The sequence below is a fragment of the Dendrobates tinctorius genome, unplaced genomic scaffold (assembly GCF_039654945.1).
Source record: "Dendrobates tinctorius isolate UK_male_01 unplaced genomic scaffold, ASM3965494v1 ptg000083l, whole genome shotgun sequence".
Classification (NCBI taxonomy): Eukaryota; Metazoa; Chordata; class Amphibia; order Anura; family Dendrobatidae; genus Dendrobates; species Dendrobates tinctorius.
In genome coordinates this window covers 2,626,793-3,203,508 of record NW_027361751.1, presented here as the reverse complement: position 1 = coordinate 3,203,508, position 576,716 = coordinate 2,626,793, and the positions used below count along the sequence as shown (strand labels likewise).

At 46.7% G+C, this 576,716-nt stretch overlaps 4 protein-coding genes across 9 annotated transcripts; all 4 read right to left on the bottom strand.

Annotated features, from left to right (window-relative positions):
• Nucleotides 1-38,434: 38,434 nt before the first annotated feature.
• Nucleotides 38,435-56,296, bottom strand: TMEM174 (transmembrane protein 174). 2 transcript variants are annotated; one of them, XM_073584063.1, is made up of 3 exons: nucleotides 55,620-56,296; nucleotides 45,416-45,523; nucleotides 38,435-39,944 (listed from the first exon to the last, which is right to left on the bottom strand). In XM_073584063.1, exons 1-2 carry the CDS (start codon nucleotides 56,237-56,239, stop codon nucleotides 45,424-45,426), a joined length of 720 nt encoding a protein of 239 aa, XP_073440164.1. In that variant the 5' UTR covers nucleotides 56,240-56,296; the 3' UTR covers nucleotides 38,435-39,944; nucleotides 45,416-45,423. The 2 variants fall into 2 exon arrangements, with proteins under 2 accessions (XP_073440164.1, XP_073440163.1); XM_073584062.1 differs by having other exon boundaries at nucleotides 38,435-39,947; nucleotides 55,620-56,295.
• A 60,907-nt stretch (nucleotides 56,297-117,203) lies between these two features.
• On the bottom strand, nucleotides 117,204-163,607 carry TMEM171 (transmembrane protein 171). Of its 2 annotated transcripts, none has more exons than XM_073584060.1 (4): nucleotides 163,548-163,607; nucleotides 159,775-160,438; nucleotides 133,167-133,302; nucleotides 117,204-117,968 (listed from the first exon to the last, which is right to left on the bottom strand). In XM_073584060.1, the coding sequence occupies exons 2-4, from the start codon at nucleotides 160,400-160,402 to the stop codon at nucleotides 117,755-117,757; spliced, it is 978 nt and encodes a 325-aa protein (XP_073440161.1). In that variant the 5' UTR covers nucleotides 160,403-160,438; nucleotides 163,548-163,607; the 3' UTR covers nucleotides 117,204-117,754. The 2 variants fall into 2 exon arrangements, with proteins under 2 accessions (XP_073440161.1, XP_073440162.1); XM_073584061.1 differs by lacking the exon at nucleotides 163,548-163,607 and adding an exon at nucleotides 160,547-160,658.
• Nucleotides 133,167-374,158, bottom strand: FCHO2 (FCH and mu domain containing endocytic adaptor 2). Of its 4 annotated transcripts, XM_073584057.1 has the most exons (27): nucleotides 373,862-374,158; nucleotides 316,436-316,527; nucleotides 310,237-310,311; nucleotides 309,984-310,125; nucleotides 309,740-309,892; nucleotides 304,531-304,635; nucleotides 290,308-290,406; nucleotides 288,908-289,004; nucleotides 269,540-269,584; nucleotides 269,369-269,447; nucleotides 268,360-268,384; nucleotides 254,624-254,681; nucleotides 252,468-252,646; nucleotides 251,228-251,239; nucleotides 250,856-250,880; nucleotides 250,724-250,763; nucleotides 248,797-248,882; nucleotides 227,526-227,641; nucleotides 227,264-227,393; nucleotides 226,422-226,533; nucleotides 219,725-219,880; nucleotides 218,732-218,864; nucleotides 210,965-211,164; nucleotides 207,935-207,999; nucleotides 207,061-207,225; nucleotides 205,144-205,243; nucleotides 133,167-133,302 (listed from the first exon to the last, which is right to left on the bottom strand). In XM_073584057.1, exons 1-26 carry the CDS (start codon nucleotides 374,126-374,128, stop codon nucleotides 205,176-205,178), a joined length of 2,724 nt encoding a protein of 907 aa, XP_073440158.1. In that variant the 5' UTR covers nucleotides 374,129-374,158; the 3' UTR covers nucleotides 133,167-133,302; nucleotides 205,144-205,175. The 4 variants fall into 4 exon arrangements, with proteins under 4 accessions (XP_073440158.1, XP_073440159.1, XP_073440157.1 ...); XM_073584058.1 differs by lacking the exon at nucleotides 133,167-133,302 and having other exon boundaries at nucleotides 200,869-206,138; XM_073584056.1 differs by lacking the exon at nucleotides 133,167-133,302 and having other exon boundaries at nucleotides 200,869-205,243.
• A 61,033-nt stretch (nucleotides 374,159-435,191) lies between these two features.
• On the bottom strand, nucleotides 435,192-515,640 carry TNPO1 (transportin 1). Its single transcript, XM_073584055.1, has 24 exons — nucleotides 515,299-515,640; nucleotides 507,329-507,404; nucleotides 483,963-484,112; nucleotides 483,752-483,858; nucleotides 481,102-481,235; nucleotides 474,203-474,284; nucleotides 469,610-469,732; nucleotides 469,280-469,398; nucleotides 468,964-469,024; nucleotides 468,707-468,875; nucleotides 468,257-468,409; nucleotides 466,857-467,082; nucleotides 466,260-466,431; nucleotides 466,063-466,149; nucleotides 464,833-464,940; nucleotides 462,589-462,747; nucleotides 453,790-453,877; nucleotides 453,599-453,697; nucleotides 451,310-451,405; nucleotides 443,033-443,108; nucleotides 442,087-442,186; nucleotides 441,201-441,275; nucleotides 440,628-440,771; nucleotides 435,192-440,165 (listed from the first exon to the last, which is right to left on the bottom strand). Exons 1-23 carry the CDS (start codon nucleotides 515,401-515,403, stop codon nucleotides 440,664-440,666), a joined length of 2,673 nt encoding a protein of 890 aa, XP_073440156.1. The 5' UTR covers nucleotides 515,404-515,640; the 3' UTR covers nucleotides 435,192-440,165; nucleotides 440,628-440,663.
• Nucleotides 515,641-576,716: the final 61,076 nt, after the last annotated feature.

The window sequence follows — 576,716 nt, the reverse complement described above, 5'->3', positions numbered from 1 at the left end:
TCAAAAATCTTCTTCCGGTAAACTCGTCACGTGCGGCTTCTTTTCCAAGTCCTTTTCCACCTCAGAGCGGAATTATTCCATAGGGGACCGAGAACTGCTGGCCATCAAGTTAGCTCTAGAAGAGTGGAGATACTTATTGGAGGGCGCCGCCCTCCCTTCACAATCTTCACAGATCATAAGAATCTAGCTTACCTTCGGTCTGCGCAGAGACTCAACCCACGCCAGGCCAGGTGGTCTCTGTTCTTCGCTCGATTCGATTTTGATCTACATTTTCGCCCAGGCAACAAGAACCTCAAAGCTGACGCCTTGTCCAGGTCCTTCCTTCCCGCAGATGTCGAAGAAGAACCCACGCATATCTTGGATCCATCCCGGCTCATCACGGTGGCACCACTCTCTCTTCTCTCACCTCCACCTGGCAAGACTTTTGTGCCGGAGAAGGACCGAGGACGAATCCTTCACTGGGGACATGCTTCCAAGCTGGCTGGCCATCTCGGGATTAAGAAGACACTTCACCTGGTATCCCGCTACTACTGGTGGCCGACTCTTCCCCAGGATGTCCGGGATTTCGTCGCCTCCTGTCTCTCCTGTGCCAAGATCAAGGTGCCTAGGCAGCTGCCTTCTGGGCTTCTACACCCGCTTCCTATACCCTCGTCCCCCTGGCAACACATTGCCATGGACTTTATTACGGACCTACCCCACTCTGCCAACTGTACAGTCGTCCTAGTGGTGGTTGATAGGTTTTCTAAGATGGCACACTTCGTTCCCCTTTCCGGCTTACCATCAGCCCCAGCCTTGGCGAAGATCTTTGTTCAGCACATCTTCCGTCTTCATGGACTGCCCCAACATATTGTTTCTGACAGAGGAGTCCAATTTACCTCTCGCTTCTGGAGAGCCCTATGCAGATCAATGGATGTCACTCTCGACTTCTCCTCATCTTACCACCCCCAGTCCAACGGTCAGGCCGAACGGACAAATCAGTGCTTGGTGAACTACCTCCGGCATTTTTCCAATGTCCACCAGAACGACTGGGCTGAACTTCTCCCGTGGGCTGAGTTCGCCTATAATAACCACGCCAGCGAGTCTTCAGGCAAGTCCCCTTTCTTTATCGTCTATGGACAACATCCTGGTGTACCTCTACCGGTTCCTCCTGCCTCGGGTGTACCGGTGGCTGACCTTCTGACCGGGGAATTCTCCAGGATCTGGCAGGAGACCAAGGCCGCTCTCGAGTTGGTACGTAACAGAGTTAAGAGACACGCCGACAAAAGACGCCTGGATGCTCCGCCATATCACCCTGGTGATAAAGTTTGGCTGGCCTCCAAGTTTATTCGCCTCAAGGTCCCTTCCCATAAACTGGGTCCCCGTTATATTGGACCTTTTGAGATCTTGTCCCGTATTAATGATGTCTCCTATAAACTACGGCTTCCTGCCTCTCTCCGTATCCCTAATGCCTTTCATGTGTCCTTGCTAAAACCAGTCATCTTCAATCGTTTCCTTTCTAAGGCCCCTCACTCACCTCCGCCTGTCTCCGCAGACGATGTATTTGAGGTTAAAGATATTTTGGCCATGAGGAAGCAAAAGGGGAGAACCTTTTTCTTGGTTGATTGGAAGGGCTTTGGTCCCGAGGAGAGGTCCTGGGAGCCCCAAGAGAACATCCAGGCCCCTCGAATCTTGGCCAAATTCTTTTCCGGACTGCGGAGGGGGGCGCGTAAGGAGGGGGGTACTGTCACGCGGCGGCTGCCGCGCGCTCCTCTCTCTGCCTCCTCCCGGCCGCAGCTTACCCTTCCTCCGGCATCCTGCTTCCCTCTGCGCCGGCGTCCTCGGTCCTCCCCGGCTCCTCTTCTCTGTCCGGCGGTCCCCTTCGTCCGGTCTTCCGGACCGCGCCGGGTGCACGCCCCGCCCCTCCTGCTCGGCGGGCGCGCGCACATACTGTGCCTGGGCACGCGCGCTCCTCCTCCTCCTCCTCCTCCTGAGGACGCGCGCCTGCTCCTCCTCCACTTTAGGTCACGACCCGGAAGTCCTCATACTAGCCCCTATATCTGGCCGCCTCTTCCTGCCAGCGGTGCCTGAGTATCACTGCTTTTCCCTAGTGATTCTGGCCGCCCTCTATGCACGCTATCGCGTCCTGTCCATCCGTTGTTCGTTCACCTCTCCATTTTTCCTCTCTCCTAGGTCCTGTGTCTCCCTGCCGTGCCCACCTGTCCTGTGTCTCCCAGCCGTGCCCGCCTGTCCTGTGTCTCCAAGCCGTGCCCGCCTGTCCTGTGTCTCCCAGCCGTGCCCACCTGTCCTGTGTCTCCCAGCCGTGCCCGCCTGTCCTGTGTCTCCCAGCCGTGCCCGCCTGTCCTGTGTCTCCAGGCCGGTACCGTCAGTCCTGTACCCCCAACTCGGCTCTAGCTGTCTGTCTGTCGTTACTCTCCAGGGTACCAGCTGCCGTGGTAATAGTTACCCGCGGGCTTGCCCCAAACGCTCCCTGTATAGGGGGTGGTCCACCTGGTCAGCTCGCCCCCGGGAGGTTCGTTGCCACGGTCTAGCGGGTCCACCCCAGGTGTACCTTACACGTGCGTCTCTTGCGCCCATAATAGGTCCTCTCGGCAGCGGCCCGCTGGGCTTCTTTTTCCTCTGCCAGTAGCGGACAGGCCCTGGGAGATGGTCGGTATGGATTTTGTGGTGGGGCTACCCAAGTCCAGTGGCAGCACGGTCATTTGGGTTGTCACCGACCATTTCTCAAAGATGGTGCACCTGGTACCTTTCGCGCGGGGTCTGTCAGTGTTGTTCATTAAGCACGTTTTTTGCCTGCATGGCATGCCGGACAAGATTGTCAGTGACCGGGGTCCTCAGTTTGCGTCCCGGTTTTGGAGAGAGCTTTGTTCCCTGCTCAGCATTGAGCTGAATCTCTCCTCGGCCTATCATCCCGAGACGAACTGGTTGGTAGAGAGCCAACCAGACCCTGATCACATATCTTCGACATTTTTGTCTCGGCCAGGCAGGACGACTGGGCATCCTTGCTGCCATGGGCAGAGTTCACTTTGAACAATGCTGTGGCCGACTCCACCGGTCAGACCCCATTCCTCCTAAATTACGGCCAGCATCCACGCATCCCTGTGCCCATGCCCGTGTCATCCACTGACTCCAGGGTGGCAGACTGGGCGGTGGAGGCATGCGACATTTGGGATCGCACCCAGGATGCTATCCAGGATTCCAAGGAGAGAATGAGGACCTCCGCTGATGCACACCGGTGCCCTGCTCCGACTTTTGCCCCTGGCGACTTGGTGTGGCTCTCTGCCTGAAACATCAGGCTGTGGGTAGAGTCCGCTAAGTTTGCACTGTGCTACATTGGTCCCTTCAAGGTCCTTGAGCAGATCAGCTCTGTGGTCTAACCGTCTGGCCCTTCCACCACACTTGGCTATCTCTGATACATTCCACGTGTCCCTCCTTAAGCCTGTTCACTTGTCCCGGTTCTCCGAGTCATCTGCCGGGACATCAGACTTGTCTTCGGATGAGTTTGAGGTCTATGCCATCGTGGGATGCAAGGTGATGCGGGGCAAAAAGTTTTATTTGGTGGATTGGAAGGGTCATGGTCCAGAGGCTCAGACCCGGGAGCCAGTGGAGAACATCCACGCTCCGCTCCTCTTTGCGGCGTTTGAGGCTCAGGGGGGGATGGGGCCCTAGGAGGGGGGGTAATGTTAGGCGTCGGGTTCCTGCCACTGCACAGCAGGAAGCCAAAGCCTTGCACTCAGCGGTCTCCCATTTTTTTCGGCCGCAGTGGAGCCTGCTCAGCAGATTCATCGGTCCCGCCGCTCTGTCCAGGCCAACTCCATGGGTTTGCTTGCTGCTGCCAACTCTGGCACAGCTATGACAATGCTTGCTGCTCAGCAGCGAGATTCTCCAGGGACTAAGTCCTCATGTCGGGCCACTGAGCATGCCCGTGGAGTGATCTCCCATTGGAGAACGAGGGTCACGTGCTCAGGTCCTGCTCGTGTTCGGATTGGCCCATCCGAGAAGCCAGGAAGGTCCCGGAAGCCCGTGGCTATAAAAGGTTCACATGGCCGCTCGCCCATGTGCTAGTATAGACTGTATTTACAGACTATGTGGAGTGAGTGATGTATGCACGTATGAATGTCTCTGGTGATTGACTCATTAAGAAACCCCTACCCTTGGTACGTATGTGTTGTGCAGCCTAGCCTGCTAGCGCCCAGGCTTAGGCGTAGGTAGGTCTGAGGTTGAGTCAGGCATCTGGCCTCACCAGGGACTCGGCACGCCTCAGTGCACGTGCTCCATAGCCAGCGTCTATAGCAGCGCTCGCAGCAGCGACACCACACATTCAGTGGACCTAGAAGAACACTAACCCCGTGTCCTTGGGGTAGAGTTCTGTGGTCATACACTGTGCGCTCTTTTGGCCGAGCTCTGTGAGTTAACAGGCTCCGGCATCTACTTTCAGCGGTGGTGCGGCTCTGTGCAGTAACGGAGTTCGCCCTGTTCACATTGGGTGACGTAACCCACGTGTGACTGGTTTCACACCGCTTAATTCTTCCGCCATGACTTAGCAGCAGTGTACCACCTCTGCACGGTGGACCCCGGGCTGCGAACGCACCTACTATTATTTTATAATTTGGTGCGTTCCGCCAGCCCAAACATTGGTTCTTTTCTCTCCTTCGTGATATTTAAAGGAAGGTGTGAGTGATTACCAACCAACATTAGCTGACCATCCTAAAATAATCTGCAAGCAATGGACTGACAATAACTCTTGCTGGACCAAAAGGAAAAAACAACATTTAAGTTACAGCAGAACCAGAGCTGCCATGATTCCTATAATGAATCGTGACAGCATTACATTACATGCAGTACCATGGGGAGAACATTATATTATATGGGGGACCATGAGGAGAGCATTATATGATATAGAGGACCACAGAGCATTATATTCTATGGAGGACCACGGGGAGCGCATTATACTGTGTGGAAGACTATGAGGAGTGAACAACACTATATGGAGGATCATGAGGGCACATTATACTATAAGGAGGATTATATGGGGCCCATTATACTATATGGAAGGCTATGTTGGGTCTTTATAATATTTGGAGGGCTATGTCTGGACATTCATACTGTATGCAAGCAATTATACATTGTGAAGGTTTGTATGGGGTCCATCATACTGTGTGGAGGGCTGTGTGAGTTCCATTGGGGAGGACATTATAATCTATGGAGGACCATGAGGAGTGCATTATAATCTATGGAAAGCCATGGGGAGTGCATTATAATCTATGGAGGATCATGGAGGGGGCATTATATTCTATGAAGGACCATGGGGGAGTGCATCATATTCTGTAGAGTACCATGGAGAGTGCACTATATTATATGCAGAACCATGGGGAAGACAGTATGTCATATTGAGGACCATGGGGAGCGTATTATAATATATGCAGAACCATTGGGGAGAACAGTATATTATATTGAGGACGATGGGGAAAGCATTATATGGAGGACCATTAGGAGAGTATTAAATTAAATGCAGGATCATGGGGAGCATATTATATTCTATGGAAGTCATGGGAAGTGCATTATATTATATGGAGAACGATGGAGAGTGCATTATATTTTATGGAGGACCATGGGGAGTGCATTATATTATATTCAGGACCATGGCGAGAACCTTATATTATATGTAGGGCCACAGGAAGATCATTATATTATATGGAGGACCATGGGGAGTGCATTATATTATATTCAGGACCATGGCGAGAACCTTATATTATATGTAGGGCCACAGGAAGATCATTATACCATATGGAGGACCATTGGGTGTGCATTATAGCATTTGGAGGACCATAGGGAGCGCATTATGCCTTATGGAGGACTAAGGGGAGTGCATTATACCATATGGAGGACTATGGGAGGACTATATAGAGGACTATGGATGCACATTATACTATAGGGAGGACTATATGGGTCCCATTATACTATATGGAAGGCTATGTGGGGACATTATAATATTTGGAGAGCTATATGGTGGCATATATATTGTATGCAAGCAATTATACAGGGTGGAGCTTTGTGTGGGGTCCATAATACTGTGTGGAGGGCTGTGTAGGTGCCATTAGACAGTGTGTAGAGGCCATTATACTATATGCAGGTCTGTTATACTGCATGTAGGGCTGTGTAGGGGTCATATTTGGGGAATCATACTGTGTTGGGGGTCACCATATTTTGCCTTGGGAATTGAAGCGGGTACAGTAGGGTCATTATACTATGCATGTTAAAGTGGAGTAATTCACCATGGAGGTATCATAATGTGTTTGGGGGGCACTTTTGTTGGCATTATACTCTATGAAGGCAATGAAAGAGGAATCTAGGACTTCAGCAGGAGTAAAATTACTTTGTCGCGGCTGCAAAGTTATGAGATATGCTCTTCTGTGACCCTGACAAATATGTGTATTTTTTTGTGTGGGGGGGGCAATTAGAACCAGAAGTTTTGCTATGCGGCCTCATGTTTGCTATTTATGCCCCTGCACTCTAATATATACAGAAGACTTATAGGAGCAATAGTAGAGGTTAATATCAGTATTAGATTATCTCATCGGGGAAAAGATGACTGGATCATAAATCTGAATAACATTACAAATACAAGTAAAAGCAACAGCATGAAGGGTAGCAATGTTTTGCAGTGTATCTAACTAAGGGCTACTTTCACACATCAGGTTTTCGGCGTCAGGCGCGATCCGGCGTCGTGCCGGAACGCCGGATCCGGCAAATGTTTAGTAAAACCGGATGTGACGGATCCGGTTTTCTGCCGGATCCGTCTTTTTCTTGACAGACAAAACCGGATCCGTCTCATCCGGTTCATCCGTTTTTCTATCCGTTTTTCGACGGATTATGCCGGATCCGGTTTTTAAAATTGAGCCTTGTGGCCTTCCGAACGGGATTGGCTACTGGAAAACTATATATAGAGTGTTCCTACAGCCCTTCTTTGACAGGTTGTCGAGGAGAAAGTGCAGGTTGGAGAGAAGAGCAAGTTACTGGCGAAGATGGATGTTGTCATTGGAAATATTTTGAAGAATTTGGCGGATTTTATAGCGGAGGCGAATCGTTTGAGGGTGATTGTTCTGGAGAAGGAGAGAGCGAGACAGCAGCGTATCAGGCATCGTAGACGACGTTTGTGGATCCACCCCATCACAGCCAAGAGAATGACGCGTGGGGTCTATTCTACACTCTGCATGGACCTTCGACGAAACCCGGATAAATTTTTTGGATATGTTAGGATGAAAATGGAGAATTTTGATTACTTGGTGGAGCGCATTGCACACCTCATAAGAAAAGCGGACACCTATTGCCGCTTCTCTGTTTCACCCGCAGAGCGTCTGATGGTGACTTTAAGGTAAGCCACATTTATTGGATGTGATCGCATCAGAGCACACTTTCACTGCAATCTTGTTGGTGGTAGTTTGTATCTCCAAGTGTTATAGCTCAGTTTTGGTATGTAATGCTGTGATTTAAAACTAATTTATTGTTTTTTAATTCCCCACAGATTTCTTGCAACTGGAGAATCCCTTTCGTCACTGCATTTCCAGTACAGACTCGGGATTTCCACCATATCTGGAATTGTGAAGTACACATGCCGTGCACTGTGGGACTCCTTAGCTGAAGAGTTTTTACCAGAGCCCACAACAGAGAGGTGGATTGAAATTGCTGACAAGTTTCAACAGATATGTCAGTTTCCCAACTGCTTGGGCGCTGTGGACGGGAAACATATCCGCATTGTAAAGCCAGCTGGATCGGGATCGGAATATTTCAATTACAAGAAATATTTTTCAATTGTCCTCATGGCCATCGCTGACGCGGAATACAAATTTATTGCGGTTGATATTGGGGCCTATGGCCGCTCCAATGACTCTCAAGTTTGCAAACTGTCTGCCATGGGGCGTAAACTGTATGGAAACACCTTCCAGTTCCCACCACCTAGACCGCTGCCGCAAACATCTGGTCCACCTATGCCATTTGTCTGTGTAGGGGATGAAGCCTTCCAGCTGTCAGAACACCTTTTGAAACCGTACTCTAGCAGAGGATTGACAAGACCAAAACGCATTTTTAATTACAGCCTCACAAGAGCAAGAAGAATGGTTGAATGTACCTTTGGTATTCTGACAGCCAAATGGCGGGTCCTATTGACTGCGATCAACCTCAAGACAGAAACTGTGGACGAGGTGATCAAAGCGTGCGTGGTACTCCACAATTTTGTTATCTGCAAGGAACCCATTTCCATTGAGGACACCTCTGAAGAAACCACTTTGCAAGATTACCATGACATTACCACTAGAAGTTCTGTGACGGTTTCAGTAATGAGGGACAATTTTGCACTATACTTTATGTCACCTCAAGGCAGAGTACACTGGCAGGATGACAGAGTGTGAAAGATTTGTGCCCTAACCAAACTTGTGTACCTTCTGGACCAACAGTATATACCTTTGCCAACCAAAGTTGGCTATCTTGTCATGGTCTCTATTTTTAGCTTTAGGCCACAGGTGTGTACCTGGTTGTGTTTTATGCAAAGTATTTCACCTTTTAACAAAAGTTGTGTACATTGTTAGGAAATCACCAACAATAAACACAACTTTTTAGGTGAAATACTTTGCTTCAAACACAACCAGGAACACAACTGTGGCAAAAAGCTAAAATTTACCCACAGTTATATACCTAGTTTTGAATACCATTTCACCTTTTAAATACCCTGTATTTAACCTTTTTCGCCGCAGAAAGAAATGACAGACAACCAGTGTAAAATAATTTAACTTTTATTGAAAAATGTTTTTTTTAGTAAACTTTTTTAAAATTTTAATAAACTTGTTTAATAAAGCTTTGAAACCATAAAACTGGTCATTTTTATTTAAATACACACATTATAAATCTGTGTAGTGTGTGGTGGAAATACTGCTGGAGGGGCTGCGGGACACTTCGACACTGGGAGTGTGGAGAGAGGACTGGGATCGTGGTGGGGAAGGAACAGTTAGAGGTGAAGGTGTGGAAAAAACTACAGAATGGGTGGACATGTGTGAAGCAGAAGAGGTGGTGGGTGGTGGAGTGGAGGGTTGGGCAGGGACTGTAGGAGCAGATGATGTTGATGGCAAGTTGTATGGGGAAGGAGTTTGGTACGGGGCAGGTTGCTGGAAGTGGGGAGATGTCTGGTACGGGGCAGGTTGCTGGAAGTGGGGAGATGTCTGGTACTGGGGAGGTTGCTGGTACTGGGGAGTTTGCAGGTACTGGGGAGGTTGCTGGTACTGGGGAGGTTGCTGGTACTGGGGAGGTTGCTGGTGCTGGGGAGGTTGCTGGTACTGGGGAGGTTGCTGGTGCTGGGGAGGTTGCTGGTGCTGGGGAGGTGGATGGTATGTAATAGGAGGGGGAGGATGGAAAGTGGCTGGAGGGGGTGTAGATGTAATAGGAGGGGGAGGATGGAAAGTGGCTGGAGGGGGTGTAGATGTAATAGGAGGGGGAGGATGGAAAGTGGCTGGAGGGGGTGCAGGTGGAGGAACTACTGTGGTGGGAGGAGGAGGTTGGGAGGTAACTTGCTGGAGAGCAGCGTGGCATGAATGCATTACATGCATCTGCTGGGCAGGAGAGAGCGTTTCCATGCGCTCCACAACAGACCTGAAAAAGGTGTGGTTTGGCGAAGATCTTGCTTCTGAATGCATGGTTTGCAGAAGTGTCTTCACCTCCAGAATGCTGGAGTTGATCTGCTGATAGCCTGCGGAGATTTGCTCTGACAAGACTTTTAGACAGTTCTGGAAAGATGCATTCAGATGCAAGAACTCTGGCGCATAAGTCTTTTCCTGACCCCTCTGCCGCTGCCGCCCAGTACCCGCAGGTGTACTAGAGGTGGCAGGGGCAGAAGGGTGGGGTAAAGGGAAAGCGATCTCCTCACCAGCAGCTTCATGTAATGTAGGCGGCCACGATGCTCCTGTGCTGGTGGATGGGACAGATGGGTCGAATGTGTGGGAAGGCTGGGAAGGTGCAGATGTACCGGGGCGGTCGAAGTGTCCCTCGGTGCCGGTCTCCTCAGGGATCGCCTCAGAAGGGTCCAATCGTGCAGGCTCCCGAGTGCTGCTCACCGTGCTGTGGAATAAAGAGAAAAAAAAACAATTAAAATAGTGACCTGGTATGGCCCTGGCTGAAAAAAAAAAGTTACATCTAAACATTTTTTTGTCACATGTGGTGTGTAATATTTACCTTCTGGTGAGCATTGTCTCCCGGAGGAACGACAGGGCTCGTGCGTACTTGTACTTGCTCCTGCGTCCTCCAGATCCACTCGGGGCCCGCATCTCTTTATTGAACTCCTTCTTGAAACGATCCCTCACAGACCGCCACCGCTTCACAATTCTCTCCCCTGAAACGAGAAAGGACAAAGTGGTTAGTATACAACATCAGTGTTTCCCAAACTCCAGTCCTCATGGTCCCCAGGGGTCATGTTTTCAGGATTTCCAAAGTAAATAGAAATCCTGAACACATGATCCGTGGGGACCACGAGGACTGGAGTTCGGGAAACACTGGTTTAAATCAAGCAACCGGTACTGTATATACTTACGCTCTTTAATCTGGGCCCGAGCTTCGAGGTCCTCCCAGCGGTCCACAAGGAGCGAACAGATTTCCTCCCAGAGTCGTCGGGTAACGATCAGGTCAGCGTGGCAGCGGTCAGCCATATTCCAGAGCGGCTCCCTTTCTCTGACGAGATCAATGAGGCGGTCCACATCAATCCCTCCATCCTCACCGTCAGAGTCGGGAGCACGCTGTGAAGGCTGTTAAAGAAAAAGACAAAAATAACATAATTAGCCTCCACAAAAGAAATGAAATAAAAAGTGCAAAAAAAAACAAAGCAAAAATATTTATACTTACACGCTGGTGACCGCCGCGTTGCTGTCGCCGACGACCCTGGGAGGCACTGCGAGGACCTCTTGGCCGAGCACCAGATTGGGAAGACTAGAGAAGAAAACAAAAAATGTTATGTCTTTGGATGTAGGCATTTGTTTGCTGTGTGTGGTCTGCAGAACATTGTTTTCTATGTGTTGTGTGTAGTGTGATGTTGTGTTTCTGCGTTTGATGCAAAAAACTTACCAATTGTGAGCCCACTCCAAGTGTCTGTCCACCCCTTCCTTCTTCTTCTGGGAGCTCCTCTTCATCTTGTGATTCCTGTTTTGAAATAAAAGGCAATGAATAGACATATATTACAGAGATGATGGATTTTGGAAATAAAAACTTACCGTCAAACGCTGACGATGCGAGGGAGGGCTCCCAGAAGATGTGCTGTCTTCCTCATGGCCAGACTCCATGGCTGTGGGTGGTGTTTCTGCTGCTGCCATTGCTGCTGCTGCTGCTGCTGCATCTATTGGGCGGCTGTTGAATAAAGAGAAACAAAGGGCCAATGAATATCTTGATATTCCATAGCCCTAGTTTGGAGGAATGGGGGATTTGATAATTACCGTCTCTCATCTGCTGCTGGACTCCCCTCTCGTTGTTCAGCATGCTGCTCCATTTGGGGTGGTGCTGATGGTGCTGCTGCTGCAGATGTCTGCTGCCTTCTCCTGCTCCTGGTTCTTGGCTTGGGTGGCATGTTGGGTGTGGCTGAGGGTCCCATTGTCTTGCTTTTATATATGTCCTGTGGGCAGAGCTACTGAGCATGCTCAGACCAAAGAAACCGGATCCGGCGCATTGCGGCGCTCATAGGCTTTCATTGTATGAAAAAGCCGGACACGCCGGATCCGGCGTGTCCGGCTTTTTCGCCGGAGACAAAAAACGTTACAGTAGCCGTTTTTTCCAGACGCCGGATCGCGTCACATTGCCGGATCCGGCGAAAATCGGATGAAACGCATGGCCATCCGGCTCGATCCGGCTCTAATGCAAGTCAATGGGGGGGAAACCGGATCGGCATTGCATTTCGCCGGATCCGGTTTTAGTCAAAAGCGCCGGATCGCGCCTGACGCCGAAAACCTGATGTGTGAAAGAGGCCTAAAGCAGTGATGGACTGGTGTAGAAGCCCAGCTGCACTCTCTTTGGTATATACAGTGTGTGTGTGTCTATATATATATATATATATATATGTAAAATAATCAATTTTTTCAATTTTCTGCATTGCAGAAAAAAAGTGCATTGGTGCTCAAAAAAAATGTTTTTGCAGTGCTTTTTTTTATTTGTATGGCCACATCACAACACAACAGGTTCTTGCAAAATTAGTTGGGGATTTGCTGCAAATAGGTGCAAAATGGCTGCACGATCTTACAGGTAAACAGCGGTGTTACCCAACACTGGTAACAATCAATTTGAAAAACAGACTTGTGGTAAAACTCCATGTTGACCATCCAATTGCCTCTCAGCTATACACTCACAAAAAAAGTGTCAAATTCATATAGAAAGCAGCAGCTGTCCGATTACACTACACGTTAGAACAATAAGTAGGTTGCATGGCCCGTACCAGATTTTCTGTGTTCCTCAATGGTTGTATAAATGGCCACGTGATTAAGGACAGTTGTAACATTTACCAAAGTGCATGCACCCTGTTGGAAATATTAGCGATACATCATGAACTGGTGTAAGCCCGAGGATGCTGACATGTCCGGTGAGTAGAAACAAATCTTGCCATTTTAAAAACTTTTTTCTCTTATAAAAATGATGCACTTTAAGATAAAATTGGTAAATTGTTCCACTGTTTTTACTTTGGTCTTCTTTTCTTTTCACTCTATAAAAACACCCTGTCCTTCCATTTCCTTTTAAAACCAAGTAAACAATTCTTGCTGTAACTAAAGTTAATTCCTCCCACCAGGTGGTGATGCTACAAGAACAGCAGGACAGCGCCATCTTGTGCACAATTTAGATATTACAGAAATTTTTTTTAATTTCTAGGGTTTCAGCAAATTTGTGCCATATTTTAGTGATCTCTTCCAATTTTTTTTTTCACATTCCTATTATTCATCATTTAGATTTTAAGGCATGTTAAAATATGTAAAATATGACTCTTATCCTCTAAAAAACACAAACAAATCACAATGCATCGATTTTAAATTTTCTGAACATGTTCAATGTTGACGTATAAATTCACCAAAAAAAAGCTGAAGAAAGAGAATTCATCCAAAAAGCAACAACATAAAGTAGCATAACTGACAAAAGAAGGATAGATGAGATCAAATATTAAAGTAAATATATATAGATATAGGGCTGTAAAGTAGAGAGGAAGCTGGGGAACGATGTCACAGTGCTCTCCTGGCATTAGTGTGAGAAAGCTCAACGCTATAGAGGCTGAAGATACGAATCCAGGTTGGGGGATCCGACATGCAGGTGTGCTGCGCTGCTGGTCGGCAAGAAATAAGAAATACCTGTGACGTGATAAAAGTTTTATTCTTAACGCATTTCAAAGTTTGCATGACTTCTATAACTTCTTCATTAGGAGAAACCACAGGAAAAAAAAAAGAAGCTTTTATGTGGTTTCTACTAATGAAGAAGTTATAGATACTTTGAAATGCGCTGAAAATAACAATGCAATCATTTCACAAATACCCTGAACTCTGTGGATATTTCTTACTCCATACCGGACAGCAGCGCAGCACACCGACATCTCTTACTATTGAAGCCTCAAAAGGAAACTCTTATGCCATAGCCACATGCAAACGTAGTAGCACCATCAATAGACGCCATAGATGATTTTAGCAGACACCTACTTGGTATCTGTGTGCCGGACAACAATGTAAATAGCGTATAGGACTCTGATCATATCTTGGCATTTCCGGTGGAATATTTCTGTATGTAACAATTCATATATAACTTTTTTTCTGGCATCAAAAATAACACCATACATTGCACAAACTGCATTTTTGTTAAAATAATGGTGTAAACCCCAAAACATCAATTTAATTGATGATTTTTACAAATATTTTACGCCAATGGCATTTAGTTGTTAGGTTGTATTTCATCATTTGTTTAATAAAGTCATATAACCAACGTATTTCGTGTAGCTGTTATCACTATTCTGGTCCGAAATACAGTTGTTTACATTATTAGGCCTTTTCAGTCACATAGTTGCCGTTTTCTACAATGTATCAGTCTAGACAAATCCATGAAAACTAGAAAGTGTCAGCACAAATCTCTCTACTAAAAACGTCTACCTATACTGCAGGCTGATCATTTTATCTACACTTATACATTAAATACAAAGTAACAAATTTTAAGCTGTGTGAAAACAGGACTAACGTTCATAGGTTCTTTTTTCTTTTTACGTGAGTCATGATGATGACCGATATGACAAATTAATTGTTTTATAATATCCATTATTAAAATACCAACAGAAACCTAGTGGAAAAGAATTAACATAAGGCTGGAAAGTAACTCAAGGTAGCACTCCATTTTTTTTATTAATTTATTGCAGTGTATTATTGAGCTAGTATTACCTTATTTAGTTGTTCTTTTCCATTTGAAACATTGAGCATTGTCTAATCAATTAGGTCATGTGATCCAATGATGACCCCCCACCTTGGAACTACATGTCCCTATTTTCTCCAGAAGGGCTCATAGCCTTAGTCACCAGAACTTTTGATATGATGAGATTGCATGGATTAGGGCATATAAACTTATATCACAGTTGATGATTATGATTAGACAGCTTCTGTCACACAGTTAAAATTTAAAAGATTATAATTCAGCCTCCTTGAGTGTGTAAGGAGGTGGCAGGGAACCTCACGTGCCTCCTCTCCCTTGGACACTGTTCACATGATTACCTGTTTGTGAAATATCCACAATCAATGATGGTTTGGGGAGCCATGTCATCTGCTGGTGTAGATCCACTGTGTTTTATCAAGACCAAAGTCAGCACAGCCATCTACCAGGAAATTTTAGAGCACTTCATGCTTCCCTCTGTCGACAAGCTTTTTGGAGATGGAAATTTCATTCTCCAGTAGGACTTGGCACCTGTCCACACTGCCAAAAGTACCAATACCTGGTTTATAACAACAGTATCACTGTGCTTGATTGGCCAGCAAACTCGCCTGACCTTAACCCCATAGAGAATCTATGGGGTATTGTCAAGAGAAAGATGAGACACCAGACCCCACAATGCAGACAAGCTGAAGGCTGCTATCAAAGCAACCTGAGCTTCCATAACACCTCAGCAGTGCCACAGGCTGATCGCCTCCATGCCACGCCGCATTGATGCAGTAATTGATGCAATAGGAGCCCTGACCAAGTATTGAGTGCATTTACTGAACATACATTTCAGTAGGCCAACAGTTCAGATTTTAAAATCATTTTATCAAGCTGGAGTTTTAAAGTATTCTAATTTACTGAGATAATGACTTTTGTTTTTTCATTGGCTGTAAACCATAATCATCAATATTACCAGAAATAAACACTTGAAATAGATCACTCTGTTTGTAATGACTCTATATAATATATGAGTTTCACTTTCTGTATTGAAGAACTGAAATAAATAAACTTTTTGATGATATTCTAATTTTGTGAGAAGCACCTGTATATAAACATTGCCAAATACCAGGAAGTATCAAAAACAAAACAGCTTTATTTAAAACATGGCACACCAAAAAAAGACAAAAACAGCAGCATCAAAAACACTATAAAAACGTATGTTAAAAAAATGCACACAAAAACCCAATAAATAATGTAAGTCAACTAATTCAAATATCAGGTGCAGAAATGGTACAGGAATTCTGCAACATCAAAAACTCACCAAAAGCTCATCGTTGAAATGTTGCCTTAGTCGCGGTGACAAAGGGAAATTATAGCCCAGTGCACTTGGTCCCGGGTTCCAATAAAAGGGCATCGGACTCTTAGGTTGTTTGCACACGCTCCTGATTCTGCTGGGGATCCACAGCGGTTTTGGCCCTGCGGATCCGCAGCAGTTTCTGCTGCGTTGTACAGTACCATTAAAATCAATGAAAAACAAAAACTGCAGTGCACATGCTGCGGAGTTTTCCGCGCGGACTTGCTGCGGTTTGAAATCCACAGCATGTCAATTCTTTGTGTGGAATCCGCAGCGGTTTTACACCTGCTCCATTGTACAGGTGTCAAACCGCTGGGCAAAACCGCAGGCTAATCCGCAGATAAACCACAGGTCTTTTGACCTGCGGATTTACCTGTGGATTTTGCCAAATCCGCGTGGAAAAATCTGCAGCACAATCCGCAACTAGTGTTGAGCGATACCATCCGATATCGTGAAATATCGGATCGGACCGATACCAAAAAAGTATCGGGTATCGCCGATTCCGATACCGGAAGCCCCATTCAAGTCAATGGGACAGAAATATCGGAATTAAAAAAACCCCTTTCTTTCCTTGTAGGTTAATTCTACATGAAGAAAAACAACTAAGAATAATGTAGAATGTATTGGGGGAGGTGGAGGAGACATTAAAAGCATAATCAAATGGAATAGCAGGAATAAATTTTTATTTTAAAGATGTTCGGAGTTACAAAGATATTGACAATGTTAACCTTTTTTATATTTTGTCAGATATGTATGTTTCACTACTTCCATGCTCTTCAACTTCTTTTTTACTTCTCCCACACTTTCTCCTTCATCATCCTCAGCAGCAGCATCTTTTTCATCAACTTCTTTTTCACCTTATTCATCTTCTTCTTCACCTTCTTCCTAATCTTTTTTTTTACATTCTTCATATTCTTCTTATTTAACGATTATTCTTCTTCATATTCTACTTCTTCATCTTCTTCCTATTCTTCTTCTTCATCATATTCTTATTTTCTTATTTGTGACAGGCATTCCTGTAGTTGTTAGCTAGAAAAGTTTGAAGATTACACCTTCCGTTCTGCCTGTCACAAAAGATTTACAACAGGATTTGTCCGCGTTCAGTTTGGCCTGCAGCAGCAGGCATTTTCCAGGGGCACCATGAGGAGGAATGGACTCACCCCCATACACTGCTTAGTCTTCTTCTGCTTATAATTTAGATAATATCTTTTGCTCTGATTTTTAGTCTTATGCTTAATGTTCTTCTGCTTTTGGATCTTCTGATTTTTGTTCTTCTGCTTCTTGGTCTTCTGTCTCTTGTTGTTCTGCATCTTGGTGGTTCTCTTCATGTTCTTTGTCCTCTTGGTCATCTTCTTCAGGGTCGTCTTTTTGGTCTTCTTCGGTGTGGTCTTTTGGGTCATCGTCTTCAGGGTCGTCGTCAGGGTGATCCAGAGTGAGAACCAAAAACCATTTCCACAAGCTTGAACTTGGAAAAGTAGCAGAAGGTACAAGAAGGCTGAGGAACTGCCGAGAACCAGCTGACGGTACTGGTATCTGGATGGGTAGCAGAAGCTGCAAGAGCAAATGGAACTAGCGAGGATCAGCTGACGGTGCTGGAACCCGGAGGGGCAGCAGAAGGAACAAGAGCCAATGGCACAACCGTGGACCAGCTGACGGTGCTGGAACACGGTTACTAAGCAGGAGATACCTGTGCTTGAAAGCACTACCAAGGACCAGCAGACATTGCTGGAACTCGGATACCGAGAAGGAGGCACTTAAGCCAAAGGCATTGCCGAGAACCAGCTGACGGTGCTGGAACCCGGATGGGTAGCAGAAGCTGCAAGAGCCAATGGCACTACCGAGGACCAGCTGACGGTGCTGGAACCCGGAGGGGCAGCAGAAGGAACAAGAGCCAATGGCACAACCGTGGACCAGCTGACGGTGCTGGAACACGGTTACTAAGGAGGTACCTGTGCTAGAAAGCACTACCAAGGACCAGCAGACGTTGCTGGAACTCGGATACCGAGAAGGAGGCACCTCAGCCAAAGACACTGCCGAGAACCAGCTGACGGTACTGGAACCCGGATGGGTAGCAGAAGAAACAAGAGCAAATGGAACTGCCGAGGACCAGCTGACAGTGCTGGAACCCGGTTACTAAGCAGGAGGTACCTGTGCTAGAAAGCACTACCAAGGACCAGCAGATGTTGCTGGAACTAGGATACCGAGAAGGAGGCACCTAAGCCAAAGGCACTGCCGAGAACGAGCTGATGGTACTGGAAGCCAGAGGGGTAGCAGAAACTACCCCTGGAAAACAACATTGCGAGGCCGCGAGCCGGCCGCAGTTACCGAAACCCACAGTCCTACAGGGGGTGCTTGTCCTATTGGCACTACGGAACCAGCCTTTATTACCAGAACCCGCAGCCCACACCATACATTGCCCAAACTGCAGTAACGTCAGCTGATCCCCTGATGTGTGTCTGGCAATGTCTCCTGCTCTGTCCACATTCCCACTGCTAGTAGTGGGAATGTGGACAGAGCAGAAGACATTGCCGGACACACATCAGGGGATCAACTGACGTTACAGAACCCCAGTAACACAGGAACAAGTGTTGATTGTGCAGACCGCACTTTTGAGCAGCAACTGGCGGTGTTGGAGGCCAGGGTAAATACTAGAGACACTGGAGCCAGAGGCCTAATTGGAGCACGGTTAAAAATCAGTAGTAGTCTGAATGTGGAGGGAGCAGGAGACTTTGCCGTACACACAGCAGGGGAGCAGCAGGCGTTACTGCACCCCACTAACACTGGAGCATGTGTTTTTCTCTGTGTACACGGCACTTTTGAGCAACAACGGGCTGTGTTGAAGCCCAGGGTGAATCATGGTGTAGGCTGAGGCCTACTTGGAGCAAATTGAAAAGCTGATGTAGTGTGATTTTGGAGGGAGCAGGAGACTTTGCCATACACACAGCAGGGGAGCAGCAGGCGTTAGTACACCCCACTAACACTGAAGCATGTGTTTTTCTCTGTATACACGGTACTTCTGAGCAACAACTGGCTGTGTTGAAGCCCAGGGTGAATCATGGTGTAGGCTGAGGCCTAAATTCATCAAGTTTAATATCTGTTGTAGACTACTACTGATTTTAAACGTGATCCAATTAGGCCTCTGGCTCCACTCTGTCTCTAGTTTTTCCCCAGGCCTCCAACACCACCAGTTGCTGCTCAGAAGTGGCATCTGCACAATCAACACTTGTTCCTGTGTTAGTGGGGTTCAGTAACGTCAGCTGATCCCCCTGATGTGTGTCCGGCAATGTCTCCTGCTCTGTCCACATTCCCACTACTATTAGTGGGAACCTTACTAACAGGAACAAGTGTTGATTGTGCAGATGCCACTTCTGAGCAGCAACTGGCGGTGTTGGAGGCCTGGGGAAATACTAGAGACAGAGAGGAGCCAAGTTGGAGCAAGTTTTAAATCAGTAGTAGTGTGAATGTGGAGGCAGCAGTAGACATTGCCATCCACACAGCAGGGAAGCAGCTGGCGTTACTGAACCCCACTTACACAGGAGCTAGTGTTTTTCTCTGTGCGGACGGCACTTCCGAGCAACAACTGGCGATGTTGGAGCCCAGGATCAATCATGGAGCAGGCTGAGGCCTACTTGGAGCAAGTTGAAAAGATTAACTATTTTGAATGTGGAGGCAGCAGGAAATATTGCCATCCACACAGCAGGGGAGCAGCTGGCGTTACTGAACCCCACTAACACAGGAGCTAGTGTTTTTCTCCGTGCGGACGGCACTTCCGAGCAACAACTAGCGATGTTGGAGCCCAGGATCAATCATGGAGCAGTCTGAGGCCTACTTGGAGCAAGTTGAAAAGATGATCTATTTTGAATGTGAAGGCAGCATTACACATTGCTGTCCACACAGCATGGGAGCAGCTGGCATTACTGAACCCCAATAACACAGGAGCTAGTGTTTTCTCTGTGCGGACGGCACTTCCGAGCAACAACTGGCGATGTTGGAGCCCAGGATCAATCATGGAGCAGGCTGAGGCCTAAATTCATCAAGTTTAATATGTGTTATAGACTACTACTGATTTTAAACGTGATCCAATTAGGCCTCTGGCTCCACTCTGTCTCTAGTATTTCCCCAGGCCTCCAACACCGCCAGTTGCTGCTCAGAAGTGGCGTCTGCACAATCAACACTTGTTCCTGTGTTAGTGGGGTTCATTAACGTGAGCTGATCCCCTGATGTGTGTCCGGCAATGTCTCCTGCTCTGTCCACATTCCCACTACTATTAGTGGGAAAGTGGACAGAGCAGGAGACATTGCCGGACACACATCAGGGGATTAGCTGACGTTACTGAACCCCACTAACACAGGAACAAGTGTTGATTGTGCAGACGCCACTTTTGAGCAGCAACTGGTGGTGTTGGAGGCCAGGGGAAATACTAAAGACAGGATGGAGCCAGAGGCCTAGTTGGAGCAAGTTTGAAATCAGTAGTACTGTGAATGTGGAGGCAGCAGTAGACATTGCCGTCCACACAGCAGGGGAGCAGCTGGCGTTACTGAACCCCACTTACACACAAACTAGTGTTTGTCTCTGTGCAGATGGCACTTCTGAGCAACAACTGGCTGTGTTGAAGCCCAGGGATTACAGTTCAGGTGGTAGAAACATGAACACAACAGGAGACCTGGATACTGTTGCCAACCAATTATTTATTCTGGAAGAGGACTGCCAAATTCTGGCGAGATCCAGGCCTTGTTCATTTTCAGAAAAGTAAGCTGTCAACGTTATCGGAGGATAGTCGCGTGCGAAGGTCTGTTAGTACACCACCTGCAGCACTAAAGACGCGCTTCGATAATACACTGGCAGCAGGGCAAGCCAGCACCTCCAATGCATACTGGCTAAGCTCTGGCCATGTATCCAGCTTAGAGACCCAAAACTTGAAGGGGGAAGAGCCATCTGGGAGTACACTGACAGAGCAAGACATGTAGTCTGTCACCATCTGACGGAAACGTTGCCTCCTGCTGACTGGAGCCGTCTGTGATGGTGTAGACATTTGTGGCGGGCACACAAAACTTTGCCACATTTGGGCCATACTGGTCTTGCCTTGTGCTGAGGCACTGCCTCTGCTCCCTCTTTGTGCAGAGCTTCCTCCACTACCTCGATGCACAGAGCCCGCTTTGTAAAGCACTAGCAGCACTGCCCTTGGGTGGAATGGAGAAATGATGGACTGCACCAGTGTCTCTTGGTACTCCCGCATTTTACGCTCCCGGTTCAATGTTGCTATGAGGCTTTGTAAGTTGTCCCGGTAGCGAGGATCTAGGAGGGTGTACACTAGGGTGACCGCAAAAAATCGATGTCGGAATTTTGTCCGTCTGGACCCCACAAAACGATTCCCATTTCCAGATATTGAGATAGCCAAAATTTGAGCTCGATCAAACGACGTTAACCCGTGCCGCTCGTCGCTCAAAGTTTGAAAAAATCCAAATTGAGGTATTTTAAGATTTCGGTATTTTGCATAGTCTGTTAGACTATAAAGAATGTGACAACAACATTGCAGAAATAGCCATGACCAAATTTTCGAACCATTTGTGGTATTTGAATGCAGAGTTGGTGGGATTATCGTTTTTTGATCCCACCATTACAGACAATGAAAAGTTGTTAATGGCTAATAAATTGCTCAGTAGCACAGATGAACCATCAGAGCACGCTAGGGTTGAAAATCCAAAAGTTAGGAAAGAAAAATTAAAAGAGGTAGGAAGTAACCGACTTTAACGACCTTCTGACAAAAGATGAAGAACAAAAGCAATATGTCCTGCAAGTTGTAAGCAAATGCCGAGCATTATATTCTGACGTTTCAAAAACTACTTTAACAAAAGCTCTAGAATAGATTAGATAACTATGTAAAATTATCAACTCATGTAGTTTAGCGTGCTCTGATGGTTCATCTGTGCTACTGAGCAATTTATTAGCCATTAACAACTTTTCATTGTCTGTAATGGTGGGATCAAAAAACGATAATCCCACCAACTCTGCATTCAAATACCACAAATGGTTCGAAAATTTGGTCAGGGCTATTTCTGCAATGTTGTTGTCACATTCTTTATAGTCTAACAGACTATGCAAAATGCCTAAATCTTAAAATACCTCAATTTGGATTTTTTCAAACTTTGAGCGACGAGCGGCACGGGTTAACGTCGTTTGATCGAGCTCAAATTTTGGCTATCTCAATATCTGGAAAGGGGAATCGTTTTGTGGGGTCCAGACGGACAAGATTCTGACATTTTTTCCCCCCCATATGAGATCCGGTCACCCTAGTGTACACCCAATAATCAGCCGTGTTGAGAATGTGGGCGATGTAGCGGTAGTTTCTCATGCACTGCAGCATGAAATCAACCATGTGCTGCAGACTTCCAACTGCCAAGAAACGCTGTCCCCTGCTTGAGGCATCATCTCTGCCTCCTCTGCATCACCCCACCCTCGCTGTACATACTGACTAGGGCATTGTGTACCTCCCTGATCTGGAGAGATGTCTTCCTCCTCCATTGACTCCTCCTCGTTCTCCTCACAAAGTGTCCCCTGCCTAGGCCTTTGTGAGGAACCACGTAGCGCAGACTGTCCAGAAGCAGATGGCATTTGTGACTCCTCATCCTCCACCTCTTCCAAAACCTCCTCCCTTAGTGCTTGCAGTGTTTACTGAAGCAGGCAGATAAGGGGGACAGTCATGCTGACTAGTGCATCATCTGCACTCGCCATCCACGTGGAATCATCGAAGGCACGCAAAGCGTGGCAGATGTCCTTCATAGAGGCCCACTCAGTGGTGCTGAAGTGCGACCGGCGCACAGTGCGACTTGCTTGCGCCTGATGCAGCTGGTTCTCCATTACTGCTGCCTGCTGCTCACACAACCGCTCCAACATATGTAGCGTTGAATTCTACCTGGTGGGTAGGTCACATATGATGCGATGTTCCGGAAGGCGTAATCGGCGCTGCAGAGCTGCAATGTGCAATCTTGCCGTGCTGGAACACCGCAAGTGAGCGCACTCTATGCGGACCTTGTGCAGCAGTGCATCAAGATCCGAATAGTCCCTCAGAAAGCTCTGCACGACAAAGTTGAGCACATGTGCCAGACATGGGATGTGAGTGAGTTTGCCTAGGCCCAGAGCTGCCACCAGATTTCGGCCATTGTCACACACTACCAAGCCTGGCTGGAGATTCGCTAGCACAAACCACACGTCGCTCTCCTGCTTGATGGCATTCCAGAGCACCTGTGCTGTGTGGCTTCGATTCCACAAAGAAATTAATTTCAGTACGGCCTGTTGACGTTTGGTCACGACTGTGCTCATATCGGTCGTAACAGGCTCCTGCAGCGCTGATTCTGAGGAACTGGAGTATGAGGAGGAGTCAATGTGTACAGACTGGATTCCTGCAATCCTTGGAGTTGGCATAACACGTACAGCGCCATCCTCAAGATCTGTACCCAGCTCCACAACATTGACCCAATGGGCAGTGAGGGAAAGGTATCATCCCTGTCCATGGGTACTGGTCCACGCATCGGTGGTCAGGTGGACCTTGCTACTGACGGCGTTTAGTAGTGCATGTTTAATTTTTGCCTCCACATGCTTTTGCAGGGCAGGGACAGCTTGCCTGCGGAAATAAAAGTGGCTGGGCACGGTGTATTGTGGGACTGCCAATGCCATGAAGTTCCTGAAGGTGTCAGTCTCCACCAGTCTGAATGAGAGCATTTCAAGGGCCAGTAACTTTGCAATGCCAGCATTCAGAGCCTGTGCTCGGGGATGGTTTGCCAAGTATGGTTGCCTTTTCTCCCATGCTTGTGCTACCGATGGCTGTAGAGAGGCCTGGGAGTGTGAGGATGAACGGGAATGTGGTGCTGTGGGTGGAATGTCACTGGGTCTCTGGACAACAGTGCCAGAGGTTCTTCCATGGCGATCCTGTGAGGAAGTCGAACCAGCTGTGTGTGAGCTGGAGGAAGAGGCTACAACACGAGCTGAAGAGGTGGTAGGTGGTGCTGTATGTTGGCCTATGTCCTCAGTGTGTCTTTGTAACTCCACCACATGCTTGGTCCGCACATGTTTCCACATATTTGTGGTATTGAGGTTGCTGACACTTTTCCCTCTTTTGACTTTCTGATGACACAGCTTGCATTTGACAAAGCAAATGTCATCTGCAACTGTGTCAAAAAAGGACCACGCACTGCAAGTCTTGGGAGCGCCTGTTTTGGCTTTTGGAAGAGGAATGCTCCTAACGGGTGCCGAAGTGGAGGCTACAGGCAACCAAGTCTGCCCCCTCCCTCTCCCTCCTGTTTTGCCCGTTCGGGGAATCTCTTCCTCAGAGCTGCTCCCACGACCTTCCTGTTCCTCACGCCATGATGGGTCAAGGACCTCATCATCTACACTCCCCTCTTCAAACACCTGCTTCTCCTGGGTAGTCTCGCCAGCACCGTACGCACCAGAAAGTGGCACCTGAGTCTCATCATCATCTGATGCGTACTGAGGTGTGCTGACCATAGGCACTGGCCCACCCGCCTCTTCAGATTCAGAGGGTCAAAGCAGTTGCGCATCACTGCATACTCCCTCTTCTTAACATTCTTGCCAACAGATTCAGAGAACAGAAGTAGAGACTGTGATGGCTCCTGTACAGGGCTCTCTGACTGCCTGGGCAATTTGGCAGGTGGTGAAGAGACAGATGGTTGCTCTTCAGTGCTCTGGCCCTGAGAGGATGTGCAAGTCATTGAAGTCGATGCGTTAGCTGCCATCCATCCGACAACGGCTTCAATTTGTTCGTCATGCAGCAGTGGGGTACGGCGAGGTCCTACAAAGCTACGCATAAAGGACTGTTGCCTGGTAAAACTGGGGGATGCTGACTCACTGGTGCCCACAGCAGGCACAGAATCCCCACGTCCTCTCCCTGCTGAATCCCCACATCCTCTCCCTGCTGCAACTCCACGCCCACAACCATGTGCCTTACTCCCTGTCTTCTTCATCTTGGTAGTCTGATAAAGATAGGCAGAAAAGTAGAAAGGGGGGCTTAGTGTGCTTATTCTTGAACAGCTGCTAACAGGTATAAGAAACACTCATTTTATAAAGTGTGTGGACTACACTTTAATATGAGCTAATGTGGCCTACACAACTGTCAAGTGGAGTGTTTGGTGAACTTTATTTTGTTTTTTTGCTTTTTTTTTCAAAAAAATAAAAAGGATGTGACAAAAGATTTGAAAGCGATAGTATCACAAACTTTTTGGAGCTATTACAATGCAGAAAAGTAACCTACAATACAAAGAAATAAGGCTCCAAAAAATAGGGTAATACTAATCTGGCTGCGCCTGCAGGGCACAAGCCAGCAAAAAGGCTCCTCTAGCTACTCCTATATAGTGTTTGCAACCAACCAATGTAGATGGATACGGATGGATGCACACTAATAGGAGAATTAATGAAAAATGAGCTGCAATAAAAGAAAAATATGTATGAGGCAGTGACGCACGCTGAGCAGCCTACAACCAGACGTGGCTGCAGGACACACTACAGCGTGAGCTGCACTCACACAGAGAGACCTCTCAGACAGTCGTGAACAGTGCAGAGAATTGGGCACTAGCACTGAAAGGCTGCAGAAAGGCTCCGCTGTGCATCCATCCGCTACGGATGGATGCACAATTGCACACTAATAGGAGAATTAAAAATGAGCAGCAATATAAGAAAAATATGTATGAGGCCTACAAGCAGACGTGCCTGCAGGACACACTACAGCGTGAGCTGCACTCACACAGACCTTGCAGACAGCTGTGAACAGCGCTGCTGCAAGGCAAAAGAAAGCTACACTTATTGAGAATGTAGCCTGGGTAAAGCACAATGTTATTTGGAAAATCGCTATCTCTAACTGTCCCTCAGAGTCTTGAACAGCAGCCTGTCCCTAACTGAATTCACAGCAGAGTGAACCTTAAATGGCGGTGGCAGCGGCTTTTATAGTGCATCATTTCAGCAGCCAATCACAGCCATGCCAGTAGTTAACATGCCTATATGCCTAACAGGATGTGCCCACACTTCAGAGGATTGTCATTGGCTGAATCAAATCAAACTGGCTCATAGCATTATGGGAACTTCCAATTCCGGTATTCGATATCGTAAAAGTATCGGAACTCAGTATCGGAATTCCGATACCGTGAATATCGGCCGATACCCGATACTTGCGGTATCGGAATGCTCAACACTATCCGCAACGTGTGCACACAGCCTTAGAGGGCATGGACAGTTGAGGCAGCACAAGCATTGGTGATAAAGTCGGTAGCTGACTGTAGTCTACTATGCCCTGTGTTTGCTGTATTTTCTTTATGTAAGTACCCTAATCTTCTACACACTAGCAAATAAAAATAGTAGCCCCCAGAAGATGAAGAAATAAATAATTAAAAAAAGTATTGCAACAGATAATTTTAAACAGTTATAACTAAACTTTTTTTACAGAAATACAAAACATTTAAAAAAAATTGTGATACATTTTCTTTAAGGAAAAACTGAAATGTGGCATCGAATATGTTGCCTTGGGAATCTAACTTTACTGCGAACTATGGTTAATTGTAATATAGGAAGCGAGGATAATATGTACAGTATATATCAAAATGTGAGTTCAGAGTGTAGCACACAGAATAAATATACAGGGGCCAATTTTGTAAAATACTTTGTATAGTAGTGTGGAGTTTCACAACAATTTTGCATGTTTTGACATTTTTATGCCAGTTTTTAGCAGTTCCACCAAAATTAGTGGAGCTGAGAAATGGCAAGCGTGGCTACTCCTGCCTGTCAAATTTATGGAATGTGATGGTGTTTTTAAAGTCAGAAATGTTACTGCAGACTGCGACTGCAGTATCATTTTTGGTGAAGTGCACAGAGGCGCACCCCACTAATGAGATGAGCCAAATTTATTAAGTGACGTGTGCTGCTTAAGGAATTCAGCCCATCTTACTCCTGTATGCCCCTCATTAAGACTGGTATACAATACTACAGTCTTAATGAATTATGGCCTTAATCTATGATACTGGGTGAAGTATAGTAGCCATTTTTTAGATCCATTCCTTCATTAAAAAAAGGTGCAAGCATAAATATTGCTAAAAAACTAAAGTGATCAATTAGAACGATGTCCTCAAGGGTGATCGTGTCCAACCCCCTGCTCAATGCAGGATTCACTAAACCATCTCAGACAGATATCTGTCCAGCCTCTGTTTGAAGACTTCCATTGAAGGAGAACTCACCACCTCTCGTGGCAGCCTGTTCCACTTATTGATCACCCTGTCAAAAAGTTTTTTCTAATATCTAATCTGTACCTTCTCCCTTTCAGTTTAATTCCATTGCTTCTTGTGTTTCCAAGTGCAAATGAGAATAATGAGGATCTCTCTACACTGTGACAGCCCTTCAGATATTTGTAGACATCATCTTTGCAAGATAAACATTCCCAGATCCTTTAACCGTTCCTTGTCGGACATACTTTGCAGTCGGCTCACCATCCTGGTAGCTCTTCTCTGAACTTGCTCCAGTTTTTCAATGTCTTTTTTAAAATGTGGTGCTCAGAACTGGACACAGTATTCCAGATGAGGTCTGACCAAGGAAGAGCAAAGAGGGATAATTATTTCACGTGATCTAGACTCTATGCTTCTCTTAATGCATCCTAGAACAGTGTTTACATTTTTTGCTGCTTCATCACACTGTTGACTCACGTGCAGTCTGTGATCTAATAGAGAAATCTTCAAAATTATCTGGCCTTATGTCTTCAAACACTATGTACATAATGTAAGGAATATTCTTCGATGACATTATTCCTGTGTTTTTTAGACAACCTCTCAAGGGTTAGATGGTACATCCTATATACTTGAGTCCACATGAACATTCTAGGAGATAGATGATAAAATCTGACCTACGGTATAAGAATGTCACTATATCATATGTCTGCTTAGTTGCACGAGATATGAATTCTTTTCACCTATGAGAGATGGAAAGACAGCAATTTCTTATATTTGCATATAAAGGTACCCAATGTCTCAGAGTTGACACCTACGGACTATGGTCATCTGGCTACAGGATTGCAAATCAGACAAGCAGTCTGAATCCAAAGTCATGCAGCAGTCACTTCTGCTTTTTGATGACTTCACTCCAGAGACAGACAGGTTTAAAAAAGTGATTATGGTGGCTGTCCTGTTAGGAGGAAGAGGAGGAACCGTGTTCACAGCAGGGTGGCACTCAAAGCAGCTCACAGGCAACACTGGAGCATAGCTGGGGTGGATAAAGAGGACCTAGCCAATACACCTCCCTGCTCAGGCCATGTGTCCAATTTAGAGACCCAGAAGTTAAATGGGGCAGACCCATCACTCATGTGGAATCATGTGCGCACACACACTATTCCACCATGTTGTTGTAACGCTGGCTCCTGCTAATATGGACCCTAATATGGACCCAGGTGCGCCGAACGTCTGTGGAGAAAATCCAATCTACACGAAGATTTCATCCATTTTAAGTTTATGCTTAGAACATACAACACTGCCCTTCACCTCTCCAAACAAACCTATTTCAACACCCTCATCACCTCACTGTCCAACAACCCGAAACGTCTCTTTAACACTTTTCATTCTCTACTCAATCCAAGAGTACAGGCCCCAACCACGGAGCTCCGAGCTGACGATCTGGCCAATTACTTCAAAGAAAAAATTGACCAGATCCGACAGGAAATTATCTCCAAATCCCCTCATACCATGCACTGTCCTCCCTCCCCCACTGCATCTAACTCACTCTCTGATTTTGAACCAGTCACAGAAGAAGAAGTAAGCAGGCTCCTTGCATCTTCTCGCCCAACTACTTGCACCAGTGACCCATTTCCGTCACATCTCCTCCAGTCCCTTTCCCCTGCTGTCACCCCTCACCTAACTAAAATATTTAATCTCTCTCTCTCTTCTGGTATTTTTCCCTCCTCATTTAAGCATGCCATCATACATCCACTACTTAAAAAACCATCCCTCGACCAAAACTGTGCCGCTAACTATAGACCTGTCTCTAATCTTCCCTTCATCTCTAAACTCCTGGAACGCCTGGTCCACTCCCGTCTTATCCGCTATCTCTCAGAAAACTCTGTTCTCGACCCTCTCCAATCCGGTTTCCGCTCTTTACACTCCACCGAAACTGCCCTCACTAAAGTCTCTAATGATCTGCTAACAGCTAAATCAAATGGTCATTACTCCATGCTAATTCTCTTGGATCTCTCTGCAGCATTCGACACTGTGGATCATCAGCTCCTCCTCACTATGCTCCATTCCATTGGCCTCAAGGACACCGTTCTCTCCTGGTTCTCCTCCTATCTCTCCGACCGCTCCTTTACTGTTTCTTTTGCCGGTTCCTTCTCCTCTCACCTTCCCCTTACTGTTGGGGTTCCTCAAGGATCGGTTCTAGGCCCCCTCCTCTTCTCTTTGTACACTGCCCCTATTGGTCAAACAATCAGTAGATTTGGTTTCCAGTACCATCTCTATGCTGATGACACCCAATTATACGCTTCTTCTCCTGACATCACGCCAGCCTTTCTAGAAAACACTGGCGATTGTCTAAACGCTGTGTCTAATATCATGTCCTCACTATATCTGAAACTGAACCTGTCAAAGACTGAACTCCTGGTGTTTCCTCCCGCTACTAATGTACCTATACCCGACATTGCTATTTCTGTGTGTGGTTCCACTATTACTCCCCAGCAACATGCCCGCTGTCTTGGGGTCATACTTGATTCCGAGCTTTCCTTTGCCCCCCACATTCGATCACTGGCTCGCTCTTGTCATCTGCACCTCAAAAACATTTCTAGAATTCGACCTTTTCTTACTTTTGACTCTGCAAAAACTCTTACTGTTTCTCTTATTCATTCTCGTCTCGACTATTGTAACTCTCTTCTAATCGGTCTCCCTCTTACCAAACTCTCCCCTCTCCAATCTGCCTTGAATGCTGCAGCCAGGATCATATTCCTCACCAATCGTTACACCGATGCCTCTACCTTGTGCCAGTCATTACACTGGCTACCCATCCACTCCAGAATCCAGTATAAACTTATTACCCTCACCCACAAAGCCCTCCATGGCTCAGCACCACCCTACATCTCCTCCCTTGTTTCAGCATACCACCCTACCCGCGCCCTCCGTTCTGCTGATGACCTGAGGTTAGTATCCTCAATAGTCAGAACCTCCCACTCCCGTCTCCAAGACTTTACACGTGCCGTGCCAATTCTTTGGAATGCACTTCCCAGGTCAATACGATTAGTCCCCAATCCCCACAATTTTAAGCGTGTCCTGAAAACGCATTTATTCAGACTGGCCTATCGCCTCAACACATTAACCTAACCTATCCCTGTGTGGCAGAGCCAAAAGTTTTACCATTACCAGGTTCCCAGCATCATGTTCCCACATGCTTTATGCATCCATTAGCCCTCTGTGTCTGTACTGTTACACACTTAACATTATGGCTGGTCCATACAATCAGAGCAACTGTTACCACCCACCTTTCGTGTCTACCTCTTTCCTCATAGACTGTAAGCTTGCGAGCAGAGCCCTCACTCCTCTTGTTATTTGTTATAATCTACTGTATGTGATTATTGTTATGCTGTAATGTCTATTGTCTGTACAAATCCCCTCTGAAATGTAAAGTGCTGCGGAATATGTCGGCGCTATAAAAATAAAATTTATTATTATTATTATATTACATGGTGGTGCTGTATGTTTTGGCGTGCTCATACAGTTTTGACACATTTCAGCCATGCTAACCCTGCCTTTCAAGGTGCTGATGGTACCCCAGCTGCGTTGGTGACTTCCTCCTCAGCCTCTGACTTGTTCTTCCACTGAGCCCCCTGCTGTCAGGTGGGAAAACCATCAGTAGTTTCTCTACCAGCATCTGCTTTTATTCCCGCATTTGGTGCTCCTGCACCATTGACAGAAGTAATGATGGTCCTTGTAGCACTGATCCAGCAGGGTAGCCACCCAGTAATATGCACTGGTAGTGGGTCGCCCTCCCAGGGTTGCGGGGTTACTCGGTACCGGGCCGGTGTCAGCGGGATGTGTCACAGCAGCGGTGACCTGGTCCGTGGCCCTGGGTTCCCAAGTAATGGTGGGGAATGCAATTAAATGAATAGTTCGTGATGCCACCTGTGGTGCTCGGCAAGTGAGGTGTTAGACCGACGCTGCAGACAGGTCCTCTGGGACAGATAGTGTGGTGCAGCAATGATGGTATAGCCCTCCACAGGCAGGGCTGTTGTCCCAGGGCAGTGTAGGTGAAGTGACACTTAGATGGTGTAGCGTCCGGCGTAGGGGATGTAGCAGTGCCAGGCTGGCGGACACAGGAAGGAATGGAGGACACCAGGGCATGTAGTTCCAAAGCTTTACTCACAGTCTGTAGTGCCCGCTTCCGTACCGTGTCCTCCGGGTGAGGGACCCAGTCAACCTCCAGGCAAGATGGAATGCTCCCTTCCAACACTCCGCCAACTTATGTGCCTTTTCTGAACGTCTCCTCTATAACGCCTTTAAGTGTGAAGATCTCCTAGTACGGAGTTACACTGGAGTTCCTCCTATCAGATGTTCCCAAGAACTCTACTTGCACGGCAGACAGCTGTAGCCTGCTTCGGAGACTCCTTAATCCTGAGTCCTGGCTCTCTATCTGTGTTGCTGTTGTGCCCCCAAGTCTTAGATGGGAGTAGTGCATTTACAGCCCACTACTCCACCGGTGTCTGCTGCAGAACCATTAGTGTCCATACAACCTCGGGGACCGGGCCCCGGCCTTGCGCTTAGAACTTCTAGGCAGGGTTCTCTCCTAACCCACGTCCTCTCTGTTCTCTTTCTCCTTCGTTCCGTACTAATCTCTCTTTCTTATGGAAGTTCAGGTTTCAGTTCTACATCTTTCTCCTTCTTTCCTTTCCTGTGCCAGCAGACCTGGGTCACTCAGGCCTGCTGCAGCACTCCTTCCTCCATCCCTCTTCCAGGGATCCCCACTCCTCTCCGAGTGGCTTCTTTCCTCAGACTCTCCGACTGACTGACTGACCGACCTCTAATCCTAAACCTTCCCACTCTTTTATGTATCATCAACTCCACCCACCTCCCAGCACGTTTAGTGTTCCAAGCAGGGAACTACCAAAGGTGCTCTGCCTCTCTCTAAGCAAGGAGCCACAATGTGGTTTTGCTGAACTACTCTATTGTGTGGGGTGCGAGTGTTGGAGCGTGGTCAGAAGTTCCCACCTTACCCGGATGGTGGGGCACCACACCTTAGGAGAAGGTGCAGTACGTCTGTAGCGACTGAGCCTCAGGGGCGCCACAGTAGCAATACGGGCAACTCGGCGGTCATTGAGCAGGCACTGCAGCATGTATTAACACGTCTTTGCCAGGCTGCCCAGAGGCAGCAGCAAGCTGTGGTCGGTGGGAGGTATATCATCTGGGTACTCTGTATCCCCCTAGTCATGCTCCAGTGATGCCCATGAGCAGATCTGAGTGCCACCCTGCTCTGAACACTGTTGTTCCTTCTCCTTCTCTTCATCATCATCTTCATCCTCCCAACCTGTCCCCTGGCTTTACAGTTGGGCACCTGGCCATACAGTAACCCACCCTTCGAGCCATGTGTGGATGAAAGGCCTGATAACGGTGTGAATTGGTCCTGCTCCTCTTCCTCCAGTGCCACCTCATTCATCATGTTTTTAATTGTTTTTTATAGCAGGCAAATAAGTGGTATAGTAACGCTAATGATGGCGTGATCAGAGCTAGCCATATTAGTGGAATATTTGAAGTAGCGGAAGACAGCACACACATCCTGCATGGAGGCCCGCTCAGTGGTGGTGAAGTGTTGTTGTTCTGCAGAGCGACCCAGCCGTGTGTGCTGCAGTCTCTCCAGCATATGCAAGGTGGAGTATCACCTTGTGGGTACGTTGCATAGGAGACGGTGAGTGGGAAGTCAGTAGTGACACTGCAGCGTTGAAAGTGCTCACTCGCTGCCTGCACTTTCAGCAGCTCTGACATGTGTGATTAGTTTTTCAGGAAGCTCTGTACCACCAAGTTCAGCACATGTGCTAGGCAAGGGATGTGCGTCACACCAGCTAGGCCCAGAGCTGCTACGAGATTTCACCCATTATCGCACACTACGCGGCCGGGCTTTATGTGTGGTGCAAGTCTTACTGTGACTAGATGAAGAGGCAGTGAAGAAAGCAAAAAAGAAGGAGGAGGCAACCTGAACATAAAAATGTCTGACAATCCTCGGTGGTGGTAACACATGACCTACAACGCCTTCCTCTTCTGTCCCAGCCGTCGCTACATTTACTCGGTGGGCAGTTAGGGAGATGTAACGTCCCTGGCTGTGTTTACTGGTCCACATATCGGTGGTTATGTGGACCTTGCAACTGATGGAGTTGCACAGTACACACCTGATTTGGTCCGCAACATGTTTGTGCAGGGCAGGGATAACCCGCATGTAAAAGTTGTGGCGTCTGGAAACAACATACTGCAGTTTTTTAAAACTATCCCTCTCCACCCACCGGAATGGCAGCATTTCAAAGGTCAGTAATTTGGAAAAGCTACAAAAATGTTTAAACACAAATTTTAATGTAACAAAATAGGTAAAAAGTCAAGGGGGTGAATTCTCTCACAAGTCATGGTATACTGTATGTTGTTTTTTGGAGACTGTTAACCTTGATGTAAAATATATTATTTCTCCTCTTTTGCAATGAACCATGGACTATCTTTCTTGGTAAGGAACATGAAAATACAGAGCAGATGTTGGCTTTTAATTCTGAGGCAGGTCACACAATCACCTTTGATATATTTATTCACAAACATAGCATTGTTCACAACTGCATATAAATAAACCTGGCCCACAGGTCTGATTTGTGCTGTAGATCCATCTACGCAGGGATAATTAGAGCTTTATTTACTACAAGCCATTTAGTTTGTGTAAAAGTTTCATCTGGAGCACAAGTATAATGGCGCTCCATAATGAGGCAATGTGAATGTGCCCTCTGGAGAAATGTTACAAAATATGCAATACATAACATGCCATTTATTATCACTCCATATTGTTTTCGAGGCTGGATCACAATTATCCTTAATGTGTTTTATAGATAACTGAGCATACATATATTGGGCTGTAATTGCCCCTCTGTTATTTACATTTACTGAAATCAAATAGCATCAATCTAAAGTACAGATATAAGAAAGAAACGTGTGTGATCCCAGTGACAATAGAGAAAAAAGTCACCATTATCTTTATACCTCATGATCATATACTGCATAGGAAATAAATGCCATTATCTCAGCAGAGTTGTCGACTATTTACTGATAATTATAAAATTATGATGTTAACAATCATAATAGGTGGTTGGGTTGTGGCGTGCCGCTTTAAAGATATATAGATAAAGTACTGTGCAAGTGTTTTAGGAAAGCAATCTCCTCTGCAATCTCCTCTGCAGTAGACAAAGAGCAGGAGACTGCAGAATGTGAGGGTCTTGATTCCTGCATAGCAAGGGCAGAAATCTGACTCCTAACATTACCCCCCTCCTAGGGCCCCCCCCTCCCTGAACCTTCCGACCCACTAGCCTGTGCCCGACAGTGGCATAGGTCCCAGACTCGTCCAAAGGCGAGCCTGATGTCCTGTAGGTGATACAGACAATCGGGACACACGGAAGGCATCAGAGGAGGTGAGGTCACCAGGTTTCAGAAGGGACACCCGGGAGATGATGGGAGCGGGAGTTACAGTGGAACGCCGGCGTGTATCGGAGGCCGTCGCCACACTCCATCTGGGAATGCTATCCCGCGCACAAAAGGTGCATGCCCGAATGAATCTTTTAACGTCCCGAGCCCTGTGCGGCCACCAATACGACCCGGCCAGAAGTTTTGTGGTTTGCATATAGCCAAGGTGGCCGTCCGCATTGGACGCGGGTGCCCACACGAGAATCTTAGGTCTAAGATGAGGAGGAACAAAGGTCTCATCGAGCGGCGCAGACTCCGACCATTGCGGAACGCTGTCCTCCTGAGAGGCAGTGTGTAAACGGTGACAACCGCAAATGGAATCTTGAGCCAGGCGTGTCTCAAAATTGGCGCAAGACACCTCCATGGGCTCTGGGGGTTGAACCTCTGGCTCGGGCAGCTCTAGAGGCTCAAAAAAGTTGGGAGCCGGAGTAAGTCTCCGTTTGGAGTGAGCACGCTCCATACCGCGCTCCGAAAAACGGAGGTCAATACGGGTAGAAATGGCAATTAGCTCTTCCAAACTGGCAGGAATCTCTCTAGTAGAGAGAGCATCCTTAACGTGCTCCGCTAGACCTCTCCAGAACACAGGAATAAGGGCCTTATTGGACCACTTCAACTCGGAAGCCAGTGTCCGAAAACGGACAGCATACTGACTAACCGAGAGGGATCCCTGGGACAAAGCAAGCAGCTGAAGAGAGGTTTCGTGTGTGACCCGTGGACCGAGGAAGACTTGCTTGATGGCTGCTAGCAAGTGAGCAGCGGTCCGAATCTCGGGGTCACCACGCTCCCATAAAGGCGTAGCCCATTCCAACGCCTTGCCCGACAGTAGGGAAACAATAAATGCCACCTTGGCCCATTCCATAGGGAATTGCTCAGCCAGCAGCTCCAGCTGAATTGAGCACTGGCTGATGAAACCCCTACAGGAGGAGCCATCACCAGAAAATTTATCAGGCAACGGGAGGCGGGTAACTGTCGGCGCAAGGGAGGACATGGACATACGGGCTACCGCGTCAGTAAGTGCTTTTACAGCAGCATCAGTGGCTTGCACAGCTGAGAGAGCCCTCTCAAGAGTGGCCATGCGACCCTCTAGCTGGCGAATGCACTGTAGGAGTTGCTGCTGTTCTGCCATCACTAACCAGACCCTGGCGCTAGTATAATGTTAAGGAATGGAGGAATGCACTAAATAAAAAATGTAAATAAAGTGCGTTCGCCGCTCGGGGTCCACCGTGCAGTAGGTGCAGAAACCGCTGCTAGATGGTGGCAGAGCAATAAGGTGGTAATGTGCACAGGGTTGGAGGTCACCCAGGTGCACCAAGCAATCTCTGTTGGACTCACAGAGCTGCACAAACAAAAGGAAAATATAATGACGCTGAATCGGTTAGTGACACAGGAACTCAGCAACACACACGGGGTAAAAGGTCATGTGAGTAGCCCTAGACAAGGCACTACATCCGAACAGACCTACCGTAGATAACCGTGCGTATGGCGTCGCAACTGCGGACGCACAATAATACTGCAACTGCAGCGCGGCGAGAACAGTGCCACGGAGAAACACCGCTATAACGCTGGCACGATGTAGGACGCTAGCAAGTGTGTTTGTGGAGCATAAGCGCGCTGACGCTGGCGCAGAAGCTGGCTAGAACTCAATCCCTCACACATTCATATTATCCAAGGAATGGGGTTTCAAATGAGTCATTCACCAGATCATGCATCCATCAACATACACACAGCAGCAAGTATGACTATACTAGCGCATGGCGTAACAGCCATGCGCGCTTTTTATAGCAAACGGGACCTTCCGGAAGTCTCCAGATCTCTGAGCTGAGCCAATGGAATCTGGAGCAGGACCTGAGCACCTGACTCCCGAACTCCAATGGGAGATCGTCCCATGAGCATGCTCAGAGGATGGAACAAAGGACATAGCCTCAGGAGAGAGTTGCTGCAAAGCAATCTCCTCTGCAATCTCCTCTGCAGTAGACAAAGAGCAGGAGACTGCAGAATGTGAGGGTCTTGATTCCTGCATAGAAAGGGCAGAAATCTGACTCCTAACAGGAACTATGTCCATGATAATTTTCTATTTTAATCATTAACTTAGTAGCTTTTTGTTATCAATTAAAAAATACAAACACTTCTATTTTTGAAACATTCTTAGTTTGCAGCAGTTTTCCATATATAAATATGGTGCAAAGTAAGAATGCTTTCACCCATACTATAGTCATGATGGTACCGCGGCAGACGTGTCAGGAAAAACTGGGGACAATGTCAGAGGGGCAGACGGGAAGTAAAGTTGGTGTCTTTATTTTTGCCCAGACCAAATCAAACAATTACCAAACAACTGAAAGGTGGAAAACGATTTTAATATAGCTGACTAAAAACACAATACAAATAGGGCTAGGTTTTTGGACAAAGCAAGAGGTTTATAAACTGGTGTACAGCTCATAATTAGCACCACAATGTACATTACTGTTCTATAAATGTTACCTAAATGAAATTGCAAAATTTGTGTTCTTTATTCTCAACTTACAGGAAAATATAAGTGCATTATGTATGGTGTGCAAAGTAGTTTTATATACATGTTATCACACAATGGATCTGCCATTAAAAAAAACATAAACTCCATAAGAGTCAGTAGAGAACAGCAAACAGGATGCAATAAAAACAATATTCAGATACAAACATTGAATATATAACATGGTTAGTTCCTATTGAAATAAATGGGATCTGATCTGCAGGATCCTGCATAGTATGAGGAGTCGTGCTGATCCAGCTCTGTACACTGTTTACATTTGTGGCCAGAGATAAAAGGTGATTGGTGGGGGTGATGGGTGTTGGACCCCCACTGATCTGAATTGATGACCTATTTCACAGGGTGGGCCATTTATATGGATACACCTAAATTACATGGGAATGATTGATGATATCAACTTCCTGCTTGTGTCACATTAGTATATGGGAGGGGGAAACTTTTCAAGATGGGTGGGGACCATGGTGGCCATTTTGAAGTTGGCCATTTTGGATCCAACTTTATTTTTTCCAATGGGAAGAGGATCATGTGACACTTTAAACTTATTGAGAATTTCACAAGAAAAACAATGGTGGGCTTGGTTTTAATGTAACTTTATTCTTTCAAGAGTTATATACAAGTTTATGACCACTTATAAAATGTGTTCAAAGTGCTTCCCATTGTGTTGAATTGTCAATGCAACCCTCTTCTCCCACTCTTGACACACTGATAGCAACACCGCAGAAGAAATGCTAGTTTAAGGGGGTCAGATTCCTTGTAGGAATGCTCGGACCTGACATCCATAATGTGTTGGTGCACCATCTTGCTGGAAAAACTCAGGGAACGTGCCATCTTCAGTGCCTAAAGAGGGCAACACATCATCATGTAGCAATTTCAGATATCCAGTGGCATTGAGGTTTGCATTGATGAAGAATGGTCCCACTATCTTTCTACCCCATATACCACACCATACCATCAATTATGGGTGTCAGGTCCGAGCATTCCTACATGAACAGTTTCCTGGAAAGTGGATTGGTTGTCGTGGGCCAGTTGAATGGCCACCAAGGTCTCCCAATCTGACCCCCTTAGACTTATCTTTGGGGTCATCTGAAGGCAATTGTCTATGCTGTGAAGATACGAGATGTGCAGCATCTGAAACAACGGATATACTGGAATCCTGTGTAAGCATTTCTTCTGCAGTGTTGCTATCAGTGTGTCAAGAGTGGGAGAAGAGGGTTGCATTGACAATCCAGCACAATCGGAAGCATTTTGAACACATTTTATAAGTGGTCATAAACTTGTAAATAACTCATGAAAGAATAAAGTTATGTTAAAACCAAGCACACCATTGATTTTCTTGTGAAATTCTCAATAAGTGTGATGTGTCACATGACCCTCTTCCCATTGAAAAAACTAAAGTTGGATTCAAAATGGCCACAATGGTCACCACATATCTTGAAAAGTTTCCTCCTCTCTATACTAATGTGCCACAAACAGTAAGTTGATATCACCAACCATTCCCATTTTATTTAGGTGTATACATATAAATGGCCCACCCTGCAGGTATATGCATCAGCACACTGCGATTAAGGCATAAAAAAGTGAGGTGCTTAGTTAACATTTTCTTATTAAAAATCATAAAAGCCATCCAACCACGCCAACATGACCTCAATTTGGATGGTCTCTATCTCTAATGACACCTTTCTATGTGCTCAGCCCAGTTTCCAATGAAACTCGGAATGACATAGGAACCAGGCTTAGCTCGTAATGAAACCTTTTTGGGTAAGATGGGTCCACACCATTCAATGCAAACTGCAAAGAAAAAGGCCAGCACACCAGGTATGCCATTTTTGTTTTTCTATTCTAGGAATATGTCTTCAATATCCCAATAGGGACTTAACTAGGATGCTAACATCTATATGCAAGTAATTACAATATTAATCTATTCACTGTGAAGTGATGTACTGTATAAGAAATGCACAGATACACACAGTTGGATTGTTTTTAACAGTGAATACTTGAATTCCTTTTAGGAATATGAACAAACCTAAAATGCATCATCAAACAATAAAGGGTTACGTGTATTACAACGTCCATCTTTAAAATGTTTTGTTCTCCTAGAACAACTTGGTTTATTATTTTAATCCTTCTACTTTTACTAAATATTACGCCTGTTCTTACCGAAAATAAAAATAAATAAAAGTAAGCAAATAATGCTAACCAAGAGCTGCTGGATTTCTGTAAGATTTAGTTGGGTGATTTAAATAAGTGGCATATGCCATTAATATTACGTTTCACCGAGAGGACACTGCAGTTAAAAAGTGAGGCGTACTACAATTTTCCACAAGAGGATTAAATATTTGCTGGGGATTTAAGAAGCCAAACTCTCAGCAGTCAGCTGATCACTGGTTACACCCATCACTAGTTCATCAGAGCAGGTGCCCAAGGACCTCAGATGGACGACAGGTCCACCCTCTAATGTTTGGTGTCTACGACTGACATTACAGAACCATTCAATGAAATGCATACATTAGGCAATTAAATAGAAGTGACAATTATTTTACATACTATACTATATACATTAGGTAACATCACAACTTCATCTTGTATACCATATGATAAAATAAAAGGGAGGAGAGAGTACCGCTGATGAAGGCTGGGTAACACCGAAATGTATTGGGATTTTTAATACATTTTTATCCATTTTTTTGCCTTGAGAGTGCCTGGATTGTTTCCTCCTAACTTCATCTTGTAAAATGCCACATAATACCATTGCGAAATGTACCGGATTTTCTTTCTGACCCACCGGGAGGGAAGAGATTAATTTTTTTGAAGAAAGAAAGCTGGATCTTCCACAGGAGATGACGCCATTTACAACCTTGCCCGGACATGTGGAATAGACGCCCATGTAATTCTTAGTTCATATTTCATCCCATGTGCAGATTTGATGAGCAGCAGTCTGCAGAGTTATGAGCTATGATTCCTACTATGGACATCAATGGCACATGAAAAAGAGGAATAGAAAAAAATGAAATATTTACACTATATTATGGTTATTAAACTTTTTAAGGATCTAGTTTAATGGACTTTGATGAAGATAACATTTCCATTCAAAGAAATTGTCCACTATTCAGACAACCCCTTCTTAAATACAGCCATAGCAGAAGTAGTTTCACCACCCACCCCACCCCACCTTAAGCCACTTTATAGAAGCCACAATTCTTAAAAGCTGTGTACAACCCTGTCCTCTCTTATTTGATGTCCTCTATATGATATCATAAATGTCAGAACACTGACAAATACTACATACTGTTTCTATACATAGGAGGCAAGTTGTGGCTGGAGGTCCTCTTTAAAGAGGTTGTCCACTACTTTGGCAATCCCTTCATAAACACTATATTCTGCAGTGTAAAATAAAAATAGCTGTGTTTTGGGTCAGAATTTGGTCACTGTGTCAGTTTTTACCATCAGTGTTTCACCAGTGATTTTCCTATATGAAAAAAAAATAAAAATTGCAATTGCTGGATGTAGCAGACTCAATTGATAAAGGTGAAGGCAACACGGATGTAAAATACTGATAAAACAACCACTCACACATCTACCAATTCATGAAGGGGACCGTCACCTAGTGTTAGAATTGCACATGGATAAGGCTTGTATATGGCACTAGTCACACAAATAAGTGATGTGCACAGTATCTGGTTTATAGCCTATTAGTGATGCCCATACTATTAGATCAGGTGGGCTTCACGGTAATCTATAAGTGCACTCCACTGGGACATTGATGGGCTTGGCTTCATCCTGCACAGCAATGAAAAATGTGCAGGAAATTATAAATCATATGAATAAGTTATTGGTCAATATTTTGACCAATATACATAAGCTCGCAACCCACATCAAGGGTCCTCATTGTTTTGCGAGTCTCTACACTGTTGGCCTTGTAAACCAGGATACCTGTCACTGCGGGGTGCACTTATATGTTTCCAGTGATTCTGAGATTGTTTTTTTTTCATGACACACTGTAATTTATGTTAGTGGTAAATTTAGATCAATATGTATTGCATTTCTTATGAAAAAATATGAACTTCTTATAAAAAAATTTTGAAAAATTTTCAATTTTCAAACTTTGCATATACGATACACAAACCAGATAATCATACCATACAAACTAATTAATAAACAACATTTCCCATATGTCTACTTTATGGTAACACTATTTTTCAAATGTCCTTTTATTAAGATGTTAGAAGGGTTAAAATTTAGGAGCAATTTTTTATTATTTCAAGTTTACAAATCCTATTTTTTATGGATATATTCAGTTTTCAAGAGACTTTGAGCGGCCTATATATTGGAAACCCCCCCAAAATTAATACTATTTAAACTCTGCCTCTCAAATTATTCAAAACTCGTTTTAGGAAATGTCTAAATGATTATGGCAAAGTGGAAATTAAAAAATGAAAACTTAAATTTTTTCCATGTAAAATATCGATATAGCCTCAAATTTTTCATTTTTACAATGGGTAATAGGAGAAAATTACCTCCATATTTTGCTATGAAACCTCTCCCAAATGTGGCAATATTCCACATGTGATAAAAAACTACTGGTTGGGCACATGGCAGTGAACGGAAGGGAAGAAGTGTTATTACATTTTTGGAATGCAAATTTCCCTTAAATAAATTGTGGATGTCATGTCGCACTTGCAGAAACTTCCTACAACAGACCCCATTTTGAAAAAATAGTCTCCTCATTCAAAATTCATATAGGAGTGTGGTGAGCATTTTGAAGCTACAGGTGCTTCACAAAACTTTTTAACATTGGGACCTTAAAACAAAAAATTGTTTTTTTTCCAGTAAAATGTAGTTTTAGCTCTAAATTTGTCATCTTCAAAAGTTGTAATAGAAGACAATGAATCCCACAATTTATTATGCAATTTTTCCTGAACACAGTACTACCCCATTTGTGATTGAAATCTACTGTTAGAGTGCACAAAAGGGCTCAGAAAGGAAGCAATGCAATTCGATTTTTGGACCACATGTTCAGCTAGAATAGATTGGGGGTGCGATGTCACAATTGCAGAGCCACTGAGGTGCCAAAAAAACCAGAAACCTCCTACAAATGACCTCATTTTGGAAAACAAACCCCTCAAGGAATTCAAACAGAGGTGTAGAAAGCATTTTTAACCCACAAGTGCTTCAAAGAATTTATAAGACTGCTTGTGAAAACTAAAAATTTACTTTTTGTTTCGTTCAAATAAAAATTTCTGAAATGAAATTTCTACAAATCACAATCTCATTTGTAGTTTACACTAGTGTTTGGGCACATGGCAGGGCAGGGCTCTGAAAGAAAAAAGAATCATTTGGTCTTAGGATTGTAAATTTTGTTTGAATAGAATGTTGATGACATTTATGAAGTCACTGAGTTGTCACATCAGAAAAAAAAACAGAAGAAACCTCACAGAAACTACACAGCTCAATCAATTCATCTAGGGATGCAGTGAGTTTCTTTAACCCACAGGTGCCGCTCAAACTTTTGTAAGATTGTTTTATTTGCTTTTTTTGTGTGTGTGTTTACTCCATTTAGTATTTTCAGCCCAATATTACAAAATTCTGTCAGGCACCTGTGGGTTCAAAATGCTTACTAAGCTCCTAGATGAAATCCTTGAGCAATGTAGTTTCCATGAGGGTTTTTGTGGGGTTTTTTTGCTGAACCTACAATATCATCAAACAAAATCTGAACACCAAAAGCCAAATGGTACTCCTTCCCTTCCTAGCCCAGCTGTGTGCCCAGAGGTGTGCAACCACATACAAGATATCACCACATTTGGGAGAAATTGCATAGTTTTGGGGTTTTTTTAAACTAAAAATCTGTAGCTAATATAACATTTTAGTGATTCCCCAACTGTCATTAGATATAACTGTTTGGCCACACAGAATCATTCACTCAATCACTTCTATAACGCAATAATAATGGGCGTTATTTCTAGAGCATCTTAGTGCCCTAATAGCAAGATAAAGAACAAAAGTGACCCATGCGATGACACAGCATTTGTTCTTAATTATGCCAGATATATATTTAGTAGGCCTAGGGACATAGGCCGTTGTACATATGAGCCTAAACGTTGACTCTCGAATTGATTATTGTGTTAATATCTTTGGAGGACAAGAGCGCAGAGTCATTGAACAATCAATGTTTTCTAATATGTTGATTACCCATTGTATACAGTTCATGTACCTTGTTGACCTGCAAACAGTGAAGGACAAACTGTGCAGATTGATTAAATACTCAAACAATTAAAGTTGACCTCATCCCACCTTTCCCCTGCCCTGTGAATAATGACTGAAGGACAGATATGGGTATAAAAAGGGACCTTTATCTTTCTGCAAACAGACTCTACAGAACAGCAGCCAGGGCACAATGGCTCCAACCTGAGGGATACAGATTTGAGATATTCTACAATATGCCAGCTTAGGGGACCATGGCCCTAGCTGGAGGAATACAGATGTGCTTCATTGACCGTCACTGAACCCATAAAAAACGTTTGGAGAATCCAGGTTGGGACATTCAGGTCATCTGACCACCTAAATCACTGCACTCGCTCATCTTCCTAAGTTTGCCGCAATCTCCTCTCTGTGGGTGCCAACTAAAAGCGGAGTGCTAGTGATTGGGGTAGTAGGCTCTGGATGCCCCGAAGTCACAACTGCTCAAATACCTGCGAGCCAGTGGAAGCATGAGACTCCTCAATTTGCACCATCTTATATACTTACTGGGACTGTACTCTATGTTATTGTCTGTTGGTGGTTCAATAAAGTATTGCCACATTGGTTTACCCTCACCCTGTGTTGTCTGAGTAGCATTATGCCCACGGTGAAGGATAGCGGGCGATCAGAGGGATGAGCCCTGGTCCCTGCGTGTCTACACAACCCTATTTTGGAAACTACATCCCTCAATGAATTTATCTTCGGTTGCAAAAGAGATTTTGGCTCAATAGGTGTTTTCCAGAAAGAAAAAAAATGCAATGGATGTGTCAAAGTGAAAACTGGAAATATTCCAGCTTAGTAGCCATTACATTGTGCCCAGCTTGTACTTCTGGAGACACACATACTCTAAATTGTTAATTGGACTCTCACCCACTACAGTAATCTCACACAAGTGGACAATAGCTGCAGTCTAGGACACTATGGGGTTCAGCAGACATTTGAATTTAGGAGCACAAATTTCACTGGATTTTTTAGGGAGCCAACTCGCTTTTCCAAAGCCTGTGAGCTACCAGTAAAGTGAAAATTCCCTATGTATTTCCATTGGCAGATATTGGACCTGAGTGGTTGCTTGTATTTTGTGGAGTGAGTTAAAGTTTTTATTGGAATCATTTTGGGATACATCATGTTGATTGTTATTAAGGCTCAGTTAACTTTTACGACTCAGTGTCCATCTTTTTTGGTATGCACAAATTTTTGGCTAACCACAGTTTTATGCACTAGAAAAATGTCTAAAAAGCTGGATACCACCAGATTAGCATCTAATCTGACTCCATCTACCTCATTATAGTGAATGGTCCCAGTTTTATATGAATCACAGTTTTGAAGGATTTAGATGGAAACCGATGTAAGTGTCTGGAAAAAATGTGAAACAAGGCTTTGACTGATTTTGGAACTTTTGAACACTAAAAATATTATTTTACAAAATATAATTTGTTTTTGCAGGGCCATAATATCAGAGCTATAACATTTTATTTTTTTACTTTTTTGCCTAGAGAGCCAAATAAAGGATTGCTTTCTGCGGGATGAGTTAATGTCAATGATACTATTTTCTTTTTACATATGACCTTTGATAGTTTTTTATTCCATTTTTTTGCTGGTCAGTATGATGAAAAAAAATACATTTTTGGCTTGTATTTTTATTTTTTTAAAGTGCTTGCCATGCAGAATAAATAATGCAACTGCTCTAAAGTTGCAGTTGTTCCGGATGTGGAAATACCAATTATGTGTATGTATTTTTGTTTTTACATAAAACGTACTTTGGAGTGGAGAAAAAGATTTTCATTATTTTTTGTGTGTTTTTTTTAACATTTTTCCAAATTTTATTGCAATTTTTTTTACAATTCAAATCTTGAATATTTTACACTTTGATAACTGATCTCATGCACTGTAATACTCATGTACTGCAATGCATGAGACCTGTCAATTTTGAACTGACAGCCTGTTAGACCCTGCTTAACCAGGAGTGCAATGGCAACTATCAGGACCCTGTCCTCACTCCTGTCCTACTATTTTTTCTTCCCTATAACAGTTATACCTCCTGGCACCCATGAAAACCTATATGAATACAGAAATAAAGAGTATTATCTAAAGCAATGCTCTTTATGTCTGTAGTCCACTTATTAAGACATATATACAAATATACTGCCCTCAATAAAATGGTTAGGCTTATTTGTTTGTAAAGACAAAAAACTATACCTTATATATTACTTCATTCCAGGATACAGGTCCTCATATAATGGTGGGGATCCACTGAGCCAGTGGACATTTATAGTATGATCATGATGCTGACTGGAGACAGGAGATCTGAAAAGTAAAAGAAATCAACAAGACAAAGATCCCAACTCATAGGGCTGATGTCTGTAAAGCGCTGTGGAATGAATGGCGCAATAAAAGCGACAATAATAAAGAAATAATGGCCGATTTAGTAAGATCGGTGTTGTGTACAATGAAGGGCTCGCTGGAGTACGATGCATAAGAGCCACTTTATGAATTTGACCCATCTCAGTGGCATGGGTCTCCATGCACCTCACCACATATACCATTTCTGGAGTAAAAAATATCGGCACTTTTGTTGAATTTGATGGGTGCCCTATCCCGCCCAACCACAGCCCTGGCTTCACCCACCTTGGCGGATTTGCTTCAAACTGACTTGAAAAATTTTTGCACAACTCCACTTTACAAAAATAAATTATCAACTTTTGATATCGATTTAACATAGTTTTCAGGCAAAAACACTTTTATAAATTGCCTCTATAGTGCGACATAATGCTCCTGTTTTTATGATTCACAAGTACAAAAAAAAAACAGGAGATGGTAGAAACAAAGAGAAGTGGCCAAAACAACATGTTATATAAAGATTCTGTCTCCACAACGGGGAGAAAGCTTCAGAAGGGTCCAAATGAAAACCGCAACAACGTTTTAATTCAGATTGACCACAGATTACTCATTTATTTCTCATTTATTGTTAAAATCTACAGCCTAAATTGACCTGCTACAGTTTTAAAATCTACACCATGGGTCCGTTACCACTGCATTTTTTTCTTGCAGTGTTATGGTAGAATCTCACTTTGCATCTACTTTAAAGGGCTGGTCGAAAAGTATACCCAATATTTTCCTAAATGCCTATCTATTTAATGGAATAATCTAATTACTGTATCTAACAAATACTTTTAATTAATGATTCCCTTTTTTAAATACAGGTGCTTCTCACAAAATTAGAATATCATCAAAAAGCTAATTTATTTCAGTTCTTCAATACAAAAAGTGAAACTCATTTTATATAGAGTCATTATAAACAGAGTGATCTATTTCAAGTGTTTATTTCTGTTAGTGTTGATGATTATGGCTTACAGCCAATGAAAACCCAAAAGTCATTATCTCAGCAAATTAGAATACTTTATAACACCAGCTTGAAAAATGATTTTAAAATACGAAATGTTGGCCTACTGAAATGTATGTTCAGTAAATGCACTCAATACTTGGTCGGGGCTCCTTTGGCAGAAATTACTGCATCAATGCAGCGTGGCATGGAGGAGATCAGCCTGAGGCACTGCTGAGGTGTTATGGAAGCCCAGGTTGCTTTGATAGCAGCCTTCAGATCGTCTGCATTGTTGGGTCTGGTGTCTCTCATCTTCCTCTTGACAACAACCCATAGATTTTCTATGGGGTTAAGGTCAGGCGAGTTTGCTGGCCAATCAAGCACAGTGATAATGTTGTTTTTAAACCAGGTATTGGTACTTTTGGCAGTGTGGACAGGTGCCAAGTCCTGCTGGAGAATTACATTTCCATCTCCAAAAGGCTTGTCGGCAGAGGGAAGCATGACGTGCTCTAAAATTTCCTGGTAGATGGCTGCGCTGACTTTGATCTTGATAAAACACAGTGGACCTATGTAGTGTCGGTGGTGGGGTGCCGAGCTGGGGGGGGTGGTCCTACTTTTGTACCGCGCAGAGATGATAACAGAGACTCGATGAGGCAGATTCTGGGTGCAACAGGTCCAAGTTTATTTCATTACTTGCCGTCCGCCTGACGGCCTCCGCAGCACACCGCACGTTTCTTCACTTATCGGCCCTCCGTTTCCAGAGCCGTTTACACACCGTACTTTTACAATAGGGACGTACATATGCGTACTGTCCCTCCTTCACTTGTTCGACGCTCCTGACAGGTCCGCCACTGTGGCCGCCCTAGGCCCAATAACCAACAGCGCTTTCACTGGTCAGTCGTCGTGTCAAATACGGTATATGGCACTCACTGCCTCGTCTCTTCTGCGGTATCTTTCTGTCAGGACCACCCCCTGACGTTTCCTCTCCTCAGTCCCCTTGGTCGGATTCTCCTCAGGGCACACAGACTGGCGAAGTCCTCCTGTCACCTGGGCTCCCCCTGGGGACTGGAACCTTCTGGAACCCTCCCTCAGAATTTATATCTTCCCCGGTTCCTTGAAACTGTCACTAACTGTCACCACGCCCCCATGACCAACGGTTTCTAAAGCCCTAAGCTGCTGTAAAGTCCTTTACTCACACTCCACCCTGCCATCTAATGGTCATCCCAAGGTACTGCACGTCCACTACACTTTTCTAGTTGTTTCCCACTGTAATCACTGTCTCCTACCTACACTGTGCAAACCTATCTTTCTTCACTCTGACTAGTCCGTCCGTCCGTCAGGTCACCTTCCCTACACTCCCCCTTCCTTTGTCCATTGTCGTCCTCGACAATCGTCATCCCTGCCTTCGTCGTTCTGAATCTACACCTACATTCTGTTGTCGGACCAGAAGTTGAGCCAAACCCACTATCTGCGGGGGCCGAACCATACTGGGAGCACTATGCTCTGAGCAGCCTACTGCTACTCACCAGCGCGCACGCCACATGACAACGTCTTTCAAATTGGGCAAGGTACACCCGTATTCTCTCTACGGCGTGTATCTTTCCCCTACTCTCCCCTACTGTTACCTTTCACTATCCGGTACGCCATGATCGAGGCCACTCACCTACCAGATCATTGCCGGCGCCCGCCTTTCCTTCTTCAGGGGTGTCCGTGGTGTTGGGGACCTGACCTAGGACGGCTGTCTTTCTCACGTCTTCCCATTCATTTTCCTTTCTTTCAATAACATGTCATGGTCGGCGTCCCGGTCTCCCAGACCTCAACTCTTAGATCCCTACCGGATCTCACACTTTCCTTTGGTCCCGCAGACCTTCCCTTAACCCGGACCTGTTGCATTTTACTTTGCATATTATACATCATACAACTTTATAATAGCACAAGTACCCATTTTTTTATAATTTTTTTTTTTTCATTTTCTCTTACTTTTAAAACCAAAATATAACATAACATTGCATTTCCTCTTTCTTCCTCCCCCCCTTCCTTGGACCTGGACACTCCTCCACTTTTCCGTATCCCCGTTCTGTCAGGTAAACATATTTTCGTATATAAAGAACATAGAAAGAAGAAAGAAAGAGAGAGAAAATAGTTGCATCAGTTAAACAACAACAAAACTTTTTTCTAAATGCAACTGTCCTTATAATCTGCACAACGGTGCATCGAACTCCTGACAGTCTATACCACTCTCAATGGACAGAGGTGAGGGCTCCACGGGGATACTGAGGGTGTCCATTCAAGTCCTCTTCTTTTCCATGACGGCCTCTCCTTGAGTGTGGAGCAGGTTCCACACTTCCTGCTCCCGGGCCTTTTTCTTCCTGATCACCTCCGCTTCCCACACGGAGGGAACAGCACGGGCCCTGGAGTCCGGTGGGCGGGACTCCGCTGAAAAAGACCGCAAGACAGAAACGGCCGAAGATTTCTGCGGCCCAGCAGCCGCTGGGGTCAGGTGGCAAATGGGGAGAACCGGGTCCTCGGGGGCTGGAATCACAGGGCCCGCTAAATCGGTCGCAGCCAACTCCAGCAGCGGCATAACCGCGGCCTCAGGACAGGCCGCATCCACTACTTCCAACGGAGTCGGAGTAACGGCCGATTTCAACAATGCAGCTGCTATTAGCAGGGAAAGCGCAGCAGCATCTTCTTTGGGTGAGCTCTGCACTGGTGACTCCGGGCGGGGTAGTTCGGGGACATGAGCGGGGACCTCGCTCAGCTCTGCATACACCACGGGGCCCGTGGTAACTAGGCCTTCCGGTGCGCAGGGGGCCGCGTGCTGCAGCAGAATGGTGGGGGCCGCTTGCGGAGGCACTGGTAGGGCCGGGGGTACTCTCACCTTCCCTGGCGCTGCGGCCTCCGTTCCATCATCACGCGGTTTCCCCCGCAGCCTCCGTTCCTTGCTCCACTGTCCTGCGGGCCTTCCCTCCGGACTCGGGGGCTCCGCTGAGAAGTCCTCTGCCGGTATTGGTGGCAGCCGTTCTCGCTGACTCCCCTCAGGCTCCGCTCCCCGGCTCAGCATCCCGCTGCCTGCCCGTAAATCTGAAGATGACTTCTGGTGCAGCTCCATCTCCTGCCACCATTGCCACTCTAGGCAGCCAATGCCCCGACACCCGCAGCATCTCATACCGTTGGTTGGGCAGCACTCGAATGGCGTCAGACAGCCGCAGCCAAGTTTTTCTTTTGTGCCACTCCCTCTGTGAGGTGGGGTGTCGGCAGGCCTCTCCACCCACCTGTCAGGGTCCAATATAGGGAAGCGTCGATCTCCAGGCACATACTGCTTCTTTTTGGGGTACGTTGGAGGGGGTCCCAGTCCATTCTGAACAACTGCAAACACCCGGACCTCTCCTCTGCGCTGAAGCAATACCGTCATACTGCACAGTACCTGGTACCGCCCCGGATCCTCTGCTGGCCACACAGATCCGACACAGCGCTCCCAATTCATATTCCACAGGTAAGTCATTTGTAATCCACAGGTGTTTATAATCCATGCAGCATAGTCCAAGTCCTTTTCCATTACTTGAGGCAGGTCTGCCGCAGAAGATGAGGTATTAGCGGCGGCCATCCTGCCGACTACGCCAAATGTAGTGTCGGTGGTGGGGTGCCGAGCTGGGGGGGGTGGTCCTACTTTTGTACCGCGCAGAGATGATAACAGAGACTCGATGAGGCAGATTCTGGGTGCAACAGGTCCAAGTTTATTTCATTACTTGCCGTCCGCCTGACGGCCTCCGCAGCACACCGCACGTTTCTTCACTTATCGGCCCTCCGTTTCCAGAGCCGTTTACACACCGTACTTTTACAATAGGGACGTACATATGCGTACTGTCCCTCCTTCACTTGTTCGACGCTCCTGACAGGTCCGCCACTGTGGCCGCCCTAGGCCCAATAACCAACAGCGCTTTCACTGGTCAGTCGTCGTGTCAAATACGGTATATGGCACTCACTGCCTCGTCTCTTCTGCGGTATCTTTCTGTCAGGACCACCCCCTGACGTTTCCTCTCCTCAGTCCCCTTGGTCGGATTCTCCTCAGGGCACACAGACTGGCGAAGTCCTCCTGTCACCTGGGCTCCCCCTGGGGACTGGAACCTTCTGGAACCCTCCCTCAGAATTTATATCTTCCCCGGTTCCTTGAAACTGTCACTAACTGTCACCACGCCCCCCATGACCAACGGTTTCTAAAGCCCTAAGCTGCTGTAAAGTCCTTTACTCACACTCCACCCTGCCATCTAATGGTCATCCCAAGGTACTGCACGTCCACTACACTTTTCTAGTTGTTTCCCCACTGTAATCACTGTCTCCTACCTACACTGTGCAAACCTATCTTTCTTCACTCTGACTAGTCCGTCCGTCCGTCAGGTCACCTTCCCTACACCTACACCAGCAGATGACATGGCTCCCCAAACCATCATTGATTGTGGAAACTTCGCACTAGAACTCAAGCAGCTTGGATTGTCGCCTCCACTCTTCCTCTAGACTCTGAGACCTTGATCTCCAAATGAAATGCAAAATTTACTTTAATCTGAAAACAACACCTTGTACCACTGAGCAACAGTCCAGTTCTTTTTCTTGGCCCAGGTAAGAGGCTTCAGACGTTGTCTATTGGTCATGAGTGGCTTGACACAAGGAATGCGATACTTGTAGCCCATGTCCTGGATACGTCTGTGTGTGGTGGCTCTTGAAGCAATGACTCCAGCAGCAGCCCACTCCTTGTGAATCTCCCCCAAATTTTTCAATGAGAAAATGGAAAATGGTCTTAGGAGCGCAGGAAAGAGACTCAGACAAGAGATGGGTTTAAACCACAACGTGTTTTGACGGAGGATCCGTCTTCATCAGGTGGTAGTTAACTTCCACCTGATGAAGATGGATCCCCCGTCGAAACGCATTGTGGTTTAAACCCATCTCTTGTCTGAGTCTCTTTCCTGTGCTCCTAAGACTGTTTTCCATTTTCTCATTGCTCCTATCCTCCATCGGAGGTTTTCGGCTGGAGCTGCGGTGGAGACCTGACATCCTTGTCTGCCCCTGGGTTGCTTCCTAAGGGCTCCTTTATGACCGCTTATCACTGACTCTTACCCAAATTTTTCAATGGCCTTTTCTTAACAATCCTTTAAAGGCTGCGGTTATCCCAGTTGCTTGTGCACCTTTTTCCACCACACTTTTTCCTTCCACTCAACTCTCCATTAATATGCTTGGATACAGCACTCTGTGAACATCCATCTTCTTTAGCAATGACCTTTTGTGGCTTACCCTCCTTGTGGAGTGTGTCAATGACTGCCTTATGGACACCTGTCAAGTCTGCAGTCTTCTCCATGATTGTGGAGCCTACTGAAACAGACTAAAGAACCTTTATAAACACTTAGGAAGCCATTGCAGGTGTTTTTGCTAATTATTCTAATTTACTGAGATAATGACATTTGAGTTTTCATTGGCTGTAAGCCATAATCATCAACATTAACAGAAATAAACACTTGAAATAAATCATTCTACTTGTAATGATTCTATATAATATATGAGTTTCACTTTTTTGTATTGAAGAACTGAAATAAATTAAATTTTTGATGATATTGTAATTTTGTGAGATGCACCTGTACTTCCTCTTTGATGATGCTTTGTTTGAAAGTACTATAAAAATATTCCAACAATCACACTCAGATATTGAATATACCATTGGATTACACCAGACAGGGCTTGTATTTTTGGAACGAGTGCTCGCCATTAAAAAATTGGATCTCACTCAGACCAATGTTATTCAATGGATCAGTTCAAATGAGCAAGTTTTTTCACTGACTGATTCTGTGTGTGAAAAAAAATGCAGGATGTGCAGTTTTACTATGGAAATCAGATGAGATTCACCCATTTAAGTCTATCGGTACGAGAAAAAAAAAATCGGAGCCACTGCACAGCTTCCAATATTTACAGATGCATTACAGTTCTGTAACACTGGAAACTGTAAATGGTCCTGTAAATGATTAATAGCTGCTGTAAAAACAGATTATATACGGATGACAAGTAAGAAAAAAGCATCCCATTTTTCTGGATGAAATGCTGAACTATTTTTTAAGGTAGGCTCGCACGACATTGTGAAAAATCATTCAGAGCTTCATCCAGAAAAACATATCAGTAAATATGGTATGCTATACTGTGGCATCTGATTTTTTTAACGGATAGCACTCAGACCAAAATAACGGTCGTGTGCACGAGCCCATACACAGAATAACTACACAGTAGGTATAGTTCATAGCAGCGGTATTATTCATGTTGTCAAAAAATATGAACACTATTTGTGGGATTTTTTATATCTACTTAAAGACATGTATTGAGTTAAAATAATTTTGCATTTGGGCTTCATTAAAGGGAATCTGTCAGCACAATATGTGTGTTCATGCTTCTCTGCGAAAGATATCATCTACACCTTTACTGAAGGACTCTATTGCCCCCTGTCAGTCAAGTAAAGGAAGTAGGTGTTGGGGGGGAAATAGAACCAAGGAGGCAGAAGCTTGGAAAGTGTTCTGATACACCCTGTAACGCTTACTGTAACGTTTCCTAGAGCGGACCCTCAGTTTCACAGTACCCAGATCCTCCTGGGCGAGCTGATCTAGTGAGACCATGGAGATACATGGAGCGTGAGGAGCAAGCCCAGGGGGTCTGACACCATGAATGCTGGAACCAATGGAACCAAGGGTCGGCTCTTAGGAGAAGGGAACAGGGACAGAGCAATACAGGAAAATGGGAAGAGATGCAGAAATGATAGGCCAAGGACCAGGGACCGTGGAAGAACAGGGAGCGGAGATGGCCTGGAGTCCAGGGATCCGAGAACTGCAGAGAGACAGAACAAAGTACGGTGAGGTAAAGACACAGAGGCAGCACCCTGAGGAATGCAAGAGGACCTGAGGTAGCCCTAGTACAGAGGAACCTAAGGAAGGCACCAGGGTCGGCACAACAATAATCAGGCGCTTCCTCTAACAGGAAGTGGCCTGATATACCCGGTAGCCGCTGCCCAAAGTGGGCAGTGCTTCCGGGACCAAACAACCGGACATTATTAAATTCCCGGGATAGCGCGCGCCCGTGACCTAAGTGGGATGGTGCGCCTGCGTGGAGCCCGAGATCCCCAGCGCGACTGAGGACCCAGAAGTGCCGGCAGGACGTGGCAGGGGACCCGGTCAGCGGGAGAAGCGAGGTGAATATCGCGGCCAACTACTTTAGTAACACGCCCAAAGCACTTAAGCTTAATTTGTGATGAATTAAAAAAGGGAGCAACAGACTGCATCAGTAAAGTTGTTGATGACATTATCGCTCAGAGAGCAATATGACTATGTAGACAGGTTTATTTCTGGAGAGGACAATGTGATTCGTGCTTACAGATTCCCTTTAAACATTTTGTACCATTTGGGGTTTTTAGGCTCTTTGTTTCCTTGCACATTGCTGACTTCAGAATGAGTGAGGTCATTTTGATAGGAGTTGGAACTGTTTTTTATGGATTTTTCTGAGCGCCTCTCAACTAATTTATGACCATATCAAAGTTCATCTCAATCGTTGTGGTCTGTGGCATACATCAGTATAAAGGAATTCTAAAAAAAACAGCACAGATAAGAGTTACAAACTCTTCTTCCGTACAGGCTCGCAGATGGATTCCCAATTATTCTTATTCTGCAGTCAGCAATGGGACCAGAAACAAAGAGCCTGTAAAAGACAAATGGTCCAAAATTTGCACTAAAACCTAATTGGAATTTTTGCATATTTGTTTAGCTCAAAATATCTGCATTTAAGTACAAAAAAGTCGCTAAAGGTGTCAATTTTCTTAAACTTTCCACACTTTCGCAGTGGTTTCATGTTGCTGTCTTAAAGATGACTTTGCTTATTTTTTTAGTAATTGCTTGATAAATCATTACGTGAAATGAAGCATTTCAGTGAATTAATAATTGACAGCTCTATGGTAGTCTGTTAGCGTTATCACATTATATCTTGTTTTCTTGTATGGATTGCAGTGTATGAGGTATGCTAGAGTTCAGACAGTAGATATCAAATGTAAGACTACGTAAGGGGACATAAAATATGTCCTGTTAACCTGAAATGTCATAAAAGCCAGATTAGTTGGTGCCTGACTAATATCCTAGGTGAAATCAACATGAACCGCAAAACCTATGAGTGCCAGATTTCCACAACGTCAGCGGAGACGTGTGACAACTTATCTCTGAGATTGGGAGCAAGGACCTGCTCATTCTCAGGACTATTTAGGATCCTAGCTCTGGGTCCTCATGTGGTCTTGCTTTAATAACCATTAATAACTGCTTGGCACCTCATGAAAGATGAATTATGGGACAACCTATATATATAGTTTACAGTTACTGCTGTAAAATGCTGACTACAACTATTTATATCCAATTAAACCTTTTTGGCACAACCAAAGGAGATGGAGGTGATGTTCACAAAGAACATTTGCCAGTATCTATAACATACGGTGGAACTAAAAATCTGCCACAGAAAATTTGGTCTGATGGGTGGTCTAAGGTGTTCTTTTCCTTGCATATATAACACTGAATAAATGCAAACCCATAGATAAAAGAACAAAATGAGCAAATACCATGTAGTAAGTAAAAAGTAATAGTGCACGTAAATAGCATAAACTACTTCGATAACATTGTTTTGATCAAAAACTTAAAAACATCCCACCTCAACATGATGGACCCCAATTGGGATGGTTTCTAACTCTTGTAGTTTACCTGACCACGTTTCAACAGACATCAAAATATATAAGAGCAGAGTAGGACCTGGGTCCTAACTGTTCAGACACCTGCCTGTGAAAAGCTATAGAAACAAAATGAACAGCCCAAAAAAGGTGAAGTACAAAAAAGTAAACCACAACCAAAAAAATTGAGCCAGAGCATATGTCCGTATAAGTGGAATGCATAAGTGTGCATTTACAGTGTGGCTATTTTTCATATATATGTTATATATGAGGATATAAACACTGAATAAAGGCAGAAAAGTTAAAAAAAAAATCAATATTTTGTGTCATAGCAACCAAATGGACATGGTACACACCTCTCATGGTCTGGAGATGATGAAGACTCTTCATCTTCTATAAATGCTGGATTTTCCAAGGGGTAGATACTACAATACTGAGGTGGATGTATTGGTGGGATTATCCCATTAACCACACTAGCACTTTGATTACTGGAGATAGGAGGAGAAGCATTTGGACTTGCTGGTAGGACATCATGAGTGGTGTAAGGAGGAGGAATATACTGTACCACAGTAGCACCATGAAAAGTGATTGGCTGATTAATTCCAGTGAAGACAAAGGACTGTCCAGATGAGGATTGTTCTGGCTCCACAGTCGTTTCATTAGTTCTCCTACAAAACTTACAAGTAAATATCTTAAATCTACATACAGAAATCAATGCAAAGGTCACACCGACTGATAGAAGAATAGGACCCAACAGTTGACTCCACTCAAAACCTTGATTCCCGTCACGTCGTATCCATCCCATTACCGTAAAGGTGATTCCAACCAGTCCTAAAAAAAGTCCAGAAAACAGTAAAGTTGCTCCGGCTTTATCCCTTTCATTAACCTGCACATCAGGTTGACTGTTGACTGGATATGGAGGAAGTGAAAACACATTGAGGGAGAAATCATCCACTGGAGGATTGTTCTGTTCCATTATGAAAAGCCAGCTGCCTCTTCTTCCATCCAGGCTAGAAAGAAATCTTTTGCAGCCTGCAGGGGTAAAAGTTCAGACGGAATCCTACGAGCCTTTGCTCACATGATTACAGCACGTAAAGGATAGACTTTGATAGCAAAGTATAAAGGTCTGAGCAGTGGAGCTTAAATATAGCAGATAAATATATATTCCGCAGATAGACTGAAGAGAGTGCAATTGCTCATTGCACACAATGCATGTAAATTCTGCATGTTGTAAGGAGGCTAATGGCCATATAATTGATGGGAGGTATGTGTCGCAGAGATGGTTACTCCCTACTAAAGTATTTTGCCTTAATGCACGTGAGCATTAAGATATCATTTAGTGCACCTGGTTCTGGGTTGCGGGTAGCTATGAGAGATGGGCGGGTCAGGCTACCCATATACCTCACATGTGGGTGTGGTTACAGCCTACATAAGGAGGCTGCTGTTTGGCACATGGTCTGTGACTGGAGGTGTGGAGACCTCCATTATCTGTGTGCAGAGAGGCAGGGGAGGGCTGGGCCGGGTGGCAGAGAGGCATTTGCCCCCCGGGCCAGTTAATCAGTGTCAGACAGGGCCACGCCGCTCACCCGCCCGCCCCGCAACCACAGCATGTACATTACATGATAGAAAACATAACCGCGGCCACGCCGGTGTGGCCCGAGGTAGTGGAGAGGAGAGTGAGCAGCCGGCCACACATAGAGCAGACACAGCGTGAGGCGGGACTCAGTCACTGCTCTGACTGCAGGCTAAGACCATGTTACCATGGCAGCCGGAGGCGCACTGGAATTGGTCACATGATGAGGGCCTTCAGTGTATGCAGGACTCTGCTGTGCTGCTTTTCATTGTGCTGGATGAGGTGAAGTTTCTGTGTGGGGTCAGGAGGGGTTTACAGGGTGGATGTAGCAGAGCCGTGTGTGTACGAGGTGTACTGAGCAGAGCCGTGTGTGTACGAGGTGTACAGAACGGAGTCGTGTGTGTACGAGGTGTACGGAGCGGAGCCATATGTGTACGAGGTGTACGGAGCGGAGCCATGTGTGTACGAGGTGTACGGAGCGGAGCTGTGTGTGTATGAGATGTACGGAGCGGAGCCATATGTGTACGAGGTGTACGGAGCACAGCCGTGTGTGTTTGAGGTGTACGGAGCGGAGCCTCATGTGTACGAGGTGTACTGAGCGGAGCTGCGTGTGTATAAGGTGTACAGAGTGGAGCCGCGTGTGTACGAGGTGTACAGAGCTGAGCCGCGTGTGTACGAGGTGTATGGAGCGGAGCCATTTGTGTACAGAGCGAAGCAGAGCCTTGTGTGAATGGGGTGTACTGAGCGAAGCTGCGTGTGTACGAAGTGTACGGAGCAGAGCCGTGTGTGTACAGGGTGTATGGAGTGGAGCCGCGTGTGTGGGGTGTACGGAGCGGAGCCATGTGTACGAGGTGTACGGAGCGGAGCTGCGTGTGTACGAGGTGTACGGAGCGGAGCCGCATGTGTACGAGGTGTACGGAGCAGAGCCGCATGTGTAAGAGGTGTACGAAGTGGAGCCATGTGTACGAGGTGTACGGAGTGGAGCCATGTGTACGAGGAGTATGGAGTGGAGACGTGTGTGTACGGAGCAGAGATGCATTTGTACGAAGTGTATTGGGTGGAGCCCTGTGTGTACAAAGTGTACGGAGCAGAGCTGTGCGCGTATGGGGTGTACGGAGCGGAGCCGTGTGTATGGGTTGTACGGAGCAGAGCCACGTGTGTACGTGGTGTACGAAATGGAGCCATGTGTGTACGGAGCTGAGCCGTGTGTGTGCGGAGCGGAGCAGAGCCATGTGTGTACGGGGTGGAGCCGCGTGTGTATGGAGCAGAGCCGCCTGTGTACGAGGTGTATGGAACAAAGCCGCATATGTACAAGGTTTACGGAGTGGAGCCATGTGTGTACGAAGTGTACAGAGCATGGCCGCATGTGTACAAGGTGTACGGAGCAGAGCCGCATGTGTATGAGGTTTACGGAGTGAAGCCATGTGTGTACTGAGTGGAGCCGTGTGTGTGCGAGGTGTACGGAGCAGAGCCGTTTGTGTACGAGGCAAAGAAAGCGGAACCATGTGTGTATGAGGTGTGCAGAGCCGTGTGTGTACGAGGTGTATGGTGGGGAGCATTTATACCTATAAATCAGGATACAAATCCAGCTCACCAGACATAGCATTCCAACATCGGAGCACAAGACCGCTGTGTCAAAGCGCACAATCCAAGGCAATGAGAAAAAACTTTGTCCAGCTCCACGATGTAGTGAAAAATATTCTTTATTCACTCAATAGAAATGAGGTTTAAAAGCCAGCATGAGTTACAAGGCATGCAATCGATCTACGCGTTTCGAGTGGCTAAGCACTCTTAATCATGATTTTATAGGGCCTCATCATGATTAAGAGTGCTTAGCCACTCGAAACGCGTAGATCGATCGCATTCCTTGTAACTCATGCTGGCTTTTAAACCTCATTTCTATTGAGTGAATAAAGAATATTTTTCACTACATCGTGGAGCTGGACAAAGTTTTTTCTCATTGCCTAGCATTTATACCTCCCAACCGTCCCAGATCCAGCGGGACAGTCCCGATTTTGAGAGACTTTTCCCAAGGACACAGGAGTACATGGCGGAGCACTTTAAAATTTGCACATGATGTTCCGCTGGAAATGACGTGCTAGAAGCTGACCAGAAATGAGGTAATTTCGGAAGGAGATTGTAACGGAACCATGGAGGCACTTCAGGGAACGCTTCAGATCCATCCCTGTGTCCTCCGACGGCAGCGCAGACAGCAGGATCGCCTTGGATTCGGGGATGTTGGCCATGATATGACCTGCATAGGGAGGCTCAGGTGGGCATTACAATGGCAGCCGGGCTGCTATAGTATCTTTACAGAATCTCTCTTTTTCTCTCTGTTTCTTTCTCTCTCTGTTCTTTCTTTCTCTCTCTGATCTTTCTTTTTTTCTTTCTCGCTCTCTGTTCTTTCTCTCTGTTCTTTCTTTCTTTCCCTTCTTCCTTTTTCTCTCTCTGTTCTTTTTCCCCTCTATCTTTCCCTCTCTAATCTTTCTTTCTCTCTCTGTTTCTTTCTTTCTCTCTGTTTCTTTCTTTCTCTATATGTTTCTATCTCTTTGTTCTTTCTTTCTCTCTCTCTATTCTTTCTTTTTTCTTTCTCTCTCTGTTCTTTCTTTCTCACTCTCTATTCTTTCTTTCTTTCCCCTCTTCCTTTCTCTTGCTCTCTGTTCTTTCTTACGCTCTGTTCTTTCTTTCCTCTCTTTCTTTCTCTCTCTAATCTTTCTTTCTCTCTCTGTTCTTTCTTTCTCTCTCTGTTCTCTTTCTTTCCCCTCTTTCTTTCTTTATCTCTGTTCTTTCTTTCTCTCTCTGTTCTTTCCTTCTTTTCTCTCCTTCTCTGTTCCTTCTTTCTTTATCTGTTCTTTCTCTCTCCACATTTTAAAGGGCCACATTCCTATTACAGAGGGTCACATCCCCATTACACAGGTTCACATCCAAATTTTAGAGAGTAACATCCACACTTTAGAGGGTTGCATCCACATTTTAGAGGGCCTCATCCATATTTTAGAGGACCACATCCACATTTTAGAGGACCACATCCACATTTTAGAGGGTCACATCCACATTGTAGAGAGTCCCATCCACATTTTAGAGGGTCACATCATGTGACCCTCTAAAATGTAGATGGGACTCTCTACAATGTGGATGTGACCATTTATAATGTTTGTGACCCTCTATATTGTGGATGTGATGCTCTATAATGTTTGTGACCCTCTATAATGTGGATATGACCCACTGTAATGTGGATGTGAGCCTCTGTAATGTGGTTGTGACCCTCTATAACAGGGGTGAGCAATTAATTTTCCCGAGGGGCCACATGAGAGACCATGACTGTCATGGAAGGCTGAACCAATAGGCCAAAATTAATTCTCCTCAATATTAATATTGATATTTTATAATTATTATATTATTGATAATTTTATTAATATTAATTGTATCAGAATTGTATATTGAGCAGAATTATGAATGCCGACACCCCCCCATATATCCTTTGAACCCAAGCACAGCCCCTTCAGTATATTGTAAGAGCCCCCCAACAGCCCCTTATATGCCACATGAGACCCACACAGCCTCCCTATATACAGCATAAGCCCCACACAACCTCCCTATATACAGCATGAGCCCCCCACAGCCACCCTATATACTGCATGAGACCCACACAGCCTCCATATATACAGCATGAGCCGCACACAGCCTCCCTATATACTGCATGAGACCACACAGCCTCCATATATACAGCATGAGCCCCACACAGCCTCCCTATATACTGCATAAGCCCCACACAGCCTCCCCATATACTGCATGAGCCCCACACAGCCTCCCTATAAACTGCATGAACCCCACACAGCCTACCTATATACACCATGTGCAGCAGCACCATATCACCCCCTCATGTCACCTCAGGTGTGCAGCACAATTTCATCACCCACCCCACCCCAGGTGTGAGGCACCATGTCATCACCCACTCCAGGTGTGCAGCACCATGTCGTCAGTCACCCACTCCAGGTGTGCAGCACCATGTCGTCACCCACTTCAGGTGTGCAGCACTATGTTGTCACCCACCGCAGGTGTTCAGCACCATGTTGTCACCTGCTGCACAGAGCTCCCCGATGAGTTAGGCTTCAAGGCAAGAAATAGTTTACAATTATTCTTAAAATTCAAAAATTTAGACCGATCCCCAGAACACATCAGGAGTAGGGATTTTTGGTTCAACAGCAGATGATTGAGCGAGATAGGTGCAAATTCCCCGCACTTCAGCAGCGAGCTGCTCAACACGATCAGACAATTGCTTAATCTCCATTACAGAAAAAAAAAATCCTCCTACAGCCCCAGAGAAAAAGAGAAAAAAATAAATAAAAAAAAAATTCTGACACTGTTTTTTTTTTTTACAATTCTCTCCTGCTTTTGAGTACCCTAGAATCTGCAGTTTAGGCTGGTGATTCTGTTATGATTGGGTCACCGAGGAGGAAAGCAAGACCAAGCTAAGCCACAGAAAAACAGAGAGGTTGGTAACTAAGCGGATTACACACGCCTGATCCTATCCACACAACTAGCAGTAGCCGTGGAGCGTGCCTACGATGATCCTAGACACCTCGAGACAGCCGGAGAACTAAATAAGCCTAAAGCAAGAAAGGGGAAATCTAAACTGCCCCAGAGCAGACCCCAAAGGAATAGATAGCCCCCAAACATATATTGTCGATGAGACAAGATGAAAACACAAATGCAGGCAGGAAAACAGACTGAGCAAACGATGGGGCCCACACTAACTAGACAGGACAGGAAAGGAAAGACTCTGTCTGCAATCACGCAAAAAACCCTGGTTCAAAAAATGCCCAACACGTCTGATAGAAAAATACTGAATTCACTAGACTTCGCCCACTATATCAGCACTTTGGTATATTCTGAAAGCAGAGCAAAAAGAGGCCAATCTAATAAGGGACAAAAACAAACTGGCACAAGCAGTAACATAAGGATGGAAATTCAGCACAGCCCCAGTCGGAGCTGGCTGAACACACAAAACTGAAATAGACAAAACCAGATCAAATGTGAACAATAGCAAAAGAACACTTAGCTGAGCATGCAGGGACTGAGCTGGAAACTAAGACCTCAGCAGGCAGGAAAAACTCACCAGCAGGGATAGAGGGAGTTGGCTGTCTTAAATCCAGTCAGAAACTCCAGATCTCCAGTCATCCTCCTCATTATCAGGTGGCAGGCCTCTGTTAATTAGATCAGCTCCACTACCTCCAGTAACTACCAGAGGGAGCCCGGAAAGAGAACTCGCGACCCCTCTGTCAATACAACCAGCTCCACTACCTTCACTAGTAACCAGAGGTAGGCCAGAAAGCGAATTCACAACACGGGTCAGAACCATATAAGCAAGCTAGAAGACAATCAGAAGGCACAGGCACACAGGAGTCACCACACTCGGTCAAAGGCAAAAGTATAACTGACAGGGATTGGTGTTTCTCAGGGCTATAAGAAGCTCTCCTTGAACCAAAGAGAGGCCACAATAATTAATCCCAGGCGTGCAGGTCAAAGCCTGCACTGGGCTCAAGACATTAACCCCTGACGTGCAGGTCAAAACCTGCACTGGGATCATGACAGCACCCCCTCTCAACGGTGGGCCTCTGGACCCCCAGGCTTCCCCGGGTATTTGGCATGGAAAGCCCGAACCAGGCGATCTGCATGTACAGAGTGAGCAGGGATGCATGAGCGATCCTCTGGTACATATCCCTTCCATGGACCAGGTACTGCAAGGAGCGGTGCACCCACCGAGAGTCCACAATATTGTATGTCCGACCTCATACTCCAAGTGACCCTCCACCAACACTGGAGGAACAACAGACTCGGAGTCCTCCCTGACAGACCCCACGGGTTTCAACAGAGAATTATGGAACACATTGGATATTTTTTAAGGAGGCGGGGAGACGCAACCTATATGCCACTGGGTTGACTATCTCCATAATCTCGTACAGACCAATGAACTTTGGTCCCAATTTAGCTGATGGTACCTTCAAGTTGATGTTACGTGTGGAAAGCCAAACCTTCTCCCCCACCTGAAACATGTGTCCCGCGGCTCTTTTTTTGTCAGCAAAATATTTGTACCTCCCCTGGGCCCGAGAGATATTACGCTGGACTTCAGCCCAGAGGTTTTTTAACCATTGAACGGAACCCTCTGCCCCTGGACAACTGGAATCCACCCGTGAAAACTCCCCAAAATGAGGATTAAACCCATAACTAATCAGGAATGGAGACAGGTTGGTGGACTGACTCACCCGGTTGTTAAAAGCGAATTCCGCCAACGGTAACGCATCACACCAATCCTCCTGTCTGGCGGAGGTCAGACACCTGAGAATTTGTTCCAGGGATTAATTGGTGCGTTTCGTCTGACCATTACACTCTGGGAGATATGCCGATGAGAAGGAGAGTGAGATGCCCAATTTCATACAGAATGCCCTCCAAAATTTGGCCACAAACTGCACACCACTGTCAGACACCACATTCAGGGGTACCCCATGTAATCGGACCACATGCTGCACAAACAACCTTGACAATGTTTCTGCTGAGGGTAACGCTGCCAAGGGAATGAAATGGGCCTGTTTTGAAAACCTATCCACCACCACCCAGATCACGGTATTGCCCCTGGAAGGTGGAAGACCAGTAATAAAGTCCATGGAGAGATGAGTCCATGGCCTATCAGGAACCGGTAAAGGTATGAGTTCCCCAGCCGGCTGGTTATGCGAGCTTTTGCAATGGGCACACACACCACAAGCAGAAATGAATTTCTTGACATCCCCCAGTGAAGGCCACCAAAAAACCCTGGCTACTGCCTCTCTAGTGGCCGTGATACCGGGATGAGCACTCAGCCTAGACTCATGAAACTCCTGCAGAAGTCTAGGCCGCAACAAATCTGGAACAAGCAATTTATCTCCTGGCCTGGCCGCTGTAGCTAGGAACTGGGCCCTCAAAATTTCTTGTTCCAACTCTGACGAGACCCCCACCAATACCACCCCCGGGCGAAGAATGGAGGATGGCGGCTCGGGGGGAGACACCGAGTCAAAACTTCTGGACAGCGCATCCGCTTTAACATTTTTGGACCCTGGTCGAAAAGTAATGGAGAACTGAAAGCGTGAAAAAAAAAGTGACCAACGGGCATGTCTAGGAGTAAGCCTCTTGGCAGAGTCAAGGTATGCCAAATTTTTGTGATCAGTGATAACAGTGATAGGGTGAGCCGCCCCTTCCAAAAAGTGCCTCCATTCTTCGAATGCCAGCTTGACCGCAAGAAGTTCTCTATTGCCTACATCATAGTTTCTCTCGGCAGATGAGAACTTCTTGGAGAAGAAGGCACAGGGTTTGAGATTAGTAAGGGTGTCCAGACCCTGGGACAACACTGCCCCCACCCCTACTTCAGAAGCATCCACCTCCACAATAAATGGTTTGGATGGGTCTGGCTCAGCCAACACCGAGGCAGACATGAAACATTTCTTAAGAGCTGAGAAGGACTCCTTAGCGAGTTCTGACCAATTTTTTACATTAGCCCCCTTCCGGGTAAGATCCGTGAGTGGTTTAACCACTTGAGAGAAACTTTTAATGAATCTCCGGTAATAGTTCGCAAATCCCAAGAAGCGCTGGAGCCCCTTGAGATTACGAGGCTGAACCCAGTCTGCGATCGCCAGCACCTTCTTAGGATCCATACGAAACCCCTCACAAGACACAATCAGCCCCAAAAAGACAGTTCCTGTATGAAAAACGAACATTTTTCCAATTTAGCAAACAAGTGGTTCTCCCTGAGTCTCTGGAGAACTGTCTGTAGATGTTGCAAGTGAGACTGAGTGTCCGGGGAATATACCAAAATGTCATCCAAATAAATGATAACAAAATGGCTTATCAGGTCAGAAAACACAACATTGATAAAGTTCTGGAAAATAGCGGGGGCATTAGTTAACCCAAACGGCATAACCAGGTTTTCAAAGAGTCCCTCTGATGTGAGGAACGCAGTTTTCCACTTGTCCCCTTCCCGAACCCTTATCAGGTTGTAGGCCCCCCGGAGATCTAATTTGGAGAACCATTGGGCCCCAGATAACTGGTTACATAAGTCTGGGATGAGGGGAAGTGGATAAGTGTTCCTAACCGTTATCTTGTTAAGTTCCTGAAACTCAAGGCACATCCGCAAACCACCATCTTTCTTCTTCACAAAGAAGAATCCTGCTGCCATGGGTGACACAGAAGGCCTGATATGCCCTTTGCGGAGACTCTCAGCTATGTAGTCCTTCATGGCTTGGCGCTCAGGCCCGGACAAATTGAACAATCGAGCCTTAGGTAACTTGGCTCCGGGTACTAAATCAATGGCACAATTTTAGGGTCTATGTGGTGGCAGCGCCTCAGCCTCGCTTTTGGAAAATACATCTTCGAAATCCTTCAGGTACTCCAGAATACCTTTCAGACTGACAGACGACACAGATACGGTTTTACGGAGTTAGCAAGAGGCCCCAGGTTACAACATTTATCTTTGCATCCCCATTGAGTGATCTCCCCCCCGTCACCCAATCAATGGTAGGATTATGGCGTTGTAGCCAAGGCATCCCCAGTACCAGTCCTGCAGGCAAGTTATCTAACAAAAGACAAGTTTATTTTTCCACATGAGTGGGACACACTTTTAGAGAAAAAAGTTCAGACCTGAAACAGATACCGTCCCGGGTAAGAGAGGACAAGTCAATTGCCACAAGTTTAACAGGATCCTGAAGCCTGACTGTCCCTATCTTATTAAGAGTAGAGATGAGCGACTTTGCCTTTTTTCGGGTCGAGTCGGGTTTCATGAAACTCGACTTTCGCAAAAGTCGGGTCGAACGAAATCGGCCGACTATAGGGAAAAGTCGGAGGCCGACTGAAACACGAAACCCAATGCAAGTCAATGGGGAAGCAAAGTCGTCAGGGAGTGGAGGACAGTAAACACACCTAGAGTGCCCATTTCAATGCCAAAAACATCAATTCTTATAACTGAAGCTTGTCAACCTTAATTTACTACCTAATAATAGTTACGGATTGAAAACTGGGGGTTATTTGGCTAAAGTTGTGGGGGGGTTGGGCTGGCTCCAGGTTTTCCAGTGTATCATGGGCTCCAATAATGCTCCATATAAAATGGGCCCCATTTGTAATGCTCCAGTGTATAATGTGCCCCTTAGATGCTGCTCCAGTGTCTGATCTGCCCCATTTACATTGCTCCAGTACATGATGTGCCTCATGGATGATGCTCCAGTGTATGATGGGCTCTAATAATGCTCCATATATAATGGGCCCCATTTGTAATGCTCCAGTGTACAATGTGCCCCTTAGATGCTGCTCCAGTGTGTGATCTGCCCCATTTACATTGCTCAAGTACATGATGGGCCCTATTTTTAATTAACCCAGGCATGGTATGTGAAAAGAGCTCCATGGAGTAATCTGAGGTGTGTGCTTCCACATCCTTCACTTTTGGTGTGGGTGAAGGACACAAGGAAAGGGGTTGCTCCTGACCAGAAGCCTGCAGTCACGATTCAGTGCTTGCATTTTTTACAACTTCAGAAAAGGAGGCGATAGAGCTGGAGACTGTTTCAGCAATGTAAGCCACAAACAGTTCCTGATACTCTGGCTGTAAAAGCAGTCTACTTATTCCCAGAAAAGGGAGCCTTACAGGCCTTCCAGAGTTACACCATGATGCTGGCTCACACCTCCTGCCTTAGCTGCTATTGTGTTTTTGGCACTACCAGCAGATGCACCAACCACCAACCTCAGTACCAGGTGGCCCTCCACGCCCACATCTGCGTCCTCTTCCACCATACTTCCTCATGTTTTTGAAAATGGGCCCAAAATACCAGCAGATATATGGTACTGTATCATAAACGTACAGCTCTATACAGTCTATGGATAATAGTAAATCTCCGTATTTATTTCATGAGGCATACACAGACGCTCACAGGCTCAGTATGGATTGCCCAATAAAATAACAAGTTGAAAAAAGGTACAGTATCACCAGATAAAACGTATATATAGTATAGTGTAAACATTCTGATTCTCCGTATACATTTCAGGAGGCAGACACAAACGCTCTCAGGCCCAGTATGGATTACACAAGAATATGAAAAGCTGTAAATGGGTTATGTGACACAAGTGTACAGCTGTATACAGTGTTGGGGTAATCTTAAAGTTCCAAATATATTGCCTGAGTAACAGACAGACGTTTACAGGCTCATTATGGATTACACCAGAATCTAAATAGCTAAAAAGGTTACTGTATCAGAAGCGTTCTGCTGTATACAGTGTTGGCCAAATTGAAAATATCGGTATATATTTCCGTAGTCACCCTCAGACGCTCACTCAGTTTGGTTTTGACCATAATAAAAAATGTTGTAAAAAAAGTTCCTGGATAACAAGATAGCAAGTATATATTTTTTAGGGGACAATTGAAATCTCCGTATAAATAGTCTCGTAGTCACTCTCAGACGCCTACACAGTATGGATTGGACCGTAATGCTAAATGTAGAACAAAGGTACTGTATAACAAGATGCAAGTTGTATGGAGTATAGTGTAAAAATTTGTTTCTCCGATTCACCGTATATATAGAAGGCGTACCCCACACACGCTCACTCACTATGGATGATGTAGGGAAGGTGGACTGACAGACAAACCAGCCTGTAGTGAGAAGCAGAGGTGTAGCACAGTGTAGGTGTGAAACCGCTAAGATAAAGAGAAAGGGTGCAGTGTTTTAGCTTGCCCATTGGAGGGCAAAGGAGAGTGTAGGAGTGGGACTGAATAACTGCCATTGGTCAGAGAAACTGTTAGGTGATGGTGGGCGGAGTTACCAGAACTGGAAGTATAAAAGGCTGAGGGAAGGTTCTGGAAGAGTCAGTCAGCAAAGGGAGCACTGAAAAGATGAAGTTCTTCTGAGGAAATAGAGACAGTGGAAAGGCTCCAGAGAGGACTGACAGTTGAGGCGGTCACGGGGGGTGGGCCAGAGGATGGTAGCTGCAGACGAAGACGGCCTGGGGCTATCATACGGACGGTGTGCCAGCCACAGTGGAAGAGCCACAGAGGATGCCACGATTATAGTTACAAAGGAAGTGAAGGTACCGGGGCCTGTGTACAGAGAAATGTGAAACGGCTGTGGTGAATTGCTGTTGTTGACAGAAGGATGGACACTAAAAACGGACCTGTTCAATACAAACTCTGTCTCAGTCTCGTGTTTGTCTGCAGCAAGAAGAGGGTCCCCCCCACACAGTTGGTTATCCTACAGATGATACCTTAATACAAATTTTTGAAACAAGGTACTGTATCAGCACATACCAGGTGTGTCCAGTCTAGGGTTAAATTTCCGTCTATACTTCCGGAGTCAGACACAGACACTCACAGGCTCACTATGTATTACACCAGAATTAAAAAAGTAGAAAAAGGGAAAGGTATTCATAGCGTGCATCAGTATACAGTGTTGTGGTACTTTTAAATCTTCGTATACATTTCAATCTCAGTAAGCCAGTCAAGAATCTCCGCTACTGGAAACTATATGGATACAAGTATAGACGCAAAGTCGAGTGTTAGCCGAAATTTTGGAATTACTCATCGTGGGGAAACCTCCCGGTATATGTTGCAGAGGCGATGCAGACCCTCAATTACTGTGTCTGTGGAGAAAGCGAAAAAGGTTCTTTGTGAAGAAAGGATTGCTTTATCGCAGTAGCGTGGATCACATCACCGTTACTCATCTCCATCAAATTGTGATCACAGGGAGAGATGTACCCATGGTCCTCACTGCCTATCATGATGTGTCTGGTCATTTTGGAGTGCAAAAGACAGAAGCCACAGGCCGTAGGTGATTCTATTGGATTGGCATGAGAGGAGACATTGAAAAATGGTGGCAGGAATGTCACACGTCTGTGACTATCACAACTGTGAAAGGTGATCATAAACCACCACTGCATCCGCTTGTAAGTTGACGTCCATTTCAAATGGTAGCCATTGATCATCTGAAGGTAGAGGCCAGCAGGACAGGCTATAGCTACATCTTAACCATCATTGATCAATACACCAAATTTCGAGTGGCCCTCCCTGTGAAGGATTTAACTGCCCAGAATACACAGCGGTGGAGCAGGGAGAGGTAAGTGTCTGACGGCGAGTGGGCCCTCCCACCATCTGAGACACTGTATTTTACTATGAGGGGCCCTGTGCCATTGCCGGTGGCCATCAGTGGGCCCATCCACCTGTTCAGAGCAACGGCACTTGCCAGGGTGCGCCAGGTCTTGACCCCAGCCGTTGGGGGAGGGGTGGGCAGCCCAGTTAGGGAGGTTTAAAAATTGGCATATGTAGATGTGTTGGCTGGACATTCAGCTGCTGCAAAGGGCATAATTGGGCAAGTCCGAGGAAGAGGAGGAAGAGGAGGTGTGCTTAATGGTGGCGGTGGGTCTTACAGTGCGGGTAGCGATGGAGCGTTGTTGGCTACCTTCAGTCGGAGCAGGTGCACATGTGCTACCTGAGGTTTTGTAGTGCGTCCACGTTTGCAAGTGCATGTTGATTAAATGTCTAAGCATGCAATTGGTATTCAAATTTCTGAGTTGTTTACCTCGGCTAAAGGTCCTTCCGCACTTCTTACAGGTAATCTTTGCCTCATCAGTAGGATTTTGGACAAAGAAGTGCCACAATGCACTCTTCCTACTATGGTAAACATTTTCTGGCCTTGCACGCTGTGCTAAGTTGACCGTCTGGTCAAGCTGTCCTGCAACTCTTTTAGTTTTTGTTCCACGTTTTAGGACAGCTACGGGCCTGCTAGATAACCGCTGCTGCGATGTCAATGCCTGCTGCGGATCCTTCTCCTTATCTGAACTATTGCCAGCACCACCCTCCTCTCCCAATGGATGCCAATCCGGGTCTAGAAATGGGTCATCCATCACCTCCTCTTCAAAGTCATCTGCACCTTCCTCTATACCTTCCTCTGTGTCACCGTGTAAGGTGGTATGGTATGCGGGAAGGGGCACCTGGGTTTCATCAGGGTCAGATTCTGGCACAATAGACTGCGAGGGCAATGTAGTGCTGTGGGTCAATGTACCAGCAGAATCATCTAGCAGTGGCTGTGCATCAGTGCAGTCCATGTAAGATTCATCTTGGACTGGGGAATTCAGGATTTGACTGGATAACCCAGGCATGGTATGTGAAAAGAGCTCCATAGAGTAATCTGCAGTGTGGGCTGCCTCATCCTTAACTTTTGGTGGGGGTGAAGGACACAAGGAAAGGGGTTTTTTATGACCAGAACCCTGCACTGACGACTCCGTGCTTGCAGGTTTCGACCGTTCAGAAGAGGAGGCAATAGAGCTGGTGGCTGTTTCGGCAATGTACGCCAAAACCTGTTCCTGATGCTCCGGCTTTAAAAGCGTTTTTCCTACTCCAAGAAAAGGCAACCTTACAGGCCTTCTTGGGCCAGAGGATGACACAGGATCAGCACCTCCTGCCTTAGCCGCTATTGTGCTTTTGCCAGAACCAGCCGATGCACCACCACCATCAGTACCAGCCGCGCCCCCCTGCCCACGTCTGCGGCCTGTTCCACCATACTTCCTCATGTTTGGGAAAATGTAGCCAAAATACCAGCAGAGAGATGATACTGTATGAGGAGCGTCCAGCTGTGTAAGGTGTATTAAACAAATTAAATCAACATATATATTATATTAGTCACAGACGCTCTCACAGTATGTATTGGACCGTAATCCAACAAGCAGATATACGGAACTGTTTGAAAAACGGACACAACTCTAAGGTGTAGGTGTGGAAAAATGGACAAACTCCTCGGTTTTTTTTCCAGAGTCACACACAGGTAGCTTCTATTTGTCCGTGCTAGAAGGCGGTACACGGTAGTGTGTGAGGAGCGTACACCGCTGTACGGTGTGTGTATGTAAAATTGTCAAGCTCCGTGTATTTGTATACGGACTGACACACGCTGTCTCTGTCTAGTTTTTACCGTAGTCAAACAGCAGATATACCAAACTGTTTGAAAAACGGACACGACTCTAACGTGTAGGTCTGGAAAAACGGAAAAACTCCTCGGTTTTTTTTCCAGAGTCACAAACAGGTAGCATCTATTTGTCCGTGCTAGAAGGCGGTACATGGTAGTGTGTGAGGAGCGTACACCGCTGTACGGTGTGTGTATGTAAGATTGTCAAGCTCCGTGTATATGCATACGGACTGACACACGCTGTCTCTGTCTAGTTTTGACTGTAATCAAACAGCAGATATACGAAACTGTTTGAAAAACGGACACAACTCTAAGGTGTAGATCTGGAAAAACAGACAAACTTCTCGGCTTTTTCTTCCAGAGTCACACCCAGATAGCTTCTATTTTTCCGTGATACCAGCCGGAATACACGGTAGTGTGTGAGGAGCATACACCGCTAGACGATGTTTGAAAAAAATGAACGCTCAGTAACTCACCAGGACAAAATAATAAAATTTGGAGTGCTTTCAAAAAAGCAGTTTGAACAGCAGTGTGCAAACAGCAATGCAGCTAGCAGGTAGCCTTAAAAGGCAGCCTAATCACCACCAGCGCTGCTGCACACAACAAAAATCCTCCCCTTTCACTGAACACTAACTGTACAGTGAAAAGCGCTATCAGCAGAAGCAGTTTTTTTTTCTTCTTCCCTGCCTAATGCTCTCCCTGTTCAGAATCAGCAGCAGCACCTCTCCCTATTGTAAGATCGGCAGAAGGAAGATGGCGGTCGGCGTTCACAGCCTTTTATACCCCCCTGTGACGCAACATAAAGCCAATCACTTCAATGCCCTTTTCTAAGATGGTGCTGGCCGCTGCCTATGTCATCGCATTGCCCACAGTGTGTGTCCTCCATCATTGGCTGAAAAAAGGCGCTGAAAGCATCATTTGAAACGCGACTTTGGCGCTCGGGTCGCCGACATCATGGCTGACCTCAAGCTATGGTCGGGTTTCATTTCATGAAACCCGACTTTGGCGAAAGTCCGCGATTTTTGAAATTGACCGACCTGTTTCGCTCAACTCTAATTAAGAGTCATAATCCGGGCATCAATCAGGTTAACAGCAGAGCCACAGTCAACAAAGGCGGTAGTCTGAACAGGACCATCACCAAGTTCCAGTTCCACCCGAAGCACAATTTTTGCAAGTGAGGAAAAAGGTACCTGAAGGTCTGGGTAGCCTCCTTGACTACTACCCAGACCTAGTCGTTTCCCGCCACCTTGGAAGATGACGGACAGGAGGGGCAGTCCTTCTTCCAATGTCCAGATTCCCCACAATAGAAGCACAACTGCTTCTCCTGGCGGCGTCTTCTTTCCTTCTCCTCACAGGTGACAGCGGTCACCTCCATAGCCTCAGGAGGAGTTCGGGTCTCACCTCCACATGAGAATAAAGATGTTTTGAGTTGCATAACACTTCTTGCCTGCAGTCTGTGATACATGCAAACCGCTTGGGTCATGGCATCCTCCAGGGAGTCAGGTGGAGGATGGAGTGCCAGGGCATCCTTCAAACGTTCACACATGCCTCTACGGAACAACCCCCGAAGGGCGGCATCACTCCAAGAAGTCTCAGCTGCCCAACGCCTAAATTCAGAACAGAAACACTCGGCCAAGTGCTTCCCCTGACAGACACTCATCACCTTGTCCTCAGCCAAACACACTCTACCCGGCTCATCGTAAATATGCCCTAAGTCCTCATAAAAATGCATCCACAGTCATTCTCTCCGGGGCAGAAGAGGAAAGAGAAAATGCCTAGGCTTGCGGGGCCCCCCTAAGCAGGGACATTACTACCCCCACTCTGTTTCTCATCCCCAGAGGAGCGGGGTCTCAAGGAGAAAAAGAGCTTACAGCCCTCCTTAAACGCTCTAAATTCATTTTTGTTACCAGCAAACGTATCTGGTAACTTAACTGGGGATTCGGGTGAGAGTAAAATGACATCTCTAGTCCCCAACTGCTGAAACACAGTGGAAAGCACCCCCTGAACCGAGTCCGCAACCTGCCGTTGGGACTGGCCCAGAGTTTGGTGTTCTAAACTTAGCTTCTGCAGCATCTGAGTCAAGTGGGTCGCCCTCCCAGGGCTGTGGGGTACTCGGTACCGGGCCGGTGTCAGCGGGATGTGTCACAGCGGCGGTGACCCGGTCCATGGCCCTGGGCGCCCAAGTAATGGGGGGAATTCGTATTGTAGTTAGTTTGAATGAATAGTTCGTGACACCACCTGTGGTGTTCGGCAAGTGAGGTGTTAAGCCGATGCTGCTTGCAGATCCTCTGGGGCTGGTGGTGTGTGGCAGCCAAGATAGTGAGGCTCCCCACAGGTGAGCTGTAGCCCCAGGGCAGTGTAGGTGTAATGGATGAGGAGAAGCGCAGGCAGTGTAGGGGCTGATACCCAGATGTAGTGGTGCTGAGGATGTAGGCGCGATAATGAATGGAGGACACCGGGGCTTGTAGTTCCAAAGCTTTACTCACAGTCTGTAGTGCACACAGGTGCCTGCCTCCGGGCCGTGACCTCCAGGTTAGAGACTCAGTCAACCTCCAGGCAAGATGGTAGGCTCCTCTCCAACACTCCGCCAACATGTGCCTTTCTGAACGTCTCCTCTATTGCGCCTTTAAGTGTGAAGATCTTCTAGCACTAAGTTACGCTGGAGTTCCTCCTTACAGATGTTCCTGTGTTCTCTATTCATATGGCAGACAGCTGTAGCCTGCTTCGGGGACTCCCTTCTCCTGAGTCTTGGCTCTCTATACAGATGCTGTTGTGCCCTAAGTCTTAGATGGGAGTAGTGCATTTACAGCCAACTACTCCACCGGTGTTTGCTGCAGAACCATAAGTGTCCATACAACCTCGGGGACCGGGCCCCGGCCTTCCGCTTAGAACCTATAGGCAGGGTGCTTCCTTCCAACCCACATCCTCTCTGTTCTATTCTCCTTCGTTCCGTACTATTCTCTCTTTCTTATGGATGCTTAGGTTACAGATCAGTGTCCTTCTTCTTTCCTTCCTTTCCCGTGCCAGCTGGCTCAGGTCACTGAGGCAGCTGCAGCACTCCTTCCTCCATCCCTTCTTCCAGGGATCCCCACTCCTCTCCGAGTGGCTTCCTTCTCCTACTTTCCTAGGGGACTGCTCTCGCAGACTGCCCCCGCAGACTGACCTCTAATTCTAAACCTTCCCAGTCTTTTATGTATTCTAACTCCACCCACCTCCCAGCATGTCCAGTGTTCCAAGCAGGGAACCACCAAAGGTGCTCTGCTACTCTCTAAGCACTGAGCCGCAATGTGGTTGTGCAGAACTACCCTGGTATGTGGGGTGCGAGTGTTGGAGCGTGGAAAGGAGTTCCCACCTTACCTGGATGGCGGGCCACCACACTTTAGGAGAAGGTGCAGTACCTCTGTGGCGACTGAGCCTCAGGGGCACCACATACCCCCCGTTAAACACAGCACGTCCGCAGGCTGCAAGGTAAACAAAGTTGACAGTACAGGAACAAACAAAAATTTTATAATGCTAAATAAATATTTCTTATACTAAACTTGCCAATATGAGAGGCACTGTCCTTAAACTTTGCAAACAATTCTTAATTAACTATCTAGCTAAATCAAAGGTGCAATTCTTCTCACAATACTTAATTCAAAGTGTTATCATCTGTTACTCACTATCACTTCAGTACTCATCTCTAATGCACATTCTCTACTCTTCTCTTTTACTCTGAGTGACAATCATCATTTGCATTTCCAACTCTTTATTCAAATCTCTCATTTCTTCCTTAAAGCATTCCTAATTCTATGTAAAAGCTATTATAAGACACATTATCAAATACTTCACAATAAAACATTCAAAAATTCTTGTAAGTGCTGAACACTGCTCCCAGCCGGGATTTCTTGCAGTGTCCCTTGAGGTAGACATCATCTTCGCAAAGTGTCCTAATGTAAAACACCTTATCTTCGCAAAGTGTCTTTATGTAAAACCAAGAGAGGGCACCTTAAGAGGCGCAACTATTCACAACAAAGTTTTTGGAACACTCCAAGTTCATGATCGCTCAGTTCAAATGTAAAGGCTGCCAGTAAAACAGGGCAACTCTAAGAAAAACAAAACCATGATGCAAGCAAAAAGGCACAACGGTGCAAAATACCCTCCTGGGTAACGAGATTGTTAGTGCTGATCTCCTCTTGGGGTTCTGGAAGCTGTACTGGAACTGCTACCAGATGTGGTACTGGGAATGTCCTCATCCTGTTGCTGGTTACTTGCCATAGGATACTGGAGCTGTAGCAAAGGGAACCCATGATGCATCTCAATGCCCATCAACTGTTCCTCCTCAATAGGTGGTTCCGCTGCTCTAGAACGAGGCCTAGCACCAAGGGATGCCTCAACTTGTCGGCGCTGATAGGCGACCACATGGGGACTTGGCAGCCAAGGGATCCCGAGATCACTGTCCCAAAACGACCTGGACTCCTCTATTCCTCGAAGGTGTCGAATTGTACGCACCTGTTCCAGCCATACCCTTCTCAGAAGGGACCTCCTCCACCTTCACATCTCCGACTCACTAGCGCCCCCAGTTTACTCTTCCAACTGCCCATTTCGAGTTGCCGCAAACCAGCCTCCGACAACGTAAATTCAGAGGGTAACCCATTAGGGGGACTGGGGTATATACCTGGTACCTCCCGCTGGTGTGGTCTCTGCTCCGGTGCAGGCCTGGTGACAGTGGGTGCCGCTCGGTGCATCACCGGGGACGATGGTGGAACTAATGGCGGCTTCGGTTCTGCAGGGGTCTCTGTAGGGACCTGCGCAGCCGTGTCAGGTCCGGACGGGGGCTTCTCCTCCTCCGCTTCAGCTCCCTGTGCTGTGTATAACTCCTCGGGTAGTAGCGGCAGCGAGAGAACAAGGTACGCTACCGATGGCATGGCAGCGGTTGCAGGCTCCGCAGGGTCTGCCTGGAAGAGGTCCGGTGCAGCAGCGGTGGGTACCGGTGTCGCGGGTACCGCAGGTGTAGGCCCCTCCTGGGCGCGCTGCAGATTCAATGTCCTTAGCGCTTCCTGCCTCAGTTGCAGGCGGCACATTAGCTGGGCAATCTCATCCTCCAGCTGCTGGCGGTTCATCTCAGAGATGTGGTCGGAGCCTTCAGCCATGGCGCCGGGGAGATCCGACTCAACCTCCGCATGCTCTCCAGGTCTCCTTCATTCTCTCTCCAAAATGGCGTTCTGGGGTTCTTCTTCCTGCCACGGCCCCTTTTCCGCCACTGGCTTCTTCTGCCCCTTCTTCCGGGGGGGCGGCGTCTTCTTCCAGCACCTCCATACCAAGCCAGTATACGAACCCCTCGGGGGGTGGGCCATGTTGCTGTCACATAGTAATTCAGGCAGGGGAGGCCCAAGACTCTTCGCGGTCTTTTCTTAGGACCTCCCATCTCTTCACGCCCTTCTTCTCCGCGCCGGCGGCCATTTCTAATGTCCATTATATAGTCTATCAAATCAGATCGTCTGCACATTTTCAAAAGTGTAAAGTCCAACAAATTTCAGGCACACAGAACCCGATGGCATCGGGTCTCGTCATCCTGTTAATGACGCCAAATTGGGTCGCCCTCCCAGGGGTTTTGGGTTCTCGGTACCGGGCCGGTGTCAGCGGGATGTGTCACAGCGGCGGTGACCCGGTCCGTGGCCCTGGGCACCCAAGTAATGGGAGAAATTTGTATTGTAGTTAGTTTGAATGACTAGTTCGTGACGCCACCTGTGGTGTTCGGCAAGTGAGGTGTTAAGCCGACGCTGCTTGCAGATCCTCTGGGGCTGGTGGTGTGTGGCAGCCAAGATGGTGAGGCTCCCCACAGGTGGAGCTGTAGCCCCAGGGCAGTGTAGGTGTAATGGATGAGGAGAAGCGCAGGCAGTGTAGGGGCTGATACCCAGATGTAGTGGTGCTGAGGATGTAGGCGCGATAATGAATGGAGGACACCGCGGCTTGTAGTTCCAAGGCTTTACTCACAGTCTGTAGTGCACACAGGTGCCTGCCTCCGGGCCGTGTCCTTCGGGTCAGAGACTCAGTCAACCTCCAGGCAAAATGGTAGGCTCCTCTCCAATATTCCGCCAACATGTGCCTTTCTGAACGTCTCCTCTATTGCGCCTTTAAGTGTGAAGCTCTCCTAGCACTAAGTTACGCTGGAGTTCCTCCATACAGATGTTCCTGTGTTCTCTACTCGTATGGCAGCTGTAGCCTGCTTCGGGGACTCCCTTCTCCTGAGTCTTGGCTCTCTATACAGATGCTGTTGTACCCCAAGTCTTAGATGGGAGTAGTTCATTTACAGCCAACTACTCCACCGGTGTCTGCTGCAGAACCATAAGTGTCCATACAACCTCGGGGACCGGGCCCCAGCCTTGCGCTTAGAACCTATAGGTAGGGTGCTTCCTTCCAACCCACATCCTCTCTGTTCTATTCTCCTTCGTTCCGTACTATTCTCTCTTTCTTATGGATGCTTAGGTTACAGATCAGTGTCCTTCTTCTTTCCTTCCTTTCCCATGCAAGCTGGCTCAGGTCACTGAGGCAGCTGCAGCACTCCTTCCTCCATCCCTTCTTCCAGGGATCCCCACTCCTCTCCGAGTGGCTTCCTTCTCCTACTTTCCTAGGGGACTGCTCTCGCAGACTGCCCCCGCAGACTGACCTCTAATTCTAAACCTTCCCAGTCTTTTATGTATTCTAACTCCACCCACTTCCCAGCATGTCCAGTGTTCCAAGCAGGGAACCACCAAAGGTGCTCTGCTACTCTCTAAGCACTGAGCCGCAAAGTGGTTGTGCAGAACTACTCTGGTATGTGGGGTGCGAGTGTTGGAGCGTGGAAAGGAATTCCCACCTTACCTGGATGGCGGGGCACCACACCTTAGGAGAAGGTGCAGTACCTCTGTGGCGACTGAGCCTCAGGGGTGCCATACAAGCATTTCACCTGCTCAGATAAAGCATGCATTGGGTCCATGCTGCAGAAGTGAGAAAAAAAAAAGTTCACGGTCAGTTATAATGTCATGAACACCGCACTGCACTACTTGCTCACTGAGCCAGTGCGTGTGTCCTGAGTAAGAGAAACTGTGCTCTAAGATACCTGTGGAGCGGGCAGCAGCAGTGAAGATGCGTGCTAGACCAACAGGACCTGAGGCACGTAACTGTTGGGGGTGTGGCCTAAACTCCAGAGAGCTAGGAGCTGCAGGAAAACTACTAGAAGGGTAACTACGGGATGAAGTTACCAAGGGGCATAGACAGAGACGTAAACAGAACATGCCAGGGTCAAAGCACGAGATAGCACAACAGTACCAAAGGGCAAGACAGAACAGATAGTCAGGACGTAGCCAAGAAGTCAGAAACCAGAGAAGCAGATACACAGTATCAAAATATGCTGGAATCGATAGTGGACACCATATCATGTCGCATTTCAGAGCTCCTGATGTGCCTAAACAAGTGAAATGCCATAAGTGACCCCATTTAGGAAACTAGACCACTCAAGGAATTTATATAGAAGTATGGTGTGCACCTTAAATTCACAGGTGTTTCACAGAATTATATAATGAAACCCCCCCACACATGACACTATATTGAAATTGATAAAGTGTTTTCCTGGTATGTGAATTTTATAATGTGGTGGCATATGTGAGTTGTGTAGTGTAAGTCAGGCTGGCATATGTAAGTTGTGTAGAGTGTATCAGGTTGGCATATGTGATGTCATGATCCAGACCGGGTTTTGAGTCCTGTCTTTCCATGTTCCTGGTCTGGTCATTTAAGGGGTTAACTTTTCTCAGCCTCAGTCTGGTCTCAGGTTTGCTATTTAGCTCCACTGCATCCTGCAGGCAGTGTCAGCTATAGTTCGACCTTCGGCTTGTGTATCTTACTCTGGTATATCCTGATTAGTCCTGCTGTGATCCCTGACTTGCCTTGTGTCTGTTTATTCCCTCTGTCTGTCCTGAGTCAGTGTTTCCCTGTAAGTTTGTTGACTCCCTGGTTTTGACTTGACTTGCATTTGGACTTGCTTCTGTCTTCTGTCTTTGTCTTATGCACTTCCAACCATTGCTGACCCCCTGGCTTGTTTCTGACCACGTGTACTGCTGTGACCTCTGGTACTCTGCTCCTGACTGTTTCTGACTCGGCTTGTCTGACCACTTGGTGCTTTTGCTGCTGCTCAGTATTGCTACGCTGTGTATGCAACCTCTCTTCCCTCACCAGTACCCCTTGGTGGAAGTTGGACTATACTGCATTGCAGTAGCATGACATGTGAGTTGTGTAGAGTATATCAAGTTGGTATAGCAGAGTTGTGGGTCACCCTCCCAGGGCTGTGGGATACTCGGTACCGGGCCGGCCTCTCAGAGGGGATTGTCACAGCAGCGGTGACCCGGTCCGTTGCCCTGGGTGCCCATGTAAAAGGGGTTGAGTGATGAAATAAAGTTTATAAGTGATTCGTGACGCCACCTGTGGTGTTCGGCAATGAAGATGTTAAGCTAACGCTGCAGACAGATCCTCTGGGACAGATGGTGTAGTGCAGCAAAGATGTTGTAGCCCTCCACAGGCAGGGCTGTTGGTCCTAGGGAAGTGTAGATAGGTGTTGGGGAACAGGGTGCAGTGTCTGGTACAGAGATGTAGCAGTGCTGAAGAAGTTGTAGGAAGAAGGCAAGGACACAGCGGAATGTAGTTTCTTTACCTTTACTTGTAAGTGCAGTCCAGGGTCCAGATTACAGATGGCACAGGAGATGATTAGCCTGGAAGCAACTTAGGAATCTCTCTGTCAGAGCGGTTATGTAGTCTGCTCTCTAGCGCTTACTTGAGGTACATGCAGTACAGTGTTACACTGACGTTCCTCCTTCTTCTTCCCTTGTGGATCTACCTCATATGGCAGACAACTGTAGCCTTTTATCTCTCTTGGCTCACCCTTCGCCGTTTTGCCTCCGAGTCTTAGTTGGGAATAGAGCATTTACAGCTTCCTATTCCTCTGGTTTCTGTTGTAGGACCTTCAGTATCCATACAACCGTGGAGACCAGGCTCCAGATCATGCGCTATCACTGGGAGGGAGCTCTCTATACTCAGCTCAACCTCCAGCTTCTCTCCACACGTCTACACTCTTTGCCCTCCTCACACTAACTACTCATTTCCCTTCCTGGCCCTCAGAGAGCAATCCTCCCCCAATTCTGGTTCAGAGCTCCCTCTGTTGGCCCGGAGTGGGAACTGTGTTCCATGATATGGTTAACTGGTAGAGAGACCCTTCATTGCCTCCAAGCCTGACATCACCCTCCCTGGAGGAAGGCAATGCCATAGTGGTGACCATACTCCTGGGGGCGCCACATTCTCCCCTAGTGCAAGTCAGTACTCCTGGACTTACAAAAGAAAATATGAAAAACATATAAACAGTATGAAGGTTACAAGATTTAAGAAAAAATGAAAAATTTACAAAGACCAAAAGCTCCAAAAATAGTCCTCTGATGATAAGTCCAAGCATCAATGTCCATGGTCCATTCCTGGGTAATTGGTGAACTAAGTACAAAGTTAGTGACCACACACAGTCCTGAGGCCAAAATGTCCATAAAACAAAACTGGAAAAATTCTAAAAGGAGAATTTTTACAGAATATCTGTAGGCACAAACTTGAACAGTTACATATATACATGTTAACACTTACATTGCTTTAACTTATTCATATGCAGAATCTGAGGGGTGGTATACCTTGAGTAGTACGGGTAGATCTACATAACACTAGCGTGGTTGAGGATCTTACTGGTTGCCTGATGCTAACTACTGGTGTAGTGTGTGATGTACTGGGTACACTACTGGTGGTTCTGCGTAGCACAAGGATACTAGATTTCCGAGGACCACTTCTACTCACTGTGGGCATGACAGATTCACCACTGGCAGGGTGAGGGTTCTCTGGCTCCACTGCTGGTGTGGCATCTGCTGCCTGATTTTCCTGATTTTCAGGATTTTCTTAAGTCACTTCTTCTTGTACTACCGGTTGGGGAAATGTCAACACTGGCATCACTATGGCATCATTTACTTTAGTCCAATTTGCAGGGAATTCTCCAAGTATAGTGCTGACCTTTTCTTCTTCCATGGGTTGGATGTTATTTTGTTCTTCCATTCTTTCCTTTAGCTGGTTAGGGCATAATTTTAAATGATCCCTTGAAATTGCTGCTGAGGTTTCTCCTCCATCTTTACTAATAAGGCACACCTTGGTATTGTCAAAGTTCGAGGATAGAATGGTGTAGGTTCAGCTTCCCAATGGTCATCCAATTTATGCATCCTTCTTTTCCTCTTTAGGACTTGTTCTCCTGGTGACAAGGGAACTGCAGGTGCATGTTGACTGTAGTTCCTCTTTTGTTTTTGTCTTGCCTGAGCTAGACTCTTTTCCACACACTCTTGTACTCTTCTGTACTGTTGCTGCCTCTCTGTATCCCAGTCAGCATCTGGTGATGTCACTTCAGGTGTCAGGACTCCCATATCCAAAACAATAGGCAACTTACCAGGCCTTGCTCTCATGAGGTAGGCTGGAGTGCAGTTGGTGGAATTCACAGGAATGTGGTTGTAGAGGTCAACCAGATCTGGCAACTTTTCTGGCCACAGATTCCTCTCTTCCAAAGGCAAGGTCTTCAGCAGGTCGATCACCACCTGGTTCATCTTTTCACACATGCCATTGGTCTGTGGATGGTACGGTGTTGTCGTGATCTTCTTGCAACCGTACAAGTTACAGAATTCCTGGAACACTTCTGCCTCAAAAGCTGGACCTTGATCTGTAAGCACTCGCTCAGGATATCCATGTGGTCTACAGAAGTGCTGTTGAAAGGCTCCGGCTGCTGTCTTGGCTGTTTGATCTTTGACAGGCACAACTACCAGGAATCTTGAGTAGTGGAACACGATGGTAAGAGCATAGATGTAGCCTGAGCGGCTTGGGACCAGTTTCACATGGTCTAGGGCGACCAACTCAAGTGGTTGTTAGGTTATTATTGGCTGTAGAGGAGCTATCTGGCTGTTTCGATCCTTTCTGCACAGGTTACATTGTCCACACTCTCAGCACCACTTTTCAATGGCTTTCCTCATACCAGCCCAGTAGAATCTCTCCTGAAGCAATGCTTCCAACTTCTTCCATCCGAAGTGGCCAGCTCCATTGTGGTATGCTTCCAAGACCAGTGATGCCTCTCTCTTTGGGACTACCACCTGCCAGACCAGCTCATGAGTGCAGGCATTGATACTCCTCCGACACAGCTTTCCTACATAAATGAACAGCCGGCCTCTCTCCTCCCATAACTGCTGGGTTTCTTCAGAAGCATCCGGCTCTGGGCGTGATTCAGCTTGTGACAGCAGCTCCTTCACCATGCGGACTGCGGGGTCTCTGTCCTGCATTTCTGCCCAATCGTGATGGGGAAATGGATTTAGGGTGACCTCTTTCAAGCCAGACTGCCTGTTTCTCACTCCTTGAGCACGTTGGGCCGCAATTGGCCGGTGGAAGGGAGGTAACTCTATGTCTTCAAGAACCTCAGTGTCTTCTCCTGCATCTGGCAGATTAGGCATTCTGGACAGCGCATCAGCATTGGCATTCTTGTGCCCTGCTCGGTACTTGATGGTAAACTCATAGTTAGACAGCCGAGCCATCCATCGCTGCTCCAGTGCATCTAGTTTTGCAGTTTCCAAGTGAGTCAACGGGTTGTTGTCCGTGAAGATGGTAAACTTGGCTGAAGCTAGGTAATGCCTGAATCTTTCAGTCACAGCCCAGACTATGGCGAGGAACTCCAGCTTGAAGGAACTGTAGTTGTCAGAGTTCCTTTCGGTGGGACGAAGCTTTCTGCTGGCGTAGGAGATCACTCTTTCTTTGCCATTCTGTACCTGTGACAGTACTGCTCCCAGTCCAACATTGCTGGCATCAGTATACAACACAAAGGGCTGGTCATAATCTGGGTAGGCCAGTACTTCATCTCCTGTGAGAGCCATCTTCAGTCGGGTGAAGGATCTCTCCAACTCCTCAGTCCATTCAAAGGTGGAACTTTTCTGTTTGGCCTTCTTGGACTGTCCCACCAGAAGATTTTGCATAGGAGTGGCTATTTCAGTGAAGCCCTTGATGAACCTTCGGTAGCAGCCTACCAACCCGAGGAATTGGCGTACTTCATGGAGGTTGCTGGGCTTCGGCCAGTTCCGGATGACTGTGACTTTGTCAGGATCTGGTGCCAGACCTTCTGCACTCACTACATGACCGAGGTACTGTACCTTGGGCTTCAGGAGGTGTCATTTGGAAGGCTTCACCTTCAGGCCAAAGTTGGACAAGGCTTCAAACACCTCAGCCAGGTGCTTCAAATGGTCTTCGTAAGTCTTGGAGAAAACAATGACATCATCATGGTACAACAGGACCATCTCGAAGTTCTTGTGTCCCAGGCAGCACTCCATCAGCCGTTGAAATGTCCTGGGGCGGTGCAGAGCCCGAATGGCATATAGTTGAACTCACAGAGACCCATTGGGGTGGGAAATGCTGTTTTCTCCTTGTCTGCCTCTGTCACGGGAACCTGCCAATACCCACTAGTGAGATCCAAGGTGGAAAAGTAGTTAGCAGTTTTAAGTGCAGCTAAGGACTCCTCAATTCTATGTAATGGGTAGGCATCTTTATGTGTACTGCTGTTAATTTTTCTGTAATCAACACACATTCTCATGGTACCATCCTTTTTCTTTACAAAAACTATTGGAGCTGCCCAGGGGCTACAACTGTCTCTGATAACCCCAGCTTCCTTCATCTCTCTCAACATACCTTTAGCACATTGGTATTGTGTTGGGGGTATAGGCTGGTACCTTTCTTTAATGGGTGGATGATCTCCAGTGGAGATATGGTGTTGAACCCCTTTTGCCTTCCCAATATCTAGGGGGTGTTTACTGAATACCCGCTCATATTCCTAGGTCACTCTGTAAACCCCATTTTTCTGGTATGAAGGTGTGGAGTCAGTTCCCACCTGCAGTTGCTGGAACCACTCCCCCAGCTGCTTGACAGAGCCATTGTCCTCCACCTGGTCGGATGAGACCAAGGGCTCTGCTGCCTGCATTGCATTGTTACTGACAGTGAGCAGCTTAGCAACTGTGGCATACCGAGGTATTGTGGCCTCCTCCCCACAATTCAAAAGGCGCGCAGGTACTCTCCCTTTTCGTACATCAACTACCCCTCTGGCTGTCAGGACACTGGGCCTGCTATCATAGTATACTGGCTCTACCAATGCCTGGCAATCTTTTCCTCTGAGGCCTATGGCTGCCCGACACCAAATCAACATTTCACATGTGGGGGGTATTGCAATGGGGAAAGCATCACTCACTCTGACGCTGCCAATTTCTCCGCCAGAGAGTTCTACCTGCTGTCTTTGCATCAGGGCCTTGATCTCCTTCTGCAGGACTCGTTGTTCACTGGAACCATTAGTCTTAGCCACCTGTTGCAACAAGACAATAACCTTGGAAAGACAATTTTCAATTACATTTGTACCAAGAGTCATCATGGGATTACATTCTCGTCGATCAATATCCACAACTATCAGACATTGAGATTTTAACTCCACCCTCCCCACTTTAACAGTAATTTCTTTACATCCCACTTGCGGTAAAGACTGACCATTACTGGCAACTACTGTTAGTTCATCACTTGGGCCACGGGTGAGTTCAGAGTCAGCCCAATACCGCTTGTAGAGGATATAGGGCATAGTGGTCACCTGGGAGCCAGTATCCAGCAAAGCGTTCATGGGGATGCCGTCCATGACCCCTGGAAGGATCGGTCTCCCTCCAACATACTCGCCAGTTCCTTGGGCCTTGTGGTCCTACTCCTGGGGGTTGGCCCTCTGCCCCAGGGGTTGCTCGTTTAAATAACAGAATCTTGCAAGGAGGCCTGCCTTGTGGCAGTGACGACAGATGGAACGTCCGTCCTGGTCATAGCGATCGTTGTTTCTCCCTCGGAGTGGCGGGGTTCTCCTCTTCCGGAGCCACGGGACATCCTCTGGACTGGAAGCAAGCTGGATCTTCTCCTTGGAGTACACCTGCAGGGACTGCACGGTTTTAGTAAGTGCAGCCATCCCTTTGGTCAATTCCTGGACCTGAAGATGCAGCTCTTCTGTTGGATCTTTATCCAGAGTCTGTGCATCAGCCTCCACAGGGATGGAAGGGAAAGATGTTGCTTCCTGGTGGTAGGTGATCGCTTGGCACCTAGGGGGCGCTGGACGGCTGACATTTGGTTCATGCAGCACCCGGATAGCCCTGTCTTTGAAATCAGCAAAGCCTAGATCAGGGTTCTGTAGGGCTATAATGCGCAGCTGTGCTCTGTGGGTGCTTGATAAGAGTCCTTCAATAAACTGCTAGTTTAACAGTCCATCTCCATCTTTCACACTGTCTGGGTCAATCTGCTTGACAGCTCGTAGCGCCTCCTGCAGGTTAAGAGCATAGTCCCGTATACTGTCCTGCGCTTTCTGTTTACATCCAAAGAATCTCATCTTGATTTCAGCGGCAGTGCGGGTGTCAAAGGTGCTCCTTAGCTTAGCCAGGATCTTTTTAACAGTCTCTTTATCAGTGTCCTGCCAGGCTTTTACTTCTCTCTGTGCTGCACTTGTTAGCTGCCCAATCAGGATGTTCACCTTCTGGCTTTCAGATAGAGGATACACCTCAAACAAACTGCACAGTCTCTCTTTAAATTCACTCAGGGTATGTGACTCCCCTGAATACTGCGGTAGCCAGGCCGCTCCCGGGATGTAAGGCATAGACAGCGGCATTATGGGGACCGCTGCGGTGGGCGCTATTTCTTGCGGTGCCCTGGAAGCAACACTGGCTGCTGGATTCAGCGGCACTGTGGGGTCTGTGGGGGTGTCCACCGCTGCATTGGCGTAGTCCTCAGACATTTTCTCTCCCCCCTAGTTAACGTGGGCCAGGCCGCGGGGTTGCGCTGGCTTACTGGATGCTGCTCCTCGGCTGGATCCGAGGACACCGGAACTGCAGGCCTCAGCTTTTCACTTCCCGCACGCTCTTCTCCTTTCGCGCTTCTCGGCTGGCTCCGCCCAAGAAGGCCTGCCCCCTTTTCTTCCCGCGCGCACCAATCAGCGGAATAATGGCGGCAATGGCGCCAATTTCGCACACAGTTATATAGCACCAAGCACAGTCTCTGGCACACAGGACCCGGGGATACTGGGCTCCGTAATCCTGTTCATGATGCCAAAATGGGTTGCCCTCCCAGGGCTGTGGGGTACTCGGTACCGGGCCGGCCTCTCAGAGGGGATTGTCACAGCAGCGGTGACCCAGTCCGTTGGCCTGTGCGCCCATGTAAAAGGGGTTGAGTGATGAAATAAAGTTTATAAGTGATTTGTGACGCCACCTGTGGTGTTCGGCAATGAAGGTGTTAAGCCGACGCTGCAGACAGATCCTCTGGGACAGATGGTGTAGTGCAGCAAAGATGTTGTAGCCCTCCACAGGCAGGGCTGTTGGTCCCAGGGCAGTGCAGATAGGTGTTGGGGAACAGGGTGCAGTGTCTGGCACAGAGATGTAGCAGTGCTGAAGAAGTTGTAGGAAGAAGGCAAGGACACAGCAGAATGTAGTTTCTTTACCTTTACTTGTAAGTGCAGTCCAGGGTCCAGATTACAGATGGCACAGGAGATGATTAGCCTGGAAGCAACTTAGGAATCTCTCTGTCAGAGCGGTTGTGTAGTCTCCTCTCTAGCGCTTACTTGAGGTACATGCAGTACAGTGTTACACTGACGTCCCTCCTTCTTCCCTTTTGGATCTACCTCGTATGGCAGACAGCTGTAGCCTTTTATCTCTCTTGGCTCACCCTTCGCCATTGTGCCTCCGAGTCTTAGTTGGGAATAGAGCATTTACAGCTTCCTATTCCTCTGGTTTCTGTTGTAGGACCTTCAGTATCCATACAACCGTGGAGACCAGGCTCCAGATCATGCGCTATCACTGGGAGGGAGCTCTCTATCCTCAGCTCAACCTCCAGCTTCTCTCCACACGTCTACACTCTTTGTCCTCCTCACACTAACTACTCATTTCTCTTCCTGGCCCTCAGAGAGCACTCCTCCCCCAATTCTGGTTCAGAGCTCCCTCTGCTGGCCCGGAGTGGGAACTGTGTTGCATGATATGGTTAACCGGTAGAGAGACCCTTCATTGCCTCCAAGCCTGACATCACCCTCCCTGGAGGAAGGCAATGCCATTGTGGTGACCATACTCCTGGGGGTGCCACATTTGCATAGAGTACATTAGGTTAGCATACGTAAGTTGTATAGAGTACATCAGGTTGGCATACATAAGTTGCATAAGGCAGACCATGCTTACCATGCCTGTACGGGCTTGTACCCCTCTAGAAGGAATTGAGATCCAGATCGAACCAGCTACTACAGAACAAATACTCCCAGGGCTCCTTGTGGTGCGAACGCTAGCCATTGTACATGACGGGACTGTTCTGGTACGCTGTTTCAATTTAGGGGATGGTAACATCACACTATCTCCCAGAAATGAAGTGGCTCAAATTATGGGCATGCCAGAAGAAATGATACCACCTCAGGCCGTGCAGTTGACGGTGAAGCAGGGAGACCCTTGGACCGTGGCTGTGGATACATCTCTGACACCGGAAACTCAGCTTATCCGGGAAGGGCATTGTATATTGGAGCAGATGCGGGCTAAGCTGACAGACTTTACTCCGCTACAGATCCAGCAGGTGGAAGCTCTACTGGGGCGATATCAGGACATGTTCGCATGCCATGAGGATGACTTCAGCTGCACTACGGCAATCACACACGAGATACCGACTGGGAATGCCGCACCCATAAGAGAGCGGTATCGACAAATTCCGCCACAACTATATCAAGAGGTAAAGGTATGCTAACTCAGATGCTGCAGAAAGGTGTCATAAGGGAGAGTCAAAGTCCGTGGGTCGCCCCTATTGTGCTAGTGCGGAAAAAGGAAGCACACACCGTTTTTGTGTAGAGTATCGTAAACTCAATGCCTGCACTGTACGAGATTCCTATCAGTTACCCAGGATTGAGGAATCCTTGTCTGCACTAGTAAATGCCAAAATCTTTTCATTGTTGGATCTAGCCAGCGGCTACTGGCAAGTGCCGATTTCAGAGCAGGACCGGGCAAAGACAGCATTTATACTTCTTATGGGACTGTATGAATTCAATCGGATGCCGTTCGGTTTAACCAACGCCCCTGGAACGTTTCAACGGTGCATGGAAAGGTGTTTGTTTAGGTGATTTAAATTTTTGAAGCCACGCTCATCTATTTAGATGACATCATAGCTTATGCTGCTTCATTTGAGGACATCTACAAAGACTGGAACAGGTGTTCAGAGACACAGTCTAAAAGTGAAGCCTCAGAAATGTCATCTGTTTGCACTCAAATCGAATACCTGGGTCACGTCGTTTCTGCTGAAGGGGTGAAGCTGTCCCAGGAGAAAATTGCTGCAGTGCAGGATTGGTCTACCTTGACGATGGTGAAAGATGTCCGAGTGTTCTTGGGGCTTACCGGATATTACTGGCATTTCGTGAAGAATTTTACCAACATAGTGAACCCTCTGCTAGAACTTTTAAAGGGAGTACCCTTAGGCACCAAGAACCAGACTATGCGATGGGAAGAAAGGCAGGAAAAGGCATTTCAAGATCTAAAGAAGGTCTTGACGGAAGCATCTGTGTGCGGACTTCTCTCAACCATTCATTCTCCACACCAACATAAGCTTACATGGACTTGGGGCGGTGTTGTTGCAGATGCAGGATGGGAGAAAGAAGGTGATCGCTTATGCGAGCCGGTCCCTTCATGATTCTGAATGAAATCCTGACAATTACAGTTCCTTCAAGCTAGAGCTGCTGGCGTTGGTGTGGGCTATGACAGAGAAGTTCGCGGAATACCCCCCAATCGATACAATCAGGACCAATTTGTTTGGCAGCAAACTGTCCAGGAAAAAGAAGATGGCCAACACGTTTTACAATAACACTCGCCCATGGAATGGCGAGCAAAAGGAGAGGGGGAGTGTAGGAAGATGGACCAGGCTGGTGGTACCGCTCTCGGTTCTGGAACTATAGGGCCTATCACCATTGTTGCCGGGGGAAAGCTTTCTGACCTGGATGGACCTTTGCACTCGACTGTAGGGGGCGTGACAGAAATAAAAGGATCGGTGCCCAGGGAAGTGAGTGACTTGGCGGGAAGACAACTCTTGCTCTGCCTCCTGCTCTTCACTACATTCCGCGTACCTGTGATTCCTACAGCTACATTGGAGTCTGCTCTCACTTTTCTGAGCCACTGCCCAATTAGCAATGAGAAAATGGAAAATAGTCTTAGGAGCGCAGGAAAGAGACTCACACGAGAGATGGGGTTAGGCCACAACACGTTTCGACCATTTTCCATTTTCTCATTGCTCCTATCCTCCATCGGAGGCTGGAGCTGTGGTGGAGACCTGACATTCTAATCTGCCCCTGGGTTGCTTCCTAAGCGCTCCTCTATGACCGCTCATTACTGACTCTAACTGCCCAATTAGCATCCTGTTGAGTCCGCTCTGGTTTTTATGCACAGTCCCCATGCTGCAGTAGCTCTGGCAGAGAAGAATTTGAAATTGAATAGTGGGCTGCTGGTGAAAAAGTAACCGTTTTCCAGCAGTGGGTTCAACAATTCCCACATGATTCTCCCACTCACTCCCAGGACAGTGGGGGACATTCAAGGGGTTGAATCCAGGTGTCCCTCCCTTCATAAACCATAAATCTGTGGGTGTAATCTGAGGTAATCTCACACAGCTCATATATTTTAATTCCATACCTGGCTCTTTCACTGGGCAGGTTTTGCCAGAATTTAAAGCGAACCTGTCAGCAAACGATATAAGATGCGGCCACTGCCTTTCAGGGCTTATCTACAGCATTCTGTAATGCTGTAGATAAACCCCCGGTCCGACCTGAAAGATAAGAAAAATAAGCTTTATTACACTCACCCGAGGGCAGTCCTGTCTGATGGATGTCGCAGGTCAAGGTCTGGAGCCTCCCATCTTCTTGCGATGCCACCCTACTGCTTGCTTCATCGCTCCCCGGCATCACGCTCCTGCACAAGCGTACTTATCTTCCCTGTTGATGGCAGCGCAAAGTGCTGCAGTGCACAGGCTCTGGGAAAGGTCAGAGAGGCCCAGTGCCTGCGCACTGCAGTACTTTAAACTGCCCTCAACAGGGCAGATAAGTGCGCTTGTGCAGATGCATGATGTTGGGAGCAATGAAGCAACAGGAGGGCGGTATCGCAAGACGATGGGAGGCGCTGGACCAGGACCGGCGACACCCATCGGACTGGACCTCACCAGACTGCCCCCCCGGGTGAGTATAATAAAACTTATTTTTCTTATTTTGCAGGTTGGATCGGGGATTATCTACAGCATTTTAGAATGCTGTAGACAAGGCCTGAAAGGCAGTGGCTGTATCTTATATTGGCCAAAACTGCTGACAGGTTCCCTTTAAACCTCCCCTTGAAGTGTATAAGGAACTCATCTATGCAGTTGTCCCTTTGGGAAATGTACACCTCAGCAAATTTGTTGCTGAAGTCATCAATGACTGGCTGAATTTTGAAAAGTTGGTTCAAATTGGAGTCATATTGAGGTGGACAACGGTCATCATTGTTGTAAGGCAAAGATTTGTGGATGGCCTCAAAGCGTGTCTGGGAAAAAGTCATGTGGCAAACTGGAGAACATTAGCACTCCAATATTGCTGTCCTTTTAGCTTTATCACTATCCCCATGTGAAGGAGAACGTCACAAAACGTCATCATTTCTACTGTGTCTACAGGCGTCCAATTAGCATATGACGAAGTGAGGTATTGAGCAGGAAATTGTTGGGCATACAAATTTGTCTGAACTACCATGAGGTTTACGAAATTCTCAGAGAAAAAGACTTTGAAACATTTGATTTCTTTGATGACAGCAGTGTCAAATTGGATTTCCGATTCTGCCACAAAATCAGGAATCTGAGGTTCATAATTTTCCAGAGGTGAGGTCCATAGGGTGTAACTAACGGTGGGCACTGGCTCATTTCCTGTCTTGGGATATCTGCGTGGTTTTTCATTATCACAGGAGAAAGATGAAGATGAGGAGGAAAAATAGAGGATGGCGGCATCCTCTCCCTCACCAGTGTCGAGGCAAGGATGACGTATGACTCCTCTGCTGAATACAGTCTTTGGGATGAGTGGGACATTTTATTTTTCACGTGTGCGGTGTGTGTTTAAAATGACCAAATTCAATTTGGGTGTGTGTGTGTTTGGTGTAAACCTTTTTATTTATTAATTTATTAGAATAGAAGAAAGAAAAAAATAATACAACAAAAGAATCAAGAAATAAAAAGATAAAAAGAAAAAGAATATAAAAATTTGGTAAAATAAAAAACAAACTTACTAAACGGACAGCAGTAAAATTAGTTACTGATACCCGATGTGTACGTTAGTTGCCAGAGAGTTACAGGTGCCGCCGCCACCTCACGCTGGGGACCAGGAGCCCGAGGAGCGTGTACCTTAAGTTTGCTGCCGCCGCACGCTGGGGACCAGGAGGCAGCAGGACGCCGCCAGGAGAGGCCGGGGATGCAGGCGCGCCCTCTGCTGGTGGAGGACTGGAACAGCAGGCACACTTGTCCGCTGCTCCCGGGCTCGCTCCTCACCTCGGCGTGCTGATCGCTGGTGAAACTGTCTGTGTGACAGCTCACCAGCGATCACATAGCGACTTACCAGCGATCCTGACACGATAATATTGTTGTCGGGATCGCTGGTAAGTCGCTATGTGTGACTCCAGCTTAAGAGGCAGACTTCAAAGCTGTGCAAATTGTGATGGAAATCAGTTTGAACACCTGCGTTGATAAAATTTAAGGGCTTTTGTATTATTGTTCAGAATAAAATTTAATTGTCAATGTTATGCTTGTGTTAGTAAATATAATTTTATATATAAATCAAAATAAATGTTATTATTTTCTGTACACCTACTTTTGGACCACCCTGTATATGCGAACACCAAATCTATCATAATTGCTGAGTAAACTGTAATAAAAAGTAAAAAAAAATTTAAAAAATTACTTACAGAAGTTAAGGTTCTTAGCCCATAAATTGGCCAATTCATGTGAGCCAATCAACCGTGACATTTCTCTGATGGGCTCTATCATCTAATAAATGCCTCTCTTGTGCTATCAGAGAAGTGTCGCCTTGTCGCCGTTGATGGGCTCATATGAATTGGCTAATTAATGCGCTAAGAACCTTCACTTTTGTAAGTCTTTTTTTTTAATTTTACTTTTTATTACAGTTTACTCAGCAATTACGATAGATTTTGTGTTTGCATATATATTGGTCTCTTCAGAGTGCTGCTGCGTTCCTCCTTTTTGCAAGTTATGTATTCATTGCAGTAGGCACCTGTTCATATTATATTGAGGTGCTGGTTGGGTTTTTTGTTATTTGCAGTTATCCATTGGAGGTTGTTACCTCCTCCTTTCTGACTCTGCACTCCACCCATCAGCCCAAAAGTGTTTATAATCAACTCTGGCTCCTACCAGCTTACTTTAATGTGCAATTTTGTAACCCAGGAGAGGCATGTTTGCCCATTCACACTGTATACTTTTATAGAACAAGCGAGGTATTTATTAGATGATAGGACCCATCAGAGAAGTGTCACCTTGTCACAGTTGATGGGCTCACGTGAATTGTCCAATTTATGCGCTAAGAACCTTCACTTTTGTAAGTAATTTTTTAAAAACTTTTTTTACTTTTTATCACAGTTTACTCAGCAATTATGATAGATTTTGTGTTCGCATATATATTGGTTTCTACAGAGTGCTGCTGCCTTCCTCCTTATTGCAAGTTATGCATTCATTGCAGTAGACACCTGTTCATACTATATGGAGGTGCTGGTCAGGTTTTTTGTTATATACATTATTCTATGTAGAAGAAAAAAACTGTAGTATAAATTGTATAAGATATTTCCACTAAAAATCTGAAACTACATTTACTAAAAGGATGTCAGTAAAGAAATTACTGAGCTCCCGCAACTATCTGATGCTAATTTCAATTCTATAAATTAGTAGAAAAAAAACTGAAATATAAGTAGCAGAAGAATTTTCCACTAAAATTCTGAAACTACAATTGCTAAAAGGAGGTCAGTAAAAATAAATTGCTGAGTGACCTCAACTATCTGACGCTAATTCTGATTATATTTTAGAAAAACTGAGCGCCCGCAACTATCTGATGCTAATTGTGATTATATTTCAGAAAAAAATATTGTAGTAGAAGCAAATTACTACTGTATAGTTTTACTTTAGATTACAATGTCCCTAATCTAGCTCTATCAACTAATCTAAACTATTATTTTTATTTGATTTTTTTACACTTTACTTTATGATGCTAATCCTGATTATATTTTAGAAAAAAATACTGTAGTATAAACTGATTACTACAGTATATTTTTTTCTGTTGCTAAACTAGCCCTATCAACTAATCCAAATGTATTTTTATTTGATTCTTTTTACCGGATGCCGATCAGGGATATGTGTCACTGATCAGCGCTCAGTGACTGCAGGACACACGCACAGAGGTGGTGCAAGATGGAGGGGGGAATGGACAAAGGAAAAAAAAATGGGGCGATTGTATCAACACTTTCTGAGGCCCATAATATCTTTGCTTTTCCATCGACTGAGCTGGGTCAGTGCTTGTTTTTGTGTGACAAGCTGATTGCTGCTATTTTGATTATTTTTTTATTGTTCCAGCATTTGCTAACCAAGTTAATTAACTTTATATTTTGATAGATAAGACATTTATGAATGTGGAGATACCAAATATATTTTTTTATTTTTTAATTTCTTTAGGTTCATTGGGTAAAATGGGGAGTGATTTGAATCTGTATTTTTCATTTATATTTTTAAAAACATTTTAGTTCCCTTAGGCAACTTAGGCAGTTTTGTAATATATAGTGTAAATCTTGGTCTCATATACCTGCACTTCAGATAAGTATCATAATGGTGTTGAAGGGGGTCTTCAGCAGGACCACGGTTGAAATAGTAAACTATCAGCTCCAGAGGGCACTCATGGGAGTCGGTAACGCAAGTAGTGGCACGTATTCCATTTAAAATGCCACTGTCAGAGATTGGCACAGTGGCTAACACTATAGCCTTGCAGCGCTCGGGTCCTGGGTTCAAATCTCACCCAGGACACAATCCAGGGCCGAACTGGGACTAAAATTCAGCCGTGGCATTTGAAGTTACACAGGCCCACTAGTCACATGGTGACTATATAATATCTTTGTACTCTTGTAGGTTACAAGAAGTGAGAGGAGATTAACATTACTATATAACATGTAGTCAGAGCTGCGCCCAGTATTTCAGCTCAGTCCTATTTATTGCTTTTAGGTACAGTACTCCTCCCAAAGCTCTATCCCCTTTTGTACGCATGGTGACAGAATTCCTGGCAGAACTGCTATCCATTGGGCAACCAGACCCCCTAGTCATAGCTGCCCCTATCATACCTCCCAACTTTTGAAGAAGGGAAAGAGGGACAAAGACTGCGGTGCGCACAGCGCGCCGCTGCAAATTTTAGGCCACGCCCGGCCACACCCATTTCGCAACTAGTCACACCCATGTCCACGCCTAATCGCACCCATTTAGCACTGCTGATCACACTGACTGGTACTGAGGGCACAGTGGCTGGCATTATGGGCACACTGACTGGCACTAAGGAAGAGAGAAAACAGAGGGAGAGAAAAAAGAAAAAAGAGAGAGAACGAAAGGAGAGAGAAAGAAAGAACAGAGAGAGAAAGAAGAACAGAGAGAGAAAGAAGAAAGAAGTAAAGAAAAGAAAGAAAGAACAGAGAGAAAGAAAGAGGAAAGAAGGGGAAAGAAAGAACAGAGAGAGAGAGAAAGAAAATAGAAAGATTAGAGAGAGAAAGAAAGAACAGAGAGAGAGAAAGAAAATGAGTGAAAGAAAGAACAGAGAAAGAAAGAAAAAGAGAGAAAGAAATAAAGAAAGATTCTCTCAAGATACTATAGCAGCCCAGCTCCCATTGCCCACCTGAGCCTCCCGATGCAGGACATATCATGATCCGCTCACATGGCCGGCATCCCCGATTCCAAGGCGATCCTGCTGTCTGCGCTGTCGGAGGAGGACACGGTGATGGATCTGAAGCATTCCTGGTTCCGTCACAATCTCCTCAAGAAATTATCTCATTTCCGGTAAGCTTCCAGCACATCACTTCAGGTGGAACGTCATGTGTGAGTTTTAAAATGCTCCTTGGGGCTCCGCCATGTACTCCTGTGTCTGTGGGAAAAGCCCGCTTTGTATGCTTTGTACACACTTGGCTCCGATCCGTACACCTCATACACACACGGCTCCGCTCCGTACATTCCGTACACACACGGCTCCACTCACCCCATACACACATGGCTCCGCTCCGTACATCCCGTACACATATGGCTCCACCTCGTACACACATGGCTCCGCTCCGTACACCTCATACACACGCGGCTCCGCTCCGTACAACTCGTACACACACGGCTCCGCTCCGTTCACCTCGTACACACACGGCTCCACTCCGTACACCTCGTACACACACGGCTCCACTCCGTACACCTCATACACAAACAGCTCTGCTACATCTACCCTGTAAACCCCTCCTGACCCCACACATACGATGCTTACCTCATCCAGCACCATGGCAACAGCACAGCAGAGTCTTGCAGACACCAAGAGGCAAGGCTGAGCGCACAGGACCTGTGATGAGGTCACAGGAGGGGCGGAGTCAGGGGTCACATGATCAGGGGTCTGGACAAAGGCTCCTGATTATGTGACCCCCTGACTCCTCCCCTCCTGTGACCTCATCACAGGTCCTATGAACAGAGAAGAGAGCAGGCAAGCGACGCTGTGAGTGGCTGTGGGGGGGAGGTCTCATGCTACGGCAAGGATGGGGTGCGTGGGGGGGCGTGGCGGCTTATCTCCCTGCAGTGCGGGAGGGTTGGAAACTATAACCACCGTGCCCACAGAGGGCCGGCGGCAGGAGCAACAGCCAGGCCAGTGGCCGCATCAGCTGGCAAGTAGCCAGATGATCGGGCGCTGCCGCCCGCGGCCCACATGACAGCAGCCCAGCGGGAAAATGCCCGGTTGGTTATATTACCAATCCGGGCCTGACACAATCTGTAAGTAATATTGTTTGCATGGGATTCCTCCCACACTCCAAAACACATAGTAATGCTGAATTTAGATTGTGTGCCTTAATGTGGATAGTGATGATAATATCTCTAAAGCAGTGTGTAAATTAATGGCACTGTATTTGAGCAAAATAAATAAATACCGCTAGTATGCTATCCCTGCTTGCTCCTGTGCTACTTTCATTGTGCCCTCCCAGATCTAAAGACAAATAATGAGTTGGCAAGAGAGCGCCTTCTTTCCAATGCACTGCCTTACACTTAGTAGGAGGAGAGGATCATCACCGTGCTGCCGCAAGAAGATTTCCAGGAATAGTAAAAATTCAACGTGGTTTATTCAACGCGTTTCAGGGTTCAGGCGACCCCCTTCATCAGGACATACCACTTCTAACCTAGACATGCTGCACTGCCTTGGAAGAGGAGGAGCAGCAGAGGAAAAAAAATGTTTGGTAGGGAAAGAAGGAAGGAGTTAGCTGGCCACAGGGATGTGTGTGCGCTACTCCACTACAGGCTGCAGAGAGCCTGATATTTCGGAGCAGAGGTATAGAGTAAGTATAGATTCCCCCCCCCATGAGAGCCATTCTCAGATCGCAAGCGGCTCTCACTGGGGTGCCGGGTCCCATCATTCATTGAAGGGAGCCAGCTCTTTGTGCGATATCAGTCACTAATGACCCCATCAATACTGACAGCCCAGCAGCAAAATGTGTGCAGAAAGGAGACCATCCTGGAGCTGTGCCACATCTGCAGACCAGCCAGATTACCAGGAGATGTCCACAGTCTGCTGCCCTACCCCAGAAGAGGATTCTGCCCCCATTCCATGTTCTCCCGAATATCTGAATGCTGCAGCAACAAGCTGGATCCTGGGGTGACAGAGTTGCTGCATCAAGGAGTAGACATTGCTGTGACTTGCAGCTCTACTGATTAGGAATTGATGAGAAACCAATGGTTTCTATAAGCGGGTCAACGTCCATGGCCAATGATCCCTATCATTTGACTGTGCTCATGACCTGCTAGAGGTGTGTGCTTGCCATCACTTGCTGTGTTATTGTCACCATCCTGAACTGTGAGCCAGAATTGTGTTACTGTGCAACAATCCATTGTCCATATGGCCCGATTACATCTCACCCCAGGGATTATTCCTCATTAACCCCTAGCCAAGCCTGGTATAAAGCACGTCCCTTACCTCTAGGGGTATTGCCTATGCCTGCTGTGTTACATGTGTGGCGCCCCTGAGGGTTCAGTCGCCACAGAGGTACTGCACCTCCTCCTGAGGTGTGGTACCCCACTATCCAGGTAAGGTGGAGACACCTGACCACACTCCAACACTTACATCCCACACGTACACCAGTAGTGTAGCAGAGCAACCTTTGTGGCTCCCTGCTTGGAACACGAAGAGTGCTGGGAGGTGGGTGGAGCTTAGACTGCACAAGAGAGAGGGAGAATATTAGGAAAAGGTCAGTCTGTGAGAGAAGATCACCTGAGAGGGATGGAGTGAAGGAAGTGCTGCAGCAGACTCCTGTGACCTGGAGCTGCTGGCACAGGAAAGAGCCATAGAAAGCCTGATTCTTCAGAGGGAAGATAGTTTAGTACGGAATGTAAGGAGAAGAAGAGAACTAAGGACTAGGGTCAGAGCAGAGCCCTTCCTCAAGTTTGAAGCTCCGGGATCCAGTCCCCGAGGTTGTATGGATACTGATGTTCCTGCAGCAGAAACCGGAGGAATAGAAGTCGTCACCACTTTATTCCCATCACAGACTTGGGGGCACAACAGCAACGTGGGTGAGCCGGGACATGATAGCAAGGACTCCCCAAAGCAGGCTACAGCTGTCTGCCGTACAAGTAGAGTTCTAAGTAACATCAAGAAGGAGGAACTTGAGTTTAATACGCAACTACAAGTGCTCCAGATTAGGCGCTAGTGTGGAGACGTTCAGAGAAGGCACATGTTGGAGGAGTGCTGGAAAGGTGTACTTTACCTTGCCTGGTAGTTGGCTGAGCCCCTGACCTGGAGGACATGGCACTGAAGCGGGCATCTGTGTGCACCAGACTGTGAGTAAAGCCTTGGAACTACATGCCCTTGTGTCCTCCACTTATTCTTGCGCCTTACACCCGGCTCTGCTACATCTACTTCTTTACACCATCTCCCCACTTGCCAACCTCATCTACACTGCCCTTAGACTACAGCTCCACCTGTGGGGAGCTTCAACATCATTGCTGCACCACACCATCTGTCCCAGAGAAGCAACCCTGCAGCGCTGGTCAAACTGACCAAAAACCATAGGTGGCGTCACAAATCATCTCAACAACTTTATCCCCATCACTCTACCCCTTTTACATTGACCGCCTGAGGCCACGGACCGGGTCACTGCCACTGTGACATCTCCCATTGTAATCAACGGGCCCGGCACCGAGTACCCCACGGCCTCTGGGGGCAAGTCACATGATTTATTTTTCATTTCTGGATTTTTCATCATGCAATAAACCTGTTAGGTTTTTTGTTGTCTGTTCTTGTGAGTGTGTAGCTTGGGCTGGAGTTTTCTGAATGGACATGTGGTAGAAGATGAAGACCCTCCTACAACCTACAGAGCTCCCAGCAAGATTCGGATGGCGGCACTGTGGAATAGTGAGGTGAGAACTATTAGACACCTGGCCTACAGAGAAGTCAACTTAAAGGGAACCTGTCACCCTCCCCAGGTGTTTTTAAGTAAAAGAGCCACCTTGTGCAGCACTAATGCTGCATTCTGTCAAGGTGGCTCTTTCATTTAGCGTCCCTTCCACCGCAGAAATAATCGTTTATAAAATTGGTCAGACATACCAGAATCTTGACCGGGGGCAGGTCTTTCCCCCCCTCTGACACCGACGCCTCACATCCATCACTCATTTCGTCGTTATGTCTTTGCTCCGCCTCCTCTGTGTTCAATTTCAAATGCTGGCGCCTGGCCTGTAATATATTTTCTTGGGCATGCGCAGTTAGCGCTGCCCGTTCTCACATCACTTCATGGCCTGGCTGTCGCGCCTCCGTGGATGCGCTGCCAGAGATCCCACCCCGCTGTCGCTTATGATTTATTCACACTGCGGGGCTGGGAACCTTGGGCATGCGCAGTAGTTCTCTGCGGCTCTCATGCCCAAGATGCACCGGGCCATAGTCATGGCCGAACTCTCCAAAACAGTTGTGCCCGGGCCTTCCATCACAGGAAAAAGGTGTTTCATATTCTGCAAGGCATGATCGATACTCACAGTGCTGGCAAGTTCCTCTCTCAGTTGTTCAGTGTTCCCTTGGGTCACTCGCATACAAATAAAGACAGAGTCCAAGCTTAACTCACACTGTAGAACTTTACTGACGTCTCTTTGCAGCTCATCCAGATTACAATCATTATTGACAATAGAATCTTCTTTACATTCCATAGCAGATTTCCCTTCTTGACTTTCCCTCCTTCGCAGATCGAGGTCGGATTGTACCCACTTGTACGTATTACCGGTGTCCCTTCTGTCCGTACTCATTATCACTGGTGCTTTCCTCTGCCGTTTCGCCCCAGCTCCTAGAGAATGCACCCAGGCTGCGAGTCGCCACATACTGAAACATTTGCCCGTCTGTCTGCCCTCCTCTCACTCCATTCACTGGGGAACTCTATCCCCCTGATGTTGCTGCTGTACTTGTTCCTCTTTCCTCTTCCTGGACAGCTGGGCACTAAACTTGAACGTTGCAAGAAACTGTGTAGGGTCCTGAGCACTTAAGCTCGTGTCAAGAGTGGGTTTTTCAACCCGGGCAACTAAGCCCGTCCACAGGGATAGAACGCCCCTGCCCTAACTACAACTAGGAAGTCCCCCTCTATTCCTATATAGCTAATGCCTCCTATTGTTAACCCCTATATCTCCATCTACATTGTAACAAACTCTATACCCCCATCTAGTGGCCATAACACTAACTACACGGACACTATTATGTACATGGTGCTATGGCAAACAGCATATTATACATAGATCAATCAGCAGCATACTATATACACGTTCTAATGATATTATGCAACAATGATATACATCTATACATACATATAAAGTAGCGGCATGGGGGCTTAAAGTGGCAGATTTATTACATACCCCTACACATACATGTAAGGAGGAAGACCGGGCTGTGGGTACATACATCATGTCGGGTCTGGAACTGTCGAGGCTGCGTCCAGTGTTGCTGGGGGGAAAGAATAGGGTACGGGGCAGGTCCCATGACCTGGAGAGAGGGGGCATGGCTAAGCCAAGGAGAGAACAGGAACCGCGGGAAAAAGCAGTGAGTTTCCTGCCGGCAGTGAAAGCGGAGGCAGGTGTGCGGCGCGCTCGGCAGCGTGAGAACATTCGTGCCCCAGAAGAGTTCACGTGGATGCTCTAATAAAACAGTGAGTATGCAGAGCATCGCGTGCCTGGGTGAGGAGAGTGTTGTGTCTGCCCAGAGGAGAGGGTGTCGCGTGCAGGACCCTGCAGTGCGTCCCCCGTTACTGAGAGACGCACAGCAGCACAAGTGTTGGACAGAGACTCCTGCAGCTCTCCCCAATTCGACTGCACAGATTTATGGATTATGGCACTGATGGCGAACCTATGGCACGCATGCCAGAGAGGGCACGCAGAGCCCTCTCAGCTAGCACGTGGCATCGCCTCATCCTAGTTCTGGAGCTGTAGCTTCCTGCCTCACACATTGAGCAGCGCGGCCGTGGCTGGATGACATCATGATGGGGAGAGAGCCAATGATGGTGGTGATGGGGAGAGGGCCAATTATGGGACTGATGGGGAGAGGGTAACAGAGGTGGTGGGGGAGAGGTCAATGATGGGGTGATGGGGAGGAGGAAATGATGGAGGTGGTAGAATGGGCAATTCTACATTTCTACATGAAGGGGATCATGATGGGGCATGTTTCTACATGAATGTGACCATGATGGGGCATATTTCTGCATGAAGGGGATCATTATGGGGCATATTACTACAAAAAGGGATCATGATGGGGCATATAACTACGACAAGGGGATCATGATGGGGCATATTTCTACATGAAGGGGATCATGATGGGGCATATTTCTGTATGAAGGGGATCATGATGGGGCATTTCTACATGAAGGGGATCATGATGGGGCATATTACTACAAGAAGGGGATCATGATGGGGCATATTACTACATGAAGGGGATCATGATGGGGCATATTTCTGCATGAAGGGAATCATGATGGGGCATTTCTAAATGAATGGGATCATGATTGGGCATATTACTACAAGAAGGGGATCATGATGGGGCATTTGGCACGTGTTGGCACTTCGTCATAAATAAATGGGTTTTAGGTTGCAGTTTGGACACTCGGTCTCAGAAAGGTTCGCCCTCACTGGACTAGGGGCTCAGCTGGCAAAAGTGGTGACCGCCCGTTGCTGCCAGAAGCTGGACAGTGATTTGTGGATTTCACCTGAGGACACCGCGCCAACCGCTGTCGGTACTCCAACTCCCATCGGACTATATGTGGATGAGGACCAGAGAAGACCACGATAAGTGCCATTTACATATCTGACTGTCACATTAACCCTTTGTTTACTCCCCTTGCTACTATTCATTGTTTAATGTTACTAGCTCCCTGCGAGACCATTGCTATCCTTTTTCTTGTTAACTAATTAAACAACCTTGTTATACAGCCTTGTTCTGCATTCTCTGTGTAGTACTCGCAGGTACGGGGGATGCAGTGACGAGATGTGAGATGGTTTGGGCTTTAAGGTGTAACTTTTATTTCTATAGATGCCTTTGGGGCTGTCTTGAGCAACCAAGAAACAAGCTAACAATAATTGTCCTCACTGGGACCAATCACAAAAATACACTGATAATGCGAACATGACTAACCCGGCAAAGGCCAGTCACTATAGGGCCGCGATATGGCTGACTACGGGTCCTTAGTTCCAATGTGTCACTTATCTTTCTGATGTCCGGCGGAGTGCTGTTCGGCGATGCTCTGGTGTTGCAGCCGCTGGGCCCAGCCGGCGAGGATCCCCCAACCGGTGAGGATCTGGTGAAGTCTTCTGGCGTTCCTACACCCAGGCGAGGTGGGGGCGCAACAGGCCCTAGGCAAGTCCTTTGGCGGAGCAACCCCCGGGGGTTCAGCCTGCTGGCGGGATGAAGGAGGCCGCAGCCCCCGGGCAGGGGCGAGCCGCGGTTGTGCGGAGTGGCTGCTGGTAGGCCGCGGGCACAGCCTGGGGCTGTGCGGAGCGTCCCACTGAGGGCGAGGGGCAGGCCCCAGCTGTGGGCTACAGCGGGGAGGTGGCGGCTGCTGGCGGCAACAGAGAGGCCACAGCTGTGGGCTGGAGTGGAGCTGCAATGGCTGCGGGCAGCAGCAGAGAGGCCGCACCTGCAGGGTGGAGTCGGGTGGCGGTTGCCACGGATGGGAGTGGACAGGCTGCACCCGCGGGGTGGAGTCAGGCGGCGGCTGCCGCGGGCGGGAGCAGACAGCCACACCCGCAGGGCGGAGCCGGGTGTTGTCTCTCTGTTGGACGGCTCGGTGCGTTCTCCCTGCAGTCCACGGTGAGTCTCCCTGCAGTCTCTCTGGTCGCTGCTCTCCCCGCTCTGTTCTGGCTTTTGCTCTGGCTCTCTGGCGCTTCTTGGCTTCTTTCCTCCTCCTCTCCCATTCTGCTGACTCACTCCTCCTGGCGCTGGCGACCTCAGTCCTTTTTATACTGGCCCCTCCCCAACCTCTCCGGAACTCTCTAGGTCCCGTCTTCTAATTCTGTCCCCTGGAAACAGTTTCCCTAGGAACCTTGGTGACAGCCCCCTTGGTTCCGGCCCGGGCACACAGCAGGGACGGCTCCTCCTACATCTGCATTACTGCATTTCCGCACCTGCTTACTTTCACACGTGGTCAAAATTGTTGGCATCCCTCGTTTAATGACAGAAAAAAACACAATGGTGACAGAAATAACTTGAATCTGACAAAAGTAATAATAACTAAAAAAAACTATGAAGATGAACAAATGAAAGTCAGACATTGCTTTTCAACTATGCTTCCACATAACTAAAAATAAATAAATAAAAAAACTCAAGAAATATGTCTGGACAGAATTGATGGCACCCTTAACTTAATATTTTGTTGCACAACCTTTTGAGGCAATCACTGCAATCAAACGATTCCTGTAACTGTCAATGAGACTTCTGCACCTCTCAACAGGTATTTTGGCCCACTCCTCAAGAGCAAACTGCTCCAGTTGTCTCGTGTTTGAAGGTTGTCTTTTCCAGATGGCATGTTTCAGCTCTTTCCAAAGATGCTCAATAGGATTTAGGTCAGGGCACATAGAAGGCCACTTCAGAATAGTCCAATGTTTTCCTCTGCCATTCTTGGGTGTTTTTAGCTCTGTGTTTTGGGTCATTATCCTGTTGCAAGACCCATGACCTGCAACTGAGATCATGCTTTCTGACACTGGGCGGCACATTTCTCTCGAGAATCCCTTGATAGTCTTGAGATTTCATTGTACCCTGCACAGATTCTAGACACCCTGTGCCAGATGCAGCAAAGCAGCCCCAGAACATAACAGAGCCTCCTCCATGTTTCACAGTAGAGTCAGTGTTCTTTTCTTGATATACTTCATTTTTCCATCTGTGAACAAAGAACTAATGTGCCTTGCCAAAAAGTTCCATTTTTGTCTCATCTATCTATAGGACATTCTCCCAGAAGCTTTGTGGCTTGTCAACATGTAGTTTGGCAAATTCCAGTCTGGCTTTTTTATGATTTTTTTTCAACAATGGTGTCCTCCTTGGTCGTTTCCCATGAAGTTCACTTTGGGTCATACAACGACTGATGGTGCGATCTGACACTGATGTTCCTTGAGCTTGCAGTTCACCTTTAATCTGTTTAGAAGTTTTTCTGGGCTCTTTTGTTGCCATTTGTATTATCCGTCTCTTTGATTTGTCATCAATTTTCCTCCTGTGGCCATGTCCAGGGAGGTTGGTTACAGTCCCATGGAGCTTAAATTTCTGAATAATTTGTGCAAATGTAGTCAAAGGAACATCAAGCTGCTTGGAGATGGTCTTATAACTTTTACCTTTAACTTGCACTCTGGATGAACTCTTTATGCATCAAATGGCCAAGTTCTCCAAAAAATATGACATAGTTGTCATGGGAGATTAACTATCCAGACAGTTGTTGGGAATCTCTCTCAGGCAGATTTTAAGGGATTCAGAAAGAGAATTGGAGGGATCCAATGGCTGGATATCCTTAAAGACAAAAATCTCCAGGAAGGATGGGAAATCTTGAAAAATGAAATTCTCAAAGCACAATTGTTAACAATTCCGAAAAGAGGGAAGAATAGGAAGCATTTAAGGAAACCAGGATGGATGAACACAGAACTTAAGCACATGCTAAAAAGGAAGAAAGAAATGTTTATAAAATGGAAAGAGGGAGGCATATCTAAAGAAGAATATAATGCTGTCTGCAGAACCTGCAGGGCACAAATCAGATTATCTAAAGCTGACAATGAATTGAGGCTTGCAAGAGATGTCAAAAGCAATAATAAAGGATTTTGGGGATATGTCAAAAGTAAAAGAAAAGTTAAAGATGCTATAGGATTTTTACAGGATGAAAATGCTGAAATGGTAAGACAGGATGTTGAGAAGGCCGAACTTTTAAATTCGTATTTTGCATCTGTTTTCTCTCAGAAAGGAAATGTAACATCAGCTGTTCTTCACTGTCCTATTAAGGGAATAGAAGAATCCAGGATATCTATAAACAGAAAGATAGTGAGGAAACACTTAACTAACCTAAATGAATTCAAGTCTCCAGGTCCAGATGAATTACACCCCAGAGTTCTGAAGGAGATAGCAGAAGAAATGTTTAAACCCCTCTCAATAATCTTTGAAAATTCTAGGAGAACAGGAGAAGTCCCAGAAGACTGGAGAAGAGCAAATGTTGTTCCTATCTTCAAAAAGGGGAAGAAGGTGGACCCAGGCAACTATAAACCGGTGAGTCTGACTTTTATACCAGGAAAGATCTTAGAACAAATAATTAAGCAACATGTATGTCAGTACCTGAATAAGAATGAAGTGATTAATCAGAGTCAGCACGGGTTTGTAACTAATAAGTCATGTCAGACTAACTTAATTTCCTTCTATGATGGAATCACTGATTGGGTGGATCAGGGAAATGCTGTAGATATAGTATAGTACAATCCTTATTGAAAAAATGACTAGGTATGGAATGGACAAGGCAACTGTTGATTCATAACTGGCTTAGTGATCGGACCCAAAGAGTGGTCGTAAATGGCTGCACATCCAGTTGGAAGAATGTCTCAAGTGGGGTATCACAGGGCTCTGTCCTGGGCCCTGTATTGTTCAATATCTTTATCAACGATTTAGATGAAGGAATTGAGGGTAAACTGATTAAATTTGCTGATGACACAAAGCTAGGAGGGATAGCTAATAATAGAGAAGAGAGAGAGAATATTCAAAAAGATATACATAAACTGGAGCAGTGGGCAGCAACTGACATAATGGTTTTTAACAGGGAAAAATGCAAAAGTACTACATCTGGGCAATAAAAATGAAAAAAGCATATACAGAATGGGAGGAATAGGGCTAAGCAACAGCACATGTGAAAAAGACTTGGGTATACTAATAGATCACAGACTGAATATGAGTCAACAGTGTGATGCAGCAGCAAAAAGGGTAAATGCAATTTTAGTATGTATTAACAGAAGCATACAGTCTAGATCACGTGAAGTCATTATTGCCCTCTACTCCTCTTTGGTCAGACCTCATCTGGAATACTGTGTCCAGTTTTGGGCGCCACATTTTAAAAAAGACATCAACAAACTGGAGCAAGTTCAGAAAAGAGCGACCAGAATGGTGACCAGTCTGCAAACCCTGTCTTATGAGGAAAGGTTGCAGGATTTGGGAATGTTTAGCTTGCAAATAGAAGACTGAGAAGTGACTTAATAGCTGTCTACAAATATCTCAAGGGTTGTCACATTGTAGGAGGATCATCTTTATTCTCATTTGCACAGGGAAAGACTAGAAGCAATGGGATGAAACTGAATGGGAGGAGACACAGATTAGATATTAGAAAAAACTTTTTGACAGCTAGAGAGATCAATGAGTGGAACAGGCTGCCACGAGAAGTGGTGAGTTCTCCTTCAATGGAAGTCTTCAAACAGAGGCTGGACAGACATCTGTCTGGGATAATTTAGCGAATCCTGCTTTGAGCAGGGGGTTGGACCGGATGGCCCAGGAGGTCCCTTCCAACTCTACGATTCTATAGTTCTATGTTTGTCTATAATTTTCTTTCTAATCTCCTGAGACAACTCTTTCCTCCGCTTCCTCTTGTCCATGTTGAGTATGATACACACTATGTCAGCCTTAGCCTTATATACAGGCCCACTCACTGATTCCAAGATTGTAGACACCTGTGATGCTAATTAGTGGAAACACTTTGATTTAACATGTCCCTTTTGTCACATTATTTTCAGGGGTACCATCAATTCTGTCCAGGCCTATTTCATGACTTTTTTATTTTTTAAAAATTCTGTGGAAGCATGGTTGAAAAGCAATGTCTGACTTTCATTTGTTTATTATCATAGAATTTTTAGTTATTATTACTTTTGTCAGATTCAAGTTATTTCTGTGACCATTGTGGGTTTTTCTGTCATTAAATGAAGGGTAATAACAATTTTTAGACCACGTGTGTAGGTCACAGCATTAGCACAAAATTCCAAGTAGGGGGTGTCCTGTATAATAAAAAAATCTTTCATCTTAAAGAGGTCCACAGAGAGCCACATTCATCTTGGCCCCGGCCTCATTAAACCCAAGCCTGCCATCCTGCTGGTATAAATAATATGACATTTCTAATTACCATAAAATATTGTAGCATTTAGATGGAGTTTAAACATTTGTGAAAAGATAATTTATTATCTCTGCTATCAGTCCATACCGCTGCTTGTTTTTCTTGTGTTTTTCACATTATGGTCATGATTTTTAATGTTTTCAAGCCTCTAGTTTATAATTTGTTTACTGCCTCGGCCCCTATCTATCATCTTTAGTTCATTTTGCCAAATGTCACTTATTTTTAGCCCATTGATCATATTTGTAAAACAAAATGTAGGGTCAATTTGATAAAATATCAGCATGTAAAATGGTGTAAAGCTCTGCTAACTTATAGGAGTGATGGTGGCCCTAAGGGCTCGTGCAGACGACCATTTTAATCAGACGAGTGCTGTGTGCAGTTTTGACAGACAGCATTCCTACTCATGTTAGTCTACGCGGTCATGCACATGTCCAATTTTTTTCCTCAGACCAAGTGGTCCAAGGAAACAAAAAATAAAAAAACATTGCAGCATCAAGGATTTGCTTCCGAAATTTGGATGGCACTCTCCTATTCATGTCTATGAGACCATGAAAAAAAATCAGACTTGCATAATGGAGAAGATGGAAAAAAATTTTTTCTCTCCACCGCTGAGAAAATCTGATCCCACTCCGATCAAACTCTGATCAACATGTGATTAGCATAATCGGATTGATTTTCCCTGATGACAGACAATGGTTTTCTGCACTAGCCAAAATATAGATGTAGGTATGGATGGATTGGGAGTGAAATTCAGCTCTGACATTTGAAAGCAGATAGGCCCATGTTGTTCCTCCCCCTGATGCTCCGTCTCAACCGCACCTTGATGATGCTGATACTTTTAACAGCATAGCAGAATATGGAGCCCACAACTGGACCAGCCCATCTGGCATTTACCAGAATTGCCAGATGGCCAGTCCGGCTCTGGATGGGGGTATCAACACGGTTGTGGAGCCGGTAAAAGTGAAGACTCCAGGAAAAGCGGATACCGTGTTATGACTAGTTCAGGACATGACATGGAGGCACAACCCAATTTGTATAGTTTCGTCTGGGAAGTGTTCCTCTAGGACTTGGTCTGAGGCGTTATTCACACATCAGTATTTTGATCAGTATTTAAATGTCAAAACCAGGAGTGTCTCCAAAACATAGAACAGGGGTCAGTCTTTCAATTATAGTTTTTCGCTGTTCGTTCCACTCCTCATTTTGGCATATAAACAGGGATACATAATACTAACCAAACACTGATGAGTGTATGATCCCCGAAACTGTATTTCTCACAAATGCTTTATATGTTATTTGTGGAATAGACATTGTCCCTGATTAAAAACTACTTATACATACATCAGGGATGTAAGAAACCGATAAAAGCCCCATTTATTTATAGCAGCAACTTATAGTGATCTGATGACCTCTAGCTCGCCGAGCAATTACTGTTTATGAGCTGCCTTCAAGGTTCATTTTCACAAGGTTTACACAGCAAACACTGAGCGAACATCAAAGATCAGCATGGAATTCTTATTTGTTTTATGTTCTGTAAAACTTTATTATACAAACTTGCAAAGAGTGTAGAGCTTATTATAAGCTTTGCCACAGTTTTTAGAGATATGGATTGGGAACATTACCATATGGTATAAATATACCTAATTTATACAAATCTGACTTTTCATTATTGAATATACAGTGAGGAAAATAAGTATTTTGACACTGCCACTTATTCAAATTTTTCCACCTACAAAAAATGATTGCTGGCAGCACATCTTATTTAATCGGAGCTGTGCTGCAGACTCTATGCAAAATATATTTAGACCAAATTATTGTTTTACTTAGGCCGGGATCACACATGCAAGAAACTCGGACGAGTCTCGTATCTTAACCCCTTAATCATCGGAGCTTTTTTCAGTTTTGCATTTTCATTTTTTGCTCACCTTCTTACCAGAGCCATAACTGTTTTATTTTTCCCTCAATATGGCCATGTGAGGGCTTATTTTTTGCGGGATGAGTTGTACTTTTGAGCGACACCATTGGTTTTACCATGTCGTGTACTCAAAATCGGGAAAAAATTCCAAGTGCGGTGAAATTGCAAAAAAAAAGTGCAATCCCACACTTGTTTTTTGTTTTGGCTTTTTTGCTAGATTCAATAAATGCTAAAACTGACCTGCCATTATGATTCTCCAGGTCATTACGAGTCCATAGACATCAAACATGTCTAGGTTCTTTTTTATGTAAGTGGTGAAAAAATATTCCAAAATTTGCTAAAAAAGAAAAAATTGCGCAATTTTCCGAGACCCGAAGCGTTTCCGTTTTTTTGTGATCACGGGTTGGGTGAGGGCTTATTTTTTGCATGCGGAGCTGACGTTTTTAATGATACCACATTTGTGTGGATACGTTCTTTTGATCGCCCGTTATTGCATCTTAATGCAATGTTGCTGCAACCATAAAAACGTAATTGTGGCGTTTTGATTTTTTTCTCGCTACACCGTTTAGTGATCAGGTTAATCCATTTTTTATTGATGGATCGGGCGATTCTGAATGCAGCGATACCAAATATGTGTATGTTTGATTTTTAAAAAAAATTTTTATTTTGAATGGGGCGAAAGGGGGGTGATTTGAACTTTAGGGGGTTTTTTTTAATATTTTTTAAAACTTTTTCTTTATTTTTTGCATGCTCCAATAGCCTCCATGGGAGGCTAGAAGCTGCCATAACTCGATCGCCTCTGCTACATAGAGGTGATACTCAGATCACCTCTATGTAGCAGAATGACAGCATTGCTATGAGCGCCGACCACAGGGTAGCGCTCATAGCAATCCAGCATAAACAACCATAGAGGTCTCAAGGAGACCTCAGGTTGTCATGCCAACGCACCGATGACCCCCGATCTCGTGACGGAGTCAGTGGTGCACGTATTTCTGGCCTATACCATCATCTGGCAGAAAGGGGTTAATACCCGGCACTGCCACCGGCACTCGGGAGCGGAGCGTGTGGCTGCATAAAAATACATGCAGCCGCACGCTCAGCTCCCGAGTGACGGCGGCAGTGTTGGGTATTGATAAGCGAGTTTCTGCCATCACACTCGCAAGTGTGACCCTGGCCTTATCGTGAGTCCCCATACAGTTCGCATCAGCCATGTGAATGGACAATTATACAGGCGCTGATTGACTTGTGATCTCATCATTGTTCACTGTGGCCATAAATATATAACACTAGCTGAAGAGCCTGGCGCTGCCCGGGCATAATAACTACGGTTAGTTATATCTAATTATAATGATTATATCTAAATATATAAAGCTGAGTGTATAGCCCCGCCCACTCCGCATAGCCACATTCACTAAAATATCCCACATCATCCCGTCACAGCCACCGGACTACTACCCCTAATATCCCACATCATCCCGTCAGCCAGAGCCACCAAACTACTACCCCTAATATCCCACAGCATCCGGTCAGCCAGAGCCACCAGACTACTAACCCTAAAATCCCACATCATCCCATCAGCCAGAGCCACCGGACTACTACCACTAATATCCCACATCATTCCGTCCGAGCCACCGGACAACTACCACTAGTATCCCACATCATCCCGTCACAGCCACCGGACTACTACCCCTAATATCCCACATCATTCTGTCAGAGCCACCGGCCTACTACCCCTAATATCCCACATCATCCCATCACACCCGCCCGACTACTACCCCCAATATCCCAAGTCAGCCAGAGCGACCGGACTACTACCCCTAATATCCCACATCATCCCATCAGCCTGGGGTCAGAACCAGAGTGCTGAGTGGAACGGTCCTAACTTCCATACCAGGGATCCCTTTAAGAGAGGCCTAGCATCAGAACCAGAGCGCTGAGTGGATTTGCCCTGACTTCCATACCAGAGATCTCTTTAAGAGAGGCTTGGGGTCAGTACCAAAGCGCAGAGTGGATTTGCCCTCACTTCCATACCGGGGATCCCTTTAAGAGGGGCCTGGGATCAAAACCAGAGCGCTGAATGGAATTGCCCTAACTTCCATGCCAATGATCCCTTTAAGAGAGACTGGGGTCAGAACCAGAGTGCTGAGTGGAACGGTCTTAACTTCCATACCGGGGATCCCTTTAAGAGAGGCCTGGCATCAGAACCAGAGCGCTGAGTGGATTTGCCCTGACTTCCATACCAATGATCCCTTTAGTAGAAGGCTGGGGTGAGAATCAGAGCGCTGAGGGATTTACCCTAACTTCCATACCAGAGATCTCTTTAAGAGAGGCTTGGGGTCAGTACCAAAGCGCAGAGTGGATTTGCCCTCACTTCCATACCGGGGATCCCTTTAAGAGGGGCCTGGGATCAAAACCAGAGCGCTGAATGGAATTGCCCTAACTTCCATGCCAATGATCCCTTTAAGAGAGACTGGGGTCAGAACCAGAGCGCTGAGTGGATTTGCCCTGACTTGCATACCAATGATCCCTTTAATAGAATCCTGGGGTCAGAACCACAGCGCTGAGTGGAACGGTCCTAACTTCAATACTGGGGATCCCTTTAAGAGAGCCTGGGGTCAGAACCAAAGTGCTGGATGGATTTGCCCTGACTTCCATACCAATGATCCCTTTAAGAGACCCTGGGGTCAGAACCACAGCGCTGAGTGGAATGGTCCTAATTCCTGACCTGGGATCCCTTTAAGACAGGCATGGGGTCAAAACCAAAGCGCTGGATGGATTTGCCCTAACTTCCATACCGGAGATCATGTTAAGAGGGAAGATGTGCCTATGGATGGAGAATGTGTGATGAGTATATGGGCACAGGAGGGGGTGATTCATTTCTGTCATGTGCTCTCTGCTCCTTTCTGGGGGGCAGACAATGGCTGGGAGCTTATGTTCCCGGGGATGCTAGATTTCTCATACCATGTCAGTGTCTGCTGAGGTGTTGCCGAGTGAGAAAACTGTTGCTAATAGCAACCAATCACAGCTCAGCTTCTTTTAAACAGTTCTGGTGAAACGAAAGATGCTTAGTGATTGGTTGCAAGGAAAACTGCTGCTCATAGCAACCAATCACAGCGCAGCTTCTTTTAAACAGCTCTGGTGAAATGAAAGATGTTTCGTGATTGGTTGGTGATACACACATACACACACACACACATACACTACCGTTCAAAAGTTTAGGGTCACTTAGAAATGTCCTTATTTTTTAAAGAAAAGCACAGTTTTTTCCAATGAAGCTAACATTAAATGATTCAGAAATACACTCTATACATTGTTAATGTGGTAAATGACTATTCTAGCTGGAAACTTCTGGTTTTTAATGCAATATCTTCATAGGTGTATAGAGGCCCATTTCCAACAACCATCACTCCAGTGTTCTTATGGTACTTTGTGGTTGCTAACTGTGTAAGAAGGCTAATGGATGGTTAGAATACCCTTGAAAACCCTTGTGCAAGTATGTTAGCACAGCTGAAAACAGTTTGACTGATTAGGCTACTTTCACACATCAGTTTTTTGCCGTCAGGCAGGATCCGGCTATTTTTAGAAAAAACGGATCCGGCATAAATTTTGGAGAACTGTAGAAACGGATCCGTTTTTTTGCTGGATCCGTCTCTGTTCCTGGGGGCTGGCCAATTGGATCTGAGCATGCGCAGACTTAAAAAAACCGGATCCGGTGGCTGGATCCGTCTTTTTCTGGATCCGGCGCATTCCGGCGCCCATAGACTTTCATTGTAGCAAAAAGCTGGAAGCGCTGGATCCGGCGCTTCCGGCTTTTTCGCCGGAGACAAAAAACGTTACAGTAGCCGTTTTTTCCAGGCGCCGGAATGAGACAAGTTGCCGGATCCGGCAAAAAACGGATGAAACGCAATGCCATCCGGCACGATCCGGCGCTCATGCAAGTCAATGGGGAAAAACTGGATCCGGCATTGCATTTTGCCGGATCCGGTTTTACAAAAAAAAGCCGGATCGCGCCTGAAGGCAAAAAACTGATGTGTGAAAGAGGCCTTAGGCTAGTTTCACACTTGCTTTTTTTTGCAGCGCGTTTTTCCCGCAAAAAAACGCATTGAAAAAACGCATACAAAAGCATACAACTGCTGCGTTTTTTTCAAGCATTTTTATGAGCATGCATGAAAAAAACGCAGCGTTTTTATGCGTTTGTATGCGTTTTTAGTGCGTTTTTACCGCGTTTGCGTTTTTTTCCAACATTTTTAGGTGGCCCCTCACACTACCCAAACCATGACTTTACTAACCCTAACCCTGACCCTAACCCTAACCCTAACCCTGACCCTAACCCTAACCCTGACCCTAACCCTTAACCAAACCATACTTAACCCTAATCCTGACCCTAACCCTGACCCTAATCCTTAACAAAACCATACTTAACCCTAACCCTGACCCTAACCCTAACCCTGACCCTAACCCTAACCCTAACCCTGACCCTAACCCTAACCCTGACCCTAACCCTTAACCAAACCATACTTAACCCTAATCCTGACCCTAACCCTGACCCTAACCCTTAACCAAACCATACTTAACCCTAATCCTGACCCTAACCCTGACCCTAACCCTAACCCTGACCCTAACCCTTAACAAAACCATACTTAACCCTAATCCTGACCCTAACCCTGACCCTAACCCTTAACAAAACCATACTTAACCCTAACCCTGACCCTAACCCTAACCCTGACCCTAACCCTAACCCTGACCCTAACCCTTAACAAAACCATACTTAACCCTAATCCTGACCCTAACCCTGACCCTAACCCTTAACCAAACCATACTTAACCCTAACCCTGACCCAAACCCCAACCCTAACCCTGACCCTGACCCTAACCCTAAACCCCCTTAACTAACCCTAACTCTAACCCAAACCCCTAAATTCCTTGTTTAAAAAAAAGCGCATATGCAAAAAAACGCATACATGAGCATGCCAGTGCGCACATATGCGCATCCATAGGCTATAATGGCCATTTTTAGCGCAAAACGTGCGCATATGTGCGCATGCGCTTTTTTGCAGGGCCAAAAAATGCAACATGCTGCGTCTGGAAAATACAAACGCACACCCCAAAAAAACGCAGCGCATGAAAATCGCATACATGCGCTTACAAGCGCGCAGGTATGCGCACCCATGTTAAATATAGGGGAAAAAACGCATGCGCACATGTGCGTTTTTTTCCAGAGCTAAAAAACGCAAATGTGAAACCAGCCTTAGAGAACCTATAAACCTGACCTTCCTTTGAGCTAGTTGAGAATCTGGAGCATTACATTTGTTGGTTCCATTAAACTCAAAATGGCCAGAAAAAAAGAACTTTCATGTGAAACTCAACAGTCTATTCTTGTTCTTAGTAATGAAGGCTATTCCATGCGAGAAATTGCCAAGATACTGAAGATTTCCTACAACAGTGTGTACTACGCCCTTCAGATGAGAGCACAAACAGGCTCTAACCAGAGTAGAAAGAGAAGTGGGAGGCCCCGCTGCACAACTGAGCAACAATACATGTACATTAGAGTCTGTAGTTTGAGAAATCGACGCCTCACAGGTACTCAACTGGCAGCTTCATTAAATAGTACATGTAAAACGGCAGTGTCAAAGTCTACAGTGAAGAGGCGATTCCGGGATGCTGGCCTTCAGGGCAGAGAGGCAAAGGAATAGTCATATCTGAGACTGGCTAATAAAAGGAAAAGATTAATATGGGCAAAAGAGCACAGACATTGGACAGAGGAAGTTTGGAAAAAAGTGTTATGGACAGACAAATCCAAGTATGAGGTGTTTGGATCAATAGAAGAACATTTGTGAGACGCAGAACAACTGAAAAGATGCCGGAAGAGTGCCTGATGCCATCTGACAAGCATGGTGGGAGTAATGTGATGGTCTGGGGTTGCTTTGGTGCTGGTAAAGTGGGAGATTTGTACAAAGTAAAAGGGATTTTGAAGAAGGAAGGCTATCACTCCATTTTGCAACACCATGCCATACCCTGTGGACAGCGCTTGATTGGAGCCAATTTCATCCTACAACAGGACAATGACCCACAGCACACCTCCAAATTATGCAAGAACTATTTAGGAAAGAAGCAGGTAGCTGGTATTCTATCTGTAATGGAGTGTCCAGCGCAGTCACCAGATCTCAACCCCATTGAGCTGTTGTGGGAGCAGCTTGACCGTATGGTATGCAAAAAGAGCCCATTAAGTCAAACCAACTTGCGGGAGGGGCTTCTGGAAGCATGGGGTGAAATTTCTCCAGATTACCTCAGCAAATTAACTGCTAGAATGCCAAAGGTCTGCAATGGTGTAATTGCTGCAAAGGGAGCATTCTTTGACGAAACAAAAGTTTGAAGGAGAAAATTATTATTTAAAATAAAAATCTTTTTTTTTAACCTTGTCAATGTCTGCAATAGATTTTAAATTCATTTGGCAACTCATTTGATTAATAAAAGTTTGAGTTTTCATGGAAAACACAAAATTGTCTGGGTGACCCCAAACTTTTGAACGGTAGTGTACATTCAACTTTATACACAGAGATTACACACTTTACGCAATCAAATACAGCTTTTCACATACATTCATAAGTCTGCTTTATTTTAATAGTTTTTAGCATTTTTTAACATCTATTTGTTCAATAAATAGCTGCACATGAATAAGAATATAGAATTGATAAAATTAATTAAAAAAAGGCACAAACATATTTTGAAAGGTGCTATGTCCTGACTTTGCTGAAAATGACGCTACATTGAGGAATCTAATATAATTTATGAGCAGATCCTGCAGTACTTTTCAGAGAAGACATTATTAATGTTCTGACTGAAATCAAAGCTTTTAATTAATTTACTTTCCACAAAGACAGCGTCCAGATACTGGACATAAAAATACACAGGAGACAAGGGGGGTTAATGTGGCCGCCTACATCCTATTGCTCATATAGGACACTGGACTTGAACAAGTTTATCTGATTGTTTGTAGAAACCAAAAGTGTACACATTGTGTTGGGGACTATTCACACCCTGCAGGCTGATTGCTTCAATTCATCCTAATAAGTTGTTAAGCAGGCAAGCACATGGAGATCTACAAGCCCCATGTAGACGAATAGGCAGAAATTCTGTGGTAAATCTGCTATGCAGAAATGTAATGTACTCTTACGACTAGCTCAGGGTCTGAGCGGGCAGTGGATGGCAAATTATCTCTCCTCCAGGAAGGAGCAAGATGGCCTTTTAGACCATGTTCACACTAGGTGTTTTTGCTATTTTTTTTTTAACAAATATTTAGTGCTAAAATATGCAGCGTATTACAGTAGCAGCATAATGAACAACATTTCCGAAATCTCATGCACACGCTGGGGTTCTTTCCAATGAGTAGTTTAAGCCCTGCTACATTTTTTTCCAAGATGCAGCATGTCAATTCTTTTAGCGTTTTCGCAACACTTAAAATGGGTTAAAAATGAAAGTAAAAGTATAGATAAAAATATGCGTATTGTACACAGTGCTTTTCTTCCCACAAATTTGGTTTATCAAGAAGGTTCTTCAAAAGGAAAAAAGAAACCCATCTGCAGATAGCTGTGTGTAGTTTTTGCCCCTCATCAGTGCAGAGCAAGCCACTTGTTTCCTGGGCAAGAGGCTTTGCAAGAGTCCTAGAGGTACTATTTTTCCTTGTTAAGTCTGCCACATTGCATAGGTATTTTTTTTTTAGGCCAGGGAATGCTCCCACGAAGAAACCAGGCTCTCTAGTGCCACCTATCGAAGGTAGGTTCTAAAGACTAAATTTCCAGCTCTAAAATGATATTTGTCAAACCAGTATCTCTTCCATAAGGAAAATGCATTCATCCATTAAATATTTTAAGTAATATGGTAATGCTCATTAAAGGGTCATCCATTGACTGAGAGGGCAGTTTTTCCGATAGGCGGCACTAGAGAGCCAGATTTATTCCTCCTGGAGGAGAGCTGATATGAATGTATTTTCTCCAAAATTATCCCCTGGCCTGCAAACCAGACCAAGAAGACACGTCACTCCGAAATTTATGTCGAAGGGATGCACAGAAAGGGATACCAGTCCCGATAATATATAGAAAAAAATCCGGAACTCCCTTTTGCAGGAAAAAAGAAATTCTTTATTCACAAATGGAGAAATTCACAAGGTTTATATCAAAATGTAACGTTTCGGTCACTATCTGGACCTTCTTCAGACCATATAAACCTTTAACGCTGCCCCGTGTGTCCCCTCGTACAAAGAATTAGTGAGACCGCCTGTTTTGGCACATATGCCTATGAAGACCGGGGTATTTGTGCTGTCTGCGCCAAACAGAAATGTGGGTAATCCGCTGTGGAGAAGGGTGCGGATTACCCACATTTCTGTTTGGCGCAGACAGCACAAATACCCCGGTCTTCATAGGCATATGTGTCGAAACAGGCGGTCTCACTTATTCTTGTACGAGGGGACACACGGGGCAGCGTTAAAGGTTTATATGGTCTGAAGAAGATCCAGATAGTGACCGAAACGTTACATTTTTATATAAACCTTGTGGATTTCTCCATTTGTGAATAAAGAATTCCGTTTTTCCTGCAAAAGGGAGTGCCAGATTTTTTTCTCTGCAAACTAGCAGCCTCCACAGTACCCTCTAGACTTCAGTTATTCTATGAACATCAATGAAGTTTGGCACTGGCGTCTAGACTAGGCATTGCAAATTTATTTCATTTTTCCTAGCGTGTCCCTCTAAGGCCTCATGAACCTGGAGACTTCATGATGGCATACCATGTTCCCGTTGAAGTTTTTTCACTCTGTGTGACGCCACGTTATTAGCTTCAGATCACACCATTTTACAGACTTCTCTTTTAGGAAGCAAATTTTCCTAATACTCTTCAAAAAGTTTCATGGATCAATATGAGATTTCCACTTCATGTAACGCCAGTCTAGCTGAAACATATAGCCCATGATTTGCCACACTGCAGACTACTGAAGCCTATTAAACGGATGTGACCGCTACAAGGGGGTCATAAATGGATGTTATTAACACATCCTGGCAGTTATATTTCTTCCGATAAGAATTTACTGTTTTCTCCTAGATGTCGTCTTGTGCAGGGTTGGATGAAGATTCTGTAGGGTCCGTCGGGGCAATGGGTGATGTGGAGGCTTCAGGTAAAGCAGAATCTTTCTCTTCATATTTTGGTGGTGGCTCAGATGCAAAATATACATTGGAAAAAGATTCATTGGAGTAACTCGGTAATGGAATTGTGTATACTGTACATTCTTGGCCTCCATCATTTGGATATGTCCTGCGGAAAGAAAAATAAAAAAAGTTATTTCCTTTACAAGACATTTGGCTCCTTTGCTAAACAAGAAAATGTATAAATGTAAAATAAATGTATTTTAATCAACTAGGCATTAAAGGGGCGGTCTCACACTATCTTCAAGAGCACAACATGCTCCTCCCACCTCTTGCCGAGGATGGTGCACCCCCTACAATTGACAGTTTGCACCTTGGTTGTGCAACTGGCCTAAATTATGCAGCATTGGAGCAACGAGGGACTTGGAAGTGCTAAGGTACTTAGGAGACAAGCCACTTCTGATAGACTGCAGAGATGGCCAGTAACAGACAGCAAGCAGTAAAGTATAGAGAGAAAAAAAAAATCTTTTTTCTTAAGAACAAGGAGGATTTTTAATACAGAATAAATTGCAATTTTTCAAAGTTCAGAATAGGTAACAACCCCTTTTAGTGCAAGAAATGCACCAGGATACCGCTGCTGCATATTTTGGAACTAATATCCTAGTTATTCTAATAACTAATACCCTGTTAAATGGCACATGGTCACCAAATTCTATGTTCTAGATTTGACTACAGCATTTGCATTCCCTAAACCTAAGCCACTGATGTGAGATGAAAAATGGAGACGAGGGATTGGGTGACACCACGTTCCAAAATATTATGCAAATTGGATTTAAGTGTCAAACATGTAATTTTTTGTTATTCTAATAAACTCATGGATGGTATTGTGTCTCACTGTTCTTTGGATTACTGAAATCAATCTCAAACACTTGTGATAATTAGTTTGCCAGGTGGGCCCAACTAAAGGAAAACTACTTAAGAAGGATGTTCTACATTATTAAGCAGGTCACAAGTTTGAAGCAATGTGGGAAAGAAAAGTGATCTCCCTGGTGCCAAAAAGCATCAAATAGTGCAATACCTTAGTCAAGGTATGAAAACATTAGATATTTTGCAAAAATATAAACGTGATCATCGCACTGTGAAGAGATTTGTGGCTGATACCGAACACAGACTGATTTGTGCAGATAAAGGCATAATGAGGAAGGTTTCTGCCAGACACATTCATCAGATTAAGACAGCAGCTTCTAAAACACCATTACAAATCAGCAAACAGATATCTGAAGCTGCTGGTGCCTCTGGAGTCACACAAACTTCAAGGTGTAGAATCCTCTAGGGACTTGAAATTGTACATAAACCTACTATTCGTCCACCCCTAAAAGTGCCTCCAAGCAGAAGTCATTGCAGTGGGACCAGACATACATGAAGATTAATTTAAAACATTCTTGTTTAATGATGAGTAGTGTACAAACCTGGATGGAGCAGTGGATGTGTGGCGCCCCTGCGGGTCCAGTCGCCACAGAGGTACTGCATCTCATCCAGAGGTGTGATATCTCACGACCAGGTAAGATGGGGGCACCTCACCACACTCTTTACACTGCACTCAACACACACACACTAGCTAGTCAGGGCACTTGGGCGTACCCTACAGGAGGAGGGCCTCATCCCAGACTGGCTAGGAAAGGGTGTTGGGAGCTAGAGGGGAAGGTATGTAATGGGGAGGAGCTTCAAAAGTGGAGTGATGTAGAGTAGCTAATGGGAACAGCGAGTGGGCGGAGCTTAGAGAAAGAGTGGGAGGAGCTGCCGGACAGATTGGCTGGGATGGAAAGCTCCCGGGAGGAAAGAGAGGAATTTCTAGAGTCCCACGCTGATTGCTATCAGGTGGGAGAAGAAATCAGGTCGCAGAAGGGTCTCAGCCCCTAGCCTAGCGAAGTAAACAGCGAACTTAACTAGCAAGCTGACAGTTGTGGTTGCTGTATGGGCCACAGCGAATCCCACAGTCATCTTCCCAGAAAGGCAGCCACATAGGATCATGGAACCGCCTGAGTGACGAATTCTGATAGGATCCATGGCAGCTAGCCTGGGATACTGACTGTGAAGGTGCTGGAAAGGGAGAAAGGAGAGGGAACCAGTACAGTGAGACAGCCTGGGAAGGAACATACTGAAAGGGAGTGTTGGAGGAGTGTACTCATCTACCTGGAAGTTTACTGGACCCCTGACCTGGAGGACTCAGCACTGAAGCGGGCATCTGTACTGCAGACAGACTGTGAGTAAAGCCCATTGAACTACATGCAATTGTGTCCTCCATTTTATTCCTGCACCACCCCTCCACTCCACACCACAACCCTACCAACAACTTCATCTATTCTGCCCTGGGACTACAGCCCTACCTGTGGAGGGCTACAACATCATAGCTGCGCCCAACATCCATTCCAGAGAAGCAACACTGCAGCGCTGGTCACCTCTGACCAGAATGCTACAGATGGCATCATGTATAGTGTTGAGCGATACCATCCGATACTGAGAAATATCGGATCGGATTGGATCGGCCCAATACCCAAAAAGTATCGGATATCGCCGATTACGATACCGGAAGTACCATACAAGTCAATGGGACAGAAATATCGGAATTAAAAAAAACCTTTCTTTCCTTGCACATCCATTTCGGGAGGGGGGAAGAGTGTGGGTGGTGCGTGGGCGGACAGTGTGCGTGTCTGTGTGTGCCGGCGGGGTCTGTGCGGGCCTGCCGGGGGTCTGTGCCGGCTGTCAGGGTTCTGTACGGGCCTGCTGGGGGCCTGTGCCGGCTGTCGGGGGTCTGTACGGGCCTGCCGGGGGCCTGTGCCAGCTGCCGGGGGTCTGTACGTGCCTGCCGGGGGTCTGTGCGGGCCTGCTGGGGGTCTTGTGTGTGTGCAGGCATCATCCGATAGGACTACAAGTCCCATCGGGCAATGCCTGCTACAATGACAGTGACTGACACATTAGCCAATGATGGGACAGTAGTAGTCCCATCATCCGGCTAATGTGTTGAATGTAAAAAAAAAAAAAAAAATACATACTACATATATACTACATTCATACAACATACATACATACTACATACATACTTCATATATACTACATTCATACAACTTAGGCTGGTTTCACATTAGCGCTTTTTAAGCGCACGCACGGCCGGGGGTAGCTCCGCCCCCGAGCCGGCTCTCTGCCCGGCGTGCCCGCCCCTTGCTTGTAGCGCCGCCTCCTAGCGCACAGCGGCGCCTGCGATCGGCGCACCCTATCTTTAGCATAGGGTGCGCAGATCGTGCGCAGGCCGTGCGTTAGTTGCGCTTTGACCTGCGCTGCGCACTTTTGACGGTGCGCCGTGCGCGCCAAAATCAAACTTTTCGGATTTTGGCGCGCACGGCGCACCGTCAAAAGTGCGCAGCGCAGGTCAAAGCGCAACTAGCGCACGGCCTGCGCACGATCTGCGCACCCTATGCTAAAGATAGGGTGCGCCGATCGCAGGCGCCGCTGTGCGCTAGGAGGCGGCGCTACAAGCAAGGGGCGGGCACGCCGGGCAGAGAGCCGGCTCGGGGGCGGAGCTACCCCCGGCCGTGCGTGCGCTTAAAAAGCGCTAATGTGAAACCAGCCATACATACATACTGCATACATACTTCATATATACTACATTCATACAACATACATACATACTACATACATATTTCATATATACTACATTCATACAACATACATACTTCATATATGCTACATTCATACAACATACATACTTCATATATACTACATTCATACAACATACATACATACATACTACATTGATACATAAATAGTACACACTACAAACATACAACATGCTACAGACATACAACATACATACTACATACATACTACATACAATACATACAACATACATACTACATATATACTACATACATATATACTACATTCATACAACATACATAATATACATAGTACATACTACATACATACTACATACATACAACATACATACAACATGCTACAGACATACAACATACATACTACATGCCTGCACACACACAAGACCCCCGGCAGGCCCGCATAGACCCCCGAGAGGCCCGTACAGGCCCCGGCAGGCCCACACAGGGCCCCAGCAGGCCCGCATAGATCCCCGAGAGGCCCGTACAGGCCCCCGACAGCCGGCACAGGCCCCCGGCAGGCCCGCATAGACCCCCGAGAGGCCCGTACAGGCCCCCGACAGCCGGCACAGGCCCCCGGCAGGCCCGTTCAGACCCCGCATCATGATGCGCACAGACCGCGCATCATAATGACATCATTTCAGCAGCCAATCACAGCCACAACAGTGGCTCATTGCATTATGGGGACTTCCGATTCCGGTATCCGATATTGAAAAAATATCGGTACTCGGTATCGGAATTCCGATACAGCGAATATCGGCCGATATTTGCAGTATCGGAATGCTCAACACTAGTCACGTATCCAACCATAAACTTTATTCCCATCTCAGTAAATACCACACAAACTATTGCCATTGACTGTCTGGGGCCACAGACCAGGTCCCAGCCGCCGTGACACAGTCCCCCATTGAAGTCGACGAGCCCGGCTCCGAGTACCCCGCGGCCCCTGGGGTGCTCCATTTTGGCGTCACGACGAACAGGATCATCGAGCTCAGCAAAGCTGGGTACTTGGAGCTCGGCAAAGATGGGTGCCTAGAGCCTAGCAAAGCTGAGTACTGTGTGCCAGAGACTGTAACATACCGATTGCAAGTGGGTCGCCCTCCCAGGGCTGTTGGGTACTCGGTACCGGGATGTGTCACAGCAGCGGTGACCCGGTCCGTGGCCCTGGGCACCCAAGTCAATGGCGGATGATATTTGTAATGTAGTTTATATGGATAGTTCGTGACGCCACTTGTGGTGTTTGGCAAGTAAGATGTTAAGCCAACGCTGCTTGCAGATCCACTGGGACTGATGGGGTAATGCAGCAAAGATGGTGTAGCTCCCCACAGGTGGAGCTGTAGTCCCAGGGCAGTGTAGGTGCAATGGCTGAGGAGAGGCACAGAATGGTGCGGATGCTGATACCCAGATGTAGCGGCGCTGATGCGAGAATGAATGGAGGACACCAGAGCTTGCAGTTTCAAAGCTTTACTCACAGTTCGTAGTGCACACAGGTGCCTGCTTCAGTACCGTGTCCTCCGGGGCAGAGGCCCAGCCAACCTCCAGGCGAGATAGTACTTTCCCTGCCAACACTCCGCCAACATGTGCCTTTCTGAACAACTCTGCCAATGCGCCTTTAATGGTGAAGCACTCCAGTACTTAGTTACCCTGGAATACCTCCTTATAGATGTTCCTAGAACTCTCACTTGTATGGCAGACAGCTGTAGCCTGCTCGGGGATGCTCCTGGATCCCGGCTCTCTATCAGTTTGCTGTTGTGTCCCAAGTCTTGGATGGGAGTAGTGCATTTACAGCCAACTACTCCACCGGTATCTGCTGCAGAACCATAAGTGTCCATACAACCTCGGGGACCGGGCCCTGGCGCTGTGGACCTATAGGCAGGGTTCCTATCCAACCCACTCCTCCTCTCTGTTCTCTCTCCTTCTTCGTTCCGTACTTGTCTTTCTCTCTCTTATGGAAATGCAGGTTACAGTTCTACATCTTTCTCCTTCTCCTTCCTTTCCCGTGCCAGCTGGCTCAGATCACTGAGGCAGCTGCAGCACTCCTTCTTCTATTCCTTTCCTCGGGAGCTCTCCACTAAGACCAGTCCTAAGCCTCTCCTGACTGACTGTCTTTCCTCCGCCTGACCTCCCGGCAGGCTGACCTCCTGTCAGCCTGCTCTCTCACTCTCCAGTGAGACTGACTGCACTGAACTCAAGATCCTATCTTTCCCTTTCTTTTATACTAACTCCACCCACCTCCCAGCACATCTTGTGTTACGAAGCAAGGATCCACGAAAGGAGCTCTGCTACCCACTAAGCATTGAGCTGCAATCTGGTCCTCTGCTGAACTATCCTGTGTGTGGGATGCAGGTGTCGGAGTGTGGCAAGGAGTTCCCACCTTACCTGGATGGTGGGGCACTACACCTTAGGAGAAGGTGCAGTACCTCTGTTGCGACTGAGCCTCAGGGGCGCCACACAAGAAGCTTTCATGTATAGTGTGCCAGAAATGTACTATACTGTGTAAAAGAGATTTTGTAGTGTTGCTAAAAGAATTATCTGTATTGAGTAATAGTGAGTTTGTAAGGCTGTTAAATCATCGCCTAACGGTGCCATTGTTTACTGGATCACTGTTACTGAGTGCTGGTTAAATAGCTGCGTCACAGGTTGTGTGGGCTTAACAAATTACAGCCAGCAGGAGCTGAGAGGAATATGAGCTGCGGTGGGCGGGGCCAGAGAGTGAGTGCAAAGATGATGCCCACTCACCACCAACATCAGCATGTGATGCAAAGGTGTCTGTCAGGAGGAAAGACCCACCTCCTGTATTACTTTGATAGGCATAAAGAGCTGAGGAAAGCCAGCCCCTGGAAAATGTCAGGGGTGAGCAGGAAGAACACAGGAGACAGAGCAATAAACATGGCAGCAGCAAGGTATGCAGAAAGAGGCAATAGCCTGAGTGCAGAGAATAAAACCATCTACAGTCATGGCCAAAAGTTTTGAGAATGACACAAATATTAATTTTTACAAAGTCTACTGCTTCATTTTTTCTAATGGCAATTTTCATATACTCCAGAATGTTATAAAGAGTGATCAGCTTAACAGCAATTACTTGCAAAGTCAATATTTGCCTAGAAAATGAACTGTATCCCCTAAAACACATTTCAACATCATTGCAGCCCTGCCTTAAAAGGACCAGCTAACATCGTTTCAGTGATTGCTCCATTAACACAGGTGTGGGTGTTGATGAGGACAGGGCTGGAGATCAATCTGTCATGATTAAGTAAGAATGACACCACTGGACACTTTAAAAGGAGGCTGGTGCTTGGCATCATTGTTTCTCTTCTGTTAACCATGGTTATCTCTAAAGAAACACGTGCAGTCATCATTGCACTGCACAAAAATGGCCTAACAGGGAAGAGTATCGCAGCTAGAAAGATTGCACCTCAGTCAACAATCTATCGCATCATCAAGAACTTCAAGGAGAGAGGTTCCCTTGTTGCCAAAAAGGCTCCAGGGCGCCCAAATAAGACCAGCAAGCGCCAGGACCGTCTCTTAAAAGTGTTTCAGCTGCGGGATCGGGCTACCAGCAGTGCAGAGCTTGCTCAGGAATGGCAGCAGGCAGGTGTGAGTGCATCTGCACGCGCTGTGAGGCGGAGACTCTTGGAGCAAGGCCTGGTCTCAAGGAGGGCAGCAAAGAAGACACTTCTCTCCAGGAAAAACATCATGGACAGACTGATATTCTGCAAGAGGTACAGGGAGTGGACTGCTGAGGACTGGGGTAAAGTCATTTTCTCTGATGAATCCCCTTTTCGATTGTTTGGGACATCTGGAAAACGGCTTATTCGGAGAAGACCAGGTGAGCGCTACCACCAGTCTTGTCTCATGCCAACTGTCAAGCATCCTGAAACCATTCATGTGTGGGGTGGCTTCTCAGCCAAGGGAATTGGCTCTCTCTCAGTCTTGCCTAAAAACACAGCCATGAATAAAGAATGGTACCAGAATGTCCTCCAAGAGCAACTTCTCCCAACCGTCCAAGAGCAGTTTGGCGATCAACAATGCCTTTTTCAACATGATGGAGCACCTTGCCATAAAGCAAAGGTGATAACTAAATGGCTCAGCGAACAAAACATAGAGATTTTGGGACCATGGACTGGAAACTCCCCAGATCTTAATCCCATTGAGAACTTGTGGTCAATCATCAAGAGACGGGTGGACAAACAAAAACCTTCAAATTCAGACAAAATAAAAGCATTGATTTTGCAAGAATGGACTGCTATCAGTCAGGATTTAATCCAGAAGTTGATTGAGAGCATGTCAGGGAGAATTGCTGAGGTCCTGAAGAAGAAGGGTCAACACTGCAAATATTGACTTGCTGCATTAACTCATTCTGTCAATATAACCTTTTGCTAGTCATAATATGATTGCAATTATATTTCTGTATGTGATAAAAACATCTGACAAACACACATAAAAACCAGAGGCCAGCAGATCATGTGAAAATATAATATTTGTGTCATTCTCAAAACTTTTGGCCATGACTGTATGCAGAGCTGAGTAGCCAGCTCCAGGATCTGTCTCTGACCATAGTAGGAGGATAGGAGTCAGAGCAGGTCAAACCGCCAAATGCAGCTGTGGCTGACTCAGTCATCGGGTCTGAGAATGCCCTGATAGGTCCCCTTCCTGTCCCCGCAGCCCCTACACCTGGATGAGCACATTATAATATAGTGTGTGATCGGGCTACCCAAACCTCGGTGGTACACCCGAAACAGCTAGTGATCACTGGTGTAGTTCTCCATACAGAACTGTCCCAGCCAGGGAGGAGTGAATGTCAGGGGCTACCCGGGAAGAAGAAGTCAGAGTAAAAATGTGAAATAAATGCTTAAAGTTTACCTGGTTAGGACGGTGTTATAGTTCATTGAATAAATAATGTGTTTACCTGGTTAGGTTTGTTTTATGGTTCTTTAGAAAGACTGTGAGGTTATGAACGGTGAATAATCCAAAACTTTTATTGTAAAAAGTTTGCACTTCTTAAGGTGCTCCATTTTGGTTTTACGTCAGGCCTCTGAATGTGCCTTAATAGGCCACAGAAGAAAAATCCGTTTGGCGTGGCCGAAAACATGGTCCAAAGTAAAGGTCAACTATGCCTTGTAGCCCGCCCAAGGCCTACATTGGGGGTTTACGGACGGGTCCCCCGCATCGCACCAAAGGATGAACTGAACTTTAATAGAATAATGTTCTATGAAAATGAGCTACATAAATGTTTATATTTGAATGTTGAATCTTTGACATTTGATACAAGTATTTATATTGAAAAGATGGTATTTTATTAACTTGAATCTACAAGGTATCTACAAGAATAGTTATTTGCAACGTTTAAGAAAGTGTGCCTCCCATAAAGGGAAGTTGTGTTATTGAATTTACCTGTTGACATGCATGTTCAAAATTTTGCATGTTTCTGATAAAATCTGTTTTTGCTCTGTTCCAGCCCGTGGATGTGCTGTGTTTAACAAGGGAAGTATGTGGTGCCCCTGAGGGTCTGGTCACCACAGAGGTACTGCACCTCATCCAGAGGTGTGGTATCCCACCCTCAGGTAAGGAGGGATCACCACCCAGGAATCCTAACACTGCACTCAACACACACACTAGCTAGTCAAGGCACCTGGGCGTACACTTCGGGAGGATGGCCTCATCCCCGACTGGCTAGGAAAGGGTGTGGGGGGTTAGTGTAGAAGGGTAGGTAGAGTGGGAGGAGCTTAGGTAGTGGAGTAATAGTTGGGCATACAATCAGATTGAGAAAGGTGACAGATGGCGGGAGAAGCTAGTTCTGAGGTAAAGAGAGCCTTCCAGAAACTAGTCAGTCGGTGACAGGACAGTGGAGGAGCAGGACTGACATAGTGAGAGTCCGAGTCAGTGAGAGAAACATCTAGAAGAAGCTCCTAGAAGAGAAGGGGTCCTTGGGGCACAGGTAGTGCAATAAGCCACCCATGGGACCCGTATCCCGGAAAGGAAGGATCTGGCTGAAGTGGGGGAGCCGGCCCCTGAAACTAGTGGAGGATTATAGGACTCAGCTAGGAAGCCGGAGGCTGATGTAACTTTAAGTGCCTCAGCCACAAACACCCTCCAAAAGGCAGCGGTATGAGTAACGGACCTCGGGGCTTGACCCACGTCGCCTGAGAAGATCCGTGGCTACCAGCTGGGGGCACTACTTGTGAAGGCGCAGGGCAGGGAAAGTAAGGAGAATTCAGTGCAGAGACACGGCCTTCAGAGAAGACACAAGGAGGAGTCCTGAAAGGTGTACCCAACCTGCCTGGGAGTTTGCCAGACCCCTCCCTCGGAGGACGCAGAACTAAGTGGACTAATGTGTACACGAAACTTGTGAGTAAAAACCCAGAAACTGCACCTAACTGTGTCCTTGGAGTTACTTTACAACTGCCTGCCTCACACTGCAAACACCATCACCGTCACCGGCTCAAATGCCCTGGGACACAGTTCTACCTGTGGAGAGCTTTACCATCCCCGCTGCCCTAACACCATCCCAGAGGTTCTGCAGAGCAGCGTCAGCTTAACACCTGTATTGCCGAATACCACAGGTGGCATCACGAATCCCCTTTTCCCCTATTAATAATCCTACCATCTTTTCCCTTCATCTGAACTTCCATCATTTACATTGGACACCCAGGGCCACGGACCGGGTCACTATCACCACTGTAACACACTTCCCCTGTAAGAGAGCCTGACCGGCCCAGTACCGAGAACCCCCGGCCCTGGGGGGCGTTCCAGATGTTTGGTGGCTGGCCACCATGTCCCATCAAGGCTGCAACACCAGAAAGGAGGTGGTAGAGTCATGTTTTGGGCTTATCCTGTATACTTGAGCAGTGAACACTATCACTTCTGTTATCCCATATATAAGCATATACAGTGGGGAAAAAAAGTATTTAGTCAGTCAGCAATAGTGCAAGTTCCACCACTTAAAAAGATGAGAGGCGTCTGTAATTTACATCATAGGTAGACCTCAACTATGGGAGACAAACTGAGAAAAAAAAATCCAGAAAATCACATTGCCTGTTTTTTTTTCATTTTATTTGCATATTATGGTGGAAAATAAGTATTTGGTCAGAAACAAGCAATCAAGATTTCTGGCTCTCACAGACCTGTAACTTCTTTTTTAAGAGTCTCCTCTTTCCTCCACTCATTACCTGTAGTAAAGGCACCTGTTTAAACTTGTTATCAGTATAAAAAGACACCTGTGCACACCCTCAAACAGTCTGACTCCAAACTCCACTATGGTGAAGACCAAAGAGCTGTCAAAGGACACCAGAAACAAAATTGTAGCCCTGCACCAGGCTGGGAAGACTGAATCTGCAATAGCCAACCAGCTTGAAGTGAAGAAATCAACTGTGGGAGCAATAATTAGAAAATGGAAGACATACAAGACCACTGATAATCTCCCTCGATCTGGTGCTCCATGCAAAATCCCACCCCGTGGGGTCAGAATGATCACAAGAACGGTGAGCAAAAATCCCAGAACCACGCGGGGGGGACCTAGTGAATGAACTGCAGAGAACTGGGACCAATGTAACAAGGCCTACCATAAGTAACACACTACGCCACCATGGACTCAGATCCTGCAGTGCCAGACGCGTCCCACTGCTTAAGCCTGTACATGTCCGGGCCCGTCTGAAGTTTGCTAGAGAGCATTTGGATGATCCAGAGGCGTTTTGGGAGAATTTCCTATGGTCTGATGAAACCAAACTGGAACTGTTTGGTCGAAACACAACTTGTCGTGTTTGGAGGAAAAAGAATACTGAGTTGCATCCATCAAACACCATACCTACTGTAAAGCATGGTGGTGGAAACATCATGCTTTGGGGCTGTTTCTCTGCAAAGGGGCCAGGACGACTGATCCGGGTACATGAAAGAATGAATGGGGCCATGTATCGTGAGATTTTGAGTGCAAACCTCCTTCCATCAGCAAGGGCATTGAAGATGAAACGTGACTGGGTCTTTCAACATGACAATGATCCAAAGCACACCGCCAGGGCACTGAAGGAGTGGCTTCGTAAGAAGCATTTCAAGGTCCTGGAGTGGCCTAGCCAGTCTCCAGATCTCAACCCTATAGAAAACCTTTGGAGGGAGTTGAAAGTCCGTGTTGCCAAGCGAAAAGCCAAAAACATCACTGCTCTAGAGGAGATCTGCATGGAGGAATGGGCCAACATACCAACAACAGTGTGTGGCAAACTTGTGAAGACTTACAGAAAACGTTTGACCTCTGTCATTGCCAACAAAGGATATATCACAAAGTATTGAGATGAAATTTTGTTTCTGACCAAATACTTATTTTCCACCATAATATGCAAATAAAATGAAAAAAAACAGACAATGTGATTTTCTGGATTTTTTTTTCTCAGTTTGTCTTCTATAGTTGAGGTCTACCTATGATGTAAATTACAGACGCCTCTCATCTTTTTAAGTGGTGGAACTTGCACTATTGCTGACTGACTAAATACTTTTTTTCCCCACTGTATATGTAAGAGTGGTGGACTGTACTGTTACTTTCCTTCCCAAAAAGACAACAATTGCGTTATGTGAATGATGTCATGTGTATATATACAGTGGGGAAAATAATACACTCCTGATTTTGCACGTTTTCCCACCTACAAAGAATGAAGATGTCTGTAATTTTTATTATAAGTACACTTCACCTGTGAGAGACTGAATCTCTCACACAAAAAAAAGAAAATCACATTGTATGATTTTACATAATTAAATTGCATTTTATTGCATGAAATAAGTATTTGATCACCTACCAACCAGCAAGAATTCTGGCTCACACAGACCTGTTAGTTTTTCTTTAAGAAACCCTCCTACTCTGCACTCATTACCTGTATTAATTGCACCTGTCTGAACTTGTTACCTGTATAAAAGACACCTGTCCACAAACTCAATCACACTCCAACTTTTCCACCATGGCCAAGACCAAAGAGCTGTCTAAGGACACTAGGGGCAAAATTGTAGACCTGCACAAGGCTGGGATGTGCTACAGGACAAGAGGCAAGCAGCTTGGTGAGAAGGCAACAACTGTTGGCACAATAATTAGGAAATGTAAGAAAAACATCCTTGGTCTGTGGCTCTATGTAAGATCTCGCCTCGCAGGGTAAGGATGATTTTGAAACAGGTCAGGAATCAGCCCAGAACTACATGGGAGGACTTGGTCAATGACCTGAAGAGAGCTGGAACCAGAGGATGGATGGGGTCATATATTGCGAGCTTTTAGCCAACAACCAACTTCCCTCAGTAAGAGCATTGAAGATGGGTCATGGCTGGGTCTTCCAGCATGACAATGACCTAAAACCCACATCCAGGGCAATGAAGAAGGCTCCATAAAAGTGGCTCTGCATGGAGGAGTGAGCAAAAATCCATGCTGCAGTGTGTGCAAAATTGGTCAAGAACTACAGGAGGAAACAACTGACTTCTTCAATTGCAAGCAAAGGTTTCTGTACAAAATATTAAGTACTGTTTTTCGATTGTAACAAACACTTATTTCATGTAATAAAATGCAAATTAATTATGTAAAATTCATACAATGTGATTTTCTGGATTTTTGGAATTAAAGACAAAATTAGAAAAATTACAGACCTCTTCATTCTTTGTAGGTGGGAAAACTTGCAAAATCATCGGTGTATCAAATACTTATTTTCCCCACTGTATATTGCAATCATTAAAGCAGATCTGCTTAAAGATTGCACAATACAAATGACATATATTATTAAATAGATCTTATACCTGATGAGATTGGTAAATTTACTCAGAAAAGCTATATGAAAAGGCGGTATATTCCTGATAATATATATATATATATATATATATATTCCTGATACTAAGATGAGAATTTTAGGTGTCCACATATAAAATAATATAGCTCATGATTCCATGTGTATTTAAACTTTGCCTGCCTGGGCTGACTGACAGCTGCAGCTTGTACTAAGCAGAGTGAGATCTCAGCATTTTGGAGCTTGGTCTCACCGCAGGTCTGAACCAAGACCCTCCCATGCTATCACATAGGCAGATTTGCCTTGCTTTATGGGAGAAGTGCAGGGGACTGAAGCTGGCAGGATCCCTCAAACCAGCCAGGTCCAGATTGATGTGAGCAGGCTGAAAAGCATAGAGCCCGCTTGTGTTGCACACTCCTTGCCTAGATAACTGGTCACACTGAAACTGCAGGGTGGCTGGTAACCCTGGAAACAAACGATAAATTGCAAAGTTGTTTGTAAAATGGAATACTTTGCAATTTTACCCATTTTTAATCTTGAGAAGACCATTTTAATCCGTAAGCTGACTATCTCTGTTTATACTGCAGCTAATCCTGTTAGCGAGGACCCGTCACCTGGTCCAAAGTGGTCAGATTTTCCTCTTATGTTATTCCTTCTGCTCCCCTGAAGGTCAAGTTTTTATTAGATGTATTTTATTTACCGTAATATTATGGCCCATCACATGTGACTATATTCTGTGAAGCACAATTTTGTTAACTCGTGTTCCCAATCATGGGCACCTGTAAACACATCTGTTTGGTTAATGTATTTAAATGTAATGTATAATATTTGTGTAGGCGATATGCACAACAACATGCAGTAGGCACAGACATAGTAAAAGTTTGGGACTAGCCCATTGTGGGAGGAGGAAGCCCCACTGAAAAGGGACCACTTACTGTTAGATGGGCAGAGAGGGAAGTACAGTATTCAAGGTCGAGTTCAAGTTGCAGTGGGCAAGCATCTATCATTCAGGGTAGTAGGAAGCCTTATTGGAATCCCTTGTGGACATTCCTGCAACGTCTGGAACTGAAGGCTCGGTACAGGTACTCCGAAGACTGCCTTATCATCTGGAGTACAGGGGATGATGGATGCGGAACTGCATGAATGGAAGGTAATGGACCCTGAGTGTACTGCAGAACTGGATGGGAAATCCCTGGGGCTGACAGGAACAGTAAATATAGGGATAGTCTAGGAGGAATAGTAATGCTGAAGACGCACTGTATTAAGGAAACAGCAACTAAGAAGTGTTGTGCCCAATTATGTGTGTTACAATCTGATGAACTTGAACTTTCCAGTAAACTTTTGCTTGTTGAAACAAACTGCGTGTCTCCCGAGTTATGTGCGGTGGCTCCTAAAGATGGAGGCCTGAAGCCTACAAGGGAGTGTGATGGCGCCCCACACTCTGGTAGCACATTGGGACTGGGCAGTCACTTTACATTTATTATATACAGTATATGCATATACAATGCAGTACCACTTCTCCCACCCTGTCTGGTATCTGTATTTATTATGGGGTATAATCTGTTATTCAGTGGCCTTATTTATTTTGGTAACTGTACTTCTTTTAAGTTCTGAGTCTACATTTAAACTGGGGATTGGTGTTGGGTCTATTCTCACATTGGTGTGAGATAAGGTAGCCATATTCACAACGTGTGATTAAAGTAGCAGTAGGGAACATGTCCTATATACATAGACAGACATACGGTAATATATTGTGTGCTTAAGAACGATATGTGGCAGCCTTGGTGCATTTTTTTTACGGCTGTTTTTCAAAATCATGGCAAAACCACGTAAATCTTACAGTGACCGTACACGTGTTCCTGACTGTACTTGTAACAGGACCCAAACACTCAGCTCCTGCCAGCTTAACTGCAGACCAGCTATTGAGGGTCCAGACTGAGTAATATGCCATACCTTAAATTAAAAATACTGTTGTAAGCGGGTGGATTATCACGTCTTGATAATGATGTCCCATCTGTACCAGCTGCTGGTGATAAAGGATCCTCAAAATAGGGAGGTGGTGGTGATGGGAATATTATAACCGTGTCGCCTGTTAAAGAGAAATACAATTAAAAAATAAATAAAATGCACTAATATGATTAAAAATGCATTTTATACAAGCCAAATACTAAACCTTATTAGGATAGGCTTATTTTGTTTTCTGTTTTTTAGTTTATTCATTGTTAAATTCCAGATTCCAAGAGCCATTAATTCATTATTATTTCACCATACAGCCATTGTTTATTTTATTTTGATGACTTGCATTTGTCAGTGACACCATTGAGAGGTACTTGTTGAATGAAAAATCTAGACATTTTGCAAGTGTTTTATGTCTATTTCTTTATTCTTTGTTATTCTTATTCTTTATTCTTAGTTTAATTCTTTTTTTTTGCCTTTAACCATGCAGCATAAATAACAGGTTACTTTTATTCTCAGGGTCAGAACTATTCTGGTGATGCCAAATCTATAAAAGGTGCTTTTGATTTTTTTTATTGCTTTTGCACAAAAAAAATACTTTTCAAAATGTTTTTGGCCCCAAATCATCAAAGCTTTTAGGGCAAAAAAAACGCTATAAAAAGTATTAAAAAGTTTTTGAGCAATTAGAGGCTGCACAAAAATTTAGCACGCCCTATTGGGCTATCCAAGTCACAGCTGTGGGAAGAGATCCCAGTCACTTTGTTGTAGCCCGCAGCGTATGGTGTGGGCTTTCTTTTCTCCTGTCATTTGTCATTGCACACACTGCTCAGTGCGTGTGATGACAGGAGCACACCTGCACCTCTTAATGAATGAGAAAACTCACACTCTGCTCCAACTTTGTATTGCCATATGCTGATAAAAATAATTATGGATTTTTTTTATCTAAAATTTACGTTTTTCATTATGAATAACAAGCTGTAGTTTCTATAGGCACCATTTTGTGGAATATAGAACTTTCATTTTCATTTTTTTACTTGTTGGGAGGCAGCTTAAACATAACGGAAGCAATTACTGGAGGAAAATAAAAAAAATTAAAATATATATATGCATGTAAAAGTTTGGCCACCCCTGGTCAAAATTGCTGTTATTGTGAACAGTTAATCAAGTTGAAGATGAAATGATCTCTAAAATGGCTAAAGTTTTACAAGATGCAAAAGTTTGGGTATCCTGCATGGTTAGTATACCCTTTTGAAGTATCACAGCTTGTAAACTATTTTTGTAGCCAGCCAAGAGTCTTTCAATTCTTGTTTGAGGGATTTTCATCCATTCTTCCTTGAAAAATTCTTCCAGTTCTGTGAGATTCCTGGGTCGTCTTGCATCCACTGCTATTTTGAGGTCTTCCCACAGATTTTCAATAATGTTCAGATCAGGGGACTGTGAGGGCCATTGTAAAACCTTCAGCTTGTGTCTTTTGAGGTCTGTTGTGGATTTTGACAAGTGTTTAAGATCATTATCCATTTGTAGAAGCCGTCCTCTTTCCAACTTCAGATTTCTGGTGAAATTTCATTGAATTCATTCTGCCCTCTTCCTGTCAAATCTTCCCCGTGCTATTGGCTGCAAGACAAACCCAAAGCATGATTGATCTCACCAATCATTATGCATGGAGGTGGATGTTCTTCTTCCTAAAATTCTTTGTCTTTTTTTCTCCACACATACGTTTGATCATTGTGGTCAAAGAGTTCTATTTTAACCTGATCGGTCCAAAATGCATCAGGCTTGTTTAGATGTTCTTTTACATACTTCTGAATCTGAATTTTCTGGTGAGGATGCAGGAGAGGTTTCTTTTGAAGAGTCTTCCATGAAGGCCATATTTGTGCATGTATAGCACAAGCGATCAAATTACAACAGCTTCAAGTTTACTAAGGGGACTATTAAAAATAGTGAAAAGTAAAAAAAAAAAGAAGTTTTTAAAACATCAAAAAAAAATTAAAAAAACACACAAGTTCAAATCAACCTACTGAAAATAAAACAAGAAAACAATAATGATACACATATTTGGTGTTGCAGCTTTCAGAAATCTCTGATCTATCAAAATACAAAATGAATCCAATTGGTAACAGATGTAGTGAGAAAAAAAATTGAAAACACCAGAATTACGTTTTTGGTCCGCCGCAACATTGCAATAAAATGAAATTAGAGGCAATCAAAACATTGTATCTAGTCCAAATAGTATAACTAGTCCAAATAGTATAAGTAAAAACATCAGCTTAGGACTAATAGTCACCCAGCCCCAAATCCCAAAAAATGAATACGTTACTGGTCACGGAAAATGTTGACAAAAGTAAAATGTTTTGCTTGTTTGTTTGTTTTTACAGGGCCTGATGACTGAGTATTTTTGACAAGGAGAGAAAAGTTTTTTGGCCAAGCAATACCTGGCATACCAAACCAACATACTCCCTGAGGCTGAGTGCAGACGTACTTTTTGGCCCTGCGGATTTTTCCGCGCAGAATGGAAGAAATCCGCAGGTCAAATGACCTGCATTTTTCCTGCGGATTTCTTCCATTTTTCATGCGGTTTTCATGCAGTTTTTGTGCGGTTTTCCATCGCGGTTTTCCCCCTGCGGATTTGGTGACAGGTGAGATGGAAAACCGCACAAAAGAAGTAACATGCTGCGGATTTTGTACCGCGGGAAAACCGCGCGGAAAAATCCGCAGCGTCTGCACAGCGTTTTTTTTTTACATTGATTTTAAGGCTACTGTACATCACAATGCAGAAATGCAACGTTTCTGCACGGTAAAATCCGCTGCGGAACCGCTGCAAATCTGCATCGTGTGCACACAGCCTAAATTTGCTGCGACTTTCAACTACTGAGTATGAAAGCTGGACACCTGGCAAGAGGGCAAGAGCTTTCCCTCTTTGCCTTGGAGGTGTTGAGCTGTCCTGCTGCTAGTGTCTTGTCTGAGCAGGTTTTTAATGCCACTGGGGAGGGGGGTCATAACAGACAGGCGCTTTCACCTGTCTACAGAGAATGCAGACAGGCTCACTTTCATTAAAATGAACACAGCCTGGATTAGCCCACACCACCAGATAACAGCGGCACATAAAGTGTTTGCAATATTCAATATTTTAACGAGGCCCGCAAGTTGTTTCCTTGCAGGTGTCTATGTATGACCCTCTTCATAATTTTTGTCTGGCTTTGCACTTTCTGCAAAGCCTTTATTACTGTATAAGTGCATCAACTAGGCATCTAGACACTCACACACTCTCTGACTGTATCCTACCACTGTCCTCCATATCTTCACTCCATGACACAGACACTGCCACTAGTTTCTACAATGCCACTCTTGCATCAGCCATCGACTCAGTCGCCCCTGTCATGCATAACAGAGTGCGACGAATCAATAGACAACCCTGGCACAATAGCACCACTAAAAAGCTTCAGCAAGCATCCAGAATTGCTGAACGGCGCTCGAAGAAAACGCATTCCCAAGACGACTTCACTGCACTCAAACAAGCAACACTTGCATTCAAATCAGCTCTCACCTCTGCTAAACAGGCCTACTTTACATCAGTTATATCTTCCTTATCCCAGAACCCCAAACAATTGTTCAATACTTTTAACTCCCTCCTCCGCCCACCACTGGCCCCTCCAGCTTCCCTAATCTCTGCTGAGGACTTTGCCACGCAATTCAAAAACAAGATAGACCAAACACGGCAAGTCTTTATTATTCAACCACCACAACCCCTTTGTATACCAGACCAATGCCCAAACCCCATAACCTCCTTATCCAACATCACTGAAGGGGAGCTTGCTCATCTTCTCTCCAAATCAGACCTCACCGCTTGTGCACTCGACCCCATCCCATCCCACCTCCTCCCCAACCTCACCACCACTCTTATCCCATCTCTAACAAACCTCTTCAACCTATCACTAACTTCCAGTACCTTCCCTTCTGCTTTCAAACATGCCACAATCACTCCTACCCTCAAAAAGCCAACCCTCGACCCAACCGCTATGTCCAGCTATCGCCCAATATCACTGCTCCCATTCGCTTCCAAACTCCTGGAGCAGCACGTCCACGCTGAACTTTCCTCCAATCTCTCATCTAATCTGCTCTTTGACAATCTGGTTTCCGCCCCCATCACTCCACTGAGACAGCCCTGACCAAAATTACTAACGACCTATTTACAGCCAAAGCAAACGGACAATACTCTATAATCTTCCTTCTAGACCTGTCCTGTGCCTTTGACACAGTTGACCACTGTCTCCTACTACAGATCCTCTCTTCCTTTGGCATTAAAGACCTCGCCCTATCCTGGATCTCCTCATACCTCTCCAACCACACATTCAGCGTCTCCCACTCCCACACTACCTCCTCATCCCACCCTCTCTCTGTTGGAGTCCCCCAAAGCTCTGTTCTAGGACCCTTACTCTTCTCAATCTATACACTTGGCCCGGGGCAACTCATAAAGTCGCATGGATTCCAGTACCACCTTTATGCTGATGATACTCAGATCTACCTCTCTGGCCCAGATGTCACCTCTCTGCTCTCCAAAATCCCGGTGTGTCTATCATCCATATCCTCCTTCTCCTTCCGCTTCCTCAAACTGAATGTGGACAAATCTGAACTGATCATCTTTCCCCCATCTCACAGATCTTCCTTACCTGACCTATCTATAACAATTGACGACATCATGCTTTCCCCCGTACTAGAGGTCCGCTGCCTCGGGCTCTGCCTTGTCCTTCAAACCGCACATCCAAGCTCTCTCCACCTTCTGCCGCCTCCAGCTCAAAAATATTTCTAGAATCCGTCCTTTCCTCAACCCTCACTCTACTAAAATGCTTGTGCATGCCCTTATCATTTGCCGTCTTGACTACTGCAGCATCCTTTTCTGTGGCCTCCCTGCTAACACCCTCGCACCTCTCCAGTCCATCCTTAACTCTGCTGCTCGACTAATTCACCTCTCTCCTCGCTACTCCTCCGCTTCTCTCCTCTGCAAATCTCTTCACTGGCTCCCACTCCCTCAGTTTATCCAATTCAAATTACTAATACTGACCTACAAGGCCATCTATAACCTGTCTCCTACATATATCTCTGAACTAATCTCCCGATATCTTCCCTCACGTAATCTCCGATCCTCCCAAGACCTCCTTCTCTCCTCCACACTTATTCACTCCTCTCCCAACCGCCTCCAAGACTTCTCCTGAATAGCCCCCATCCTCTGGAATTCTTTGCCCCAACACGTCCGACTAGCAACCACATTCGGATCCTTCAGACGGGACCTGAGAACACACCTCTTCAAGAAAGTCTATAGCCTGCAATGACCCCACTACCTCCTCACCACTACCGGAGCTACCGCCTCACCAACACTGGAGCTGCCGCAACCCCCCAACCTACTGTCTCCTTCCCCACCATCCTGTAGAATGTCAGCCCGAAGGGAGGGTCAGCTCCCCTCTGTATGAGTCTGTGATTGTTAGTTTGTTTACAGTAAGTGATATCTGTAATTTGTATGTAACCCCCTCTCATGTACAGCACCATGGAATCAATGGCGCTATATAAATAAATATTAATAATCAAATACACTTTCAAAATATTTTCGTTCAAAATTTTATAATGGATTCAATGACTCATCCATACAGTTTAACATGGTTATTATGGTTATTGTTGCATTATGGTGGTATGCAAAACTTACAAAAAGCATAGAAAAAAATAGTTCAGGATTAGATTACTCATCTATACAGAATCACATGCTTTCTGTCACATTTTGGTGGTATATAGCAGTAGAAAAAAATGAGTTTGAAAATTTAGCTTTTTCTTCACATTTCTTACCCTTAGGGTGTGCGCACACGTTGCGGATTCTGCTGTGGAATTTTCCGCGCAGATTTGTCTAAATCCGCAGGTCAAAAGACCTGCTGTTTATCTGCGGATTTGCCTGCGGTTTGACACCTGTCATGGAGCAGGTGCCAAACCGCTGCGGAATCCGCACAAAGAATTGACATGCTGCGGTTTTAAATCCACAGCAAATCCGAGAGGAAAATTCTGCACCGTGGGCACTGCGTTTTTGTATTTACATAGACTAAAAGGGTACTGTACAACACAGCAGAAACTGCTGCGGATCCGCAGCAGAATCCGCAACGTGCGCACACACCCTTACACTCTTCCTTGTTCTGGGATACATTTTGTGATATATAAACACACACAAAAAAAAATTAAAAATATTGCTGGGTAACATTTTTCAGCCTCGCAGTATTACATGTTCTTGGGTACATTTAGTTGGTATATAACAATCAAAAAGCTTGTTCAAAATGTTATCATAGGCTATTTCGTGATCTGGAGTACATTTAGTTGTTATAGAAGCCTCAAAAAACTTGTTAAAAAATTTAGGCTGTATGAACACGTTGCACATTTGATGCATTTGTCGCATTTTTTCTGCGTGGATTTGTGACAAAACCTGCTGCCAGCAAAGTGAATGAGATTCCTGGCGTGTACGTATTATGCACATTTTGCGTACTCTTGACTTGCAGATTTGGTGCAGAACATATTCTGCTGTTCGTCAATTCTCTGCGTTTTTGCCTGTTTTTCACTATTGACTTCACTCCAATCATTCAAAAACGCAGGCAAAAAAGCATAAAAAATGTGGCAAATATGTACCAAAAACGCGCATTTTTGAGCTGCATTTTTCTTGCTAAGAGATGCAGAAATGGTGCAGAAATTTTACTCAACGTGTATACATACCCTTATCGGTATTATATTGCTCACCCATAAACTATTCCATGGTCTGGAGTACATTTACTTGATCTGTAATCCTCAAAAGTGCATAGCCTTTATGAATCTAGGGGACCAATACTTGATAATTTAAACAGTGCTATTCTCCTTCCATTCTGCACTTTTCCCATCCATTTGAACATTTTCAATGCCCCCTCTTTGCTTGGTCTGCCTGAAAAAAGCTCAGCTTTTCCATTGACTCTCGTTATTCAAACTCGTTATTCAAAATGAGCATGTATAGGAGTATAGGAATTGCTCGGTTCAAGCAATGAGCACCCGAGCATTTTAGTGCTCGCTGATCTCTAGTAGATATGCATTTTACATTATATTAGCAGATTTTCCCCATAAACTGGATGATATGAGGAATTACTGCAGAAAAATGCATGTGACCGTATCCATGATGTTTTATTAAAGTCAAGTAATAGGAAGTTTCCAAAACAAGAAAATTTTATTTGAAAAATGAAGGCACATCATACCAACAGTAAAATATGGTTGAGGTAGTGTGATGGTCTGGGCCTGTTTTGCTGCTTCAGGACCTGGAAAACTTGCTGTAGAAAATGGAACCATAAATTCTGCTGTCTAACAAAAAATCCTGAAGGAGAATGTCTGGCCATCTGTTCGTGACGTCAGGCTCAAGCGCACTTGGGTTATGCAGCAGAACAATGATCCAAAACACACCAGCAAGTACACCTCTGAATGGCTTAAGAGAAACAAACTGTCACAACGGCGGCTGCGCCCACCGCCGTTCCTTCAGCGGCACGGCCCGCCGCCGTTTTCACTCACCGGGTCGCGTCCTGCCGTGCCGTCTCCCTCCGCTGTGTGCCCCTGCCTGTCACCTCCTTGCTTCCTTCCTCCCTCTCTCGCGCAGTCCCACGCGCGCATCCTGCAGGACTTTTAACCCTGCAGCGGCCATTCTGAGGCCAGGGCTGGCCAATCATCTGCTGGTGCAGGGTATATCTGGTGTCTCCTCCCTATTGGAGGCGCTTGATTATCATGTGCCCTGCCAGCGCTAATCCTGGCCGCCTGTGTTCTTCCCTAGCCTGTGCTCCGTTTTGCCTTGTGTCCCGTGTCCTAGTTCCTGCTCCGTCCTGTGCGCCGTGTCCTAGTCCCTGCTCCGTCCTGTGCTTTGTGCTCCATGTCCTAGTTCCTGCCCCCTCCTGTGCTCCATGCCCTAGTGTTATGAATGGGTCACCGAGGAGAAAAAGGCAAAACAAGCTAAGTCACAGAAAACCAGAGAGGTTGGTAACTATGCAGATTGCAGATCCCTGATCTTACCGCACAACTAGCAGTAGCCGTGGAGCGTGTCTACGATGTTCCTAGACACCTCGTCACGGCCGGAGGACTAAATAAGCCTAAAGCAAGAAAAGGGAAAACTAACTGCCCCAGAGCAGACCCCAAAGGAATAGATAGCCCCCACACATGTATTGACGGCGAAACAAGATGAAGGCACAAACACAGGCAGGAAAATAGGCTGAGCAAATGATGGGGCCCAAACTAACTAGACAGGAAAGGAAAGACACTGACTGCAACCTGCAAAAAACCCTACAAAAATCATGTCCAACACTTCTGATAGCAAAATTAAACCTGAAGTCACTAGACTTCTCCCACTATATCAGCACTCTGAAATATTCTGAGACAGAGCAAAAAGAGACCGAACTAGTAAGGGACAAAAAGCCAATTGGCAAAATACTGATAAATAAGAGTGGAAATTCAGCACAGCCCCCAGCAGGGGCTGGCTGACCACACCAAAAAACTGAATAGACCAACAAAATCAAGTGTGAAAATTAACAGAAAAACTTAGCTTTAGATGACTGGAACAGAGCTGAAAACCAAGAGCTGACAAGCCAGAAGGAATCACCAGCAACTGAATAGGGCGTCGACTGTCTTAAATCCAATCTGAGACTCCTGAGATCCAATCGTCATCCTCATTCTCAGGTGGCAAATCTCCACCGATCAAATCAGCCTCTCTACCTCCTGTTACCACCAGAGGGAGTCTGGAAGGAGAACCCACAACTGGTAAACCAGAGAAAGAACTCACAACACCTAGTTCCTCTGCCCCGTGCTCTGTCCTGCTCCGTGTGTCCTAGTTCCTGCTCCGTCCCGTGCTCCGTTCCACTCCTGTCCTGGTTCTTTGTGCTCGTCCTACTCCTGGTCCTGTACCCGTGCCCCTTCCTGTGCCTTTTATCCGGTGCTGGATCCACCACCCGGTACCTGCTTCGTCCATCTCCTGCGGTCTGGTATCCAGCATCCCGTTCTCCGTCCAGTACATCCCGCTCCAGTACGCTGTTGTGCTCGGTCCTACACTCTATCCTGCCTGAGGTACACCCCAGTCCCTTGAGCTGTCCCTCTTGGTTCCAGCTGTCACGGTGTCTGACTCCTGCAGGCCTGCCCCTAACGGTCCCTGTATAGGGGTCAATTCCACCTGGTGCACTCGCTCTCGGGGGCTTCAGTTCTGTGACCCAGAGGGTCCACTCTCGGATGCTACATTTCCCAGAAGTGTCACAGTATAATCAGGCCATGGACCCCGCTGGTGCCGCGGCGGCTACACAGAAAGAATTACTCTTTTTGTGGGAAAACCAGACTTGAATAATGGCCTTTATGAAGTCCATGGACACCCAGCTTTCCGCTCTTCTGACCACCGACCCAGGAAATTCCCCCCTGCTAGCAGGCCTCCAGCAGTAGCTTGCGCAGCAGCATGATGCACAGTCCCACATCCTGAGCTACATGGCGTCCATTGATGATCGACTACTTTCCCTACAGTCCTCTGCTGCTGCCTCGGCTCTGCCCCGGGACCCAGTATCTCACCCGCTGCCACGTTTGGGGAAGCCCCCTAGGTATAGTGGAGACCCCAACCTGTGCCGAGGGTTTTTGAACCAGTGTCGTTTGCACTTCGAGCTCCTGCCCCAGCAATACCCCTCCGACCGGGCCAAAGTAGCGTTTATTGTGTCCCACCTAGAGGGGGAGGCTTTAGCTTGGGTAAATCCATTGTGGGAGAGGGATGATCCCATGGTATCTAGCATACAAAATTTCCTGGATACCTTTCGTAGGGTTTTTGATGAGCCTGGACGGTTGGCCTCTAGTACTGAGGATCTTTTTAATCTCTGTCAGGGTTCCCTTACTGTAGGACAGTACGCCATCCGCTTCCGTACACTTTCCTCAGAGTTAGGGTGGAATAATTAGGCTTTGGTTGGGGCCTTTTGGAATGGGCTTTCTGGCAAAATAAAAGATGAGCTTGCCGGCCGGGACACTCTCAACACCCTGGAGGACCTCATATCCCTAGCCAGCCATATAGATTTACGGTTCCTAGAGCACTCTTGCGAGGCTGTTAGAGAGAGGAGACCCTTTAGGCTATACCAGGCTCCCATTCCTCATTCCCCCACGCTGCCTACCAGTGCCACTCCTGAGCTCATGCAGGTGGACCGGGTAAGATTGTCCGAACAGCGGAGGAGGGAGAGAATGACGCAGGGTTTGTGTCTTTATTGCGGGGATCCAATCATTTTTTGCGTACTTGCCCAGAGAGACCGGAGAGACCGGGAAACGCCTCCACCTAGGCCAGGTAAGAAAGGCCTCCCTAAGTGACCCCGATTCCTCTCTGCCCCTTACCATTTCAGCTTTAATTATTCTAGGTCAGGAGAGTAGATCTGTGGAGGCGTATGTGGACTCGGCTGCGGCTAGTAATTTCATTCGGCTCGAAGAGGTGGACAAGTTCCGAATTCCGGTGGTTACCCTTGAAAACCCAAGTGCGATCGCCTCTGTGGACGGCAAACCGTTACCTGAGCCCATCACCATGGTTACCGCCGAAGTGCAGCTGCAAGTTGGAGCACTTCATCTGGAAAGAATAGCCTTTTACGTCCTGCCCAACTTATCTCACGCCGTACTCCTTGGCCTACCCTGGCTCAGGTCGCATGAGCCAGTTATAGATTGGCGTTCAGGGGAGATTCTGCCCTGGGTCCACTCCTGCCATGAACGCAGTCTGCTGTCGATTGCCCGTCCCAGACCGCTACAAGTTCCTGTCGATATTCCTGGGCTTCCCCCAGCTTACCACTTGTGCGCCGATGTCTTCAGTAAAAAGGAGGTGGAGTCCCTACCGCCGCATCGGTCCTACGATTGCCCAATCGACCTGATTCCAGGGGCTACCCCTCCCAGGGGGAGAATTTATCCACGGTCTCCAGCAGAAACCTCGGCCATGTCAGAGTACATTTGGTAAAACTTGGCCAAGGTTTCATTCGGAAATCCTCTTCTCCTGCGGGTGCTGGTTTTTTCTTTGTCTGGAAGAAAGATGGATCCCTTCGGCCATGTATTGACTACCGAGGCTTGAACAATATCACAGTCAAGAATAGGTATCCCCTTCTGCTAATCCCTGAACTCTTTGACCGCCTGAGGGGGGCCCGGGTCTTTACCAAGTTGGACCTGCGGGGGGCCTATAACTTGATCCGAATCCGTGCTGGGGACGAGTAGAAAACTGCCTTCAATACACGGGATGGTCATTATGAATATTTGGTCATGCTGTTTGGACTCTGCAATGCCCCGGCAGTCTTCCAGGAGTTCGTTAATGAAATCTTCCGGGACTTACTGTACTCATGTGTCGTGGTATATTTAGATGACATCCTCATCTTCTCACCTGACTTATCCTCCCATAGGAAGAGTGATCGTCTGGTCCTGCAATGCCTACAGGTGAATCGACTCTACGTGAAGCTAGAGAAATGCCTGTTTGAGCAAACTTTGTTGCCCTTCTTGGGGTATATTATCACGGACTCCGGGTTGAAGATGGATACCGAGAAGCTGTCTGCCGTACTCAAATGGCCACGTCCAGTTGGAGTAAAAGCAATCCAGCGGTTTCTAGGCTTCGCAAATTATTATAGGCAGTTCGTCCCCCACTTCTCCTCGGTGACCAAGCCCATCACTGCTCTGACCCGGTAAGGGACAAGATCTAACGTTTGGCCTTCTGAGGCGGAAGACGCCTTTCTTGCCCTGAAGCGGTCTTTTGCATCAGCTTCGATCCTACACCGCCCAGCAGCCAGCAGGCCCTTCGTCCTAGAGGTGGATGCCTCCTCCACCGGAGCCAGGGCGGTCCTCTCCCAGCGGACGCCTGCGGGGCGTTTGGTTCCCTGTGGGTTCTTTTCTAAATCATTCTCCCCCGCCGAATGCAACTATTCAATTGGAGATCGAGAGTTGCTGGCCATAAAAATAGCTCTGGAGGAGTGGCGATATCTTCTGGAGGGGGCGGTTCATCCCTTTACAATCTTCACGGACCACAAGAACTTAGCTTATCTTCAGTCAGCTCAATGACTCAATTCCAGGCAAGCCAGATAGTCTTTATATTCTTCTCACTTTGACTTCAAACTCCATTTTCGGCCTTGGACTAGGAATACCAAAGCGGATGCTCTTTCCAGGTCTTTGCAATCTCCTGAGGCGGAGGAGGTCCCTTCGCATATCATCGAGCCTGCCAAAGTTATCACCGTGGCTCCCGTGAGTCTTTCCCCTATCCCACCGGGCAAAACCTTCATTCCACAGAGCAAAAGACTGGAGGTGCTACGCTGGGGGCACTCCTCCAAGATTGGAGGACACGTCGGGACCAAGAAGAACCTCACTCTTCTCTCCCGCTATTATTGGTGGCCTTCCCTTCGCCAGGATGTGACGGAGTTCGTAGCCTCCTCTACGACCTGTGCTCAGAACAAGGTGCCTAGAAGCCTCCCTTCCGGTCTTCTTCATCCTCTGCCTCTTCCCGAGGCTCCTTGGCAGCAAATCGCCATGGATATCATCACTGATTTACCTTGCTCCTACGGATGTACTACTATCCTCGTAGAGGTAGATCGCTTCTCGAAGATGGCACATTTCGTTCCATTGCCCGGCTTTCCCTCAGCACCTGAGTTAGCTAAGATCTTCATCCATCAGATCTTCAAACTGCATGGCCTACCTCAACGAATTGTGTCTGATCGAGGAGTTCAGTTTACCTCCCGATTCTGGAGAGCTCTCAGTAAACTCATGGGTATATCTCTGGACTTTTCCTCCGTCTATCATCCTCAGACCAACGGGCAAGTAGAACGGATTAATCAAGTATTGATGTCCTACCTGCGTCACTTTACTAACACCCATCAAGACAACTGGGCTTCTCTTCTTCCTTGGGCGGAGTTCGCCCATAACAACCATCCTGATAAATCCACCACCAAGTCACCGTTCTTTTTGGTCTCAGGCCGGAACCCTGGTGTTCCGCTACCCATTTCCATATCTTCTGGGTTCCCCGCAGCTTGGAATTCCTTGGAATTTTCCCAAGTCTGGCAGGAGACCAGAGAGGCTCTTGCAAACTCCAGCGCCCGGATAAAGAGACACGTGGACAAGAGACAGATGGATCTCCCACCATACCATCCTGGTGACAAAGTCTGGCTTTCGACCAAGCATATCCGCCTGAAAGTCCCTTCGTACAAGTTGAGTCCCCGGTACATCGGTCCCTTTAAGGCACTTGGATGCATCAACATGGCATACAAATTGAGGTTACTGGCTTCACTCCGGGTCACTAACGCCTTCCATGTCTCGCTCCTTAAACCTCTCGTTCTTAATTGTTTTCACTCTGCAGCTCTTCCGTCCCCTCAGCCAATTGGGGCTGATAATACCTTTGAAGTAAAAGACATTCTAGCCATGAAGAGAGTTAGGGGAAAAGCCTTCTTCCTTATCAATTGGAAAGGATGGTCCTGAGGAAAGGTCCTGGGAATCTCGGGAGAATGTTAACGCCCCACGTATTCTGAAAAATTTTTTGGCCAATCTCAGAAGGGGGAGACTTAAGGAGGGGGGTACTGTCACAGCGGCGGCTGTGCCAGCCGCCGTTCCTTCAGCGGCACTGCCCGCTGCCGCTTTCACTCACCGGGTCGCGTCCCGCTGTGCCGCCTCCCTCCGCCGCGCACCCCCCGCCTGTCACCTCCTTGCTTCCTTCCTCCCTCACTCGTGTGGTCCCATGCATGAGCCTTAGGCCACGGGCGCACGCCCTGCAGGACTTTTAACCCTGCAGCAGCCATTCTGAGGCCAGGGCTGGCCAATCATCTGCTGGCACAGGGTATGTCAGGTGTCTCCTTCCTGTTGGAGGCACCTGATTATCATGTGCCCTGCCTGCGCTAATCCTGGCCGCCTTACTGTGATCTTCCCTACCGTGTGCTCCGTTCTGCCTTGTGCCCCATGTCCTAGTTTCTGCTCCGTCCTGTGCTCTGTGTCGTTGTCCCTGCTCCGTGTCCTAGTTCCTGCCCCATCCTGTGCTCCGTGCCCTAGTTCATCTGCCCCGTGCTCTGTCCTGCTCCATGTCCTAATTCCTGCTCCGTCCCATGCTCCGTTCCACTCCAGTCCTGGTTCCCTGTGCTCGTCCTGGTTCCCTGTGCTCGTCCTACTCCTGGTCCTGTAGTCCTGTACCCGTGCCCCTTCCTATGCCTTTTGCCCTGTGCTGGGTGCTGCATCCACCACTCAGTACCCGCTTCGTCCATCTCCTGCGGTCTGGTATCCAGCATCCCGCTCTCTGTCCGGTACATCCCGCTCCAGAATGCTGTGCTCAGTCCTGCACTCTATCCTGCCTAAGGTACACCCCAGTCCCTTGAGCCGTCCCTCTTGGTTCCAGCTGTCGCGGTGTCTGACTCCCGCGACCCTGCCCCTTACAGTCCCTGTATAGGGGGTCGATTCCACCTGGTGCACTCGTTCTCGGGGGCTTCAGTTCCGTGACCCAGAGGGTCTACTCTGGGATGCTACGTTTCCCAGAAGCGTCACACAAACTTAAGACTTGTAGTGGCCTAGACACAGTCCTGACCTTAATCCAATTGAGATGCTGTGGCATGACCTCAAAAAGGTGTATCATGCTAGCAAACCCTCCAATGTGGCAAATTTACAGCAATTCTGCAAAGATGAATGGTCCAAAATTCCTCCAGTGTTGTAAAATATTCATTGCCAGTTATCACAAATGCTGAATTGCAGTTATTGCTTCTAAGGGTGGCCCAACCAGTTATTACGTTTAGGGGGCGATCATTTTTTCACACAGGGCCCTGTAGGTTTGCATTTGTTTTTCCCTTAATAAAAAGACCTTCATTTAAAAACTGCAATCTTTGATTATTTGTGTTATCTTTGCCTAATATTTTAATTTGTTTGGTGATCTGAAACATTTAAGTGTGACAAACATGCAAAAGAATAGGAAATTAGGAAGGGGGCGAACATTTCCACACCACTTTACTTGGTAATTATAAAGCAATTCACAGAAACTCACCTGAAAGCCACTGTGCACACTGTACACTCAAATGAGACACTACTTCTGGTCAGACTTGATGCCTGGCATGATGGGGCTTTTGCACAACACTGCAGACCACTTCCAGTGCAATGTTACCAATCACTTTGATATCTAATATTACTACTTCTACCAGTCACTCAACAAAAGCCACATATAATAAATACCTAAGATTATATCATATCAAGGATTTGAGGTTTCTCATGGACATTACCAATTACACTGCCTCATATATGAGATTCAATCCCATCAAGGATCGAATAAGAAGCATTTGGGAATGGTTTTCCTGATCTTTGATGTTGGGATTCTTAGCAGTAAAGTTTTCCATGCTATTCATACATTTTTACAGCTACTCTAGGTGACCGCAGGTTGCTGAATCACAGTTTGCACTATGCACAGTGTCAGGATTCACCTCTGCTGACATCTCGAGTACTATAGAAATCCAAAAAAGGGAAGCTCAACACAACATAAAGTTAGTAGAAAAGATATTTTATTAGATACAATCTAAAATAGCCCCCTATGGAAGAAGCGATCTAGCGAAACGCGCGTCGGGGTTCTTCTCCTCCATGCCATCTAGTTGACAGGTATATACTTTGGATTTTGCTTCTAAGCCTATGGCTAGTTTACTACCTGGTATCCCTATTACATACATCTTATCACCCTATATGCCTCTTACTAGCAATTTAGCTTGACATATGTTTCACTTGGGATGGATTTTGGAACCTGTTTAATACTAAAACCTTTGGCGAGTTTATTATTCGGTATTCCTTTTTTATCCCCTTATACACGCCCCATTTGCAACTTAGCTTTATATGTGTGACACTTGGGATAAACCTTGTATTTTGGAACTTGTATAGCACTATGCACTTTTTTATAGACCATGAATTATAATCTATATTGCATGATGCACTTTATATAATATACTGCGGTTCATGGATACGAATTGACACCTAATGTATTCCACTCAGCCTATTAATATCTTAACCCATTTGGATGCTTTACATATGTATTTATAGGGTTGAAAAATAGAGTGCAATTTATTAGTGCCTTCCTGTGTGTTTATACCGCTCACGTATTTTTCATTGATTGCATGGAGCACTCTCTGCCATGTTTTGAAAGATTTTGTATCTATTTTAGATTCTATCTAATAAAATATCTTTTCTACTAATTTTATGTTGTGTTGAGCTTCCCTTTTTTGGATTTCTATAGTGCTTTTTGGAAGTTAACAATTATATTGGTCATTTCCTCTTGGGTTTTCTGACATCTCGAGCAGTCATCACATATGCAATTTCCATAGTTGTGTTCATGTGCTATCTAACTTTTCCTACTCCTCTCAGTTCTCAAATGGCCTACTTACTGTCACATGGCGACACATCGTGCTGGCATTAGAGGGGAATCCGGACGGTGGCAAATACTGACAGTGTGCAATCATACGTAGTTGCAGAAATGTATGTTCAGCCCAGAAAACCCTTTTAAATAAGCAGTCCACATGTGGAGCCATGCCTCGTATACTCATGTACATGAATCGGAATTCAAGTAATAAATCCCTTTCTATTCTCTTTGCTTTCCAAATCTCAGCAGAAATCAAATAATTTCATAGAACGCAAACCTCCTACATTGTGTATTAAACCATTTTATAGATTAACCCAATGTGCACCACAACAGTCCACATTGTGAGAGGTTTTTTTTTTTTTAAAAACCTATTCCTCACTGTGCAGTGTATAAACCCAATACAAGGTCGTTACATCTGCGCTTACCTGTGTATAGTCTCCACGATACGGTTCAGGGGTATCACATATTTACACTAAACATTATGACCAGGGATACATTGTGTACAACACAGCTAAGAACGTCAGCAACAGAGAGCGATACTGTGCAGATATGTGGATATCCGGAATAAGAACCTGCTGCAAAACAGGTAACGCAAATCAGGGAAAACACTTTCCAGTGTATCCAGGATAGACAGGTAAGAACTGGCTGTCAGAAACCTCCCCGCATAACACAGAGGAGCGGTGTTATCGATTTCGGACATCTGCTACTTTAGTATCACATCATGTAACTGTGGACAAAGGAGCGACAACACGTACAGAGATACTAAGGAATGACAAACACTGGGGTCAGATTTGAAGGCAGAGAGTAAAGGGGGACGATTAGATTAGAAGACCCTCACAATCTGTTCACATGTGCAAGAGAACAACTTCTAAACTTGTGTTCACATGTAGCAGATTTTTTACTGTCACTTTTGGTAGAAGGTTTGTAAAAATCTAGGCACATGATGCATAAACCATCCTAGGCTGCAGATGTATGGTATAGATTGTCAGGCACAGAAATTTCTGCAACATATTTGCCACATGCAAACATACAACAAATAGGGTAAGTGGACTGTGATAGAGGCTTCTGAGCTGGACATGACCCAATACATATTGTAAGGATTCCGGACTTTCCATTGTGCATGTTTGCCCTTATTCAAGATGGAGTCTTGTATCTCGCCCTGTCATGGAACTTCCTGTCTGTTTTGTGATTTAAGTCCGGGTCGTGTGTTCCTCTTTGCCTGAGTATTTTGTTGCTGTTGGCTCTTGAGCTCCTGCCTGTCTACTGATGGACTCCCTGCTGCTGCTGCTCGTTACTCGGCTCTCCGCCTCTCCATGCTCTGTTGCCTACAGTCCTCTGTGCATATCCCCGATAACTGCTATCTGGACTTCTAGTGAGGAGCTGTTCGTCTCTGAAACTGGTGTGGCCAGTAAGGAATCCTGACGTCACCATCTTCTCTTGGTCTGTATTTATGTGGGCTGCTGTGCCAGACTTTCAGCCCAAAAGGTACGTGTGGTGACCTTCCCCTGTTAATGCTACTCCTGGGTATTGCTGGACTTCTACGTCTAGGTGCTGTGTGCATTTTCACCTATATGATCGCTGGACTTCTACACGTTAGTGCGGTGCGCGTGCTCATCCATAGTATTGGACTTCCTTATTAAGGGCCGTGTGCTTCCTCTTGTATATACTGCTGTACTCCTATGTTTAGTGCCTAGTGCACACCTGCATCATATTACAGTTGGACTGGTTCGTATTAGCGGCCGTGCCCCGCTCTTCAGTTTCACTGGACATTACTATATTGCAGCATGCTACAATTTGCAGAGCAAATTGGATGCCACTGACCATTCAAGTCTATGGGGGGGGGATCAGTGGTCTGCAGTCTGATGACATCTGAGTGCAGTCTGATTTCCACAGACTGACGCAATGGAGAAGATGGAGAAATTTTATTCTCCATATTCTCCTCACCTGTGCTATGGTTCTTTTATCCGAGAGAATTGGATCACACTAGGCTCAGATCAGAATGTCATTACCATAATCAGATTCTCTTGGATGAGAGAATGTATGACACCGATGCTGGTTGGATCAAGTGATTCTTCCAGCTGTAACCTATAGGATTAAAAATATGTCCATTTTTGAAAACAGAGGATTTTTAATGAGCTAAATAGCATAGTTGCTTTCTTATACAAGCACTTTGCAATTTTACATATTTTTTAAAGAGACAACCCCTGTAAGATAAAACTCTGCCACCGCTAAGTACAAACAAGCCTGTTATGTAACTGATTAGATGCGTAATGGTCTAGATATGTCACCCAACAACAATTAGAAGTAATTATAGGTGCTGGGTGTAATTACAACATGTATCCATAACAAGATAATCATTTTTATTTTTTTTTATCAGTTTTCTGTACCGGGCACTTGTAAAGTCTAAGGGTCAAATGGAGGAGTCATTAATTATTTTTCCGATTGTTACATGGAGATCTGAGTCAACAAAGAGGCAAGAGCCAGACAAATAAGCCTAAAAGAAACCGCGTCAATATTACTTTTTCAAATTTTTGCTAAAAGTATCAGGTAAATATATACAGTACACCTAAACATGTATCCGACAAAAGCTATAAAGCGTTTAAATAATAGAGTGACACAATGGCGCTAGTCCACTTGGCCGAGAAGAAAAAATTGGGTGTTCCCAGATGCTGCTGGTGATTGACAGGTTCTGTGCTAATACCTGCTAAAAAGAGACAAGCTTAAAATAGTAATTACACGGCGCTATACTGGGAAAGACAAGGGTTAATATTAGACTACTCACTTGATAATGTATAGAAAAAACAAGATGTCCTGGAGGCTATAAAGCATAGCAAAGTGCATACTCCAAGAAGAAAACACTTTAAGCAAGATATATACATATATATATATATATATATATATATATATATATATATATATATATATATATATAATCTCTATATATAAAGCTGAATGTGTGTGTGTATCACCAACCAATCACGAAGCATCTTTCATTTCAACAGCTGTTCAAAAGAAGCTGAGCTATGATTGGTTGCTATGAGCAACAGTTTTCCTTGCAACCAATCACTAAGCATCTCTCATTTCACCAGAGCTGGTTAAAAGAAGCTGCGCTGTGATTGGTTGCTATGAGCAAGTTTTCCCACTTGACAACACCTCAGCAGACACTGACATGGTGGGAGAAATCTAGCACCCCTGGAAACATAAGCTCCCAGCCATTGTCTGCCCCCCAAAACGGAGCACAGAGCACATGAGAGAAATGAATCCCCCCTCCTGTGCCCATATACAAATCACACATCCTTCATCCCGTAGGCACATCTTCCTTCTTAAAGGGATCATTGATATTGAAATCAGAGCAAATCCATCCAGCACTTTGATTTTGACCCCAGGCCTCTCTTAAAGGGATCCCCGGTATGGAAGTTAGGACCGTTCCACTTAGCTCTTTGGTTCTGACCCCAGTTTCTCTTAAAGGGATCATTGGTATGGAATTTAGGGCAAATCCTCTCTACGCTTTGGTACTGACCCCAGGCTCTCTTAAAGGGATCTCCTGTATGGAAGTTAGGGCAAATCCCTCAGCGCTTTGATTCTGACCTCAGGGTTCTATTAAAGGGATCATTGGTATGCAAGTCAGGGCATATCCACTCGGCGCTCTGGTTCTGATCCCAGGTTCTCTTAAAGGGATCCTCGGTATGAAAGTTGGGGCAAATCCACTCAGCACTGTGGTTCTAACCCGAGGCCCCTCTTAAAGGGATCCTCTGTATGGAAGTGAGGGCAAATCCACTCTACGCTTTGGTACTGACCCCAGGCCTCTCTTAAAGGGATCTATGGTATGGAAGTTATGGTAAATCCATCAGCGCTCTGATTCTCACCCCAGGCTTCTATTAAAGGGATCATTGGTATGGAAGTCAGGGCAAATCCACTCAGAGCTCTGGTTCTGATCCCAGGCTTTCTTAAAGGGATCCCCGGTATGGAAGTTAGGGCAAATCCACTCAGCGCTCTGGTTCTGACCCAAGGCCCCTCTTAAAGGGATCTTCGGTATGTAAGTGATGGCAAATCCACTCTACGCTTTGGTACTGACCCCAGGCCTCTCTTAAAGGGATCTCCGGTATGGAAGTTAAGGTAAATCCCCAGGCTTCTATTAAAGGGATCATTGGTATGGAAGTCAGGGCAAATCCACTCAGCGCTCTGGTTCTGACACCAGGCCTCCCTTAAAGGGATCCCCAGTATGGAAGTTAGGACCGTTCCACTTATCGCTCTGGTTCTGACCCCAGGCTGACGGGATGATGTGGGATATTAGTGGTAGTTGTCCGGTGGCTCTGGCTGATGGAATGATGTGGGATATTAGGGGTAGTAGTCCGGTGGCTCTGGCTGACGGGATAATGTGGGATATTAGGGGTAGTAGTCCGGTGGCTCTGGCTGACGGGATAATGTGGGATATTAGGGGTAGTATTCCGGTGGCTCTGGCTGACGGGATAATGTGGGATATTAGGGGTAGTAGTCCGGTGGCTCTGGCTGATGGGACGATGCGGGATATTAGGAGTAGTAGTCCGGTGGCTCTGGCTGATGGTACGATGTGGGATATTGGAGGTAGTGTCACGCTCACCTCCTCCCCGGCACCTGGCACGCTCACCTTCCCAGCTCTGTCCCGTTCTGCGGTGTCTGTCCCGACCGCCGCTATCCCTGCTACCTCAGCCCGGGTTCTGGTCACTGCCGCTCCGTCTGCCTAAGCCGCGACTCCTCCGCTTGCGGCGCCTCCGGTCCTCGCCACCTCCCGTGCCTCCACACCGCCAGGGGCCCTCCGGTGTGTCCGGTCCTCTCGCTCCGCCCCCTCAGCTGGCACCTGGCAATCATCCTTCCTGCGGCCGGCCCCCGCTCCTTCACACAAGCGTACAGCTGTATACACCCCCTAGACCTGGTGTCCTATCTCCTAGTCCCATGGTACAGTTGCACTCTCACCCGGAAGTTCACCAGCGTGCCCTATATCAGGCAGTCCCTCCCTATGCTCGCTGCCTATCATTTGTGGTATCGGGTCCACGCGCTCCTGCGTTCCTCTTTGTCTCTGCGCTGCGTACCACTCCGTGGCCTCCACTGTTCTCCCTGGTTGTGACTTTCCTGTGTTCCTTCCTAGATCCTGTCCGTTCCTGACTCCGTCTTCCTGCTCCTGCGTCTCGCCCTGTACCGGTTCCTGCCTTCCTCTATTGCCAGTCTCGTCTGCCGTCCACCTCCGTTCCCGCAGTCTCTGCAGCCATCCCTGTGGCTGTCACCATCTCCCATCTGGTCGCCTGCATTTCCCTGTCTGCATACTCTCCCAGCTGTTCCTGGGTATCAGCTTCCGCGGCGATGGTCTGCCCCTAACGCTCCCTGTATAGGGGGTGGTCCACCTGGTCAGCTCGCCCAAGGGAAGTTCATCGTCACGGTCCTGAGGGTTCACTCCGGAGGTCCCCAGTCTCACAGGTAGTAGTTCGGTGGCTCTGGCTGACAGGATGATGTGGGATATTAGGGGTAGTAGTCCAGTGGCTCTGACTGATGGGATAATGTGGGATATTAGGGGTAGTAGTCCGGTGGCTCTGGCTGACGGGACGATGTGGGATATTAGGAGTAGTAGTCCGGTGGCTCTGGCTGACGGGATGATGTGGGATATTAGGGGTTGTTGTCCGATAGCTCTGGCTGACGGGATGATGTGGGATATTATAGTGAATGTGGGCGGGGCTCTACACTCGCGCTATATATATATCATTATAATTTGTTATAACTAACCGTAGTTAGTTACTATGCCCGGGCAGCGCTGGGCTCTTCAGCTAGTATATATATATGCAATGTTTTATTAAACATACAAAGTATAAAACATATCAGTAAATAGATTAAAAAGTGAGAAACCACAGAAAGGACAAATTGTGGGAAAATCGGATACTAATATATATGTATATATCTATATACATAATTGCCTTAAATTGTCTGTCATCCACTTCTGTCTGGATGTCCCCGAATCCCACAATCCACTGCGCTGCACCATAAGTACACCGACAGCCATTATGGTACACCCAAGTGATGCCGCCCGGATCCTGGACGCAACTGCGATCCCAACCGCCCCTGGGATCCCAGCTGCTGCTCGGATCCAGGCCACTGCTGCAATCCCAACCGCCCTGGGATCCCAGCTGCCGCTCGGATCCAGGCCGCCGCTGCGATCATGAGGCTGTGAAAGGGGTGTAACGAGGGGGTATAACAAGAGGGGTGTAATAAAGGGGGTATAATGAGAGGGTGTAATGAGGGGAGAGTTAGGAGAGGGATGCCGCCGCCAGCCCCCCGCCAGGACCCACTGCCTGACTACATCCCGCCGCTACCTGCCCACCCACCTCCATGCAGTCACAGCCGACAGGAAAGACCGCGGCTTGAGGCCTGTGCTGGAGATTAGGTGCGGCCATCCTCTGGTGGCACCAGCACAGACCGCAAAACACCGTCTTTTCTGCCGGTTGTGACTGCACGGAAGTGGGTGGGCCACCACCCCCAGCGCCACAAAGCTGCCCCCATCGTGATGTTACTGCCCTCCCGATGCGATAGCATCGGGCACACCTAGTATAGTAATAAGATTGTTAATAAGGTAATAACTCCATTGACCTAGTCAGAAAGTTCTAAATGTGCATAAGTAAATATACAATTGATACATATTTTCAAGATACATGCGAATCAACTGTGCAATAAAAAGGATCAGGCACAATGACCCTGCAAATTTGTTGAAAAATTCATTAATTATAACTACACTTTATACATATACATCATTAGTGCACACATTGATTATAAGGCTATATCTTAAAATACTGTAGGTGTGTGTGTGTGTGTGTGTGTGTGTGTGTGTGTGTGTGTGTGTGTGTGTGTATATATGCGGTGATAGAAAAGGCAAGCATTAGAAACAAACAGGTGTAATATCACTGTATAGGTAAGAATGTTGGCAGTCTGTTCAATAGGCAGGTCTTTGTTTACGTACTAACAAAATATAACACATTTAGTAAGTAAAAAGTATCCAGAAGCCCACCACACATTTTGCCAATAAATGCTTTGTCTAGAGGTTGAACCCCTAGAGGAAGCATTTCTTGCAAAACGTGCGTCAGGTGTGGTGGGCTTCTGGATATTTTTAAGATAAACATGTGGTTTAGTTACTAGTAGAGATGAGCGAATTTGTTTGGATTTTGGCCCTGAATCTGATTTTGACATATTCGGGCCATATTCAAACACTATTCGTGATGAATGTATGTCTTATGATCGGTTCCGAGCATATTTGGTAATTTCTACTCCCATTGACTCTAATGACATTCAGCTGTGTTTGACGAATATTGCAAAAACAGTATTCGAAACCGATCGTATTCGGAACCGAATCCGAACAAATTCACTCATCTCTACTTACTAGATTGACCACTAGACAAAGAATTTCTTGACAAATCTAAATGTGTTAGCTTTTGTCTGATTACATACTAAGACGTGTGCCTATTGAATAGTCTGTACTTGATATGCATCTGTGCCTCTGCCAATACTGTTACCTATACAGTGATATTATACCTGTTTGTTTCTAATACCTTATTTATCAATATATGAATATATATACACACACACCTATTTTAAGATATGGCCTTATAATCAATGTGCACACTAATGAGATGGGTATGGAAAGTATTCAGACCCCTTTAAATTTTTCATTCTTTGCTTCATTGCAGCCATTTGGTAAATTAAAAAAAAAATCATTTTTCTCATTAATGTACTCTCTGCACTCCATCTTGACTGAAAAAAAACTGAAATGTAGAAATTTTTGTAAATTTATTAAAAAAGACAAACTGAAATATCACATGGTCATAAGTATTCAGACCCTTTGCTCAGTATTGAGTAGAAGCACCCTTTTGAGCTAGTACAGCCATGAGTCTTCTTGGGAATGATGCAACAAGTTTTTCACACCTGGATTTGGGGATCCTCTCCAGTTCCATCAGGTTGGATGGTGAACATTGGTGGACAGCCATTTTCAGGTCTCTCCAGAGATGCTCAATTGGGTTTAGGTCAGGGCTCTGGCTGGGGCCATCAAGAATGGTCACAGAGTTGTTCTGAAGCCACTCCTTTGTTATTTTAGCCGTGTGCTTAGGGTCATTGTCTTGTAGGAAGGTGAACCTTCGACCAAGTCTGAGATCCAGAGCACTCTGGAAAAGGTTTTCATCCAGGATATCTCTGTACTTGGCTGCATTCATGTTTCCTTCAATGGCAACCAGTCGTCCTGTCCCTGCAGCTGAAAAACACCCTGTTGGGATTGTATTGGGCAGGTGATGAGCAGTGCCTGGTTTTCTTCACACATACCGCTTGGAATTATCACCATCAGACCAGAGAATCTTATTTCTCATAGTCTGGGAGTCCTTGATGTGTTTTTAGCTAACTCTATGCGGGCTTTCATATGTCTTGCACTGAGGAGAGGCTTCCGTAGGGCCACTCTGCCATAAAGGCCCGACTGGTGGAGGGCTGCCGTGATAGTTGACTTTGTGGAACTTTCTCCCATCTCCCTACTGCATCTGTGGAGCTCAGCCACATTGATCTTGGGGTTCTTCTTTACCTCTCTCACCAAGGCTCTTCTCCCACGATTGCTCAGTTTGGCTGGACGGCCAGGTCTAGGAAGACTTCTGATGGTCCAAACTTCATCTATTTAAGGATTATGGAGACCACTGTGCTCTTAGGAACTTTGAGTACTGCAGAAATTCTTTTGTAACCTTGGCTAGATGTGTGCCTTGCCACAATTCTGTCTCTGAGCTCCTTGGCCAATTCCTTTGACCTCATGATTCTCATTTGGTCTGACATGCACTGTGAGGTCTTATATAGACAGGTGTGCGCCTTTACAAATCAAGTCCTATCAGTTTAATTAAACACAATTGAACTCCAATGAAAGAGTATAACCATCTGAAGGAGGATCACAAGGAAATGGACAGCATGTGACTTATATATGAGTGCTGGAGCAAAGGGTCTGAATACTTATGACCATGTCATATTTCATTTTTTCTTTTTTAATAAATTTGCAAACATTTCTGGGGGGTTTTGGTCAAGATGGGGTGCAGAGTCTACATTAATGACAAAAAAAATGAACTTTTTTGAATTTACCAAATGGCTGCATTGAAACAAAGAGTGGAAAATTTAAAAGGTCTGAATACTTTCCGTACCCACTGTATATATGTATAGTTGTAATTAATGATTCTAAAACACATTTGCAGACATATTACCTGACCTTTTTATTGCACAGTTGAATCGCATGTACCTTACTCAGACGCACTAGAATATATTTATATATCAATTATTTACTTATGCACATTTAGAACTTTCTGACTAGGTCATTGGAGTAATTACCTTATTAACAATCTTATTACTACATATACTGCTCAAAAAAATAAAGGGAACACTTAAACATCAGAATATAACTCCAAGTAAATCAAACTTCTGTGAAATCAAACTGTCCACTTAGGAAGCAACACTGGTTGACAATCAATTTCACATGCTGTTGTGCAAATGAAATAGTCAACAGCTAGAAATTGTCAATTATCAAGACACCCTCAATAAATGAGTGGTTCTGCAGGTTGGGACCACAGACCACATCTCAGTACCAATGCTTTTTGGCTGATGTTTTGGTCACTTGTGAATGTTGGTTGTGCTTTCCCACTTGTGGTAGCATGAGAAGGGACTCTACAACCCACATAAGTGGCTCAGGTAGTGCAGCTCATCCAGGATGGTAAATCAATGCGTGCTGTGGCAAGAAGGTTTGCTGTGTCTGTCAACGTAGTGTCCAGAGGCTGGAGGCGCTACCAGGAGACAGACCAGTACACCAGGAGACGTGGAGGGGGCCGTAGTAGGGAAACAACCCAGCAGCAGGACCACTACCAAATGAAATAGTCAACAGATGGAAATTGGCAATTATCAAGACACCCTCAATAAAGGAGTGGTTCTGCAGGTTGGGACCACAGACCACATCTCAGTACCAATGCTTTCTGGCTGATGTTTTGGTCACTTGTGAATGTTGCCTTTGTGCAAGGATGAACAGGAGGAGCACTGCCAGAGCCCTGTAAAATGACCTCCAGCAGGCCACAAATGTACATGTGTCTGCACAAATGGTTAGAAACCAACTCCATGAGGATGGTCTGAGTGCCCGACGTCCACAGATGGGGGTTGTGCTCAATTTCTGCAAGATTAGAGGACACTACTACGCATTCAAGATTTTATTTCCATTAAATTTTAGAAATTACTCACCAACAGTAACGTGAAATTGTCCGTCTGATTGCGTCGGAGGTTCTTCTTCATTAACCAGATCATCATGGTTGTGACGACGAGTTTTCTTTTTTATATGACCCATCACGAAAGAACCCAATCCAATCAGAATAATCACAGGTCCCAAAATCTGAAGAGACAGGAGTCCACATGTTCTAGTGTGTGAGATTGGGCCGGTAACATTTAGATCTGGAAAAGATTCTTTACAACCAGGTATCCAGGCACCCAAAATACTGACAAGTATTCCACAAGTCACCAACAAAAAGCCAAATATTAAACACTGAAAAAATTGGCGACTTTCTCCAAAGAGGAAAAACCGGTCCGGATCAGTTTCTCCATCCGGTAACGGCCTTCTAGAGGCCTCAAACCTTGCTCTAGATTTTGCCAACACAACAGAAGCCAGTCCCAAAACAGAAAGTGAAGGTCCCACTATTTTAAAAGTTGTGGAGCAGTAATTTAGGACACCAACTTTGCACGCCTGGAACACATAGAGCGATAAAAGTAATCCAGCACAAAAGAGGGTCCCTCCAAATATATACATAAAGAATATAAGTCTGCTGATCGCGGCAGAACTGCTTGTCCCATGCCTGAAGCAGTGTGAGGTTTCCATTTCACGTTTGCTCACCTTCCTCCAAAGAGAAGGGATCTGTTGGAAAAATGATTAGAAAGAAATTAAAAATTGAGGGTCCCATAATTACAACTATAGGATAGGTAATAGGTTTTTGATCTGTGGGTGTCCCACTGCTTGGCTTACCACCAATCAAGAGAATAGGGTCCTTTATGCCCCATTTGAATAGAGCACATGCTCAGTGCAGCTCCAATTATTGTCTATGGGACTGATGGAGATCTACAAGTACAGCTCTTACTACCAATGATGGATTTCCCAGCGATCAGGTACATATCATCGATCCTGTGAGTAAGTGAAAAGGTGAAATTGTACGACACACCTGTAATAGTTGTTTCATACAATTAAAAGGTTATTCCCCAAATCACCAGTTATCTGCTATCCACAGGATAGGAAATAAGTTGCTGATCTCTGAAGTTAGACTTCTGGGACCCCCAGTGACTCTGAGATCAGGGTCTGAAATCCCCAAGAATGGGGCTCTGCAGCCTCATCTTGAATGGAACAGTGACATGCATGCTCAATCTCTGCTTTATTCATTGCCTATGGGATGTCTGAGAAAGCAGAGCACAATCCCACTGAAAATGAATGGTGCCGATGCTAAGTATGCGCACCCCCACACTACTCAAGACACAGGGTTCCAGAGATCTGATCACTGGAATGTCACATTGCCTGAAAATTCTTCCCCATACATATCTAAAGTCCTCCATATTTAACAGCATGCTAAAATCCAAAATCAGAGAGAGCTGTACATGAACTGAATTTCCAGGACAAAAAGGTTTAGAATTTGTGGATTTTAGTTTATGAGCTGCTCGATACCATGAATCTAGGTGGCGGTTGCTACATCGGGAGCTGATGAAATTGTAATGTAAGGGTATATAGCATTGACATATGTAACAAAGGTAGCAAGTCACTCACAATTACACCTGGATTCCTGGATTATGTAAGTGTAATGGGGACGACCAGACCGCAGATACCTCCGAGCCGGGTCCGGAACCGATAAGGCTGCATCCCCTGTTTCCTAGGGGAAGCAATAGCGAGCCCGACCAACCTCCTGACCGTGAGGGTGGGGGTATATAAAGGAAAAAGCGTGCGCAGCAGAGGGGAGGTTGGTGCCAACCCGGGGCAGCGCGCAGTCAGGTGAGCGGCGCACCCTGTTCTCCATAAAGAGTACCGGCACCGCGACAGGCCGCATTGAGAGGGTCCCCCACTGTCTGCAGAGGGACCGCTGTGCTGAGCAGCCAGGGAGAGAAGTGTTCTGTCCTGGGAAAACCAGCATCGTGCAGGCCAGTGTTAGCCGTCTCCCGCAGCCACAGCGGAGACCAGGGAGAGGGAAGTGCAGTGTGTGCCCAGTGACTACAGAGAGAGAGGGACGTGCAGTGTGTGCCCGGGGACTACCAGAGAGAAAGGCGCCGTACGCTATGTGTCCGTGAGCACAGAGCACATGCCACCATAAGAGGGACCGGGTACGGGACAGACACTTGCGCCTTGACTTTGCCAGTATATATTTGCGGAGCCACTTTGGGCTCGTACAGGACTGTGGCCCGCTCCCTTGTCAGCCATTGCAGCATATGGACTAGGGGCAGCGGAAGGTACTGGAGACCAACCGAAGAGGCATTGTTGTCTACAGGAGCCCACTGGAAAAGACATTGCGCCTGCCGTTGTCTTGCCATTGCTGACATCGGCACTATTGATTGACCTCATAGTCTGAGGGACTACCGACTTGTTAACCGTATTCACCGGAGCCGCCGTTACCTGATCCTTTATTCTTGAACGCTGCATATCCTTTTGCAATTAGACTGTTTATTCCCGTGTTTAACCCATTACCTCCCTGCATGGAGTATTCCCTGTTCATTAAAAATTGATAACCCTTGCTCTGCCTCCTGTCCGTCACTGCATCCCGCAACCTGCTCACAAATACAATGTAGCAAAAGCAGCTTAATGTACAAATCTATTTCCTGCAGGAATGTAATGTAACACTAACAACAGAGATGATACAATACCAATGCTCCGAGGTACAGCAATACAACTACATACGGACAATGGCCTCCATAGATCTAGCCCTCCACAGCAACGTCACTGCCATTTCCTATATATCACACGTCAGTATTTGGTCATTATTCTGCATCAGTGTTTGTATGCCAAAACCAGGCGTGCAACTTGAGGAGAAAACTTTTAATGAAAGATTGACTCCTGTTCTGTGTTTTGCAGACACTACTGGTTTTGGCATAGAAATACTAATGGAATGCTGATCAAAAATACTTGTGCATGAATAAAGTCTTTGCGACACAGACGTAAAAGTATTTTTAATGGGTTAACTTAATATTGTGTCGCATTGTTAAGAAACCAAAAATCTCCTAAATCCTTTGATTTATTAAAATATTTTTCTGTCTATTGAATAGACCACGAAAGGTAGAAGGGATTGGGGTCCGCTACAGTTCTACATACTGCTCAGCACCAGAGCTGGGCTATGCTTTCGTTTTATAATTCGTTCTCAGAATATGGCTGTTTCAGGCATTTATTATATGGCCGAAAAATCCAAATTCCTCTGGTTGTACCTGATCACCAAAGTACCTGATGGTAAGGTGGAACCACAGGTAATCGGTGCATCATGGGGGTAAATACTAACCCTAAAATGAGGCTTTTTTTATGCCCGTGGGAAACTTTATGTATCTGCAATTTTTCAGAAAGAAACTGTTGTTCTGATAAAAACTTTAAGCCTTAATAATAATAATCCAAGGCACCAAATACTGCAGCGTCCCATGTAATTTATTCTCCATACATCGAGAGATTCCGAATACTTGTCACAAAGTTATAAGAGGAGCCCTCTGACCCCCTAGCTAATACACAGTTCTAGTACAATCACATGTAATATTTGGCTGCAGAATTCAACATTCAATAAGATATCGGAGACAGACAGCACAGTATACCTGTGTCGCAGCATGGCACAGGGTAAAGGGCACATATCAAGTGAAGTTTTGCCAAACTACTGGCTTTTGTTTTTCCTCTGCAAACAGTAAATGGTTCCTGGTTCAGGAAAGACATTATATCCCAGGACTTCTGCTGTGCTGAAATGAACCAGGTGTTGATCATTAAACAGGAACCAAGTAGAAAATGTGTGATCCCCTCTTACCTGAGCTGAACGCTCCGCACCCTGCAGTAGAGGTGGGCAGTGACATCTGATCACAGCAGAACTGCTGCACACGGAGTGTGAAGGGCGCTCACCACCCACAGACCAATAGCACAGCCAGGTGCACCTGACTCACCTGTCACCTGGGTGGTGCAAGCAGTACAATAAAGCCAGTGTAAGCTGTCATAACGCATCCATCAGCCATAAAGGAGACAAGTGACATGCAAGAGCCTGAATGCAAGGCTTACGTGCTGTAGCTATTCGTGGCCAAGCCTGTGTGTTATATAGGAGAGAAGGAAATATGGTCTATCGTGCAATGTCATCCAGGATTACAGTTTGACTAGTGATTTCCGTTCCCATATTGCCTACAATGGGTCACGTTCACATGTTCAGTATTTGGTGATTTTTTTTTTTACCCCTGTATTTGTAAGCCAAAACCAGGAGTGTGTGATAAATACAGAAGTGGTGACGTGTCTCTATTATACTTTTCCTCTGATTGTTCCTCTAATGGTTCTGGCTTATAAATACTGAGGTAAAATACTGACCAAATACTGAACGTGTGACCGTGACCTTAGTGGTGTACATATTATTCAAGGCTGCTGTATTTCACCATGGAGTTCTGACCTAGGCCACTTCCTGTACAATTTATGACTCTATGGTGTCATAAGCCACCATACTAAACCACCATGATGTCATAAGCCACCATACTATAAACCAGCATGATGTCATAAGCCACCACACTAAGCCACCAATGTGACATAGGCCACGATACTAAACCACCATAGTGTCAAAGCCACCATACTAAAACACCATGATGTCATAAGCCACCATGATATCATAAGCCACCATACTAAACCACCATGATGTCATAAGCCACCATACTATAAACCAGCATGATGTTATAAGCCACCACACTAAGCCACCAATGTGACAAAGGCCACCATACTAAACCACCATGGGGTCATAGGACACCATACTATACAGAAGTACGAGTCATTCCGCTGACCAGTAGGGTGCCAACCTCCGCTGACAGGAAGGCATACAGTTATAGGGGACAGATAGTGAGATACTCTAATGCACTTGTCACTTTATGTCTTGTCTTTTTTGCACTATTTTTGCACTTTTTCTCTTTGTTGCCTATTGAGCTTCCTATCTGGCAACCCCTATACACTCCTTTTCTGAATAATTGGTTGACCAAATGTGGCACATATTCAGGGCTATTTAGGAGTTTTAGGGTTCAGCCATCGTGGAATGGGGGCGCCAATCTCGATTGTGTTTAGGGTGCCAACCTCCGTTGTTAGGCAGCTTTCATATCAGTACCCCATAGTAGGGTATAATAGGTGACAGGGTTGCTTGTTGTTTATGTGGCTGTTTGGTCTACCATTTAGGCTTCATTAAAGGTTGTTTTTATGCACATCTGTATCTAGAAGTTGTTGTAAGGGTCCTTGGTTTACTTAAGTTAAGTTGTTTGACCTAACTATATTATATATATACTATACTATATATATACTATAATATATATATTATATATTTATATATATTTATACTATAATATATATATTATATATTTATATGGATCTAATCCTTATAAACAGGGAGGAAATGGTTGAGGAGGTAAAAGTGGCTGGGACCCTAGGAGGTAGCGACCATGCTATTTTAGAATTTTGGATTACTAGAGGTGGAAGACCTGTGAAGACTCAGACGTCAAGGTTAGATTTCAGAAAGGCAGATTTTAAGGGATTCAGAAAGAGAATTGGAGGGATCCAATGGCTGGATATCCTTAAAGACAAAAATGTCCAGGAAGGATGGGAAATCTTGAAAAATGAAATTCTCAAAGCACAGTTGTTAACAATTCCGAAAAGAGGGAAGAATAGGAAGCATTTAAGGAAACCAGGATGGATGAACACAGAACTTAAGCACATGCTAAAAAGAAAAAAATGTTTATAAAATGGAAAGAGGGAGGCATATCTAAAGAAGAATATAATGCTGTCTGCAGAACCTGCAGGGCACAAATCAGATTAGCTAAAGCTGAAAATGAACTGAGGCTTGCAAGAGATGTCAAAAGCAATAATAAAGGATTTTGGGGATATGTCAAAAGTAAAAGAAAAGTCAAAGATGCTATAGGATTTTTACAGGATGAAAATGATGAAATGGTAAGACAGGATGTTGAGAAGGCTGAACTTTTAAATTCCTATTTTGCATCTGTTTTCTCTCAGAAAGGAAATGCAACATCAACTGTTATTCACTGTCCTATTAAGGGAATAGAAGAATCCAGGATATCTATAAACAGAAAGATAGTGAGGAAACACTTAGCTAACCTAAATGAATTCAAGTCTCCAGGTCCAGATGAATTACACCCCAGAGTACTGAAGGAGATAGCAGAAGAAATTTTTGAACCCCTCTCCATAATCTTTGAAAATTCTTGGAGAACAGGAGAAGTGCCATAAGACTGGAGAAGAGCAAATGTTGTTCCTATCTTCAAAAAAGGGAAGAAGGTGGACCCAGGCAACTATAGGCCGGTGAGTCTGACTTCTATACCAGGAAAGATCTTTGAACAAATTATTAAACAACATGTATGTCAATACCTGGATAAGAATGAAGTGATTAAACAGAGTCAGCATGGGTTTCTAACTAATAAGTCATGTCAGACTAACTTAATTTCCTTCTATGACGGTATCACTGATTGGGTGGATCAAGGAAATGCTGTAGATATAGTATATCTTGACTTCAGCAAAGCATTTGACAAAGTCTCTCATACAATCCTTATTGAAAAAATGACTAAGTATGGAATGGACAAGGCAACTGTTAGGTGGATTCATAACTGGCTTAGTGATCGGACCCAAAGAGTGGTCGTAAATGGCTGTACATCCAGTTGGAAGAATGTCTCAAGTGGGGTACCACAGGGCTCTGTCCTGGGCCCTGTATTGTTCAACATCTTTATCAACGATTTAGATGAAGGAATTGAGGGTAAACTGATTAAATTTGCTGATGACACAAAGCTAGGAGGGATAGCTAATACTAGAGAAGAGAGAGAGAGGATTCAAAAAGATTTAAATAAACTGGAGAAGTGGGCAGCAACTAACAGAATGGTTTTTAACAGGGAGAAATGCAAAGTACTACATCTGGGCAATAAAAATGAAAAAAGCATATATAGAATGGGAGGAATAGGGCTAAGTGACAGCACATGTGAAAAAGACTTGGGTATACTAATAGATCACAGACTGAATATGAGTCAACAGTGTGATGCAGCAGCAAAAAAGGCAAATGCAATTCTAGGATGTATTAACAGAAGCATACAGTCTAGATCACGTGAAGTCATTATTTCCCTCTACTCCTCTTTGGTCAGACCTCATCTGGAATATTGTGTCCAGTTTTGGGCACCACATTTTAAAAAAGACATCAACAAACTGGAGCAAGTTCAGAAAAGAGCGACCAGAATGGTGACCGGTCTGCAAACCCTGTCTTATGAGGAAAGGTTGCAGGATTTGGGAATGTTTAGTTTGCAAAAGAGAAGACTGAGAGGAGACTTAATAGCTGTCTACAAATATCTAAAGGGCTGTCACATTGTAGAAGGATCAACTTTATTCTCATTTGCACAAGGAAAGACTAGAAGCAATGGGATGAAACTGAATGGGAAGAGACACAGATTAGATATTAGAAAAAACTTTTTGACAGTTAGAGTGATCAATGAGTGGAACAGGCTGCCACGAGAAGTGGTGAGTTCTCCTTCAATGGAAGTCTTCAAACAGAGGCTGGACAGACATCTGACTGGGATGATTTAGCGAATCCTGCTTTGAGCAGGGGGTTGGACCAGATGGCCCAGGAGGTCCCTTCCAACTCTACGATTCTATGATTCTATATATATATATATATATATATATATATATATATATATACACAAATTTAGCTTTCAAAACTTTCACAAAGGATTACTGTATATAGTTGTTCTGACATGGATTTTCATAGTACATAAACCCGTCTCATCAGGTCTAAGAGACCTATGTTATAATCTATACAATTTATATTGGTGACCAGTAAAGATGAGTGAATCTCCCAGAATTCAAATTGGACAATTTACTTAAGTTTAGCTAACAGCTTTGCCTTGGTCCAAATTGAAACTGCCCTGATTGCCGAGAGGTGATGGAAGGGGTTAAAAAAGTATACTCTCTTGTTCTTACCTTGCCTCCGCAGCTCACTGGTCTTCTTTGTCGGTCTTCTGTTATTCCATCTCTCCAATCCAGTACTCAGCCCAATCATTGACTTCAGTATCAGAATGGTGCACCAGAAGAAGGGAGAACAGTGGTGGAGGACTAGGGAGCTGCCAAGGTAGGGTAAAAACAGCTGAGGAAATGTTTTTTCTCTTAACCCTTTCCATCACACAAAATAATCCATCAAGTGGCTGCGATTTTATGGGATTTTTAAAAATTAAATCCCAATAAATTAGGACTCTGGCAAATCTGAGTTTTTCAGGAAATTTCGAACAAATTCAAAGAAATAGTAAAACAACAAAATACTGCTTTTTGCAAAAAAAAAACTTTTTTGCCAAAAAATGGCCTTTTCTTAACAATCCTTTCAAGGCTGCGGTTATCCCGGTTGCTTGAGCACCTTTTTCTACCACACTTTTTCCTTCCACTCAACTCTCCGTTATTATGCTTGGATAAAACACTCTGTGATCAGCCAGCTTCTTTAGCAATGACCTTTTGTGGCTTATCCTCCTTGTGGAGTGTGTCAAGTCAGCAGTCTTCCCCATGATTGTGGACTTAAAACCTTTTTAAACGCTTAGGAAGCCTTTACAGGTGTTTTTTTTTTATTAATTATTCTAATTTACTGAGATGCTCCATCTGCAATAAGCTTCATGTGATTCATGACCTCTTTCTCTCTCGCAATCTTGCCTTTCTCGGCCTCACAGAAACCTGGCTGACACCCTCTGACACCGTCTCCCCTGCCGCGCTGTTACGGCGGCCTCCACTTCACCCACACTCCTCGCCCTGGCAACAGACATGGTGGAGTGGGCCTTCTCCTTTCTTCCAACTGCACCTTCAACCCAATCCTACCTCTTCCCTCCCTAATCCTCCCTTCTTTTGAAGTCCACTCTGTCCGCATCTATTCTCCCTCCAACTACCAAGTGGCCATCATATAACGACCTCCAGGCCCGACCACTGCCTTCATTGACCAATTCTCTACCTGGCTTCTTCACTTTCTTTCAACTGACATCCCCACCATCATCATGGGTGACTTCACCATCCCCCATTGATACCCTTCAGTCAGCAGCCTCAAAACTCCTGTCCCTTACTTCATCCTTTGGACTTACTCAGTGGTCCTCCTCAGCCACCCACACAGATGGACATACATTAGACCTGGTCTTCACCTGCCTCTGCTCTCTTTCTAACTTCACCACCTCCCCTCTCCCTCTATCTGACCACCATCTACTCACTTTCTCATCCCTGTCCTCCTCTCCTGGCACCCATGCCCAGCAACATGCACACCCCCGCAGAAACCTTGCACACCTAGACACCCACGCGCTCTCTGACTCTATTCTACCACTGAGAAAATGAAAACGGTCTTAGGAGTGCAGGAAAGAGAGTCAGACAAGAGATGGGGTTAAACCACAATGCGTTTCGACGGAGAATCCGTCTTCATCTGGTGGAAGTTCCACCTGATGAAGACGGATTCTCCGTCGAAACGCGTTGTGGTTTAACCCCATCTCTTGTCTGAGTCTCTTTCCTGCGCTCCTAAGAGCGTTTTCATTTTCTCATTGCTCCTATCCTCCATTGGAGGTTTTCGGCTGGAGCTGCGGTGGAGACCTGACATTTTTGTCTGCCCCTTGGTTGCTCCCTAAGCGCTCCTCTATGACTGCTTATCACTGACTCTCTATTCTACCACTGGCATCCATACCCTCACTCCAAGACACAGACAGTGCCACTGCTTTCTACAATGCCACTCTTGCATCAGCTATTGACACAGTTGCCCCTCTCGTTCATGGCAGAATGCGACATGCCAACAGACAACCCTAGCACAATAACACCACTAAAAAGCTCCGGCAAGTGTCCAGGGCTGCTGAGCGGCATAGGAAGAAAACAAATTCGCAAGACGACTTCACTGCATTCAAACAGGCAACACTCGCTTTCAAATCTGCCCTCACCTCTGCTAAACAGGCCTACTTCACAAACCTTGTATCGTCCCTATCCTACAATCCCAAACAGTTATTCAAAACTTTCAACTCCCTCCTCCACCCACCACTGCCCCCTCCAACCTCCCTCATCTCTGCCGAGGACTTTGCCACACACTTCAAAAATAAGATCGACCAAACAAGGCAAGTCTTCATTGTTCAACCACCACAACCCCTTTGTATACCAGACCAATGCCCAAACTCCATAACCTCCCTTTCCAACATCACTGAAGGGGAGCTTAATCGCCTCTTCTCCAAATCGCACGTCACAACCTGTGCACTTGACCCCATCCCATCCCACCTCCTCCCCAACCTCACCACCACACTTTTCCCATTCCTAACCCACCTCTTCAAGCTATCGCTAACGTCCAGTACCTTCCCTTCTGCTTTTAAACATGCCACAATCACGCCTATCCTTAAAAAGCCAACCCTCGACCCAACCGCTATGTCCAGCTATCACCCAATATCACTGCTCCCATTCGCCGCCAAACTCCTGGAGCAGCACGTCCACGCTGAACTTTCCTCCCACCTCTCATCTAACTTGCTTTTGACAATCTACAATCTGGTTTCCGGCCCCATCACTCCACTGAGACAGCCCTGACCAAAATTACTAAAGACCTACTTACAGCCAAAGCAAACAGACAATACTCTATACTCCTGCTTCTAGACCTGTCCTCTGCATTCGACACAGTTGACCACTGCCTCCTACTACAGATCCTCTCCTCCTTTGGCATCAAAGACCTCGCCCTATCCTGGATCTCCTCATACCTCTCAAACCGCACATTCAGCGTCTCCCACTCCCACACTACCTCCTCATCCCACCCTCTCTCTGTTGGAGTCCCCCAAGGCTCTGTTCTAGAACCCCTACTCTTCTCAATTTATACCCTTGGCCTGGGTCAACTCATAAAGTCCCATGGATTCCAGTACTACCTTTATGCTGACGACACTCAGATCTACCTCTCTGGCCCAGACATCACCTCTCTGCTGACCAGAATCCCGGAGTGTCTATCAGCCATATTCTCCTTCTTCTCCTCTCGCTTCCTCAAGCTTAATGTGGACAAATCCGAACTCATCATCTTTCCTCCATCTCACAGAGCTTCCTTACCAGACATATCTATCACAATTAATGACATCACGCTTTCCCCAGTACCGGAAGTCTGCTGCCTCAGAGTAACCCTGTCCTTCAAACCACACAACCAAGCTCTTTCTACCTCCTGTTGCCTCCAGCTCAAAAATATTTCCAGAATCCGTCCTTTCCTCAGCCCTCAATCTACTAAAATGCTTGTGCACGCCCTTATCTCCCACCTCGACTACTGCAACATCCTTTTCTGTGGTCTCTGCTGCCCGACTAATCCATCTCTCTCCTCGCTACTCCTCCGCAAATCTCTTCACTGGCTTCCATTCCCTCAGCGTATCCAGTTCAAATTACTAATACTGACCTACAAGGCCATCTATAACCTGTCTCCCCCATATGTCTCTGAACTAATCTCCCGATACCTTCCCTCACGTAATCTCCGATCCTCCCAAGACCTCCTCTCCTCCACACTTATTCGCTCCTCACCCAACCGCCTCCAAGACTTCTCCCGAATAGCCCCCATCCTCTGGAATTCTTTGCCTCAACATGTCCGACTAACAACCACATTCGGATCCTTCAGACGGAACCTGAAAACCCACCTCTTCAAGAAAGTCTACAGCCTGCAATGACCCCACTACCTCCTCACCACTTCTGGAGATATCACCTCAACCAACACCGGAACTGCTGCAACCCCCCTACCTACTGTCTCCTTCCCCACCATCCTGTAGCATGTAAGCCCGAAAGGGCAGGGTCCTCTCCCCTCCGTATCAGTCTGTCATTGTAAGTTTGTTTACTGTAAGTGGTATCTGTAATTTGAATGTAACCCCTTCTTATGTACAGCACCATGGAATCAATGGTGCTATATAAATAATAATAATAATGACTTTTGGGTTTTCATTGGCTGTAAGCCATAATCATCAACACTAACAGAAATAAACATTTGAAATAGATCACTCTGTTTGTAATATATGAGTTTCACTTTTTGTATTGAAGAACTGAAATTAACTTTTTGATGATATTCTCATTTTGTGAGAAGCACTTGAATATTCTGGGGTCTCTGTTACGGTCTTGATTTCAAAGTTACCTACTTTTTGTATTACCTACATGGAGTTTCTGTGACTTATTTGCTTGCACTTTGCTTTCCAGATGATGCTGTCTGCTATTAGTAATGCACCAGATTCCTGAATATAAATGTGGAGGGCCGATTACAGGCAGGAAACGTGTGAGCTGTCAGGAGCAGGGCTAGACGAGCATCACGTCACATACTCGGCACACCCTGACCTTGACAGAGGAAGTTTGCATTCAAGTATCAAGGGCAAATTCACAATTGAAAAGGGACGGGTGCCATAGTCCTCGGTGCTGTACCTGCTACCTGCAAGGTTCTGTAGCCTTGCAATTTGAGAGCTGTCAAAACAACCTCAGCTTCCCAGAACATCTTACCTCCAAATATTACTCCTGTTATTTGGGATCATCTGCATTAACAGATCATCAGTATTAAGCTTACACCTATTTTATTTTTTTTTACATTTCTTGTGGAAAAAAGCAAATTTAAAAAAATAATTAAAAGCTATTTTTACTACATTGTGAAATCCTGTTAAAGGAAGTCTGTTCGGTAGAGATGCATTACAAATGCACATGAGCCCCGCTGAAAAGCCACCGGCACCGGAGGGGAGTATAGCTGTTTTTATGTTAATGAAGGCAAATATGAGGAATTAGAACATTTTTTAGGTTTTTCATTTATTTATTTTTTTTAACACATGCAGAAAATGTTACAGTGGGGAAAAAAGTATTTAATCAGCCACCAATTGTGCAAGTTCTCCCAGTTAAAAAGATGAGAGAGGCCTGTAACTGACATCATAGGTAGACCACAACTATGAGAGTCAAACTGAGAAAACAAATCCAGAACATTACCTTGTCTGATTTGGCGAGATTTATTTTTTAAATTATGGTGGAAAATAAGTACAATATTTTTCGGACTATAAGACGCATCGGACCATAAGACGAACCTAGGTTGTGGAGGAGGAAATTAGAAAAAAAAATGTAGCCAAAAAGTGTGGTCAATTCTGTACTTAATATCCCCTATCCTGGTAAATATGGTCCCCTCATCCCCATCCTGATACACATGGCTCCCTCATCCCTATCCTGGTATGCATGGCTCCCTCATCCCTATCTTGGTATGCATGGCCCACTCATCCCCATCCTGATACACATGGCTCCCTCATCCCTATCCTGGTATGCATGGCCCCCTTATCCCTATCCTGATATGCATGGCCCTCATCCCCATCCTGCTATGCATGCCTCCTCATCCCTAGCCTGATATGCATGGCCCCCTCATCCCTATCCTGCTAGGATGGTAGAAACGGTCCCCCTCATCCTTATCCTGGCAGGAATGATCGTCCTCATCCCTAGTATCCACTAGTATGCAGGGTCCCCATCTCGTCCAAGTAAGCATGGCCCCATCCTTATCCTGGTATGCATGGCCCCATCCTTTTTCTAGTATGATTGGCCTCATCCAGTCCTGGTATGCATGGTCCCATCCTTATCCTGGTATGATTGGCCCCATCCCAGTCCTGGTATGCATGGCCCCATCCTTATCCTGGTATGATTGGCCCCATCCCAGTCCTGGTATGTATGGTCCCATCCTTATTCTGGTATGATTGGCCCCATCCCGGTCATGGTATGTATGACCCCATCCTTATCCTGGTATGATTGGCCCCATTCCAGCCTGGTATGCATGGTCCCATCCTTATCCTGGTATGATTGGCCCCATCCTGGTATGCATGGTCCCATCCTTATCCTGGTATGATTGGCCCCCACCCCGGTCCTAGTATGCATGGCCCCATCCTTATCCTTTATGATTGGCCCCATTCTGGTCCGAGTATGCATGGTTCCATCCTTAATCTGGTATGATTGACCCCATCCCAGTCCTGGTATGCATGGTCCCATCCTTATTCTGTTATGATTGGCCCCATCCCCATCCTGGTATGTATGGTCCCATCAGAAAAGATTAAAAGAAACAAACCATTACACTTGCCTTCCTCTGCACACTCGCAATGTCCTGCTCCGGTGCCCGCAGCTGCTTAATGCACGTAAGCAGCGCATGTCAGGGACGTTATGAGCTGATCATAAGCAGAGCACAGCTGCGGAATACTCACCGGGACTGTTCATCGCAGAGAGCAGTGAGTATTCATTGCTCTTCATTAGCACGCAGTGTCAGCTGGAGCCTTCCTGCTGCTGCTGGCGGTGACGTGTGCCGCTACTTAAGAGAAGTGAATATTAATTTCCTCTTAAATATCGGCACACGTGACCGCCGGTAGCAGCATGAAGCAAGTGCGCTACTGAAGAGCAATGAATACTCACTGCCCTCTGCAATGAACAGTCCCGGTGAGTATTCTGGCAGCTGTGCTCTGCTTGTGAGCAGCGCATGACGTCCCTGCCATGCGCTGCTTACAAACATTAAGCAGCTGCTGGCACTGGAGCAGGATGCTGCGAGGTAGCGGAGGAAGGTAAGTGTAATGGTTTGATTTTTTTTATTCTTTTCTGATGGGGCCAATCATACCAGGAATGGGATGGGGACAATCATACCAGGATAATAATAATAATCTTTAATGGGCATGAAATGCAGTGAATATTCATTTCTCTTTAGCAGCGGGCACAGGACTTAGCCGGAGCCACCAGCTCCTGCCTCTGTGACCCACTGCTCCACCGAAACTGCTCCCCCACCTCCCTACCACAGCCAGACTATACATTCGGACTATAAGATGCACCCCCCATTTTCCTCCACATTTTGGGAGGAAAAAGTGTGTCTTATAGTCCGAAAAATACGGTATTTGGTCACCTAAAGACATGCTAGATTTCTGGCTCTAACAGACCTGTAACTTCTTTTTTAAGAGGCTCCTCTGTCCTCCACTCATTACCTGTAGTAATGGCACGTGTTTGAACTTGTTATTAGTATAAAAGACACCTGTCCACAACGTCAAACAGTCACACTCCAAATTCCACTATGGTGAAGACCAAAGAGCTGTCGAAGGACACCAGAAACAAAATTGCAGCCTTGCACCAGGCTGGGAAGAGTGAACCTGCAATAGGCAAGCAGCTTGGTGTGATGAAATCAACTGTACGAGCAATAATAAGAAAATGGAAGACATACAAGGTCACTGATAATCTCCCTCGATCTGGAGCTCCACGCAAGATCTCACCCTGTGAGGTCAAAATGATCACAAGAACGGTGATCAAAAATCCCAGAACCACATGGGGGATCTAGTGAATGACCTGCATAGAGCTGGGACCACCGTAACAAAGGCAACATAAGTAACACACTACGTCACCAAGGACTCAGATCCTGCAGTGTCAGATGTGTCCCCCTGCTTAAGCCAGTACGTGTTCGGGCCCGTCTGAAGTTTGCTAGAGAGCATTTGGATTATGCAGAAGAGTATTGGGAGAATGTCATATGGTCTGATGAAACCAAAGTAGAACTATTTGGTAGAAAAAAAACTTGTCCTGTTTCGAGGAGACAGAATGCTTAGTTGCATCCAAAGAACACCATACCTACTGTGAAGCATGGGGGTGGCAACATCATGCTTTGGGGCTGTTTCTCTGCAAAGGCACCAGGACTACTGATCCATGTACATGAAAGAATGAATGAGGCCATGTATCCTGAGATTTTGAGTGCAAACCTCCTTCCATCAGCAAGGGCATTGAAGATGAAACATGGATGGGTCTTTCAGCATAATAATGATCCCAAGGGCAATGAAGGAGTGGCTTCATAAGAAGCATATGAAGGTCCTGGAGTGTCTTAGCCAGTCTCCAGATCTCAACCCCATAGAAAACCTTTGGAGGGATTTGAAAGTCTGTGTTGCCCAGCAACAGGCCCAAAAGATCACTGCTCTAGAGGAGATCTGCATGGAGGAATGGGTCAACATACCACCAACCTTGTGAAGACTTACAGAAAACGTTTGATCTCTGTCATTCACAACAAAGGATATATAACAAAATATTGAGATGAACTTTTGTTAATGACCAAATACTTATTTTCCACCTTAATTTGCAAAATAAATGTTGCCAAATCAGACAAGGTGATTTTCTGGATTTGTTTTCTCATTTTGACTCTCATAGTTGTGGTCTACCCATGATGGCAATTACATGCTTCTCTCACCTTTTTAAGTGGGAAAACTTGCGCAATAAAAATGCTTTTTTATCCCACTGTATGTTTTGCAATTCAAGCAAAGTGGATGTGAATGCCTAAAACTCAGCACTTTTTTTTTTTTTTTCTCTATAGGATTTTATGAGCATCTGAAATGCATATGGTAAATTGCAATTTTAGTGCTTTTTAGTGTTTTTTTTTTTTTTACTCAGTATAAACTGACCTGAATCTGCACCGTTAATTTCTCTTGCGGGTACAATGAATTTTATGGGCAGGTTATCCCCACAGAATTGCATTAGATGCAGAACATCCACAGGTAAAAACAAAAAGTACGTGAATTTTTAGTGCATTTCTACAACGGAAATACATCAAAACCACATGAACTCTGCACATGATTTTATCAATTACATTCTGTCAAAGCCAGATACTAGGAAGTATAAAAAAAAAAAAAAAAAAACACACAACATCAAAAACACAATAGAAATGCATGTAAAACAAACGCAATGAAAAACCGCAGGTAACCTAATTTACTTAATAAGTGGAGAGAATCTAGATCAAAACTGACTGAAAGACCATAGTGGGAACGCAACCTAAAAACACTCTGCATTATTTAAAAAAAAAAAAAAGAAACATGGAAACATTTTTCCCTTAGCATACTGAATAAAAATTACTAGTAGAAAACATATCTCTGAGCTCCGTGTTATCTCTTACTGTATATGCTACATGGTCCTCAGATAGTGTACTATTGGAAACTTGGCAGAGCCATTTTATGCAAAAACTAAAAACCTGAATTACAGTCATATGTCTTTCTGGTATATTTATACAGAGGTTTTTGATGTGGAGAAGTAGTCAAATTTTGAGCATTTATTTATTTCAAGCAGAAAATCCTCAATGACCTACATGTTGCTTCTTTTTCTATATGGAAAAAAACCCCAGAATCATCTACATTTTAGGTCTGTTTCCAATTTAAATGAACAGAAAGCTTATTCAAAGAATATTTGAAGCTATTTTTTACTGAAATTTTTGGAACATAGTCTTCTTCAGAATTCATGTAAAAAAATGCGTGCACTGCAGCAGGGACGGACTGGGGCTAAAATTCAGCCCTGGCATTTGAAATCACACAGGCCCATGCTGTCCCTGTCCCCAAGCACCAGATGGGGATGTATTACTAATATTACCCTGGATAGGGGAAAGCAAAATTTACTACAAGACCAATATTTCTATTGATACCCGTGGCCTACTGAGGGTAAGTTCACAACTCTTAACAGTATAGGTGTCTTGAAAACACAGATTCTGGTAACAACGTAGCAGACAAGGCAGCCCGCGACCAGACAGGCTCTTCTGGCTTTTGCCAGAATTGCCAGATGGCCAGTCCGGCCCTGCACTGCAGGCTGCAGGTCCTGGAAATCAATAACTGGTCCCCATCAGCAATGTCAATCACATGCTGCTATAGATTAGGAGTGAAGGGTTACTGTGATTTTCTGCATGTTCTCTCCATGCGATTTGAAAAGCTCTGTAGAAGGGCAGAGAAAAAGTCAACACATGATGGCACCTGAGACAGTTTATCGTCATTTGTGCTTGAGTATCTCAGTAGGTCTAAGGCAGTGTTTCTCAAACTCAAGCCCTCACGCCCCCCAACAGATCATGATTTCAGGATTTCCTAAGTATCAAGACAGAAGAAATTGCCACAGGATCTCTGACCTATGCAATACTAAGGAAATCCTGAAAACAAGATCTGTTGGGGGCCGTGAGGACTGGAGTTTGGGAAACACTGCTCTATAGTATCTCACTATAATTGCTCTGTTTCTCCTGTTTGCATGCCAGAGTGTTGGTTTTAGAGTGTGGCCTTTGGCCCTAAATGTTGTACCTGTACCCCACTTAAGAAAAAAACAGAACACAGGGACTCAGCTGGTAATAACAGATTTTGCTAATTTTCAAGCAACCAAGCACAGCAGAGGACATAATCTTTATGGTTCCACACGGAATAGTGGCACAGAGCTTGATGGTTACATACTACAGTAAATATGACCCTTGGATTCGCGGTGGATACTGCGTCCACTTGTTATATAGAACCACATGGGACGGCCGCAGGTGCCTCCTTGCAGTATTGGTGTCTCCCTTAAAGCCCAGTCACTAAGAGCTCACAGTACAACTTATTGTACATTGATGAAGGTCCTAGACCGAAACGTCTGTATGTATGTACTGCAATTCATTAAAACCACCTTTCTGCATCAGAATCTTTTTGGTGTGTGCCAAGTCTATATAAATTGACATACTACAGTAAAGACTAGAGATGAGAGAACCAGTTAGTGTCCGATGCTAAAGGCCAAACATGGACTTCTCCTGGAAATCCGCTGTGAAGTTCGGAATTCCAGGAGAAGTTGGAGAGGAGAGAGAACATTGTGAGGCTGGGAAGACTCCAAGGGTGAACCCACAGGACCGCGACGACGAACCTGCCCCCGGTCAAGCAGGCCAGGTGTACCACCCCCTATACAGGGAGCGTTAGGGGCAGGCCCGGAGGAGACTATCGCCGCAGAAGCTGATACCTGGGGACAACTGGAGGAGTGAACAGGAGGACACCGGGCTGGAAGGTAGACAGGGAAGACTGGTGGACACAGGAGGGGCTGATGCAGGTCTGGATGGAGAGAAGGGCAGGAGGCACAGCAGCGGACAGGAACGGTTAGGGACGGCACACACAGGCGAAGACAGGAATAGACTGGAATGGCGGAGTCTGAAAGGAAAATACAAAGGGGGTGAGAGGTCAGCTGTAGAGGCAAGACAGGTAACAGGCACAGGGCAGAGCGCTAGGCAGGAGAAACGTAGGAGAAGGTGGACCCGAGAATCAGTCGTGGGACACAATAGATAATCAGGCAGCGATCAGGAGGCGAAGCTACCTTATATAGGACTTAGAGGAGCAGGACTTCCCGGTCAGGAACCTCCAGGGTCACGGGGGCTTTGAGATGGGACGGTCCAGCCTGTGCTGCAATCTGGGGTGCGAGGTGCGCATGCGCAATGAGGCTGACCGCGGGGCAGGTTGCAGGAGTGCAGGCGGGCGCGCGCCTGCTGCAGGAGCATGCCTGGAGCAGTGGGTGCTCCAGGAGGTGGCAGGCAGCGCATGCCCATGAATAGAGGCAGCGGCAGGAGCCGCGAGCGCGGTGGAGGTGGTGGGAGCGGGACCGGTAAGCGTGGCGGTGGAGGCGGCGTGACCGGTAAGCGTGACAGTACCCCCCTTCTTACGCCCCCTCTTCTTAAGACCGGAAAGGAACTTTGCCAAAATCTGAGGGGCTTGAATGTTCTCCCGGGGCTCCCAAGATCTTTCCTCTGGGCCAAAATCTTTCCAATCAATTAAGAAAAGGGCTTTACCTCTAGATCTTTTCATGGCAAGAATGTCCTTAACTTCAAAGACATCCTGTGCGGAAACGGGTGCAGGAGAGCAGCCAGCAGAAGCGTGGAACTGGTTAAGTACGACCGGTTTCAAGAAGGAAACGTGGAACGCATTAGCAATCCGTAGCGAGGCGGGGAGTTTTAACTTCTAGGCAACATCATTGATACGAGCTAAAATCTCAAAAGGTCTGATGTACCGGGTACCCAGTTTATACGAGGGGACTTTGAGACGGACAAATTTTGAGGATAGCCAAACTTTATCCATAGGGTGGTACAATGGGGAATCCAGGCGTCTCTTATCGGCATGTCTCTTGAACCTGTCATGTGCTCGTTCAAGTGCGGTTTTGGTCTCCTGCCAGACCCTGGAGAACTGGTCAGAAGATCGGCCGCCGGCACACCCGAGGCTGGGAGTACCGGCAGAGGTACACCAGGATGTTGCCCGTAGACAATGAAGAAGGGTGACTTGGCGGAGGATTCGCGGATATGATTATTGTAGGCGAATTCAGCCCAAGGGAGCAAGCTGGACCAATCGTTCTGGTGGGCCGTTGGAAAAATGTCGGAGGTATGTTACGAGAATTTGATTTGTATGTTCCGCTTGACCGTTGGATTGAGGGTGATAGGCGGAAGAAAAGCCCAACGTTACTTCCATCAGCTTGCATAGGGCCCTCCAGAATCGAGAGGTGAACTGAACCCCTCTGTCCAAGACAATGTGCTTGGGGAAGCCATGAATCCGAAAGACATGAGAGATGAAGATTCTCGCCAGCTCGGGGGCAGAAGGTAATCCGGGCAGAGAGATGAAATGGGCCATCTTTGAGAAGCGATCCACGACCACCAAAATGACTGTGTGACCCGAGGACCGAGGCAGATCCGTAATAAAGTCCATCGCTATATGCTGCCACGGGGCCGAAGGGACCGGAAGTGGATGCAAGAGGCCGGAGGGTTGGTGCCGAGGGACTTTGTTCTTGGCACAAGATGGACAGGAGGCGATGAAGCTTCGGACATCTTGAGGGAGAGAGGGCCACCAATAAAAATGAGAGATGATGGAAAGAGTTTTTCTTGAGGCCAACATGGTCTGCTAGCTTGGAGGCATGACCCCAGTGTAGAACTCGTTTCCTGTCGTTGTCTCGATCAAAAGTCTTACCGGGGGTAAGGAAGTCAGGTTAGCAGGAGCGACTATGATGACCTTGCTAGGCTCCACTATGTGTGCCGGTTCCTCCTCGGTATCGGTGACCAGAAAAGACCGAGATAAGGCATCCGCTTTGAGGTTCTTATCACCAGGACAGAAATGAAGCTCAAAATCGAACCGGGTAAAGAACAGTGACCACCTGGCTTGCCGAGGGTTAAGCCTTTGTGCAGACTGGATATATGCCAGGTTCTTGTGGTCGGTGTAGATCTGGAGTGGATGTACAGCGCCTTCCAGAAGATACCGCCACTCCTCCAAGGCTAGTTTGATGGCGAGCAGCTCTCTGTCTCCGATGGTATAGTTTCTCACTGAGAGGGAGAACGTTTTGGAGAAGAAGCCGACCAGTCGTCCGGAGGAGGATCTCAGAGAGGACTGCACCGGCCCCGGTGGCGGAGGCGTCCACTTCAAGAGTGAATGGCTTGTTAGCCTCTGGACGGTGAAGTATGGGAGCTGTGGTAAAGGCTTGCCTCAAGGTTCGAAAGGCGTTCTCGGCTTCAGGAGACCAGTAGTGAGGGTTGGCTCCCTTGCGAATCAAAGCGGAGATAGGAGCGGTCAAAGAGGAAAAGTGTGGAACTGCCGGTAATAATTGGCGAATCCCAGGAACCGCTGGATTGCCTTAATTCCCTGGGGACGAGGCCAGTTGAGTACAGCGGACACTTTTCCCGGGTTCATGCGCAAGCCAGAATCGGAAATGATGTAACCCAAGAACGGCAGTGACGACTGTTCGAAGGCGCATTTTTCAAGTTTGGCGTAAAGACGATGTTTTCTCAGACAAAGTAAGACTTGGCGAATGTCTTTTCTGTGCGTAGGCAGATCCGGGGAAAACACCAGGATGTCGTCCAAGTATACCACCACAAAGGAGTACAGTAGATCTCGGAATATGTCATTGACAAACTCCTGGAACACTGCGGGGGCATTGCACAAGCCGAAGGACATGACCAGGTACTCATAGTGGCCGTCACGGGTGTTGAAAGAGGTCTTCCATTCATCACCAGAGCGGATCCAGACCAGATTATAGGCTCCTCGAAGATCTAATTTTGTGAAGATCTGTGCTCCCCGTAGACAGTCAAATAGCTCCGGAATGAAAGGAAGGGGGTATTTGTTCTTAATGGTGATATCGTTGAGACCTCTGTAGTCAATACAGGGACGAAGGGACCCATCCTTCTTCTTGACAAAAAAAGAACCCTGCCCCTGCGGGTGAGGATGACTTGCGAATAAAACCTCTGGCCAGATTCTTCTGAACATATTCGGTCATAGCCTGAGTCTCGTAAGGCGACAGCGGATAGATCCGACCTCGGGGCGGAGTGGAGCCGGAGACAAGGTCGATGGGGCAATCATATGGACGATGCGGTGGCAGGCTCTCTGCCTCCTTTTTGTCAAGGACATCCAAAAAAGCCCAATAGGCGGAAGGTAACTCTGTTGACGTCAACGTTGAACGTCAGGGATTCTGCGGCTGGACGGTGAGCAGACACTTGTCTTGGCAATGCTGGCCCCAACGCAGAATGTCCCCAGAGTGCCAGTCTAGAGTAGCCTTGTGTGTTCTTAACCAAGGAAGCCCCAAAAGGATGGTATGGGATAATGAAGGCAGCACGTAGAATACTATCCTCTCCCGGTGTAAGGCTCCAATCTGAAGTTCCACCTCTTCGGTGACCTGAGAAACGGACTCCCGCAGGGGTTGGCCGTCGACCGACGCAATCTGCCGAGGGGTTTCCAGGGATCTGACAGGAATCAGGAGTCTCCTAACCGCCTCGAGTTTAATAAAGTTTCCAGCCGCCCCAGAATCAATATAGGCCCATTCAGAAAAACGTTTAGAATCTAGGTGCAAAAGGACGGACAGAGTCAAGGGCAGAGAGGAGTCACAATTACCTAGGGAGGCCTCTCTTACCTGTCCTAGGCGGAGGCATTTCCCGGACGTATAAGACAGGAACGAAGGAAGTGGTATGCACTCCCACAATAGAAGCAGAGCCTCTGTTCGACCCTCTCTCTCCGGTGCTCCTCTACCGGCTTGAGACGATCCACTTGCATGGGTTCCGGTACCAGAGCCGCAGAGGCCGACACTGGGCGGGAACGGGGCAGACTACGAGCCGCCGGGGGAACGCGATAAGTTCTTCTCTCTCTGGCGGCCTCTCGGGACTGTTCCTGAAAGTGTGGGTCGATGCGAGTGGCCAAAGAGATCAGATCCTCCAGGGAGGTTGGAGTCTCGACCCGCCAACTCATCCTTGATTCGACCAGAGAGACCCCGCCAAAAGGCTCCCACCAAGGCCTCATTGTTCCAACCCAACTCTGAGGACAGGGTGCGGAACCGAATGGCGTACTGGCCTACCGAGAGCGTGCCCTGGTGAAGGTTGAACAGAGATTTGGTGGTAGAGGCCAGGCGGCCCAGCTCATCAAACACCTTATGGAAGGTGTCCAGGAAAAAGTAGAGTTGGGTTACTAAGGGGTCATCTCGTTCCCAGAGAGGGTTAACCGAAGCTAGAGCTTCTCCCTCCAAATTGGACACGATAAAGGCCACCTTGGCTCGGTCGGTGGGACACTGTTGTGGCAGTAACTCAAAGAGTAGCTGGCAATGATTTAAAAACCATCTACATGATTTGGGGTCGCCACTGTATCGCGGGGGGCTTCACCAACTGAGGTGATGGATGCGAGGACGCAGCCTGAGCCGGGGCTGCGGTCTGGAGGGCTAGCAGGCGGTTATCTACCGAGGCCATGTAATTCAAAATATGGGCCTGAGTGTCGCGCTGCTGGGCGAGCTCTTGCTGGAGACAGGCGATCTGGGAGGCACTCCCCGGATCCGAGGCATGCAAAGACGACAGACGGGACTCCATGGATTTGAGGAAAAACACAATCCTCGCCTGGTTTTCCAGTAGGAACAAAAGTTCCTTTTGGGTCGGGGTCGGGATACCAGCGGGGTCCATGGCCTGATTATTCTGTGAGGCTGGGAAGACTCCAAGGGTGAACCCACAGGACCGTGACGACGAACCTGCCCCTGGCGAGCGGGCCAGGTGTACCACCCCCTATACAGGGAGCGTTAGGGGCAGGCCCGGAGGAGACTATCGCTGCGGAAGCTGATACCTGGGGACAACTGGAGGAGTGAACAGGAGGACATCGGGCTGGAAGATAGACAAGGAAAACTGGTGGACACAGGAGGGGCTGATGCAAGACTGGACGGAGAGAAGGGCAGGAGGCACAGCAGCGGACAGGAACGGTTAGGGACGGCACACACGGGCGAAGACAGGAACAGACTGGAACGGCGGACTCTGAAAGGAAAATACAAAGGGGGTGAGAGGTCAGCTGGAGAGGCAAGACAGGTGACAGGCACAGGGCAGAGCGCTAGGCAGGAGAAATGTAGGAGAAGATGGACCCGAGAATCAGTCATGGGACACAATAGATAATCAGGCAGCGATCAGGAGGCGAAGCTACCTTATATAGGACTTAGAGGAGCAGGACTTCCGGGTCAGGAACCTCCAGGGTCACAGGGGAGGTGAGATGGGACGGTCCAGCCTGTGCTGCAATCTGGGGTGCGAGGTGCGCATGCGCACTGAGGCTGACCGCGGGACAGGAAGCAGGAGTGCAGGTGGGCGCGCGCCTGCTGCATGAGCACGCCGGGAGCTGTGGGTGCGCCAGGAGGTGGCAGGCAGTGCATGCCCACGAATAGAGGCAGCGGCAGGAACCGCGAGCGCGGTGGACGCGGCGGGAGCGGGAGCGGGACCGGTAAGCATGACAAGCATGTCCAGATTAAAAGTTCGAGTCACCATTGTTTTCAATGTGTTTCGTGTTCTGGTTCAAGTTCAGGCACAGTTCTGGGACCTTAACCGAACTTTGAAATAAAGTTTGGGTCTGGTACCAAAGCCTGAACTTTCACGGGTCCACTCATCCCTAGTAGAGACACAAAGCTTGGTACTTTCTTTTAGCAATATAATTCACAGCAGGGAATTGTAAGAGGTACAACTCCACAATATAGAAGTCACGAGATCCACTTGTCCCAACTGACAGCACCGTGTTCTTAGTACAGTCCTCTATATTACTCACCTGTGCAGGTCCTTGTATATTTCACTACAAGCGGTTGAAGGACGACAGGCAGGCTACATCAGCACTTGCAGGTCAGTTCACAGGAAGTTTCTTGCCATACTAGCACAAAGGGTCAAAAACTTTGTCTATGTCTCTCATGGTCCTGACCCAGATTGTGTTGCACTTTTTACTAGGGCATCTCTTCATTTACAAGGCAATCAATGCTGAATCAATGTCCAGGGAAAATCCACAACCACTTACAGAATTCAGGGCCGCCTTTCCTTTGGCACTCTTTTCAGCAAACCCAATATACACAGGAGTCCAAAACAGGTCTTGGAGTGTAGAGAGTGATCCATAACCTGCTTTACCGAGGTCGATGCGCCCCTGAGGATTGACAGTTCAGACCAGCGGCATGGTTGTACAATTTCTACAAACTGTACTCTCTGCCATTTTTTTTTAGCTTCTGTTTTTACTAGGCATGTGTCATCCTATTTTTTCATATGCAAAAAATAAAATGATACAGGGTGACCAACTTCTCCTAGCGCTCAGTTTTTTTTTAAATTTCCAGATTATTAAATCACATGAAGATAACTTCAACCAAATACAATGAATATGCTGTAATCTTTGGCAACATGAAATATAATAAAACAGCATTCATACAAATAGCCAGAACGTACATATATGGAGTATTATTATTCTGACATTGGGATCATTATTCAATAGTAAGACATTATGTAGAGTATAAAATCAAGATCAATAAAGGAGAAAAGAGAGAAAGAGAAAAGAGTGGATAAGACACAGGAGGAGGAGGGTTGGAAGGGGAAACATGTTAACCAAAGTAAGAGGTCCCACTTCAGTTTTCCTCAATATAGGCCCTGTTTTCGGCCGAACACCTAAATTCCAACAAATAAAATCAGGTTTTGTAATAGCAGTCATAAGAGTTATTAACTGTAGAAGTCAATTCCTTCATCAACATCACTTAATTTATTTTAGAGAACCAGAGGGAGATCTTCGGAGCGGAGTCTCTTTTGCAGAGCAGGGGTATGCACGCTCGCTCGCATGCTAACACGCACCGCCACAATTAAGTGTCTCAGGATGGAATACATATATATTTTTAGATGATGTTGCAATGATGGAGAAGGACGAGAGTAGGGTTCAGATCAGACACAAGATCTGTGATTTTTCGCATTACTAATTGCACTTTTCCCCCCCCAAAAAGTATGATTCTAGCACTCAGTTATTGAATAATGAACAGCAGTAGGATGCAACATAGATGGTATCCATGCGCTCTCCATTTTGTTTTTGGACCTATTCACTTTACTGGTCGCATCCTGTTGGTAAATAAGACTAAAGTAAAGTAGGGCAAGTCTCCTTTTTTTAAGCATTGGCAATAAGTTACCTGCAGATAAGTAATACTTTCAAGGGTGACAGGTTGCCTTTAGCCCCTTCACCCCGAAGCCTGTTTTCACCTTCCTGACCAGGCCAATTTTTCCAATTTTGACCACTGTCACTTTATGAGGTAATAACTCTTGAACGCTTCAACAGATCCCAGTGATTCTGAGACTGTTTTCTCATGACATACTGTACTTTATGATAGTGGTAAAATTTATTTGATATGACGCGTTTATTTGTGAAAAAAAATGGAAATTTGGCAAAAATTTTGAAAATTTTGCAATTTTCAAACTTTAAATTTTTATGAGCTTAAATTAGAGAGTCATATCTCACAAAGTAGTTTATAAATAACATTTCCCACATGTTTACAGCAACATTTTGTAGGAAGTTATAAGGGTTAAAAGTTGACCAGTGATTTCTCATTTTTACAACAAAATATACAAAACCATTTTTTTTTTTTAGGAACCACCTCACATTTGAAGTCACTTAGAAGAGCCTATATGACAGAAAATGCCCCAAAATGACACCATTCTAAAAACTGCACCCCTCAAGTTACTCAAAACCACATTCAAGAAGTTTATTAACCCTTCAGATGCTTCACATGAATTTATGGAATGTGGAAGGAAAAAAAACATTTACTTTTGTTTCACAAAAATTTTCCTTTAGATCTATTTTTCTTTACTTTCGCAAGGGTAGCAGGAGAAAATGGACAATATATTTTGTTGTGCAATTTCTCCTGAGCATGTCGATACCCCAGGGAAAGTCTACTGTTTGGGCACACGGAAGGGCTTGGAAGGGAAGGAGCGCCATTTCACTTTTTCAATGTAAAATTTGCTGGCATAATTAGCGGACTCCATGTCATGTTTGGCGAGCCACTGATGTACCTAAACAATGGAAACCCCCAACAAGTGACTCCATTTTGGAAATTAGATCCCTTAGGGAACTTATCTAGATGTGTGATGAGCACCTTGAAACCCCAGGTGCTTCACAGAAGTTTATAACGTAGAGCCGAGAAAATAAACAAAATCTAATTTTTCCTAAATAAATCTTTTTTCGCTCCATATTTTGCATTTTCATAAGGGTAACAAGAGAAAATGCTCCATACAATTTGTTCTGTAATTTCAATTGAGTACGCCGGTACCCCGTATGAGGGGGAATACTACTGTGTGGACGCATGGAGGGCTTGGAAGTGAAGGAGCGCCATTGACTTTTTGAATGCAAAATTTGATGGAATAATCAGCAGATGCCATGTCACCTCTGAAGAGCCCTTAATGTGCCTAAACAGTGGAAACTCCCACAAATGACACCATTTTGGAAATTAGTCCCATTTGGAACCTTATCTAGATGTGTATTGAGCACCTTGAACCCCCAGGTGCTTCACAGAAGTTTGTAACGTTAAAGTGAAAAAAAAAAAAATCACATTTTTCCCACATAAATCTTTTTTTAGCTACAAATTTTGTATTTTCACAAGGGCAAAAGGAGAAAATGGACCCCAAAGTTTGTTATGCAATTTCTCCTGAGTTCACCGATTCCTCATATATAGTCGAAAACTATTTTTGAGGTACAGTGCAAAGCTAAGAAGGGAAGGAGCGCCATATTACAGTGCAGATTTTTCTGCACCTGCTTGAGGGTGCCATGATACATTGGCAGAACCCCTGAGGTGCCAGAACAGCAGAACCATAAGTGACCCCATTTTACCAATTAAACCTCTCAATGAATTCATCTAGGAGTGAAAGTCTTAGTTACTCACCGGTTAACGGTATTTTTCGGAGTCCATGACAGCACCACCTGAGAGAGGGGATCCGCCCTTTAGGAACAGGAAACCTACAGATACAAAAGGGTGGCACCTCTCCCACGCATCAGTTGGATTACAGAGCACAAGAGGACTTCCAAGGTTAATGCATGATTTATGTACAGTATTCTTTACAATTATAACTTTTATCACCAGTGGGTATATACAAGAAAAAAGACGTGCACACCCCAATTAAACTAAAGGGAGGGAATATACGGGTGCTGTCATGGACTCCGAAAAATACCGTTAACCGGTGAGTAACTAAGACTTTATTCGGTCGTCCATGACAGCACCACCTGAGAGATTTACAGAGAGTAATATCAGTTTTAGGGAGGGACTACAGCCTGCAGCACCCTTATACCAAAAGAGAGGTCTGTGGAAGCACCTAGGTCTAGCCTATAATGACTATAAAAGGTGCTCGGAGAGGACCAAGTAGCCGCCTTACATATCTGGTCGATGGAGACTTCTGATCTTCCGGCCCAGGAGGTTGCCATTGCCCTGGTGGAATGCGCCCTCAGCTTTCCGGGTGGCGACCTGCCCTTTGATGTGTATGCTATTGCAATCGCCTCTCTAATCCATCTGGCTAGTGTATTTTTTGATGCTCTACAACCTTTTCTGGGGCCTTGATGAGAGATAAATAGGGCATTATCTTTCTTCCAGGGATCAGTGACTGACAGATATTCTATGAGGCCTCTCCTGACATCCAGGGTGTGTAGTTTCCTTTCCTTCTCATTAGTTGGATTAGGGAGGAAGGATGGCAGAACTATCTCCTGCGTCCTATGGAAACTAGAAACTACCTTTGGCAAGTACGCTGGATCAGGTCTGAGTATTACCCTATCCTCTTTAAACTGTAAATAAGGAGGACACCTAGATAAGGCCTGAATATCGCTTATTCTGCGAGCTGATGTCAGAGCTACCAGGAAGGCTACCTTGAGGGACAGGATTTTTAGGGAAGCCGACGAGATAGGTTCGAATGGAGTCTCTGTCATAGCAGTGAGGACTAGGTTCAAGTCCCACGGCATAAACCTATCCTTCATTATTGGCCTGGATCTACCTGCTGCCTTAATGAATCTGCTTATCCAATAATTACCAGCAATGTTGCAGCTAAACAGAGCCCCCAAGGCTGACACTTGTACTTTAAGGGTACTGGTAGAGAGTCCCATGTCTAGACCTTTTTGTAGGAACTCTAATATCTGCATTATAGGTGCTGAATCCCCAGCGATTACTTCTGAGTTTTGAAGGAATTTTTTCCAAATCCTGACATAAATTTTTGTGGTAATGATTTTCCTACTTTTAAGAAGGGTGTTAATTAGGTCTGTGGAGAAACCCTTTTCTTCTAATAATGACCGTTCAAACTCCACGCCATCAGATGAAGGCCAGCCACCTGAGGATGGAAGACTGGGCCCTGGGACAGGAGATCCGGGATGTCCGGCAGAACCCAAGGATCGGACACCGACATGGTCCTGAGGCATGAGAACCATGCTCTCCTGGGCCAAAACGGAGCGATAACTATCACCCTTGCTCTGTCTTTCCTGATTTTCCTCATCACTAGGGGTAGAAGAGATAGGGGAGGGAAGGCGTAGGCTAGTTTGAAGTCCCAGTTTATCAGGAAGGCATCTACCGCCAGAGGATTTTCTCTGGGATTCAGGGAGCAGAATTGTTCCAATTGAGTGTTGTCTCTGGTGGCGAATAGGTCTACCTCTGGATATCCCCACTTTTGAACAATCAGTTTGAATATGGAGGTGTTTAAAGACCATTCCCCTTGCTTTAGCCGATTGCGGCTTAAAAAGTCTGCCGTGATGTTGTCTTTTCCTTTTATATGCAATGCTGTTAAAGATAGGAAGTATTGTTCTGCTAGATGGAACAACCGTTCTGCTACCAACATCAGGGGTCTGGAACGAGTCCCGCCTTGGTGATTGATGTATGCCACGGTGACCTGATTGTCGGAGAACACTCGTACATGATGGCCCTGTAGATACACAAGGAGCTTTTTAGCCGCCTGTTCTACTGCCGTTAATTCTTTTAGGTTAGATGACATTCCTAACTGATGATGTTGCCATCGGTCCTGGACTAAAATTTCACCCATATGAGCTCCCCAACCGTAAGGACTAGCATCCGTGGTGACTATGCGGGTTACGTTATACTCCCAGGGCACCCCTTTTAATAAGTTATCCTTGTGTAACCACCACTCTAGGGACTCCCTTGTGTTACGGGATAAGGTTAGCTGACCCTCCAAGTAACCTCCAAGGACTTTTTGATGTAATAAGACCTCGCTCTGTAGTTTCCTTGCATGAAACTGGGCCCACTGGACTGCCGGGATACAGGCCGAGAGAGAGCCTAGAAGGGACATGGCTTTTCTGAGGGACATGGTGGGGTTATTGGAGGCGTTCAGGATCTGATAATGGAGGCGAACGAGCTTGTCCGGAGGCAGACGGCATTCCTGTTTTTCAGAATCCAGGGTTAGGCCCAAAAATTGTTGGACTTTCATTGGCTGCAACCGGGACTTTTTGACGTTCAGCAACCATCCTAACTGTTCTAGGGCAGACATTGCCTTTTGTAGCTGTTGTAAACAATGGTTTGCCGTTTTACCTACAATAAGAAAATCGTCCAGGTAGGGGATCACCAGAATGTTTGATTCACGTAGATGGGCCATGACCTCCGCTATCACCTTAGTAAACACTCGGGGAGCGACTGCCACTCCAAAAGGGAGGGCCGCATATTGGAAATGTCGAATTGACCCATCCAAATGAACCGCCACTCTGAAGAACCGCTGATGGCCTGCATGGATGGGTATATGGTAGTATGCGTCTTTTAAATCTAACACCACCATGAAGCAATTTTTGAACAGCAATTTTATTGCAGATTTAATCGTTTCCATCTTAAAGGGACGTATGACCAAAAATTTGTTGAGGGCTTTAAGGTTAATTATTGTCCTAAAGGAGCTGTCCGGTTTGCGGACCAGGAACAGAGGGGAGTAGAATCCCTTCCCCCATTCTTCCTCCGGAACCTCTATCAGGACTTCCTTAGCGCACAGGATATGAACCTCGGCTTCCAGGGCAGCTTGTTCTGCCGCAGATGACCTGAGAGGGGTGATTTTAAATTGATCAAGGGGAACCCTAGAAAACTCTAGTCGTAGTCCCACGGCTATTATCCCCAATATCCAGCTGCTATTGGAGATCAGAGACCAGGATGGGTAGAAGGCAGCTAGTCTCCCTCCTACCGGGGCAACTAGTCATTGGGGCGGCTTTTTCGTATCCCGAGCTGGACCTTCCTGGCGCCCTCCCCCAAACATGAATCCTGTACCTTTCCTTTTTTTATCATCCCATCTGCCCTGATCTCTGGACGGCCTTCTCCGGAAAACCCCTTTCCTGGCGAAGGGACGTCTGTACGAGGGGTTCGGGAGACTGGGAAATTTCTTTTTGTCATCTCCAGCTTTCTCCAACAATTCGTCCAAGACGGGACCGAATAGGTACTCCCCTTCGCAGGGAATGGAACAGAGACGGGACCGGGTTTGAATATCTCCTGGCCAGCATTTTAACCAGAGCGCTCTTCGCGCTGCATTAGACAGACCTGCGGCTTTTGCCGCCATTCTTGCAGAGTCTGCAGAAGCATCGGCTAAAAACGCTGCGGCATTCTGAATGATGGGTAAATTTTTCCGAATAGATGATCTTGATGCTCCATCTCTTAGTTCGGAATCTAGCTGATCTAGCCAGACCATCATGGATCTGGCTGTACAGGTGGCAGCTACCGCTGGTCTTAACGCGCCTGCTGACATCTCCCATGTCCCTTTAAGGAAAGAATCCGCTTTCTTATCTAACGGATCTTTCAGGGAGGCCATATCGTCAAATGGTATGGCGGATTTTTTAGATGCTTTGGCTACTGCAGCATCTAGTTTCGGGGCTTTATCCCATCTATTTACTACCGGGTCCTCGAAGGGGTATCTCCGCTTAAAGGCTGGTGGCATGGAACCCCTTTTTTCCGGTCTCTTCCATTCTCTATCAATTAGGCTCTGAACCTTTTCGTTTAATGGAAAGGCTTTACGTTTTTTGGGGTCCAACCCCCCGAACATAATGTCCTGTGCTGAGAGTTCCTGTTTTTTGTCCGCTACCCCCATGGTGGACCGTATAGCTTTCACTAATTTGTCCATCTGGTCTAAGGGGAAGCAGAACCGGCTAGAGTCTTCATCCGAGGAAGACGACGAGGAGGCCGAGGAATTGTCCCCCTTCCCAGGGGCGACTGAGGCCTCCGAGCCTGAACCACTAGCCTCTCTTCTCCTAGAAGGTTCTCTTTGAGGTAAAGCTTTCATTTCTGCCCTGATCATGTCTCTCAGGTTTGAAGTGAAGTCAGGTGTCTCTTCCGCTACCTGCATAAACGGGGGAGAGTATAAGGGCCTGACAATCTACCCCTGGACTCCCTGTCCTTAATAACTCCTACCGTCTGCCGTATGCATGGCTGGCATAATTTTTTAGGGTGGCCATCTGGAAGGGGAGAACTACAGAGGGCACATTCCCTGTGTTTCTGTTTTCCCGTAACCTTCTTCCCCTGAAAAAAAGCATAAAGGAACACTGCATCAGGGTACATTCACGGAGATCTCTTACTCTTGCAGATGAGGCAGGTACCGGATCACGGAGGGAGGCAGGGGGGTCCTTTCTGGAGGAACTTTCGCGGCTCTGGTCGCTGGTTCGTTTCTGTCTCTTCTGCTGGCCACTCGCCCGTTTCTGCGGGTGTTCCTGCGTCTCGTCCTGCTGGACTAAGGGGGCTTCCGACGTCTCCATTGCTGGGGCCTTCAGAAGCACCCCAGCGGCGTCCCCATCTGCCTTATATGGCCTCCTGTCCGGGTTAGCAGGCATACTGTCCTAGCACCACCCCCCGGCATTTGCGTTCCCTCCCCCATGCTCCGGCCCCCCTCGCCTTCGTCGGGTCGCCGCGCGACCCCCGGACCGGCATGCACCCGCAGCGCGCGCCGGAGGCCGCCGGCACCCGACTTCCGGTATCGGCGCCATCGCTCCGCCCCTTCCGCCGCGTCACTTCCGCCGCTCACAGAGCCCTGCGGGAGTGCGCGCGAAGGAGCCGCGCAGGCCCGCCCGGAGTGCCAGCACCCCCCGCGCCCGCCGCCATGAGCCCGGCCAGGAGACAGCACTGACCCGGAGGACCGGGCCTGGGGAAGCGCACCGGGGTATACCTACCAGGTGCTGGCTCTGGAGACGGCATCCACCGGACCCTTGCTCCACCTGCTTCGTCCACTGCCGTGGTGACCTACCCGGCCCCACCGTGGCGCTTCCAGGGACCCCGCACTGACCGAGGTAGGAGACCCCCTCGCTACCTGGGTCGGTCAGCCGGCCTGGGTATTCCATGATGATTCTGACGGGCGATCTGTAGAGAGTCCTGTCCTCTAGGAACAGGAAACCAACTGATGCGTGGGAGAGGTGCCACCCTTTTGTATCTGTAGGTTTCCTGTTCCTAAAGGGCGGATCCCCTCTCTCAGGTGGTGCTGTCATGGACGACCGAATAAATGATTATATTGACACCACAGGTGTGTCACAGACTTTTATACCATTGGGCAGTGAAGAAAAAATAATTTACATTTTTACCACCAAGGTTGTGTTTTAGCCAAGTTTTACATTTTCACACTGGGAAATGGGTAAAAATGGCACCAAAATGTGTCCAGCAATTTCTGTTGAATGTAGAAATACCCCAAATGTGGATGTACAGTACTACTTTGCCATATGGAGAGACTCGGGAGGGACTGAGCGCTATTTGCCTCCTAGAGAGCAGATTTTCCTAGAATAGTTTGCGGATTCCATATAAAGAGCCCCCGAGTGCTAAATAAGCATTATCCCCCCTTAAGTGACCACATTTTGGAAATTATATCCCATTGGGAATTTATCTACAGATGTAATGATGATTTTGACTCCATGGGTGTTTCACAGAAACAGGCAGCAGTGGATGTTGCTGAGTGAAAACTGCAAACTGCCATTATGTTATGCCCAGCCTGTCCTTCTGGAGACACGCACCTGTAAATTAGGCAGGTTCTCATCACTACAGAAATGCCACACATGTAGGTGCTAAATGTGGTTTAGACACACTGGGGTTCGGAAGAGAGCGGGACATTTGGATTTGGGAGCGGACAATTTGCTGAATTTCTTTTGGGGAGTGAGGAGCCATTTAGTTTTTCCAGAGCCTTTGTGTTACCTACCAGTAACATAGAAGCCCCCTATATTTCAGTTAACAGATGACAGATCTGCGTGGGTATTTGCTTTTTTTTTTTTTTGTGGATTGAGTTGAAGCTTTTATTGGGAATATTTCACATAATATTTAAGATCACATTTATCTGGCGCTTTACGCTGAGCACTTACTTTGGGGTTTTCATCTAAATCTCTAGCTGTCGTGATTCAAATGAACCCCCGAGGGATCCATTCACTATAATGAGACAGCAGAGTCACTCTGGACTCCGATTGGCCTCTGTTAAATGGGGTCCTTTTCAGAAATGCACAAAACTGTGGCAAAAGGCATTTTTATGCAACCCTAAAAAGATGGCCACCGCCGGATCACAGGTCCTATGGTGTCCACAGTGCCTCCATTTGCCTCATTATAGGGAATTTTCCACAGGGGGTCTGTCTGAATCACGTATTTCAGAGATTTATATGGAAACCCAGATGTAGGTGCTCAGCGCAGAGCGCAGGATAAATGTGCGCTGAGCCTTACTATGGTCTTCGGGAGGCAGAATGAATAAATCAACAACAGGTGAAGAATTGGTTTTATTTATTGTTTATGTCATTCCTTGTGTGATATAAGTGATTAGGCGTCTTTATCCTTTGGGTTGGTGCGATTACAGCGATACCAGATTTATATCATGTTTTTATGTTTAGCTGCTGTCACACACACTAAAAGATGCTTTTACTGAGAAATCTAGTTTTTGCATCACCACATTTTGAGAGCTATAATTTTTCCATATTTTGGTCCAGAGTCATATTATGGCTTGTTTTTGCAGGACGAGCTGACATTTTTATTAGCACCATTTTCGGGCACATGACATTTTTTAATCGCTTTCTATTTTGATTTTTGGGAGACAGAATTAACAAAAAAAAACAACAATTCATGAATTGCTTTTTGTTTTTTTGACACCGTTCCGCGTGCGATAAAATCGCTTTATTCTTCAGGTCACTACGATTACAGCGATACCTCATTTATATCTTTTTTATGTTTTGGCGCTTTTATACAATAAAAACTATTTTATAGGAAAAATAATTTTGCATCGCTTTATTCTGAGCGCTAACACCTTTTTATTTTTCTGCTGATGGAGCTGTATGGCGGCTTGTTTTTTGCGGGACAAGATGACATTTTCAGCGGTACCATTTTTGTTTACATCCATGTTTTTGATCGCGCTTTTTGTTCAGAGATATGATGATAAAGCGTTTTTTTTTGCCTTTTTTTACGGTGTTCACTGAAGGGGTTAACTAGTTTGACAGTTTTATAGAGCGGGTCATTATGGACTTGGCGATACCAAATATGTTTACTTTTTTTGTTTATTTACATAAATATATTTTTTGGAAAAATATTTCTTTTATTTTCTTTATTTAGGGATTTAAAAAAAAATATTTTTACACTTTAACTATTTTTTTTTTAACTTTTTTTACATTCTCAGGATGGGACATTACTGTATTACATCAGATCACTGATCTGACACTCTGCGCTGCAGATTGTCACATACAGCTGACACCCGCACCTGATTGTCGCAGCGCTCAGCGTGAGGCCACGCAATCGGTGCGCCGTACTAGTACCGCTGTTTGTAGGAACGCAGCTCCCACAGAGCGGTGCCAGTACGGCACATGTCGGGAGGGAATAAAAGGGACTCTGTCAACACAGAATGACTGTTCAAACTACGGTACCGAAGTTCGGTGATTCACGGCAGGGTCAATCATTTATATGCACCTTCCCACCTACAAGTTTTCCCTGTCCACCACCTTCCGCTTTGATTGGCAGATCTGACTTCATAGGTCCAGAGAAGGGTGGAGATAAATGAAAACCAAGCAGGTGGGATTGTTTATAGAAAGGTTTGGCCCCACCGTGAAGCACCGAGAGCCTGTACTTGGTTTGAACAGTCATTCTGTGCTGACAGAGCCCCTAGCTGTTGAGAGCTGCACGGCCTTTGTGGTCCATACAGGCTTCATTGGGCAGTATGTGCAAACATCTTGAAGAAATAAAACTTGGCACAATTTTTTTTTTCAGTAGAATTAACATAGCAGCCGCCTGGATGGATAGCATGTATTGTCATCTTTTGGAGGGAGTACACACAGATACTAATGGGAGTTAGGGAAGTGACTATTTTGCTATTTTATAACATTCTAAGCATTTTTTGTCATTAATAAAACGCCACATTACACGCATTCTACTGTTCAAAGCAAACATGAGGTACAGAAATCTCACTGTTAAAATGTAGGACCACGATGCGCACCACATAGGTGGGTAGCCTCCTGACTGCCTGGGTCAGGTTTTGGTACATAACCTTCTCCCCTCCCTCACTGTACACTCCTCCTGGCTAGAGAGCGCTAATGCTCTGCTATTAGTGTTGATCCTCCTAGCGGTCAATAAATGAGATCCTTTGCAGGCGGACTTGCACCACTGGGAAGCCAGAGGTTGGCATTTGTCTTCACGTCCAGTTGATGTGTTGGTTGCATTCTGGTTGGTTCTGGATAATGGAATTAATACTGATAAATGGGATTAAATCCAATAAAGCTGTGACTGATCTAAAGATTGTGTGTCCTGTCTGATAATTAAAAGGGAACAATGGGGAGGGGGGGATGTTCACATTCTGGATGTGCTGAAGCTCTCCACAGTCTTATCATCTAAAGGTATGAGGAAAGGTATGAAGTGTAATCGCACGGCTCAAATATTTCACTTATCTAGAAAATGGTTTCACCAGTAACCTGCTTGAACAACCAGTTTTCTAACATAAAACGTGACCACTACTGTGTGCAAAACCCAGTCATAAGAATGCAGAACTAAATAACAATCTCATGTATAACCATCAAAATGGAAATCTGTTGCCAGTTTTCTGCTACCCCATCTGAGAGCAGCAAGAAGGGGCACAGACCGTTTCTAGCGATGTATCACTTACTGAGCTGCTTGCTGTATTTTGATAAAATCACTGATTTGACTGCTGTAGATCTACCAGTTCTCTAAATACTGAGCTCTGTATAACCCTGACCACAACACTGATTGGCAGCCTTCTGTGCCCACTGTGCATAGGCAGCAAGCTATCATTCAGCATTGGGGGAAGGATTATACAGGGCTCATGAATATGAAGGACTACATGGCAGCAGGTTTACTAGTCCTCTAGAGAAAAAAATAAATCGCTTTTTCATCAGTGGATTATCAAAACTACAACAAGCAGCCTAGTAAGTGACATCTCAGAAACTGGGGTCTCTGCCTCTACATCATGCTGCTCTCATACAAGGTGGCAAAAACCTGGTGAGAGATTCCCTTTATGTGTAAATATTGTAAGGTGGCCGTCACACTTGGTGATTGGGAGATAAACTTGAAGTAATGCCTTAAGGGGGTTTTACACATAGCGATATCGCTATAACGTCACCGATTTTGTGACGTTATAGCGATATCGCTATGTGTGATACTTACCAGCGACCGGCTCCCCCGCTGTCCATCGCTGATCGCGCGAGAATGTCCGGCTCCATTTCTTGTCGTCGGCTTCCTGCTGTGTGAGACGAGCGACGCGTGGAGGCGGGCGGAAGGACGTCAGGATCGCTGTGTGTGAAAGGTGAGTATCGTGCGCTGCGTCGCTGCTGCATCGCTGTGAGATCTGCCTGCGTGACAGCTCACTAGCGATCATTTAGCGATGCACCAGCGATCCTGACCGGGTCGGATCGCTAAATGTAAAAGGGCCTTTAGTGTATATATAGGAATAAAAGGGGTTAATTAGCCATGACAGATTGATTGCGAAAGAGCTTTAAGTTTTCCTGTGATGTGGTTTATGAGGACTGAAATAAACCAATAGGACTTTTAGGCTGTGTGCCCACGTTGCGTTTTTTATGCATTTCCGCCATAGTGGAAAAGCTTAAAAATCGCTAATAAAACGCACCTCCATGCAATCCTATGGGATTCCGCAGTTCTGTGCCCATGCTGCAGATTTTACCGCTGCAGAATTGCATAGCGGTGAAATCCGCAGCATGTCCATTATTTCTGCGGAATCACGGCCATTCCGCCGCCATAGGATTGCATTGAAACGCTCACTTTACGCATGTGGCTATGCCTACCATGCGCGGATGGTACCCTGGGTCTGTAGGAGGGGAGACTCTCCTCCAGGCCCTGGGTACCATATTCCTGTAAAAAATAGAATTAAAATAAAAAAAATAGAGATATACTCACCTTCTGTCGGCCCCCAGAGTCGTCCCGCCTCTCAGCCACGCTGCCAGCATCTTCCATTCCCAGGGATGCATTGTGCGAATGACCTCTGATGACGTAGCGGTCTCGCGTGATACTATGTCATCAGAGGTCGTTGTCGCAAGGCATTCCTGGGAACGGAAGATGCTTGCAGCGCTAATGAGGGGCGGGACGACTCTGGAGGCCGACAGAGGGCAAGTATATCCCAATTTTTTATTTTTTTAATTATTTTTCACATTCTTTTACTACTGATGCTGCATAGGCAGCATCAATAGTAAAAAGTTGGTCACACTTGTCAAGCACTATGCTTCACAAGTGTGACCAACCTGTCAATCACTTTTCCAAGCGATGCTTCAAATCGCATGGAAAAGCGCAAGCATTCTGCAAGCTCAAAACGCTTGTGCTTTGCGGGAAAACGCATGCAAATTCTGTACGCGTTTTACAAGCGGCAGGGTGTTGCGGAGATGCTGCGGACATTTCCACAGCCTTTCTGCAATGTGGGCACATAGCCTTAAATCGAAATAGTTTATGTGATCCCTCATATTGTACCCGAGTAGCATTTTTACACTGTATATAGAAAAATATTTTGAATTGAGAGTCCTCAGTGGTTGATACCATTTAATGGCTAACTGAGAAGATGGTAACAAATTGCAAGCTTTCAAGAATAGGTGTTGATTAAAAAAAAAAAATATAGACAAAAGTGGAATCTTTCGTATATATTATCTACCCTATGCTTTGGGTGGTGCATACAATAAGATTTTTCTTTTTAACTCCATTTTCACATAAAGAATAGATTGCATTTTGTAAGAGATGTATACTTGACAACAGTATATACTTACAGGTAATTACAGAAAATCGGATGTTTGACTCCTGATTGATCTAATCAATCATTTCAGCAGTCTGGTGACCAAAGAATGGAACATCACCATGTCCCCTGACAACTGGTCAGTGATAAATGTTGGGCAGGAACAAGCATTCTCAGAATACAGTGTGGAGGACAAGTGGGCTCTGTAAGACAAGAGCACCAGGTCTCACCAACCTTTGCAAAGATTGTTTGAAGGTGCTAAAATGATGCGGCCACCTTGTCCTTTTTTCATTTACCGCTTCATTTACCTAGAAATTAATATGTAAAACATTGGGCCACAATGTAAAATTTATGTTGCAAAACCAGCACATTTTGTACTCGACTTCTGTGTAGATATTGACCCTTAAAGAAGTTAACCAAGGCCAGTTTCCGTTCGGCATATTATGAAGGCGTCAGAATAATTACTGATGTAATTTCCAGCCACGAGCTAAGGACCTGATTGGATTCATAGAAATTACAATGTCAGTTTATGTCCTTAGATCTGGCCAGGTGGAAGCTTGAGCCGGTTCATCTGACATAGACAAGTTATTTAAAACTGCTCTTCATTTCACCAGTGAAAAACTATTTTCCATCCAAGCGGAAACCGTTTTGTGCCTGCATGTGTTCCATTTCTCACAGCTGCTTTGACTTTGAATATTAAAGACTCATCAAGATTACCAACAGTCTAGAAATTACAGAACAGCCCGTAAATTTAGGGAACTTTTTTTTTTGCTCTGTCTGCAAGAAAAATTTGAGGAGTTCGAGATTTTTTTGAAGCTGAAGAAACTTATGCAGATTATTTTTACTAATTATCCTTTAAGGCTGTGTGCACACGCTGCGGATTCCGCTGCGTTTCCGCAGCGGTTTTGGCCGCTGCGGACACGCAGCAGTTTTAGCTGCGGTGTACAGTACCATTCATTTGAATGGAAAAACAAAAAACGCTGTGCCGAAGCTGCGGAAAAAACCGCGCGGATTTGCTGCGGTTTTGAATCCGCAGAAAGAATTGCATGTCAATTCTTTCTGCGGAAACCGCTGCGGGTTCCTATCTCCACCATTGTGGAGATAGTGAATCCGCAGGACCAAACCGCAGATAATCCGCAGGTCTTTGGACCTGCGGATTATCTGCGGTTTTTGCAAAATCCGTGCGGATTAATCCGCAGCGGAATCCGCAGCGTGTGCACACAGTCTTACAGTGAATGCAGCCGGTGTCTCATCTCAGAATTATGGGCTGTAGACAACTACCACTTATAATCATAATGATTTATTTCTTCCAGTGTGTCCGTAAAAAATATTGTTATCTGATAAGAAAAATGTAAAAAGTCAAGTTGGCAACAGAGACTCATCTGAAAGTCGGAAAAAAATAGGCCATGTCTGGATTTTCTCTGCATGCACCAATTGTCCGCTTAGAAAATCAGTGTGAATTGGCCCATTAAGTTTAATAGATCAGTATTCAGCCCACGAGCTGTTCCATCCACGCTGAGCACTTGCTCGTGAACGTGTGTGTGAATTGGCCCTTAAGATGTGTATCTGATATGACTTGACTCAATGGGGCCCAATTCAATAAAATTTTTTGCCAGAACTGTACCCTAAAACGATGCAAAAGTTTGCTGCAAAAATTTTGACTATTGGTAGTTTTATGCCAGTCCTGGACAAATCTATTAACTTTTTGATAAGCGAGCGAAGTTTAGACAGAATGGGTGTGATTGAGTACAATTGGCAAAGACATCGTAATATCCACCGCAAAAGTGGATTAAATTGTGACCGAAATGTTCTCATGTCTCTGACCGGTGTACATTTTTTGCAGTGGCGCATGACGGTAGAAATATGCACCAAATTCATTAAGTGGCGCGTGCCTGCTAATGAAGTTGGAGCATCGTACTCCAGTCTTGATGAGTCGGTGGGCATAAAGATAAAAAAAAAAAAAGCCACAACAGCGTAGGTTTCGTAAATTATGCATATATTACATATTTATTACAGATGCAACATAATTTTTAAAATTTACATTATGAAAAAAAACAAACAAAATATTTACATTTTTTGTTGTAAGATAAACTTTTGTTTTGCTTTTTTTTTTTTTTTTTTTTTTTTTTAAATTTACAATCAAAAGTAAGAACATTCCATAAAAAGTCAGGAGTACTTTAGCTTCAGTGTTTACAAAGTCATCTACACAAGAGGCAGCTAAAAGGATAAGAAAGGTGTACAAAAGCAAGAGCCAGCTCGCTACACACAACATTGGGCAGATACCAGCATCGACCTGTAGAGTAAAGTAATTTCATTCACCATCGAAAGAGTCCCATATAAATCTGTATGGCTTCAGTATTGTAACCTGCTCTTACAACGAGTACATTTCTGATTACGTAAGTGCTATAATGTATACATACGACTAGGTTTACATACTTCTGCTTTGTATTCTTGCAGAAAAGGAAAAAAAAAAAAAATATATTAATCCAGATAGTTACTGGTCAGAATGAAAAACAGATTACAATAGAGAGAACCAGAAGTGTCATGTATTAGCTTCCCGATCTGTAGCGTAAAAAGCCCTAATATCACACCAGTATTGCTTGGTATATTGCTAAGAACGCATTGATAGTGTATAATGGTAAGCACGGTTATTGCTTCTAGTAGGCGTCGTATCGGTAACCTACGTACGTAGGTGTTATAGGGCAGCTTTGGTTAAACATCTGCAGCTACATGTAACAGAGGACTGTACGGTATTAATGTATAACAAGGAGGATTCTTTACAAGACAAGGGTTTACTTCGATTTTAAGATTTTGTATAAAGGCATCCATTAGACATCCAATTAAAGTACTGTCAGCACAAAATGACTGTTCATACCAAGACTTGATGCACTCAGGCTGAAAACAAGCCCCTTTCCACCTACTCGTTTTCCATCTATTTGTGCCTGCTCTTCCTCGATTGACAACTCGGTCACCCAACCACTGGCTCCTGTAAAGCCTGATGAAAAAACACACAAGTAGGAGGGAAAGTGTACATAGCTGTTCAGTGATGCTAAGGGTGCACTGCGCGCCTGCGTTTGGTATGAACAGTCATTTTGTGCTGACAGATTCCCTTTAATGTGTTTATTTAGAGTCATGTACAGCTCAGGCTTTTTTTTATTCTTGAACACTTATTTAAAAAAAAAACAAACAAAAAAAACACTCCAGGCAAAATGTATACGCCGTGTTACATCTAGTGCAGAGTATACTCGTAACATGCACTGCCCCCTTACAGAACAGTATATGTGCCTGCTGTGCAATAAAGACATTAGTGTCTCTGGATTACTGACCTGCCTCCCATATACTGTGAATACGGATGGGCTTACTTTCTATTATTGCAGAGCAGCATGAACAGAAAATTCCCGGCTGCTACTTTTTGGCAGCCCGGATTCTGTCTGGTGGCTTTCTCACGGCTGCCATGTATGTACTACAGCATATCCAGCACCAACAGCGCTCACAGATTTGAGGAATTGTTCTTCTCGTTCCTCCTTATGATGCTGACCTCCATTATGTAAAGTGGCTCTAAGCCACCATCAGTTATATGTACGCGTCTGCGAGGTCAACATTTTATAGCAATATGACTGGTATAGCGCAGAAATGGCTATAAAAAAATGTGGTGACATTTTTTTCATGCTGTTGCATTTACAAGGTTAATCCTGTTCCACTCACTTCTACACTGAGAGGCGAGGGGTACAGGTGATGCCATATCTGCGGATACATGGCGGGGTATGTGTGTGATTGGCAGGTATTTTGCACCTGTCCCATTGTAATGGATACCTGACAATCGTGCACGTCCAATGGATATCAGTAGACATGACGTAATCTGCCCCACAACAATCGATGCGGGAGTGAGGGTAGCAGGTCTAACCCTTTAATGCACATACTTGTCCGTGAAGTATTTGACCTTAGTAAAATTCCTTCTTATACAAAGGACCCCTGACAATATACAGCATTTCCAGATATTGGGACATGCAACAATCAACTGTATTCGGTGAAGGAACCCGGCAGAAAATGTCATGTTCCACTGTAGCCACACCCCATGCGAAAAGAGGCATTACACTGTGCCCATGTAAATCAATGCACTGCCCACTTAATGCAGAAAAGATCTTCTGTCCTCCAAACTGGAAGACATAATTTGTGTTGCAGTTATTCACCCAGACAATAATTGATGGCGGTCCCAAACTAGAGACCTTTCTCTCTTCATTCAGATTCCTCGTTTGACAATGTGTTTTGCAGCTTGGAACCCATTAAACCCTACTACCTAATGGTCACCTCAGCCTGTATAGCAACGGATCAGCATCTAAGCTGAGGTTACACTGTGAGGCTTTAGGTCGTATTGCAAATATCTCTTGGGCGACCTCCAGTTATGGAGGAAGACAAGGAACTGCAGCCATGTCTGCAAATACTCTATTAGTGTTTTATATATGTGATCATTCCCGAAGTACACAGGTTGAAAACAAATTAAGATTAGTGGTAATTGAATAGCTGTTCCAAGACAGCCTTTCAATATAGGCATACATCGAATCAAAATATAACCCAACTCTAAACCTGAAAATTTAGGACCAACCTTAAGAGGGGCCAGCCAGCTTAGATAAGGGAACCTTTTTATCAGGGCCTTCACTCTTGAATTCAGCTACAATTATCTATTCTGTCCACCACCAGTATGAGGACCCAGCTGAACAACTACTGCATTGTAAGTAAACTTAGGCTGTAAGAGGAACTGTCCACTTCATCATTGGATGTGTTTCCAACAGATCTTCACATATGAGGTTCCAGCAGCTTCACCTCTGGTTTGTGCTCAATAAAGGAAAGTGTCCCCCTGAGGAAGCTACTTGCAGCCATACACAGCCATCCGTGTAATGATCTCTACCTCTACCCATCTCCCTGGGCCATTATGTACTCTGGATTCATGTTGGATATCACATTATATTGGTTTTTTTTTCCACTTTCTTTGTATATTAGAATCCACATTGTTCTTTTGCACCATAGTCCTTGCACTTTAACAATTTCAATATTCATTACAAGGGCGCACTTTGCCGGGCATACCCTATTATGGGAGAGTGTTACACCATTTCTGTGGTCTCTGACATATGTGGCATTTGTATTTTATACATGTGTGAGTAAACAGATTTTTCTTTGGATATTTATTGTATGGTGTGCAGAATTTGTGTGTCTTCACTTGTTTCATCGTTTTTATGCTCTCTGCTTTGCACACATAGAACACCCTTCATCTCCATATTGCTGGCCACCATTGTTCTTGGTTTTTAATTGTTTACTGTGTTGGTCTGCCATCCGTGCTGTGTGTGAAGGGGCTGACGGATGGGTTCATTTTGGTGGCTATCATGTTTTGTCATTAGCTATGACAGAAGATACCCACTGCTACTGAAGAGTGTCAGTCAGCTGCCCCTTTCACAAGCAGCACTGACGGCGTGCTGATCCAGAAAACACTCTACTCTGTTGTACGCAAGGCGAAAGATGATCTGCCAAAACTTGGAACTGTGTTGGTATCTGAAGACCCGTTGCAACTATGGCAATAACGGCAGATAAAGAAGTCATTTGAAGTGGATCCATCACCACTTTTCACAATACAAGCTGTATAAAACATTATATTAAATACATCTCTTAGATCTGATGAGGCGGTTCTCTTAGATCTGATGAGGCGGTTGTACTTATTTTGAAAATCAAAGTCCGAAGAGCGGTATAATCCTATATGAAAGTTGTCAAGTCTGATATTAAATTCAGAATTTTAAGAGTCCAGGTGTATGTTTTTACTAATATCTGGATTATTCAGCCACAGTGGGATGGATTTTTAAAGTAAGTACACCAATTTCTCAAGGTCTAAAATGTCTATGTAATAATCTAGGAACTTTGTATTGTGAAATCTAGTCACAGATGTGCTTTAAAGATAATTCTTCTAAACCTTTTTAGCGTATACGATAAAACTGAGTGGGTAAAATAAAATGTGACATCATTGCAGTGCTAAATTCTTGTCCTGGAAATAACACGTGGCAGATTGGGAATAACAAAGACATTTTTGGATAAAACATCACAAGTTTCCTTGCCTTCCCCTCCTCCTTCTGGGCCATGCATTAATATACATGTTAGTTATCCTGTTTACAGCATAGAACAATCGTACTGGTTGAATAGGATGTGCCAAGTGGCCGGGCACACAGGCTCACTGAGGTCTGTACGTGGCATTTACAAGTTTGCATACCTGACAATAGACTAGCCCTTATAGTTGTCACATCACAACAGCTGGAGAGCCGCAGGTTGTCGACCAGTGCAACCAGAAATAATGACAAGGGTAATAGATCCTGATAGGAAAGGCACAGATGTTAATGCATATAAAAAGAACGTTGCCTTCATCATCGTTGATACGAAAAGTCACTTTGTACTATTCCATTTCCAGTAATTGCACTTTCAGAGAAATTAAAATATGATATTGGTTATTAAAAGTGTAATATGTCAATCGGCAAATTTGTCTTGAGTTGTCTTCTCTGGGCAATTAGGGCACAGGGGCTAAATAACATTTTCTATGGATGAGACACCCACAATGAAAACAGACACTTTTACATCAAGTTTCGTAGCGAATTAATTGGCCGCCATTTACACATACGAAGACTAGTCAACAAACTGGCTGCGTCCTTTACACATACGAAGACGAGTCAACAAACTGGCTCCGTCCTATGTGGGTCCCGCGGCGGGATAACTATACCCTGAACTGGAGAGTTGGGATAAATAATTCTACTGGCCTATTTACATGGGTATAAAACACTGTATGATGAGGTCTGATTGCTCTTGCAATTTTTTGAGTTTGTTACAAAATGTAATCTTACATACTTCTCTGATACAAAATAATGGCTTGTTACAAAGGAAAGTGTGGTCTTTACACAAATACACAGAAATTGCCTTTTTTTTTTTTCTTGACAGCGGACCTTCAACCATGACGGCCGAAAACTTCAGTGCTACAACAGTGTCCAAAAGATATTACACAAAATGACTCATAAAAAGTGCATTTTTATGCTTTGCAGTTGGCAGCAATATAGAAATACCTTCTAAACAATTAAAAATATATATAAATCTATAATTAAAACAGCATGTGGAAGATTTCCGATAAATTAACAGGAAAGCAGTTTCCTTATATCCCATGATTTAAAAAAAAAAAAAAAAAAAAATTAAATTAAAATCAATAGTCGGCCATGTATTTTCCTGTAAGAAAAAAAAAAGAAAAAATTACTAATTGTTTATGACAAATAAGAATGCACATGTGCAATGAATCACAGACCTTCAATTTACCATAAGGTCATTCGCACACTGACTTCTAGAAAATCCATGACAGAAATCTAAAGCTGAAACTTGGATTTCTGCTGCAGATTAGACGACAGATCTGGATTTTGCCCAGTAGTAATCCAATGGAGCTAGTCGGCACCATCAGAGTATGTGCATGTGGTGTCTTTTGGCAGAATATTTGGACCCAAAAAGGAGCCAAAAAGTTTTTGAGAAGAGTTTTTGAGAGAGTTTCCGCTCAGTTTCTGGTCCAAAAACATCTTTAAAAAAATAAAAAAAACCCTCAGTGTGCACATACCCTTAGAGTTCTTTAACACATGGCGTAATTGCAGTATTTTTGCTGCACATCTGAACACTGTGCATAAAGTATACAGTGTTATATAATACCTGAAAAATGAATGAGATCTCTAAAATCTCGCTTTTTTTTCCCCCGGTGTGTATTTTAACCATCAAAGCACTTTTTTCAAATCTGTGGCCTGTCAATTCTTTCTAAAGTTTTGCAGTATTTTTCACCCATGAAGAAAATGCAAGTAAAATCCCTGAAAAAACACATATATACAAGCCAAAAAAGTGTGTATTGTACGCAGCATTTTTCCTGCCAACACTCGGTTTTCGGTGTAGAAAAATTAGGCTCAATTACGCCAAGTGTAAACATAAACTTACAGCGCAGTATAGGTAGCAATAATCCATAATCTTAACCTGTACCTAAATTTTGTCTGGATCCTGAATATGTCCTACTAGTACAATGACCTAATTATTTGTAAAGTAATTATTCTCATAAAGAAAAGAGACAGAAAAATATGTAAAATTGTTACGCAAGTTTCAAAAACAAAGAGAATTGTACCTGTGCCAAACCTCCTCTTCACTAAAGACAGACGATAGCCCGTTCCCACAAGCTCTACGTCCACTCCAGACAAGGTCCCACCATCACTCATGAATTGCACAGCCAGCGTGCTCGGGTTACTAGGACCCTCCGAGACATCAAATTTTGCTCTGAGCGATCCTGATCCTACAATATTACACAAGATTAAATGCAGTACCCACAAACCCCACACCGACTACAGCAAAAGGTGGGGGTGTCTCATTATATACACACTATATAATGTATTCTTATATCAAACTATATAGAGGGAAGGAAGCAAACCTCCTGAACTGGGTGTAGCTTCAATAACTTGCTGTTCTTATAAGTCAGAATGCACAACCCACCAAACCCAAACACATGTATAAAAGATGGCAAGTGCGAGCACAGAAACATGGTTACAACCTTTAGTTATTGTGTAACGAGTAGAGTTGCGCGAAACGGGTCGGTCAAATTCAAAAGAGAGAGGGGGAGAGAGAGAGAGAGAGAGAGAAAGGGGGAGGGAGAGAGAGAGAGAGTGTGTGTGTGTGTGTGTGTGAGTTTTCGTGCACTTTAAAAAAGCGGTCCGGCAAGTAGGTGTGTAGGTGTGTTGACTGTCCTCCACTCCCTCCCGACTTTGCTTCCCCATTGACTTGCATTGGGTTTCATGTTTCAGTCGGACCTTCGACTTTTCACGATAGTCGGCCGATTTCGTACGACTCGACTTTTGAGAAAGTCGGGTTTCATGAAACCCGACTCGACCCTAAAAAAGGCAAGGTCGCTCATCTCTAGTAAAGAGTACAGCACGGGTCATTTGTCTCCACTATTACGTGACCCTTAGTAATATAATGCCCACCCCGTCCGAGGATTCTGTACTCACCTCCATTTTCAGACTTTTCTGAAATCACAGACACTTTCCAAAAGGCTTTCATTTGTTCTGCATTCCTAGAAGAGAAGTAACTTCCGTCATCAATGCCAAAAATTTGAATATAAAAGAGGTGACAAAAGCACTTTACGGTGTCTAAGCAGCGGGCAGCATGAATCGCCGCTACAGGGGATATACCCACTTACACGTCAGGGAGAGACCTGTCAGCCACCTACAGTGGAGCTGGGAAGAGCCGGCCGGTGGCAGCACCATACTAGTCTGGTCTCCAGCCGAATCTGTAAAGTATACCTTCACTGAAGTACTGGGAAGTTTCAGAGAATAATATAATTACAATCATTTAGCCAGGCTGCAATTCAAAATACCCTTAGTTTGGGTAGCATGAATTACCTGTCCGGTTCCCTGTAATTTCTGATCTGGTAATGCACTTGGCACTGCCATAGATGCTGGGTTATATTTGTAATCTACCTGACCTTTTACCTGTTTATAAAGGTTTTTTTTTTTTTTTAGCTAAATAGATAAAGGTCCCAAAAAGACACACAAGAGAAAGCGTTAAGAACCAAGCCCACTTGGTTCTAGAGACTAGATTAATATACAGGGAAGAGTTGGCCATATTTCAGGAATGGAGAGGCGTAAAAACAGAAGAAACTAACACAAGATTTAGGAGAACAGTAGCATTTACACCAGGTAAGAACAATTAGTTCTTTATGGTAGTGACAGGTTCTCTTTAAAGTATATAGGGAGCCAGCGGCACTAAATTGTCAAATATCCCATGTTGGTTAGCTCAAGAGACTAAAGGCCCCGTTACACATAACGATGTCCCAGCGATCCCACCAACGATCCGACATGGATGGGATCGCTGGGACATCGTTAGACAGCTCCTCCAGCGATCAGGACCAGCGAGCAAGCTGGTTTCTAATGTACACATCGGGTATCCAGGAGCCGCGGCTCCTGGATACCTGATGTTTACCATGGAAACCGGAGTACACGCTGGTTTCCAAGGTAAACATTGGGTATCCAAGAGCTCCTGGATACCCGCTGTTTACCTTGGAAACCAGCGTGTACGCCGGTTTCCAAGGTAAACAGCAGGTATCCAAGAGCCGCGGCTATTAGATACCCGCTGTTTACATTAGAAACCAGCGTTGACGATCGCTGGTCTCTCGCTGCCACACGCAGGGATGCGTGCTGGCCAGCGGGAGACCAGCGATCAAAAAATGGCCCAGGCCGATCGAGAACGATCAGCGATACCCGGCAGGGGGGCCGGTCGCTGATCCCCGTCACACAAAGCGATCTCGCTTTCTATCCATAGAGAATGAAAGGTGAGGGAGTATATCACAGCGATACACGACACTAGGCACAAAATCACAAAAGGAGCCATTTCTTGCACATAATTATCCAAGTCTATAATTAACCATAGATGACAAGATAAAACAGTCGCTTGCAGTGAAGTCCTAGTTTGATGTCAGATTTAACAAATTACCACACAAGTGTTTAGACCATTTAATTTGTATAACATTGGTTACTTGTACTAATTCCCTGTGCATCATAAGACACTTTGAAAACAAAATAGATTGGAAGACTTCAATTATATCACAAAGTATGGAAAAGTTTGAATCTCTCTCAATATTGAATCCAATTAGATCCACGACATTCAGAGGCTTCTTTGACACACAATATATATTTGAAAATGTAATGAATTAAAGGGAACCTGTCACCATGTTTGGCCGACATGAGATATCACCACCTTTCCGGCCTTATATACTGCATTCTATAATGCTCTATATGTGCCTCCAACCAGACCTGTAAGAGAAAAAAAAAAGCTTTTATTATATTCATCTGTGGGGCGGTCTGCTCCGTGAGATGTCGATCTTCTAGATTTGGAGCCTCCCATCTTCTTAAGATCGCCGTCCTCCTTCTTGCTTCATGTGGATGACACGTCTGTAAATCATTCACGCAGTCTACCTGGGATCATGCTCTTGCGCAGGCGTATTTCTCTGCCATGACAGTACTGCAGTGCGCACGCGCCGGGCCTCTCTGACCTTTCCCGGCACCTGCACACTGCAGTACTTTGCTCTGCCCTCATCAGAGCAGAAAAGTACGCCTGTGCAGGAGTGCGATGCCGGGGAGACTGTGTGGATAACATAGGGACGTGTCATCCACAAGAAGCAAGATGGCATCACAAGAAGAAGGATGGCGCTGGACCAAGTCAGCAACAGCCCCCAACTGGACCAGTCCACACATGAATACAATAAAATCTCTTTTTTTATCCTCTTTCAGTTTGGGTTGGGGCCAGATTATAAAATGCAGTATATCAGTGGTGGAGGTCTTATCTCATATGAGCCAAACCTGGTGACAGGTTCCCTTTAAGGTAAGTATACAGATGGTAAAATATATGGGAGGAGATAATGACCCATAAGGTATGTCTCTAGCATATCTGGCAATGGAAATTCAATATTTCCACGCAATATAGATATCAACACCATCCATCGACATATCTGTGATCGGGGAACATAATTTATTCTGTTTGTTCAAGCGCCAGGAGTTTTGTCCATGGGAAACCATAAAAATGTAATACCATCCCAAATTATGGATATCAGTCGTTTTTGGTGCGTACAGGATGGTGAAACAAGGCGGCCATATTATTTCATTAGGAGGTTCCTGTGAGAAAATGTGTCATAAATTAGCATTATGAATTTGTATCAATGTCCTCTTGTATTATCCATCCTCCTCCTCTCACCAGAGCAGAGGGAGAGTTGAGGGGTGTGGATGAGAACCCTATATAATACCCAGTACAGAAAAAAATTATTGCCAGAGACAACGTGAATCATAGTCACATGTGCAGCAAGAGGGTAGTGTTCATGAATGGATCAGATAGGGCAATGATTTCTACATTTTCCTTATTCCTGATATTTTCCCCTTTTCCTTTTTCCTAGTTGTAATCTTTATGTATGTTTACAAATGTAAATAAACATTACAGACATAAAATGCATTAAATAATGATAATATTGGGACACAGAAAATCCTTACCATACTGCGGTGGGAATAGACTGCATGTTTGTAACGGCGCCATCCACAGGAACCATGACCTGGATGTTTGATAACGCACTGGGCACTGCCATAGACTCTGGGTTATATTTGTAATCTAGTCTCACATCAGTAGTGTTAGAGTTACACTTCCAGTATGTGGCCAGGTTGAGGGGAGTGGACTGGATGCCATTCGATGACACCTAGAATGAGAAGACACAGTTTCTTTTCCAAACTATTTTATTAACATTTTATAACAGAGCATACATAAATGTAATATCATGAGGCATTCAAGACACATGAAAGAAAAAATAAAAAAACACAACCAGACTATAAATAATAATAAGAACTCATGGAAACATTTCCAGCCAGCGGGACCATTTCTTTATAAAGGAAGGAAGACAGCCATTCAGCAACGCCAATTTTTGCTCATATGACTTGTGTAAAGTCAGCTTTGCAATAATATCGAGTGAAGAGGGCACTCGAGTGGATTTCCAATAAAACGCAATTTCATTTTTAGAAACCAAAAGTAAATGAATAACCAATTTCCTAACAGAAGGATTCAAACGACTTGCATCCAACGAGAGCAGGGCGAACTGAGGAGTCAGTGAAAAATCTGATTGATTTAAAATATGAGAAATAAGAGAGGAGATGTCGTCCCAAAAATGCCGAAGACGTGGACAAAAACAAAATAAATGGGAAAGGCTACCATGATGCCCGCAATCCCTCCAACAGAGAGGGGAGGTGGAAGGGTTGATAAAAGCTAGACGAGATGGCGACAAGTACCATCTCGATATGATTTTAAAGTAGGACTCATGGAGAGCCATAGACATGGTAGCAGAATAGGTTAGAGACATGTCAGTTCCCAAACATCTGGGGTAACAGAAAAATTCAAAGCCGATTCCCATTTTTTCATATATGGGGATTTTATAAATGCAGAATCGTTGTTGAAACACTGGTAGATATAACGAGTGGACCAAAAAATATTATGGCCTGAGTTGCATAAAATATTGATCGCTGGCTCCAATAGCAGAGGGCAGCGAGTCACCAGTGGAGTCAAAAATTCTTTCAACATAGTAAAGTGTAGAAAAGCAGAGGAGGGAACCCCAAACCTATTCTTAAGATGAGAAAAAGATACAAATTTATGACCATCAAAGATGTCATTTAATTTAGAAATACCCCAGTCAGCCCAAGTAGAATGCAAATCGAATGAATAAACAGAGGCCAGAAAAGAGAGAGGAAGCCTCAACAGGAGTTGAATCCTAGAAAAAACACTCTTAAATTTAAAAAACTTCCTCCAAGCCACAATAGCAGCCATAAAAATTGGATGATTAGACTGAGATAAATGCTTAGATGTCATTAGATTCAAAATAAGAGAACAAGGAGGGGAATTTTTATTAAAATAAAATTCCAAGTCCGCCCATGAAGGTATATGGCCAGTTGACCACCAACAAAGACTTTGTTTAATAAGATTAGAGTAATAATAAGCTGAGATGTTAGGCAGTCCCATACCTCCACGTAGCTTATGTTTGTATAACTGATTTGAAGCAATACGGGCCTTTTTATTTCCCCAAATAAATAAATTAAGGCGTGTCTGCAGACTAGTTAACCCCTTCCTGACATCAGACGTACTATCCCGTCCATGGGACCCGGGCCCCTATGCCCATGGACGGGATAGTACGTCTACCGCGATCAGTGGCGCCCACGTGGTGAGCGCCGCTGATCGCGGCCGGGTGTCAGCTGATTATCACAGCTGACACCCGGCACAATGTGTCAGGGGCGGTCACGGACCGCCCCCGACACGTTAACCCCTTGCACACCGCGATCAAACACGATCTTGGTGTACCGGGGGTTAAAGGGAAGCATCGGCAGGGAGGGGGCTCCCTCCGTGCTTCCCTGAGCCCCCCACGGCAGCGCAATGTGCAGCGCTGCTGCGGGGAGCTCCTTTCCTGCAGGCCCCCGAATCCAAGATGGCGACGGGGGCCTTCGGGGGCCTGTAGGAAGCTGGCTTCCTCAGTGCCTGCAAAGCGCAGGCATGAGGAAGCCTTCGGCGCTGATCTGTCACAGTGATCTGTGATGTGAAAGATCAGCGATCTGTCACAGGACAGTGATGTCCCACCTGGGACTATTTAATAAAGTTAAAAAAAAATAAAAAAAAAGTGTTAAAATAATTAAAAAAAAAAAAAAAAAATCGCCAAATAAATTAGAAAAAAAAAAATATATTCCCCCAAATAAATCCATTTTTTGGAAATAAAAAAAACAAAAAAAAACAATAAAAGTACACATAATAGGTATCGCCGCGTCCATAACGACCCGCCCTATAAAACTGTCCCATTAGTTAACCCCTTTAGCGAACCACTTAAAAAATAAAAAACGAAGCAAAAAATAATGATTTATCATACCGCCAAACGAAAAGTGTAATAACGCGCGATCAAAAAGACGCATATAAATATCCATGGTACCGCTGAAAACGTCATCTTGTCCCGCAATAAACGAGCCGCCACACAGCGTCATCAGCGAAAAAATAAAAAAGTTATAGCTCGCAGAATAAAGCGATGCAAAAATAATTATTTTTTATATAAAATAATTTTCATTGCATAAAACAGACAAAACATAAAAAAACGACCTAAATGAGGTATCGCTGTAACCGTACTGACCCGAAGAATAAAACCACTTTATCAATTTTACCGCACGCGGAACGGTGTAAACGCACTCCCACAAAAGAAATTCATGAAACGCTGGTTTTTGTTCATTCTGCTTCCCAAAAATCGGAATAAAAAGCGATCAAAAAATGTCACATGCCCGAAAATGGTACCAATAAAAACGTCAACTCGTCCTGCAAAAAATAAGACCTCACATGACTCGGTGGGTCAAAATACGGAAAAATTATAGCTCTCAATATGTGGTGATGCAAAAACTATTTTTACAATAAAAAGCGTCTTTTAGCGTGCGACAGCTGCCAACCAAAAAAAACGCCATAAATAGTAAATCAAACCCCCCGTTATCACCCCCTTAGTTAGGGAAAAATAATAAAATAAAAAAAATGTATTTATTTCCATTTTTCCATTAGGGTTAGGGCTAGGGTTAGGGCTGAGATTAGGGATAGGGGTGTGTTGGGGTTCGAGTTGGAGTTAGAATTGGGGGTTTCCACTGTTTGGGCACATCAGGGGCTCTCCAAATGCAACATGGCGTCTGATCTCAATTCCAGCCAATTCTGAGCTGAAAAAGTCAAATGGAGCTCCTTCCCTTCCAAGCTCTGCCATGCGCCCAAACAGTGTTTTACCCCCACATGTAGGGTATCAGCCTACTCAGGACAAATTGCAAAACAATTTTCGGGGTCCAATTTCTCCTGTTACCCTTAGGAAAATAAAAAATTGGGGGCAAAAATATCATTTTTGTGGAAAAAAATGATTTTTTTTTATTTTCACGTCCGAGCGTTATAAACTTCTGTGAAGCACTTGGGGGTTCAAAGTGCTCACCACACATCTAGATAAGTTCCGTGGGGGGTTTAGTGTCCAAAATGGGGTCACTTGTGGGGAGTTTCAATAGTTTAGGTACATCAGGGGCTCTCCAAACGCACATGACACCCGCAAACCATTCCATCAAAGTCTGCATTCCAAAACGTCACTGCTTCCCTTCCGAGCCCCGACGTGTGTCCATACAGTAGTTTTCTCCCACATATAGGGTGTCAGCGTACTCATGACAAATTGGACAACAACTTTTGGGGTCCAATTTCTCCTGTTACCCTTGGGAAAATGAAAAAATTGGGGACTAATTGATCATGTTTGTGGAAAAAATACGATTATTTTTTATTTTCATGCCCTGGCATTATAAACTTCTGTGAAGCCCTTGGGGGTTCAAAGTGCTCACCTCACATCTAGATAAGTTCCTTAGGGGGTCTAGTTTTCAAAATGGGGTCATTTGTGGGGGGTTTCCACTGTTTAGGTACATTAGGGGCTCTCCAAAGGCAACATGACACCCACAGACCATTCCATCAATGTCTGCATTCCAAAACGTCACTACTTCCCTTCCGAGCCCTGACGTGTGTCCATACAGTAGTTTTCTCCCACATATGGGGTGTCAGCGTACTCAGGACAAATTGGACAACAACTTTTGGGGTTCAATTTCTCCTGTTACCCTTGGGAAAATAAAAAAATGGTGACTAAAAGATCATGTTTGTGGAAAAAATACGAATTTTTTATTTTCACGCCCGGGCGTTATAAACTTCTGTGAAGCACTGGGGGGTTCAAAGTGCTCACCACACATCTAAATAAGTTCCTTGGGGGGTCTAGTTTACAAAATGGTGTCATTTGTGGGGGGTTTCCACTGTTTAGGTACATCGGGGGTTTTGAAATCGCGACATGGTGTCCGATCTCAATTCCAGCCAAAAACGTCAAATGGCGCTGCTTCCCTTCCGAGCTCTGCCATGCGCCCAAATAGTGGTTTACCCCCACATGTGGGGTATCAGCGTACTCAGGACAAATTACACAATAACTTTTAGGGTGCTGTTACCCTTGGAAAAATAAGAATTGAGGGTGAAAAGATCATTTTTGTGGAAAAAGTATGATTTTTTAATTGTACGGCTGTATGTTATATACTTCTGTAAAGCCCTTGTGGGTTCAAAGTTCTCACCACATATCTAGATAAGTTCCTTGGGGGGTCTAGTTTCCAAAATGGGGTCACTTTGGGCACAACCTTTAGCCAAAATAACTGCGACCAACCGCTTCCGGTAACCATCAATGAGTTTCTTACAATGCTCTGCTGGGATTTTAGACCATTCTTCTTTGGCAAACTGCTCCAGGTCCCTGATATTTGAAGGGTGCCTTCTCCAAACTGCCATTTTTAGATCTCTCCACAGGTGTTCTATGGGATTCAGGTCTGGACTCATTGCTGGCCACCTTAGAAGTCTCCAGTGCTTTCTCTCAAACCATTTTCTAGTGCTTTTTGAAGTGTGTTTTGGGTCATTGTCCTGCTGGAAGACCCATGACCTCTGAGGGAAACCCAGCTTTCTCACACTGGGCCCTACATTATGCTGCAAAATTTGTTGGTAGTCTTCTGACTTCATAATGCCATGCACACAGTCAAGCAGTCCAGTGCCAGAGGCAGCAAAGGAACCCCAAAACATCAGGGAACCTACGTCATATTTGACTGTAGGGACCGTGTTCTTTTCTTTGAATGCCTCTTTTTTTTCTCCTGTAAACTCTATGTCGATGCCTTTGCCCAAAAAGCTCTACTTTTGTCTCATCTGACCAGAGAACATTCTTCCAAAACGTTATAGGCTTTTTCAGGTAAGTTTTGGCAAACTCCAGCCTGGCTTTTTTAGGTCTCGGGGAAAGAAGTGGGGTCTTCCTGTGTCTCCTACCATACAGTCCCTTTTCATTCAGACGCCGACAGATAGTACAGGTTGACACTGTTGTACCCTCGGACTGCAGGGCAGCTTGAACTTGTTTGGATGTTAGTCGAGGTTCTTTAGCCAACATCCGCACGATCTTGCATTGAAATCTCTTGCCAATTTTTCTTTTTCGTCCACATCTAGGGAGGTTAGCCAAAGTGCCATGGGCTTTAAACTTCTTGACGACACTGCGCACGGTAGACACAGGAACAATCAGGTCTTTGGAGATGGACTTGTAGCCTTGAGATTGCTCATGCTTCCTCATAATTTGGTTTCTCAAGTCATCAGACAGTTCTTTGGTCTTCTTTCTTTTCTCCATGCTCAATGTGGTACACACAAGGACACAGGACAGAGGTTGAGTCAACTTTAATCCATGTCAACTGGCTGCAAGTGTGATTTAGTTATTGCCAACACCTGTTAGGTGCCACAGGTAAGTTACAGGTGCTGTTAATTACACAAATTAGAGAAGCATCACATGATTTTTCGAACAGTGCCAATACTTTTGTCCACCCTCTTTTTTATGTTTGGTGTGGAATCATATCCAATTTGGCTTTAGGACAATTCTTTTTGTGTTTTTTAATTTAAGACAAGCTAAATGAAGATAATGCCAAAGAATTTGTGTTTGCAATCATTTTCAGGAAGAAACTGAGTATTATCTGACAGAATTGCAGGGGTGTGAATACTTTTGACCACAACTGTATATCCCTCCTCTAAGAAAAATTTCCTAGATCTGCCAAATGAACCTCCAAATGAGAGAAAACCATTGAGGTAACTGGCTAGGATGTCAGAACATAATTTATAACATGGAACATATAAAACATCATCCTTTATATGAAGTGTACATTATGCAGTGGCATCAGCTGAATATTAATACAAGACATAGGGAAAAGATCTGTATCAGTTGCTGCACACAGACTTATGCATAAATACTACATAATCCATGGAAAATTAAATGTGTTAACTAATATTAATAAGTCATTGGACTCTGATCTTACACAAACAACACTGTTATACCACCAGGAACCATCAGTCCTCTTTCGCCAACTATATTTTATGCATAAACTCAGAGGAATCTAGTATCAACATAAAAACAAGATGAGTGAATATTCCTATTGCCCATCGAATTACCTGCTGGCGACTCGTGTCCCGGTATCATGCATGTGACTATGAATACAAGGCTTTAAAAACCCCATTACATAAAATGCCAGTGACACTGAGAAATGCTCTCCTCTATAAGGCGTAAATGCCATTTCAAGGAGAAGTGATTTCAATAGCTGATTACCAAGTCTGTCTGATGTATGGCTGCAATTGGCCTGAAAAATAGTATGAAATAACTACTGCATTTTTTCCCCCCATAAATCAAAAGTGAAACGAAAAAAACTTTGTAACATATCTTATTTGAGAAACATGCTTTCGCCTCTACTTGTCAGTCACTTTTTTTGTCTCCTGCACTGATCATTCACTTCTTTCAAAAACTGCTCACATCTGTCTACAAATCTGTCTGCAGTGAGGAATCAAATTACATCTGCTGCCTATAAAAGTCTATGGAAAGGGTTGGGTGGGGGGTCAGAAGAAGAAAGGCTCAAGGAAAAACTGCTAAGGTTTATTAGTTCACAAAACTAGTAAAAATGCAGGAAACAAGTAATAAAATGTGGAGGCACATGTCCCAGCACCCACATCAATCAGCTACTTTCATCACCGGCTGAATGTAAACACTGACTCAAGCCGAACATCACAACTCCATATGCTGTGCCGTGGCTGATCTCTGGTACTACAGCTCTACTGCCATTCACTTCAATAGGAATTGAGCGGCACAGCGTTTGGTGTCAAACCCCCATCAACCTGATATTACATATCTAGGATAGCGTGATCACTAAGCCTTGAAAACCCCCTTTAAAGAAGTACTCAAAAATTGTTTTTCTTCAATAACTGCACTCTACAGCTGATTGATTGTGACACTCTGCACTTCTTTTACACATGGCGTACTTATTTTCAGTGAAATTCAGCCTGCATCTCGATCCCTAGATTTCATCCTTCATGTTATTGCTCTATGCTCTGCTATCAATCTCATGGTGAATCAGTCTAATACGCGTCGGCAAGGCACGTGTCGGCACAGGACACTTTGTATATTCTCCAAAATAATTCAGCAGATTATCAGTATACAGTCCAGAGAATGAACTATAATCTCTGACATTATAACTGTTTGTCCGGATGCAAGTCCCAGCGGGACGACTTAGTGTGGGGATTGTTGCAATGCCCTAGAAGGCTGGTTAGTCATAAAATATTGCCAAAATGTCCAGGGTCACAAGGTTCTCCAGAAAGCACTCCCACATTGCATGCTCATTAGATGGTATGTGTGCAACTCTCCAGTTCTCTACCTGGTATTTCAAGATGTCTACATTATAATAGGAGGCAGACGGGTTTTGCTCAGAAGACTTCTTGAGGTAGGCAGTAACTGCTTGCATATTCATCCAGAAGTCTTTGCAGTTGTTGTCACTTTGTGATGGATCGCTGTAAAGAAGATATATATTTCGTCAGGAGGGTACCCAGAAGAAAGCATTTAATGCATGGTGGGAGATGTAAAGCAAGCCTCGGTCACCAAGTGTGGCCATATTTCTGGACCACATTGCCGCTGCTGTAGGTTATTATATTCGAGGCGTTCTGTATGTGGGACACCCTTCATATCATCATCACTGCAGAGGTCACCATCATGCCCTACTAAACCCTGATACCAAATCACTAATATGTAGCAATTACATAAGGATTGATTTGGGTAGCTGTAGTTTTTCCCAGGGATTGCTGTCTGATGCCCCTCTGCCTGCCATACACTGGGACACAAATCACAGGGTTGGACATCCTCCCTGAGAAATAATATCCAGATTACTGGCAATCATGTATAATGAAGATCCAGGGATATAACATGGGTGTTTTTTACCTTTCTCAGGATAAAAAGGGCTTTGTGGTTTTAAAATGTGAAGTGTAAGGGACTAATTCAGAGTTTGGTCATGCACACTGCAGTTTGTATGGCAGGGCCACCGATGACTGAGATGCCTGGAGGCATACCTAAGAGCGCAGCTGGTCAGTGGGCACTTTGTAGTAGGGACACATATTAACCAAGGCTCACACACACCCCCAGCAATGCACACTTCTGTCATCTTATAAAGACATGCCTGAAGTCTGACATAGGTGGATGGTTACGTTAAACAGATGTTCAGATAGCAATCTGTAGAGTGACTACTACAATATATTCTATCATCTGGTTATGCAGAAGTGACACTACGGCTACAACACGTTCTGCAGAGTATAAAGGCACTGGACGCGGTTATGAGAAGACAAAGGCCGCGAGCTTACTAGGATTTGCAGCGCCATACCTGTATAGCAGTTGTGTATTTGGTAGAATCTGCTCCAGCTTGCTGGTGTTTTTCAGCCTGAAGCAGAGCACGGCCGGAGATGGATTGCTTGTGAACACTTTAATGATCCCACTTGGAAATGACACTGTCATATCTCCAGTTATCTTCACAATACACCTAGGAGGTCACACAGAGGAAACAAATCATCTTAAAAAGAGGAATTCTCATATTAAAAACTGGAACTGCAGACAGCATGACAATAAGCAAGTTTGTAATAGACTTGCTTTTTCTTTCTGCTGTGGGTCACCTGACATGAGAACTTTTTTGTGTTACATTGTTTACAGCTGTTTCCAAAAAGATAGACCACCAGAGAAGGGCATGTGCAGTTGTTACATTCAAGGCGTCAGTTCTCAATATAGCTGCTCATCTCACCCTTCGCTGTCAGCTTCTGACTCAGAGCTGATATCAGTCCTGCAAAATCACAATCACTTAGATCCACCATCAGCATTTTCCAGAGCAGTTCTCCTAACGAACACTCACTTTAGCCCTGTTTTTAATTATTGCTCAATTGAACTCTGTCTTGAACCTTGTTCAAAGGCCCTGTTATCTCTATATGCATATAATGTAAAGTGATAACACTGCACACTGCAGAAAAAGGACTGACAGACAGATAATCTGCCACAATAGAATCAGAAGCTCAGCAGAAATCCAAAGCTACTGGACCAAAACTGTCACTCAAAGAGAATTGGCCGCACCCAGCAAGAAGGAAGTGAAAGACTGTGGAGCAGTGTGCTGCAAAAGACACATGATGAGAATAACACTGCACATTTCATTAAGTAAAAAAAAAAGAAAGATTTAAAGAGTAAATAATTCACTAAACATAAATGCAGAAGACATACGATCACATATACACGGAGATGTGAAAGCAGTATAAAACAGCTACGACCACGTCTGCCTAATAACTGTCCGTGTATTATGTTAGAACACTTACCCATGTGAAACATACTGTATGAGTTTGGGCCACACTGTAGTCTCACATTTGTTTGTCACCAATAGCAGAAGTCGGAAAAACAAGTCATGGTAGACAAGAGATAGCAAAAAGGTTTTCACTCACTAATAATGATTTATTGATGTGAGAGATGCAATGCTCAAATCAATCCTGCTCTTCTATAAGGGCACAAGGTAAATCCAAGCCCGTTACAAAAGTCTGACTCTAGTGAACAGATCTGTATCATTCATCATTATCTTTTCCATTCAAAGTCTGAAACACATGATGTGGCACTGGCCACATTTGCATCATCAGATTATTTTCTAACCTGTCCAGACAGTGAAGCAGCAGGTTTCAATCTTTGTGTTATCAAGCATTAGGCAGGCTTTGCTGTAGTTTGCCCGGTATAATTTAGCCAACCTCCATAAGCTGCCATTTAGCCGGTCAAATAATTGGCAAAATAAGAATGATGATTCCCAATTATCAGTCCATCTAAAACAGGCAAGCAACCCCTGAGAAAAAAGTAAAATGCCTGTTTGTCAAGTGCCAAAATTTTTAAGCTGCCTTAGAAATCACAGTTATCAACAGCACACCGCCTTCAGTAAACCGGACATGTGCTGCAGATAACATGATAGTCAATGAGCACTGAACGATCGAACTGACAATCATTCTGTGCTCAGGCTATTAAACAACTACCAATCGGCGTGCATGTAACCGATTGGTGGTCATTTAATGGCCGCTATTCTGACATGTAAACCCTGCACAGATCTCTAAGGCTAAGTGCAGACGGACTTTTTAGCCCTGCGGATTTTTCCGCGCAGAACTGAAGAAATCCGCAGGTCAAATGACCTGCATTTTTCCTGCGGATTTCTTCCTGTTTTCTTGCGGTTTTCCCCTGCGGATTTGGAGAATGGAGCAGGTGGAAAACCGCACAAAAGAAGTGACATGCTGCATATTTTGAACCACAAGAAAACCACGTGGAAAATCCGCAGCGTCTGCACAGCGTTTTTTTTTTTTTTCAATTGACTAACATGCTACTGTTCATCACAATGCGGATATGCAACGTTTCTGCGCGGTAAAATCCGCTGCGTATCCGCTGGAAATCTGCATCGTGTGCACATGGCCTAAAAGCCCTCATACAGACTAGATGAAAGTTGGCAAGCTCTGATGTGTATCGGAGCTTCCAGACTTTCCCTGGACAGATGATGTCACAGGACAGAAGCACTGACCATTTGAAATTTAATTGCCCAGTCCTTTCATGATACATATGCCACGGCCGGACATGTCTATCAGCGGCTTTTCCCTACTCTACGAGCTGAAAATACACAGCTCAAAAACTAAAGGGAACACTTAAACAACACAATGTAACTCCAAGTCAACTTCTGTGACATCAACCTGTCCAGTTATGAAACAAGACTGATGGTGAATCAATTTCTCCTGCTGCAAATGGAACAGACAACAGGTAGAAATGATAGGCAATTAGCAAGACAACCACTATAAAGGAGTGGTTTTGCAGGGGGGGGACCACAGACCACTTAGGAACTTTTGCATTTTCTCATTGCTCACACCAATAGAGGTACTGTACAGTAGCGTGAGGCGGCATCTACCGTATAACCTACAGAAGTAGCTCAGGTAGTGCAGCTCATCCAGGATGACACATCAATGCGAGCTGTGGCAAGAAGGGTAGCTGTGTCTGTTAGCACAGCGTCCAGATCATGAAGCAGATACCAGGAGACAGGCCAGTACACCAGCAAGATTTGGAGGGGGCTGTAGGAGGGCAACAACTCAGCAGCAGGACCACTACCTCTTCCTTTGTGCAAGGAGGAACAGGAGGAGAACTGCCAGAGCCCTGCAAAATACCCTGCAGCAGGCCACTAACATCCATGTGTCTGCTCAAACTGTCAGAAACAGACTCCAGGAGAGTGGTATGAGGGCCCGACATCCACAAGTAGGTGTTGTGCTTACAGGCCAACACCATGCAGGGCGGTTGGCATTTGCCAGAAAACACCAAGATTGGCGCCCTGTGCTCTTCACGGATGACAGCAAGTTCACACCAGGGCTGTGGAGTCGGAGTCGGTGCTCATTTTGGTGGAGTCGGAATAAAATGAACCAACTCCGACTCCTAGACTATATAATAAATTGGGTACAGTAATTCAATGCAGAATGTGCTGAATATTTTTTCATAGGAATTTGGGAAAGATATGAAATGTCCTATAAATGGCTGTTCTATTCCTGATCTAAGGCTACATTCACACACAGCGTTTTTCCTGCGTTTTTTGAGGATACGTTTTTCAGCTGCAAAAGCAGATCAGCTTTTTAAAAAACCGCATCACATTAAAGGTTTTTGAGCTCATAGATAATGTTTTCAACAGCAAAAGCAGATTAGAAATCTGCTCTATCTATCCATTTAGGTAGGTGAACATGCAAATCCCCTTAAAAGGCATACAATTTATTACAAAAATTTGTTAAAAAACACCTTCCCAGTGCAAAAAACTGGCAAATGCCAAAATAAAAAAAAAGACCTGGTCTAAAGTGCTGCACAGCCCTATACTAAGGCCTAACTGATACCTTCCTAGCCGTGGAGGTTGGCACCCTAGCAGTACGATATTGGCGCCCCCACTCAACGAGGACTATCCCTCACTTCCCTATTAGTCCCTGATATCACAGGAAGGAAAACAATTTCCAAATAGTGCAGAGATGAAAACAACAGAATGCCCTAGGACTGGTGCAGACCAAAGTATAATGATAAAAATACATATACCCATATCATGATATCATGTGACATAAATATCCTCACATGGCAAGGTACATAGTTACTCCCACTCAGGGGTATATAGGCAATCAGATATACTGCAAAAATTGGTCACTTATGTCTATGGAGAACCCTCATGATAAAAATACATAAACCCATATCATGATATCATGTGACACATATATATACACACACACACACACACACACACACACACATACACAGTACAGACCAAAAGTTGGACACACCTTCTCATTCAAAGAGTTTTCTTTATTTTCATGACTATATGAATTAACATATGTGGAATTATATAATTACCAAAAAAAGTGTTAAAAAACTGAAAATATGTCATATTCCAGGGTTCTTCAAAGTAGCCACCTTTTGCTTTGATTACTGCTTGGCACACTCTTGGCATTCTCTTGATGAGCTTCAAGAGGTAGTCACCTCTTGAAGCTCATCCGGTTTGCGTTTAGTTGGACCATCATTTATTTTTCAACAGGACAAACACACCTCCAGGCTGTGTAAGGGCTATTTGACCAAGAAGGAGAGTGATGGGGTGCTACGCCAGATGACCTGGCCTTCACAGTCACCAGACCTGAACCCAAGCGAGATGGTTTGGGGGTGATCTGGACCGCAGAGTGAAGGCAAAAGGGCCAACAAGTGCTAAGCATCTCTGGGAACTCCTTCAAGACTGTTGGAAGACCATTTCCGGTGACTACCTCTTGAAGCTCATCAAGAGAATGCCAAGAGTGTGCAAAGCAGTAATCAAAGCAAAAGGTGGCTACTTTGAAGAACCTAGAATATAAGACATATTTTCAGTTGTTTCACACTTTTTTGTTAATTATATAATTCCACATGTGTTATTTCATAGTTTTGATGCCTTCAGAGTGAATCAACAATTTTCATAGTCATGAAAACTTTGAATTAGAAGGTGTGTCCAAACTTTTGGTCCGTACTGTAAATATGTAATCGATATTACATAGTGTATTACATATTTACAATTTATTACAGTTTTTTGTGTTCTAAAGTTGTATTCCAAAAAAAATATATTATGTTCTACCTAAATATCTTGATTATTGGATCATAGAAATGATTAAATGTCTGATGTTCACATTGTACTACAATACATTTTTCACTTAAATATAAGCAATATGTGTGGGAGTCGGAGTCGGTGTAAGAAAAATTGAGGAGTCGGAGTCGCAGGTTTGGCTTACCGACTCCACAGCCCTGGTTCACACTGAGCACGTGACAGACATGACAGAGTCTGGAGACGAATGTTCTGCTGCCTGCAAAATCCTCCAGCATCACCGCTTTGGCAGTTGGTCAGTAATGGTGTGGGTGGTGGGGGCATTTCTTTAGAGGGTCACACAGCCCTCCATGTGCTAGCCAGAAGTACCGACTGTCATTTGGTACCGAGATGAGATCCTCAGACCCATTGTGAGACCATATGCAGGTGCAGTGGGCCCTGGTTTCCTTCTGACGCATGGCAGTGCTAGGCCTCATGTGGCTGAAGTGTGTCAGCAGTGCCTACATGATTAAGGCATGGATACCATGGACTGTCCTGCCCGTTCCCCAGACCTGAATCCAATCAAGCACATCTGGGACATCATGTCTCATTCCATCCACCAACACCATGATGCACCACAGACTGTCCAGGAGTTAACTTATGCTTTAAGGTCTGGGAACAGATCACTCAGGAGAATGCCGCCTCATCAAGAGCAAGGCCAGGGATTGTAGGGAGGTCGTACAGGCACGTGGAGGCCACACACACTACTGAGCATCAATTCCTTGTCTTGAGACATTTCCACTGATGTCAGATCAGCTTGTAATTTGATTTTCCACTTTGATTTTGAGTATCATTCTAAATCCAGACATCCATGGGATATTAAAAAAGATCAATGTAAATCAAAATGATGTTTTATTGTCCTTATGGCATTCCACTATATAATGAATAAAGATTTGCAACTGGAATATTTCATTCAGTGATATCTAGGATGTGGTATTTTAGTGTTCCCTTTATTTTTTTTGAGCAGTGTACAGAACTCTCGGCTGAGCCGATTGTTCATTCGTATGGGGACGTCGAGAGACAAATCCGTCTACCAAAAGACTTATTTCCTGTGTATGGTCAACTTATCATAATAATCATTTTCGTTTTACAGGTTGGAGGATGCAGCAGGTGCTCTTTAAGGGTTAATAATGGTGCAGAAACGGGTCAAACACCAACCAGATAGATATTTGCACAATTCAAAGCACATGAACAAATGTGTAAAACTAAAATACCATCTCTTTTGCTTGTCTATTTTCAGGATGGATAGCAGTAACATCAGTTGTATAAGGGAATTACAGAACAGAACAAACATGAATGACTACATTCTTCTCATAAAACAGGATGTGGCTAATCCCCAGATGTCAACATTAATATATTATGGTAAAATGACTGATCATAGCTGTTGATAACTTTTACACTGCTTGATGTTGGTTTATAGCTAAAGAGAAAGGCATCAGATTAGGTTTAGGTACCCAGCAAAGGGGTACACCTTGACACTGGCTGTTGGGCTCACATGTATTGGCCATTTTGTGCACTAAGTACCTTCATTTTTGTTTTACATTTTCAACAGCAATAAAGCAATTCCAATTTCATATATTCAATGTACACATTATAGCGCTTCATAGTCAGCTGTAATTTTTTGGTAACTACAGCACTGTTCACTATTTAGCCAAATCTGCAAACACAAACACATTTTCGATTAGAAACTTTGGTTGCAAATTGACTCCCCTTTTAGAGACGGAAATGGGTTCTTACAGGCAGTAACAAAAGGAAAGATAAATATGAAAAGTATTTGTCTCTCAAAAGGGAGCAATAGTGAGATAAATATCTATATAATAAAGCTCACCAGCGCTACCTATAGTAACAATGACATTTTGATCTTCTTTATAGACCATCTCTGCTACTCCAGATTTTGCATCCAGTCACTTACTTTGCTGGGTCAGCACCTTTGAAGTATGCATTAACAGATTCAGAAAGCGCAACAGCAACCGGTAGTGTGTCTTGACTTCCTAAGGTAACAGGGCTGGGTCCACGGGATATACCTAGAAGTCAATCAGAAGCACGTAGCTTATATCATGGCACCATTAAACAGTAGAGATGAGCGAAATCTATTTTGGATTACAATTTTTTTAAGGATAAACAATCAATAGGTTATTGGAAATGTTTCACCTGTTTAATAGAGATGAGGAAATCGATTTGCAAGACCCTAGTCCAGTGGCCACATCAGTTGTCCATGGCCTTGGGATGGGAGCGCAGCAAACCGCCTCTTACCTGCCTGATTCCCTGGCGCATCTACTAATTAATAAGCCAGGCGCAATGTCATGAGTTCATCATGCCGAAATAATGACATCACGCCTACAAATCATAAGTAGTGCTGGGGATTCCAGAAATTAAGTGGTGGTGCACAGGGATACCGTCCGGTAGCCATGATTTACCGACGTGGTGGCTGGACCAGAGTCCTGCAAATTGATCTACTCATCTCTATTAAACAGTTTATTATTGTTACGGAAATTATGGAAATTTTGTTCCAAGATACTAGGAAAAAGTGGCAAGGACATACAAGAATTGAGCTAAAAGATACACAGGACCCAATCCAGAGGCCATGGCTGTACATTGTGCAGGCTTGTTAATCAGAAGACACATTTAGGATGTTGCAGGCAGTAAGACGTTTGCAGGGCTCTGGACCTGCGACCATAGACAATGTAGGATCTGGACCAGACTCTTGCAAATCTTTTTGCTTAATTCCACATAAAAGGTACACACAGCACTTACCAAAGGTAGGAGTATTCGCTGCACTAATTGAAGTGGACGAGGATATAGACGATGAGCTTTCGGCTCGAGGTAAAGAAGCAGAAGGAGGTGGACTAGTGTTAGATGTGACTGGAGGGCTGAAGGGCCGCGGCTTGTAAGAAACATACGAGAAGAATTTAGCAAGTCATGATATAATTCAATAATCGTACAATATATAAAGAACATACCAAAAACAGTCAAGTCTACCTACTGTAAGCTGCATTAGATTTACAATATTACTTACCACTTCATTGATGCCGCTTAGCTTGCTAGTAGAAAGCTTTGGTCTTGACGGAGGTCTTGGTGGCGGTACTATTGTGCCCACAGAATGTGGTGTACTGGGGCGTGCAGGGGGTGACACTGGTAAAACAAGAATAGAATTTCTGAATTACTTCACGTCATATGCTACAAACACAAAATAACATTTCCAGATGAGCTGGAGTTGAGGTATTAAAAGGGTTTCCAAAGGGTTACGGAACTTGCTACTATGGTTCATTTCTTCATCTACAAGCTCTGGTCATGGCAGGTCTTCTGGTTTGTGCTCGAGACAAGACAGCATTTCTTTATATAAAGGGGGTGACTGCCTGCTCTTTCAATAGCTACACCACCCCTTCTTATTTTATGCATAGATCGTCACAGAAAAGGAGGGTGGCTTAGCGATTAAAATAAGCAGACAACCCCTTTTACACATTGCCCGGTCACATGCCAACATAATAAATGCAGTCGCAGTCCTGTGCTGTGAAAAAGCAGAAGAGGACCTGCAGGAACCTGGGACTAAACATCGGGGCAAGTTGCACTGTATGTAAAACATGGATTTTTGTGAGTACTCACCGTAAAATCCTTTTCTCCGAGACGCTCATTGGGGGACACAGAGACTGTGGGTGTGTGCTTCTGCCGTCTGGAGGCCGACACTAAGTGTACAAAAAAAGAGTTAGCTCCTCCTCCGCCGCATACACCCTCGCCCCTAGGCCGGGCGTAACTCAGTTTAGTGCATAAGCAGTAGGAGAACGCGCCTTAAACTCAGGCAAGAAATTATATGTCTGAAAAAGGGGGCCACCCTAAACCTTGTACAAGGATTTGTAAAACTCAAAATAAGTAAATGCCAACTGGCTGATAGGGTGGGTGCTGTGTCCCCCAATGAGCGTCTCGGAGAAAAGGATTTTACGGTGAGTACTCACAAAAATCCATGTTTCTCCTTCGTCTCATTGGGGGACACAGAGACTGTGGGACGTCCTAAAGCAGTCCTCTGGGCGGGATCTTAGCTCACCCAATCCATGCTAATTTGCGCCCCTGATTAGAGGTGCGCAACTGCTGCCTGGAGAATCTTTCTTCCCAGGCTTGCATCCGAGGATGCCTGGGTATGTACGTTATAATGTTTGACAAACGTATGTAAACTGGACCAGGTAGCTGCTTTGCATACCTGCTCCGCTGAAGCCTGGTGTCGTAGTGCCCATGAGGCCCCCACTGCCCGTGCCGAGTGAGCCTTGATCCCTGCCGGAACCGGCGTGCCACTGATTTGATAAGCTTCTTGGACCGTCAGGCGAACCCATCTGGCCAAAGTCGCTCTGGACGCCGCGAGCCCCTTCCGCCGTCCCTCTGGAACCACGAATAGAGAGTCTGTCCGGCGGAATGGCGCCGTCCTCGTCACATACCTCCTAAGGGCTCTTACCAGATCCAGGGTGTGCAAAGCCTTCTCTACCCTGTGCACCGGTGCCGGGCAAAACGAGGGTAAGACGATGTCTTCGTTGATATGAAATGCAGACACAACCTTCGGCAAGAAGGGGGGAGCTGGCCTTAAAACTACCTTATCCTTATAAAAGGTTAGGAACGGTGGTTTACAAGATAAGGCCGCCAATTCCGAAACCCGCCTAATAGACGTTATGGCTACTAGAAAAACGACCTTTCTGGACAGGTAAGGCAAGGGGACCTCTTGCAATGGTTCGAAAGGGGCCTCCTGAAGGGCTCTGAGCACCAAGTTCAGGTCCCATGATTCCGTCGGCGCCTTATAGGGGGGTACTAAATGTGCGACCCCCTGCATAAACGTCCTAACCTGCCAGACGGAAGCGACTTTTCGTTGGAAAAGTACCGACAGGGCCGAGATTTGCGTTCTGAGGGAACTCGGGGCCAACCCTGCGTCCAGCCCTGCCTGTAGAAAAGCCAGTACGTTGGGGATCGAAAAAACCAGAGGAGCCACTTCACGATCCCTACACCAACGGAAAAAAACTTCCCAAGTTCGATGATACACCCTCGCCGAGGAAGGCTTTCGGGCACTCACCATCGTGGCCGCCACATCGCGCCTGAATCCTGCCTATGTTAACAGCCAAGATTCAATGGCCACGCCGTCAAACACAGGGCCCCTAAGTTCGGATGGTAGATCGGCCCTTGGGACAGTAAGTCCGGCCGATTTGGAAGACGCCAGGGTACGTCCACCACTAGTTGGACCAGATCTGCGTACCAGGCCCGCCGGGGCCAGTCTGGGGCCAGCAGAATTGCTGGAACCTTTTCTCTCCTTATTTTCCTGATAACTCTTGGAAGCAGCGGCAGCGGGGGGAACAAGTACGGGAGACGAAACTGGCTCCACGGGAGCACCAGCGCGTCTGCTGCGATCGCCTGCGGATCGAGGGATCGAGCGACAAACCTTAGTACTTTGGCATTCTCTCTGGATGCCATAAGGTCCACGTCTGGCGTCCCCCACCGTTGGCAGATCTGCTGAAAGATATCGGGGTGCAGGGACCATTCCCCTGCCGCGATCCCCTGTCGGCTGAGGAAATCTGCCGCCCAGTTTTCGACTCCTGGACTGTGCACCGCTGAAATTACCACGCGGTTCTTCTCCGCCCAACGTAGTACCAGTCCGACCTCGCGCATGGCTGCCTGGCTGCGCGTGCCCCCTTGATGGTTGACATATGCTACCGCTGTAGCATTGTCCGTCTGGATGCGCACCGGCCGGTGTCTCAGGAAACACTGGAAATGTTGTAAGGCCAATCGTATTGCCCGTATCTCCAGAATGTTGATCGGGAGAACTATCTCCTGAACGGACCACCGCCCCTGGGCTATGTGACTCTGGAAAAACTGCTCCCCAACCTTGCAGGCTTGCATCGGTCGTCACCACCAACCATTGTTCCGGGGGAAAGGGTTTCCCCTGGACCAGAGACGAGTCGCGAGTCCACCACCGGAGTGAACCCCGTACCAGCGGAGACAACTTGCACCGATGACTGAGAGACAGCAGCCTCCGGTCCCATGCTGTCAAGAGCGCATGCTGAAGCGGACGGAGATGGAACTGGGCAAACGGGATTGCTTCTATCGCCGCCACCATTCTGCCCAACACACTCATGCCATACCGGATGGATCTGGAGCCCGGCTGTAGAAGGTTCCGTATCCCTTGCTTGATTTTCTGCGCCTTGTCCCGAGGGAGGATCACCAGCCCCCGGGAGGTGTCGAAAATCATGCCTAGGAACACGATCTTTTGGGCTGGAACCAAGGACGACTTGCTCCAATTGATCAGCCAGCCCAGACGGGCCAGGGTATCCAGAGTAATACCGACATTGTCCTGGCACTCCTGAAACGACGGCCCCTTTACCAAAAGGTCGTCCAGGTAAGGTAACACCGTTATGCCCCGTGCATGCAGGATGGCCATGACCACCGCCATTATTTTTGTAAAGACTCTGGGGGCAGTGGCCAGACCGAAGGGCAGAGCCACGAATTGGAAGTGACGTCCTCCGATCGCGAATCGCAGGAACCTCTGGTGTGGGGGGAATATCGGAATATGCAGATATGCATCCTGCACATCGATTGAGGCCAGGAATTCCCCTGGATCCATGGCTGCAATGACCGAGCGGAGAGATTCCATCCGGAATCGCCTGACCCTGATGAATCTGTTTAGGATCTTTAGATCCAGAACCGGCCTCACAGTCCCGTCTTTTTTGGGGACCGAAAAAAGATTGGAGTAAAACCCCTGCGACTCTTCGCCCTGCGGCACTGGGGCGATGACCCCCTTGTGCTGTAGCGACGTTACAGCCTGTAACAAACTCTCCGCCTGCGAATCTGTTTTGGAAAGTCGCGAACGGAAGAATCGCTGTGGTGGCCGTCCGACAAACTCTATCTTGTACCCGGACGATACAAGTTCTGCCACCCAAGTGTCGCGTGTCACTGCGACCCAAACGTGGCTGAACCTTAGTAGGCGTCCGCCCACTCTGTCGTCCGTAGGTACGAAGTGCCTCGAGTCATTTAGCTGGAGGTTTTTGGGGCTTGGCCCCCCTCGCTCTGGGTAAATGGCCTCGGCCTCTACCCAGCGGATTGGCCCTGTAAGAGACTTGTTTCTCCCTACTCTGGCCATCGTTTGCGGAGGGGTATGCCCTGGCCGAAGTCCCCCCCCAGGGGCTACGAAAGGGTCGAAAACGCCTTTGCGTTTGCCTGAATGCCGGGCAACTTCTCTGCTGCGGAAGGAAACTACTTTTCCCCCCTGTGGCTTCTGAGATAAGCCTATCCAGCTTCTCACCGAATAGTCGACTGCCCTGAAACGGCAATGAGGTTAAGGATTTTTTAGAGATAGAATCCGCTTTCCACAGCCTCAGCCATAATGCACGCCTAATGGCGATCGCATTCGCCGCCGCCACCGCCGAACACTCGGCCGCGTCCAGTGAGGCGCTGACAAGATAATCACTTGCTCCTGACATCTGATTTGCCACTTCTAAGACCTCCGCGGGCAGATCCCTGTCCTGGAGGGCCTTATACAAAGCGTCCCCCCACGAAACCATGGCCTTAGCCACCCAAGTCGCCGCAAAGGAGGGGGCCAGAGCCGACCCTGCTGCCTCATATACCGAGCGGGCAAGTCCGTCCATGAGGCGATCAGTTGGGTCCTTTATAGAGGAAACACTGGGTATTGACAATAGCGATCTTGATGCTAAACGTGATACCGGAGGGTCCACTACTGGCGACTCTACCCAAGCCTTATGGAGCTCAGGAGGAAACGGATACTTTGCCTGCAGCGCTTTTTGCATTGCAAAACGCTTATCCGGATGATCTCTATGTTTCTGGACTAGCTCCTCAAACTCCGGATGCGTGGCAAATCTTCTATGTGGTCGCCTGGATTTCTTAAAAGAGACCTTGTGACCTGAGACTGTGGGCACATCGTCCTCGATCTCTAATGTCTGGTTGACTGCCTCAATAAGACTGTCCACCGAATCCTGGAACCCCAGACTTTCTAGATTCCAGGCCTCTTCCTCCTCTCCTTCATCCTGATCGCTCCCAGCGCTCAGTGACGGGGAACGGGATGCCCTACTACCCGCCGCCGAAGCCCCGGAGGGTCCGGCCGACGGGGAACGAACTCTCTTGATATGAGCCTGCCTGGTACTGGAGCGACCTCTAATGGTTGGAGGGTCCTGAGACGAGGACGAGCTCTCTTCCGCCGGCAGACCCCCCTCCCTGTTCCTGCCCGGGCCCTGAAGGGATTCAATTGCCCTTGTAAGGGACAGCATAGACTGCGATAAGGACACCGCCCATTCCGGGGGGTCCTGACCCCTGGGTTCAGAAACAGTGGGGGGCTCCTGGGCGCGCTCCGACTGACAGGCTTCACAAAATTTACCCGCCTGTGCCTTTGGCAGCCTGACCCCACAGGACACGCAAACCGCGTAAAGGAAAGAATGAGCTTTCCCTTTGGCAGACATACTTGCACAGGCTGAAGGCAGAGTAGAAGGAGGAGGAGGGTAACCTCTTCCCTGACAAGCAGCGCGGTTCTCCAAACGGAGTTCACTCACCCACCGGCTCCTGTCTGCAGTACCCCTGCGTGGATGCGAGGTGTTAGGGCGGAAGTCTCTCCGGGATCTGTGCGCCCGCCGTTTCTCTGACCTCCTGCCCTATATCGCGCGTCTCCGCATCCCACCGCCGCGTCAGCGGGCGGGATTTCCGGCTACCACCGGAAGTCAGCCTACCACCGGAAGTCGGCGCGCGATCTCGCGGCCTCCTGCTGCAGCGGGGCCGCGGCCGCCGGCGGGCTTCCGGCCGCGCTCCGATACACGCGGCGTGCGGAGCCCGGGTGCAACGCCCTGGCTACCGCTACTCACCAGCGCCAACTTGCGGTGCGCTCCAGGAGCGGCTCCCCCATATATTAAAAGGTGAGCAGGACCATCCGCCGTGCAGGCGAGGGGGGGGGGGGGGGGGTCTCTGTCGCCCCTGTACCGGATCCCCCGCTCCTGGGCGCGCTCTCACCTGCGCCTCCGATTCAGCCCCCTGGACTCACAACCAAGGGGTGGACGGGACCTCCATACACTGCTGTTGTAGGAGAGGAACAACGTGGAGGCTGACCACTGGTTCTGCTCACGCGTGCTCGCCTGATGAAGTTGTGGGGAAACCGAGTCCTCTAATCAGGACGCGTTGCCCCTCTTTCGTTAAAAAATAGATGTCTGGAAAAAAGTCCCAGATGTGTCCCTCGGTGCGGGAGAGGACACGTGGAGGGTTACTCACACGTGGTCGCCCGTTGGTGATTTGGGGAGATCGGATCCTCTCTATAGGATCCGTCGCCCCTGTCTTATCTTCATAGAAAAGAAAAAAAAAAAAAAAAACCTAGTCTGGAACTCCAGACTGCGTGTGCCTCCATCAGACACTAAGCAAAAACTGAGTTACGCCCGGCCTAGGGGCGAGGGTGTATGCGGCGGAGGAGGAGCTAACTCTTTTTTTGTACACTTAGTGTCGGCCTCCAGACGGCAGAAGCACACACCCACAGTCTCTGTGTCCCCCAATGAGACGAAGGAGAAATAATAATATATATTCGGTGGCAGCCAACTCCTGACCCCACTGATTTGATATACTGATGACCTATTCTAAATAGAGGCAGATCTCTGGTCTGGTCATAAATGATCGATGTAGCCTCTGGGCCAGGGTCCAGGTGAACTTTTTGCTTAATTCTACAGAAAAGGTGTACACAGCACTTACCAAAGGTAGGAGTATTTGGTGTCCAAACTGGTGTGGCTAAACAGCTCAGTGCACCGCTCCGACCACTAGTTTGGCATGTCCCTGCTTCCATCACTGGTGATTGACATCACTGGCTGGCATATGTTCTCTCCACAGAAAGTGCTTGTGCCAGACAAACCGGTGCTCAATGGCAATCACCAGCGATGGAGGCGAAAGCATGTAAAATCTTCAGGTACTGAGCTGTTTAGCCACTCCAATGGGACGCGGAGCTCCCTAATTGACATATCTGATTAAATTCCAATTTCTGCAGAACAGAGACGGCATTGAGAACACTATAGGTGTGATTGTTGGGCCATATCCCCTAAAAGACTATGTCCTTGGTATGTACTGTCAGAGAGTCCCTTTAATCAGGGGTATTTGCTGCACTAATGGAGGTGGATGAGGATGTAGAAGTTGAGCTTTCAGGCTTTTTGGTCAACTCTATATAATGTAAGAAAAGGTCATCAATAGCATAAGGACAGACAACGCTTAAGTAGGTTTGAGGAGATTTTTTGTTACCAGGAAAATTCCTTTACATTTCTTAATCAGCTATTCTGCCCGTCATTATCTTGTCAAATGAAATGTATCAGGCTGCAATGATAACTGTTGTCCATTTGTATAGCTGTGTGGATTAATACTTACAGCGCTATAGAGGTAAAAAGCAAGTTAATGAAAAATGTGTACAAATTACTGTTGTTGTCGTACCATGCACATAAATACATGCAATTCCAGGGCAGAGTAAAAACCTTCAAAACATATAAAATACATCAATGAAATCTACTACACATAAAAACACACAAACTGTATGCAAAAACAAACCACACTGACAATGGGGGAAAAAAATGCAGATATGATCCACATATCAGGCTGTTTGAAAACCACGAAATATGAAAATTAATTTAATTTTATAAAAGAAAAGGATGCAGCAAAAATGTAAAAAAAACATGTAAAAACATTCATATTTCTTGTAGGACGCACAAAATGGGTGCTCTTTTTGGCACTACAAGGCACAAGAAAGCAACACACCGCATGCTCGTCATACCATTATTCATGTGAACTGTGGACGGGCTACAGGTGAACGTTGCAGACTTTGAGGCATTTGAGTTCTCTTCAATGAATACATCATCGAGGCAATAGTTGGCATTTGACAAGCCTATACTTTCTTCCAGCATATAGCTCCTTAAAGTCCTCTCAGACAAAAAGTAGCGTATGTTGTCGACCTTCTCAAATGCACTATGAAATCTTTGAAGTTTCTTCCGACTTGTGTTATTGCACTTGCTGCTTTCATGCAAGGATGCCCTTGGCCTTAGAGGAGGTGGACAGATTGGCTGGGGGTTGTCTACCTGAGATTTCATTGTGCCAAAGTTATGAATAAGGTTGGCACCAAATTCAGATTGTGTGGCATCTCCAGGATCAGATACCGGAAAGTCAAATGTGAATTGAGACAAACTATTGGAGGACAAAGGTCGGGGAGAAAAAAAGGAACTCCCAAACGGGTCCTGCACCACAGCTGAGGGAAAATGAGGGAATACAAATGGAAAATTGTCTTAAACATGGCAAAAAAAAAAAAAAAAAAAATTCACACAAATCACTGTCTGTAACATAGCCTGTATTTCTCAGATGGCAAAAAGCTGATTTTTTTAATATGAGTTATATAATACACAGAGAGAAGAAAGTCTCCAATCTGCTCTACAAACAGCAATGATCCCAACATGGAAAATATGGCAGACGCCTTTGGGAATCTCTTTAACCCCTTCACCCCCAAGGGTGGTTTGCACGTTCATGACCGGGCCAATTTTTACAATTCTGACCACTGTCCCTTTATGAGGTAATAACTCTGAAACGCTTCCATGGATCCCTGTGATTCTGACACTGTTTTCTCGTGACATATTGTACTTCATGTTAGTGGTAAAATTTCATTCATATAACTTGCGTTTATTTGTGAAAAATCGGAAATTTGGTGAAAATTTTGAAAATTTCGCAATTTTCCAACTTTGAATTTTTATGCCCTTAAATCACAGAGATACCGCACACAAAAAACTTAATAAGTAACATTTCCCACATGTTTACTTTACATCACCACAATTTTGGAAACAAAATTTTTGTTTGTTAGGAAGTTACAAGGGTTAAAAGTTGACCAGCGATTTCTCATTTTTACAACACCATTTTATTTTTACGGACCACATCACATTTGAAGCCACTTTGAGGGGTCTATATGATAGAAAATACCCAAAAGTGACACCATTCTAAAAACTGCACCCCTCAAGGTGCTCAAAACCACATTCAAGAAGTTTATTAACACTTCAGGTGCTTCACAGGAATTTTTTGAATATTTAAAAAAAAAAAAAAAAAAATGAATATTTAACTTTTTTTTTTTTTACCAAGGGTAAAAGGAGAAATTGGACTGGAAAAGTTATTGTGCAATTTTTCCTGAGTACGTTGATACCTGATATGTGGGGGGGAACCACTGTTTCGGCGCATGGCAGAGCTCAGAAGGGAAGGAGCGCCGTTTGATTTTTTCAATGCAAAATTGGCTGGAATTCTGATCGGACGCCATGTCACGTTTGGAGAGTCCCTGATGTACCTAAACAGTGGAAACCCCCCACAAGTTACTCCATTTTGGAAACTAGACCCCCCAAGGAACTTATCTAGATATGTGGTGAGAACTTTGAACCCACAAGGGCTTCACAGAAGTTTATAACGTACAGCGGTACAATTAAAAAATCATTTTTTTCACAAAAATGATCTTTTCACCCCCAATTTTTACTTTCCCAAGGGTAACAGGACCCTAAAAGTTATTGTGCAATTTGTCCTGAGTACGCTGATACCCCACATGTGGGGGTAAACCACTAATTGGGCGCATGGCAGAGCTCGGAAAGGAAACAGCGCCATTTGACTTTTTTGGCTGGAATTGAGACCGGACACCATGTCGCGTTTGGAAAGCCCCTGATGTACCAAAACAGTGGAATCCCCCACAAATGACCCCATTTTGGAAACTAGACCCCCTAAGGAACTTATCTAGATGTGTGGTGAGAACTTTGAACTCCCCCAGTGCTTCACAAAAGTTTATGATGCCCGGGCGTGAAAATAAAAAAATCGTATTTTTTCCACAAACATGGTCATTTAGTCTCCAATTTTTTTATTTTCCCAAGGGTACCAGGAGAAAATGGACCCAAAAAGTTGTTGTCCAATTTGTCCTGAGTACCTTGATACCCCATATGTGGGAGAAAACTACTGTACGGGCCCACGTCGGGACTCGGAAGGGAAGTAGTGACGTTTTGGAATGCAGACTTTGATGGAATGCTCTGCGGGTGTCATGTTGCCTTTGGAGAGCCCCTAATGTACCTAAACAGTGGAAACTCCCCACAAGTGACCCCATTTTGGAAACTAGACCCCCCCACGGAACTTATCTAGATGTGTGGTGAGCACTTTGAACCCCCAAGGGCTTCACAGAAGTTTATAACGTCGGTCGTGAAAATAAAAAAATCATTTTTTTCCCCCACAAAAATAATATTTTTGCCCCCAATTTTTTATTTTCCTAAGGGCAACAGGAGAAATAGGACCCCAAAAGTTGTTTTGCAATTTGTCCTGAGTAGGCTGACACCCCATATGTGGGGGTAAACCACTGTTTGGGCGCATGGCAGAGCTGGAAGGGAAGGAGCACCATTTGACTTTTTCAACGCAGAATTGGCTGGAATTGAGATCAGACGCCATGTTGCGTTTGGAGAGCACCTGATGTGCACCTGATGTGCCCAAATAGTGGAAACCCCCCAATTCTAACGCCAACCCTAACCCCAACACACCCCTAACCCTAATCTCAGCCCTAACCCTAGCCCTAACCCTAATGGGAAAATGGAAATAAATACATTTTTTTAATTTTATTATTTTTCCCTAACTAAGGGGGTGATAACGGGGGGTTTGATTTACTATTTATGGCGGTTTTTATTTTTGGCAGCTGTCACGCTAAAAGACGCTTTTTATTGTAAAAATAGTTTTTGCATCACCACATATTGAGAGCTATAATTTTTCCGTATTTTGACCCACCGAGTCATGTGAGGTCTTATTTTTTGCGGGACGAGTTGACGTTTTTATTGGTATCATGTTCGGGCACGTGACATTTTTTGATCGCTTTTTATTCTGATTTTTGGGACGCAGAATGAACAAAAACCAGCGTTTCATGAATTTCTTTTGGGGGGGTGCGTTTACCCCGTTCCGCGTGCGGTAAAATTGATAAAGCGGTTTTATTCTTCGGGTCAGTACAGTTACAGCGATACCTCATTTATGTCATTTTTTAATGTTTTGGCGCTTTTATGCAATAAAAACAATTTTATATAAAAAATAATTATTTTTGCATCGCTTTATTCTGCGAGCTATAACTTTTCATTTTTTCGCTGATGACGCTGTATGGCGGCTCGTTTTTTGCGGGACAAGATGACGTTTTCAGCGGTACCATGCATATTTATATGCGTCTTTTTGATCGCGCGTTATTGCACTTTTTGTTCGGCGGTATGATAATAAATTATTTTTTGCTTCGTTTTTTTATTTTCATTTTTTAAGGGGTTCGCTAAAGGGGTTAACTAATGGACAGTTTTATAGGGCAGGTCGTTACGGACGCGGCGATACCAAATTTGTGTACTTTTATTGTTTTGGTTTTTTTTTATTTCCAAAAAATGAATTTATTAGGGAATATATATATTTTTTTATTTATTTAGCGATTTTTGTAAAATTATTTTTACCCTTTTTTTTATTTTTTAAACTTTATTAGGTTGTCCCAGGGGGGACATCACTGTCCTGTGACAGATCGCTGATCTGTCACATCACTGTGACAGATCAGCAATCTGTCACAGGCAGTGCAGAAGGCTTCCTCATGCCTGCGCTTTGCAGGCACTGAGGAAGCCAGCTCCCTGCAGGCCCCCAAAGGTCCCTGTCGCCATCTTGGATCCGGGGGCCTGCAGGGAAAGAGCCCCCCGCAGCAGCGCTGCACATTGCGCTGCTGTGGGGGGCTCAGGGAAGCACGGAGGGAGCCCCCTCCCTGCCGATGCTTCCCTTTAACTCCCGGTACACCGCAATCGTGTTTGATCGCGGTGTCCAAGGGGTCAACGTGTCGGGGGCGGTCCGTGACCGCCCGACACATAGTCGTGATAATCAGCTGACACCCGGCCGCGATCAGCGGCGCTCACCACGTGGGCGCCGCTGATCGCGTTAGACGTACTATCTCATCCATGGGCATAGGGGCCCGGTCCCATGGATGGGATAGTACGTCTGATGTCAGAAAAGGGTTAAGGATGGGATGTTAAAATTGAACAAGCTAGATCATTGTTTGCTCCACACATCATCTGTTGGAGAAGATATGGGAGACCCTAATAAACATTCGACAGTTTTTTAACCCCCTGAGTGACCGAGCCAATTTAAACATTAATGACCAGGTCAAATTTTTTAAATCTGACCACTGTCACTTTATGTGGTAGTAACTCAGGAACTCTTCAATGGATCCCACTGATTCGGAGATAGATTTTTTTTTTTCTGGATCAGATTGTTCTTCATGATAGTGGTAAAATTTGTTCTATATGATCTGATTTTATTTGTGAAAATATTGGAAATTTGGCGAAAATGTGGAACGTTTTGTAATTTTCAAACTTTTGAAAATTTTGTCATTTTTAAACTTTTAATTCTTATTCCTCTAAACCATAGTTATATATCACAAAATCTAATATATAAAGCTCAAAGTGTGTATGTATGTGTGTGTGTGTGTGTATGTGTGTATGTCCGGGATAGGCATCCGCACCGTCGCAGCTACAGCTACAAAATTTGGCATAGTCGCACGTCTAGACCCCGAGAGCGTCCTAAGCTATGTTGTGAGGCGAAATTTTAACCCCGCGCGTTCCAATTCACCAAACAATTTTGCTCCTATCTACATACTTGGGAAAAAGTGTGTGCGCGTCAAGCCCCGCCCCTCATTATGTCACAATGGTTGCCATGGCGACACTGATGTCATCATAGGTTGCAAGCCCCGCCGCTCATTATGATGTCATAATGGTTGACTATGGGATGGAGGATATGTATGACGGGTATATGGGCATGGGACTATGGGATGGAGGATGTGTATGAAGGGTATATGGGCATGGGACTATGGGATGGAGGATGTGTGATGGGTATATGGGCACTGGACTATGGGATGGAGGATATGTATGATGGGTATATGGGCATGGGACTATGGGATGGAGGATGTGTGATGGGTATATGGGCACTGGACTATGGGATGGAGGATATGTATGATGGGTATATGGGCACTGGACTATGGGATGGAAGATATGTATGACGGGTATATGGGCATGGGACTATAGGATGGAGGATATGTATGAAGGGTATATGGGCATGGGACTATGGGATGGAGGATGTGTGATGGGTATATGGGCACTGGACTACGGGATGGAAGATATGTATGACGGGTATATGGGCATGGGACTATAGGATGGAGGATATGTATGAAGGGTATATGGGCATGGGACTATGGGACGGAGGATGTGTGATGGGTATATGGGCACTCGACTATGGGATGGAGGATATGTATGATGGTTTTATGGGCACGGGCCTATGGGATGGAGGATGTATGATGGGTATATGGGCACGGGCCTATGGAATGGTGGATATGTATGATGGGTATATGGGCACGGGCCTATGGGATGGTGGATATGTATGATGGGTATATGGGCACGGGCCTATGGGATCGTGGATATGTATGATGGGTATATGGGCACGGGACTATGGGATGGAGGATAATTATAATTTGTTATAACTAACCACAGTTAGTTACTATGCCCGGGCAGCGCCGGGCTCTTCAGCTAGTAGTTAATAAATAACAATCCCCACATGTCTACTTTACATCTGCGTCATTTTTTTTTTTTTTAAGTATAATTTTTTTTCCATTAGGACATTATAAGGGTTAAAAGTTGAACAGGAATTTCTAACTTTTCCAACAAAATGTACAAAACCATTTTTTTTGCACCCCTCAAAGTCCTCAAAACCACATTCAAGAAGTGCATTAACCATTCAGGTGCTTCACAGGAACTAAAGCAACATGAAGAGAAAAAATTAAACATTTATTTTTCACAAAATTTTTACTTTAGCGCCAAATGTTTAATTTTACAAGGGCAACATGAGAAAATGAACCCTAAAACTTGAGCAAATTCTCCTGCATAGGCCGATACCCCATATGTGCGGGGGGGGGGGGTTTGGGGGGGCTACTGTCTGGGTACATTTGATTTTTTGAACACAAAAATGGCTGGAATCAAGAGCGGACGCCGTGTCGCGTTTGGAGAGTACCTGATCTGAATAAACAGTAGAAACCCTAAAAGTTACCCCCATTTTGGAAAACAGACCCTTCTAGGAATGTATCTACTGTAGATGTGTGATGAGCACCTTGAACCCACAGGTGCTTCTCAGAAGTTTATAGACTAGAGCCATGACAATAAAAAAAGGAAATAGCTGACAACTGCTGTGGACAATCATGTATAGCTGACACCTGTGGGAATTTCAGCCATTACAAAGCGGTGCTGAGGAACAAGGACCCTCAACAGCTGCCATTAAAATGCGTATCGGACATCATTAAAGGGTTGAACCAGGAATCGATCCAATGTGTTTGACCCCCTGCTCATCAGTAGTATTTGGTTAGACTGCTGCTAAGTTAATATTAAGTTAATATTAAAGCAAACATGTCACTTTTGGTGACTTTTCAGAAAAAGCAGTCGTGTGTGTGTACATGAAGAATAACCCTATTTTTGGCCATTACATGACCTATATTTCCTGCATTTTTCACTTTGCAAGTTCTGGCTCTAATTTCCAGGATCTCTCCGATCTAGTGGGTACAGAATAGCTGCTGTGATGTCTCCTATACATATAAAATGGGAATCCTGCTCATTTTTCTCTGTTTAAAACATGTTCAGAAAAAGCAGCAGCATAAAAAAAAAAAAGATACAGCATACATACAGTCGTACTGTGCAGTGTAGCTGTTAATCCAGCTTTGTGAAAAGCGAAATCACTCACTAACACAGCAGGACAATCTGCCCGTGTCTGCTTGTTTAAGCTCCCTCTCCGAGGAGTAACCCTCACAGTTTACCGAGCTGGCAGTGTGTCTTGCTTTAACTAACACAGTTTTGAACAGGTTTTTTTTTTTTTTTTTTTTGTTTACCAGAGTGGATGGTGACTTCAGGAGGCTCGTAAGTGGAGAAAGTCTTAGTTACTCACCGGTTAACGGTATTTTTTGGAGTCCATGACAGCACCACCTGAGAGAGGGGATCCGCCCTTTAGGAACAGGAAACCTACAGATACAAAAAGGGTGGCACCTCTCCCACGCATCAGTTGGATTACAGAGCACAAGAGGACTTCCAAGGTTAATGCATGATTTATGTACAGTATTCTTTACAATTATAACTTTTATCACCAGTGAGTATATACAAGAAAAAAGACGTGCACACCCCAATTAAACTAAAGGGAGGGAATATACGGGTGCTGTCATGGACTCCGAAAAATACCGTTAACTGGTGAGTAACTAAGACTTTATTCGGTCGTCCATGACAGCACCACCTGAGAGATTTACAGAGAGTAATATCAGTTTTAGGGAGGGACTACAGCCTGCAGCACCCTTATACCAAAAGAGAGGTCTGTGGAAGCACCTAGGTCTAGCCTATAATGACTATAAAAGGTGCTCGGAGAGGACCAAGTAGCCGCCTTACATATCTGGTCGATGGAGACTTCTGATCTTTCGGCCCATGAGGTTGCCATTGCCCTGGTGGAATGCGCCCTCAGCTTTCCGGGTGGCGACCTGCCCTTTGATGTGTATGCTATTGCAATCGCCTCTCTAATCCATCTGGCTAGTGTATTTTTTGATGCTCTACAACCTTTTCTGGGGCCTTGATGAGAGATAAATAGGGCATTATCTTTCTTCCAGGGATCAGTGACTGACAGATATTCTATGAGGCCTCTCCTGACATCCAGGGTGTGTAGTTTCCTTTCCTTCTCATTAGTTGGATTAGGGAGGAAGGATGGCAGAACTATCTCCTGCGTCCTATGGAAACTAGAAACTACCTTTGGCAAGTACGCTGGATCAGGTCTGAGTATTACCCTATCCTCTTTAAACTGTAAATAAGGAGGACACCTAGATAAAGCCTGAATATCGCTTATTCTGCGAGCTGATGTCAGAGCTACCAGGAAGGCTACCTTGAGGGACAGGATTTTTAGGGAAGCCGACGAGATAGGTTCGAATGGAGTCTCTGTCATAGCAGTGAGGACTAGGTGCAAGTCCCACGGCATAAACCTATCCTTCATTATTGGCCTGGATCTACCTGCTGCCTTAATGAATCTGCTTATCCAATAATTACAAGCAATGTTGCAGCTAAACAGAGCCCCCAAGGCTGACACTTGTACTTTAAGGGTACTGGTAGAGAGTCCCATGTCTAGACCTTTTTGTAGGAACTCTAATATCTGCATTATAGGTGCTGAATCCCCAGCGATTACTTCTGAGTTTTGAAGGAATTTTTTCCAAATCCTGACGTAAATTTTTGTGGTAATGATTTTCCTACTTTTAAGAAGGGTGTTAATTAGGTCTGTGGAGAAACCCTTTTCTTCTAATAATGACCGTTCAAACTCCACGCCGTCAGATGAAGGCCAGCCACCTGAGGATGGAAGACTGGGCCCTGGGACAGGAGATCCGGGATGTCCGGCAGAACCCAAGGATCGGACACCGACATGGTCCTGAGGCATGAGAACCATGCTCTCCTGGGCCAAAACGGAGCGATAACTATCACCCTTGCTCTGTCTTTCCTGATTTTCCTCATCACTAGGGGTAGAAGAGATAGGGGAGGGAAGGCGTAGGCTAGTTTGAAGTCCCAGTTTATCAGGAAGGCATCTACCGCCAGAGGATTTTCTCTGGGATTCAGGGAGCAGAATTGTTCCAATTGAGTGTTGTCTCTGGTGGCGAATAGGTCTACCTCTGGATATCCCCACTTTTGAACAATCAGTTTGAATATGGAGGTGTTTAAAGACCATTCCCCTTGCTTTAGCCGATTGCGGCTTAAAAAGTCTACCGTGATGTTGTCTTTTCCTTTTATATGCAATGCTGTTAAAGATAGGAAGTATTGTTCTGCTAGATGGAACAACCGTTCTGCTACCAACATCAGGGGTCTGGAACGAGTCCCACCTTGGCGATTGATGTATGCCACGGTGACCTGATTGTCGGAGAACACTCGCACATGATGGCCCTGTAGATACACAAGGAGCTTTTTAGCCGCCTGTTCTACTGCCGTTAATTCTTTTAGGTTAGATGACATTCCTAACTGATGATGTTGCCATCGGTCCTGGACTAAAATTTCACCCATATGAGCTCCCCAACCGTAAGGACTAGCATCCGTGGTGACTATGTGGGTTACGTTATACTCCCAGGGCACCCCTTTTAATAAGTTATCCTTGTGTAACCACCACTCTAGGGACTCCCTTGTGTTACGGGATAAGGTTAGCTGACCCTCCAAGTAACCTCCAAGGACTTTTTGATGTAATAAGACCTCGCTCTGTAGTTTCCTTGCATGAAACTGGGCCCACTGGACTGCCGGGATACAGGCCGAGAGAGAGCCTAGATTGACATGGCTTTTCTGAGGGACATGGTGGGGTTATTGGAGGCGTTCAGGATCTGATAATGGAGGCGAACAAGCTTGTCCGGAGGCAGACGGCATTCCTGTTTTTCAGAATCCAGGGTTAGGCCCAAAAATTGTTGGACTTTCATTGGCTGCAACCGGGACTTTTTGACGTTCAGCAACCATCCTAACCGTTCTAGGGCAGACATTGCCTTTTGTAGCTGTTGTAAACAATGGTTCGCCGTTTTACCTACAATAAGAAAATCGTCCAGGTAGGCGATCACCAGAATGTTTGATTCACGTAGATGGGCCATGACCTCCGCTATCACCTTAGTAAACACTCGGGGAGCGACTGCCACTCCAAAAGGGAGGGCCGCATATTGGAAATGTCGAATTGACCCATCCAAATGAACCGCCACTCTGAGGAACCGCTGATGGCCTGCATGGATGGGTATATGGTAGTATGCGTCTTTTAAATCTAACACCACCATGAAGCAATTTTGGAACAGCAATTTTATTGCAGATTTAATAGTTTCCATCTTAAAGGGACGTATGACCAAAAATTTGTTGAGGGCTTTAAGGTTAATTATTGTCCTAAAGGAGCTGTCCGGTTTGCGGACCAGGAACAGAGGGGAGTAGAATCCCTTCCCCCATTCTTCCTCTGGAACCTCTATCAGGACTTTCTTAGCGCACAGGATATGAACCTCGGCTTCCAGGGCAGCTTGTTCTGCCGCAGATGACCTGAGTGGGGTGATTTTAAATTGATCAAGGGGAACCCTAGAAAACTCTAGTCGTAGTCCCACGGCTATTATCCCCAATATCCAGCTGCTATTGGAGATCAGAGACCAGGATGGGTAGAAGGCAGCTAGTCTCCCTCCTACCGGGGCCACTAGTCATTGGGGTGGCTTTTTCGTGTCCCGAGCTGGACCTTCCTGGCGCCCTCCCCCAAACATGAATCCTGTACCTTTCCTTTTTTTATCATCCCATCTGCCCTGATCTCTGGACGGCCTTCTCCGGAAAACCCCTTTCCTGGCGAAGGGACGTCTGTACGAGGGGTTCGGGAGACTGGGAAATTTCTTTTTGTCATCTCCAGCTTTCTCCAACAATTCGTCCAAGACGGGACCGAATAGGTACTCCCCCTCGCAGGGAATGGAACAGAGACGGGACCGGGTTTGAATATCTCCTGGCCAGCATTTTAACCAGAGCGCTCTTCGCGCTGCATTAGACAGACCTGCGGCTTTTGCCGCCATTCTTGCAGAGTCTGCAGAAGCATCGGCTAAAAACGCTGCGGCATTCTGAATGATGGGTAAATTTTTCCGAATAGATGATCTTGAAGCTCCATCTCTTAGTTCGGAATCTAGCTGATCTAGCCAGACCATCATGGACCTGGCTGTACAGGTGGCAGCTACCGCTGGTCTTAACGCGCCTGCTGACATCTCCCATGTCCCTTTAAGGAAAGAATCCGCTTTCTTATCTAACGGATCTTTCAGGGAGGCCATATCGTCAAATGGTATGGCGGATTTTTTAGATGCTTTGGCTACTGCAGCATCTAGTTTCGGGGCTTTATCCCATCTATTTACTACCGGGTCCTCGAAGGGGTATCTCCGCTTAAAGGCTGGTGGCATGGAGCCCCTTTTTTCCGGTCTCTTCCATTCTCTATCAATTAAGCTCTGAACCTTTTCGTTTAATGGAAAGGCTTTACGTTTTTTGGGGTCCAACCCCCGAACATAATGTCCTGTGCTGAGAGTTCCCGTTTTTTGTCCGCTACCCCCATGGTGGACCGTATAGCTTTCACTAATTTGTCCATCTGGTCTAAGGGGAAGCAGAACCGGCTAGAGTCTTCATCCGAGGAAGACGACGAGGAGGCCGAGGAGTCCGAGGAATTGTCGCCCTTCCCAGGGGCGACTGAGGCCTCCGAGCCTGAACCACTAGCCTCTCTTCTCCTAGAAGGTTCTCTTTGAGGTAAAGCTTTCATTTCTGCCCTGATCATGTCTCTCAGGTTTGAAGTGAAGTCAGGTGTCTCTTCTGCTACCTGCATAAACGGGGGAGAGTATAAGGGCCTGACAATCTACCCCTGGACTCCCTGTCCTTAATAACTCCTACCGTCTGCCGTATGCATGGCTGGCATAATTTTTTAGGGTGGCCATCTGGTAGGGTGGAACTACAGAGGGCACATTCCCTGTGTTTCTGTTTTCCCGTAACCTTCTTCCCCTGAAAAAAAACATAAAGGAACACTGCATCAGGGTACATTCACGGAGATCTCTTACCCATGCAGATGAGGCAGGTACCGGATCACGGAGGGAGGCAGGGGGGTCCTTTCTGGAGGAACTTTCGCGGCTCTGGTCGCTGGTTCGTTTCTGTTTCTTCTGCTGGCCACTCGCCTGTTTCTGCGGGTGTTCCTGCGTCTCGTCCTGCTGGACTAAGGGGGCTTCCGACGTCTCCATTGCTGGGGCCTTCAGAAGCACCCCAGCGGCGTCCCCATCTGCCTTATATGGCCTCCTGTCCGGGTCAGCAGGCATACTGTCCTAGCACCACCCCCCGGCATTTGCGTTCCCTCCCCCATGCTCCGGCCCCCCTCGCCTTTGCCGGGTCGCCGCGCGACCCCCGGACCGGCATGCACCCGCGGCGCGCGCCGGAGGCCGCCGGCACCCGACTTCCGGTATCGGCGCTATCGCTCCGCCCCTTCCGCCGCGTCACTTCCGCCGCTCACAGAGCCCTGCGGGAGCGCGCGCGAAGGAGCCGCGCAGGCCCGCCCGGAGTGCCAGCACCCCCCTTGCCCGCCGCCATGAGCCCGGCCAGGAGACAGCACTGACCCGGAGGACCGGGCCTGGGGAAGCGCACCGGGGCATACCTACCAGGTGCTGGCTCTGGAGACGGCATCCACCGGACCCTTGCTCCACCTGCTTCGTCCACTGCCGTGGTGACCTACCCGGCCCCACCGTGGCGCTTCCAGGGACCCCGCACTGACCGAGGTAGGAGACCCCCTCGCTACCTGGGTCGGTCAGCCGGCCTGGGTATTCCATGATGATTCTGACGGACGATCTGTAGAGTGTCCTGTCCTCTAGGAACAGGAAACCAACTGATGCGTGGGAGAGGTGCCACCCTTTTTGTATCTGTAGGTTTCCTGTTCCTAAAGGGCGGATCCCCTCTCTCAGGTGGTGCTGTCATGGACGACCGAATAAAGAAGCAGCATTCTCTGTTTAGGTGTATTACAAAGTTTCTTACATTTGTTTGCACTATTCATTTATGCAAAGTTTGTTGACCCAACTGTTCCCATAGTCCTAAGAAATTACCTTCACAAAATGGTTGTATAAGAAACAGTGATATTACTGAACTTATTAAACTATTTCAAGAAGACTCATGTTACTATTCTGGGACAGCGGATTTTTCTTAAATTATATGAAACATATTCATGAATGCCAAAATTCTGACTTTTACCAAATTCACTATATGCCAGATTCATCAAAGCTTTTACGTCAGAATTTTGAAGGAAAAAGCTTTGAAATGTTGCAAAATTTTGGCATAACTCTAAAACCGTGCCTTTTGGCGGTTTCACACCACTTTTGCCTAACTCTGACAAAGTGGGTGAAGGGTGGCAGAAGGGTGGCGTGGTGACAGCTACCCATCAAATTCATGATGAGTGGCTGCGTTCGATACATCCCAAATCTTACTCCAGCAGGGACTTAAGTAAGATTTGTGGTGAGGTGCACACCATTTGTCAGACGTTCTTGAATCATTAAGGGGTGTGCACCTCTTGCTCAATAAGAAGCCTCAAACTCCAGCGCACCAAGATCACCAGTCTTGATAAATTAGGGCCTACATGCACATAATATTCTCTTAAAACACAAGACCAGAAAAAGGTATAAAGATCCAAGACAAACAAGTTTTTATATTAAGAGGGGAAATAAATCAGTATATTCCTATTTGAAAATAAATAATAATTACCTGTAGAACTGGAGGAGGATATGGAGGATGTCTCTACTGAACTGCCAAACAATGGATCCCAGGCTAAAAGATCATTGTTGACTCTGCTGTAAAATTTAAGTGTAAAAATTGTTAAACTGTAGTCTGAAGACGTGCAGATATTCTGGTTTGTATATAGCGATCATGTGATTTGCCTTTGTGTTAAGTGACAGTAGCAATTTATGGTTGCTAAGAACATAGGAGACTGTTAGAAGGAAGCATGTAAGGTTACTGGTGAGCGGCATACAGCCGTCCAGTTGAGCGGCATATAGTGTCCTTTGGTGAGTGGCATATAGTGGCAAAAAACAAAAACAAAAAAAACAGTGAACACTTATAAAGCGGCACATAGTGTCCACTGGTGTGCTGACAGTAAGGGCCCCGTCATACATAATGATGCACCAGCAATCCCGACAACGATATGACCTCGTCAGGATCGCTGGTGTGTTGCTACATGATCGCTGGTGAGCTGCCAAACAGGCAGATCTCAGCAGCAATCAGGACAGCGACAAGTGGGTAACAAGCAACGCACATCGCTCAGTTACCCGCAGTGTATGTTAGAAACCAGCGCGCGGGTGCAGTGAGCTCGTAACCAAGGTAAACATCAGGTTTCTAAGCAGCGCGCGGCACTTAGAAACCAGATGTGTACCTTGGTTACCAGCTCCATGCACCAGCGTTCTGGTTTCTAACGTACACATCGGGTTTCTAAGTGCCGCACGGCGCTTAGAAACGCGATGTTTACCTTGGTTACCAGCTCGCTGATTGCTGGTCTCCCGTCTGCCACACGCAGTGATGCGTGATGGCCAGCGGGAGACCAACGATCAAAAAAATGTCCTGGCCATTCGAGCACGATCAGCGATACCCGGCAGGGGGGACCGGTCGCTGATAAGTATCACACACAGCGATCTCGCTGGTGAGATCGCCGTTGCGTCACAAAACTTGTGACTCAGCAGCGATCTCACTAGCGAGATCGCTGTGGGTGACGGGGGTTTAAGTTGCTCTTTTAGTGGAGCACAGAAAAAGGAGGAAACTAATTTCTAAGTGTTGTGTCACTAAATGCTGTAACACTGATCACACTGATACCTTTGTTGAAGAAATTTGCTTTGTTGTTGTTCTTTAAACACCTTTTGAAGTTTTCTGCTAATTAAATATCAGTGCACAGGGGCCGGATTGGGCACTGGGTCTTCTCCTCCGTCTGTGATTGCCAAGCCCCTCTGCCTGCCTCCGGTCTTTGAATGACAGGTCACTGCTTTTCCAGTGACTCGCGCCAGCACAGTCATTTCCATAGGCGGCACAAGCGCAGATTTGAGCTCTTGACACAACAATGTCTTTTAGAGATTATGGCGCATGCGCAGCTCACAGCAATGACAAATTCATTTTATTGTAGACTAGCCGGGAACTCAGTCTGCACATGCGCTGCTCACGGCAATGATGGTGCGATAGTTTAAGGCTATGTGCACACAGTGTGGATTCTGCTGCGGTCATTTTACCTGCGGATTCAGCAAAATCTGCGCAGAAAAATCTGCAGGAGAATCCGCACTGTGTGCACTCAGCCTAAGGCAGGTCTCTAGAAAAAGCAGTGACCTGTCATTCAAAGACTGGAGGCAGGCGGAGGGGCCAGAGAACCACAGACAGGAAGAAGACAACAGTGCATAGTCCGGCCCCTGTGCACCAAAATCTAAACAGAAGAAAACTTCACATGTTGTTTAAAAAAAGAATAACAGAAAATTTCTTCACCAAAGGCATCACTATGATCTGTATTACAACCATCTCTACTTTAAATTACAATATTTTCCTGACAGGTTGCCTTTAATCCAAATGACAGAACCATGACTGACTAATGATTTTGTGCTTCTTTAGTCAAACTTTATAATTCTTGCTTTTAGTATATAAGGTCTTTCTTTTCACTTACTCCAAAGTTCCTGGCATTCTTAATTTTGTCACCTCTTCACCTAAATAAGAAAAAGAAAATACAAATAGCTGCATACTCAAAAGGTGGGAAAAAATGTACAAGAAGTAGAACAGCTAAAGAAATCCAACTTACTTGATGTATTCCTTGTCATTTGTGCCTAGAAATTAGAAGACGAAAAAAATAAGAACACAAAATCTGCAGAAAGCGTCACGTCTTACGAAATTGACACTGAGCTTTAATATAATTAGGAAATTAGTAACTGGACTGGAAATAAATATAATAAAATAGAGAAATAATATATTGCATATGTCCCCCCCAAAAAAATTATAATAAAACAGTGCATAACAATCTGTACACTAAAATATACAGGCAATTCTGATCGTATCTTTATTAGACCTTCATTCATAGAAATCTATAAAAACACAAAAAATATATATGAAAAAAAGATAAAGCAAATTAAAGTAAAAATTACTTTGTGTGGGCATTTTTTTAGTGCATACTCACCGGACTTTGTCGCTGATGTCAATATTTTAAGGGGGGATAAAAAGCAAATTACTTGTTAGTTATTAATAGCAAATTATACATTTTGCACAATTAAATGAAGATTTTAGTAGGCAGAATACGGCTATGTACACACAGGGGTTTTTTTTGTGGCGGTTAAAAACAAGACATTTTTTAGGGTAAACTGTCTCAGGAAACACTCCTTTGAGTAGTTGTTGGGGGAATTTTTCATTTCTTTATGATGTTTTGATGAGGTTTTTATTTTTGCAATCCTGTGATTGGACAGTGCCTGATTTAGATCAGATTCCACCAGGCACTTTTTTTTTTTTTTTTATATCTGAAGAGGAAAAATAATGCTGAAAAACCTGAACATATGAATCTCAAAGTGGTTCAACAATAGAAATGAACAGGAAGAGTCTGGAGACTTTCTGAAGTGGACGTGCTCCAAACAGTCCAAAGAAACTCCATGTGCCCATATAATGAGGGATGTGTGTACGCAGCCACTTTTACATGTCGGCATACCCGCGTAGCTTTTGAAGCAGAAGACGCTTGGCAGTGTTTTTCCTGAAGCGGCTACTTTGCAGTCTTATGTTGTCATCATAGCGTTCGACTTTATATATAACAGTGGCAGTTTATAAGCAGAAGTCACCAGACGAACGGTCCGGTCCGGTCACCTCTTTTAGCCACTTCACGCCTTTCGAATCCTCAAGTGGTTAAAATAAGTTAACGACTTAATGCATAAATATGTGACTTCAGATTTTGTATTAGTCTTGCCTGATGAAGAGACCTGAGTAGTCTCGAAAGCTTGCAATGTATTACCATCTTTTCAGTTAGTCATTAAAAGGTATCAACTACTGAGGACTCTCAATCCTGAATATTCGACTTAATGCCGGAATATACACAGAGCAAGTTGTTTTGGCGTTGCTCTGCAGATTTTCATTGCTTTTAATGTTTGACTAAACAGCCGAAAAAGAGACATACTGACCTATACCAGCCCAGTAAAGGTCAAAAAGCACTCCTATGTCCACTGTTTGAAGAATTAGTGGATGAAAGGATACTTTCGACATATGCACCGAAGGCTCTCCCATCACATACAGCGCTGAGATGCAATGTGAATACAACCTGACGCTAACTACAATTTCCACTTTCTACTCTGCATCTGTACTCATGGCTGAAGACATCTCAGCACATCTACATGAGGTGCGTTGTAACAAAGTGATTTGAGGGAGTCCCAATTACTCACAGAAGGTGCCGGGGAGAGGGAGATATTCCCGATGGACATCTTCAGCTCATCAAGAGAGGCCACGTGGTGATGAGGTCCATTGTTAGGCTGTACAGGTTTGATCTCCACATGAAATTTCTTGGGTCCATCATCGCCTGAGTCGGAGTCACTTGATGAGTAAAAGTGATTTTCTTTGGTATGTGTGAAGTTGTTAAAGAAATAGTCATTTCAGGGAGATCTATTATAGAGGAAACAATTAGGATATCAGACCCAAGTAATGATGTATTGCATAGTTACATTACTGGCTTATTGGTCCTCTTTATCCACCGTACTGTTGTAGTGACCAGAAAAACCATTACTAATGTATGTTATTTGTCATATGGTAAGTGTGTTCTCTATCCTTTACAAAATTGCATTTGTGACACCGGGTTCCCGTGTTGCCTTGGGCGGAGGTAAATTTTATTATGCTGCTCTCTCCTGCCTTGTTTTGGTATTACAACTTGAAGTACTCTGCTGCCCTCTTCTGCCTTAGCTTGTATTACAACTTGTAGTACTATGCTGCCCTCTTCTGTCTTAGTTTGTTATTACCACTTGTAGTACTATGCTGCCCTTTTCTGCCTTAGTTTAGTATTGCAACTTGTTTTTCTGATTTGAAAATAAGTGGCAGTTGGAGGTGTGAGGGAGACTGAAAAGGTCGAGTTACGTGCGGTTTTGGTGGTGAGAGGAGGTAGGAAATTGAGGCTCCTTGTCTAGGACAAGCGGGTAGTACAAATAGCACCCTTTTTGGAGTGCCCCGCATTTACAGCACAAGAGAAGGAACCGCACAACTGTGCAGCAGATTTTCTAGATACACCGATCCAATTAAGGTCAGCTAATCCTCCCCCTTCACGCAGCACAGTTAGTCAAATGAAAAGTTACTGCGATCCTCCCAAGGCCGGGACCGAGAAAAGGCTTTGACGGACACAGTGTAAGGAAAATTGTATCTGCTATCCATGACTTATATGAAAAACATAAGAATTGTTACAAGTATTCAGTAAAGTTCATCTTTCAAGTTTGCACAGGACCCCTGGTGTATGCTTCTTTCGTCTGCGGCCTTATACCCTGCAGGCATCAACATAACTCTCAGACTCCTATATCCGTCAACTTCCCCCTTTATTAATTGCCACCTAACCTAGGGATTGTTAGAGCCATCGGAGTCACCGTGACTGAACCACCCTTCGAGGTACTAGGCCCTGCATCCCACAAGGCGGTGCGACACTGTCACTATACTGATATGTAGTCTATCTGCTTAGTTACCAACCAAATCCACCATATATTAGATGCTAATGTACGAATATAAATCTGCACAATAACAGCGCCAACAACAAACAATAAAACTCACATACATTGTAAATAGTTGTCTGTGAAAAGATGGTTTGGCCGGTAAGTTAGAAAGCAGCTATCTCGCCCGACTCTCCCTTACACTGCAGCGCTTGCTCTGCCAAGTGCTCACGTGCTTTCTACAAGACAGCAGTGGACAGACACCTCTGGAGGTGGTTTATCTCCCAAACTGGAAATGTCAGGTCCTTATCTCCCCCGATAGATGAGGTCGGGGCCCTGTATACCCATAAGACTGTCAGCTGAACCAATCAATATCGGCAGGATTGGATGACATTAGTCTAATATTTATGGGTGCCTTAAGACTTAAAGGAGGTTGTCCAGCCATAGAGTGACTGCAGACTTATGAATCCTCATATTGTGTGTGCTGCTCACTGTAAGGATTCCCCTGATTTGTCCATAATCTATCTTTACGGGCTGACAAACCCATTGGGACGATTCATGCGGGACAGAAGAATACATTGGAAGTTTTGCCTTTCATATATTATGGTATAACTTCCATTGACATAGTGACACTTGGACATTTCTGCCATCCGAACCAAAACAACTGGATCATCCTTTGTCACTTAGAAATACCAAATCTGGTGATTAAAGAGGACGCGATGAAGCGGCTGCATAGGCCGGGTCTCACCAGAGAGAGAGGTGATCCGTCACTGCCGCTGTGTGTTCGGTGCTCGATATGGGAATCCTGGTAAATATGTGTCCTGCTCTTAGGTGGTGTAACTAAGATTTATATCATCTGCCTCCACGCACAATCACAATGTAGCAATAGTAAGTGACTATAAGTAGGAGAAGGATATAATTCAGGTTTTCTTCAGGCTTTATGCTGTATCCTTCTTCATCAACAGCAGGGAGGTTCTGGAAAATTAAAAAAATACTTAATGCAAAATACTCACCTGTCCCTTACATACTATTAACAAAACGCAAATTTATAATAGTACAGAGCGGTGGGCACAGCAACCATTAAAAAAAGCTTATCCTGGAATAAGACCCCCAAGGTGTAAATCACATCTATGTGGACGCAGAAGGCGGCAACAAACTTTAAAATCATAGTTTGCCTCAAGTCGGACATTATTATTATTGCAGTGTGACTGTCTGCTGTTAGCCCATTTAATACAGGTCACATAGGAGAAAAGGTTGGACACAGACGACTTTTTCCCGATCATCCAATAATCCGGTGTGTATGACAGGCCCCTGACTCTCCACGGAAAGCATATTTATACAAACCACGTTAGTTTAGTTCTTTACTTTTACGGCCAACATTATCTGTTTCTCTCTCATTGGATTTGTACAGATTATGGGTGACAAGGGTGGAAAAAGTTCTGAAATTATTCTTCTTAGTATGGTTTTTTTTACATGGCAAAATCCTGGCATGTTAACAGGGGTGTGTGGAGTTTTTCTATCCACTGTACATTAAGCTGTAAGAATCTGTTATAATTCTACTAATCAACACCAGACAATATGTAAAGCAATACATCTAAAAAAAACCATCTTCTGTGTTATACTGACTCCTTCAATGTACCCGGATCACTGTATTTTCTAGCATATACTGTATGCAACAACAAGGAGTAACCGGGGTAGTGCATGGGACTGCGGCCTCACCCCTGCTCCATGCTTGGTGCGGCAGTGTAATAAGGGTAGCAGTACAGCTTTTTGTATTATTAATGACTTAGGATATTACTACAAAATAAGAACAAGTGGCCATCTTTTAAAACACCTACTGACTAAGGATTATATGTGGAGGTTGGAGCGCTTCCTATAGGGTACAGCCAGGCCGTGCGCCTGACCTTCCCATAAATGTATATATTTAGAGTACAGTTGGTCATACGGATCATCAGATATCTATATTAATGTAGAATACTTCACTTTTCAGGAGTTACATATTATTTATAGCTAGTAGTAGGGACAGGCTTACAATCACCACCATTACTGGCATTAAAAGAAACCTGTCATGTTGAAAAAGGTATCAGATCGGCAGGCCAGGAGAAGACGATTAGATTTTTATACATTTTTTTTTTTTTTAAAGTTTCAGCGGTGTTTGTATAGAGGAGTCCAGAGGGCGGTCCTACATGCATGCATGCTGTCAATCACTAGTAGGCCCGCCTACTGGACTCATATGCAAACAAACAAGGGGGATTTCAATGCACAAGTTATACGAGAACTATGAAATCCACGGCGCTCTAAAAATAAATAACAATAATAATATCCCTCTGCTCGGCGTCTCCAGTCCACACATCATACTACATGTACAACTTGACAGGTTCCCTTTAAACAGCCATCGCCAGTACTAATGGAATGAATTGGAGCCACACATTACTAACATATCATTTTGGATTAAAGTATTTTTCCTCGAAGTTGCTGCATTGCCACACGACACGCGATGATGTGAGAAGGCCAACGTCAGTGACACGGCTTTGCAAAACACCCAATACTTTGAGTTCTTGCACGGAAGACTGATATGTTTCCAGTTCAATGTGTTTCATAAATTATTAACCCCAAGTACCAAAACAAGCAAGTCAGAAAGTAAACATTGTAAGTCAAACCAAATTAGGAGCCGCTTCACCGATTTAACCTTGCAGCTATGGAGGATCCGCAGTTCATTAGTAATGTGAGGAGCGCCAGTTACAGAGGGCTCCTAGGAATTTCACTCTTCACCTAATGCACTCGGAGACGCAGTGCGCACGGTATGTAAGCGCCCTCCCAGGCACTGCAGCTACCGACCTGATGGTATGGCAGACACTTCTTACATATAAATACATGGGGGTCAATTATAATGCAACAGAATCACCAAAATAATGTATATTGGGGGCACCATTATGGGGTGGGATGAGAAAGAGCTCCAAGAGTGTGTGTCACACAGGGCCTGTGATGACTGTCTACGGCTAGGGTTACACGACCGTCTCCTCCATCCGAGAAATCGGTCCCAATATGCAGCTCACACAGAGTGGGATCCGATTTTCTTGGAGGCAAAAAAAAAAAAAAAAAGTAAAAATAATAATTTCTCCATCTTCTCTATTCTCGGTCCGTGAAAATCGGACCACACTACGCACCAGAATGGCCGAGTAGGTTCTGTTTATCGGGAGCAAATCGCACACGTTGCTATTTTTTTCCTTGGACCACTTGGTAAAAAAAAAAATCGGAAATTGGACATGTGCATAGCACCACAGAGTAACATGGGGACGAGTGCTATCCAGCAAAATGACCAATGCCCTTGTCTGATATTTAAGGTCGTGTGCACGAGTCCTAACATCTATCACCCACTGACCGTAATGATATCTGTTTAAAGGAAAAGTCAGGAAATCCGATTGAAAAGGTCATGCCACACTGCAGCATCCATCGTCCATAGACTTCCATTAGAAAAAAAAAAAAAAAAGAACAAAAAAAGGAAGATGGAGTTTACCAATAGCATGCACGTCAGGAGCATGACATATGATGCTAAAAATAAAGCACAAACAAACACAGTGTGAACAAAGGCCAAGCATCAGTTGTACCCACATTTCTGTAGGTCTCTGCTGAGTTAAGCCATGCCGAGGGATCGAAAGCAGAAATTCTTGAATCGATTACTTGTCTGAATTACACCAACCTAATGGCATGTCCTCCTCAGCCAGGTGTGGAAGAAGTGCAAGGCATCTTACAGTGTTTTCATCTGTTTTAGCCACCAGTCCAGTACGTCTCCTGCAGTTTGTGACCGGCTGCTCCTGTGTTTCATGTTGCGAGCCGGAGGGCACTCATCAGTGTAAGTCAATGAGAGCCTTGTTCTGGAATGCTGTAGATAAGCCCCTGATGGCTGTGGCCGCAGCTCATTGGCCAAAAATGAGAGGACAGATTCCCTTTAAGGCACCCCACTTTACACCTCAGGATTTCAATGTTCCCTGGCCTATTGGCGTCAATTCTGGGGGGGGGGGGGCATAAATTATTCTCTTTCAATGAATGGATGGCCAGTCATCTAAATAGCCACTATGTATTACTACATTTGTCATGTTTGGCTGGCAGTCTTAACTGATAGGTGTAACAAAAGCTGCACCAGCAGCGATCATTGGGCCGCCACTCCAGCTTTATTTTAACCCCTTAGCGACAGAGCCAGTTTGCAGCTTAATGACCAGGCCAATTTTTACAATTCTGACCACTGTCACTTTATGAGGTTATAACTCTGGAATGCTTTAACGGATCCCACTGATTCTGAGACTGTTTTATGACATATAGTACATCATGTTAGTGGTAAAATTTCTTCGATATGTCTATTTTTACAAGGGCAACAGGAGAAATCATACCCCCAGAGTTGTTGTGCGATTTGTCCTGAGTACGCTGATACCCCATATGTGGGGGTAAACCACTGTTTGGGTGCACGGCAGAGCTCAGAAGGGAAGGAGTACCGTTTGACTTTTTCAATGCAGAATTGGCTGGAATTGAGATTGGACGCTATGTCGCTTTTGGAGAGCCCCTGGGGTGCCTAAACAGTGAAAAAAACCCACAAGTGACACTATTTTGGAAACTAGACCCCCCAAGGAGCTTATCTAGATAAGTGGTGAGTACTTTGAACCCCCATGTGCTTCACAGAAGTTTAGAACGGAGAGCAGTGAAAATAAAATAATCACTTTTTTTTCCTCTATGATAATTTAGCCTGCTATGTTTTATTTTCTCAAGGGTAACAGGAGAAACTGGACCACTAAAGTTGTTTTGCAAGTTGTCCTGAGTATGATGATACCCCATATGTGGGGGGAACCACTGTTTGGGCGCATGGGAGAGCTCGGAAGGGAAGGAGTGCCATTTTGGAATGCAGACTTTGATGGAATGGTCTGCGGGCGTCATGTTGCGTTTGCAGAGCCACTGATGTGCCTAACCAGTATAAACCCCCACAAGTGACCCCATTTTGGAAACTAGACCCCTGAAGGAGCTTATCTAGATATGTGGTGAGCACTTTGATCCCCCAAGTGCTTCACAGAAGTTTATAGACGCAGAGCCGTGAAAATTAAAAATCTTTTTTTTTTCCCTGAAAAATGATTTTTTAGCCCATTATTTTTTATTTTCCTAAGGGTAACAGGACAAATTGCACAACAACTTTTGTGGTCCAATTTCTCCTGAGTACGCTGATACCCCATATGTGGGGGGAACCACTGTTTGGGTGCATGGGAGAGCTCAGAAGGGAAGGAGTGCCATTTTGGAATTCAGACATTGACGGAATGGTCAGCGGGCGTCATGTTGCGTTTGCAGAGCCCTTGATGTACCTAAACAGTATAAACCCCTCACAAGTGACCCCATCTTGGAAACTAGACCCCCGAAGGAGCCTATCTAGATATGTGGGGAGCACTTTGAACCCCCAAGTGCTTCACAGAAGTTTATAAAGGCAGAGCCGTGAAAATAAAAAATCATTTTTTTTTCCCTCAAAAATGATTTTTTAGCCTGGTCTTTTTTATTTTCCAAAGGGTAACAGGAGAAATTGGACCCCCAAAGTTGTTGTGCAATTTGTCCTGAGTACGCTGATACCCTATTTGTGGGGGGGAACCACTGTTTGGGCGCATGGGAGAGCTCGGAAGACAAGGAGCGCCATTTTGGAATGCAGACTTTGATGGAATGGTCTGCAGGCGTCATGTTGCGTTTGCAGAACCCCTGATGTGCCTAAACAGTATAAACCCCCCACAAATGACCCCATTTTGGAAACTAGACCCCCCAAGGAGCTTATCTAGATGTGTGGTGAGCAGTTTGAACCCCCAAGTGTTTCACAGAAGTTTATAACGCAGAGCCGTGAAAATAAAGTCTTTTTGTTTACCACAAAAGTGATTTTTTTTTTTTAGCCCCCAATTTTTTTTTATTTTCCCAAGGGTAACAGGAGAAATTAGACCCCCAAAGTTGGTAAATAGTGGAAACCCCTTAATTCTTGCTCCAACCCTAATCGCAACACACCCCTAACCCTAATCCCAACCCTAATCCTAATTCGCCCTAACCCTAATTCCAACCCTAATTCTAACCCTAACTCCAACCCTAACCCTAATTCCAACCCTAACCCTAATGGAAAAATGAAAAAAAAGAATATTTTCTTTATTTCATTATGTTTGCCTAACTAAGGGGGTGATAAACGGGGGGTTATTTATTTTTTTTATTATTTTGATCACTATGACAGTTTATCATAGTGATCAAAATGGATCTGCCAGCCGGCAGATTCGCGGCGGGCGCACTGCGCATGCGCCCGCCATTTTCTTCCGGATCCAAGATGGCGGCGCCCACCGGAGGACGCCAGCGGGACAGAGGACCACCGGGAGGGAATCCAAGACCACCGGGAGGTACAGGGGGGGATCGAGGACCCTATTTCTCTCTCCGACGCTCTTGGACCAAGCTCCTGCCCTTCGTGACTATTCCAGGTATTTGACACCTTATATGATTATTGTGGGGTGGGTTGCCGCTTTGCATATGGTGTTAGGCTTTGTGGGTGGCACAACAATAGATATGATACCATCTGCTTATATTGTCCTTTGGTTTGGTGTTTAATGATTGCTATTTAGCTTATATATTATCCATTAGGTGACCTGTTTACAGGTATGATTCGATACCCCATTTGTGACTGCCACATGTATTTTCTATTGTAGCAATATTGACATGGTTTATACTCCATACATTGCCTCTATTTCTATCATATATATCATGTATGCTTTGATCCATTGAGCGTCTTTAGCCAACTTGTGCCTTTTAGGGGTATCTTCCCTCCTCCCTGTATCTGTATATCCCTAATAAACATTTTCTATGTAGTATATTTGGATTTTGGTCGTGTATTTTTCATCGTTTTGTCAATCAAGATCTGTGTGTAACGTTTCTGCATACATGGATTATTAATCTCAGTCACTTTACTGCGGCTGTATTCCACTGTGGATATTCAATGACAAAATGTGAAAAGCTGCAGCAATTTCAGTACATGTGAACACACCTAAAAAAGAGAAACTGACTGGGTATCACAATGGACTTTGGATCACTCAGCCTCTGTACTGAAAGCCCCTCTGCCAGGAGGAAATGCAGTCACCAATCAGTACACAGTGAGCCGCGGCAGTAACTGCGTCCCGGCACTGGCTGACAGCCGGCTCAGCACCGATGCAATGACTGAAGCCACAGCAGCAGCACCTCCATCACTGAAAGCCAGGGGTGCCCGGCAGCAGGGCTTTCAGTGTGACGGCCACACAGCTTTAAAACGCTATTATAACCTTTAGATTAACGACATACCTGCAGGTTATTAGTGTTTTTTTACATGAAAGTTCCCATATAAATCTTCATATTATAAAACAGCCGATAAGTCAATACCCTGACCAAGCAATATTTCCTTATTAAGTTCACTGCACTTGTAGGGTACCCTGTTTGCTCTCAGATTATGGGGATTTCATCACCATGTTAAAATAGTAAATCTTTGTAAAAAATTATGCAGGCAGATACACCGTATAGCACATTTCTATAGCACGGCCTCCATTTCTCTTCCTGCAAATAATATAGGCACAGATAGTATTGCATTCCTGTCTCACACTATAAAGGCAGATACTACAGCATCTGTCCCTCCATGTAAACAATATGGGCACAGAACGCACTGATGTAGTGATGCAAGCACAAATATTGTAGCCTCTCCGAAGGTAAATTAAAAAAAAGTTTTCCTGCAAATAACGTTGACAGATATTACTTCATTAATGTGATTTAGGTTCAGACAGTGCTGCTTCCTAGTCTCTTCTAGTACATGATGTAAATTGAGTGGACAAAAAAACACAGCTTTTAAATGGCTTTTCTGAAATATTATTCTTTCATGTGGATTTTACTATAAATAAGAGATTAGACATCAACATGAATGAGATGAATAGGGTGGAAAGCTTCAAAAATGATCAGAAGGTAGACCTTCTATATGTATAGACCCAAAGTTTGGACACACCTTCTCATTCAAAGAGCTTTCTTTATTTTCATGACTATGAAATATGGATTTTTGTGGTAAACTCACCGTAAAATCCTTTTCTCCAAGACGCTCATTGGGGGACACATGTACAAAAATACTTGGCACTCAAAAATGAAGAAGCAGTATATTCTTTATTTAGCATCCAGACAAAAATATACTCATATCGTATGAACGTTTTCGGTCCAACAACAGACCTTCATCAGAAAGGTTTTTTGGTTTCTTTTGGTAGAAAACTGCAAAAGATACCGATAGGGTAATAGATATCCTTAGGTGGTAGCAAAGTCTATGCTGGTATTATATAGAGACTGGAGCACAAGTCTATCTGGTTGGAATTAGATAAGAAGAAACCAAAAGAAATAAAAAATATACTGCTTCTTCATTTTTGAGTGCCAAGTATTTTTGTACATATTTATGGGTTGGAAAACTTACTTGAGCACCGAACAACCTTCCTTTTTCTCTGGAGTGCAGTGTTTTTTTTGCCCATTGGGGGACACAGGTACTGTGGGTGTATGCTACTGCCGCCTGGAGGCTGACACTAAGTGAAAAAAAGAGGTTAGCTCCTCCTCCGACGTATACACCCTGGCCCCGGTTGCGGGCGGAATCAGTTTGGTGCAAAAGCAGTAGGAGATCAAACAAAAATTAGACAATATCAACCTTAATGCAGGTAAGAACATGTCTAGAAAAGACACCACCCTAATAACATTCAAAAAAGTATATTAAACAAAACAGAAGCTAACTTGGCTAACAGGGTGGGTGCTGTGTCCCCCAATGAGCGTCTCGGAAAAAAGGATTTTACGGTGAGTTTATCACAAAAATCCATGTCTCTCCATCGCCTCATTGGGGGACACAGGTACTGTGGGATGTCCTAAAGCAGTCCCTGGGTGGGAAGTTGACTCACCGATCCAAGCTACAAGCTTGGAGAGTCCTTTTACCCAGACTCGCATCTGACGAAGCCCGAGTATGGATATTATAGTGCCTTGCGAATGTGTGCAAGCTGGACCAGGTTGCAGCCTTGCAAACCTGTTCTGCCGATGCCTGGTGCCGAAGCGCCCAAGAGGCGCCCATTGCCCGAGTAGAGTGCGCTCTGATCCCTGCTGGAACTGGTGTGCCTCTGATGCGGTAAGACTCCTGAATAGTCAAACGAATCCAACTGGCTATGGTCGATTTTGAGGCAGCGAGTCCCTTCCTGCACCCCTCGGGAAGCATGAACAGCGTGTCCGTCTGACGAAAGGGTGCCGTCCGCGCCACGTACCTCCTGAGAGCTCTCACCAGGTCCAACGTGTGAAGAGCCTTTTCCACACGGTGTACCGATGCAGGACAAAAAGAGGTCAGGACAATATCCTCATTAATGTGAACCGAGGAAATGACCTTCGGCAGAAGAGGGGCTTGTCTGAGAACCACTTTCTTTGTGGAACACCAGAAACGGAGCTCGGCAGGATAGAGCTACCAGCTCTGAAAACCGCCTGATTGACGTTATTGCCACAAGAAATACTACCTTCCAAGAAAGGTAGGTTAAAGAGATCTCCTGTAACAGTTCAAATGGAGTCTACTGAAGAACACTTAGGACCAGGTTAAGGTCCCAAGCGTCCAGGGGCGCCATATAAGGAGGTACCAAGTGGGAGACTCCCTGAACGAAAAGGCTTCACCTGCAGATTGGTAGCAATCCTGCGCTGGAACAGAACGGATAAGGCCGATATTTGTCTCCTGAGGGAACTTGGTGCCAAGCCTGAGTCTAGGCCAGACTGGAGAAAAGCCAAGATGTTGGGAATAGAAAATCTCAGTGGAGAACAACCATGGTTCCGACACTATGTGAAGAAAACCTTCCAGGTGTGGTGATAAATACGTGCTGATGCCGGCTTCCGGGCGCTACCCATTGTAGCGACCACATTGCGGCCGAACCCAGCCTGGGTTAGAATCCAGGATTCAACGGCCAAGCAGTCAAACACAGGGCCCCTGAGTTCAGGTGGTAGATCGTTTCCTGGGACAGTAGGTCTGGGCGCTCTGGCAGGCGCCAAGGAACGTCGGCGAGTAGCTGTAGCAGATCTGCGTACCATGCCCGACGACGCCAATCTGGGGCCAGCAGAATCACTAGCACCCCTTCCGCCTTGATCTGCTTGATGACCCTCGGAAGTAGTGGCAACAGGGGAAATGGGTATGGGAGGCGAAACTGGTTCCATGGCAGAACAAGCGCATCCACGGCAATTGCCTGTGGATCCCGGGATCGAGCGACAAACGCTGGTACCTTGGCGTTCACTCTGGAAGCCATTAGGTCCACATCCGGCGTCCCCCATCGTTGGCAGATCTGCTGGAAGATTCTCAGAATGAAGTGACCATTCCCCGGATGCGAGACCCTGCCGCCCAGTCCTACATGCCTGGGATGTGGACTGCCGATATCGCCGAGTGGTTTCTCTTGGCCCAATGAAGCACATGCCCTACCTTGCGCATGGCTGCCCTGCTGCAGGTGCCCCCCCCCCCCACTGATGATTTATGTAAGCCACAGCTGTGGCGTTGTCAGATTGAATCTGAATGGGCCGGCCTGCTAAAAGGTGATGAAACTGTAGCAGAGCTAGCCGGATTGCCAGTATTTCCAACAAGTTGATTGGGAGGCGTGCCTCCTGCGGCGAACACCGTCCCTGGATCGTGTGGTGGCGAAAAACCGCTCCCCAGCAGAGGAGGCTGGCGTCGGTTGTGACCATCAACCAATGGTCTGGGGGAAAGGGCTTGCCCTGGAGAAGTGATGCACTGGCTGTCCACCACTCGAGTGCCTGTGTGACCTGCGTGGGCAACAGCCATCGGCGATCGAGAGAGAATGGGCTTTTGTTCCAGACTGATAACAGGGCGTGCTGCAGGGGGCGAAGATGGAGCTGGGCAAATGGAATTGCCTCCATTGCTGCCACCATCTTTCCTAGGATCCTCATACAGAAGCGGATGGTATGAGGGACCGATTGGCGCAGCTTCCGGACTCCCTGCCGGAGAGCTAAGGCCTTGTCCTGAAGGAGAATTACCAACCCTCGGGAAGTGTTGAAGATCATTCCCATGAAGGCGATCCTCTGAGCTGGCACAGGGGATGACTTTTTCAGACTGACCCCCATCCTAAGCGGGAAAGAGGATCTAGCGTGATGCGGACACTCTCCTTGCATGCCCGAAAGGAAGGGCCTTTGACCAAGAGGTCGTCTAAATAAGGAAAGACAACTATGCCTCGGGAGTGCAGGGTGGCCATGACGACTGCCATGACCTTTGTGAATACCCTGGGAGCGGTGGCCAACTTGAAGGAAGTGCTGCGAACAGAAAGTGTAGGCTATTGATGGCGAAGCACAGGAACCTTTGGTGTGGGGGAAAAATGGGAATGTGTAGGTAGGCGTCTTGGATGTCGATAGAGGCCAAGTATTCTCCCCGCCCCATGGCAGATATGACTGAACGGAGAGACTATCAGGATCAGACATTTCCGGATGAACGGCCCCATCCTTTTTGGGCACCGTGAACAGATTGGCGTAGAACCCATATTTTTCGTTCTCCGGTATGGGAACAATGACTCCGTTGTGCTGGAGTAATTTTATGGCTTTGAGTAAAGCCCCTGCTCAGGCGATTACTTTTGGAAGACGGGAAAGAAAAAACCATCTTGGGGGGTATTTGATGAATTCTATCTTGTACCCTGAGGACACCAGCTCCGTTACCCATGTGTCGTGTTAGACGGAGAGCCAGGTGTGGCGAAACCAAAGCAGGCGGCCGCCTACCTTGCTGAAGTCGCCTTGAGATTGCCTCGAGTCATTTGGCTGCAGATCTCTGGGACCTAGGTCCTCTTGATCTGGGCTGGTGGGTACGCAATCTCCCCAATGGGTTGGCTCTATATGAGACCTGCCGGTCCCTGTCCTGGCTGGGATGACCTGAAGCGGCGGGATTGGTCGTTGCAGCTCACCCGGGGTTGCGAAAGGCCCGAAACCGTGTCTGAGGTGGGTGGCGAAACGGCTGCTTAACGACTGCTCTTTCTACCTGTGGAATCAGAGATGAGCTGATCCAACTTCTCCCCGAACAGACGACCGCTCTGATAAGGCAATGAAGTCAGGGATTGTTTACTATGTCCTCAAACTCTGGGTGAGAACTAAACACTCTATGCGGCCGCTTTGCACGCTTAAATGAGACCTTGTGACCTGAGGCCAAGGTGGAAACATCTTCGATCCCAAGGGTCTGGTTGACGGCCTCAATGAGACTGTCAATTGTTTCCCAGTATTCTGGAGTACCTGAATCAAGCGGCTCATCTGAGTCGTAATCTGAGATCCCGTTAACGACCCTTGCCGAAGCACCTGATGGACAGGGAGATGCTGTGTGGGTTTGTTTCCCCCACGTCTGCCTGGAGAGCGGCCCCTGCAGGCCGGAGGCTCCTGTGAGGTGGAGAACCCCTCTAACACAGGTGAGCCGCTAACCCTGCCCCTAACTGGGGTCCGAACGGACTCGATTGCTCTCGTAAGAGATGCCATGGACTGCGACAGAGACAGAGCCGATTCCGGGGGGCTCGGTACACTGGCCTCGGTCGCAGGGGGAGGACTCCTGGACACATTTGGAATCGCAGGCTTCGCAAATCTGCTTGGTTTGCGCCCGTGGGAAGGCGGACTGACAGGAGGTGCACGCAACATATAAGAATGTGTGTGCCTTTGCTTTCCTGGACATGATGGCTGCTAACTGATATGCCAAAGCCCAAAAAGCTGCTTAGCCTCTGGAAAAACACAGAGGGTGGCCTTCCTCCAGGGGTAGCACTTACCCCAGTCCTGTGTCCCACGTCCTGGACGTGTCAGACGTCCAGCCCACCGCCCAACTGTTCCTTCTTTAAAAAACAGAGCTCTCCGGCGTGTGGGCAGGCCTCGAAGAGGCGGCCCCAGGGATGTCATGGGGCGGAATTTCCGTCCGCGGCCTAGTCCCTGGCAGAAGCTGGGGACTAAATTTTGCTATCCGCCCGAGGCCCCAATGGGCGGGTCCACCGGAAGTGGCCGCGTCACAAGGGGTGGGACTTATGCCCGCGGCCTAGCTCCGGGAAAAGCCGGGGACTAAATTTCCGGCGTGCACCCGGACTCGGGGCGGAACCGCCGGACACCGGGCCAGGAGCCTGCGCCGCCGGCTGCCACGCTATGTAGCGCACCCAGGGAGCCCGGGGATGCCTAAGAACGGCGCCAGGAGTGCCGACCACGGGGGTCCGCAGGAGCGCCGACCACGGGGGTCCGCAGGAGCCCTTCCAGCCCACCTCCTTCCAGAACTCACCCCTCGACGTTCATCTTCATCCTCAGGTTGAGGGGGAGGAAGGGGGGGGCCGAAAAAAAGTTTTAAGTACGGTGCAGGCGCCTTAGCTCCATCTTCCTTTATAGGGGATGAGGAGAGGGACTGTCCGCCACCTTCCATCACCGCTGTCTGGCATTGGTGATGCAGTGGGGGCCGCACGGGACTGTTCGCAGGCCTCTGTACAGCCTAGGGTTTCACTACCTTAGGGTGGTCAGGGCTCAGTCCGGCATCATGTCCCATGTAGCGGGAAAGGATACGTGGAGGCGACACTCGCACGTGCTCGCCCGTTGTTGGTTTGGGGACATCGGACCCTTTCGATAGGATCGATTGCCCCTGTCTTATCTTCATGGAAAAAAACAGACAGAGTCTGGGAAAAAAGACCAGACGTGTGCCTCCAATGGACACTAAGCAAAAACTGATTCCGCCCGCAACCGGGACGAGGGTGTATATGGCGGAGGAGGAGCTAACCTCTTTTTTTCACTTAGTGTCAGCCTCCAGACAGCAGTAGCATACACCCACAGTACCTGTGTCCCCCAATGAGGTGAAGGAGAAAATTGTAGATTCACTCTGAAGGCATCAAAACTATGAATTAACAGATGTGGAATTATATAATTAACAAAAAGGTGTGAAACAACTGAAAATATGTCATATTCTAGGTTCTTCAAAGTAGCCACCTTTTGCTTTGATTACTGCTTTGCACACTCTTGGCATTCTCTTGATGAGCTTCAAGAGGTAGTCACCGGAAATGGTTTGGGGTGAGCTGGAACGCAGAGTGAAGGCAAAAGGGCCAACAAGTGCTAAGCATTTCTGGGAACTCCTTAAGACTGTTGGAAGACCATTTCCGGTGACTACCTCTTGAAGCTCATCAAGAGAATGCCAAGAGTGTGCAAAGCCGTAATCAAAGCAAAAGGTGGCTACTTTGAAGAACCTTGAATATAAGACGTATTTTCAGATGTTTCACACTTTTTTGTTAATTATATAATTCCACATGTGTTAATTCATAGTTTTGATGCCTTCAGAGAGAATCTACAATTTTTGTAGTCATGAAAATAAAGAAAACTCTTTGAATGAGGTGTGTCCAAACTTTTGGTCTGTACTGTATATGTACATATTCTATCTGAAATTGGATTAATAAATTAGTAAATCAGTTAATAAATTATCATATGATAAACAATTATATACCAGGATGCCCAAGTTAACTCTTGCAACTGGAAAAAGTCTAATGTGACCTCCAGCCGACAATGTAGATCTGCAATCAATGCTCTATTTGTGTCTGTTCGTTTGAGTTATAGACACATGAAATTACATGTCATATTAAAAAGAAAACAAAGAAAAAAAGCGTGCGTTACTTACAATGGAATCCGCATCAGCGTTCTCCCTGTAGACAAGAAATATACAAGGTATGAGGCAATCTGGTGCTGGATGGCTACGTGGTCCTATCCTCACACTCCCATCCTGCTCTTCACAAGTGTCGCTGCTCAGTAGCTATAAATTACATCTTCTTTCCCCAGCACATTGCATATTTAAGGCTGTGGACACTTAGCGTGGATAAATGATTTTACATTTACTAGAGATTACGCTGCACAAGTGTAAGGCTGCAATCTCAATTACTTCACTCATCAGAACTCTTGGTAACCAGTCTACAGCCTGCTCCATTCTCAGAAATACAAGATGGAAGAGAGGTTGATGTCCAAAAACACTAATACGCTTGGGATAAGAACCTTACATATTTCCCCCAGCGCTTTACATGGTATCATAGTAATAAAGAAACTACACAAATGAGTTCCCTGTTTACAAGAGCTTGCAATCTAGGAAGGAAAGCATCAAATTACTCGATTGCATGTCAGCATATGTCCATCTATATACTGCTTTCCTATTTTACAACCCATGAGGCTTCTTCTCTACCTTTTCACCTTATGCTGACACCAACTAATGTGATCCCCTCCCTCTATTCTCTGTTACAAAACAGTTTTTGTGATCTGCCCTCCCTGAAACGTTGAATGCTTCTCTCCCTCTCCACACTCTGACTTGCCATGTACAACCTCCTCCTGCTCGCTCTTAAGATTGAGAAAAGGGAGGAAAAGAGTGTAAAATTCGCCATAAACCTTAAAACACTGAAAGGATTACATCTTTCCAACCTGCTATCCTATATGCCCAGGATGAGATTCCCTAAAACAACTAAGAGTAGGCACTAAATGATATGGAAGCAGCAGGAAGAGTCGGAGGTGATAAATACTTATCTATATTCTGATAAATCACAATAAGCAAGAGAGGGCAGAAGTAAGAGAGCATCTATTCAGGCTCCTGTTGATGTTCTATTACTATATGATCTGGTAATGACCATAACCCAGTTAATACTTACACAGACTCAGTATCATCCTTTTTCTTCATTTTAGTTGGAAGACCAAAAGTCTTTCTCTTCTTCTGTTTTACCCCTGAAACTTAAAATGTTGACTTTAGATAATTAAATTAATGGCTTCAAGAGCAATAAAGGAAACCCTCTGGCTGCACAATATTACACATCAGAACGTACCTTCCACAGCAACAGCTGCATTGCACTCCTCAAATTCAATGGGACCTAGACAGAAAAAAAATGAAGTTTTTATTAAACTATTTCTAACTAATGATTCTGTAGATTAATAGAATAGCTCAAAACGTATCAAGAATCACAAGCAGATAATTTGTATGTCACCATGCTACCACTGCCCCCCAATATCCTGCCTAACAGCACTGGTATACTATTCAGTGTATTGTAATGAGATCTGTAGGAAAAGACGCTAAATCAATCTGTCAGTAATGACCAGAGATCTTCGCCATGTTTATCGCTTGGAAAAAAAAAAAAAACTTATTATATTCAGAATAATTTAACTCCATTTCTGCCATTTGTAGTCACAGCTATGCAGACATGATGCGCGCTGCATCACCGCCCCCTAGTGCACGTCTACATGTAGGACAAGATCGTATGAAGGCAAATGAAAGGGAAAAAACTTTAAAGCTGATCAGTGTGCTGTAGATTGGAGATTTTCTTACATATCCTTAATTTTATATACATCACATACATAATAAATCGGCATGCTCATATTAATGGAGCGAGAATCTTTGAACAATTAAAGGTCATATTAAGGGCAAATTAAAAGGCCAGAAGAAATGGGTTCTATTTTCCCAACACCACAAACTCAAGATATTAGTATGTCTGCAGGGTAAGAGTCATTTAGAATAAATGATACTTTGAAATATGCATCTGTTGACGCAGGTTCGCTGATTACTGACTTGTGCATATATGCCGGCAATCACCGATGAACAAGTAAAATACCAGATTGTCGCGTGAACAGATTGTAATCATTGTTATCAGCAGCGCATTGTCCTGTGTAAACAGGAGACATGCTGCCAATGGTGATTTTATGAGTGCACAGAATTGAGGTCGGCCTGTGCAAACAGATCAGTAAATCACCACTGATCGGTGGTCATTTAATGGGCGCAGTCATCTCTCCTAAATGTGCCCTTAGGGTACCGTTACACCTAGCGATGTGGCCGACAAGAAATGGCCCAGGAGCTTCTCGCGCGATCAGTGATAACCAGCGGGGGAGCCGGTCGGTGGTAAGTATCACATGCAGAGATATCGCTGCAACGCTAGCGATATCGCAGTGTGTAACGGGGGCTTTAGAGACGGAGGCAGGGAGGGTCAGGCTGGTCAGAACCAGAGGATCCTCCAGTGGGTCCAGGATCTGATACAACAAACACACAAAAAAACAACCTCATTTGGAGCCACTATACGCTGATACTGATCCACCTATTAGACTTTATAGGAGATATGACGCTATGGCCCAGTTCAGCAAGACCGGTGGGGTTTACTCCAGTCTTGATTAGGCGGTGTGCTAGAGTAAGAGGTGGACAACTCTTAATGAATGAAGAGTGTCTTAAAAGTGGTATGTGCCTCAGCACAGATCTTACTCCAGTCAGAGACTCCAGTCACAACTCGTCATGAATTAGACGAGCGGCCCATGCCTCATGCCTCCCTTCTCCCACGAGTTCCACCAAATGAGAGTTTTGCTTGCTCATCAGGCCATTGACAGCCTATTTCCATTATGTGGAAATTTATCAAAGTTTCAATGGCAGAAAGTCTAAGTCACTTTGAAAAGTCACAACATTGTAGCAAAACTCGGAGTATTGCAAATTGCTTTCAGGTCAGCTTGAAGCAGCTCCACCCAAATGGATGGGAGCAGGGTGAGGGGTGCTAGACCCACCCATCAAATTCAGACAGAGGTTCAGCGTTTTTTTTTTACACCAGAAATGCTTCCGTAGAGGAGAATTTCTGGCAAGACGCATGACAATACAAGATGTGCTAAATAAGGGGCACCTCTTATTGATTTCAGCACATCATACCCCAGTGAACTCTTCACTTTGCCTGCTGTGCGCAACACCAGTCTCACTGAATGATGCAGGAAATCCGGGAAGGACAGCGCTAAATCCTAGCTCCGCAGACTGTGATTAGAGGCACCTGCATAGCTATGTCTACAGCCAGGTTCTGTGTCCATTTTTGTCAGTCTGCTGTGGGATGCTGAGCAGAGTGGCGTGTGTTGGAGCTGGTGAGTGACCAGCAAATGTTGGCTACATCTGGGAAAAAGAAATGACCTCCGTCCACCTAAAATAACTCTCAAACTGGAAAGACCAAGGTATTACTAATCTCATGGCTATATCTATAGATAATGCTTTAATTTCCTTTAAAGAAATACAACTTAAATTTAACCTACCAGCTAGAGAAATTGACAACTGGTTACTTGTTAACCATTATTTAAAAAAGGAAGGATATATCTTTAAAACTTTCATTAGTAATCACTAATAATGAAAAATACCCCTCAAATTTGTTGATTAGGAAAACTAATACAATCTACCAAACGTTTAACGACTATATATGCCTTGGTAATAATATTTGAGCCTGGGAAAAAGAATTACAATTTATATTTGATGATGAACAACTCTTAAAGGCTCTGGATACTACATCTGCCAATCTTGTGCCACCGTGCAAGAAACCTACTACAAAGTATTATGTAGATGGCATTATATAATTTGCAGACATGGTCTGATAACACCTTATCCGTGCACGCTTGCTCATCACTAATCATTTTCCTTTCACAAACCCTTTTTTTCCTGGAGGAATTGTGGGGAAATTGGAAGTTTGTCCCAGATTTTTTGGAGCGGTCCATTTCAGAAAAAAAAAAAAAAATACCGTAGGTGGATAGTCATTCAAAATCTATTTAAAATTACCTATCAAAATATACTTCTATTGCCTCAACTAATCCTTTTTTCAGATGTGTGAGTTCCCAGAACAGATGGAAAGTGACCCATCAGAGCTCGTCCATCTGGTGGGTGCACTCACACCGTCCTTCAAGGCTGCAGCAGTTCACCAGCGATCATGTAGCGAGGCACCAGCGATCCTGACAAGGTCGTATCGTTGTCGGGATCGCTGGTGCGTCGCTATGTGTGACGGGGCCTTAAGACTGAACATGACCCCCCTTCATGGCAATGCTGAGGATGCAAAAGGGCCGGGTAGACACAGGCATGGACAGCTACCTCTCACACACCCCACTGGCACCTATTGCAAAAATTTAATTATGTCAACATCAAGTGCCTTTCCTCAGTCTTGTCTTCTGGGAGTTTGTTCATGAGCAAGTTCCTTCATCCAGAAGCTGAACACTGGATGCTGACATCATGTAACATCACCCTGTGCGGTTACAATAGATGACCCCGGGCCTACGCTGTAAGATTTTACTATTTCTTCCCCTTGTGCAAACAAAGAATCTTCTCAAAAGCTGGCTGACAATGGAGCAACGTACAACAACTAATAGACAGGAGTGTGAAAAACAAACGATACGAGTCTTACGTGTACATTTTCTCCCCTTTCTATGTGCATTATATGTGTGAGCTGTCATTTTCTTGATATTATTACATCCAGTGCCCACAAAGCATAGAGAATGCCCCCCCCCCGCAGCTACCATAGAGGAGAGGTAGGTGGCTTCAGTGTTTCCCATACAGTAAGAGGAAACAATATTTTGTAAGCGGATTCTGCAGGGCTCTTTTCACATCTCCGCTCTGCGCTTCCCATGCCACAGTGAGCGGCGAGGCTTTGCGTGTCTGGCATGGTGCCAGTTGACAGCCCAGCTGGATATCAGTACACATCGTGACCCCCCTCCTGCAGTGTGTCACTTCGGGATCGTTTCCGCAGTAGAAAGTTTATTCAACCTCTCTCTGGAAATTCAGTGGACCGGCCATCATTCTGCTATTTAATCAGAGTGGGACATTTTATTTTTCTGACAGCACTAAAGCCAGAGAGCAATTCCTAATGAACAGCTTGATACAAGCTGAATCGCAAATGTTTTAGCCTCAATTAATTCTGCTGTCAAAACAAATGACTGCTCTTAGCTGTGCGATGTTAGCGCTGGGTCAGTAAGGGTCAGGCCCGGGACTACACAATCAAGCTATTTTTCAGGATTTTCATATGAACTTACCAGAGCAACGACAGACTTAAAATGCCCTATAGGCAAACACTACATCTGCATTCCCATATTAAAGGGAATCTGTCCGTAGGATCAGCCCTCCTGAGCCGTCCATAGGGGCATGTAGGTCATAGGAAGCTGAACAAGGTGATACCTTGATATCTGCGACCCGATGTCTAAGGGTCCCGTTTCACTTCGCGACACACCAGCGATCCTGACAACGATACGACCTGGAAAGGATCGCTGGTGCATGGCTAAATGGTCGCTAGGTAAGCTGCCATGGCAGATCTCACCAGCAACGCAGCAACGATCCAGCGATCAATCACAGCGATGCGCGCTGGCCAGCGGGACACAGACGACGAAAAAATGGCCCAGGACATTCCTGCACGATCAGCGATATCCAGCAGTGGGGACAGTCGCCGCTGCGTGTCACATGTAGCGAGATCGCTGTTGCATCACAAAATCGGTAACGCTAGCGATCTCATTATGTGAGACGGGGCCTTTATTCCAGAGAAATCCACATTTCTCATAATATGTAAATGAGCTGTTACAATCTATGGGCCGGACGTAGAGCTCCCTGTCTCCAGAGCTTGTTTTACATAAAAGGGGTGTTACATGTGTGAGACATTTAATGACCGACAGTCTGCTCTCCTAATCTACATGTCTCTCTGGCATTAGACATCAGATTGCAGATATTAAGGTATCACTTTATCCAGCTCCCTATGGCCTACAAGCCCATGTAGATGGCTAAGGAGGGACGATCCTTACCGACAGATTCCCCCTAACTACTGGGAAGCTGCGCCACTCAATAAGGACTGAGCAAGCAAGACTTCTTCAAACACGCATACCTTACATGGAAAAGCAACTCACAAGTGGCAAATTTACCCATTGATCCGTGTATTCCTAGTGGCAGTAATAAACAGGACTTATATATATATATATATATATATATATACACACTCACTGGCCACTTTATTAGGTACACCATACTAGTAACGGGTTGGACCCCCTTTTGCCTTCAGAACTGCCTCAATTCTTCGTGGCAGAGATTCAACAAGGTGCTGGAAGCATTCCTCAGAGATTTTGGACCATATTGACATGATGGCATCACACAGTTGGCGCAGATTTGTCGGCTGCACATCCCTGATGCGAATCTCCCGTTCCACCACATCCCAAAGATGCTCTATTGGATTGAGATCTGGTGACTGAGGAGGCCATTTGAGTACAGTGAACTCATTGTCATGTTCAAGAAACCAATCTGAGATGATTCGAGCTTTATGACATGGCGCATTATCCTGCTGAAAGTAGCCATCAGATGTTGGGTACATTGTGGTCATAAAGGGATGGACATGGTCAGCAACAATACTCAGGTAGGCTGTGGCGTTGCAACGATGCTCAATTGGTACCAAGGGTCCCAAAGAGTGCCAAGAAAAAATTCCCCACACCATGACACCACCACCACCAGCCTGAACCGTTGATACAAGGCAGGATGGATCCATGCTTTCATGTTGTTTACGCCAAATTCTGACCCTACCATCCGAACGTCGCAGCAGAAATCGAGACTCATCAGACCAGGCAACGTTTTTCCAATCTTCTACTGTCCAATTTCGATGAGCTTGTGCAAATTGTAGCCTCAGTTTCCTGTTCTTAGCTGAGAGGAGTGGTACCCGGTGTGGTCTTCTGCTGCTGTAGCCCATCTGCCTCAAAGTTCGACGCACTGTGCGTTCAGAGATGCTCTTCTGCCTACCTTGGTTGTAACGGGTGGCAATTTGAGTCACTGTTGCCTTTCTATCAGTTCGAATCAGTCTGCCCATTCTCCTCTGACCTCTGGCATCAACAAGGCATTTCCGGCCACAGAACTGCCGCTCACTGGATTTTTTTTCTTTTTCGGACCATTCTCTGTAAACCCTAGAGATGGTTGTGCGTGAAAATCCCAGTAGATCAGCAGTTTCTGAAATACTCAGACCAGCCCTTCTGGCACCAACAATCATGCCACGTTCAAAGGCACTCAAATCACCTTTCTTCCCCATACAGATGCTCGGTTTGAACTGCAGGAGATTGTCTTGACCATGTCTACATGCCTAAATGCACTGAGTTGCCGCCATGTGATTGGCTGATTAGAAATTAAGTCTTAACACACAGTTGGACAGGTGTACCTAATAAAGTGGCCAGTGAGTGTGAGTGTATGTATATATATATATATATATATATATATATATATATATATATATATATATATATATATATATATAATGATGTCTCATTAATACAGCTGTAGTGCAGTACAACACATTTCCTCTATAGGGCGCAGTAAAACTCTCTACAGACTGAACTCATTCTGGAAAATGTAGCTTCCCATGAGTGGAATGATCAAACGCTCCATGGATAAAAGGAGAGGGTAATGAAAAAGTATATTTTTCTACAGGCATACAATTACCCAGAATATTTCATTACTCATGAAAAAGCCCAGCTATAATGTAGATTTCCACAGGAACGAGATACATTGGACATTTCTACAATTAAAGAACAACTTCCAGGAGATTATGGGTTTATATACTATTTTGAAGGACAATGACCAATAATCCAGCACCTACCAGGACCCACAGATGCTGGACTAAATACATTTTTTTTCTGGATTAGAAATGTGTAATCATTTGACTATATGACAAACCTACATTTAAGATATTTCACCCCTTCATGGGCAATTCATCATTTTTGCGCTTTTGTTTTGTTTCTATCATTCTCCCAAGTGCCACAAGTTCCAATTTTGTATTACATAGTTTATGTTAACATGCAATGTACTGAAAACATGGAAAAAAAAAACCCCAAGTGAGGTGAAATGGTGACAAAAAATGCAATTCCCTAATTTTTTTTTTCTAGGTTTTGTAATTACAGCAATTCATTGTGCGGTAAAATAGCCCTACTAACTAACATGACCTGATTTGTGTTGCCATTTTCTGAGATCCGTTACTTTTTCATTTTTCTGTCAATGGAGCTGCATGAGGGCTTGCATTTTGCATGGCGAGTTGACATTTTTATCAATACCATTTTGGGGTACATACAATTTTTTGATAGTTTTTTTTGGGTCTTTTTGTGAAAAACTGCTATTATAGTATTTTGATTTTTTGTGTTTACGCTATAGGTAAATTAACTTTATATTTTCGATAGACTAGACTTTTACAGACATGGCAAAACCAAATGTAAGACATTGTACTTCATGATACAATGAATTTGTTCAATGTGACTCGAGTTTATTTGCAAAAAAAAATGGGAAATTTTGTGAACATTTTGAAAATTTAGCAATTTTAAAACTTTTCATTTTTATGCCAAATCAGAGTTATGTCACACAACATGGTTAATAAATAACATTTCCCACATGTCTACTTTACATCACCGCAATATCTGAAACTATTTTTTTTTTTGTTAGGAAGTTATAAGGGTTAAATGTTGACCAGCGATTTCTCATTTTTCAAACAAAATTTACAAAACTATTTTTTAGGGATGACATTACATTTAAAGTCACTTTGAGGGGTCTACATGACAGACAAAATCCAAAACTGACACCATTCTAAAAACTTCACCCCTCAAGGTGCTCAAAACCACATTCAAGAAGTTTATTAACTCTTCAGATGCTTCACAGAAATTAATGGAATATGGAAGGAAAAAATAAACATTTTAACTTTTTTCACAAAAAGAAGGATTTTTGGTACTCACCGTAAAATCTCTTTCTTGGAGCCTTCATTGGGGGACAGAGGTTACCATGGGTGTATACTGCTGTAGCTAGGAGGCTAAAACTAGGCAAGAAAAGGAAATGGCTCCTCCCCAGTAGTATACACCCTGTGACAGGAACCAAGTACTTCAGTTAGTGTTAAAGCAGTAGCAGAAGCAAGCAAAAACTCGATATATGTACCAATTCAGCAACAAAAGGCACGTAGGCCAAAAAACGGTATAAACAGATAGGGAGGGTGCTGTGTCCCCCAAGAAAGATTTTACGGTGAGTATCAAAAATCCTTCTTTCTTTATCGCTTCATTGGGGGACACAGGTTACCATGGGACGTCCCAAAGCAGTCCCCGAGGTTGGGAAACAGAAAACAATGCAAAGAAAAAAACCCAGGTCGGCCGGTGCATAACCGTTGCCTGAAGCGCCTTCCTTCCCAGGTCTGCATCAGACGAGACATGGGTATGAAACTTATAAAACGCCGCAAAAGTGTACAATGAAGACCAGGTCGCAGCTAACAATCTGTTAAGCCGAAGCCTGGTGACAGCCTTTACCCTCGGAGGAAGTTGTTAGTCCTGAAAGAGGTAGGCTTCCAATATTGCCGAACGGAACAAAACGGGCAATAGTGGACATGGATGCTGGGAGTCCATTACGACGACCTTCAGAAATGTCAAAAAGGGCATCAGGAAGGAGAAAGGGAGCAGTCCTTGAGAGACATACTTGGATAGCTGTGACCAGATCTAACTTGTGGAGGGACTTCTCCAGGGTTTGAACTGAAGAGGGACATAGAGAAGGAAGGACAATTTATGTAATGTGAAGTGATCACACTATGTAAGAAGGACGGAACGGGCCCGAGAGCTACCATGTCTTGATGGAGAATCAGGAACGAGGAGCGGCAGGACAAAGCCGCTAACTCAAACTCTCCTGATGGACGTAATGGCAACTAAGGCGGCCGCTTTTATGACAGGAGAGAAAACGGAAAAACTTGCATAGGTTCAAAGGGAACGCGCTGGAGTGCACCCTAGGACAAGATTAAGATCCTATGGATCCATAGGAGGACGATAAGGGAGGTGTCAAGTGGGCGACTCCTGGAAGAAAGGTCTTTATCTGGAAACCAAATCTCGTTGAGAAAGGATTGAAGAGCGGAAACCTGACCCTTAAGGGTATTGACCAAATTTTGTCCACACTCCATTGAAAGAAGACCTACCAGTATCTGTGCTAGATAAGCGAGGATGCTGGTTTTCGTGCCCTAATTATTGTCTGAATAACCTGATGGGAAAGTTCGACTACCCTGGACTGTGGCCTCAACGGTCATGCCGTTGAAATCAGAAACCGAGAACTCTAGCGGAAGAGGGGGCCCTATGAAAGAAAATCTGGATGGTCTGGGAGCCTCCAGAGGGCATTGATGAGCATGTTCACCAGCTCCGCATACCAGGCGCTTCTTGAGCCATGTGAAACCAGGATTACGGGAGTTCTTTCCGTCTATATCCATATCACGACTCTCGGAATAAAGGGGAGAGGCGGAAAAAAAAAAGTCAACTGAAAACGTGATCATGGGGTCACCAGTGCATCAAATCCAATGACAAGTGGATCCCAGAACCTGGCTACGAATAATCAGCCAAGACACCAGGAGGATGACGTCTGGGTGAGCACATCTCTGGCATAATTGATTGAAAATGTCGGAAATGAAAGACCACTCGCCCGGTGCGAGACCCTGAAGACTCAGGAAATAGGCTGCCCAAGTTTCCACCTCAGGAGTGTGTACGGCTGATATGACGGGAACGAGACGCTCCGCCCGTCGCAGATCCTTGTTACCTCTGTCAACACCTGATTGTTGTCGGTCCCTCCTTGATGTGTTAAGCCACGACAGGGACCTCGTCCGATTTTATACGGACCTGCTAGGAAGGACTGTTAGCGGCGAAGGGCAAGGGGAAAAAATTGCCCTGATCTCCAGGAGATTGAAGAGGAGAGTGTCTATTTAGGAATTCCAGCGACCCTGCGCAGAACGAAGAAAAAACTGCTCCCAACCGAGGAGACTGGCGTCAGTAGTGAAGACCTGCCACCAGAGAGATCAAGGCTAAAGGAATAAAGACTGTCTAGCTGCTTCTTTCCCGGAAAGCGCTTTTCAGCATGTTCCCAAAGTTTAGCCATATAAGATTCAAATTCCCTGTCATAGGAGAAAGTTCGGGAGGGACGTTTTACCCGCTTGAAGGAAACGGAGTGTTCCTGAGCAGGAGGTTTGTTCTCCCTGAGATTCAGGGTTCTGGTACCAGCCAAGATAGGGCTATTGACGATACCCTGTGTTTTTGAGACCTGGACCGAATTGGACTGGGAATCCGCACCTGACCCAAAGGCCGCCTCCGAGGAGGGGGCCTGGGGAGAGGAGGGCATCCTAAAGGGGAACTGGAAAGAGCCTGCTTCCTGTGCTTTATGTCCGATATATGTCTGTGAATCACTGTGAGAGGCGTTCGGAGCACTGGTGGCGGCAGACAGATGTGAAAGGCGTTCCAGGACCAGGGACTGCGGTACAGTTGTCAGGTCAGAGACCGCCTGTGACATGGCAACAGCCTATTCCGGAGGGAGGGGTGTGCTCTCATCCCGGGCGTAAAATCGTGGTCAGGTGCATACGAATCACCGTGAGAGGCGTTCAGAGCACTGGTGGCGGCAGACAGATGTGAAGGACGATCCAGGACCAAGGACGGTGATACACTTTGTCAGGACATGGACCGACTGTGACAAGGGCCCACTCCGGAGGGAGGGGTGTGCCCTCATCCCGGGCGTTAGAGTGCTCCTATGGTGCAGACGTGGTGCAGGACTGCGCAGGAAGGGGAAAGCGGACCTGAAGACCACTTTCATTTGCAGAGGGCCCAGGCATACAGGATTATAGTCAGCTTAGAGGGGCATGGGCATAGATCTGCTGGGAAGGGCAACAGAAGTAAAAGAAATATATCCCCTCATACCTGGTCCAGTGACATGGCAACAGGGCACTCCGGAGGGAGGCGTGTGCACTCAATCCTGGAGTAGAGTTACTCCTGTGGCAGACATGGTCGGAGGGTTGCAGGAAGGAGAGAAAAGGGAGGACTGGCATGAGAACCACTTTATTATACAAAGGGCACAGGGGTAATGAACCGCAGTAGGCAATGGAAAATCTCTGCAGGGTTGTGGAAATATTGCTGAGAATGGGCTATAAAGGGGGAGAGGGTTGATCCTACCCGATGCCAGTGACAGTGAGCAGATGCTGTGAGGATAGCGGTGTCCCCCAGCCGCGGGTGTTTCTCAGCTAAATGCGGGTCCGACACCGAGGGCGCAAAAACTATGCAGGAGAGCAGTGTCTCAGACAGAATTCTGCTGAGGCAAAAGAACTGATGAAGCATCGGCTGATCAGCGTTACAGTCCGCACGGTGCTGAATGGGGGGCGTAACTAAGAACGCCGGCCGGGTAAAATAAAGTGACAATCTGATTGGCTGACACGCTAGGGGGCGTGTCCAGCCAGGGAGATAAGCCGACCGTCAAGAAAAGAAGGCGCCCCTATGATTGGTGCATCGCCGGGGGGCGTGTACTGGCAGGAGAGGATGCTCCGTGATAGGAGCAAAAGCGTGCCAGGAATAGGCGCACTGTGGAGGGGGGGGACGTGACCAAGTTTGCCGGCAAGGCAAGCCCCTCTATTGGCTAAAAAGACGCGCGTTTCGAAATAGCAGTTGGTGAGTGGCCAGGGGTAAAGGAGGGGGAAAGTGGGCCACAGAGATGACAGCCAAGGGAAAAGGGCCGCCGCTATGCAGGATTACAAGGATAAAATGTGACTTGAGTGATGCAATGGCCACCGCAAAGCGGGGCCTTAAGAATTAAAGCCACCCTGCTACCCGGACCTGATGAGCTCTGGGAAGGGAATCATACATACCTGTAAGGTGAGCCCTGGTCCTCTTATCAGATCAGTATGTCATCAGGAGCACCTGGGTGGATGGGGGTCACTAGAATAGTAAATCCTCCTTCCCACACAATCTCCAGATGGTGCAGAAGACGGCATCAACCCCTTACAAGAAGGGGGGAGGCCACCGCTGGTGACTATCGTCTTCCTCTCAGCCCTCTCCGAGGAGAGGGGAGAGGAGGGGAAAAGACAAAGGACCGGCCACCGGGAATCACACTGAAGCACCCCTAAGGGTGACAGAGGATTAGGTCCTGCCTGCGGGTCCGAGAATGGGCGATGTGGGTGACACCACATTGCTCTCTCAGTCGCATAATGTGGGAAAACAGGGTGAGATATTACACCCTGTTACCCTGAAGCTGAAGAATCTGAAAAACAAAGGAAAAAGATTAATAAAACACAACAAGACCTGAAAAGGAAAAAAACTGCAAATCTGGGGTTAGATCCAGGTCTGCCTCATACAGACACTAAGCTTAAACTGAAGTACTTGGTTCCTGTCACAGGGTGTATACTACTGGGGAGGAGCCATTTCCTTTTTTATTTGCCTAATGTCAGCCTCCTAGTGACAGCAGCATACACCCATGGAAACCATTCTCCTCCAATGAAGCGATAAAGAAATTATCTTTTTACCCAAATTTTTTTTATTTTCTTAAGGGTAACAGCAGATAATGGGCTGAAAAAACTATTGTGCAAGTTCTCCTAAATTCGCAGATAGCCCATATGTGGGGGGGGGGGATTTTGGGAACTCGGCAGGGCTTTGAAGGGAAAGAGCACCGTTTGACTTTTTGAACGCAAAATTGGCTGGAATTGGAAGCAGATGCCTTGTCTCGTTTGGAGAGCCCCTGATGTGCCTAAACAGTGTAAACTCCCACAAGTGACCCCATTTTTTAAATCAGAACCTTCATGGAACTTATCTAGATGTGTGTTAAGCACCTTGAACCCCGAAGTGCTTCACAGAATTCTACAACGTTTAGCCATTAAAATAAAAAAATCACATCTTTTCCACAAAAATAGTTTTTAGTCGCTTTTTTATTTTCATAAGGGTAACAGGAGAAAATGGACTGCAAAAACTGTTGTTCAGCACACAGCAGGGCTTGGAAGGGAAGGAGTGACGTTTGGAGAGCAGAATTTGATGGCATGGTCTGCGCTGGTCTGGTTACCTTTAGACACAAAGGTCTCCCCTGGGCGCTGGGGCGTCAACTAGACGGAAGCCACGGTAATTACCTTGGGCCGGTCACTTGACGGAGGTGGAGACTGACTCTCAGCCCCCCTGTTGATAATGCCAAAAGTCACAGACCGGTTGCTTGATGGATGTGGAGACTGACTCTCAGCCTCCTTCTCGACAATGTCACAAGTCACAGACGGGTTGCTTGACGGATGTGGAGACTGATTCTCAGCCTCCTTCTCGACAAAGTCACAAGTCACAGACGGGTTGCTTGACGGATATGGAGACTGACTCTCAGCCTACTTCTCGACAATGCCACAAGTCACAGACGGGATGGCGGACCTGTAACCATCGAAGACGAGAAGCAGGGTTCTTCGGATAAACGAACAGCAGGCAACTCTTTTGACAGGACGGTCCCCAACGGAGTATGTCACCGGATTGCCAGTCCAGGATCGGCCCATGAGTATGTAACCAAGGAAGGCCAAGAAGAAGGGTATGAGGCGAATTCGGCAATACGTGGAAGGAGATCCGCTCCCGATGACATGTGCCAATCTGCAACTCAACTTCCTCATTGACCTGGTTAACAGTGTCCACCTGCATAGGCTCAGGTACCGGATCAGCCAAAGATAACTCGGGTAACGGCTGAGAAAAACTGCGAGTGGACGAAGATAGGCGAGAGGACCCTCTCTCTCTGGCTGACTTGCGGGTGCGCTCCTGGAAGCGCAAATCAATGCATGTCGCGAGAGAGATAAGATCCTCCAAATTGGTAGGGGTATCTCGGCCAGCCAGTTCGTCTTTGATCCGACCGGACAGACCACGCCAAAAGGCCCCTACGAGGGCATCATTATTCCAACCTAGCTCAGAGGACAAAGTGCGAAAACATATCGCGTATTGTCCAACCGATAGAGAACCTTGACGAAGATTAAAGAGGGACTCGGTGGTGGAAGCAAGGCGACCCGGCTCGTCGAACACCTTACGGAAAGTGTCCAAAAAGTTGGAAAGCTGAGCGACGAGCGGGTCATCATGCTCCCAAAGGGGATTCACCCACACAAGCGCCTTACCCTCTAAGTGAGAAACTATAAATGCTATTTTAGCACGATCGGTGGGGTAATGCTGCGGCAAAAACTCAAAATGCAAGCGACACTGGTTCAAGAACCCGCGACACAACACAGGGTCACCACTATACCGGGGTGGCTTGCATAGGCGCGGAAGCGAGTGTGGAAGCATGGCCTGGGCAGATTGTATGGAAAGGAGCCGATTATCTACCGACGCCATATAGTTGAGGATCTGGGCCTGAGAGTCGCGTTGCTGTGCGAGTTCCTGCTGGAGGCTAGCCAACTGGGTAGCATTCCCAGGCTCAGAGGACTGTGCGGCAGATAAACAGGACTCCATGGATTTGAGAAATGCCATAATCCTAATCTGGTTTTCCCGGAGAAACAACAGCTCCTTTTGGACAGAAGCCGCAGTACCAGCGGGGTCCATGGCCTGATTATACTGTTAGAGTATTAGCGACTCCTGGAGTGGACCCTCTGGGTCATGGCACCAACCCTCCCAGGGCGAGCTAGCCTAGTGAGGACCACCCCCTATACAGGGAGTGACAGGAGCAAGCCCCAGGGGATACGATACCACGACTGCTGGCACCAGGCCGGCTCACAGGAGATACGAGACTGTGTGACTGGAGGGTGCAGGATACTAGGGAGCACAGGAGAATACACGGGAGTGTGCTGAATACAGGATAGTGCAAGACGGGTACACGTGGGCACATAAGGCGTGTAGCGAGTAACACATGCGGAGGTAGACAAAGCAGGACGTGTGCAAGGAGCACGACAGGGTACAGAATGAGGCATCAGTCGTGCCAGGAGGTGTAACAGAACACAGGAATAGAGTGAATGCCAGGAGGCACAACTGAGCAAGAAACAAGGGAAAGGATACGAGAGGATGTGCCAGGAGGCACAACTGAGCATGAAGCAACAAGGGTTCAGAGCAAGTGCTAGGAGCACCACAGAATAGCAGACAGAGCAAAGGACCCGAGAACAGCGCACAGCCAGGCTGGGACACAACAATAATCAGGCACCTCCCCTAGGGGGAGGTCGTCAGATATAGCACATGACTACTACTGGTTCCAGGTCAGGACCTAGCCAGAAAGCACATGACCACTACAGGTTCCGGGTCAGGTCCTCCATTACCATAGAGAGGACCGAGCCCTATGCAGCACTGACAGGAGCGCGCAAGCGCAAACGTGACATGCAGGAGACCCGGGGACGAGAGCTGCGCGTGCGCACCCGACGGGGACCCCCGAGGAACCGCCGTACCGGAGGGAGTGACGTCGGGGCCGAAGCCCCGCCTCCTGGTGAGCGCGGCATAACAGCCTATACAGTGGAAATCCCCGAAACGTGACCCCATTTTGGACACTACACCCCTCAAGAAATTATCTAGAGGCATAGCTATAGTAATGATAATAATGCTTTTCTTTTTACTGGTGTATGAATTTATAATGTGGTGGTACGTGTAAGTTGTGCAGAGTACATCAGATTATAAAAGTGTGTTGTGTCAATAAGTTAAAAACAAATTTTATTAATTTATGGAACTGTGGTACATTATGAAAGAATCCTTAATGTAGCGGCCAGGTTTCACAATGTAAATGTAAATTGTGTGTTTTCGTACTTCCCTCTTGGAGCATATTCTGCACCTTTTTTGTGATTTTTTTCTCCGTTGTTTGGGCAACCTGTCCTGGGAAAAGTTGACCTGGAACAATACGGGCACTATCAGTTTCATAAGTACTGGGACCCTCAGCTTCCCGAGTGACAAACATTAGGGACTTGTAACTACCTCATGAAATTGATGGAAGGTCCCATAATGCTTGAGCTTGAAACAGCACAAAAGCATTGTACAGTGCCATCTCTACAATGCCCATGGACAACTTTTTGTACAATACTTTAGCTTTTCGCATGGCACTGTATGGGCTGAGTACCTATATACAAAAAAAAAGGTTGCACTCTATCATGCTGCAGCATGTCAATGTGAAATATATGAAATATGAATAGCAATATGGCTTTTCAATATTAGGAAAAAATTAATGAGACGCTTTGCACTAAATTTGGCCAAATGTCTGCCCATCAACCAACGTCAAGGTGGTCCCATAAGGCAGGTTCCTATCTACCCATAAATGCAGGCTTTACAGAGAGAGGTATCCACATTCATCCAGGAATTCAGACATCAGCTTAACAGAGGTGTCCACATTGGATAGGGACCCATCAGTCTTATGGGATGACCTTGACATTGGTTGATGGGCAAACATTATTTGGCCAAATTTTGTGCAAAGTGTCACATTCATTTTTTCCTAATATTCAAAAACCGTATTGCTATTCATATTTCACATTGACATGCATGATAGAGTGCAACCTTTTTTGTATATGAAGGTAGCTGCTCCTGGTATTCACCTATTCACACTAGTTAGGATGTGCCAGTCAGTTTCTTGTTGTCTCTGGGTTGAGGACTTGACCTGAGAGATTTACACCCCCATGTACTTGCTACAATCCAGGTTACAATTTGTTGTTGGGACCTCAAACAATAACAAGGGAGATGCTGTTAAGGTGTATGGTGGTGAAGAGAAGGACATCCTTCTAGTCCTTACACATGAATATCAAAATGTCGCTGCATTGGGCTCTGCTGACGCCCTGTCTCAGCAGTTGCCCAAATAGCAGCTTAGGGAGGCCTCTATTCTATTTTTCATCTTAATATATATATATATACATATACATACACACACACACACACAGTGTGGGCGTGTGTGTAATATATATATATATATATATATATATATATATATATATATATATATATATTTTACACACACAGTGTGTGCGTGTGTGTAATATATATATATATATATATATATATATATATATATATATATATATATATACACACACACCATATTTTTCTCATTATAAGACGCACCCCCAAATTTGGTGAAGAAAAAAAAAATGTTTTTTTTATGTTAAATGGAGGTGTGTCATATAATGCCAGTATCCATCTTTCAAATCATATACCGTATGTGTCCCTCATCCTGGTATTTATATAACCCCCATCCTGGCACATTGCCCCTAGTGCTGGCACATAGCCCCCCCATCCTATCCTGGATATGCCCCCCCTCTCTCTATATGCCTCCCTGCTGGTACGCACACGGCCCCCCATCCCTATATTCCCCCTGCTGGCACACATTGTACCCCCCCTCCATATATTCCCCCCTGCTGGCACACATTGTCCCCCCTCCATATATTCCCCCTTGCTGGCACACATGGTCCCCCCTCCATATATTCCTCCCTGCTGGCACACATGGTCCCCCCTCCATATATTCCCCCTTGCTGGCACACATGGTCCCCCCTCCATATATTCCCCCTTGCTGGCACACATGGTCCCCCCTCCATATATTCCCCCCTGCTGGCACACATTGTCCCCCCTCCATATATTCCCCCTTGCTGGCACACATGGTCCCCCCTCCATATATTCCTCCCTGCTGGCACACATGGTCCCCCCTCCATATATTCCTCCCTGCTGGCACACATTGTCCCCCCTCCATATATTCCCCCTTGCTGGCACACATGGTCCCCCCTCCATATATTCCTCCCTGCTGGCACACATTGTCCCCCCCTCCATATATTCCCCACAGCTGGCACACATTGTCCCCCCCTCCATATATTACCCCTGCTGGCACATATTGTTTCCCCGGTCCTATAATCCCCCTGCTGGCAAACATTGTGCCAGCAGGGAGGAATATAAGAGGGGGGACAATGTGTGCCAGCAGGGGGGAATATATGGAGTGGGGGGGACATTGTCCCCCCCATCCCTATATTTCCCCCTGCTGTCACACATGGCCCCCGTCCCAATATTTCCCCCGTCCCAATATTTCCCCCCTGCTGGCAAGCACATGCTAAAATAATAAACAGTTAACTCTCCTACTGATGATCGCTCCTGCTCCCAGCTCTCCCGTGGCTTACCTGTGTCTGTGCTGAGTCTGCTGTCATCCTCCTGCAGGGCGCACGCAGCTGCTGCTCATTCAGGCAGCTCATTGTTGCTACAGGACCTTCCATGATGTGACCAATAGGAGCTGCTCAGCTGCGGTCATGTGACTCGCAGTGCACACTGGGAGTCATGTGACCGCAGGTCCTATTGGTCACATCATGCAAAGTCCTGAAGCGATGAGCTGCCTGAATGAGCTGCTGCTGCCGCTCGCCCTGCAGGAGGAGGATGACAGCAGACTCGACACAGGAAAGCCACGGGGGAGCTGGGAGCAGGAGTGATCATCAGTAGGTGTCTATAGTGACTGGGGGTGAGTGCAGGCAAATGTAATATGCACCGCTCCCCTGTCTACCAACTCGGCGCTGTTTCAGCACCGAGGTGACGGACAGCGGGTGCAGTGGTGATGGACAGCGGGTGCAGTGAATATTACATGAGCCTAATGAGCGGGAGCACAGGACCTCCCGCTGTCTCTGCAGCTCCCATCCAGCCCCGACTCCACACCAAAGCCGCCGCCCCCCCCCCCACTCTATAGCACAGCAGCACACAGGTTCGCTTTATAAGACGCACCCCCCACTTTCCCAAAAAATTTGAGGGAACAAAAGTGCGTCTTATAAAGCGAAAAATATGATATATATATCTCAATGAATAGAAATCTTGCCATTTTCACATTGGCCATTGGGTCCTTTTTTCACAAGGACATTAGCAACAAAACACTGAACCCAACCCTATGTGTTTATAGAGGTGTTAGCTGAGAATGCTCAAATCTGGGCACATATAATTGAGAAAAGAGGGGGAGGAAGTCATCAGCGACATCACCTGTTGTGAATGGTAGATCCTGTGCTATCTAATGTACAGTATATAGAGGTGTGACCTGTCATTGTAATCCTGATGATAACGAGATGGCTGAAAAGTTTCCCTAACAGAAAGTAGGAGTCGAATTTTAGGTCTCATGGCCAATGTGAATATTTCAAGATTTCTTGTTCATATAGAAGATATGGAAAATTGGCAAAAATAAACAAAACATAAAAGTTGCAAAAAAAAAAAAATACATTAACATAAAAAAATGATTTAAACAATAGGTTATTTTCTGATGATACAGTTCCTTTAATGTGTTCCTAAGACAATTCGGTCAATATTTTAGAATGATGTGGAGATAAGATTATAAACCGGGATCAGGAACTGGCATATGTAGACTTGATGTGCTGGATGCGAGGCGCAGACTAGATGCAAGGCACACCAGTGGTTAAAAGAAATAGCATTTTTTAAAGCTCCTCTCCTAAAAAACATTTGTAAGCAGTTGAGGGCAAATGGTGGGAGACAAAGTTGCCGAAGACTTGCGTGTCTCTCCTAATAGCAGAAGCCTGACTGGGCATAAAGAACCGTCTCCCATCAACTAAACACTGATGCTCCAGGGGAGAGGTGGAACATGCGGTTCCCAAATCAATCAGGCACGACATTCAGCAGTCCGAGAACCACGTGGGAATTACCATAAGGGACACACGGCATTTCAGTATGACCTGTCACACGGCTGCATGAATCATCCTCTCACACACATCCCGATGTCGGGCAGCCGCACTCACCAGGTCGTTCTTTCCCGGTGCCTTTAGATTCTGCAAACTTCTCCAATAAACTTTCCACTGTGATGTTCTCCATGTTATTTATAAAGTCTTCATGTACCTGGAAATAAGGAAAGTGAAGAGCTGTGAGTGTAATAATAGTTAGGAATCCAGACAGGGAGCGTCATCAATAACACAATGTGGAAACAGCAGATCACTTATAACAGAAAATGTAACATATGCAGTGGCGAGATTTACCAGGCTAAAAAGGCCACAAATCTGGAGTAATATGCGTAACAAAAAAAACTGGCATTCATTACTCGTGCTATGTACATTATGGATTTTAGACAGGTTCTCCACACTGATGACAGGGTCGTGAGCTTGCGGACAGGCGTTGGTATCATATGTGACTCAGTGAGCCAAAAACTCTGCGCACTTAGTGGGAGCAGGGTAAAATTGGCAGGGTAAAGGCCCTTTTACATTTAGCGATGCACCAGCGATCCGACCAGCGATATCAGCCGGTCAGGATCGCTGGTGCATCGCTAAATGATCGCTAGTGAGCTTTCATACAGAAAGATCTCATAGCGATGCAGCAGCGACGCAGCGCACGATACTCACCTTTCACACACAGCGATCCTGACGTCCTCCCGCCCGTGTCCAGCGTCGCTCGACGTCACAGCAGGAAGCGCCCGACGAGAAATGGAGCCGGACATTCTCGCGTGATCAGCGATGGACAGCGGGGGAGCCGGTCGGAGGTAAGTATCACACATAGCGATATCGCTAGCAATATCGCTATAACGTCACAAAACCGGTGACGTTTTAGCGATATTGCTAGCGATATCGCTTAGTGTAAAACCCCCTTAAGACTTTAGCGCAATCTCACGTTGCGTCAACATTATGGTAACTTTCAAAGCCTTGATCAATTGGGGCCTAAGACTGGACAGTCTAAAAATGTTGCTTATTAATCAAGCAGTGTGAACCACTAAGATAAATTGGTCGCATTTTAAGACCGTCCAGTCTGAGGTTGACCATCTGAGAATTACACAGTATTGATAAATCTACCCCAGTGTTTCTTCTGTTCAGACAAAACTGTAAAGGCTGCAGCAGATCAACGGGCGCTGACTGGTTATGGTGGTCACGTGATATTGTTGATGTCAGGTGACCAGAGGGAGGAACGGCGCTGAGATCAGAGAAACAGTATTGATCCGGAAGGTAAGCATACATTTTTATAACAGCATAAAATACTAAAAAGAGTGCAGCATAAAACACTAAAAGAAGAAGAAAAAAAAAATAAAAAATAATATAATATATATATATATATATATATATATATATATTTTACTATTTTATGCTGCACTCTGGGCTATTAATAGAGGGTGGTGCACTAGTGGACAGACCCTTTAAACATCACTAGTTGAACATACCTGGCCTATCTGGATGTGAACTTCACTAACAGAATGGGAAAAGCAGCCAATGATCTCCTTCACCCGAACAAGATGCGCCTCCTCAATGTCCTGGAATTTCTGCAGAATGTAAATCACCAAAAGTACGTAAATCTGACCAGCATCATATCGCCTGACACATAAATTACCATGACTGCACCAGAGTGCTTGACACAATTACTACGATTGCACACTACCACATTCATCTTATTCATGCTGCCCCCTATACACGGTAAGCTTCATGCCCAGTCTGACAGGACGGCTGTCAGTAAAGGGATATACAGTGGGGAAAGTATTTGATACACTGCTGATTTTGCAAGTTTTCCCACCCTCTCCAGAATGGAGAGGTCAGTAATTATTATCGTAGGAACACTTCACCTGTGAGAGACAGAATCTAAAAATAAAAAACAGAAAAATGCAAATTAATTATCTGATACAATAGAAAAACAGAACATAATTTTGGTGCAGAAACCTTTGTTTGCAATTACAGAGGTCAGACGTTTCCTGTAGTTCTTGACCAGGTTTGCACACACTGCAGCAGGGATTTTGGCCCACTCCTCCATACAGATCTTCTCCAGATCTTTCAGATTTTGAGGCTGTCACTAGGTAACATTGAGCTCCCTCTGAAGAGTTTCTATTGGGTTAAAGTCTGAAGACTGGCTTGGCCACTACAGGACCTTAAAATACTTCTTATGGAGCCACTCCTTAGTTGCCCTGGTTGTGTGTTTTGGATCATTGTCATGATGAAAGATCCAGCCATGAGCCATCTTCAATGTTCTTACTGAGGGAAGGAAGTTATTGGCCAAAATCTCACAATACATGACCCCATTGATACTCCCTTCAATACGGTGCAGTAGTCCAGTCCTCTTTGCAGAAAAGCACCCCCAAAGTATGATGTTTTCCCTCATCATGCTTCATGGTTGGGACAGTGTTTTTGCGGATGTACTCATCCTTCATCCCCCCTAAACAGAGTGAGTGGAGTTGATACCGAGAAGTTCTATTTTGGTTTCATCTGACCACATGACCTTCTCCCATGCCTCCTCTGGATCATCCAGATGGTCATTGATGAACTTCAAACGGGCCTGGACATGCACTGGTGTGAGCAGGGGGACCTTGCGTGCCCTGCAGGATTTTAATCCATGACGGCGTAGTGGGTTACTAATGATAATGTTTGACACTGTGGTCCCAGCTCTCTTCAGGTCATTGACAAGGTTCCCACCTGTAGTTCTGGGCTGATTCCTGACCTTTCTCAGAATCATCCTTACCCCACGAGGCAACATCTTGCATGGAGCCCCAGACCGAGGAAGATTGACAGACATCTTGTGTTTCTTCCATATTCTAATAACTGCGTCAACAGTTGTCGCCTTCCCACCAAGCTGCTTGCCTCTTGTCCTGTAGCCCATCCCAGCCTTGTGCAGGCCTACAATTTTGTCCCTGGTGTGCCTATACAGCTTTTCAGTCTTGGCCATGGTGGAGAGGTTGGAATGTGTGTGTGTGGACAGGTCTATTTTATACAGGTAACAAGTTCAAACAGGTGCAATTACTACAGGTATGGAGTGCAGAGTAGGAGGGCTTCTCAAAAACAACTAACAGGTCTGTGACAGCCAGAATTCTTGTCGGTTGGTAGGTAAATACTTATTTCATGCAATAATATGCAATTTAATTAAGTAAAAATCATACAATGTGATATTATGGATTTTTTTTATGATTCTGTCTCTGACAGGTAAAGTGTACCTATGATAACAATTACAGAGCTCTCCATTCTTTGATGGGAAAACTTGCAAAATCAACAGTGTATCAAATACTTATTTTCCCCACTGTATATAACTGACAAATACATTTTGTGGGATGATTTAATGTGAATATTGTTTACGTGCACTGCTGGAAATAAAGAGTCTCAGCTGAAAGTTAATACAATGGTTAATCATTTACAACCAGCCATTCCAGGGGACAGGTACGATCAGTCAATGCGTCAATAAAAAGAAATATGGAGAAACAAGCTTTATAGTTTATATGGCGTGGCAGAATAGGCCCTGTAATGGGTGACGGCTCCTGCCCCAGTGGTTGGAACTGGAGGACCCTACGTTCCCAGCTATTTAACCTTTTACTGCCACAGTGAGAAGCAAAGTGGCATTAATATAGGGGATACCCATGTGACTGGGTCAGTGGGATGCCTGGTGTACGCTCAGTCCTGGGACATCCCCTGTTCACACTTTGCAGTTAGTACAACACTTAGCGTTCCTGATCAGTGTCATAGGGACATGGTCTGATCATACCACAGCTCCTGGGCAGGGGAGGAAGGAAAGGAGTGTACAACATAGGATGGCAGCTGCTGGTCTATGTGAGGTAAAACATTTCACTGCCTGTTTTAAAGCAATGATTTACCTCACAGAAAGAATCAGCTGTGATCCCATGCTGTCCTATCAGTATGTTCTTTTGCTTCTCCCCCGCCCAGGAGATGTGCAGACACCAGGATGTTTGGAACTGGTGGGTTCAGCCAAACAGTTACAAAAAGTTCACTTGAATGGGGGGCTCAAACATCCAGTGTGCATGACAAACACAGTTTCTGATCGGCTGGGAATACATCCCCCTTTTTATCCCCCAGACATGGATTAGGGTGTGGGACAGGACAGGTATGGTATATTGTTCTTTTATTATTTAAGTTTTAATACTGGAGATTGAGGACTTAATTAGGCGAGGTCGTAAGTATGGTTTAATTAAGATTATTAAAGGAGTCTGTCATTCTTTCAAATAAAAGTCTTTATTGTGTGTTTGTGTTTTTTTACAATGTGACTAAGGGGTTAGTAATGGGGATGTCTTATTGACACCTCTCCATTACTAACCTCAGGCTTAATGTCACCCGACAATACAAAGGTGACACCAACCCCCCCAATTATCATCTCACATGCCACCGCCACAGGGCAAGTTCGAAGAGCCGGGCAATGCGCCAGAATTGGAGCATCTAATAGATGCGCCTTTCATGGGCAGCTGCGGGCTGCTATTTTTAGGCTGGGGGGCAATAACCATGGCCCCTTACGAGCCTGAGAATACCTGCCCCCAGCTGTCTGCTTTAGCAAACCTGGTTGGCAAAAATGGTAGGGACCCCATGCTGGTTTTTTTCTTATTATTTATTTAAACAATTAAAAAAAACAGCGTGGGGACACCATCTATTCTTGCTACCTAGCCTCGCTGAAGCTGACAGCTGAGGGTTACAGCCCCCAGCTGTGAGTTTTGTCTGGCTAGTTAGCAAAAATACAGGGAAACCCACGCCAGTTTTTTTTCTAAAATTATTTATTTACAGCGCAGGAGCGGCTAATGAATACTCCCATCCACCGCCTCTGCTCTTGCTGTTATTCGTGGCTGCAGATGTCGGATGATGGGAGCAGTAGTCCCATCAGCTGACATCAGTGACCGGAGGTAAACTTTATACCTCCGGTCACAGCTGAGCACACTCACACTGTCTTTTGACAGCATGGGAACCGCAGCTCTTTGGCTGGCGGAGATGATTTCGGTGAACCCAAACAGTAACACAGACTTCCTGTGGCAACACAGAGACCTGGAGATTTTCTCACTCAGCCTTTCTGTAATATGTTGGAGTATTTTAGGCTGAAAAGAAAGTTACGAGTTTACTCATAATGAAAAATATGGCTGTTATCCACTAGGTGGCAGCACTTCCCACAGAACACAAAGTGCACATGGTAGAGTGGAAAAAAAGATGTGTTTCCTAAAGATCAGCCACATACTGTACAATCTGCAGCTTTACAAATCCCTATAAAACCAATCCAAAGTTCTGTAATAGAAAAATATCATAAGTCCACAGAGGTGATAGCACATATTGGGAGAAAACCAGAGGGATCTGCTGATTAATTCCTTGTATTTCCAGTGAATAGAAAGCATCCAATTCATAGTGTTAAGGGCTATATTAATAGAGAGCTCAGTCATCAAAAGGAAGAAAAAAAAAAAAAACTAGACCGCTTGGAAGATGCACAAGAAACATTGGAAAAAATACCCAAAACAAATGACAACGGCTGCATTATGAACTGCAGACACTAGAGGGCGCACAGGATACACACGTGACCGGTCACTTTCCTACCAAGTATCAGCCGCATATAAAGGGAAATACAGAAGAATCATCCGTATCAACAACTGGTAATCACAATCCCCCATACCCCGGTACTCGCATTTCTCCTGTCCCCCACAATATAATCTAACTCCTGAATGTATATTTTGCCCCCCAAAAAAAGCCACAGCGAGTATCAGACGGGACGGCCTTTAGGACATGCTTAAGATTCTGCTCTATATTGGCAGGCGTGAGTCAACTTGCGCTAGATCTTAGCCTTTGAAGAACTACTGTATGGCTGAAGGCAGGAGAAGCTACTGCACCGACGGGGGGAAAATCTGCAGTGAAGATCTGCAGACAAGAAATGCGCAAAGTTGTTCAGTCTATGCGGCACGTGGATGAGATCTGCTGGAAAATGGGATATTCTCTCGGGAAAATCTGACTCATGTGAACATGCCCTTATTATATTCAGGGATAATGTCACAATAAATGAAGTGTCTGGTTACAGCATTACAGATCAGGACATAATCAGATGTATTAGGGAAACTCAACTAGTCTGCTTATTTTTTATATACATTGAGGAATCTCTTATAGATGTACCCAAGATAGAGTCAGGCAATGTATATACAAGATATTCCCAGGAGGTTAAATGTTACATGAGCTGAGGCATCTGCATCCATTCCATAAATCATCATCTGGACGCGATGCCTCAACGTCTATAAATGAGCATCCAATAAAGGCAAATCGGATGATTGGGGTTTTGTGAACACACAAGACTGAGCTTGCAGGCTGCAGATAATCCACGTGACCGGCCGGCACATTAGCATTTCCTAATGCTCTCCTCCATTAAGGACGCTAATGTACAACATCCCGTATTAATGCACTCAAGGATTAGTCAGCTCATTACAATAGTAAATGGGATATCTGACAGTGTGGTATCTTCACTGCACCATCCTGTGATATAAACTAATCATTTCTCCCTAAGAAGATACACTATTTGGCTAAGGTACCGAGACACCCACATTACACCTACAGGAGCAGTCATGGCAGTTCCCTTCACAGATACACCAGCTTCCGCTCTCCTGGGGAGGTTTTCTGACAGATTTTGGAGAGTATTTGAGTGAATTTTTACCCTTCATCCAGAAGAGAATTTGTGGGATCAAACATTGATGCATGAGAGGGCCTGGCCCGAAATCTATGTTCTAGTAGTTCTTCCCAAAAGTTTTCAAAGGGGTTGAGGTCAAGGCTCTGTGGGGGACTGGACAAGTTCTTCCACCTCACACTCCCCAACCATGTCTTTATGGACCTTGCTTTCTGAACTGGGGCAGGGTCATGGTGCTCAGAATAGGGCCGTCTCCAAACTGTTCCCACAAACCTGGAAGCTACAAAATGTCTTGAATGATGAAGCTGTAAATTTCCCTTCTATGTCACTTAGGCACTTACATTTTATCATTTCTCCTGCAGAAATCATTATCATTTCTCCTCCTGGCACAATGCAGACAGGTAACACTGAAAGCCAGACTGGTCCATGAGATGCCGGATACAGAGTGGCATGACCCGTCACCGCACACAACGTGTATCCACTGCTCCAGAGTCCAGTGGTGGGGTCTTCATGTCACGCCATCTGATGCTTGGCATCGTGCTGGGCAATGTACGGCTTGTATGCAGCTGCTCGGCCATGGAAATCTATGTTGTGTAGCTCCTGGCGCAGTTTTTGTGCTGATGATAAAGTATTTTCAAGCTTTAAAGATATCCGGTATCTATGACATAAGGGATATCTTTTCAATCACTGGGGGTCCAACAGTTCCGGGAGCACCACCGATCCAGAGTATCCCGAAGAACCCCGTATGAATGGAGCGCTGGTCGATCACGCTCACTCCCGCTCCCATAATTTTTATGGGAGTTCCAAAGATCACCAGAGCGGTGTGCACGGCTATCACAGGTGGTCCTACTAGGAATCACTGGAGAGGCAGTGTATATGATCGACCCGCACTCCATTCACACAGGGCTACGAGCGCCGGTTCTTGGAATTGTTGGGGGGTCCACAAGAACAGTTGGACCCCCAGTGGATAGATTACAACTTTCAAACTTGAAAATACCCCTTTAATGTCAGAGAATATTTAGAGTTCTGCAGTTATTGAATTTATTGCGGGATGGCACTATTCGCTTCAGCACTCAGCGACCCTACTAGTTAACTTTATGTGGTGCTGCCTGGTGGCTGAGTTGCTGGGGTTCTTAAACTCTTCTACTTTTCAGTAATACCACTCTCAGTCCAACGAGGGAATATATAGGAGGGAAGAAATTCCACGAACTGACTTATTGCACCGGTTGCTCCTATAACAGGACTGCGCTGGTATCACTGAGCGCCGTAGACGAGCATAAAGTAAAGGCAGAAGGCAATGCGAGGGGCTGGATGTTATACACCTACGGTAAATGGGCTGAATAAAAAGCCTGATTTCAGTAGGATAGAGGCCTCACACTTTTGCACATTTAGGGTCGAATTCTTTATTGCATTAGCACCTATTTTTAGTGTTTTTCACTTTTTTTTTTTTTTTTTTTTTAAAGGGAACCTGTCACCAGTTTAGGCCGATATAAATTACGGCCATCACCATTCAATGCTGTACGAGCGTATATCAGGCCTGAAAGGTGATGGCCGTAACTTATATCGGCCAAAACTGGTGACAGGTTCCCTTTAAGTCTATTTCATGTGTCTGCCTGATTCTTCAATTACAACTTTTTGAAAAGTCGCAAAATTGGTTGCAAATGTACTGAAGTCATCCCCTGGAGTGATTATGTACGCCAGAAACTTTAGCAAAAGTTTTTACGCTATTTTGAGAAAAGACACAAAAAATAAGAGTGATAAAAGAAGAAAAAAAAAACCCAAATGATAGATCAGGGCTGTAGTGTAAGCTACATCATCAGTCACAATAGTGATGCACTTCATATCGGAAACAGCCGGGCTTCATAGACTACCTGATGCATTTAACATTGCTGTAAACTTCTATAAAGAAAAAAAAATGTATATAGTATATGCAAGGCACGCAAACAGGAAAAAGCCTGCAGGAAACATGTGATGGGTGAGACAGCATTATATGCCGACATCAGCAAGTGCAAAAGGAGCATCCTGCAGCTTCACGTTTGGGATCGCCCTTGTTATGAGCCAACCTACTAGGAAATCCACTGCAGCTTCCAATGATCCCTCCACACGAGACTGTGAATGGTCCTATAACCAACAGCTCACACTAAAAACTGCGCTACAGGCCGATATATTATAGACACTATCTAATGCAATGTACGATCACAATGTCGCCTGCTCAAATCGCACCTAATGAGAGAAGCAGGGCAGGTTCTGCTGGCTCATGGCGTGGCCAGTAGCGAGCTGCAATGCGCTGCGCTGTAGCAATCATGTGTAGAACGATGCTCGGTGCCATCAGAAGGTCTTGTTAATTATTTCCAATCATTACCCGAGATCAGCTGACGAACGATCTACATTTTTGTGTCAGCCGATCCCATCCCTCGTATGGCCTAAAAACTAAATAGTCTGCAGCACGTCGTCCCACATGAATAGTGGAAGTGCTGCAGATAACGTACGACCTGTCTGGGTCTGGAGCTGAAAAACCGTATTGATGATCAGGTGTATCCAATGTTAGAAAAATGCTTTAATTTGGCACCACTGACTTCTCATACTGCGGACCGGCACTGGCTATGAACACGAATCTGGAATTCTTCATCTTTCTGCTGCTCTCACACAAGTATTTCCAGAGCTAGCGCAGCCTGTGGTAGGACACATTGGCGTACTACAGAGAGAATTAAGAGTACATCGGGGTGTGGCGTTTTGCATTAATCCTGATGGCACGACTGAACGTGTGCCAGGCACCGGTTACCCATAACAAGCTGCTCACGTCACGGCTGCACTGGTCTATCGGATAATGGCTCGGCGATTGCCAGGTATGCGCAGCCTTTCACTTTACACATCTAAATCAGATAGAACTTCAGGACTCTGTGAGTTTACCCTTCACAGTCTACGTCAGTGGTCACTGTACATAGAAAAAGAACACACACTAAACACTTGGCGTGTCTATGTGGTAAAGTTGGGAATTGTAGTTCCACAATAGCCAGATGATGGAAACCACTTTTTGGCAAGTGTTCGATTCTACTGCAGTACCACAACAGGCTAAAGTCAAGCATTACATTACCATTTTTGGTCGATGGGTGAGGGCTTATTTTTTGCACCCTGAGCTGATCTTTTTATTGACAGCATTTTGGGGGTAGATACGATGCTTTAATCGCCTCTTATTGTATTTTATTGCAGTGCTGTGGTGACTGAAATACTGCAATTGAGTTTTTTATTTTCTTTTCTAATTACGTAGTTTAACAATCGGGTTAATCTACTTTATACTTTTGATATATCTGACTTTTACAAATGCATCGATACCATATGTGTATTTTTTTATTTCTTTATTTTCAATCGGTGGAAAAAAGTGGGCGATTTGAACTTTATTTTTTTCATATTAAAAACTTTTTAATTTGTACTATATATATATTAGTCCCATTGGGGGACTTAAACCTGCAATCACTTGTACTATATACAGCAAAGCCAGAGCACTGCTATGTATAGAGAAAATCATAGTCTCCTATGAACACCAGCTACAGGCTGGTTTTCACAGTACTAACATCATGACAAGCATGGAGGTCTTGAGCAGACCACCCGTCGTCACAGAAACCCATCGTGATTGCATCGCCGTTGGCTGCATGGAATGACGCACCATCCTGCCGACGCGCATTAAATGCTACTGTCAGAGTTTGGCGGCAGTATTTAACAGGTTAACAGCTGTGGGCTGAGCACTGCTCCAGGAGTTGACTGTTAAGAAGCAGATCATGGCTGAAAAAAACAGTCATCATCTGCCAGGAAAGATGCAGGCTCGGAATGAGAGCCTGCATATGACAAACATACGTCATATGTCTGGAAGGGGTTAAGAGGCTTCTGAATCCAGCATGTGCCTTCATCAAGACCAACACCAGTAGTCAATGAATCTTGGCCAAAGTGTTCATAAAAAATACTAACTTTTTATCCCCTTATTTATGACCAGACCGATCAAAAAAGTGAATATGGGGCACAGCGAAGGGCTGGTTTAGATGCTGTCTCACTGTATTATTTGGCATTCTTCGTCAGATTGCCAACTGCAGACAACCCTAGAGTCATCAGGGGTTAAAGTAATAAATGACAAACATAAAAACTAGACTGTCCGATACACAGAAGATCGTATAGAGTTGTGCACAACTGATTAGCTTTGGAAGCTTATAATAATAGAGTATAATAAGATAAATACCCTGCTATCTAGATTACAGATCACCGGTCAGCGCGGTCCTCACATAATGAGTAACTTTTCTTCCTGCAGATCCTAAATAATAGTGAGACAGAATATGTAACATAAGGACTGTGTGCAGGATAAAAATCAAAGAAAAACTTCAGACTGCTTGCCTCTTAAGGCAGAGTTCAGACGTCTGTGTATTCGGATCCGAGTACCGACCATTGCTTCCTGCATATGAAGCTGTCGAGTTCGGGTCAGAAGACCCACAGCCAGTACTCGGTCCAAGACAAACGGCTGCCTGAATTTGGCCTAAGGCGTCATTAAGACGTCTGTGAATCGCTTATGTGTTCTGGATGTGGTTTTCAGAGAGGGAACACAGACCCATTGTAGTCTATGGAGGTGTTCACATTTCAGTGCTTTATTTTGTGGACCGTGTGTTCCAAGAAAAAAAATAATCATAGAGACTTGTCTGTATTTAATACGCATCATGGATCAAAATCACCCATGTAAGTCACAGTGCAATGGATAGAGACATGCTCGGAAAGTTTTTTCATACTTTAAAAAAAATCTCTGATGAAACACCGATAGTAAAGTCTGAGACCCGGACGACACTCGGATCCAAAACACCGATGACACGGGTCCGTGTGTTTACCTACAATAAAAGTCATGGCCGTCTGGATGGGCCCTTAAAGGGTGCTTCCAGGAACCTGCCAGGAAATAAAGGGCTACTCATCACACGCTGGAAAACTGAAAAAAACACAACTTTTTTTTTGCAAAAAAGCATTTTATTTAACATTACTGCATCTAGCCATAAGAAGTAAATTCCGGCTTTATTCACTCGTCACATGTTAACATTTAGAGGGTTTTGAAGGCAGCGTTTTTAATGCCAAGGCAGGAGGTCTTAGCTGCTGGAAAACGACAGGCCTGACCGGTGCCTAACTTTTGTGGGAGGCTTTTTTTATTACATTTTTTCATTATCTGACTAGAAAAAATCCTTCTCACCTGGAGGGCTGTAGAGGGATCCTAGAGAGTACGGTAATTTGTCTCTGATTCTGCACGTAAAACGGCGATCTAGTTATTTTGTGACCCCCGCATTTTGTTGTACTTTTGAGTTATAGCTTATTTTGAGAAGCTAAAACAGTAACATTAATAAAAGTTAAACCATCCGTCATAATTGCCATACACACACATTAGTCTTGCTCCTTATTTACTTAAAGCTTTTCTTCCACAGAATATCCTCTGCAATAAATAATAGTGTGGTCACTTCCCAGTGTTAGTACAACGGCATCCCCAGACACGGCCGCCCGGCATCCTGAGGAATGCAAAGCATTTCATATCTTAACAGCGAACATCTGACCCCCAGCATCAGTCTGCAGCCCTCACCCATACGTGCAGACATTAATAAGGAGGAAAAATAAAAAAGTAACATTAACCCCTTAGTGACAGAGCCAATTTGGTACTTAATGACCAGGCCAACTTTCACAATTCTGACCACTGTCAATTTATGAGGTTATAACTCTGGAACGCTTTACCGGATCCCGCTGATTCTGAGACTGTTTTTTCGTGACATATTGTACTTCATGTTAGTGGTAAAATTTCTTCGATACAACTTGCATTTACTTATGAAAAAAAGGAAATTTGGCAAAAATTCGGAAAATTTTGCAATTTTCATATTTTTAATTGAAGTGAGTTTGGGGGGGTCAATATAACCGAAAATACCCAAAAATGACACCATTCTAAAAACTGCACCTCTCAAGGTGCTCAAAACCACATTCAAGAAGTCTATTAACCCTTCAGGTGCTTCTCAAGAACTAAAGCAACATGGAAGGAAAAAAATTAACATTTTACTTTTTTCACAAACAGTTTACTTTGGAATCAATTTTTTTTATTTTCACAAGAGTATCAGGAGAACATGGACCACAAAATTTGTTGTGCAATTTCTCCTGAGTACGCCGATACCCAGAATGTGGAGGAAAGCCACTGTTTGGCGCATGGCAGGGCTCAGAAAGAAGGGAGCACAGTTTGAACGCAAAATTGGCTGGAATCAGTGGTGGGGCCATGTCGCGTTTGGAGACCCCCTGATGTACCTAAACAGTGGAAACCCCCCAATTCTAACTCCAACACATCCCTAACCGTAATGCCAACCCTAATGGAAAAAAGGAAATAAATCCTATTTTTATTATTTTACCTAACTAAGGGGGTGATAAAGGCGGGTTTGATTTGATTTTTTTTTTCCTATTGTTTCATTTTGATCACTGTGATAGACCCTATCACAGTGATCAAAATGAACCAATAGGAAAAATTTCCTATTGTTGCGGGCCGGCACATCTCGGCGGGCGCACTGCGCATGCGCCAGCCATTTTCATTCCGGAAGACGACGCCGGCGGCCAGAGGATGCAGGAGGGTCCAGGGACACCGGGTGGGGGGATGGGAATCAGGGGACCCCATTTCTCTCTCCTATGCGATCACATCATAGGAGAGAGAAATTAAATGGGAAACCATACTTTTTTTTTTCGGGGGGGCGGTCGCTGTTATTCCGTTAATAGCGGCGAACGCAACACTGGGGTTTGTAAAAACCGACCCAAATCATGTTATTTGGGGTCGTAGCTCAGACTGACCAATGAGGCTATGTACAAGTGTTGTTTCCTGGGTCTCAAATAAGCCCATGTGAACAAGTGGGAAAACTGCAAAACGCCCTGTTCGTTTACAGAGAAGGGGGTTCACAACCGACTAGAGACAACATCCGCATGAATGCAGAAAAGAAGCAGCCAACAGCACACAAATTGAATGGGGTGCACGTTCCAAAGATCCCAGGACCCAAAGGGACCAACATATAGCCGAAAGGGGAACAGCATCCACTCCAGGTGAAGAGGTAAATATCTTTTATTCCGCCAAAAATAGATACAACGTTTCGACCATGAGGTCTTTATGAAGTACAACAAATGACAACATGAATCATAGAATCATAGAATCGTAGAGTTGGAAGGGACCTCCTGGGCCATCTGGTCCAACCCCCTGCTCAAAGCAGGATTCGCTAAATCATCCCAGTCAGATGTCTGTCCAGCCTCTGTTTGAAGACTTCCATTGAAGGAGAACTCACCACTTCTCATGGCAGCCTGTTCCACTCATTGATCACTCTAACTGTCAAAAAGTTTTTTCTAATATCTAATCTGTGTCTCCTCCCATTCAGTTTCATCCCATTGCTTCTAGTCTTTCCTTGTGCAAATGAGAATAAAGTTGATCCTTCTACAATGTGACAGCCCTTTAGATATTTGTAGACAGCTATTAAGTCTCCTCTCAGTCTTCTCTTTTGCAAACTAAACATTCCCAAATCCTGCAACCTTTCCTCATAAGACAGGGTTTGCAGACCGGTCACCATTCTGGTCGCTCTTTTCTGAACTTGCTCCAGTTTGTTGATGTCTTTTTTAAAATGTGGCGCCCAAAACTGGACACAATATTCCAGATGAGGTCTGACCAAAGAGGAGTAGAGGGATATAATGACTTCACGTGATCTAGACTGTATGCTTCTGTTAATACATCCTAGAATTGCATTTGCCTTTTTTGCTGCTGCATCACACTGTTGACTCATATTCAGTCTGTGATCTATTAGTATACCCAAGTCTTTTTCACATGTGCTGTCACTTAGCCCTATTCCTCCCATTCTGTATATGCTTTTTTCATTTTTATTGCCCAGATGTAGTACTTTGCATTTCTCCCTGTTAAAAACCATTCTGTTAGTTGCTGCCCACTTCTCCAGTTTATTTATATCTTTTTGAATCCTCTCTCTTCTCTAGTATTAGCTATCCCTCCTAGCTTTGTGTCATCAGCAAATTTAATCAGTTTACCCTCAATTCCTTCATCTAAATCATTGATAAAGATGTTGAACAATACAGGGCCCAGGACAGAGCCCTGTGGTACCCCACTTGAGACATTCTTCCAACTGGATGTTTAGCCATTTACGACCACTCTTTGGGTCCGATCACTAAGCCAGTTATGAATCCACCTAACAGTTGCCTTGTCCATTCCATACTTAGTCATTTTTTCAATAAGGATTGTATGAGAGACTTTGTGGCAATATATGGTGTGGACGAACCAATCACCATATTGTAAACGCCCCTATATCAAAATACATACACAACATTTCAAACAAAACATCAAGTGTATAAAATAGGTATTGAAATATAAAAAAAACACAGTATGCAGTTATATGGATCCAAATAATCCCATAAATAGAGGAAAGAAGGCGAAGGTAAACACAGAGACCCAAGCGATCACCCAATGAACTCCCAGCATCATTGCTGCTATGACCACAACGATCCAATCGCTGTGATCCTAACATGGCCCACCTGCACCAACCAATAAAGGCGCTCTAAACCATTAGCGCCAAAATTGTGACCAATCATTATAATCATTATAGGACACATAACAGGGACGTGGTCATAGATACCTGTGCATGACATAGCCAATAGCTGGCGGTGGCACCGCGTCGCCGCAGGAGAAGCCCAGACACGAAGAAGTCTCGCGAGAAGTCAACGTCAGGAGTATCGCGCAAGCGCGATCTCACAGACGCGACGTCATCACCGAGAGCCCGGCCCACCCAAAACCGCGCATGCGCACAAGCGACCCCCATATCAAAGTGCCATATCCATAGCACATCCGCATGAAATCTGTATGTTCTCCCCTTGTTTGCTGCTTTTTATTCCACATTACAAAGATATATCGGTCAGCAAGGTGCACCGCACTTGGGGGAAGTCTGTGATGACAATGTCTGTAAAGCGCCATGGAATATGTCGGTGCTATAACATCAACATAAATAGATGATATTTTTCTCACCTGAGCAGTCTCTGCCATCTTCTGTTCAAAGTCAGATTTTACAGCAGCATATTTCTCCACGCAGGCCTTGTAGCCCTCTGTAGCTTTTTTGGCTTTTATTGCAGCCTATAAAGATGAAGAATAAATAATTATATGACCTGTCACACTTGTCCTTGGTATGTAATGAATATCAGCTTAAAGTATAACTAGACTTAAACCCCCCCCCCTTCTTCTCTTGTGATCCCCCAATACACTAATCATCTATTTCTTTTACAGAGGCCGCATGTCAGCCACTAATAGCAGCCATTGTGCGCACATAGAGGACGCCTCTAACAGATTAGGTGAAAAACCATTAAGTAAATAATAATCTCCACCTCCAGTCACAACACATGCTCTATGCCACGGTCACAGACATGTGCATGAGTAGATTGTGACAAATTCACAACTTTATTGTTTTAGCATGGGTGGAGACTGAAATGCAGGGTTTATATTAGCTGGGCAATCCCTTTCCCACAGTGAAAAATCCTCTGATGAACACCGCACATCACTATGAGCTCAGCACACACGATCACCGGTTAGTACAGTCCGAGTAAATATACCATACAGGAAACACTGGATCCGGCTGCGATGCTCGGCATTCAGTAACAAACCAGTAAGGCCGAGCTGACACTTTATTCAAGCGAGAAAATGGCTATAAACCACATAAGCAAAAAGCACAAATAAATCGTAATTAAAGTAGCATCTTGGTGAAAACGATAACATTTTGCAATGTTCCTTCTGTGCCGACTGTCTACAAAGTGCTTCCGTATCGCCGCAGTCTCCTCTATCAGCACCGAGAGCCACACTCACAAGACAGACCTAGGAGACGATCACTGAGGCTCTCGTAGCAATGTATTGAGAATGATGACTTCCGGATCGCACAGATGACACTGTGACCCGACCAGATGTCAAGTACTGACATGTGCATAATCTGATGAATGGGACAGGCGAGTTCTCATTCCGGCAGGTATCAATAGATGTGATGTCACCTGTCTTACTCGCCTCTCAATACAAAAGTGAGCGGAGCCAGATTAACCGCTTATAGATGTATTGAGCTTAGAAGAGGTTGTGTAGGGAGAATTTCCTGCCTGACCAGAGGTGTAAAGCAGCACAACTGCATAGCTGAGACCCAGCTAGTACTGTGCATGAGACGCAATAATTGGCATAGGACCCATGCATTATATATTATCTGGATGTCAGAAATATGCATTCGAAAATTTATTGTACAGAGTGCAGTTGTGTTACAATAGGCGGACCCCGTGGATGTTCTGGTCCGTTGGGTTTGGCCGAATTTTATTAAAAAAAGTTTGGCTCAGTTACCAGAATGGTACCCAAACCTGATCCCAAACCCCATTTAAGTGAATGGGGGGTCCGAACATCCGTTGGTTCCCAAGCTGCTGTTATCTGTGTAACCGGGGGTAACTTTACTGTACTGAAGTCAACGCTGATCACAGCCGTCGCACACTGCGAACCACTGCGGATTCCAATGATGGCACACAGAGGAGAGAGTGTGAGCCAGCAGCTGTGACTGGGTGGTGGAAAGGTTACCGTCAGTCAGGCATCGGCTGATGACTACTACTCTCATCAGCATACAGCTGGTCTAACAGATACCAGCGAGAGCAGGCAACACCTATGAGAGTATTCACCAGCCAATGCCTGTGCATAGTAAGACATATGTCAGTGAGATACATGATTAGTGCAGTGCGTGTTTATCTTACTGTACATGTATTTATCTAATAAATTAGGAATTTTTTTAAAAAAAATGGCGCGGGGTCCTCCCAGCAGACAGAAAGCATACAACTGGGGGCTGGTATTATTCTGAGAAGAGGCCATCATCAATGAAGCCTTTCAGGCTATTAATATCAGCTCACAGCTGTCTGTGTAGCCTTAACTGATTAAAAAGGGGGGGGACCCAAAAAATTTCTCATGCTGCGAGCACTGAGATCAGTAAGGCTCAGAGACTAATTGTTTCCAAGGTACCAGGGAGATAATTATATTTCCTTTATTCATCCAGAATGCATCATAAAAGCAACGTTTTTGGCCAGCAAGCTGCCTTGTTCATGCATAAACAAAATGGCAGATGAAGCTAACTTCTTCCATTTTGTTTATGCTTGAAAAAGGCTGCTTGCTGGCCGAAACGTTGCTTTTATGATGCATTCTGGATGAATAAAAGAAATAGAATCATCTCTCTGTTGCCTTGGAAACAATTTGTCTTGGAATTTGCTGGTAACTTGGTGGGAAGTTGCCCCAAGGAAGCACGGAGCCTGTGGAGTGGTGCAAAGGGAACTACCATTACGGATGTCAGTAAGGTTATCACAGTTCACTGGTTATGAACTGCAATAACTTTACAGATGTCATCGCAACAGCCATCTTCCTCCGCTACTGTAAGCGAGTTCCAGCTGTCATGCTGAGCAGTCACATTACTTATGTCACATCTCTGCACTGCATCCGGATGTAACAGTGTCGGGGATCGTTGTTGAGTGGGATAGATTTACAGCAGATCCCTTTGGATTATTTTATTTTTTAAAGGTAATAAATGGGTAAGAGAGGGTCAGGGAGTGTTTTGTACAAATGAAGGACAGGCACTGGTGTTTGTGTTTACTACTTTTGACAGCCCCAATATTATCCCGCTTGCTAAAGCACCAGGCCAAGCGAGAAGAGCCAGGCAACGAGCCAGAATTGGCGCATATAATGGATGGGCCTTTTCTGAGCGGCTGCGGGCTGCTATTTTTAAGCTGGGGGGACCAAATATACATGGCCCCATCCCAGCCGGAGAATTCCAGCTCCTGCTTTATCTTGGCTGGTTATCAAAAATAGGGGAACACCAAGTCCTTTTTTATTTATTTAAATAATTTAAAAAAAGGTGTACGGGGCCCACTACTTGTGATAAACAGCCAAGATAAATCACCAACCTAAGTACTATATCAACAATTGAAACATATGAAATGTACCATTTATTTCAGCCATTTAAAAGAGTATAACAAATCAAATAAGTTGTACTTAAAAATTACTAGACCCAGTTTAATCTATCTGCACTCCAAGAAGGGAAGAGCTTTACCCTAGTAGGCTACTATTATCATCCTACCTTGCTGTGGAGGTTGGCACCCTTAACCTGCACAATGGCGCCCCTGCTCACCATCGACTATCCCTTCCTAGACAGAAAAGAGAATGGAATATAGAAACCCCAAACAGCAAAATTCAGTATGGTGTATAGATTTACAGAGACAGATGGCAAAGAACAATATAGTTTGTAGTTTTACCAAGATGATGACTCCCCCCCCCCCCCCCCAAAAAAAAAAAATTGTTTAAGATATTCAATACACCTAAAGTAGAGGACAAAATATAAACCAAGATTTCTTCTCCTGAGCCATTAAATTCAGATTCCCAGTGGAAAAACTGTCATAGATAGATGTATACTCTGTGTCCTGAGATATCCCATTCTGGTGTCCTGTATAATCTTTACTTAACACCAGTAAAAAAAAAAATGGACTATATCAGCATACCACAAACCAAAATATAAACGTATATTCAAAATATCAAGTACAAGTCAAGATCCAATATTGTACTTATTCCCAGTAAATCAAAATTATTTCATACACACAGAGGTTGTACATCTTCTTTAGTTACACAGAAAACTGTGCACATGAGTAGCCAAGTATGCATATTCTTGAAGCGTTTCCCCTCCAATCAGTTCATCAGGAGAACATACTAGCCTTTTTCATAGGAAAAAAACAAACAAACATAGACATGTAAAGATTTAGACACAGCTTAAATAGTTGTCATTCAGAAAATCCACCAGACTACAGGGGACCGGTGTCCATCCATATGTATCAAGGGATCAGTGTCTGCCATATCCGAAACCATGGGTCACGTAATTTTTAAGTAAAACGTATTTGATTTGTCATACTTTTTTAAATGACTCAAATAAAATATATGTTTTATATGATTCAATTGTTGACATAGTACTTAGGTTGATAATTTTTATTGATTTGCTTTGTACTTTCTACCTGATATACGGTGATTTGTAACCAGTCAAGATAAACCAGACAGCCGAGTTCTGTCTTACCTGCACTTGTTATCAAAAACAGAGAAGCCCTCATGTTTTTTTTTTTTACATATTTTGCAGGACAATCACAGCGATGCAAATACTGCTGTGGAGCCGGAAGTGCGCATACCCATAAAGCTTGTTGAATGGCTGTACTGAAGCCTTTCAACAAGCTTTGTTTGGGCAGCGGAACCCGAACAGTGGAGTAGTCCTTGTTCGGGGTCCGTGCACAGACACTAGGTATCCGGTACAGACTTTGAACTCTACTGTTCGGGTTTGTCCATCACTACAGCTGTTTCTCTCCATGCTCAATGTCAGACCAAGGAGGGGAGTCTGCCCCCATACAACCATCACAGCTGCCACTACAGGGGTTCGCAACCAATTCTTCCAAAATCCTGCAAATATTTTTAGCTGCAAAGCAATAAATCTTCTGTAAAAACACTGCATAACTAGACGGATGTCCAATACAGCAGTCGTGTCCCTACGGCCTATGGACACCATAAAGGGTGGCCCACCAATTTTTAGGAACGACTTTCATATTACATGAGCATTGCATGAGAAATGTCTGGCTGGTGTTGGCTTCTCTGCTGGGTGTGGAGGGGAGTCAGAAGCCAGACCCCAGCACTTAAGTATGAAACATGTTTGTGGAAACACTATCCTCTTATAGAAATCCCTGTGGGAGCTTTAAAGGGTAATAGTAATGATTGTCAGGTCACACAGTCATAACTAACATAACAGAAGAATTTAAAGATTACGACTGATATTTAGTTGTGATCTGCTTTTTGGGGTACATGCTGTATATAAAAAGTTTTCAAGATGTGGCTGAAACCCTAATCCTAACCCTAGAAGTAAAGAATCATTACAGCAACTCAACAGCTGTCACTTATGTAACAATACACTAATAACCTGGACATAATAGAAATGTTCATAAGAACATCCAATAGTCTCTGGTAAGAGGCTTTCTTCTATATGACCATGACAAATGTGCAGTTGAGTAATCCTTCAGCATCAATGTAGATCCACAGCTCCCAGCCTGCTTGTGGCTGCCATGTTGTCTCTTTATAACTCACATCTGGCAGGTTCTCAGTCACATTATCCTTCGTTATATTACCAGTGAGAAGATGCGCCATGTACTGAAGACATTACCTTTTCGATCTCTTTTGGGGCGGCGCCTTCCTTCTTCAGCCTCTCGTGCTCCACACACTTGATATTGTACAGTTCCTTAGCTTTTTGCAGCGACTGTGTAATACTCTGGATACTTTGTACGGCCTCCAAGGTTCCCGATACTTCCTCCTTCGTCTGCCAGATGTAAGCAAATGGAAACCAGTCGGTGTTAAGCATCCAATAATTCGTAATAGCAGTACATAAACCTGTGCACTGTAATACAGACCTTCTTATGTGCCTTCAGCTGTTCTTCTCCATACTTCTGTAGGTCTTTAATAAGATCCTGCAATTTTTTGACAAGTTCTAGATGGCAAGTGGCAAGCTTTTCTGTCGATATTTTGAAGACATCCCACACAGGCCCAAATGTCCTACAACACATAACATACAGGCATAGTATAGTCTTCTCTAAATGAGAAAAGAGGATCACAAACCTGGTAAAAAAAAAAAAAAACACTGGCTCCGAATCCTAACTAACATACCCAAGTTGTGTGCAGTTGCTGGTAGACTTGGCGAGTTTTGTCATTGATCGGGAGTAAGCTTCTTCAATTGCTGACCTATCAAATAAAAAGTCAAAACATTCAAGGAGTTGTGAGGTTTAGCCATAAGGACACTTTGTGCTAACACATGGGGATAACTTCTTCTGCAGCTATCTGGACAGAAGAGCTACTACAAGAAGGGTACGTGCACTGAATATTTTTGTAGAGTTTTTGGAGCAGAAACAGTGCAGACACTCCAAGTATTTGAAGAGAATTACGAGAATTTCTGCTCCAAAAACTTCACAAAAAACTCTTGACTGCATATAGCCTTAGTGTCCTTCTCTTTGGAAATGATGAGTTCATACAATATATGGACAATTATTTCAATAGATACCATTTACGATAATACTTCACATCCTTCTAATGGCTATTGAGTATAAGTATATCACAAGAGCAACTTCTCCCAATGGTCAAGGAACAATTCGGTGATGAACAATTCTTTTTCCAGCATAATGGAGACCAGGTCACAAGTCAAAAGTGATAACTAAGTGGCTCGGTGAACAAAAAAAAAAAAAAAAAAGAAAAAAGAAAAAGAAATTTGGGGTTCTGGACAGGAGATTTAAATCCCATTGGAAACCTGTGGTCAATAATCAAAAATCAGGTGGACAGACTAAACAAGGGCAGATGTCTCGAAAAATAAGGGTCAACCGCCGTAGATATTGAGTCTTTACATAAACTTGACGTATTTGTCAATAAAAGTGAAAAATCTATAAAATCCTGATAACTGTGCCTCAGTAACCATAGAAGCATCTGACTAAGACTGTTCACACACAGCGTTTTTTTAGTGGTTTTTACCGCGGTTTTAAATATAAAACCGCTAAAAATAAGCTGCAGTCATTTCTATGCATTTTGAACTTTTTGTGCACATTGATGCGTTTTTTACCGCGAAAAAACTGCATCGCGGTAAATAACGCAGCATGCACATTAATTTTGTGGATTTTTCCGCGGTTTTGGCTTCTTTCATGCGTTTAGAAACCGCTGCGGAAAAAACCGCATCAAAACCGCGCAAAAAAACGCCGCAGGAAAAATAGGTGTGGTTTCTGGGAAGGGATTCAGGTTTTTGAGCAGAAATTTTCTGCAACGTGTGCACTTAGCCTAAGGCCTGTTTCACACATCCGTATTTTACCATCAGTCAAAATCCGTTTTGCAAAAAAAAAAAAAAACGGATCCGCCATTTTGCTTGGCAGAGCAGTTTTTTTTCCCATTGAGTTGCATTACCGGCAGATCTTGACGGATGGCCATCCGTTGGATCCGTTTTTTTGCGGATCCGCCAAAATCTTGGCGTCCGCCGACATGCCTGGACGGACCATGCAACGTTTTTTCAGGCGGCCGGATCCGCATTTTACATTGCGCATGCCCAGAGGATTTGCCTCGGCCGCAAATTTAACCCTAAACCCTTTTCTGGTGGCTGAAAAAAGATCTCTCTCTCTCTCCCAGGTTCCTTTAAAATTCTTCCTTCAACGGATCCGTTAAAACAGCGGTCCGGTGCCAAACGTTGTGGTCAGTACAGGAACAGATCCGTTGTCTGCCATTTTAGCGGATTTTAACTGACGAAAAATACTGATGTGTGAAACAGGTCTAAGAGCTAAAGACCCAAACAGCAAACGTCATGAAAACAAAAATTTGTGCCAGACTCCAATCTTTTGGCCACATAGATCGCATTCACTTCACACTGCCCATTCATTGCTCAGTCACGGGCCTCTATCCGAATCCACGAAAAATTGTATTCATGGTCAGAGCTATTTTGGCTGCAGGAAGAGGACCTCTATTGGTTTTAATGTTATGGCTGATTATTGTGTATAAGTAATCATCAATATTTCCAACCTTGAGTAACTTTTAGGTCATTTTTCCACTAGTACAAGTTATAGAAGTGGGAACAGTGGAAGTACAAGGGAAAAGACCTTCACCGCACTGAGAGCAAGCTCATGGTGGAATTGGACCTTCATCTATATGGTTACTTTCCACTCTAATGGTAGATGTTTTCAGCCCCCTACTAATAAATGGAATATCTCTTCAAAATGATAAAAACATATCAGTGGAGGAAAACTAGGCAACTCGATTATGAGCACAAGGCCTATAGTAGGATAGGTCCTTAATGTTGTTGGAGGTAAGACTTCTAACTAAAGCAACTCTGATGATCAGAAAATCACTACAGTGACCTAGAAAAAAAACTATACATGTCTGTGCGCTTCTCTCAGCATTACATCGGTCCTCCCTGAGCAGAATGGAGACCAGCACAATAGAGAACTGCAAGTTATAGGAGAGGAGTAATATCATACAAGCCTTGGCAAACGTCAAAACCATTGTTTATTGCCAACGATTTAGATGCAATATTACGGGAATGAATAGGACACAGCTGGAATGACAAAGCCGGGGCTGTCTCCAGTTACAAGGGGGAATAATAAGAGCCTGACACTGCGTCACTCCAGAGATCTCATGTGTCTGATGACTGCCCGTGTCTTCAGATCCAGACATAAAGGAACATGTCCTAAGAGGGGCCCAATTAAAATGTACAATCCCGGTCTTTTTATATAGAATGCAACAATTATGACAATGTAAGTGTGGATATACAGTATGGGTCCAGTCCATTAAGCAGACACCTACTGGAGTAGGATGTGCCACATTTATTATCAGGATTTTTATTAAATCCCATTGCCAAAGGTGTATATAGCCGGCCCCTCACCATGTCGTCTACCTTGTATCAGGAGTCACCAAATTCACCAGGCAGTTTCTTCCCTGCTACATACTCAAATATCTCCTGTGAGTGATATTACTGGAAACTGGAAGGGTTTGGGAAACACATCAACTCAGCCATGGAGTGGAGGCCACATAATGATACGAAGCAGGCTCGTCATGTCCTGAAGGGCCTTAGCCTACTTTCACACTTGCGTTTTTTTGTGCTGCGTGCGCAGTGCAAACGCACATAAAAACGCATCATGCGTTTTTACGCGTTTGTGTTTTTTCGCATGTTTTTTTTTTAAAAACGCATGTTTTTTTGCGCTGACTTGCGCATTACTATGCACACATCAGCGCTCCCATAAACTATAATGTGTTTTTGGGTGAATTCCGTGCGCATGCGTTTTTTTGAGACAGGTCGGACGCACGAAAAATGCAACAGGATGCATTTTGTGCGCCAGGGCAAACACAACAAAAAAACGCATGGGCATTCAAACGCGTACAAACACATGTCTATGCGCACCCATGTTAAGTATATGGGAAAAAATGCACGCTTTTTTTGCGCAAAAACACAGCGCAAAAAAAACGCAAGTATGAAACCAGCCTAATGCATGCAAGTCACCCACGCTCTCCTGACCAGATCACTGCAGAGTCCAAATCTCTGGTATGAACATGAAACCCAAGGCTGTGCACCAAGTGCTTCACGGCATGGGTTTCCATGGCCGAGCAGGTGCATGTAAGCCTTACATCACCAAGCACAGGATGAATTTATGTAAAGAACGTTGCCACTGGACTCTGGAGCAGTGGAAAGATGTTCTCTGGAGAGACCCATCTGACATCTGATGGATGAGTCATGTTATGTCATGCCACCAATGCCAGGAGAACGTTACCTGCCTGACTGCCCCTTGTGCCTGCTGTTCTTGTTGGAGAGATAATAAGGCTGTTTTTTAGGAACTGCCTTTGGCTACCAAGACGCAGTGAAGGAAACCCAATGCTTCAGTATACCAAGACATTTTGGACATTTGTATGTTTCCATCTTTGTGGGAACAGTTTGAAGAAGGCTTTTTTTTCTATGCCACAGTGCACAAATCAGTGTTCATAAAAGGTATGGCTCGGAGAGTTTCAGGTGAAGGAAATTAACTGGCCGCCCTGACCTCAACCCCACTGGACACTCAAAATCTAAGTTCCCCATCAGTCTTTGGAGTGTGGGAGGAAATCAGAGAACCTAGAAGAAACTCAGAAACACAGGGGAAACGTACAAACGCCTTGCAGATGATGTTCTTGATTGGATTTGAATCCACGAACTCAGCGCTGCAAGTTTACAGTGCTAACCACTGAGCGACTGCACTGCTCACCACTGAGCGACTGCACTGCTCACCACTGAGCGACTGCACTGCTCACCACTGAGCGACTGCACTGCTCACCACTGAGCGACTGCACTGCTCACCACTGAGCGACTGCACTGCTCATCTGAATGGATAAACACTCCGACAGGCAACTCCAAAATGGTGTAGAAATACTTCCTAGGAAAGTAAATGCTGCCTGAACTTCAAAGGAGGGGTGACAAACTCCATATAATATCTAAGGATTTAGAAAGTGATGCAATAAAAACTCCTGCAGATCTAATGTGTAGGTGTCCCGACACTTTTACCCACATAATGTATCTGGTCAGTTAAAGGGAAGTCACTCCAGAGGCATACATGGCATTATCAATGGACAGCGCCCCACACGTGGCCAGCTGCCCTCAGAGGTCTAGTCTCTACATCTAAGCAGGGGTCCCAGCAGGTGGTCTATTGGAAAATCCTGCAATGCCATAAAATGCCATAGAGATCTAGATCTTGTTGCTGACCCAGTTTTTGATGCCTTCTGAGCATCTAGTAGCCAAATGTGAGCCCTACCAAAAATAATGGCCTAGGAACTAAACACACCATAGCATCTGCTGACTGATACTGTTTAGTCTCCACATACAGAAGGCGGACACACCAGTTACTAGATGGAAATGCAAACTTATGTGGGTGCTGCCTTGGAAATACAACTTTTACTGATATTATTTAGAATCTCTAAAACTTCGTCAAGAACGGGATTTATTATTTACCAGGTATTTTCCTTTGTGAAGATGGTGAAATCTGGAGCAAAAATTGCATGTACAGCCTGATGCTGTGCTAACCACGGCCAGCAAGAAATCCTGCCTGGCACATCACAACGAGCTACATTATATCCTAAAATGCGGTGACATTCCAAGAAAACACACATCCCAATATATAATGTGCAGTTTTTTTAAACCACTTTTCATTTATTGCCTTTTGGTATTCACCGACATCTTTTGCGCCAAATAAATGAAAAAAATATATGAATTTTTGCACCATGTCAAAAATGTTTTTTGTTTTTATTTCCTTTACCTTATTGGACGACATTTAAGAATAAAAAGTCATATGCTGCTCTAAGATGTCCCAATAATTGTGCCAAATTTTCAGGAGTACATAACACAATAGCCGACTACAACATGTTGTGCCTGTGGGGCAACTAGCCATTGCCCAGCTTGGGCAGGGAGCAGTAGAGGCTAGCCATTCAGCGGACACATCTGCTCTGACTAGTTATGCTTTATGCAGCAGCATTTCAGCTAAAAAAGTAGTTCTTTGTAATGTAGACATCTGTTTATATCTCGTGCTGCGAATGGTCAAAAGAGAATGAAGCCCACTGGCAAACGCCATCAAACCATAAAGCCTGAACATTGTGGCCAGTAATAATGACGGTATTTGTATGCTGCACAATCCATCACAAGGTGTATTTTCCTATATTTTCGGTGAGGGGGGGGACTGGATAACGCCACAAAAATCTATCCTTTGTGTGGAGGAATTATACTTAAAAACCAGGGCTCAGTTTCTTCGAGACCGGTGATGTTCCTGTTGGTCTTGATGAAGGGACGCGGTGGAGTCAGTCGCTCCCGATTCATTAAAAGGCCTGTTAATGAATTAGGAGTATCTGACCATGTGCCTCCATTCGCTGTGCTTACTCCAGTCACAGACTTGTGGATTGTCATGAATTAGTTAAATCCGTGCCACCCGTCCATTTTGACAGAGCTGGGAGAAACTCATGAAAATGCCACGTTGTGCAAAAAATGTATGGATTTTCAAAGCACTTTACACCAGAATTCTAGAGAAATTGCTTTGACCAATCAGGGGGCCTGGTTTACAGCAAAAAAATACAAAAAAAACACAACAACAGAGTCTGCCAATTATACCACTGGTCTCGGCGCAGGCAGCGGGTGACTGCACATTGTCATTTCATCAGTGCAACATATTAAAAATGATGGCTCTACAGACAGGCATAAGCCCTGGGGTCTTGCAACATGTGCTGGAAGACATATATTCAGGCCTTTAGGATGCTTATCACTCAATGTGTCGTCTGTACATGCTAGGGGAAGCGCATGATATTACCTAATACGTAACGCACAGGAATCACATACCTCTCCCGGATGAATTCTGACAGCTCTTTTGTTGATATCTGTCCATGTTTCATGTTATGGTATAAAACATCAAAGCCATTATTCTTTTCACCCTGTGAAAAAAACAAAAGCACATAAGCGTTACAATATAGTAACATTACAGTGCTAAGATTATTAGGGATGTAAACTAGACTGTGTTCCAAATTATTATGCAAATGATATTTTTCTCTGATTTTCCTAAATAGTCGGTATAAATGACAGTCAGTCTAATAAAAGTCATCAACTGTTAGGCTGAGTTCACATGTGGCGTTTTTTTCGCGTTTCCGCGGCAGTTTTAACCGCGCGATTTTGCCGCGAAAACGCGAAAAATAAGCATCCCATGCATTCCTATGGGATTCCGCAATGATGTGCTAATGCTGCGGTTTTTACCGCGTCGGAATCGCTTCGCGGTAAAAAAACGCAGCATGCTCATTATTTTGCGGAATCGCGGCGATCCCGCACCCATAGGAATGCATTGTTCAGCTTACTTTCCGCATGTGGCTGTGCACAACATGCGGAAAGTAAGCAGAACATTTGCGGATGGTACCCACGGTCCGGAGGAGAGGAGACTGTCCTCTGGGCTTTGGGTACCATAGCCCTGTAAAAAATAGAATTATAAAATAAAAAATATTGTTATTCTCACCCTCCGACGTCCCGCGCAGCCTTCCCGCCTCTCTCCACGCTCCCATTCCCAGTAATCCTTTGCGAAAATGCCCGCGATGGTGTCCGATGTCTCGGGATCGCGAAGTCTCGCGGTCATTCGCGCGACGTCATCACGAATTACCGCGAGACGTCGCAATCCCGCGAGAACGGACGTCATCGCGGGCATTTTCGCAAAGGATTACTGGGAACGCCTGCGCGGGACGTCGGAAGGTAAGAATAACAGTATTATTTTTTTTTTTTACATTCTATCTTTTACTACTGATGCTGCATAGGCGGCCTCAGTAGTAAAAAAGTTGGTCACACTCGTCAAACACTGTTTGACGAGTGTGACCAACCTGTCAATCAGTTCTCCAAGCGATGCTACAGATCGCTTGGAGAACGCTAGCATTTTGCAAGCTAAATACGCTTGCAAAATGCTAGTTTTTCCGCGGGAAAATCGCGGGAATTTAAAATGCGATTTTCCCGCGGACTGGAATTCCGGAATTCTCGCTGTAATTTCCGCGAGAGTTCCGGTACGTGTGCACTTAGCCTTAGAGTATACATCACATTTTATTGCAGAAACCTCCCAATGATAACAGTATAATCTCCAAAATGAATAAAAACTCAAATTGCACTGTTCCAAATTATTAGGCACAGTAGAATTTCTAAACATTTGATATGTTTTAAAGAACTGAAAATGTTCATTTGTGGAATTTGCAGCATTAGGAGGTCACATTCACTGAACAAAAAAGCTATTTAACTTCAAAACATCCTAACAGGCCAAGTTATATGTTAACATAGGAATCCTTCTTTGATATCACCTTCACAATTCTTGCATCCATTGAACTTGTGAGTTTTTGGAGAGTTACTGCTTGTATTTCTTTGCATGAAGTCAGAATAGCCTCCCAGAGCTGCTGTTTTGATGTGAACTGCCTTCCATCCTCATAGATCTTTTGTTTGATGATACTCCAAAGGTTCTCTATAGGGTTGAGGTCAGGGGAAGATGGTGGCCACACCATGAGTTTATCTCCTTTTATGCCTATAGCAGTCAGTGACTCAGAGGTATTCTTTGCAGCATGAGATGGTGCATTGTCATGCATGAAAATGATTTTGCTCCTGAAGGCACGGTTCTGCTTTTTATACCATGGAAGACAGCTGTCAGTCAGAAACTCGATATACTTTGCAGAGGTCATTTTCACACCTTCAGGAACCTTAAAGGGCCCTACCAGCTGTTTCCCCATGATTCCGGCCCAAAACATGACTCCTCCACCTCCTTGCTGATGTTGCAGCCTTGTTGGGACATAGTGGCCATCCACCAACCATCCACTACTCTATCCATCTGGACCATCCAGGGTTGCTCGACACTCATCAGTAAACAAGAGTGTATGAAAATTAGTCTTCATGTATGTCTGGGCCCACTGCTATGATTTCTGCTTGTGAACACTGTTTAGGGGTGGCTGAATAGTAGGTTTATGCACCACAGCAAGCCTTTAAAGGATCCTACACCTTGAGGTTCGAGGGACTCCAGAGGCACCAGCAGCTTTAAATATCTGTTTTCTGGCTTATAATGGCTTTTTAGCAGCCGCTCTCTTGATCCGATGAACTTGCCTGGCAGAAACCTTCCTCATTCTGCCTTTATCAGCACAAACATGTCTGTGCTCAGAATCAGCCACAAATCTCTTAACAGTACGATGATCACGTTTAAATTTTTGGGAAATATCTAATGTTTTCATCTCTTGACCAAGGCATTGCACTATTTGATGCTTTTCAGCAGCAGAGAGATCCTTTTTCTTTCCTAAATTCCTTGAAACCTGTTCCCTGCTTAATAATGTGGAACATCATTCTTAAGTCGTTTTCCTTTAATTGAGCTCACCTGGTAAACACATTATCACAGGCATTTGAGATTGATTTCAGTGATCCAAAGAGCCCTGATACACAATACCATCTATGAGTTTATTTGAAAAACAAAAAATTACATCTTTATGACACTTAAATCCAATTTGCATAATAATTTGGAACACAGTGTATATGGTATATATCAGAGATTGGGTTATACAACCTAAAAATCCAGAACATAGTAGCAAATACCTAAAGAAAGTCAGAACTTTTAGGCTGTGTGCCCACAGTAGCGTTTAAGCGTGTTTAGGGGTCAAACTGCTTCAAAAACGCTTAAAATAAGCTTCCCATTCATTTTAATACTTTTTGGCCTTTTTGTGCCAATGGATGCGTTTTTTACAGCTAAGGAAACGCTTAGCGGCTAAAAACGCAGCAAGTTCATTAATTTTGCGGCTTAGTCCGCGTTTTTAGCCATTTCCTATGGTCCAGGAGACGCACGGAAAAAACGTATCAAAAAGTGCGTTTTTCGAGCAAAATAGCGTGCGGAAAACACGCAAAAAAGCACGGGAAAAAAACACGCATTTTCTGGGAAGGAGTCCGGTTTTGTGTCAGGTTTAAAACGCTACTGTGGGCACATAGCCTTAAGTTCAGCATGATGCGACATTTACAAAACATACATAAAGTAGATACCTATACTGTATCTGAGGGTCACTAAATAAGGTACCGTACACAATGTCAGGTCAGTGTCTATTAAGGGTAGCTCTGCTTACATTTAGCTTCATATTTCAGAACTTTGTGTGTGTATATACACACACACACACACACACACACACATCTTTACATACATATATTTTATTTTACTCACTTATATTACACCATTATTTCCACAGCGCTTTACAGACATTATCGTCACTATCCACATGGGGCTCACAATCTAATTTCCCTGTCAGTTTGTCTTTGGAGTTATACTTATTTACACAGTTCAAAAAAATAAAGGGAACAATTGAACAGCACAATGTAACTCCAAGTCAATCACACTTCTGGGAAATCAACCTGTCCAGTTATGAAGCAACTGATTGTGAATCAGTTTCTTCTGCTGTTGTGCAAATGGGACAGACAACAGGTAAAACTGATAGGCAACTAGAAAGACAATCCCTATAAAAAGGAGTGGTTCTGCAGGGAGTGACAACAGACCATTTCTCGGTTCTCTTCATTTTGTCTGTTTTGGTCACTTTTGCATTTTGACATTGCTCTCACCCCTAGAGGTACTGTACAGCCGCATGAGACAGTGCCTACAAACCACAGACGCTGTTCAGCTAATGCTCTCATTCAGGATGACACATCAATGCGAGCTGTGGCAAAAAGGGTAGCTGGCACGGGCGTAACTACCACAGTCGCAGCAGTCGCCTCAGCGACCTTGCCCAGGGGGAGTCAGGGGCTCGGCAGGCATATCTCCCAACCGTCCCGATTCTTGCGGGACAGTCCTGTTTTTTACCCACATCCCGCACTGCACTGAGCCCCACACCCCCTCATGCACCCCATCCTCGCCCTACTGCAGAGACCCACCACAATGACAGCAGCCCCTCACAGCCTGCAATGACGTCGCTAGGCTGTTTTCTCTAATGTGCGCACAGGACCTGTGATGAGGTCACAGGAGGGGAAGATTCAGGGGGTCACATGATCAGGGGCCTCAGTGTCTGCAGGACTCTGCTGTGCTGGTTGTCATGGTGCTGGATGAGGTAAAGTTTATGTGTGGGGTCAGGAGGGGTTTACAGTGTGGATGTTAGGAAGCCACGTGTGTATGAGGTGTCCGAAGTGGAGCCACGAGTGTACGAGGTGTCCAAAGTGGAGATGTGCGTGTATTTTGGCATGGGGGGACCCCATTTGAAAGTTCGCACCGGGGCCCATAACTTTGTAGTTACGCCACTGGTAGCTGGGTCTGTCAGCACAGTGTCCAAAGCATGGAGCAGATACAAGGAGACAGGCCAGTACACCAGGAGATGTGGAGGGGGCCGTAGGAGGGCAACAACCCAGCAACAGGACTGCTACCTCCTCCAGCGTGACCCTTTGGGTACTGGGTCCAATAATGGTGTGGGGTGGCATTTCTTTTAAGGGCTGCACAGCCCTCCATGTGATATCCAGAGGTACCCTGACTGCCATTAGGTACTGGGATTAGATCCTCAGATCCATTGTGAGACCATATGCAGGTGCAGTGGGCACTGGGTTCCTTCTGATGCATGACAATGCAAGGCCTGTGGCAGAAGTGTGTCAGAGGTTCCTGCATAACGATGCCATTAATGCTTTGGATTGACCTGCCCGTTCCCCAAACCTGAATCCAATGGTGCAGATCTGGGACATCATGTCTCGTTCCATCCACCAACTACAGGTTGCACTACAGACTGTCCCGGAGTTGAGTGATTTTTATTGTTATTATTTATATAGCGCCATTGATTCCATGGTGGTGTACATGAGAAGGGGTTACACACAAATTACAGATATCACTTACAGTAAACAAACTAACAATCACAGACTGATATAGAGGGGAGAGATGACCCTACCCTTTTGGGCTTACATTCTACAGGATGGTGGGGAAGGAGACAGTAGGTTGAGTGATGCTTTAATCCCTCAGGAGAACATCCGTCGCATCATCAGGACCATTCCCAGGTGTTGTAGGGAAGTCATACAGGCACGTGGAGGCCACACACACTACTGAGCATCATTTCCCTGTCTTGAGGCATTCCAATGAAGTTGGATCACCTGTAATTTGGTTTTCCAAATCCAGATGTCCATGGGATATTAACTTTGATTTATATTGATTATTTATATGTTTAACTGTTTTCAACGCATTGCACTATGTAATGAATAGAGATCTAAAACTGGAATGTTTCATTCAGTGATATCTAGGATGTGGCATTTTATTGTGCCCTTTATTTTTTTTTATTAAGCAGTGTATATATACACACAGCGACACACACACACATATATACACATATATACACGTACATGCACATATATGTCTGTTTCCCAGCACTCAGTTCTGGAAAACTGAGCACTGCACCACGACTGGGCCACACAGACAGCTGTTATATTTAACAATTTTGAGAAATGAGACCTGAATACATCATTATTGACCACTGACAAGTAGGAGTAGAGAAGGCAGGCCACACCAGCATCATATCTCAAGAACTGCAGTTATGTAATATGTAAATATGGCTTTGACACACTCTGCCATCACAAGTTAGAGGAAGAAACTTCAGAAATGTTCATAGAGCTACTCCTAAACACACTGCAGCACCAAGATCTCAGCTTTTACCTGAAGTGCTAACATGCCAACCCACAGTGCCACAGTCTGGGGGTCCTCTCCTCTGTGCCCCCCCTCCCACCCCAGGAATGGCTTCCTGCTCACACTACACGGGTATTAAGGGCATGTCACACTAAGAGATATCGCTAGCAATATCGCTATAACTAGTGACGTTATAGCGATATTGCTAGCGATATCGCTGTGTCTGATACTAACCTACAACCGCTCCCCCGCTGGTTATCGCTGATCGCGCGAGAACGTCCTGGACCGTTTCTCGTCGTCAGCTTCCTGCGGCGCTTCCTGCTGTGACGACGAGCGACGCGTGGAGCCGGGCGGGAGGACGCAGGATCGCCTGGTGTGACAGGTAAGTAGCGACCCCCGTCCCCTGCTATGTCGCTAGTGAGAACTGCCTGTGTGGCAGCTCACTAGCGACCACTTAGCGATGTACCAGCGATCCTGACCGCGTCATATCGCTGGTCGGGATCGCTGGTACATCGCTAAGTCTGACCGTACCTTTAGAGGAAGCAGCCCATGAATGACCTCCAGCTTGACCGAGAAGCAAGTCAAGCAGTCAGGGGTCTTCATCCTGGACTGCTTCCTCTGAACGTCCCATACTCCCCCACCCCCTACTTGGCACCATACCAAGTCTGACCACAGATCAGGTCAGTACAATCAGAACTGAAATCAGTTTCCTAACTTATAGAAACTTTGTATACGTCACAATGTTTAACTATTTCATATTCCAGCATACTTCAGATTAATGATCATTTATGTAACTTGGCAGATGTGTGCTACAGAAAGATTTCTAAAATAACAAGAATCTGAAGACGGCAGACAATGTATGTTTTTAGCTTGAGCAGCTCTTATAAAGAGAGTTTACAATGAGGATAGGCTGAGATCAGCATAAATCAGCACACATAGGATATAAATCATACACATATGTTGCGTTCTGGAACAATGCCAAATATGTAGCCAGGATTCCTGCAAGCCGGTTTGGTAGAGAGGAGCCACATTTTTCTGAATGTCTGAAATAGACAAATATTGCCAGAAGGAGGCGTCTTCATTCATGTTAATGGTTATATCTGGGCTCTGTCGGGGTGGTCACTGAAACGCAGCTATTGCGGGGAGAAACCCTGACGGAGAGAACTGATCCTAGCCTTAGAGCCCCCGGTGAGTGCGGGGTTAATTGTTCATTCAGACATCAGTGATTTTTCTCATACACAAAAACTGAAAAAAGGGGGGTTTTCAAGCTTCAAAAAGTCCATCAAAAGCAGATAGCACATGGATGACAACAGTGTGTGGTCTGATTTTCTTTCACTCCATAGACTTGCACTGGAGAGTTTGATCTGATACTCTGATGTATATAATGACAAGTCTCTGTGCTTTAGTGCGGAGCACTCAGGGTCCTGCCTGAATGATGTTTTCTGTACTTATGACACCATGTAAGTGCTCAGCGTAGATAAAAGTGAATCCTGCCTTAAAAGCAATTTAAAAAAAAAAAAATGTATGTACCCCACAATGGTACCAATTCAACCCCCTAAAAACAAGCCCCCACTCAGGTCTGTTTTCTGTTAGGGCAAAATTGGGGGTTTCTATGTTAGTGATTGCTGAAAGGTACTGGAATAGTGACCTGCACTCCCCAAAAATAGAGAAATCTGTGCTCCCAAATAGAAATATACCCCGCTCCTGTCTGTGCCCAAACCAGTTCATGTCCACAAAGCTAGCATTCCTCTAGCGGGAAGAACCCAACTCATTTTTGGGTCTGTGTCTCCAATAGCACGAGCTATGTATGGGGCATGGATCAATGTATGGGGCACTAGAATGGCAGATTTGCAATTGTCACACTGCAGCCGTTATTTCTGGAAAACACCTGTGGAGCTCAGGTAAGGGACATTTACACTACAAGACATTAGTCAACAAATGTTGTGTAAAAAAGGCTTGCTTCACCTTTATCTTGCAGTGTAAACAGGCTGCCGATCAGCCGATGAACCAGCAAAACGCTTGTTCATTTGGTGAAATCTCTTCTGCAGCATAAAAGATCATCGTTCTTGGGAGTGCACCGCCTGTGCAATCAGGACTCGCACTGCCGAGTACAACAGCAGCATATGAGCACTGACTGGTTTAGTATGGATCGCTCAGTGCATATCTATGTAAACAGGCAAAAGTAAAGAAGTTTACTGATCAGCGGTGGCATCGTGCCGCCGGTCGGTCTGCGTAAAAGGACCTTTCCCTAGGTGAATTCCCAGAGTGGGATCTGCTGTTCTTCTAGCACACTTGGGGTCCACAAGTAAGAGTCTGCAATCTATTCCAGACAAATCAGTATTCCAAAATTCAAATAGCGCTCCTTCCCTCTGACATCCGCGGCATGTGCACACAGTGATTTCTGTTAAAATTGTGCACTTAGGCTAGTTTCACATTAGCGTTTACGGCCGCAGCGTCGGGCTGCGCACGGCCGCCGCTAAGCCCCGCCTCCGCCGGTAGTTCCGCCTACGGGCGCATGACGCTGCATGCGTCCCCTATCTTTATCACTGGGGACGCAGGCCATGCGCAGTATGCGTTTGGCGGCGCATGCGTCCTTTTGACGGTGCGCCAAGCGCAACCAAATTGCAACAGGTTGCGTTTCGCGCTGGTTGGCGCACCGTCAAAAGGACGCATGCCCGCCAAACACATACTGCGCAAGGCCTGCGTCCCCAGTGATAAAGATAGGGGACGCAGGATGCATGCAGCGTCATGCGCCCGTAGGCGGAGCTACCAGCGGCCATGCGCAGCCAGACGCTGCGGCCGTAAACGCTAATGTGAAACTAGCCTTAGTGCTCCTTCCCTTCCGAGGCAGAAAAAGAGGGTGGTATAACCACAGAAAAGACCACAGATCCATCATTTAGAAAAATATAAATCTTTATTCAAAAAAATAAATATGTTAAAAGACAACAACAGTGACAGGATAGATGCAGGCACGGACATGACCGCGCAGCTGTGGGAAAAAGGCACTCTGACCCAGAAAGCCTAAACATGATGCCTAAGACAATAGAAAGACAGAGGACCATGGTAGATCAAATCCATACCCTGGAAATTATGCTGGGGTAAAAAATAATAAGAAGACTACTACTACCCGGCCACAAGAGTTTAATGGCCGCCACGTACAAATCCTTCTAATTAGCATAAATGTAATCCACATGTAAAGCCATGTTACCCATTTTCCAGGTTCAAAACCAATCAGTGTCATAATAGTTAATACGTCATAATGTATCAAGTTACCTCCAGTGAGTGGCATAATCCAGGCTGCTGGGACCAGCGCGTCTGCCCCGACGCGCGTTTCAGATGCTCGTCCTTCGTCAGGGGCCGTGTAGTACCCAAACTACAGTGTACAACCACATATGTGGGAGATATTGAGTAACAAAATACACTGCACATTCTCTCCTACTCCCTCTTGTGACACTTTTTAGGGCTAAAGCAATACTATCAACTCAAAAATCAAAATAATTTTTTTGTTTTAATTTCCCTCCATTCTAACACTCTGTAGGTTCAAAATGTTCACAACCCTCCCCCCCCCCTTAAAGGGTGTAAATTTCACTTTTTGAAGGCCTTTGCTGTTTTGGCACCCCAGGGGCTCCTCAAATGTAACATTGTGTTCACAATCTATTTCACCCTAAATTAATTACACTGCAAAAGTCAAGTAGCACAACTTTTGTGATAAAAGCAATATATTAGTGGAAAAGCGTAATTTTTCATTCTCACTTCCCAATGTACCTGTGGGTTCAAGTGTTCCTCACACCTGTAGCCGATTCCCTTGAGGGTTGTGGCTTCTAAAATGGAGTCTCATGTGGGTAATTTTCAGCTGTTTTAGCACCTCAGGATCTCTGAAAATGCAACATAACTGACCAATAGCGCTCCGTCCCTTCCCAGACCTGCCATGATGAGCCTAATAATTTCTGAGAAGGTATGGTACTGCCAAATTCGGGAGAAATTGCATCAAATTGTGTGATCCATTTTCTACAATTACACCTCTGTGAAAATGAAAACATGAGGCAATATTTTAGTAAAAAAATAAATATACTTTCAATTTTTTTCTTATTCCATTCTGTGCTCATTCCTATGAAACACTTGAAGGATTAAAAGCCCAAAATGAAATTTTGATTAGGCAGTTTCTGACATATAAACCCCTCAGGCACTTTAAAAGTGAAGTGGTTCCTAAAAAAAAAAAAAGAATGAATCATTGTAAATTTTGTGGAAAAAAATAAAAATTGCTGCAAAATGATGAATCCTTCAAACACTGGAAATTTAAAAAAACAAAAAAAAAAAACAAAAAAAAACTTCAAGCTTGATGCTGATGTAAAATAGACATATAGTAAATGTTATTCACTATCTCTCTGGTATGGTATGACTTATTGGTTTTAATGTCATAAAAATTCTAATTTGAACAATTACAAAATTTTCCATGTTATCATAAAAAAAAAAATTCAGATATTTTCAACAAATCGACCTAAATTTATCATTATTATAAAGTATAATATACCATGAAAAACAATGTCAGAATCACTGGGATGTGTAGAAGTGTTCCAGCGTTCCCACCACATGGACATGTCAGATTTCAAACATTTGGCCTGTTCAGGAAGGGGAAAACTGGAGATGGCGGAATGACATCTCGCCATGTCTTCCCTGAACACGGAGCTACACATCTGGTAATCACAATACAATCATGAACCATAAGGCCATAAATGCTGCAGCTTCTCAGCTATAGAGGTGCACGACACATTTATCTAACACACAGCATCTGTAATATCTGTGGTCCCAGAATGAATAAGCAAACGTCTCCATAAGCACAGGCCATGCAGAATATGGCTGGGCTTCTACCCCCAAGACCGTCATCTGTGGTTACCAACCAGGTCAATAACTTACATTTATCTAACATATGTGGTGTTGTTTCCATATATATTTTGTTAGATTATATTGAAACAGGTTGTATCATTATACATAAAAGCCTAAAAGCTAGAATGTTTCCAAGGAAGCGGTTGGATAGCCTACAATAATGAGCTGATTGGGGTAACAGTCAATATGTTCAATCCTTCCACTAATAATAAAGCTGGCCATGCACGTTACATAGGGGACAGCCATCGCTCCTTACCTCTCCATGCACGGGCATGCTTTAGCAGATCAAGCAGATATGTTTTCAGCAGCAGTAGAGTAGTAAATTGGATAAAACATAGACGTCTTAATAATGAGGCCTAAGAGGAAGCTTCCCAGCTGTATGGCCATACGTCTGCGGAGGCTCTACTACTACCCTGACAGGGCACAGAGCCATTCCTATCGGCTAGTCTCAGCGAGCGGAGGGTCTCTACACCGAGACTCGGCTGTGGGGACAGTGAATGAGGTCTGCTTGGATGTACGCATGGCTATACTAGTTGGCGCCATACTAAATGCCATAACTCTACAATGGCTCTTCTGTTAACAGGGTTGACCACTATGAAATAATCAGTAGAATAGGTCATCAATATCAGCTCAGCGGGAGTCCATACCTGGCAGCCCCCCTAATCAGCTAATATCGGGCCACGGCGGCTGGCTACGCAGTGTACACAGCAGATACTGAAGTTATGAACAACTCCTTTACCAGCATATAAAGGGCAACAATTATTTCTTTTTATGATTTATACAATTAATTTGATGTTGGGACGACCCCTTTAGGATGTGTTTTGTATGTACATAGGCATAGTGTCCCATCCAGGCAACCCTTGCCATAGCTTAGGGCTGCTGGCAATCGGCTCATGATAGCAGGTCCGGCTGCTAAAACCCTAACAATAAAGTATTTCCGGGAGAACCCATGATTCATTTAGTAGGATGCTTGGCCATTCTGAACTACTCTTTTATACATTTCAAAACCCTTTATGTTGTGGACAGTAATTCTACATTCATGAAACATTAGCATTTATCAGAAACTTCCTAGAATTCTGAAGTGGCTTTTTAGTGCCAGAGCTATGAGAAAAACTAATTAATGCCAGATTATGCAGCAGGAAGAAGTGCTTAAGCAAACAAAACATAATCCAGTTCTTTAATGTGCCAGCAACTCCGTGACCTTGCACAACTGGTCTCATATTGCCAGAAAAAAAAATATTTCCCAGTACTGAGAGTCTGAAGCTCCAGTCAATAGTACGGCCTGTTTGTGGACAGGAAGCCAGGGCTGATCCTCTCACCGCTGGTACAATTCCACTGCTAAAGCAAGGCACATGGCTTCTACTAGGCACCACTACATGGAAAAGCACAGTAGATTACAGCATTGCATACACTGATAATAGTGCTATGCTAACATCTATATCATCCGATAAATGGATGTGCCAACATTACTGTCAATCAACTGATCAAACCCAGATCATGCTGACGAGCTATTAAATGGCACCTAGAGTTTGTGGGATCGCTGCAGCCTCTGCAACGTTCACACTGCACCCTCTACTTAGTAATGGTGATGTAGGGTATTGCAGTGTGTTGACATGAATAGGACAATTGACAGTAGCACAGCACAAAGTTTACTGGCCCCCATGAAAAATCTACAACAGGCCCCACAATGTCACAGGTCTTTTATAGTATTGGTAGGTTCAAGTGGACATAAGTAACCTTTTGGGGTCCCTAGGTCTCCAGGACCTGGGTGCGACTGCAACCCCTGAACCCACTTATGGTTGTGCCCCTGATGATATTGTGACATCAAGCACTGTAGCATCCAAGTAGATCACATTCATGTACCTAGAACAAGGTAAAGACTGAAGATGCTGCAGAGAGCGCACAAAACCTGACAGCCCTTTAACCTCTTCACACACCCTAACGTAACTGTCAGAAACACCGCACTGAACTTGCTCACTGAGCCAGTGCGCGTGTCCTGAGTAAAGCGAACTGTGCTCAAAGATACTTGTGGAGCGGGCAGCAGCCGAGTAGATGCGTACTTCAGAGCCGCAGGACCTGAAGCACGTGACTGCTAGGGGCGTGGCCTAAATTCCAGAGAGCTAGGAGCTGCAAGAGAACTCCTAGCAGGGTAACTGCGAGACAAAGTTACCAAGGGGCATAGACAGGGAGGATAGTCAGGACGTAGCCAATGAGTCACACACACAGATAGCTGCAAGGTACAAGAGGGGCGAGCAGAGAGTAGTCAGGTCACAGGCAATGAGTCATACACCGAGAGGGTAGCGCAGTACAGAATCAACAGGCAAACTCACAACGGGGAACAGAACCGGGTCAGAACCATATAAACAAGCTATAACAACGAACAGACACACAGAGGTCAGCACACTCGGCCAAAGGCAAAAGTATAACTGGCAGGGATTGGAGCTTCCCAGAGGTTTAAGAATCACTCCCAGAACCAGAAAAAGGCCACAATCATTAACCCCAGGTGTGCAGGTCAAAGCCTGCACTGAGCGCCAGACATTAACCCCTGACGTGCAGCTCAAAAACCTGCACTGGGATCATGACAGTACCTCCCTCTCAACAGGGGGCCTCTGGACCCCCAGGCTTCCCCGGGTACTTGACATGGAAAGCCTGAACGAGGCGATCTGCATGTACAGAGCGAGCAGGGAAACATGAGCGCTCCTCTGGTCCATATCCCTTCCAGTGGACCAGGTACTGCAAAGAGCAGCGCACCCGCCAAGAGTCCACAATATGTCCAAACTCATACTCCAATTGACCCTCCATCAGCAATGGAGGAACAACAGGCTCGGAGTCCTCTTTGACAGACCCTACGGATTTCAACAGAGATTTATGGAACACATTGGATATTTTTAAGGAGTCGGGGAGACGCAACCTATATGCCACTGGGTTGACTATCTCCATAATCTCGTACGGACCAATGAACTTTGGTCCCAACTTAGCTGATGGTACCTTTAAGTTGCTGTTACGTGTGGAAAGCCAAACCTTCTCTCCCACCTGAAACATGTCTCCCGAGGCTCTATTTTTGTCAGCAAAATATTTGTGCCTCCCCTGGGCCCGAGAGATATTATGCTGGACTTCAGCCCAGAGGTTTTTTAACCGTTGAATGGACCCTTCTACCCCTGGACAACCGGAATCCACCCGTGAAAACTCCCCAAAATGCGGATTAAACCCATAGTTAATCAGGAATGGGTACATGTTGGTGGACTGACTCACACGGTTGTTAAAAGCGAATTCCGCCAACGGTAACGCATCACACCAATCCTCCTGTCTGGCGGAGGTCAGACAGATGAGAATTTGTTCCAGGGATTGATTGGTGCGTTCTGTCTGACCATTATTCTGCGGGTGATATGCCGACAAGAAGGAGAGTGAGATGCCCAATTTCATACAGAACACCCTCCAAAATTTGGCCACAAACTGCATACCTCTGTCAGACACCACATTCAGGGGTACCTCATGCAATCGGACCACATGCTGCACAAACAACCTTGATAATGTTTCTGCTGAGGGTAATGCTGTCAAGGGAATGAAATGGGACTGTTTAGAAAACCTATCCACCACCACCCAGATCACGGTATTGCCCCTGGAAGGTGGGAGGCCGGTAATAAAATCCATGGAAAGATGAGTCCATGGCCTATCAGGAACCGGTAAAGGTATGAGTTCCCCAGCCGGCCGCTTATGCAAGCTTTTGGAACGGGCACACACGCCACAAGCAGAAACAAATTCCTTGACATCTGACCTTAATGAAGGCCACCAAAAACCCCTGGCTACTGCCTCTCTAGTGGCCGTGATACCTGGATGAGCACTCAGCCTAGACTCATGAAACTCCTGCAGAAGTCTAGGCCGCAATGAATCTGGAACAAACAGTTTATCCCCTGGCCTGGTTGCCAGAGCTAGGGCCTGAGCCCTTAGAATTTCTTGTTCCAACTCAGTTGAGACCCCCGCCACTACCACCCCTGGGGGAAGAATGGAGGACGGCGGCTCAGGGGGAGACACTGGGTCAAAACTTCTGGATAGGGCATCCGCCTTACCATTTTTGGACCCCGGTCGAAAAGTAATAGAGAACTGAAATCGTGAAAAAAAAGTGACCAACGGGCTTGTTTAGGATTAAGCCTCTTAGCAGATTCAAGGTATGCCAAATTTTTGTGATCCGTGACAACCGTGATAGGGTGAGCCGCCCCTTCCAAAAAGTGCCTCCATTCCTCAAACGCCAGCTTGACCGCAAGAAGTTCTCTATTGCCTACATCATGGTTTTTCTCGGCTGAAGAGAACTTCTTGGAGAAGAAGGCACAGGGTTTGAGATTGGTAAGGGTGGTCGGACCCTGGGACAGCACAGCCCCCACCCCCACTTCAGAAGCATCCACCTCCACAATGAATGGTTTGGACGGGTCTGGTTGTACCAACACCGGGGCAGACATGAAACATTTCTTAATCGCTGAGAAGGACTCCTTAGCGAATACAGACCAATTTTTTACATCAGCCCCCTTCTGGGTAACATCCGTGAGTGGTTTAACCACTTGTGAGAAACCTTTAATTAATCTTCGAAAATAGTTCGCAAATCCTAAGAAGCGCTGGAGCCCCTTGAGATCTCGAGGCTGAACCCAGTCAGCGATCGCCAGAACCTTCCTAGGATCCATACGAAACCCCTCACAGGACACAATCAACCCCAAAAAAGACAGTTCCTGTACAAAAAACAAACATTTTTCCAATTTAGCGAATAATCGGTTCTCCCTGAGTCTCTGGAGAACTGTCTGTAGATGTTGCAAGTGAGATTGGCTGTCCGGGGAATACACCAAAAAGTCATCCAAATAAATAATAACAAAATGGATTATCAGGTCAGAAAACACAACATTGATGAAATTCTGGAAAATAGCGGGTGCATTAGTTAACCCAAACGTCATTACCAGGTTCTCAAAGAGTCCTTCTGATGTGAGGAACGCAGTTTTCCACTCGTTCCCTTCCCGAACCCTTATCAGATTGTAGGCCCCTCGCAGATCTGACTTGGAGAACCATTGGGCCCCAGCTAACTGGTTACATAAGTCTGGGATGAGGGGAAGCAGGTAAGTGTTCCTATTTGTTATCTTGCTCAGTTCCCGAAAGTCGAAGTACGGCCGCAAACCACCATTTTTCTTCTTCACAAATAAGAATCCTGCTGCCACAGGTGACACAGAAGGCCTGATATGCTCTTTGCGGAGACTCTCAGCTATGTACTCCGTCATGGCTTGGCGCTCAGGCCCAGACAAATTGAACAATCGAGCCTTAGGTAACTTGGCTCCGGGTACTAAATCAATGGCACAATCGTAGGGTCTATGTGGTGGCAGCGCCTCAGCCTCACTTCCTGAAAAAACGCCTTCGAAATCCTTCAGGTACTCCAGAATACCTTCCAGACCGACAGACGACACAGATACGGATTTAACAGCGTTAAGAAGATGTCCCAGGTTACCACATTTATCCTTACATCCCCATTGAGTGATCTCCCCTGTAACCCAATCAATGGTAGGATTATGGCATTGAAGCCAAGGCATCCCCAGTACCAGTCCTGCAGGCAAGTTATCTAGCACAAGACAACTTAGTATTTCCACATGAGTGGAACCCACTTTTAGAGAAAAAAGTTCAGACCTGCAACAGATACAGTCCTGGGTAAGAGGAGTAGAGTCAATTGCCACAAGTTTAACAGGATCCTGAAGCCTGACTGTCCCTATCTTATTAAGAGTCAAAACTTTGGTATCAATCAGGTTCACAGCAGAACCACAGACAACAAAAGCAGTAGTCTGAACCGGACCATTACCAAGTTCCAGTTCCACCTGCAGCACCATTTTTGCACGTGAGGAAAATTGTACCTGAAGGTCTGGGTAGCCTCCTCGACTACTACCCAGACCTAGTTGTTTCCCACCATCTTGGAGGATGACGGACAGGAGGGGCAGTCCTTCTTCCAGTGTCCAGATTCCCCACAATAGAAGCACAACTGCTTCTCCCGGCGGTGTCTTCTTTCCTTTTCCTCAGAGATGACAGCGCTCACCTCCATAGCCACAGGAAAAGTCCGGGTCTCATCTCCACTGAAGAATAATGGTGTTTCCCGTTGCATAACGCCTCTAGCCCGCAGTCTGCGATCCATGCGAACCGCTTGGGTCATGGCATCCTCCAGGGAGTCAGGCGGAGGATGGAGTGCCAAAGCATCATTCAGACGTTCACACAGGCCTCTACAGAACAGCCCCCGAAGGGTGGTATCACTCCAGGAAATCTCGGCTGCCCAACATCTGATTTCAGAACAGAACCATTCGGCCGAGTGCTCCCCCTGACAGACACTCATTACCTTGTCCTCAGCCAAACGCACTCTATCAGGCTCATCATAAATAAGCCCTAAGGCTTCAAAAATCCACAGACATTCTCTCAAGGGCAGAAGAGGAAAGCGAAAATGCCCAGGCTTGTGGGGACCCCTTAAGCAGGGACATAACCACCCTCTGTTTCTCATCCCCAGAGGAGTGGGGTCTCAAAGAGAAAAAGAGCTTACAGCCCTCCTTAAATGCAGGGCTGTGGAGTCGGTAAGCCAAACCTGCGACTCCGCTCCTCAATTTCCCATACACCGACTCCACGACTCCCACATATATTGCTTATATTTAAGTGAAAAATGTATTGTAGTAAAATGTGAACATCAGACATTAAATCATTTTTATGATACAATAATCAAGATATTTAGATAGAACATAATATTTATTGGAATACAACTTTAGAACACAAAAAACTAATAAATTGTAAATATGTAATACACTATGTAATATCGAATATTATATATATATATATATATATATATATATATATATATATATATATATATATATATATACATATATATATATATATATATATATATACATACACACACACACATATACAGTCATATGTAAAAGTTTGGGCACCCCTATTAATGTTAACCTTTTTTCTTTATAACAATTTTGGTTTTTGCAACAGGTATTTCAGTTTCATATATCTAATAACTGATGGACTCAGTTATATTTCTGGATTCAAATGAGGTTTATTGTACTAACAGAAAATGTGCAATCTGCATTTAAACAAAATTTGACCGGTGCAAAAGTATGGGCACCCTTATCATTTTATTGATTTGAACACTCCTAACTACTTTTTACTGACTTCCTGAAGCACTAAATTGGTTTTGTAACCTCATTGAGCTTTGAACTTCATAGCCAGGTGTATCAAATCATGAGAAAAGGTATTTAAAGTGGCCACTTTCAAGTAGTTCTCCTATTTGATTCTCCTATGAAGAGTGGCATCATGGGCTCCTCAAAACAACTCTCAAATGATCTGAAAACAAAGATTATTCAACATAGCTTTTCAGGGGAAGGATACAAAAAGTTGTCTCAGAGATTTAACCTGTCAGTTTCCACTCTGAGGAACATAGTAAGGAAATGGAAGAACACAGGTACAGTTCTTGTTAAGCCCAGAAGTGGCAGGCCAAGAAAAATATCAGAAAGGCAGAGAAGAAGAATGGTGAGAACAGTCAAGGACAATCCACAGACCACCTCCAAAGACCTGCAGCATCATCTTGCTGCAGATGGTGTCACTGTGCATCGGTCAACAATACAGCGCACTTTGCACAAGGAGAAGCTGTATAGGAAAGTGATGCGAAAGAAGCCGTTTCTGCAAGCACGCCACAAACAGAGTCGCCTGAGGTATGCAAAAGCACATTTGGACAAGCCAGTTACGTTTTGGAAGAAGGTCCTGTGGACTGATGAAACAAAGATTGAGTTGTTTGGTCATACAAAAAGGCATTATGCATGCGCTGTATTGTTGACCGATGCACAGTGACACCATCTGCAGCAAGATGATGCTGCAGGTCTTTGGAGGTGGTCTGTGGATTGTCCTTGACTGTTCTCACCATTCTTCTTCTCTGCCTTTCTGATATTTTTCTTGGCCTGCCACTTCTGGGCTTAACAAGAACTGTACCTGTGTTCTTCCATTTCCTTACTATGTTCCTCACAGTGGAAACTGACAGGATAAATCTCTGAGACAACTTTTTGTATCCTTCCCCTGAAAAGCTATGTTGAATAATCTTTGTTTTCAGATCATTTGAGAGTTGTTTTGAGGAGCCCATGATGCCACTCTTCATAGGAGAATCAAATAGGATAACTACTTGCAAGTGGCCACTTTAAATACCTTTTCTCATGATTTGATACACCTGGCTATGAAGTTCAAAGCTCAATGAGGTTACAAAACCAATTTAGTGCTTCAGGAAGTCAGTAAAAAGTAGTTAGGAGTGTTCAAATCAAGAAAACGATAAGGGTGCCCATACTTTTGCACCGGTCAAATTTTGTTTAAATGCAGATTGCACATTTTCTGTTAGTACAATAAACCTCATTTGAATCCAGAAATATAACTGAGTCCATCAGTTATTAGATATATGAAACTGAAATAGCTGTTGCAAAAACCAAAATTGTTATAAAGAAAAAAGGTTAACATTAATAGGGGTGCCCAAACTTTTACATATGACTGTATATACACACACAGTTGTGGCCCAAAGTATTGACACCCCTGCAATTCTGTCAGATAATACTCAGTTTCTTCCTGAAAATGATTGCAAACACAAATTCTTTGGTATTATTATCTTCATTTAATTTGTCTTAAATGAAAAAACACAAAAAGAATTGTCTTAAAGCCAAATTGGATATAATTCCACACCAAACAAAAAAAAAAAAAAAAGAGGGTGGACAAAAGTATTGGCACTGTTCGAAAAATCTTGTGATGCTTCTCTAATTTTTGTAATTAACAGCACCTGTAACTCACCTGTGGCACCTAACAGGTGTTGGCAATAACTAAATCACACTTGCAGCCAGTTGACATGGATTAAAATTGACAACCTCTGTCCTGTGTCCTTGTGTGTACCACATTGAGCATGGAGAAAAGAAAGAAGACCAAAGAACTGTCTGAGGACTTGAGAAACCAAATTGTGAGGAAGCATGAGCAATCTCAAGAGTACAAGTCCATCTCCAAAGACCTGAATGTTCCTGTGTCTACCGTGCGCAGTGTCATCAAGAAGTTTAAAGCCCATGGCACTGTGGCTAACCTCCCTAGATGTGGACGGAAAAGAAAAATTGACAAGAGATTTCAACGCAAGATTGTGCGGATGTTGGATAAAGAACCTTGACTAACATCCAAGCAGTTCAAGCTGCCCTGCAGTCCGAGGGTGCAACAGTGTCAACCCGTACTATCCGTCGGCATCTGAATGAAAAGGGACTGTATGGTAGGAGACCCAGGAAGACCCCACTTCTTACCCCGAGACATAAAAAAGCCAGGCTGGAGTTTGCCAAAACTTACCTGAAAAAGCCTAAAACGTTTTGGAAGAATGTTCTCTGGTCAGATGAGACAAAAGTAGAGCTTTTTGGGCAAAGGCATCAACATAGAATTTTTCAGGAGAAAAAAAGAGGTATTCAAAGAAAAGAACACGGTTCCTACAGTCAACCATGGCGGAGGTTCCCTGATGTTTTGGGGTTGCTTTGCTGCCTCTGGCACTGGACTGCTTGACCGTGTGCATGGCATTATGAAGTCAGAAGACTACCAACAAATTTTGCAGCATAATGTAGGGCCCAGTGTGAGAAAGCTGGGTCTCCCTCAGAGGTCATGGGTCTTCCACCAGGACAATGACCCAAAACACACTTCAAGAAGAACTAGAAAATGGTTTGAGAGAAAGCACTGGAGACTTCTAAGGTGGCCAGTAATGAGTCCAGACCTGAATCCCATAGAACACCTGTGGAGAGATCTAAAAATGGCAGTTTGGAGAAGGCACCCTTCTAATATCAGGGACCTGGAGCAGTTTGCCAAAGAAGAATGGTCTAAAATTCCAGCAGAGCATTGTAAGAAACTCATTGATGGTTACCGGAAGCGGTTGGTCGCAGTTATTTTGGCCAAAGGTTGCGCAACCAAGTATTAGGCTGAGGGTGCCAATACTTTTGTCTGACCCATTTTTGGAGTTCTGTGTGAAATGATCAATGTTTTGCTTTTTGCTTCATTCTCTTTTGTGTTTTTTCATTTAAGACAAATTAAATGAAGATAATAATACCAAAGAATTTGTGTTTGCAATCATTTTCAGGAAGAAACTGAGTATTATCTGACAGAATTGCAGGGGTGTCAATACTTTTGGCCACAACTCTATATATATATATATATATATATATACACACACACACACACACACAACACTATGTAATGAACTATGTAAGTGGCAAAAAACAGTTTTCAACAAAAACATACTAAGTAACATTTGTGCAGTCTATGAATTTGTTCTAAGAAATAAAATTGCCTCCGTCAGATCCTCCTTCATAGATGACCTCAAATCTGACCTAATAATTTTAAGGCTAGGGAACAACCTCTCTACAGTACACTAACTTGGGTTGGAGGCAAAGCCGTAACCACATGGGCAACATCTCTAACAATTTCCGGGTATAAAGGAATTGCCTCATGCACAGTCAGTTTTGATGAACGGTTGAATTTTTCTATTTCTTTGAGAACAAGTGAAACATTTTGCTGAAATATGGTCAATCTGCTTGCTATAGGAGACAGAGTGAAATCTTTTTCCTTGCAGCAACGCTTTGCCTGCTCCATGTCATCCAAATACTTGTCAAAGTCAAACTCCTCATCTGATGAGGATGAAGATAAGGCAGCAGTAGCACTGTCAGGACCCGAGTCCTCTTGCGCCTGGCAGTCCTCCTGTAGGCCACTCATCCTAACTGCTACCTCAGTCAGAGCTTCTTTTCCTTTAGTAAGCTGTTGATCATCAAGCAATATACGATGACTTGGGTCCACATAAACAGCTGCCAGAAAAATTTTATTCTCCAATAGCTGTGTCTCTCCATTTCATTGAAGCAGAAATGCCATCTGCGATTAAACAGCAAAATAGCAAGTTCTTCCACTCCCTGATGAAAATGCCAGGAGTTAAATCCTCAGCTTGTAATTTTTTAGTCACAGTAAATGGGTGATTAAGCAATTCCTTCAATTCAGCCACCTGTGCCCACTGACCTTCGTTTAGGGTTCCCTGAGGGTTCGCCATATCTATAAGAAACTGTTTTAGTTGATCAACAATTGCCCTTTTCCAGCACGTCTCTTCAGGATGGAATCAATTTTAGAAGTTCTGGCGGCAATATCCAATTTCCTCACTTTTCCAATCAGATTTCCAGCATGTCCCTCTTGCAGACTATCTCTTATTGCCAGCTGCAGCGTGTTCACAACACAGCGCATGTGATGAATAGGAAAGTGTAACAAGATCATCTCTTTCTACAGTATAATTTTGCTGTTCTTCTGTAGTAATATCTGTTTGTTCCTCAGTTACATGAACAGCACTGTTGCCTTCCATCTCAAACATACTGAATCCTAAATGTTCCTCTAGCTGTTGTTCATTATTCTCATTCATCAGTGTAATTGTACTTATGTTTGAAGCATTGTCCGTTACAACAGCAAGAACCTGTTCTTTTTGAGTTTGTAATCTTGCAGAACTTTTTCCACTAAGGCCTGGAGAAACTGGCTGCTGTGATGAGCTTTAGTATCTTTTACTGCCAGCGTGTTGCTAACAATTTTTGTTGTCACAAACCTATCGAATATTGATGGCCAACTGAAACTAGTTCACTCTGTGACATGTACAGGCATCCATTTTAAGAAACATGAAGCGTCTTTTGAGAGTCTTTTTAAGATCTTCCTTTTGTTTAAGGGCTTCTTCAATCATTAATTTTCTAATACTTTCTCTTTCCAGAGAAACACCAAGTTTGGGGGCCATTTCTCCATTAAGAGCTGTAAAAGCTGGTCGTGGAAATAATGTTAATGGTACACCGTCCTTCACAACAAGCTGTATGAGTTGTCTTTTAGACATATCTGCTGTCATTGTTACAGTAACTTTGTCACTAACAAAATATATTGTTAATGATGTTTGAGACGCTCTTTCCTCCTCCTTTGCCTGGCAGGAAGTGTTAGTCTGTGTGCTACCCAGCTTTCATTCTTTTTGGTACAGATAAGATATGGAGACAGATATGGATAAATGGATAGATAGAGCAGATTTCTAATCTGCTTTTGATATTGAAAACATTATCTATGAGCTCAAAAACCTTTCAAGTGATGCGGTTTTTTAAAAGTCTGATCAGCTTTTGCAGCTGAAAAACGTATCCACAAAAAACGCAGCAAAAACGCTGTGTGTGAATGTAGCCTTAGATCAGGAATAGAACAGCAATTTATAGGACATTTCATAACTTTCCCAAATTCCTATGAAAAAATATTCAGCACATTCTGCATTGAATTACTGTACCCAATTTATTATATATTTTAGGAGTCGGAGTCGGTCCATTTTATACCGACTACAACTCCGACTCCACCAAAATGAGCACCGACTCCGTCTCCACAGCTCTGCTTAAATGCTCTGAAATCATCTTTGTTACCAGAAAACGTATCTGGCAATTTAACCGGGGATTCGGGTGGGACTAAAATGACATCTCTATTCCCCACCTGCTGGAAGCCTGCGGAAAGTTCCCCCTGAACTGAGTCCTCAACCCGCCACTGGGCCAGAACTTGGTGTTCCAAACTAAGCTTCTGCAGTGCAGAGTCAAGCATTTCACCTGCTCAGATAAAGCACACATTGGGTCCATGCTGCAGAAGTGATGAAAGAAAAAAAAAAAAAAAAATAGCAGGCCAGTTATAGTGTCAGAAACACCGCACTGAACTTGCTCACTTAGCCAGTGCGCGTGTCCTGAGTAAAGCGAACTGTGCTCAAAGATACCTGTGGAGCGGGCAGCAGCCGAGTAGATGCGTACTTCAGAGCTGCAGGACCTGAATCACGTGACTGCTAGGGTCGTGGCCTAAACTCCAGAGAGCTAAGAGCTGCAAGAGAACTCCTAGCAGGGTAAGGCCGGTTTCACATAAGCGCTTCAGGGCGCAGCGACGGCCTGCTCACGGCCGCCGCTAAGCCCTGCCCCCTGACGCGCCTCCGGCGGTAGCTCCACCTCCAGGCGCTTGACGCTGCATGCGTCCCCTCTCTTTATCACTGAGGATGCAGGCCGTGCGCAGTATGCTTTTGGCAGCGCCTGCGTCCTTTTGAAGGTGCGCCGACCAGCACCAAACGCAACATGTTGCAATTTGGTTGCGCTCGGCGCACCGTCAAAAGGACGCAGGCGCTGCCAAACGCATATTGGGCACGGCCAGCGTCCTCAGTGATAAAGATAGGGGACGCATGACGCATGCAGCGTCATGCGCCCGGGGGCGGAGCTACCGCCGGAGGCGCGGCAGGGGGCGGGGCTTAGCGGCACTGCGCCCTGAAGCGCAAATGTGAAACCGGCCTAACTGCGAGACAAGGTTACCAAGGGGCATAGACAGGGAAGATAGTCAGGACGTAGCCAATGAGTCATACACAGAGATAGCTGCAACGTACAAGAGGGGCGAGCAGAGAGTAGTCAGATCACAGGCAATGAGTCATACACAGAGAGGAAAGCACAGTACAGAATCAACAGGCAAACTCACAACAGGAAACAGAAGCGGGTCAGAACCATATAAACAAGCTATAACAACAAACAGGCACACAGAGGTCAGCACACTAGGCCAAAGGCAAAAGTATAACTGGCAGGGATTGGAGCTTCCCAGGGGTTTAAGAAGCTCTCCCAGAACCAGAAAAGAGGCCACAATCATTAACCCCAGGTGTGCAGGTCAAAACCTGCACTGAGCTCCAGACATTAACCCCTGACGTGCAGCTCAAAAACCTGCACTGGGATCATGACAGTAACTACACATTACTGTCTGGGGTGTGTTCATTTTTCAAAATACAGGTAACATCTGGTTTTATTGGGATACTTTTGGATACTCCTGAACGACATTTTTCCTTTACTCTCCATTTTCCAATACCTATATTTATCCTTTCCCCCTTTGTCTATGGCAAGTCTTGTATGTCCTCCCTCCTTTTCAGAATATAAAAATTTGATTATCTTACGTAATATAAATAATCAAATTACACATAACCCTAAAGAAATTGCGGGCATTTTTCATGACCATTTCTTTATTCGCTCCCTTCTACTCTCCCATCTAACCCACAAGCCAGAAGTACCGTATTTTCCGGCGTATAAGATGACCCCCCAACTTTTCCAGTTAAAATATAAAATCTTCTTAAAAGTCAGAGGTCTTCTTATACGCCGGGTGTCATCTTATAGGGCGGGTGCGGAACAATCTGCATATGGTGGGGGGAGTGGTCCCGATGACAAAGGGAAGGGGCGTCTCACAGGGAAGGTGCAAGTAGAGTATCCCCCTATTACCTCATTGTGGCAGCGGTGCTCTCTGCGGGTCTCTGTGCAGGGGGGCGGCAGTGGCTCTTTGTGCAGCGTAGGGGCTCCACCGGCATTTCCTCAAAGCTCGGAGGCCCCGGCAGCTCCATTGCTGCGATGCGGTGGACTCCTGGAAAATGGCCGCTGAGGGCGGCGCATGCTCAGATTCAGATCTCGTCTCCCAAGACTGCATCTTGTGTTTCATACAAAGAAAATCAGTACAAAATCCTTCATCTCTGGTACCATACACCTGAATTTTTACATAAATTAGACCCATCTATTCCTCCGCATTGTTGGCGTTGCCTCCTGTCTAGAGGTTCTATTTTTCACATTTTTTGGGACTTCTCTATGATTAAACCATTCTGGGTGAAATTCCAACTCCTCACTAAGCAAGTTTCTGAAGTACATGTCCCTCTAGATCAGAGGTGGGGAACGTCCGGACCGCCATATTATCTTGTGCGGCCTGCAGCCACTTTCCCCATTTTTTGGCAGCGGGCCCTTTAAGAGGTGCGCGCGGTATTGTGCCGCGCTTTTCCCATCAGTGCTCAGTGGTGAAACTCCTGCGGTGCGGCTCCAGGTGAGGGACAAGTTATAATCCGGGTGGATACTGCGGCAATAGACACGGGGGCTGGAGTTTTGGCAGCATATTGTGAGGATGCGTCTCCTGCTGCATTGTCAGTGAGCTTGCACCAGGGAGATGCCAGACTCCGCGCAAAGGAATCACCTCCGACCTGAGTTGCTGCCCTCCCCCCCGCTCCATCCACTGCTGGGCGAGATAGCAGAGCTAAAAGTGTCACGTCCTCCTGTGAGGCTGCAGTGTGCAGGGTAATCACGGTACCTCAGGCCCCATGTACCCCCCATATGCTGTATACCTCAGGCCCTATGTACCCCCCATGTGCTGTATACCTCAGACTTCATGTACCACCCATATGCTATATACCTCAGACTTCATGTACCACCCATATGCTATATACCTCAGACTTCATGTACCACCCATATGCTATATACCTCAGACTTCATGTACCACCCATATGCTATATACCTCAGACTTCATGTACCACCCATATGCTATATACCTCAGACTTCATGTACCACCCATATGCTATATACACCTCAGACGTCATGTACCACCCATATGCTATATACACCTCAGACTTCATGTACCACCCATATGCTATATACCTCAGACTTCATGTACCACCCATATGCTATATACCTCAGACTTCATGTACCACCCATGTGCTTTATACCTCAGACTCCATGTACCCCCCATGTGATTTATACTTCAGACTCCATGTACCCACCATGTGCTATATACCTCAGACACCATGTACCACCCATGTGCTGTATACCTCAGACTCCATGTACCCCCCATGTGCTGTATACCTCAGACTCCATGTACCCCCCATGTGCTGTATACCTCAGACTCCATGTACCCCCCCATGTGCTATATACCTCAGACTCCATGTACCCCCCCATGTGCTTTATACCTCAGACTCCATGTACCACCCATGTGCTATATACCTCAGACTCCATGTACCCCCCCATGTCCTGTATACCTCAGACACCATGTACCACCCATGTGCTGTATACCTCAGACTCCATGTTCCCCCCATGTGCTGTATACCTCAGACTCCATGTACCCCCCATGTGCTGTATACCTCAGACTCCATGTACCCCCCATGTGCTGTATACCTCAGACTCCATGTACCCCCCATGTGCTGTATACCTCAGACTCCATGTACCCCCCATGTGCTGTATACCTCAGACTCCATGTACCCCCCATGTGCTGTATACCTCAGACTCCATGTACCCCCCATGTGCTGTATACCTCAGACTCCATGTACCCCCCATGTGCTGTATACCTCAGACTCCATGTACCCCCCATGTGCTGTATACCTCAGACTCCATGTACCCCCCATGTGCTGCATACCTCAGACTCAATGTACCCCCATGTGCTGTTTACCTCAGACTCAATGTACCCCCCATGTGCTGTATACCTCAGACTCAATGTACCCCCCATGTGCTGTATACCTCAGACTCCATATACCACCCATGTGTTGTATACCTCAGGCCCATAAATGGGGTTAATCTATAGGTTAGTAGCGTTCTGAACCTGCCTGGCTCCTGCATATAAAACCCCACTGCTGGGAGGAAATTAACTCTAATCCTCCCGGAGGTGTTCAGTCACGGCTTTGTAAATCCAGAGCAGCGGTTGTAACTGCGTCCCCCCCTTCATGGTTTCCAATGCAGAGCAGCTGTCAAGTCAGTGCGGAAGGTTGCAGTTACAGCCGCTGCTCTACATACACAGAGCGGTGACTGAACCCACACCGGCGCCACCTCCATGCCGGAAACCATAACGCTGCTGGGAGAATTAAAAGTTCAGCAGGGCAGTGGGGTTCAATCTCAGGCGCCAAGAAGGATTCAAACGCTATTAACCTATATCTGCAGGTTAATAGCGTTTTTACAGCTGATAGGTTCCCTTGAAATTATTTTGCTCAGTTATGCTTTTTATTTTTCAAATAGGTTCAAGCAGTTCTTATCAAAACTTTCCATCGCAAAGAGTCGACTTCGCTCAAGATTGACTGATGCAAACTTAGAAAACCAGTTGTGAGTAGCAACATCATCAATACCTCCCAATATCAAACGCCTCACCAAAGAGAAGTCATTCCAGCCATCACATTAGGTAGGAGTTATTTAAATGCTTGAATAAATATAGTTGGCTAATGTTTAAGTTATTAATTAGTGATGAGAGAGTATACTCGTTGCTCGGGCTTTCCCAAGCATGCTCGGGTGGCCTCCAAGTATTTTGGCGTGCTCAGAGATTTAGTTTCTGTCGATGCAGCTGCATGATTTGCGGCTGCTAGACAGCCTGAATACATGTGAGGAATGCCTATTTGTTAAGGAATCCCCACATGTATTCAGCCTGTCCAGCAGCCGCAAATCATGCAAATGCATCGACAGAAACTAAATCTCCGAGCACACCAAAATACTCGGAGGACACCCGAGCTACTCGCTCATCATTATTAATAATTTTATGCAGCCCCCGAACGCTATTATAAAATTCCAAATGGCCCTTGGCAGAAAAAAGGTTCCCCCCCACCCCCCGCTCTAGATCCTCAGCTTTCTCTATTAAATATTTTCCATATCTGAAAGATCCATTAGATTGCTTGCATATATGCTGACAGCAGGGTGCTGTTTGATTGGAAGCAAACCTCTCCACCTTCCAAACTAGATCTATATTCTTGCATCAGGGATATCAGGAACTTTGAGTACCGGGCAGCCGTAATGACAATACTGTAGAGAGATTTAACCTTGTTTGGCCTCCTTGGGATTCCTTTTGGGTCATGTTATATATATGACTGCTATGAGATGGATAATAATAGGTCACAACATTCAAGGTCATTCCCCCATTTTTCCTTTTGTCTGACTATGTACTTGTTCGCTTGTGAGCTTTTACCCTTTGTATACTTGAAAAATGTTTAACTGAAAGATAAAGTATTATTATAGAACAATATTGGTTGACAACCTAGAAATGATAGTGAAAGATTTTAAATTACTAATTTTTTTTCTTTTCCTGTAAAAACTGAAAATTTCAATAAAACTTTCAATTTAAAAAATAGTGATTATAATAATTTACTGCATATCTACTACGTATAGTTTAGTCTTCTTTCACTGTAATCTGTTTGTATATACTTTATTTCCAAGACTATATTTTGTAAAACATGAAAAGCTATCAATTAGTATTAAAAATAAAAAATACATGCAACACAAAACCTGATTTAGACATACGGTATTTTTTTGCCGATAGCTTCCGTTTAACTATACGAATAACGCTTAGAAAAACTAACTTGGAAAAAAAAAAAAAACGCAGAGTGTGTGAACAAGTCCTAACACTGCAACAACATAAATCTCCATCAACCACTCACATGTAAGATACCAAAATGTCAAATAACAGAAGGATTTATAAAATAAAATTATAGTGCTAGGATCCGGAGGACATTATGGGTACTGCTCTTCAGCAAAGCACATTTTTCGTTACAATGAGACTTGATTAAATCTACAGCAATGTTCCTTATCCCATTACATGCATCCACACTGTCATATAGGGTTCATGGCCAAGCACTGAAGCAGCTGGCATAGGCTCCTTATTGACACCTGAAGTTGCCAAAAGTGACTCAAAATAGATTATGACACCATATCTTACACAAGCTGCCATAGCAACTATAAAATAACAATCCCCTCAAAAAAGGAATCAAGGGCTCAATGCATATAGTGCTGGCCCTGGGCACACAGAACGCGCCGGCCCTGCGCACACAGAACGCGCCGGCAAGTGCAAGTGTATTGAGAGAGGCTGGACAGACACTTGCGGTCACATGACCGCTCAGTTCCTGGAGATTACTCACAGCTTGCAATTCACAAGTCTGCAGTCACATAGGGTGACTGCACACTTGTAGCTTAATACCACACAAACCCTTTAAACCTTTTGTTGTCTAAGAGGTAAGTAGTATTGTTTCCAAGTGATTATGAACTTGTTTTCTTAGCATTATTTGAGGTCTGGAAGCACTGCATTTTTTTTTTTTGTTATTTTGACCACTTCTCATTTTCTGAAAATAAACACAAAATTTAGTGCTTGGAAATTCGAAGACATGTTGTCAGTAGTTTATAGAATAAAAGAGCAATTTACATTTTACTCAAAAATATACCTATAAAGAGAAAAATCAGACAAACTGAACTTTTTTCAGTGGTCACTTAATTTTTGCCACAGCTGTATATAGTTTTGCCACAGCTGTATATAGTGGATACATTAAGTTTTAACCTCCTGTGTTCATATTTGTAAATCCAAACCTAGTTAGACAATGATTAGCAATGAGGCATGAAACAATGGACTGGAAGAATGACTAAGCTAACATACGGTAAAGTATGTGTGACACAACCTGTGTTCTTCTAGAGAGACTCCAGACATACATTACTGGTATAGAAGATGACCATACCCTGTGCACGTCACACACACACACACAATATCCAGGCTGTGCCAAGGCGCCTATGGCTAAGAAGGAATGGAGTTGCATGCCGGCATGCTGTTGCATGCTGTCTTTACCGGCTGCACATCTACGTGCAGACCTTAGCCCCATAATTCTGCTACTGATAGCAGTAGTAACCATGCAAAACTCGGGTCATATACTCAGAAGCGATTTTGAAAATTGGTTCAATTTTCATCAGTGCTTTTGATAAGATTTTCTCTGGAAGACAAAAAAAAAAAAAAAAGCTTCTCCACCTCTTCCTATTGGTTGGTGAAAATCTTTCACAGATCCATAGACTTTCATTACAGAGTGATCCGACGCTCAGATCAACATCGGACGCGTGTTCCCAATTTTGCATGGATCACTGGGTGCACAGAAAAAAAAAAAAAAAATCACTGACATGTGAACTGCCCTATAGACTGTCACAGGCATGAGTGACATTCCTGAAAAACACATATCACTCATACGCAAAAGACACCTGCGTGAGCGAGCGCTAAAGGTTATATCTGTCCAACACATTGACATTACATAACTGCACAGTCATGGCCGTTTCACAAAAAGCGGAAAGCAATGATTGTGTCAGCTCTGCACAAACTCTGGGTGGTTACTTCACAGATCGTCTGCAGAGTGTCCCTTACAATAAAGAAATAAGGAACTTTAGTCACTGTGAATGTAAACTGAAAACATGCATCCCATGGAGCATTTCACCGAGGTCTCCCTTTCATCAATTAAGTCAGAGGCATCTGAACATGTCCAGCCACATAGAAGGCTATGCGCGGCCATAAAAAAGCCATGTGCTCCAGAGCATTTGTACATCAGACGTTTTCCACCTTAGTGCACATTCACACACAATAGTTTTGCAGCACAAATTGTATTTTTATAGGCACAGTATAAATGATATGAGATCAGTCGGAAGATGGCAATACTCAATTTATATAGTTTATTTTTGTTTTAATACTGATGTTGTACAAGAAAAGTAGATTGTGCTTGTGTCGCAAATTCTGCCAGCCATAACTCTTGTTTTGGTGGAATGAGTTGAGGCTTTAATTGATATGATTTTTGGGCATACACGACTTTTCTATCACTTTGATGCATTTTTTGTAAAATGAGATCAACAAATAGCAGCACATCTACCTTGCCCACCGTGCAAGCAAAACAACATGTTAGGTTCGGGTCATTGATGGGGCAATAGCACTATGAGTTTTTATTATGCTTTTTTTACTTCTATGATAAAACAGCTAGAGCTTAAAATACTACTTAAAAATGCTATTTTTTATGTGAATTACGCCCATCAGAATAAGCAGCCCCATGAATAAAACACACTTTAAAACACCTGAGGAGCAGGTAAAGTGACAGGTTCACGCTCTATAACTATCATGTGAAAATGAATAACAAGCTTAAAAGATTGAGTCTCTGGGATGTACAGTGCCTAAAAGTAGTATTCAACCCCCTGCAGATTTAGCAGGTTTACACATTCGGAATTAACTTGGCATTGTGACATTTGGACTGTAGATCAGCCTGGAAGTGTGAAATGCACTGCAGCAAAAAAGAATGTTATTTCTTTGTTTAATTTTTTTTTAAATTGTGAAAAGTTTATTCAGAGGGTCATTTATTATTCAACCCCTCAAACCACCAGAATTCTGTTTGGTTCCCTTAAAGTATTAAGAAGTATTTCAGGCACAAAGAACAATGAGCTTCACATGTTTGGATTAATTATCTCTTTTTCCAGCCTTTTCTGACTATTTAAGACCCTCCCCAAACTTGTGAACAGCACTCATACATGGTCAACATGGGAAAGACAAAGGAGCATTCCAAAGCCATCAGAGACAAGATCGTGGAGGGTCACAAGGCTGGCAAGGGGTACAAAACCCTTTCCAAGGAGTTGGGCCTACCTGTCTCCACTGTTGGGAGCATCATCCGGAAGTGGAAGGCTTATGGAACTACTGTTAGCCTTCCACGGCCTGGACAGCCTTTGAAAGTTTCCTCCCGTGCCGAGGCCAGGCTTGTCCGAAGAGTCAAGGCTAACCCAAGGACAACAAGGAAGGAGCTCCGGGAAGATCTCATGGCAGTGGGGACATTGGTTTCAGTCAATACCATAAGTAACGTACTCCACCGCAATGGTCTCCGTTCCAGACGAGCCCGTAAGGTACCTTTACTTTCAAAGCGTCATGTCAAGGCTCGTCTACAGTTTGCTCATGATCACTTGGAGGACTCTGAGACAGACTGGTTCAAGGTTCTCTGGTCTGATGAGACCAAGATCGAGATCTTTGGTGCCAACCACACATGTGACGTTTGGAGACTGGATGGCACTGCATACAACCCCAAGAATACCATCCCTACAGTCAAGCATGGTGGTGGCAGCATCATGCTGTGGGGCTGTTTCTCAGCCAAGGGGCCTGGCCATCTGGTCCGCATCCATGGGAAGATGGATAGCACGGCCTACCTGGAGATTTTGGCCAAGAACCTCCACTCCTCCATCAAGGATCTTAAGATGGGTCGTCATTTCATCTTCCAACAAGACAACGACCCAAAGCACACAGCCAGCAAAACCAAGGCCTGGTTCAAGAGGCAAAAAATCAAGATGTTGCAGTGGCCTAGTCAGTCTCCTGACCTTAACCCAATTGAAAACTTGTGGAAGGAGCTCAAGATTAAAGTCCACATGAGACACCCAAAGAATCTAGATAGCTTGGAGAAGATCTGCATGGAGGAGTGGGCCAAGATAACTCCAGAGACCTGTGCCGGCCTGATCAGGTCTTATAAAAGACCATTATTAGCTGTAATTGCAAACAAGGGTTATTCCACAAAATATTAAACCTAGGGGTTGAATAATAATTGACCCACACTTGTATGTTTAAAATTTATTAAAATTTAACTGAGCAACATAACTTTTTGGTTTGTAAGATTTATGCATCTGTTAATAAATCCTGCTCCTGTGTGAAGTTTGAAGGCTCTAACTTATTTGCATCTTATCAAACCTGCTAAATCTGCAGGGGGTTGAATACTACTTGTAGGCACTGTATGTATCCCAGTCAGTACGGGGATGTGCAGAAATGCTGATCTTATAATGAGCTCAAGAAAAGAACTAGAGAGACTAAAGATAAACTTCATATGTAGTCTAAAGGCCCCCACATATTAGACTAAAGGCCCTTTTACATTTAGCGATGCACCAGCTATTCGAAAGGCAATCCGACCCGGTCAGGATCGCTGGTGCATCGCTAAATGATCGCTAGTGAGCTGTCACACAGAAAGATCTCACAGCGATGCAGCAGCGACACAGCGGACAATACTCCCCTTTCACACACAGCGATCCTGACGTCCTCCCGCCCACCTACAGCGTCGCTCGTCTCACACAGCAGGAAGCAGACGACGAGAAATGGAGCCGCGCGATTAGCGATGGACAGCGGGGGAGCCGGTCGGAGGTAAGTATCACACATAGCGATATCGCTATAACGTCACAAAACCGGTGACGTTTTAGCGATATTGCTAGCGATATCGCTATGTGTAAAACCCCCTTAACACTGGCTGAGCCTGGCAATATCAACAGGGTCATCTGACAATCCAATGTATTTGAGGCCCCTTCCCCGTAGATAATTTGGCATGCATGATTTCTGATTGCTGGTCCTTTTGTTCTCTAAAGGTACTGTCACACTTAGCGATGCACCAGCGATCCTGACCAGCGATATGACGTGGTAAGGATCGCTAGTGCATCGCTAAGTGGTCGCTAGTGAGCTGCCACACAGGCAGATCTCACCAGCGACATAGCAGGGGTCGGGGGTCGCTACTTACCTGTCAGACGAGGCGATCCTGACGTCCTCCCGCCCGCGTCCGCGCGTCGCTCGTCTCCACAGCAGGAAGCCCAGCAGAAAGCTGACGACGAGAAACAGTCCAGGACGTTCTCGCGCGATCAGCGATAACCAGCGGGGGAGCGGTCGGAGGTATCAGAGATATCGCTAGTAATATCGCTATAACGTCACAAAAAACAGTGACGTGCTAGCGATATCGCTTAGTGTGACAGGCCCTTAAGACAATCAGCTGCCAGAGACATAAAAAAACACAGGAGCACTCAGCCAGCTAGCTAAAGTGTATGGGTAGCTTAACAGAGTAAGCCTGGGCATACACCTTAGAGGGCTACCAGCTAAACAATGCCTTGAAAAAACATTTGGCCGATATTCCCCTACATAGCAGCGTTTGCTTGGCCGATCAATCCTGTGTTCTCTATAAGAAAGCCGCCGACTGATATGTCGACTGTTGGCTTACCTTCATGAGAACAATGCCGATCAACAGTCTGAAATCTGACATGCACAATCGACATCTCTCCTAATCATCAATCAGCTAGCACCCCCCACACAGATTAGAGAGTCAGCCGAACCCAATGATATCGGTGAGTCAAGCCAAACTTGGCTTAATGTGTACAAGGGCCTACTTAAATATGGAAAAGCGGTACTGGTATTAAACAATCTCCGGTACTCCCAAGACCTCCTTCTCTCCACCACACTTTTTCGCTCCTCACCTAATCGCCTCCAAGACTTCTCCCGAATAGCCCCCATCCTCTGGAATTCTCTGCCCCAACACGTCTGACTATCAACCACACTCGGATCCTTCAGACGGAACCTGAAAACCCACCTCTTCAAGAAAGCTTACAGCCTGCAATGGTCCCCGCTGCCTCCTCACCACTACCGGAGCTACCACTTCATCAACACTGAAGCTGGCGCAAGCCCTCAACCTACTGTCTCCTTCCCCACCATCCTGTAGAATGTAAGCCCGCAAGGGCAGGGTCCTCTCCCCTCTGTATCAGTCTGTCATTGTTAGTTTTTTATTGTACGTGATACCTCTAATTTGTATGTAACCCCTTCTCATGTGCAGCACCATGGAATCAATGGAGGTATACAAATAAATAATAATAATAATAATAACTAGATGGGCATTTCCTGGCGGAAATACATGGTGCTTGAACAGCGCTGCCAGCTTTACAGCAGTGTATCAGGTGTCGACTGTAAGAAAGTAAAGTTAGAATATGAATGTTGTGTATAGCGATGGTACAACCTGGGATGGGTTGTATATGAAGCCAATGGGGGTGATGTAGTGATGTCACCATCATATAATATTGGGTGCAGGCTAAAGAACCTGTGTGATGTCACCACCATTTGCATCAAGGGGACGCTGGGACCCACAAAGATGAAATGAACGGGGTCCGGACACTTGTGAAGAACAGGCAGACTGTCCTAGGCAGAGTCTGTATGTAAGAAATTGTGGCTGCTCAGTTTGATTTATTGATTTCACTAGAAATTCTGATTGCAACGAATAATCTCTCTAGCAGCAAGTTCTCACAGGTAGACTCTGCTAATGTAAAGTCTGTCTGCTTTTGGCAGATTTTAATAGGGACGGCCATAATGGAAACAAAACTATTTTTATGTAGCTAATGAAGTCACATTTAGGGCTAGTACACACAGTCAGAATAAATAATCGGTCGAATTCGGATGTAAAAATCGGACTGTGTACTAGCCCTTATAAAGCAGTGTATAAGTGTACACATACTACAGTATGATTACTTACATATAGCTTTAAAATCAAAGGAAAGCGAATTAGAATGTTTTATGCCAAGTCAGAGAACAGGAAGCCTGTGCTAGTCCTGCACCACACACACCAGATACACTTCATGCCCCTTTGACAATATGAAATAAAAACACAAACAACTTTGTAAATTGTAAATGGGTGGTGGTGGCCACAGCTTTTTATAAATCAGAAACTCTCACATTTTAAAAATTAAAACCATTGAAATGGAACAGGCAGCAGGGTGCCACACAGACTTTTGGCGTGCACTAGTGCCTTCCCATATAATTTTATCCACTCCGTTAAAATATACAGTCAGCTGTGACTTAATAACAATACACCAAGAATAAACACCCAAAATGAAACATGTAAACCATATACATATATTTTTTTTTCTTTTTTATATTATCATATATTCTTTATATAATATATACTTCTTTTCTCTCTTTTTTTTTTTTTTTATAAAGGGGGGGGTTACAATAAAATCCATAAATACAGAGTTCATAACAATACATGTGTTGTGAATTCGCTTTCTGGCCTACCTCTGGTTACTAGTGAAGGTAGTGGAGCTGGTTATATTGACAGAGGGGTCGCAAGCTCTCTTTCTGGGCTCCCTCTGGTGGTTACTGGAGGTAATGGAGCTGATCTGATTAACAGAGGCTTGCTTGCCACCTGATAATGAGGAGGACGATTGGAGATCTGGAGTTTCTGACTGGATTTAAGACAGCCGACTCCCTCTATCCCTGCTGGTGATTTTCCCTGCCTCTTGAGGTCTTAGCTTGAGCATGCAGGGACTGAGCTGGAAACTAAGTGTTCTTTTGCTATTGTTCACATTTCATCTGGTTTTGTCTATTTCAGCTTTGTGTGTTCAGCCAGCTCCGGCTGGGGCTGTGCTGAATCTCCATCCATATGTTACTGCTTGTGCCAGTTTGTTTTTGTCCCTTATTAGATTGGCCTCTTTTTGCTCTGCTTTCAGAATATACTAGAGTGCTGATATAGTGGGCAAAGTCATGCGACTTCAGTATTTTTCTATCAGATGTGTTGGACATTTTTTGTAGGGTTTTTTGCATGATTGCAGACAGTGTCTTTCCTTTCCTGTCCGGTTTAGTCAGTGTGAGCCTCATCGTTTGCTCAGTCTATTTTCCTACCTGCGTTTGTGTTTTCATCTTGTCTCACCGACAATATGTTTGGGGGCTGTCTATTCCTTTGGGGTCTGCTCTGGGGCAGATTAGATTTCCCCTTTCTTGCTTTACGCTTATTTAGCTCTCCAGCTGTGCCGAGGCGTCTAGAATCATCGTAGGTACGCTCAACGGCTACTGCTAGTTGTGTGGATAGGATCAGGGGTCTGCAATCCGCTTAGTTACCAACCCCTCTGGTTTTCTCTGGCTTAGCTTGGTCTTGCTCTCCTCCTCAGTGACCCAATCATAACAACATGGGTTGGAAGGCAGGACAGAAAACACACCTGGTGGGAAGAGAAGAATTCTTACGCTGTACACGCTATATCCAATGTCGGGAGTGGTGTCAAAGGACGTGACAAGATCTGATTAGTCCTTAAGGGTACTCTCACACACATCAACAGTCTGCAGATACTCGGCCAAGCAGCTGCTGTACGTCTCTGTACCCTAGGCACTGAACAAGTGCTCAGTCAGTTGAAGAGATACTGCACCACTGTACATTAGTCATTTCAGTATCGTGCTCGACCATTCATGGACGCTAGCACTCAACTGTGGCAATGAAGGTCTATGGCCATGGCCACCCACTCGGTCGAGCAGGTGGACGCAGCAGCCGAACAGTGTAAGGGCAGCTTTCAATTGACAGCCACTCAGCCACAGCAGCGATCGACCACGGCTGAGCGGCTGTCAATTGACAAGTGTGAAGGTACTGTAAGGGAAAATACCAGGCCATGACAGCGGGAGGTAAGCTAGCCATACCAATTAAATTTAAATTAAAAGGAAAAGCATGCAAGGACACCCCAGCAATGAAAACGGCCGGGACTGGGATCGGCCATGCTCAGGAATGCCCCCAGCGATGTTGTATCCCACTGTCACATGCAGCAATTGCCGCTGTCACAGCGGGGTATTGCTGAAACGTCATGGATCGAATGCTCGTTGTTCAGTGTGATGGGGACCTTAGTAATGATAGCAACCATTTAATTGCAGCTTTACCCCTGAAAAATAAAAAATGGACAAAAGCGCATATCGCGTTTTCATGGAAACATTTTTTTGGACATTCTTGTGGTGCGAATCATCTTAGGTTAGTAAAAGCCAGAGCGACTGGCATAGTACAGCCCCTCACAAGCCACTTTGGCATGGTGTGGCCCCTCAACAGCCACTATGATGTCAGGGCCTTTTAGGAGCCAATCTGGCATGCGAGGCCTCTCAGGGGCCACTTTAGTATGTCAAGCCCAAGGCCAACTTTGTAGTGTGGGCCCCCTCAGGAGCCAGTCTGGTTCCCAGGGCCCCTCAGAAACCACTTTGGTGCCAATGAACCTCAGGAGCAAGTCTGGCATGCAGAGCCCTGCCCACATCGATGTGCAGGGCCCCTTGTTAGCCATTTTGGCATGCAGGAATCCTTGGTAGCCACTTTGGCGCACACAGCCCCTCCGTAGCCACTTTGGCCACTTGGTAGCCACTTTGGCACATCAATAGCCACTCTGGCACATTCGGCACCTTGGTAGCCACTTTGGCCAGCCACTTGGAAGCCACTTTGGCACTTCGGTAGCCACTTTGGCACACTCGGCGCCTCGGTAGCCACTTTGTGCACTTGGTAGCCACTTCGGCCACTTGGTAGCCAATTTGGCACCTCGGTAGCCACTTTGGCCACTTGGTAGCCACTTTAGCCATGTTGACATATGCTGCCACTTTGGCGCACTGGGCTTCTAATGCCACTTTGGCGTCCAACTGCAGTGATGGCTAACCTTGGCACTCCAGCTGTTGGAGAATTACAACTCCCAGCATGCCTCAACTGCTGCAGGTTGCAAGGGTATGCTGGGAGTTGTAAAACAACAGCTGGAGTGCCAAGGTTAGCCATCACTGGGTGGGACTTTTCAGAAGCCATTGGCGCGCTGCGCCTTTAAGACCTTGAATCAGCGATCTGTCAGCTTCTAGCTGCCGCATTAATTGCAGAAAACGCGGAAAAGAAGTAGAATAATAATAATAAAATATAAGAAATTGGATTACAATATGTTGCTTGAACGTAGAGGTTCAAGCACCATAATAAAGAAAAGGGTTTAAATTCTAAGTGAAATAAACCAGTAGTGCGTTTTACATTGTGCTACAGTTAGTTTGATCATATAAAAGTCTGCACAAATCCAGACATGCTAAATTCTCCAATATAGAAAGTATAGAGCAGAAATGTGCGCTGTACTTAATAATCTCTTTTCAGAATACATTGCTCCGCAGCTTCTGTCCGTACACAGGGTGCGATCTGGGCTGCTCATATTTGGAGACCCTGCATCCTGCAGTCACCAATGACCCTCTATCCAGTCAGGGGAGCCAGGTCTGTAGAAGCATATTGCTTCCTATATCGCTGGCTCCATTACTGGGTCCAGGAGCTTGGAAGACAAGAGGAATGCCTGCTTGTACATACACATGAGCAGCTGGCAGCGTGGACACCTGCCGGTCTATGACGCTATTTAGTATTAGAATCGACAATGCAAATTCCGAGTACACCCCTGCTCTATACTCACGCTATAGAATAAATGGAGGCACACATACACAATGTTTTTTTTTTGTGGAGACCTGACGTCGATAGTTACAAAGCAGCTCAATGTAATATTATTAAGACACTCTGGGAGGTCCACATTACAGGTCACAAGTTACAAAGACAGCGACTTTCATGAGACCTGACCATGTGAATTCTCTGTATGTGTCCATTTTACCAAGATTAGAACTACATTGTATCTCACACTCTCATTAACAAGATGCAAGAAGTTGTGTAGCACATTATCTCAAGGTTGGAAATATCAGCTGGAAAGAAACTCGTGAAGGGATATCCTACCGGTCTTATAACGCAAGCGGATGATTGGCCCAACAACAAGTGCGGGTCGACAATATCGAAGTCAATCGTTACTTGAAAGCCAGGGTGACACGACAGTCGATGCCCTCATCTGAGAGCATGGGGTTGATTATGCTAATGACATTCAGAGTGTCAGCACAGTGTGAGCCGATTGTCTTAGAGGAGAGAATCAGAGGACACCACGAGGAGCAGATGGAGATAGCACTTGTCCGATTTATACACTTGTTTGACCCTGACCTAACAATCATTTTCCATGTTCCAATGATCACGATGGTTTCCCTGCACTTTCATTATGGTTTGCAGCAGATCACCTGTTTACTTCACTGGCGTTCTGACTACCCATAATTTTATGCCTGTATTGAAGATGGTGGCATGTATGGCACAGGACTAAGCCCAGTGATTGGTCAAACGGAATAAGCGCGAGACATCATCATAATTAGGACCAATGGGCAGCATTTGAGCAGCGGGGGATTCGCCTAATAAGGATTGCTTAGTCCTTTACTTTTTTTTTGCAAATTTTGTAAACTCACATGCAACCCCTTTAATATTGTGTGTGTCTTTCTTTTGTGGCGGCCTGGACTACCAAGCAGCTTTTCGGGCATATTTTGGCAACAACTTTATTTTTCTTTCAATGGCCAGACTTCCTAATTTCCTTCAGCAGAAAATATAGTGAGATGCCAGCGGCAGAGATCCAGGTGATTTGGCTACTGGGATTTTTCCAGACTTATTTCAATACACTCTGCCTTTAATGGAAAGGTCGTCCTCCAGTGATCACCAGCACAAAACTGTCAAACCAGTTAATAGATGTGTCACATACCTTGCACTCATACTGGCTGTCAAAACTAAGGCGCACCTTGGCTTTCTCTATGATTAGGACACAGGAGGGTGGCTCTCCAAGAGAAAGAACAAGACATTAATTATCATGTGAACAGCACCGGGGAACTTGTACTTGTTATATAAGGACAGATTAAACCAAAAAGGAAAAAAAAAAAATGCTGAATGTCCCTACTGCTATTGCCACGGGGGTCCAGAGGACCTCTACTGCTATTGCCACGGGGGTCCAGAGGACCTCTACTGCTATTGCCATCGGGTGATAGAAGGAACTTACTTGTCACTGTGGGCTAGAGGGACACTACTGTTATTGCCATAGGGTGGTCCCGTGAAAAATGCCCGCTGCCATGAAAGCCCACACAGAAAATAAGTTTATTTAAAAATGATAAGGTTGTCTTCACACACTGGTACAGCCGAGGTCACACTGTACACAGTCTCCGAAGTGCTATAACATATTACAGGACGGGGACGATAACGTCATATTAATACAGACAGGATCACACTGTACACAGTCTCCGAAGTGCTATAACATATTACAGGACAGGGGGACGATAACGTCATATTAATACAGACAGGATCACACTGTACACAGGCTACGGAGTGACATAACATATTACAGGACAGGGGGACGATAACGTCATATTAATACAGACAGGATCACACTGTACACAGGCTACGGAGTGACATAACATGTCAAAGATCAACAGCTGGAGTGGGGGGGGTCACACTGCTGCCACCAACTGTCAAGGATACAGAGCCGGGAGGGTCCCACAGATCCACACACTGTTAACTTTTTGTCAGGGGAACGCAACTTTTCTGCCTCCAATTGTCAGGACAATTACAAAATGGCTGACAAGTGATGGACCAGGACACAGTTTCTTTCACTACTAGGCCAGTTCTAAGAGAACAGTGAACGAATGGTATATACACCTCCGATTCCAATGCATGGAATATATGTATAAACTCCGATACGGTCACTGCCAGCTAGACAATAACAAAAGAAACTACTTGCTGCCATCACCAATTGTTTATACTGGCCGATTGGACACCCATTACAGGTAGCGTGTGGCTTCCAGAACAGAGCTATTAAGTTTATTAATTTAATCCAGACAGATAGGCAATGCTTATAAAAAATAAACAGTAGAAGATGATACAAAATGGGAACAAAACAATATGATATATACAATTACATAAAATAAAAAAGGGATAACAAAAGAAACATACTAAGGCTAGTTTCACATTTGCGCTTTTGAGCGCAGCGACGGTCTGCACACGGCCGCCGCTAAGCCCCGCCCCCTGCCGTGCCTCCGCCGGTAGCTCCGCCTACCAGCGCATGACGCTGCATGCGTCCTGCGTCCCCTATCTTTAGCACTGGGGGCGCAGGCCGTGCGCAGTATGCGTTTGGCGGTGCATGCGTCCATTTCACGGTGCGCCGAGCGCAACCAAACTGCACGGCCTGCGCCCCCAGTGATAAAGAAAGGGGACGCAGGACGCCTGCAGCGTCATGCGCCGGTAGGCGGAGCTACCAGCAGAGGTGCAGCAGGGGGCGGGGCTTAGCGGCGGCCGTGTGCAGGCCGTCACTGCGCTCAAAAGCGCAAATGTGATACTAGCCTAACTCTGATGTCACGGATATGGCTCAAAGCTTAGTGGAGTGAGGCATTCCAATTGGAAAACTGGCAGAATGTACAGCAAAAAAGCCCAGTTTCTGATTTTTATTAGCTCCTTAGATATGCCCTCACACCTCCCCTTGAAGACCTCATGTGGGTTGGATTGTGGGATGCGCCGAGTATGTTAGAATTTTATGAGCTCCCCAAATATGACAGGTATAGCATCATCTATCAGGATGTTATTTAACTGGAGGGATTCTAGTGGCCCTACAGTGTTGTGACGTCACGTACATCCCTTCGCTATGATGCCAAAAATCTTTATCCCATAAATATAGGATACAATCCCCAATATTCCTATATGACCACAGGAGCCAGACTATCTAGGACACGTTTAGAAAAAATCCTTTCAACTTAGGATGTCTTTCCTGGAAACAAAGGAAACTTCTGTACTTCTCCACCTATGCATAAACACATGTCTTTTTGGCATCTGGACATCAGAAAACATCTTTCCTGTTTAACTACCTTGACAGAGTTAGGTCTCCTGGCTTCAAAACGAACTTGAATTGTAGTTCTTCCTATATTAATTTGTTTTCTTACTTCCTAGCTATATGTAATTCTCCCTCTTTCCAATGTGTTCATTTGTGAGTTGGGGGGGGGGGGGAACATGCCTCCTCCCTGGAGATGTCTTATGGACTTCAATCATTTTCTACGCCACAACATGCTACAGGACGGGGGAGGTGATAACGTTATAAATATTGTCCGTGTGGGCAACTTTGCTCTGGGAAATTTTCTTGTCACCCCATCAGGTGATAAAGGAACCCTAATGCTATTGCCACTATCAGGAACGGTGGTGGAGGACTTGTGAGGAAGAGATCTTGTTGCTAAAAGTGGGATATGCTTTGATCCTGTAGGAGAAAAGGTGGACTATATTGCTACTACTAAGGCTATGTGCACACGCTGCGGTTTTTGCTGCGGTTTTGGCCCTGCGGAACCGCAGCAGTTCCGCAGACATGGTACAGTACCATGTAACCCTATGGGTTTTCAAAACCGCAGTGCTCACGCTGCGTTTTTTTCCGCGCGGTTATGCTGTTTATAAACCACAGCATGTCAATTGTTTCTGCGGATTCTGCTGCGGTTTCACACCTTTAACATAGTAGAGGTGTGAAACTGCAGGGGCAAAGCCGCAGGCTAATCCACAGGAAAACCGCAGGTCACTTTACCTGCGGTTCCGCTGGGAAAAACTCGCAGGTGATTCCGCAGTGTGTGCACATAGCCTAAAGGTGTGCATTGTGGGGAACACACATCCTTGTTGCCCTGTTGGTGATACTCAAGAAGGGTCCACCCTTACATTTTATGCAAGGGTTGGTGTGGTGGTGCGGCAAAGTGTATATATAACAACTGAACATCAAGTTGTGTGCGCGTAGTCTTGCAAAGTGTGTCATTGCTGGCTCCTAAAAAACTAGTAAGAGCTGTCCAGTCCTGACTTACATGGCCTAATAATTGCAGTTTTCATGCTAAAGCGTCATTTGTAAAGAGAGTTTAGATAGAAGAAGACAAATTGTCATTCTAAGAATAACACCCATACAAACTCGCAGTAAGAAGCCGGTCTAGGTGATTATACAACTCCATACCATGTACACACTGACACAAGTCTGGAGCCTTTGTGATCTGTTTAGGCTGGTTCTCATTCCAGCTAAACATAAATGTTACCAAAAGCCCGATTTCAGATAATCTGTTTCAAGATATTTTTTTTCTGTAGAACCACAGGGGGTAGCAGATCTGAAAAATAATTTATTTAGCAAGAATGTCTTTAAAGGCTTACATGCCATTTCTTTAGCAGAGACAGCTATAGTTTCGATGCAGCCCATCCACAGGTCGCAGGATAGTTTACAAGTCTAAAGGGGGTTTTACACACAGCGATATCGCTATAACGTCACCGATTTTGTGACGTTATAGCGATATCGCTATGTGTGATACTTACCTCCGACCGGCTCCCCCGCTGTCCATCGCTGATCGCGCGAGAATGTCCGGCTCCATTTCTCGTCGGGCGCTTCCTGCTGGCGCCGACGAGCGACGCGTGGAGGCGGGAGGACGTCAGGATCGCTGTGTGTGAAAGGGGAGTATCGTGCGCCGCATCGCTGCTGCATCGCTGTGAGATCTGCCTGCGTGACAGCTCACTAGCAATCAATTAGCGATGCACCAGCGATCCTGACCGGGTCGGATCGCTGGTGCATCGCTAAATGTAAAAGGGCCTTAACATGAATAAAGACAAATTACACACAACTGTATGCAGCAGTCCATTGTCTGTCTACAGACGCTAGTCTGAGGCTTGGAAATTATAAAAGGAAATTGCATACAATGTACCGTATTTCTCTAATATATGTGATAGACTCCAAGCACTCATTAGACAAGAATAGGCGGCCATCAGTCCAGATTGGCCCAGAAGGGGATATCCAGCTTCCAGGTCGAAGGGCAGAAGTCTTGAAATATAAGGAACAACACTGTAAATATTTAGTTTTTCAATCATCTTAATTGATTTGTCACTAAAAAAAAAAAGTTAAAAACTTATGAGATGCTTTTAATAGTACATCAGACAGTGACCATACAAAGATCTGACTAAAAGATCTAGAAACACTGAAGTTGAAAGCTTTGTTAAAAACAGAATTGGTGTAATTCTCCAAACTTGTGGCCACAACTGTAGTCTGAACTAATTTAATATCATTTATATTCCCTGGAAAACTACTTTTTGTATCAGAACATTCACACATCCGTGGTTCCCAAGACCCAAACTTGGAGGCCCATGAAGCAGTTAAGTTCGGGTGAGCCGGTTCATGAATCTCAGTCCGTACTTCAATCATAACAGAGCAAAATCCACTGATCCATATCCATAAAATAAAATACAAGGTCAATAGACCAATCTTCTGGACATAGCGTAACTACGGACACACCAATACAACATAAATCCTATAAACAACAGCGGAGAAAAAAGTCTGAACTATATAAAACACAATGATTTTATTAAATAATCTAGATAGTTACATGTAATATACAGACAAAAGACAATGCACTATACAAAGCTCATGTGTGATGGACACAGCAGCACAATTGTAGCAGTATAGATAATGATAGCCATACCCTATAAAGAGTTACCTACAACAATTAATCATAATGATCCAAAAAAGGTGCATAGTGCATATCAATAGTGGGCAACCCTAACTAAATCTCCAGGTGCAATAATAATATAGATATCAATGTATATTGTAGACGTATCATGAATAAATGGCCACTAGAGAAAGGACGCATATCTTACCCATGTGTATCTGCCAGTGAGCGTGTTCAAAAAGCAGCCCCGATGCGCGTTTCGTGTGGGCTTCCTCGGGGGTCTTCATGTGTATGGCTTATGACAGGTCACTGATCCCTCACTGATCTGGCCCTTAAGTTTACATAATGAATACTCTATATAGCTTGGAAAAAAATATCACCGGCAGTAGGCAGCATGATCGCATATAATCATTTTGGGTTTTTTTTACTTTATCCTTATCATAAAAAAAAAAAAAATCTGTTTGAAAATGGCGCCGGTGATCAGATAGCTGCTTCTGTGCAGGCGCCTTGTCTCCAGCGACAATGCTCCTTTCAGACTAGCCTTGTCACCCTTGATATTTTAGAAGAACTAGTGGCAAAAAAGTCGTATTCTCGCCATGATTTAGGGTGCCGGACCTCATGCCTCAAGTGCCGATAGGTTAGGTAACTTTATAAATAAACTTCAGACATTTTGGTTCAGAACGATACAACTGGCAAGTTGCATTACTGATCAGCATAACATTACAACCATGTGGCCAGCACAGTGGGAAGTTTGACAATCAAGTGTTCAATTGCAGCAACTCTGGGCAAGAGGAGATCAGCTACGGAGCACCATCTGCTCATCTTCCAGGTGCACGTGTTCTTCATCCAACACCTACAGCTTTTAATCCCGGCTGAGTCGGATAAGAACACACAGTAGTCCCTTCAGATGCCATTTTTACATTTTATGGAAGTAAAACTTCAGAAAGAAAGAATTCAAAAGACTTCAGATGGGTTAAATCTGGATTTCCCTATGGATTACTGTACATGTGCCCTATCCAGAGAAACAATGCTACATTCCTCTACTCCTTGTAAAACAATTGCTTTTGTTACAGCCAGGGGCTCTAAACGTAGAGGAGTATTTGATACATACATATCCTGTAACAGTATCCCACCAGTCAATGGCAGAAAGTCAATAAAAGCAGGGGGCTTTGCCAGGGTACATAGTCCAATCATGACATCAGACACAAGTAAGCACATAGTAACCTATTATATCACTCCACAATACAAAAGCATTGGCCATGTGCAAATCCATAAAACCTGGTAAACAGATAACAGACTCTTCAGATGAAGCCGACTATCCAACATTATGGTTGTGGAAAAGGTTAGGCTACTGAGCAGATTGGCTGTTTGGATTTTTTCAGGCTGAAAATCTTCTGTGCTGCAGTACAGATGAGATTTAACAAACGCAAATTCACATACCGCAAATGGAGGACCTTAGTCCGCAGAATCAGTAGAGAAATGTACACAGTTTGATGCATATTGTGCCTCTGTATGTAGTAACTATCGTTCGTGATGAGCAAATCTGCTCGGATAAGGTGTTAGGTCATATCTTATTAGAGAAAACAAGCCAATTTCTCTTCTTGTACTGACAAATCAAAGGTAAAGTTTGTTGTCAGTGAATACAGATTTTCAGCTCGCTGGGGCATGAGGTGACAGCTGCTGCTCTTAAAAGTCTATGGAGAGGAGGCAGACATAGATATTCTTCTCCAAGTTCACATAAAATAACAGCATCACTTTAAAGGGGTTGTTCACTACTCGGACAACCCCTCGAATCCCTAATGTTTACACACAGTAAATAACAGCTATGCTCTCCTGGGCCCCGGCTCACCCATTACAGCCCTAACCACTGAACCACCGTGATGCCATTCAGGCATTGCAAAATTATGAACTTTTGTGATATACTTGGTTATGGTATAGTTGCTTTCAGCTGCTGCTTGGCAAGATTTGTACAGTATATTCCGGTAAAGAGAATGGGATTTTTGTTGAACAGCGGATGAAAGATGCTTCTAAATGAGCATGAATGGCAGGCACAGTACTGCATAAGGAATGTGCCTCTGACTGTAGAGCCCCTAAGACTAAAGCTAATAAAATACGGTCAGTGCCCAATTCACCCCCCTCACACCACTCCCCTCGGTGATGTACTAATTGGGATACCCTGCTGTCCACACCTTACAGGGGTTAAATCCAGGTACCCAGGTCAGAACTTCCTTTTCCCTCCGGCGGGTCACTTGGAAGCTTTTGTCCCACATTCATTCCCTCCCTTACATATTTCGATGGGGTGTAAATGGCCATACTAACTGCAACAGAGATATGTATATATGTGTATTGTGTTATAAAAAAAAAAATAATGATAAAAAAAAAAAAAAATTATGTATATATAGCTAATCTTTGTCAACGATAATAAGTCACAGTGGAAGAAGTAGAGGAGGGCAAAGGTTCGTAACCACTCGTTGGCCAAATCGCTTGTCGATCGCAGACAGGATCTCAGCCATGAGCCGCCCGTTACGAAATGTATTTGCCCTTCTCTGCTTAGGTCATTAATAAACTGTGACCGACCTGTTCAACCCATCTCGGTCTGGCTGTGTATTCTTTACGGGATTGGTAGGAAGGGGGGTTGAAGGCACTGCTTAGGACACACAGGTCTCCACAGTCTTGGAAAAGTGAACCAGCCCTGCAGGATAGGGTTTGGGAAACACGAAAGAAAAATAAGGTAACAAAGTATATTACAAAAATTAAAAACTTTTCAGCGACTGGAATATGATTTCCATATATAAAAATGCCTGCCGCCATCACAGTTTTCTACATGTCACTATTGACAGCAGCATCTTCTGTGTTAAAAGACCAGGATCTGAGTTATTCCGACTGTTACAGCAGGATGCCGGCTGCTGATAGTGAGAACACAGGTCCGGTGCTAACACCGTTATCAAGAGTCAAGATGTGAAATTCATAAACAACCCATTAACCATGATATCAGGGGTAGAGAAGGAGGTAATGAAATCTTTAAAAATCAAGAAGTATCAGGTTAAAAATGTAAACAGTACTCTACTTTATTAGCTGATGGGAGGGAGTGCCGGGTGTCGGACACGACCGATCAGACATTCATGACCTATCCTAAGGTTAGGTCATCAATGGTACCGTATGAGACAACCTCAAGCCTTCTCCATTTTTTCTAGTCATCATATCCCCTGATGAACCCCCGTTATACCCATGGGGGGGAAACGATTCGGGTATTTATTTGGGATGTCGCTACTTTCGGACAGAGACTGATCAGGGCTTCAGTATGGTTGGGGACTTCCGCAATTGAACTGATACGTCACAGCGCAGATAAGTACATAGATACTGTACAATTTTTCAGATGAGCACACGGCTATTGTACTATTTGTTTCATTCTTACATCGTGTACATAACACAATTGTGTGCAGTCCTATTATGGATGAGGTTTGACTAAGGAGTTGATATTTTTGCGGATTTCTGTCCTTTTGTTTGATTTTATCAGGACAATAAGACAAGCATATGAATTTTGCATCTTATTTACTCACATCTCTATATAGATTTATTTATACATTTTGGCCTATTTAGGCTGATGTGTTTGAAAGGGATATTTCATGATACTGTTTATATATTTACATATTGTAAGTGGCTATAAATTGTCTATTGATATAGCCTTTAATATCAAGAATAGATAAATATCCCTTTTTTCAGTTTTTTCATTTTTTTTATTTTTTATTTGATTTTGTTGTTGTTTATTCACACGGGTAATGGGGTGTATTTTTGTTAATGTAGGTATTTCTAGGGATATCAGGGTGAGCCGCCGAGGAGCAGGGGCGCCTACTGCAGAAACTTAGGGTGCCAACCTCCACTGTCAGGCAGGAGTCAGCATAGCGGACCTGCAGGGCATATTAGGACATATTTTGTGATATTCATTTCTTACGGATACCTTCTTTCCCTGATTTAAATTTATTTTTGTCTTCTCTACAAATTTTGAACTATTTTTTAGACTTTTCATTAAAAGTTATATTTTAGGGATCCTTGATTTGTGGTTTTGTTGACAACCTCGAAGTCTTCAGATTGCAACCTGGAAAGCACAAGGATAAACTGGCGCACCCCACACAGTAGTTGTAGGAGGCTGTAAGGATCCATCAGTGACAGGATGCTGAGTGTGATGTGCTGGTTAATATAACGCCTCTCTAAGGGTATGTGCAGACGATCAGTAATCGCTGCAGGTTGGACGCTGCGTACTTGTGCAGTGTCCAACCCGCAGCATCCAGATGTTCCAACATAGTGGATGGGATTTAAAGAAATCCCATGTCCACTATGAGTCCACAGACGCCTGCGGAGACAGACATGCAGCATGTCCATTTCTCTTGCAGAGACACAAGCCTCCGCAAGAGAAATTTCACTCATACAATGTACTGGACACGGTGAATCCGCACAGTTCAGTGAACACATGCGGGTTCACCTGCGTTCAATACACGGATGCACTCTAGACGCAGCGAACATGCGCTGCGCCCAAAGTGCAGCCACTTCCGGATCGTCTGCACATACCTCTGACTCACATACATGTTTCAGCTGTTTTTCATGGATATACACATACCCATAATTGTCTATAGGGCTGTTCACATGTTGGGTGAGTCTTTTAGCGGACTAAGTAGTACTTAGACCAAAATCGCCCACCTCACTGATGAAACAATAATGGTAAGTACTGACCATACACTGATGAAAATCTGATAAAAAAAAAAAAAAACGATGAACAACAATCCAAGTTTTTAGGCATGAGAAAAACCCTGAAAGTCTGAATGAGGCCTATGGCTGCTTTCACATTGTATTTTGGCACCCATTCAATGGCCCCGTCGGGGCTTATGTCCAAATTACCCCGCAAAACGGGATGCGGACAGATGTGCCAAAAGGGCCATAGGCTACAATGGTGACAGCAAAACAAACATGCACTCTGATGTGCATCATTTTCAGGGGCGTAAGCCTCCAGTAGACGTATATGCCCGAAAATTATGCAAGAGCGCATACGACCGAATTCAGTATTGCGGATCGTTCGGTCGTAAGGCCCAACGAGGCCAATGAATGGGTGCCAAAACGCAAGGTGAAATCACCCTAAGGGTGAGTCCACATGTGACAGAATATTCACCTAATCAGTTATCGTTATAAAATCATCGGGATTCTTTAGCAAAATCAGTATGTAACCTTCTGCTGCAGATTGTAGAGCGCTCAGTTTTGCCTGGCTGGTTATCAAAAATACAGGGGAACCCCATGTAATTTTTTTTCTCTAATACTCCCATCAGCGGCCCCCCGCTATCACTGTTATCAGTTGAATACAACGCTCGACATTCTCCCCTGCTAGCACTGATCGCCTGCAGAGCAGTGGAGAATGATGAGAGTGGTCTTCAGCACCTGACGCTAACAGTACTGCTGACTCCCAGACGCCGGTATGTCACACTGATGTGACACAGATGTCATCTGTGTGTCATCCATATGCTGGATGTTTTGCAGCCCATGCTGCTGTTAAAAAAAAACAAAAAACAGATATATCAGTGTATTTCATGGACGGATACACGGTCCGTCGAAACACACTGCCATGTGCACAGTCCCATTCACTTGAATGGGTCTACGTGTGTAAGTGTCTCTGGTACATTTGAAAACTACTACCACACGTACCGGAGGCACGACGTCTAAAAGAGGCCTAAGAATGTTTTCACAAGTCAATTAGTGCACAAAAAAAAAAAAAAAAAAAAAACCAAGTCTGTTTAGGTCGAATACCAAATCAAACGCATGCATTTCAATTAATGGATATGAAATGGGCATGGATTTTTTTGCTCTACATAAAGTGGAATCCCCAAAGTCCAAAAAGCACATTTTCAGCTCATCTCCTTTGGATCCGTTACATGGAGGTACCTCTATCAGAACTGAACCAATTGTAGAGCACTTTCTTGTCAATGAATATTTTAATATAAACAAATCTGTGGCAATGATTAAACCAAACTGGTATCCACATAAAAAAAACACTTATTAAGAGCTGGGGACATCTAGGGCTGTGGAGTCGGTAAGCCAAACCTCTGACTCTTCAATTTCCCTGACATCCCCGAAATCCGGTAGACAATACATCCAGAGACGAGCTCTGTCCTGATCACCAAATGAATATAAAGAAACTGCAAAAACGGCTTCATAGCCAATGTCTTGCACAAAGCCGTGATCATCCATGAAAGGGAAGCTTTATGATGAAACATTATAATCACCAGTGGCAAAGCTAACATGTGGATAACCCATTAGTACAGCGTTCTTGCGTATCCACTGCCTGCCATGCCTTGTGCTGCGGCTTGTCTTGTGACAGCCATGTCTGATCCCCCAGGACAAGCATTCAGTGTCTACAAACCCATCATCATTTAGTGCCTACTAGCAGGAGTAATCCGCCTTCACTGACAGTATAATGTACAGACAAATGTCTGCACCAGAGGACAGAGGAGCCGGTGTGACTGATGACCCGCAGCACTGTAGTATCCACAGCTGTTTGTACGTCACATTTATTTTCTCAAGACACAAATTCATGGAAAAAGTGATAGAAGACAAATTTGGAAAAAGACAGAACAAGATTCAACTGAGGGTGAGGCGGCATGTCTAGTGGCATCTAACGGAGCAGAGGGGTCATCCAGCGCCTCGCACTTGTACGTCGGAGGCGAGAGCCATCTGCCAACACATTCCAACTGTTCGGCGATTGCCCCACCAGTAGCATCTTCCACCTCCAATGCAGAAACCGAAGCATTGAATGACCCCAAGAAGTCCTTTTGGCTCGATCTGGCGCATGGGGTATAGTGAGGCGTCTATGCCACGTGCCGGATCGGGTGGCACGGGGGGGGGGGGGGGGGTTGATGCTGTACAATCACTTTCTATATAAATAATTGTTTAGGAAGGTCACCTGCAAATCATAGACGGACTTGGCAAAACGGGTGCGGATGTTCACAACAAACTACAGAGCACATTAATGAGTTATATACTCCCCCTTTCTCTTGCAATAGCTGCTGAATATTGAACAGCGTCACCCCTAAAATGCAAGTTTCAATAAACTACAGGCTACGCGCTCTTTATAAATATTTAAAGAGAACCTGCCATTAGGATTTTATACCAAAACTGATGGCATGTATATAAAGGCACTTTAATGATGAGTGAACTGTTACCTTGCTTGTAGAAGTCTGTTTTGCTGTTGTAGAGAAATCCATAGATGAAGTTGCATGCTGATGAGTCACAAGTGCAGTGGGCGGGCTCTGCACTTACGGCAGAGGGGCCGGAGAGCTGTAAGTGCATAGCCCGCCCACTGCACTTGTGACTCATCAGCATGCAACTTCATCTATGGATTTCTCTACAACAGCAAAACAGACTTCTACAAGCAAGGTAACAATTTACTGAGCACTAAAGTGCCTTTATATATCGTACATGCCATCAGTTTTGGTATAAAATCCTAAATGACAAATTCCCTTTAAGTAGTTTTTTTTGCATATTGTTGGGTGACAGATTTCCTTTAACAGATATGAAAATGACTTTGGTAGAGACCCCGCACTTTACTTCTCAACGAAACCAAAGACTTGTCATAGGCTACTTACCGTTCATATCCTAATAGCCCATCCTTCTTAGCACTGCAGCCTTGCAGCGCTGGGGTCCTGGGTTCAAATGCCACCAAGGACAACATCTGCAAGGAGTTTGTATGTTCTCCCCATGCTTGCGTGGGTTTCCTCCCACATTCCAAAGACATACTGATAGGGAATTTAGATTGTGAGCCCCATTGGGGACAGTGATGATAATGTGTGCAAACTGTAAAGCGCTGCGGAATATGTTAGCACTATATTAAAATAAAGATTATATATATCCTCATTACTTCCACATAAAGCCAAGATGCGAACATTCTCCATAGGCCCTAAGCTTAGCAGCACCCAGACTTTATTTTTATTGATTTTACTCACTTATATAGCGCTATCATATTCCGCAGTCACTGCGCAGCAGCAGAGACTCGCCGGCGCATGCGTAGAAGATCAACCCATGCTCATGACGCTGACAGGTTACAGCAGCTACTACAGCCGGGAGCTTACACAACATTACTGTATGTACCGTGATGGTGGCAGGCCACGCACATGACACTGACAGGTTACAGCAGCCACTACAGCCGGGAGCTTACACAACATTACTGTATGTACCGTGATGGTGGCAGTCCACGCACATGACACTGACAGGTTACAGCAGCCACTACAGCCGGGAGCTTACACAACATTATTGTATGTACTGGATGGTGGCAGTCCACGCACATGACACTGACAGGTTACAGCAGCCACTACAGCCGGGAGCTTACACAACATTACTGTATGTACCGTAATGGTGGCAGTCCACGCACATGACACTGACAGGTTACAGCAGCCACTACAGCCAGGAGCTTACACAACATCATTGTATGTACCGTAACGGTGGCAGTCCACGCACATGACACTGACAGGTTAGTAATGATGATATAGTATAACTTTCTGCAGCCTGGCAGCTCTCATTTAACTTTTGCGTACATTGCCCACAACTTTATAATCTCACATTGTTCCTACTGATTGGGCCACGGGAACACTGCGCAGCAGCAGAGACTCGCCGGCGCATGTGTAGAAGATCAACCCATGCTCATGACGCTGACAGGTTACAGCAGCTACTACAGCCGGGAGCTTACACAACATTACTGTATGTACCGTGATGGTGGCAGGCCACGCACATGACACTGACAGGTTACAGCAGCCACTACAGCCGGGAGCTTACACAACATTATTGTATGTACTGGATGGTGGCAGTCCACGCACATGACACTGACAGGTTAGTAATGATGATATAGTATAACTTTCTGCAGCCTGGCAGCTCTCATTTAACTTTTGCGTACATTGCCCACAACTTTATAATCTCACATTGTTCCTACTGATTGGGCCACGGGAACAGATGAAAACCTCAAGTCACTCTGCAAAATGTCAGCCTTATGTCACACAGCACAAACGTAGCACAACAAATACTACAACTTTAGGATACCTGCACACAGGAAGGATTTCCCTTCAAAACTGAGATGGACCCACGGCACAATCTGCAAGCCTTGCATTGGGATTTTGCGGTGGATTTACCATAGATTAAAGCCAATGTGCTGCAATGAGTGAAACTCACAATGACACGCAGAGCGAGGATGAGATGTAACGGGCACATGTAGGAACATTTTTGTGTGCTATTTAAACAGGACCTGTCACCGGGTAAAACAGGCTCATTTGTTGCTCCCATTTTATTCCCGAGTAATCCAGCGTAAGGTTTGGGGTTTTTTTAAATCCTCCACGCGGCATTTTTATTTTGTGCCAATTTTCATGGTATTTACCAAGGAATCCACAACTCTGAAACCTTAAGGAGGATACATGAGCCAAACAGGTGCCTGTACACAACACTATACTGTGCCATAAGGAAACAGGACACAGTGCAGACACACAGCATAAATTGTCGCACACGCACAGTACACACTGTCGCACACGCACAGTACACACTGTCGCACACGCACAGTACACACAGTCACACAGTACACACACACAGTCCACACTGTCACACAGTACACACACACACAATACACAGTACACACACACACACACACAACACTGTCACACAGTACACACACACACACAATACACAGTACACACAGTACACACACACACAATACACACACACACAATACACAGTCCACACTGTCACACAGTCCACACTGTCACACAGTACACACTGTCACACAGTCCACACTGTCACACAGTCCACACTGTCACACAGTCCACACTGTCACACAGTCCACACACACAGTCCACACTGTCACACAGCCTTGCATTGGGATTTTGCGGTGGATTTACCATAGATTAAAGCCAATGTGCTGCAATGAGTGAAACTCACAATGACCACAATGACACGCAGAGCGAGGATGAGATGTAACGGGCACATGTAGGAACATTTTTTTGTGCAATTTAAACAGGACCTGTCACCGGGTAAAACAGGCTCATTTGTTGCTCCCATTTTATTCCCGAGTAATCCAGCGTAAGGTTTGGGGTTTTTTTAAATCCTCCACGTGGCATTTTTATTTTGTGCCAATTTTCATGGTATTTACCAAGGAATCCACAACTCTGAAACCTTAAGGAGGATACATGAGCCAAACAGGTGCCTGTACACAACACTATACTGTGCCATAAGGAAACAGGACACAGTGCAGACACACAGCATAAATTGTCGCACACGCACAGTACACACTGTCGCACACGCACAGTACACACTGTCGCACACGCACAGTACACACAGTCACACAGTACACACACACACACAATACACAGTACACACACACACACACAATACACACACACACAACACTGTCACACAGTACACACACACACACAATACACAGTCCACACTGTCACACAGTCCACACTGTCACACAGTCCACACTGTCACACAGTCCACACTGTCACACAGTCCACACTGTCACACAGTCACACAGCCTTGCATTGGGATTTTGCGGTGGATTTACCATAGATTAAAGCCAATGTGCTGCAATGAGTGAAACTCACAATGACCACAATGACACGCAGAGCGAGGATGAGATGTAACGGGCACATGTAGGAACATTTTTTTGTGCTATTTAAACAGGACCTGTCACCGGGTAAAACAGGCTCATTTGTTGCTCCCATTTTATTCCCGAGTAATCCAGCGTAAGGTTTGGGGTTTTTTTAAATCCTCCACGCGGCATTTTTATTTTGTGCCAATTTTCATGGTATTTACCAAGGAATCCACAACTCTGAAACCTTAAGGAGGATACATGAGCCAAACAGGTGCCTGTACACAACACTATACTGTGCCATAAGGAAACAGGACACAGTGCAGACACACAGCATAAATTGTCGCACACGCACAGTACACACTGTCGCACACGCACAGTACACACTGTCGCACACGCACAGTACACACAGTCACACAGTACACACACACAGTCCACACTGTCACACAGTACACACACACACAATACACAGTACACACACACACACACACAACACTGTCACACAGTACACACACACACACAATACACAGTACACACAGTACACACACACACAATACACACACACACAATACACAGTCCACACTGTCACACAGTCCACACTGTCACACAGTACACACTGTCACACAGTCCACACTGTCACACAGTCCACACTGTCACACAGTCCACACTGTCACACAGTCCACACACACAGTCCACACTGTCACACAGCCTTGCATTGGGATTTTGCGGTGGATTTACCATAGATTAAAGCCAATGTGCTGCAATGAGTGAAACTCACAATGACCACAATGACACGCAGAGCGAGGATGAGATGTAACGGGCACATGTAGGAACATTTTTTTGTGCTATTTAAACAGGACCTGTCACCGGGTAAAACAGGCTCATTTGTTGCTCCCATTTTATTCCCGAGTAATCCAGCGTAAGGTTTGGGGTTTTTTTAAATCCTCCACGCGGCATTTTTATTTTGTGCCAATTTTCATGGTATTTACCAAGGAATCCACAACTCTGAAACCTTAAGGAGGATACATGAGCCAAACAGGTGCCTGTACACAACACTATACTGTGCCATAAGGAAACAGGACACAGTGCAGACACACAGCATAAATTGTCGCACACGCACAGTACACACTGTCGCACACGCACAGTACACACTGTCGCACACGCACAGTACACACAGTCACACAGTACACACACACAGTCCACACTGTCACACAGTACACACACACACAATACACAGTACACACACACACACACACACACACAACACTGTCACACAGTACACACACACACAATACACAGTACACACACAATACACACACACACAATACACAGTACACACTGTCACACAGTACACACTGTCACACAGTACACACTGTCACACAGTACACACTGTCACACAGTACACACTGTCACACAGTACACACTGTCACACAGTACACACACACAGTCCACACTGTCACACAGTACACAATACACAGTCCACACACACAGTCCACACTGTGACACACACTGTCAGGCACATGACGCCCATGTACTAATAATCCCCCTGTAGGTGTCAGTCACCCATAGTAAGGGCAGTGTGCCGCCGTCTCCTGTCACACTCGTCTCCGGAGGTACAAGCAGTGGTGCCTGCAGGGAAGGGAGGACAGGAGGCCGGATACCGGGCAGGAAGCGAGCAGAAATCACAGCTTACCCAGAAATTATCCAGGAAATACGCCATGACCATCTTGCTAATGGATAAAGGGGGTCGCCGCTCCGGTGAATTGTCTCCAATGCGGCCGCACTCCGCCGGTTCCCCGGCCCGATGTAGCACTGTCTTTCCTCCGCTCTCCTCCAACCTACGGAACCAGACGGGATCCCACAGCCGCCTCCTCCCCCGCCTCCTGCTGCTGGAGCTTGGAGCGCGCATGCGTAGCCGGCAGAGGGTGGGAATCGTAGTATTGCGCCAGCTAGCGGCCATGTCGTGAAAGAACGCTGACTTGCCAACATCTTTTTTTCTTCAATAAACTTTATTGAGAACGGGAACAATAGGCTCACAGCCAGTGCCACACACACAAGCCAGGTGTCCTGAGGAGGAAGAGCGCACTTGGGATTTCGGTGGACGTTCCTGTCCGCCAGGCCCGGAGCCCTCTCCGGCAGTACTGCCTTCCCCTCAGCATCAGCAGTTCTGGGTTATTGTCACATGTATTTTCTCATTTTTCCATGTCGTCTCCGTGCAGTACAGGTGACACAGTCTCGTAATTCCGCAGGATGGGGCCATTATGGCGAGATCAGATCGACAATGTTATTATGTTTTGCTACTTCTGGAAATAAAAGCTTTTGTTATGTAGGTATGGAGGTCAGAGGGTGGGGTCTCCCCGGGCCCCGTGCTCAGAGGGGCCCACCCTGAGTTACAGACCAAGGGTCGCTATAAGGCTATGTGCACACGTAGATTTTGGTCCTGCAGATTTTTAAAAATCCACAGGTAAACTGTCAGGTCTAAAGACCTGTGGCTTCACACCTCTACAATGGAGAAGGTGTAAACCGCAGCGGAATCCGCACAAAGAATTGACATGCTGCGGATTTGAACCTGCAGAAAATCCGCAGCATGTGCACAGCGCTTTTCAGTTTACCATTGAAAACAATGGTAGTGTACAATGCAGCTAAATCTGCTGCGGAGCCGCAGAGCCCGAAACGTGTGCACATAGCCTAAAGAGGTATTCCCAGCTCCAAGATCCTATCCCTTTATGTAGTAGGTGTAATAATATTAGCAAATACCACCAGCTAGAAATGTAGTATAGTTCTTCTGATTCACTACATCACTTACCTCACGGGTAGGCATTGCAGAACCTTAGGTATCTATGGTTACTTCCCTTAAGGCCCCTTTACATTTAGCGATGCACCAGCGATCCCGACCACGATACGACCCGGTCAGGATCGCTGGTGCATCACTAAATGGTCGCTAGTGAGCTGCCACACAGGCAGATCTCACAGCGATGCAGCAGCGATCTAGCGGTCGTTACTTACCTTTCAGACGAGGCAATCCTGACATCCTCCCACCCGCATCCACACGTCGCTCGTCGGCGCCAGCAGGAAGCGCCCGACGAGAAATGGAGCTGCGCGATCAGCGATGGACAGCGGGGGAGCCGGTCGGAGGTATCACACATAGCGATATCGCTAGCAATATCGTTTGCGTCACAAAATCGGTGATTTAGTGATATTGTTAGCGATATCGCTATGTGTAAAACCCCCTTTAGAGCTGTCTAAATGTCCCCATATCAGTGGTCGTAACCATGGATACCTAAGGTCCTGCAATGCCTGCACATGAGGTAAGCAATATAGCGAATCAGAAGAACTATTATAAATTTCAAGTTGGAGGTAAATTATTATTACAGCTATTACATATTGGGATAGGATCTTGGAGATGGGAACACCCTTTTAAGCCTGTGGGCTATGGAACGCCAAAGGCCAAGATGCACGCGCAGGACGAGAATCCCAGCACAGTGGCATCCTCACATGCCGGGATTCTTACGTCCAATGCGTGAGGGCCCTTACAAAGTGCGGGGGGCATTAAATATTTTGGGAGCTAATACAGTGGTCATTATACAATTTATGGGCTAATGTGGGGGCCATTATACAGGATGAGAGCTAATGTGAGCTACATTATACAATTTGGGGGTTAATGTGGGGTCCATTATACAGATTGGGGGCTAATGCAGGGGGAATTATATCATTTGGGGCAAATTAAGGGCCATTATACTGTTTGGGGCCTACAGTGTGGGGGGTCTCTCATACATTGTAGGGACATCAGTGGGGGTCCTCATAAAGTGTGGGAGCCATTACAAAGTATGGAAGCTAATCTGGGGGCCATTATACAGTTTGAGAATTAGTGTGGGGAGTACTGTAGAGGCTATTATACAGTGTGGGGGCCATTATAATGTGTGAGGGTTTCTGTGGGGATCATTATATTGCGGTTTTGGGGGAGCATTGGGGACATCATACTATATATTGAGGAGTTGGGGTATCATACTTTGTATAGGGGAGCAGTGAGCCCATCATACTGTATATAGTGGAGCGGTGGAACATCATACTGTATATAGTGGACCTGTGGGGACATCATACTTTATAAAGTGGAACTCTGGGGACATCATACTTTGTATAGGGGAGCCGTGAACCCAACATACTGTATATAGTGGAGCTCTAGGGGTGGCTGGGAGCAGATGTTTGTAGCCAGGGATGGGGCCCAATAACCATGGTCCCTCTCTAGGCTTTTAATATCTGGCCTCACTCACTGGCTTTCCCTCTCTGGCGGAGAAAATTGCGCGGGAGCCCACGCAATTTTTCTCCACGATTATAGCCTTAAATTTAACCCCTAGAGTTCCAAATTTTTACAAACACAAACTAATAAATTTAGTAAACACTGACATATATAAATCGTTTTGATATGACATGGTTTACTATATGTAAACCATGTGTCATATCATTTCCGGTTCTGTAATGATTTTACAGAAGCCGGCATTTGATTTAGCGGCTATTATGCTATGTAGAACTCTATGATATATATGTGTGTCTCAATGACATGTGTATATATGCATTGTGATAAAACACTCCGGGATCGCCTTTGCTGGGGTCAAAGGTCACGTGCGTTCAGCATGAAACTCAGGCGCAGAGCCGGGATTCAGGTTTATTAACGGTGAAAGCAATGCATAAAGGAAATAAAACATAAAACAAATCCTTGCCTGTCCGGCACTAACTAAACAAGGTACAACCTAACTACCAACTGGCGGGCTTCTCCCGTCCAGCCAAACCACAGTTGCAGTGGGCACTGCTTTCACTCATGTGTGTGTCTCTCACACAGACAGGCTCTCTGTGTTCCCAGGCTGAGACACAACCACCTGGCATCCTTTTATATCCGCCTCCCATTATTCATTAGTCACCTGGTGAGATACTGACCAGACTAGGCCACATAGGAAAGGTATCTGGGCGAGATATACCTGCCCTCATCCACTATTCCCACATGATTCTCACATATCCCCCCCCCTCTGCTCAGACCACTCTGGTCGAGCAATGACACCCGCCAAACAGTGCACTCGGGACAGGGCATCTGCATTCCCCATCTGTACCCCTGGGCGGTGCTCCACCGTAAAAGTGTAGGCCTGCATGGCAAGGAACCACCGGGTCACCCGGCTATTCTGTTCCTTGTGCAAGTGCATCCACTTGAGAGGGGCATGGTCAGTGATCAGCCTGAACTTTCTGCCAACCAGGTAATATTTGAGGGCCTCTAGAGCCCACTTAATGGCTAGGCACTCTTTTTCTACTACCGCATACTTTTGCTCATGTTTATTCAGATTCCTGCTGAGATAGAGGACTGGGTGTTCCACTCCGTCCCTCACTTGTGACAGTACGGCCCCGATACCGGTATCCGAGGCATCCGTTTGTACCACAAACTCGCTGCGGAAGTCCGGAGTCACCAGTACGGGTTGAGAGCAAAGTGCCCGTTTTAGGCTATGGAAGGCTTCTTCAGCCGCTAAATTCCATTTAATCATGACAGAGTCTTTCCCTTTGGTAAGATCCGTCAGGGGGGTAGCGATGGCTGCAAAATTGGGTATGAACCGGCGATAATAGCCGGCGATCGCCAGAAAGGCTTGCACCTGCTTCTTGTTGACAGGTTGCGGCCAGTCCTGAACCGCTTGACTATTATCAACCTGGGGTTTAACAACACCTCCCAATTACATACCCCAAATACCGGGCTTCTTCTAGCCCGATGTGACATTTCTTGGGGTTCGCGGTTAGACCTGCCTCCCACAGGTCGTCAATCACAGCTTGTACTTTCTGGAGATGAGTCTCCCAGTCCAAGCTGTAAATGACAATGTCATCCAAATAGGCCGAAGCGTACTGCCTATGTGGCCTCAGGACTCGATCCATCAGTCTCTGGAAGGTCGCCGATGCTCCGTGCAGTCCAAACGGCATATACACATACTGAAATAGACCTTCTGGGGTAGCAAATGCCGTCTTTTCTCTGGCAGCCTCCGCCAGAGGGACCTGCCAATACACCTTTGTTAGGTCTAGGGTCGTAATATACCGGGCTTTTCCTAACCGATCTATTAACTCATCGACCCGGGGTATAGGGTAGGCATCAAATTTTGAGACCGCATTCAGTTTCCTGAAGTCATTGCAGAACCGGATGGTGCCGTCCGGTTTAGGAATTAACACAATCGGGCTGGACCAAGCACTGTGCGATTCCTGAATGACACCTAACTCTAACATTGCCTTTACTTCTCGGGAAACGGCTTCACGGCGCGCTTCCGTAATTCTGTAGGGTTTCACGTGAACAGTGACACCAGGTTCCGTTACGATGTCATGTTTCATTAGCGTAGTCTGCGTAGCGACTAATAGTTGCACCGTGTCTTCCCCCTTTTTCTCTATCTGATATAGTAAATCATTCTCCAGGACCATGTAAGGATATGCCAGCCTAGAGCCAGGTTCTACGGGTACCCCATTTATCACTTTTACATTTGTCCTAGGCTGAGAAAGGGTAGGATCCTTTATTTGCTCGCTTTGGAAGTCATCTTTCTGAACTTCCAAATCCGGCAAACGGGGAGGTGGACGGCTATCGGCCTCCTCCTCTTCCCTGGTCTCCTCCGTTTCACCCGCCATGACTGAAAACAGTAACTGCGGGTCATTTCCAGCAGACTCTTCCCCCGAGACTTCCGGGGAGACCTCTTCCAGGGGTTCGGGACCCACACGCGCCCTGGGAGAAGAATCATGTACACTATTACCCGAGGGCATCAACTGATTCTCCCACAATTGCCATAAGTGGGGAAAATCCCGGCCCAAGATAACATCATCATGCAATAACGCAGGGACGAGTCCCACTTTATGTTGCACAGACCCATAGGAAGTAGTAATGTATATGACCGTGGTGAGGTACGAACAGGTGTCTCCATGCACACACGTTACAGAAAATTTGTCTGATGGTCCAGTCGGGGCTGACACCAGACTGGCCTTCACCAGAGTCACCACACTTCCCGAGTCTAACAATGCCACCACATTTTTGCCATCAACAGCTAAATCACACAAGTGTTTTTCCACATCCTTTTGACCGGCATTCACACTACCCGTGCAACCATAGACATGCGGTTTTTAGAGTCTGTGACGTCGCACTGCATGGGTTCAGTAGTGACCGGACAGTTCGCAGCAATGTGGCCCATCTCTTGGCAGCGGAAACACCTAACGGGCCCCTTGCTTAGACCATAGTTCGTTACTCTCGGCCTCGCATTGCGGGCAGTCCTGTTTTCCTCCCCCACTGTCTTAGGGATTTTTCCTTCTCCCCTACTCCCTGGAACAGTCTTACCGGTTCCACGTGGAGATGATGAAGAATGAGGAGGGGTAGCGTCATCTCGGAGTCCTTCCGCCACGGAGTAACGTTCAACCAGATCCACCAGTTGATCTGCCGTCGTAGGATTTCCATTGCTTACCCACTTCCTCAGGGCTGGCGGGAGAGCTCTCAGGTACTTGTCCATGACGACTCTCTGGATTATCTCTGGCGCTGTCAGCACCTCGGGTTGTAGCCACTTCTTCGTCACGTGGATTAGGTCGAACATCTGTGACCGCGGTGGTTTATCCGGCTGATAAGTCCATTGATGCACTCTCTGTGCACGGACAGCGGTCGTCACTCCCAGCCGGGCCAAGATCTCGGCTTTCAGTTTGTCAAAGTCCTGCGCAGCTTCAGGTTCTAAGTCATAAGCCTTTTGGGCCTCACCGGAAACAAACGGGGCAATCATTTTTCTCGCACCGCCGTCCGTTCAAACGTGGTCAGGTATGCCTCGACGTCATCTTCAGTCATCTTCTGCCAGTACCGACTCACGTGAATCACTCTCGACTCTGCTTCCAGGTTAACCTCAGGTAAGCTGGCAAGGGCTGTGCCACCTGCTGGAGAAGCGAACGATCGGTAGCTGTCATGTCCACCAACTCCTTCAGCTGGGCCATCATCACCCGATTAGCTTCTTGCTGGACGGCGGTGGACTGTACCAGCGCTTTCACCACGTCCTCCATGCTCATGTTTGCAACGTGATGCCCGCGTTCTCCACCACAATGTGATAAAACACTCCAGGATCGCCTTTGCTGGGGTCAAAGGTCACGTGCGTTCAGGGGATTCGGGTTTATTAACGGTGAAAGCAATGCATAAAGGAAATAAAACATAAAACAAATCCTTGCCTGTCCGGCACTAACTAAACAAGGTACAAAATAACTACCAACTGGCGGGCTTCTCCCGTCCAACCAAACCACAGTTGCAGTGGGCACTGCTTTCACTCACTAGTGTCTCTCACACAGACAGGCTCTCTGTGTTCCCAGGCTGAGACACTCACACAACCACCTGGCATCCTTTTATATCCGCCTCCCATTATTCATTAGTCACCTGGTGAGATACTGACCAGATTAAGCCACATAGGAAAGGTATCTGGGCGAGATATACCTGCCCTCATCCACTATTCCCACATGATTCTCACAGTATATATATATATATATATATATACAGTATATGTATTCTATGTGTATATATTTATTCTTTATTAAACCTCTCAGTGTGATTTTACAGTATAGCGCACTGAATTGCCGGCTTTTCTAAAAGTACACTGGTGCGTATTTCTCGCAAGTCACAAGTCTGGTCCGTGTGTAATCCGTATTTTTCTCAGCCCCATAGACTTGCATTGGCATTTTACGGGCGTAATACGGTGACAATCGCATGCTTCGATTTTCTCAGCCCGTATAATACGGCCGAGAAAAAAACGGCTGATGGGATCTGCTCCATAGATTAACATTGGGACGAGTGCAGTGCCATTTTTTGCACATAGCACTCGTCCGCATTTCTCGCTAGTGTGACTCTGGCCTAAGGGTTGATCTTGCATGTGAGTTTCTAGTGGCTCATGTAGATCATTTGCATCCATCCTTTGGTGGTAGTTTGAAAAACACTGGAGGGTGGAGGTGTGAGGGGCCTTTTAACCTCTTTGTGATCCTGTCCCGCTATAGGTCAAAGAAGGACTACCTCCATTGGTGCTGAGGGACTTCTGGAAACCAAATTACTGGTTGGTTCCTTTTTTCCTCCCTTCTGTGCATATGCTGACTAACCGTGCCACAGATATACACTTACCTGTCAACTGACCACTATCTAGTCAATCATACCCTCCGCCGGTATATTTTTGTCTCATCACTATTGTATATGTATTTACATACATTACTTTATACTTTTGATGATGGTTTCATTCAGTATATTATAGTGGTGATTTTGTAGTAAGCAGATCGGAAATTTGTCAAAAATGTATAAAATTTTGCAATTTTCAAACTTTTATCTTTTGTACCCTTAAGTCAGAGAGTTATGTCTTACAAAGTTAGTTAATTAATAACATTTCCCACATGTCTTCTTTACATCACCACGATTTTTTAAACATTTTTTTTGTTCAGAAGTAATAAGATTTAAAAGTTGTCAGCCATTTCTCATTTTTCCAACAAAATTTACAAAACCTTTTTTTAGGGATCATATCACATTTGACTTTGAGGGGCCTATTTGACATAAAATACCCAAAAGTTACGCCATTCTAAAAACTGCACCCCTCATGGTGCTCAAACCCACATTCAAGAAGTAATTTTAATTAATAGAAATAAAAGTTAAATTTTATGGTCTTCCAGTGAGGGTTTATTTGGGGTTCTCCCCAATTTGGAAATTATTTTCACAAGGGTAACAGGAAATTTGTTGTGCAAGTTCTCATGAGTACACTGATGACTCATACGTGATCGAAAACTACTTTTGAGGCACAGTGCAAAGCTTAGAAGGAAAGAGGCGCCATATTGAAGTTCAGATTTTGCTGGAATGGTTTGCGGGTGCCATGCCAGAACACCAGAACCCTCCATAAGTAATGTCATTTTACAAACTGCACCTCTCAATTAATTCATGTAGGGGTGCAGTGAGCATGTTGACACCACATGTGCCTAACAGAAATTTATACCATTGGGCAATGAAGAAAGATTATTTACATTTCTACTGCTAAAATGTTGTTTTAGCCCCAAATTTTTCATTTTTATAAAGGCTATTAGGGAAAAATTGACCTCAGTTTGTTGTGCAATTTCTCCTGAGTGCACCAATACTCTACATGTAATCGGGAACTACTTTTGCGGCACAGTAGAAAGCTCAGAAGGAAAGGGAAGAAATCCAGGTTTTCGGGTGCCATAACCCACTGGGAGAGCCCACATTTTACAACCTACACCTCTCAATGAATTAATCTAGGGGTGTAGTGATCATATTGACACCACAGGTGTGTGACAGAATTTTATATCATTGGGCAGCAAAGAAAAAAATATTCTATTTTTGCCACAAAAATTTTCTTTTAGCCAAAGATTTTACATTTTCACATGGGGAAATTGGTAAAAATGGCACCAAAATTTTTCCCACAATTTCTGCTGAATGTGGCAATACCCCATATATGGCTATACAGTACTGTTTAGTCACTCGGTGAGACTCGGTGAGGAACGGAGCATTATTTGTCTCCTGCAGCACAGGTTTTCCTAGAATAGTTCGAGGACTCCATATACAGAGCCCCTAAGTGCTAGAAGAGCAGAATCTCCCTCAAGTGACCCCATTGTGAAATTATACCCCTCTGGGAATTTATCTATGGGTGTAGTGATGATTTGACTCCATGATTTCCAGAAACAGGCGGTAGTGAATGTTGCTGACTGAAAATTGCAAATCTGCTATTGTAGTGACCAGTACGTTATGCCCACTCGTGCTTCTGGAGATATACAGCTTTAAATTAGGTGCACTCTTACAGATATGCCAAACGTGGGCGCTAAATGTGGTTTAGGCACAATGAGTCTCAGAAGGGAGAGAGCATTTGGATTTGGGAGTGCACAATTCACTGGATTTCTTTTGGCGGGAGAGAAGCCATAGCGTTTTTTCTGAGTATTTGTACTACTAGTAACATGGAAGCCCCTATGTTTCCGTTAACAGATGACGGACCTGAGTGGGAATTTTTTCTGTTGATTGAGTTGTAGCTTTTATTGGGAACATTTTGCATAAAATTTAGGATCACAATTATCTGGCGCACTACGCTGAGCACTTACTTTGGAGTTTCCATCTACATCTGCGAGTGACGTGACAGATGAAACCCCCGAGGGATCCCTTCACTATAACGAGGCAGCAGAATTACTCTGGACTCTGTCTGGTCTCTATTCAGCAGTGACTTTTTTTTTCAGAGGTGCACAAAACTGTGGCGGACCGCGCTTTTATGCACTCCTGAAAAAACAGACACCGCAAGATCATAGGCTAGTGTCACGGGGCTTAGTTCAACTAAGGCTGTAATTCCCGGGCCCCTGTGATGTCCCTATAACTAGGGAGAACCCTGTCTGACCCTCAACCCAGGGTTTTTGCTGAAGGTGCAAATGCCTGAGCCTCCGACCTTTCCTTATCTCCTGCTCAGCCCTGCACTTAACCCTCCACCCTCCACCCAGTGAGGAGTCACACCACCAAAGCTTCCCACACAAATAATGACAGACAGGGAGAACTTAAACTGCACTGCGCCGCACACACACAGGAATATACAGTAATGTGAACAGGGCACAACTAAACACAAATATGGGAAGGAGAAAGGATAACGACGGATCATACGACACCAGATACGAATCTCTCTCTCTCTGCAACACCTCCACTCCAGACCGGAACCACTTGGTATGAAACACAAGCTATAATCGGCGACGCCCATATGCCAGTATGACTATTTAAAGACCGTGGGCGTGACTAACCTTCCAACCTGGTCTCCAGCAGGATTAACCCCCGAGAGCCTGAAGATCAAGCCGGCGCCACTGAGGCTATAGTGGCTGGAGGTGGAACTACCTCTGCCTGCCGGACGCTGTGGTGTGAACAGCGTCCGACATGACAGTACCCCGTCTTCTGCGAGGGACCCCAGGGCCCTCAAGACTCATAGGACCCGGCTTGTCCGGATGACGACGGTGAAAAGAACTGACCAGCCGATCCGCATGTATGTCTGAGGCTGGAACCCAAGACCTCTCCTCCGGACCATACCCCCGCCAGTGCACCAAATACTGAAGAGTACGGCGTACTACTCGAGAGTCCACTACCTTGGCGACCTCGAACTCTAAATCGCCATCCACCATGACTGGAGGTGGCATCGGCGTCGTGTCCACCAAGCCTACCACCTTTTTCAATAAAGCCCTGTGAAAAACGTTATGTATTCTGTACACCGCAGGAAGTTCCAACCGATAAGCCACTGGGTTAATGATGGCAGAAATCCTAAAAGGCCCAATAAACCTTGGACCCAGTTTTAAAGATGGGATTTTGAGTTTTATGTTCTTCGTAGCTAACCACACCCATTCACCCACACACAGGTCCGGACCTGGCACGCGTCTACTGTCAGCCACCCGTTTGTACCTGGCACTCATGCTCAACAAACACTGTTTCACCCGCCTCCAGACTGATGACAATTGGGCTCCTAGCTGATCCTCCTCCGGGACACCCCCGGAGTCACCCTGACGTAAGGTACAAAACTGAGGATGTTGACCGTACACACAAAAGAATGGAGATTCTCCTGATGACTCTTGGCGGTGATTATTTAACGCGAATTCGGCCAGAGGAAGGAAAGTAGACCACTCCTCCTGGTTGTCGGACACAAAGCATCGTAAATACTGTTCTAGATTTTGGTTCATGCGCTCAGTTTGTCCATTAGACTGTGGATGAAACGCCGATGAATGTGACAACTTGATCCCCAACCTTGAGCAAAAAGCTTTCCAAAACCTCGCCACAAATTGCATACCCCTATCAGATACTATGTCAGACGGTACTCCGTGGAGTCTGACCACCTCCTTCACAAATACCTGAGCCAACGTCTTAGCATTGGGCAAAGAAGACAACGCCACAAAATGCGCCATCTTTGAAAAACGGTCAACCACCACCAGGATGACCGTGTTCCCTGCCGAGGCTGGCAAGTCAGTGATAAAATCCATGGAGATTTCTGTCCATGGCCTATTGGGTACCCCCAGAGGCTGTAGCGTGCCAGCAGGACGGGTTCGTGGTGACTTAGCCCTAGCGCACGTGATGCAAGCTGCCACGTACGAGACCACGTCCTGCCGGATTTTGGGCCACCAGAAACAACGCGATACCAGCTCTAAGGTGCCCTTCACCCCTGGGTGACCAGCCAGTACCGAATCGTGGTGTTCCTTCAACACCTTAAGCCGAAGATGCAGGGGTACAAATGATTTGTTGGCGGGAAGACCTGGTGGTACCTCCTCTTGGGCCTCGGCAATCTCCGCCTCTACCTCAGTCGTGAGAGCAGAGACCACTACCCCTTTCTGGAGGATGGGTACCGGCTCTTCCCGAGGTTCTCCCCCCGGAAAACACCTAGACAAAGCATCCGCCTTGGTGTTTTTAGCCCCGGGACGGTACGTCACAAGAAAATTGAAACGAGTAAAAAACAATGCCCAGCGAGCCTGCCTAGGAGACAGACGCTTGGCCGACTCCAGGTAGAGCAGATTCTTATGGTCGGTGATAACTGTGACCTGGTGAGCCGCCCCCTCCAAGAAGTGTCGCCATTCCTCAAAAGCCAGTTTGATGGCCAACAACTCCCTGTTGCCGATATCATAATTCCGTTCGGCCGGCGACAGCTTCTTGGAGAAGTAGGCGCATGGATGCATCTCGCTCAAGGACGAGCCTTGAGACAGTACTGCCCCCACTCCCACCTCCGACGCATCAACCTCTACCACAAAAGGTTTAGACACGTCTGGTTGCACCAGAATGGGGGCTGAAGCAAAACTATTCTTCAGACGCTCAAATGCACGTATAGCCACCTCAGGCCAGTTCACCAGATCGGCACCCTTTTTTGTCATGTCCGTGAGCGGTTTGGCTATAGTAGAAAAGTGTTTTATAAATTTCCTATAATAATTCGCAAACCCAAGGAACCGCTGGAGTGCTTTCAGACTCTCTGGCCTCTCCCATTGCAGCACCGCTTGCACCTTAGCGGTGTCCATTTTAAAACCGGCTGCGGACACAATATATCCCAAAAAGGGCAACTCCTGGACAAAAAATAACCATTTTTCCAGCTTAGCATAGAGCTGGTTCTCCCGGAGCAACTGTAACACCTGCCTAACATGCTCCAAATGAGTGTCCCGATCGCTAGAATAAATGAGGATATCATCCAGGTATACAATCACAAATCTCCCCAGGACATGAGCAAATACATCATTAATAAAATGTTGGAAAACGGCAGGCGCGGTGGTCAACCCAAACGGCATGACCAGACTCTCAAAATGACCCTCAGGAGTGTTAAACGCCGTCTTCCACTCATCCCCCTGACGGACCCTTATGAGGTTATACGCCCCCCTGAGGTCCAGCTTGGAAAACCATTTCGCCCCCGCTACCTGGTTGAACAAATCCGGGATCAACGGCATTGGGTAGGGATCACGGATAGTAATCTGGTTTAACTCTCGGAAATCCAGACACGGGCGTAACCCCCCATCTTTCTTCTTAATGAAGAAAAACCCCGCGGCTACAGGCGAGGACGAAGGCCGGATGTGACCTTTGCTCAGACTCTCCGCGATGTAGTCTTTCAGAGCTTGTCTCTCAGGACCAGAAATATTAAACATCCTGGCCTTAGGTAATTTGGCCCCGGGTTTTAACCTAATCGCACAGTCATAGGCTCTATGTGGAGGCAGTTCTGAGCAACCCTTCTCAGAGAAAACATCCGCGAAATCCTGCAAAGCCTCCGGCAGGCTGGGCGTCACGGTGGACACACATGTGGCCAAGCAATTGTCTTGGCAGAAACCACTCCATTGTACTATGTCCTGAGTTTTCCAATCAATTACCGGGTTGTGCCTGGACAGCCATGGAAAACCCAGGACCATTTGAGCTGGGAGATTACGGAGGACCCTACATGTAACCGACTCAGAATGTAGGACCCCAATGTGGAGTTTCACCTCTGCCACAAACTCAGTAATCTCCCCTTGAGGGAGGGGAACAGCATTAATGGTCACCACCTGTATGGGGTGAGGAAGTTTTTCGATCTTAAACCCGGCGCTGTGTGCAAACTCCTCATCTATAAGATTAGTGGCGGAACCGCTATCCACAAACACTGATATAGGTAGCTCTCTGCCGGCGATAATAACCTTGGCAGGGACCATACATTGAGATACCATCATGGAGGATATGCATACGCTCAGTTGGGTCTCCTCCATACCCTCTGAGCGTAACAGTTTTCCGCCGGTGTGACCCTCTTAGGTAGTACCGGGCAAACGTTAACATAATGACCTCCTTTACCACAGTAGAAACATGCTCCGGGCTTCCGGAATTCCGGAGCGCGAGGCTGAACCTGTGCCACGCCAGCAATCTGCATAGGTTCAGGGGACTCATCTACTTCAACCACACCTGCACCTCTGTTTTCCCCCAGAGGTAGCGTCTCCTGTGCCCCCTGACGAAAACGGCGATCAATACGTATCACCAAACTCATGGCAGACTCCAATGATGCCGGAGTCTCATACATCAGGAGGGCTTGTTTCACCCTCCCTGATACCCCATGAATAAACTGGCTCCGCAGTGCTGGGTCATTCCACTGTGTGTCTACAGCCCAGCGGCGAAATTCCGAACAATAGTCTTCTGCCAAGCGCTCCCCCTGGCGGAGGGCGCGGATTTTAGATTCCGCTAGAGCCAGTCGGTCAGGGTCATCGTAAATGAGCCCGAGGGCAGAAAAAACATTATCGACCGAATGAAATGTAGCAGAGTCAGCTGGTAAGGAAAATGCCCATGCTTGGGGGTCACCACTCAGTAATGACAACACCAGCCCTACTCGCTGGGCCTCATTACCTGAGGATATTGGCCGCATGCGGAAGTATAATTTGCAGGCCTCCAGAAATACGACAAATTTGCTGCGATCGCCTGAAAATCGTTCTGGCAGAGGAAACTTCGGCTCTGCACCGATACCTGCAGATGCCGTTTGCACCTTTGCTACTACCAGGCCCTGCTGCTGAACTGCCCCTTTCAACTCGGAGACCTGTAAGGACAGCGCCGCCAACTGGCGGGTTATGGAATCTAATGGATCCATGGACTCCTGAAAAAATGTGGGCCGATTATAATGTCACGGGGCTTAGTTCAACTAAGGCTGTAATTCCCGGGCCCCTGTGATGACCCTATAACTAGGGAAAACCCTGTCTTACCCTCAACCCAGGGTTTTTGCTGAAGGTGCAAATGCCTGAGCCTCCGACCTTTCCTTATCTCCTGCTCAGCCCTGCACTTAACCCTCCACCCTCCACCCAGTGAGGAGTCACACCACCAAAGCTTCCCACACAAATAATGACAGACAGGGAGAACTTAAACTGCACTGCGCCGCACACACACAGGAATATACAGTAATGTGAACAGGGCACAACTAAACACAAATATGGGAAGGAGAAAGGATAACGACGGATCATACGACACCAGATACGAATCTCTCTCTCTCTGCAACACCTCCACTCCAGACCCGAACCACTTGGTATGAAACACAAGCTATAATCGGCGACGCCCATATGCCAGTATGACTATTTAAAGACCGTGGGCGTGACTAACCTTCCAACCTGGTCTCCAGCAGGATTAACCCCCGAGAGCCTGAAGATCAAGCCGGCGCCACTGAGGCTATAGTGGCTGGAGGTGGAACTACCTCTGCCTGCCGGACGCTGTGGTGTGAACAGCGTCCGACATGACAGCTAGACAACGTCCACAGTGCCTCCATCTGCCTCATTATAGGGAATCTTCCGTGAGAGGTTCTGTCTGAATCCCATATTTCACAGATTTACATGGAAACCCTGGTGTAAGTACTCAGCACAGAGCGAAGCATGAATGTGCGCCGAGCTTTTCTGCGATCTTTGGGAGGCAGAATAGACAAATCAGTAGTAGGTCAAGAATTGGTTTTATTTTTTTTTGTACCGTTCCTCATGCGGTATAAGTGATTAGGCGACTTTATTCTTCGGGTCAATAAGGTTACAGCGATACCAGATTTATAGCATTTTTTATGTTTGGCTGCTGTCACACACTAAAAGACACTTTTTTTTTGCAAAAACAATTTTAAGAGCTATAATTTTTCAGATTTCTGCCTATAAAATCATGTGAGGGTTTGTCTTTTGCAGGATGAGTTTATATTGGTACCATTTTTGGGCACATTAAATTTTTTTTATTTCTTTCTATTCCAATTTTTGGGAGGCAGAATGAACAAAAAACAGGAATTCAGAAATTTGTTTTAGGGGAATTTTTTATGCTATTCTCTATGTGGTAAAATTGATAAGGCAGCTTTATTCTTCAGGTCAGTACGATTACAGTGATATCACATTTGTGTCATTTTTTTATGCTTTGGCACTTTTACACAACAAAAAAATATTTTAAACAATATATTTTTTTGCATCGCTGAGAGCTATAACTTTTATTTTTTTGCACTGATGGAGTTGTCTGGCTGCTTGTGTTTTACAGGACAAGATGATATTTTCAGTGATACTATTTTCTGATCTCGTTTTATTCCACTTTTTTTACAGTGGTATGATGAAAAAGCATAGTTTGCCATGGTTTATTTTACAGCATTTACTGAATGGGTTAACTAGTGTGACAGGGTTTTTTTTGTTTTTTTTTAAGATCGGGTCGTTCCTGACGCAGTGATACCAGATATGTGTGGGGGTTTTTTTTTACATAAAAATGTGTATTTACTAGTATAAGATTTTTTCGTATTATTTTCTATTTTTTTTTAAATATTTTTACAATTTTTTTTTTTTAACTTTCTTTCAACTTTTTTATTTAGACAAGTTCCCTGGCTCGGATGTCATACATCCCCAAGTACTGCAGGAATTTAGTACCATGATAGATAGACCATTATTTTTAATATTCACAGATTCCATAATAACAGGGTCTGTACCACAGGACTGGTAAGTTTAACCTCTCCTGTGGGTAAAATCCTTAAGGGTTTCCTATGAGATGCTATCCTGGAGTATCTCAATAAGAATAACCTCATGACCCAGTATCAGCATGATTTTATGAGTGATCAGTAGTCAAACCAATCTGATCAGATTCTATGAGGAGGTAATTCCAGGCTGGACCAGGAAAACGCAGAGCATGTTGTTTGTGGACTCTTCAAAGGCGTTTGATACCGTACCACACAAATTGATAATAATTGGACTAGCATAAAATATGTGTAACTGAGTTAACAATTGGCTCAGTGACAGGAAACAAAGGGTGGTTATTAATGGAACACACTCAGACTGGGTCACAGCACAGTGGGGTACCACAGAGGTCAGTACTGAGTCCTCTTCTTTTTAACATATTCATTAATTATCTTGTATGGGGCACACAGAGTAGAATTTCAATATTTGCATTTTACACTAAACTCTGCAGGGTAAGCAACACAGAGGGGGTAATTTAATATTACAGAAGGATTTATGTATGCTGGAGGCTTGGGCTGAGAAATAGTAATTGAAGTTTAATGTGTAGATAAATGTAAGGTTATGCACTTAGAGGAAATAAAATGTACAATTATATAATACATTGTAAAGCACTGGGTAAAACGGTCACTGTAAAAGACTTGAGTGTATGGGTGGACGGCAAACTTAACTTTAGTGACCAGTGTCAGGCAGCTGCTGCCAAGGCTAATAAAATAATGGGATGCATTAAAAGAGGCAGAGGTGCTCATGACAAGAACATAGTTTTGCCTAATGTGGCAACACATTAGAATATTGTACAATTTTAATCTCCTATTTATAAGACATAGCTGAACGAGAACTGGTGCAGAGACGAGCAACCAAGATTATTAAGGGAATGGGTGAACTGCAGAAGACAGGTTATCAAATTTGGGATTATTCAGTTTGGAAATTGGAGGGTTAGAGGCAATCTTATTACAATGTATAAATATATGAAGGGACAGTACAGAGATCTTTCCAAAGATCTTTTAATACCTGAGACGGGGACCAGGGATCTTCATCTGGAGGAAAGAAGGTTTAAAAATACAGACGCGGATTCTTTACTGTAAGAGCAGTGAGACTATGGAACTGTTTGCTATATGATGTTGTAATGGTTGATTAACTACTAAAACTCAAGAAAGTCCTGGATGCCTTTCTTGAAAAATATTATAATATTACAGGTTATGGGTACCAGATTCTATGATGGGACATTGATCCAGGGAACAGCGGTAGTCTGATTGCCCTATGTGGAGTCGAGAAAGATTTTTTCCCCTAATATGGAGCTTTTAGGGTATGTGCACACGTTGCGGATTTTAATGCGTTTCCGCAGCGTTTTTGGAAGCCCGGAATTGCATCAAATCCGCAGTGCGTTGTGCACATAATGTTAATGAATGGGAAATGCAAAACCGCTGTGCACATGCTGCGGAAAATTCCGTCGGAAACGCAGCCGTTTATTTTCCGCAGCATGTCAATTCTATTTGCGGATCTGCAGCTGCGGTTTCCATTCTGGCACATAGAAATATATTCTCTCTCTCTTCTGATTTTTACTGCTACTTTGCCATTATTAATGTAGGAAACTGTATTTGGGCTTGTAAATTGCATTCACTGCTGATATCTAAAAAAATGGCCTACGGTTGACAATCCAGGTGAAAAATCATCTGTTCATTCTAGACCGGATTGCATGATCCGCTTTATACGCCTGTGTGAATTTATGCTTTGTTGCCACAATGAGTTTTTGATGTTGCAGATTTTCTGCATGATCTCTGCCCCTATTAGGTTACTTGGAGTTTTATAAATCCATTTTTAACCCATGTGTCTCTTTGTGGTTTGTCACCTTTTAAATAAATCTATTTTCTTTTTGAAACTTCCTGGTATTTCATTTTGACAAAACTTTATTGATGCATCAATTACATATGTTTTTTTAATCTGTACATTTTTTGCATCTAATGTTATTCTATGTGGAAAATCAGCACATAAAACTCACAAAACCACAAGAAAAATGTACATGTACACCGCTGGTCAGATTACAGCAAAATAGAAGTAATGGGCTAGCACACCTGTTGGTATAAGTGCAATGGGTAGTTGACACTATGTTGAACAAAAAGGTGTAACAGCTATCCCATCGCGACACAATGTACCCAATCAGGATAATCCCCAAGTCTAGTATTTCCGCTCGCTAAGTGCTAGCTGACCTCAAAAAAGGCAGGGGCAGCACAGAACCCAGACCTCACTGTTTCACACCTGCCTGAGGAAAGCTGATAAGGCTATGTGCACACGTTGCAGATTTTTCTGCGCATATTTTGCTAAATCCGCACCTTAAATGACCTGCGTTTTACCTGCGGATTTACTGCAGATTTTTTGCAGATTTTGTGCAGATTTCCCCTGCGTTTTTACACCTGCGGATTTCTATAATGGAGCAGGTGTAAAAACGCTGCGGATCCGCACAAAAGAATTGACATGCTGCGGATTCAATTCCTCGGATAAATCCGCAGCATGTGCACAGTGTTTTTTGTTTTACATAGGATATAATGTTACTGTACACCGCAGGAGAATCTGCTGCGGATCCGCAGCAGAATCCACAATGTGTTCACAGACTCTAAGGCTATGTGCACACGTAGTTGGAAGTCCTGCGGATTTTTCCGAGCAGATTTTGAAAAATCCGCAGGTCAAAATACCTGCGGTTTACCTGCGGATTAGCCTGCGGTTTCACACCTCACAATGGTGAAGGTGTGAAACCGCAGCGGAATCTGCACAAAGAATTGACATGCTGCGGATTGTAACCCGTGGAAAAATCCGCAGCATGTGCACTGCGTTTTTGGTTTTACCATTGCAAAAAATGGTACTGTACAACACAGCAGAAACTGCTGTGGACCTGCAGGGCCAGAAACGCAGCGGATCCGCAGCAGAATCCGCAACGTGTGCACATAGCGTAAGATGCACAGCCCAAAAGGGGAGGAGGGGTCATTGCCCCATATATACTAAGTACAAGCAACTAAAGCAAAACCAAAGAAATGCACCACCACCCCATGTTGAAGTAGGATGCTTTTTATACTTTTTTGATCAAAATAGTGACAATGAAATACTATGTTATTTTCATGTACTATTATTACTTACTCACTGCAGGGTATTTGCTCAATGTTTTTATCCTATGTTCTGCCTGTTAATGGCCACAGTGTGAATATGCACCTATACATTGCACTAATTACAACATCCCATTTTTTTCATTTTTTTTTTTGTTCCTTGTACTTTGCACATATTGAGGTGTGGCTCCCCCTTTTTGGGTTGTGCATCTTGTATATGTAAGTCTCCATGGGCAGATGTAACACGGCCGGCTGGTACATAGCGAGGTGAAATACTAGAGTTAGGGACCATCCTGATTGGGTACACATTGTCGCGGTGGAATGACTTTTGGGTTTTTTTTTTAATCAAAATAATGATAATATTTTGTTATTTCCATGTATTTTAACTATGTATTTACTTACTGCAGGGTACTTGTTAATTGTGCGGCGTAAGAAAAAGCACAGTCGAAAATAGATTTCTATAAATCTCCCATCTATTTTGCTGGAACCTTAAGATGCTACATTTTTTGTTCAGCATCAAAAACTCAATGGAACCGGATTTTCATCCCACTCAAACAAACTCTGAATGTGACCTGTCTGATCCTTGCGTTTTAACTCCCTAATGACTTCTGATAAACCTTTTCATGGTGGCCATTAAGGGGCCTTATTCCTCAGTGTTAAATATTAATAATCCATTAATTTCTTATTACACCCAGTTCTGTAGAATGCTTTAGCTTACATGACATAGGCTATTTTTAAGCTTGGCTCATGGTAGAAATGTCAGCTCACTACATATTTAAGTTTAGCCTTGAGGTAAATGTCAAACTCCATATATACCGAGATCACGTGTTTCAAGAGACGTATATAATTCATGGCTAACTGTAGAGGGTGCTGTCTTCTTCCCTCACCATCATGAGACACAGACGCAAGATGACATAACTCAACAGCTGGTATGTTACTTTAGTACGAAGAAGCCGAACTGAGAGACAGACGCCATTTGCCATGTGAGATCCCGGAGAGAAAGAAGAATACATGCTGCTTTGCTATGAACAATGGACAATATCTCTTTCACTTATTTTTATTCACCTGTTTTTCTGTAATAACCTTTCTTTGATGGAAGAATCCAAATAAACCACTATATTTTTATCTGGTAACTAGTCCTGAGTATTTTACAGGATATGCATTATTTTACATTGGAGAGGCAGCCAGATCTGAATTTTTGTACTTTTTTGCGGATTTCCCTCAACTTGCCCACAAGGGGGATTGGACTTTGCTAACGTCAAATCATATGTGCAAGTTATCGGGAATTCCACTACTTACAAGAATCACACAGAACCTAGAAGTAAGAATTGCCAGATAGATTGAGAAGTACTACAAGTGCCAAAGTGCCAGACGTGCTGAAACCAAGACAAGAGCCCAGCGTTGTCTATCAAAGGAACAAGCTGAGAAATTTCAAGGTAAGAGAAATGGATGTAATTAATTCTTATGCTAAGCAGAGTAGATTGAAATTTAAGTCTGTAGACAATTCTAATTCAGAAGTTTTATGGTTAAGTTTATATGCCGAGTGTGAACTCGAGAATCAAAGGTTAGATTCTAAGTTTTTCAATAGAGAAAGAGAGAGATTAAAAAATATTCTACAGATGGTAGATATATTTCATAGATCTGTGTCAGAGAAATCCAAAAATGATTGTTGTGATGTTCTCGAGATTGGCTGTAAAGTTAGGGAGATTGACTGTAATCAAGTGTCTGTAGCGGCCATTGAAGGTGACCTTGCAGACGTGGAACAAGATGGAGAAGTAGGAGGAGACTTCAGAACTGACGTAGAGGACGTACAAGGGAAAGACGTACCACTAAAAATAGACGACTCACAGGCCCAAATCCGAAGTAACGTAAGGAAGAATTTGATAAAAATATACGAAATAATTCCTGCATATGAAAACAAAATAGATGTTTGTAGAAACTCTGAGGTTTTTGAAAGTTGTGTTGATAAATTTGATTTATCTAACGAGGAGAAGAATCAGTTGTTCAAAATGTGGATCCCTGTAACCTTTTCCAGGAGGTTATCTTTAAAGTTATCTGGTGAAACACATGAGAATTTAACTGATGAGGACAGATTAAAAATTCTCATTTTTTGTTCATCAAATGAAAATCATCCAGATATTGATATTCTTCAAAAATTAAGGATTGGTCGGAAGGAATGTATTTTTACGTTTATGTCCATATATGAACGCTTGTATAGAACGGTCATGGAGAATGTCAAAACACCGTCCCTCATAAGGAGTTTTGTAAGCAAATTTTGGTTTTTAAATCCTGCATCTCGTGTTATTGCGTCACAAAAAGATTCTTTGTTTGAATGTGCGCAATCCCTTGATTTTGCCAGAAAACACGAGAATCGTGAAAGGAAAGTAAATTGTGCTAATTTTGTGAAGACAGTCAGAGTAAAATCTTATCAGAAGCCTGCATTAGCAAAACCTTCTAAAATGAGTTTTCCCCAAAACCAAATATATGAAGAACAAAGGAGATCACATGTTTGTTATAAGCCATATGGAATGATGCAAAGGAACACCGAAAAGACACAAATTGAATTAAGAAAAATGATGAGTTTTGAACTTCTTCCTGTAACAAAGATGGCCGAATTTGACAGACAGAAACAGGTGGTGAGTGACATCATGGCCTGTAAACTGAATACTCTGCTCCAAGAATCTATCAGCTTTAAAATGGCAAGAACCTTTCAGGATATTTTTTGCAGAGAAATAAGTATGGGTGTAGGAATTGGCTAGAAAAAGTAATTATATATTTTGTGTAACAGTGTTATACAATTAGTGAGTTATATGTAATTATTTTATAGAGTATAATCCTGTAGTTTTATGGTTTGTGGATATATACATAGTCATACAGTATATATAGAGTGTTTGTAGAAGTAGAAATAGTAGAACTGTATTTTTTAATGAAAATTAAAATCTACATCAGTAATAATATTTAGAATTATGAATATGATATTAACCTTCTCTTTTATGATTCCTTAGAATTTTCATTTCAAAGCAGGACTTAATCGGGAAAAATTCTCTTCCAAGGATTTATGCCTTTATTTACACAGGAAGTTGCAATAATTGCATGATTTCATATATCTAACCCTTAAAAGGAAATAACTGATTGCATTTTAAAATGTGTGTGTGTGCTTTTCCTGCATGGTTTGAATGACTACCACAGCATATGGAATTTGTACCTTGTTCTAATAATAAGTATACCAGACCAGTATACTATGTCCCTGTTCCTTAGGGAAAGAATTTTTAAGGGGGTCTCAACTTTTGCAAACCAATGGAATTTTTTTCTAGGCCTAAATGTCAAGTATAGCTATACATATATTTATGTCATGTGTATTTGGGGAATATTCAAAGAAATATTAAGAGACTAAATTTTAAATAGTTTACAATGCATTGATAATTAGGATAATTTGGGTTAAAATACGTGTATTCATCACACCTTCGTATGTGAGGTATTTGGTTTAAAGTTAATATGTGACACAGTCTGAGTGACAGTGACTGAGTGTATGAGCAGCTGCTGAGCGAGTGATGTGATACGTTTGTAAGAGGCCTCAGGATTCTATAAGAAAGAAAAAAAAAACCCCAAAAGCTTTTATCTTTAGGAAATTATTAGAATATTAGGATAAATAATGAAATATTATCTACACAACATATATTTCTGTACTTCTATAGTAATTATTTCTTGATTTAGTTAATTGTGGATAAGTGCAATCGCACAACAAAATAGAAAATAGTTTAGGAAGAAAATCTATTCTTTCCTTATCAGCTTTAGCTCTTTTAAACAGGCACCAGCACAGAGCCTGGTATTCACCAGCTGCATCTGGGAATAGTGGACCTTCCTTCTCTGTCCAAGTGTGTTAATCTTAAACTACATTTAAATTAATTTTTCCAAAGGATAATTTTATGATATTCAAATTAATTTTGATGGTTACACATCTTCAGACAAATAATGGTATAAGCAAGTATAAATTCACATAATTTATACATTAATTATTTTTAATTTTGGTTTTGATAAATGAATTATTTCATGAAACAATATTTTTTGGTATTAAGGGGGAAAATATGTTTTTGATCCTGACTACATCATCACATTTGATTAATACCTCTTCTTCATACATTTTAATAGGAAAAAAATATTAATAAGGTACAATGGTATAAGTATTGGGTATAATAATAAGTATTATAAAGAGTCATTTCTTTACAGTAAGAGGAATATTATATGCAAAGTTGCATAATTTGAATATTTTGGTAACACAAGTTTATGACAATTATGAAATAATCCAGATCATGGAAATATTAAGGGTATATGTTACTGAAGACATAACTACTCTGCATCAACATAAAGGCCTTATTCTTATTTTTATTTTTATTCTTATTTTTCATTATTTTTAATTCTTTCACCAATATTTAGTAAAGTAATATCTACTGAGAATATTGCTTCATTAAATATAGCAATTATATGGTTCTTTTACTAAGGAAAATGTTTCACTTCTGAGTTATATGCAACAATTCTTTTATTCATTCATTCGCTCACTCATATATTCTTATTTTGGTTCATGGCTATACATTCCTACATATTATTAGTATAATAAATATATTCCTTATTAATAAAGATGAAAACACTGATTACATAAAACACAGTGACACCTATGGGTTGAAAAAGGTAATTACACCTATGACATAAAAATGTTCTATCACATGAAAAAATATGGATAATAATGTATTATCACTTATTATTGGTTTAATATTTCAAACATTGAAATCTATATACAGTACAAATTCTGATAATAATTATATGGATATTACTGATTGCTATGGTACGCTGTGATATTATAAGATAGGAAAATTACCAGATTTGGTATAGAATAGAGAATGAAGACTTCAAGCAAGATACTGAAATTACGTTAATAAAGACTTTTCATATTAAAATTGATTCTTATCAGTTGCAAGAAGAAGAATGTCGCTATCCAGAAGTCCCAGAAGGTAACAAAGCTATGACTTCTGAGAAATGAACTGTGTTAATTACAAGTGCAGTATCCACCACTGACAGTCACAAGTGCAGTATCCACCACTGACAGTCACAAGTGCAGTATCCACCACTGACAGTCACAAGTGCAGTATCCACCACTGACAGTCACGATTAAAGTGTCTAACCTGACAACCAGAGGACAATGCTCCTATGATGCTGAGATGAACTGTGTTATCACGTTCTTACCAAGTTCCAGAGGTTTTCAATCACCTGTAAAGCTTCAATGTAAAGCTGGTGAACAATGAAGGTAATTAACCCTGACATATGTCCTGTGCATTAGGACAAGGACTGGTTATGGTGCTATGTTTAGCAAGGAAGAGTCATTTTAACCCTTGCTTTGCTGACCAAAGACGTCACACCTGTTCAAAGACCAGTGCCGATGGAGGATTCCAGAATATCCAAGGCGAGCCAATGTAAGCCCAGGTTTTTAAAGGTGACACTACACAGATATTAAAGCTGCATAGACTTTGTTTTCGTATTAACATTTGAATTTATGGACTTTGATTTGATACACAACACAATTTCTACAACATCTATATGCTATAAGAAAACTGCATTTTTAAAAGAACCAAGAAGAAGACAGAAGACATCAAAATGAAGACCAGATGACATCAGATGATGATGACTGGACCTGAGATGCTTCAATTTAGACTTAGGGAAGTATAATTATACATATTTTATATGAATATTGTTCTCGGCTTACCATAACATGAATTCAATTATGTCATTGAGTACTTATAACGGTAATCTGATATTATTATTGTTATTGATATTAAATTATTTTGTCAAAAGAAGAAAAGAAGAAAAAAAGATCTTGTTATATTTTGAGGGTTCCAATTAATGTCTGTCTCCCTCAAAAGGGGGAATTGTTAAATATTAATAATCCGTTAATTTCTTATTACACCCAGTTCTGTAGAATGCTTTAGCTTACATGACATAGGCTATTTTTAAGCTTGGCTCATGGTAGAAATGTCAGCTCACTACATATTTAAGTTTAGCCTTGAGGTAAATGTCAAACTCCATATATACCGAGATCACGTGTTTCAAGAGACGTATATAATTCATGGCTAACTGTAGAGGGTGCTGTCTTCTTCCCTCACCATCATGAGACACAGACGCAAGATGACATAACTCAACAGCTGGTATGTTACTTTAGTACGAAGAAGCCGAACTGAGAGACAGACGCCATTTGCCATGTGAGATCCCGGAGAGAAAGAAGAATACATGCTGCTTTGCTATGAACAATGGACAATATCTCTTTCACTTATTTTTATTCACCTGTTTTTCTGTAATAACCTTTCTTTGATGGAAGAATCCAAATAAACCACTATATTTTTATCTGGTAACTAGTCCTGAGTATTTTACAGGATATGCATTATTTTACACTCAGCACCACTTTTTTACAGTGCTGAGAATTAAGTACATTACGCCCCCCCAAAGACAGAAAATTCTGGACCAACTGGTCCCAGACTAGAAAGACCCTAACCGCAGAACTAAAAATACCACCTCAGACCTACAGTAATGCTCTAAAAGGTCGTTGAGAGGTTTATCCCACCTCCTGAGGAACCAGAGGCAAGGCTGCAACACACTGTAACAGGGGGAAAGGAAAAGTGTGAAGTAAGATACGAAAACCTTGGGTGAGAAACTAAAACGCATTCATATAGGTGTGAGCAGGTAACGGGATGCAGTGACTGACAGGAGGCAGAGCAAGGGTTAACAGATTTATTAACAGAGATATACTCCGCGCAGGGAGATAATGGGTTAATCAGGGGGTATGGGAGGTGGTATTAGCACGGTATGGTTGCGAGGTGAGGAATAAGGTAAAGCAACGGTTCGTGAAAGGGTTAACTTATCAGTCCACCGGCTTCCTGGCTGCAGAGCCTTAGGTTCCAATGGTGGCGCCCACGCAAGTGCCGCGTGATGACTCAGGTGTCGTCCTCAAGAAGCTGGGGGTCTGGTTCCTGGTGATGGCGGTGAGTCCTTGTTGTCCTAAGCGGGGTCCTGGTACCACGGTTCATCGTACGGGGTGCAGCGCAGTATGTGTTACCGCCGGAGTGTGACTCAGCTCGGCCGTAGCATGCAGGTGAGGAATGACAGTTCTAGATGAGTCACCTGGTCTGTCTTAGGTGGCACGTGCGCAGTAACCACCGGCCCGGAGCGTCTGAAACTTCTGGTCATGGGAGACAACAGGTACACAGCAGATTGCTGTCCACAGTCAGTGTACCTGGACACAGCACGGGCCTGCGCTATCACGATGCTCAAATGACAGAGCAGCAACCTTCCCCTGCTGTGAGCTCTGTCTTCCCGCCAAGTCTGCTCTCTTATTTCCCACGCACAACGTCTTTTATCCAAGTCAAGCCCCCTGCTGTTGAGTGCAAAGGTCGGTCAGTTCCGAAACCGGCACAAGAGAGGTACCCCCGGTTCGGTCCATCTTCTTACATAGGGTAGAGAGGGAAAGCTAAGAAGAACCAAAAATAAAAGGAACAAGTATCACCTCCCAGAAACCTAACAGTGGTTAAAGGAAAAGGTGCTAGGAGGGAAAGCAAACAGACTCACTGGAAGAACACAACTGGTGTTTTCCAAGCAAGGGTGACCCCTGGAACTCCTGGACATCAATCTAACAAGAGGTTAGCCAGTAAGGAAGTGCAGTGAAGGGTGAAATAACACCCCACCTGGAATGTGAGAAACACCTGAAGAGGAGCAAACCAAGAAAGGAATGGAAAGACGATATAAACCATCAGCATTTGGACAAGGAAGAAAGGGTAATAGCTCAACAGAAAGAAGAGCCGACCACGCAGCAACAGGTCACCAGATCAAATCCCCAAATTGAGCTACGACAGTTTTCAGCTACTGGAGAGATGATCGTGAACGATACCCGTTATTTCATGAATTTCAATGATCACGTAAAAAAAGTGAAATACAGTATAAAAACCAACTCTCTTCTTTGACATGATTTAATGTCAGAGGAGACAGAAATATTGCTCCGAAGACCCCCTCGTTACAAGTATCGCCATCCTCTGACTCTCCTGAAGGAAAATTTGTAGGCTTTACCCAAAACACTTTCCGCTCCTACTGAGCAACAAAATCTGTCCACAGAATCCGAGCGTTTGCAGCTGTCATGACCCCATCCTGTTATGAAGCCCTAATGCGATTTCTTCATTTTAGTGACAATTCCCATGCCCCTCAAAAAATGACCTGACTATGATCACCTTAATAAATTGAGACCCTTAATTTGCCTTCTATAACATTCATCAGGTTCATATGTAGCAGTTGACGAGTCCCTTATAAGCTTCAAGGGACGTCATTTCTTCCACCAATTCATTCCCTCCAAGGGTGCCAAATATGGTATTAAATTATAGAAAAGGTGGGTGAGCAGGGGAAAGACCAGGGCCTGGTATGAAAAGGAAGCAATCTCTCTCATCCAGATTGCTACCTACAACAGTTTTGTTCAGTACAAAAAGTCTCAAGGACCGCTCACCTTTCTCCAATTGATTCGATAGCACACCAGGCAGCCTAGAATTCTGTGTGTGTGTGCTTTCAGTGCAACATTTTTTCATCCCCTCATCAATCAAAAAGTAGTAGGCAAACTCTTTAATATTTATATTTTCTATTTATTGGGCCCCAGTAGGGGGGAATTTTTATATGACAAGTAATAAAAATAATATTTTTATCAGTAAAACACATTTTAACCCATTTCACAATTCTAGGCTGCGATCATCATATGCCAAACCATTTGGCTATGTGCACACGTATGCAGAAAATTTTTGCATAAAAACCGGACTCCTTACCAGAAAACGCGCGTTTTTTTCTGCACGTTTTTGCCGCGATTTTTGCTGTGATTTTTTCAGCGCGTCCCCAGACACATAGAAAATAGCTAGAAATGCGGAATTTTCCGCAAAATTAATGTGCATGCTGCGTTTTTTTTTACCGCAAAGCTTTTTTTCGCGGAAAAAAACGCATCAATATGCACAAAAATTGCAAAATGCGTTAAAATGAATGGGAAGCTTCTTTTAAGCGTTTCTTGAGCGGATTTTTTGGTAAATCCGTGGGAAAAACGCGAAAAAAAAACGCTGTGTGTGAACACAGCCTTATTCAGACAAATTCTCGTCCACATACCCACGTATGTATACTTCAGAATGTGGATCCACACAAATGCCCTTGAAAATTACTTTCGGGACTTGATCACTCAAATACAATTAGCATTTTTGGCCATTTATCTTAGTTTGCTTTCTTTTACAATTACTGTATATACTCGAGTATAAGCCGAGACCCCTTATTTTGCCACAAAAAACTGGGAAAACTTATTGACTCGAGTATAAGCCGAGGGTGGTGCTGCACAAGGGTTAATGGTGGTCCAAAAAGATGCTCTATAGATAAACACCACCATAAAATGCTGCACAAGGGTTAATGGTGGCCCAAGAAGATGCTCCATAGATAAAATGCCCCCCATAAAATGCTGCACAATGGTTAATGGTGGCCCAAGAAGACGCTCCATAGATAAATACCCCCATCAAATGCTACACAAGGGTTAATGGTGGCCCAAGAAGATGCTCCATAGATAAATACGACCCATATATTGCTGCTGCTGCAATTAAAAAAAAAAAAAATGGCATACTCATCTCTCGTCGCTGGGGGCCAGGTGCCGGTGTCCTGAGCAGGCGGGGACACCGGCGCGATATGTGGGACATGTGCCGGTATCACCACTCGCTCAGGGCCCCGGCACCTGCGATATTCACCTGTCCCCGTTCCATCGCCGCGCGCCATTCTGTCTCCTGGGTCTCTGCAGTGACGTTCAGCAGAGGGCGCGCACTGACTACATTATTGCGCCCTCTGACCTGAACGTCACAGTCAGAGGATGCGGAGGACAGAGCGGCATGCGGCGGTGGAACGGGGACCGGTGAATATTGCTCTGCTTCCCGTTCTCCCCCCATCATACTCCCCCCTCCTGGCGCATGGTCTCTGCAGCCCCCTGCTTCTTCCATGGTCTTGGCACCCCAAGTCTTCCTGCGTTCAGCGGTCACGTGGTACTGCTCATTAAAGTCATGAATATGCGCATATTCATTACTTTAATGAGCGGTACCACGTGACCGCTGAACGCAGGAAGACTTGGGGTGCCAAGACCATGGAAGAAGCAGGGGAGCTGCAGAGACCACGCCAGGAGGGGGTGAATATGATCTCTGACACTCGCGCTCCCCCGCCGACCCCCAGTGTATGACTCGAGAATAAGCTGAGAGGGGCACTTTCAGCCTTAAAAAGTAGGCTGAAAAATCTCGGCTTATACTCGAGTATATACGGTATGTCTTACTACACAAAACCTTTCTTTCCATTTATATTACTGTTTGGTGATTCTGACCATGACCATTTTATTGGGGGATTTCTAATAATGAGACTTTTCCTTATTTATATACTATGGGCTTTACTGCATGATTCTTGCTGAACCTCCTGTACCAGACAATAGTTTTAGAATTCTGTACGTGATTGGTTATTTTGTGCACTTAGCAGTTCCTACCTTGGCGGGCAGGAGTCTGTTATGGTGTACCAGGTCACTTGGCACATTCATCCCTTAAATAGGGATTGATAGGCCAGATAGCTGTGTAAGGACCATTCTCTTTGAAATATAAACCGGTCATTCTGTTATGCGCCGCGGTGATGCATGTGGTTCGGGGACCCATGGTGCCACAGACCGGACTTACCCTGGAGGGGCATAACTAAGCAGCTACCTTAGTGTTCACTGGAGCCTCTAGTGGTGTGGTCAGGCTTGTGTGGCAGGGAGCTGCCAGGTGCCACTCCAGGGCGGTATCTGGCAGTAGTAGCTGACTCCAACAGTCAAAACCATTAATCCAGATATCCAGACAGGGCAGGACGGTCACTGGGACAGGTTCAGACTGTGTACACAAGACTGCCACTTGGGACAGGTCCAGAATGTGCTGACAGGGCAGCGACTTGGGACAGGTTGAGACTGTGCAGACATAACGGCCACTTGGGAAAGGTTCAGACATACAGGCTTTGGTTAACAGTTCAAATACCACGGTTTCAAGATACGGACACTGCCGAAGCGGTCACAGTAAACAAGGACCACCTAAACTGTACTAACAGGGTACAAGATACGGGAATATTTAAAACAGAATATGGACAGGGGACCTGGCAACATACAGTTGCACACACCAAACCACCTAACAGTAACTATAGGGGTTGCTCAGGCACCTTCCTCTTGGGGAGGGCGCCTTTTATACAAGATACCTCCCAGCAGACAACTGACGGCATTTTACTATGTGTGCTTGCTGCCCCTTTAAAAGCAAGGGAGCATGCGTACTATGTACACGCTGCCGGACCACAGTGCAGTGCACACAGAAGCAGACAGGGAGTGTGCCAGCACTTTGCCTTAGAGCCGGGGCAGTAAGACCGCGTCCCTGCATGGAGGGAGAAGGGAACACTATGTAGGAGTGTCTGCCATAGCGCTACACATTCTAGCCCTGCTGGTGTTCTTTCATCTTTGGAATAAACTCAGGTTTGTCATAAAGTTGGCTGCATTTTCCTCCATATTTTGAAGATCTTGACCTTCATGCCAGTGAGTTTTTTTTTTTTGCTACAATTTACACAAATGTGAAGCAACTGCTTTGTTAGCAAGACCAAGTTTTATAATCAGCAAATGTGCTTTAGGGGCATGCCTCCCTCTGTGAGTAATAATTCCTAAAATTCCAAGTTCCAAAATTCAAATATTGTTCCTTCCTTTCACAAAATAAAGTGGGTAAAAAATGTACTGCCTGTAAAAGTGAAAAATTTGGGGCTAAAGCAACATATTTTTTCTTTCCACTTTGTATTAATTCCAACATAGCACCTGAAGGGATAACAAATTTCCTGACAGCAGTTTTGAAGTGTTTGAGGGATGCCGTTTTAAAAAATAGTATCACATTTGGGGAGTTTCCAATATATAGGCCCCTCAAAGTCCATTTAACTCTGAATATGTCCATAAAAAAAACCAGGTTTTCTAAATCTCTTGAAAAAAAAAAATAATGAGGCTAAACTTAACTCTCCTAACATTCTAATGAAATAAAATGCTGTTTGAAAAACTATGCAGATATGAAGAATACATATGGGAAATGGTATTTATCATTTTGTACAGTTTGACTCACAGGTTTAAACCCTTCACTCTTGGGCGATTTTCCATGTTTAATTTTTCCTCCCCTTCTTCCAAGAGCCATAACTTTTTCATTTTTCCATCCACATGGCCATATGGCCATGGCGCGTGGAAAGAAGACAGGAGGTCGTCGGAAGGTGAGAATAACTTTTTTTCATTTTAATTCTCTTTTTTACAGATTAAGGCCTGCGCCTGCCGCTGGTTGGTGAAAATGAGGATGAATGAACTCATGGAGATCAACATCCAACACTGCGGAGACACCATCACGTGTTTCTCAACGCAGTGATTCTAGAGCACTGCCCCCATCCCTTATGGGAAATATGCAAAACATGCAAAACAGAAGCCGCGGAGACACCATCACATGTTTCTCAACGCAAGCAATGACCAGCCAGGTCTTTCCCCAGGAAGGAACAACCAATCAGCGGCAGGCGCAGCTTACCATTACAAACAGCTGGGCCTGTCGTTGATTGGTTGCGGCCTGGCGGGGGCCTGGTGGCCGCGACCAGTCAGCGGCCCACGATTTCAGTTACAGACAGACACGATAAGGCGTTTATATATATATATATATATATATATAGATTTGTATCCATAAATAAGAACAACCCGACCTATGAAACGGTCACACTAGTTAACCCCTTTAGTTAGCACCATAAAAGAAAGCGAGGAAAAAAAAAACTATGCTTTATCAACATACTGCCGAAAAAATGTTATAGCTCTCAGAATAAAGCAATGCAAAAATAATTATTTTTTCAATAAAATAGTTTTTATTGTGTAAAAGCGCCAAAACATAAAAAACAATATAAATGGGGTATCACTGTAATCATACAGTACAATAAAGAATAAAGTCGTCTAATTACTTATAACACGCGAGGAATGGCGTAAAAAATAAAACCAATTCTTCACCTGCTGTTGATTTTTATTACTGCTGCCTCCCAAAGATCGCAGTAAGGCTCAGCTCACATTTACCCTGTGCTCTAGGCTGATTGTTTACACCGGAGTTTCTGTGTAATTCTCTGAAATACTGGATTCAGATGGAACCCCCGGCAGAAGATTCCCTATAATGAGGCAGATGGAGGCAATGTGGACGCTTTCTGACATGTGATCCAGCAGTGTCCTTCTTTTTATTAGGAGTGCCACAGTTTTGTGCACTTTTGAAAAGAACACCACCACTGAACAGAGGCCAGACTGAGTTCAGAGTAAGGCTGAGTTCACACGTGGCGTTTTTTTCGCGTTTCCGCGGCGCTTTTTTCTGCGAAAAATAAGCATCCCATGCATTCCTATGGGATTCCGCAATGCTGTCCTAATGCTGCGGTTTTTACCGCGGCGGAATTGCTTCGCGGTAAAAAACGCAGCATGCTCATTAATTTCGCGGAATCGCGGCGATCCCGCACCCATAGGATTGCATTGTTCTGCTTACTTTCCGCATGTGGCTGTGCACACCATGCGAAAAGTAAGCAGAACATTTGCGGATGGTACCCACGGTCCGGAGGAGAGGAGACTGTCCTCCGGGCTCTGGGTACCATATCCCTGTAAAAAATAGAATTTAAAATAGGAAATATTGTTATTCTCACCTTCCTACGTCCCGCGCAGCCTTCCCGCCTCTCTCCACACTCCCGGTCCCAGTAAGTCTTTGCGAGCGATGACGTCCGTTCTCGCGGGATCGCGAAGTCTCGCAGTCATTCGCGTGACGTCATCGCGAATGACCGCGAGAGGTCACGATCCCGCGAGAACGGACGTCATCGCGGTAATTGTCGCAAAGGATTACTGGGACCGGGAGCGTGGAGAGAGGCGGGAAGGCTGCGCGGGACGTCGGAAGGCGAGAATAACAATTTTTTTTTTAAATTATTATTATTTACATTCTATCTTTTACTATTGAGGCCGCATAGGCAGCCTCAATAGTAAAAAGTTAGTCACACTCGTCAAACTGTTTGACGAGTGTGACCAACCTGTCAATCAGTTCTCCAAGCGATGCTACAGATCGCTTGGAAAACGCTAGCAATTCTGCAAGCTAATTACGCTTGCAAAATGCTAGTTTTTCCATGGGAAAATCAAGGGAATTTAAAATGCGATTTTCCCGCGGAATGGAATTCCGGAATTCTCGCGGTAATTTCCGCGAGAGTTCCGCTACGTGTGAACCCAGCCTACCATGCTGCCTCATTATAGTGAATGGATCTCTCGAGGGTTTCATCTGGACTACATCACTCAAATATTTCAAAGGAAACCCCGATATAAGTGCTCAGCGTAAAACACCTAATAAATGTGATTCAAATTGTTATGTAAAATGTTCCCAATAAAAGCTTCAACTCAGTCCACCAAAAAATCAAGCCCCCCACTCAGGTCCATCATCTGGTAATGGAAATATAGGGGGCTTCCACGTTACAGGTAGTACAAAGGCTCTGGAAAAGCTACATGGCCCTCGCCCCGTAATTCATCAAATTCTGTGCTCCCAAATGCCCCCCTCCCTTCTGAGCCCCAGTGTGCTTAATCCATGTTTAGCATCCACATGTTTGGCATTTCTGTAGCGATGAGATCCCGCCTAATTTACGGATAAATGAGCTGGGCACAAAGGCACTACAACGTACTGGTCACTACATTGGCAGTGTGCAATTTTCACTCAGCGACATCCACTGCTGCCTGTTTCTGGAACACACCCATGGAGTCAAAACCGTTACTACACCGGTAGATAAATTCTCAAAGGGGTATAATTTCCAAAACGAGATCTCTTGAGGGGGGATTCTTCTCTTCTAGCACTTAAGGGCTCTGTATATGGAGTCTGCAAGATATTATACAAAATTATGCACTCCAGGATACCTCTTCTATAACAGTACTGCTTAACAATATGGCGAAACTCGGGAGGGACGGAGCACTTTTTGCCAACAGCGCTCCGTCCCTACCGAGTCTCCCCGTATGGCTAAGAGGTACTGTACAGCCACATATGGGGTATTTCTACATTCAGCCGAAATTGTGGGACAAAATGTGGTTACATTTTTACCCATTTCCTAGTGTGAAAAATGTAACATCTGGGACTAAAATAAGATTTTTGTGGTAAAAATATAATTATTTTTTTCTTCATTGCCCAATGGTATAAAATTCTGTGACCCACCTGTGGTGTGAATATGATCACTCCACCCCTAGATGAATTCACTGAGAGGTGTAGTTTGTAAAATGGGGTCACTTATGGGGGTTCTGCTGTTCTGGCACATCAGGGGCTCTGCCAATGTGACATGATACCCTCAAACCAGTCCAGCAATAAGTGAACTCCAATATGGCGCTTCTTCCCTTCTGAGCTGTGCACTGAGCCTCAAAAGTAGTTTTCGACTACGTATGGGGTATCGGGGAACTCAGGAGAAATTGCACAACAAATTTTTGGGTCCATTTTCTCCTGATATCCTTGTGAAAATAAAAAATTGGGGCTACAATAACATTTTTGTGGGAAAAATATTTTTTTTTATTTTCACTGCTGTACATTATAAACTTGTGGGAAGCAGCTGGAGGTCTACGGTGCTCACCACTCATCTAGATACATTCCTTGAGGGGTCTAGTTTCCAAAATGGTGTCACTTGTGATGGGTTTCCACCGTTTAGGCACCTCACGGGCTCTCCAAACGCAACATGGCATCCGCTTGACTGCACAACTGCTGCAAGATATATTTTTCTCTGAAATGCTCTAGCATTAATGATGTAGCCTGGAACCATAGTCGGAGAGCAGTCTAGTCCAGGTGTTTGTCAGGTCTCTCCAATCTGTGTATTTAGTGAGAGACCTGTCCATCAACATCATCAGCGCTGGGGGAAAAGCTGACCGAATTGTCAAAATATATTTTGGTGCAGCCAGACTCTTGATCCATGTCGCCCAAACCATGAGGAGCATGAACAGGATCCTTTTAATACATGTTTATACCAACTCGCTCTAGGCAGCAACACGTTAGCTTTCCCCACTTTTAGATTTTATCCAAAAACTGCTCACAGATGTTAAACCCACTTTTGTGAGATAACTTTACAGCTGTCACACAGACAGTGACTTCTCCAAGAGCAGTTAATCATTCTAAATCAAGGACTGCTTAACCACCTTCCCCTCCTATTTTTCCAACCCAAGTTCTTGCCTTGTTTAGATTTCAATTGTTAAGATAAGGGATCCAAGCTGTAGACATCAGGACTTCAAATGCAACAACTTTCACAATTCACTAATTTTACAGTAAGATGCTCAGGTCATACAATCTCATATGGATCTTTGAAGTCCCAAAGACCAACATAGCATTGTCTAGCATAACCTTTGTGCTGTTCATTGATTGCAGAGAGGTTCAATCACGTCATTATTTCCAATGTTCCATTTTTACTGTATTTCTTACAATCCAGTGTACTCTCAAACTTATACTGCAACCCTGTATTTTTCAGTTCTCTTCCCATGTGCTTTTTTTTGATCGAATTGTGACTAGTAGTTACCAAATTTTAAGACTTTCTATAATTTATCCTTATATATCAAACCATAACATTTAAGCTGGGTGTACTTAATTTTTTTACATGAATGTACATTGAGTGTATGACTCCAGTTTTTGTTACTTAAGCAATCCATTGAAAAAAAAAAAAAAAAAAAGTTGTGCCTGGTTGAAAAAAAACCAAAACATTTCAACTGGATCCGTTTTTTAACATTGAAGTCTATGGAAAAGGGATCCATTAAAGGGAATCTGTCACCCATTGTTAGTGATATCATGTAAAGATATCATCCAATTGTGCATCCCATAAGGATTCTATTAGGACTTTTGATTCCCCCCGACCCCGCACCTTTGATGCATAAATACCTTTTTTATCTTAGTGGAGATGTATGGAAATCGCCGCGGTCCGATGGGCGGGGCTTATTCACCTTCACCCCCCTCCTCGGCTTGCTGAACGTAATCTTCATCTGTGAATATCACAGATGCCGTAGTTTTACGCGCTTGCGCATTGAAAAGGCCTCTGGCGCTTGCGCAGTATGCTTTGCCCAACTGTGGGCAAAGCATATAATCGCTACTGCGCATGCGCCGGTATCTTTCAGCACGGTCTATGCCTCAGAAGTGTGTCCTGCATGTGAAGACTTCCGGGGCATAGACCGCACTGGAAAATACCGGCGCATGCGCAGTAGCGATTATATTCTTTGCCCACAGTTGGGCAAAGCATACTGCGCAAGCGCCGGAGGCCTTTTTAATGCGCAAGAGCGTAAAACTATGACATCTGTGATATTCACAGATGAAGATTACATTCAGCAAGTCGAGGAGGGGGGGAGAAGGCGAATAAGCCCCGCCCATCGAACCGGACCACGGCGATTTCCATACATCTTCACCAAGATAAAAAAGGTATTTGTTATGAATGGGTCACCGAGGAGGAAAACAAAACCAAGCTAAGTCACAGAAAACCAGAGAGGTTGGTAACTACGCGGATGGCAGACCCCTGATCCTAACCACACAACTAACAGCAGCCGTGGAGCGTACCTACGATGATTCTAGATGCCTCGTCACAGCCGGAGGACTAAATAAGCCTAAAGCAAGAAAAGGGGAAATCTAAACTGCCCCAGAGCAGACCCCAAAGGAATAGACAGCCCCCACACATGTATTGACGGTGACACAAGATGAAAGCACAAACACAGGTAGGAAAATAGGCTGAGCAAACGATGGGGCCCACACTAACTAGAAAGGACAGGAAAGGAAAGATACTGTCTGCAATCACGCCAAAAAACCCTGCAAAAAATGTCCAACACTTCTGATAGCAAAAAAAACCCTGAAGTTACTAGACTTCACCCACTATATGAGCACTCTGGCATATTCTGAGAACAGAGCAAAAAGAGGCCAATCTAATAAGGGACAAAAAGCAAACTGGCACATACAGTAACATAAGAGTGGAAATTCAGCACAGCCCCAGCCGGGGCTGGCTGACCACACAAAAACTGAATAGACAAAACCAAATCAAATGTGAACATTAGCAGAGAAAACTTAGCTTGAGAAGACAGGAACTGAGATGAAAACCAAGACCTCAGGAGGCAGGAAAAAATCACCAGAATGGGAATAGGGAGTCGGCCGTCTTAAATCCAGTCTGAGACTCCAGATGTCCAATCGTCGTCCTCATTATCAGGTGGCAGGTCTCTGTTAATTAGATCAGCTTCATTACCTCCTGCCACCACCAGAGGGAGCCCGGAAAGAGAACTCACGACTCCTCTGTCAGCACAAACAGTGCCCTCACCAGAAACCAGAGTCAGACCAGAAAATGAGTTCACAACAGGTATTTATGCATTAAAGGTGCAGGATCGGGGGGGAATCAAAAGTCCTAATAGAATCCATATGGGATGCACAATTGGGTGATATCTTTACATGATATCACTAAAAATGGGTGACAGATTCCCTTTAAATAGCCATCCATTTCTTGTGTGATGGATTAGTTTCAGATGGATGATAACATGTCCTGTAGTATCTGTTACATATTTTTTTCCATATCCAGTAAGCAAAATATGGATTCTTTTCAAATGGAAGAAAACCAGATCTGTTTTTTTCATAGACTTTAATGTTAAAAGTTGTGTCTGCACAACTTTGTCAACGAATAGCTACTGGATCCGTTTCAATGAATTATTACTAGATATGTGAACATAGCCTAAGATAGGAACTAGACCACTATCCGTAGCTTACCACTTCTGACAGAGAATTGTTAGATTGATATGCAACATGCCTTATTTATTTCCTTCATCTGCAACCAAAATAAAGTGGACCCCTCTCACATTGTTAGATGATAACGTCCATGGCAGTCTTTAGTAACTAGAGGTGCAGGGTCTCATTGAAGTTGCGATTCCAGTATCAATGTCTCTTGGATAGACATTTATTAGATTCCAGGATCAAGAAAATAAATGATTTGACATTTGGGTTGCAGACAACTAAAGTCTGCATACATAAAGAAAATGAATAGGAAATTAAAATGACGTGCTATCTTGTTAATCCACTCTTTATGTACTGTTCTTATCAACAGTTCAGGACAATTATCTCTCTCAGCTGGTAGAAGAATCAGCCAGGGGAGATAATCTGCTGAATCTAGTTCTGTCAAATAGACCAGATACAATTTCAGATCATCAGGTCAGGGAGCATTTGGGAAGCAATGACCATAACATGATAAGATTCAATGTAATTTTCAATCAAACATTCAAAAGGGGAAATGTAAAAACCCGCAACTTTGGAAAAGCAGATTTCAACAAATTAAGGGAAGAACTTAATCTTGTAGACTGGGACCATCTCATGGTAACTGGGGATACCGACCATAAATGGGGCATGTTTAAGGAAATATCCTGTAGAAAACTTATACCCTCTGCTAATAAAACGTCAAGGAATAAAAAGAAATCATTATGGATAAATAAGACAGTAGAAAGTATAAGACGACAAAAACAAAGGGCATTCAAAATCCTGAAGGCTGAGAAAACAGAAATAGCATTTCAGGAGTATAAAGATTTAAGTAAGAAATGCAAAAAAGAAATCAAGCTAGCAAAGTTATCTAGAGAGAAACAAATCGCCGGCGACATTAAAATTAATCCCCAATTATTTTATAAATACATCAATGCCAAAAATAAAAAATCAGATGGTATCGGCCCCTTATAGGAGAATAATAAGATAATTATAGGGGACAAAGAAAAGGCTGAGACATGAAACAGGCACTTTTCATCCATGTTCACCAATGACTTGTTTGTTCCTTGGATCATTCATCAAGGCAAAGATAAAAGTTCATCACCTGATGTAACTAGTTTAACTCAAATAGAAGCCGGAGTCTGAGCAAATTAAACATTGACAAATCTCCTGGCCCGGAAGGCATTCATCCACAGATACTGAGGGAATTGAGCTCAGTAACTGAAAGACTGATGTATCTTATATTCTTAGGGGTACTTCACACTAAGTGAGATCGCTGGATGCATCACCGATTTTGTGACTCGCCATCGATCTCGCTGTGTGTGGCACGCATCAGCAATCGCCCCCCCTGCCGGGTATTGCTGATCGTGCAGAAATGTCCTGGGCCATTTTTTGATCATTTGTCTCCTGCTGGCCAGCACACATCGCTGCGTGTGGCAGCGGGAGACCGACGAACAGCGAGCTCCCAGCGCTGTAAGCAGACGCTGGGAGCTGGTATCCAAGGTAAATAGCGGGTAAATAAGCACGCGCGTGGCTTAGTTATCCGCTGTGTACCCTGGATACCAGTGTGCTCGTGCTGAGAGCTGGTATCCAAGGTAAACAGCGGGTAACTAAGCGCCGCTTAATGAGGAAAAAAAGAACTTTTTTTAATTTACCAAATGGCTGCAATGAAACAGTGAAAAATTTAAAGGGGTCTGAAAACTTTCTGTACCCACTGTATAAAAAGAGATAAAATCCAATGATCCCAAAGTATTGTTACTCCTTTATAAATCACTAGTATAATCATCTAGTATATGGGATCCAGTTTTGGGCTCCACATTTAAAAAAGGATATTCAGAAGTTAGAGTAAGTTCAAAGGCGACCACTAGATTATTACAAGAGATGGAAGAGCTCTCATATGATGAGAGGTTGGAAAAGTTGGGCTTGTTTAGTTTAGAAAAAATGTGTATAAATATGTGTGTGGTCAGTACAAAGGATTAGCATATGACTTATTCCTTCAAAAGACAATACTGAGGATGAGGGAAGCACTCATTACTAGAGTTGAGCGACTTTTGTTTTTTTAGGGTCGCGTTTCGTTTCGTGAAACCCGACTTTTCCAAAAGTTGGGTCGAGCAAGATCGTCCGATTATAGGGAAAAGTCGGGGTCGTCCCGAAACACGAAACCCAATGTAAGTCAATGGGGAATAAAAGTCGGCAGTGAGAGGAGGACAGGAAACACACCTACAGTGCCCATTTGAATGCCAAAAGCATCAATTCTTCTTACTTAAGCTTGTCAACCTTAATTAACTTCATAATATAAGTTACGCACTGAAAAATGGGGGTTATTTGGCTAAAGTTGTGGGGGGGGGAGGGCTGGCTGCAGGTTTTCATGTGCCCTGGGCGAAAGAGCGCCCCTTTAACACATACCACAACTCATCATGCTCCGATACGGCAGAGAAATAGCGGTATAGTACAATGAAAAATACCTCACTTTTTACATCTCATGACGAGGCCCATCTATTTCTCCATACAGAATCATTGGTCCCATATAATGTTTGAAACAGTATATGATGAGCTCCACATAATGCTACAGTATATGTTGGTCCCCATGGATGAAGCTCCACTGTCTTATGGGCCCAAATAATGCTCCAAACATAATGGGCCCCATTTCTAATGCTCTAGTGTATAATGGGCCCTGTAAATGCTGCTCCAGTGTCTGATGTCCACCTTTGGAATGTTCCAGTGTATGGTGGGCCCCATCTATCATTCTCCAGAGTATAGTGCTCCCCAAAAATTGCTGTCCCAACATTGAAAACAATCAAATAAGTCTCCTCGCTAGGGAATCCCTGTACTTGTCTGGACAGGTGCTGTAGCTTGCTTAACAGCTCGCCAGCCGTTCTCACGCCCAGTATGGATTGCACGTGATTGCACAAAGGTTAGAAAGGGTACCGTATCCCTGGATAACATGTATGGATAGCGTACACATTCAAAATATATGTCTATACAGCATGAGGCAGGCTCAGACGGTGTTAGGCCCAGTATGGATTGCACGTGATTGCACAAAGGTTAGAAAGGGTACCGTATCCCTGGATAACATGTATGGATAGCGTACACATTCAAAATATATGTCTATACAGCATGAGGCAGGATCAGATGGTGTTAGGCCCAGTATGGATTGCACGTGATTGCACAAAGGTTAGAAAGGGTACCGTATCCCCGGATAACATGTATGGATAGCGTACACATTCAAAATATATGTCTATACAGCATGAGGCAGGCTCAGACGGTGTTAGGCCCAGTATGGATTGCACGTCATTGCACAAAGGTTAGAAAGGGTACCGTATCCCCGGATAACATGTATAGATAGCGTACACATTCAAAATATATGTCTATACAGCATGAGGCAGGCTCAGACGGTGTTAGGCCCAGTATGGATTGCACGTCATTGCACAAAGGTTAGAAAGGGTACCGTATCCCCGGATAACATGTATGGATAGCGTACACATTCAAAATATATGTCTATACAGCATGAGGCAGGCTCAGACGGTGTTAGGCCCAGTATGGATTGCACGTGATTGCACAAAGGTTAGAAAGGGTACCGTATCCCCGGATAACATGTATGGATAGCGTACACATTCAAAATATATGTCTATACAGCATGAGGCAGGCTCAGACGGTGTTAGGCCCAGTATGGATTGCACGTCATTGCACAAAGGTTAGAAAGGGTACCGTATCCCCGGATAACATGTATAGATAGCGTACACATTCAAAATATATGTCTATACAGCATGAGGCAGGCTCAGACGGTGTTAGGCCCAGTATGGATTGCACGTCATTGCACAAAGGTTAGAAAGGGTACCGTATCCCCGGATAACATGTATGGATAGCGTACACATTCAAAATATATGTCTATACAGCATGAGGCAGGCTCAGACGGTGTTAGGCCCAGTATGGATTGCACGTGATTGCACAAAGGTTAGAAAGGGTACCGTATCCCTGGATAACATGTATGGATAGCGTACACATTCAAAATATATGTCTCAGGAGGCAGGCTCAGACGGTGTCAGGCACAGTATGGATTTGACGGCCCAGATTACACAGCGGAGGAACAGGGAGAGGTAAAGATTGCAAATGCTGGGGCCCTGCCCAAGCAAGGGGGGCCCACTCGTGGGCGTCGGTACTGGCACTGGGCCCCTCATAGTACAGCGGTGTGTCTGACGGCGGGTGTGCACCACCACCGTCAGAGACACTTGATTGCACTATGAGGGACCCTGTGCCAGTGCCCGCGCCCAAGAGTCGGCCTACCCACCTGTCCAGGGCAACGGCACTCGCACGGTGTCGTGCGCTAGGTGGTTACCCCGGCCATGGGGGGGGAGGCAGCACAGTTAGGGAGTTTTAGAAAGTGGCATATGTTGATGTTGGACATTCAGCTGATGCAAAAGGCGAAATAGGTGAAGTACCAGGAAGAGGTGGACCAAAGCAAGCCATTTTTCTGTCACCCTATGTGTCATCAGGGGAAGGTGGGACAAAATCCTTGGAAACCCATGCGTGGTTCATTTTAATGAAGGTTAGATCATCCACATTTTGGGTTGACAGATGGGTCCTTTTTTCTGTCAGGATTGATCCAGCTGCACTGAAGACTCTTTCCGATAGCACACTTGCAGCTGGGCAAGCGAGCTCCTGTAAGGCATATTGGGCCAATTCAGGCCAGGTGTCCAGTTTAGCGGCCCAATAGTCAAAGGGGAATGACCTGTGTGGGAGAACATCGATATGGGAGGAAAAGTAGTTTGTAACCATAGTTGACAACTGCTGTCTCCTGTCACTTTCCATCGATGCAGCATTACCAGTTGTGTGAGCGGTATTTGAAAAATCAGTCCACAACATTGTCATGAAACCCCCGTCTCCAACGCCACTTCTGCTGTGTGCACCACGAACACCTCTGCCAAGCTGCCCCCGGCCCGTACGGCTCGTGTGAGAACCATCACCGCTGCTGTGTGCTGGGAATGCCTCAAGCAACCGATTTACCAGAGTTGCTTGTTTATTAGCCAATATTAGGTCAAGGTTCTCCTGTGGCATGATGTTTTGTAATTTGCCTTTATAGCGTGGATCCAGGATGCTGGCCAACCAGTAGTCGTCATCGTTCATCATTTTGGCAATGCGGGGGTCCCTTTGTAGGATCCGCAAGGCATAATCTGACATGTGGGCCAATGTTCCCGGTGTCAATGATGCACTGCGAGTGCTGGGTGGAGGAGCACTTTCTGGCAAATCCACATCCCTCCAGTCACGCACAAACCCTGTACCAGACCTTGCCACGCCAACATTTTCACTTGCCCCACGAGATGCATCCTCCTCCCCTAAGTAATCATCCCCATCATCATCCTCCTCCTCCTCTTCTTCCTCCACCTCGTCCAGGAGAGGTCCCTGAGCAGACAATGGCTGAATGTCATCAAGGATTCCCTCCTCCTCTTCCTCCTCATCAACATTGGCTGCAGACGCCTGCTCCTTAAGGTGCGTCAAAGTTTGCATGAGCAGACGCATAAGTGGGATGCTCATGCTTAGGATGGCGTCGTCTGCGCTTACCAGCCGTGTGCATTCCTCAAAACACTGAAGGACTTTACAAAGGTCTTTCAGCTTCGACCACTGCACGCCTGTCAACTCCATGTCTGCTCTCAAAGTGCCTGGCCGTGTATCCTCCCACAAATGCATTATGGCCTGCCTCTGCTCGCACAGCCGCTCCACCATGTGCAGGGTGGAGTTCCACCTTGTTGCAATGTCGATAATGAGGCGGTGGTTGGGAAGGTGGAGCAATCGCTGCAGCTTCTGCATACGAACGGAGTGTACAGGCGACCGGCGGATGTGCGCGCACAGTCTTCGCACCTTCTGGAGCAGGGCTGTTAACTCCGGATAATTTTTGAGGAAGCACTGCACCACCAGGTTCAATGTGTGAGCCAAGCAAGGTATGTGGCTGAGTTTTGAAAGGGCTATGGCTGCCACAAAATTACGGCCGTTATCACTAACTACCTTGCCTGCCTCAAGATGTACACTGCCCAGCCATGACTCAGTTTGTCGCTTCAAGTACTCGGCCAGCACCTCGGCGGTGTGTCTGTCGCCCAAACACATCATCTGCAACACAGCCTGCTGACGCTTTCCACTAGCTGCTCGATAGGGGGACAGATCGTGTGCAACAGTGGCAGCTGCAGATGGAGTGCTCGTACGACTGCGCTCTGTGGACGAGCTTTCGCTTCTGGAGGAGGAGGAGGAGGGTCGAACGCCTACAGCCAACTGTTTCCTATACCGTGGGCTAGGCAGCACTGTCCCACCACCGCTGTCCCCTGTGGACCCTGCATCCACCACATTAACCCAGTGCGCAGTGATGGACACGTAACGGCCCTGGCCATGCCGACTGGACCATGCATCAGTTGTGAGGTGCACCTTTCCACTCACTTACTGCTTGAGTGCATGGACAATGCGGTCTTTCACATGATGGTGGAGGGCTGGGATGGCTTTGCGAGAGAAGAAGTGGCGACTGGGTAGGTCATAGCGTGGTACTGCATAGGCCATGAGTTCGCGGAAAGCTGTGCTTTCCACCAACCGAAAGGGCATCATCTCAAACGAGATTAGTTTGGCAATGTGGGCGTTCAAACCCAGTGTACGCGGATGAGAGACTGAGTACTTTCTTGACCTACTCATAGTGTCTGGGAGGGTGAGCTGGACTTGAGAGCTGCATATGGTGGAAGTAGCGGTGGACAGGGCGGACTGAGAGAGGGTTGATGATGGTGATGGAGTTGGTGTTCTTTCTGATGGCCTAGAATCAGTCTTTCGTTGATATAACAGTGGGATTCCCTGACTGCTGTGGCCTTGCAACGACACCTCAACATTTGCTGCTGTGCTAACCGGTGGGCTTACAGTGGGGGAAACAATGTAGTCTTGCTGACTACCTTCGTTGTGATCAGTTGCACATGTGGCACTTGAGGTTTGGTGTTGTGTCCACGCTTGCAAGTGTATGCTGGTTAAATGTCTAAGCATGCAACTGGTATTCAAATTTTTCAGATTTTTCCCTCGGCTATAGGTCTTTGCGCACTTCTTACAGATAACCTTGGCCTGATCATGAGGATTTTGTTCAAAAAAGTGCCACACTGCACTTTTCCTACTTTGGCAGACATTTTGCGGCCTAGCACGCTGTGATCTTTTGACCCTCTGGACAAGCTGTCCAGCAACTCTTTTGATGTTTGGAACCTGTCTTTGGAGTGCTCCGGGCCTGCCAGATAACAGCTGTTGCGATGTCGATGTCTGCTGTGGATGCTCCTCATCTGAGCTATTGGAAGCAGCACCCTCTTCCCCCAATGGATGCCAATCTGGGTCAACAACTGGGTCATCCATCACCTCCTCTTCTATGTCATGTGCACCTTTCTCTGTGTCACCGTGTATGGTGGTATAGTGTGCGGGAAGGGGCACCTGAGTCTCATCAGGGTCAAAATCTGGCTCTGTACACTGCGAGGACAATGTAGTGCTCTGAGTGAATGTACCAGCAGAATCATCCATCAGCGGCTGTGCATCAGTGCACTCCATGTCAGATTCATCTTGGCCTGGGTAATTCACCATTTGACTTGATAATCCAGGCATGGTATGTGAAAACAGCTCCATGGAGTAATCAGTAGTATGGCCTGCGTCATCCTTCAATCTTGGTTGGGGTGAAGGACACAAGGAAAGGTGTGGTTCATGAACATGAGCCTCCAATGACGACTCAGTGCTTTTACTTTTTACAACTGAAGAAGAGGAGGCGATAGAGCTGGAGGCTGAGTCAGCAATGTAAGACAAAACTTTTTCCTGATGCTCTGCCTTTAAAAGCGGTTTGCCAACTCCTAGAAAACTAAGCGTTCGAGGCCTTATGTAGCCAGACGATGACGCAGGGTCAGCACCTCCTGCATTCGGTCCTATTTTGCTCTTGCCACTACCATCAGATCCACCACCAACACCATCATTACCAGCTGCCAACCCCTGCCCAATTCCACGGCCTCTTCCACCAGCCTTCCTCATTTTTGGTAGAAATGTAGACAAAATCCAACAAACTATATAGTAATGTAAAACAAGGTACAAGGTGTCTATAGGACAGGGGAGATTTAGAATTTCTGCACACACTTGTGGACAGTGGACACTTTTGGATTGTGTGAGGCCCACTGATATCTGAGCGCTATGTGACACACTCGATGGCACAGCTGCCTGTGACCAAAGTGACGAGAGGATAATGGAGATTTTGAATCTCTGCGTACACTTTTGGACACTGGACACTTGTGGATTGTGTGAGGCCCACTGATATCTGAGCGCTATGTGACACGCTCGATGGCACAGCTGCCTGTGACCAAAGTGACGAGAGGATAATGGAGATTTTGAATCTCTGCGTACACTTTTGGACACTGGACACTTGTGGATTGTGTGAGGCCCACTGATATCTGAGCGCTATGTGACACGCTCGATGGCACAGCTGCCTGTGACGAAAGTGATGAGAGGATAATGGAGATTTTGAATCTCTGCGTACACTTTTGGACACTGGACACTTGTAGATTGTGTGAGGCCCACTGATATCTGAGCGCTATGTGACATGCTCGATGGCACAGCTGCCTGTGACCAAAGTGACGAGAGGATAATGGAGATTTTGAATCTCTGCGTACACTTTTGGACACTGGACACTTGTGGATTGTGTGAGGCCCACTGATATCTGAGCGCTATGTGACACGCTCGATGGCACAGCTGCCTGTGACCAAAGTGACGAGAGGATAATGGAGATTTTGAATCTCTGCGTACACTTTTGGACACTGGACACTTGTGGATTGTGTGAGGCCCACTGATATCTGAGCGCTATGTGACACGCTCGATGGCACAGCTGCCTGTGACCAAAGTGACGAGAGGATAATGGAGATTTTGAATCTCTGCGTACACTTTTGGACACTGGACACTTGTGGATTGTGTGAGGCCCACTGATATCTGAGCGCTATGTGACACGATCGATGGCACAGCTGCCTGTGACCAAAGTGACGAGAGGATAATGGAGATTTTGAATCTCTGCGTACTTTTGGACACTGGACACTTGTAGATTGTGTGAGGCCCACTGATATCTGAGCGCTATGTGACACGCTCGATGGCACAGCTGCCTGTGACCAAAGTGACGAGAGGATAATGGAGATTTTGAATCTCTGCGTACACTTTTGGACACTGGACACTTGTGGATTATGTGAGGCCCACTGATATCTGAGCGCTATGTGACACGCTCGATGGCACAGCTGCCTGTGACCAAAGTGACGAGAGGATAATGGAGATTTTGAATCTCTGCGTACACTTTTGGACACTGGACACTTGTGGATTGTGTGAGGCCCACTGATGTCTGAGCGCTATGTGACACGCTCGATGGCACAGCTGCCTGTGACCAAAGTGACGAGAGGATAATGGAGATTTTGAATCTCTGCGTACACTTTTGGACACTGGACACTTGTGGATTGTGTGAGGCCCACTGATATCTGAGCGCTATGTGACACGCTCGATGGCACAGCTGCCTGTGACCAAAGTGACGAGAGGATAATGGAGATTTTGAATCTCTGCGTACACTTTTGGACACTGGACACTTGTGGATTGTGTGAGGCCCACTGATATCTGAGCGCTAAGTGACACGCTCGATGGCACAGCTGCCTGTGACCAAAGTGACGAGAGGATAATGGAGATTTTGAATCTCTGCGTACACTTTTGGACACTGGACACTTGTGGATTGTGTGAGGCCCACTGATATCTGAGCGCTATGTGACACGCTCGATGGCACAGCTGCCTGTGACCAAAGTGACGAGAGGATAATGGAGATTTTGAATCTCTGCGTACACTTTTGGACACTGGACACTTGTGGATTGTGTGAGGCCCACTGATATCTGAGCGCTATGTGACACGCTCGATGGCACAGCTGCCTGTGACCAAAGTGACGAGAGGATAATGGAGATTTTGAATCTCTGCGTACACTTTTGGACACTGGACACTTGTGGATTGTGTGAGGCCCACTGATATCTGAGCGCTATGTGACACGATCGATGGCACAGCTGCCTGTGACCAAAGTGACGAGAGGATAATGGAGATTTTGAATCTCTGCGTACACTTTTGGACACTGGACACTTGTGGATTGTGTGAGGCCCACTGATATCTGAGCGCTATGTGACACGCTCGATGGCACAGCTGTGACAAAAGTGACTAGAGGATAAGGGAGATCGGATTGCTTTTAAAAAAGCAGTTTGCGGAGCAGTGGGTAAACAGCAATGCCAGCGTGTCAGGAAGCCTTAAAAGGCAGCCCAACAACCAACACCACTGATACACCACAATATAGCCTCCCCTTGCACTGCACACACAGTGACTTGTGTGTTGTGCAGGCCAAATCGCTAGCAGCAGAAGCAGTTTTTTTGTCTTCTTCCCTGCCTAACGCTCTCCCTACAGAATCAGCAGCAACCTCTCCCTATACGAAGATCGGCAGAAGTAAGATGGCGGTCGGCGTGCACGCCCTTTTATACCCCCTGTGACGCCCACCAAAGCAAGCCAATCACTTGCATGCCCTTCTGAAAGATGGTGGTGACCCGTGCCTAGGTCATCACGTTGCCCACAGTGTCCGTGGATCCTGATTGGCTGAAAAAGAGCGCAAAACAAACTTTTGAAACGCGACTTTGGCGCGTAAGTCGCCGACCTCGGGTCCGACCTCATCCTAGGGTCGGGTTTCGTTTCATGAAACCCGACTTTGCCAAAAGTCGGTGACTTTTGAATTTTTTCGACCCGTTTCGCTCAACTCTACTCATTACAGGTGGACAGCTAAATAGGAAAGGGTTCTTTACAGTTAGAGCAGTCAGACTGTGGAATGCTGATCACAAGAGGTAGTAATGGCAGACACTATAGCAGCTTTTAAAAATATGCTTGATGATTTCCTCGATACACAGAACGTTGATAGTTACATTAGTGATAAAATGTACAATTGGTGGAGAAAGGTTGAACTTGATGGACCTAGATCTTTTTTTCAACCTATGTAATTATGTAACTTGTATTCAAATCATTTTTAAGAATGTGGTAAGTGATAGGGAGGGGAGAAAAAAGGGAAACAAGAAAAGTCAAGGAAAAAAGCAAGAGATCTTATAGGCAATTTTATTTGTCATCATTGAAAGGGTTAATGCTGCAGCAATCCAAAATGCTTTCTCTGTATATTTAGTATATACTAATCTCATGCTCATATGTTAGTTGCATAAGTGAGGAATGGGAAAGGTATAATCAGCCACAAACACATGGAGCATGCTGTTCATCATTCCAGCCGCTTTACATTTTGAAGTGGAGTTATAGTAATGCAGTATGGTCAAGTAGACCCAGAGTGAAATGACCTGACAGTCTGCCATTTTCATGCAGCCGGAGCGGTCGGCTTTCAGTCATTCCGGCGCAGCTACAGAGACCGCTCCCAGCTCTGCACTGATGAAACATTTGTAACATTATTAATCTGCAGATTCAGCCTGTGTCTGCAGTTGAATAGCGTTATCCAATGTTACCAGATCCCTTTGAGTTTTTGACACTGTGAATTTTTGCTGCACAAAAAAAACACAGGATCTTGAAGTTTCAGCAGAGTGGATGCTTAATTTTTTTTTTTTTTTCCCATTGTGTAAACTGACATGTTGTGCATTTTTTAAATCCACAATGTCAATTTCACTTGCCGGCTCGCCAAGTTTTGTGTGCAGAGTTTCACCATAAAATGGCATTAGATGCAGACAATCCGAAAGTGTTAGTGATTTTAGTGCGTTTCTGCTGCGGTCATTCACGCGCCTATCAAAGTTTTGGCAAAGCCAAATACCAGGAAGCATCAAAAACGAAGCAGCTTAATTTAAAACATGACATACCGAATACCACAGTTTAAAAAATAAAAGCATTACAAAAAAAACAAAAAAAACCCAGAAGTAACGTAATATCGAACTGGTGCAGAAAATCTGCAACATCACAAACTTGCCAAATACTCGTCGCGGGAACGTAGCCTTAGGAGTTCCTCAAACCCAGGTAAAAAATCTTAATGGAAACCGGCTGATCGTGTGCTTGGTACAAACATTATCAAATCAAGGGTTTGCAATGGCTACCCTACGTAGAACGCAATTAAAAAGGGATTGTGCAAGAAATGTTGCATCTTATTTTATGTATCACATACTGGTCTACAGACCTCAGGTGTCCAGGAGTCGCTAACATAGAGAAACTCTCCCAGGCTCCTGGCATTCAGGTCAGTGCAAAAGTGTCTGGCAAATCCTGCTGGCAGGAGCTCGCTGCATATATACAATTGTATTGCACCCCACTCAAAGAATACATTTAAAAATGGAGGCCAAGGTAAAACTCTGTAACAGGATTAGATATCGACTTTAGGAGCCATTTCCCAAAATTCTGGCTTATCGATGATACAACCAATTACAATAAGTTATCACATAACCCCTATGGTGATTAAAGCTCGGCGCAGTAACAAACACGTGGATGCAGGTCATTTATCTCTCCGAAAAGATTCCAAACCCACAATGTCACGTGCCACGGTGTAAGTTTAATAGAGCACAGTATGTTACATCGATGATTGTAAAAATCTCTACACGGTCATGACGACTTGTTTTAAGCCCTGTTCATACATCCTTGTATCGCAGGCTAAAGGGGCCTTTACACATAGCGATATCGCTACCGATTTTGTGACGCAGCAGCGATATCGCTAGCAATATCACTATGCGTGATACTTACCTCCGACCGGCTCCCCCGCTGTCTGTCGCTGATCGCGCAGCTCCATTTCTCGTCGGGTGCTTCCTGCTGGGGCCGACGAGCGACGTGTGGACGCGGGCGGGAAGACGTCAGGATCGCCGCGTCTGAAAGGTAAGTAATGACCGCTGCTGTGTCGCTACATCGCTGTGAGATCTGCCTGTGTGGCAGCTCACTAGCGACCATTTAGGCTGGTTTCACATTTGCGTTAAAACAACGCTGCGCCCTGCGTCGTTAAGCCCCGCCCCGAGCTGGCTCCCTGTCCGCCCCATCCGGGATCACCGCCTACTTTCGCATTTGCACGCATGCGATCGGCGCACCCTATCTTTAGCATAGGGTGCGCAGATCATGCACTGCCAGTGTGAAAGTAGCGTGCTGTGCACCTTTGACGGTGCGCCGTGCACGCCGAAATGCAGCATGTTGCATTTCGGCGCGCACGGCGCACCGTCAAAAGTGCACAGCACGCTACTTTCACACTGGCAGTGCATGATCTGCGCACCCTATGCTAAAGATAGGGTGCGCCGATCGCATGCGTGCAAATGCGAAAGTAGGCGGTGATCCCGGATGGGGCGGGCAGGGAGCCGGCTCGGGGCGGGGCTTAACGACGCAGGGCGCAGCGTTGTTTTAACGCAAATGTGAAACCAGCCTATGCGATGTACCAGCGATCCTGACCGGGTCGTATCGTTGTCGGGATTGCTGGTGCATCGCTAAATTTAAAGGGGCCTTAAGTATGGACGAATAAATAACGCCAGATTTGCATATTGATTGCATTTTGCAGACAAACTATCATATAATACCCCCCTAAAAATAGAAAAAGGAGCTATAATTCAATAAAAATAAGCAAACTTTTATTTCATTACATCAAAACACAATTACTGAGGTTCACAGACTTATGACAGGGGCTGAAAAAGGTAATTTCTCAGTACAATAAATGTATCAGTCATGCAGAAAATCACTGATACTAAGTGCTTGCTCCTAGTAACATCTGCAACCACATAACAGGTGCAGGCCTGTGTATATACATATAGATTAATACTGTTTATAATAGTGCCAACAAATGCACATCTGATGCAGAGTTGCACCTACAGTGGAGAAAGTATTTGATACACTGCTGATTTTTCAAGTTTTCTCACCTACAAAGAATGGAGAGGTCAGTAATTATTATCGTAGGAACACTTCAATTGTGAGGCAGAAACTTTAAAAAAAAATCCAGAAAATCACATTGTACGATTTTTACATAATTAACTTACATTTTATTGCCTGAAATAAGTATTTGGTACAATAGAAAAACAGAACGTAATATTTGGTGCAGAAACCTTTGTTTGCAATCACAGAGGTCAGACGTTTCCTGTAGTTCTTGACCAGGATTGCACACAGTGCAGCAGGGATTTTGGCCCACTCCTCCATACAGATCCTCTCCAGATCTTTCAGGTTTTGGGGCCGCCACTAGGAAACATTGAATTTCAGCTCTCTCTGCAAAGATTTTCTATTGTGTTCCAATCTGGAGATTGGCTAAGGCTACTTTCAGACTTCAGGTTTTCGGTATCTGGCATGGTGCGGCGAAAAGCCGGACTTCCGGATCCGGCGCCTGTTACGACCAGATCCGGCTTTTTCCCCTTGCTATTTCATTGCCGCCGCATTGCGCTGTATGGCAATGCAGCGCGTCCGGTTTTTGCCGGATCCGGTTAAAACAGGCGGTCCGGCGTCTGGAAAAAACGTTGCATGCAACGTTTTTTCCAAACGCCGGACTGGTTTTTTCGCACTGCGCATGCCCGGAAGACCTTCTCTGCCAGGAATATATCCGGCAGAAAGAAGGATCCGGTGTCTGCGTTTGCGGCCGGATGCGGTAGTCCGGTTTTTCGCCGCACCATGCCAGGACAAAAAGCCTGACGTCTGAAAGTAGCCAAAGCCATTAACCCCTTTCTGACATCAGACGTACTATCCCGTCCATGGGACCCGGGCACCTATGCCCATGGACGGGATAGTACGTCTAGTGCGATCAGCGGCGCCCACGTGGTGAGCGCGGCTGATCGCGGCCGGGTGTCAGCTGATTATCACAGCTGACACCCGGCACGTGTCAGGGGCGGTCCGTGACGGCCCCCGACACATTAACCCCTTGCACACCGCGATCAAACATGCTCACGGTGTACCGGGGGTTAAAGGGAAGGATCGGCAGGGAGGGGGCTCCCTCCGTGCTTCCCTGGGCCACCCACGGCAGCGCAATGTGCAGCGCTGCTGCGGGGGGCTCTTTCCCTGCAGGCCCCCGAATCCAAGATGGCAACGGGGGCCTGCAGGGAGCTGACTTCCTCAGTGCCTGCAAAGCGCAGGCATGAGGAAGTCTGCAGCAGTGCCTGTGACAGATCGCTGATCTGTCACAGTGATCTGTGATGTGACAGATCAGCGCTCTGTCACAGGACAGTGATGTCCCACCTGGGACAGTATAATAAAGTTAAAAAAAAAAGTGTTAAAATAATTTTTTTAAAAATCGCCAAATAAATTAGAAAAAAAAAAAATTCCCCCAATAAATCCATTTTTAGGAAATTAAAAAAACAAACAATAAAAGTACACATATTAGGTATCGCCGCGTCCGTAACAACCCGCCCTATAAAACTGTCCCATTAGTTAACCCCTTTAGCGAACCCCTTAAAAAATAAAAAACGAAGCAAAAAATAATGATATATTATCATACCGCCAAACAAAAAGTGCAATAATGAGCGATCAAAAAGATGCATATAAATATCCATGGTACCGCTGAAAACGTCATCTTGTCCCGCAAAAAACGAGCCACCACACAGCATCATCAGCGAAAAAATTAAAAATTATAGCTCGCAGAATAAAGCGATGCAAAAATAATTATTTTTTATATAAAATAGCTTTTATTGCATAAAACCGACAAAACATAAAAAAACGACCTAAATGAGGTATCGCTGTAACCGTACTGACCCAAAGAATAAAACCGCTTTATCAATTTTACCGCACGCAGAACGGTGTAAATGCACCCCCCCAAAAGAAATTCATGAAACGCTGGTTTTTGTTCATTCTGCGTCCCAAAAATCGGAATAAAAAGCGATAAAAAAAGTCACGTGCCCGAAAATGGTACCAATAAAAACGTCAACTCGTCCCGCAAAAAATAAGACCTCACATGACTCGGTGGGTCAAAATATGGAAAAATTATAGCTATATGTGGTGATGCAAAACTATTTTTACAATAAAAAGCATCTTTTAGCGTATGACAGCTGCCAAACATAAAAACCGCCATAAATAGTAAATCAAACCCCCCGTTATCACCCCCTTAGTTAGGGAAAAATAATAAAATTAAAAGAAAATGTATTTATTTCCATTTTCCCATTAGGGTTAGGGCTGAGATTAGGGTTAGGGGGTGTGTTGGGGTTAGGGTTGGAGTAGAATTGGGGGGTTTCCACTGTTTGGGCACATCAGGTGCTCTCCAAATGCAACATGGCGTCTGATCTCAATTCCAGCCAAATCTGAGTTGAAAAAGTCAAATGGTGCTCCTTCCCTTCCAAGCTCTGCCATGCGCCCAAACAGTATTTTACCCCCACATGTAGGGTATCAGCATACTCAGGACAAATTGCAAAACAACTTTTGGGGTCCAATTTCTGTTACCCTTAGGAAAATAAAAAATTGGGGGCAAAAATATAATTTTTGTGGAAAAAAATGATTTTTTTTTATTTTCACGCCCGGGCGTTATAAACTTCTGTGAAGCACTAGGGGGTTTCAAAGTGCTCACCACACATCTAGATAAGTTCCTTAGGGGGTCTAGTTTCCAAAATGGGGTCATTTGTGGGGGGTTTCCACTGTTTAGGTACATTAGGGGCTCTCCAAAGGCAACATGATACCCGCAGACCATTCCATCAAAGTCTGCATTCCAAAACATCACTACTTCCCTTCCGAGCCCCGACATGTGCCTATACAGTAGTTTTCTCCCATATATGGGGTATCAGCGTACTCAGGACAAATTGGACAACTTTTGGGGTCCAATTTCTCCTGGTACCCTTGGGAAAATAAAAAAAATTGGTGACTAAAAGATCATGTTTGTGGAAAAAATAAGAATTTTTTATTTTCACGCCCGGGCGCTATAAACTTCTGTGAAGCACTCGGGGTTCAAAGTGCTCACCACACATCTAGATAAGTTCCTTGGGGGGTCTAGTTTCCAAAATGGTGTAATTTGTGGGGGGGGGTTCCACTGTTTTGGTACATCAGGGGTTTTCCAATCACGACATGGTGTCCGATCTCAATTCCAGCCAAAACGTCAAATGGCGCTGCTTCCCTTCTGAGCTCTGCCATGCGCCCAAATAGTGGTTTACTCCCACATGTGGGGTATCAGCGTACTCAGGACAAATTGCACAATAACTTTTAGGGTCCTGTTACCCTTGGGAAAATAAAAATTGGGGGTGAAAAGATCATTTTGGAAAAAATGATTTTTTAATTGTACCGCTGTACGTTATAAACTTCTGTGAAGCCCTTGTGGGTTCAAAGTTCTCACCACATATCTAGATAAGTTCCTTGGGGGGTCTAGTTTCCAAAATGCGGTCGCTTGTGGGGGGTTTCCACTGTTTAGGTACATCAGGGGCTCTCCAAACGTGACATGGCGTCCGATCTGAATTCCAGCCATTTTGCATTGAAAAAGTCAAACGGCGCTCCTTCCCTTCTGAGCTCTGCCATGCGCCGAAACAGTGGTTCCCCCCCACTTATCAGGTATCAGCGTACTCAGGACAAATTGCACAATAACTTTTGCAGTCCAACTTCTCCTGTTACCCTTGGTAAAAAAAAAAAAAAAATTGAACTTGAAGTATTTTTTATTGTGAAAAAAGTTTTGCTCATTTTTTTTTTTTATATTCAAAAAATTCCTGTGAAGCACCTGAAGGGTTAATAAACTTCTTGAATGTGGTTTTGAGCACCTTAAGGGGTGCAGTTTTTAGAATGGTGTCACTTTTGGGTATTTTCTATCATATAGACCCCTCAAAGTGGCTTCAAATGTGATGTGGTCCCTAAAAATAAAATGGTGTTGCAGAAATGAGAAATCGCTGGTCAAATTTTAACCCTTATAACTTCCTAAGAAAAAAAACTTTGGGTTCCAAAATTGTTCTGATGTAAAGTAAACATGTGGGAAATGTTATTTATTAAGTTTTTTGTGTGCCACATCTCTGTGATTTAAGGGCATAAAAATTCAAAGTTGGAAAATTGCGAAATTTTCAAAGTTTTCGCCAAATTTCCATTTTTTTCACAAATAAACGCAAGTTATTTGAATGAAATTTTACCACTATCATGAAGTACAATATGTCACGAGAAAACAAATGTCAGAATCACCGGGATCCATGGAAGCGTTCCAGAGTTATGACCTCATAAAGGGACAGTGGTCAGAATTGTAAAAATTGGCCCGGTCATGAACGTGCAAACCACCCTTGGGGGTGAAGGGGTTAAAGGACCTTGAAATGCTTCTTACAGAGCCACTCTCTAGGTGCCCTGGCTGTGTTTCGCGTCATTGTCATGCTGGAAGACCCAGCCACGACCCATCTTCAATGCTCTTACTGAGGGAGAGAGGTTGTTGGCCAAAATCTCGCAATGCATGACCCCATCCATCCTCCCTTTAATACAGTGCAATCCGTCCTGTCCTCTTTCCAGAGAAGCACCCGCAAATGTTTCCCCCCCACCATGTTTCTTGGTTGGGACCGTGTTCTTGGGGTTGCACTCATCCTTCTTCTTCCTCCAAACAGAGCAAGTGGAGTGGATACCAAAGTTCTAGGTTGGTCTCATCTGACCACATGACCTTCTCCCATGCCTCCTCTGGATCATCCAGATGGTCATTGATGAACTTCAAGCAGGCCTGGACATGCGCTGACACGAGCAGGGGGACCTTGTGTGCCCTGTAGGATTTTAATTCCTGCCAGCGTAGTGTGTTACTAACGGTAATGTTTGAGACTTTGGTCCTAGCTCTCTTCAGGTCATTGACCAGGTCCTCCCATGTAGTTCTGGGCTGATTCCTGACATTTTTCAAAATCATCCTTACCCCAAAAGGCAAGATCTTGAATTCGGCCCCAGACAAAGATTGTCAGTCATTTGTTTCTTCCATTTTCTAATAATTGTGTCAACATGTGCCTTGTCACCAAGCTGTTTGCCTCTTGTCCTGTAGCCTATCCCAGCTTTGTGCATGTCTACAATTTTGTCCCTTATGTCCTTAGACAGCTCTTTGGTCTTGGCCATGGTGGAGAGGTTGGAGTGTGATTATGTAATCAGGTGTCTTGTGGCTTTTATACAGATGAGTTCAAACAGGTGACCGCATCATATCGCTGGTGCATCGCTAAGTGTGACAGTACCTTAAAGCTGGGTCCAGTACAAACATATGGCTGCAGGTCATCTTTCTGAAACCATTCCAAACTCACACTTTCATGTGCCAATGTGTAAATTTCTTAATAGAACACAGCATGACAGATTGTTGAATGTACAAATCTATACACACTACATACTTGCTTTAAGTCGTGTTCATACATCCATGTTTCGCAGGCTAAGTATGGACCACGATGCATGGACTGGCCCCAGGTTTCCTCACTAGACTCAATAGCATCATAGGCATGTTTCGCAGGCTAAGTATGGACCACGATGCATGGACTGGCCCCAGGTTTCCTCACTAGACTCAATAGCATCATAGGCATGTAAGACTGCGGATTTCAGGTCACACCTACAGTCAGACCAATCCATACATTTTAGTCCATAAAGGGACTCTGTCAGCAAAGAAATCACAGAATGTTAGAGCTGGAAGGGACCTCCAGAGTCATCATGTCAAACCCCCTGCTCAATGCAGGGTTCACTAAACCATCGCAGACAGATGTCTGTCCAGCCTGTTTGAAGACTTCCATTGAAGGAGAACTCACCACCTTTCGTGGCAACCTGTTCTACTCACTGACCACCCTCAGTGTCAAAAAATTTGTAATATCATCTCCTCCTTTTCAGTTTAATTCCATTGCTTCTTGCGTTTCCATGTGCACACAATGAGGACCCGTTTACACCGTGATATGCTTTCAGATATTTGTAGACAGCTATTCTATTCTTAGACTTTTTTTCCCCCACAAATTATACATTCCCAGATCCTTTAACCGTTCCTCGTACGACATACTTTGCAGTCCACTCACCATCCTGGTAGTTCTTCCTCGTTTTTCGATTTTTTTTTTTAAAAAAAAAACATGGTGCCCAAACCTGGACACAGTATTCCAGATGAAGCCTGACCAAGGAGTACAGGGGGATAATTACTTCACATGATCTAGACCCTATACTTAATACATCCTAGACTGGAGTTTGCCTTTTTTGCTGCTGCATCACACTGTTGACTCATGTGCAGTCTGTGATCTATTAGTATACCCAAGTCTTTTTTTCACACGTACTGTTGCTTAGTTTTATTCCTCCCTTGCTATAGATGACTTTTTTTCATGCCCAGAGGTAGAATTTTGCCTTTCTCCCTTTTAAATAAATGGTGACTGCTCAAACTAAGTAGCACCACTCTGTGCATCATGGCAGAGCCAATCATTTAAAGACACTTTCACCCCTGCTCGTTTTCCTTTCATCTGCACATCTCCGCTTCTTTGGTTAACAGCTCTAGCTTCTTTGAACCGGAGAAGGGTGGAGATTGTTTTCCATCTAACATTTGGGAATGTGTATTTAAGGGGAACCTGTCACCAGATATTACACTGTGAACCTGCAGCTATGCAGTTAATCTGCAGGTTAACCGCACCTGCAGTCAAATGCAGGAGGAAGAAAGTAAACTTTATTCTCCCTGCCAGCATTCGCTATTCAGTCATGGAGGTGGGGGCGGAGATGGTTCCGTTACTGCTTTGAGTACACAGTGCGGCGACTAACCACAGCCACGGACCTGACAGCCAGCCTCAATGTAGAGAATCAGTCAGGGTTGCGGGCACAGCAGTCCTTGCCTCCATGATGGAATTCCAAATGCTGGCAGAGGGAATAAAATTTTCTCCCCACAGCATTTGGCTACATGCAACATAATAATGCTGTTTACTCTGCAGGTTAACACATATCTTCAGCTAAACAGCGTTATGTCTGGTGAGACAGGTTTCCTTTAAATGATTGATCCCACCATGATGCAGAGTGTCTGTTCTTAGTTTTAACAGTCATTTTGTGCCGATAAGACTCCCTATAACATGGTGACCTATAAACTCTACTTTCTACATGTATCAGACATGGGTTTTTATAAGGAGCTGTCCACATATGTGAATATTTCTAAGCATTACAAAATCCTAACAGTGTAGTACAGACATTGCTAGGATTCAGCGCTGACTAGCAGTTCAATCAGTTTCATGTGACAAAAAATATCTGATTTACATGCTAGGGGGTTATGTGTCAGCTGCATTCTCATCTGCGTCTCTCAATGCTCTAACTGCATGTATGCAAACAATATATTTGCGTGAAATGTAACAACTGGTTGAACAAGTAAGTGGAGCAGAATCCTAACAGTATGTATATTACACATTGTTGTATGACAAATTGTAAGGCTGTGTGCATATTTTTTTATTAGAAGAGGTATTCTTCAAAAAGAAAGCCTGAAAAATTGCTCGACACGCTGCCTCTTCATTTCCATTGTTAAACCACTTGGCTGTTCATATGTTCAGCCTTTTGTGGGTTTTTCTTTCTCACCCATTTCAGGTTTTGAAAAAATGACTGGCAGGTAGGGCAGCACATGTCAAGTCTAAGTTGGAGTGGATACTAAGTGCTGTTCAATTAAAAAGCTTCCAAAACGTATGAAAAAAGCCATAGTGGGAATATTTCCCAGGGCAGGTCAACCCCTTAGATGATTTTCTACCATCCAATCATTAAATTTTTAGGTAAGTGAAAAAAACCATCTGGTCAGTTGTTGCCAAAAACAATCTCATACACTTTGTTGAGCTGGTTGCATGCATTTTTTCTTTATTGCTACAGCTGCTCACCCAGTGAACAACTTTGTCAGTTTCATTCAGCTATGGTATAAAACTTCAGACACGACTGCCAAAATCCAGAATCACCGAGAGGATAAGAGGCAATAATCACACTGCGTAAACATTTTTGTTCCCATTTCACAATAGTTTATACCTCACAAATTTTGTGCTATTAATCCACAAAAACTTTGCTTTTGGGACAGGACAATAGTTTTAAAGTCTGCAAAGTCCAGTAGATCCTGGTTGAAGCGTTTGCCATAACGTATGTAAAAGACAAGAACATGGCCGTTATTAATAGTCCGTATTTTTGTTGTTTATGCGAGTTAGCCTGTAGCCATTAGTGCTGTAGGTCCTCACTATAAAGTCAACTCTCCATTTTGGTTTATGACTTAAATGCGCAACAGTTTTGTAGTTTCTTATAAGAATCTTTTGCTCTTAAGCATCTTTATTATCCAATAAAGGCATCAGTTTTGACCACTGGCTCAGACAGCCCTGGGACAAAGTTCTTCAGCTACACAAGGCTGGTTGATTCTACATCTAGAGCTGTAACAACTTGTTTCTCTAGACACGTTTATTCATGATTGTGGCATTAGCACCTTCTGGAGGTCCACCAGTGAATCCATCTTGATGTTCTTGCTCCTACAGAATGCTCAGACCACCGTGGTCAGCAATGTTGCTTAGTCCCTATGTGTCCTGGCTGTCGAAACACTGAAGAACACACAGAAACTCCTTAAAAACCATATAGAACACCATCATTTTGAAATTGCTGATCTCCCAGCTTTACCTTTCAATTCTGATCTGGGGTTTTTCTCTACACTTTGTGAATGAAAGTAAGCAAATTCACTTATTTTGCTGGTGTAATAACAAAAGCAAAATTTGAGACTAAATTGACTATTTGCATAAGAGTATTCAAAAAGCAATCACTAACCATTTAGAAACAAAACAAAAAAGCTCTGAGGAAGGCAACAGTCTTTTTTTTTTTTTTAACAACCAAGCAGAACGGTGGCTGAAGTGGTTAATCGTTCATCTACCAACCCACTGAATGCAGTCATACCGATACAGAACTCCGCTTCACAGTAAGGAGTAGAGGCCAACCTCCAGCTTCTTGTCCGGCCGATGCTTCTAGAAGAGTTCTGTATTTCAAGTCACACTCTAAAAGTGAGACACTAGCGGACACATCACAAGTAGTGATGAACGTGCTCAGATAAGCACGCTCGTGTGCTAACAGAGTGTCTTTGGAGCACTCAATAGGTTTCAGTTCGTGCATGTCTCACAGCTGTTAGACAGCCGCAACACATGCAGGGATTATGTAACAGCTGTGAGACATGCAGCCGCGGGGATGCTAACATTATTCGAGCACTCCATAGTCACTGGGTTAGCACCCGAGCATGCTCTGATAACACCTTAGCTGAGCACGTCCGCTCATCACTAATCACAAATACTTCTCAGTACCTCCAACAACTTAGCAGAAATAAATTACAACGCAATGTACTTAAACAACTTTATTAACACAGCCAAGCAGTGATTAACATTCACATCTATTATCACATCATACAAATGTAAATACAAAATTACTACAGTACAATATATATTCTCTGCATGATCCAAAATATTTGGTGGCCCCAAAAACGTTTAAAATTCAGCAGCTTATCAAAAACTAAAACCATAAGTTTTCTTCTATTTAAAGTGTAGTTCAATAAGCAGAGGCAAACTTGAGAAATATCGCTTAATTTATTAGACTGGAGGTAAGAAACGAGTGGCTCTCCAAAAACTCAACTTCATCTCTTAAGTATGCCCTGGCAACACTGGACTGTCCAGCTGTTGAACTTGTGAGGCTCAATGCTGAAGAGCCGCAGGTTACACAAGCCTGTATTAGACTGTTAGATTGGAGGAGCATATACGGTAAGGGTAAAAGTCATCTTTCAGGGTAGGGAAACAATCAGATATAAAGCTTTTATTCAGTAATGCACTCAACCTAAGTTGCCAGCAGAAAGATGCAACTACGTTATGTGCCCATATCAAAAGGATTGTGGAAGTGCTAATGAGAAGTGCCTTTCCCTTTTTATGTATGTGCATATTGCTTTAGAAAAATATAACTATGATTGTTTCATCACATGGCTGTTTGTGAACTGTTTTTAAATCACAGTGTTACGATTTGATTATTGATGGCTATCTATTCCAAACATAGTGCTTTAAAAAGTAGCCCCTTAGGAGAGTGTTCCTCAAATTTGCCCTCAGGCTCCTGAGAAAGACTAGGTTTCTTTAGAGGACAAGAAAACATTCTTTTCATTTGGAGATCAGTCACATTCATTAAAACGGCACCTGGGCAATGCTTCAGAACCACCCGCTCTCAGATTAAGAGAAACTAACATATAGGAGATTAAATGGCAACTCTTAAAAACGGTGGGCCGACCCTTTCACCGCACCACCGGGGACAATTGTAAAAAAAGAAAAGTTTCAATAGTGTTCTTGAGAAAGCACAAAAAGGTGTCGTCTTACCACTTTCATTCTGACACTTGACGATTCCCCATCAGAAACGTGACAGACAAACCTGGACACCCATAATACACAAAGATCTTTTAAGAACGGGCAGCAAACAAAGCACATGTAGTCAAACTTGCACCATGTACGGGCATTTTTTCACAAAACGTTTGGAAGTGACGTTAAATAAAATACTTTCCATGAAGGCAACAATAAAACATTGAAAGAACACGGTGAACGTTGTGAAGAACACAACACAAATGAACTGACGCTTTTCATGCGGCCTCTTCCATTTACAGCTATCCCTCTAACATTCTTTATGATAGGTCTCTGGGTGAGAACAAAACAAAACAAAAAAAAAAACACTTGAAGGGTACATAGGAATTTTTGTAATCAAAAACTAAAACAAAAGTTAACGAAGGCAGCAGTATGTAATCTCTTGAAGTTGACAGGTATTAATTTCTACTTTGAATATAGTTTGACACTTACCGTCCCTTTCCACAGCTCTCTAAGTGTAGCAGAGTGCCCTACAGTTGTGCATGCTTCTGTAAGGGTTATTCACCAACAAACCAATGCCCTTACAAGTCAGATCCCAACACCTATCTTAAAGCTTTCAAGTGGAAAAATGTGATTTATGGCAGTTGTACCACTTTATTACTGTGCTGTACCCAGGGAACTTTGAAAAACTAAATTGTGTCAAAAAAGTGGAGAAAACCCAACCCCGGTCACGGAGAGTTTCTGAAACCTGTTGATGTTCTTATCAGACTAGCTCCTTAGTGACCCCAAGCTGTTTATAGAGTGACGATATCATTTAAATCGGGATAATGTTTGCTTTCTGTTACCAACTTAGGTTGATGGGCAGTTTGTTTTTTTGATCATGGTTAGAGTCCTTCTACATAAGGGGGTAGCTCAAACAAGAAAGAAGGTAGATATAAAAAACAGTAAACACAGACCTCCTGAGGTTCCTACAACATAAAAATATTCAAGTAGAGAATCTACATCACATAGCAGCGGCTATTTCTGTAGTTTAGCACTCTAACAGCACTTTATTCAGTGTGAGAGACAGACATTGTAAGCCGTGCTTTTAGCATGCCAAGAGGCAGAAACACTGGAATGTAACAAGACAAAGACCCACAATTCTATAAACATTCCATTGACATTCAGAAACTGTCAAGACGAGACCACAATAGTAAGACGTTTTATATATCCCATGATGCAAGAATCAAGGAATAATTAGCAAAAAAAAAAGAAAAGGCAACCCTGTCTCCTGTGACCATTAAAACGGAGAGATTGATATTACAGTGTCAAAAAAATGGCTTTTTGCAAAAGAAATTTGAAATAGTCAAGAAACCATCTTTGACATGACCAGTCTTTCCCCTACAAAAGAAATGGTTTTATTTGAATGGTTTTATTATTTCTCTCTCAGATTTCCAGGAGACCATTTTAACAAAACTTCAGACTACATGACGTTTACATTATTACACATTATTGTAAGGTTATTAAGATTTCAAAAAGCATCTTGAGCGCAGGGAGAGAAAAAAAAAAAAAAAAAAAAAAAAAAGCCATGCAAATGTATAGTTCGACTTTAAAATCGAGTGAAGAATAAATGAAGTGATTAGACCGCCACCTAGATTATGGGACAACTATTAAGTCATTGGAGATGACTGCCATTTTGGATATTCTAAATGTAGTGTAAAAATAAAAATTACAAATTAAATGGGAAAAGAAAAAAACATGTGACTTATTCCACTAATCATTTTCGGACATTTAAAAAGGGAAAGCTCAAAGACAAACGATGGGTTTTCTCTAAGCTCGTGTAGCAGCATTCTAGACTTCCATGGATTGTTAGTTTACAGCGCTTTCAGTCCTTTTGTCTCCTGTTACCGTGTACAATTTAGTGCAATAGTTCATCTGTTCAACAAAAAAATAAAACCATGCAAATTAGGGATTTTTTTTTTTTGCTTGTTTGTTTTACAAAATTGATTACAAATGTTTTCACTCGCAAAACGAATTGAACAAATATAGTAAAAATGGTTATGGCTTAACATTGCTTCTGCTCTAAGAAAATGGAGCGCGTAGGCTTAACTCTGACCCGCAGAGTTTAGAAAAAGGAAAAAAAGGCTTTAAAAGGAGATTTCTTTATCATCATGGGATACCACTGAGGCAATCTGAATTAATAAAGACTCGCACTTTTACATGGACAACTTCGTTAAGAGTGCCAGTTAAAAATGTTCACATTCACAGTACATAAGAAAATACACATGGAAAGAAAAATAAAAGGTTAAATTAATAAGGGTTTATTCACAGGAATACAAGTGAAGAAAAAGCAACAAGAAAGCTGGACAAAATTAAATTGGGGGGGGAGGAATAAAGGGGAAACAGAACCCATCTTTCATTCTGATGCGATTTAATTTGCACCCCAATGTATCTGCTTAGGGTACAAAGGGCCACCAACATGCGCCAATAGAAAGCAGATACCTTGCTTCTATGAATGATATATGATCATGCTTAAAAAAAAAAAAGGGGGGGGGGCAATACATTGAAGTGAAAATCACTAGTGGAATATACCAATTACCTCGATGTCTAGTATTCAAAAATGCACCACCTAACACATATGCATCCCTCTTACACCGGTCTTACTCCACAGAACTTGTAGTAATCACTAGTATTTATCCATGCAAAAAGCACACCACACTGACAGCACGGAGGCAACAAGGTTTTCCACATGTAGATCAGTTTCCACATTGTGATACAATACGTTTGTTTCTCAATATTGTTAGATGCTGGAGATATCGCTATATTTATTTATTTTTTTTAGACCTCTTTCCATCAGACAGGCTTGCAATACAGTGTGGCATTCCCAACTGACAGGATAAGGGCTAACCGTACGCCGCAGCACTTAAAATGTAGATATCCTTATAACTAAGAAACCTAAAAAAAAAAAACTGCATATTTAATCTGTATAAAATAAAAAAAATAAATAAAAAAGTCCTGGCGCATATGGTAGGTGTTGGCCTATCTTAACGTGTGATATAAGCATGCTACTTAACTCACTAAATTTTATTTTAACCACTATAACAAATCCTGATCTGCAGACTCCTACACAAATTAATTCCTTATGACACTGCACTACGGTGCAAAGCACTTTGCGATCTCAAAAGTCAGTACAGAATGCCTTGGTTTTATTTTTGTTTGTTTTTTTTTGCTGCCAAAAAACCCTGCAAATTAACATTCAGCAAAGGAGTGACTCTTAAAAAAATATATACTTATATTAAAGATTTATAGTAAACTAAAAATAAGGAGTTTCTTTTTACTAGTTACTCCCCACCTCCTGAAAGAAAAAAAATAAATAATCCTTAAAAGAAAAAATACTAAATTTGGCATTTTGGTGGATGTCAATTTTATGCAGATCTTAATTTATGATGTCACAGGCATCTGAAGTGCGATTGCCATTACCTGCACTTATCACACACAGCAAGCTGTGTTTAACCTCGCCAACTTCATCTAGTTATGTCTTCATTAACATGCAAACACAGAACTCCCGATTAGTGGGATAGTTAGGCAACCCTTTGCTGTAAAATACACGCAATTTACTGCTATAACCCCATTCTGAAGATTTCCTCTGAAGTGTGCAAAAATTAATTTTCCTCTTCTTCCGCCCCCTCTAGAGTCCAATTTTAAGGTACTCGTTAGGAGTACGATTCCCCGTATACCAGAATGTGCTGCTTTGCGATTAGAATTTGCTTCTTCACATCCAGTGCAGATTTGTTAAGGAGACATGTTTCCACCCACATAGGCTCCAGACGTTTAAACGTTTCCCGACATCGACTTAATACAGTGACGGCAACACCTCCCTCCCGCCCCTCCCAGTAGGCTTTGGGATTGAACTGTGTTCCCTACTGGTTTGCCCTTCCCCCCTACAATAGGGTAGCTTTTCCCTGGGTGCAGAGGCTCCCCCGCTGTCTCCCAGACTGAAGGACCTATGGGAGATAAAGAAACACCAGGTTAATCCTTATGGTGCATTTAGACCTGTCAACACATCTTAAAAACGAAGATCAACTACATGTCACTCGCCACGTATTTATTGGCTAGTTTACACAGGTTGACTAGTAAATGAGGAGGACCGAACGATCAATAAGCATGTCCAGTCCTCAAGAAACATGTTATTGACAGCACCAAGTGAGGTTTTGGCAATAAAAAGCCATCAGATCACTTAAATGAGCACGTCGCTTGTTCGTCAGCTGATCGCAATCCTTATACAAGTGAACAATCAGGAACTATTGCTCCTACAAACTTTTTCACAGATTTTGTGAAGAACAGACGCAACCCAACAAATACCAGAATGAAAGTAGCATTCTGCTGAAACACAGGTTATAGCCAGGAATAAACCAGAGCAAGCCGAGAACCAGCTGAGTTTATAAAAGGTTTTCTCCGCTACTTACCCCTAATGTTGAGACTGCAGCTAGAGCACATCTAGGTTAAACTCCATAGTAGGCTGCAAGACGTTCTTTAAGAGGAGGCGGAAACTGGTCCGAAAAGCGTCTCCAATTTTCTTCCCCTACTTGATTTTTAAATCCATGAAGGATCTACAAAGAAGGCAAGCAATGATAGAAGTCAATTGGATCCTACAACATGTTAGCAGGTAATTCTGCAGTCACAGCTAATTAACCGAGAACAGTCACTTAACTCTTCCTGCTTAGCGGAGGAAGCAAAGTAACAAATTTGCTCCTAAAGGAGTTGTACAGTAGTGCCAAGTAGTCCACCATAATATTACAAAAAACAGTTACATCTGAGGGCCATGTGACTTACGGATGTATATGTCTGCCCCTTCTGCCGGCCACACATTTTCCAAACATCATTCAGGGTGGCACTTTATCCTCTGTTATAACTACCACCTTTGTCACAGTGACTGGTCAGCACTGATGTTTAGGGGGATGGAAGGGCTACAGACAAGCTACATACCATAATTGTATCTCAATATAAGCAAATCACACAAGTAAAAAAAATATCACTACCTTACAAAACATGTCCCGGAGGTCTTCCTTTGGATTAATCCAAGATGCAACAGCATCACAGAAAAAAATAAAATCCTGAAAATGAAAGAAGTAGTCAATGAAAACACCACCTGCTAACTAAGCAACAGTAATCCATTATTCATGTCGTAAAGGAGAGCAAGCGGAAAGGACTCGTAGGTGCCTAACCCAGGAGTAACCATGAATGAAATTTGGAATAAGGTCCCCAGACAATTTTGCCAGGAGATAATATATTTCCCCTGCAGCAGGGGAAAGTAGCACATGGCGACAATTTAGAATGGCCCCCTGGTAAATCTCACTGCTTGTTAGCTACTTGGTACACTTGTGGGAAAACTCCACTTGATGTTCAAGGATTGAAATAACCAATCAGCTTGACAAGTACCCGCTCACTTCCGCATCGGAGTCAATCATTGGCAAGGACATTATGACCCCACACACCTGCACAAATGGGTACAAGCAGCAAGTTGTGTCTTGTTTATTAGACTAGTGGATTTAAAGCATTCTAAAAGGTTACTGATCTCCAGTGCAGATATCGCCATCAGACTAGGAGAAGTTAAGACCACACCTCAGTAAGGGCCTTTAGTTGATTGGTTTTGCACTATTTTTATGTGCAAGCTCTTCTGAAAAAATAGAAAGTTTTCTATGGGGAATGGAGTGCCGAATCATTGCTGTATTGAGGAGCGTGCTGATGTAAGAGCTGGCACCACACTTCATGCTCCTGCTGAACATGAGGGAAGGAAGAACTGGATAATGCTGAGCCGATTTCCCAATCTCTGTACACCGGACCCATCCACAATACTCCACTCCAAGGCAGAAGTAGTGAGCAGCTCTAGGATTCCCCTTTACAAAAAAACTAGAAAATCCTTACCTGAACTACACCTCCAGGATTTACAGTGATCATCGTACAAATGCCACGGAAAGCGGAATCTTTCTCCTCATTGTCTCGGATATTTCGCAATGAAGTACACCTACAAATAACAGCACACCTTATTTATTCCACGGAGGCTCAAGAGTGCACTGAAATTAACGGGGTCGTACAGAGTCATCACCTAACTGTTCAGTGCTACGCTATATGCAAACTGTAGTGAGTCTACACTACCAACAGAACATCTAACTTTACTGGAGAAACTGGAAAAACTAGCTGTAAAATCTTATTTCAACCAAGTCTTGGAAATAAAAAAAAAAAAAAAAAAAGCCTTTGGGACGCTACCACATACAGTGTGACAACTGCGATACTTGCGGATACATTAGTGCCAGTGTTACCAGTCTAGTGTAGGATGTAACACGCTGGCGTGTGATGTGTGCATGCAGCATGTCTGAAAACCACAATTGATGCCCTTTCCGTTTACCCACTGCTCACGCAGTGGAGGCCGCCGTGTGTAGATACTGCCACGGATATGTCTAGGCATTAGTGGCTTAGTGAGGCGCCATGTCTCAGTGTAGTCACTGGTAGAGGTGTAGGATATCAGAAATGGCCACCTCCTCACTGCTATGGCAATAGGTAAACCTAAGAAACAAGCTTTAAACACAACAAGCATGTGACAATCTTATCCCATGCTCCCATGCATCAATTAGTCGTTAGCCACAACAGAAATGATAAGACTTGTATATGACAATGCTTGGAAGAAATTAAAAAAAATAAGTGACAATATAGGACAAGATTAGTCACATGTCTGACAATGACTAAGGATTGTGTAATAACTGACGGAAAAAATGTAAAAAAAAAAAAAAACAAATACAAAATAAAGTCTAAAAATGTGAACTGTAAAGAAAACATGGAGAAATGAATGTAAAAAAAATTGAAGAATACACACCAGGGTCTTATAAACTGCTGTAGCATGGGGGCCACCTCTTGAGGACAAACGTAACCAAGACGACCAATTGTTATTGCTAAGGCAACGCAATCACGGTTATACACCACCAAACGCCAACCAAGACATGAGCAAATGAGGGGGGAGGAGAAAAAATAAAGAAAAAAAACAACAAATAACTCAGAAACAGAAAACAGAATCTGTGTATGATAATAAACATAAGATATCACTAGTGTCGTCTATGAGCACCGCCTCCGCAGAGGGAGTGACATATGGCATAACTGTCAGAAGGGGATTAGGGCTGAAGAGGAGTGTAGGGGTGGAGAAAGGAGGGCAGGGAGGAAAAGGAAAGAAAAAAGAGAACACACCTCAAACGCAAGGCCTTCATTCTCTGTTCAGACAGCTTTTATTTCATGGAAACAAGTATTTATTTTGCTTGTTAAAATGCAAAAATTGGATATTTTGTGAAGAAAATTAAATATTTAATCACTAATGATCAATGTCAGGATAGACAATATTGGGGCAATTTTGATGGAATCCACAACCAGGTACTTAAGGTTTATGGTCACGATATGGTACAAACTATGTACAGCAAGGTAGAATCCAGGAGACTGGGCGATAAACACTAAGGCCAGGTTCACATAGCGTTAACAAGCCCTATCAACGCATAGCGTGGACTGCGTTAACGCTATAGCATAACGCGATATGCGTTATGTTATACCGCTGATGATTCATCAGCGCTAGCATGCTATGACTGCTAGCGCCGATGAATCATCAGCGCTAGCTGTGACGGAGCCTCAGACGCTGCAGGCCGCGTCCAAGGCTCCGTCAGTGCTTAACGGCACATCGCAACTGTGTGCCACTTTACAGCATACGCCGCGATGTGCTAGTTAATGGGAGGCTATGGCAGCATTAACGGACTGCGTTACACCGCGGTGTAACGCAGTCCGTTAAATGGACTGTCACAGCGCAGTATGAACCAGCCTTTAGGGTATGTTCACACAGCGATTAGGGAGACTGAGGAATCGAATGGAAATTGGCAAGAGAATCCACTGTGGAAATATGAGGCAGACCATGGAAATACAGGTAAATGTTCAGGAGATCTGCCTACAGATGTGACCCATTAATTGGGTCCATAGTCCATGGAGTGTCTGACGGTTTCACTAAGTGACCGTCACTTTGTCTGCAATGTGGATCTCAGTCTCATGCTGAAAAGCACCAGAACTATCATTATAAGGTGGACTTCACAGGTTTTCACATAGAAACCACATGAAAAATCTGTAAAAATCTGACGTGTGAAGACATCCTGAGGCCTCACGCATACTTCCATATGAAGGCTGTGAATCCACTACACACAAATTAACGACATTTTCCTGTAACGCTAAATGACTGATTTCATATTGCAGATTTCCGATTATCCAGAAACATTCATAAGCCGCTCGCCGGTGTAAGCAGGCCAGGTTTGCAGATCATTTCTATGCCAGGATAAGCCAGTACATCAGCCTGTATGGGAACGATCAGACTGAACAGTTTGTCGATTGGCTCTTAAGACAAAACTAGCAATTTAAATGGGCCTTCGAGGACTGCATCTGCCTTGATATAGGCTCTGTGCACATGGTCCTGCCCAGGACTGCCATGGTAAAGACGTAGATTAAATCTGAAGTATATGGTGCAGAAATTTCGGCATATCTTGGCAAGAAACACACTGTACAGGTCACTTATGTGCCGATTTTTCACTACTCATCAGTTCGAGTGAAATCTGCAGCAAAAACACCAAAACAATTGACATGCGGCAGATCTAAATCAGCACCAAATCCACAAGTCTCAAATAACCGTGTGCATGAGACTTCTGGATTCTCATTCGAAACCCTTCTTGTCTTGTGACAAATCTGTGTAGAAAAAAAACTAAACAAATCTGCACCATGTGCACAGACCCCAAGGCAGTTTATTTACATGTGCCATGCTGAGAAAACCAATTTTCAGAATAGCACTTGCAGCAGCGACAGCATAAAATGTGATCTGATCTGACTACTGTCTATGAAAGTTACCCAGGTAGATTTCCCATTGCCAAGAAACTACATCTGAGTGGAGGGAAGGCTGAAATCTCAGCCTTTCTGCTGGAATTAGAACTTTTATAGCAAAAACAAAACCACACATCAGGATGGGAAAATAGAATCAAATACCAGACAAGCCATGTGGCTCGGGTCACACCTGGCGCTCAGCGGGTAGGTGGCACATGATCCGTGTGTCTGCCGAGAGGCAGCTTCCTAAATATCGCAGCGGCTTCCAATGCATCATTACAACTGGCTCGGTATGGTTCATGGCTACACGATTTTGCGGAAACCGTTGCCGCTATCAGTCAGCAAGTAATTTGCAATACATTTCTAACGGTGCAGTGAAAAGCTTTTAAGAGATGAAGTGGCTCTCGGCAGCCCTCAGATGCCCCTTACAGGAGCGCGGTGTCTGACCTTAGCTAGTATGTAGGCTTTTATAGGGGGAATGAAATTTACTATGCGCCCTGCGGGACGCTGCAATTACCTATAAGTAGCCATTATAGACTGGAGGGGGCAATCGAGCCCAGAAACCATGTGAGGACAGCACGTTTATAAGAACGTTCCTCAAAAAGGGGGGTCCTAGGCCCCCACAGTAAATGAAAGGGCCTCAATAGTAACATCCCATATAGGCACATACATATGGCATAGGCATGTCCACATCACCGATCAACCCAGGCAGGCCTGGTCATTTACAGCACATGCACTGGTAGAAACACTATTAGGGTGGTTTCACATTTGCGTTTAAGGCCGCAGCGTCGGCCTGCGCACGGCCGCCGCTAAGCCCCGCCCCTGTCGTGCCTCCGCCAGTAGCTTCGCCTACGGGCGCATGACGCTGCATGCGTCCCATATCTTTAGCACTGGGGACGCAGGCCGTGTGCAGGTATGCGTTTGCTAGCGCATGCGTCCTTTTGACGCTGCGCCGACCAGCGCCAAATGCAACAGGTTGCAATTTGGTGCGCTCGGCGCAGCGTCAAAAGGACGCATGCGCCGCCAAACGCATACCTGTGCACGGCCTGCGTCCCCAGTGCTAAAGATAGGGGACGCAGGACGCATGCAGTGTCATGTGCCCATAGTCGGAGCTACTGGCGGAGGCACGGCAGGGGGCGGGGCTTAGTGATGGCCGTGCGCAGGCCGAGCCTGCAGCCTTAAACGCAAATGTGAAACCACCCTCAAAGGGGTTGTTCACTACTAGGACAACGCCTTCTTAAACTAAATGATCGGCCCAGATAATATAAAGCCTATACTCCCCCTCCTGAGCCTGCACTGTCCCACGGTGTCAATACCTGCGGCCCCGTGATGTGATGGAATAACACGAGGCCGGCGCCCAGAGCTGGTGTCACTGTCTCCACCTTCGGACAAACTGAACATGAAGACCCCAGGGATCAGCGTCCTCTTCTTGTTCAGTTAGTCCAGAGGCGGAGACATTGAGGCCAGTATCACAACACCGCATTACAGCCCCGGGGACAGCGAATGCAGACACTGTGGGAACAGCACTGGCAAGGGAGGGGAGTATAGGCTTTTTTATTTTATTTCATCTGAGCTGAACATTTCGTTTAAGCCTTGGCTTTCCAAGTAATGGACAACCACTTAAGTGTCCAACTTTCTTTAAAAAAAAAAAAAAAAAAAAGTCTCCATGACATTGGAAAATTGTAATATATATGCACTGGACAAGAACATCACATTATCTACTACGTAGGGAGGTTGAACAGGTTTTAAGAGTTTTATTAACAGTGAGATATTGTCTGAACATTTGTTGGATTGACTCTTGAAGGACAATAGAGGAGTGTGGACACGCTGGAGTACCGAGCACCTTTACCAGCAAGATACAAGGTGAGATAAGGGGGCACTTTGTGTTTTAGATGTGTCCTCTCATACAGAGACAGATGGTTAATGCGAGAGACGAGAGAAATGGGAGAAGGAAGATGTCGGAAAAATTGTATAAAAGAAGTCTGTAAGCAAACTAAACAGATACTAGAAGTCAGCAGATTTATATAGAAGCAGAATAAAACAAAACTTATGTCCAGGTGACAAACTATGCAACATTCCCATTGAACAGGCATTTGTGAACAGTCTAATGTCAGCATGCATATAAAGCAAGGGATATGCTTCCTGTATAAAAGCTCAGTGTGGGACCCGCAGCGTGAAAATGAAGAATTCAGGATCTTGAACAGTTCTTTGAACAAGTTCCTTGTGGCGGCAGTTCAAATATATTTGGAGAATGCACGGTATAACCTCCTGCTTTTGGCCCTCCGAAAACTACTCTTGTGCATGAAAGGTACAACAACCTACAAGTTGCTGCAAATTATCTACAATGTATGGGGGCGGCTCAATCCTACCGGCCATTGAACGCACATTTGGCCCACAGCCATCTGACTCCTCAATGCTGGTCGGATTGGCCAAGCGTTCATATGTTTTCACTGGCGACTGGAGTGCAATTGACTGATTGACATCTCAGGGAGCAGCTCATCTGTCCTGAAAACTGCCCAACAATTCTGAGATCAGATGTAAGGAGGTCTATAATCCCCGATTACCCTTTTAATGTGTATGGCGGTCTATAGAATTCTTCTGGGAGGAAAAAAAAGATACGCGGTCTCTACACTTTGCATGTTTATTTTAATAAAAAGAGACCTCAAACGCTCAAATGAGCAGCCAACCAAAAATTTAATGAGCATGGACAGCCTTGGTCAATTTTTTTTTTTTAATGCATGCATACTGCACAAAAAAAAAATAAAGGGAACACTTAAAATGTAACTCCAAGTCAGTCACACTTCTGTGAAATCAACACTGATTGTGATTCAATTTCTCCTGCGGCTGTGCCAATGGAATGAACAGGTAGAAATGATAGGAGGGTCACTAACATCCATGTGTCTGCTCAGTAAGAGTGTCTAGTGTTCCCTTTATTTTTTTTTGAGCAGTGTATTTTGGACTGAGAAATGTTTGCAATTGGGCACAATTACAAATTTAGCACCATCTGCCTTCTGCAGCCTGTGTTATGCAGTCTATAGGGCCTGTCACACTAAGAGATATCGCTAGCAATATCGCTATAACTAGTGACGTTATAGCAATATTGCTAGCGATATCGCTATGTCTGATACTTACCTACAACCGCTCCCCCGCTGGTTATCGCTGATCGCGCGAGAACGTTCAGGACTGTTTCTCGTCGTCAGCTTCCTGCGGCGCTTCCTGCTGTGAGGACGAGCGACGCGTGGAGCCGGGCGGGAGGACGCAGGATCGCCTGGTGTGACAGGTAAGTAGCGATCCCCGTCCCCAGCGATGTCGCTGGTGAGATCTTCCTGTGTGGCAACTCACTAGCGACCACTTAGCGATGTACCAGCGATCCTGACCGCGTCATATCGCTGGTCGGGATCGCTGGTACATCGCTAAGTGTGACAGTACCTTATTGTTGGCTGCAGAATGAGTCAATGACAGACCGTCTGTGAGATTGTTTTGACAGTGTATAAGATGTGGTCATAAGTCAGCTGAGAGGAGCTCAATAAAGGAATTACAACCTGTCAGAACAACCTCACCAATGGTTCGTAACAATTAAAATTTGGTAGGGGGAGTGAACGGAAAAAAAAACAAAAAAAAAAAAAACAACCTTATAATTAAAGGGAATCTGTCACCCTATTTTTGGACTATCAGCTGACGGCACCGACATCAGGGGCTTATTTATAGCATTCTGTAATGCTGTAGATAAGCCCCCCCCCCCCCCCCCCCCCCCGATGTAACCTGAAAGATAAGAATGAGTTAAATTATACTCACCAGAGGGCGGTCCAGTCTTGGTCCGATGGGTGTTGCGGTCCGGCGCCTCCCATCTTCATACGATGACGTCCTCTTCATCTTTCCTTCTTGTCGTGGCTCCGGCACAGGCGCACTGCAGGACTCTGCTCTGCCCTCAACAGGGCAGAGCAGTGCTCCTGCACTGGAGCCACGACAGGAAGAAAAGATGAAGAGGACGGCATCGTATGAAGATGGGAGGCGCCGGACTGCAACACCCATCGGACCAAGACTGGACAGCCCTCTGGTGAGTATAATTTAACTCTTTTCTTCTCTTTCAGGTTACATCAGGGGCTTATCTACAGCATTATAGAATGCTGTAGATAAGCCCCTGACGTCAGTGCCGGCAGTTGATAGTCCCAAAAAAGGGTGACAGATTCCCTTTAAAACCGCTACATTTTAATGAAACCCAAAAGCAAAAGTTAAGCGTAACAGTTTTGGTTTCTTTTTTTCCCACATACATCCATAGTACACGTGAAAAACCTTGTAATATATCTTACCAGAGATCATTCCCTTCTCCTCCTGTACTGATCTTTCACTCATTCATGGATAAAATGATTCACAGATCACAGAATGCATATTTTCCCATTACTGATACAGGAGAGGACACTGTGCTTTTAAATGTCTATGGAGAACTAACTTATTTCAGCAAAATGTTTGACGCCTCTAGCCCTTCTGCTCCCTACGCCATAGAATTTTAAAAGCACCAACTGCCATCTCATCTCAATAATTGGAATTAGTGTCTTCACTGAATACAGATTTTACCTCCGAATTGAGAGGTAAAGCTCAGTCCAGTTGGAGAAAGATTACAAAGTTGGTGCTTTTTCCATGTATACTAATGATTTATGAAACGCAAACTAAAATAACTGTTACCCTTTAAAAAGCAACCGGTCACCAGGGTTTTCCACATATAAATCTACGGCCACCACCTTTCAGCAATATGTTCTAGCATTCGAGAATGCCGTACACGAGACTCCAAGCTGCTCAGCAAAACAAAAAGACCATTTATTATACTCACCTACGGGCAGTCTAGTCCTATGGGCATCGGTGGTGTTGGCTCGTTGTCTCCTCTCGTCTGGAGACTGTCGTCCTCCTTCTCCGCTTCATGTGGCTGACGCATCCTATATCATCCACTATGTCCCCCAACCCACTCCTGCACAGGCGTACTTCTCTTCCCTGCCGAGGGCAGAGCAAAGTACCGTTCTGCGCACGAGCGGGAAAAGCCAAAGAGCACAGATACATGTGCACTACAGGGAGGAGAGAAATATGTCTGCGCAAGAGTGCGACAGGGAACACTGTGGATGACGACGTAGGTTGCATGATCCACACGAAGCAAAGAAGGACGGCCAGCGAACGAGAGGAGATAGACATAGACCAGTGACGCCCATCAGTTTTTTTTTTGCTTTGCAGAGCGGCTTGGAAACTTGTATACAGCAGTCCAGAATGCTGTAACACAGGGATGAAAGGTGGTGGCCGTAGGTTATATGGGAAAAACATGGAGACAGGTTCCCTTTAATTGACTTGGGCTAAACTGCAATGCTAGAAAATCTACGGGAGGAACAAATCTGCCACGCGGCAATATATGGGCACCTGGATTTTAACACCTAACAAACTCCATTAGTTTAGAACTGCCGTAAGGTGGTAAGGGCATATCATACATGAATGCACAAAAAAAGATGCTACATTTTCTGTACACTTGGTCCCACAATGAATTTTTAGCCAAAAAGTACATCACATTCAACATATACAAAAGAAAATACAAAAACTAAGGAAACTAAAAATACATTAATATATGAACCCTCTAATTCTTTTTGGTACTAGGATAAATAGCTTGACTAGATTTCATATTCAGGTTATAAGACATGCACAAGAGTGGGATTATACCCGCTTAGGCTTCCAAAACAGAATTAGAATGATTTTCAAAGTGTGCCTCCAAATTTGACAAAACACAAAAAACTATGGTATGATATATGCTTTTCGTTAGTGACTTTGCGTTAGCTACTGACACGGCCCGGCCTAAAAGGGCTTAGTTTCCAGCATTGTATAACATGATTGTCATTGCACGGTGCTGAAGACAAAACCCCAGAAGACTGCAGTACCTGTGGCCGAGCCGTGGCAGCTACTGAGCGGCAAACTCACCCATCACGGTGCAGACGCCCGCACTACAGTCGCTCTTATCTCTATAGCTGGAGGTGTAATTTATTAACATGCCAAAAGTATCGTTCTGTCTAATTACAGCTTGCTGGTGGTATGTTGTAGAGAACCATGTTTTGAGCAAGAAAAAAAAAAAAAAACACCCAACACATTATATTAATAAAAAAGGGGTAAAAGATGCTAAAATAATAAAATGAATGAGTCAAGGCTACAAATCTGATGGCAAACAAATCACATCAGCTCCGTCATAAGACAAATGAACCCGAGCTGCCTGCAAACACCCGGCAAGTGGTACCTGTATTTTCTAAGAGAGTCTTTGGTGTGTTGGGCCTGTTAATGATTTCTACCAGTTGATGTAACACCAGTGGAATATAAGGCTGCATTTCAGCTCCTAAAACAAAAAACAAAGAACAGACCTTATACTCCATGGACATCACAGCACAATACTACACGTCATGTCAGCAGGTTACTATTCGGATGGTTGTCCAATGAGGGGATCTTGTCTTTAGTTCACTGCAAGTTATACTAGATAATTCTTCCATATACTTTCATCAACTAATGCAGCAGCCAAACCACCACAAAGCCGAGCGCCAGCTTTTACTATTCTGCACCCTTTACCATTTCTGAGATAAAGTATTTGGAAGAAACATTTACATTAAGTTACATTTAAAATAAAAGCAAAAACGAGCAAAAAAGAACCACCACATTTGAATGCAGTTGTAAAAAAAAAAAAAAAAAAAAAAAACCACCACACAAACACACACAAAAAAATATTTTCAAGAAGGGAAACTTTCCAGCAGCAGATTAATATGAACACATGACCCTCTCAGCCATTGAGGAAAGAATTCTAAGTTTTTGCAATTCTGAATTTGCCTTTAACCCCTTACTGCCATCCAATGGCAGTACCCCCGCTTTGATGAGGGCTCCGGCGGTGAGCCCGCATCAAAGCCAGGACATGTCAGCTGTTTTGAACAGCTGACATGTGCCCGCAATAGGCGCAGGTGGAATTGCCTATTAACGCGCGCTTCCGGACGCCGGTCCAGAAATACGCGCACTGCTGATCCCGTCTCGTGATCGAGGGTCATCGGTGCGTCGGCATAACAACCAGAGGTCTCCTTGAGACCACTATGGTTGCTGATGCCGGACTGCCATGAGCGTCACCCTGTGGTCGGTGCTCATATCAATGCAGTAATTCTGCTACATAGAGGTGATCTGAGCATCGCCTGTATGTAGCAGAGCCGATCAAGATGTGGCAGCTTCTAGTCTCACATGGAGGCTATTGAAGCATGCCAAAAAGTGTAAAAAAATGTTTAAATATATATATATATATATATATATATATATATATATATATATATATATATATATATATATATATATATATATATATCACATTTAAATCACCCCCTTTCAAAAAAAAAAAAATAAAAAAAAAAAAAAACCCACACATACACATTAGGTATCGCCGCGTTCAGAATCGCCCAAAAAATTATATTCAAAATTGCCTTCAGCTAGTTTATTAACCCTTCAGGTGCTTTTCAGGAATTAATGCAAAGTGGCATAACAGGAATGAAAAAATTTATTTTTATCACCTAAATGTTTCTAACTTCTTAACAGGCCGCTACAGCTGGAAAACTTTAAGGCTCTTATAGCAGATCATGACCAAATAGCAAACATCAGGACCACACGATCAAATTCTCAGGGTGCCGATGGGGTTAAAGAGGGAGCCCCCACACTGTTAACCATCTACATATTGTAGTCATTATTGACAGCAGCATTTAAGGGGTTAAACAACTATAGTAGGTACCAACACTGATTGTGGCTGATGAAGCAAGTAGTCAGCGATAGTGTACAGCTGACAGATGCGGAATTGTCACCCTTGGGGAGGATTGCTAGTCTTATATCGCAGGTCAGTAAAAAGACATATTGGTGGTCATTAAGGAGTGGAGTAGGGCACACAGTGTCAGCTGCTGGGCGGTCACATGCCGCTACTTAAGAGAAATGAATATTCACCCCTCTTAAGTAGCGACACACGGGTGGTGACCACCCGGCAGCTGCAGGAGCTGGCTGCTGCGGCTGTCACGGTGTACTATTAGAGAAATGAATATTCATTGCCAGTGCATATTCATTTCTCTTTAGCAGCGGGCACAGGAGTTCGGCGCAGCAGCCGGCTCCTACCTCTGTGACCCACTGCACGTTCTGGGCACCTCAGAGTATAAGCCGAGGGGGGAGTTTTCCGCACAAAAAAAATTTGTGCTGAAAAAAAACTATGCTCATACTTGAGTATATACGGTAATTCATTTTTTTTATGCATCACTTTAGATACATTTCCCCCCTAAAAAAAAAAAAAAAAAAAAAAAAGTCTGGACTTCATTAAAAGCAGCTCAGAAATGAGCAAACATTCACACATATATTTTTTTTTATATATATATATATATATATATATATATTTTTATTTATTGATACTAACTGATCTGACATTACATAGAAATTAGTCAAAAACACCAATAGTAAAGCCTGGATAACATCTACACCATAGATTTACTGTCAAGTCTATATTAAAAAGAAAATTAGTCATACATACCCATCTGTATAGATATTTCACCAATTGCCCAAGTAGCATTGTTACACACAGAAATTAGCTCCGGGTTTAAATTAGTTCCTAAAACGGGCATGAAATCCGCTAAACGAAAAAAAAAAAGTGGATGTAAATACAGAGCAAAAAAGGAATACATCCAATACAAATAACACCAACGTGAACAGAGCGAAACTTACCAATGCACGCCTTGACATGTTGAAAACAAGCCTTGGTTAGATCCCCCAATAATGCAAAAGAACTCTGCCGTACCTCTGGCATTTTATCCTAAAGTGCAAAAAGTATGAAATGTGTTTGATTGGAGTCTACAATTCCACATGCCTTATAAATGGTGTACACTGTGTTCCAAATTATTATGCAAAAAATATTTGCTCATATTTTCTCTAAATTACCTATATGAATTGCAGTCATTGTTATTTTCCAGACATCTAATGTTCTAGTATAATTGCAATGTTTTTGAACAAACTGCCTATGAAAACAGTATATTTTTAAAAATAAAACACTCAAAATGCATGTTCCAAATTATTATGCACAGCAGAGTTTTCAACCTTTTTATTTTTATTTTGAACAAAAAAAATGGTCAGTTGTGAAATTATAAGCATTATCAGCTTATTACAAAATGAAATCAAACAGTTTTCAAGTCAAAACTTTATTCTAGGTGATGTTACATTTGCACATAGGACCCCTTGTTCGAAAGAAGCTTCTGAACTCTCTCGTCCATTGAATTTGTCAGTTTTTGGATGGTTTGTGCTTCAATTGTTTTGCATGTGGACAGAATACCCTCCCAGAGCTGTTGCTTAGATGTGAACTGCCTCCCGCCATGATAGACACTCCTTTTGATGATGCTCCAGAGGTTCTCAATGGGGTTGAGGTCAGGGGAAGATGGTGGCCACACCATAAGTTTGTCCTCTTTTATGCCCATAGCAGCCAGAGATGCAGATGTGTTATTTGCAGCTGGAGAAGGTGCATTATCATGCATGAAAATGATCTTGCTGCGGGAAGCACGGTTCTTCCTCTTGAACCATGGCAGGGAGTGCTGTTTTAGAAACTCCACATACATTATGGAGTTCATCTTTACCCCTTCAGGGATCCTAAAGGGGCCGACAATCTCTCTCCCCATGATTCCAGCCCAAAACATTACTCCACCTCCTCCTTGTTGGCGCCTTAGCCGTGTTTTCATGGGGTGTCCATCAACCAGCCATCCTCCACTCCATCCATCTGGACCATCGAGCGTTGCACGGCACTCATCGGTGAACAAAACAGTTTGGAAGTCAGTCTTCATGCATCGTTTGGCCCACTGGAGCCGTTTCTGCTTGTGTGCAGTGGATAGAGGTGGTCGACAGGATGGCTTACGCACAGCTGCAAACCTCTGAAGGACCCTGCATCTTGTTGTTCGGGGGACGTTGGAGGCACCAGCAGCTTCAAAAACTTGTCTGCTGCTATGACAAGGCATTTTTGCAGCTGCTCTTTTAACCTGACGCAGTTGCCTGTTGGAAAGAGTCCTCAATTTTTCCTTATCAGCACGCACACGTGTGTGCTGGGAATCAGCTACATACTTCTTGATTGTGCGATGATCACGATGAAGTGTCTTGGCAATGTTGATTGTAGTCATGCCTTGACCTAAATACTCCACAATTTGTTGCTTCTCAGCAGCCGACACATCCTTTTTCTTTCCCATTTTGGCAAAAAAATGTAGGCTGCTTAATAATGTGGAACAGCCTTCTTAAGTAGTCTTGCCTTTATTTGGACACACCTGCCAAACTAATTTGTACAGGTATTTGCAATTGCTTTCAGTGATATAAAGAGGCCTGACCCACATCACCATCAATGAGTTTAAGTGACAAACAAAAAAATTCTAACCTTATCACTCCGAAACTCTTTTTGCATAATAATTTGGATCACAGTTTAAGTTAGAACTACTGACATTTTCCAATGTTGCTACAAAAGTAATTATATGGAACCTGTCCCCGGAAAAAACGCTATTATCCTGCAGATATGGGGTTAATCTGCTGGTTAATAGTGTTATCGACCTTCCCGGCGCCTGCACTTAGCCAAACGCTGTGGGGAGAAAATTAACTTTTTTTTTTTTTAACCCTGGTTTTTATATGTACTTTTCTGTTTTTTGGTATCATAATCTTGACTGCTTACACATTTTGTATTTATTGCATTATGTTTGATACTTCATATGTTATATACACATTTTTCTGCTTCCACTTCAGTTTTTTGGGTGTATGGCACAATATCCTCATTAGTGCTGTTGGTTCCAGATCTCTCTGGTTTGAGAAACCTGTAGAGCAGAGCACTGCTGTGTAAGGTCCTCTCTCTATGCTGCTTCTGTTTGCTACAGAGAAGAGCAGAATCCCTCAGTGTGTGCTGTATGTAGGACACAACACAGCAGCTTATCTCTACCCACTGGCTCAGAAAAAGCTGGAAATTAGAAATCAAGCTTGTAGAAGGGAAAACTGGGGAAAAATGCAAGATACAAGTCCTAATGCCCAAAACTAGTGCCATTCCTTATGTAAACAAACAAGGCATTTAATTCTGAAAAGTTACCTGAATTTACTAATGCCCTTTAAATTATTGGCATTGTAAGTTGTTTTTAATGTGCACCAAGAATCAAATCCGTACAGTGAGGCCTAATTAACACTATCATAGCTTCTCCCCTGCAGTATACACCCTCTCGCTGGCTGAGATTTCTCCAGTTCGGTGAAAAAAGTAGTAGGATAATAAACAGTCAACAATAACCATAACTATGTCAAAACCTAAGAATGCTACGGTGAGCCAATAGGCTATACAGGGTGGGTGCTGTGTCCCCCAATGATTGGCTTGGAGAAAAGGATTTTACGGTGAGTACACAAAAATCCCTATTTCTCCTACACCTCATTGGGGAACACAGACAGTCGGACGTCCTAAAGCAGTCCCTGGTTGGGGAGCATACATCTGCTAATACCCCATGTACCACCAAGTCAACACTGAGGTACTGCCGATTGCAGGCTGCGTCTGCCGAGAGCTGCATCCGCAGAGGCCTGAGAATGAAATTAGGCAATGTTTGTAAAAGTATGCAGACCTGTTCTGCCGAGGCCTGGTGCCGAATGGCCCAAGAGGCACCCACTGACCTTGTAGAGTGCGCCTTAATCCCCGCTGGGACAGGTGCATTCCTGACATGGTAGGATTCCTGAATCGCCAAGCAAATCCACCTGGCTAGTGTTGCTTTTGACACGGCTAGACCCTCCCTATGCCCCTCTGGAAGCATGAACAGGGCATCTGACTTGTGGAAGGGAGCAGTCCACGAGATGTACCGTCTCAGCACCCTAACCACATCCAGGTCGTGGAGGGCCTTCTCAATGCGATAGACTGGCGCCGGACAAAAGGAAGGCAAAACAATTTCCTCGTTGAGATGGAAAGAGGAGACGACCTTGGGCAGGAAGGATGGAGACGTCCTGAGAACTACCTTGTCCTTATGAAAATTCAGAAACGGAGGGCGGCAGGACAGGGGGCTGCCAATTCTGAAACTCGTCTGATTTACGTAATTGCCACTAGAAAGACCACCTTCCAAGAGAGGACGGTCGGTGACACGTCCTGCAGCGGTTCGAAAGGAGCCTTCTGTAATGCCCCGAGAACCAGGTTAAGGGCCCATGATTCCAATGGCCTTCTATAAGGAGGCGCCACATGGGAAACTCCCTGAATGAACGTCTTGATCTGAAGTTTGGTGGCAATTTTGCATTGTAAAAGCACTGACGAGGCCGAAATTTGGCCCTTGAGCGAGCTAAGCGCGAGGCCTGATTTTAATCTGGATTGATGGAATTCCAATATGGCCGGATTGGAAAACACCAGAGGTGATCGACCATGATCCTTGCACCACGAAAAGAAGGTTTTCCAGGTGCGGTGATAGATGCGCATGGACACAGGCTTCCTAGCACTAATCATGGTGGAAATCACGTCATGAGAGAACCCAGCCTGTGTTAAAATCCAGGTTTCAACGGCCACGCCGTCAAAGACAGGGCCCCAGAATTCTGGTGGTAAATCGGGCCCTGTGAGAGTAGATCCATGCGATCTGGAAGTCGCCAGGGGATGTCAGCGACTAGTAGTTTTAGTTCTGCATACCATGCTCAACGCGGCTAATCTGGCACGACTAGGATCACTGGTACTCCCTCCGCTCTGATCCTCTTGATGACCCTCGGAAGCAAGGGAAGAGTCGAAGAGATGTACAGGAGCCGGAACTGGTGCCATGGCAGAACTAGGGCATCCGATGGCGCATGGATCGCGCAATCAGGCAATGAATTGAGGCACCTTGTTGTTTAGTCTTGAGACCATGAGATCCACATCCGGAGTCCAACGATGACAAATCTGCTGACAGACTTCCGGATAAAAAGAGACCACTCTCCCGAGGCAATGCCTTGGCAACTGAGAAAATCTGCCGCCCAGTTTTCTACGCCCGGGATGTGGATTGCTGTGATGGGCGAATGGTTGGTCTCGGCCCAATGGAGGATGTGACTCACTTCGTGCATGACCATCCTGCTGCGGGTACCTCCCTGGAGGTTGATATACGCTACAGGCGTGGCGTTGTCGGATTGGATCCTGATATGGTGACCTGCAAGGAGATGGTGGAAACTCCATGAAGCTAATCTGATCGCTGGTATCTCCAAAATGATGGGGAGACGTGACACTCGGGTCGACCAACGACCCTGTGCCGTGTGGTGACGAAAGACCGCACCCCAGTCGAGCAGACTTGCGTCAGTGGTTACCATCAACCATCTTGCTGGGAGAAAAGACCTCCCTTGATACAGGGAGGACCTCAGTGTCCACCACCTGAGGGCTTGCATGATCCGCAGGGACAGAAGGATCCGGCGGTCCAGGGAGAACGGGTTCTTGTCCCAAACTAACAGCAACGCATGTTGTAAGGGACAGAGATGGAACTGTGCAAATGGAACTGCTTCCATCGGAACCACCATCTATCCGAGAACTCTCATGCTGAAACGAATGGAGTGAGAAACTGGTCAGGAAAGAGTCCACGCTGCCTGTTGTAAGGCTTTGGTCTTTTCTGGAGGGAGAATGACCAACCCACGGAAAGTGTCCAAGATAATTCCTAAAAAGGAAAATCGCTGAGCCAGTTTCGGGAAAGACTTTTCGAAGTTTATCTTCCACCCCAGGCGAGAAAGTGTATTTACTGTTATATCCACGGATTCCTCGCAGGCTGGAAGGGACGGACCCTTGATGAGCAGGTCGTCCAGATACGGTAACACCACTACTCCCCTAGAGAGAGTGGAGAATGGCCATGATAGCCGCCATGACCTTGGTAAAGACCCTGGGGCGGTGGCGAGTCCGAAGGACAAGGCAACGAACTGGAAGTGTTCCTCGTGAATTGCAAAACGCAGGAACTGCTGGTGGAAATGACAACTGACCAGAGAAATTCCATTCGGAATCGCCGTACCTTAAACTGATTTAACAGTCAGATCCAGAATGGGTCGCATAGTCCCGTCCTTTTTTGGAACCACAAAAAGGTTTGAATAAAATCCCCTGAACCTCTCGTGATGAGACCGGAATGAGGACTCCATTCCTTTAGCAGAGCCTGAAGGAAGGCTCATCTTTCTTGGGGGGAGAGGAAAGGAAAAAAAAACAAAAAAAAAAAAAAAACAAAAAACAACAAGTTGGAGGGGGAGAAGAAAATTCTATCTTGTATCCAGAGGACACCAGCTCCCTGACCCACTTGTCATGGACGACCGCAAGCCAGGTGTGACTGAAGGAAAGTAGGCGACCGCCAACTTTGTCGGTGTCCGACGGATACCGCAACAAGTCACTGGGTATATCTAGGAGATCTGGCTCCCCTAGATCTAGAATTCCTAGGCCTGGGTTTCCAAGAGCGGTTAGGTCTGTATGAGACCTGGGAGCCTCTGTCTCCGGGCGGGGACCGACCTGATCCGGAAGAAAAAGGTAGAGGAGGACCAACCGGAACGGTTGCAAAAAAAAAAAAAAAATTGAAAACGCGTTGGCTGTTGGTTGCGAAACGGACGAACAGCCTTTTGTTGAGGAAGGAATTTACTTTTTCCCCCGGTAGTATCAGAAATGAGTTGGTCCAGTTTCTCTCCAAAAAGACGACCCGTGTGAAAGGGGAGAGAAGTCAACGATCTTTTAGATGTGACATCCGCCCGCCAGCCGCAGAGCCATAGGGGCTCTTCTAATGGAGATCGCATTAGCGGCAGTTCGAGCCGCGCAATTAGCGGCATCAAAAGGAGAGTCTACTACAAAGTCCGCTGCACGAATTAACTGCCTGGCGACAGTGGTTGCCTCCGGAGAAAGACTGGTGCCCTGGAAGGAAGTAATCAAGACTTCTGCCCAAGCAGCCATTGCCTTAGTGACCCAAATTGCCGCGAAAGATGGAAAAAGCGCTGCTCCTGAAGCTTCAAAAGACTGAACGGAGGGGTTTCTGACCGAGGAACCCTCAGAAACAGATAGGAGCGTTTTAGAAGCAAGATGCGATACAGGATGGTCCACCGAAGGGGACTGGAAACCAAGCCATCATTAGGTCTGGAGCAAAAGGGTATTTAGCCTGAGTAGAAGACTTTGGCCCTATGACCCGCTTATGTGGCCGATCCCTATGTTTCTGGACAATTTCCTTAAACTACGGACTGGTAAATAACCTACGCACACGCTTGGTTTTCTTAAATGAGATAGCGTGTGCTGGAGCGGGAATATTTTCCTCATCCAACTTCAGAATCCTGTTGACTAATTCTATAAGAGAATCAAGCGACTCTTGATCAGTTGGGGGATTCTGAGGGGCTGACGTGTCAGATTCAAATTCAGAGTCGTGCTCGCTGAGGTTCGAGAGACAGGAGTCGCCGATGCGGAGGTACTAACGTGACTATGGGATGTGTCATGGGTCCGCTTTCTAGAGTCCTGACCATCCCTTGAACAAGTATGGCCCCTGCTGGTGGATGGTTCCCGGCCGACGCCAGAGCCCTCCTCAGGAGGCAAGGATGCTTTCTGACTTAGAGTCCTCCCGGAAGGAGAATATAGCCTGGGTCAGAGACTCCACCGACCGTGACAGGGATGCAGCCCACTCAGGGGTACTAAACGCAGGAAGCCTGTCAGCAGCAGCGGCAAAGGGCGTTGGAGCACAGGCCGGGGAGCAGTCCGTGCATAACGGATTAGTCTGTGCACTGGGTAATGCAGGCTTGCAAGTGGTACACACGGTTAAAAAACGCAGTGTGCTTCTTAGCAGCCCGTTTAGCCTCCTCCTGAAAGGGTTATCGGCAGAGTGTCTGCAGCTGCAGGGAATGTGCCGGGAAGGGGTTAAGCTTTAATCTGAGGGCAGATGCAGCTTACCCAAGGTCATGTGCTGTGTCCAGTGGGATGAAAGCGGTGGCCCTGTTGTGTCACCCGGTATCCGGCTGTCCAGAGCAAGCATAGCGCTCCTGAAAGGGTTAACGGCAGTTGTGGTAAAAGACATGGTCCCCGAGATTAAAATTGCACGACTCTTAAGTAATGAAAGGCACCAAGAGGAGGGGGCGGCAACGTTAGCTCGGGCGACGCCATGCAAATTGCGACCTAGTAGGCTGGAAAAGCCGGGGACTAAATTTTTGGCCTACACGCGGTAGGTGCCGGGGTGGCACCATTCAAATTGCGGCCTAGTAGGCCGGGGACTTAATTTTCGGCCTACCCGAGAGCGGGCGGACGTTCCGCTAAGTTAGCGCTTCTCCCGGGGGCCAGGACCCGACCCCATACCTCCACTCCAGTGCTCAGCAGGCCGGGGCCATCCATGCAGTTCTTCTCATCCTCCTGGCTGATGAAGAAGAGCTGGAGTTCTTAAAGGGGTATGCTCAATCGATCATCCCTATGGCAGGGGGATGGAGAGCTATGGGGCTGATTCAGGGCATTTGGAAGCACTGTTCCAGACTTCTCCATTGCACTCCATGCGCTTTCCCTCATATCCGTGGATTACCGGGACCGTAAGGATCATCGCCATCATCGTCCAGAGGAATCAGCACCAATCGTCGCAGGAAAGTATACGGGGAGGTATACTCCGCATGCTTGCCTATTGTTGGTTTGGCGGGAGAGCGGGCCGTAGAAAGGAACCGTCGCTCCCTTCACACCGTTAAATAAAAATTTACAGAATAAAAAATAAAATAAAAACAGTGGGGTCTGAAACCAGACCCAAGTGCCTCCGATTGACACTAAGCAAGAACTGGGGAAATCTCAGGAAGCGAGAGGGTGTATAATGCAGGGGAGGAGCTAACTTTTTTTCTGGTTTTCTTAAGTGTCCTTATGGTGGCAAGCAGCATAACACCCACTGTCTCTGTGTCCCCCAATGAGGCATAGGAGAAATAAAAAGTATCTGTCAATATACAGAAGTCATGACACTAGTGTGAATAGCCCTCAATGCAATTTTATTTAGTGGTGCACAAGCTGTAATGTACTGCATGCAATACTGTTAATCACCAGAAGTTATAAGATGTATTGGAGTATACGGTCAAAATGTGTATATGTTATGTGGACTGATCATCAGATGAAGCAACACAAATATAAAAACAAAAAAGAGACGTGAACTTTTTTTTGGAAAAGGCCAAAAAAAGGAAGAGTATTCCAGTGGCAACAGCTTCATGAAATGCTGCCCCTCTGCGGAGCTTTATGCTTCATGCTGCAGTCAAAGCGTTTTGTAGAAGTTTTTTTCCCCCTGATTTTTTTTTTTAATTTTTTTTATTTAAGCCTTTTGATCTTACAGTGCATAGTTTGGAGCAGATTCCATCAGGAGCTGCTTTAAAGACACTCACATGCACTTTTTTCACCAAGCATTTTTAAAACTTGAAAAGAAAAAAAAGCTGAAACTACTGATCATACTAAACACAAAATGGTTTTACAATAGATGTCAACCCAAAGAGTCTCAAGCATTTTTTTAAGCTTTTTGCTTCAGAGTAGACCTGATGTGAAACGCTCAGTGTGCACATGCCCCAAGTAGTAAATCCAGGCACTTGCCAGCTTACCTGCATGCACTGGTACATTAAACTTAGGATGTTGCTCCTGGCTACAAGCTGCTCGATGTTGCCACCAAGCCCTTCCGCCAAGCCACTGAGTAAATCTAGAGCCACAATCATAAAATCTTTATCTGGAGACTCATACTGGTCTGGCTGAGCATTGTGCATCTTCAAATAAAAAAAAAAATATATATATAAGTACATACAGTCAGTGCACTATTCAATTCTCACAAGCAGGATAGAATATCTCTCTATACATACACATACAGTCATGGCCAAAGGTTTTGAGAATGACACAAATATTAATTTTTTACAAAGTCTACTGCTTCATTTTTTCTAATGGCAATTTGCATATACTCCAGAATGTTATAAAGAGTGATCAGCGTAACAGCAATTACTTGCAAAGTCAATATTTGCCTAGAAAATGAACTTTATCCCCCAAAACACATTTCATCATTGCAGCCCTGCCTTAAAAGGACCAGCTAACATCGTTTCAGTGATTGCTCCATTAACACAGGTGTGGGTGTTGATGAGGACAGGGCTTGAGATCAATCTGTCATGATTAAGTAAGAATGACACCACTGGACACTTTAAAAGGAGGCTGGTGCTTGGCATCATTGTTTCTCTTCTGTTAACCATGGTTATCTCTAAAGAAACACGTGCAGTCATCATTGCACTGCACAAAAATGGCCTAACAGGGAAGAGTATCGCAGCTAGAAAGATTGCACCTCAGTCAACAATCTATCGCATGATCAAGAACTTCAAGGAGAGAGGTTCCCTTGTTGCCAAAAAGGCTCCAGGGCGCCCAAGAAAGACCAGCAAGCGCCAGGACCGTCTCTTAAAAGTGTTTCAGCTGCGGGAACGGGCTACCAGCATTGTAGAGCTTGCTCAGGAATGGCAGCAGGCAGGTGTGAGTGCATCTGCACGCACTGTGAGGCGGAGACTCTTGGAGCAAGGCCTGGTCTCAAGGAGGGCAGCAAAGAAGCCACTTCTTTCCAGAAAAAACATCATGGACAGACTGATATTCTGCAAGAGGTACAGGGAGTGGACTGCTGAGGACTGGGGTAAAGTCATTTTCTCTGATGAATCCCCTTTTCGATTGTTTGGGACATCTGGAAAACGGCTTATTCGGAGAAGACCAGGTGAGCGCTACCACCAGTCTTGTCTCATGCCAACTGTCAAGCATCCTGAAACCATTCATGTGTGGGGTTGCTTCTCAGCCAAGGGAATGAGCTCTCTCTCAGTCTTGCCTAAAAACACAGCCATGAATAAAGAATGGTACCAGAATGTCCTCCAAGAGCAACTTCTCCCAACCGTCCAAGAGCAGTTTGGCGATCAACAATGCCTTTTTCAACATGATGGAGCACCTTGCCATAAAGCAAAGGTGATAACTAAATGGCTCAGGGAACAACACAGAGATTTTGGGACCATGGCCTGGAAACTCCCCAGATCTTAATCCCATTGAGAACTTGTGGTCAATCATCAAGAGACGGGTGGACAAACAAAAACCTTCAAATTCAGACAAAATAAAAGCATTGATTTTGCAAGAATGGACTGCTATCAGTCAGGATTTGATCCAGAAGTTGATTGAGAGCATGCCAGGGAGAATTGCTGAGGTCCTGAAGAAGGGTCAACACTGCAAATATTGACTTGCTGCATTAACTCATTCTACTTGTCAATATAACCTTTTGCTACTCATAATATGATTGCAATTATATTTCTGTATGTGATAAAAACATCTGACAAACACACATAAAAACCAGAGGCCAGCAGATCATGTGAAAATATAATATTTGTGTCATTCTCAAAACTTTTGGCCATGACTGTACATATACACACATTCTATAAAAGGAGAAACGCGCAGTCTACAAAACCAATGTGAATATCATAAGTAAGATTAATAAATGAGTGACCATTGGCCTGCCGGGAGGATAAAATACAGGCGATGCGTCCTTTTCTTCCCTTATCTGCAAATCACTCCAGGTCTAGCTCTTGAAGCCACCAGTGGATACTGCCTTTTATAAGCGGCTACTTCATACACATTTCCTCTGTAGCGATCATCGTGTCCATTCACATACATGGCACACACAGCTGGGCTACATCCAAGGTGCGCAGCCGCTACCACCTGTACAAGGTGTATAAACTGGGGCTGCCAACACCAGCTAGTAAGATCTCCTGCGGCTCCTTACATTTTTATGTTTAATGTATAGTTTTAGGATTATTCACAAGTCAATAAAGTGTTGATGAAATTACCAATTCTTGCTGAAGAGTCTTTTGCACCAAGTTCACACACCGCTGGTACACAGGTTCACAGTAAGGTAAGAAACCAGATTGAAGTGCAGTAGCAACAGAAGATAGGCACTGAAATGTGAAAGATACCAATTAAACACAAATTAAAGCTGCTTAAAAAAAATAATTAAAAAAATGTACATGTTACAGATAAGCATGTATACTTCTTTGTTCCCTGGCATCATACCTTGTCATTCTGTGTTTAATGGCAATATGGATAAAAAGCCAAAGGACTACGGCACCAAATGCCACAAGGTCCCTACAGATAACACATTACACGATGTGTCACGCTCGCCAGATGCGGGGGACTTACCAAGACAGATACTGCCACATTACATCAAGGAATAAAACAGAGGTAAAGAAAATTAAAGGGAGCCTATCGGTGAGTTTAGGCTGCCCGAACCACAGCGGCAGGGATACAGCCCGGATGCACAATAGCAGCTTTCCTCAAATGCTCCGGCATTTCAAAGAAAACAGTTTAAACACTTGGTAAGGGATCAAAAGGAGAGACTAGACAAGTCCACCCCTGCTCCTAGCTCGATTCTCTCCTCTTGATAAACCAGATCTGTCCCATGGGTGTACATAGGGAGAGACCCGTCAACCACCTGAAGCAGTGATTGAGAAGTTGGCTGACTTGTCCAGTCCGTGATTTCTTTGAAATGTTGGACTGTTTCAGAGAACATATTGGCTGCAATCATGCTGCCCGTGGTTTGGTTGATATGAAGCTAGTGACAAATTTCCCCCAATATGGACTAAAAACCCAGAACAGCAATAATGATAATATTATAATACGCAATATACAAAAAGCACCGAAACACTTAAAGTGGATAACCCGTCTTCTGATAGGAAGTAAACTCCGTGTCAATATGACACTACAGTTCACAGGTGTCTACCACTTACATTTCCCAAATTTCCTAAAAAGACGAAATATTGTACAATTAAGGCTAGTTTCACATTAGCCTTTGGAGGCACAGCGGATGCTCACCATGAAGCTCCGCCCCCTGCCGTGACTCCTGCAGTCAGCTCCGCCTATAGGCGCATGCGTCCTGCGTATCCTATCTTTAGCATTGGGTACGCAGGCAAGCTTTTGCCGCCGCATGCATCCTTTTGACAGCGCGGCGGCCGCACCAAACACTTATGTGAAACCAGCCTAAGTGCGTTTCTAAAGACGTATACACCATTGCACGCTGTTACCTCGAGTAAAGGAAAGAGATCCTTGTCTTCATCTTTCAGTACATTCCATTTCTGGATAAGAGGAGGCATCAGCATCTGGATATATTCCTTAAAGAAAAAAAAAAGGGGGTGGGGGGGAGGGGACAGTCAGGTTAACACACATTAAAGTTCGATAACGGACCCCAATAAGCACAAATATTCAGTGACCCAATACTCACTGGCTTATTTAAGTGGTGTCCAACAGAATCTGCCAGCGTTCCTATGGCATCATACAGGATGAGCAGGTTTTTATGCTGGTATTTACTGAACGCAAAGACCAGAGTATCCAATATATAAGCCAAATAAGGGACAAGTTCAGTACAAGCCTCCTCTTCTAATGTAGCAAAGGCACTAGGGAATAAAAGTTTGTTTCAGTACATGGGAAGCTCGTTAGACCCTCGGTGTCAGCATCTCTGGGGGCTTCAGCAGTGGAATCTCCACCAGACCGTGACTGCACTGGAGTGCACCATGCAAAAGAAAAGCAGAAACATGTAGGTAGCGGCAGCAGATATGGCCACCCACCGGTTTCACCAGGAGGCCCTGACATACTTTGAAATATAGCTTCAGAGAAAAACCAGCAACAAATCCAGGTGCATTCACAAGTGGCAGATCAAGGGCCGAAGTAATGCAACCAACCAGCTGACAATTAAGTCATCTGACCGAAGTCACGTATCACAGCTTAGACCGATTATCTCCGTGTAGGTTAATGGTGACAGAAAGGAAAGATGTGCGAATTAAAACATAAAACTTCATATACATATAATTTACACTGTTACCTGCAAGCAGCTTCCTGTACTCGCTTGTTGCTGTCGAGGATTCTTTTTAGCAGCTCAGTCATTAATGGCTTTAAATACATGTCTGGGGGCTGGCTAACTACCCAGTGTGCATAGCGGCTAAGGGTCCAACAGGTAATGGAGCGCACAAGAGCCTTCTTATCAGAAAGGCACTGAATAAGGTGAGGGATGAGCTCGGGGAGGTATGGGATCATACCCTGCATGCAGCCTAAAAGAGAAACAGTCACAAAAATCACAAGTGAACAAATTCTAAGAAAAAAAATGTAATATTGACTTATAATACATTAAAAAAAAAAAAAAAAGTAAATTAGATTAACTGTTGTGGATTCAGTAACATTTCAACTGGCCATACACATTTTACAAAATTACTGCAATCTGATTTTCATGTTAAAAAAGACTTGGTCACAGACATGTCCTATAGAAATAAAGAGACACTCCAGTTTTTGTTCCCATAATTGCACCCTCCCTCCACCTGATCGTCCAGTTCAGACCCTTACCTTCTTCCCTGTGACTTTCAACTTGATTCCTAGATCTTCTCCTACATGTTATTCCACTAAAGTCCACCATCAATCCCACGATGTAATACTACTTCACATTGCCAGCTAACAATACCATCTCCGCTCGGATGACACCGATCAACATTCCACTATGTTTTACAGTCAGGGAGGCTCAACTATGGTCTCCGAGATTATAAGCAACAGGAGCTTTCTAGTCATCATCAGTAACTATGATAGTCTTTAATGGGGGAAATGGTGTGGTACAGCCTACATACAAAGTTCTGGTGATTGAGATGGTGATCCCCTTCAGAGAAGTATGTAAAGCATACAATTCTGAGAGTCCACTATCAGAATACAAGAAGAAAATTTATTCTAAGATACATAAAAAACTATTGCTTTATTTGGTTATTAGGGCACTAGTGAAAGAATGGAGAGAAAAAAAACAAACAAAAAACAGACCACTGGAGTGTTACTTTCAGGAACTATCAGGAAGGGATGCCTACGATACATCTTGTGTTGGGCTACAGAAAAATATCCTCAAATGGTGTTGCCATAAATGCATGTTGAGTCTCCAAAACAGGCAGACAACTTTACGCAATGACTATCTTTGTGCATTTCAACGGATACGGCAAAGTCTGAAAGATATGCACATCTAATACAATCAACGGATTAAAATCTACCTATTTCTGGGGTAACATTAATATAACTGTCCATGTATTGTCAGGTTTAGTGGGCAGAGAGGAAACAAAATAGCAGATAAAAACCATCACCAAAACCTTTTTAGAAAAAAACCTGAACATAAAAATTTGATATAAACCATACATTATTCTGACAACGTATTCCCTTAGGACATAACTTTATAAAGCAATGCATAGAAACACTAACCTTCTGCAATTGCACCAAGAACCAAAATTCCTGATTCTTTTACTACCCATTCAGGATGGAAAAGTAATTCTTTCAATAGAGGCAAAATGTGGGGCAAAAGATCATCCCGAAACACATTCGCAAGTACATCGAGAGCAGCAGCAGAACACTTTCCTGGAGAAAGACAACAAAGCCAGACAGATTAACAAGACTGAATTGCTTCTAAAAAGAGTTTTGCAATACACACACATATATTAAAAGGCTGCTCCTCAATGGGGGGGTTCGGGTCCGGATACCCCCAATAATCTGAATACACTGCTTTGAATTATGTATTAACCCCCAGACTGCTTTAAGAAGCTTGACCGATCGGTGGGAGCCTCAGGAACTCCTGATGACCACCAATACATAGCCCCTATAATATTTAAAGATTTTTTACAAGGACAGTTACATTTAAAAGGCAAGACGACTCACTTATATTCCAATCGGATATTGTATCTTCATCGTCAAGGTCATCATCGTCATCTACATCCTCTTCAATCCCATCTTCTTCATGTGCCTGTGCTACTGTTCGTGATCTGTGAAACCGAGGACGTATGTCCTGCTCACTGTCGGGAACAGCTTCATCTTCTTCCACATCACCCTGGATTGTGACATTTAATGGCACACAGTGAACACCCATACACAGTTAAGTGGCATTAATGTATGGAAATTCTAAGCTAGCCACGCACCTTGAGCAATATAATATCTATCTCTGAATATTTCATTCCATTAACCAACACAGGTATCAACCTAGGAGACAAAAAAGGTATTTATTTAGCACCTATTCACATGGAAGTCTTTTACGTCAATGTTTGTTTGACAAAAAAAATAGTGGAAACTATAGCAGGAAGGTAGGATACAAAGATCTGCACCTCCTGTGTTGAGCATACACCTCTGATTTTGGCTTACAAATACTGATGCCTCCGGCATAACATGGTCTATTTTGTCGGAGTGTATCACAAAGGTAAACGGTCTGCTCACAATGAAACATGATAAATAACTTACTTTGGAAGGTGTCTGCATAGAACTTCTTTACAAATCGGTTGCTCCGCCAGAGTCAGCCAAAACTCACATGCCTCCAAAGCCACATTCTCGTCCTGATCCTGTGTTCTTTGTAGCATGTACTACACATGGGGGTTTGGTAAAGAAAAGGGAAAATGAAGACAGGTCAACACCAGTACCATGTGACAGCATAATGAAGCGCCACGGATGCAATTCTCAGGGGTCTCTAACATCCAGCACGCAGTTAGATAACAGTTTCTCTTTCTTTACACTCATTATAGTTATTCAGTATAAAATACAGATACTAAAGGGGGAGAAAAAAACCTCACTAACCTCCACAATATTGTGCATGTGGGGAAGCAGACGGTCCATTCGGACTTCAAGCAGCATGACAAGAGCTCTGCAGACATTTTTACGAACTTCTGGTTCTTCGTCGGTGGCCAAAGCAAACAAATTCTGTCAGAAGAGTAAAGACGCCTCAATTCAGTTCAGAATATATAAACACCAAAGTCACAGATGTGAAAAGTGATGATTGTCATTCTATAAAATGCCATAATCTGGAAAAATAAAAAATCCAAATGATCTGTGATGCACGGTGTGATCTTTACCGAGATGCAGCTAGAGGCAAGTAACTAATCTATAGAAACAAAACAAGATCTTATAGGAAAGACTGAAAAACTAAACTAGTTTTTACTAGTAAACTCTCCCTTGCACCCCTTTCAAAATATTAGGTTTAAGAACAACTATGTGGCAACAACCACTAAAATTCCTAAAATGGGAATTTGACATATTACCTAAAGTCTTAACTCTGTAAGGTCTCATTCAGACCTCCATGTAGCTCCAGTTTCTCACAGACCTAACCTACCCATCATCATCTATGGTGCCATTATGCCCGTTTTTCCACGGACCATGTGTCTGTGCAAAACCGATGGAGACAGGCCAGTTTTTTTTCTGAGCACTACACATGACAAGTGCCAAAAACAGACTACAGGTCCGTAAAAAACACGCCCAGCATCAGAGTACAGTCCTTGTGCACAGGGCTGTGGAGTCGGAGTCCATTTTGGAGGAGTCGGAGTCATGTAAATTGAGGAGTTGGAGTCGGAGGTTTGGATTACTGACTCCACAGCCCTGGTATGAGGGAGTCGGAGTCGCGGTCATGGAAATTGACGAGTCGGAAGTTTGGCTTACCGACTCCACAGCCCTGCTTGTGCTGTATGTATTGAACATTTAAAGAAATAGAAGCAGTCATCTATTTCTATTTCTCCATCTGTGAAAGACACTGATGACATACTAATGGTAAAAACGGACACACCGACCATAGACTGGCGACACGGGTCACACAGGTATCGTTTTCTCACATACATGTATAAATATGGACGGGATAATGAGGCCTTACAATGATCTATTTGACCTGCATAGTATTTGTAAAACTGGATGATCGAGGACAAGAAGCCACAGCGCTCAGTGGACGTGGCTGCGAATTACCCCATTATGATTATCAGCGCTTCATAAGCTTAAACTTTTGACAAGTAAATCAAGTTTATGTAAAGACTCAATATTCATAGTGTTGACCCTTATTTCTAAACACCCAGTTGCCAGGGCCAATTGCAGAAGTATCAGCTTCTGGATCTAATCCTGCTAACAACCCATTCACGCCTCATTAGTGTTGGGGTTTATCACAATATCAGTGATCTGTGCGTCTGTTTGTCCTCCTTTGATAGCTGACGACAGGTTATCAATGAAATGGAGATCTTGGGAATTTTTTGGCTAAGGGGCTAAAATTTCAATGTTTTACTCACCGTGACACTTCGTTATACCTTTTGCCTTGTCTCTATGTTTGAAAAAGCTTTGTTAATCACCAATTTTGCTCCAGGATCGTTGCGGAGGTGTTGCTTTTGGAGGATGTTTATATACTATTCTTTAGCTACGGCAGTGTTCTTAGGCAAAATTATGAGTGAGCCGCCTCCATGGATGAAGAGCCCCCACACAAGTGGACGCAACTTTACTGTTGGCATCACAAAAGACTCATGGCAGCAGTCAACTTTTCTTCTTCCGACAATCATTCTTGTAGGAAGTATAGGGATTGGACGGGAAAAAGTTATTTTCTCTGATCAAGCCCCGTTCAGACTGTTTAGGACATCTGGGAGCTCCAGTATGATGTTGCACAATGCAGCAACAAGGCAAAAGTTATAACTATACATTGAATTTTGGGGAGGGGGGGGGGGGGGATCTATGGAAAAGAAACGCTTCAGATCTCAATCCCATTGAGAACCTGTGGTCAACCCTCAGAGTGGAAACACACAAAAACACGGATACTGTGATAAAGTAAGCACTAATCAGACAAGAATGGGCCATTAGTCAGGATTTGGCCCAGAAGTGGATATCCAGCTGCCAGGGAGAATTACAGAAGTCTTGTAAAATAAGGAACAACAGTGAATATATCGAGTTTTTACATAAACTTGATGCATTTGTCAATAAAAGTTTGAAAAAATTTAGGATTCAGTATGTTTGAGATGGAAGGCCACAGTGCTGTTCATGTAACTGAGGAACAAACAGATATTACTACAGAAGAACAGCAAAATTATACTGTAGAAATAGATGATCTTGTTGAAGGCGCTTGAAAACACTTTCAAATTCATCACATGCGCTGTGTTATGCACACGCTGCAGCTGGCAATAAGAGATAAGGCCCCGTTACACGTATCAATGTCCCTGCGATCCCACCAATGATCCGATGTGGATGGGATCGCTGGGACATCATTAGCTGATCGCTGGTGAGCTGTCACAGACAGCCCCTCCAGCGATCAGGACCAGCAAGCAAGCTGGTTTCCAATGTAAACAGCGGGTATCTAAGAGCCGCGTGGCTCTTAGTTACCCGCTGTTTAACTTGGAAACCAGCGTTGCTGATCGCTGGTCTCTCGCTGCCACACGCAGCGATGCATGCTGGTCAACGGGAGACCAACGATCAAAAAACTGCCCAGGACGGTCGAGCACGATCACCGATACCCGGCAGGGGGGCCGGTCGCTGATCCATGTCACATACAGGGATATCGCTGGCGAGATCGCTGTGGCGTCACAAAATCAGCGATCTCACTGGCGATATCGCTGTGTGTGACGGGGCCTATAGTCTGCAAGAGGGACATGCTGGAAATCTGATTGGAAAAGTGAGGAAATTGGTTATTGCCGCCAGAACCCCTAAAATTGATTCCATCTTGAAGAGACGTGCTGGGAAATGGGCAATTGTCGGTCAGGCCACTCGGTGGGGCAGCACTTATTTAATGATTGAGCGATTGCTTGAACTAAAACAGTTTCTTATAGATATGACAAACCCTCAGGAAACCCTAAATGAAGGTCAATGGACACAGGTGGCTGAATTGCTTAATCACCCATTTACAGTGACTAAAAAAATTACAAGCAGAGGATTTAACTCCTGGCATTTTCATAAGGGAGTGGAAGAACTTGCTATTTTGCCTGTCCCAAAGAGGAGGTTTAATCGCAGATGGCATTTCTGCTTCAATGAAACGAAGGGAGACACAGCTATTGGAAAATAACATTTTTTTGGCAGCTGTTTATGTGGACCCAAGTCATCATATACTGCTTGATGACCAACAGATTACTAAAGGAAAAGAAGCTCTGACTGAGGCAGCAGTTAGAATGAGTGGCCTACAGGAGGACTGCCAGGCGCAAGAGGACTTGGGTCCTGGCAGTGCTACTGCTGCCATATCTTCATCCTCATCAGATGAGGAGTTTGACTTTGACAAGTATTTGGATGATATGGAGCAGGCAAAGCGTTGCTGCAAGGATAAAGATTTCACTCCGTTCCCTATAGCAAGCAGATTGACCATATTTCAGCAAAATGTTTCACTTGCTCTCAAAGAAATAGAAAAATTCAACTGTTCATCAAAACTGACTGCATGAGGCAATTCCTTTATACCCGGAAATTGTTAGAGATGTTGCCCATGTGGTTACAGCTTTGCCTCTAACCCAAGTTAATGTAGAGAGGTTTTTCACTAGCCTTAAAATTATTAGGTCAGATTTGAGGTCATCTATGAGGGAGGATCTGATGGAGGGAATTCTATTTCTTAGAACAAATTCATAGACTGCACAAATGTTATTTAGTATGTTTTTGTTGAAAACTGGTTTTTGCCACTTACATAGTGATATATATATATATATATATATATATATACACACACACACATACATACACACACATACAATATATATGTAATCAATATTACATAGTGTATTACATATTTACAATTTATTACAGTTTGTGTTCTAAAGTTGTATTCCAATAAACATTATGTTCTATCTAAATATCTCGATTATTGTATCATAAAAATGATTAAATGTCTGATGTTCACATTGTACTACAAATAAATTTTTCACTTAAATATAAGCAATATACGTTGGAGTCGGTGTAAGGGAAATTGAGGAGTCGGAGTCGCAGGTTTAGCTTACCGACTCCACAGCCCTGATTAAAACACTGAAGCAGCAAACTTTTTGAAAACACAAATTGTCAGTTTCATAACTATTTGGCCATACCATATGGCTGGTACAGGAACGGAGGGGGTGAGCGCACGCCGATAGCAGCAAGATCAAAAAATATTGGGGTCATTTAGATCCTACATCAGGCAGAACCGAACTTGTAAGCATAATTCCTTGATAACATAAGACATTGCAGCAGACCCCGAAACCTTCTTGAGGCAATTTCATTAATGGGAGGAAAAAGGTCAGCAACCCATGGCATTCAGCCTACAACCTAACGTGATAAACAAATGTAGGATTGTGGGCAGCTGCAGTGTGCAGAAAAGGCCATTCATTGTGAATGGCTGTAACGTGACTGGCTAAAAAGAGTAGACAGCACGTGTCTAGTGTCCAATTTATACCTTACGTCTCTGGCATTTTACTTGTAGGTTCCTACCTCAATAAATGAGTCAATATGCAGCATAAGTGCTTGGGTTCTTCCAATGATGAACTGATTAACACAGGCAACAGCATGCGACCTACATGGGGATAGACAATCGTTATACTTGTAAGAGTCACAGCATGGCTGACAGGTCAGTCCATCCAATTACATTGCCCGTTAAAAGTTGCGTCTCTATTACTCTCCCAATCCAACATCGGAGAGGAGCGCTGATACTGCATGCAAGGCAGTGCAGCTTCCAAGGCAGGTGCAAATGCTCATCGAGGTAAAACACTGACCAAATACTGTGTGAACTTGGCCTGACTATCCGAGATGACGAACCGCACTACTTATGTAGCGCAGTTCATTATCCATTTGACGAGTTTACTTTTTTTTTTCTCCTTCAGTTAACGTTCATCCTGGCACACACAAAATGTGAGTATAAGTGGACCTATTTGTAGAGCAGTAGATCCATCCCAATCCTATAGCATTCAGTTACCAAATGTACAGTGGGGGAAATAAGTATTTGATTTCTTGCTGTGTGCAAACATACAGTGAAGAAAATAAGTATTTGATCCCTTGCTCATTTTGTAAGTTTGCCCACAGACAGACATGAAGAGTCTATAATTTTAAGGGTAGGCCAATTTTAACATTGAGAGATAGAATATCAAAAATAAAATCCAGAAAATCACATTGTATAAATTTGCATTTTGCAGTGAGAAATAAGTATTTGCTCCCACACCATTAAGGGTATGTGCACACGTTGCGGATTTGGCCCTGCGGATCCGCAGCAGTTTTCCATGCGGTGTACAGTACCATGTAAACCTATGGAAAACCAAATCTGCTGTGCACATACTGCGGAAAATTCCACCTAAAAATGCAGTGGTTTATTTTCCGCAGCATGTCAATTCTTTGTGCGGAATCTGCAGCGTTTTTGCACCTATTCCATTATAGGAATCCGCAGGTGTAAAAACGCAGGCAAAATCTGCAGAAAATCCGCAGGTCATTTTACCTGCAGATTCTGCAGAATCCGCGCGGAAAAATCCGCAACGTGTGCACATACCCATGGAGTTCCGGCTCCTACAGAACAGTTAGACGCTCCTAATCAACTCATTACCTGCATTATAGACCGCTGTCTTACATAGTCACCTTTATAAAAGACTCCTGTCCACACAAACAGTCAGACTCTAACATCTATAACATGGGCAAGACCAAAGAGCTTTATAGGGATGTCAGGGACAAGATCATAGACCTGCACAAAGCTGGAATGGGCTACAAAACCATAAGAAGCACGCTGGGTGAGAAGGAGACAACTGTTGGTGCAATAGTAAGAAAATGGAAGAAATACAAAATGACTGTCAATAGACATTGATCTGGGGCACCATGCAAAATCTCACCTCGTGAGGTATCCTTGATCATGAGGAAGGTGAGAGATCAGCCTAAAACTACACTGAGGGAACTTGTTAATGATCTCAAGGCAGCTGGGACCACAGTCACCAAGAAAGCCATTGATAACACATTATGCCATAAAGGTTTAAAGTCCTGCAGTGCCCGAAAACCTGGATGATTCTGTGAGTGATTGGGAGAAGGTGCTGTGGTCAGATGAGACAAAAATTGAGCTCTTTGGCATTAACTCAACTCGCCGGTTTGGAGGAAGAGAAATGCTGCCTATGACCCAAAGAGCACCGTCCCCACTGTCAAGCATGGAGGTGGAAACATGTTTTGGGGGTGTTGCTCTGTTAAGGGCACAGGACTACTTCACTGCATCAATGGGAGAATGGATGGCGCCATGTACCATAAAATCCTGAGTGACAACCTCCTTCCCTCCACAAGGACATTAAAAATGAGTCGTGGTTGGGTCATCCAGCAAGACAATGACCCAAACAAAACATACAGCCAAGGCAACAAAGGAGTGGTTCAAAAAGAAGCACATTAAGGTCATGGAGTGGCGTAAGCCAGTCTCCAGACCTTAATCCCATAGAAAACTTATGGGGGAGGGGGGGGAGTTGAAGCTCCGAGTTGCCAAGCGACAGCCTCAAAATCTTAATGATTTAGAGATGATCTGCAAAGAGTAGTGGACCAAAATACCTCCTGACATGTGCGCAAACCTCATCAACAACTACAAAAAAATGTCTGACTGCTGTGCTTGCCAACAATGGTTTTGCCACCAAGTATTAAGTCTTGTTTACCAGAGGGATCAAATACTTATTTCCCACTGCAAATTTATATAATTTATACAATGTGATTTTCTGGATTTTATTTTTGATATTCTCTCAATGTTAAAATAAACCTACCCTTAAAATTATAGACTGTTCTTGTATTTGTCAGTGGGCAAACATACAAAATCAGCAAAGGATCAAATACTGATTTCCCCCACTGTATATTTAGAGAAGGATACTTATTGTAAAAAAAAAAAAAAAAAAAACACACAACACTAGAAATGTAACTAATTGCATTATTATTTCATCACCCCAAAGTACACTGCAGTGAAACACCATGTCTCCTCTGATTATTATAGAGAAGAGAAAAAAAAACAACCCCTTCAGGCCGCCGAATCATTGAAATGAAAGTATAACTGAATAAAATAAATTAAATTTCCCACTGGTGACAATTAATATAGCAATTACAGGGGGATTCCCTGCATAGTTATCAAAAATGTCAAAAATGGACAGGGAATCAAACATTTTTAATTTCCCTCCTGCCTCATGTATGGCCATATTGCATTATGGGAGAAGCCATGTTCACATTAGTCTAGCAGAGGTCTGATAATATCTTAAGAGTTCAGAGACCATCAGTAACTACTGGCACCCCCCCCCCCAATATCACCGCTGAGACCAGTCACTTGTATTTTCTGAATTCGTAACATTGAAGCGTCTGTTAATGTTGAATTAAGCTATGTACATACAACTGAAGCTGGCAAAATCATTCCTCTCCTAACTTATCCTAGTTCTAACTAGGTGAATAATCAATATACTGCAGATTTACAAATAAACTATTTCTCAGTCCCACGAGTTACACGTGTCCACGCATTCACGGTTCAGCAGGGAAAAGATACGTTATGACAGAGACTAGCAGCATGTCTCACTGCATCTCGTGTGGGCCTTTCAGGGAATCTGTCAGCAGGTTATTGCTACCTCATCTGACAGCAGCATGATGTTGGCAAAGAAACCCTGAATTCAGCGATGTATCATTTAGCTTACTGAGTGCAGGTTTTGTTTCAGAGCTTTTAGATTTAACAATACAGCAAAGCTCAGAAAGCTGCCCATGCCCCACACCAAGCTCTGTGTATACAATGTCCATAGACAGTGAGCTGCGCATCACAGGGGAAGGGGGCGGAGTCAGACTAGTATGCATGCGGTTCTGTCCCAATAAGGTCCTGGTGCTAAAACTATCATTTCAAGCAAAACCACAGCGCTTGATAAGAGCCATTGTGAAATCTGTTTTAACTCCTACCTCATGCGGCCTTCAGATTACACCGCAAAAAACTGCTGACAGATTTCCTTTAATCTCTCTTTATACTTCTCGGAGTAAAGACTATTACTGCCCTTTGGGGTGAAGCAATAATTATGCACCTAGTCACATTGTTAATGGATTATTTATTTTAAAACATTTACAATAAAGCATTTTTTATAACCTGTATCTATAGACATTCACACAAATTTAAAAAGGAAAAAAAGCAGATTCTTAAAATACTACAGCTCATTATGCTGAAAGCCCATACCTAGAGTGCAGTTACATTTTATACACAGTACAGATCAAAAGATTGGACACACGCTCTCATTCAAAGAGTTTTCTTTATTTTCAAAACTATGAATTAACACATGTGGAATTAAATAATTAACAAAAAAGTGTGAAACAACTGAAAATATGTATTATATTCTAGGTTCTTCAAAGTAGCCACCTTTTGCTTTGATTACTGCTTTGCACACTCTTAGCATTCTCTTGATGAGCTTCAAGAGGTAGTCACTGGAAATGGTTTTCACTTCACAGGTGTGCCCTGTCAGCAGTGTCAGGTTTAATAAGTGGGATTTCTTTCCTTATAAATGGGGTTGGGACCATCAGTTGTGTTGTGCAGAAGTCTGGTGGATACACAGCTGATAGTCCTACTGAATAGACTGTTACAATTTGTATTATGGCAAGAAAAAAAGCAGCTAAGTAAAGACGAGTGGCCATCATTACTTTAAGAAATTGAGGTCAGTCAGTCCGAAACATTGGGAAAACTTTGAAAGTGTCCCCAAGTGCAGTGGCAAAAACCATCAAGCGCTACAAAGAAACTGGCTCACATGAGGACCGCCCCAGGAAAGGAAGACCAAGAGTTACCTCTGCTGCGGAGGATAAGTTCATCCAAGTCACCAGCCTCAGAAATCGCAGGTTAACAGCAGCTCAGATTAGAGACCAGGTCAATGCCACACAGAGTTCTAGCATCAGACACATCTCTACAACAACTGTAAAGAGGAGACGTTGTGCAGCAGGCCTTCATGGTATAATAGCTGCTAGGAAACCACTGCTAAGGACAGGCAACAAGCAGACGAGACTTGTTTGGGCTAAAGAACATAAGGAATGGACATTAGACCAGTGGAAATCTGTGCTTTGGTCTGATGAGTCCAAATTTGAGATCTTTGGTTCCAACCACCGTGTCTTTGTGCGACGCAGAAAAGGTGAACGGATGGACTCTACATGCCTGGTTCCCACCGTGAAGCATGGAGGAGGAGGTGTGATGGTGTGGGGGTGCTTTGCTGGTGACACTGTTGTGGATTTATTCAAAATTGAAAAAACAAAGATGGAAAGCGCACATAGGGTGTATCGTCTAGAAGAACCACAATAGCAAGCAAGCCCAATCAGTTAGACTCACCTGCTGAAGTTGTGTGAGTCACAACAAACTGGGAATCACTCATAAAAGTCCGGTCGTCGCTGGTATCCCGCTGGTAGTGATTGAAACAAATCCAAAATGGAAAAAATATAATATATGCAAATTTTATAACCACTTTTTCTGTGCAGAATTCTCAGATTCGTAACATATTGGAAAAGCACTGGAAAATTGTTTTAAATGATCCAGTTCTGAATAAGGTGGTGGATCAGAAGCCAGGGTTGATTTTTAGGAGGGCTCCCACCATTAAGAATATTTTAGCCCCTAGTGTCATCTCCTCAAGGGATATTTCACTAAACAGTAGTATGCCACATGAGAAAAAAGGGGCTTTTCAATGTAACAGGAAGGGTTGTCAGTGTTATAGAGCTATAATTGATTCTACTGATAGATTTCGCTCCCTTAGTTATCCCAGTGGGGAATTTAGGATCAGATATAGGATGACGTGTATGACCAGTTTTGTCATCTATCTGATTCAATGCAACTGTGGGAAGCAATATGTAGGTAGGACATCTCAACCATTACATAAGAGGATTAATTCCCATAAATTTAACATTCGGAAGGGATATATGAAACATGGTTTGTCCCGTCATTGCGCAGTGTTCCATCAGGGTTCTGTGTCTCTGACGGTGCTTCCCATAGATCATGTGTCCGAGCATACCCCGAATAGAATACAAAATTTAAAAAGAAAGGAAACTTATTGGATATATAGATTAAATACACTCCAACCGATGGGTTTAAATGAAATTAGTGACCTTTTTTAGACATATTCTGGTGAAACAAAATGATTGTGGTATTTGTTAATTATATATGAGGGTCTGAGGAGGTATGTGGATTTGGTGTGGTCTAGTGGGCTAAGACACGTGAACTACATTTGAGTTGTTCTGAAGTGGTGGGTTCGAGTTTATATTTTTTTTGCAGTTTATTATATATATTTGTTATTTTGGTGTATAATATTTCCATGATATTGATAGAAATGTTATTGGGTTTTAATCACAATATTTAAGCATTTTATTTATATATTGTTTTATATGATATATGGGCGTTTCCACAGGAAATGATGTCAAAGAAAGGTGTATTGAAACAGTTTGTGATTGTATTTATATCCTGAATTTGTGATGGTTCTTTATGAAGTGGCTGGTTATGCCACAAAACACGTAGGCTTATTAAAGAAGTTTTTATTATATGGACTGCCGAAGGTGCGTTTTTTTCTGGTCAGCACGGTTTATTCAGTCCGGCTCTTTTTTTCCCCACTTTGGATTTTTTTCCATTTTGGATTTGTTTCATTCAAAATTGAAGGCATACTGAACCAGCATGGCTACCACAGCATCTTGCAGCGGCATGCTATTCCATCCGTTTTGTGTTTAGTTGGATCATTTATTTTTCAACAGGACGATGGCCTCAAACACACCTTCAGGCTGTGTAAGGGCTCCACAGACACCAGACCTGAACCCAATCGAGATGGTTTGGGGTGAGCTGGAACGCAGAGTGAAGGCAAAAGGGCCAACAAGTGCTAAGCATCTCTGGGATCTCCTTCAAGGCTGTTGGAAGACCCTTTCCAGTGACTACCTCTTGGAGCTCATCAAGAGAATGCCAAGAGTGTGCAAAGCAGTAATCAAAGCAAAAGGGGGCTACTGTGAAGAACCTAGAATATAAGACATTTTCAGTTGTTTCACACCTTTTTGTTATTTACAGTATATAATTCCACATGTGTTAATTCATAGTTTTGATGCCTTCAGAGTGAATCTACAATTTTCAGTCATGAAAATAAAGAAAACTCTTTGAATGAGAAGGTGTGTCCAAACTTTGGGTCTGTACTGTATATATAATTTTTTTTGCTTAAAATTTATGTAAATTGTCTTGTCGAAAAACGTGAAAGTTTCAAATAGCAGGATCCAATCATTTTGAGCATTAGTTATAAGCCACCTGCAAGAATTACATGAACGTCTGGATGTAGTGTCATTAGTAAAAAAAAAAAAAAAAAAAAACTCAATTAACAGAAATAATTATTAGTAACAAAGAGGTTAGTAGAATTTAAATTAAATAACAGCACCTTATTTTTGGACTACTATGTTTAAAGAACTGCAAGAACTTGGGGATCATAACATTGAGAGGCCGCTCCAAAATGTCACTGTCTAAAATCTCAGCAGAGTCTTCACAGATTTTCTGAAGAGCTCCGAAAGCTCCCTGGAAAAATAAGAGAACAGAATTTTAGAGAAGACTTCACCTGTGACTGGCACAGCTTACAGCATTGACCAAGATAGCTAGAAGGGACCAAAGACTGGGGCAAAACAGATTTACATCACCAACAGTACCTCTTATCACATACAGAAACGTTCTGACGTCAACACCTAAGATCAGGAAATCTACTTGGACAGAATATGGCCTCAGAACCAGAATTAATATCTGCATTTATTCTGCCCAAGGCTAGTTTCACACTTGCGTTAGGAGGCGCAGCGCACGGCCGCCGTGCAGCTCTGCCCCCCTGCCGTGCCCCCTATGATCAGCTCCAATGTGCGAATGACACTGCATGCGACCAGCGTACCCCATCGTTAGCATTGGGTATGCAGGCTGTGCGCTGGTATGCTTTTGCCAGCGCATGCGCCCTTTTGACATTGCGCCGATGTGCGCCAAAAGCACCGTGTTGCATTTTGATGCGCTCGGCGTACCATCAAAAGGGCGCATGCGCCGGCAAAAGCATACCAGCGCAGAACCTGCGTACCAAATGCTAACGATAGGGTACGCTGGTCGCATGCAGCGTCATTCGCCCATTGGAGGAGCTGACCGGAGGGGGGGGGGGGCTGGGGCAGAGCTGCACAGCGGTCGTGCGCTTCGCCTCCTAACGCAATTGTGAAACTAGCCTTAGAAGCTACAAAATGTGTTAGAAAACACCAAAATAAAGTTCACTTATCTCCCCAAAAGGTGAGGTGGCAGTGGTGCCAAGAGGAGGACTGGACAGTGACTGAGGGGTGGGGGAGCCGGATATGTGAAGAGTGCAAGGAACATCTGTTCTTATACTCTGTGTTCTGGAGAGACCCCAGACAATACAAGAAACATTTCATTAAAAAATAACTTCTCTGAATTGAAGTTCTCGGGAAAATCCAAGCACATTCAAATTTTGCCTGATCGGCTCATTTTTAGAGAAACCCTTAAGTTAAACGCAAGTCACTTTGGAAAATGGGAAAAACTGCAAAGTTCTTGTAAAAACTTTACAGCTTACTTCTTATTAAAAAATCCTCAGTCTCAAGAATAAAAGGGATTTTTAATTCTATTTTGGATTGCTCATTGCCTGGGTTACCATCCACTACTGCAATCTGAGGCGGCTCGTTTCCTAGACATGAAGTGCTCGCAAGCTCTTTTCTACACACCTTGTAAGGCTGGCTCTAAAAGCTAGCCGGAAAAAAAAAAAAAAAAAAAAATACTCGGCAATCAATTCATGCTGCCCAAACCATTGATCAGAGCCTGGTTGCGCGATTGCAGGGAAAACATTCTTGGACTAGAAGAGACGAGACTAGTCCAGCCCTGCCCCCGGGCAGCCTTCTCACTTCACTTTGTTGAGGTGATCTCTTAAAAGGTGAGAGCTTCTTAATTGTCTGCCCCTGACCTGATAAATATGAGCTGAGTGCTTGCATAGAAGAAATACATTGGACACAAAGTCAGATGAGTTCACCTCTCTCAGCAAAAACTGGCACAAAACTGATTTTAATAGTACAAAACAAAAGATCATGTAGGAGGCAGGAAGAGGGCGTTGCACATCTGAGCAGCCATGGTGTCAGTCTGTGATCGGTCCATGATAAGGCTGATCCATATACGGTCTTCAGCGTATCTACTTCACATTCCAAGGATTCCTTCCAGGGCATAGTTCCAGGAAGCAGACGCCATCTTGCCACACCACATATATTACTAGCTTATGTAAGGTTAATAATGGATTTAAATTAGCCAGTCTCTCCTTCACAACTTCACTGGTTTGATTGACAGGTCTTCCTCCATGTGTATATAGGGAGAGACCAATCAACTGGATTGATGCAGGGCAGAGCGTCAGTAGTCACATTTCCATCTTTTATCTCTGGCCGAACCTTTAAACTATGTTTTCTCAGAAATGTCAGAGCGTTTTAGAGAATAACAAACCTCGCTGCCAATGCATAAACAGGCTCCGACGCATGCTGCCTGTGGTTTGGGCAGAATGAACCGTCTGACAGTTTCCCTTTAAGTATCGGTTTTCATTCTTGAAGATTTACACTGTATCCCCTTACAGATACAAACAACTGTATATAGAAATGTCAGAATGGAGTTTGTTATCTGCATTCCGCATCTCCCACGAAAGCAGAAGCTTCTGGCTTATTATCCCAACATCTGGAAAGCAGAAGAATTTTTGGTGGAAATAAACAGATTGCATCATTATTCTAGAAGAGAAGTCTTACAGCAACAAAAGCATAATATACACAACATGCAGAAATACATACGCCCGTCCCTGCATTAGATTACTCAACTAAATGCAAGGGTCTTTTAAGGTGGTTTATGTTAATAATGCTTAAAGTATAGTAGCAAGTTCTAACCTTTCTAACATTGCTGGACATCATTGCTGTTGTGCCCAAAATTGTAAGTACATTGCAAAATTTATATCTTTTAAAGTGTTTGACGACATTTAGCAAGCCATTGTTGGAGCCTGCAACAAAAAAAAATAAAAAAAAAAGGGAACCCACCTCACATGTGTTGTAATCTTCAGAATCCAGAAGACCACATAATTTTGGCAAGAGCTCAGGCCAATTTTGAAGCTCACCCTTTGATGCAATTGTTGTGATTAGGATGCCTGGAAAAATATAAAAAGTTTAAACCTCTTAAAAATATAATTAAGTCACTAAGGAATCAACGTAAAGTTTGTAGGGGAGGGGGGTGGGATGCCCAAACACGTACCCACTGTCGCTCTAATAAGTGGAGACGAGTCCCCGATGTTATTCAAACATTCACTCTTAATAAAATCCGTCACGCCATTTGGAAAATTGTGAAAATGAGCCTTCACGTTATTTTTTAGGATCAGCCCGCTCAAAGATCTTGTAGGTTCATCTGGAAGAGAGAAAATTTGAAGATTGTTACATAGAAGATGAAGCAGAAATCTTAAAATCCTATCACGTGTTCCCTCCAAGCTACAATCTAAGATCCTGAGGATATGCACATCAGTTTATGGAACACAATAGGAGGAAAAAAATAAAAAAATCAGTACTTCCCTACACAACAATACGTTTTAAAAGATATGTCAGCAAGTTTTTGATAAATAATCAGAGAGCAGCATGATATAGAGGCAGAGACACTGATTCTAGTGATGTGTAACTTGCTGGACTGCCTGTCATTTTGATACAACCCGTTTTCTCTGCTGCAGATCTATCAGTTCTCTGAATGCTGAACTCTGTATAATTCCCCGCCCACACCACTGATTGACAGCTGTGTAAACTGTGCATAGGCAGAAAGCAGCTAAAATCATGATGGGGGACGGGGTTACACACAACAGACGACTAGGAGGCATGAAACACCTAGTCCTATAGTGAAAACCTCCTAATAAATCACTGATTTTATTGAAAGAGCAACATAGCCTAGTAAGTGACATCCCTGGAATCCGGCTCCCAGCCCTTACATCATGCTGGTCTCAGATTAGCAAAAATCTACAGACATATTACTTTAAAAAAGCAGGTCACAAGTAATGTAGCCGAAAGCTAAGTTTACACAGAGGAGAAAAATAAGTTAAAAGCCGCCAAATACAGAATCTATTATGCACATCAGTTTTATTTACAACTTTATTACGTAGGGGCGAAGGGGACTCCGCATCCATTAATTAAATGCTGGACTTAAAGAGGTTGTCCAGAATTTTCACAAAAGGTACCAGGAATTAATAATAAAAATAACCACCACTTATCTATATCTATTCCCCTCTGATCTAACAGCGCCACTCAGGTTTTCACCATCAATCCGGCATGGATGACGGCAACAACCATTAGCCACGTAATCTGGCTGCAGAAGTCACATTAAGCATGGAAAGGCAGGGATTGGAAGCAATGGCGCTGCAGCCTCCAGGGGCTGAATGGTAGTTGTTCCTAGTCTGTAATGGCTCCTGCTGTTGGCAAGCCTTTCGAAAAATCCCCTCCCAAAAATGACCTTTAATTACTGAAACCCTCCATTTTTAAAGCACGTCACACCAACAACCCTGCAAGCCCTATTTTTATTTCTCTGCCAACAATCAGGCCACAATGGCAGATCTAGGGCAATCAAACACAACGTGGAATAAGATGGGTTTTCTTCTCTCCGATGTTCAGGTCTTTCCCTGGCTGTAGGATATAAGGATCATACGATCCGTGAGCTGCAGAGGACACAAGCCGGTCAGTCTGCAGTAATAGCGGCCGGAGAGGAACAATCCGAGCACAAATACAACATCGCTGCCGACATCTTACAAATACATCAACCGATATCCTGCCCTCAACACCTGCCAGGCCTCCCGCCCTACACAGAGAACACACCATGGGGGGCACCACACTACTGGGAATAGGAAAAGCTGTTGTATTAGGCTGATTTTTTACCTAAACTATTCTATCCATAACTTAAAGGACGACATCACAAAAACTGGATTCAAGGCGCAGTTCTAGCACTGTACACGGCAGCTCTGCTCCAAGTGGCGCACACTTCGCAAAACATATTTCATAATCATAGATAAAGTATGAGTAAAACAAGACTTGGTCATGAACAACCCTCTTTACATGGAATTTGTCAGCAGGTCTGCCATTTAATCTGAGAGCAGCATAACAGGGGCAGAAAACCTGATTCCAGCGATGTGTCACTAATTGGGCTGCATGCTGAAGTTTAAATACAATCAGTGATTAATTAGCAAGAGGATATCACTAAATGGCAGGGTGTCACATGCCAAGCAGTCCAGCAAGTCTGCGTAATACTGGCCCCACCACTAATTGGCAGCTTGCTGGCAATCCACAGCGTACACAGTAGCTGCCATTGGTGTTAACAGGGTTATACACAACTCGGCATTCTGTCCACTGCTACATCTACAGCAGAGATTCTATCAAAACCGCACCAAGCACCTCAGTAAGTGGAATCGCTAGAATCAGGCTCTCTGCCCCTACATTGTGCTGTTCTCAGATCCATAGCAAGAACATGCTGACAGATTCCCTTTAATTTCAAAATCAGCTCTTTTTTTTCAAATAACTGCAAATTGCAGAAAACTGCACCATGTTGGAAGGTGGGGGGGAATAGGACTTCCACTACCCACCAGTGAGCAGCAAAAGCAGCAGCCCTGATTCCTTTTTTAAAAATTACAAAAAGAAAAGTGGTCCGGGGCAAAAGTCAGGGCACCCTGAATGGTTAGTACCTAGTAGCACCCACTTCTGACAGCATCACAGCTTGTAAACGCTTTATGTAGCCATCCGAGAGTCATTCAACTCTTGCTTGAGGAATTTTCATCTATTCTTCCTTGGAAAATTCTTCCAGTTCTGTGAGATTCCTGGGTCGTCTTGCAAGCTCTGCTATTTTGAGGTCTTTCCCCAGATTTTCAATGATGTTCAGATCAGGAGACTGAGGGACATTGTAAATCCTTTAGCTTGTGCCTTTTGAGGTTGTCTGTTGTAGATTTTGACGTGCGTTTAGTATCTCTATCCATTTGTAGAAGCCGTCCTCTTTTAAACTTCAGCTTTTGTACAACTGGTGTTAAGTTTGCATCAAGAATGTATTGAAATTTAATTGCATATATTCCCTCTACCCGTGAAATGTTCCCCGTGTCATTGGATGCAAACCAACCCCAAAGCATGAATGTTCCACCCCCATGCTTAATGGTTGGTGAGATGTTCTTTTCCTGAAATTTTGTGCCCTTTTGTCTCTACACATATGTTAGATCATGGTGGCCAAAGTGTTCTATTTTAAAGGGAATCTGTTGCCCTTTTTTTGGACTATGAGTTGCCGGCATCGACATCAGGGGCTTATCTACAGCATTCTGTAGATAAGCCTCTGATGTAACCTGAAAGAAAAAGGAGTTAGATTATACTCACCGGGGGGGGGGGGGGGGGGGGGGGGGGCCCTCCCATCTTCATACGATGCCGTCCTCTTCCTCCCTTCCTGTCGTGGCTCCGTCAGAGAATACTGCAGTGCGCAGGACCTCTCCCGGCGCCTGTGCACTGCAGGACTCTGCTCTGCCCTCAACAGGGCAGAGCAGTGCGCCGGAGCCGGAGCCACGACAGGAAGGAAAGAGGAGGACGGCATCGTATGAAGATGGGAGGCACCAGCCCATGACACCCATTGGACCTGACGCCGGGGTGAGTATGATCTAACTCTTTTTTTCTTATCTTTCAGGCTACATTGGGGGCTTATCTACAGCATTACAGAATGCTGTAGATAAGCCCCTGATGGCGGTGTCGGCAGCTCAGAGTCCAAAAAAGGGTGACAGATTCCCTTTAACCTCAGTCAACAGAACTTGTTTCCAAAATGCATCAGGCTTGTTTGTATGTTATTTGCATACTTCTGACACTGAATTTTATGGTGAGGACGCAGGAGAGGTTCAGCTGATGACTCATTCATGAAGGCCATATTTGTGAAGGTGTCTCTGGACAGTAGAACAATGTACCACATCTCCCGAGGCTGCTAAATCTGAAGGTTTTTGCAATCAAGCAGGGTGTTCTGATTTGCCTCTCTTGCAATCCTAAGAGCAGCTCTCACCGAAATATTGCTTGGTCTTCCAGACCTTATCTTGGCATCCACCGTTCCTGTTAACTGCCATTTCTTAATTACATTTCGAACTGAGGAAAGGGCAACTTGAAAACACTTTGCGATCTTCTTATAGCCATCTCTTGCTTTCTGGGCCTCCACCATTTTCAAAGTGCTAGGCAGCTGCTGAGAAGAACCCATGGGTGCCGTTTTTGGCACAAGGTTAGAGGAGCTAGGGTTTTTATAAAGATGGGATATTTGCATTACCTGGCCTTTCCCAACGATGGTGTACAAGAAATAACCCTAACAGGCTAATTAATTTTGTAATTTTTTAATGTAAAAGATGAAAATCATTTTTATTTTAAGAAAAAAATGTAAGCGTATCATCTATAACTTTTGCCCTTTTAGAGATTATTTCTCCTTCGACTTGCTCAACTGGTCAAAATTACTGTTATTGTGAACAGAGGTACACAAACTTTTACATGCCACATATACAAACTCAAGAAAGCCAATAATATAACCAGGGCTGTGGAGTAGGAACCCATTTTGGTGGCGTCGGAGTCACGGAAATTGAGGAGTCGGAGTTTTAGCTTACCGACGTCACGAATAAAACGTTCTTAAAAATAAGCCCTTCTCATAATCACTGCTTGTCATACATATAAGGCTACTTTCACACTTAAGTTGCTTGGAGCTGCGTCGCCCAGCACACGGCCGCCGCTAAGCTCCGCCCACGGCCGTGCCTCCTCCGGTCAGTTCCGCCTATGGGCGCATGACACTGCATGCGACCTCCGTACTCTATCTTTAGCATTGGGTACACAGGCATGTTTGCCGGCGCATGCGTCCTTTTGACGGTGCGCCGAGCGCACCAAGATGCGACACTGTGCGTTTGGGGCACCGTCAAAAGGACGCATGCGCCGGTAAACGCATACCTGCACCCGGTCTGCATACCCAGTGCTAAAGATAGGGTATGCAGGTCACATGCAGCGTCATGCGCCCATAGATGGAGCTGACAAGAGAAGCCACGGCCATGGGCGGAGCTTAGCGGCAGCCGTGCGCTGTCCCACGCAGCTCCAAGCAACGTAAGTGTGAAAGTAGCCTTAAAAGGATAGTGTCAGCAGCACGGTAAGTCCATCCCCAATATTGATAACCAGGTAACTAATACTACTTACTGGGTGCATACGGTGTTAGGCTTAAGGCTCACTGGCAAAGTATAGCTATGAGGGTCCTACTAAGATAAAATCTAATTTTTATTGACAACTCTTCAAATAAACTCTGGGCTGGCAACAACAGTGACACAAAAACCGTAACAATAAAGTGCTCGTGCCTAACAGTGCTCAATTAAAAGATTGGTTTGGTCTCACCAAAAGTCATTTTCCCATAGCAGATTTTCCATGGACCGGAGGAGAAGGTATAACCAAGTATGTTTACTTACGGGGGGGGGGAGGATCTCTAATCTTCCCTGTCGTGCCCCTGTATAGCTCCCGTCCTTACAAGGACAGTCCCTAAGTATTTACTGCTATGGGATACCCACCATCACTTAGATAGTATGTGTTCCCTACGAGTTTCTTCCCCAATAAGAGGGGTTCATAAGGGGAATCTTGTAGTAATTACAAGGAGTGGGGGGGGAAAAAAAAAAAAGTGTTTCTTCAATATAAAGGGTATGAAATGGGAACCCCACAGTGGCAGGTGTCCTTTTATCTGGGTGTGACCATTTGATGCATCCCTCTTACTGGGGAAGAAACACGTAGGGAACACATACTGCTATGGGATATCCACCATCACTTAGATAGTAAGTACTTGGGGAAAGTCCTTGTAAGGACGGGAGCTATACAGGGGCACGACAGGGAAGAATAGAGATCCTCCGCCCCCCGTAAGTAAACATACTTGGTTATACCTTCTGCTCCAGTCCATGGAAAATCTGCTATGGGAAAATGACTTTTGGTGAGACCAAACCAATCTTTTAATTGAGCACTGTTAGGCACGAGCACTTTATTGTTATGGTTTTTGTGTCACTGTTGTTGCCAGCCCAGAGTTTATTTGAAGAGTTGTGAATAAAGGTTAGATTTTACCTTCATCTTAGTAGGACCCTCATAGCTATACTTCACTAATACTCAACATGCAGAGGGGAAAAAAAAAAAAAAAAAAGAAAACCACAGAACTCCAACGTATATAAAACGTAAAATTTATAGTTAGAAGAAAAAAAAAAAAAAAAAAAAAAAAAAAAAGTTCTTTGGCATCAGACCTCCACAATTTTTTTTTTTTTTTTTAATTTTGGCAGTGTTTGGTCGGGGGGGGGGGGGGGTGTCAGAGTTTTCCCATCAGTGATTTTCTTGTACGGATAAATTGTAAGGCTTCTCCTATCTTAATCACCCTCACTTGGACTGACCGCCGATGCTATCCGTGTGCCGTCCTTCCTTTCCACAGACCTATAGATTTGTATTGGCAATTGACATTCATGACGCGGCTCAGACATCTGTGAGCCTGAGAACAGCGCCAAAGATTATAATGGCTGCGTGTTTGTCCTTTCCGTTACATGTGGTTGAGGCTTTATATTAGCTGAAGACTCTTGAGATGAAACAATGCTTTATTTTTTGCAGCTTTTCATAATATTGAAAGAATCCAGCACTTGAGTAGATGTGAAGATACTGATTTTTATTCGTGCCGTACAATCCAAAATGTAAAACGTGACGTCTCGAACAGCAGATATTCATCAGACACGGATGCATTTAGCTGGGGACAGATCATTAGTGACAGGCTCTATATGAAGCATGACCTTGGCGGAGCAGGCGCCTCTGCCGCTTTTCAGCAAAGAGGAGGACCAGTACTGCAACATGCGAACCCAAAAGAGTCTTCCCATAAATGCTAAGGCTTAAACCGCAGCAATTAACAAAGAGGGGTCATTGTAAAGCAAACGCTGTACTAAAGGATAAAGAAGGTCATAGAAAGAAGTAGAAAAGCCAGAAACTGACCCAACACCAAACAGAATTCAACAGGGGGCAAAAATCTGCAGTCACAAAAGGCTGCATTGAAAAAGGCCCCCGGTCAGCAGCCCATCCGGGCTCTACAATGACAATGCTGCGAGATCACGTCAAGAGCAGATACAATGTGCACGGTCTCACACCAAGAACCACACCGCAGGCCAAGAGGTACTAAAATGGAGTACAAGACAGACAGGAGTGGGGATCCCAAGTTATGAAGCTTTGGCCAAAGCTTTCCCAATCTTCGCTAAACCAAGACCCCTAATCAACATTAGTGGGAGAATGGGCGGTTGCTTTAAATCACTTTTCTTTGGCACTTGTTACTTTGTTTTTTTTATGTTAATTGCTTTAAAGTAGCAGACAGTGTAAAGGGCCTGTCACACTAAGCGATACCACTGCTACGTCACTGGTTTTTGTGACGTTATAGCGATATTGCTAGCGATATCGGTGTGTGTTACTTACCGCCGACCGGCTCCCCCGCTGGTTATCGCTGATCGCGCGAGAACATCCTGGACCGCTTCTCGTCGTCAGCTTCCTGCTGTGGCGCCGGGCGGGAGGACGCAGGATCGCCTGGTGTGACAGGTAAGTAACGATCCCCGTCCCCAGCGATGTCGCTGGTGAGATCTGCCTGTGTGACAGCTCACTAGCGACCACTTAGCGATGCACCAGCGATCCGGACCGCGTCATATCGCTGGTCGGGATCACTGGTGCATCGCTAAGTGTAACAGCACCTTAACAATTTTTCTCAAGTTTTTGACTAACATTTAAATGCACATTTTGCAAAATCTGCAAATTGATTTTAACCCCTTAGTGACAGAGCCAATTTGCAGCTTAATGACCGGGCCAAGAATTTACACAATTCTGACCACTGTCCCTTTATGAGGTAATAACTCTGAAACGCTTCCATGGATCCCGGCGATTCTGACATTGTTTTCTTGCGATGTTGTACTTCATGTTAGTGGTAAAATTTCTATGATATGACTTGTGTTTATTTATGAAAAAAATGGAAATATGGCGAAAATTTTAAAATTTTGCAATTTTAAAACTTAATTTGTATGCCCTTAAATCAGAGAGATATGTCACAAAATACTTAACATTTTTCACATGTCTACTTTACATCAGCACAATTTTGGAAACAATTTGTTAGGAAATTAAGGGTTAAAAGTTGACCAACGATTTCATTTTTACAACAAAATTTATTAAACCATTTTTATTTTGTAGGGACTACATCATATTCAAAGTCACTTTGAGGGGTCTATATGACAGAAAATACCCAAAAGTGACACCATTCTAAAAACGGCACCCCTGATGGTGCTCAAAACCACATTCAAGAAGTTTATTAACCCTTTACGTGCTTCACATGAACTGAAGCAATGTGGAAGGAAAAAAATGAACATTTTACTTTTTTTTTTTTTTAAACAAACATTTTACTTCAGAACCAATTTTATTTATTTTCACAAGAGTAAAAAGAAAATGAACCAGAAAATTTCCTGTGCAATTTCTCCTGAATACGCCAATACCCCATATGTGGGGGTAAACTACTGTTTGGGCGCATGGAAGAGCTCAGAAAGGAAGGAGCGCCGTTTGACTTTTTCAATGCAGAATTGGCTGGAACTGAGATTGAACGCTGTGTTTGCAGAGCCCCTGATGTGCCTAAACAGTGGAAACCCCCCACAAGTGATGCTGTTTTGGAAAGAAGACCCCCCCAATTAACTTATCTAGATGTGTGGTGAGCACTTTGAACCCCCCCCCCCCAAGTGCTTCACAGAAGTTTATAACGCAGAGCCATGAAAATAAAAAAAATCTTTTTTTCCCCCCACAAAAATGACTTTTTAGCCCCCAAAAAACTCCATGCCCAACCCACTTTAGCCCAACTCTAACCCTAATGGGAAAGTGAAAATAAAGAAAATGTTTTCATTATTTTTCCCTAACTAAGGGAGTGATGGGGGGGGTGGGGGTGGGGTATTTACTATTTTTTTTATTTTGATCACTGTGACAGGGTCTATCACAGTGACCAAAACTATTGCCGGATGCAGGCAGAAGAAGATGGCAGTGCCTGGGGGGGGGGGGGGCTGAGAGAGCCGAGGAGCACCGGGGAGGAGAGACTAAATGGCACAGACTTTTTTCTTTGCTGTCGCCGTTATACGGTTAATAACGGCAATCGCAAAACTGGGTTCGATAAAAACCAACCCGAATCATGTTCTCTGAATTCTCAGCTACCCCCGACAGTCGAGATTCTGGAGAAAATCCAACTCTGGGGGGCGCTATACACTTTTTCCACACTGCTAATTAATGGCGCTGTAGTTTAAGTACCCTTAACTACTAAAAGGTGTATCAGCGGTCATTAATGGGTTAAAAATGTTGCAAAAAAATAAATTCTGGAGTACTTAAGTTTGCTTAAGGCCATGTGCACACGATGCATTTTTCCTGCGGATCCGCAAAGTGATTTACAGTACAATGTAAATCAATTAAAGAAAAAAAAAAAACCCGCTGTGCAGACGCTACGTTTTTTTCGCGCGGTTTTTGTGCGGTACAAAAAAATGCAGCATGTCACTACTTTTGTGAGGTTTTCCACATGCTCCATTCTCCAAATCCGCACAAAAACAGGAAGAAATCCGCAGGAAAAATGCAGGTCATTTGACCTGTGGATTTCTTTAAATCTGCGAGGAAAATCTTCGTGTGCACTTAGCCTTACAAGGGTGGGACTGGTTACATTTGTGCTAAAATTTAGTGCCTTTTTTTTTCTTTTAAAAGCTCAACTACATCTACAAGGGTGAAGAGAAAAAGAAAGGAATACATGAAATTAAAATTTGATTAGTAAAAAAAAGCAACAACAAGCAGCAAGACAAGTCAATCCACAAAAGCCCTGTGGAGTTGCCAAAGGCAGGATCTAATGGGGGGTGAGGGGAGTGCATAGATACCTTGTGGCAACTGATTAATTAGCCCCAACCCTGGATTTAGCCTATAACTCCGACCACTTCTGGGGCGTGATGACCACTTATCAATAGCAAGTTACAATAAATCCCACACACACAAAAACAAACACTGTAAAACCCCCAAACACATTAGATAGCCGTCAGCCAAGCAAAGGTTTGGCCAACGGCCATCTCTCCCACACACAGGAGCTCTGTGAGATACTGTAAGGGCCCCGTCACACACAGTGATCTCACTAGCGAGATCGCTGATTTTGTGACACGCCAGCGAGATCGCTGTGTGTGACGGGGATCAGCAACCGGCCCCCCCTGCCGGTTATCGCTGATCGTGCTCGAGCGGCCTGGGCCATTTTCCAATCGCTGGTCTCCCGCATCGCTGCATGTGGCAGCAAGAGACCAGCAACGTTGGTTTCTAATGTAAACGTCGGGTATCCAGGAGCCACGGCTCCTGGATACCTGCTGTTTACCTTGGAAACCGGCGTACACGCTGGTTTCCAAGGTAAACAGCGGGTATCCAGGAGTCGCGCAGCTCCTGGATACCCGACGTTAACATTAGAAACCAGCGTCGCTGGTCCTGATCGCTAGGGCTCTCTGTGTGACAGCTCACCAGTGATCAGCCTAACGATGTCCCAGCGATCCCATCCATGTCGGATCGCTGGGACATAGTTATGTGTGACGGGGGCATAACTGGTAGTCTGACATCGGATGTACCAGATTGACATTTCCCCTGAATAATTGTCCAGGACTCCCATATGCATTAACCAGTCAGCGACACTTTGTGTACACCGGATTAACAGTTTTAAATGTTCCACAGAATAATTTATCAGAGTCTGTGCGCACGTTATACACCATGTCCATTGTTGTGGAGGAAAAAAATCACAATGAAAAAAAAAAAAAAAAAAAAAAAAAGTATAAATACACAGTAGCATGAGTCATCTTTAACTTTAGACCTTTTAGAAATAATTTCAGCTTCAACTTGCTTAACTGTTCACAATAACAGTAATTGTAACCAGGGGTGCCCAAACTTTTGCATCAGACTTTCCTAGAAGCCATCCCCCAACACTTTGGCAGCCAACTATACAGCGCGCCTGGGCACCAGGGCTGTGGAGTCGGAGTCGGAGTCATGGAGTCGGTGCTCATTTTGGTGGAGTCGGAGTCGGAGTTGGAGTCGGTATAAAATGGACCGACTCCGACTCCTAAAATATATAATAAATTGGGTACAGTAATTCAATGCAGGATGTGCTGAATATTTTTTCATAGGAGTTTGGGAAAGTTATGAAATGTCCTATAAATGGCTGTTATATTCCTGATCTAAGGCTACATTCACACACAGCGTTTTTCCTGTGTTTTTTGAGGATACGTTTTTCAGCTGCAAAAGTTGATCATCTTTTTAAAACTGCATCACCTGAAAGGTTTTTGAGCTCATAGATAATGTTTTCAATAGCAAAAGCAGATTAGAAATCTGCTCTATCCATCCATTTATCCATATCTGTCTATCCATATCGTATCTGTACCAAAAAGAATGAAAACCGGGTAGTACACCAATATATATTCTGTTCTAAATATCTTGATTATTGGATCATAAAAATGATTAAATGTCTGATGTTCACATTGTACTACAATAAATTTTTCACTTAAATATAAGCAATATGTGTGGGAGTCGGAGTCGTGGAGTCGGTGTAAGGGAAATTGAGGAGTCGGAGTCGCAGGTTTGGCTTACCGACTCCACAGCCCTGCTGGGCACAGCGAGTTGTGACGTTAACGCCATTTACTGGCGCATACAGGGTTATTACTGTTATAAGGGCAGAACCATTCTAAGGGATCAGCCTAGATATTTTCAGAATGGTTTTAACAACCTAACATAAAAAAAACCCTCAGAGTCACAGATTGGAAGAGGCATTCCTGAGTCATTGTCACAACTGACAATGGATGCAATTTTTACTTTTGTTATGGACCCATAGATTTGAATGAATGTCTCTTCAAACAACAAGTGCTGCAGAAAAACAAAAAAAACATACAAAACCACACTCATCTGTACAGCACTAGTGACTTACATTGGTCTGTAAATTGTTAAATTTTTCATATTATGCGCTGGTGTGAACAGGCCCTTATGCTGCACTTACACTTGCCCATCCACTGTCCTGTAATTAAAAAAGGCCTACCGCACTTCCATGTGCATAGAGCACCATGTTCTCCGTAGCAAATTATTAAGCAAAAATCATTACACCTGATGAACGCACGGTTAGCTCATGCATTGGGCGATTGTGAGCCTGTTTAGCGGGCCAATAATTGGAGATAAAAAAAATCCTAGAAACAAATGTTCCACACCAGCGGCTGATGTACGGTGGCTCAGTGGTTAACACTGTAGCGTTGCACACTGGGGTCCTGGGTACAAATCCCACCAAGGACAACACCTGCAAGGAGTGTGTACGCTCTCCCCATGTTTGCATGGGTTTACGCCACTCCCAAAGACATACCGATAGGGAATGTAGATTGTGAGCCCTAATGGGGACAGTGATGATGTCTAAAGCGCTGCAGAATTTATGGCGCTATACAAGGTAAAAAAGAAAAAAAAACATGTAAACAAACCACTACAAATAATTATTTCCCAACTATCAGACTATCTTCAAACTCATAACTACACACACTCACGTCTTGAATGTAAGGCTGCGGTTCCATTGATGAACTTTTGGAGAGTCTTTGATGTTGCAGAATTTCGGCACCTATATTTGCAGGTGTTTCTGCATTTTTTTTTTAAACTTGTGCCTCTTTTTGGGGTGTCACGTTCTAAATAAAGCAGCTTTGTTTTGATACTTCCTTGTATTTGGCTTTCAGAAAACTTGCTTTACTTGGGTGCGGATTACATGCATTTTTGATGGATTTCTGGTGCTAAAATACATGTGCGTTTTTTTCCCCTGCGAATGTTCTGCATCTAATGTAAAGTCTATGGAGGAAATCCCGCATAGAAAACTCAGCATACCCGCAGAAGAAATTGACTTGATGAGCATATGAAACCCGCACCGCCAGTCAGCTTATGCCAAGCGAATAAAAAGCCCAGTGGGCCAAAGACTTCTAGAAAGTCCGTTTTCTTTGCTGGAACTGTAAGACGCTGCCATTTTGAAGCAGCAAAAACACGCAGCGTCAAAAACGCACCATAAGGGAACACAGCCCAAAGGATTCATGTTCATGGTTTGTGTACAGGAGGGAAGACGCTGCATATGGCAGCATGATCACAGAAGGTTACGTCACTGCAGTAAGGGTAGGTGCCCACGTTGCGGATTTGGCTCTGCGGATCCGCAGCAGTTTTCCATGTGGTGTACAGTACCATGTAAACCTATGGAAAACAAAAACCCCTGTGCACATGCTGTGGAAAATTACGCGCAAAGACGCAGCGGTTTATTTTCCGCAGCATGTCAATTCTTTGTGCGGAATCCGCAGCGTTTTTACACCTATTCCATTATAGGAATCCGCAGGTGTGAGAACACAGGCGAAATCCGCACAAAATCTGCACTAAGTCCGCAGGTAAAACGCAGGTCATTTTACCTGCGGATTCTGCACGGAAAAATCTGCACAGCAATCCGCAACGTGTGCACATACCCTAAGTGCCTGCAGCGCTAATTCTATATAGCCTTACCTAATTCTATATATCACAAACACGTGACATGCACATGTGAACAGGTCGGTCGGACAGTATTCACACCACCCACTGACTGAAACACAAAAAGAAAGCACAGAATGACAAACATGCAAAAATACTCTGTAGTAAAAAATATATAACAGTAGTCAGCTAGTGCTAGTAGAAAGATAACAAATACAGGGTATTTAGTCGATACATTTTTTGCAAGAAACGTATACCAAGCCACTCCACCTCATCACCGTAATCCTTAATGGAGCAGTACCCATCTAATGTATTTAAAATCTGAACATGTACTTTAAATACATTAGATAGGGACTGCTCCGTTAAGGGTTACCGTGATGAGGTGGAGTGGCTTGGTATTCATTTTTTGCAAAAAACGTATCTACTAAATACCCTGTATTTGTTATCTTTCTACTAGCACTAGCTGACTACTGTTATAGATTTTTTACTACAGAGTATTTTTGCACGTTTGTCATTCTGTGCCCTAATTCTATATACCGTATATACTCGAATATAAGCCGAGATTTTCAGCCCAAAAAATTGGGCTGAAAGTCCCCCTCTCGTCTTATATTCGAGTCATATACAAAGGGGGTCGGAGGGGGAGGGGGGGGCGGGGGTGTCAGGTCATGCTTACCCGTCCTGACGCTGTGTCTTGAGCCCCCAGCTTCTCCCCGTGCTCTCCCTTCCTGCCTTCAGCTGTAACGTGGTGCCGCTCATTAAAACTCATGAATATGCGCATATTCATGAGTTTTAATGAGCGGTACCACGTGACCGCTAAAGGCAGGAAGAGAGAGCACGGGGAGAAGCTGGGGGCTCAAGACACAGCGTCAGGACGGGTAAGTATAGCGATACTCACCTGTCCTGCGTCCATGGCTGCTTGCTGCTGTCTGTCATCGGTCAGTGACTTCAGACAGCAGAGGGCGCGGTGACGTGGTTAGTGCGTGCCGCGCCCCCTGCAGTCTGAACGTCACTGACTGATGACGCGGCAGATAGCGGTGAGCAGCCATGGACACAGGACACGTGAGTATCTCAGGTGCCAGCAGTGACACCGGCACCTGACACCCAGTGACGGAGAGGTGAGTATGTCTTTTTTTATTTTTACATGCAGCAGCAGCATATGGGGGAACAGTCTATGGAGCATTTCCCACCCTAGGCTTATACTCGAGTCAATAAGTTTTCCCAGTTTTTTGTGGCAAAATTAGGGGGGGGGGGGGTCGGCTTATACTCGAGTATATACGGTAGCCTTACCAATTTAAAGTAATATACAATAATTACGATGCAGAGTGTGTAAGTCATTTTAAGTTTAACCTAATAAATCAATAGAACCTGTGAAAATAAAAACTGAAAACTTTTTTTGGACAAATCTATGCTAATAAAAGGCGATGACAGAGCTAATCCTCTCACTCCGCACTGTGAGAAGCGGCAGGTAACGCGTCGTCACGGGCTGGATGATTAATCCGCATCAATGCTAAGAGACGTCGTGCAGGAAAGACTAAGGACACGACGACTTCCAGCTATTCCAATTTATGGATCAGAAGGCGACAAAGCACAAAAAAGCAGCCATTACCCTGCTGTTGCTATAGCGATAGTAGGGGATGAAAACTGTCTTTTCTGCCGGCTTGCACCAATTACTCTGGGATCTATCCGGGTAAAATGTGCACGTCGCAGTAGATGAGTGACGGCGCTAGGGCCAGAAAGTGTATTTGTTCAGCATGCAGTTATTGGGAGAGGGAGGGAATTTTATATCAAAACAATCACTGCCATAGGAAAAATACAAAAACTTCATTTAAGACTAAAATTCAGGTTTTTGTGTTAGATAATTAGCTATTTTTTTAAATATTTTTTTTTGCGATTATGTCTTTAAATCATCCAGACTCAGGACTAAAGTCCACAGACCAACAAGACCGCAAGTGTGTACGCAAATCACATAGGTGTGAGCACCCATTCACAGGAAGTTCAGGGGAATCGTGACAGTGTGCACATTGGCAGCCTGCAATTCTGCTGTCACAGCGACTGCGGCTCAGACATTCCCTGTAACCGAGCACACACCTGCCATTCTGGTGGAACACAGGGCTGTGGAGTCAGAGTGGTGGAGGCGAATAAAATGGTCCAACTCCTAAAATATATAATAAACTGGGTACAGTAGTTCAATGCAGAATGTGCTAAATATTTTTTCATAGGAATTTGGGAAAGTTATGAAATGTCCTATAATTGACTGTTCTATTCCTGATCTAAGGCTACATTCACACACAGCGTTTTTCCTGCGTTTTTTGAGGATACGTTTTTCAGCTGCAAAAGCAGATCAGCTTTTTAAAAAACCGCATCACCTGAAAGGTTTTTGAGCTCATAGATAATGTTTAGAAATCTGATCTATCTATATATCCATATCTGTCTATCCATATCTTATCTGTACCAAAAAGAATGACAGCCAGGTAGTACACAGACTAACTTTTTTTTTTAGCATCAGTCAGGTACACCTCATAGCTGCCCAAAAGGACGCCCAGGACAGGCATTGCTCGTCTTCAGTAACACATCAACATCAATTGATAGTTGGAATAAATAGACTGCATTCACCACATCTTAAGGTGCAGGCTTTATTTTCAAGTGTAGGGGTGTGCAGTATGAGGTTCTGCAGCAGCTGAGGTGTGCAGTATGAGATTCTGCGGAGCAGTATGAGGTTCTGCCCCCCCTAGTTTTGATCCTGGCTAAAACAGTTTCTTATAGATATGGCGAACCCTTAGGTAACCCTAAATGAAGGTCAATGGACACAGGTGGCTGAATTGAAGGAATTGCTTAACCCCTTCACTACCAAGGGTGGTTTGCACGTTAACTACCGGGCCAATTTTTACAATTCTGACCACTGTCCCTTTATGAGGTCATAACTCTGAAACGCTTCCGTGGATCCCGGTGATTCTGACATTGTTTTCTCGTGACATTGTACTTCATGTTAGTGGTAAAATTTCATTCATATAACTTGCGTTTATTTATGAGAAAAACGGAAATTTGGCGAAAATTTTGAAAATTCCGCAATTTTCCAACTTTGAATTTTTATGCCCTTAAATCACAGAGATATGGCACACAAAAAAGTTAATAAGTAACATTTGCCACATGTTTACTTTACATCAGCACAATTTTGGAACCAAAATTTTTGTTAGTAAGATATAAGGGTTAAAAGTTGACCAGCGCTCTCTCATTTTTGCAACACCATTTTATTTTTACGGACCACATCACATTTGAAGCCACTTTGAGGGGTCTATGATAGAAAATACCCAAAAGTGACACCATTCTAAAAACTGCACCCCTTAAGGTGCTTAAAACCACATTCAAGGAGTTTATTAACCCTTCAGGTGCGTCACAGGAATTTTTTGAATATTTAAAAAAATTAACATTTAACTTTTTTCACAAAAAAATTACTTCCGGTTCAATTTTTTTATTTTACCAAGTGTAACAGGAGAAATTGGACTGCAAAAATTATTATGCAATTTGTCCTGAGCACGCTGATACCTGATATGTGGGGGGGAACCACTGTTTCGGCGCATGGCAGAGCTCAGAAGGGAAGGAGCGCCGTTTGACTTTTTCAATGCAAAATTGGCTGGAATTCTGATCGGACGCCATGTCGCGTTTGGAGAGCCCCTGATGTACCTAAACAGTGGAAACCCCCCACAAGTGACCCCATTTTTGAAACTAGACCCCCTAAGGAACTTATCTAGATATGTGGTGAGAACTTTGAACCCACAAGGGCTTCACAGAAGTTTATAATGTACAGCGGTACAATTAAAAAAATCATATTTTTTTCCACAAAATGATCTTTTCAGCCCCAATTTTTTATTTTCCCAAGGGTAACAGGACCCTAAAAGTTATTGTGCAATTTGTCCTGAGTACGCTGATACCCCATATGTGGGTGTAAATGACTATTTGGGCACATGGCAGAGCTCGGAAGGCAAGCAGCGCCATTTGACTTTTCTGGCTGGAATTGAGATCAGACACCATGTCGCGTTTGGAAAGCCCCTGATGTACCAAAACAGTGGAAACCCCCCACAAATGACCCAATTTTGGAAACTAGACCCCCCAAGGAACTTATCTAGATGTGTGGTGAGAACTTTGAACCCCCAAGTGCTTCACAGAAGTTTATAACGCCCAGGCGTGAAAATAACAAAAAAATTTTTTTCCACAAAAATGATATTTTTGCCCCAAAATTTTTATTTTCCTAAGGGCAACAGGAGAAATAGGACCCCAAAAGTTGTTTTGCAAATTGTCCTGAGTAGGCTGATACCCCATATGAGGGGGTAAAACACTGGGTGCATGGCAGAGCTTGGAAGGGAAGGAGCACCATTTGACTTTTTCAACGCAGAATTGGCTGGAATTGAGATCAGATGCCATGTTGCGTTTGGAGAGCACCTGATGTGCGCAAATAGTGGAAACCCCCAATTCTAACCCTAACCCTAGCGGGAAAATGGAAATAAATACATTTTTTTAATTTTATTATTTTTCCCTAACTAAGGGGGTGATAACGGGGGGGTTTGATTTACTATTTATGGCGGTTTTTATGTTTGACAGCTGTCGCACACTAAAAGACGCTTTTTATTGTAAAAATAGTTTTTGCATCACCACATATTGAGAGCTATAATTTTTCCATATTTTGACCCACCGAGTCATGTGAGGTCTTATTTTTTGCGGGACGAGTTGACGCTTTTATTGGTATCATGTTCGGGCATGTGACATTTTTTGATCGCTTTTTATTTCGTTTTTTGGGACTCAGAATTTACAAAAACCAGCGTTTCATGAATTTCTTTTGGGTGGTGCGTTTACGCCGTTCCGGGTGCGGTAAAATTTATAAGGCGGTTTTATTCTTCGGGTCAGTACGGTTACAGCGATACCTCATTTAGGTCGTTTTTTTATGTTTTGGCGCTTTTATGCAATGAAAACTATTTTATATAAAAAATTATTATTTTTGCATCGCTTTATTCTGCGAGCTATAACTTTTTTATTTTTTCTCTGATGATGCTGTATGGTGGCTCGTTTTTTGCGGGACAAGATGACGTTTTCAGCGGTACCATGGATATTTATATGCGTCTTTTTGATCGCGCGTTATTGCACTTTTTGTTCGGCGGTATGATAATAAATCATTATTTTTTGCTTCGTTTTTTATTTTTATTTTTTAAGGGGTTGGCTTAAGGGGTTAACTATTGGGACAGTTTTATAGGGCGGGTCGTTACGGACGCGGCAATACCAAGTATGTGTACTTTTATTGTTTTGTTTTTTATTTCCAAAAAATGAATTTATTGGGGAATATTTTTTTTTTTTATTTGGCGATTTTTTTTTAATTTTTACACTTTTTATTTTAATTTTTTTTACTTTATTACAATGTCCCAGGGGGGACATCACTGTCCTGTGACAGATCGCTGATCTGTCACATCACAGATCACTGTGACAGATCAGCGATCTGTCACAGGCAGTGCCGAAGGCTTCCTCATGCCTGCGCTTTGCAGGCACTGAGGAAGCCAGCTTCCTGCAGGCCCCCGGAGGTCCCCGTCGCCATATTGGATCCGGGGACCTGCAGGAAAGGAGTCCCCCGCAGCAGCGCTGCACATTGCGCTGCCGTGGGGGGCTCAGGGAAGCAAGGAGGGAGCCCCCTCCCTGCCGATGCTTCCCTTTAACCCCCGGTACACCGCGATCGTGTTTGATCGCGGTGTGCAAGGGGTTAACGTGTCGGGGGCGGTCCGTGACCGCCCCTGACACATTGTGCCGGGTGTCAGCTATGATAATTAGCTGACACTCGGCCGCGATCAGCGGCGCTCACCACGTGGGCGCTGCTGATCGCGATGACGTAATATTCCGTCCATGGTAATTAGGTCCATGGTCACATGGACGGAATATTACATCATTTGTAGGTAAGGGGTTAATCATCTATTTACCGTGACTAAAAAATTACAAGCTGAGGATTTAACTCCTGGCATTTTCATAAGGGAGTGGAAGAACTTGCTATCTTGCCTGGCCCAAAGAGGAGGTTAATCGCAGATGGCATTTCTGCTTCAATGAAACGGAGACACAGCTATTGGAAAATAACAGTTTTCTGGCAGCTGGTTATGTGGACCCAAGTCATCGTATATTGCTTCATGATCAACAGCTTACTAAAGGAAAAGAAGCTCTGACTGAGGTAGCAGTTAGGAAGAGTGGCCTACAGGAGGACTGCCAGGCGCAAGAGGACTTGGGTCCTGACAGTGCTACTGCTGCCATATCTTCATCCTCATCAGATGAGGAGTTTCACTTTGACAAGTATTTGGATGACATGGAGCAGGCAAAGCGTTGCCGCAAGGAAAAAGATTTCACTCCGTCTCCCATAGCAAGCAGATTGACCATATTTCAGCAAAATGTTTCACTTGCTCTCAAAGAAATAGAAAAATTCAACCGTTCATCAAAACTGACTGTGCATGAGGCAATTCCTTTATACTTGGAAATTGTTAGAGATGTTGCCCATGTGGTTACGGCTTTGCCTCCAAACGAAGTTAGTGTAGAGAGGTTGTTCTCTGGCCTTAAAATAATGAGGTCAGATTTGAGGTCATCTATGAAGGAGGATCTGATGGAGGGAATTCTATTTCTTAGAACAAATTCAGACTGCACAAATGTTATTTAGTATGTTTTTGTTGAAAACGGTTTTTTTGCCACTTACATAGTGAATATATATGTTTTATCGATATTACATAGTGTATTACATATTTACAATTACCATTTTTTGTGTTCTAAAGTTGTATTCCAATAAATATATTATGTTCTATCTTGATTATTGGATCATAAAAATGATTAAATGTCTGATGTTCACATTGTACTACAATAAATTTTTCACTTAAATATAAGCAATATATGTTGGAGTCGGAGTTGTGGAGTCGGTGGAAGGGAAATTGAGGAGTCGGAGTCACAGGTTTGGCTTACCGACTCCACAGCCCTGGCGGAAAAGGTGGTAACTGAGGGTATGTGCACGTGACACCTCTAAGGCAGGCGAACCTGCAGAGAGGCTTTTTTCTCTTTAAGATCTCCAAACAATGAAGAAATCACTAGCGATTGTATAAGCAAAAACATTGGCAAAACGCATCTCGTCAGCCTCTCCATTCACTTGTATTGTAAACTATGGAGCGTCTTCAGAGCAGAGCTCATGGAGAACGGTCAGGTCACATACCCACTTGATGTCGTTGGAAACCTGAAGCGATTAAAGGACAATGAGAAAAGGCTGGACATAGAACAGGAAAGTCATTTTTCATAGAAACACTAATTTTCAGAATTTAGGTAGTGCTTACTCTGGCGGTTTTCAGAGCACCTGAAGACATTGTGTGCACATACCTTATCTGTCTACTTCTGAGCTCTTCTCAGGTGATTTATAATCACTAAAGAGGTGAACTGTGACCATAAGTCAGCTGAGCACAGACAAGAGGCCCCCCCAGAACAAGCTCACTGACCGCAGACTCGCTGTGCGGCCAGCAATAGTGCAACCCAGACTATAGGAGAGCAGCGCAACAGGTTTAATGCAGCCAGCTGCAATCATTGGAGGCCCGCTCACTCCCCCAAATAATTACCCCTGAAGGCGGCTACATCCCGTCAGTGATCAGAAATAGTGGTTGCTAGGAACTATGCAAAAAAACAGCAGTTGCTGGGAAACAGACTGGGATCATTTCAATAGGCAGAAGTGTTTAGCGGCTGAACTCAGCAGCGTGCGCGCCACACCGGCACGGCTTAGGCTGGAAACACCGGTATCTGGGAGTTTAGCTCCATTCCACATACTAGCTGCATTTTGAAATGTAAAAAAGAACTAGGAATTGTAAGATGTTACTCCTTCCCCCCAAAAAAAACCTATTTTGTAAAAAATAATAATAATAATAATAATAATAATAATAGAAAAAAGTGATCACAGTCAAGGCACTATCCACATCTGCATCAAGCACTACACAAAATACCAGATCATTAGAGTCGAGTGACTTTGGTCGGATCGGGTTTCATGAAACAAAATTTTTTTCAGATGAAACTGGTCCGACTCGGGCAAAAAAAGTCGGAGTTTTGTCTGAAACCAGACCCGAATGCAAGTCAATGGGAAATAAAAGTCGGCATTGAGCGGATGACATTCATCCACTCAATGCCGACTTTTATTCCACATTGACTTGCATTGGGGTCGGGTTTCAGACAAAACTCCGACTTTTTTTTGCCCGAGTCGGACCAGTTTCATCCGACTCAGATTTTGTTTCAAGAAACCCGATCCGACTAAAGTCGCTCAACTCTACAGATCATACAAATCTAATAAAGTGGAAACATATTATATTTCTTTATTCATGGAGGTGAAGACCCATTTAAGGACTTCTTGAAGGAAGAAAATTACTATGTTTTTTTTTTTTATACACACTTTGAATTTAAAAAAAAAAAAAAGAAAAAAAAGAAAAAAAGAACAGTAGCCTGATGTTACTTATTCTGTACATACAGCTTTTCAGTAGACTCATTATCATTGCAGGTAGGACAGTGACTGATAATATCGCTACAGACATTAGATAATACTGGCTCCGCCATTCATAGTGGGCAGTATCACTGCCCACATCCTCCCCTGCCCTGTGCAATGACCTTGGTAGAGATCAGAGCATGCCTAGATCACTCTCCTGCATAATTCAATGAGTCAGATCCCATTTACTGATGTCTATGCTCCATAAACTGCTGAAAACCACATATACAAATGTTAAAACACCTTCAGTATGAAAGTCACCCACACAAAAAAAAAAAAAAAATTGGTTACCAAGAAGGTATCCCAGTCTAGTATTTAATATTTTAGTCTAATGAGATGTTTGGGGCAAGTTGCTGTAGAGTCTGAGGCAGAGCCCATTTTGGCGGAGTCGGTGTCATAGTTGGAAGTTTGGCTAAGGCTAGGTTCACATTGCGTTAGGGGATCCGTTAAACGGATGAGCTAACGCTGATGTCATTTTTGACATCTTTCGTGACCTAGCGCTAACGGTATGCGTTAACGCATGGTAGCGCTAAGGTACCATGCGTTAGTCCATACAGTTATGCGCACAGCAAACGGGTCCGTTCGCTGTGCGTTACTGCCAACGCACCCAAGAACGCTGCATGCAGTGTTCGAGGGTGCGTCATGAATTAACGCATGCCGATTTTGGCATGCATTAGGATGCGCTACATTCATTGCAGGCAATGACGGCATTAACGGGTCCATTACATAGCATTAGTGCCGCTATGTAACGGTTCCGTCAGCGCATTGCCCCCTAACGCAATGTGAACCCAGCCTAACCGACTCCACAGCCCTGGGGGTAACTAATGGACGGGACAGACAGACTGGGCATATCCTACTTCGGACTGGCAATCACGTGTCTCTCCCAGCAATGATTAGTCACTGGTCAGCAGATAGAGTGAGGACAGAACCACAACCCCCATGATTAGTGCCACGGAGACTGAACAATGCCTACAATGTAAACCATACTGACTGAAACAGTCCTACACTGTCAACGAAAACAGAACTTCCTGAAGAAATCTGTTTCTAGATTGTCACACAGATCAGTAATAGATATACCGTAGTTACAAGTAAAAAATGCTTGTACTCAGTAGAAATTAAGAAAACAGACCGATGGCTTCCATGTGCATTCTGTTTCATTTTTCTTAATTCACTAATTCACTACAGAGAATCGAATTCATGAGATAATGAAGACACAGACCTGAGGATTTTATTCCTGTTCTCGGGCCTTGTCTGGGCTGAAGCGCCTTGTATAAGGGCTCATGCAGACGTCCACGCAAATCGGTTCACAACAGGACCACTAACGCACAGGAGAGCCACAGCTCTCCTGACCACAGCCTCATAGAAATATATGAAACGGTCACACTCCGGTGAGGAGAGCCACGGCTGGTCCGTGTACTGCGAGCCGAGATCGGACCAAGATCCACGGGTGTCTGAATGAGCCCTAACAATCTTGCTCAAGCACAAAGATTGATCCCCTTTTTTTCAGAAGGGATTAGAAGACCCTAGCAGACAGTTGTACCCCACTCATTGTAAAGAGACCTTACCTTCAGACTTTAGCTTGGTGAGCACAAATATTAAGTAGTTGTTGAAGTCTGGAAACTGGTTAAGCTGCTCCAGTTTCTGAAATGAACAGTTAAGGTCAAACATGACATAAAACAAACATAAAATAGTGAACATTTAAAGGTTACACAGTATTTTGCTCCATCCATATGGAAACCTATGAAAAGTTATGGGTTCAGTCAAAAGTAACATAATGTGCTTGGCCACCTTAAAGTGTAAAGGCCGGAACAAGAAACGTTAATCCTCAGCCAGATGTCTTTCAAACAGCTAAATCAGATCTCATGCTTTGCACTGAGGAGGGGCAACTCTCCAAACACATCTGCAAATTGAGGTTCTGGTTTGGCTTTTCTCCTAAGTCATGTGACAAGGCTAGCTAGAGGGTAGATATTCGCTTTTAGGATTGCTACTTCCTATAGGTGGCGCTAGAGTTCAAGTTCTCTTCCTCTCTGAAGGAGAATCTGCATGGTCACCTTAAAGGTACATACACAGATTTGCACCATGACGCTTTTAATAGTGAAGAATGATTGCTTTCATTATACTCTTCCATGTATGGAGTCAAGATATTGGCTTGCTGCAAGGGAATAGAAACAGTCCCTTAGAGACTGAAAAACTCACACAGATCTAAAGGCTATGTCACACAGTGTTTTTTCTGCAGCCAATACCTGCCTTTTCAGCTGTAAAATGCACATTTTGCAATGTTTTCACTCTGTGTTTTTTGAAGGGCATACTGTGTTTGCGCTTTGTCTTCAATACATGCTTAATAAAGTTAGTTTTAATTACCAAAAAGGCTGCAAAACACACTGAAAACTGACTTTTAAAAAAAAAAATAAAAAAAATAAAACTAAGCATGAGAAAGATTTCTGAAAGCTTTAAGCTTTTGATAATTCTGTAAAAAGTTTTAATTTGCATAAAAAAGCCAAAAAAAAAAATGACTGCAAAAATGCTGCATGAGAACATAGCCTAAAGTTTGCACAAATCTTCCTTCAGAGTTTATCACAATGTAGTCCGTGTGGCTCAGAATATTGCCTGGACTGGATACATTGTAGCAAATCCTCAGCTGCTACAGTTTTGCTATGCGGTGGACAAGCCCAGAAGAACACTTTATAAGGCCCAATGACCTTCCATCCTTCACACTGTCTTTTACCAAGCACCTGGACCAAACCCTTAATCCATAGCCCATATGGGCCTGGTAGCCCTATAGCGACCACCACGTGGGTAATACCCCATGAACAGCAGGACGTGGCCTCTGGGTCACACACTGATGGATCTAGCCCAGGGGGACACAAATGGCAGTGATCCTCCACAATCAGGTTCAGGTAAGATTTCAGCCTCCTCCTGAGCACACTATAAATACGAGCGTTTGCCATGTATGTAAAGTATATTCCTCAGCAGCGGCTATTTATACTCCTGATGATCGCTTGTATTAATAACTCAGTAGAAGGGTGAAAGGAAAAAAAAAAAAAAAAAAAACACCACAGCTTCGCCGCCCGTCCTCTATAAAAGGCGTTTTATACAGCAATTACACAAGAATGAGCGTATGACATGTAATTACTACTAGATGGGCAAGAAATGATCCATAAAAGTGATCTAATGGCAAGAACTGTCCATAATGGCGAGAGTGGATTGTAATATTGAGTCAGGCAATACGGCCCCCAAATACCTTCATGGGGGTAGAGGGACAGACACTATTACAGGCCAACATTACAGACAGTGGCCCAGGAACGAGCATTGCTACAATACACCATGGAGGACACTGACCAGAACTGATGCTCGCCGCCAGCAGACACTTAGGAGGCAACAAGCCCAATAAGTGAGCAAGGTAACACAGGAGGCCATCATTCCTGGCAAATGGGAAATCCAAGAACAAGCTGCATTGTACTTTGGAGTCAGAACAGGGGACCCGTAGACAATGACCAAATACAAGGGTTTTAGTTGCAGAGATGTGTGACTGACCCATTCATCTACATGGGTCGGACAGAAATCTTGTACTTGCCACCAAAACAATCCCAAACATTGTGAGATCTATATAAACCATCTGGCATAAGAGTGTCCTATAAAGAGGTCTTGGATAAAGCTGAGCAAGTCTAATGTCCCCGTATTCTCCTACTTCTGGCCTCACTTAATTGATATTAAGAACCTACGTCCCACAGGTTGGACATCATGTGGAATACCCCTTTAAATCTGCTCTTTGCATGAGCACACCCTCTGCACTTAAAGGGGTTGTACACTACTAGGACAGCCCCTTCTGAAACTAAATGTCCGGCCCCAATAAAATAAACCTATACTCCCCCTCTCATGCCAACTCCGTTCCAGCAGTGTGTGCACTCACCGTCTCGGGGCTGTGATGCGGTGAAATGACGCGTGATGCCCGGCGCCCAATCAGCGGACAAACTCAACATCAAGATGAAGTCCGGGCTGCAGATGATCCCTGGCTTCCTCTTCATTTCAACAGGAGGCTTAGACAGTGACACCAGTGCCGACTGTGTGCCGGGCATCACGCGTAATTTCACTGCTTCACAACCCCGAGACCGCGAGTGCCAACACCGCTGGAAGGGCACCAGCATGGGAGGAGAGTACAGGCTTTATTTTAATGGGGCTGAACATATAGTTTAAGAAGGGGCTGTCCTAGTAGTGGACAACCCCTTTAATACCCAATTTACTCCAATATAACAGCTGTCCAGTGAAGTAAATAAGCACAGCTACAAAAGCCAAGCCTGTGGCTACTGACACCGTGACTAGTCATTTCTCCTGCCTGGCAATGCCATATTCCTGGCCAGTCACTGCGACACTGAGTCGTTACATCCAATCCGTGCACGGCCTCAGCAGAGCAGGACTTACAGAATTGCATCATTTGCCAGTGTTTGGTCATGTGGCTGGAGCAGTGGGGATTACTAAGGTCATCCCAGATAAGAGCTGTTCTCTCCTAATCCCAGGATCCCTTCACGGACCTCACTACCTAAGCTGCAACAATCTGTAGCTTTGATGCATCACCTCCATTAAAGGCCGCCAATACAGAGTTCAGATATCTTAAGTGTAAAGTGTGACCACTTCACCACCCACAGTGGGATTCTTGTATCTAATCACTGTGCCAAGCAAAGTCCAGCCTGCCCAATCTATGTCTCCTGTGTTACAGCCATATACTGATCAGGAGTCTGCCCCAAAACACAGGTCCCCCGAAGAGTCACTAACAACCGTATAAAGTGTTAAACAACTATAGGATCAGAGAATCCTCACCGCTTCTTCTAAAACCTGCCATTCAGCTGAAAAGGACAAGAGCATCAGGTGAGGTGTGCTGATTGGACGAGAGCAGATGATTAACTTGTCTCCTGCTACAATGCCCCTCCCAATAGTCCTGTTCAGCAGAACACCAGGCACTCCATGTGCCACAACCGTGACTCATACCTCGTATCAAGCATTCACTATAACCCTAAAGGAAGCGCTTTTAAGGCTCAGTGGGTACCAAACCAACATCGCTGTGACCCACTAAGAACCACTCCAACATTTTCTTTTATTGCAGCGCTGGAGTGGTGCTACTAACCTACCAGGTCCCTGACCGGAGTATTATACTTACCTGCTGTCGTTTTCCCCTTCTCTCACCGCCGCTCCGGTCAGTCCTCAGCGGTTTGTGACCTGACCGCTGTCCCAGTGTTCGCTGGGCGAGCCAGAGGTCACTTTTCACTGTCTATGAAAGCCTCGTTCCTGCTTTCAGACTCACATTCAGAGCTTGTGACTGGCACCCTCTGCCTGCTGGTCAGTCAGAAGTTAACAGTCACAAGGTGGCGCTGTGCAAACCAGAGTGGCGCCAATAATAGGTGAAGACACCAGCGGGTTAGTATAAGGGTATGGTCAGGGTCCTTACACAAGTAGCACCACTCTAGCACTGGACCCCCAAAAAAATAACCCGTATATGGGCAAGAGGCCTCCTTACCCACCAACCAGAAAAACATGCATCTCCTAGGTGTGAACCAAACCCAACATTTTCCTCATAGGACGGGGACATTCATTTACAGCGGGGGCTGAGCGCACACTAAGCGCAGGAGCGTCTAGCAGTTTCTTCTAGAACCCCACAAACCATGGTGACCCCTAGATCTCACCAGGGGGTAACATCCATGCCAAACAAGGAACACCAGGAATTATGCACGGGTACAAGCACCCCAAATTCTACAAGTCACAGCTGATACTGTGCCCCCAGGGTGTGCAGGGTGCCCACTCACCGCAACTCCGCCACAATATCCACTTATGCCACAAGAAAGTCACAAGTGTGTCCTGTAGACGCGTCCCCTCCTCCTGACCCAGGTCAGACCCTCATGTATGAGGCCATCTGTGACATGAGACGCCACCAGGCACAGGGGCAACAACCTGCAGTCAGAGGCATCCCACAGTGCCAGCAAACAGGACTAATGGTGGACACCAATGGGAGCAGCACCCAGACATTGCACTCATGCTCCATCCCAAGCCTTATTACACAGAGGACCAAGGGCTGCGGACACCATACTAGTCACCTGTGGGGCCCCAGCAGTCATACAGTCTATTGTGGGGGAACCTCTAAACCTTTATGGTATCTTAGAGTGCCCACCCAAAACTGGGGCATCTGGGGTCAGTCATCATTGGGAAGAGCATGAGAAATGAAGACGCAATAACAGGAAACCACGCAACTGCACACGGCCCAACCAGTGTGTACCACCAGCATACAACGCCTCCTCCACACGTCTGAACATTACCACTCTCCCCCAGCTGTAAGACCACCACAACCCCCAAGGTGTAGGACTGCCACCCCCCCCAGCAGCAAGAGCAGAAGAAACCCCCCACCTCACAAAAGGACAACCACCCTGCTGTATGATCACCATGCCCTCTCCCGTAGGACCACCCTCACACCACCCCAGATGTAGGACCACCACCATCCACTCCCCCACAGCTGGGGGGGACCACCACTCTCCCTCCCCCACCTGTAGGGCCATACACTCCCCCACAGCTAGGGGACCACCACTCTCCCTCCCCCACCTGTAGGACCATACACTCCACCACAGCTGGGGGGACCACCACTCTCCCTCCCCCACCTGTAGGACCATACACTCCACCACAGCTGGGGGGACCACCACTCTCCCTCCCACCTGTAGGACCATACACTCCACCACAGCTGGGGGGACCACCACTCTCCCTCCCACCTGTAGGACCATACACTCCACCACAGCTGGGGGGACCACCACTCTCCCTCCCACCTGTAGGACCATACACTCCACCACAGCTGGGGGGACCACCACTCTCCCTCCCACCTGTAGGACCATACACTCCACCACAGCTGGGGGACCACCACTCTCCCTCCCCCACCTGTAGGACCATACACTCCACCACAGCTGGGGGACCACCACTCTCCCTCCCCCACCTGTAGGGCCATACACTCCACCACAGCTGGGGGGACCACCACTCTCCCTCCCCCACCTGTAGGGCCATACACTCCCCCACAGCTAGGGGACCACCACTCTCCCTCCCCCACCTGTAGGACCATACACTCCACCACAGCTGGGGGGACCACCACTCTCCCTCCCACCTGTAGGACCATCCACTCCCCCACAGCTGGGGGACCACCACTCTCCCTCCCACCTGTAGGACCATCCACTCCCCCACAGCTAGGGGACCACCACTCTCCCTCCCACCTGTAGGACCACCACTCTCCCTCTCACCTGTAGGACCATACACTCCACCACAGCTGGGGGGACCACCACTCTCCCTCCCCCACCTGTAGGACCATACACTCCACCACAGCTGGGGGGACCACCACTCTCCCTCCCACCTGTAGGACCATACACTCCACCACAGCTGGGGGACCACCACTCTCCCTCCCCCACCTGTAGGACCATACACTCCACCACAGCTGGGGGGACCACCACTCTCCCTCCCCCACCTGTAGGGCCATACACTCCACCACAGCTGGGGGGACCACCACTCTCCCTCCCCCACCTGTAGGGCCATACACTCCCCCACAGCTAGGGGACCACCACTCTCCCTCCCCCACCTGTAGGACCATCCACTCCACCACAGCTGGGGGGACCACCACTCTCCCTCCCACCTGTAGGACCATCCACTCCCCCACAGCTGGGGGACCACCACTCTCCCTCCCACCTGTAGGACCATCCACTCCCCCACAGCTAGGGGACCACCACTCTCCCTCCCACCTGTAGGACCACCACTCTCCCTCTCACCTGTAGGACCATACACTCCACCACAGCTGGGGGGACCACCACTCTCCCTCCCCCACCTGTAGGACCATACACTCCACCACAGCTGGGGGGACCACCACTCTCCCTCCCACCTGTAGGACCATACACTCCACCACAGCTGGGGGGACCACCACTCTCCTTCCCACCTGTAGGACCATACACTCCACCACAGCTGGGGGGACCACCACTCTCCCTCCCCCACCTGTAGGGCCATACACTCCACCACAGCTGGGGGGACCACCACTCTCCCTCCCCCACCTGTAGGGCCATACACTCCCCCACAGCTAGGGGACCACCACTCTCCCTCCCCCACCTGTAGGACCATACACTCCACCACAGCTGGGGGGACCACCACTCTCCCTCCCACCTGTAGGACCATCCACTCCACCACAGCTGGGGGACCACTACTCTCCCTCCCACCTGTAGGACCATCCACTCCCCCACAGCTAGGGGACCACCACTCTCCCTCCCACCTGTAGGACCACCACTCTCCCTCTCACCTGTAGGACCATACACTCCACCACAGCTGGGGGGACCACCACTCTCCCTCCCCCACCTGTAGGACCATACACTCCACCACAGCTGGGGGGACCACCACTCTCCCTCCCACCTGTAGGACCACCACTCTCCCTCTCACCTGTAGGACCATACACTCCACCACAGCTGGGGGGACCACCACTCTCCCTCCCCCACCTGTAGGACCATACACTCCACCACAGCTGGGGGGACCACCACTCTCCCTCCCACCTGTAGGACCATACACTCCACCACAGCTGGGGGGACCACCACTCTCCTTCCCACCTGTAGGACCATACACTCCACCACAGCTGGGGGGACCACCACTCTCCCTCCCACCTGTAGGACCATACACTCCACCACAGCTGGGGGGACCACCACTCTCCCTCCCCCACCTGTAGGGCCATACACTCCACCACAGCTGGGGGGACCACCACTCTCCCTCCCCCACCTGTAGGGCCATACACTCCACCACAGCTGGGGGGACCACCACTCTCCCTCCCCCACCTGTAGGGCCATACACTCCACCACAGCTGGGGGGACCACCACTCTCCCTCCCCCACCTGTAGGGCCATACACTCCCCCACAGCTAGGGGACCACCACTCTCCCTCCCCCACCTGTAGGACCATACACTCCACCACAGCTGGGGGGACCACCACTCTCCCTCCCACCTGTAGGACCATCCACTCCACCACAGCTGGGGGACCACTACTCTCCCTCCCACCTGTAGGACCATCCACTCCCCCACAGCTAGGGGACCACCACTCTCCCTCCCACCTGTAGGACCACCACTCTCCCTCTCACCTGTAGGACCATACACTCCACCACAGCTGGGGGGACCACCACTCTCCCTCCCTCCTGTAGTACCATCCACTCCCCCACAGCTAGGGGACCACCACTCTCCCTCCCACCTGTAGGACCACCACTCTCCCAGCACGCAGTGCTGGATGTGCAGCAGACCCCTCAGTGCCGGCAGGTACCGGGCGGGCGGTGCGGCCTAGGCCGGGTGTGGCGGGAAGGCGCAGCTGAGGACCCGCACACATCCGCACGCACTTCCAGCCCTGCAGCCGCCGCTCCCTGCACACTGCGGCCCCGATCCGTCCGGACAGGGGCAGAGACTGGGCTTCAGCACTCGCGTACAGGCCGCAGCGCCTCCTCCTCCGCCCTGCCACCGGCAGTGAGCAGCCCGCCCGGCAGCCACAGTCTGGAGGAAGGATACTTGTTGCACGGATCTCTGCGTGGTCGTGTCCGGGGACTGAGACTCCTTGAGCAGCTGTAAGATCTGCTGGAGCCCCTGCTCGTCCGGCTTCCACTCGAACTCCATGCTGCGGGACACGAACACGGCGCGGACAGAGCACAGAGGGGGGAGGCGGCCTGGCCGGGAAATGGAGGGAAAGCGCGGTCCTAGATCCCGCCGGGTAATGACGGGAGGCAGCCAGGTCCTAGAGCCCGCCGGGTAATGACGAGAGGCAGCCAGGTCCTAGAGCCCGCCTGGTAATGACGGGAGGCAGCCACGTCCTAGAGCCCGCCGGGTAATGACGAGAGGCAGCCAGGTCCTAGAGCCCGCCGGGTAATGACGGGAGGCAGCCAGGTCCTAGAGCCCGCCGGGTAATGACGAGAGGCAGCCAGGTCCTAGAGCCCGCCGGGTAATGACGAGAGGCAGCCAGGTCCTAGAGCTCGCCTGGTAATGATGGGAGGCAGCCAGGTCCTAGTGCCCGCCGGGTAATGACGGGAGGCAGCCAGGTCCTAGTGCACGCCTGGTAATGACGAGAGGCAGCCAGGTCCTAGAGCCCGCCGGGTAATGACGGGAGGCAGCCAGGTCCTAGAGCCCGCCGGGTAATGACGAGAGGCAGCCAGGTCCTAGAGCTCGCCTGGTAATGATGGGAGGCAGCCAGGTCCTAGTGCCCGCCGGGTAATGACGGGAGGCAGCCAGGTCCTAGTGCACGCCTGGTAATGACGAGAGGCAGCCAGGTCCTAGAGCCCGCCGGGTAATGACGGGAGGCAGCCAGGTCCTAGAGCCCGCCGGGTAATGACGAGAGGCAGCCAGGTCCTAGAGCCCGCCGGGTAATGACGAGAGGCAGCCAGGTCCTAGAGCCCACCGGGTAATGACGGGAGGCAGCCAGGTCCTAGAGCCCGCCGGGTAATGACGGGAGGCAGCCAGGTCCTAGAGCCCGCCGGATAATGACGAGAGGCAGCCAGGTCCTATAGCCCGCCAAGTAATGACGGGAGGCAGCCAGGTCCTAGAGCCCGCCGGGTAATGACGGGAGGCAGCCAGGTCCTAGAGCCCGCCGGGTAATGACGGGAGGCAGCCAGGTCCTAGAGCCCGCCGGGTAATGACTGGAGGCAGCCAGGTCCTAGAGCCTGCCGGGTAATGATGGGAGGCAGCCAGGTCCTAGACCCTGCTGGGTAATGACGGGAGGCAGCCAGGTCCTAGAGCTCGCCTGGTAATGATGGGAGGCAGCCAGGTCCTAGACCCTGCTGGGTAATGACGGGAGGCAGCCAGGTCCTAGAGCCCGCCTTGTAATGATGGGAGGCTGCCAGGTCCTAGTGCACGCCTGGTAATGACGAGAGGCAGCCAGGTCCTAGAGCCCGCCGGGTAATGACGGGAGGCAGCCAGGTCCTAGAGCCCGCCGGGTAATGACGGGAGGCAGCCAGGTCCTAGAGCCCGCCGGGTAATGACGAGAGGCAGCCAGGTCCTAGACCCTGCTGGGTAATGACGGGAGGCAGCCAGGTCCTAGACCCTGCTGGGTAATGACGGGAGGCAGCCAGGTCCTAGAGCCCACCGGGTAATGACGAGAGGCAGCCAGGTCCTAGAGCCCACCGGGTAATGACGAGAGGCAGCCAGGTCCTAGAGCTCGCCTGGTAATGATGGGAGGCAGCCAGGTCCTAGACCCTGCTGGGTAATGACGGGAGGCAGCCAGGTCCTAGAGCCCGCCTTGTAATGATGGGAGGCTGCCAGGTCCTAGTGCACGCCTGGTAATGACGAGAGGCAGCCAGGTCCTAGAGCCCGCCGGGTAATGACGGGAGGCAGCCAGGTCCTAGAGCCCGCCGGGTAATGACGGGAGGCAGCCAGGTCCTAGAGCCCGCCGGGTAATGACGAGAGGCAGCCAGGTCCTAGAGCCCACCGGGTAATGACGAGAGGCAGCCAGGTCCTAGAGCCCGCCGGGTAATGACGGGAGGCAGCCAGGTCCTAGAGCCCGCCGGGTAATGACGGGAGGCAGCCAGGTCCTAGAGCCCGCCGGGTAATGACGGGAGGCAGCCAGGTCCTAGAGCCCGCCGGATAATGACGAGAGGCAGCCAGGTCCTATAGCCCGCCAAGTAATGACGGGAGGCAGCCAGGTCCTAGAGCCCGCCGGGTAATGACGGGAGGCAGCCAGGTCCTAGAGCCCGCCGGGTAATGACGGGAGGCAGCCAGGTCCTAGAGCCCGCCTGGTAATGATGGGAGGCAGCCAGGTCCTAGAGCCCGCCGGGTAATGACTGGAGGCAGCCAGGTCCTAGAGCCTGCCGGGTAATGATGGGAGGCAGCCAGGTCCTAGACCCTGCTGGGTAATGACGGGAGGCAGCCAGGTCCTAGAGCTCGCCTGGTAATGATGGGAGGCAGCCAGGTCCTAGAGCCCGCCGGGTAATGACGGGAGGCAGCCAGGTCCAAGAGCCCGCCAAGTAATGACGGGAGTCAGCCAGGTCCTAGAGCCCGCCAAGTAATGACGGGAGGCAGCCAGGTCCTACTGCACGCCGGGTAACGACGGGAGGCCGCACGTGGTCCTAGACCCTGCTGGGTAATGACGGGAGGCAGCCAGGTCCTAGAGCTCGCCTGGTAATGATGGGAGGCAGCCAGGTCCTAGACCCTGCTGGGTAATGACGGGAGGCAGCCAGGTCCTAGAGCCCGCCTTGTAATGATGGGAGGCTGCCAGGTCCTAGTGCACGCCTGGTAATGACGAGAGGCAGCCAGGTCCTAGAGCCCGCCGGGTAATGACGGGAGGCAGCCAGGTCCTAGAGCCCGCCGGGTAATGACGGGAGGCAGCCAGGTCCTAGAGCCCGCCGGGTAATGACGAGAGGCAGCCAGGTCCTAGACCCTGCTGGGTAATGACGGGAGGCAGCCAGGTCCTAGACCCTGCTGGGTAATGACGGGAGGCAGCCAGGTCCTAGAGCCCACCGGGTAATGACGAGAGGCAGCCAGGTCCTAGAGCCCACCGGGTAATGACGAGAGGCAGCCAGGTCCTAGAGCTCGCCTGGTAATGATGGGAGGCAGCCAGGTCCTAGACCCTGCTGGGTAATGACGGGAGGCAGCCAGGTCCTAGAGCCCGCCTTGTAATGATGGGAGGCTGCCAGGTCCTAGTGCACGCCTGGTAATGACGAGAGGCAGCCAGGTCCTAGAGCCCGCCGGGTAATGACGGGAGGCAGCCAGGTCCTAGAGCCCGCCGGGTAATGACGGGAGGCAGCCAGGTCCTAGAGCCCGCCGGGTAATGACGAGAGGCAGCCAGGTCCTAGAGCCCACCGGGTAATGACGAGAGGCAGCCAGGTCCTAGAGCCCGCCGGGTAATGACGGGAGGCAGCCAGGTCCTAGAGCCCGCCGGGTAATGACGGGAGGCAGCCAGGTCCTAGAGCCCGCCGGATAATGACGAGAGGCAGCCAGGTCCTATAGCCCGCCAAGTAATGACGGGAGGCAGCCAGGTCCTAGAGCCCGCCGGGTAATGACGGGAGGCAGCCAGGTCCTAGAGCCCGCCGGGTAATGACGGGAGGCAGCCAGGTCCTAGAGCCCGCCTGGTAATGATGGGAGGCAGCCAGGTCCTAGAGCCCGCCGGGTAATGACTGGAGGCAGCCAGGTCCTAGAGCCTGCCGGGTAATGATGGGAGGCAGCCAGGTCCTAGACCCTGCTGGGTAATGACGGGAGGCAGCCAGGTCCTAGAGCTCGCCTGGTAATGATGGGAGGCAGCCAGGTCCTAGAGCCCGCCGGGTAATGACGGGAGGCAGCCAGGTCCAAGAGCCCGCCAAGTAATGACGGGAGTCAGCCAGGTCCTAGAGCCCGCCAAGTAATGACGGGAGGCAGCCAGGTCCTACTGCACGCCGGGTAACGACGGGAGGCCGCACGTGGTCCTAGAGCCCGCCGGGTAATGACGGGAGGCAGCCAGGTCCTAGAGCCCGCCTGGTAATGATGGGAGGCAGCCAGGTCCTAGAGCTTGCCGGGTAATGACGGGAGGCAGCCAGGTCCTAGAGCCCTCCGGGTAATGACGGGAGGCAGCCAGGTCCTAGAGCCCGCCTGGTAATGACGGGAGGCAGCCAGGTCCTAGATCCCGCCGGGTAATGACGGGAGGCAGCCAGGTCCTAGAGCCCGCCGGGTAATGACGGAAGGCAGCCAGGTCCTAGAGCCCACCGGGTAATGACGAGAGGCAGCCAGGTCCTAGAGCCCGCCGGGTAATGACGGGAGGCAGCCAGGTCCTAGAGCCCGCCGGGTAATGACGAGAGGCAGCCAGGTCCTAGAGCCCGCCGGGTAATAACGGGAGGCAGCCAGGTTCTAGAGCCCGCCGGGTAATGACGGGAGGCAGCCAGGTCCTAGAGCCCGCCTGGTAATGATGGGAGGCAGCCAGGTCCTAGAGCCCGCCGGGTAATGACTGGAGGCAGCCAGGTCCTAGAGCCTGCCGGGTAATGATGGGAGGCAGCCAGGTCCTAGACCCTGCTGGGTAATGACGAGAGGCAGCCAGGTCCTAGAGCTCGCCTGGTAATAACGGGAGGCAGCCAGGTCCTAGAGCCCGCCGGGTAATGACGGGAGGCAGCCAGGTCCTACTGCACGCCGGGTAACGACGGGAGGCCGCACGTGGTCCTAGAGCCCGCCGGGTAATGACGGGAGGCAGCCAGGTCCTAGAGCCCGCCTGGTAATGATGGGAGGCAGCCAGGTCCTAGAGCTTGCCGGGTAATGACGGGAGGCAGCCAGGTCCTAGAGCCCGCCGGGTAATGACGGGAGGCAGCCAGGTCCTAGAGCCCGCCTGGTAATGACGGGAGGCAGCCAGGTCCTAGATCCCGCCGGGTAATGACGGGAGGCAGCCAGGTCCTAGACCCTGCTGGGTAATGACGAGAGGCAGCCAGGTCCTAGAGCTCGCCTGGTAATGATGGGAGGCAGCCAGGTCCTAGAGCCCGCCGGGTAATGACGGGAGGCAGCCAGGTCCAAGAGCCCGCCAAGTAATGATGGGAGGAGCCAGGTCCTAGAGCCCGCCTTGTAATGATGGGAGGCAGCCAGGTCCTAGGGCACGCCTGGTAATGACGAGAGGCAGCCAGGTCCTAGAGCCCGCCGGGTAATGACGGGAGGCAGCCAGGTCCTAGAGCCCACCGGGTAATGACGGGAGGCAGCCAGGTCCAAGAGCCCGCCAAGTAATGACGGGAGTCAGCCAGTTCCTAGAGCCCGCCAAGTAATGATGGGAGGCAGCCAGGTCCTAGAGCCCGCCGGGTAATAACGGGAGGCAGCCACGTCCTAGAGCCCGCCGGGTAATGACGGGAGGCAGCCAGGTCCTACTGCATGCCGGGTAACGACGGGAGGCCGCACGTGGTCCTAGAGCCCGCCGGGTAATGACGGGAGGCAGCCAGGTCCTAGAGCCCGCCTGGTAATGATGGGAGGCAGCCAGGTCCTAGAGCCTGCCGGGTAATGACGGGAGGCAGCCAGGTCCTAGAGCCCGCCGGGTAATGACAGGAGGCAGCCAGGTCCTAGAGCCCGCCTGGTAATGACGGGAGGCAGCCAGGTCCTAGATCCCGCCGGGTAATGACGGGAGGCAGCCAGGTCCTAGATCCCGCCGGGTAATGACGGGAGGCAGCCAGGTCCTAAAGCCCGCCGGGTAATGACGGGAGGCAGCCAGGTCCTAGAGCCCGCCGGGTAATGACGAGAGGCAGCCAGGTCCTAGAGCCCGCCGGGTAATAACGGGAGGCAGCCAGGTTCTAGAGCCCGCCGGGTAATGACGGGAGGCAGCCAGGTCCTAGAGCCCGCCTGGTAATGATGGGAAGCAGCCAGGTCCTAGAGCCTGCCGGGTAATGACGGGAGGCAGCCAGGTCCTAGAGCCCGCCGGGTAATGACTGGAGGCAGCCAGGTCCTAGAGCCTGCCGGGTAATGATGGGAGGCAGCCAGGTCCTAGACCCTGCTGGGTAATGAAGGGAGGCAGCCAGGTCCTAGAGCTCGCCTGGTAATGATGGGAGGCAGCCAGGTCCTAGAGCCCGCCGGGTAATGACGGGAGGCAGCCAGGTCCAAGAGCCCGCCAAGTAATGATGGGAGGAGCCAGGTCCTAGAGCCCGCCTTGTAATGATGGAAGGCAGCCAGGTCCTAGTGCACGCCTGGTAATGACGAGAGGCAGCCATGTCCTAGAGCCCGCCGGGTAATGACGGGAGGCAGCCAGGTCCTAGAGCCCGCCGGGTAATGACGGGAGGCAGCCAGGTCCTAGAGCCCGCCGGGTAATGACGAAAGGCAGCCAGGTCTTGGAGCCCACCGGGTAATGACGAGAGGCAGCCAGGTCCTAGAGCCCGCCGGGTAATGACGGGAGGCAGCCAGGTCCTAGAGCCCGCCGGGTAATGACGGGAGGCAGCCAGGTCCTAGAGCCCGCCAAGTAATGACGGGAGGCAGCCAGGTCCTAGAGCCCGCCGGGTAATGATGGGAGGCAGCCAGGTCCTATAGCCCACCGGGTAATGAGAGGCAGCCAGGTCCTAGAGCCCGCCGGGTAATGACGGGAGGCAGCCAGGTCCTAGAGCCCGCCGGGTAATGATGGGAGGCAGCCAAGTCCCAGAGCCCGCCGGGTAATGATGGGAGGCAGCCAGGTCCTAGAGCCCGCCGGGTAATGATGGGAGGCAGCCAGGTCCTAGAGCCCGCCGGGTAATGACGAGAGGCAGTCAGGTCCTAGAGTCCGCCGGGTAATGACGGGAGGCAGCCAGGTCCTAGAGCCCGCCGGGTAATGACGGGAGGCAGCCAGGTCCAGGAGCCCACTGAGTAATGACGGGAGGCAGCCAGGTCCTAGTGCATGACTGGTAATGACGGGAGGCAGCCAGGTCCTAGAGCCCGCCGGGTAATGACGAGAGGCAGCCAGGTCCTAGAGCCCGCCGGGTAATGACGGGAGGCAGCCAGGTCCTAGAGCCCACCGGGTAATGACGAGAGGCAGCCAGGTCCTAGAGCCCGTCGGGTAATGACGAGAGGCAGCCAGGTCCTAGAGCCCGCCGGGTAATAACGAGAGGCAGCCAGGTCCTAGAGCCCGCCGGGTAATAACGGGAGGCAGCCAGGTTCTAGAGCCCGCCGGGTAATGACGGGAGGCAGCCAGGTCCTAGAGCCCGCCTGGTAATGATGGGAGGCAGCCAAGTCCTAGAGCCCGCCGGGTAAAGACTGGAGGCAGCCAGGTCCTAGAGCCTGCCGGGTAATGATGGGAGGCAACCAGGTCCTAGACCCTGCTGGGTAATGACGGGAGGCAGCCAGGTCCTAGAGCTCGCCTGGTAATGATGGGAGGCAGCCAGATCCTAGAGCCCGCCGGGTAATGACGGGAGGCAGCCAGGTCCAAGAGCCCGCCAAGTAATGACGGGAGTCAGCCAGGTCCTAGAGCCCGCCAAGTAATGATGGGAGGCAGCCAGGTCCTAGAGCCCGCCTTGTAATGATGGGAGGCAGCCAGGTCCTAGTGCACGCCTGGTAATGACGAGAGGCAGCCAGGTCCTAGAGCCCGCCGGGTAATGATGGGAGGCAGCCAGGTCCTAGAGCCCGCCGGGTAATGACGAGAGGCAGCCGGGTCCTAGAGCCCGCTGGGTAATGACGAGAGGCAGCCAGGTCCTATAGCCCACCAAGTAATGACGGGAGGCAGCCAGGTCCTAGAGCCCGCCGGGTAATGATGGGAGGCAGCCAGGTCCTATAGCCCGCCGGGTAATGACGGGAGGCAGCCAGGTCCTAGAGCCCGCCGGGTAATGACGGGAGGCAGCCAGGTCCTAGAGCCCGCCGGGTAATGACGGGAGGCAGCCAGGTCCTAGTGCATGACTGGTAATGACGGGAGGCAGCCAGGTCCTAGAGCCCGCCGGGTAATGACGAGAGGCAGCCAGGTCCTAGAGCCTGCCGGGTAATGACGAGAGGCAGCCAGGTCCTAGAGCCCGCCGGGTAATGACGGGAGGCAGCCAGGTCCTAGAGCCCGCCGGGTAATGACGGGAGGCAGCCAGGTCCTAGAGCCCACCGGGTAATGACGAGAGGCAGCCAGGTCCTAGAGCCCGCCGGGTAATGACGGGAGGCAGCCAGGTCCTAGTGCCCGCCGGGTAATGACGAGAGGCAGTCAGGTCCTAGAGCCCGACGGGTAATAACGGGAGGCAGCCAGGTCCTAGAGCCCGCCGGGTAATGACGGGAGGCAGCCAGGTCCTAGAGCCCACCTGGTAATGATGGGAGGTAGCCAGGTCCTAGAGCCCGCCGGGTAATGGCTGGAGGCAGCCAGGTCCTAGAGCCTGCCGCGTAATGATGGGAGGCAGCCAGGTCCTAGACCCTGCTGGGTAATGACAAGAGGCAGAAAGGTCCTAGAGCTCGCCTGGTAATGATGGGAGGCAGCCAGGTCCTAGAGCCCGCCGGGTAATGACGGGAGGCAGCCAGGTCCAAGAGCCCGCCAAGTAATGACGGGAGTCAGCCAGGTCCTAGAGCCCGCCAAGTAATGATGGGAGGCAGCCAGGTCCTAGAGCCCGCCGGGTAATAACGGGAGGCAGCCAGGTCCTAGAGCCCGCCGGGTAATGACGGGAGGCAGCCAGGTCCAAGAGCCCGCCAAGTAATGATGGGAGGAGCCAGGTCCTAGAGCCCGCCTTGTAATGATGGGAGGCAGCCAGGTCCTAGTGCACGCCTGGTAATGCCGAGAGGCAGCCAGGTCCTAGAGCCCGCCGGGTAATGACGGGAGGCAGCCAGGTCCTAGAGCCCGCCGGGTAATGACGGGAGGCAGCGAGGTCCTAGAGCCCGCCGGGTAATGACGAGAGGCAGCCAGGTCCTAGAGCCCACCGGGTAATGACGAGAATCAGCCAGGTCCTAGAGCCCGCCGGGTAATGACGGGAGGCAGCCAGGTCCTAGAGCCCGCCGGGTAATGACGGGAGGCAGCCAGGTCCTAGAGCCCGCCGGATAATGACGAGAGGCAGCCAGGTCCTATAGCCCGCCAAGTAATGACGGGAGGCAGCCAGGTCCTAGAGCCCGCCGGGTAATGACGGGAGGCAGCCAGGTCCTAGAGCCCGCCGGGTAATGACGGGAGGCAGCCAGGTCCTAGAGCCCGCCTGGTAATGATGGGAGGCAGCCAGGTCCTAGAGCCCGCCGGGTAATGACTGGAGGCAGCCAGGTCCTAGAGCCTGCCGGATAATGATGGGAGGCAGCCAGGTCCTACACCCTGCTGGGTAATGACGGGAGGCAGCCAGGTCCTAGAGCTCGCCTGGTAATGATGGGAGGCAGCCAGGTCCTAGACCCTGCTGGGTAATGACGGGAGGCAGCCAGGTCCTAGAGCCCGCCTTGTAATGATGGGAGGCAGCCAGGTCCTAGTGCACGCTTGGTAATGACGAGAGGCAGCCAGGTCCTAGAGCCCGCCGGGTAATGACGGGAGGCAGCCAGGTCCTAGAGCCCGCCGGGTAATGACGGGAGGCAGCCAGGTCCTAGAGCCCGCCGGGTAATGACGAGAGGCAGCCAGGTCCTAGAGCCCACCGGGTAATGACGAGAGGCAGCCAGGTCCTAGAGCCCGCCGGGTAATGACGGGAGGCAGCCAGGTCCTAGAGCCCGCCGGGTAATGACGGGAGGCAGCCAGGTCCTAGAGCCCGCCGGATAATGACGAGAGGCAGCCAGGTCCTATAGCCCGCCAAGTAATGACGGGAGGCAGCCAGGTCCTAGAGCCCGCCGGGTAATGATGGGAGGCAGCCAGGTCCTAGAGCCCGCCGGGTAATGACGGGAGGCAGCCAGGTCCTAGAGCCCGCCTGGTAATGATGGGAGGCAGCCAGGTCCTAGAGCCCGTCGGGTAATGACTGGAGGCAGCCAGGTCCTAGAGCCTGCCGGGTAATGATGGGAGGCAGCCAGGTCCTAGACCCTGCTGGGTAATGACGGGAGGCAGCCAGGTCCTAGAGCTCGCCTGGTAATGATGGGAGGCAGCCAGGTCCTAGAGCCCGCCGGGTAATGACGGGAGGCAGCCAGGTCCAAGAGCACGCCAAGTAATGACGGGAGTCAGCCAGGTCCTAGAGCCCGCCAAGTAATGACGGGAGGCAGCCAGGTCCTACTGCACGCCGGGTAACGACGGGAGGCCGCACGTGGTCCTAGAGCCCGCCGGGTAATGACGGGAGGCAGCCAGGTCCTAGAGCCCGCCTGGTAATGATGGGAGGCAGCCAGGTCCTAGAGCTTGCCGGGTAATGACGGGAGGCAGCCAGGTCCTAGAGCCCTCCGGGTAATGACGGGAGGCAGCCAGGTCCTAGAGCCCGCCTGGTAATGACGGGAGGCAGCCAGGTCCTAGATCCCGCCGGGTAATGACGGGAGGCAGCCAGGTCCTAGAGCCCGTCGGGTAATGACGGGAGGCAGCCAGGTCCTAGAGCCCACCGGGTAATGACGAGAGGCAGCCAGGTCCTAGAGCCCGCCGGGTAATGACGGGAGGCAGCCAGGTCCTAGAGCCCGCCGGGTAATGACGAGAGGCAGCCAGGTCCTAGAGCCCGCCGGGTAATAACGGGAGGCAGCCAGGTTCTAGAGCCCGCCGGGTAATGACGGGAGGCAGCCAGGTCCTAGAGCCCGCCTGGTAATGATGGGAGGCAGCCAGGTCCTAGACCCTGCTGGGTAATGACGAGAGGCAGCCAGGTCCTAGAGCTCGCCTGGTAATAACGGGAGGCAGCCAGGTCCTAGAGCCCGCCGGGTAATGACGGGAGGCAGCCAGGTCCTACTGCACGCCGGGTAACGACGGGAGGCCGCACGTGGTCCTAGAGCCCACCGGGTAATGACGGGAGGCAGCCAGGTCCTAGAGCCCGCCTGGTAATGATGGGAGGCAGCCAGGTCCTAGAGCTTGCCGGGTAATGACGGGAGGCAGCCAGGTCCTAGAGCCCGCCGGGTAATGACGGGAGGCAGCCAGGTCCTAGAGCCCGCCTGGTAATGACGGGAGGCAGCCAGGTCCTAGATCCCGCCGGGTAATGACGGGAGGCAGCCAGGTCCTAGACCCTGCTGGGTAATGACGAGAGGCAGCCAGGTCCTAGAGCTCGCCTGGTAATGATGGGAGGCAGCCAGGTCCTAGAGCCCGCCGGGTAATGACGGGAGGCAGCCAGGTCCAAGAGCCCGCCAAGTAATGATGGGAGGAGCCAGGTCCTAGAGCCCGCCTTGTAATGATGGGAGGCAGCCAGGTCCTAGGGCACGCCTGGTAATGACGAGAGGCAGCCAGGTCCTAGAGCCCGCCGGGTAATGACGGGAGGCAGCCAGGTCCTAGAGCCCACCGGGTAATGACGGGAGGCAGCCAGGTCCAAGAGCCCGCCAAGTAATGACGGGAGTCAGCCAGTTCCTAGAGCCCACCAAGTAATGATGGGAGGCAGCCAGGTCCTAGAGCCCGCCGGGTAATAACGGGAGGCAGCCACGTCCTAGAGCCCGCCGGGTAATGACGGGAGGCAGCCAGGTCCTACTGCATGCCGGGTAACGACGGGAGGCCGCACGTGGTCCTAGAGCCCGCCGGGTAATGACGGGAGGCAGCCAGGTCCTAGAGCCCGCCTGGTAATGATGGGAGGCAGCCAGGTCCTAGAGCCTGCCGGATAATGACGGGAGGCAGCCAGGTCCTAGAGCCCGCCGGGTAATGAAAGGAGGCAGCCAGGTCCTAGAGCCCGCCTGGTAATGACGGGAGGCAGCCAGGTCCTGGATCCCGCCGGGTAATGATGGGAGGCAGCCAGGTCCTAAAGCCCGCCGGGTAATGACGGGAGGCAGCCAGGTCCTAGAGCCCACCGGGTAATGACGAGAGGCAGCCAGGTCCTAGAGCCCGCCGGGTAATGACGGGAGGCAGCCAGGTCCTAGAGCCCGCCGGGTAATGACGAGAGGCAGCCAGGTCCTAGAGCCCGCCGGGTAATAACGGGAGGCAGCCAGGTTCTAGAGCCCGCCGGGTAATGACGGGAGGCAGCCAGGTCCTAGAGCCCGCCTGGTAATGATGGGAAGCAGTCAGGTCCTAGAGCCCGCCGGGTAATGACTGGAGGCAGCCAGGTCCTAGAGCCTGCCGGGTAATGATGGGAGGCAGCCAGGTCCTAGACCCTGCTGGGTAATGAAGGGAGGCAGCCAGGTCCTAGAGCTCGCCTGGTAATGATGGGAGGCAGCCAGGTCCTAGAGTCCGCCGGGTAATGACGGGAGGCAGCCAGGTTCAAGAGCCCGCCAAGTAATGATGGGAGGAGCCAGGTCCTAGAGCCCGCCTTGTAATGATGGAAGGCAGCCAGGTCCTAGTGCACGCCTGGTAATGACGAGAGGCAGCCAGGTCCTAGAGCCCGCCGGGTAATGACGGGAGGCAGCCAGGTCCTAGAGCCCGCCGGGTAATGACGGGAGGCAGCCAGGTCCTAGAGCCCGCCGGGTAATGATGAGAGGCAGCCAGGTCTTGGAGCCCACCGGGTAATGACGAGAGGCAGCCAGGTCCTAGAGCCCGCCGGGTAATAACGGGAGGCAGCCAGGTCCTAGAGCCCGCCGGGTAATGACGGGAGGCAGCCAGGTCCTAGAGCCCGCCAAGTAATGACGGGAGGCAGCCAGGTCCTAGAGCCCGCCGGGTAATGATGGGAGGCAGCCAGGTCCTATAGCCCACCGGGTAATGAGAGGCAGCCAGGTCCTAGAGTCCGCCGGGTAATGACGGGAGGCAGCCAGGTCCTAGAGCCCGCCGGGTAATGATGGGAGGCAGCCAAGTCCTAGAGCCTGCCGGGTAATGATGGGAGGCAGCCAGGTCCTAGAGCCCGCCGGGTAATGATGGGAGGCAGCCAGGTCCTAGAGCCCGCCGGGTAATGACGAGAGGCAGCCAGGTCCTAGAGTCCGCCGGGTAATGACGGGAGGCAGCCAGGTCCTAGAGCCCGCCGGGTAATGACGGGAGGCAGCCAGGTCCAGGAGCCCACTGAGTAATGACGGGAGGCAGCCAGGTCCTAGTGCATGACTGGTAATGACGGGAGGCAGCCAGGTCCTAGAGCCCGCCGGGTAATGACAAGAGGCAGCCAGGTCCTAGAGCCCGCCGGGTAATGACGGGAGGCAGCCAGGTCCTAGAGCCCACCGGGTAATGACGAGAGGCAGCCAGGTCCTAGAGCCCGCCGGGTAATGACGAGAGGCAGCCAGGTCCTAGAGCCCGCCGGGTAATAACGAGAGGCAGCCAGGTCCTAGAGCCCGCCGGGTAATAACGGGAGGCAGCCAGGTTCTAGAGCCCGCCGGGTAATGACGGGAGGCAGCCAGGTCCTAGAGCCCGCCTGGTAATGATGGGAGGCAGCCAAGTCCTAGAGCCCGCCGGGTAAAGACTGGAGGCAGCCAGGTCCTAGAGCCTGCCGGGTAATGATGGGAGGCAGCCAGGTCCTAGACCCTGCTGGGTAATGACGGGAGGCAGCCAGGTCCTAGAGCTCGCCTGGTAATGATGGGAGGCAGCCAGATCCTAGAGCCCGCCGGGTAAAGACGGGAGGCAGCCAGGTCCAAGAGCCCGCCAAGTAATGACGGGAGTCAGCCAGGTCCTAGAGCCCGCCAAGTAATGATGGGAGGCAGCCAGGTCCTAGAGCCCGCCTTGTAATGATGGGAGGCAGCCAGGTCCTAGTGCACGCCTGGTAATGACGAGAGGCAGCCAGGTCCTAGAGCCCGCCGGGTAATGATGGGAGGCAGCCAGGTCCTAGAGCCCGCCGGGTAATGACAAGAGGCAGCCGGGTCCTAGAGCCCGCCGGGTAATGACGAGAGGCAGCCAGGTCCTATAGCCCGCCAAGTAATGACGGGAGGCAGCCAGGTCCTAGAGCCCGCCGGGTAATGATGGGAGGCAGCCAGGTCCTATAGCCCGCCGGGTAATGACGGGAGGCAGCCAGGTCCTAGAGCCCGCCGGGTAATGACGGGAGGCAGCCAGGTCCTAGAGCCCGCCGGGTAATGACGGGAGGCAGCCAGGTCCTAGTGCATGACTGGTAATGACGGGAGGCAGCCAGGTCCTAGAGCCCGCCGGGTAATGACGAGAGGCAGCCAGGTCCTAGAGCCTGCCGGGTAATGACGAGAGGCAGCCAGGTCCTAGAGCCCGCCGGGTAATGACGGGAGGCAGCCAGGTCCTAGAGCCCGCCGGGTAATGACGGGAGGCAGCCAGGTCCTACAGCCCACCGGGTAATGACGAGAGGCAGCCAGGTCCTAGAGCCCGCCGGGTAATGACGGGAGGCAGCCAGGTCCTAGAGCCCGCCGGGTAATGACGAGAGGCAGTCAGGTCCTAGAGCCCGACGGATAATAACGGGAGGCAGCCAGGTCCTAGAGCCCGCCGGGTAATGACGGGAGGCAGCCAGGTCCTAGAGCCCACCTGGTAATGATGGGAGGTAGCCAGGTCCTAGAGCCCGCCGGGTAATGGCTGGAGGCAGCCAGGTCCTAGAGCCTGCCGCGTAATGATGGGAGGCAGCCAGGTCCTAGACCCTGCTGGGTAATGACAAGAGGCAGCCAGGTCCTAGAGCTCGCCTGGTAATGATGGGAGGCAGCCAGGTCCTAGAGCCTGCCGGGTAATGACGGGAGGCAGCCAGGTCCAAGAGCCCGCCAAGTAATGACGGGAGTCAGCCAGGTCCTAGAGCCCGCCAAGTAATGATGGGAGGCAGCCAGGTCCTAGAGCCCGCCGGGTAATAACGGGAGGCAGCCAGGTCCTAGAGCCCGCCGGGTAATGACGGGAGGCAGCCAGGTCCTACTGCACGCCGGGTAACGACGGCAGGCCGCACGTGGTCCTAGAGCCCGCCGGGTAATGACGGGAGGCAGCCAGGTCCTAGAGCCCGCCTGGTAATGATGGGAGGCAGCCAGGTCCTAGAGCGTGCCGGGTAATGACGGGAGGCAGCCAGGTCCTAGAGCCCGCCGGGTAATGACGGGAGGCAGCCAGGTCCTAGAGCCCGCCTGGTAATGACGGGAGGCAGCCAGGTCCTAGATCCCGCCGGGTAATGACGGGAGGCAGCCAGGTCCTAGAGCACGCCGGGTAATGACGGGAGGCAGCCAGGTCCTAGAGCCCACCGGGTAATGACGAGAGGCAGCCAGGTCCTAGAGCCCGCCGGGTAATGACGGGAGGCAGCCAGGTCCTAGAGCCCGCCGGGTAATGACGAGAGGCAGCCAGGTCCTAGAGCCCGCCGGGTAATAACGGGAGGCAGCCAGGTTCTAGAGCCCGCCGGGTAATGACGGGAGGCACCAGGTCCTAGAGCCCGCCTGGTAATGATGGGAGGCAGCCAGGTCCTAGAGCCCGCCGGGTAATGACTGGAGGCAGTCAGGTCCTAGAGCCTGCCGGGTAATGATGGGAGGCAGCCAGGTCCTAGACCCTGCTGGGTAATGACGGGAGGCAGCCAGGTCCTAGAGCTCACCTGGTAATGATGGGAGGCAGCCAGGTCCTAGAGCCCGCCGGGTAATGACGGGAGGCAGCCAGGTCCAAGAGCCCGCCAAGTAATGATGGGAGGAGCCAGGTCCTAGAGCCCGCCTTGTAATGATGGGAGGCAGCCAGGTCCTAGTGCTCGCCTGGTAATGACAAGAGGCAGCCAGGTCCTAGAGCCCGCCGGGTAATGACGGGAGGCAGCCAGGTCCTAGAGCCCGCCGGGTAATGACGGGAGGCAGCCAGGTCCAAGAGCCCGCCAAGTAATGACAGGAGTCAGCCAGGTCCTAGAGCCCACCAAGTAATGATGGGAGGCAGCCAGGTCCTAGAGCCCGACGGGTAATAACGGGAGGCAGCCAGGTCCTAGAGCCCGCCGGGTAATGACGGGAGGCAGCCAGGTCCTACTGCACGCCGGGTAACGACGGGAGGCCGCACGTGGTCCTAGAGCCCGCCGGGTAATGACGGGAGGCAGCCAGGTCCTAGAGCCCGCCTGGTAATGATGGGAGGCAGCCAGGTCCTAGAGCCTGCTGGGTAATGACGGGAGGCAGCCAGGTCCTAGAGCCCGCCGGGTAATGACGGGAGGCAGCCAGGTCCTAGAGCCCGCCTGGTAATGACGGGAGGCAGCCAGGTCCTAGATCCCGCCGGGTAATGACGGGAGGCAGCCAGGTCCTAGAGCCCGCCGGGTAATGACGGGAGGCAGCCAGGTCCTAGAGCCCACCGGGTAATGACGGGAGGCAGCCAGGTCCTAGAGCCCGCCGGGTAATGACGGGAGGCAGCCAGGTCCTAGAGCCCGCCGGGTAATGACGAGAGGCAGCCAGGTCCTAGAGCCCGCCGGGTAATAACGGAAGGCAGCCAGGTTCTAGAGCCCGCCGGGTAATGATGGGAGGCAGCCAGGTCCTAGAGCCCGCCTGGTAATGATGGGAGGCAGCCAGGTCCTAGAGCCCGCCGGGTAATGACTGGAGGCAGCCAGGTCCTAGAGCCTGCCGGGTAATGATGGGAGGCAGCCAGGTCCTAGACCCTGCTGGGTAATGACGGGAGGCAGCCAGGTCCTAGAGCTCGCCTGGTAATGATGGGAGGCAGCCAGGTCCTAGAGCCCGCCGTGTAATGACGGGAGGCAGCCAGGTCCAAGAGCCCGCCAAGTAATGATGGGAGGAGCCAGGTCCTAGAGCCCGCCTTGTAATGATGGGAGGCAGCCAGGTCCTAGTGCACGCCTGGTAATGACGAGAGGCAGCCAGGTCCTAGAGCCCGCCGGGTAATGACGGGAGGCAGCCAGGTCCTAGAGCCCGCCGGGTAATGACGGGAGGCAGCCAGGTCCTAGAGCCCGCCGGGTAATGACGAGAGGCAGCCAGGTCCTATAGCCCGTCAAGTAATGACGGGAGGCATCCAGGTCCTACAGCCCGCCGGGTAATGATGGGAGGCAGCCAGGTCCTATAGCCCACCGGGTAATGACGAGAGGCAGCCAGGTCCTAGAGCCTGCCGGGTAATGACGGGAGGCAGCCAGGTCCTAGAGCCCGCCGGGTAATGATGGTAGGCAGCCAAGTCCTAGAGCCCGCCGGGTAATGATGGGAGGCAGCCAGGTCCTAGAGCCCGCCGGGTAATGATGGGAGGCAGCCAGGTCCTAGAGCCTGCCGGGTAATGACGGGAGGCAGCCAGGTCCTAGAGCCCGCCGGGTAATGACGGGAGGCAGCCAGGTCCAGGAGCCCACTGAGTAATGACGGGAGGCAGCCAGGTCCTAGTGCATGACTGGTAATGACGGGAGGCAACCAGGTCCTAGAGCCCGCCGGGTAATGACGAGAGGCAGCCAGGTCCTAGAGCCCGCCGGGTAATGACGGGAGGCAGCCAGGTCCTAGATCCCACCTGGTATTGACGAGAGGCAGCCAGGTCCTAGAGCCCGCCGGGTAATGACGAGAGGCAGCCAGGTCCTAGAGCCCGCCGGGTAATAACGAGAGGCAGCCAGGTCCTAGAGCCCGCCGGGTAATAACGGGAGGCAGCCAGGTTCTAGAACCCGCCGGGTAATGACGGGAGGCAGCCAGGTCCTAGAGCCCGCCTGGTAATGATGGGAGGCAGCCAGGTCCTAAAGCCCGCCGGGTAATGACTGGAAGCAGCCAGGTCCTAGAGCCTGCCGGGTAATGATGGGAGGCAGCCAGGACCTAGACCCTGCTGGGTAATGACGGGAGGCAGCCAGGTCCTAGAGCTCGCCTGGTAATGATGGGAGGCAGCCAGGTCCTAGAGCCCGACGGGTAATGACGGTAGTCAGCCAGGTCCAAGAGCCCGCCAAGTAATGATGGGAGACGGCCAGGTCCTAGAGCCTGCCAAGTAATGATGGGAGGCAGGCAGATCCTAGTGCACGCCTGGTAATGAGAGGCAGCCAGGTCCTAGAGCCCGCCGGGTAATGATGGGAGGCAGCCAGGTCCTAGAGCTCGCCGGGTAATGACGAGAGGCAGCCAGGTCCTAGAGCCCGCCGGGTAATGACGAGAGGCAGCCAGGTCCTATAGCCCACCAAGTAATGACGGGAGACAGCCAGGTCCTAGAACCCGCCGGGTAATGATGGGAGGCAGCCAGGTCCTATAGCCCACCGGGTAATGACGGGAGGCAGCCAGGTCCTAGAGCCCGCCGGGTAATGACGAGAGGCAGCCAGGTCCTAGAGCCCGCCGGGTATTGACGGGAGGCAGCCAGGTCCTAGAGCCCGCCGGGTAATGACGAGAGGCAGTCAGGTCCTAGAGCCCGCCGGGTAATAACGGGAGGCAGCCAAGTCCTAGAGCCCGCCGGGTAATGAAGTGAGGCAGCCAGGTCCTAGAGCCCGCCTGGTAATGATGGGAGGCAGCCAGGTCCTAGAGCCCGCCGGGTAATGACTGGAGACAGCCAGGTCCTAGAGCCTGCCGGGTTATGATGGGAGGCAGCGAGGTCCTAGACCCTGCTGGGTAATGACGGGAGGCAGCCAGGTCCTAGAGATCGCCTGGTAATGATGGGAGGCAGCCAGGTCCTAGAGCCCGCCGGGTAATGACGGGAGGCAGCCAGGTCCAAGAGCCCGCCAAGTAATGACGGGAGTCAGCCAGGTCCTAGAGCCCGCCAAGTAATGATGGGAGGCAGCCAGGTCCTAGAGTCCGCCGGGTAATAACGGGAGGCAGCCAGGTCCTAGAGCCCGCCGGGTAATGACGGGAGGCAGCCAGGTCCTACTGCACGCCGGGTAACGACGGAAGGCCGCACGTGGTCCTAGAGCCCGCCGGGTAATGACGGGAGGCAGCCAGGTCCTAGAGCCCACCTGGTAATGATGGGAGGCAGCCAAGTCCTAGAGCCTGCCGGGTAATGACTGGAGGCAGCCAGGTCCTAGAGCCTGCCGGGTAATGACGGGAGGCAGCCAGGTCCTAGAGCCCGCCGGGTAATGACGAGAGGCAGCCAGGTCCTAGAGCCCGCCGGGTAATGACGGGAGGCAGCCAGGTCCTAGAGCCCGCCGGGTAATGACGAGAGGCAGCCAGGTCCTAGAGCCCGCCGGGTACTGACGAGAGGCAGCCAGGTCCTAGAGCCCGCCGGGTAATAACGGGAGGCAGCCAGGTCCTAGAGCCCGTCGGGTAATGACAGGAGGCAGCCAGGTCCTAGAGCCCGCCTGGTAATGACGGGAGGCAGCCAAGTCCTAGAGCCCGCCGGGTAATGACGGGAGGCAGCCAGGTCCTAGAGCCCACCTGGTAATGATGGGAGGCAGCCAAGTCCTAGAGCCTGCCGGGTAATGACTGGAGGCAGCCAGGTCCTAGAGCCTGCCGGGTAATGACAGGAGGCAGCCAGGTCCTAGAGCCCACCGGGTAATGACGAGAGGCAGCCAGGTCCTAGAGCCCGCCGGGTAATGACGGGAGGCAGCCAGGTCCTAGAGCCCGCCGGGTAATGACGAGAGGCAGCCAGGTCCTAGAGCCCGCCGGGTACTGACGAGAGGCAGCCAGGTCCTAGAGCCCGCCGGGTAATAACGGGAGGCAGCCAGGTCCTAGAGCCCGTCGGGTAATGACAGGAGGCAGCCAGGTCCTAGAGCCCGCCTGGTAATGACGGGAGGCAGCCAAGTCCTAGAGCCCACCGGGTAATGACGGGAGGCAGCCAGGTCCTAGAGCCCGCCGGGAAATGACGAGAGGCAGCCAGGTCCTAGAGCCCGCTGGGTAATGACGGGAGGCAGCCAGGTCCTAGAGCCCGCCGGGTAATGACGAGAGGCAGCCAGGTCCTAGAGCCCGACGGGTAATGACGGTAGTCAGCCAGGTCCAAGAGCCCGCCAAGTAATGATGGGAGACGGCCAGGTCCTAGAGCCCGCCAAGTAATGATGGGAGGCAGGCAGGTCCTAGTGCACGCCTGGTAATGACGAGAGGCAGCCAGGTCCTAGAGCCCGCCGGGTAATGATGGGAGGCAGCCAGGTCCTAGAGCCCGCCGGGTAATGACGAGAGGCAGCCAGGTCCTAGAGTCCGCCGGGTAATGACGAGAGGCAGCCAGGTCCTATAGCCCACCAAGTAATGACGGGAGACAGCCAGGTCCTAGAGCCCGCCGGGTAATGATGGGAGGCAGCCAGGTCCTATAGCCCGCCGGGTAATGACGGGAGGCAGCCAGGTCCTAGAGCCCGCCGGGTAATGACGAGAGGCAGCCAGGTCCTAGAGCCCGCCGGGTATTGACGGGAGGCAGCCAGGTCCTAGAGCCTGCCGGGTAATGACGAGACGCAGTCAGGTCCTAGAGCCCGCCGGGTAATAACGGGAGGCAGCCAAGTCCTAGAGCCCGCCGGGTAATGAAGTGAGGCAGCCAGGTCCTAGAGCCCGCCTGGTAATGATGGGAGGCAGCCAGGTTCTAGAGCCCGCCGGGTAATGACTGGAGACAGCCAGGTCCTAGAGCCTGCCGGGTTATGATGGGAGGCAGCGTGGTCCTAGACCCTGCTGGGTAATGACGGGAGGCAGCCAGGTCCTAGATCTCGCCTGGTAATGATGGGAGGCAGCCAGGTCCTAGAGCCCGCCGGGTAATGACGGGAGGCAGCCAGGTCCAAGAGCCCGCCAAGTAATGACGGGAGTCAGCCAGGTCCTAGAGCCCGCCAAGTAATGATGGGAGGCAGCCAGGTCCTAGAGTCCGCCGGGTAATAACGGGAGGCAGCCAGGTCCTAGAGCCCGCCGGGTAATGACGGGAGGCAGCCAGGTCCTACTGCACGCCGGGTAACGACGAGAGGCCGCACGTGGTCCTAGAGCCCGCCGGGTAATGACGGGAGGCAGCCAGGTCCTAGAGCCCACCTGGTAATGATGGGAGGCAGCCAAGTCCTAGAGCCTGCCGGGTAATGACTGGAGGCAGCCAGGTCCTAGAGCCTGCCGGGTAATGACGGGAGGCAGCCAGGTCCTAGAGCCCGCCGGGTAATGACGAGAGGCAGCCAGGTCCTAGAGCCCGCCGGGTAATGACGGGAGGCAGCCAGGTCCTAGAGCCCGCCGGGTAATGACGAGAGGCAGCCAGGTCCTAGAGCCCGCCGGGTACTGACGAGAGGCAGCCAGGTCCTAGAGCCCGCCGGGTAATAACGGGAGGCAGCCAGGTCCTAGAGCCCGTCGGGTAATGACAGGAGGCAGCCAGGTCCTAGAGCCCGCCTGGTAATGACGGGAGGCAGCCAAGTCCTAGAGCCCGCCGGGTAATGACGAGAGGCAGCCAGGTCCTAGAGCCCGCCGGGAAATGACGAGAGGCAGCCAGGTCCTAGAGCCCGCCGGGTAATGACGGGAGGCAGCCAGGTCCTAGAGCCCGCCGGGTAATGACGAGAGGCAGCCAGGTCCTAGAGCCCGCCGGGTAATTACGGGAGGCAGCCAGGTCCTAGAGCCCGCCGGGTATTGACGGGAGGCAGCCAGGTCCTAGAGCCCGCCTGGTAATGATGGGAGGCAGCCAGGTCCTAGAGCCCGCCGGGTAATGACTTGAGGCAGCCAGGTCCTAGAGCCTGCCGGATAATGATGGGAGGCAGCCAGGTCCTAGACCCTGCTGGGTAATGACGGGAGGCAGCCAGGTCCTAGAGCTCGCCTTGTAATGATGGGAGGCAGCCAGGTCCTAGAGCCCGCTGGGTAATGACGGGAGGCAGCCAGGTCCAAGAGCCCGCCAAGTAATGACGGGAGTCAGCCAGGTCCTAGAGCCCGCCAAGTAATGATGGGAGGAGCCAGGTCCTAGAGCCCGCCTTGTAATGATGGGAGGCAGCCAGGTCCTAGTGCACGCCTGGTAATGACGAGAGGCAGCCAGGTCCTAGAGCCCGCCGGGTAATGATGGGAGGCAGCCAGGTCCTAGAGCCCGCCGGGTAATGACGGGAGGCAGCCAGGTCCTAGAGCCCGCCGGGTAATGACGAGAGGCAGGCAGGTCCTATAGCCCGCCAAGTAATGACGGGAGCCAGCCAGGTCCTAGAGCCCGCCGGGTAATGACGAGAGGCAGCCAGGTCCTATAGCCCGCCAAGTAATGACGGGAGGCAGCCAGGTCCTATAGCCCGCCGGGTAATGACGAGAGGCAGCCAGGTCCTAGAGCCCGCCGGGTAATGACGGGAGGCAGCCAGGTCCTAGTGCCCGCCGGGTAATGATGGGAGGCAGCCAAGTCCTAGAGCCCGCCGGGTAATGATGGGAGGCAGCCAGGTCCTAGAGCCCGCCGGGTAATGATGGGAGGCAGCCAGGTCCTAGAGCCCGCCGGGTAATGACGAGAGGCAGCCAGGTCCTAGAGCCCGCCGGGTAATGACGGGAGGCAGCCAGGTCCTAGAGCCCGCCGGGTAATGACGGGAGGCAGCCAGGTCCAGGAGCCCACTGAGTAATGACGGGAGGCAGCCAGATCCTAGTGCATGACTGGTAATGACGGGAGGCAGCCAGGTCCTAGAGCCCGCCGGGTAATGACGAGAGGCAGCCAGGTCCTAGAGCCTGCCGGGTAATGACGAGAGGCAGCCAGGTCCTAGAGCCCGCCGGTTAATGACGGGAGGCAGCCAGGTCCTAGAGCCCGCCGGGTAATGACGAGAGGCAGCCAGGTCCTAGAGCCCGCCGGGTAATAACGGGAGGCAGCCAGGTCCTAGAGCCCGCCGGGTAATGACGGGAGGCAGCCAGGTCCTACTGCACGCCGGGTAACGACGGGAGGCCGCATGTGGTCCTAGAGCCCGCCGGGTAATGACGAGAGGCAGCCAGGTCCTAGAGCCCGCCTGGTAATGATGGGAGGCAGCCAGGTCCTAGAGCCTGCCGGGTAATGACTGGAGGCAGCCAGGTCCTAGAGCCTGCCGGGTAATGATGGGAGGCAGCCAGGTCCTAGAGCCCGCTGGGTAATGATGGGAGGCAGCCAGGTCCTACTGCACGCCGGGTAATGACAGGAGGCAGCCAGGTCCTAGACCCTGCTGGGCAATGACGGGAGGCAGCCAGGTCCTTGAGCCCGCCTTGTAATGATGGGAGGCAGCCAGGTCCTAGAGCCCGCCAGGTAATGACGGGAGGCAGCCAGGTCCTAGAGCCTGCCGGGTAATGACTGGAGGCAGCCAGGTCCTAGAGCCTGCCGGGTAATGATGGGAGGCAGCCAGGTCCTAGAGCCCGCCGGGTAATGACGAGAGGCAGCCAGGTCCTAGAGCCCGCCGGGTACTGACGAGAGGCAGCCAGGTCCTAGATCCCGCCGGGTAATGACGGGAGGCAGCCAGGTCCTAGAGCCCACCGGGTAATGACGAGAGGCAGCCAGGTCCTAGAGCCCGCCGGGTAATGACGGGAGGCAGCCAGGTCTTAGAGCCCGCCGGGTAATGATGGGAGGCAGCCAGGTCCTAGAGCCCCCCGGGTAATGATGGGAGGCAGCCAGGTCCTAGAGGCTGCCGGGTAATGATGGGAGGCAGCCAGGTCCTAGAGCCCGCCGGGTAATGACGGAAGGCATTCAGGTCTTAGAGCCCGCCTGGTAATGATGGGAGGCAGCCAGTTCCTAGAGCCCGCCGGGTAATGATGGGAGGTAGCCAGGTCCTAGAGCCCGCCGGGTAATGATGGGAGGCAGCCAGGTCCTAGAGCCCGCCGGGTAATGATGGGAGGCAGGCAGGTCCTAGAGCCCGCCGGGTAATGACGGGAGGCAGCCAGGTCCTAGAGCCCGCCGGGTAATGACGGGAGGCAGCCAGGTCCTAGAGTCCGCCGGGTAATGACGGGAGGCAGCCAGGTCCTAGAGCCCGCCGGGTAATGACGGGAGGCAGCCAGGTCTTAGAGCCCGCTGGGTAATGATGGGAGGCAGCCAGGTCCTAGAGCCCGCCGGGTAATGATGGGAGGCAGCCAGGTCCTAGATCCCGCCGGGTAATGATGGGAGGCAGCCAGGTCCTAAAGCCCCCCGGGTAATGACGGGAGGCAGCCAGGTCTTAGAGCCCGCCGGGTAATGATGGGAGGCAGCCAGGTCCTAGAGCCCGCCGGGTAATGATGGGAGGCAGCCAGGTCCTAGAGCCCGCCGGGTAATGACGGGAGGCAGCCAGGTCCTAGAGCCCGCCGGGTAATGACGGGAGGCAGCCAGGTCCTAGAGCCCGCCGGGTAATGACGGGAGGCAGCCAGGTCCTAGAGCCCGCCGGGTAATGACGGGAGGCAGCAAGGTCCAGGAGCCCACTGAGTAATGACGGGAGGCAGCCAGGTCCTAGTGAATAACTGGTAATGACGTGAGGCAGCCAGGTCCTAGAGCCCGCCGGGTAATGACGAGAGGCAACCAGGTCCTAGAGCCTGCCGGGTAATGACGAGAGGCAGCCAGGTCCTAGAGCCCGCCGGGTAATGACGGGAGGCAGCCAGGTCCTAGAGCCCGCCGGGTAATGACGGGAGGCAGCCAGGTCCTAGAGCCCACCGGGTAATGACGAGAGGCAGCCAGGTCCTAGAGCCCGCCGGGTAATGACGGGAGGCAGCCAGGTCCTAGAGCCCACCGGGTAATGACGAGAGGCAGCCAGGTCCTAGAGCCCGCCGGGTAATGACGGGAGGCAGCCAGGTCCTAGAGCCCGCCGGGTAATGACGAGAGGCAGCCAGGTCCTAGAGCCCGCTGGGTAATAACGGGAGGCAGCCAGGTTCTAGAGCCCGCCGGGTAATGACGGGAGGCAGCCAGGTCCTAGAGCCCGCCTGGTAATGATGGGAGGCAGCCAGGTCCTAGAGCCCGCCGGGTAATGACTGGAGGCAGCCAGGTCCTAGAGCCTGCCGGGTAATGATGGGAGGCAGCCAGGTCCTAGACCCTGCTGGGTAATGACGGGAGGCAGCCAGGTCCTAGAGCTCGCCTGGTAATGATGGGAGGCAGCCAGGTCCTAGAGCCCGCCGGGTAATGACGGGAGGCAGCCAGGTCCAAGAGCCCGCTAAGTAATGACGGGAGTCAGCCAGGTCCTAGAGCCCGCCAAGTAATGATGGGAGGCAGCCAGGTCCTAGAGCCCGCCGTGTAATGATGGGAGGCAGCCAGGTCCTAGTGCACGCCTGGTAATGACGAGAGGCAGCCAGGTCCTAGAGCCCTCCGGGTAATGAAGGGAGGCAGCCAGATCCTAGAGCCCGCCGGGTAATGACGGGTGGCAGCCAGGTCCTAGAGCCCGCCGGGTAATGACGAGAGGCAGCCAGGTCCTATAGCCCGCCAAGTAATGACGGGAGGCAGCCAGGTCCTAGAGCCCGCCGGGTAATGATGGGAGGCAGCCAGGTCCTATAGCCCGCCGGGTAATGATGGGAGGCAGCCAGGTCCTAGAGCCCGCCGGGTAATGACGAGAGGCAGCCAGGTCCTAGAGCCCGCCGGGTAATGACGGGAGGCAGCCAGGTCCTAGATCCCGCCGGGTAATGACGGGAGGCAGCCAGGTCCAGGAGCCCACTGAGTAATGACGGGAGGCAGCCAGGTCCTAGTGCATGACTGGTAATGACGGGAGGCAGCCAGGTCCTAGAGCCCGCCGGGTAATGACGAGAGGCAGCCAGGTCCTAGAGCCTGCCGGGTAATGACGAGAGGCAGCCAGGACCTAGAGCCCGCCGGGTAATGACGGGAGGCAGCCAGGTCCTAGAGCCCGCCGGGTAATGACGGGAGGCAGCCAGGTCCTAGAGCCCACCGGGTAATGACGAGAGGCAGCCAGGTCCTAGAGCCCGCCGGGTAATGACGGGAGGCAGCCAGGTCCTAGAGCCCGCCGGGTAATGATGAGAGGCAGCCTGGTCCAAGAGCTCGCCGTGTAATAACGGGTGGCAGCCAGGTCCTAAAGCCCGCCGAGTAATGACGGGAGGCAGCCAGGTCCTAGAGCCCGCCAGGTAATGACTGGAGGCAGCCAGTTCCTAGAGCCTGCCGGGTAATGATGGGAGGTAGCCAGGTCCTAGACCCTGCTGGGTAATGACGGGAGGCAGCCAGGTCCTAGAGCTTGCCTGGTAATGATGGGAGGCAGCCAGGTCCTAGAGCCCGCCGGGTAATGACGGGATGCAGCCAGGTCCAAGAGCCCGCCAAGTAATGACGGGAGTCAGCCAGGTCCTAGAGCCCGCCAAGTAAAGATGGGAGGCAGCCAGGTCCTAGAGCCCGCCGGGTAATGACGGGAGGCAGCCAGGTCCTAGAGCCCGCCGGGTAATGACGAGAGGCAGCCAGGTCCTAGAGCCCGCCGGGTAATAACGGGAGGCAGCCAGGTCCTAGAGCCTGCCGGGTAATGACGGGAGGCAGCCAGGTCCTACTGTACTCCGGGTAACGACGGGAGGACGCACGTGGTCCTAGAGCCCGCCGGGTAATGACGGGAGGCAGCCAGGTCCTAGAGCCCACCTGGTAATGATGGGAGGCAGCCAGGTCCTAGAGCCTGCCGGGTAATGACTGGAGGCAGCCAGGTCCTAGAGCCTGCCGGGTAATGACGGGAGGCAGCCAAGTCCTAGAGCCCGCCGGGTAATGACGAGAGGCAGCCAGGTGCTAGAGCCCGCCGGGCAATGACGGGAGGCAGCCAGGTCCTAGAGCCCGCCGGGTAATGACGAGAGGCAGCCAGGTCCTAGAGCCCGCCGGGTACTGACTGGAGGCAGCCAGGTCCTAAAGCCCGCCGGGTAATGACGGGAGGCAGCCAGGTCCTAAAGCCCGCCGGGTAATAACGGGAGGCAGCCAGGTCCTAGAGCCCGCCGGGTCATGACGGGAGGCAGCCAGGTCCTAAAGCCCGCCGGGTAATGACGGGAGGCAGCCAGGTCCTAGAGCCCGCCGGGTAATGACGGGAGGCAGCCAGGTCCAGGAGCCCACTGGGTAGTGACGGGAAGCAGCCAGGTCCTAGTGCATGACTGGTAATGACGGGAGGCAGCCAGGTCCTAGAGCCCGCCGGGTAATGACGAGAGGCAGCCAGGTCCTATAGCCCGCCGGGTAATGACGGGAGGCAGCCAGGTCCTACTGCACGCCGGGTAACGACGGGAGGCCACACGTGGTCCTAAAGCCCGCCGGGTAATGATGGGAGGCAGCCAGGTCCTAGAGCCTGCCTGGTAATGATGGGAGGCAGCCAGGTCCTAGAGCCCGCCTGGTAATGATGGGAGGCAGCCAGTTCCTACTGCACGCCGGGTAATGACGGGAGGCAGCCAGGTCCTAGACCCTGCTGGGTAATGACGGGAGGCAGCCAGGTCCTAGAGCCCGCCTTGTAATGATGGGAGGCAGCCAGGTCCTAGAGCCTGCCAGGTAATGACGGGAGGCAGCCAGGTCCTAGAGCCTGCCGGGTAATGACTGGAGGCAGCCAGGTCCTAGAGCCTGCCGGGTAATGATGGGAGGCAGCCAGGTCCTAGAGCCCGCCGGGTAATGACGAGAGGCAGCCAGATCCTAGAGCCCGCCGGGTACTGACTAGAGGCAGCCAGGTCCTAGAGCCCGCCGGGTAATGACGGGAGGAAGCCAGGTCCTAGAGCCCACCGGGTAATGACGAGAGGCAGCCAGGTCCTAGAGCCCGCCGGGTAATGATGGGAGGCAGCCAGGTCTTAGAGCCCGCCGGGTAATGATGGGAGGCAGCCAGGTCCTAGAGCCCCCCAGGTAATGATGGGAGGCAGCCAGGTCCTAGAGCCCGCCGGGTAATGACGGGAGGCAGCCAGGTCTTAGAGCCCGCCGGGTAATGACGGGAGGCAGCCAGGTCTTAGAGCCCGCCGGGTAATGATGGGAGGCAGCCAGGTCCTAGAGCCCGCCGGTTAATGATGGGAGGCAGCCAGGTCCTAGAGCCCGCCGGGTAATGATGGGAGGCAGCCAGGTCCTAGAGCCCGCCGGGTAATGACAGGAGGCAGCCAGGTCTTAGAGCCCGCCGGGTAAAGATGAGAGGCAGCCAGGTCCTAGAGCCCGCCGGATAATGATGGGAGGCAGCCAGGTCCTAGAGCCCGCCGGGTAATGACGGGAGGCAGCCAGGTCTTAGAGCCCGCCGGGGAATGATCGGAGGCAGCCAGGTCCTAGAGCCCGCCGGGTAATGATGGGAGGCAGCCAGTTCTTAGAGCCCGCCGGGTAATGATGGGAGGCAGCCAGGTCCGAAAGCCCGCCGGGTAATGATGGGAGGCAGCCAGGTCCTAGAGCCCGCCGGGTAATGACGGGAGGCAGCCAGGTCCTAGAGCCCGCCGGGTAATGACGGGAGGCAGCCAGGTCCTAGAGCCCACCGGGTAATGACGAGAGGCAGCCAGGTCCTAGAGCCCGCCGGGTAATGACGAGAGGCAGCCAGGTCCTAGAGCCCGCCGGGTAATAACGGGAGGCAGTCAGGTCCTAGAGCCCGCCGGGTAATGACTGGAGGCAGCCAGGTCCTACTGCACGCCGGGTAACGACGGGAGGCCGCACGTGGTCCTAGAGCCCGCCGGGTAATGACGGGAGGCAGCCAGGTCCTAGAGCCCGCCTGGTAATGATGGGAGGCAGCCAGGTCCTAGAGCCTGCCGGGTAATGACTGGAGGCAGCCAGGTCCTAGAGCCTGCCGGGTAATGATGGGAGGCAGCCAGGTCCTAGAGCCCGCCGGGTAATGATGGGAGGCAGCCAGGGCCTACTGCACGCTGGGTAATGACGGGAGGCAGCCAGGTCCTAGACCCTGCTGGGTAATGACGGGAGGCAGCCAGGTCCTAGAGCCCGCCTTCTAATGATGGGAGGTAGCCAGGTCCTAGAGCCCGCCAGGTAATGACGGGAGGCAGCCAGGTCCTAGAGCCTGCCGGGTAATGACTGGAGGCAGCCAGGTCCTAGAGCCTGCCGGGTAATGATGGGAGGCAGCCAGGTCCTAGAGCCCGCCGGGTAATGACGAGAGGCAGCCAGGTCCTAGAGCCCGCCGGGTACTGATGAGAGCCAGCCAGGTCCTTGAGCCCGCCGGGTAATGACGGGAGGCAGCCAGGTCCTAGAGCCCACCGGGTAATAACGAGAGGCAGCCAGGTCCTAGAGCCCGCCGGATAATGACGGGAGGCAGCCAGGTCTTAGAGCCCGCCGGGTAATGATGGGAGGCAGCCAGGTCCTAGAGCCCCCCCGGGTAATGATGGGAGGCAGCCAGGTCCTAGAGCCCGCCGGGTAATGACGGGAGGCAGCCAGGTACTAGAGCCCGCCGGGTAATGACGGGAGGCAGCCAGGTCTTAGAGCCCGCCGGATAATGATGGGAGGCAGCCAGGTCCTAGAGCCCGCCGGGTAATGACGGGAGGCAGCCAGGTCCTAGAGCCCACCGGGTAATGACGAGAGGCAGCCAGGTCCTAGAGCCCGCCGGGTAATGACGGGAGGCAGCCAGGTCCTAGAGCCCACCGGGTAATGACGAGAGGCAGCCAGGTCCTAGAGCCCGCCGGGTAATGACGGAAGGCAGCCAGGTCCTAGAGCCCGCCGGGTAATGACGAGAGGCAGCCAGGTCCTAGAGCCCGCTGGGTAATAACGGGAGGCAGCCAGGTTCTAGAGCCCGCCGGGTAATGACGGGAGGCAGCCAGGTCCTAGAGCCCGCCTGGTAATGATGGGAGGCAGCCAGGTCCTAGAGCCCGCCGGGTAATGACTGGAGGCAGCCAGGTCCTAGAGCCTGCCGGGTAATGATGGGAGGCAGCCAGGTCCTAGACCCTGCTGGGTAATGACGGGAGGCAGCCAGGTCCTAGAGCTCGCCTGGTAATGATGGGAGGCAGCCAGGTCCTAGAGCCCGCCGGGTAATGACGGGAGGCAGCCAGGTCCAATAGCCCGCTAAGTAATGACGGGAGTCAGCCAGGTCCTAGAGCCCGCCAAGTAATGATGGGAGGCAGCCAGGTCCTAGAGCCCGCCGTGTAATGATGGGAGGCAGCCAGGTCCTAGTGCACGCCTGGTAATGACGAGAGGCAGCCAGGTCCTAGAGCCCTCCGGGTAATGATGGGAGGCAGCCAGATCCTAGAGCCCGCCGGGTAATGACGGGTGGCAGCCAGGTCCTAGAGCCCGCCGCGTAATGACGAGAGGCAGCCAGGTCCTATAGCCCGCCAAGTAATGACGGGAGGCAGCCAGGTCCTAGAGCCCGCCGGGTAATGATGGGAGGCAGCCAGGTCCTATAGCCCGCCGGGTAATGACGGGAGGCAGCCAGGTCCTAGAGCCCGCCGGGTAATGACGAGAGGCAGCCAGGTCCTAGAGCCCGCCGGGTAATGACGGGAGGCAGCCAGGTCCTAGAGCCCGCCGGGTAATGACGGGAGGCTGCCAGGTCCAGGAGCCCACTGTGTAATGACGGGAGGCAGCCAGGTCCTAGTGCATGACTGGTAATGACGGGAGGCAGCCAGGTCCTAGAGCCCGCCGGGTAATGACGAGAGGCTGCCAGGTCCTAGAGCCTGCCGGGTAATGACGAGAGGCAGCCAGGACCTAGAGCCCGCCGGGTAATGACGGGAGGCAGCCAGGTCCTAGAGCCCACCGGGTAATGACGAGAGGCAGCCAGGTCCTAGAGCCCGCCGGGTAATGACGGGAGGCAGCCAGGTCCTAGAGCCCGCCGGGTAATGACGAGAGGCAGCCTGGTCCAAGAGCCCGCCGGGTAATAACGGGTGGCAGCCAGGTCCTAAAGCCCGCCGGGTAATGACGGGAGGCAGCCAGGTCCTAGGACCCGCCTGGTAATGATGGGAGGCAGCCAGGTCCTAGAGACCGCCGGGTAATGACTGGAGGCAGCCAGGTCCTAGAGCCTGCCGGGTAATGATGGGAGGTAGCCAGGTCCTAGACCCTGCTGGGTAATGACGGGAGTCAGCCATGTCCTAGAGCTCGCCTGGTAATGATGGGAGGCAGCCAGGTCCTAGAGCCCACCGGGTAATGACGGGAGGCAGCCAGGTCCAAGAGCCCGCCAAGTAATGACGGGAGTCAGCCAGGTCCTAGAGCCCGCCAAGTAATGATTGGAGGCAGCCAGGTCCTAGAGCCCACCGGGTAATGACGGGAGGCAGCCAGGTCCTAGAGCCCGCCGGGTAATGACGAGAGGCAGCCAGGTCCTAGAGCCCGCCGGGTAATAACGGGAGGCAGCCAGGTCCTAGAGCCTGCCGGGTAATGACGGGAGGCAGCCAGGTCCTACTGTACTCCGGGTAACGACGGGAGGACGCACATGGTCCTAGAGCCCGCCGGGTAATGACGGGAGGCAGCCAGGTCCTAGAGCCCGCCTGGTAATGATGGGAGGCAGCCAGGTCCTAGAGCCTGCCGGGTAATGACTGGAGGCAGCCAGGTCCTAGAGCCTGCCGGGTAATGACGGGAGGCAGCCAAGTCCTAGAGCCCGCCGGGTAATGACGAGAGGCAGCCAGGTCCTAGAGCCCGCCGGGCAATGACGGGAGGCAGCCAGGTCCTAGAGCCCGCCGGGTAATGACGAGAGGCAGCCAGGTCCTAGAGCCCGCCGGGTACTGACTGGAGGCAGCCAGGTCCTAAAGCCCGCCGGGTAATGACGGGAGGCAGCCAGGTCCTAAAGCCCGCCGGGTAATAACGGGAGGCAGCCAGGACCTAGAGCCCGCCGGGTCATGACGGGAGGCAGCCAGGTCCTAAAGCCCGCCGGGTAATGACGGGAGGCAGCCAGGTCCTAGAGCCCGCCGGGTAATGACGGGAGGCAGCCAGGTCCAGGAGCCCACTGGATAGTGACGGGAAGCAGCCAGGTCCTAGTGCATGACTGGTAATGACGGGAGGCAGCCAGGTCCTAGAGCCCGCCGGGTAATGACGAGAGGCAGCCAGGTCCTAGAGCCCGCCGGGTAATGACGGGAGGCAGCCAGGTCCTACTGCACGCCGGGTAATGACGGGAGGCCACACGTGGTCCTAAAGCCCGCCGGGTAATGATGGGAGGCAGCCAGGTCCTAGAGCCTGCCTGGTAATGATGGGAGGCAGCCAGGTCCTAGAGCCCGCCTGGTAATGATGGGAGGCAGCCAGGTCCTACTGCACGCCGGGTAATGACGGGAGGCAGCCAGGTCCTAGACCCTGCTGGGTAATGACGGGAGGCAGCCAGGTCCTAGAGCCCGCCTTGTAATGATGGGAGGCAGCCAGGTCCTAGAGCCTGCCAGGTAATGACGGGAGGCAGCCAGGTCCTAGAGCCTGCCGGGTAATGACTGGAGGCAGCCAGGTCCTAGAGCCTGCCGGGTAATGATGGGAGGCAGCCAGGTCCTAGAGCCCGCCGGGTAATGACGAGAGGCAGCCAGATCCTAGAGCCCGCCGGGTACTGACTAGAGGCAGCCAGGTCCTAGAGCCCGCCGGGTAATGACGGGAGGCAGCCAGGTCCTAGAGCCCACCGGGTAATGACGAGAGGCAGCCAGGTCCTAGAGCCCGCCGGGTAATGACGGGAGGCAGCCAGGTCTTAGAGCCCGCCGGGTAATGACGGGAGGCAGCCAGGTCTTAGAGCCCGCCGGGTAATGATGGGAGGCAGCCAGGTCCTAGAGCCCGCCGGTTAATGATGGGAGGCAGCCAGGTCCTAGAGCCCGCCGGGTAATGATGGGAGGCAGCCAGGTCCTAGAGCCCGCCGGGTAATGACAGGAGGCAGCCAGGTCTTAGAGCCCGCCGGGTAAAGATGAGAGGCAGCCAGGTCCTAGAGCCCGACGGATAATGATGGGAGGCAGCCAGGTCCTAGAGCCCGCCGGGTAATGACGGGAGGCAGCCAGGTCTTAGAGCCCGCCGGGGAATGATCGGAGGCAGCCAGGTCCTAGAGTCCACCGGGTAATGATGGGAGGCAGCCAGTTCTTAGAGCCCGCCGGGTAATGATGGGAGGCAGCCAGGTCCTAAAGCCCGCCGGGTAATGACGGGAGGCAGCCAGGTCCTAGAGCCCGCCGGGTAATGACGGGAGGCAGCCAGGTCCTAGAGCCCGCCGGGTAATGACGGGAGGCAGCCAGGTCCTAGAGCCCGCCGGGTAATGACGGGAGGCAGCCAGGTCCTAGAGCCCACCGGGTAATGACGAGAGGCAGCCAGGTCCTAGAGCCCGCCGGGTAATGACGGGAGGCAGCCAGGTCCTAGAGCCCGCCGGGTAATGACGAGAGGCAGCCTGGTCCAAGAGCCCGCCGGGTAATAACGGGTGGCAGCCAGGTCCTAAAGCCCGCCGGGTAATGACGGGAGGCAGCCAGGTCCTAGGACCCGCCTGGTAATGATGGGAGGCAGCCAGGTCCTAGAGCCCGCCGGGTAATGACTGGAGGCAGCCAGGTCCTAGAGCCTGCCGGGTAATGATGGGAGGTAGCCAGGTCCTAGACCCTGCTGGGTAATGACGGGAGGCAGCCATGTCCTAGAGCTCGCCTGGTAATGATGGGAGGCAGCCAGGTCCTAGAGCCCGCCGGGTAATGACGGGAGGCAGCCAGGTCCAAGAGCCCGCCAAGTAATGACGGGAGTCAGCCAGGTCCTAGAGCCCGCCAAGTAATGATTGGAGGCAGCCAGGTCCTAGAGCCCGCCGGGTAATGACGGGAGGCAGCCAGGTCCTAGAGCCCGCCGGGTAATGACGAGAGGCAGCCAGGTCCTAGAGCCCGCCGGGTAATAACGGGAGGCAGCCAGGTCCTAGAGCCTGCCGGGTAATGACGGGAGGCAGCCAGGTCCTACTGTACTCCGGGTAACGACGGGAGGACGCACGTGGTCCTAGAGCCCGCCGGGTAATGACGGGAGGCAGCCAGGTCCTAGAGCCCGCCTGGTAATGAAGGGAGGCAGCCAGGTCCTAGAGCCTGCCGGGTAATGACTGGAGGCAGCCAGGTCCTAGAGCCTGCCGGGTAATGACGGGAGGCAGCCAAGTCCTAGAGCCCGCCGGGTAATGACGAGAGGCAGCCAGGTCCTAGAGCCCGCCGGGCAATGACGGGAGGCAGCCAGGTCCTAGAGCCCGCCGGGTAATGACGAGAGGCAGCCAGGTCCTAGAGCCCGCCGGGTACTGACTGGAGGCAGCCAGGTCCTAAAGCCCGCCGGGTAATAACGGGAGGCAGCCAGGACCTAGAGCCCGCCGGGTCATGACGGGAGGCAGCCAGGTCCTAAAGCCCGCCGGGTAATGACGGGAGGCAGCCAGGTCCTAGAGCCCGCCGGATAATGACGGGAGGCAGCCAGGTCCAGGAGCCTACTGGGTAGTGACGGGAAGCAGCCAGGTCCTAGTGCATGACTGGTAATGACGGGAGGCAGCCAGGTCCTAGAGCCCGCCGGGTAATGACGAGAGGCAGCCAGGTCCTAGAGCCCGCCGGGTAATGACGGGAGGCAGCCAGGTCCTACTGCACGCCGGGTAATGACGGGAGGCCACACGTGGTCCTAAAGCCCGCCGGGTAATGATGGGAGGCAGCCAGGTCCTAGAGCCTGCCTGGTAATGATGGGAGGCAGCCAGGTCCTAGAGCCCGCCTGGTAATGATGGGAGGCAGCCAGGTCCTACTGCACGCCGGGTAATGACGGGAGGCAGCCAGGTCCTAGACCCTGCTGGGTAATGACGGGAGGCAGCCAGGTCCTAGAGCCCGCCTTGTAATGATGGGAGGCAGCCAGGTCCTAGAGCCTGCCAGGTAATGACGGGAGGAAGCCAGGTCCTAGAGCCTGCCGGGTAATGACTGGAGGCAGCCAGGTCCTAGAGCCTGCCGGGTAATGATGGGAGGCAGCCAGGTCCTAGAGCCCGCCGGGTAATGACGAGAGGCAGCCAGATCCTAGAGCCCGCCGGGTACTGACTAGAGGCAGCCAGGTCCTAGAGCCCGCCGGGTAATGACGGGAGTCAGCCAGGTCCTAGAGCCCACCGGGTAATGACGAGAGGCAGCCAGGTCCTAGAGCCCGCCGGGTAATGACGGGAGGCAGCCAGGTCTTAGAGCCCGCCGGGTAATGACGGGAGGCAGCCAGGTCTTAGAGCCCACCGGGTAATGATGGGAGGCAGCCAGGTCCTAGAGCCCGCCGGTTAATGATGGGAGGCAGCAAGGTCCTAGAGCCCGCCGGGTAATGATGGGAGGCAGCCAGGTCCTAGAGCCCGCCGGGTAATGACAGGAGGCAGCCAGGTCTTAGAGCCCGCCGGGTAAAGATGAGAGGCAGCCAGGTCCTAGAGCCCGCCGGATAATGATGGGAGGCAGCCAGGTCCTAGAGCCCGCCGGGTAATGACGGGAGGCAGCCAGGTCTTAGAGCCCGCCGGGGAATGATCGGAGGCAGCCAGGTCCTAGAGTCCACCGGGTAATGATGGGAGGCATCCAGTTCTTAGAGCCCGCCGGGTAATGATGGGAGGCAGCCAGGTCCTAAAGCCCGCCGGGTAATGACGGGAGGCAGCCAGGTCCTAGAGCCCGCCGGGTAATGACGGGAGGCAGCCAGGTCCTAGAGCCCGCCGGGTAATGATGGGAGGCAGCCAGGTCCTAGAGCCCACCGGGTAATGACGAGAGGCAGCCAGGTCCTAGAGCCCGCCGGGTAATGACGAGAGGCAGCCAGGTCCTAGAGCCTGCCGGGTAATAACGGGAGGCAGTCAGGTCCTAGAGCCCGCCGGGTAATGACTGGAGGCAGCCAGATCCTACTGCACGCCGGGTAACGACGGGAGGCCGCACGTGGTCCTAGAGCCCGCCGGGTAATGACGGGAGGCAGCCAGGTCCTAGAGCCCGCCTGGTAATGATGGGAGGCAGCCAGGTCCTAGAGCCTGCCGGTTAATGACTGGAGGCAGCCAGGTCCTAGAGCCTGCCGGGTAATGATGGGAGGCAGCCAGGTCCTAGAGCCCGCCGGGTAATGATGGGAGGCAGCCAGGGCCTACTGCACGCTGGGGAATGACGGGAGGCAGCCAGGTCCTAGACCCTGCTGGGTAATGACGGGAGGCAGCCAGGTCCTAGAGCCCGCCTTCTAATGATGGGAGGCAGCCAGGTCCTAGAGCCCGCCAGGTAATGACGGGAGGCAGCCAGGTCCTAGAGCCTGCCGGGTAATGACTGGAGGCAGCCAGGTCCTAGAACCTGCCGGGTAATGATGGGAGGCAGCCAGGTCCTAGAGCCCCCCGGGTAATGATGGGAGGCAGCCAGGTTCTAGAGCCCGCCGGGTAATGACGGGAGGCAGCCAGGTCCTAGAGCCCGCCGGGTAATGACGGGAGGCAGCCAGGTCTTAGAGCCCGCCGGGTAATGATGGGAGGCAGCCAGGTCCTAGAGCCCGCCGGGTAATGATGGGAGGCAGCCAGGTCCTAGAGCCCGCCGGGTAATGATGGCAGGCAGCCAGGTCCTAGAGCCCGCCGGGTAATGACGGGAGGCAGCCAGGTCTTAGAGCCTGCCGGGTAATGATGGGAGGCAGCCAGGTCCTAGAGCCCGCCGGGTAATGATGGGAGGCAGCCAGGTCCTAGAGCCCGCCGGGTAATGATGGGAGTCAGCCAGGTCCTAGAGCCCGCCGGGTAATGACAGGAGGCAGCCAGGTCCTAGAGCCCGCCGGGTAATGACGGGAGGCAGCCAGGTCCAGGAGCCCACTGAGTAATGACGGGAGGCAGCCAGGTCCTAGTGAATGACTGGTAATGACGGGAGGCAGCCAGGTCCTAGAGCCCGCCGGGTAATGACGAGAGGCAGCCAGGTCCTAGAGCCTGCCGGGTAATGACGAGAGGCAGCCAGGTCCTAGAGCCCGCCGGGTAATGACGGGAGGCAGCCAGGTCCTAGACCCCGCCGGGTAATGACGGGAGGCAGCCAGGTCCTAGAGCCCACCAGGTAATGACGAGAGGCAGCCAGGTCCTAGAGCCCGCCGGGTAATGACGGGAGGCAGCCAGGTCCTAGAGCCCACCGGGTAATGACGAGAAGCAGCCAGGTCCTAGAGCCCGCCGGGTAATGACGGGAGGCAGCCAGGTCCTAGAGCCCGCCGGGTAATGACGTGAGGCAACCAGGTCCTAGAGCCCGCCGGGTAATAACGGGAGGCAGCCAGGTACTAGAGCCCGCCGGGTAATGATGGGAGGCAGCCAGATCCTAGAGCCCGCCGGGTAATGACGGGTGGCAGCCAGGTCCTAGAGCCCGCCGGGTAATGACGAGAGGCAGCCAGGTCCTGTAGCCCGCCGGATAATGACGGGAGGCAGCCAGGTCCTAGATCCCGCCGGGTAATGACGGGAGGCAGCCAGGTCTTAGAGCCCGCCGGGTAATGATGGGAGGCAGCCAGGTCCTAGAGCCCGCCGGGTAATGATGGGAGGCAGCCAGGTCCTAGAGCCCGCCGGGTAATGATGGGAGGCAGCCAGGTCCTAGAGCCCGCCGGGTAATGACGGGAGGCAGCCAGGTCTTAGAGCCCGCCGGGTAATGATGGGAGGCAGCCAGGTCCTAGAGCCCGCCGGGTAATGATGGGAGGCAGCCAGGTCCTAGAGCCCGCCGGGTAATGATGGGAGGCAGCCAGGTCCTAGAGCCCGCCGGGTAATGACGGGAGGCAGCCAGGTCCTAGAGCCCGCCGGGTAATGACGGGAGGCAGCCAGGTCCAGGAGCCCACTGAGTAATGACGGGAGGCAGCCAGGTCCTAGTGAATGACTGGTAATGACGGGAGGCAGCCAGGTCCTAGAGCCCGCCGGGTAATGACGAGAGGCAGCCAGGTCCTAGAGCCTGCCGGGTAATGACGAGAGGCAGCCAGGTCCTAGAGCCCGCCGGGTAATGACGGGAGGCAGCCAGGTCCTAGAGCCCGCCGGGTAATGACGAGAGGCAGCCAGGTCCTAGAGCCCACCGGGTAATGACGAGAGGCAGCCAGGTACTAGAGCCCGCCGGGTAATGACGGGAGGCAGCCAGGTCCTAGAGCCCACCGGGTAATGACGAGAGGCAGCCAGGTCCTAGAGCCCGCCGGGTAATGACGGGAGGCAGCCAGGTCCTAGAGCCCGCCGGGTAATGACGAGAGGCAGCCAGGTCCTAGAGCCCGCCGGGTAATAACGGGAGGCAGCCAGGTTCTAAAGCCCGCCGGGTAATGACGGGAGGCAGCCAGGTCCTAGAGCCCGCCTGGTAATGATGGGAGGCAGCCAGGTCCTAGAGCCCGCCGGGTAATGACTGGAGGCAGCCAGGTCCTAGAGCCTGCCGGGTAATGATGGGAGGCAGCCAGGTCCTAGACCCTGCTGGGTAATGACGGGAGGCAGCCAGGTCCTAGAGCTCACCTGGTAATGATGGGAGGCAGCCAGGTCCCAGAGCCCGCCGGGTAATGACGGGAGGCAGCCAGGTCCAAGAGCCCGCTAAGTAATGACGGGAGTCAGCCAGGTCCTAGAGCCCGCCAAGTAATGATGGGAGGCAGCCAGGTCCTAGAGCCCGCCGTGTAATGATGGGAGGCAGCCAGATCCTAGTGCACGCCTTGTAATGACGAGAGGCAGCCAGGTCCTAGAGCCCGCCGGGTAATGATGGGAGGCAGCCAGATCCTACAGCCCGCCGGGTTATGACGGGTGGCAGCCAGGTCCTAGAGCCCGCCGGGTAATGACGAGAGGCAGCCAGGTCCTATAGCCCGCCAAGTAATGACGGGAGGCAGCCAGGTCCTAGATCCCGCCGGGTAATGATGGGAGGCAGCCAGGTCCTATAGCCCGCCGGGTAATGACGGGAGGCAGCTATGTCCTAGAGCCCGCCGGGTAATGACGAGAGGCAGCCAGGTCCTAGAGCCCGCCGGGTAATGACGGGAGGCAGCCAGGTAATAGAGCCCGCCGGGTAATGACGGGAGGCAGCCAGGTCCAGGAGCCCACTGAGTAATGAAGGGAGGCAGCCAGGTCCTAGTGCATGACTGGTAATGACGGGAGGCAGCCAGGTCCTAGAGCCCGCCGGGTAATGACGAGAGGCAGCCAGGTCCTAGAGCCTGCCGGGTAATGACGAGAGGCAGCCAGGTCCTAGAGCCCGCCGGGTAATGACGGGAGGCAGCCAGGTCCTAGAGCCCGCCGGGTAATGACGGGAGGCAGCCAGGTCCTAGAGCCCACCGGGTAATGACGAGAGGCATCCAGGTCCTAGTGCCCGCCGGGTAATGACGGGAGGCAGCCAGGTCCTAGAGCCCGCCGGGTAATGACGAGAAGCAGCCAGGTCCAAGAGCCCGCCGGATAATAACGGGAGGCAGCCAGGTCCTAAAGCCCGCCGGGTAATGACGGGAGGCAGCCAGGTCCTAGGACCCGCCTGGTAATCATGGGAGGCAGCCAGGTCCTAGAGCCCGCCGGGTAATGACTGGAGGCAGCCAGGTCCTAGAGCCTGCCGGGTAATGATGGGAGGCAGCCAGGTCCTAGACCCTGCTGGGTAATGACGGGAATCAGCCAGGTCCTAGAGCTCGCCTGGTAATGATGGGAGGCAGCCAGGTCCTCGAGCCCGCCGGGTAATGACGGGAGGCAGCCAGGTCCAAGAGCCCGCCAAGTAATGACGGGAGTCAGCCAGGTCCTAGAGCCCGCCATGTAATGATGGGAGGCAGCCAGGTCCTAGAGCCCGCCGGGTAATGACGAGAGGCAGCCAGGTCCTAGAGCCCGCCGGGTAATAACAGGAGGCAGCCAGGTCCTAGAGCCCGCCGGGTAATGACAGGAGGCAGCCAGGTCCTACTGCACTCCGGGTAACGACGGGAGGCCGCACGTGGTCCTAGAGCCCGCCGGGTAATAACGGGAGGCAGCCAGGTCCTAGAGCCCGCCGGGTAATGACGGGAGGAAGCCAGGTCCTACTGCACGCCGGGTAACGACGGGAGCCCGCACGTGGTCCTAGAGCCCGCCAGGTAATGACGGGAGGCAGCCAGGTCCTAGAGCCCGCCTGGTAATGATGGGAGGCAGCCAGGTCCTAGAGCCCGCCGGGTAATGACGAGAGGCAGCCAGGTCCTAGAGCCCGCCGGGTAATGACGGGAGGCAGCCAGGTCCTAGAGCCCACCGGGTAATGACGAGAGGCAGCCAGGTCCTAGAGCCCGCCGGGTAATGACGAGAGGCAGCCAGGTCCTAGAGCCCGCCGGGTAATAACGGGAGGCAGCCAGGTCCTAGAGCCCGCCGGGTAATGACGGGAGGCAGCCAGGTCTTACTGCACGCCGGGTAACGACGGGAGGCCGCACGTAGTCCTAGAGCCCGCCGGGTAATGACTGGAGGCAGCCAGGTCCTAGAGCCCGCCTGGTAATGATGGGAGGCAGCCAGGTCCTAGAGCCTGCTGGGTAATGACTGGAGGCAGCCAGGTCCTAGAGCCTGCCGGGTAATGATGGGAGGCAGCCAGGTCCTAGAGCCTGCCGGGTAATGATGGGAGGCAGCCAGGTCCTACTGCACGCCGGGTAATGACGGGAGGCAGCCAGGTCCTAGGACCCGCCTGGTAATGATGGGAGGCAGCCAGGTCCTAGAGCCCGCCGGGTAATGACTGGAGGCAGCCAGGTCCTAGAGCCTGCCGGGTAATGATGGGAGGCAGCCAGGTCCTAGACCCTGCTGGGTAATGAAGGGAGGCAGCCAGGTCCTAGAGCTCGCCTGGTAATGATGGGAGGCATCCAGGTCCTACTGCACGCCGGGTAATGACGGGAGGCAGCCATGTCCTAGACCCTGCTGGGTAATGACGGGAGGCAGCCAGGTCCTAGAGCCCGCCTTGTAATGATGGGAGGCAGCCAGGTGCTAGAGCCCACCAGGTATTGACGGGAGGCAGCCAGGTCCTAAAGCCTGCCGGGTAATGATGGGAGGCAGCCAGGTCCTAGAGCCCGCCGGGTACTGACTAGAGGCAGCCAGGTCCTAGAGCCCGCCGGGTAATGACGGGAGGCAGCCAGGTCTTAGAGCACGCCGGGTAATGATGGGAGGCAGCCAGGTCCTAGAGCCCCCCGGGTAATGATGGGAGGCAGCCAGGTCCTAGAGCCCGCCGGGTAATGATGGGAGGCAGCCAGGTCCTAGAGCCCGCTGGGTAATGACGGGAGGCAGCCAGGTCTTAGAGCCCGCCGGGTAATGACGGGAGGCAGCCAGGTCTTAGAGCCCGCCGGGTAATGATGGGAGGCAGCCAGGTCCTAGAGCCCGCCGGTTAATGATGGGAGGCAGCCAGGTCCTAGAGCCCGCCGGGTAATGATGGGAGGCAGCCAGGTCCTAGATCCCGCCGGTAATGACGGGAGGCAGCCAGGTCTTAGAGCCCGCCGGGTAATGATGAGAGGCAGCCAGGTCCTAGAGCCCGCCGGGTAATGATGGGAGGCAGCCAGGTCCTAGAGCCCGCCGGGTAATGACGGGAGGCAGCCAGGTCTTAGAGCCCGCCGGGGAATGATCGGAGGCAGCCAGGTCCTAGAGCCCGCCGGGTAATGATGGGAGGCAGCCAGTTCTTAGAGCCCGTCGGGTAATGATGGGAGGCAGCCAGGTCCTAGAGCCCGCCGGGTAATGATGGGAGGCAGCCAGGTACTAGAGCCCGCCGGGTAATGATGGGAGGCAGCCAGGTCCTAGAGCCCGCCGGGTAATGACGGGAGGCAGCCAGGTTTTAGAGCCCGCCGGGGAATGATCGGAGGCAGCCAGGTCCTAGAGCCCGCCGGGTAATGATGGGAGGCAGCCAGTTCTTAGAGCCCGCCGGGTAATGATGGTAGGCAGCCAGGTCCTAGAGCCCGCCGGGTAATGATGGGAGGCAGCCAGGTTCTAGAGCCCGCCGGGTAATGATGGGAGGCAGCCAGGTCCTAGAGCCCGCCGGGTAATGACGAGAGGCAGCCAGGTCCTAGAACCCGCAGGGTAATGACGGGAGGCAGCCAGGTCCTAGAGCCCGCCGGGTAATGACGGGAGGAAGCCAGGTCCTACTGCACGCCGGGTAACGACGGGAGCCCGCACGTGGTCCTAGAGCCCGCCAGGTAATGACGGGAGGCAGCCAGGTCCTAGAGCCCGCCTGGTAATGATGGGAGGCAGCCAGGTCCTAGAGCCCGCCGGGTAATCACGAGAGGCAGCCAGGTCCTAGAGCCCGCCGGGTAATGACGGGAGGCAGCCAGGTGCTAGAGCCCACCGGGTAATGACGAGAGGCAGCCAGGTCCTAGAGCCCGCCGGGTATTGACGAGAGGCAGCCAGGTCCTAGAGCCCGCCGGGTAATAACGGGAGGCAGCCAGGTCCTAGAGCCCGCCGGGTAATGACGGGAGGCAGCCAGGTCTTACTGCACGCCGGGTAACGACGGGAGGCCGCACGTAGTCCTAGAGCCCGCCGGGTAATGACTGGAGGCAGCCAGGTCCTAGAGCCCGCCTGGTAATGATGGGAGGCAGCCAGGTCCTAGAGCCTGCTGGGTAATGACTGGAGGCAGCCAGGTCCTAGAGCCTGCCGGGTAATGATGGGAGGCAGCCAGGTCCTAGAGCCTGCCGGGTAATGATGGGAGGCAGCCAGGTCCTACTGCACGCCGGGTAATGACGGGAGGCAGCCAGGTCCTAGGACCCGCCTGGTAATGATGGGAGGCAGCCAGGTCCTAGAGCCCGCCGGGTAATGACTGGAGGCAGCCAGGTCCTAGAGCCTGCCGGGTAATGATGGGAGGCAGCCAGGTCCTAGACCCTGCTGGGTAATGAGGGGAGGCAGCCAGGTCCTAGAGCTCGCCTGGTAATGATGGGAGGCAGCCAGGTCCTAGAGCCCGCCGGGTAATGACGGGAGGCAGCCAGGTCCAAGAGCCCGCCAAGTAATGACGGGAGTCAGCCAGGTCCTAGAGCCCACCAAGTAATGATGGGAGGCAGCCAGGTCCTAGAGCCCGCCGGGTAATGACGGGAGGCAGCCAGGTCCTAGAGCCCGCCGGGTAATGACGAGAGGCAGCCAGGTCCTAGAGCCCGCCGGGTAATAACGGGAGGCAGCCAGGTCCTAGAGCCCGCCGGGTAATGACGGGAGGCAGCCAGGTCCTACTGCACTCCGGGTAACGACGGGAGGCCGCACGTGGTCCTAGAGCCCGCCGGGTAATGACGGGAGGCAGCCAGGTCCTAGAGCCCGCCTGGTAATGATGGGAGGCAGCCAGGTCCTAGAGCCTGCCGGGTAATGACTGGAGGCAGCCAGGTCCTAGAGCCTGCCGGGTAATGACGGGAGGCAGCCAGGTCCTAGAGCCCGCCGGGTAATGACGACAGGCAGCCAGGTCCTAGAGCCCGCCGGGTAATGACGGGAGGCAGCCAGGTCCTAAAGCCCGCCGGGTAATGACGAGAGGCAGCCAGGTCCTAGAGCCCGCCGGGTACTGACGGGAGGCAGCCAGGTCCTAGAGCCCGTCGGGTAATGACGAGAGGCAGCCAAGTCCTAGAGCCCGCCGGGTAATAACGGGAGGCAGCCAGGTCCTAGAGCCCGCCGGGTAATGACGGGAGGCAGCCAGGTCCTAAAACCCGCCGGGTAATGACGGGAGGCAGCCAGGTCCTAGAGCCCGCCGGGTAATGACGGGAGGCAGCCAGGTCCAGGAGCCCACTGGGTAGTGACGGGAAGCAGCCAGATCCTAGTGCATGACTGGTAATGATGGGAGGCAGCCAGGTCCTAGAGCCCGCCGGGTAATGACGAGAGGCAGCCAGGTCCTAGAGCCTGCCGGGTAATGACGAGAGGCAGCCAGGTCCTAGAGCCCGCCGGGTAATGACGGGAGGCAGCCAGGTCCTAGAGCCCGCCGGGTAATGACGAGAGGCAGCCAGGTCCTAGAGCCCGCCGGGTAATAACGGGAGGCAGCCAGGTCCTAGAGCCCGCCGGGTAATGACGGGAGGCAGCCAGGTCCTACTGCACGCCGGGTAACGACGGGAGGCCACACGTCGTTCTAGAGCCCGCCGGGTAATGACGGGAGGCAGCCAGGTCCTAGAGCCCGCCTGGTAATGATGGGAGGCAGCCAGGTCCTAGAGCCTGCCGGGTAATGACTGGAGGCAGCCAGGTCCTAGAGCCTGCCTTGTAATGATGGGAGGCAGCCAGTTCCTAGAGCCCGCCTGGTAATGATGGGAGGCAGCCAGGTCCTACTGCACGCCGGGTAATGACGGGAGGCAGCCAGGTCCTAGACCCTGCTGGGTAATGACGGGAGGCAGCCAGGTCCTAGAGCCCGCCTTGTAATGATGGGAGGCAGCCAGGTCCTAGAGCCCGCCAGGTAATGACGGGAGGCAGCCAGGTCCTAGAGCCTGCCGGGTAATGACTGGAGGCAGCCAGGTCCAAGAGCCTGCCGGGTAATGATGGGAGGCAGCCAGGTCCTAGAGCCCGCCGGGTAATGACGAGAGGCAGCCAGGTCCTAGAGCCCGCCGGGTACTGACTAGAGGCAGCCAGGTCCTAGAGCCCTCTGGGTAATGACGGGAGGCAGCCAGGTCCTAGAGCCCACCGGGTAATGACGAGAGGCAGCCAGGTCCTAGAGCCCACCGGGTAATGATGGGAGGCAGCCCGGTCCTAGAGCCCCCCGGGTAATGATGGGAGGCAGCCAGGTCCTAGAGCCCGCCGGGTAATAACGGGAGGCAGCCAGGTCCTAGAGCCCGCCGGGTAATGACGGGAGGCAGCCAGGTCCTACTGCACTCCGGGTAACGACGGGAGGCCGCACGTGGTCCTAGAGCCCGCCGGGTAATGACGGGAGGCAGCCAGGTCCTAGAGCCCGCCTGGTAATGATGGGAGGCAGCCAGGTCCTAGAGCCTGCCGGGTAATGACGAGAGGCAGCCAGGTCCTAGAGCCCGCCGGGTAATGACGGGAGGCAGCCAGGTGCTAGAGCCCACCGGGTAATGACGAGAGGCAGCCAGGTCCTAGAGCCCGCCGGGTATTGACGAGAGGCAGCCAGGTCCTAGAGCCCGCCGGGTAATAACGGGAGGCAGCCAGGTCCTAGAGCCCGCCGGGTAATGACGGGAGGCAGCCAGGTCTTACTGCACGCCGGGTAACGACGGGAGGCCGCACGTAGTCCTAGAGCCCGCCGGGTAATGACTGGAGGCAGCCAGGTCCTAGAGCCCGCCTGGTAATGATGGGAGGCAGCCAGGTCCTAGAGCCTGCTGGGTAATGACTGGAGGCAGCCAGGTCCTAGAGCCTGCCGGGTAATGATGGGAGGCAGCCAGGTCCTAGAGCCTGCCGGGTAATGATGGGAGGCAGCCAGGTCCTACTGCACGCCGGGTAATGACGGGAGGCAGCCAGGTCCTAGGACCCGCCTGGTAATGATGGGAGGCAGCCAGGTCCTAGAGCCCGCCGGGTAATGACTGGAGGCAGCCAGGTCCTAGAGCCTGCCGGGTAATGATGGGAGGCAGCCAGGTCCTAGACCCTGCTGGGTAATGAGGGGAGGCAGCCAGGTCCTAGAGCTCGCCTGGTAATGATGGGAGGCAGCCAGGTCCTAGAGCCTGCCGGGTAATGACGGGAGGCAGCCAGGTCCAAGAGCCCGCCAAGTAATGACGGGAGTCAGCCAGGTCCTAGAGCCCACCAAGTAATGATGGGAGGCAGCCAGGTCCTAGAGCCCGCCGGGTAATGACGGGAGGCAGCCAGGTCCTAGAGCCCGCCGGGTAATGACGAGAGGCAGCCAGGTCCTAGAGCCCGCCGGGTAATAACGGGAGGCAGCCAGGTCCTAGAGCCCGCCGGGTAATGACGGGAGGCAGCCAGGTCCTACTGCACTCCGGGTAACGACGGGAGGCCGCACGTGGTCCTAGAGCCCGCCGGGTAATGACGGGAGGCAGCCAGGTCCTAGAGCCCGCCTGGTAATGATGGGAGGCAGCCAGGTCCTAGAGCCTGCCGGGTAATGACTGGAGGCAGCCAGGTCCTAGAGCCTGCCGGGTAATGACGGGAGGCAGCCAGGTCCTAGAGCCCGCCGGGTAATGACGACAGGCAGCCAGGTCCTAGAGCCCGCCGGGTAATGACGGGAGGCAGCCAGGTCCTAAAGCCCGCCGGGTAATGACGAGAGGCAGCCAGGTCCTAGAGCCCGCCGGGTACTGACGGGAGGCAGCCAGGTCCTAGAGCCCGTCGGGTAATGACGAGAGGCAGCCAAGTCCTAGAGCCCGCCGGGTAATAACGGGAGGCAGCCAGGTCCTAGAGCCCGCCGGGTAATGACGGGAGGCAGCCAGGTCCTAAAACCCGCCGGGTAATGACGGGAGGCAGCCAGGTCCTAGAGCCCGCCGGGTAATGACGGGAGGCAGCCAGGTCCAGGAGCCCACTGGGTAGTGACGGGAAGCAGCCAGATCCTAGTGCATGACTGGTAATGATGGGAGGCAGCCAGGTCCTAGAGCCCGCCGGGTAATGACGAGAGGCAGCCAGGTCCTAGAGCCTGCCGGGTAATGACGAGAGGCAGCCAGGTCCTAGAGCCCGCCGGGTAATGACGGGAGGCAGCCAGGTCCTAGAGCCCGCCGGGTAATGACGAGAGGCAGCCAGGTCCTAGAGCCCGCCGGGTAATAACGGGAGGCAGCCAGGTCCTAGAGCCCGCCGGGTAATGACGGGAGGCAGCCAGGTCCTACTGCACGCCGGGTAACGACGGGAGGCCACACGTCGTTCTAGAGCCCGCCGGGTAATGACGGGAGGCAGCCAGGTCCTAGAGCCCGCCTGGTAATGATGGGAGGCAGCCAGGTCCTAGAGCCTGCCGGGTAATGACTGGAGGCAGCCAGGTCCTAGAGCCTGCCTTGTAATGATGGGAGGCAGCCAGTTCCTAGAGCCCGCCTGGTAATGATGGGAGGCAGCCAGGTCCTACTGCACGCCGGGTAATGACGGGAGGCAGCCAGGTCCTAGACCCTGCTGGGTAATGACGGGAGGCAGCCAGGTCCTAGAGCCCGCCTTGTAATGATGGGAGGCAGCCAGGTCCTAGAGCCCGCCAGGTAATGACGGGAGGCAGCCAGGTCCTAGAGCCTGCCGGGTAATGACTGGAGGCAGCCAGGTCCAAGAGCCTGCCGGGTAATGATGGGAGGCAGCCAGGTCCTAGAGCCCGCCGGGTAATGACGAGAGGCAGCCAGGTCCTAGAGCCCGCCGGGTACTGACTAGAGGCAGCCAGGTCCTAGAGCCCTCTGGGTAATGACGGGAGGCAGCCAGGTCCTAGAGCCCACCGGGTAATGACGAGAGGCAGCCAGGTCCTAGAGCCCACCGGGTAATGATGGGAGGCAGCCCGGTCCTAGAGCCCCCCGGGTAATGATGGGAGGCAGCCAGGTCCTAGAGCCCGCCGGGTAATGATGGGAGGCAGCCAGGTCTTAGAGCCCGCCGGGTAATGATGGGAGGCAGCCAGGTCTTAGAGCCCGTCGGGTAATGATGGGAGGCAGCCAGGTCCTAGAGCCCGCCGGTTAATGATGGGAGGCAGCCAGGTCCTAGAGCCCGCCGGGTAATGACGGGAGGCAGCCAGGTCCTAGAGCCCGCCGGGTAATGATGGGAGGCAGCCAGGTCCTAGAGCCCGCCGGGTAATGACGGGAGTCAGCCAGGTCTTAGAGCCCGCCGGGTAATGATGAGAGGCAGCCAGGTCCTAGAGCCCGCCGGGTAATGATGGGAGGCAGCCAGGTCCTAGAGCCCGCCGGGTAATGACAGGAGGCAGCCAGGTCTTGGAGCCCGCCGGGGAATGATCGGAGGCAGCCAGGTCCTAGAGCCCGCCGGGTAATGATGGGAGGCAGCCAGTTCTTAGAGCCTGCCGGGTAATGATGGGAGGCAGCCAGGTCCTAGAGCCCGCCGGGTAATGATGGGAGGCAGCCAGGTTCTAGATCCCGCCGGGTAATGATGGGAGGCAGCCAGGTCCTAGAGCCCGCCGGGTAATGACGAGAGGCAGCCAGGTCCTAGAGCCCGCCAGGTAATGACGGGAGGCAGCCAGGTCCTAGAGCCCGCCGGGTAATGACGGGAGGCAGCCAGGTCCAGGAGCCCACTGAGTAATGACGGGAGGCAGCCAGGTCCTAGTGAATGACTGGTAATGACGGGAGGCAGCCAGGTCCTAGAGCCCGCCAGGTAATGACGAGAGGCAGCCAGATCCTAGAGCCTGCCGGGTAATGACGAGAGGCAGCCAGGTCCTAGAGCCCGCCGGGTAATGACGGGAGGCAGCCAGGTCCTAGAGCCCGCCGGTTAATGACGGGAGGCAGCCAGGTCCTAGAGCCCACCGGGTAATGACGAGAGGCAGCCAGGTCCCTGAGCCCGCCGGGTAATGACGAGAGGCAGCCAGGTCCTAGAGCCCGTCGGGTAATAACAGGAGGCAGCCAGGTCCTAGAGCCCGCCGGGTAATGACGGGAGGCAGCCAGGTCCTACTGCACGCCGGGTAACGACGGGAGGCCGCACGTGGCCCTAGAGCCTGCCGGGTAATGACGGGAGGCAGCCAGGTCCTAGAGCCCGCCTGGTAATGATGGGAGGCAGCCAGGTCCTAGAGCCTGCCGGGTAATGACTGGAGGCAGCCAGGTCCTAGAGCCTGCCGGGTAATGATGGGAGGCAGCCAGGTCCTAGAGCCCGCCGGGTAATGATGGGAGGCAGCCAGGTCCTACTGCACGCCGGGTAATGACGGGAGGCAGCCAGGTCCTAGACCCTGCTGGGTAATGACGAGAGGCAGCCAGGTCCTAGAGCCCGCCTTCTAATGATGGGAGGCAGCCAGGTCCTAGAGCCCGCCAGTTAATGACGGGAGGCAGCCAGGTCCTAGAGCCTGCCGGGTAATGACTGGAGGCAGCCAGGTCCTAGAGCCTGCCGGGTAATGATGGGAGGCAGCCAGGTCCTCGTACCCGCCGGGTAATGACGAGAGGCAGCCAGGTCCTAGAGCCCGCCGGGTACTGATGAGAGGCAGCCAGGTCCTAGAGCCCGCCGGGTAATGACGGGAGGCAGCCAGGTCCTAGAGCCCACCGGGTAATGACGAGAGGCAGCCAGGTCCTAGAGCCCGCCGGATAATGACGGGAGGCAGCCAGGTCTTAGAGCCCGCCGGGTAATGATGGGAGGCAGCCAGGTCCTAGAGCCCCCCCGGGTAATGATGGGAGGCAGCCAGGTCCTAGAGCCCGACGGGTAATGATGGTAGGCAGCCAGGTCCTAGAGCCCGCCGGATAATGATGGGAGGCAGCCAGGTCCTAGTGCACGCCTGGTAATGACGGGAGGCAGCCAGGTCCTAGAGCCCACCGAGTAATGATGGGAGGCAGCCAGGTCGTAGTGCGCACCGGGTAATGATGGGAGGCAACCAGGTCCTAGAGCCCGCCAAGTAATGATGGGAGGCAGCCAGGTCCTAGAGCCCGCCGAGTAATGATGGGACGCAGCCAGGTCCTAGAGCCCGCCGAGTGATGATGGGAGGCAGCCAGGTCCTAGAGACCGCCGGGTAATGACGGGAGGCAGCCGGGTCCTAGAGCCCGCCGGGTAATGACGGGAGGCAGCCAGGTCCAAGAGCCCACTGAGTAATGATGGGAGGCAGCCAGGTCCTAGTGCACGCCTGGTAATGACGTGAGGCAGCCAGGTCCTAGAGCCCACCGAGTAATGATGGGAGGCAGCCAGGTCGTAGTGCGCATCGGGTAATGACGGGAGGCAGCCAGGTCCTAGAGCCTGCCGAGTAATGATGGGATGCAGCCAGGTCCTAGTGCACGCTGGGTAATGACGGGAGGCAGCCGGGTCCTAGAGCCCACTGGGTAATGACGGGAGGCAGCCAGGTCCTAGAGCACGCTGGGTAACGACGAGAGGCCGCACGTGGTCCGAGAGCCCACCGGGTAATGACGGGAGGCAGCCAGGTCCTAGTGCCCGCCGGGTAATGATGGGAGGCAGGCAGGTCTTAGTGCCTGCCGGGTAACGATGAGAGGCCGCACATGGTCCTAGTGCCTGCCGGTTGTAGTGCGCATCGGGTAATGACGGGAGGAAGCCAGGTCCTAGAGCCTGCCGAGTAATGATGGGAGGCAGCCAGGTCCTATTGCACGCTGGGTAATGACGGGAGGCATCCGGGTCCTAGAGCCCACTGGGTAATGACGGGTGGCAGCCAGGTCCTATAGCCCACCTGGTAATGACGGGAGGCAGCCAGGTCCTAGTGCCCGCCGGGTAATGACGGGAGGCAGCCAGGTCCTAGAGCCCACCGGGTAATGACTGGAGGCAGCCAGGTTCTAGAGCCCGCCAAGTAATGATGGGAGGCAGCCAGGTCCTAGAGCCCGCCGAGTAATGATGGGAGGCAGCCAGGATCTAGAGCCCACCGAGTAATGATGGGAGGCAGCCACGTCCTAGTGCTCGCCTGGCACTAATGGGAGGCAGCCAGGTCCTAGTGTCCACCTTGTAATGATGGAAGGCGACCAGGTCCTAGTGCCCGCCAGGTTTTGATGGGAGGCAGCCAGGTCCTAGTGCCCGGAGGGTTATGACAGCCCTGGAAGAAGCTAGAGGCAAAACGCGCATCAGGGCGAGAGACTCTTCATTTACTGCTCACTGTTCTCTCAGTGGGTTACCCATTCCTGAGGGACCATGGTTTCCACTAATTTTTGGGACTCTGCATTGGGTCTATCTAATAACATCTACATATTGTTTTATTCCAGTGTTTCTCCAATACAGTCCTCAAAACCCACCAACAGGTCATGTTTTCAGGATTTCCTTAGTAATGCACAGGTGATGCTGTTAATGCTTGAGCAGGTGATGAAATTATCACCTGTGCAATACTAAGGAAATCCTGAAAACATGACCTATTGGTGGGTCTTGAGGCCTGGAGTTGAGAAACACTGTTAATCTATCTCATAGCCATCTTTAGATCCATGTATATGATTCACTAATTCACCCCTTGGTCCTGTCCCCTCTTATACTTATGTCCACCACCTCGAGGACTCTTTTCTTTAGGCGTTTTTCACACTAGTAATGCCTAGTAATCATCTGTTGCTATTTCTGTGTAGATCCCTTGTGTGCTAGTCATTCTCTACCATTACTATGCCAGATGTACCATGAGGAAATTTAGTCACTGTACTGTTGACCATATCTAATTTATCTTTACTTTATAACAATTTTCTCCCACTAGCATCCCCTATATGACAGTTTTTCTTATTTTGGTACTGTTTTTATTTATTGGTGATTAGATAGGAATAATTTTTATCATGGACCTCTTCTCCACTCCATCCTTATTTTGGGCTTGGGCATTGTTGTTGATAAATGATGAGAGGCAGCCAGGTCATACAGCCCGCCTGGTAATGACAGGAGGCAGCCAGGTCATAGAGCCCGCCTGGTAATGACAGGAGGCAGCCAGGTCATAGAGCCCGCCTGGTAATGACAGGAGGCAGCCAGGTCATAGAGCCCGCCTGGTAATGACAGCAGGCAGCCAGGTCATAGAGCCCGCCTGGTAATGACAGGAGGAAGCCAGGTCATAGAGCCCGCCTGGTAATAACAGGAGGCAGCCAGGTCATAGAGCCCGCCTGGTAATGACAGGAGGCAGCCAGGTCATAGAGCCCGCCTGGTAATGACAGGAGGCAGCCAGGTCATAGAGCCCGCCTGGTAATGACAGGAGGCAGCCAGGTCATAGAGCCCGCCTGGTAATGACAGCAGGCAGCCAGGTCATAGAGCCCGCCTGGTAATGACAGGAGGCAGCCAGGTCATAGAGCCCGCCTGGTAATGACAGCAGGCAGCCAGGTCATAGAGCCCGCCTGGTAATGACAGCAGGTAGCCAGGTCATAAAGCCCGCCTGGTAATGACAGGAGGCAGCCAGGTCATAGAGCCCGCCTGGTAATGACAGGAGGCAGCCAGGTCATAGGGCCCGCCTGGTAATGACAGGAGGCAGCCAGGTCATAGAGCCCGCCTGGTAATGACAGCAGGCAGCCAGGTCATAGAGCCCGCCTGGTAATGACAGGAGGCAGCCAGGTCATAGAGCCCGCCTGGTAATGACAGGAGGCAGCCAGGTCATAGAGCCCGCCTGGTAATGACAGGAGGCAGCCAGGTCATAGAGCCCGCCTGGTAATGACAGGAGGCAGCCAGGTCATAGAGCAAGACACACAAGACAGCCGAGTCCCATTGCCTGCAGGGTAAGGATGGGATGCAGCCAGGTCCTAGAGCCCGCAGGGTAATGACAGGAGACAGACAGGTCCTAGAACCCACCTGGTAATGACAGGAGACAGCCAGGTCCTAGAACTCGCAGCCTTAGGCCTCTTTCACACTTCCGTTTTTGACAATCAGTCAAGATCCGCCAATTTTGAAAAAAACGGATCCGCCATTTTTCTTTGCGGATCCGTTTTTTTCCCCATTGACTTTCATTATTGGAGGATCCTGACTGATTGCCGTCCGTTGCATCCGTTTTTTTGAGGATCCGCCACAATGTTGCTGTCCGTCGACATCCTCAAAGATTTCCAAACGGAGCTTGCAACGTCTCTCTCTCTCTCTCTCTCTCTCCCCCCCTCCCCTTTCCCGGCCAGTTCCTTTAAATTTCCTTATTTTCAGGATCCGTCTAAAAACGGATCCTGTGCCATCTGTTCACATCAGTTGAGAACGTATCCGCTTGTCTGCCTTTTTGGCGGATTTTAACTGATGCAAATAACTGAAGTGTGAAAGAGGCCTAAGGAGAGCCAGGTCCGGGTAATAACAGGAGACAGCCAGGTCCTAGAGCCCGCCTGGAAATGACACAAGGCATAGGAAGTAGTGACCCTTGTTCTGACAGGAAATAGTGCCTGTTAGATACTAAAAGGAAGTAGTACTTGATGGTTACTGACATGAAGTAGTACTCGCTGGGTACTGACAGGAAGTACTACTTGATGGCTGCTGACAGGAAGTATTGCCCCTGTGTACTGACAGGGAGTAGTGCCCGCTGGGTGCTGACAGGAAGTACTGCCTGTTAGGTACTAGCAGGGAGTAGTGCTTGATGGGTACTGAAAGATGGTTCCCGAAAAAAAGTCATTCTAAAAGAGGTACATGTGACGACTCCCGGAGTGGACCCTCTGGGTCGTGGCACCAACCCTCCCAGGGCGAGCTGACCTAGTGAAGACCACCCCCTATACAGGGAGTGTCAGGGGCAAGCCCCAGGGGGTGAGGCACCACGACTGCTGGCACAAGGCGGCCGGCTCACAGGAGACACGAGTGGGTGAGTGTGTCTGCAGGAACGTGTAAATCGTGGACACGGGAACACGTGGTATACAGAGACTTCGTACGTCCGGGTGTGAGTGAAGCAGGATGCGTGCAAGGAGCATGTCAGAGCACAGAGTCAGGCAGCAGGTGTGCCAGGAGGTGTAACAGAGTACAGGAGCAGGGTGTGAGCCAGAGGGCACAACTGAGCATAAGACAGAGTGCAGGATTGGAACGTGTGCCAGGAGGCACAACTGAGTAAGAGACAGAATACAGGATTGGGATCAGAGTGTGTGCCAGCAGGCATAACTAAGTACAAGACAGAGCACAGGGTCAGAGCGTGTGCCAGGAGGCACAACTGAGTATAAGACAGAGCACAGGATCAGAGTGTGTGCCAGGAGGCACAACTAAGTGCAAGACAGAGCACAGGGTCAGAGCGTGTGCCAGGAGGCACAACCGAGTACAAGGCAGAGTGCAGGTTCAGAGCGTGTGCCAAGAGGCACAACAGAGTGCAAGGCAGGGGACCCGAATACAGAGCACAGCCATGCAAGGACACGGCAGACCAAGCCAGGAAGCACAACAATAATCAGGCACCTCCCCTAGGAAGAGGTAGCCTGATATAGCACATGATCACGAGAGCTTCCGGGTCAAGTCCTCCAGTACCATAGAGAGGACTGACCTGGAGACCGAACTGAGAAAAGCGCGCAAGCGCAGACAAAACATGAAGGAGACAGGGACCTAGGTACGAGAGGTGCGCGTGCGCACCCAGCGGGACCCCCGGAGTGACCGCGGCTTCGGAAGAGATGACGTCGGGACTGAGGTCCCGCCCCCAGGTGAGCGCGGCGTGACAGTAGCCCCCCCTTTACGTCCCCTCTTTCTAAAACTGGAGAGGAACTTAGACAAAATCTGGGGTGCATGGATATTCTCCCTGGGCTCCCATGACCTCTCCTCGGGGCCAAAACCCTTCCAATCGATCAAGAACATGGTTCTCTTACCTTCTTCATGGCCAAAATGTCATTCACCTCAAACTCATCCCCCAAGCCAACAGGCTGGGGTGTGTGGCCTGGAGAAGGATGAAACCGGTTAAGAACCACAGGTTTAAGGAGAGACACATGGAAGGAATTGGGAATACGGAGTGAAGGAGGCAGCTTCAATTTGTAAGCAACATCATTAATCCGCCTGAAGACCTCAAAAGGACCAATGTAACGGGGACCCAGTTTGTAAGATGGTACCTTAAGGCGGACGTATTTGGTGGAGAGCCACACCTTGTCACCAGGGAGAAACGGAGGAACGTCCAGGCGCCTCTTGTCAGCGTGTAATTTCATTCTGTCCCGTGCTTTCTCGAGAGCGGTTTTGGTCTCCTGCCATACCCTGGAGAACTCCACAGACAGAGAATCGGCAGCAGGTACCCCCGAGACAGGAAGTACCGGTAGAGGCACATTGGGATGCTGTCCAAAGACGATGAAGAAAGGAGACTTGGTAGACGATTCACTGGAGTGATTATTGTAGGCGAACTCAGCCAAGGAAGTAGACCGACCCAGTCATTCTGATGAGCATTAGAAAAATGCCGGAGGTAGGATGTAAGGATCTGGTTGGTACGTTCCACCTGCCCATTGGTTTGGGGGTGATAGGCGGAAGAGAAATCCAATGATACTTTCATGAGTCTGCATAGAGCTCTCCAGAACCGAGAGGTGAATTGGACCCCTCTGTCTGACACGATGTGCTGGGGGAAGCCGTGAATCCTGAAGATATGGGAAATGAAGATCTTCGCCAAGTCAGGAGCAGAGGGTGGTCCGGGAAGAGGAATGAAGTGGGCCATCTTTGAAAATCGGTCTACAACCACCAAGTCCACAGTACAACCGGAAGAACAAGGCAGATCAGTAATGAAATCCATGGCCGTGTGCTGCCATGGAGCCGACGGAACGGGAAGCGGGAGCAGAAGACCAGAGGGTGGTTGTCTGGGTATCTTGTTCTGGGCACAAGACGGGCAAGGTGCCACAAAGTCTTTAACACCCTGGGAGAGTGAAGGCCACCAATAATAGCGAGAGATTAAGTCCAAAGTCTTTTGGACACCAACGTGGCCAACAATCTTGGATGAATGTCCCCAATTTAACACTCTTTTTCGGTTATTCTCAGCCACAAAGGTTCTTCCCGGAGGTAACGTGGTTAACTTGACAGGAGCCACGGTAATTACTTTTGATGGATCAATGATATGAGAGGGTTCTTCCTCTGCATCAGACGACAGGAATGATCTTGACAACGCATCCGCTCTAACGTTTTTATCGCCGGGCTGAAAATGTAGTTCAAAGTCAAAGCGGGCGAAGAATAGGGACCACCTGGCTTGCCGAGGATTGAGCCTCTGTGCGGACTGGATGTACGCCAGTTTCTTATGGTCCGTGAAGATGAATGGATGTATGGCGCCTTCCAGTAAGTACCTCCACTCCTCCAAGGCCAATTTAATGGCCAATAGCTCTTTGTCGCCAATGGAGTAGTTCTGTTCAGTGGAGGAAAATACTTTAGAAAAGAAGCCACAGGTGACAAAATGTCCAGATGAGGATTTCTGCAGAAGGACTGCGCCAGCCCCGGTAGAGGATGCGTCCATCTCGAGAGTGAAAGGTCTACTAACCTCAGGTCGGTGAAGCGCCGGAGCAGCGGTGAAGGCTTGTTTCAACGACTGGAAGGCCTCTTCAGCCTCAGAGGGCCAAGCCTTTGGGTTAGCTCCCTTGCAGATAAGGGACGACGAGATGGGGTGAACCAACGAGGAGAAATGAGGAACGAACTGTCGGTAGTAGTTCGCAAAACCAAGGAAGCGTTGGATTGCCTTCACCCCATGGGGCTGTGGCCAATCGAGGACGTCTGACACCTTTGCCGGATCCATGCGTAGACCTGATTCTGAGATAATGTACCCCAAGAATGGCAGGGACGTTTGGTCGAAGGCACATTTCTCGAGCTTGGCATAAAGGCGGTTCTCCCTCAGGCACTGGAGGACTTGACGCACGTTCTTTCTGTGGGTGGAGAGGTCTGGAGAAAAAACGAGGATGTCATCCAGATAGACTACCACGCTGGAGTACAGCATATCCCGGAAGACGTCATTCACGAACTCCTGGAACACCGCTGGGGCATTGCAGAGGCCGAAGGGCATGACCAAGTACTCATAGTGACCATCTCTGGTGTTAAAGGCGGTCTTCCTCTCATCACCGGAACGAATGCGGATCAAGTTGTAAGCCCCACGAAGATCCAGTTTGGTGAAAATTCGAGCTCCTCTAAGCCGGTCAAAGAGTTCCGGGATCAATGGCAATGGGTACTTGTTCTTGACAGTGATATCGTTCAGGCCTCGGTAGTCTATGCAAGGACGGAGGGAGCCGTCCTTCTTTTTGACAAAGAAAAATCCAGCTCCCGCGGGCGAGGAGAACTTACGGACAGGGCCGGCGTTTGGGCCAGGCAGGCCAGGCAGATGCCTGGGGCCCCCACCTACAAAGGGGGCCCCCTGCATCTGCAGCCCACTTATCAAGTGCCCAGAGGGTGTACAGCAGTGAATAATGCTGTGCATTGCTCTGAAGTCTTGGAGTGTCTCTCGCAAAGCCCCTTGAGCCCCCCTGTCTCTTTCTCCCTGCAGTCAGGTTAAAAGTTGAGAGTGAGGGGGAGGGGCCGATTACAGCACAGTGACAGCCAGGAAGATGCCTGAAGCTCTGTATGTCTCCTCTTGAGCCCTCATCATGGCTGCTCCAACCACTGTCATGAGAATGGATATGCATAAGTGAAGCCGCAGAACCTGGTAAGAGCAGCAATAACAGGTCAGAGTGCAGTGATTTACTCACTGTGGTCCCAGAGCTCTGTGCTGATTGCTGTAGGATCAAGATTCACAGCCACATATAGCAGCGATCAGCATCAGCTCTGACCACAGTCACTAAATCACTGCTTGTAATGTGACAGGGCGACCTTCTGTCACTACTGTCTGGATGACATCAGACAGGGATACTGTCTGCTGAATCAGGGGATTTATGATATAGAAATAAATGAATTCCCATGTGAAATAATAAGGGTAAACCATACACATATATAGTACAGGTGTGCATAGGAATCAGCGTTTTTGGTGCATTTTTTTTTTTTGCTGCCAAAGCCTGCTCTCTTGGCAGTAAAATCACTGCTTTCAAAACACCAATTTTTTAGGGTATGTGCAGACGATCCGGAAATGGCAGCACTTTGGACGCAGCGGACATGTGCTTCGTCAAAATTGCTGCCATCCTACGCAGGTGATTCCACATGTGTTCATCCCATGCACTATGCTGTAACATCTGGCCTCCAGAGTTTACTGATTGTGGACACAGACCCTTAGAGCTTTTGCTGTTTTTTTTGTATAGTATTCATTTTGTCTAAAGTACATGTTTAATAAAGTTCGTTTTATTCACCAAAAACGCAGCGAAAAACAACGTTGCACCATTTGCAGCTTTTCTAAAACTTTTTCATTGCTGTCTACGGGTGAAAAAAAATGCTGAAAGTGACACGCTGCGGATTTAAAAAACAGCTGCAGTTGTGAAATTCAGTCAGGAGAAAATAAAAGGGTGTGCAGGAGATTTCTGAAAATCTCAGTCTTTGCTTGTGCTGTAAAATGCTGTAAACTTCTTACTTGCAGAAGAAAAAGCTGCAACAATTCTGCCTATGAACGCGGCCAAAAGCTGCTTTTTAAAGTGCCAGCAAAACATATGAGATTTCTGAAATCTCCTGCATGCGCTTGTTTTTTTTCTGACTGAATTTCAGAACTGTAGCACTTTTTAAATCTGTAGCGTGTCACTTCTTTCAGTGTGTTTTCACCCGTAGAAAGCAATGAAAGAATATAAAAAAGAAAGTTGCAGATATTGCAACGGCATTTTTCGCTGCAATTTTTTAAGTGGTTTTGGTGAATTAAACTATTAGGTCTCGTTTACATGTTTAGTATTTGGTCAGTATTTCACATCAGTATTTGTAATGCAGAAACAGAAGTGGAACAATCAGAGTAAAAATATAGTAGAAATATGTCACCACTTCTGGATTTCTCACCCTTCTGGTTTTGACTTGCACATGTGAAATACTGACCGAATACTCAACGTGTGAACGTGGCCTTAAACATACTATAGACAAAGGAAACATCCTCACTTTAAAAAAAGCTGAAAAAAGTGTAAAAAACACCAGAAAACAAGCTGAAAAACAGGTGTTTTGAACGCAATATTTTTACTGCCAATAGAACAGGTTTTGGCTACTGAAAAAAAATGCTGCATGTGAACATAGCCATAGCGTTTCAGAGTAATACTATATGTGGTGTTACATAGGACTGCAGGTGACATCTCCTATATTATCTGTTCTCAGAGCGTTATTACTGCTCTCTCTGATGTTACATAGGATGTGGTCACAGTCATGTGACTGTTCACGTGAGTCGGGGAGGGCTTCTGTTCTGGAGTGTGCTGTGCATAGAGGGAATAGTATGGCGATCGGTACACAGTGCCTTCTGAAATGACAGGTGGGCATGGCGGCTGATTTGCAGTGCGGGAAAACTACAATCCTGCGGTGGGAGTGTCAAAATCGGGACTGTCCCGCTGGATCCAGGATGGTTGGGAGCCCTGCTGTGTTATTTGCAGTGTTAAAAAAAAAAATTAAGAGGGGGTTGGGGGACAACTCTTTGTCTTTGGGGCTTGGGTCCCCCAATATTTTCTGACCCTAGCAACGCTCCTGTGTAATGCTAATAGTGGCAGACCCGTCGGCCGATATAAGGCCCCTGAATATGGGGGCCACAGTGCCAGCACTAGCTCCAGGCCCCTCTGACAACTGCTCATGTAATGTAACATAAATGTATGATTTTACAATGTTAGCATTTGGGGCCCCACTTTAAACTTTTGCCTAGGGCCCCACTTTGTCTAAAACCGGCCCTGCTTACGGATAAAACCTCTCACAAGGTTCTCCTGGATATACTCAGACATAGCTTGGGTTTCAGCAGGGGATAGCGGATATATTCTACCCCTGGGTGGCGTAGAACCAGGAATGAGGTCAATCGGACAGTCATATGGCCGATGGAGGGGCAGAGTCTCGGCCTCCTTCTTGTCGAAGACATCTGCAAAGGACCAGTAAGCCGACGGCAGACCTGTAGGTGCCGGGGATGGACAGGCAGAGTTCATCGGATGGACGGGCAACAGGCACTTCTCCTGACAGGACGGTCCCCAACGGAGTATCTCGCCCGACCGCCAGTCCAGGGTTGGCTCATGAGTCCGTAGCCAAGGGAGACCTAGAAGAAGCGTGTGAGACATGGTAGACAAGACGAGGAAGGAGATCTTCTCCCGGTGCAGGGCTCCGATCTGCAGCTCGATGTCTTTGGTGGCCTGGGTAACGGTCTCCTGCACGGACATACCATTGACCGAAACTATCGACCGAGGAGTCTCCAGGGATCTGACAGGAATCCGGTATTTTTTAACCGCCTCGAACGTGATAAAATTCCCCTCCGCACCAGAATCCAGAAAAGCCTCCTCAGAATAACGCTTGGCACCGAGATTCAATAACACACACACGAGCAGGGGAGGAGAGGGATCACGTACACCTAGGGAGGCCTCTCCTACCAACCCTAGGCGGAGAAGTTTCCCGGCTTCTTGGGGCAGGAACGAAGGAGGTGAGAGGAGCTCCTCTCTCTGGCTGATTCACGGGCACGTTCCTGAAACCGCAGGTCAATGCGTGTCGCCAGAGAGATCAGATCCTCTAAAGAGGTGGGAGTATCCCGACCTGCCAGTTCGTCTTTGATCCGACCGGACAGGCCACGCCAAAAGATCCCTACGAGAGCCTCGTTGTTCCAACCGAGTTCAGAGGACAAGGTACGAAAACGGATGGCATACTGTCCCACCGGTAGCGTACCCTGATGGAGGTTAAAGAGAGACTCGGTGGTAGAGGCCAGCCGACCCAGCTCGTCGAACACCTTGCGGAAGTGTCCAAAAAGGTGGAAAGCTGAGAGACGAGTGGGTCATTGTGCTCCCAGAGGGGGTTCACCCATGCTAACGCCTCCCCCTCTAAGTGTGAAATAATAAAGGCAATTTGGGCGCGCTCAGTGGGATAGTGCTGCGGCAAAAGCTCAAAATGTAACCGGCATTGGTTCAGAAATCCTCGCCAAAACTTAGGGTCCCCGCTATATCGGGGTGACTTGCTGAGACGCGGGTGCGGGGCCGAGGACTGGGCAGAAACGGCTTGTAAGGAAGGAAGCCGACTGTCTACCGATGCCATATAGTTGAGGATATGGACCTGGGTGTCGCGTTGCTGTGTGAGTTCTTGCTGGAGGCTGGCCAGCTGGGAAGCATTCCCAGGGTCAGAGGACTGCATGCCTGACAAACGGGACTCCATGGATTTCAGAGAGGACACGAGCCTGGTCTGACTCTCCTGTTGGAACACCAGTTCCTTTTGGATGGAGGCGGTGGTACCAGCGGGGTCCATGGCCTAATTATACTGTGACGACTCCCGGAGTGGACCCTCTGGGTCGTGGCACCAACCCTCCCAGGGCGAGCTGACCTAGTGAAGACCACCCCCTATACAGGGAGTGTCAGGGGCAAGCCCCAGGGGGTGAGGTACCATGACTGCTGGCACCAGGCGGCCGGCTCACAGGAGACACGAGTGAGTGGGTGAGTGTGTCTGCAGGAACGTGTAAAGCGTGGACACGGGAACACGTGGTATACAGAGACTTTGTACATCCGGGTGTGAGTGAAGCAGGATGGGTGCAAGGAGCACGTCAGAGCACAGAGTTAGGCAGCAGGTGTGTCAGGAGGTGTAACAGAGTACAGGAGCAGGGTGTGTGCCAGAGGGCACAACTGAGCATAAGACAGAGTGCAGGATTGGAACGTGTGCCAGGAGGCACAACCGAGTAAGAGACAGAGTACAGGATTGGAACGTGTGCCAGGAGGCACAACTGAGTTTGAGACAAGGCACAGGGTCCGAGTGTGTGCCAGGAGGCACAACTGAGTATAAGACAGAGCACAGGATCAGAGTGTGCGCCAGGAGGCACAACTAAGTACAAGACAGAGCACAGGGTCAGAGCGTGTGCCAGGAGGCACAGCTGAGTATAAGACAAAGCACAGGATCAGAGTGTGTGCCAGGAGGCACAACTAAGTACAAGACAGAGCACAGGGTCAGAGCGTGTGCCAGGAGGCACAACCGAGTACAAGGCAGAGTGCAGGTTCAGAGCGTGTGCCAAGAGGCACAACAGAGTGCAAGGCAGGGGACCCGAATACAGAGCACAGCCAGGCAGGGACACAGCAGACCAAGCCAGGAAGCACAACAATAATCAGGCACCTCCCCTAGGAAGAGGTAGCCTGATATAGCACATGATCACGAGAGCTTCCGGGTCAAGTCCTCCAGTACCATAGAGAGGACTGACCTGGAGACCGAACTGAGAAAAGCACGTAGGCGCAGACATAACATGAAGGAGACAGGGACCTAGGTACGAGAGGTGCGCGTGCGCACCCGGCGGGACCCCCGGAGTGACCGCGGCTCCGGAAGAGATGACGTCGGGACCGAAGTCCCGCCCCCAGGTGAGCGCGGCGTGACAGTACATACCACACATTGGCACCAATGAAAAATACATCTTGCCATAAAAAGAATCTGTATGTCTCTAATGTAGAGTATGGTGACACAGAAACAAATTATTATTTTCTTAAGTGTAATGTGGAACAGTAATAATGTAAATAAAACTCCCTTTGTAACGGCCATAACTGTACTGAGAGAGAATGAAGATAACGCTTCCTTAGTACAGTGGCAAAATTGATGTTTTGCAGCTAATAAATCAATTTTTTACCTCTAAAATGTCAGATTACCACATCCTATTGTTATAAAATTCTGTGAGGCACCTGTGAGTTCAAAATATTCACTTCAACTCCAGATGAATTTTTTAGGCAGTGAAATTTGTATTATGGGTTCACTGGGGAGGTTTCTGCTGATTTGGCACCTCAGGGGCTCGGCTAATGAAGCCCATAATCTATTCAAATGAAAGCCAAGTAGCGCTCCTTCCTTGCCGTGTGCCCAAACAGTAGGGAACAACCACAAATGGGAAAGGCTACGGTCAGCAAAAATTGCATGATAAATTATGGGGTTCATTTTCCCTTATTGCCATTTGTGTGAATTAAAACTTTGAGGCAGCGCCCTTTAGTTCTGAGTTTTTCCGTTGTTAGGCTGGCAGAACGCACCAAATAATAAAAATGATAATGAGGTGCGTTCGCAGCCTGGGGTCCACCGTGCAGAGATGGTAAACTGCTGCTGGGTAATGGCGGAGCG

Bases quoted from the DNA above. Each gene is read 5' to 3' on its own strand.
- TMEM174 (XM_073584063.1), bottom strand. From the start codon at position 56,239: ATGGAACAGAACAATCCTCCAGTGGATGATTTCTCCCTCAATGTGTTT. The intron at 45,524-55,619 runs GTGTGTACCATG...TTTACTTTTCAG, and splicing joins TCATCTCCAGACCATGAGAG to ATCTCCTGTCTCCAGTCAGC.
- TMEM171 (XM_073584060.1), bottom strand. From the start codon at position 160,402: ATGGAAACCTCACACTGCTTCAGGCATGGGACAAGCAGTTCTGCCGCG. The intron at 133,303-159,774 runs GTGAGTAATTTC...TCTCTTTAACAG, and splicing joins ACAATTTCACGTTACTGTTG to GCGACACGGTTATAATATTC. The intron at 117,969-133,166 runs GTATGGCATATT...TTCTTTCCGCAG, and splicing joins AACAGTATTTTTAATTTAAG to GACATATCCAAATGATGGAG.
- FCHO2 (XM_073584057.1), bottom strand. From the start codon at position 374,128: ATGGCCGCTAGCTGGCGCAATACTACGATTCCCACCCTCTGCCGGCTA. The intron at 269,448-269,539 runs GTACGTTCTGAT...CAACATTTTAAG, and splicing joins TGCAGCTGTTGCTGTGGAAG to TTTCAGGGGTAAAACAGAAG. The intron at 219,881-226,421 runs GTAAGTGACTGG...GTGACCTCCTAG, and splicing joins AAAGGTGCTGACCCAGCAAA to GTGTATTGTGAAGATAACTG.
- TNPO1 (XM_073584055.1), bottom strand. From the start codon at position 515,403: ATGGAGTTCGAGTGGAAGCCGGACGAGCAGGGGCTCCAGCAGATCTTA. The intron at 453,878-462,588 runs GTAAGCTGGCAA...TTTGCACTTTAG, and splicing joins TAATGTACCAGTGCATGCAG to GATAAAATGCCAGAGGTACG. The intron at 451,406-453,598 runs GTATGTATGACT...TTTTTGTTTTAG, and splicing joins TGAAATATCTATACAGATGG to GAGCTGAAATGCAGCCTTAT.